General features: G+C 47.9%; 10 protein-coding genes across 29 annotated transcripts; 7 read left to right on the top strand and 3 right to left on the bottom strand.

Annotated features, from left to right (window-relative positions):
• The first annotated feature begins 32,710 nt into the window (after positions 1 to 32,710).
• On the top strand, positions 32,711 to 70,065 carry PYGL (glycogen phosphorylase L). Of its 2 annotated transcripts, none has more exons than XM_059723391.1 (21): positions 32,711 to 32,752; positions 34,251 to 34,509; positions 37,627 to 37,728; positions 41,208 to 41,286; positions 42,082 to 42,185; positions 46,975 to 47,106; positions 49,766 to 49,877; positions 50,394 to 50,476; positions 54,012 to 54,155; positions 54,424 to 54,516; positions 55,801 to 55,947; positions 58,456 to 58,619; positions 60,217 to 60,331; positions 61,460 to 61,561; positions 62,737 to 62,884; positions 63,848 to 63,906; positions 64,251 to 64,392; positions 65,254 to 65,461; positions 65,773 to 65,907; positions 67,938 to 68,004; positions 69,161 to 70,065. In XM_059723391.1, the coding sequence occupies exons 2-21, from the start codon at positions 34,267 to 34,269 to the stop codon at positions 69,374 to 69,376; spliced, it is 2,595 nt and encodes an 864-aa protein (XP_059579374.1). In that variant the 5' UTR covers positions 32,711 to 32,752; positions 34,251 to 34,266; the 3' UTR covers positions 69,377 to 70,065. The 2 variants fall into 2 exon arrangements, with proteins under 2 accessions (XP_059579374.1, XP_059579373.1); XM_059723390.1 differs by lacking the exon at positions 32,711 to 32,752 and adding an exon at positions 32,768 to 32,787.
• A 93-nt stretch (positions 70,066 to 70,158) lies between these two features.
• ABHD12B (abhydrolase domain containing 12B) lies at positions 70,159 to 101,529 on the bottom strand. Of its 3 annotated transcripts, none has more exons than XM_019494090.2 (13): positions 101,512 to 101,529; positions 82,950 to 83,077; positions 80,425 to 80,527; positions 79,399 to 79,518; positions 77,575 to 77,605; positions 77,252 to 77,297; positions 77,016 to 77,145; positions 76,411 to 76,451; positions 75,661 to 75,740; positions 74,470 to 74,552; positions 73,124 to 73,202; positions 71,471 to 71,595; positions 70,159 to 70,281 (listed from the first exon to the last, which is right to left on the bottom strand). In XM_019494090.2, the coding sequence occupies exons 2-13, from the start codon at positions 82,951 to 82,953 to the stop codon at positions 70,257 to 70,259; spliced, it is 867 nt and encodes a 288-aa protein (XP_019349635.1). In that variant the 5' UTR covers positions 82,954 to 83,077; positions 101,512 to 101,529; the 3' UTR covers positions 70,159 to 70,256. The 3 variants fall into 3 exon arrangements, with proteins under 3 accessions (XP_019349635.1, XP_006276079.2, XP_019349634.2); XM_006276017.3 differs by lacking the exon at positions 101,512 to 101,529 and adding an exon at positions 101,042 to 101,181; XM_019494089.2 differs by lacking the exon at positions 101,512 to 101,529 and adding an exon at positions 87,059 to 87,180.
• A 9,332-nt stretch (positions 101,530 to 110,861) lies between these two features.
• NIN (ninein) lies at positions 110,862 to 204,422 on the top strand. 7 transcript variants are annotated; one of them, XM_019494080.2, is made up of 30 exons: positions 110,862 to 110,934; positions 118,191 to 118,394; positions 128,286 to 128,367; positions 139,464 to 139,633; positions 148,200 to 148,239; positions 151,437 to 151,627; positions 153,079 to 153,225; positions 154,495 to 154,662; positions 155,827 to 155,963; positions 157,204 to 157,344; positions 158,091 to 158,265; positions 158,579 to 158,689; positions 159,571 to 159,660; positions 162,013 to 162,148; positions 162,942 to 163,063; positions 164,043 to 164,566; positions 165,579 to 167,639; positions 168,979 to 169,104; positions 170,425 to 170,494; positions 171,560 to 171,775; positions 172,180 to 172,293; positions 175,731 to 175,853; positions 176,783 to 176,896; positions 178,530 to 178,676; positions 181,168 to 181,347; positions 181,937 to 182,086; positions 183,843 to 183,944; positions 189,492 to 189,692; positions 196,354 to 196,467; positions 200,581 to 204,422. In XM_019494080.2, the coding sequence occupies exons 2-30, from the start codon at positions 118,212 to 118,214 to the stop codon at positions 200,791 to 200,793; spliced, it is 6,348 nt and encodes a 2,115-aa protein (XP_019349625.2). In that variant the 5' UTR covers positions 110,862 to 110,934; positions 118,191 to 118,211; the 3' UTR covers positions 200,794 to 204,422. The 7 variants fall into 7 exon arrangements, with proteins under 7 accessions (XP_019349625.2, XP_059579371.1, XP_014450628.1 ...); XM_059723388.1 differs by lacking the exons at positions 196,354 to 196,467; positions 200,581 to 204,422 and adding exons at positions 192,487 to 192,530; positions 194,287 to 194,785; XM_014595141.3 differs by lacking the exon at positions 110,862 to 110,934 and adding an exon at positions 110,946 to 111,492.
• A 7,100-nt stretch (positions 204,423 to 211,522) lies between these two features.
• Positions 211,523 to 242,187, top strand: SAV1 (salvador family WW domain containing protein 1). 2 transcript variants are annotated; one of them, XM_059723387.1, is made up of 6 exons: positions 211,559 to 211,647; positions 211,926 to 212,026; positions 214,101 to 214,544; positions 225,954 to 226,224; positions 227,464 to 227,607; positions 240,944 to 242,187. In XM_059723387.1, exons 3-6 carry the CDS (start codon positions 214,106 to 214,108, stop codon positions 241,143 to 241,145), a joined length of 1,056 nt encoding a protein of 351 aa, XP_059579370.1. In that variant the 5' UTR covers positions 211,559 to 211,647; positions 211,926 to 212,026; positions 214,101 to 214,105; the 3' UTR covers positions 241,146 to 242,187. The 2 variants fall into 2 exon arrangements, with proteins under 2 accessions (XP_006276078.1, XP_059579370.1); XM_006276016.4 differs by lacking the exon at positions 211,926 to 212,026 and having other exon boundaries at positions 211,523 to 211,647.
• A 2,118-nt stretch (positions 242,188 to 244,305) lies between these two features.
• On the bottom strand, positions 244,306 to 288,926 carry ATL1 (atlastin GTPase 1). Of its 3 annotated transcripts, XM_019494091.2 has the most exons (14): positions 288,812 to 288,926; positions 271,776 to 272,023; positions 270,369 to 270,503; positions 269,528 to 269,632; positions 268,581 to 268,631; positions 265,541 to 265,597; positions 262,248 to 262,340; positions 258,966 to 259,104; positions 255,653 to 255,780; positions 254,634 to 254,690; positions 253,525 to 253,596; positions 252,345 to 252,776; positions 250,253 to 250,267; positions 244,306 to 245,206 (listed from the first exon to the last, which is right to left on the bottom strand). In XM_019494091.2, exons 1-14 carry the CDS (start codon positions 288,843 to 288,845, stop codon positions 245,096 to 245,098), a joined length of 1,677 nt encoding a protein of 558 aa, XP_019349636.1. In that variant the 5' UTR covers positions 288,846 to 288,926; the 3' UTR covers positions 244,306 to 245,095. The 3 variants fall into 3 exon arrangements, with proteins under 3 accessions (XP_019349636.1, XP_019349637.1, XP_014450644.1); XM_019494092.2 differs by lacking the exon at positions 250,253 to 250,267 and having other exon boundaries at positions 288,812 to 288,924; XM_014595158.3 differs by lacking the exons at positions 244,306 to 245,206; positions 250,253 to 250,267 and adding an exon at positions 250,275 to 250,532 and having other exon boundaries at positions 288,812 to 288,925.
• Positions 288,927 to 312,729: 23,803 nt separating this feature from the next.
• MAP4K5 (mitogen-activated protein kinase kinase kinase kinase 5) lies at positions 312,730 to 422,867 on the top strand. 3 transcript variants are annotated; one of them, XM_059723385.1, is made up of 32 exons: positions 312,730 to 312,823; positions 312,987 to 313,165; positions 368,256 to 368,346; positions 369,577 to 369,641; positions 372,277 to 372,332; positions 374,621 to 374,668; positions 374,745 to 374,787; positions 376,776 to 376,848; positions 378,300 to 378,431; positions 379,582 to 379,644; positions 381,750 to 381,831; positions 382,494 to 382,610; positions 382,990 to 383,068; positions 384,197 to 384,255; positions 386,197 to 386,264; positions 389,930 to 389,974; positions 390,927 to 390,969; positions 391,479 to 391,689; positions 392,215 to 392,312; positions 392,440 to 392,481; positions 393,804 to 393,888; positions 393,982 to 394,061; positions 403,213 to 403,273; positions 404,804 to 404,918; positions 405,065 to 405,123; positions 407,581 to 407,684; positions 408,664 to 408,841; positions 411,493 to 411,561; positions 412,264 to 412,356; positions 414,448 to 414,518; positions 415,298 to 415,353; positions 419,178 to 422,867. In XM_059723385.1, exons 3-32 carry the CDS (start codon positions 368,291 to 368,293, stop codon positions 419,263 to 419,265), a joined length of 2,439 nt encoding a protein of 812 aa, XP_059579368.1. In that variant the 5' UTR covers positions 312,730 to 312,823; positions 312,987 to 313,165; positions 368,256 to 368,290; the 3' UTR covers positions 419,266 to 422,867. The 3 variants fall into 3 exon arrangements, with proteins under 3 accessions (XP_059579368.1, XP_059579366.1, XP_059579367.1); XM_059723383.1 differs by lacking the exon at positions 312,730 to 312,823 and adding an exon at positions 349,127 to 349,184 and having other exon boundaries at positions 312,992 to 313,165; XM_059723384.1 differs by lacking the exons at positions 312,730 to 312,823; positions 389,930 to 389,974 and adding an exon at positions 349,127 to 349,184 and having other exon boundaries at positions 312,992 to 313,165.
• A 641-nt stretch (positions 422,868 to 423,508) lies between these two features.
• On the top strand, positions 423,509 to 453,179 carry CDKL1 (cyclin dependent kinase like 1). Its single transcript, XM_014595144.3, has 9 exons — positions 423,509 to 423,732; positions 437,995 to 438,116; positions 441,182 to 441,254; positions 443,083 to 443,173; positions 443,842 to 444,042; positions 448,978 to 449,060; positions 449,839 to 449,895; positions 451,012 to 451,167; positions 451,663 to 453,179. The coding sequence occupies exons 1-9, from the start codon at positions 423,565 to 423,567 to the stop codon at positions 451,768 to 451,770; spliced, it is 1,059 nt and encodes a 352-aa protein (XP_014450630.1). The 5' UTR covers positions 423,509 to 423,564; the 3' UTR covers positions 451,771 to 453,179.
• Positions 453,180 to 457,197: 4,018 nt separating this feature from the next.
• DMAC2L (distal membrane arm assembly component 2 like) lies at positions 457,198 to 462,783 on the bottom strand. Of its 5 annotated transcripts, none has more exons than XM_059723386.1 (6): positions 462,432 to 462,513; positions 460,984 to 461,469; positions 460,522 to 460,635; positions 459,130 to 459,338; positions 458,119 to 458,290; positions 457,198 to 457,484 (listed from the first exon to the last, which is right to left on the bottom strand). In XM_059723386.1, the coding sequence occupies exons 3-6, from the start codon at positions 460,623 to 460,625 to the stop codon at positions 457,370 to 457,372; spliced, it is 600 nt and encodes a 199-aa protein (XP_059579369.1). In that variant the 5' UTR covers positions 460,626 to 460,635; positions 460,984 to 461,469; positions 462,432 to 462,513; the 3' UTR covers positions 457,198 to 457,369. The 5 variants fall into 5 exon arrangements, with proteins under 5 accessions (XP_059579369.1, XP_014450646.1, XP_019349632.1 ...); XM_014595160.3 differs by lacking the exon at positions 462,432 to 462,513 and having other exon boundaries at positions 460,984 to 461,195; positions 461,386 to 461,938; XM_019494087.2 differs by lacking the exons at positions 460,984 to 461,469; positions 462,432 to 462,513 and adding an exon at positions 462,735 to 462,783.
• Positions 461,938 to 485,900, top strand: L2HGDH (L-2-hydroxyglutarate dehydrogenase). The gene is made up of 10 exons (XM_019494086.2): positions 461,938 to 462,599; positions 463,511 to 463,626; positions 464,681 to 464,832; positions 465,455 to 465,586; positions 467,856 to 468,018; positions 468,606 to 468,640; positions 473,729 to 473,896; positions 474,670 to 474,827; positions 477,281 to 477,412; positions 483,449 to 485,900. Exons 1-10 carry the CDS (start codon positions 462,394 to 462,396, stop codon positions 483,642 to 483,644), a joined length of 1,458 nt encoding a protein of 485 aa, XP_019349631.2. The 5' UTR covers positions 461,938 to 462,393; the 3' UTR covers positions 483,645 to 485,900.
• A 1,737-nt stretch (positions 485,901 to 487,637) lies between these two features.
• On the top strand, positions 487,638 to 562,652 carry SOS2 (SOS Ras/Rho guanine nucleotide exchange factor 2). Of its 2 annotated transcripts, none has more exons than XM_059723382.1 (23): positions 487,638 to 487,810; positions 507,379 to 507,504; positions 510,609 to 510,740; positions 512,905 to 513,069; positions 514,474 to 514,677; positions 517,622 to 517,765; positions 522,077 to 522,187; positions 524,141 to 524,239; positions 530,662 to 530,789; positions 531,008 to 531,663; positions 537,144 to 537,225; positions 540,166 to 540,288; positions 542,656 to 542,759; positions 544,456 to 544,678; positions 546,094 to 546,213; positions 547,632 to 547,794; positions 549,113 to 549,230; positions 550,312 to 550,484; positions 552,483 to 552,599; positions 557,393 to 557,654; positions 558,886 to 558,927; positions 560,157 to 560,266; positions 561,799 to 562,652. In XM_059723382.1, the coding sequence occupies exons 1-23, from the start codon at positions 487,730 to 487,732 to the stop codon at positions 561,847 to 561,849; spliced, it is 3,534 nt and encodes a 1,177-aa protein (XP_059579365.1). In that variant the 5' UTR covers positions 487,638 to 487,729; the 3' UTR covers positions 561,850 to 562,652. The 2 variants fall into 2 exon arrangements, with proteins under 2 accessions (XP_059579365.1, XP_059579364.1); XM_059723381.1 differs by having other exon boundaries at positions 487,640 to 487,810; positions 560,849 to 562,652.
• The last annotated feature ends 3,697 nt before the right edge of the window (positions 562,653 to 566,349 follow it).

Below are 566,349 nucleotides of genomic sequence, written 5' to 3'. Positions count from 1 at the left end.
TAACCTGGAGTAGCCCTTGCACCCTCTACCCACTGCCGCAGTCTGGCAGAAGGGGCTTCTGCCTGGCTGTGACCTGCTGCCACCTGCAACAGCATCCACCCCCTTGAACTTGCAGCCCCATGCATGCCTGCCAGACCCAAAAAGGAACAGCATGGCCACCTAGGCTGTGATATGGGCACTGCAGCACAGCCACCTGCACCTCCGGCCAGCTGCCAGTGGACTGTGGCTGCACAGATGGACTTCGTGTGGCACTGCTGTCATGTCTTATGGTGGCCCTGCTCTGCCATCTGGGCAGCTATCATCTTCTGGGTGGTGGCCCACTTTGAACAGTGGAAGTGTGTTCTCCTGGTCCCAAATGGCCAGAAGGTCAACCACCTCATCTGCCCTCCAACTGGCTCCCTGGTGCTGGCCATGGGCAGGCTCCTCTGCCCAAGTCCCACCCCTTGCCTCACCAGCAGGGATCCTGGTATTCCCTGTTAAAAAACTGAAAATCCTCTGATAAAAAACCCAAATTCTCTCATTAAAATACCCAAAATCTGCGGTCATCCATGATTAAAATGAAATGCCATTGTATATAGAGAGATCAGTTGGGCAATGTTGCATGGATAGAAAATTTACAATTTTACAATTTTAAAGCAATTTGGAAGCCTACCAGTGCCTCTATCATCATAATAAAATGAACTTTATACACACACACACACACACACACAATTTGGCATTTGCTTTTGTTTTTTTTATCAAAGAAAAATCAGAGCTGCCCCTGCCCCTTCACTCACCAGGATGTGGGATGCTGAGCAGCATTGATATGCCCATGACCTTGCCCCTCACTCCCAACCCACAGCCCTGCCAGTGCCCCTCATTCCTGACCCGCAGCCCCTGCCTACCCCCACTAGCTCCATCCTGACAGCAACTCCATCCCAGCACCAAGCTATGAGTGTCACAGCCACCAACGGAGGGTTCAGGATTGATGTGTGGTCGGGGAGTAGAAAGGTAAGAAAGGTTTGTTGACTTAACAAAAACACAACTACACATAAATAATACGACAGACAATAATAATTCGCATCGGCAACCTATCGGCAGTCCCCTCTGATGCCTGATGTACAACAAGTCTCTCTTTTGCAAAGCTCAGTGAAGTCAGGCGTCCCTGATCAGCACTGTCCAAGGGGTACCAGGAAGGACTCTGGTATTCGGTCCTTGGGCTCCTCAAGATCAACAAGCCCACTGATCCAGGTCAGCAGCTAACTCGTAGTTCCTTTTACAGAGCTGTATCTTCCTTCTAAATGATTTCTGGATGTGCCAGCCAATTTATAACTTTGAGTTATGCTGATAACTTACAACCATTCAGATTCTCCCATTATCATTATTCTTAGGACTGACCAATAGCAATACAAGCCTTGCATTCTTCTGATAAGGTTAATTTTAACTACACCACAAAGCTTACCACTACTACTACAAGGTCTTGCTAAATTTATTAGGCCTCATTACTACATACAAGGCCTCACTACATCTTTGACTTTAATTAGGCTCTTAACAACAACATATAGCTTAATATCTGAACAAATGACAGAAAAACACTTGCTCTAATCTTCACATCATTCGGCAAGCCCCTTAGACACAATTTTCAGCTGTCACAATGAGTCCAGCTGCAGCTGTCCTACCCGCTGCTTTGTGACTCTGAGCAGTGCCAGCCCTTGCTCGTCCACTCCCTGCACATGTGCCAAAGGCCCCAGTAATCCCCATGCTGTTCCTGGGAAGCCCTCGACTGGGGGTCTGGGACTGGGCTGGGGAAGCCCCTTCTCTTCCAGGCTGGCCTCCCCCTGCATAGGGGGGGCAGGGAGGCTCTCCTACCCTGAGCACTCCCCCACCTCCATTCCCTCTCTCTCTCTCACACACACACCTGCTGCCACCTCCATCCCTCCCCCCAGCCCATCACACCCCCCAAGTGTGGGACCAGGAGCCCCCCAGAATGGGGCCACATGTCCCAGCACTAGTGTGGACACGGGGCAGGACTTCAGTGCAGCAGTTGCCCCTGCAGCCATGGCTCCCACCAGCAGGTCCTGTCCCATCTGGTGGCCGGGCATGCAAGGTGTGAGATTTGTTGGGGGGGAGATGTGGAGTTTGGGGGCCAAGGGTATGGGGGATAGATGGTTTTGTGGGTGGGTATAGAGTTTGTGGGGTGAGGTTTATGGGGAGGCATGGGGCTTGTGTGGAAGTTAGGGGGGCTGTGGGGTTTGTGGGTGGATTGTGGGGCCATTTGTGGGTGTGGGGTGTGTGGGTGGATTGTGGGGGGGGTTGTAGGTAAGGGGGACTGTGGGAGGGGGGCTGTGTGGGAGAAGTGGGTCCCCCACCCGCCTCCCCATGCATCACCCCCACACACAGCCTCCTCCCACCCCCCAGCAGCAGTCAGCAGCATCCCATCAGGGCACTCATGGCCCGCTGCTGGCAGAGACTTCCAGCGGCATGCAGCACTGCCAGAGACCCAGGGGCCCATATGGTGCAAGGCACCGGCCCGGCCCGGCCCGGCCCGGCCCGGCCTGCTGGTGCACGCCTTTAGGCAGGACCAGGCTAGCTCTTGCTGCCACCCGAGTCTCCCAGTGCTGAAGGCAGGAGATGTCTGCCTTGGGGCCAGGCTGACTCCTGCCTCCATGTGCCCCGCAAGCTCACTGCTTTGAGACACTGCAACACGCACATGCTCGCTCATCTGGACGTGGCCCCTGTGGGGAAGTGAAGAAGAGAGGAAGAGCTGGTTTCAGACTCCTCCTCCTCCAACAGCTTCTCCAGGATAGCCCTTAATGACAGCAGGAGTGGCCTTCCCCAGTGAGGATACTCAGATCCCTAGCAAGCTGTCTGCTGGTCCACAGCAACCCCTGTCAGCTTACAAAGCCACCAGCATGTTTGCTTCCACAAAAACCAGACCTTGAGGCTTCCCAGCTTGCCCTGGTTCTCCTTCTGCCCCCCTGCAACCTTTCCTACCCCTCTTCAGACTGTGCTTCCTCCACTAAAGTCCTTCTGCCAAGGCCTGTGATGGGGGCACAATTGTACCAAGCATAGGTGACTGGTAGGGGGTGCAAGGAGGTGCATGTGTCCCCCTGATGGGGTTGGTGCCCCCCCTGACAGCCAACACTGATGCTGTTGGTAGGGCTGGTGCCCACCCTGACAGAGTCGCCACATCAACAGCTTCAGCGGGTGTCCCCCAGATTCAGAAGGCATCAGTCATTCATGGTACCAGGCCCCCAAGCTCAGGGGTAGGGAGGGCCCTCACATAATGAAAATGTATTTTCCTAATAGACATTGCCCAGGTTTCCATTCATATTTGTTATGCCAAGGGCAGTGGGCCTAAGCCCACCAACAAAACTATAAATCTCCATTAGGAGCATAGGAAAGAAGGGCTGGAAGAGACCTCACAAGGTCACGTCTAGTCCAGCCCCTCACTCAAGGCAAGATCATCCCTGATTACACCATCTCAGCAACGTGTCTGTCCAACTTGCTCTTGAAAACTCCCAAGAAGGGAGATCCCACAACCTCTCTAGTTAGACAGCTTGTCCCAATGCTTGATCATCTTCATAGTGAGAAAGTTCCTCCTCATCTCCAGTCTCAGTTTCCTCTGCTGCAGCTTGAAGCCATTGCTCCTAGTCTGGTCCTCTACAGAGAAAAGCCCATCTCCATCCTCTCTGTAATCACCGATCAGGTATTTGAAGACTGTTGTCAAATCCCCCCTCAGTCTTGTCCAAGCCAAACAGTCGTAGTTCTTTCAGCCTTTCTTCATAGAGTCATGCCTCCCAGGCCCCTAGGGAGATCACTAAAAGCCTAACAACATATTAGGGGGGACAACTAGTGAAAATACAGAGACAGGAGTGAGGGTCAAAGGCTGATAACAAGGGTTTTGAGGGGGGACCCTGAGCAGAGCACGTCAGCCAAAGAGGTATTGGCAATGTGTAGGAGGTGCACATGGGTGCACCCCCTGAGATTGGCCATGCACCCCTCAAAATTGGCCGCTGGAAGTGGGGGACCAGGAGAAGTATCAGCGTGCCCGCCCCCCGCGGCAAGAGAAGCACCGGCATGTCCCCCCTGCCGCAAGAAAAGCCCCAGCGGGGAAACCTCTGGTACTCCCAGTTTTGCTGCTGGCTTGGCAACTGGGCACTGGGGGACTCCCCTCCCAAAGTTGGCAATCGGCTGCTGGGGACCCCTCCCCAGTCGGTGACCTGGTGCCCCCCCCAGACTCGGGAGGCACCAGTCGCCCATGCAAAGAGGGGTACAAAGGGCCTGTGGACGCTGCCCAGAGACATGCAGAGGAGAGACAGGAAAATGGCATCAGAGTTGTCTGGGTTCCTCCTAACCAGGGCCTCCTTCCCAGGCAGGTAGATGACAAGCTTACCAGAGCCAGAAAGAGGTTGACCAGGAGATCCCAGGACATGGTGGGGCTATGGATGGGGAGTGCATAAAAGGAAAGTTGTGGGGAGAAGTGCTCCTGAGGAGATGGTGGAGGGGCTGCAGCCTGGCACGCTCAAGGTGGACATGTGCCAGCATCTCCTTCTGTCCACAGAAAGGGCAGGTTTGGGGGGAATCTGTGAAGCGTGCCAGGTACATGCCCATCAGCAGCCATGGGCCCATTTAAGAAGCTGACATTTGCCTCTTGCTGGAGGACAACCCCGCTCCCCATGGGGGTCTGCTCTCTGGCTTACAAGGAGGAACATGACCCAGAGGAGCTGAACCTGTAGGATGCCTATGGCACAGAAGAAAAGGGGATATTTCCCCCTCTGAGAGAGAGATTTTTTTTAAGGAAAATTTTTTATGTTGCAAGTTAAATCAGCCAAATCAATTCCAAATCCATGAATCATTCAAGAACCATATGTGGCCCTGCTACCAGCAAGCATCCTCCACCCCCTCCTGGGGCTTCAGATCCTTCCAAATCCTTTGGTGAGTATCCTATGTGCAAGCCCAAGACCGGAGGCTTGGGGTTCAGATGTCCCCCAATTTCTCTTGCCCTCAGCCATATGGGTGCAGGAGCAAGCTAGGGAGGAGTCTCCCATTTCCAAAAAGTCGGCGTGTAGCTGAGATCCTCGCACTGGAAGCTGGCCAGTGGGAAGCTAACTGTGAGGCTCTCGTAGGGAGTCCTGTCCGTGAGCAGACAAGGGTGCAACCCTCCACTACACAATGCCATTTTAATTGTATTACCGCGGTCAGGGTATTTCCATCATGGTCACCAGGGGATCACATCTGGATCAGCTCCAAGACAGATCTCTGGCTGTCTCCCATCTCTAGGGTGCTGCCCACGTCCCAGAGATGTAGGGAGGGAGCCTGCATTTCCGAGAGAGCGCCTGCACTGGTCTCTGTCTAGTCCGCCCTGCTTGCCCAGCTCTGTGTTCCCCGAGCATCTCCACTTCTTTTCCATGTTCAGCCCAGAGCGCAGGCCAGCTGCCTGCTGTCGTGTGTGGCAAGCCCTCCTTTGCTGGGCCAGTGGCAAAGTAAATTTACTGCCAGGGGTGACACATAGCGGATGCATGCGGGTGCACGTGCATCCCCTGCACGTGGCGGTGCACTCCCTGTAAAAAAGTGACGTCAACAGTGTCACCGGCACTTGCAGGTGGTCCATGATCGGCCCCGGCCACCACCAATATTGCCGGCAGTGCCTGTGGGTGTTCGACGACCCTTGGTCAGTGCTCGCCACCCCCTCACTGCCAACAGTGCTGACGGCATCTGCAGGAGCTCCTCTGCTGACCGCCGCCATGCTCCCACTGCCGCCAGTGCAGCCGTGCCCCCCCAGCCACCGGGGGCACGTGCCTTTCATGTTTACTGCCCCCAGGGAACAGAGCTAAGGCAGGAGGGACAGCGTTTGCATCTTTGCACGCTCCCTGGGCTAGCTAGCTGAGACACTGCCCCTTCCTTTGGGCTAATCATAATCTAGCTGTCATCCATTAGAAAGCTGCAGGGTAGACTAGAGGTCAGAAGAGAAAGGAGAATCCATGGGAATTTTGCATGACTAAAACTAGGTTTAAGCCTAAATCAGTGGGATCTTTGCCCAAGCAAGAACTACAAGATTTGCTCATTGTTGTGACAAGCAGAGTCTTTAACCTCACAGTGGCCTCCCCTGTTATTTATGGTCCCTTTGGCCTACCAGTTAATGGGAAAGGTTTCCGTACAAAATCCCAATAGAGCCTTTCACTATCCAGCGTCCTTTTCCTGTGGTCTGGCTGGACTGTCTTGAGATATTGCCAGCAGTATTTCCATATCGACAGCCTCATGGCTTCATTAATAAAACATTGTGGGATATTACATTTGAATTTCAAATGACCTCCTCGGGAAGAGGCATTCTTCAAGCCACAGGTTTGAAACAGAATTTTCTTTTTTATTAAGAAACAGATGCCTGGTGCGTGCTGTCAACGAGAGCGTCCACGATTGGGACACGAAGCAAACGTTCTGGGTGGAAAGGGGCCGGAGATATTTCTGCTGCAAAATGAGGCAGAGCGGTGGGGCGGCGTGGACGATGTCTGGAGCTATTTAATTTCAGGAGGTGGAATACAGATGTTCCTGTCACCTCTGTTACCTCTCCCGCACCGCACGGGGAGACCAGAAAGCAAGCGCTGCTGAACAGAAAACAAAACACCCAATGCAGATGTGACGGGCTAGCTGGCAGGGACCTAGCCCAGGGGTTTTGAAGGGGTAAAAGATACCCCCTGGTTATGCTTGTTATGTTCCCAGCATTGTTCCCTCATTAAAAGGTATATGGTCAAGTCCCCAGTGGTGGTCTGGCTCTGCTCTATAGGGGGAGGAGAGTCCCTACCCCTCCCACAGCGCTTGTGCACCTGTTTTGATCCCTTCAATTGGAGAGGGGTACCTTTTGGAGTACCACCCGGGTTACATAGATGTCTGCCACCAGTGCAAGACGGGTTGCATCTTGCAATTTATGGGCATGGCTGCCTTGTCCAAATAGCTGTTCCTTAGCCTAGTAAGAGATAACTGCTAAATGATAATAATACTTTCCACATGCCAGCGCCGCAAGTCAGCGAGCCAGATTCAGCAAGCGTCCATTCAGATGAGGTGGCCAGCTTTCATATTATATGACAAATTCCACAGTAATGGTTATTTCCATTTGCACAAATCACAGGCTACATTACATCGTAATTGCTTTTTGGACCCCGCCAGCCTCATTAATTACCAAGCCAAGTGCAGAAATATGTTGTTATGAGGCCGTATCATGCTGCTGATGATTTTTTTTTTTTAAAGCAAAGCACCTCAATAGATTTAACAGGGAGTTCAGCTGAACCACTGCTGGCCTTCTGTGACCTGGTGCATCTGCTGAGGAATCCTTGTGTTTTTAACAGCATTGTCTGGACCAGTGAGGCTGGTATCAACCTGGGACACTGGCCTCGGGGGGTCCTAGATGTGTATAAGATGAGCAGGGAGACTCCTCAAGTGTGTCTAAGGCCTGGCCCCCTCCAAACAGTGGCAGATTAATCAGATCCTATGAGTTTTTGTGGATCAGCTCATAGGGAGCAGCTCCATAGATCCAGCAGTAGGGCCATCCCGCAGGGCAGAATGGGCCCAGGGAAGTATAGGAAATTGGGATCTGACTGAGGATGGAGGCTGGCTCTGTCTGTCCTCGATTGCCTGTTGCATTTGAATTTCCTGCAGTGCGCTACCAGGTTATAGATCACCAGAAACGCGCGTGCACGCCATGCAAAATTCAAATGCCAGAGGCCGGGACAGGCAGGAGGCTTGTGTCCTTAGCAAACCATGTGCTCAGGCAAGCAGGCCAGCCAGAGAAACTCAACAGGAAATTCATTCCACCGCCCTTCTCTCCGAGATAAATGAAGATACATTCCTGCCATTGGTGAGCTATTATTGCTGAAATACCATGAGACAACCATTTCCTCTCCTCTCCTACTAGCCCCTGCCTGCAAGGATCTTCTTACGCCATTTGGTTTGCTAGGGTTCACCTGACGGATGAATGGACCCAGAACACGCAGGGGTATCGACAGCATCTCAAGTGCTGCAGCCTCCCAGCAACCAGCCACTTAATTTTGTGTCATTTTTTTCATTTTGTCTTCTGCTATCGAGGCAAGAGAGAATACATTCCAGCATTGCAGGTTACTGGTGATAAGAAGCTACTCTACAACTGCAAACGGATGCTGGAGGGCTTCTGGGCATAACAAGGCCTGCTATAACATTAGCAAGGGATGCGTTCTTTGCATGAAGCAACATCCTTTGCATTCATTACTCAGCCCATTAAGAGTAATTTTCAAAGAGAACAAAAGAAAATGATCAAATGGGTGAGTTTGCTTTAGAAAGGAGCTTGGTGGCAAAACCAGACCGCTGTTTGCTTCGGCTAAGCTGCCCTCTCAAAATGACTCCTTGCAATTAGAGGCAGCACATTTTTTAAAAATGGATATGGCGATGCAGACAGAAAACATCCAAGCGGTGTCCATCCCAGCAGCGTTAAAAGGAACCTGCTCCAGCAGCTCATCGGTAATGGGACAGAGTAGCTCAGTCTCTTGTACGGTTAGCAATGATCATGAATGGGCACAGCCGTGGTGTTTGCTGTGGGCTCTGCAAGAGCCCCAAAGACCTCGGGGCCAGTTTCTCGTCTAGTCTAAACCTGTGTAATCCCACTGCAGTCTGTGCATCTCCACCCAGCTGCCCCAGTGGAAGAGCTGGGCCTTACAATTAGGACTGGGCTCTGTTGAAATTATATCAGGAAGGAATTAAAGAATGCCTTGGACTCTGTCGTTATTGAAAAGGAGCTTTTTGAACGGGGGGACCCTGCTGCAAGGGTCTGATCTGTGCTCCATTCAGTGTTTGTAGCAGGCTGCCAAAGCTGCAGTTAATGAGACCATAATGAATGAGTCCTCATTTGTAAATGAGATCCCTCGGTTTTTTTGCAGGATGCTAATTACCATGTGTGATGTTTACAGTTTATCGAAACCAAACAATATAGTCTCTTCATTGTCTAGTGGCTCGCGCAGTACCAAAATGCAAGGGGACAAATAGTCGCCATGAAATGCCAGGCAGGCTGGGAACAGGGGGTGCTGATAAGAGGCAAGCATTCATTTAACTGGTCAGAAATGTGTTTGCTCTTAGTCCATTTGCCAGTGATTTTTGGCTGAAACATTTTGCTTCTTATATTGAATGATCCCTGTGCGCACAGGACAATTGCTAGATACTGCCCAGGATGCTGAAGGAGAGAGTAAGCTGAGAGCATGAGCTGTCCTAATTCAATTGATGGCATTTTTGTACACCAGGGAAGGTTTTCTTACAGAACACGCTATGCAGACTGCAAAGCGTGCAAGGCTGAGACGTGGGCGGCTGTCACAAGCTTCGGTGTGTTGTCTATTAATTGCTTTTTGGTCTAAAATGAATATGTTCTATTGCCAAATAGAAGTATCATCTTATTTGGGAGAGACAAATGGGAATGATTTGAAGACCTGGGGTGAAATCCCAGCCCTGAAGCCAGAAGCAAAACTCCCCTGTGCTTGGATGGGGACAAGGATTTCACTCCCTGGGATGGTTATCCCTTCCATCCTCCTCCTACTCTCACCCTATACAAGACAGCTTCCCTCTCGACTAACCACCTATGGCTTGAACTGGAGACCTCCCAGCCAAAAGTCCCAGCTGCTTTAGTTTGAACTAATGACCAAGGAGGATGCCATGATTTTCAGTTAGCAAAAATCAACAAAGTGGTTTTCCCAAGGTGAGGCCTTCCCCTTGCACTTCATAGATTCATAGATGGTAGGGTCGGAAGGGACCTCAATAGATCATTGAGTCTGACCCCCTGCATAGGCAGGAAAGAGCGCTGGGTCTAGATGACCCCAGCTAGATGCCTATCTAACTTCCTCTTGAAGACCCCCAGGGTAGGGGAGAGCACCACCTCCCTTGGGAGCCCGTTCCACACCTTGGCCACTCGAACTGTGAAGAAGTTCTTCCTAATGTTTAGTCTAAATCTGCTCCCTGCTAGCTTGTGGCCATTATTTCTTGTAACCCCCGGGGGTGCCTTGGTGAATAAATACTCACCAATTCCCTTCTGTGCCCCCGTGATGAACTTATAGGCAGCCACAAGGTCGCCTCTTAGCCTTCTCTTGCGGAGGCTGAAGAGGTCCAGGTGCCCCAGTCTCTCCTCATAGGGCTTGGTCTGCAAGCCCTTAACCATACGAGTGGCCCTTCTCTGGACCCTCTCCAGGTTATCCACATCTCTCTTCAAGTGTGGTGCCCAAAACTGCACACAGTACTCCAACTGCGGTCTGACCAGTGCCCAATAGAGGGGAAGTATCACCTCCCTGGACCTATTCGTCATGCATCTGCTGATGCACGATAAAGTGCCACTGGCTTTTCTGATGGCTTCGTCACACTGCCGGCTCATGTTCATCTTGGAGTCCACTAGGACTCCAAGATCCCTTTCTGCTTCCGTGCCACCCAGCAGGTCATTCCCTAGGCTGTAGGTGTGCTGGACATTTTTCCTCCCTAGGTGCAGCACTTTGCATTTCTCCTTGTTGAACTGCATCCTGTTGTTTTCTGCCCACTTGTGCAACCTGTCCAGGTCTGCCTGCAGCTGTTCCCTGCCCTCCAGCATGTCCACTTCTCCCCATAGCTTTGTGTCATCTGCAAACTTGGACAGAGTACACTTCACTCCCTCGTCCAAGTCACTGATGAAGACATTGAAGAGTATCGGTCCAAGGACCGAGCCCTGCAGGACCCCACTGCCCACACCCTTCCAGGTCGAGACCGACCCATCCACCACAACTCTCTGGGTGCGACCCTCTAGCCAATTTGCCACCCACCGGACTGTGCAGTCATCCAAGTCACAGCCTCTTAACTTGTTCACCAGTATGGGGTGGGATACCGGATCGAAGGCCTTCCTGAAGTCTAAGTAAATGACGTCAACCCCTACTCCTGCGTCCAGGCGTTTTGTAACCTGGTCATAAACTTGAAGCAGGCTGACCCCCGTGAGCTTCCCCAATACACAATCTTTGAGTAATAGGGCACTGGTTCATGCTTTCCCCCTGGCCTTTTGGCTAGGAGCAAGTGAGACTAGGGGGCATCTGAGCCCCAGAGCCCCCAGGCAGAGGGCTTGCACATAGGATGCCTGCCACGGATTTGGGGAGTCTCTTAAGCCCCAAGCTGATGAGTCTGGGAGGGAGGATACTCGCTTGGTGTAGAGCCATGCAGACTCGAACAGCTGAGCTCTGCTCAGTTGAATTTGTATCTTGAATACTGGGTTTTGCCCAATTGAATCTGGTACTGATTTGGCTCTTGGAATGCAATATATATTAAAAAGATTAATGAACCACGACTAACTCGGATCCTTTGGGCAGCAACTCAATATAGGCCATTTAACTAACACACACACACACACACACCAGTGCATTGCATAAGTGCTCACTTATATGCTTAAATGTTAAGTAGGGGAGAACTCCCATTGACATATGAAAGCTATGCCCATGAATAAGCATTTGCAGGGCTGAAATCAAATTCCTTTAGCACACTGCTGCTACTCTGTGGCGTTTCCAGCAAAGTGGGAATCTGTAATAATGCAGATCCGGGTAGGCCACTTAATGTTTCTTACAAACGTGTATTACCTGCATCAGCTGGGTTCTGCATACAATAACCTTTGCACATTGGTTATTATTCACACGGTTGCTCTGTGATGTACATTGTATTTTAACTGCACTGAAATGCAAGTTTCTGATCTTAGCCTAAGGAAAAGAGTGCAGGGAAGCCTGTAACCGCTGCTGATAATGCTCTGTGCATTAATTCCACTCCAGTAATGATATACAGCTGTGAGAAGGATTCACTATAAATAACTTTAATTAGCTAATTATCTCCACTCTGCTTCTCGCTGTTTTTTGGGTCTCTGTCATTTAGCTAAAGTACAGACTGGAGAATTATTGCAACTGTTTAAGTTGTATTCGCCAAAAGAGCTTTTCAAGTAAATAAGAAATTAGAGTTTAAAATGCTGTTAGGATTTGCAACATTTAAAACAGATCATTCAAGAAGGGAAATCACAAAACAGCCAGTAAGAAAGGGATGAGCGGGTTCACCCATAATTCCTGACCATCCCACGGTTTTGTTGCAAAGGTAAACTTCTCTCCTAATTTTCACCAGCCTGCATGGATTATTTTCATACCAACAGAGGCCTGTTGCAATCTTAACATGGATCCTAATTTACTTTCCATGAAAGATAGCTGCTAACGAAACGGTCAGACTCCTCATTCTAGTTCAAACAAAAAACACTAAAGCCAGAATTTGGAAACTTAGACAATTTAGTTAATTATTAAAAAACAAGTCATGTAAATGTGCTTTGCCCACTGGATTTTCCAGCCAAGCCCAGGTCAACCTGGTGCACATTAAGCCTCATCTGTCATGTGGAAGTAATAATTTTGGAATGATTCTGTTTCCTGGAAGGGGTCACCGAGACTGTAATCTTTGATATCCATTGTCTTTGATGTCGATTCAGCCACACGTTCAAGGACAAGTAAAATCTTCAGCTGACAAATTAAGTCAAAGCAGCTCCCCTGTTTTGTCTAAACAGCTGTCAGGTCTCTCGCCCGGCAAATTTGTTGAATTTTAGACTGAACTGCTGGAAACACGGAGGGTTCTTGCAACTAACCTATGTTGTAGTCTGATACTAGTGATGATACCAGGCTTCACTTAATATAATGAGTTTTCCAGCCTCGGTACTCTCAACAACTTAATGAGTTAGCACAATTCCTAGAGGACTGGTGCTGTGATTGTGGTCCTTTTTTTTAATATAGCACTTGGGAGCACCTGTCCCAGACCAGGACCCCGTGTAGCAGGTGCCGTGCCAACACTGAACAAGATGGTCCCTGTGCCAAGCAGCTCACAGTCTAAGAAGGGTTCTTTATGCCCAAAAGATCATCTCACATCTCTCCCCGCTATACAGCCGGTCCAGTAAAATATTACCAAAAAAAATCCCCTTACTTCTTACAAGGTAAGCATCAGATAGGAGGCCATAGATGGATAAAGACAGCCGGAGGAGCACAAGGAAACAAGGAAGCAAGAGCAGTCAAGATGATAGAGAGTGAGTCTAAGCATTATCCTGCTTTATGTGGTCTCACAGCAGGGCAGAGACTGAAGCGGGGGGTTGAATGAGGATAATGAAGTGGCCCAGTGATCGCTGGGGATGCCAACAGTTTCCTTGGCTGCAGGAGCTACCTTGCTGAGCCTGCTTGCTGGATGTATCCTGAGACCTACAGGAGCCCAAGTTTTGCTGCATTACAACAGCCAGAATTACGCACATGTTATAACGTGAAATATTTCCCTTTGGCTCCCTGTATTTCGATGGTCCTCGTGGAACACAAAGCAATGCATGGGTGGTGCATCTAGGATTTTGAAAGGGGAGGTGCCGATGGCATGGTGCATCCTTGTATACAACACAAGGCACTTTCTCTCCTGGTAAAAAGAAACCAGAAGCTTTGCAATATTCTAGGGGCTTAGTGTATTATTCAGCTTAAGGTAAAAGCAAAAAACAAATATAGCAAATTCATATACAGTCCAATCAAGTGATATCTCATGTTCCATATTTAAAAAAAAAACCACAACACAAGCTAGGCAAAAAATAATCACAAAATGTTGCCTCTTGCATCCTGCTGCCACTAGAATCGAATTTAAATCTCATTCAGATACTTAAAATAAAATCTCGCTTCCTTGGGCGTCTTGACAGCTCATCCAATGCTTCACTGGAAATTATTTCCACACTCACCCGAGTGCAATCTTTCCACACCAGAGTTCGTGCTTTTAGCTCAAGTTAAAACCAGTCTGCAGGGCTGTGAAAGGAGCTACGTTACCAGGAGCGGTTCACCCACAGCAGAACTGCAGAACAAAGACCAGCTGGATTAGCAGAATGTCAAAACCATTCAAAAAGTAGAGCGGATCGTTAATGCGTGTGCAGGGAAGGGCGTAGAAGGGATCAGGTCGACAGTAACGAGCCTTGACGTTAAGTGATGCTCATTCACTCCTGATTGACTAGAAATGCTGCTGCTGCCAGGCAGGTGGTTTTAAAGTACAACTGCACCACTGCGCCCCCCTCCACCCAAATCTGCCCCTGAAGCCACTTGTAATAGCTCTTCGTTGTCCTAAAAATCCCAGAAACGTGGTGTCACGTTCTGACATTTGGCAAGACAGTCCAGTTAGTTTGTTATATAATGGGGAAGCAGTAGACAAGAGACAGAATGGCTTTAGAAACAGTCAGCCCCAAAACGTCTCTGGCACGCTGAGCAGGGCATGGATGACTACAGAGGATGACGGTGAAATCCAATTTCAAGTGAAGTAGAGAGTGGGTGATTGAAGTCATCCCTACTTTTATTATCCATCCTCCAGCTAAGGAGGCTCTGAATCATGTGTGAAGAAAAGGGAACTGTTCCAGCCAGATGATACCCAGGCTCAGGGAGCGCTCAAGTCCCTCACATGCCAGCCAGTGCCAGTGCCGGTGCCAGTGCCAGCGCCTCCTGGGACTGACAGCACTGACTGCTACCATCCCCAGCGGGGAGGAAAACACCTGCTCACTGGGAATCAGCCTGAGCAGGAGCCTTCGAAGGGTAGAAACGGCAGGCAGAAGAGCAGGCGATACCAGTGTGGACCTGCCAGCAGGTTGCCAGGTAAAGGCACCTTGCCAGCATGCCCACGGGGGAGTGGGGGAAGCACTCCCACTCCGGACTGGGCACCTGTTCTCAAACCAACTCCCTTTGGGAAACCGGTTTGAACTGTTTGTATCTGAAGCCCCAGGCTGAAAAGTCTGGGGTGGAGGATACTTGCTGGTAGTAGGGCCGCATAAGGCTTTTGAATGCTTCAAAGGCTTTGGAATTGCTCTGGCTCATTTGACCTGTCGCGTGAAGAAATTTCCACACAAAAAAAAATAAACCTGTTTGAACAGTTTGCCCCTGCTTCCTCTGCGGGGTCTGAATAGGGAGCTGGGCAAAGAAGGTGCCAGTAGTCAAAATGGTCCCTACACAGGGCAGGGGCAATCATCCCATCATTCCCCCAGTTCACTTGCTAAAGCAGGAGACTTGCTTCATCCTCATACAACATCAGTGTCAGGTATTTGTGCCATTTGCTGGTGCAATGTTTATCGAAAGGGAATGATTCAATTTTTGGCAGCGCTGTGCCTAGCTACGCCACCTGACATGGGGGAGGCAGTCTGCCACGTGCGACTGCCGGGGAAGCAACCGTGCTCTGTGCCAGCGGGTCAAAGGACCTCCGAAGCGGGCTAACACAATCAGCCCGGTGCATCCGTATATACAAACCAGCTCCCTGACGGGCTATGCCAGGGCTGCCCAGGTGCTAAAAGTGTAGCAAACCCCCCCGTTTTTGTTTTTTTATTTTTAAAATGCGTTCCCTCCCCTTCCCCACCCATTTCTGACTTTCTCTCCAACCCTTCCACGGAGTCTCTTTCTCCTGCTACCATCGTGTGAGTGTGTGTGGAAGTGCTGGTGTGAGCGTGTGTGGGAGCCAAGCTGTACAGTACGGTGTTCATTTAATAAAACTGTTGTTTGGACCCGAGTTGGGTTTTGCTTTACTACGGCTCAGCCCTGCTCCAATCTCTGCTCCTCGCCCCTCTAACTTCTGTCTCAGTTCTCCCTCTCCTGCTTCTGGCTCACCGCCACCTCCAACACCTGTCCCATGCTCCTGTGCCTCCAGCCGTCCTGAGCGCCTCTCTGCCTGCAAACCCCTGGTTCTTTGCTATTGTCTCATCCCCACTGCCTCTTCCCCTGATCTCTGCCACTTGCTATTGCCTTGTCCCCACTGCCTTTTCCCTTGATCTCCGCCACTGCTATTGTCTCGTCCCCACTGCCTTTCCCCTGATCTCTGCCACTGCTAATGTCTCATCCCCACTGCCTTTTCCCTTGATCTCCGCCACGGCTATTGTCTCGTCCCCACTGCCTCTTCCCCTGATCTCTGCCACTGCTATTGTCTCGTCCCCACTGCCTCTTCCCCTGATCTCCACCACTGCTATTGTCTCGTCCCCACTGCCTTTCCCCCTGATCTCCGCCACTGCTATTGTCTCGTCCCCACTGCCTTTTCCCCTGATCTCTGCCACTGCTATTGTCTCGTCCCCACTGCCTTTTCCCTTGATCTCCGCCACTGCTATTGTCTCGTCCCCACTGCCTTTTCCCCTGATCTCTGCCACTGCTATTGTCTCGTCCCCACTGCCTCTTCCCCTGATCTCTGCCACTGCTATTGTCTTATCTCCACTGCCTTTTCCCCTGATCTCCGCCACTGCTATTGTCTTATCTCCACTGCCTTTTCCCTTGATCTCCGCCACTGCTATTGTCTCGTCCCCACTGCCTTTTCCCCTGATCTCTGCCACTGCTATTGTCTCGTCCCCACTGCCTTTCCCCTGATCTCTGCCACTGCTATTGTCTTATCTCCACTGCCTTTTTCCCTGATCTCTGCCACTGCTATTGTCTTATCTCCACTGCCTTTTTCCCTGATCTCTGCCACTGCTATTGTCTCGTCCCCACTGCCTCTTCCCCTGATCTCTGCCACTGCTATTGTCTTATCTCCACTGCCTTTTCCCCTGATCTCTGCCACTGCTATTGTCTCGTCCCCACTGCCTTTTCCCCGATCTCTGCCACTGCTATTGTCTCGTCCCCACTGCCTCTTCCCCTGATCTCCGCCATTGCTATTGTCTTATCTCCACTGCCTTTTTCCCTGATCTCTGCCACTTGCACTTTAGTTACCAAGCACCCCAAGCATAGGTACCCCAAACACACACACATACATACCATACCATCCAGGTTAGGAACTCACCTGTGTGTAAGTAGGTGGTATGTGTGTGAACTGGTGAATATACATATATGTTTATATGTCATCATGTGTATGAGATACGAATTAGTGATTCGTGTATGTGTATTGGGTGTGCAGGTATCGGCAATTGATTTTTGCCTAACTTTTGGTGTGTATAGTGTGTCAGTACTTGAATTGGTGATAAGTGTGCATATGCCTAGGCTAGTAATTTTGGATGTGTATGTGCCTGAGTTGGTAATGTGTGTGTGCACGCCTGGTGGGGGTGTATATACACCTAGAGTGTGTGTGCATGCCTAATTGATTATGTGTGTATGTGCAATTGTACACCATGCCCTCCTGTCTAACAGTGCAATATTGAGATCCTGAGCATTGGCCTGACCCCACAGGGCAACAAGAGCATCCGTGTGTTTGTTTGTTCCTCTGTTGAAAGAAAAATGTGTGTCCTGCCTTCATTCTTAGCCCCAGGCCTGTCCTACCTGCATTGATTGTGCCTGGCTGGCTCGCTGTGCGCCGTGGGAGACATTTGAACCGGCGTGGGGGTTGCAAATGCGCTGACTCTGCCTTCTGCATCAGAGATTTGCCGATTCCTATTGAGTGGAAGGAAAAAACAACTGGACTCCAGAAGGACATGCCCTTACCTGACTCCACTCCTCTTCAGGCCATGCCCCAGCTGGAAAGCATTGCATTTGACTCGCAGAGGACAGGCCCTGCGAAGGCTGAGCTGGGCTGGAGAAGCAGTCCGATAGCATTTCAAGGGACAGTCGGAAGCAGCAGCTCTTGGGGAAGTGGAGCCATCTTCAGTAGGAGCGATTCGTCAGGAAACAGCAAGATCCAGCTTGGGATCTGGATTCCCCACGGTGATAAACCATGCGGGCTAAGAGGCTTTTACCGCCCCGCTGCAGCAAAAGCAGTGGTGCTCTTAGCAGCACAGGACGTCTTTTTTTCCTAGTTTGAACTGAACTCCCCACAGAGAAAAAGGATAGTCGGGACAATGCCTTCCCCACTGCCAGCTCCCTGCTCGGTGCCCAGCTTTCTAGTGCCAGTTGCAGCCCTTTGTCCCCCACTGGCAGCGGACAGTAGAAACACCTGCATTTCATGACATGAGCCTGGCTAGATGTCCTGGTGGCTTGCTCTCTGCCAGGCTCTCTGCATGCCTGCTGGGGAATACAAGTGGATTCATTTCTCTCACAGTGGGTTTTATTGGAGCACAAAAGGGCTATCCCTGGGGTGCCAGCGGTCAGCATGCGGCTACAGGACAAGCCCTGGGAGGTATTTCTGCCTGGGCACTATGAAATCCTGGCTTTGCCCACCCTGGGGTTAACTGGCAGCTCCAGGATCAGGTTACTTCTTGAGGCCCCTGTCGCACATTATGCATATTATGCAATTAAGTGGTTCATCGCACAATAAATTTAAGCCAGCCAGATGTGCAAAGTAATTATCACACTATAAAAATGTCTGCCCAGTTATGAAAAGAGCCAACCAGTGACAAAGTTAGTGCTTGAAAAATGTTTAACATTTCAAGATGGTTTCTGTTGAGCTTTCATTTGAATGTGCGGGAGGACCCTCCTGGCCATGTGCATTGAGCAGCAAGGGTTTTGTCTGGAAGTGAAGGGAGCGATGCCCTGTGTGGTAGGAAAGGGCTGGGATGGACCGAGGTGAGTAGTGACATCCTGTGAACAGACACATGGGGAAGCTCGCCATGACCCCAGTGCTCTGCCAGGCTGAGGTTTTGTGGATCTAATGGGAAATTGGATTAGGAAGCAGCCACAGAGCATGGAGCTGGGATTTGCTTGATAGAAAATGAGGGTTGAAGGGACCTCAGGAGGTCACATCTAGTCCAACCCTCTGCTCAAAGCAGGACCAGCCCCAACAGGATCATCCCAGCCAAAGCTTTGTCTAGCCGGGTTTTGAAAACCCTCAAGGATGCAGCTTCCACCACCTCTCTGAGTAACCTGGTCCAGTGCTTCACCACCCTCCCGGTGACAAAATTCTTCCTAATATCTAAGTTCAGCTCCCCTTGCTGCAACGTGAGACCATTGCTCCTTGTTCTGCTGTTTTCTGTAAGCGATGGAGCTGCCCTTGCGGGCAGGGGAGTGTCCCTGCCACTCGGACACCAGCCCACTTTGTACCACTGCTTTGTGTTCATGGGGACGTGGCCGGCCGGCGGTGACTCTGGATGTGCGCAGAGGAAACCCTTATCCCAGTCTAACAGGAGCCAGAGAGACGCGGCATGGTGCCGTGGACTCTGCTGGACCTGTTTCATCCATCTGCTCTACCTCGTGGTAACCGGAGGCCAACCTGCAATGCTTTACCTCCTGTTTCATGCAGGGGTAAATGCAGTATAGTTTAGGTTGACTTACTACGGGGTGGGAGTAGATGGTTGCAGAGTGCTGGATCAGCTGGAGCGCCCCGGAGCAGGAGGTCTCGCACACCACTCTCACTCGCTCACTACAGTAGTGCGATTGTTTTGTCCGTCCACAGCCTTTCTCTGCTGCTCCCAGATTGGGGGAGAGGATGGGGGGAAGGGGAAGGGTTTATATTATGGTCTGCGCTCATTGCTTAATGAGGACTGCACAAGGTGTGGATCTAGCCTCATCCAGTGTCAGACCCTGCTGATGCCTCAGTTTCCCCACCACCCAGGTTAGCACTGGTGGCTTCAGATACACTCTCCCCTTCTGACGTCTGGGTTAGTAACATTAACTCAGAGCCAGAATCCCAGCTGCCTTCTGCACACTCTCCAGTCCATTAATGTCCCTCCCAGCTTCTCATTCCCTCTCCTGCTGCCCTGCTCAGGACCCACCAGTTGCCCTTCCCAAGGGCAGGGCAGGAAAGTGCAGTGTCTGCATACCCGGGCAGAGGAGAAGCCCCAGGGCAGTGCGAGACCAGGGGAGAGCTTAGGGGAGAGCAAGGGTCCGGGCTCTGGGGCAGAGGATGACTTGGAAACACGTGGCTGCTGCTCTCAGGGGTGAGCAGTGCCTCCTGTCTGCCTGCTTAGTGAGCAACAGACTGTGCCTGTGTGTGCAAAGGCACATGGCTTTCAACCTGGGATTAGTGTTGACTGTGGAGGGGAGTTAGGGTCTCAAGAGACCAAGAGTGTCTCCGAGTTTGCTGAGCTGAACCCTGGCTGCTGGGCATGGTCTCTCGGATGGGTAGAGGTGAGCATCCCTACCACACCACAGCCCTGGGGGTCCTGCCCCACACAACCACAGTGGCAATGGGAGAAAGTCCAGGCAGCTCCAGCAAAACTCCTTCCCCTGCTGCACCTGTGTGCACCTTGAGGCAGGCCTAAACCCAACCCTGCAAGCTGCCTTGGCTCTTGCCTTTACACATCCAGCTGTAGGTGCAAGGGTCTCAACTACAGCCTTGACTTGCAGCTTGGACTGTGCTCCCAGAGCCAGCCGCATGAGTCTCTGCTCCTTGAGCTTTGGCACCAGGGTCACTAGAAGAAGTCCGGGGGAGGCTCACATCCTCTGTGCATCAGGGTGACATGAAACTTGCTGATGAGCAGGCTACGTGGGCATCTCCAGTGTGGCTTTTAGTTTCCCATCCCAAACTCCCCTGTGTGTGCCCAGTATCCGGGGACTCTTCTCTCATAAGAAGGGCTGGAGGTGGCTTAGGTAACCTTGCTTATTGTGCCATTGCCCACCTCTACTTTGCAGACTGACTCTAGGAGCATTCCTCAGCATCGGGTTCAATCTGGACCAGAACAACACAGAGTTACGTAGTGTATTCAGTGCTTCTACTGCCTCCGGGGCCTCTAGATGCACACAGTTGCCATTTGATGCATTTTTGGAAAGGGTGCTTTCCAGATCATAGTGGTCAGCCCATGAAAGGCAGGCAAAAACAGACAGTCCCAGCCCTGCTGATCACCAAACCTTTTTCAGCCTGACCCTCTGGACCATCCAGCGGCATCAGTGACCTCTAACAGGGGGAAAGCAGAAGCCTTTGGTACCAGAACCACTCCTTTCACCTTCCTCAAAGTAAAAACCGGATCATCCCCTTCCATTTCATGTCTGTTTAGATGCCAGGAAAGCCAGCTCCGTGGCCAGTGCCTGTCACAGCCACTAATATTCAGCAGTGATTTATGGCAAAAGCCATCATTTAGCAACCAAACTGTCTGATTCAAGGAGGGCTTGCCAGAAAGACTCATCTCTGATCCATTTACTTCCAACCTCAGTCAGCAGCAAGTGACAGGAGAAGTCCCAGAGGGCAGCAATGGACAGCATGACCGGTGGGAGGCTCGGCCCAAGCCATGTTGTTTCAAGGTCCCGGGGTGATGAGAGATGCATCAGGACTCAGGGCAGCAGCTGGGGGACTACAGGACATGGCAGCCATCGCCCAGGTGAGATTTTTGGAGAGCAGCTAGCATGAGCTGTTGATACACAGGAATGAACGTGTGTCCCTGGAACTGGGAAACCGGTGGGGAACCCAGCTTTGTGCCCTCCATCTCAGACAGTGCCCAGCACTGTAGTTATGTTGGACTCAATACAAACTGGAGACCACAAGTGTTTTGTGTATCCCTAAAAATCACCTTGTGTGCAGGGTGGCCCATCTGCTGTTCCCCTGGGCATTGCCATCCCTGCCTGGCATGCTAGACAGTAAATGCCTCCCCATCTCTAGTTAGGGAGCAAGGTACCCACCCCCTTTGGCAGCTCAGAGCTTGCACTGTTAGTTAGGATCTCTTCCTGGAGATAACTCAAAGGCTTTTCTAAGTGTGTGTCTCAGACTACCCCGATGGGTTTGAGTTTGAGGATCAGGTTCCCTGTTTTCCTCTTACATTCCTACCTCACTCTGATGCCAACCCTGCTCAAGGTGCGGCAGGTGAGGTTTACACCGCTTTGACATTGCCTTTAACCCTTCAAGGGATCGATACAGCCCATCACAAGGAATCACTGTTGTACACAAAATGGTTAAGGGGACCCTTTAGACACACACATGCACACGCACACTCCCACACCTGCGCCCAGGAATGGATGCTAGTACCACCATTGCAGATTAGTATCACAGAGAGATCATGCTACTATAGGAGAAGGAGCACCAGATGTACCTCATATCATCTCTGTGAGGTTTTTGAGGGGGAAAAACATGATTTAGTAAATGCATGGGAAACAATAATTGCATTTCCTAAATAATTCATTTTCCTCCGATGAAGCCGTTTTTTCTTTTTTTCCAGCAGGAGTTTACTGCTTGATTATGTGCGAAACAAATCCAGAGGGGGAAAGAAGGGAATTAAATCTGTGCTTCTAAATTAACTTAAATCGCAGTCACAACATGGGTTCTTCCATGTTTCTTCTTCATTAAGAAAAATAGGCCCTTCTTATGGTGGCATCCTCAAAGCTGAAATGGCAGGATAACCCCACCTGCTGGTCTCAGCGGGGTTTTTACACTTCTTGGATTGTTGATTTTTCACTGTGGCCTTCCAAAAAGGTAAAGTTTCATGCTAACTGAGATGAATTAAGATCGAGTTAATTCATTTATGATATACTACACTTTGGATATGTACAGCACTCTGCAGGTGCTAAGTAAAATGTCACACAGGATAATACTAAAGTATACAATTTCTCCGCTGGTTCCCATCTCTACCTTGCTCTCTGACTGACTTCAGGCTAACACAGCTGGTAGCTACCTTTCTCTTCTTATACTGCATGGTATTTGCATGACATCTGGGCTTGAAAACAGGAAAAAGACAGCACCGTGACATCTTCAATGCAGACAACTCAGATTATATGCAAAGCAATGCAATATGTTCTGGTGCGGCCAGAAAGATCAGTAAAGTACCAAATGCTGTAGAGGACACCACATTATCTAGATCAGAGTTTCCCAAACTGTGGTACACATACCCCTGGGGGTGTGCAAGACATCTCTGGGGAGAAACTGTGTAATGGTGGATTTAATTTTCATTATAATAATAATTGGTGTTTAAGGGGGAAAAATATAAAATATATGCTGGTAGGGGTACACGGGCAACTGGTACCTTTGGAAGAGGATACCCAATAAGAAAAAGTTTGGGACTCTCTGGTCTCGATTAAACAAGAAAAGAAGACTGAAGAAGGTAATGCAGAATGACCTCCCAAAGGGGAGTGGGCATCGCGAAGGGAGGCAAAATTCAGCATAGACAGTATGAAGTGTAATGCATTTGTTTTAGAAGGATGTGAACTAGTCACACACATGGCCTGATACTAAATTAATTGTAGCCACCTGGGAGGAGGGACAGACCTATAATGCTGAAAGGCAAGACACTTAAATAAAATGGAAGGTTTTTCTGTACAATGTTTAAATGATCTGTGGGACTCACTGCCACCAGGGATGTTTTAAGTGCAAGGCCCAGGTTTGCCAAGGCACTTTGGTAACTAACTCCCATAGCTTTTAATGTAAATTAGTCACCAGAGTACCTTTTATGTGGGTGTAACACGGGGGTGGACAAAATGCAGCCCGTGGGCCAGATGCAGCCCACCAGGCCATTCTATCCAGCCCATGGGGCCCCTAAAAATGTAGAAAATTAATATTTATCTGCACTTGGCTGCCTGTCATGCAGCCCTCAATGGCTTGCCAAAACTCAGTAAGCAGCCCTCTGCCCAAAATAATTGCCCGCCCCTGGTGTAACAGCTTAATGGAGTTAAAAAAAAAAGAATTATGCATGGACATGAACATTTCCTACAGTATTAATAAAGTAAAATATAAGGGATGTAAACCTTCCTACTTCCAGGTGTAAACTGATCCCCACCTGGCAGGGGCTAGGATAAAACTCCTCTGTGCACAGAATAGTCCATAATTCTCTAATTTGTGCCATTTCACACCTTTTTCTAAAGAATGTGATGCCTGTCGTCAGACAGAAACCAGGCCTCAATGGACCATGTGTCTGATCCAGACATGGGTGTGCTTGTGTCCTTCATTCCTGATTAACACAGGGACCGGGCAGGCAAAGGGGTAGTGAACCCCAAAGAGAAAAGAATAGGAGAAGGGGCTCCCCAAAATATCCAGCAATAACCTTGCTGAACCCCAGGGGACTTGCAGCATCTGCTAAGAGCAGATGGCAAGATAGCCTGCAAGGAAGAAGCCAAGTCTGTCCCTGTGCCTGACTGCTCTTGTTGTCCATGAAGGCAATGCAAGGAAAGGGTGTGCATAGAAAGCAGACTTCTTTAGTGCTGCCATCCTGGTTGTCCAATGCAAGGCACAAATCAATAAATGCTATTCTGAGGCCTCAAACAATTAAAAAACAGAGAGCACTTAAGAGCTGTAGCTGATTTGACATTGGAAATGGAGAAGGCCATCCACAATTCTCGCTTGTTTTCAGGGACGTACCCAGGGGGAGGAAGCAGAAGCCACAGTCGGGGACCAGAACGGCCTCGGGCGCTTGAGAGGTGGGAGGCGAGATCCCGGCAGCTGGGCAGGGCAGGTAGGGGAAGGGGAAGGGCTGACTGGAGGGCCAGCTGTTTCCACCAAGGGCTCTTCTGGGTTAGCACCAGGAGTGGGGCTCCAGCGCCTGATCTAGGAGAGGGCAGAACAAGCTTGGCTTAGTGTGCCACGGTCCTGAAATAGGACAGGATGGGACAGCATCCTGTTATGAAGGGGAGCCATCCAGTCCCAGGCAGAGCTCAGCCAGCCAGCAAGAGGAGACCGCTTACCTGGAAGCACAGCCCAGCACAGCCTGCAGCAAACCTGGGGCTGGAGCAGACACTGGAGACCTGCTCTCTGAAATAGGTGCAGCTTCCTTAGGCTTCAGGGCTGCAAGCAGGACTCACTCAGGGAGAAGGCAAAGGTGAGGGCTTGGGCTTTGGGATGCTCAGTAGCAAAGTACTTGGATTAGGGGCCTAAAGGAGCTGCTGCTGGGAGGCAAAGGCAGTGGGCAAAGCAGTTGGCTGCTTGTGTATCAGTTAAGTGCCTTGGGGCAGCAGCTTGCAGCAGGCTGTGTTGCAGCATCAAACCATTACGTGGTCGGAGCAGGTACAACACATATTGAGTTATCCACAAGGTAGCTTGGCGGTTACAGAAACAGCTCAAAAGGCAAGGGCCTAGTACAAAAGGAGGAGAGCTGAGCCCGCGAGCAGCACAGACAAGGAGAGACTCTGTCAACTAACTGGAGTGGACCAAAGAAGGATAAGGTCAAAAGACTTTGACTTACACCATCAATCACCCTCCAAATCAGGCTTTCCATTAGGCTATGATGATGCTAGTCAGCAAGCCATCTATTTAATGGAAGGGATGCACTTATGCATCACTATGTAAAGAGAGATGCTAAAGAAAGAAAAAGGGGAAAAATCGATTGGACAACACTTAGCATGATCCTGGGCACAACGTGGCTTGTTTAGCGTGCAGGCAGAGCCAAGGGGAAGGAGGGGGCATTTCCCACTTCCAGGCCTCACGCCAGCAACACAGACAGTGGGCTAGTTTTCCCAAGCTGTCCTGATCGTGTATTTAGGGCCAGCCCCTATTGTTTCCCCCTGGAGTTGGGGCACTCAGCACCTCTGAGAATCTGGCCTCTGCTCCCAGTTTGGCACCAGGATCACTAGAAAAAAATGTGGCATAAATCAGCCCTGGCATCCCATGGCTGTGCAGAGCGTGAGGCTGTGTGCTGCACTCGGGCAGAAAGCGGCTCGGGGAAGTTTTGCCCCTGTAGAGACGGCGAGGACAGGGTACAGTCCTGCACCCAGGGTGCTTTCCTGCCTGGGGATAACTGCTGGTGCGAGGGGGGCTTCTGCCTTCCCCCGGCCTGTGCAGGGGCATTGCAAGGCAGACTGGGGGGTGTTGGAGGTAGGTTGGAAAGGAACAGGGGAGTCCTGATGCCCTGGTGATTCTGTACTATTGCAGGGACAAAACTTCAGACAGCTCTCAGGGGCGCCTGAACATAGATCAGGGTCTGGCCCAAGCCTTCAAAGTCCTCCCAGTCTAGGAAGAGCAAGAGATGAAGTTGGGACCTGAGGACACGGGAGGCTATGTCCTCTGTTGAGTAGCTGCTTTGTCTTTTTTGCCCAGAAGCTGCTCTCCTCATTGGTGCCGTTAAAGCTCCTGCGGTTTCTCCGTGCATGCTGTCACGGGCTTTCTGAAAGTCTGTGAACCACGCGGACACTTCGATATTCCCCTTTTTTTCTCAACTATTTGTCTTAGCGAGAAGATTTGGGCTGCCGTCAGTCTACTCTCGAAGAATCCCCACTGATCTCCCCCCAGGATTTCTTCTACGGAGGGCAGCAAGCGCGGGAGCAAGATGTTAAAGAAGACTTTATAGGGAGCTGCCAGTGGGGCGATACCGCTGTCATTCTGATTCGCGGTCACTGCCTTTTTTGAAGCGGTGCTTTCTAAATGACAGCAGGGGAGTCTGTGGGAATGCTCCACGTCCACCAGTTAATAACCCGAGGCGCCGTATGGCAGCTAATGAGTGGCAAATTATATCAGAGCAATTGCTAGATACTGCTATCAAGCGGCACCACCCTGTGGGAGTGACCAAGTGATTATGATTTGTTGTAGCACGGGCTAGGTCCCATAATCAGGGCCCGTTGGTGCAGGGCGCCGTACGGGTGAAGCATGACAATCCCTGCCCCAGAGAGCTAAGACGGTGTCAGACGGGACCTGATCGGAGGGGTGAGGAGGAGTGTGAGCCAATGATGTGTGTCACCAAAGGAGAAAAATGACCATTCTTATTCCAATAGTAGCAAAGCACAAAGCTTCAGGTTCAACAGGAAATAGTCCTGCTTGTGTCAATGCAAAGAAGGGCACGTGCTGGGAGCACACAGCTGGCCATAGGGCTGTTATTAAACCCCTGGTGAGCAGACATCTCTCAGTAGTGCAAGAAGGGTTTGCTATACACAAAATGATGCTAATATTTATAGTGTCTGCTTTAGAGTTTATAAAAATGTCCAGATCATAAAAAAGAGGTTTCAAATGTAAGGCCTTTGAGCTGATTACAAGACTTACCCGGTTCCAGAGAACAAGCGATTGAAGAATGAGGTCATATAAATGATATTCATATCTTAGGACGATGTTCATCTTTTTGAAAGAGCATCTCGCCAGGATTTCTGAGTTTTGGCAAACAGCATCCCCTTTTTTTGCTGGCAGTCAAACAACAGTTAGAAATCAGTCCATGCCATCGAATTCATTGTACTGCCAAACTAAACACTATCATTCACAGATTTTTTACCCCGCAGGCACCAATATTAATTATTTTGCAGTATAGCCATCCATAAATGCACTGTGCCAGCATCAGAGTAACAACCCCATGCAAGGAAATGTAAGCAGCCACAAGTTAAACAGCTACAGTGTGATTATTGGTTTAAGTTATCTGTTAACGTGCAGGCGATTGTGCAGAGGGGGACATCAGGTGTCACCATCTCTGTACTGGAAACTCTCCTTTCTTAACAGAGATTAGTAGTAGCTCACTTAATTGACTTACCTGGCCAAGGATATTAGTTATATGTGTGTTCTGGGCATGGCTGCAAATGCTTGGGAAAAACCATACCACACAATTGAGCTAGGGAAACACTGCTGCATAGCTCCCTCAGCACCCGGGGCAATTCTCCAGCCTCCAAGTCATGGCCCCACCCTAGCACCCATGAAGCCCCTCTCAAATCCAGCACATGGGATGAATAGGATTGGAAACGGACCATCCCTGTGTCTATCCAATTCCAACTGGGAAAAGGTCCGATTTTATGCCATTCGTGTTAATTCTGGTCCTTGATTCTGGTCATGCATACGTGCAAACTTTAATGACTTCAATTAGTTTATTGGGAATTCCTAACTTAGGTAATGTGGCCTGTGATTCGGGCTCTCTCTTTGCTCCCCACTGTGTTCCCAGCCTCCCTCACCACCTCCTTAGCAAACATCATTACCGTTCAAACAGCCCGGCAGAGATCCAGGGGATGGATATTGAGCAGGAACCCGCTCCAAGAGGCACTGGCCATCCATGCTGAAGGTTTGGGGTCAGGATTTCAGCACCCCTGCAAGGTGCAGAGACCTTTATTGCTGCTTCTGCAGTAGTTGTAGCCCACTAACCCACGGAGGGAGCGCTGGAGGGCATCGAAGATCACTGAACTGTGCGCTACCAAAACAAGGCAGCTGTAAGATAAAGATACCAGTGAAAGCAATGCAAAGGCTGGTCTTTCTGGTTTTGTTAAAATGCTCGTATAAAGAGGCATGTTGGCATTAGCTGCTATCCAGGCGTAGTCCAGGCATAGAAATTGGAGGAGAGTGTATACATATTTCAAATGTAGTTACGCCCTGAATGGTCAGATCAGCAAAGAATAGCAGGCTTGTCCTCTCCTATTTAGACATGGTCACAACACTTTGGATGAAAGTCTTTTATTAGTAAGTAGTAGGGTTGGAGTGCTTTTGTAACTGGGATGGTCCAGCAAATGTATGAGAAGCCAGGGCTCTTTTGTGATCTCTTGTATTTGGACCACCTGCATTGTTGGAAGAATTGTTGGACAAGCAGCCAGGCACAAAATACCAGTCCTCATCCATGTGAAAAGCAAGGATTTCTTAGGGTGATTTTTTTATTTATGTAGCCTACATAGTTGGTCCAATAAAAGATATCACCCTAAGAAATCCTTTTCTCTCACATAATTTCTGGACCATCATGGCTACGTCATTGTTATACTACCTTCTTCAGTAAGACCTTCAATATTTCAGCTTTCCATTCTGATCTGGAACAAAGCCCAAAACAATCCACACTTGGCCTTGAAATAGGAATTCCCATTTCCAGCCTTCCCTGTCCTGTATTTTATGTTTTCCAAGATTACCTTTGCAACATTTGCAGTACAATAAGGGTTTCTTGCCTGCAGAACCACCCCTGAGTTCCTTCTTTTGTGACTCCCTCCTTGTGTGGTGGGAGTGGGGTTGCCCTCTTAAAGCAATTGTTTTACCTACAAGGGCTTTCTACTCCCTTCAATTTGCTGCCAACCTAAAGGGCCTATGTTGAATCTAGCCATGGCTTCTCCCTCTCCCTACCTTGCAGTTGGTGAGTTCTTCTCCTTATTGCTGAGAGCAATAAAGTGTCCTTAAAAACTGACTGAGGTTTTTATATGATTTTTGCTTGAAAATGTGAATAGACCAGAGGCTTGATCATAGCGGCTGTGTGCTTTACCAATACACCAGGGTACTGCGGAAGTTGTGAAAAGGATACCATGTTCAAGGAGTAAGTATAAAGGATCCAAGAGCTCGTGGCTGCTTGCAACACATAAGCCCTCAGGCTTTCTGCTTTGTCAAACGAATTTCAAGCGAGCCATGCAAATTCAGGATGTCCCTCCAGGGACCGGCTCCAAGTTCTCCCCAAGTCCCTTGTGCTTGTATCATTCCCGTTCCGCTGCCTCTAATCATGACTCTTATCACAAATGCACCAGCTATGGCGAAGGACTTGAGAGTACTCAGTACTCAGCCCTGGACTGGTATCAGTACCCCTTGTTTTTAACTTTTCCTCCCTTGATGTAATGGGAGTCTTCATCAGCGATCTGAGCATGCAAGTCTTGGGTTGATGGTCTCTCTGCAGAGGCAGACTGCTTGATTTTTTTTCTTCCCCTAAAGCAGTACCCTGGGAGAGTGAATGCACAGAGCAACTAAGGTCAATGTGTCCCTTCTTGCTGGAACAGCATCACTGCCTTAAGGGGCTGGAGAAAAACTACATATAGACTCACTAATGGAATAAAGGGGCAGCTTTGGAGGAGCTCAAACAAGAAGAGTCCAAGCCTGACCAAGAAACCTTGTTAAGGTAGATGCAGGGACATGCCAGCGTGATAGGACCCAGCTCAGCCAACTTCTCTCTTAAAATCATTTGTTGTTTTAAACCAGTTCAGGCACGCATATCATTCATTTCAACACCCCTATTCATCAACTGTAAAAGCCAGCCACACTCGCATCCTTTCTCACCGAAGTCAGCATTGCCACTGATTGGACTTTAATCCAGAGTTAATTTCTATGGGTTTAAACTGTTTGTGCCAAACTCCAGGATGCACTGCCCTTGACACCTAAATGCCATTTATAACCAGTGAGCCTTTCTTCTGCCTGGAGTTAGCAACTCCTAATGAACAAATGGCACCTAAGCTTCCATTCAGACCATAATCCTTTAACTTATCTGCTGTTAAATTAGAAAGGTTCATCACATTTGTTCCTTTCCAAATCAGGCCTGGTCAGCTTTTGCATCGCTCCTTAAATGGCCCCTGCTGGCTGGTCTGGCTAGCTACGGTGCTGAGATACCATGCAAGAGGGCATCGCAGCTGCACCTTGTGGGATTACCCCCCCTCCCCCAAGATAAATGTCAGATCATTAACAAAAATGCACGCTGTGCATTGTAGGAATGAATGCCCAAATCAAACTGCCCAAGACTTGCCCTAGCAATGTGGTATCATGCTTGTGGCATGTGCTCCTGATTCAGGGGAGAATCTTGTCCTGCAATCCCTGCACATTTTAGGCTCGGCTTTTCATTGCAGGGGGCACTCCCACCTGCAGGTAGACAGCTCACTGCCTGGGATCTGACTACCCATGCTATTTGCCCTCAGATTGAGACATGGGAGAATCTAGGACTTTGAAAACGAGGGGGTGCAGATACTGTGGTGCATCATCACATATAACACAACACCATTTTTTTTCCAGGTGAAAAGAAACTAGAAGCTTTACTAATATGCTAGGGGCCTATGGCTGTATTATTCAAGTTAAGATCAAAGCAAAGCCAAATATCACTTTACTGGAATATGCAGTGATTCGCAATATTATAGATTACGTATTAGAAAACACAGACAAGGCAAAAATAACCAAAAGATGTTGCTGCATTAGACTTGTAGTCATTAGCATTCAAGGCACATCTCTTTCAGATTCATAAAACAAAATCCAGCTTTTCTGAGCATCTTGCCAATGCATCCAATGCTTCACTGAAAGTGATTTCCACACCTGATTTAATGTTTTCAGCTAGAGTTAAAAAAAAAACATGCTTCAGGGCTGTGAAATAGGAGCTACATTACCAGGAGCAGCTAGCAGGCAGCTGAACTGCAAATGAAAGCATAAATTGAGTAGTGAAACATTAAGGCCATTTAAAAAAGAGAGAGAGGGTGGTTAACGCCTGTGGAGTGAAGAGTTTAGAAGGAATTAGGTAGATTATAATGGGCCATGAAGACAGGTGACATCCTCAGCACTGCCTGGCGAAATACTGCTGCCCCTTCCAGGCAGTTGGCTTTCAATTTTGGATGGACCAAGAATTACACCCCCTGGACACTCAAATGTCCTTTAAACCAGTGTTTCTCAACCCGTGAGTCGCCACCCCAAAGTGGGTTGCGAGAATGTAGGAAAGGGTCATGAACAAACTTGACAAATGGATCGACAAACTTCAAAAATGGATTTTTTTTCAAAACGTCTTTAAAAAGAAGAAAAACAAGGAAAATGGCGGCTTTTCCCTTGCAGGCTGGCAGAGCTCCAGCCCGCAAACTGCTGTTTGGGCCTGCCCTGCCCCCACACCCACTCCTGCCCCACGTACTGGGAGGCACTGGGTCGGGACTGGCCATCGATGTTTACAAATGGGCCCTGGTACAAAAAAAGTTGAGAACCGCTGCTTTAAACCAATTTCAGGGCCGTTGTTGGTCTGTCTCAGGGGGCATTTATACACCTACTTTTCTGTCCCACAGTGCACTGCCAATTAATCAAGTCTGCTCCGCGTGCGAGCAGATGTGAACTGCGCCACACCATGCGCAGTTGTAGAAGTGGCAAAACGCACATCAGTGCAAGGAAAATGGAGGCGTGCGCTCGAACTAAAGCCCCTCCGATGTTTTGGTTCACAAGCGCGCCGCCCCCATTTTCTCAGCACTGATGTGCATCTCGTCATTTATACAGCTGTGATCACTGCAGCACCGGGCACTTGCATGTGTAAACATGCCTGGAGAGAGCGCCGGGGTGAAGCCTGGGCTCATGATGCACTGCTCGAAAGCAGTCGCCTGCTCCCCACTCTGCCAGAGCTGGGTATTCGTTTCCTCACTCGTATGATTTGGGTTGACCTCACAAAACTGGGCTTTGCTACCTGAGCAGCAGGGCTGAAAGGGCCATCAGGGTAGAGACACACAAGATGGGACAAGTTTCCATTATTAATTCACAAACCAACCCAGTGCATTAACCAGCCAGGAGTTAGTCCCCTTGTTCAGTCTCACCCAGAGGGTTTTGATCAGCCTGTAGGGTCCGCGGGACAGCACATCACCCCAGGACTTTGCAAACATGACTGCCCCTTACCCATCAATAGCTCCCCCGCTCTCACGCATCCGCGTGCTTCACAATCGTTTCCCAATACCCATTGGCTTAAAACACCATCTTAACGCTCCCAATGCTGCTTCTCTCAGGCCCAGACAAGGCGGTGTTTGCTAGGGCTTTCTCCCCAGAAATACAGGATTACAATTTTAGGGCAACCCTAGCCGTCAGAAAGTTTTGGCCAGGCCTGATGAGCTGGAGCAAATCCTCCATCAACTCCACTTTTCTAATCCAGCAGGACCTGGAGAAGTTTGTGTCACAATGCTGAGCTCCGGGTGGAGAGGCAGAAAACACCATCGGAGCCCCACCGTGACTTTCTGGCCTAGGGGCTGGGGTGCTACGGGACTCGGAAGGGACCGACCGGGGAAGGGGCGTCGGGAGGACACGACTCTGCCAAGGTGAACACACCAGAAACCAAGCCAGACAGAGCGCTGCCAGGGCAGCACGTCCACGTCCACCGCCAGCTGTGCCAGGCTTCATGCGGGAAGGAGAGGGGGTAGACACGGCACTCCTCCCTAGCGAGCACGGGCCAACGCTTCCTTCTGCAAGCTGCAGCCCTGGGCCAGCTCCTCGCTCGGGGCGCCTCGGTTGCTGCCTCGCACTTCAACCCCCAGACACACAAACGCCCTTTACAAGGAGCCCCGGCCAGGCGCGGGGCAGCCAGCAGCCAGCTCCTGCCCCGCGCCGCGCCGCGCCGCGCCGCCCAGGGCTGCAGCGCAGGGAGGGCGGCAGCGGGTCCCCGCCCCGGGGCGGGTCCGGCAGAGCCGAGCCGAGCCGAGCCAGCGAGGTAGGGCGGCTGCGCTGCGCTGCGCTCCCGCCGAGGTGCCGGGAACGGGGGTAGGGGGCGGTGGGGAAGGGGTGTAGGGGGAGGGAGGAGTGTGGGGTGGAAAGGGGTGTAGGGGGGAGGGAGGAGTGTGGGGTGGAAAGGGGTGTAGGGGGGAGGGAGGAGTGTGGGGTGGAAAGGGGTGTAGGGGGGAGGGAGGAGTGTGGGGTGGAAAGGGGTGTAGGGGGAGGGAGGAGTGTGGGGTGGAAAGGGGTGTAGGGGGAGGGAGGAGTGTGGGGTGGAAAGGGGTGTAGGGGGGAGGGAGGAGTGTGGGGTGGAAAGGGGTGTAGGGGGGAGGGAGGAGTGTGGGGTGGAAAGGGGTGTAGGGGGGAGGGAGGAGTGTGGGGTGGAAAGGGGTGTAGGGGGGAGGGAGGAGTGTGGGGTGGAAAGGGGTGTAGGAGTAGTGTGGGGTGGAAAAGGGTGTAGGGGGAGGGAGGAGTGTGGGGTGGAAAGGGGTGTAGGGGGAGGGAGGAGTGTGGGGTGGAAAGGGGTGTAGGGGGGAGGGAGGAGTGTGGGGTGGAAAGGGGTGTAGGGGGGAGGGAGGAGTGTGGGGTGGAAAGGGGTGTAGGAGTAGTGTGGGGTGGAAAAGGGTGTAGGGGGAGGGAGGAGTGTGGGGTGGAAAGGGGGGTAGGGGGGAGGGAGGAGTGTGGGGTGGAAAGGGGTGTAGGGGGAGGGAGGAGTGTGGGGTGGAAAGGGGTGTAGGGGGGAGGGAGGAGTGTGGGGTGGAAAGGGGTGTAGGGGGGAGGGAGGAGTGTGGGGTGGAAAGGGGTGTAGGGGGGAGGGAGGAGTGTGGGGTGGAAAGGGGTGTAGGGGGGAGGGAGGAGTGTGGGGTGGAAAGGGGTGTAGGAGTAGTGTGGGGTGGAAAAGGGTGTAGGGGGAGGGAGGAGTGTGGGGTGGAAAGGGGGGTAGGGGGGAGGGAGGAGTGTGGGGTGGAAAGGGGTGTAGGGGGGAGGGAGGAGTGTGGGGTGGAAAGGGGTGTAGGAGTAGTGTGGGGTGGAAAGGGGTGTAGGGGGAGGGAGGAGTGTGGGGTGGAAAGGGGGGTAGGGGGGAGGGAGGAGTGTGGGGTGGAAAGGGGTGTAGGGGGAGGGAGGAGTGTGGGGTGGAAAGGGGTGTAGGGGGAGGGAGGAGTGTGGGGTGGAAAGGGGTGTAGGGGGGAGGGAGGAGTGTGGGGTGGAAAGGGGTGTAGGGGGAGGAGTGTGGGGTGGAAGGGGGTGGAGTGTGGGGTGGAAAAGGGTGTAGGGGGAGGAGTGTGGGGTGGAAAAGGGTGTAGGGGGAGTGGGAAAGGGTGTAGGAAGGGGTGTAGGGGGAGTGGGGAAGGGGTGTGGGGGGAGGGAGAGTGGGGAAGGAGGGGTGGGGGTGGAAAGGGGGAGTGGGGATTGGGGATTAGTGAGGAGTGGAGTGGGGGGCTTGCAGATTAGCAGGGAGCATTGCTGCGCCCCGCTGACCCGGCTCCGCTCCCCAGCCACGTCCCCGCAGCCATGGCGCGGCCCCTGAGCGACCAGGAGAAGCGCAAGCAGATCAGCATCCGTGGCATCGTGGGTGTGGAGAACGTGGCAGAGCTGAAGAAGGGCTTCAACCGGCACCTGCACTTCACGCTGGTCAAGGACCGCAATGTGGCCACGCCGCGCGACTACTACTTCGCCCTGGCGCACACGGTGCGCGACCACCTGGTGGGGCGCTGGATCCGCACGCAGCAGTACTACTACGAGAAGGACCCCAAGGTGGGCTGGGCTGGGCTGGGCTGGGCTGGGCGGGGGGCAGTGCGGGATAGGGGGCATGCAAGGTGTGAGCGGAGCCTGGCACCTCTCCTTGGTGAGAGCAGGATGCGCTGATCCATCCCTGGGGTCCCCACAAGCGTGGTGCGCTGAGCAGGAAGCCCCCAAGCTGCAGAAAAGGGGTCCCACAACTAAAGTAGGACCCTCCTGGGGGACCCCAGCCCGGATGACTCCCGAGAGACCTGGGAAAGGCTGAGAGAGCTCGCGTCACTGACTGGAGAAAAGGCGACGGGAGGCTTTGGCTGCATCTTTAAGTACCTGAAGGCCGTTTCCAAAGGGTGTAGCAACCGTCTTCCTTCATGGCTGCAGGGGATGGGACTTAGAGCAACTGTCTTGCATTGCAACACCGGGACAGTTAGGTTGGAGATTACAGCGTGCTCTCACAACACGCTAGCGGGCGGCCCAGAGAGGTGGTGCATGCCCGTCCTAGGATGTTTGCAAAAGCAGCTCACACCTGGCAGGGAGGGTTGGGTCACAGATGATCCTGTCTTGAGCAAGAGGCTGGACTAGGATGACTTCCTGAGGCCTTGCCTACCCTACTATTCTTAAATACTGTCCATGCCTTGAATAAAGCAGCCAGCTCTGGTCCCCACTCCTCAAAAAGGAGCTAGAAGAAGTAGAGGGGGCTTCCCTGCAAGGATAGACTGAAGAGGCCAGGCCTGCTCGGTTGAGAAAAGAGACGCTTGAGGGGGAGCACGAGAAGGGTAACTGGCAAAGAGAAAGCGAATTAGGGATTTATTACTTACTGTCTCAATACAAGAACAAGGGGTCACAAAATGAAACCAGCAGGTAATCGGTTTAAAACCAACACAAAGACGTTCTTTTTCACACCACGTGGTAAAGGGTGAAGCTCGTTGCCACCAGACGTGGTGGAAGCCGACCGCTTAGCCAGACTGACCGAGGGGTTGGGCACGTTCTTGGAGGAAAGGGGCATTGGTCGCTATTGAGCACGGGAGTGAGGGGCATGGCCTCTGCATCGGAGCTTCCTAGACCTGCAATGCTGGAAGCTGCAAGGGAGAGAGAACGGTGGAAAAAATCCTGGTCAGGCCCTGTTCATTCTCCCTTTCAGCATCCGCTCGCTGCCTCTGTGACCCAGGATCCTGGGCAAGATGGACCTAGGGTGTGACTCAGTTAATGGCGCTTACTTTGTTCTTATGATCTGCCCAAATTCCCCCCAGATCAAGCTTTCCTACCTGTCTCCTTCCCCTCCCTTTGGATCTGTGTGGAGATGGGGGTCCCTTTTGGGAAGGGGGGATCTGCTTTCCTGTTTGTGTCTGAGTTCAGGTGCTCTGCTTCAACAAGCCAGGCTGCTTTAATTTGCTTAGGAGCGAACAGGACTTGGTTGGGGCCTCCGTGCAGGGCTGGGCAGTGCTGTTTACTCCCTCGCCCTGCAGCCTTCCTTGGGCAGTGCCGGCGGGGTGCGGCCTGTCAGATGTTCCTGGAAGAGCCTCCCAGCGTCTGGAGGAATGCAGTTGGCCACACTGCCTGGTTCCTGATCCTGCTGGAAAGAAAAGTGAAACGGCTTTGCAGCCTGAAGTGCAGCTGCCTTCTTCTTCAGGCTTGGGGCTGGCTTGGAGCAAGCCATAAATGCTTGGCAGACAGTACATAGGTGTGCAGCCCCTCCCCACGGCAGGGGGTGAGGCTGCTTGAGCCCCGTCCTCCAGTTGTCCGTAGGTGCTGCCTGCTAGTTTTGTTGCTGAACTTTGCAACACAACGTTCATCTCTCTGTGCGCTCGGGTCACCTTTCCTAACTCTGGCCCCTATTGCTGTGCTGTAACTAGGAAACCAAAGAGCACAGGGGGGTTGTGCATTTTGGGTTTGCATGGATAAAGTTTTGCAGGAGACTTGCATAGTGCCTCATGCAGCCTGCGGCACTACCTGCCCAGGCCTGAGAGCAGGAAGGGGGAAGGCAGAGAAGAAAAGGTTGGTCCTGAATGAGGGAAGAGATGGAGCAGTCTCTTGTGTTTTGTGGCTGTGTTCCTCTGAGGTCCTTGCTAGCCCACTCTGAATTAATCTGGGCACAGGATTGCTGTTGTCAGTAGATTAACCAGTAATCCTGTTTGCTGCATTTGAAAACCCATCCCGATCTATTGATCTTAGTTACCTGTTGTGAGGTTTGCCCTGCCAGCTGCGATGGCTTGCAACACCTGTAGGCGCCTTTGATCCTTTTGTGCCATGCACAGTGTGGTAGAGCCCTGGTCCCTCTCTGGGAGCTCTTAGCTTGGCTGTAGCATCAGAAGTAGCCAGCATAGGAAGAAACCAGGGTCTGCAGATCCAAGATCCTGTTGGTGGTTTAGAGGATTTGCCTGTTGGGTTTGAACAGCTCTGAGGCCCAGTGTGTGCACTGCAGTCTGTTTGGTCCAGGAGGTGAAGTCTGCTCCATCTCCTTTCACCAGTGCACGCAGGGCCAGGGGCTGCGCTCCATCCAGCTGTGTGCCCTTCCCAGGGACAGCCGTGGGACTTTGTTGCAGGTTACGGCTCTCAAACCTCTCTGATATCTTGTTCAAACAAAGCTCAGCCTCTTCCTCCCTTGCTGCTGCCAGGGCCCTTCCATTCCCTCATGCAAAGATTAATTGGTTTAAAATAGCAGCAAGGCTAGAGGGCAAAGTGTTGGAGGGAGAAACCAGGCCCCACCATACCTCCAGGGCTTCCAGCAGCTGTCCAAAACCCTTGCTCTGCCTTTTAAATAGGAACAGGCAAAATTGCAGCAGACTAGAGAGTGTTTCTCTGGGGTACAGCCATAAGGGCTCACCACTCCTTTTAAAGTGAAGCAGAAACCTGTGGTTTAGATCCCAACACTGGCATGTAGGGTCTCTTAAGCTGTGTTTATTTCAAACCAAAGTACTTCTTAGTAATAGAGATTATTTTTTTAATTTCCTCCAGGCTAACACCTTGTATACAAAGCCCTAAAAACATTCCTGATCCTATAAACAGGTCCTATTACTCACTGCTTTAAAAGATGCTAAATTTGGCCAGGAGTGGGAGAAATACTCCCATAAAAAAACTGTTTGCTGCCAATTAAGTCCCTGACTGTTCGGTTGTTCTTCTCTTTCTGTGCTTCAGAGAGTCTACTACCTCTCGCTAGAATTTTACATGGGCCGGACCCTGCAAAACACCATGATCAATCTCGGATTGCAGAATGCCTGCGACGAGGCCATTTATCAGGTAAGCCTGTTTAGATGAATGGTAGTTAATCACTAGCTTAGAGAGTCACAAGAGAGAGAGGAGTACTGTGAATGGAAGTAATCTAGTCTATTTAAACATTAAACCCAAGTCCAAGGTTGCTAGGGATATCAGCTGGTCGAGTATTCAAAAACTTCTGGTTATGGAAGGAAGTGACTTTGCCTTTGCCATCAGCAGCTTGCACGTATTGCTGCACTTATAGCACTTCAGTATGTGGATAGGCCTCTGGAGAGTGACACCCAACTTCCTCTTCAAACAGGAGCGTAAGCATGGCGAGTCCCAACTGCCCAAGGCTTGTGTCTGATCTCTGACTACAGAATTTGCATGTCGTGTTTTCTCCTTGGCTAATGAGTACCTATGGACTGCTCTGTAAATCCAGAGTGACTCAACACTGCTGTGTGGCAGAACCAGGGTGTGTTGTACACTGACTTCTCACAAACTGAGCTGTAACCTGGTCTGGGGTTTGAGTATAATCATTCAAAGCCTTTTGGACCCAGTTTGATACTCCCTGATACCAGGAGTTTTATAACTCCATCAGGTCCAGCAGATCAGGGTTGTCTTTGGCCCTCTGTTAGCAGACTAAGCTGCTAATTGTACTTGTGGTTGTGTCACGTGGGACCAGCCAAAATGGTTGTGGTCCCGTGTGATGCAGAAAATGCTTATTAATAGCAGTCAAGAAACGGGCCAATAAGCAGTCGGATAGTATAGTACAGTGGTGGATGCAAAGTGTGTGCTGTGGTCGCATGCTGACTTGGCCCGTGATCTTGGAATCAGCTCAGTGTCTCTGTGGCCTTTGTTTTTCAAGGTGCTGCAGCAAATAGCATCGACAGTTGAAAAGCAGGGCCTCGCAGCTATTAAACACAGTGGAAAAAGAAAATTCCATCCACTCGGTGGTGATAAATATATAAAGAAGAGTGGAAAGTTTACCACAGGCTTGAGATGACTAATGCACGCCTGCTTGGCTTTGCTCCCCCATTCATCATTGTATAACAGTTGCGCTCAGACCAAAGTTTTGCAAACAGTAGTCTATCCTTTCAGTACTCCTGTACTAATGTCTGAGAGCACTTCAATGCATGGCATTTTTAAACAGTTTTTTGAACACATGGCTCATCTTTTGCAGAGTAGTTTTGTTTAATTTGTGTCTTCACCTACCAATAACATGGATGGTGTAGCAGCGAGGCTCAAGATGACTTTAAGAGGAAGGAGGTGCAACAAAGAGAATGTCATACGTGTGGAAATAACTGGGATACGCTCTTCTGGTTGTTTGGAGAAGACCTTTTAATTGAATTATCTTTACCTGCTTAACACATAGTGCTTTCATTTAAAAAAACCCTCTCTACATTTGATAAATTAAGCCAGTATGAACTTACTGGAGAAATATAGGCCAGGAAGGGACCTCACGAGATCATCTAGACCAGCTCCGTGGTCAAGGCAGGATCATCCCTGACTACACTAGTCCAGCCAAGTATTTGGCAACCTGTATTTAAAAACACCCAAGGGTGGAGATGGAGTGGGAACTGGTGGCTTTACACTTCTGGTGTCCACTGTGTCTGGCAAAGATTCAAGAGGGAATTTGGCCCTCAGCATCTATCTGCTTGTCACAGCTGCAGTGATGAGGTTTGTGAATCTAAATTCAGGTTAGTCCAGCCTTGAGTACCGTGTACTCCATTTAAGTGCATACCCTCAGGATCGGAGAAGCAGCGGTGCTCTTACCCAGACCTAACAAGTGCTGTTTGCTGAGTGCACAGTGCCGTGGTATTAGTGCTACTCCTGGAACAGCCCTGAGGCTGAGTAGTTCCCATTGCTTTCAAGGCATCTAATTCCAGCCCTTTGATAGCTTACTGCTCCCACTGTAACAAAGAGATTGTCAGTCTCACCTCCATCCTTGGTAAAGTATTTGAAAAAATTATCAAGGCTCACATTTGGGAGAACCCGGCAGGGCAAATTATGCTGAGGGGAAACCAGCATGGGTTTGTGGCGGGCAGATCGTGCCTGACCAATCTAGTCTCTTTTTATGACCAGGTTACGAAACGCCTGGACACAGGAGGAGGGGTGGATGTCGTATACTTAGACTTCAGGAAGGCCTTCGATACGGTATCCCACCCCATACTGGTGAACAAGTTAAGAGGCTGTGATGTGGATGACTGCACGGTCCGGTGGGTGGCGAATTGGCTAGAGGGTCGCACCCAAAGAGTCGTGGTAGATGGGTCCATCTCGACCTGGAAGGGTGTGGGCAGTGGAGTCCCGCAGGGTTCGGTCCTTGGACTGATACTCTTTAATGTCTTCATCAGCGACTTGGACGTGGGAGTGAAGTGTACTCTGTCCAAGTTTGCAGATGACACAAAGCTATGGGGAGAAGTGGACACGCCGGAGGGCAGGGAACAGCTGCAGGCAGACCTGGATAGGTTGCACAAGTGGGCAGAAAACAACAGGATGCAGTTCAACAAGGAGAAATGCAAAGTGCTGCACCTGGGGAGGAAAAATGTCCAGCACACCTACAGCCTAGGGAATGACCTGCTGGGTGGCACAGAGGTGGAAAGGGATCTTGGAGTCCTAGTGGACTCCAAGATGAACATGAGCCGGCAGTGTGACGAAGCCATCAGAAAAGCCAATGGCACTTTATCGTGCATCAGCAGATGCATGACAAATAGGTCCAAGGAGGTGATACTTCCCCTCTATCGGGCGCTGGTCAGACCGCAGTTGGAGTACTGCGTGCAATTCTGGGCGCCACACTTCAAGAAGGATGCGGATAACCTGGAGAGGGTACAGCGAAGGGCAACTCGTATGGTTAAGGGCCTGCAGACCAAGCCCTACGAGGAGAGACTAGAGAAACTGGACCTTTTCAGCCTCCACAAGAGAAGGTTGAGAGGCAACCTTGTAGCTGCCTATAAGTTCATCACGGGGGCACAGAAGGGAATAGGTGAGGATTTATTCACCAAGGCGCCCCCGGGGGTTACAAGAAACAATGGCCACAAGCTAGCAGAGAGCAGATTTAGACTGGACATTAGGAGGAACTTCTTCACAGTTCGAGTGGCCAAGGTCTGGAACGGGCTCCCAAGGGAGGTGGTGCTCTCCCCTACCCTGGGGGTCTTCAAGAGGAGGTTAGACGAGTATCTAGCTGGGGTCATCTAGACCCAGCACTCTTTCCTGCTTATGCAGGGGGTCGGACTCGATGATCTATTGAGGTCCCTTCCGACCCTAACATCTATGAATCTATGAATCTATGAAAGAGATGAAAACTGTTATGTGGTTACACAAATTGTGCATGTGTGTGTGTGCATGAGTGTGTTCACTGACCCTGCCTGTCAGCTGGTGAGGAAAGGATCCTGTTGCTGCAGTTAGCAAGGTTTACAGGTGCTTTGTGAGGTCCCATGCTGCTCTTGCTGCCTCGTGGCAAAGTGCTGCTGTGAACGTTTGTTCTGCCCGGCGTTCCTGGAGCTTGCATGTGTTTGTGTTCGTAGCTGGGGCTGGACATAGAGGAGCTGGAGGAAATCGAAGAGGACGCTGGCCTGGGCAATGGAGGTCTCGGAAGACTGGCTGGTAAGTGAGTTGCTGGGAAGATTTGCCCAGCCATACCGCAAGTGTTGGGCATCCTTACACTTAATGCAAGGAATGTGATCTGGTGCATCTGCTTCGTGGCAGTATCAACGCACCCCAATATGGGCCCCGTTGTGTGAGGTGCCAGGTTGCATGCGGTCCAAGGGCTGTCACCCCCACCCCGAGGGGTCACTGTCTTTCCCACCTGACGGTACTACAAGCAGGTAAAGCACCTTGAGGTGAAGCGACCCTGACTAGCATCATTTTACTGGCTGCCTGCTCATACGTGTCGCGTGAACAGCGCTGCCTTTCTGCATTGCAGATGTTGCACACAATGCTGGTGACAGGGGAACTTTGCATTTGGGTGTAAGCCATTGGGCTATTAGTTTGTCCCTTAGTGTGTGCCCTTTTGGCCTTTCCTAACTGCCGGAGAGCTTCCCATTTCCTTTCATGCGACTGGAGGGGACTGTCAATCCAGGTTCCTATGCTGGCTTTGAGCTGCTCCTGTCCCCTCTCCCCCCAATAGTTCAGATACTCGGAGGCTTTTATCTGGGCCTCCGTCTTTCTGGTTTTACCCCTTCTTAAGTAGGACCCACGGTGGTTTTGGAGTGGAACCATGATGAACCGAGGCCGTTAGGCAGCATCCGCGTCCAGGCACTGCCTTGTTAGAATTAGTTGCTGCACAGAAGGCAGAGCCAGCACTCTTAAAACGGGGACTTTGGAAACATCAAGCTTACCACCCATCAAACCCCGTGCTGGGAGGCTTGGCTCACCCCTACTTACACTTGTTTCCAACAGCCTGCTTCCTGGACTCCATGGCGACACTGGGGCTGGCAGCGTATGGGTATGGCATACGCTACGAATACGGGATCTTCAACCAGAAGATCCGGGATGGATGGCAGGTATGGACAGGCAGAGCCTCTTTGTTTCCCCCTCCCTTGGGACTGAAAGGATGTTTCCTCCGAGCAACCAGAGACAGTTGCAGAAGGCATGTTCTCCAGCTGGAGGGCTTCTAGTTTTACTTAGGCAGCAAAGCTGGATTTGCAGGTGCCAATGCCAGAAGCAGTTTGCTACTCACTGCTGAAGCATGCCTTGAAAGCCTGAAGAGTGTGCATGCGTGTGTAACAGAAAGGATTTGCCTTCCTTGCCCTTAAAGGAAAATTAATCTCTAATTCCCTGCCCTGCAGCTGGCACACTTACAAGTGTATCTTAGACCCTCAACACCAAGTTGCACTGTTGCTTGATCTAGAGTGTGTGCATGTGCACGTGCAAGAGGGACTGTAGGCCGTTCTTCCAGAAAGGGAAGTTGTTTTTGACTTGGGGATGGGGCTGTGACTTCTGCTGCCCATTTCTCTGTCAATACAGGAAGAAAATCCTTTCTTTCTACATGTTTCTCATTGCCCCTCCACCTGCCCCTGCCCCAATAAGCTCTCCAGTTGGACCAGCCCTCATGATTGTAGCTGTCTGATCTGATGGGTGATCAGACCATATTGCACTGGAGAATCCCAGGCTCTCTGCTCAGAGGTTTGATCCTGCATGCTGGGAAATGTGCTCTGTGTATTGCAGGAGGGTGCGTAGCCCCCGTGTAGGCTGCAGTCCCATTGTGGCTCCATACAGACGGAGACCAGATGTGCACGGTCCCTTCCCTGCAGTCTAAACAGATTGAGCAGAGGGAGAAAGGAAAGGTTGCTGCTGTCCTATCAATGGGGAGTCCTAGAAGCATAGGAAAGTAGGGTGGAAGGGACCTCGGCTCCCCAGAGATCAAAGGGGGAGTTTTAGAGTCAGAAAATGGAGCCAGATGTTTTGAAGGTCCCAACTCAGTGCCTTAAATGAAGCTGTTCTTCCTCTTGGCTTCATGGGGCCTGGCCTAAGAGCAGGAAGCAGGGAAACTGCGACCCACAATAGAGCCTTTGCTTGTTGACTCTTGCAGAAATCTGTGTATAGCTGAGTCACACAGAAAATCATGCCTGTGAGAGGCCTGTGAGCTTTCCCTGGCAATTGTCTTCTGCCACATCCGCCTGGGCCGGAGCAGTTCTTCCTCACTGCTCTGAAACCGTACTCAGGACTCACAGCAGCTGCTTCCTTGTTGAACAGAGGAGGAGCACTGGGCTGCAGGAGAAAGCTCCTTGATTTTTTGCATATCTTTGAAACCGGTGCAGAAATCCATGTTAAGACAGAGCTCGAAACCAGTGGGTCGTTGAACTGGGGCAAACCCATCACGAAGGCGAGCGATTATAAAGAAGTCGTGGAGTGGCACAGAGCCCTGCCTGATGCTTAGGACACAGCCCTTCCTGTCCACCCACAGAGCTGCAGCTCCTCTCCAAAGTCTCATCTCAAGTCCTGCAAAATCCTTTCCTCCGGCCTGAGCAAATGCAGCTCTTTCTGCTTTGCTCGTGTCTGTGCAGAGTGGTACCCGTCACACCTGGACAGAGCTCCCTGCTTACATCCGCAGAGCTACCTCCCCATCCTCCTGCAGAGCCCTGCTGACCTCTCTCCCTTGCTGGGAGCCCCGCAGAAACTTAACAGCAGTCAAGCTGCCATAGCTGTATGGCTGTTGCCTGCCATTCCCCTCGTATTTCCCAGCTCTTTTTGTCTCGTACTTAGACTCCTAGTACTTTGGGACAGGAGCCAGCTCTTATTTGTGTTTGTGCAGGGCCGGGCAAAGAGGGGTGCCTGGCCTCTGACTGAGGCTCGTTGACCCTAGGGCAGTGCAAACAGTACATGGGAGCTCTCTGCTAGCTAGAGCCCCTGCCGTCCTGCTCGGATGGCCCTGGGGTGCCCTTGTTGAAGTACATGGCATGTTTGTTTAAGTCTCTTTAGCTCCACACATTTGGCTTTGGAGCTTATGAAACCTGGAGGTGATTATACTGAGTCCTCTGATTCGTAGGGAGAGGGGTGACGAGCTGTATAAACAGTGGAGAAGCCAGCGCGCGCAGCTGGGAGCCTTGTTCTTATTGCAGAGCCGCAGGTTACACAGCGGGCCAGGGGACTGAATTGTTGCCTTGTCCTGACATGGCCCATCCTCTGCTCTCCTAACCTTTCCAGGACTGCTATCTCCCCTGGAGCTCTGGTTTGGCAGCATGAAGGCGCTGTCTGATCTTGGAGCTTTCTCCTAGCTGCCTTTCTGCATTGAGCCACCATCCAGCTTCATTAACAGGTGCCAGGATGAGATTCTGATTAAATAACCTGTCCTCTCCTGTCCCTCTAGAGAGATCCAGTTGAGTTAGCACTCCTGCAGTTCACTATTTGTTCTGGAAAAAGACCTGGCATTAGGCTATTGTAATCACCTTTGTCCAGAAGGGACGTTCTCTGTGAGTATTCACGAGTCCGGAGAATATGCAGCAGCCTACACAGACTGGTATTTCCGGAGAGGGAAGGTCTTGCATGGTTGTGGAGGTCTGATTTACAATATTCTTTAAGCTGCAGCGTGTGGTTTTTTGGGACATGGGGGAATTATTAACCGAGACTCCTGCAAATTGATAACCAGGGTTCAGTTCAGAGGTTACAAAACAACAGTGCAGCTAATCCAGGATTGTCAGTGAGAGCGGTGACAAGGGGTGTCAAGAACCTGAAACGGAGCCCTCCATGGGGCTGTCCCATAAAACCCAGCCTGTAGCCCCATAAAGGGACTGGCTCGATCTTCCAGTGGGCTTAGTTTTACCTCCCCGGAGCCGGAAGAATGGAGTCGATCTGCCCGGTCGTGTCTGCCCATGTGGTTACCGTGGTGTGCATATAATTTGTGCTTTGCCTGGGGCCAGAATTTAAGACGCTGGGTTTTCTCCATCGAGTCAGCAGCCTGTACCTTCCTTCAAGTCCCTGCTCAACCAGTCTAGCCCTGAATCTGAGGAATGGGCCTGTTTATCTGCCTACTCACTGTTTCTGCAGCTAATGAACTTGCCAGTTCTTCAAGCATCCAGAGGAGAGGCCCCCAAAACATTGCCTTTATTTAGGAGTCATGAAAACGATGCTATTCTCACCCTTGTCTCCACGGTTGAAACCTCCATGGGACTGTATCTGGCTTTGGGCTTTACAAAACGGAGACCTCTTTAGGAGGGTTTCCTTGAAGTCTGGCGTGGGACGGCTCGGAAGTGAGGTATGGGCTTGGTGCTTGCAGTTTTAATATTTGAGAGAGCAATGAGGGTCCAGTTCCCCCGGCTGTCTGTGGGCACCCAGCAGCCCCTGGAAGTCTTCCCCCGTGCATATGACATTTACTCCCTGTATACCTGCAGGTCTTCTGGCTCTTAACATATGCAGTTGCTTGACAAACCCTGTTTTTCTAGGCACCGCTGTGGAATAGAGAAGTAGACTAGAGAGAGAGAAAATGGTTGTTGCAGAGGAAGTGACACAACCTGCATTTTCTCTCCAAAAATGACACGGCCAGAGTCTCTCTTCCACCCGCTCACCTGCCGACCTCAGTCTATAGGTATAGCAAGCTCTCTTTGCCCCCTGATTATCCTAGGTTATTCTTCCAGTTGAAGTTGTAGGACCGCCGTTCACTTCTTTTCTGCTCCCTGAGCTGCTCTGACCTCGAGCGGTCTGCTTGCTGGTGAAGTAATGCAGTGAGTGAAGGGTGGCAGAGTCACGGCAAGGTATTGCAAGAGTCACCAGTAATCACATAATTAGACCGGCATGCTCTTAGCTCCATGACCAAAACACACTTAATCAGCTTCAGGCTCGGATGAAGCAGAAGGCTGCTTTTCCCTTCTCATCTGGATGATTCAACAGAGCGATCAGCCAGAACTTTTGACCCTAGCACCGGGTGAGATGTCCTCTGCTCTTCCGCGCCTTGGGCACTAAAGCAGGGCAGAGCCTGGTGTGAAATCTCTGGTTGATGCAACCGCCTGATCCGGCAGTGGAACGGACCGCATAGTATTTCAAGGTGTTGCCTGCAGCTACTGCCCTTGGCTGCTTTAGGGCCCTATTTTGAACTCGTCAGGCTTTCCTTTTCTTTCTCTACATTCACCTTAAAAACAAACTCACTACCCAATTAAAAATAGCCACTTTTCCCCTTCCTCTTTTCCCCCATGGAGAGAATAAGCTAAGCCAGCTTGCTCCTTCAGTTGTGTGGCCAAGGTGCCATCTTCCTTGACCCAGAGCAGAACAACCCACGTGTTCTTGCTGTGCCCATGAAGGGAATCTGCTCGTCTTGGTATTAGGCTTTGAACCCTAATCCAGCACTGTGCCGTGTCTCCTTCCCCACTTCATACTTGGAAATGACCCAGTTCTTGTTCTGTTCAGAGCTGAAGGCAATGCTGAGAGGTGCCCAACTCAGAGTGTGACTTTTGAGACCTGATCTTCAGAGTTTACTAGTCTTGAGCAAAACGCCGGTATTCTCCTTGTCCGGTAACTTTGCACATCTCTGGTATTCAGAACCATCTGAGAGGTTACATCAGCAGTAGGCCTCTTTTTGTTCTACAAAGCCCATTTTCTAATGTATTTGTGTGCTTCCCATTCATAACGTGCTCTGTGCTCATAATGCATGCATGCATCCTCAAGATCGCTGGCTTTTTAAGGTCCGTAGACTGCAACAAAACTGTACTATCTCTTTCTCTGTACTATCCCAGTCCTGTATGCTTCTTCAAAGGCTTTCAGTAAATGCTTGATCGCAAGTAATGAGGCAGCAGCGACGTTCAGTTTGCTTGGGCTTCACAGTGCAGCCAGCAGAGACCTGTCTAACCATCTCTCTTCCAGGTGGAAGAAGCAGACGACTGGCTCCGGCATGGCAACCCCTGGGAGAAAGCCCGTCCCGAGTACATGCTGCCCGTCCACTTCTATGGGAAAGTGGAGCACACGAAGAGTGGAGCGAAGTGGGTCGATACACAGGTACTGAGCTACACTGGTGCGGGCTGGATTGTGCACAGCCGTTTTCTGGCTGTCAGAGGGTGGGACTCATGGTTTCTTACAAGCTACAACTTTGGATGTGGGGGTCTACATGAACAAAATGTGGGGTAACACGGCTGTAGAGAAACTAATGCATCTTGGAGCCACTTAGCAAAGTAACTTGGTGAAGGATCTGAATTGGGAATCGGCTGAAGTGGTGTCCACAGTCTGTGGCTTATTCTTTCCATAAACGGCAAGAAGGTTCAACACAACCGCTTATCGATTCTTCCTAATTCTGTTGAGCCCCCATGTAAAGCGTCCTGACAACCCAGAGTCATCTTTTTAGATGACTACAGAGCTTCTGACGGGGAGGGGGAAAGGTTAGACGTGCCACTTGCCTTTGGCCAGCCGAAGGGGAGTAACCTAGTGGCAGTCAGCTCTCAGCTGCAGAGGGGCTAAATAAATGTGTGGTGGAGGGAAGAAGGTTCTTTCCGTAGAAATTGCACTACTCATTTCTTTTGCAAACTCCTTGCTTTCCCATCAGCATACTCAATAGGAATAGAAGACGTCAGTGAGGTTCTCCCAGCTGTCGAATAGTGCCCTGTTCATTTCTTAGCTTATCTGCAGCATCTACATGCTTGCTTCTTATAAAAGGAAGCTGCGGGTTGCAAATTAATGATCTGCAAACTTTTTTCTTTTTTTTTAAATAATATTCAGTGGGGGAAAAAACTATGTATTTGATATACTGCCACCCCCGCTGCCCCTTCAGAAAGGCTCAGGGCAAATTCTAGTGAAAGACAAAATGGCTTTTATTAAAGCAGATTAAAATATCACAAAGCACCCCCCAGCTATACCCCAAAACTTGAAAATCCCACCCCACCCTCTGCTCCCTTGCCTCTCCCTAGAAGAGCGTTTCCTGTGCCTCCCCTCCAACCCCTTCCCAGCTCAGCCTCACTTCCTCCATAAAAGATGCATTTTTTCCTATATTCCCTCCATCCCCACCCACTCCTCGTCCCCTAATGTCCCTCCTAAGCCTATGCCTCCCTCCGTCATGGGGGGCAGGGGAATGGCTGTCCCCAAAACCCACTCATCCTCTTCTTCCCCAACAAGCACTTTATTCAATTTTAAAGTATTACAGCAAGGAACTCCAGAAACTCCTCTGACCACATGTCTGTCACTGCCCCAGGGCACCATTTAGCATTGTTCCTTTAGCATTGCCCCAAGGCAGCGTTGGCCCAAAAGAGCCCCTCCGGGGAGGCCTGCTGGTTTTGCAGGGGCTGCAGTCTGGCTGGGCCCTTTCCCCGCTCCAGCTCAGCTGGCAGGAGTGCTGGGTCTGCCCTTGCCTCTCGCTGGGCTCCCATCCATTTAACCAATTTGCACATGACACTGATGATCCCGTGAGCACCAGCATCAAAACACCACTGCATTGGGAAATGTTAAGAGTTAGAAGGGCTAAGGGATTGTGTGCACACATGGCTGGTATTGAAGCTGGTGGCTGTGGGACCTGGGATTATGCCTCTCCAGAGCCATTCTCTGTAGGGTGCGAACTCCAAGCTACTGATGTACAGTCCAGATGTGCCCCCCCAGCCAGGTGGAGTGAAGCCAGGTTGGTCCAGCAGAGCCCCTCCATGCTAGCTGTGGATTCACGCCTGTTCGGCTGTTCACGATGTCTTCAGAAGAAGGCACAATTAGCAGACGCTTCCTGCTGTGGTCAGAGAAAGGGAAGTTTGCAAGGTACTGCACAATCATGCTGTTGACAGGAAATGAGCTCTTATCACCCCAGAGGCTGGGTCTGGAAAGCCTGGCCCTTAATGCAAGCCCTGTTTTTAACCAAACATTTTTAAGCTCCTTCGACAGCAGCTCCTTTGTTGGGCACTGTTGGCCGATGCCAGTCCGGAAGCTCAGAATTTAAAAGGTCGCTCTTCCACTTCCCTACCAGCACCCCAAAATGCAGGAGCCGCTGCCAATGGGCAATCTCTGAACAAGACCCTTAGTGCTGATGCTGTGGGGTAGCCAGGACTTGGGATGGCTGGGGGTCTCTGGAGCTGGTTGCAGACAGTACCTGGCTGGTCTGGGTGACTCCTGGTTGCAGACTGGAGAGGACAAGGGGTGACAGCCTTTATCTACCGCTGACTTTTCTCCTCGCTCCCCAGATTCTTTGCAAACCCATGAAATCTCCCCTTAACTCTGAAACCCAGGGCTTTCCAAAGTAAGGGTGCTCCAGTGGGTGTAACGGGGGATGACATCCTCACATGCGTCTAGGTACCTTAGATGCTTTCTAAGGCACAAGTGAATGATACCCCAGTAGCTAGCAACCCAATTACAATGCTCACACTGGGGGGCTATCGGTATTTTTCTTGACTGGCTTTAACTTGCTTTTCTAACTCAGTTTTATGCACTGGTTTCATGGCAGCCTTTTTTTTTTTAAGCTAGACAGAGGATTATGAACTTGGGAGTCTTTCTATTGACTGCTGTGGGGGTCGGCTAGTCTTCATCTGTTGCACCTTCACTGATGTCTTGAAGGCTGTCATTTTGCACAGGGCATATGTGCACCGTGTGTTGTATGGACAGAGGCAGAATATCACGTGATAACCCTATCTTAATTGCCACCTCCCCTCTCATAAACAGCATCAGTATGAGTCCTGTGACTCTTGTGTTCCAGGTGGTCCTCGCCTTGCCCTATGACACCCCAGTGCCTGGATACATGAACAACACAGTCAACACCATGCGGCTGTGGTCTGCTCGGGCCCCCAATGACTTCAACCTCCGGGACTGTGGGTACTTCTTTGTTTGAGCATTAGCTTGCTGGTTTTCTTAGGCTAGTTGGGTTTTTTGGGGCAAGGGAGATAGCAGGGAGGGGCTGTAGTGAAATAATGGATAAAATGCACCTAAGGCCAAGACCAGAACGTGCTATTTATGCAACTCGAAACTCATGCAGAAGGGGGAAGTATGAGAAGCAAATGTGTTGAATGTGCACATTATTTTCTGTTGCATCTGCTAATGGCAATGAATGCATAGTTTTACTTGGTTGATGAGATATTCCATGCTTGCCAATCTGGCAGCACTTTCTTGGCTGAAGCTGTGTTTGTCTGAATGCCTTTGGACAAACGTAGCAGGAAGGAGAAGGCTCTGGGTTGTTTCCTGACCGTCCCACCGGCTGGTCAGCAAACCCGTATCGCTATTTTTTTTCCCTATGTCCATCTAGCAGCCACCTCCCAAATGCCCTGCGCAAAGCCTGTCAAACTGCTTGTGTGACGTGCAGTTGCACTGACTTTGTCGTTCCCTCCTAGTTAATGTTGGAGACTACATTCAGGCCGTCTTGGACAGAAACGTGGCTGAGAACATCTCGCGTGTCCTGTACCCGAATGACAACGTAAGTCGCCCACCTCCTTGGAGGCAAAGCTGGCTCTTCTTGAAACCTGCCAAAGATTTGACTCCCGGGGCCTGTTAGCTGGTGCTGTTCGAAACAAGGGTCCTTCCAACTAGGAAAAAGATTTATCCGGCTGTCAGCACAGTTAGCAACCAGCGCTTTGTTTGCAGTGGGAGCATAAGAAACGGTAACAAAAGAACCAGGACTCCTAATAACTCCTTGATGCATTGTTCAAGTCTTGGCAGCGCACCAAAGAGAGGCTGAGATCCTGCTTCAAATGAAGCCAGATCTTCAAAGCCAAAAACTGGAGGGGCTGCTACTGCTGAAATTGCCACTTGAGGCTTTTTTAATACTTTCCAGAGCCCACAAAAGCAGTTGGCTCGTGGGAGTCGCCTTTGGCTGGTATTACTCTGTGCCTGTAGTGGAAGGCATAAACCATTTCCAGCCTAAATCTGCATTGCAAGTGTCTTAGAAGTATCGGCAAAGTTCCTCTTTCTGCTGAATTTTGACACATCGTCTGCAAAAATGCCCCCAAAAAACAAAACCAAAAACATTGGGGGGCTTTGGTGTTTTGTTTTCCTTCAAGAAACGTAGCTGGCTGTGAATGAGCATGGGTTAGTTTAAGATGCTTGGGATTTTTAAAAACTAAACTAGAACTTTATTTTCTTTTACCCAACAAAATCGGACTGTTTGCGCCACTCGGCGTTTCGAAAACCAGTTCGTACTAGAAGTGTCCAGTGAAAGTGTGGGTTGCATTCAAACCTCACTTGAGCCTGTCAGACTTTCCTCCCTTCCTGCACCAAACTGCGGTGGTGTTTCTAGCAATCTTGCTGCCTTACATTGTTCTTGCAATAAGGCTAATGATGCTCGCCATCCCTCAACCCTTGCTACCAGGACTGCAGCAGTCAGGAAGGTTCATGTCTGCCAAGGCCTGTTTTAGATGTAAATTCCTCCGGCCGTGAAGTATATTCAGTGTCCTTGATGACACATGAATCACTTTCATTGGACTTTAGCTATAAACCACCGGCTCAATCTGTTGCTCCTTATTTTAAGAGAAATGGTACTGTCTAAAAGAAATCAGATGACTTCAGTATCTTTAAGCACGTGTATCCATATAGGCTTCAAATAGCTTGGTTTCACTTGCCCAGAATCTCTCATCTAGCATTATTTTCTGGTTGTCTTATGTTAGTTCATTATAAGTTCGGGAACATTTTATGAAAATCCACCTTCAATTGCATTAAAAAAAAGAAGCAAAATAACTTAAGAAATCGGTTCCCTTGACAGTTGCAACTTGTGCTTCCAAATCATTTGTGCACTGGAAAATCCCACCCTGAAACCTCATTTTAAACTCAAAAAAACCAAAAAGTTGTTTATTGTAAAATATTTGTCTCCAAGCCCTGACTTCTGTCCTTTGGCCAGGCAGGGCCTGTTAGGGGAAAACAAGTCCTATTTAAGGAATGATTCTTAAATCCAAAATGAGTCGGACTGAATTCCACAAGGTCAAAACATTGCAGGAGTTTGTGTTTCCCTGCTGTCGGCTTCAGCCCAGAATTGGAGAACGGCACTCGGAGATCACGGTCTGTCACATCCATATTACTGCAATGTTTGCTTTGTAGCTGTGCTGTCAGATTAGCACGTATCCAAAACCAGGGGCAGTCTCCGGGCTCTGGGGCACCCATACACAGCACTGAGTCCGCTGGAGCGGGGCAATTGCTGCTCCTGTATCAGCATCCTTGTGCTTCAAACGAGCTTTCGGTCAAGCACCCCCACCTCCATTTTTAGGCGTGGGGACACTGATACAGGAGATACGGCGGTGATTTAAAGTGGCTCTCAGAGCCACTAATTCAAGTGCACACCCCCGGAGCACATGTAAAAGTGCCCCTAAAGACTTGCTTATGGAAATGTTTTCTTTCTAGCTGTGGACAGAGGTTATTTCCAACCCACTTAAATGGTGAGGGCAAGTTACCTCTTGGGAGCACTTGTTGATTGGTAGGACGCAACTGCTAAGTCCGCATGCTCCTAGAAGCCTTGGAAGTGAGCTAAATCACTGACTTCTAACCCTGTTTCTTTTGGGGTTTTGCTACACACGTGCCCGTCTAGGAGCACACGGATATCCTAGCTACAGCATACACCAGCATCATTGGATATTGGTAAAACTGTGACAGCTGTCTATACCCTAAAACAGGATTTGCACAGGAATAAAAATAGATTCTTCCTGCACACTGGAGCCAGTCCTTTGGTTTGGGAAAAAATCATGAAGTGGGAGCTGGAAATGTGAAAGAAGCCGGCTAATAACGAAGTTAGTTTTCCAGCCTGTTGTGCTCTGGCTTTGACCATTATTTCTGTTTAATCCCACCACAGCCTGGCCGAAGGGTGAGGAGAGCTTTGTGTCCGGTCTGTAGTTGTGAGCTTAGATGAGTGTGCGTGAATGTTTTGAGCTATAGGAAGAATGGGTGGTGGTTGTTGTAGAGGCAATTATAGGCTTTATAATTTAGTCATCTTTGTTACAGCCATCCGGCCACCACTTTCAAACCAGAGTACCTGAAGTTGGGGGTCAATTGAATTGATTAGGAGGTTGAGCTGGGGAATTTTTTTAATGGGGGAGGGTGAGGACTAAATATTTGTTTGCATTGGCCCTTCTTAAATTGCCACCTTGAAAAATGTAAAAAACAAGAAAACCATGGAGCTTAGTGAACCTCTTGCACTGCCAAGGTGATGTGGCATCCATTTTATTTCCTTGAGGATTTTTGGAGGCTAGAACAAGTACTCTCTCTCTATATATAGTGTAATGCAAATAGATTTGAATAAGCCTGTATCTAGGAATGACCTGAACCTCAAAGCACATACAGTCCCCCCATCTGCCCTGGGAGATGTGGGTCTGTTGCCCCTGGAACCATTAGGTCGGCTCTAGTTAAGAGTCTGACATGAGGCACCTGATGTTGGAAACAGTTGGGTGAAAAGATTCCTTGTTTCATGTGTGTCTGATCCGAGCACTCAAAACTGCCTCCCAAAAAGCAGAGAACTTCCTCCCATTGGGACCAACTTTGACACAACCTAGCCAGATGTGTTAGCTGCCTGACTCCTGTCGCCAGATGTGCAGAGTTTCTTAGTGCCTCTATTCTTGGCTGAATTCAGTCGTTCAACAATTCCCTGTGATATAAAAAAAAATGGTGGGAGGGAAGGGAATAATTTAAGCAAACTTTCTTCTTTTCCCCTCTGTCTTCCCCCCCTCCTTTGCCCACACTGGCATTTCTCCTGCTTCAGGCAATGACATACACCTGGGCAGCTCCCTTTGAATCTTGCCACATTCACTGGGATTCATGCGCATTAATGCAGTGCTCAGTGTTGAAGCTGCCAAGACGGTAGCAGAAAGAAAGCAATTGGCTCTCAAATCATTTTGCACCGAGCCAGAAAGAAGCCTTTCTAAAGCCAGCCCCTTTGGCTGCAGCACATAGCATGGATGGTATTGAAAATGCTGTTAGGCTAAAACCAGGTCAGCTCAAGCTATCTGCCAATCTCATTTCTGTCTCTTTGGCAGTTTTTCGAAGGCAAAGAGCTGCGGCTCAAGCAGGAGTACTTTGTTGTGGCTGCAACCCTCCAGGATATCATCCGACGCTTCAAAGCATCCAAATTCGGAAGCACCGAAAGCGTCCGGACTGTGTTCGATTCTTTCCCGGATCAGGTAACAATCGTGGGTGAATGAAGCCTGTTAGCATCCCAGATGCAAAGCTGTCTTTGTTACAGCTTCAGAAGTGTTCGGTTGTAAAAACCAAACAGCCCCATTGGGAAATGATCTGTTTTTCCTAACAGAAATGCTTTCCAAACTCTCCAGCCTCCATGGAGAGAACATCCTTGGGAAGCTGCTGGGATGAGCACTGCCCAGAATCAGCTAGCTTTACAGGGGAGAAGACCTAGGCGTAATATTTAAACCATGTGTGTCATTTGTATAGGTAGCAATACAGCTGAATGACACTCATCCTGCCATGGCTATTCCTGAGCTGATGAGGATTTTTGTGGACATCGAAAAGCTGCCATGGAGCAAGGTTTGGAAAACAGCCTGTGCATTTTCATTGTGATGGAGACTAGAAAGCGTTGCAGAACTAGTCTTGCTAAACAGCATGCGTCTGTCTCGGCATATTTTTCTAATGGCATATGAGAGACTATTGCTAAAATGCTTAGTGCGGCCCTGTAATTTTGTTGAGTTATTACTGAAAAGGTCAATTGGCTTCACAAGGCTGCAGAGGGCTTGCTGTGTCAACACCAAACGTGCTGGGTCGCAGCTGTAGGCACTGCGCAAATCCTTGCATTGGTTTGCGTGCCACAAGTGCACATTTAACACACTGGCGCAACACGTTGTGCGTGCAATTTGCATGTGAGCTCCTGAAAAGTTAATCCATATCTCTTGTTGCACTTCCAAGCTACCTGCCAGCCTGTCAACGTTTCTGAACAAAGCTAAGTGTGCAGCCTTAAAAGCTAGGAATATTGGGCTGGAAAGGGTCTCCCTGGCCATCAAGTCTATGCCCCTGTGTTGCCAGGCCATTCTTTGTCCAAAAAGCCAGCACAAAAGCAACTAGGCTACACCAGGCTTCTCCGGGGATAAGAAACAGCAGCTGTGTATCACCTACTTCATGAATAATTTGTATCGTCAGCATGCAAACCACACTAGGATTTGTGGAAACAATCACTAACAGCCGCAGGACTGTCGTGATCTTTTGGACAAGATCAGTTTTGAACCCTGGTGGGTTGGAGTCCCATGAAGCTTTCACTGGCGGCCTAAATTTCACCATTCTGTATTGGGCCATGTGGGAGCCCGTTTATTTAAATAGAAACTGTTTTACATCTTCTGCCCCAAAGAAACGAGAGTTGTCTTTAAGGATATGCAAAACCCTTGTCTCTCTGCTGCAAAATGAGTCTTGCAGAAAACTAACTGTCCCGTGCTTTTTTTTTTTTAATTTTGCCTGAAATGCTTATTTCGGTATAGGCTGTGGAAGGGAAAGGATTGGCATAAGCACAGATTGAATGTTTGTAAGACAGTGGTGTCAGGGCCTCTGCTATGCTAGGTGCTGCATGTTCGCATAGCGAGAGGTAGTCTCTGCCCCAGAGAGCTCCCAGTTCATGTAGCCCAAGCCAACACGGGAGACGGGGTCCCTCCTTCCTGTGGGTGAACTCGGGCACAGACTCAGTGACTGGTACCCCTATATGACAGGGCTGCCCTTGCCATGTGCACCTGCAGTAGGGACAAGGCCCTTTCTGCCTTGAGCGTCGCATGTGTTCTCCTGGGGTCGTGCCATCCCCTGCCCATTAACCGCCTGCCCTTTGCCCACCAGGCCTGGGAGATCACGAAGCAGACATTTGCCTACACCAACCACACGGTGCTGCCCGAGGCGCTGGAGCGCTGGCCGGTCGACCTGATGGAGAAGCTCCTGCCAAGGCACCTCCAGATCATTTACGAAATCAACCAGCGACACTTGGACGTAAGTGGTGTGTGGTGCCAACGGTGAGCCTGCCCCGTGCAGGGGAGAGGGGGTGTCGGCATCCTTCTGTGCCCAGCCTGGTCCTGGGTGCTGTGATGTGCTGGCTTCTCCCTAGGGTGGAAATGGTTTTGGGGGTGAGGGGCTGGTAACATTTTGACTAAAGGGGCTGGGGAGAAGGAAGAGACCTTGTAGCGTAAGTACAGAAGCTGCAGATTGGCAGCGAGTCCCTCTTGCTCGTATTTGGAATGGCTGCAGCTTAAAATGAAGCTGATTTTCCCAGTTCTTAACTCGACCTCCTGAGATGTGCACAGCTCCTCTCCTCTTGGAGTGGGAGGCTCCTAGCTGGGGACACAGGGATGCAAACCTTGTGGACCCAAGGGACCCTTGTGCTGCCGAGTGTGCATTACTGATCTGCCCTTGCATTCGGGCTGGAGCCATCAGCCTCCCTCAGAGCCAAAGTGGAGAGAGAACATGTCGTGGCTAGGTCCTGTCCGAGCCCCTGATGAACCACTAATGCATCTATTTTTGTAGCCCGCTGTCATCTTAGCCCTAGGACTTGGCCACAAAAAGCAGCAAGGGGAGGAGGACCCCTCCCCTCTCCTTGCACTAATGGCTTTTCAGGGTGGGATGGGATTGCACTTAGACGCTGTGGCGCATTTGTACACATGCTTGCGCCTCAGCGCCAGGTGCTTTGCAGCACACGCGGTTGTATAAGCAGTGAAATGCATGTCAGCACAGAAAATGGCAGCGGCACACTTTTTTGAACTAAAACACCTCAAAGGTGTTATAGTTCAAAAGTGCACCACCGCCATTTTTTGTGCGCCAAGGCGCATTTCACTGCTTATACAACTGCACATGACACAGCACAGTGTGCATCAGCTCGCACACGGAGCAGACTGAGACTGACCTGATTTCCGGCATGTCACGGGACAAAACAGTATGTGTATAAATGCCCCACGGTGCCACTTAGAGGCCAAACACTGTTTTGCCTAGTTCGTGAACTAGGCAGTGAAGCCCTGGTGGCAGGGATAGAGGAGATGTGGGAGGAAAGGTGCCAGGCAGTTTGTGCTCGTCTTTGGGGAACCTTAGTCCTGCAAAGCACTTGACGTGGCTTTTCAAAGGCAGCGCCTGGGCAGCGATGCCCCCCGAGTGGCTTGGAGTAGGGTGGGGGCAATGGGTGAAGGAAGTGAAGGAACAGCAGCTACGATGCGGCCCGGCTCCCCAAGCCCTGCAGTGTCCTTTCAGCCTAGGTGCTGCCACGTGGCCAAGGGCTGGTGTTCCCAAGATAGTCCCATTAAAGCCTCTTCTGGGACGTGCTGGGTATGGATCATGGTCCTGCCGTTCAGGGGTTGCTGCTCCTTGTGGGTCTCACTGCCTGTCTCTCTCAAGCTGGGTATCCAGGATAGGCGGTTTGTCTTGCACCAGTTGTCTATGGTGAGCGTAGCCCCTTGGCGGTAGAGCTAGGCTGTTCATTCTGCTCTAACTTGTTCTGGAGCCCATGGGGTGAGAGGCTACGTTCACAGCTGTGTGCACAGATCTGTGATGAATTACTTGTCAGCGTTTTCTTTGCACATAGGCCACACGCTCTGCAAACTAGAGCTGGATCTAGTTACGGGAGGACCCGAGTCCCTCCCATGCTCTGAGATGTGGTCCTCAAGCCATCTCTGTACTGCTGTCCCTGCTTCACAGGTGTGGCAGGGACTAAGGCCTCTGGTGCATGTTGATTTAATGGTGCAATGGGATTTGATTCCCCAATCCAAATCATCCAGTCACTTTTGAGATCAGAGAATTGGGAGGAAGGCAGGGGCAGTGCAGGACTCTCCTGTGCAGGGCAGCTGAAAGCCAAGCGCCTGCATGTGGGCCTGACAACCAGCTGCGTGTCAGCCCAGACAGATAGTCTCAGGTCCCATTCAAGACCCAAGGCTGTCTGTAGACTGAAGCTGACAATTAGTTCAATCAGCTGACTTTTCCACCCCCAGACAGCCCCAGGTTCAAGACCTGAGGCTATCCAGGCTAAGGCCAATAATCAGCTGACTGTCAAAACCCTGCACTGGACAGCTTAGAGCAGAAGCGTCCTCTGTCAGGGGTTTTCCTGGCATCTCTGGAGACTACGAGGGAGGTGGGGAGGAGAGCAGGGGGAAGAGATGTCCTTGCCCTGCTGGGGACTTTCAACTTGAGGCCAGGCAGTTCTAGTGTTTCTGGTGCCCCAGGGGGTATCAATGACTTGCCCTCAGGGATTTAGGCACCCAACTTTTGTAAAACCTGCCTTAAGCAACATGTCCAAGGCTTGACAGGAAGCCTGTGGCAATGCGGAGTATTGAACCCTGGGCTCACCCGTCCTGGACCCCTGTGATCTGAACGGCGCTGCCACACCTGGATGCTGACTGGAGCCAGGCGCTTTCCCGGCAGAGGCACGTCCCCTGGCATGGTGATACTGGCTGGCCGCTGGATTGTGACACCCAGCCTGCTGCTCCCACCTAACGCCTGTCTTGTCTCCCTGCCTCGCAGAGGGTCTCGGCGCTGTTCCCCAAGGACGTCGACCGCCTGAGGAGAATGTCCCTGATCGAGGAAGGGGGGGTCAAGAGGATCAACATGGCACACCTCTGCATTGTGGGCTCCCACGCTGTCAACGGCGTCGCCAAGATCCACTCGGACATCGTGAGGACACAAGTGTAAGCGTGAGACCAAAAGGCAGGGGCTGAGTCCCAAACTGGAGCAGGCTCCTCTGACTTGGTTCAAAACTTGTGATGCCAAAGCCGTGTCTGGAGTGCGAGCTCGCCGTGCCGGGTAGCGGTGCTTTTGGAGCTTGCAAAGCTTTGCATGCACCGCTGCTCCTCCCTGGAAGCCATGTTGTCCCATCTGCATGGGGATAGGATAATTGATGTTGCTGAGTGATGGCTAATTAGCTTATCCCAGCACTGTAGGGTGGTGCGTGAGAAGCTGCTGCTGCCAGCTACAAGGAGTGTTGCAGTTTGGACGTGGCTTAAATCCCCTAAACTAATCTACATCTGCAGTGCAGGGTGGAGCTGGGCTGCCCAGGGATCAGTTAGATCTGGCTCGGGCACAGGCCGTCTTGCTGTGACAGCATGGCGCTCTGCACGGGCTGATTTTACCCTGGCGTGTGGAAGCAACAGAGCTAAGGCTGGCAGGGCTGGGCTGTCCCCAGCACCCTTCTGTTTGAGGTCACTTAGGAGTCCTTATGGTGTGCTGCAGAGCACCCATCTACAGTGCAGACAGGGCCTACCAGAAGCCTCCTAACATAGAATTGCAGAGACAAGGGGCTGGAAGGGACCTCCAGAGGTCATGTAGTCCAACCCCCTGCCTGGGACAGGGTGCAAAATCATTGGTGGGCCTGAGTCAGGAACAATTATTTGGGAGCAGTGCAGGAAGGGAGGCAGGCTCTGCCAACATCTGGACAGTGCCTAAAGGGTTAATGCCCAAATGGAGCAATGGGCTGTAAAATAAGGGAGAAGGGTCAGCTCCAAAGCTGGATCCCCTTGCTTTTCATGGCCCAGAAACTGGGAGTTGGATGGGGGAAAGGTGGGAGCAACTTCCCAGGCATGTGCTGTGAGCTGGGGTAGGGAGTCCATATACCTGCCCTCTAATGGTTAGGTCCTGCTGTCTCTCTGCTTATCCCTGCTCTAATCAATGGGTTGTAGGGATGCAGGGAGGCCCAAGAGACAGGCAAGAGCCGCGTTATCATTACCTGGGATCTCTTGAGCATCTATTAACAACCTCTTATAGAAGTAGGGCATTGGCTGCTGTGGTCCCCCTGCTTTACCTGCAGCAGGTTCAGGTGTTGTGTCTTGTGTTGTGTTAGGGTAGATGGTCATTTTACAAAGAACTTAGATTGTGGATTTGTCTGGGATGGTTTGGATAGGGATGGTCCTGCCTTAGGCAGCGGGTTGGACTAGATGACCTCAGCAGGTCCCTTCTAGATCCACTTTTCTAGGATTTCTGTGATTTTTCCACTGGGCTTTCTCCAGCTGGAACAACACAGTAGCTGTTGCAATGAAGCTGCGGCCATGAGTGGGTGTCTGAAATTCTGCTTGTTAGCTCCCACGTAGGGGAGTTTTGTGCTGAGCTGCGGGACAGACCTGAACTGCCCTTATGCAAACCCTGGGCTCTTGATGACATTCCTGTCGGAGCCAAGGTGACCTGCATGCTGCGGGACTGGGGGTCTCGGAGGGGACTAAGTGCTGGTTCAGGAAAGCAGCCTCTGGCTGGCAGGCTTCCCGGAGTCGGGTGCTGACCTTGTCCTTGTTGCAGGTTCAAGGACTTTGCGGAGCTGGAACCCGGGAAGTTTCAGAACAAGACCAACGGAATCACCCCCCGGCGCTGGCTCTTGCTGTGCAACCCCGGGCTAGCGGAGCTGATAGCCGAGGTAACAGCGGCCTCTCTGGGAGCATGTGTCCTGGGAGTGGGGATGAAATGCCTCGAGGACCAAGAGTCTCAAGTGCTTAGCATGGGGTTGATCAGTGGGCTCCTTGCTGAATGCTGTGGAGCCTCTCCCATCAGAGCTGGTTGCTCAGATGCTCGGGGCTTTGCAGTTTCCATGTAGCTCTGAGAACTGCCCTGAGATGGAGGGTACCACAAACTGAACCCCCAGGGGCTGCCCCAACCCTGGCAGGGCTAGGAAGAGTCATTGGGAGTGATCCTAGCTCTGTGTGCCTTGGCTCAAGGCCAGCATCATAGCAAGAACTTATCAAGGAAGTCACTTCCCATGTGCAATGCTCCTGAAAAGGGGCTGCCCAGCCTGCCTCCAGCCCCAAGGGCAATGCCAAACCCCTGGCTCGTGATCTTGGAGAGAGCTCATGGCCCCTTATACAGCAGAGGCTGCGTGAGCCGGACAGTTTGGTGCATGCTTCACTTAGCAATTGCTCCTGGAACTGCAGGAGAGAGCCTGGAGAGTGAGCTTGAAAACTCTTTCAGCTCTTAGCTGCCAGGGCTTTGTCAGGGAATGGGAAACCCCGTGAGTTTTCCTTGCTGTTGTCATGTGGGTAATGCACGTGCATGCATGCATCCACACAAGCAGCAGACAAGGAGGCCCAAGGCACAAGCGCTGTGTATCGGCAGGCTTTCTTCAACAGGAATAATGCCAGAGCTGTTCCAAAACAGCTGCTGACGTGAGCGGGACTCGGCTTGTTCTCTCCCACACGAAGGAGCTTTGTGCCAGGCTGCTCTTTTTGTAAATCCCAGGCTCTTGGCTATATTCGTGTTGGAGCCAAGGGGACCTGCAGAACCTGGTCTCAGGAAGGAAACCTATTAAGTCCTTGATCTTCAACCTTTAACTCTTTAAACTGAGAAGTCGCTGCCCCTTTGCCAGCCTGGGGGTTGGTCTGTGCTGGGCCCAGCCACAGGCACTCTGTAGAGAAAATGGCAAGTCCCCACTATGCTAGAAGACCAGGAGTCACGTAGGCTACTTCAGACTGTCCGCAGCAGGCATGAAGGGCCCTTTTGCTAAGTGCAGGGATGAATGTGATATATTTTTATCTTTTTTTTCCCATAACAGAAAATAGGGGAGGACTATGTGAAGGACCTGAGCCAGCTGACCAAGCTGCACAAGTTCGTGAATGACGACATCTTCATTCGGGAGGTGTCCAAAGTGAAACAGGTGAGGCGGCCCCATCTCTCAGGGATGCTGTGGGCTCAGCCGGCTGCAGGCATAAGAGCATAAGAACTGCCATTTGACCATAGGCTATAGACCACGGGTCCACCTTGCCCAGTCTCCTGTGTTGCACAGGGGCAGAGCGGATGCTGACAGGGAGAGCAAACTGGGTCTGGCCAGGGTTTTTCCCCCTGTTCCTCTCCCTTGCAGCCTCCAGTATTGCAGATCTAGGAAGCTCTGATTCAGAGGCTGTTTCCCTCACTCCTGTGCTCAATAGCTACTGATGCCCTTTTCCTTCAAGAATGGGTCCAATCCCTTTTTAAATCTAACTAAGAAGTTGGCTTTCACACCTGGTGGTAGCGACTTCTGCATTTTAATGACATCATATGAAAGCGAACGTCCTTTTGTTCGTTTTGGACTGACTACCTGCTCATTTCATTTTGTGACCCCTAGTTCTTGTATTGAGAGAGTACGTAATAATTTCCTACTGACTATCTTCACCATTTAGTATTTTGCAAACTCTTATCACGTACCCCTCCTCCAGCATCTCTTTTTCTAAACCAAACAGGCCTGGCCTCTTTAGTCCCTTCTCACATGGAAGCCCCTCCATACCACTGATCATCCTTGTTGCCCATCCTTGGACCTTTTCTAGCTCTTCTATATCCTTTTTCAGGAGTGGGGACCAGAACCAGGGGCCATATTCAAGGTGTGGATGCACCATGGATTTATAAAGGGGCATCATTTGCTAGGAGGGTGGTGAAGCACTGAAAGAGGCTACCCAGAGAGGTGGTACAATCTCCATCCTTGGAGGTTTTTAAGATCTGACTAGACAAAGCCTTGGCTGGGATGATCTAGGTGGGGCTGGTCCTGCTTTGAGCAGGGGGTTGGACTAGATGCGACGTCCTGAGATCCCTTCCCACCCTCATTGTCTATGATCCATTTTCCAAAAAAAATTGTGTGTGTGTGTGTCTCCACCTCCAACACTGCAGGGTGGCCCTTGCAGTTCACATGGCAGCTCAATGCACTCTAGAAAGCCCATTACATGGTTCATGAATGATACTTGAGGCTTCAGGGACAGGCAGGGAGCTGTGCTGCTGCTGCTGGGGCCTAGCGCCCACCCGCTCCTGCCTTAGGTGAGTCCTCCTGGTCCGCAGCGCTAATGCCTCTCACTCCTCCTCCAGGAGAACAAAGTGAAGTTCGCCCAGTTCCTGGAGCAGGAGTACAAGGTCAAGATCAACCCGTCCTCCATGTTCGACGTGCATGTGAAGAGGATCCACGAGTACAAGCGGCAGCTGATGAACTGCTTGCACATCATCACCATGTACAACCGTGAGTCATGCGCCACGTGGCTTTGGCAAGCACCGGGCTGGCCAGAGGACGTGCTAACAACCCTGGCACTAGCAAGCTGGGTAGCTTGGAGCAGAGGTCGGCAACCTACGGCCAGGGTAGATCACCTGCACCCCCTGCCTCCGGCCAGGCTGCCATAGCAGCAGCCAGGGATTTAAGTCTCCGAGAAATTAGTGTTTCCCCACCTCCCTACCCCTCCATGCTCAAAGGCACGTCTCCTCCCTGGCCTGCCACTTGGGGGGTGATGCCAAGGGGGCTCTTGCTCACTTCTGCTGGGCTGCATTGGGGTGTGGCAGCTGCATTGCCCTGGATTGTGGCAGCAGGCAGGCATGCTTCCCCCCAACCTCCTGTTCCCCCTGGGTGTTTCTTGCCAGCCCAGGAGCCATCACAGGGAGCGGGAATGTGCCCCTGGCCACTGCTACCACAGTGCCTGGTGAGCACAGTCCAGCTGGAGTGGGCAGGAGCCTGTTTCACTCCCAGGTCAGCACCTGGCAGCAGCAAGCAGGAGAAGGGAGAGAAGGGATGGGGAGGGGACATGGCTCTGAGCGCAGGTGGGGGGTGCTTGTCTTTTTTGGGATGTAGATGGGGTGGCAGGAGCAGCAGCCAAGGGCTTGCCTGCCCCAGTGGGGGGGGAAGCAGAGGGAGAAGGCTGGGAGTAAGGAGTGCAGTCACCCCTGCAACTGCACCCACCTTTGCCAAATCCTGGATCTGCCCTCCCTACGGCCCAGGGGACGGATCCAGCCTGCAGAACCTTTGGATCTGGCCTGCAGACGGGGGCTTCAGAGGCAGGGGGCCCCTTCTGCAGGCACTTATCCCCAGGTACAGTGCATGGGTTAAGTGCCAGTGGTGGGGATCCTAGTGCCCACCCACCCACCTGTGACCCAACAAGGGACAAAGCCGGGGAAAAGGTTGCCTATCCCTGACTTAGTCTTCCTTCTCTTTCAGGCATAAGGAGGGACCCAGCGAAGCTGTTTATGCCCAGAACAGTCATCATCGGAGGCAAAGTGAGTTCACAGCAGTTCAGTCATGATTAGATATCCATGGGGCATGGGGGACCGAAGTTTCTCATGTTAGCTGCTCTTAAAGAGCTGCTGCAGGGATATCTGAAGGCCTTGGCAGAGCTTGCCTTGCCCTGTGCCAGGCTGCTGTAAATGACAGTCCCTGCCTTGGATCTTGCCGTTTAAAAGGCTGGGCATAATGGGCAGATGAAACCAATGTGGACCGGGCTGTCGCAGCAGTAACTGGCTGTTCTCAGCTTTGTGCGAGCAAGGTGGCCGTCCTTGGCAGAGGACGTGGCCCCCCGCTCTGGCCCTTCTCAGTAGATTTTGGTCTGTGCCTTGCATTCTAGGCGGCTCCAGGGTATCACATGGCTAAAACAATCATCAAGCTCATCACGTCTGTGGCCCATGTGGTGAACAATGACCCCGTGGTGGGCAGCAAGCTGAAGGTCATCTACCTGGAGAACTACCGGGTGTCGCTGGCAGAGAAAGGTACTGGGCAGGAGCAAGAGAGAGGGTTCATCCCTGTGCTGCTTCCCTGGGCTGCCTGTGCCTTGTGGCTTGTAGGATGGTGGCATTGTGGCTAAGGTAAAGCTGATAAACAAGAGGCCAGAATTTCCTAATTGTGTGCAGAGGCCAGAGCCTGCATGCTCTCTGCATTGACAGCCTACGAGGAGCCAGCGAGATCCCTGTGGGATTTGCATCCATTTCCCTTTTAGCCTGAGAGCTGGCCTGGGTCTGTCTGTTCCTCTTTCTGGAGCACGCTGCTTTTAACTGGGGTTCCTAGCTGTGCCAACAGCCTGGGAAATCCAGAGAGAAAACTGGATCTCCCTTTTTTTTTTCCCCATTATTTCTAAGAATTGCATCTCTGCAGAGCCAGCCAGAGTGGTGGGGGGAACCAGCCAAGCCGGCTGCAGAAACTGCTTTGTCTGAAGTCAGGCACACCTGGGAATTGTAGGGAAGTGGACCATTATCTTAGATCTTCCCAACAGTGCAATCTTGGAAGAGGGACTTGGCTTGAGCCAGAAGCCCAAAGCCCTAGTCCTGCCTTGTGCCTGGCCTGCCCCCAGTGCCCTGAATTGGCAGGGTTACAAGTTTCCCCTATGCAAGATCATTGCATCAACTCTCCTGCATCCTACAAGGGACATAAGCGGGGTTGGTTTGGGGAATCTGCAAATCCCTGTGAATGGAAACCACCCCAGGCAGGGCTGGGCAGCTTGCAGTTTGGGTGCTACAAAATGATGTTCTCCGGCTCAGCCAGGTAGGATGGGTCCCCCGCCGGGCTCCAGCTTGCGGTGGAGTTCAGAACCGAGCTGGCAACCCCGTAACCTTTTCGGTTCGTTTCTTCGGCAGTGATTCCAGCCACCGACTTGTCCGAGCAGATTTCCACCGCCGGGACGGAAGCGTCGGGCACAGGGAACATGAAGTTCATGCTCAACGGCGCGCTCACCATTGGCACCATGGATGGGGCGAATGTGGAGATGGCAGAGGAGGCCGGGGAAGAAAACCTGTTCATCTTCGGCATGAGGGTGGAGGACGTGGCAGAGCTGGACAAGAAGGGGTGAGGCAACCAGCCAGCACTGCACGAGAGGGAGAAAGAGGGAGCCAGAGCCCCCTGGGCTGGCCCTAGATGAGAATTGCTCTCTACACAGCCTTGGCATGGCTCCCTCCGATAGTGGTGCTGTACTGCAGCCAGGGCCTGAGCTAACCCTGGCTCCGAGCACAGCCTTTGGGAAGGGGATGACTTCCAGGTGTGCTGTGGGTGGAAAGAGCTCACATCCGTGTTCACCCCAGCAATGGGGTGCCCTTAGCTTTAGGTTTCATCAGCGTGTGTTAGGCTTCTCTCAATGACCGGGCTCCTCTGCATTGCAGGTACAATGCTCAGGATTATTACGACAAGCTTCCCGAATTGAAGCAGGTCATCGACCAGATCAAGGGGGGCTTCTTCTCCCCGAAGCAGCCAGACCTGTTCAAGGATGTTGTCAACATGCTGTTCCACCATGACCGGTGAGGAGACATGTGCGCGGACTCCATCCTCTCTGGGCTCCCTTCCACCATGGCCCCTTTACACTGTCACCTGACTGGAGTGGAGGTGTTTAACTGATAAGCCCAGTGATAACTGGTTATAGCTTACCAGTTATCGTTTAGCGTGGGGTCGGGGGTGGCCTGGCAGGGAAGGTGGGGAAGGGAAGCTGTGCGGTGCCCCAGCAGGAACCGGGAGGCAGCAGGGCAGGGAGGAGGAGGAGGAGAGGGAACTAGTACCTATAGCTAGGCTCTGCAGACCATGGTGCAACTGCTTGCAGCCTCTCCACCACCTGCCATGAGCCCGACCCGCAGCAGCTGCAGAGCCTGGCAGGGGCAAGGTGGAGGTAAAGCAGGGATGGGGCAGCTCCCCCAGGCCTGCAGCTTAGCCCCAACAAGGGCACCCCACCCAGGCCCAGAGAGGGTCCACCCAGCTGTGAGATCCAGCCCGCTGCGGTGCAGGGCTGCAAGTGCCCCATTGCTGCCGGGTCAGGGAGGGGCACCCCGCCAGGCAGACCAGAGCAGCCTCGTGGGCCAGATCAGGGGTTGCCATACTGATTAATCATTTAACCATTGTAATTGCAATGAGTTAAATTGATATTTTTTTAATTGGTATTTGCATACCTTGGATTGAAGCAGCTTGGATTGATGTTTGTGCTGGGAGTGCCCAACTTTAGATGCACATGGGTGCTTGCCTTTGTCAGGGGGTAGCTGTAAATGTGTAAGGGCCACTGGGAAGTCTCCAGGCAGCTCGGAGCAGAGCCTGCCCTGCCTCTGAGTGAAAAGGAGCCAGGATGTCACTTGCCTGCTCGCTTCCCTGCTTCTAGAAATGAGACGGGGCTGCTATCTTCTGAAACATTTGGACTTGTAGGATGGTGGCCTTGTGGCTACGGTGAAGCTGATAAACAAGAGGCCAGAATTTCCTAATTATGTGCAGAGGTAAAAATGCCTGCATACCCCCTGCATTGGCAGCCTGCTACAGGAGCCATCGGGATCCGCATCCATTTCCCTTTCAGCATGAGAGTTGGCCTGGGTCTGTCTGTTCCCTCCGTGTAATGTTTACACACAAGCTAGCACTAAATGCTCTGCTTTTTTTTTGTTTTTAGTTATTTTGGATCTAGCCAAGACCTCTTCCTGGAGTGTGCTGCTTCTAGCTGGGGTTCCTAGTTGTCAACAGCCTGGGAAATCCAGAGAGAAAACTAGATCTCCCTTTTTTTCCCCATTATTTCTAAGAATTGCATCTCTGCAGAGCCAGCCACAGCGGTGGGGTGAGCCAGCCAGGTTGGCTGCAGAAACTGCTTTGTGTAAAGGCAGGCACACCTGGGAATTAATTGTAGGGGAGAGGACTATTATCTTAGATCTTCCCAACAGTGCAATCTTGGAAGAGGGACTTGGCTTGAACCAGAAGCCCAAGGCCCCAGTCCTGCCTTGTGCCTGGCCTGCCCCAGTGCCCTGAACTGGCAGGGTTACAAATTCCCCCTATGTAACATCATTGCAAAACTCTTCTGCAACCTACATGGGATGTAAGTGGGGTTGGTCTGGGGAGTCTGCAAATTCCTGTGAACGGAAACCACCAGGTAGGGCTGGGCAGTTTGCAGTTCCGGTGCTATAAAATGATGCTGTGAAGCCTCTGAGGCACAGGCTGGCTTTCTCTGAGTGGTGGGTTGAGGTTGTGGTGTCTACAGGAGTACATGGATACTAAATGCTGTTCCCAGGACACTGCAGTCACCTTCGGTGTATGTTTTGGAGGGGCCATCTGCTTCCCCTGACCAGCAGCAATGGGATAGGATGGTTCTGCTCATTCTTCACGAAGGGAAGTTGAAGGTCTCTAACAGGTGTTTGGGGAAAACCTGTGTGTCAGAGACTGCATGGTGGAAATCCTTCTGACAGCTGTGAAGGGGTTAGTACAAGCCAGCCTTGCACAGCTGTTCTCTGCACCTGTTGCTGCAGGATTTAAATTGCCTGGAAGAGCAACAGGACTTACTCACTCTCTTTTTTTACCTTCCCTGGAACAGGTTTAAAGTCTTTGCAGACTACGAGGCATATGTCAAATGCCAGGACAAAGTCAGCGAGTTGTATATGGTAAGGGATGAAAAAGAGAGCGACCTGGGGGCGGCTGGGGCAGAGCTGCAGCGGATGTGATTAGAAACTGCTGGGCACCTTTAAATCAACATGACAAATGCTCTGGAGGGTATGATGGGGGAGGGGATGGCTCTAGGTACTCCCTGTTCAGGGCGCTTACCCTACAGCAGCCACCCCTGCTGCTGCTGGACTCGAGATACTGGGTTAGATGGACCACTGGTCTGACTCTGCTTGGCACTCCCCTGAACTACCAGTCGTGCAAGGTGTGGGGAGAGGCTGGTGTCTGCGTGGCTTCTAGTGAGGCTCAAGGCAAAAATGCATATGTACTAAGGTGTTTTCAGGGGCTGGCACAGGACTGCAGATTGCACTGGACATTTAAATAATAGAAAATGAGGGCTGGAAGGGACCTTAGGAGGCCATTTAGTCCAACTCCAACTCTAACCCTGCTCCAACTAGATAATCCCAGCCCAGGCTGTATCTAGCTGGGTCTTAAAAACCTCCAAGGATGGAGACTCCACAACCTCTGGGTAGCCTTTTCCAGTGCTTTACTACCCTCCTGCTGAGAGAGTTTTTCCTTGTATCTAATCTCAACTTCCCTTGCTGCAACTTGAGCCCATTGCTCCTTGTCCTGTCATCTGCCACCACTAATGACAGTCCAGCTCCATCCTCTGGTACCTCTCTTCAGGGAGCTGAAGGCTGTTAAATGTGTGTGAGCAACCTCTCCTAGCCGTGGTTGGAAGAGAGGTTGTTCACTGCATGGATTTGTGTTGGCTGCAGCTGGATTAGAGGATTCGGTGTCTCGGTTGCACAACTCTTCTCAGAGAGAGAGCACCAGCTGGAGGGGGGAAAACGGGGTCTAAGAGCTGGGGCTGTTGCCATTGACACGTCTGCTTTGCAAACTGCTCGCAGGAGCAGTCCTTCCCTGCCTGTTGACCAGAGGGGGTCCCAACTCGTGACCCCTCTGCAAAACAATCTCAAATATGAAAATGAACTTTCAGGCTGCACAAGAACCTGCTGCCTTAAATTCACAGCAGGGCCTCGCTCACAGCTCTTAGCCTCCCTGTTTTTTCCCCCCCAAAGGGGTTCATTAGTGTGGGATGTAGCCCTCAGTGGGACTTTGCCAGCCTTAACCTCTGCACGTGTGTTCCCCCTCCAGAACTCCAAGGAGTGGACCAAAATGGTCATCAGGAACATCGCATCCTCAGGGAAGTTCTCCAGTGACAGGACCATCAAGGAATACGCCAGGGACATCTGGAACGTGGAGCCTTCTGATCTGAAGATCCCTCCACCCAATGTACCGAGGGATGTGGGTGAAGACAAGACCTCCAATGACACGACAGCCAGCTCCAAGGCTGAAAAGCAGAAGCTGTAGGCAAGAGCTGTGCTGCCGGCTGCCTCTAGCAGGAATGCATTGTAAACACTGTAAGAAGTTCCTGTAGCTATTTAGCAAATGGCTTACTGTTGGCTTTTCCCAGGAGGAGAATTTGTGTAGAGTGTTATGCAGAGACCCGAAAGCTGCCGCTTGCAGTAGGTGCTGGAATAAAAGTGCCAATCAAAGTATCCAAGGAACTCGGGGTAGCTCTGCTGTTTAACCAGGCTGTAGCCAAAACGTGGTGTTAACAACCAAGGGCACTTCATGCTGTAGCATGTGGTCCTGCACCTCTCCTTCAGCTGGCTGGGAAACAGCACTTCCTTGTCAGAGCCAGGGAGCAGCTTAGGGCCGCTGCTGGAGTAGTGTGTCCCATTCACCATCACTCCTTACTTAGTCTCCTGGCCAGCCCCAAGGCTGGAAGCAAATAAGCAGGCAGCTGTAACATTTGGCATGGTAAAGAACTCTAGCTTCTATCCGAGCACGACAAGGTGCTACATGAAGCCTAACATGACAATAGATAGGAGGCTCTAAAAAAGTCTGCTTGGGTGGCCTGTCCTGCAAAAACCATGTAACTGTCCCTGTAAGACCTTTCTTCTTCCCTGCCCTTCACTAATTGCCTCTGTCTTGGAAGCAATAAAACAAGCTTGAGATGCATCGCTATAAAGCAATAAAGTGTAGAACGTGCAAAATGTCAAAAGAGCACTTCTTTAGGGGCTCAGCTTTGCTGCTGCAATTGCACTGCAGGGACCCAGGGGTGGGTGTGGGAAGGCGAACTACCCAAATTCGGCTTAAACACTTCAGTGGTTTATTAAATATAAATCCTCAGTGTAAACTTGCTTGAACACGCTCCTGCTGCACATGTAAGTAATGCCAGCTGCTGCTATGTAATGTTCTTCAGGAAGTCTCTGCAACAGAACAATGACAGAACAAACCAGGCAGAGTTACTGGACTAGGCAGTGGATTTGTGCTGTACCTGGCTTGTGCTCTGGGAAGGTAAAGTTACCTGACCGAGGTTGTCTTCTCTATTTCTAACGAGCTGCAGACTACACCGGCTCGGTATAAGCTGCAGTCGCTCCATACATATTGGTTTCCACAAGTGAGAGAGGCAGCCTGGACTCAGATTAGTGACTTAGGACATACAGGAGCTGTGGCTGGTGTCACACAGGACTGTGTTCAGAGAAGTCAGGCTGGAAGGGACCTTCGGAGGTCCTCCAGTCCAACCCCCTGCCTGAGGCAGGATCATCCTTATCCATCCATACCATCCGTTATCTAAACTCTACATAAGACAACCCTTAACCCCGACACAATACAGACCTAACAGCCAAATCTGTCACACTTAAAACAGGGAATCACAGCAGCCAATCTGCTTCTATAAAAGGTGGTTAAGAGATCTCACGTAGAGGCTTAGCCCCCCCCATACTAATCTGACCATGATGGAAAATTCCTTCCTGACCCCAAATTCAGCACTGGTCTGACCTTGAGTGGAGGGCAAGACCCTCCAGCCAGGAATCTCTGGCTTTAAGTCCCAGCAGGAGCATTGGCACAGCCTAGTCATAATCCCCAGCCTTGGCTCCAGCCAGCACCCAATGCCTCCGAGGGAGGCTTAAACCCCCTTTCCCACTTCCCCCTCAACACATGTAGCTAAAAGGCAGGGTGGGGCAACTCAAGACCAGGAGCCCCCCATTAGTAGAATAAAGCATCACTATGCCTAGACCATCCCTAACCCGTGCCTGTGCACCCCCACTGCCCACTGTTGTAGCAGTGAAGAAGTTTTCCCTGGTATCCAACTTAAACCTACTTTGCTGCAATTTCAAGCCATTGGTCTACTTCAAGGGCGGGCAAAATCCAGCCCAGGGGCTGGATGCGGCCCGCCAGGCCATTCTGTCCGGCCTGCAAGGGCCCTAAAAAAAGTTTAGAAAAATTAATATTTATCTGCCCCTGGCTGCCTGTCATGCAGTCCTCGCTGGCTTGCCAAAGCTCAGCAAGCGGCTCTCCTCCCAGAATAATTGCCCGCCCTGGTCTACTTCCTACTCTCAGCAGCCAAACGAGGGAAGACAGAAGATACCCGGAGCATCGGCACCTGGCCTTACTTACTTCACAACAGCGGGAAGGTCTGGATGGAAAGAAATGTAGTCATGCGCCAAGCCCAGCTTGTCAGGAAAGGCCACAAACCTGACCTTGTTCTTGTCCTGGTAGGCGCTGATGGCAGTCTCAAAGAGCTGTGAAGAGAGAGGGGCCTCTAGCAGTTCACTGAGTGCTACATTAAATGAGGAGGCTTTTGCATTTGAAGTGCTTCATTCATCCTCAGGCCCTTGCACTGATGGCCAAAGGTGGCTACAGATTCCCCCTGGGACCTCAGGACAAGCTAGGATGCCCGTTTTACAGGCGGGGAACTGAAGTAGGGAGCCCATGTCACCTGCGCAGTGTCTTCCAGCAACAGTGCTGCATGTCAAACACAGGAGACCCAGCACAGCCAGCTTCTTCCAGCAAGAGGAAAGGGTCTTGCCAGCTGGAATCGCTCCCTGCCTGCTAAAACGGTGAGAGTGAAGCCTGAATAAAGGCTTACCCGAGAGCTGCTACTGCTGGGCCTGCCTGTATTCGGTCTCCAGTTGGGCGACTGCAACACCCAGAGGAACAATTATCACAGGAAATCCTGTGAGTGAGCTGCTGCTGACAGCCAAGGACAGTGGAAACTCAGCACCCGGGCTCTTTGAAAGCAGTCGTTATGTTAGGCTCAGCAGTCCCTACATTTGATTTTCGGTGAGTTTCCGAAGAGCTGTGCCCAGCCATGCGCCACGGTCCGTTAAGAACAGGAGCCATGTTCTGCGGCACAGATATCACAAGTCGCATCGGCAATGCAATGGGGCTTAGGAGCTTTCACGAGCATTTTCCTTAGGGCCCCGCCACTGAAAGACGGTTTCTCAGCATTGAGTGGGGGCAAGCCAGGCACCCAGATAGACACCAACCTCCGGGCCAGTTTGGACTCAAACTTGCATAACCAAGTTCTTGGTGTCCAGGTTGTAGCCATGTTGGTCGAGAGGAAAAAGCATTTGGGACTTGTGCTAGAGGTGATCTCTTTTATTAGACCAACTAGGCTTGCAAAAATCTAGTTGGTCTAATACAAGATATCACCTCTACCACGAGTCCCAAATGCTTTAACCAAGTTCTTAACACTCGGCCTGTCCAGCCCAGCCAGAGATACCGCTGGTGCCAGCCAGAACTTGTGTGCCAAGTACTGCATTGAGCGTGTCTGCCCGTCTAAGGAACACGGCCGGCTCGCCGGTATGGGCACAGGTCCTTTAAATCAACATGACAAATGCTATGGAGGGTATGATGGGGTAGGGAATCGCTCTAGGTACACCCTGTTCAGGGCTCTTGCTCCAGAGCAGCCACTGCTGGACTCGGGATACTCCCATGTACTAGGAAAGGGTGCAGGGACATTGCTAGCAGACTGTGTTATAGCACAGCAGCTGGGGAGCCAGTTCCCAGGGTTTTACGGGTAGACAACACATTCAGGCTCTGAAGGGCGGCACTAATCTGTAGCATTAGGAAGGTTCAAATGCAGCCTTTCTAATTAGCCGTTATGGGGAATTTCGATATGCATATTCAGTACAGCAGCGAGCTGGCCACAGGACCCACTCCACCCTGCAGTTTTAGTCTACAACCGATAACGCCCGAGTGCACTTTTCACTTTTTCCCCTGCAAAGCACCAGTGTAGAGGGACTCAAGGGGCAAAAAGAGAGTTACCTTTCGACCCAGGTGGGAGGGAATGACTGGATCATCCTCTGCATGCAAGATCAAGATGGGACTGGTCAGCACTTTCACACTGAGGGGACAAAAACAGTCCAGTGACCCACAGAGAGCATCGGTTCCAGCTTTTCTCACTCCACCTCAACATCAGCATTTGATCTGGAAGAGGCAGGAGGCTTCCTTCCCACCTGCAATTGCTGTGCCGTGCCCCCGCCAGAGCACAGCTGACCAGGCAGGTGAGTCCAGGACCATGCTGCATTAAGACTCGGAGCAGCCTGGACCCAGATCAGGGTCTCCCAAGCAGAGGCGGCCAAGAGCTAGCTACGAGGCAGCAAGGGACAGCGCCAGCCAGCTGTCCAGTAAACCCAGTTCAGGTACTGTGCACCTGGCATTCAGGGCAGCGAGTTAAGCCAGGGCATTTCATCTCTGGAGGGAAGAGCTCAGCTGCTCCAAGTCAGTTTTCCATTTCCCGTGCGGGTGATCGCAGGCGCACGAGCCATCACTACAGGCCAGCTGCTCTGCAGCAAGCCCCTGCTCATTTAGCACCATTTGCCCCTTTATTTGTGCTCACAGACTGGGGCATGTTCAGGGATTGTTTCTGTGAATCTGCCTTCCAAGGAGGACTGGCCATCAGCTAGAGCTCAGCAGTGCCCAGCAGTGGCTGACAAGGCAGCAGGTGTCAGACGAGTGGCATGACACCCAAGGAAACATAAGAAGTGACACATGGGTTTAGTTCATCTAACCTAATATCCTCTCTCCAATGGTGGCAGCAGTGGATGCTCTACAAAGACAGCATCAAACTGGAGCTATCCCCTATTCAAATTCCCTCCCTGCCATCCACAATTATCAGACAAGAGGAAACATCTCCAACCATTTTAAGTTGCACCGGAGATATTTCCATTCAAGTGATCACTGTTTGCATGCGCCTTTACATTTCAGAGCTGAAGTGCCAAAAAGCAGCTTCCCGAAGCTACAGCTTTGGGCCGCACGCTCCAAGCTCCCAGATCTGAGCGGTAATGACCTAGGAGCTCACCGCTTTCCAACCACCACAATGCAACCGGTGTCCTTGGAGGATGGCCGGACCATGAACCTGCATGAACCTCCAAATCTGCATCGGGGCTTTTGTTGTGTGCAAAAGGGCCCGAGTCTCTCAGTCATTAGCAGTTAGCTGGTATTTATAGCACATGGAAAAGCCTGCATCTGATGGCACCGAAATCCCCGCTCCACAAATACCCGTCCCCTTGTAATGCAGGGCAGGGAACAGGACTCGGATGCCAGCAAGAAGCAGCCCCAGCAAGGGAAAGCCTTTGCATTTCAAACCATCGGCCCAGAGCGTTACTCACTTCTCATCACTCTGGAAAAACAGGTCAGCCAGCGCCAGGGTGTCCAAGATGAGGTAATCAAAGCCGGGAAACTGGCGGTAGATCTGTTAAAAGACCAAGGAACAAGCTGCAGGCTCTTTGCTGTGCCCCCGGCCAGCCGGTACCCGCTGCCAGTGCCCTCTGGGAGCAGAGTCACATCAGTCAAGCAAAGCTGGAAGGGGCCAGTAGCCACCCGGCCAGCTGGAGAGAACCGACTGTCTCCCACCTCGTGCCTGCATCTCCCACTTCCCCGGCTGGGATTTCAGGCACTCTTCAGAGCTGCCTGGCAGCTTCCTACCCCCATGTCTGGGGGGCAAGGCTGCCCAAGACCCCAGGCCCTTCTAGCCTTGGAGAGGAGCCTATATTTGCCTTGCTGAACACCTTTTGTAGCATTAGAGCATTGTGTGTGTGCATGCAATAAGGCAGCCAGGGGAGTATTATTAAATAGCCATTTAATAAGAGGCTTATTAAATAGCTAGAGGTTTTAGGAGGCACAAGGAAGAGCTGGATCTTTATGCAAGGCTCCTCTCCCCAGCAGGAAGCAATGAAAGCAGTTCTCTTGCATCCTTAGCTCAGGTCAGGACGTCAAGCGTAGGAGCCAGCCCGGGTGCAGCAAATCCTGGGGCGAGTGCTGCTGAGCTCCAGCCTACCGCAGTCTCGCCACGAGAGGCCAGTCATGGGCACCCACGCTTAAAAAGCGGGGTGGGAGAAAAACTTTTCTTGCCATTTTCCAGTTGGTCTAGTAAAAGGTATCATTTTGGAACCACGAGTTCTAGTTTTTTTGTACGTCTCCTAGAGCTGCAAGCAGTAGGACCGTGGCGCGAGCTGCCCGGGGAAGCCAAGGGATCTCCTTCCCTGTGGTTTGCAAGCAGAGGCTGGATGGGCACCTGCCTGAGATAGCCTGGAAACAGCACAGCCTGCGTGCAGGAATAAGAGGACCCTTGACTCCAAGAAGGGACAACCGTCACAGCAAGATGTAGTGCCTTCCTTATATGTTTTACTGAGTGCCGATCCTACCTCTGATAAGGCCAGGGCCTAATGCCGCTTCCTTTCCAACACACCCAAGTGGGCAAGGGCAGGTTAGCCAAGGGACGAGAGAGCCTTGCTAGCACATACACCAACACACACTCAAGCACAACTGCAAGCAGAGCACGAGCCTGGCTGGCGTCTTACTTTTGTAACAGGGATATTAGCAGCCGCATCCCGGATGTTGGTGTAGGGAGATTCCAGAATAAGTCCGTCCACCTGGGTTCCTTGGAGACAAATGAATCAAAGAAGACACCACAGCAAAACGTGTTATGGAGTGGTCCCGACCTTTTCTTAGCAGGTTTGCTGGCTCCCTTGTCATCCCCCCACCCAAAATCTCCCTCCAGTCCTCCCTCCTCATTCCCCACAAATATCACTGTGTAGCAAGTCACGCTCACAAGGAGTGAGTTACACACTCCTGTGCACTGCCTTCACCTTCACCGGATGAGGAAGATCAGAAGCCTCATCTGGTCAGTATTTGGAGCCTATGGTTCATGGTTAACCCCAGAAGACCAGATCCAAAGACAATGAAGTGGACAATGAAATATCCACTGATTTTGGTTGACCCCAAGCAAGCCAGACGTGCCAGGTGGCTGAATGCTTGGGTGTACAAGGCACTCATGTCTTGGTCTGCCCCCGTAGCGAAGGAAGAGAGGCCCCACCGCTCTAAGCCACCCATGCCAACACAGCACTTCCCACCCATCCCCGTTGGATGAACAGCCCTTCAGAGCCCACCCCAGCCAGCATAACTTTATTTAAAGCAGTCCTCAGACCCAACTAGCTTCAGCCAAGGCCAAACCACCAACAACCCAGTCTCAAGGAGGGGCTGTAATGAGCTCTTCCCCGAGGGCCGGAAGCATCAAGCATCCCGCCCACGCCGACACTCGTGAAAGTTACCTCGGTCTTCAAGCAGCTTCCTCGCCACGTTGGTTGCTATTCTGCAGGAATGGAAATACCCTTGACACCGTTGGTAACAGCAAGGCATGGGGAGGAGAGAAGAAACCAAACACTCAATGTGCCAATTAGCTGACCATGTGGAGCAGACCCCCAGGCTTCTCCAAGCCCCCAGGGCAAAGCCTCCGTGGGGCGCTCTTGTTCCAAGACCAGCGCCCTCACGTGTGGTCAGTCGGAAGTAGCAAGCCCCTGACCTTGCCCAGCTATGCAAGCTTGCCAAGCTGCCATCGTGATGACCAGTCCCCTTCACTATCTAGAACCAGGTGGTCAGCTTTGAGGAGGGAGGGATTGTCAAAGGAAGTGTCTGAAGTACTCTGCTTCCAACACTGTCCTGGTACCCAGTTCCCCTTGGTTTACCCTATTTCCTTTCCTGACAAAGAGGGGTTTCAGCAGAGGCCTATCAGGTCATACCTCACCTACGTGGATTTGTTATGGGAGACAAAGCTACACACAAGAAGGGCACTAAAGCACAACCCAACGAGCTCTTTGGTAACGAAGCCCTCCATATCCTTGGATGCATTTCTGACATAGCTGAACAGCACACTCACCCGGTCCCCAAGGAGTGTCCCCAGAGAAAGACTCTGCTCTTCCCGCTCCGGGCCTTTACCCAGTCGTAGAGGTACAGGATGTCCTTGGTGAAGCCCCCCTCGCTTGGGGAGCCGCTCGAGTCTCCATACCCTGCAGTGCAGCAGACAGGAGGGTGACTAGGACATATCAATACTCCTCCTCCCAGCCCCCTGAACACACGTGCCCAGGATAGAAATGGGCATAGGTTCAAGTTTACCTCTGTAGTCAACGGCCAAGACGTGGAAGCCAATGGCACTCATGACCTGTCAGGGAAGATAATGTTACTAGTGACACCACAGAGGCCAGTGCATTCAGTACACCGGTTTCGAACCCCACGCCAGAGTCCGACAGACAGATCCTTTCTCCCCCATCATCCAGCCTGGCGGATGGGCCCACTTGAAGATAGATTTGGCCCTACCCATCTCCTGGCCACACCGTACAGAGGAGCTGTGCTCAGGAGTCTCCAGGGCAGATCCCAGCTGAGCAAGCCCACCCCACGACAGCCCCTACGGGCCATCCACTCGAAGCAGCACGACCTACCTTTATCAGGTTAACTCTGTGATTTGCAGCCCTGTGGGGGTGGAGAAGAGACATATTTTAGGAAGGGTTCCTGTTTTACAGATTCCACCCATGTTGCTGCCAGAGACAGGACACAGCTACATGGACCATTGGTCTGACCCCATATGGCACATATGTTCTCATGACCATTGGTCCGACCCCGTATGTTCTCATGACCAAGCACACGCAGATCATAGGTGGGGAGCAGGGCCAAGACATGAAGACCCCTCAAAGGAAAGCAAGAAGCTGGAAGTGTACTACAACAAAACAGGCGGGGTGGCTCAGATTAGTCTGTGCAGCGTGGAGCCTTTGCTAGGGAATCCTTTTATATCACGGCAGCTTGCAGCTAGCCATTTTCATAGGGAAGTCTGCCTGGTGTAGGCCAGTTGCTTGCAACAACATGTCCTACTGCATCAGCACAAGGGTAGTTCAGGGGCTTGTACCTCTAAAAAGGGATGCATTCACCCCTGGGCCCCAAGTGCTGCTTAGGAGCAGCTCTGGTAAAGACCCCCTGCTGCTCCAAGCACTTGTTTCCATGCTTGGAGGTGAATGAGAAACCTCCGGTCTAAGTACTTAGCAGCCCGGTTAACAGAGGAATAGCCTGGTCCACACAGCCTGAAGGGAGGGCTAGAGTTGTGCCCAGGGGCAGGCTAAGCCTTTGCATCTACAGGGATCATTAATACCAAGCTGGAGGGGAGGCATCCAGGAGCTTCAGGGAACATGCTTGGCAGCCCGGTCTCTGCCAGGCACATCGATCATCACGACCTTGCAAGCCAGCGACAGCACCCAGCGTTTCACACAACACAGCGCTCACAGGCCCGCGGGCAGAGCCTGCATGGCCAAAACGCCAAGAAAAGGACAACCCCAGCTGTTCAGTGGGCCTTGAACACGTCTCCCTTGTAGCAGGGAGGGGGATCTGATAAGCACAGGGTCACCTAGCAAGACAGCCAAGCAGGGACAAAGCTTAAAAGAAATGTGGCTCAGAGATTTCAGCCCCTCTCCCGAAAGGCCAGAAGAATGCAAGGCAGATCCCACGGGGTGCATCAGTGCACAGGCAGGCAGGCTTCGGCCCCGGACTCATGCATCCACGGGAAAAGGTGCACACGCCTCCCCCAGTACCAGGATGCTATCAGGGCACAGGTTAGAAAAGGAAGGAGGCTCCAAGCAGATGGGTACCAGGCTTTGTCTGGGTACCCGGCAAGGCCTAGATGGCCCCAGCAGTGTTCCCAAGACTGAGCTCCTGGGGAGACAGCGGGGAGGGCGCAGAGCGCAGTGAAGGCACGGCAGGGAGCGTGCAGGGAAAGCAGGGCGGGGAGGGGCCGTGCAGCCGAGCAAGCCGGGCTGCGTGCCTGCGGGGGAGTGGGAGGACCCCAGGGACGGAGCCTCAGCATCACGGGGGATGGAGCGGTTGCCATGGAAACCAAGCAGCTCGGTTCAAGGCTACATTCGTGCTCTTCAGCAGCGAAGGCGAACGGCTCCTTCTCAGACCTACACGGGGCAGCACCTGGGACATCCATCACTGCATGCGTGGGGGTGGGGAAATGCATAAGCGGGGCCAGAAAGGAGCCGGCGCGGTGAGCCAGGTTTCCAGAAGCTTTGCGACGAGCCCGCAGCGCTGGCATGAGATAAGGGCTCCAAGATTTAAAGAGAGAAATCAAGCAGCACCTCAGCCAAGGAGCATCGAACCAGAGCCCCCGGCCTCCAGCCAGCTCTGCCAAAGGCCACAGTCCCGGGCAACATGCCCAGCTCAAAGAAGAGGACAGCCAGGCTCTCTCAGCACGATAAGCAATACAGAATTGCAGTCACCTGGTGGCCCCATTGCCATGGAGATAGAGTATCACCGGATTATCATCTCCGAGAGCTTCTTCATACCAGCTGTGGTCTTTCCCTTGGGCTTCGATCCCCCGGCTGGCTGGGACGCTGTGCCTAAAAGACCAGACCAGGAACGTGTCATTAGCAGCCAGCTCGCACACATCTGGATTTCCCAATCCAAGGGGACGTGCGACGGCTTCCCACCTCACTGGGAAGATGAACAACCGCTAGCGATCTCCAAAGCCAGGCCAAAATAGCAGCCTCTAGTCATGCAAGACCCCTGCCATCCCTCCATCCACAGAGTGCTCATCTCACCCTAAACCTCTCCCTATCCGACTGCTGTATTTGCACTGGACTCGGATGCAACAGCTGTTTCTCTCTTTTAAACCACAGGCACAAATTATTCTCAGAAAAACAACCAGGGAGGCAGCTTCAGCTGCACCATGAACAGCGACAGGAGCCAACGAAGGCTTTCACTGCATCCGGCGCTGCTAGGCAGGATATACAAGTTAACAGGGCACTTCCAGCCCAGCAGGGCAACACCCGAGCAGTCTGCAACCCTCCATTACTAGCTGACCTATGCACAGGTATTCAGGGCAAATTCTCACTATTGTTCACGTATGGGTTGGTCTCCCCGACGTGCCCAAGCAGTGAGCCAGCCTGCCATTAATCACCGCAGGTGGAGATGTGTGTACAGGCTGATCTGGTGATAGCTCGCCCAAGCCCCACACCTCCGAGCACAGCTGGCAATAGGGGTGAGTGTCTATTGTTCACTGCCACAAAGCACAGTCTGTACACAAATGCGTAGGACCTGTCACATTAGCCAAAAGCTTGCTTTGCTCAGCACAACGCAACACGCCGAGATGGATTTTCCCCAGCGCACAGCTTGAAAGGGCCCGTTACAGGTTTAGCTTGAGATTGAAAGTGTAGGAGCCAGGGTTTATCCCGGGATGTCGCACTCTATTCCTCGCCGTCTGTGAACGTCCGAGTGAATCTTGTCGTTAAAGCTGCTGTACTCACCAGACGCCGATTGTGACCTCGGGTTCAGTTGTGAGGTAGAAGTTTACTGTGTGGTTCAGCAATAATTCAGGCCTCGAGAGGTCCACAAAGAAGGGGAATTTAACTGAGCAAGACAAAAAGGATGAAGTGTTAGGGCACAACTTTCTACCTGGCGATCTGCACAGCCCCTGGCCCCGATCATACTCCAGCTTCTGGGAGAGCTCTGCTGATTTTGTATATCCCCCGCACTCACAAAACAGGTCACACTGAAAATCAAGTAACGGGGAGACTGGTGGAAGAGAGCACTTCAGAAGCCCCCCGAGGGTGATTTCTCTAGTTATTTCTGCTCATACTGAAGTCAACGGGAAGTTTTAACATGGTTGGGGAATGTCCAGCATATATTCATTCCATACAGGACTCTGACGCATGCATATTTGTACCACCACACTCTTGCCAGCTGCCCTTCCTCTTCAAGAGGAAGGGATAATAAAGGGCAGTAAGTAGGGGCAGAATTCAGTTTCCCTTTGCAAGGGAAGGCTGGAAATAAAACACAGCTAACTGGAAGTACGAGATGCCCAACGGGAAAGGTGCTCCTCTCCAGCCAGCAGCAAGCTGCACACTGACGTCTAGATGGCACCAGGCCACCCCATCCTCCAGCAGGAGAAAGTGAAGGAGATTTGATCCGCAGGTATCCAGAGGTCCCCAGCTCAGCATGGAGCCCTACATCACTTTCTAGACCATAGTTTCTCAACCTGTGGTACACATACCCCTGGGGGTACGCGAGACACAGGCAGGGGGTATGCGGGTACCCCAACACTCACTCTCTCTCTCGCCCTCTTTTCCTTTCAAAACTATGGCAAAAAATTTGGTGCGTTGTGCATTGCACCACACTTTAAATTCCCCAGTAATAATCAGTCCAGCCCTCCCAGCTTTGGCCAACATCACCTCTACCCCAGGTACACACTTGAGTTGTGCACCCCTGGTGTAAAAGGTGGCAACCCTACCCACACCAGATCAGACATCTGTCATATCACAGCCTTATATACACAGCCCTTCTTCCGACATATGGCACATTAGTCTGTAAATATAAAATCCCCTGGAAAATTGAGTGTTGGGGTACTTATTAAAACGCTCAGAAATTAGGGAGTACTTGCTACTTCAAAGGTTGAGAAACACTGTTCTCGACCAGGTCTTTCCACCTATTTTAACCAGACCTGAATCCACTCCATCTTGCTGGGGTCATCAGTCTTGCCTGCCCAAGTGCAGCGGGGCTGGACCCGATGATCTGTAAGGTCTCTTCCAGCCCCTAACAACTATGAAACTGTGAAGCCACAGCAGGCTCATCTGGGTTTCAGGAAGATCCCTTCCTTCACAAGGGACTGGGATCAGGCATTATTCATGCAGTGCTCAGAGTGGGGAGGACCAAGAGCAGATCTGGTGCGAAGTGGCAACCCTTACACTAGTGGGATGGCATCTCCCTACAGACCTAACTTAGGCCCCTGAAGCAATGGGGGAACAGCATCAAGGGGGCAGGTTGTCCATTTTCTTCAGGCTCTGGGCAATCACAGGTCTCGGTTCAGTGCAGCCAGGGCTCTGCACCCTGCTCCCCGCTATCTGAAGGCACATTAGATCCAACAGAGTGAAGGCAGCGGACACAGGAGCTGGCAGCCTTGTGCCATGACAAGGCAAATGTCCTGCCTTCCCTTTGCCCTGCCCTGCCAATGTCCTGCCCTGCCAATGCCCCACCCCTGCAGCAGGGAGGCCTTGCTTGGAAAGCTTGCCATGGCTTGCTCCAAAATGCCTGAAGAGACCCAGACAGAGGATGGTGGAGTCCAGCACAAGTTTTAATGCTAGGAGCAGCACTGGAAGGTCAGCCTCTACATCCTCCGGCCATTCCAGCAAGCACGTGCCAAGAGCCTCCAGCCATCCACCCTGCCCTGCAGCCAGCAGGATGCCAGCAGCTAGCCCAGGCAGCGCTAGGCTGGGGCCACCTCCCAGTTACCTGGGGTATCCCTGCATGACCCTGTGCAGTGGAGACATACGCGAGCTAATGGCCTGGGCAGCATCTGCCCTCCACAAAGCCTCAAGGCATTGCGCACCCCTCCAAGCCAGCAGCTCTGCAGAACCACCATGACTCTACACCCTCCCTTCCCCACCCCCAGGCTACAGGCCTGTGCATATAGGAGATTTGATTCCTGGGCAGACAGATAACAACCCATTTCTCCCACGGTGGCCATTTTTACTCTGGGAGAAAGAGCCTGAATATCTGGATGCTCATGGTTTTTCCTGGGAGAACAGCGATTCTCCCAGGAGAAACTGGATGCCTGTATGAGGCCCGAGAGGATGCCTCTTGGAGTTGCCGAGAACATCTCCTGGAGTTTCTTAGAACGCGCCAGGGTCATTTGCAACCTTGGTTCTTTCATTTGCAGCTTCAATACAAGTCAGAGGCTGCTCAAGCTGCCCCCTTGTCAAGTCCTTGCTCTTTGACAGGACACACGCGGAGATGCAGAGTCTTGCCTGCAGAAGGGGCTGGGGGGAATACTTACACATGTTGAGAAAGACACACTTGGTCAGCAGCACAGGGAAGAGGCGGATCAGGAAGGGCACAGAAGCATAAATAACGAAGAGATGCAGGAAGGTGGTCTTGAGGCGAGGTAGCCAGGCTGACCAGTCCCTGCAAAACAGAAAACCCACCAGGGGCCGTTACTCCCATAGCTACACACTTAGGAGGGAGCTTGTCCGGTATAACAGCGAACACCGGTGGGGTAAGCCTAGAAGGAAAGAGATTTTGCCTAGCTGGAGGTGCTGGGCTGCTGACGGGTAATGCCTACTCAGCTGTTGGGAGAACAGGCACGGAGAAGGGACAGCTTGCTCACAGGTGCCAGCCTGCTGCAGTTCTTGGCTATGCCACAGAGTAGCCATGGGGCTGGGCACGTCATTCAGTGCCCGAGGTATTGCGCAGCAGGAGGACCCAGGACCTCTGCACTCAGTGGGGTCAGTGATGCTTCTCCCCTTCAGAAGGGGTCAGAAGATGCCTCCTTATTTCACTAAAAAACACACAAGATGCTCCTAGAGGGAGCAGAAGGGCCGAGCAGACCTAGCGATTGAACGAGCAAAGCTGAGGAGCCTTGCAGGGTAGATAAAGCCAAGCCCCGCTATGCTACAGGGGTGGAAGCAATCAGCACCTCTCAGGAGCAGCAGTTGTTCCATTGCTGCAGATGAGACGAGTCTTGCAAGATCCATTTCAAAAAGCCACTCTGCCCCATCGGGTCCTAGAAGCCTCCAATATCATGACGTGTTATTCTGCACATCCTATGGCTGCAGACACGTAGACCAAGCCCACACCACATCACGCCAGGCCTGACAAGTGACCATAAGGTCCTCTCTGTACCGCGGCTCCATTGCAGGGGTTTGCCACAACCGTGTGCTGCCTTCTGTAGATCATAGAGGTCCCCAGCCTTCACCGGCCCCTGGGCAATGCTGAGCTTGTTACAGACACTGGGCAACACTCCCCAGCAACCTCCAGTTTAGATCCTCCGTGGCCACAAGCAATGCTGCTGGCAAGCTATGGGCTAAAGACCACTGCCTTGATGAACTGGTTTGGGGGCTGGGGCACATGACTTGTGAAGAGAGGCTGAGGGAAGGGGCTTATTTAATACGGAGAAGAGAAGATGGAGGTGGGATTTAATAGCAGCCTTCAACTCCCTGAAAGGCGGTTACAAAGAGGATGGAGCTGGACTGTTCTCAGTGGTGACAAATGACAGAAGGAGCAATGGGCTCAAGTTGCAGTGAGGGAAGTTGAGGTTGAATAAAGAAAAACCTCACTACAAGGGTAGTAAAACACTGGACCACGTTACCCAAAGAGGCTGTGCAATCTCCATCCTTGGAGGTTTACAAGACCCGGCTAAACGAAGCCTTGTCAGAGCACACCGCCCAAGAGCTTCGGACACCCTCCACAGCGCCAGCCAGCTGCGGGTGCCGCTGAAGAGCAGGACTCTTCCTCAGGGACTTTGCGAGCTTTGCTGCATGCACCGGGCAGGTCTCAGGCCATTTTCTGAAGAGGCAGATTTTCTGTGCCTAGCTCCTGGGATTTTAACAGACACCTGCAGGCTCCAATTGTTTGGTCTCGGTCAATTCAGCAAGCACAGCTCAAAAGCTACCTGGGAAGCATCCCAACGCCCAAATGCAGGTGAATCAACCTAGAGCCACAGAAGCCACTTGCCATGGTTATAATCCCAGGTTGCTAAAGAAAGTTTCCACCATCGCTGGGGAAATGAGGCTGCTCTCATATTAATCAAGCAGATGATGCAAGTGTTGGCTCAGGCTGGAGGATTTCCCAGGCAGACTTAGTCACGCTGGGAGGCCAGGAGGTGGGTGAACAGGCTGCTCCATCCTATGAGCATGCCCTGACAGTGCCTTCAGACTGCAGAACTAGGACAGAGGCATGACAGTCAGGTGCCAAGCTAGCTCTGCGCCAGCACGAGCACTGTTACAGCCACTCTCCCTCCCAGTCGGTAGAGGCAGTCAGTACCACAGAAGCAAGTGAAGGCTTTTAGCTTGAAACCAAAGCTGGTTTCTAAAATTCCTGGTGCTAGATAGAAAAGGAATAGAGGGTTAGGGACAGCGATGGAAAGGAAGAGAAGTTAGGGTCCAACAGGGGCCAGATCCCCAGCCGTTACAAGCTAGGGCAGCTGGACTAGAATTGGTTACAGCAGTTGGGATCTGCAGGCTCTTTGGCCCCGGGGAGGGCCAAAAAAACCCAAACAAACCAACAAAAAACCCCAAAAACAAAGATCCACTGTGATCTAGAAATACAGCACATTCCTCAGCAGCTGGGGACTAAGAAGAAAGAGGGAGGAAGGCAGCCCAAAAGGGACAGAGGCAGAAGACGTAGCCAGGAAAATACTACAAGCAGGGGAGAGTGGGCAAGGGAAGCCAGAAGAGACATTTTAGGGAAGTACTGGAGACAGAGGGAGTCATCCAGGAAGTCACCGCTTCTGATTGAGTTGGACTTGTCACACCGGCACCTTCCAGCCACCACCCTGTGAGCAGTAGTGCCAAGTAACCAGCAACCCTTCCTTGGCACAAAAGTACCAGGGCCTAGGTCTATCCGCCCCTTCACCTTGCGCAGCCCACTGGATTCTGTCCAAGGGCAACAGGTTGAACTCCAAGGGCTGGCACAGAGGAGCTTATGGTTTAACAAGGGCCTGGCACCCACAGACAGGGCTGACATGGGGAAGAAAGCAAATCAAAGGGGCTTGGAGGGAACTGTGCACCAGCCTGCGGTGGTTTGGGGGAAGCTGGCAGTGCTACCGGTTCTTTGCACCGGCAGGCACCAACTGAGTGGCCATTTTTTGCAAGCAATAGATCACGCAGAGCTGGGAACTTGCAAGGCAAAATGCCAGCGCTTTAAAATCCCAAATTAGGAGGTGCAATCCCAGAGATGCAGGGGAGCAGGCTGTATAGATAAGCGACTCAGGGGGCTCATCTGAACACCAGACTGGAGCCGCTTGGTACGTCATATGGTTTCCAACACCTATTGCTCCGAGCATCTTGTAAACACAATTCCTGCCCTAGAGACTTTCCAGCCCCTGCGACTAACCGGGGTGGCAACGGCAGCCCAGACTAACAAGCTAGAAGACAGCCCCGCATCTGGTTAGACAACACCCCAGTGAGAAAGTGAGACTGCTGGTTTTAAGGAGAGGGGAGAGCAGGAGGATGGCAAGAGCAAAGCTAAAGTCCCCCTGGCCCTCTCGGCCTCTCCTCGAGCTGAAAGTCCCTCGAAGCAAGAGCCAGGCTTAGGAAGGCGTCAAATCCAGAGCTAATGATGCCAGCACAGTATATGCAGAGAGCCAGGAGGGCTGCGAAAGGGGAAGCTGGTGGGTCTTCCAGAGGAGGTTAGAGCCATCATTAAGCAGATGAGCCAAGGGAAGTAATCGTTTCCAGTGCTCATGTAGAAGCCCGAGCATCAACTCCCAGCTTGGGCCACGCTTCCTGCTTCAGGAAACAGCACTAATTGCAATCAAGCGTAAGGCTGGGGTTCAGCACCAGCCTGACCCTCCCTTCAGAGCTGAGAGGACCCTCTGACCGACCCGTACAGACCGCCAAGCCCTTCAAGAGCAGGGCCCTGACCAGCAGAGCCAGCCCCTCTGCAGCCAGGGTCTGAGCGCCTCGCCGGGGCAGGCAGAACTTGGCTCCCAAATTCTCCTCCAGGCAAGTGCCCGGCCTCACGACGTGGGCCACGAGACCTACATGTCAGCACGTGCCGGGTGTTACACAAGGGTCCCCTTGCAGAGGCGAAGCGAGCCAAGATCCAGCATCCTCTTCACTGGGGAGGCGCCTGAACGTGCCAGACGATCCCCTGGGGAAGAGCAGCCCAGGCCGGGCGCAGGCGCAGGAAGCAGGCAAGGCACCCCGGGTGACCCCAAGGGCTCTGGGGGGAGCTGCCGTCTCGGTGCCAGGCTGGGAACATCCGAACCGAAGCAGCACCTGGATCAACCCGGGGCGACCGTGGGCGCCGGGGCTGGACAGCTCCCGGGCTCAGGCTGCCCGGAACCATGGAGGATGCTCCTAAAGCCCTGCGGGGGATGCACGGGCACGGGCCAGGGTGCAAGCAGCCACGCACGGAGGATCGCTCCTCCCAGCCGGGACTTACCGCCGGGGCTGGGGCTGGGGCTTGGGCTGGGCCCGGGGCTGCGGCGCGGCCGCGCTCCCATCGCCCCGCGGCTCCCGCTCCCGCTCCCGCTCGCCGCGCCGCTTCATGCCGCCGCTGCCCGGCCCGCGCGCCCGCCCTCTTATCCCCGCTGGGGGCGGGGCCACGCCCACAGAGCCACGCCCACGGCGGTGGCCACGCCTCCTCCTGCTCTGCCAGCCGGGCTGGGGACGGGGCAGCTGGGGCAGGGCGGGCTGGGGCAGCGCAGGGCTCTGCCAGCGGAGAGGATGGAGATCGGGGCTGGACCTGATGATCCCTGAGGTCCCTTCCAGCCCCTAAAAACTGTGAAACTGTGAAATATAAGGATTGCAATTGGGGGGGGGGGCAAAGTGCCTGTCTGCGAGGGGTCAGTTGTGGCCATGTGGGGCTAAGGACACGGGCAGGGCAGGCTCTCTGGGGAGATGTGATTTTTTTCTAACTACTCCTTCTAATAAAAAATAAGTTATTTCGGGCAGATGTGCCGGGGAGCCCCGTGACCGTCGTGTGCCGGCCTGTCCATCGTAAGCAGGAGGTCCTGCGTGTGCTGGAGCTGGGGAGAAGGTGGGAATGGGGGAGGATGGCTTGTCTCCTGAAAGCCCGGCAGCGCCTATCGGTGATCCAGCCCCCTCTGCCCTGCGGAAAGATGGGGGACTTCTGTGGACAGGGCTGCGGCTCAACGATCAAACTCTTCAGTCCTCAAGACCCACCCCTGAGCCGGGTTAGAGACCATCCTCCAGCCGTGGGCTTGCCGCTGCCAGTCACCAGTGCTTCTCACCCGGGGTGCCTTGAGATCCGTGCGAGGGTGCCACAGGGTGCCAGGTAATGTTAGCACTGCTGAGCATGCAAACGGGACTCCCAAAATAACCCCAGATTTTTCAAGTAGGGATGCAGAGCACTCAAAGGTCCTGTCCCACTGTGGGCTGAGCTCTCCACAACAGCAGAATCGCTTTATTCAGTTTCTGTAGTCAAAAAATGAGTGACAGGGAAGAGCTGACATTTCCAGAGGGGGGCTGGAGCCTAACAAGGGGGACTTTGGGCCTTAAAAAGTTGAGAACCACTGGTTTACACAGTGATAAAGTGTTCAGTAAACTGGGCCGCCCTAAAGAAATGATAGAAATAAAAACCCTGCCCTCAGTAAAGGACCTTTGGCCCTCAACCGTAAAGTGAAAGTTGAAGTGGAATCGCTGGTCAGAGGAGAGGTGGCATTCAGCCATCAACTGCCTGAGCGAGGAGTGGAGTCGCTGCATGAAACCAGACAATGAAGAAACACAAGCAGTTGAGTAAGACATGCAAATCTGGGTGCTGGAGACTGTGTTGGGACTTTGAATTGCAGGAACAAGGATTGAAAATCAAAGGTGTGGGATGGTCTGGCTTGATACTACAGGAAATGCAGGGACAGAGTATTATGCTTTCCGCATCCATTCCAACCTCACTACCTGAGGAACTGAGACAACTGCGCCAGTGAATTAAAGCAAGAAAAAATGGGCTCTTCCAGAGGTCTGCAGGTCTGAAAATAATGATGCCTAGTGGGCACGTCTACACGAGACCCTATGGCACAGTAGCAATGACCTACTGCACTATAGCTCGTTGCTACCATGCAGTACCATTGCTAGGCACTAACCGTGCAGCAATGCTACTGTGCAGTAGTAACGAGCTCCTTGCTATTGTGCAGTAGCGTCAGGAAAAGCCACGCAGCAATGGTACTGCATAGGAATGCCGGTTACTGTGCAGTCATTTAGTACTTATGCAAGTACTACGTCTACGCTGGCAGTACTACATCCACACTGGCCATGTGTAGACACAGCCAGCGTGTTCAAAGGAACGTTCTTTGAAAGCAGGACAGAATGGCACCCCCATGACTACAGGGGGAAAAATACCTTGTGGTAATTTAAAGAGCACAGGCCCTGGACTGAAATACTGAAAGAGCCTACTGGAACAGCTTGAAGGTTCCTGTTCTGACCGGGCATAAATCCTGCCACTGGAGACGAGGTGTCAGTGAATACAGAATACCGTGAATACAGAATACTGTAAATACAGGAAGCCGAATAGGAAAGAGCCACTGAGATCACCAGAGCTTGTATCAAGGTCAGATGGATTTTATAAGCCACATTTCAAGGTGCCTAAGTTTCCCTTTCAGGAGGTAGCCCTGAGTACCTCGCAACCCAGCAGGGTGTCCAGACGCCAGGCAGGCATCCTGCTCTGTCTTTTCAGCAGTCCCATGGGGATCTGCTTGGTCCTGATCCAGGACCAATTTCTCAAATTCAGGACAAAAGTCCCGTTCCAGGGAGTCCTCAGGACCTCCAAGGCACAGCTCTGAAATCTCAGACTCCTCTGTAACACAAGGTAGTTGGTCACTGTGCACACGTGGTTGCCACCTTTGGAACTGGAATATAATCAGTACTAGGAAAATGCTAAAAAACCACGGATTGAACACAAAGGGGTGTTTGAAAGATAAGAGTGGTAGGTCATGAACAGGCTTTGTTAATATTGGCAAAAGTTCATTGATGCTAATCGTGCTGTTTTGAAAACAGAGGAGTCCCCTGGTGAATGCAGATCACCCCTCATTGTGGTGAATAAAAGTGATTTAAAAGAAATTTTGGCAGAAGGCAGAGCAGGGCAGCACCTTAGAGACTACCTGGTTCAGAAAGGCTTGAGCTTCTGTAGGCAAGTCATGCTTCTTAGGCCTCTAATCATTTTTGTCCCTCTCCATTGGACTTTTTCTAACTGATCCACATTTTTCTTGAAGTGAGGGGTCCAGCACTGGACACAGGAGTCCAGGTGAGGCCTCAGAGTTGGAGAAACACTTCTCTTGAAGTGACGTGCCTGCTAATCCAGGCCAGCAGGTAATTGTCTCTTTTCTAGTAAGAGCACACTGTAGGCTCATCTTCAGCTTCTGGTTCACTGCAACACCCAGCTCCTTCTCTGCACTATTGCAGCCTAGCCAGTCATTCCCCGCTCTGCATTTGTGCATGCGATCGCACTTGTCCTTGTTGAATTCCACCTGACCATGTCTCCAGGTTTTCAAGGGCATTCAGGATCCTCGGCCTGCCCTCCAGAGTCTGTAGCTCCACTCCATTTGGCGCTACCTGCAAATTTGCCAAGCGTGCACTCAGTCCTACTGTCTAAATCATTCCTGAGGTTGTTAATACAGGACCCAGAACAGACCCACGGGGAACCCCACTTGATACCTCCTCCCAACTGGACATTGAGCTATTGATGCCTACTCATTGAACATAAGGATCCAACCAGATACGTATCCGCCTTGCAGTGCTTTCCTCTTTTCTGCACTTCCTTAGCTCACCAATGAGCAGGTCGTGGGAGACGGCTCCTCCCAGAGTTATATAACCAGTTTGAAACTCCAGGCTGCACATATGGCTCAGGGTGGTTGTTTGTTGGGGTTTTTTGAGGATATCACTTGAGCTTTCTTTTGTCATTGTAGGATTTTTTCTGAAGCACCCTGGGTTCATATCTGTCTCCGGTTGAGGTGTAGGGTCTGGGACACATAGAAGATACGTTCTTTTAGTAAAAAGTCATTTAGAAGCTGCCCCGAGTAGGTGACAAAGCAGGCACTTTTATCTCCAAATATCCACATTTGGAAATTATTCCACAGAGCAAAGAAAGAAATTCCTGTCTCTGAAAGAAGAAAAGAAAGAAGACAGGAAGATGACGCACCCCTCTCTTGCTCTTTCTTTGCCTGAAGGCATTTTGCCTGTTGTTTCTATATCGGCGGCGGCTGCAGGATTGGCACATAGCTACAATTATTGCCTGGCCTGTCTCTTCCTTTTGTCCCAGTTTCAGATTCAGTGCAGAAAGAACACAGCCTTTCAGTTATGGGCACGCAACATGCAGCTCTTTCCCTAATTGGCTTCTTTTTTCTTTTTCTTTTTTTGCATGTGATTATTGAGAAGGTGCTGGAGATTCACCAAGACTTTCAGAAGTGGCCGGTGGTTTTGGTTGCTGCAGTGTCCTGGGCGGTCAGCCTAAGATGCTGAAACTTGACCCCTTTCAAGAAACAGCGTAACTAGCACTATTGGAAAATCAGACCCTGCTAATGGGTGCTCAGGTGAGCACCCCAAAACTGAGCACCCCAAATCATAAGACACACCTTTGGGGATCCTGGCTGCAGTGAGCGGGTCACTCCTGCTCAAGGCTCCAAGGCAGCTTTCCAGTGTCACCCTGCTTACAGTGAGATATTGTTATTAGAGAGGATCCCACAGTCCAGGTGTCTGGTGTGGAGGTGTCTGTGTTAGCCCCTGCAGACAGCATCTCCAGGGTTGTGGGCTAGCAGCCAGACCCAGCACCTGGTAGTGTCACCAGAACCATTTCCTTTCGCTTCTGTGTGAGCTGGATCAGTAGCTAGGTCATTATGCTCATACTTCAAAAATATCCAAATTGGGGAACAGGCTGAACAGATGTTATTACAGCTTCCAGGGTGTGCATATAGGATCACACCCAGTGAGTTGTCTGAAGTGCATGGGGTAATTGTGCCTTGCATTTCTGGACGCATTCTTTACCTTCTTATGGGATGAGAGGGAAGTTGAGGATATTATCCAGCAGTATATTTGGTATTTGGTGTTGGTCTGAGACAGAAAGCAATGCAAAACTCCAGAACTCTTGGTTCAGAGATGATACCTTTTATTAGACCAACTAAGACATTTCAGAAAAAGTTATCTTTTTTCTGCAAGCTTTCTCAGGCTCGGGGAAAATGAAAGATGGTAAAAAAGTCCCCATAGGTAGAAAATAAACCTCATTTTTGCCCAGAGGAAGCTGAAGGTGGAAGTGAGACTATTCAGCAGCACTTACTAGCAGACTTAAGACAGTGGTTCTCAACCTTTCTAGACTCAGAGAACCTCTCATTAGACCAGTCACCCCTCAGAAAATGCCAGCGCTTATTTTTCATTTGTTTTCCTGACTACAGGAAAAATACTTGGGCAATTCTGCTGTTGCAAAGAGCTCAGAAAGACCCTAACAAGGCAGAATGATTTCAATCCTATGAAATCCTATTTGAAATCCCTAGCTTTGTCTTGCATACCTACCAGTGCTGACAGTGTGTCACACCTTGCCACACCCTTGAGAGGATCTCACGGCACCGCAGCACCTGAGTTGAGAATCACTGAATTAAGGATTTTTAAGGCTGCCAGCCTTCCACAGAGGTCCCAGATCACATTTCTTTATGCAACATCTGTCCAGATGTTACCATTCTGAAACACTAGGCCAGTAGTTCTCAACCTCATTAGACTTAAGGCACCCCTTGGAAAATGCCAGCTCTTAGGTTTCCTCACTTTTGACTACAGAAAAATACTGGGGCAATTCTTCTCTTGCAAAGAGCACTGGAAGGCCACAGCAGGGCACAATGGTTTTGACATTGGATTCCTATTCCCAGCATCCCGGCTGAGAATCACTGCACTAGACACTGCTTTCCTTTCTGCTCCAATACTTCCATCAGCGTGGGAAAAGTGTCTGCTGAAGTATGAGGCTGAGCTCATTGTAGTATTTAAGTTGTCCAGTGATGCTTTGTGCCTACACAGTTACCCAAATACCACATTTTCTCGCATTCAGCACATATTTTTTTTTCCAAAACTCAGCCTCTAGAAATTGGGGTGCGTATTATAAGTGAGGAAATACAGCGATAGCAGTTTCTGCCTCTGCCTCTGCTCCCCCACAGGGACTTCTGCTTCAGAAGCTGCTGCTCAGTTACTTACTGCTACTTGATGGTATTTTCAAGGAAAGACCTTTTTTTCTTCATTCTGCCTTTCAAAAATAAGGTGTGCACTTATTCAAGGGGTGGCCGGGCGATGGGGGCATGTTGCGTGCTAGAAAATACAGCAGTCACAGCTCTTGGCTGTTTTGCCTGGCTACGGTGTCACCCCGATCATTCATATCCAGGTAGTTCACAACCTGCATGGTTCACAGCTGATCTACACCATTGTTTGGTCTGACTTTTGCTGCAAACAGTTTCACAGTGTTAACCTAGCATAGCACCCCGCAACACCCTTAAAAGGATCTCAAGGTACCCCAGTTGAGAACCACTTGTCTGAGCCAAGCCTACTGCAAGCTGAGGTCTTACCCTCTTGCCCCTACACACGAAGTGAAGCCCACCAGGGACTCTGTGAGTGCTGCCAATTTAATGCGGGAGGCAACCCCCGCATTACAGCAATGAGCTGCAATGTAAAAGCCACAGACCGATGAACACACTGACCCAGAGGGAGCAAATGGGGAACCCCTTCTGCGGCCAAAAGCTGGTGGGGTCCTAGCATTCCTCCCCCCAGAGTCATCCCCCTGGCCTGCCTTGACCAGCTTCAGGTTGGTGCTGTGCAGATTGGGATGCTGTGGGGAACGGAGATATGGGCGGGGGGTCGGACAGCAGCAAAGAACAACTCCAAGGCCGACAATTGTTCCTAGGGAGCAGGGAGAGCCCCACTCTGTGTAAAAGCAGTTGAATATTTTCATAGCCAGAAGCCTCCAGCTCAACTCTTCCACTCAAAGACCTGGGTGATGTACTCATTGTACATCCTGCAGTTATTCTTCGGGGCAGGGGCACCAGATCTGCAACCAGTGAGACACATCCAGTGGACCCATCGCCCCTCCTCTTTAGCTAAATGGTGAGGGACTGTGAGGCACAAAGCACTCTGATCTTGAAAACTTGGCCTCCCCATATAGCATCAGTGTCATCAGCCAACAGGAAACCCACAATCATTCCCTCAAGGACATCAGGGTCATCATTTTGGGCTCTGACCTTATAAACTCAGCAGCCCAAGGGTAACTATCGTGACCAGGCAGCCTCTGTAGTCAACACTGTGTGCATTTGAACTGTAGGAACAACGCCTGGAAGAAGAGGAGGAGGTCAAAGCACAATCTGCACCAGTCTCTCTTCTGTAAAGCCCAGCATCTCTTGATGGCCAATGAAGCCGGCCTCATTCCTTCAGGCATCTCTTGGGTTTTCCAGAAACATCAAGCATCTTCCACAATCACCTGGCCTCCTGGAGAGAAACGGTGACTTTTTCTGGTGTCTGCAGTCACTTAGATCCACCCAGGTCTTGGCTCAACTGGGAGTGTAAGAGCCAGAAGATACAATCTCCCAAGGTAACCATTAGTATTTCTTCACCCTGCTGAAGTGTTTACTAAGAGGCTGCTTACCTAAGTCACCCCTTCCCTTCCTGTTTGCTTCTTCATATCCTACTATTAACCTAGTAAACATCCCCATAACTACATCAGCCCACACAACCCATCAATTAGGAAGCCGTCCCCAATCTGCCACTCCATGTACACGTTCGAGTGGGCACTAGGGTGATCCATGACAAGGTCATACTAGCTCCAGGTAGTTTCAGGCTCTTCCAGGGCTAACCCTGAGCTGGTGTGGTTCAGCAATCACTCCCAGCCAAGGTGTCTGATGAAGGTCTACCTCTCTCAGTGCACGAGCCCTAATGGACCAGCATCAATTAACAAAAGCCTTCGAGTAACACCAGCTGGCTCTTGCCAGAGCCCCAGAAAGGTACAGTTCCCCACATCTTCCTTCCCTAGCCAGGCAAAACCACAGTTAACCAGCAAATGACTATGTGCCAAAATGTCCAATACACCTAGAGCTCTCTAGGGATGTTCCCTCAGTCCCCGACCTGACCAGTCTCGAGGACTGGTGGAGACACCAGCATGTGTCAGGCCATAGTAAGTGGGCTGCATCCAGGGTCTGAGACTTCAACAGGAACCATGCAATCTATACAGCACCCCTAGGCTGTTTTGTCTGATTTTAAAAACCCATTACAGAGCAGCTCCCAACCTGGTACACCAGATACATTTTGGAGCAGGCCCACTAATATGTGGCTCTGATCTATGCCAAGGTCAAAGCAGCTCAGGTAGCCCCAGACACCTCCTTAGCTCCCCCTGCCCAGGTGGTGCTCAGCAGGTATGGTTCAGTAATTGCTCTGAGCTGGGGATAATTAAATGATATTAAAAAGTAGGACACAACACAGGCAGAGCACATTTTCTTAACAAGATCCAGAACATCAGCCACCTCCCTGAAAAGGTCATTCTGGAAATGATGGGCATCATACCATGAAAGCACAGCCACCTGCCTTGAAATACCTACAAAAGCATGGCGCACACTCAGATTTACAGCCACAACACATCACACAAGGCATCCACTCCATCCTGACCCACAACAACTTTGCTTTCAACAAACATCGCTTCCTCCAAACCATGGGCATAAACAGGGGCAGATCCAGGGGGCTGTCCTGGTGCACTTGCACCCTCCTTTCATTTCTGGTCCTCCCAAACTTTAAAACTAACTGCCTGGCCATGGCAGCAGCATTTCTAGTCAGGAAACAGCGAGGGAGCCACTTGACTGCACAGGTCATTATAATCTACCTGATTCCTACTAAACTCTTCGTTCCATAGGTGTTAATGACCCTCTTTTCTTTTTAATGGTCTTGATTTCAAGCTATCCATCGTTCTGCAATTCTGCTGGCTGCTCCTGGGAACAACGCTCCTATTTCATGGCGCTGCAGATTGTTTTCAGCTCATTCCAATGAAGTTATATTCATTTTTGCTTCTATCTTAAACTGACTAATACACCCCCAGGCTGCTGGCCTATTAATAAAGCTTCTAGTTTATCTTTAACTGGAGCAGACTATGTGCTTTGTTATATGGGATCATGCACCTCACCATCCACACACACACACACACACACCCCCCCCTCCGTTTCAAAATTCGAGATCCACCCAAGGGCACAAAGATGGCCTCCTGATATACCAACCTCATCATGAGCTGCTTGGAAGAGCCTGTAGGGTGGCAGGCTAGGCTAGGTCACTATGCTAGGTGGGCTGAAGCCCCAGGTTCAAAGCTATTAGTTACTACAAGCCATGTTAGGAATAGTACCCTATAAATAGGTGATCATACATCTCAGTTTAGCTGGGACAGCCCTAGTTTTCCAAGGCTGGTCCCAGCCAGCTGGTATGAATTAAATTGAGCACCCTGGAAACACAGGGGCAGTGTCGGGCAGAATGGCACGATGCACCAGGTGGGTGGGTGGCAGTGTCCCAGATGTCCAGGATTTCCTTATGGTCAGCCTACCTATAAACCACCATGGACCACCACACTTACATCCATAAACCCAGCAACCACCTGAGACATGCCAAGAAAGGCCCTCAGATACTACTGCATTGGCTCTAAGTAGGTCATTCGTGACACCCATCACACCAACCTCCAGCAAGCCCTTACCCAGCCAATGTACTCTAGCAGAGACGGAGATCACGTCATTGAATGAGCTGCATACGTACCCTGCAATACAAAAAGAAACCCCCCACTCCCCTGGTTGTTACACACTGGACCCTATAAGAAGGATCATCAGAGAGAACTAAAAGGGAGGGAAATATTCCCAGTTCCCTCACTCCCGTCCTTCAAGCAACCCCCAAATGTGGCCCAACTCTTCATCAGGCATAAGCTGCCCTCTGATCAACAGACTCCAAATGGGACACAACCGTGCCTTAATAGCAACAGCAAAACCTGTCAACACCTCTCCTGTGCCACCACCGGACAGATGCATCACAGCAGTGCACCAGCAAGCCTCACGCTAACTAGGTGGGTGAAACCAGGTGGGAACTATGCACCAGGTTAAACTTTCACAGGAAAATACAAAAGACAGAGACGGGGACACCAGTAAGAGCCCACTTTTCACAGAGCGACCCCTCTGTTGGACCTCACGGTGCTCAAAGGGAATTGGAAAAACACCTCCAGAAGACGGGCCTGAGAAGAAATTCAGAGCCCCGCCGGGTGGTAAAAAATCTGGACTCAATGACAGTGGCTTGACGGCTCATTACAACCTAACAAGTACTGCTACTAATTTCCCTGCACTTCATAGGTAATTAATGCCTGCTCTGAATGGTCTCACTCCTCCGCTAACGAAATAACCTGTTCTGCCGCGCTTCTGGTAACTGCTCCTGACAACACCTCTTCTCTCCGGGTTCACAGCCATCCCTCCCATCAGGCTGGATTGACATGCAGTCTGTCTCTGCTGCTCAGCTCTGGCTGTCTGCCTTTTCATTAGACCTGTGGAAGGCCCCTGGATACCCAAAAACTCCCAACAGCTCTCCTAACTATACAGCTGTCCACTCTCACCTCCCATTTAAAGGTAATACATTTATGCTGCTGCTATTTGCATGACAGGACCACCTAGAGACCCCCACCCATGAACCAGGCCCTGGGGTGCCAGGAGCTGTACAGGACAGACACAGCCTTGATGAGCCTGCATAGAGCAGGGTGTGGGAGAGCAGTGGGAGCTCGGTGAGCCGGGCCGTGTGATGCTCAGACCTCCGGCAGCTGTATCTATTAACATGCAGGCTTGGACAGGTCTGCTCAGGCTCTAGAGACACCTGCTTCTGGCACCAGCAGGCTCCAGTTAACCCCTGGGCCTGGTCTGGATGGGCAGTGCCCCGCTCAGAGCACACCTGCACAGCACAGAGTGTCTCTCCTGAGGATGTACCTGCACCACCCTTCAACTAGCTGGCACGGGTGCTGCTCCTCGCACAGAGCCTGCAACTTTCCTCCACCCTGGAGTTGGTATGCACTTGCAGCCCTACCTGAGCAGGGGGTAACATAGGGACGGGCAATTATCTTGGGCAGAGGGCCACTTACTGAGCTTTGGCAAGCTATTGAAGGCCACATGACAGGTAGCCCAGGGCAGATAAATATTAATTTTCTAAATTTTTAGGGGCCCCACAGGCCAGATATAATGGCCTGGCGGGCCGCATGCAGTCCCTGGGCCACATTTTGCGCACCCCTGGGGTAACAGCATCCGTGCTGCCAGCAAAACTCACGCCAGCTCAGGTGTGTGAATACAAGGGCAAAGCCTTTGCTTCCCATCACAACTGTAGTCAGAGGCAGCACTGCCATTTCAGAGCCCCAAGTGCCACCAAGCATGGACAGCAGCCTCATCTCTCCTGGAGAGGCCTGTGAAGGCTTCCCAGGCTGGGCTGGAACTGGAGACATCTCCAGTAACCCTGGCAGGCCCCAAGCCGTCTCAGACAGACCCAGCACCAGAAAGCAGATCACCTTAGCATCACACAAGCAGAGAGAAAACTCCTCCCGCAGCCCTGCCCCCAATACCCACACTCGGATGGAGAACCTGGACCTGGCATTGACTCTCAGTCTGCCATGGGGCAGTGAGAGCAAACGCCTGCATGCCAGGGATCTGAGCGGAGACTGCCCCTCTGTTTTGCAAATCTTAGCAAGGGCAGTTCAGGCCCTGCTGCTGCAAGCAGCCAGCCTTGATGGGCATGTTTTGTCTGCCAGTCAACTAGCCCCACCTTAGCACAGAGGTGTGGGTATTTGCATAAGGGTGGGGACACTGGGCTTTGCATATCACTGCAGTGAGCACCAGCTCTACCGCCTGTATATAAGCAAGGTGGTGTTCCTCCAATGCATTCACGGCAGGGTGGGACTGGGCAGGTGGGCTCAGCTACTCCAGCCCAATGCCTAGCAGTGAATGTTAAATGGGGTAATTGAATCTACCACCCCCAGCCTTTCAATCCCAAGCTCTCTCGATTTCAACCCTCAGGTGTTTGCTCCGCAAGACCCTTCTTCTTTATAAGCAGTCAACTCCTAGTTCATCTCTGAGATACAGCATTGCCAACACAGCGGGTCAGAAATCAGGTACCCAAAACTATGAGATCTGACTTCAAACAGGATGCTCATAATACATGCAGGTACCTCTTGACCTGCCTCCTGCCTCCAAGTCACAGGGTCCAGGTTTTCAAGCATCTCATGAAGACTGGAAACTTGCTTTCTTTCTAAATGAAATCTGAGTATCTCAAGGAGTCACTAGACTCCAGGACCTGGGGCTTTCAGAACATGCCAGCAAGCGTAAGGCCTAGTGATCATGTTCCCCCCACCCCGATAGTCCCAGCCATGATCTCACCCAGACAGCCTTACATTCAGCCCAGTCACTTGGTGCTGAGTTAGAGCAAATCAAAGGATTAATCCTGTATTTCTCATAGGTAAACAGCAATGCCTTGCAGCAGGGCTGTCCAACTGGCAGCTCACAAGGGCTTATACTGCCTCCCCCAGGCAGTCACCTGGCTCCAGCTGCAGCAACAGCTGGATGGAGGCTCCAGGCCCACTCTCCCTCCAGCCTCCCCTTCTCCAGCCCAGGGCGTGGGATGAGGCAGCATAGCACAGTACTGGGGAAGCCCACAGCCTGGGGCAGCTGCCCAAGAGGCACGATACAGCTGGGGAGATGAAGCAAGGTGGGCTGCCTGGCCACGAGGTACAAATAGGGGTGGGATATGCATTCCTGGGGGCCCATGTCCCCCACCGGTGCAGCCCCCGGAAGTGTGTGGCTCCCAGCTACTTAGAAGTGGGACAGCCCTGCCCTGCAGCAAGCTGCTGCCAAATGGGCATTGGGATCAATAGAGATTCAGATCCTCCCCGATTCAGCAACAGACAACAGATCAGCAGCTGATTGACCAAATCCAGGCATAGGAAAAGCAAGCCCCAAGTCATGGAAGCCACTGCTTCACACCTGACTATGCTGTGGCCCATTTGCAATAACATCTGAGCCCTGCTTTTCTGTATCCTCCCTCTCTGCGCACCCCTCAGCGCTGCAGCCGGGGGAGCCACGTGGACATAGTGATGAAACAGCCAAGAACCAGAACCAAACCATACGGCTGAGTGCCCGCGGTGCTGTGGAAGCCGGCGTGGGTTGCCCCTCTGCCCACCAGCACCCTTTAGTTTAATTAGGTGTGGCACTCGCCAGGCAGGGGCTGGGGATGCAGCAGATCAGGCTTGCTGAATGGCAAATCAAAGCTGTTTTTCCTGTTGTTCCTCCTTCTGCCCCCAAGCAAACATTACACCACTTCATTCCTGCCGAGGCTCTAACTCACCCCTCCCATTGACACCACTTCTGAATTTGGCCCCTGGAAGCAGATCGCTTAGCCTGCTGGCCTTATTACCCGGTAGGTTTAAGCAGCTTCTGGAACTCTTTAACCCCTGCATTGGCTGCAAAGCAACACCTTTAAGTGGCTTAAAGTGCTTGTTATTCGACTTAAAGTTACACCACTGCAGGGCAGGATTATCACTAGTCCACTTTATTTTGCTCCTATTCCATTAAAGTGTGGCCACTCCCAACAGTTATTCCACCCAAGGTGAAGTCCTCCTGCATCCCAGGATGCAATGTCCCCTCTGGAGTCAGGGAGAGCATGGTCACCGGGACACAGCGAGGCTGGGCATGGTGCCCCGGGGATGTCAGGCAGAGGGAGCGCCACAGCCCTGGAGAGCCCGGCGGCTACCATGCCTCCTGTTGCCACCCGGACCAGGCTGCTGCCCCCACGAGCGGCAGCAGGAGATGGGTAATCACCAGGGAAAAAAAGGATTGGGCCTCTCTGAGCTCAGGTGGGGCTTCTGTTAAAATGCTTAGAGAATTTGTAAAAGCAAAACAGACTTATCAGAGAAGACCATAACCTAAGGTAAAGAAGAAACAGGCCAGTGCTGAGCAGTAGTCCACAGTGGGGAAGGAAAAGAGATAAGAAACCCTCTCTTTTACTTTCCCAAGGATAGAAATCCCAACTAGTTGACAACTTCCAAGCTCGCAAGAGATCTGGTTCTGTCCCGTTCCAAAAGTTTCAGTGAAACAAAGACATTTAAATAAAACCAGTCAGGGTCCATGCATTAAAATTATTAGCACCAGGCATCTATAAATAAGGGGTATCATACAGCTGGAGGGAAATTTGGAGAACTCAGTAACTTCAAGAAGACCTGCTGCCAATCTGCGTGCCACCCTCCTGCCGCCTCTCGAGTCTCCCCAGCTAGTACGGGTGAGACTACGTTGTGCTGTCATGGGTGGCCGGATAGACTTTGCCATCAATGTTTGTCTTTGTGGTTTTGAAGAGCAAGCACATAAAAGGTCAGGCTGTAGGCCTGTTTCTGCCTCTTTTATCAGTAGCCAATGCACAAGGTTACCTGTTATCTAGCAAGCTTGTTCCTAACATCCTGGGTCCTGCTTGTCTGTTCCTGGTTTTGTGGTCCCCAGGGCTGCCTGGTGGCTTGCTGGCTCCATCTTTGCTCCTAGTTGGTTGGTCCAGCCTGGACTCCTGGTGCTCTCGGTCTGCCTTACCAGCTCCTCGACTACCCCCTGCTCCCCTCCCCACAGTGTGCATCAGCCCAGACCCCTGCTCCCTAACAGCTGCCTCCTGGCTTGTAGATCAGCTTGGCAATCACCCACGTCCTAGTCCCATACATCTATAGCTGCCTGCTCCGGACCTTGAGGTGGGTGACTCTGGTGTGGATCTCAGCGTCCTATTCTTGAACCCCCTCCTGGCTTATGGCTCTGCCCAGGGTGACCTCGGACGTCCCAGGCACACTGTGACACATCATCAGCGGGTGTCAAGTGGCAATATCTCTGCATTGTGGTTGGGGAGGTGCTGACTCACCCGGCTGAGGATCCAGCTCAGAGAATTTCCTGCCTCTCACGTGGGAGTAATTGGACTCTGATACGTGCATAAAACTGGTAGGCTTGTTCGCTTCACATTGCATTCTCCACGTGGGACACAGGATGGCAGCAGCCAGCCAAGGAGCTGACAGCCTGGAAGGCCTAACAATAGTTCATTTGCGCCGTGCATTGTTTTCCTCGGGAACCAGCGCTAGTCTGGCTCTCCGTTCTGGTTTTAACCAAGCGTGAGATGCCTCGCAGGCATCACTTTCCACGACCTTGGTGGTTCCCAGGATCGACACATTTATTTTGCTTTTCATACATTGCTTCCTGTTGATCACGTCATTCCTTTTATTTTAGTCCTTCTCTCTCTTATTTCCGGGCCTTCCCTGCCCTCCAAGCACGCTTGGGAGCTGGGGGCTTTCAGCTCTTGGCTGCAGAAGACTGAGGAAATGCTTCCCCAGCTCACAAGGAAGGGAAGGAGCAGAGGGCTATACCCTCCCACGAGGCCCAGGCTTCTTGCAGAGGCACGGGACAAAGGCAGCTATTGTCTGGTCTCTTTGGAACAAAGCGTCACATAACGGCCAAGTCCTTTCTGAAGGTTTCCGGGTACAGGGATTGCATGCAAGCTTCCTCTTGCAGAGAGAGCTGGGTTTCGGGGCTGCCTGCATTCGGGAGAGTTTGCTGTCTGTTTTGCCCAGGTCATGGGATGGGCTGGCCGAGTTTTCTGCAGCCGCTGGGTGACTCCAAGCCCAGCTGCTCCAATTCAAAGCCTTAGTAAGCTGTCTCGCCTCTATAAGGCGAAGTCACGTGGGGCTGGCAGGGGTTGTGCCTAGCATTGCACACGGGGGGAGTTGTTCAAGCTATTCTCAGAAACTGGAAGCAAGAAAAATGACGTGCCGGCCATGCCCTGCCTTGCAAAGCTGCCATCTCCGCCTGCCACGGCTCCCTTTGGGCCTGTGACAACGCAGGTCTCTTCCAGCAAGCGACTCCAAAAATAGCATTGCGAGGTTGAGTGTTCAGTGTCTCTTAATGATCTCTAAAACAAATGCTTTTAGCTGCTGGGCACAGAGCGGCTTTCTGCCTGCCAGCTCAGACACTGATCCCCGCACTGAGCAGCCAGGCCCATCACCTTCCTGGCGGCACGCCATCCCCTGATGCAAGGTCTGTCACTGCTGCCGAGTTAAGGGTCCTCTTGCTGATGCCCAGCCAGCTCGGTCTTCCCACAGGAGCACAAAGCAGGAAGAGCTTCCTTTTGTTCCCCGCCAGTCCCTCACAAACACAGCTGGGATTGTGGGCACGCATGGGGAGCATCTCTGCTGATGGAGAGGTCTCCTCATCCTTTGCCGACCATATAACCTCACTTTAAAGCTGCTCTGTATCTCCTCCAGTGGGGACCGAGGGGATGGCCCAGGCAGCTCCTCCGCTTGCTGCAGAGAGCAGGAGTGGGCGCAGGGCTGGAGCTAACAGAGCCGGTCTGCAGTCTCCGGTCCTGACCGCAGGCACAGGCAGCCCCCACGGCGTCCCCGTTGTCACCTGCAGTGGCCTGGAAATGGCAATGTCACTGCTTCCTACCCCTGTGCTGGAAGTATGAGTGGGACAAAGGATTCCCAAAGCCCCAGGTCCCGGGTGCTGGCGTCTCTGGGCAGTGGAAGCTGCTATACCAAGAGTCCCGGCTTGGAAATGGGATGTCTTGTGGGGCAGCAGACATCACCTGCCCTACAGCATTGTGCTCAGCTGTTCCGCACATCCCAGAGAGGGTCAGTGCCTCCCACTGATGCCTGAGCCGGACGGCAAATGGCAGAGCCCCATGGAGGTCCAGGCTCCTGCCTCAGCTTGGCAAACCCCTCCAGGTGCCCCGCCATGGGGGGAAGGCGCTGGGCTACTGACCCCGCTGTGACTGGAGCAGCAGAGGGGGTCACTAGCATGGTTTAAAATCCTAGTGTGGCCTGGGCTGCTGCTCTGCTTCCTCCCAATGCCCCTGCCCTGGTTAGACCTGCTGCCAGCCCTGCAGCCTCAGACTAATGCCTCGTACACAGCCTGGGAGGAGGTGCTTCGGTTCCCCCCAGCCCCGGGACAGCATGAGCCATGCTGGATTGAGCTCTGAGCCGCTCGGCCTCAGCACCTCCCTCTTCAGCGCCCAGCCAGGGAGGGCTGGAAAAACCCTTCTTTCTCCAGCCTCGAGGCTGCAGGTGCTGGGGCCCATTACAAGCTGAGCTACCCACCGGGGCCCGTTGGGAGGCTGTGGATGCTGCCCCCAGGCCTGGGGCTGCTTGTGTCTGGGTCTCCAGTGGGGTGAGCAGGCACTTCAGCAGGGCGAGCATGCCTGCTGTGCCTCCCTAGGGCCAGCACTGAAAGGCAGCACCTCAGTCCTTGAGTTTGTGTAGGACCTACACTATCTTAGAAGGGCAGGTGTGTCCCCAGGAGCCCCAGGGCCTTAGAGGTTCTGAGTACGGGAGCCAGGTACGTGAAACAGGTGGGAAACATCTGGCCACACCACTGGCAAGCAGCAAGACAGCCCTGCTTCCACGAGCTGGGGAGTTAGAGGAAGGATGAACTGGTTCCCAGTCATGGTAGCAGGCAAGACCCTGTCGTGGGGACCCAGGCAGCCCTAGGAACATGGGGCAGTGGAAGCTGAACGGGCCCCAGCAACCCCAGGCGGTGGGGTTTGCAAAGCACTTGGAATCAGTCCCCTCTGCATGTCTTGGCTGGCAGCCTCTCAGGCCTGAGACCTGTGTTTTCATATGTCCCCTGGGCATTGCTCCTTGAAGGCCATCTAGTCTCTTTGATCCTCAGGTTGCAAATCCAAGGGCTTGGCTTGTCCCAGGGCATGGCACGCAGAACCCCTCCCTTCCAAGAGCCCTGGCCCCAGGGCGAAGGCAGTGCCGTGGATCTGAATCCAGCCAGCTGATGGCAGCAGCACCCCTGGGCTGGCTCATTGCAACCCCAGCGTTGCTTTGTTTGGTGAGGCCGGGGGTTTTCTGGGATGCTGCTTGGATTAGTGAAGCATCAGCATCTTGGCAAGGGGGGGAGCATGGATTGGATGGGGAAGGGGGAAGGGGGGGGGGGGGAAAGGTCTTGGCACTAAGAGAGCTGGGGACAAAGCAGAGTGCCAGATGGTTCCAACTTGGACATAATACCGGGTGGAAAGTGTTTGAACCAGGGATGAAAGAGCCAACGTGGAAAAGACACCAAGTGTCAGAGCAGGGGGAGAAAAGCATCGGGGGGGAAACAGCTGAGGGCTGAAACCCCCAAACAAAGCGGTGCCTACTCACATCTGCCCAGCGCCCCTCCGGCCCATGCACCGCGCCCTTCAGGTCCATGATTCTCAACCAAGGTGCTGTGAGGTCTGCAAACTCCTAATCATGTCACAAGAGAAACCCTGAGATTTCAGATAGGAATCCAGGGTGTCACAGCCATGCTGCCCGGCCGCGGGCTGGCTGAGCTCTCTGCAACAGAAGCCTTGTTCTAGTATTTTTCAGTAGTCAAGACACAAGGGGAAGCCCAGAGCCGGTCATTTCTACGGGGGTGGCCTTGGGCCTAATGAGGTTGGGCAGCACTGCCACCCTCCCCCATCAGAAAAGCAGCCGGCGCACCTTGTCAGCTAAAGACTCAGCTCAAAGTCCACAGGTAGGCACCCTGAGGTCCCTGCTGTGGCTAGAGAGGCAAGGAAGGGGAAAGCCTGCAGGGATCCCGAGGGGCAAGGAGGGGCTCCAGATGCCACAGGATCACCCGCGCAGTGCCAGCACACAGCACGTAGGGACTGGCCCTGCCATCTGCATGACAAGCTTTCTCCAGGTGTTGCCTGCTTGCGATTGCACAAGCATAAGCTCAGGTGAGTTGTTAGGGCCAGATCCTGCCCTGAGCACTCTGTGCACAGGCTCCTCTGCCCACCAGGCACTCCCTGCAGGCCTGGGCCTCCACAGAGGCTTGGGCTGTGCTCCATGCCCATTTAACCCCAGGTGTGAATTTAAGGTTTCACCTGCAATCAATCTAGGAGCTGCTAGGAGGCCCCCACCTCTCCCCCTCCGGTCCTGTGAGTGACCTCCTACAGGTCACTGCATCTCAGCTGCAGCATTTTGCGCACACAGACTCTGCCCATGCTCCCGCTGCTGTGGAGTAGTTGACTCCTGAGAGGCACCACGCTCCGAGAGAATCAGAGAGTCACCCAAGGTCACACGGGGAGCCGGTGGCAGAGCCAGAAGCATGGACATCAAACGTCCAGGGCTTGATGCCTTCTAAGTGATCGCTGGTCCCTCCTCACGATGCGCAGGAAGAGGTTCCAGAAGGGACTGGGCATTTGTCTGGGGATCAGGCAACCTGGTGCTGTTCTTGTGAACGGCAAGCTGGGCAAAAGCCTGTTATACTCAGTGCTCCCTCCACTCGTACCTCAGTCAGCGCGGGAAGGCATGAGGCTGACACGAGACACGGGTGCTTTGTCAAGAACCCCAGCTCCTGGAGGCCCACGATTGCATCGGTGTCTTGGCCTGGATTCAGAAGGCAAGCTAATAGTCCGGATGGCTGATGAGGAGACAGGTGACCCAGTGCGGGGCTGCATGCCTGAGTCTGCAAAGAGCCTGAAACAAGGTGGCAGAGAGGGGCGAGCTGTTCTGTGCGGAGGCAGGAACACCGAAGCCCACTGCTCTAGGGACCACCCGCAGCGGGGCCTGGGTGTGGGAGGACGGGGGGAGATGGTAGGACCCAGCCCACTAGACAGACTGTGGCTGCTGAGATAAATGCAGAGCCCCACTCCCTGCCCTGCAGAGGGGAGAGGAAAGAAAGCCCCCCCACACATACTGCTGCCCCTGTTAGGGGTTACAGGCTCCCTGCCACCCTGGGGTGTCATTATGGCTCTGGGAAGCCTTAAAGGTCATTATGATCACAGGCCTGGGTCTCTTCTCTAGCTGAGTGCTCCATTCAGGGATGAAGACGCTACAGGGCAAGGGCTATGGGACTTGACGATAGCAAAATACAAGCACTGAGCAGAGGACCTGCCCCACCTTTGCCCTGCCCTCCAGCCAGCTCCTGCAGCCAGGTAACAGGCAACTGCTGCAGGTGGGATCCTAAGGGTCTGATGATCTGGGAGTCCCAGCAGTTCTCCTGGGCAGCTTCATCACTAGTTGCTGCTGGGCTCGGAGATCTAGTGCAAAGCCAGCATGGATGGGAGCACTTTGCACAGGACACGGAGCATCCATGGAGTGTGGGTCCGTGGCAAGCTACCCCAGCCCAAGTACCAGCCCAGGAGCTGGCATCCAGTGGATGACAGGAGAGGATGGAACTGGCTAACAGGGGTCCCAGGCAGGGGTCCAAGCTCTGGGGCAATGCTAGGAGAGCATTACCAGCTCAGGGACCTGCATATACCGGGCAGCCAAGTATTCCTAAGGAACAAGGGTGTACCCAGGGAGGCGAACCCTTTGATCCCTGCTTCACCCAAAGTTTAAAACCAACTGGCTGGCAGCAGCGGCAGCAGCATTGCTATTGAGGCAGCAGCGAGGGACTCAACTGACTTTGTAGCTCATTGTAAGCTACCGATTCTTTCTAAACACTTCATCCCATAGGTACTAACGGCCCCCTCCCCTTTTTAGTGATTGTGATATTCCTCTACTCAAGCTAGCCTGTGTTCAACCATTCTGCTGCCTGTTAGCTGCTCCTGGTAAGGAAGCTCCTATTTAACAGCCTTGCAAACTGTTTTTAATTCTAGCTGAAAATAATAACTCAGGTATGTACATAACTATCAATGAAGCATTGGATGCACTACCAAGGTGCTCAGGAAGGCTGGATTTTATTTTCTGAACGTGAAAAAGAGCTGTACATTTCATTCTAATGACAATAGTGCTAATGAAGCGTCTTTTGATTTTATTTTTTATTTTTTTGGCCTGGTTTGTTGTGGTTTTTTTATCCATAACAGCAAATTCAAGCACATTCTAATTACATTATCTTTTTCTTTTTTTTTTTGCTTGAGTTTTAAATGAAACAATGTAGCCTGCAGCCCCCAGCACATTAGGAAAGCATCTCCTTTCTTTTTAACTGGGGAATAGATACGTTGTGTTATATGGGGTGATGCACCACACCACCAGCACCCCACCCCCCTTTTCAAAAGCCTACATCCGCCCATGGGAAGGAGGATACAGCTGTTGGACTCAATGTATGGCGGTCCCTTCCAGCCATACTTCTCTATGAAAAGGGACTGGACAAATTCTTGGAGGAAAGGGGCATCCGTAGCTATTCAGCATGGGAGTAAGGGACACAGCCTCTGAACCAGAACTTCCTTGACCCCAAGTGGGAATGAGAAATGGCTAGATCTGCTGAAGAGGCCCGGTCCTGTATTCCTGGCTCACTGCAAAGGGCAGAGAGGGATAAGCTAGAAACTGCATCCGTCCCCCATTAGCTGGGGTGGAATTGCTCACCCCTATGGGATTAGGTGCTGATTTAGTATTATTTGATGTAGCACAGGGCACGGGGAGCAGCTGAGACCAGCTAGGTGGGCATTAATCCCAGGCAAGATGACAGCAAAAGTGCTAGAGGATTCAGCAGTATAAGAGTGTGGTCGACACAGAGAACTGGCCTTACCAGACAAACCCAGTTTCTTTTTGCAGAGAGATTGGCTGGACGGTAGCCACAGAGGCCCAGGGCACTTGGACCTTTGTGAGATGTTTGCCCCTGCAGGACACAACACAGACTCCTGATTAAAACAGCGGTGCTGTCCTGCATCCCCAAAATGCACGGTCAAGGCATGAAGGACTGGCTGTCGACCGGGCTTGAGAAGATGTCAACAGGGAATCATTGAGTGGAGATCGTTACTCAACCGGAGGCAGTCCGGCCTGCCTGTGGGCAATCTGGAAGCAAAGGCGCAAGCACTGCGGATGGACTTTAGCCAGATTCAGTAAGGATCAGACATATTCTTGGAGGAAAGGGGCATCAGTCACTATTGAGCACAGGGGCAAGGAGCACAGCCTCTGAATCAGAGCTTCCTCGGCCTTCAGTGCTGGAGGCTGCAAAGGAGGGAGGAAAAGAGGGAAAAACTTCTGCTCATACCCAGTTCACTCTCCCTTTCAGCCTCTGCTCTCTGCCCTGGTGTGACACAGGAGCCTGGGCACGGTGGGCCTAGGTCTGACCCAATTAAAGGCAACTCTAGGCTCTTGATTTCTATGATTTGTATCAGCCTTGCTGGGCTCTACAAAGTGAATCAAGCTATCACTAGCAAAGCAGGGCACTGGTTTCCAAAGCATGATCCTTCAGAGGAGCCAGGGACCATCTGGGTGCCGGGGACCCCAGCGCAGGGCTAATCCCAACACCCCGGCCCCAACTACTTGGGGTCTCTAAGTACTGGGAAGAAGTTTCTCAGCAGCTAAAAGGGCCTTCCAGGGCCTGCAGCATGAAAGCAGCCAGGAGGCTGAGAGAAAATCCCAGAGCATTTGGTTGTAGCCAGAAAGCAGAAGGGCAGAGCACACCCCGGCCCCCAGCACTGCTCAAAGGAGCCCAGTCCCAACTCGGACTTGGATGCATTTTTTTTTTAAGAAAATTTTTCATGACCTGAGTCAAATCAATTCCAAATCCATGAGTGATTGAAGAACCATATGTGGCCTGCTGCCAGCAAACATCCTCCACTCCACCTGGGGCTTCAGATATTTCCAAATCCTTTGGCGAGTATCCTATGTGCAGGCCCAAGCCCAGAGGTTGGGGTTCGGATGCCCCTGAGTTTCGCTTGCCCTCAGCTGTATGGCCGCAGGAGCAAGCTAGGGAGGAGTCTCCCATTTCCAACAAGTCAGTGTATAAAGGACTGGCGCCTCCCAACTCTGGGGAGGGGGGCACAATTTGTCAGTGGTGGCAGTGGGGTGGCGATCCACGACTGCCCGCAGATGCCAGTGTTGGGGGAAGCGAGGTGTGGTGGCGAGCACCGAGCAGCAATCGGTGACCACCCACAGACGCCGCCGGGGGCAGCCTCGGCATCAGCCGACCTCAGGGGGTGCACATGCACCTGCATGCACCCTCTACACGGTGCCAAGGAGTTAGCATATTGCTGCTGAGTGCTTCCCACTGGAAGTGACAGTTTGTTTGGGGTTTTTTTTTAAAGAAATGTTTTGTGTGCCAAGCCAAATCCGTGAGTCAGTCCAGAACCATAAGTGGCCCTACAACCGGCAAACATCCTCCACCCCCACCAGGGCCTTCAGATATTTCCAACGTCTTTTGGTGGGCACCCTGCATGCAGCCCCAAGCCCAGAGAAGCAAGCTCAGGAGGAGCCTCCCATTTCCATAAAGCGGGCTTTAAGCCCCAACACCTCGGCGGGTACAAAACCACGCCAAAAGAGCAGTTATCCCCAGGAACGCTTAAGCAAAACGGCTTCCTCGGACCCAGATTCATGGTGTTTCCCCCGCGGGAGGCTACTTATGCATTCCCTGGGGCAAGGTACTACCCCTGCCAAGAAAGGGCCAGTCTGAAAACCCCCTTCCCGGTCGTGGGGTTGCCCCGGCCGGGTGGGTGCGTGGCGGGGTCTCCACTTGCTCGGGCTGGGTGGGATTTTCAGCCCGGTGTCCAGGGTCCGCAAGCCGGGGAGACCTGGCTGCGGGGGAGCGGGACGGGGTCGCTCGGAGCGGGGCGGTGCACGATGCACGGTGCACGGCGCTGCGGGCGGGGAGGGGGCGCTCGGAGCGGGGCGGTGCACGATGCACGGTGCACGGCGCTGCGGGCGGGGAGGGGCGCTCGGAGCGGGGCGGTGCACGATGCACGGTGCACGGCGCTGCGGGCGGGGAGGGGGCGCTCGGAGCGGGGCGGTGCACGATGCACGGTGCACGGCGCTGCGGGCGGGGAGGGGGCGCTCGGAGCGGGGCGGTGCACGATGCACGGTGCACGGCGCTGCGGGCGGGGAGGGGGCGCTCGGAGCGGGGCGGTGCACGGTGCACGGCGCTGCCGGCGGGGAGGGGTCGCTCGGAGCGGGGCGGTGCACGATGCACGGTGCACGGCGCTGCGGGCGGGGAGGGGGCGCTCGGAGCGGGGCGGTGCACGGTGCACGGCGTTGCGGGCGGGGAGGGGTCGCTCGGAGCGGGGCGGTGCACGATGCACGGTGCACGGCGCTGCCGGCGGGGAGGGGGCGCTCGGAGCGGGGCGGTGCACGATGCACGGTGCACGGCGCTGCCGGCGGGGAGGGGGCGCTCGGAGCGGGGCGGTGCTCGGCGCTGCGGGCAGGGAGGGGAGGGGGATCGCTCGGAGCAGGGCGGTGCGAGGTGCTCGGCGCTGCGGACGGGCGGGCTGGGAAGCCGGGGGCGGAGCGGCTGAGCCGGCGGAGCCAATGCCCGGGCCCCGCTGAGGTTTTAAAAGGCGGCGCCCGGCGCGTAGCGGCTCGGGCGGGCGGGGAGTGCGTGCAGGGCGGGCCCGGCTGCGCTCCTCCTTCGCGGGCTGCGGGCTGGAGCTGCCGTCGGGGCGGAGGTGAGTGCTGCGCCCCCGCTCCCAGCGCGCCCCACGCCGGGTCCGCGGAGGCTGTTGCCGGCCCGCCCGGGCGCTCCCGCAGCCGCTCAGCCCTGCCCCTGCCCCTGCCCCGGAGGCTCCGGGAGCTGCACAAAAGCGCCGCCCGGCCGCCGGCTCGCCCGCCCCGGGCGCTGCAAGGCTGGGACCCGGCCCCGCCGCCCCTGGCTTTGTGGCCCGGGCCCTCCGCGGCTCGCTGGCGGTGGCTTCCCCCAAACCCAAGCAGATGGGCCCATTGTTTCGCTCGGCCCCCCTTCCCGGAGGCTGCTGATGGCAAGAGCCTATTAGGATGCAAATGCCGGGCTGCCGGGAGTAGCCCTCCCGCAAGCCGCCCGCGCGTGTCCAGTCCAGTCCAGTCCAGCGCTCTGCGCGCGCCTTGGCCCCGAGCCCCGAGGAGGGACAGACCCGAGGCCTGTCTTGCCCAGTCTCCAGTGTGGCACCGGGGCAGGGAGCGTGCGCCGGGTCGTGGAGTTGCCTTTCGAGGACACCTTTTGTGATCGCGTTGGGAGGTGTCCAGTTCAGGTGAGGGCTTGGGTTGGGATGGGATGGGATGGTGTGGACGGGGGGGGGGATGCTGCTTCAGGCAGGGTGTTGCACTAGGTGGTCTCTGGAGGTCCCTTCCCACCTGACTTCTCTGTGAACCACAGGCCAGGTTGAATCCTCCGATGGAGGGCCACAAGGAGAGGTACAGCACTGGACTGCACTAATGATTGGGGCACTTCATGGGGGGGTGGAAACGCTGGTTTTGGTGGTGTGGGGTGGGGTACGTTGGAAGGCGATTTCCTGACTCCTGGGTGCTGCTTGCTTCGTTGTCTTGCTCTTTTTTTTTTTTTTGGCTGCTCTGCCCGCTGCTGCTTTTTTGTATTGTCTGATGCTTTGGAGGGGACCCGCTGCTGAAGCTGGCGTGATGTCATTCTGTGTATTGCTCCGAAATGAAAAGCTGGGTTGGTAGCACATAGGCTGGGAGTAAGCAGTGAATTATGCTGATGGGGTGATGCAGAGATAGGCGAGAAGAGTTCATTAATGGAAGGAGATAATGACTTGAGGTAAGACAACCCGGGCACAGCGCTTTCGGCAAGAGCTCAAATACCCGCCGCTTCAGCGGATGATTTGTGTATCTTGTCAAGTCAGCCTAAAACTAGAAAATAAAAGCGCGCGGGGTTGGTCGGCCAGGTGATGCACACATTATTCCTGTAGCGAAATCCGTGCGCGGAGATAAGGTTTCATGTGTCACACTGGCTCTTTGCTCTTCACAGAGGGAAGACCCTTACCAAAATGACCACTTGTCCTCTGACAATAATGCGCTTGTTTTGATGGTGGTTTATGAGTCAACTTTCTAACGGGAACCTGTGATTGTCTAATTGCCGATCATTCGGCTTGAGAAAGCATTGAAGAACAATGGCAAATGCGTACATTCGCCTTCATTGGTGGCTTTTTGAAAGAGGGTCGACTCCTTGAGGACAGGTGTTTTGCTTTTTTTAATTAAATGTATACAAAATATTAAGGTGCGTAGTGGCACCTGAGAGAGAGGGTCTCAGACCTCAGCTGGATGTGATTTAAATATGGCCCAGCAAAGGGAAAATTCAAGTGAGCGGTGTTTCTTTGGAAAGAGTGCCAAGCGCACTGCTTGGTTTTCCTCTTCTAGTAACATTGCTCCAGTAATTACAGGCTTGCCAGGGCAGCGTTCATTTGTGCTGTGCTAATTGTAGTATTCGGACTTGATGGTGCTGGCCAGGTCGTCTACCCCTCCATTAGTTGTACGCTCAGGCTTGAAGTTTAATCTAGATTCAAAATGTTTAAAGCTGAAGCTGGATCCCAAGTCCTCTCTTTTGAACCTATATCATTAGGGTTAAATTTAGCTGGGAAGCGCTATCAAGTCTCTGCAACATCCGTTATGGAGGTTACCTGAGGCTCTCGAGAGCGTAGCTTTAACCTGGGGGGTCTGGACTTTGGAAACGAGGCTGAATTACTTGCCTCAGTTGAGATCCCTTTTGTTCTCCATGCAGCTGATGCGTCTCCTAACCACAGCCTTTACTGTAAGGAAAAGCTACAAGCCTCCGAGCCCACGTTGGGCATCATTTCAAGCATCTTCCTCGACTTGTCTTCTAAGAAGCTCCCCCGAAACTTCCTTGATGCTTCCTGAAATGTGTTACAATATGTGCTTGTTGGGACTTCTGCTTTTCTTAGTCCTTGGTGACTCCATCGGAGTTTTTAGCCCTGAAAAGCAACTGCCCTCCTTGTCTTAAAGCAGAATATTTGCCTCCTTTTCCTGCCTGTTCAGGCAGGGGTGCGAGGATTTGCATTATGTTACTACAGGTGATGGGCTGAGGAGCAAAGAGACTTGCCATCCAACTGCCCCCTCCTGCTTTTGGTGCTCAGCTGGGAGATTGCCTCTCCCAGCTCGAGACTGGTCCCTGGCCTTGCTGACTCTTTATCAGTTGTGTCTGAGCACGGCTCATGCGGCCGCTATTATTATGCACGAGGACGGGAAGCAATGAAACAATCCAGACATTCCATCTTGTAGCTCAGCTGCTGGACCATCTGGAGGGGAGATGAAAGGCCTGGGTTTCACTCTGGCTTTGTATTTTTGTTTTGTTCCCCCCTGCAAGGCCCTCTCCGCCCTGCCAATCTTCCCTCCCTCCCGTTGCCCCCCCATCCCCACCCCGGGCGAGCACCACTCTCGGCTCTGACCCGAAGAGTCAGCTTCCGCCCTTGAAATTGCTGGCGTTCGGTGTCGTGCTAGCGCAGCGCTCCGATGTGCGTGACCTCATTATTGTGACTGCTCGGTGATGACTTGCACGCTCCTTTTCGGCCTCGCTGCCGCGGGGTGGCTGTGAGCTCATCAGGTAGGAGCCTTTTAAGCCCTGCTGAATAATTCAGAGGGGCCAGGAGGCAGCTGTGCATTGCGTGCAGGAGACGGGATTATGGCATCTGGGTTGAGGGGGGCGGGGGCTGCAAGGTGCCCCAGCCTCGCTGCCGATGGTGGTGGGTCTGATGACTGCAGGCGGATGAGCTCAGTTTGTCTATTTGTTGTTTGGCCGTTGAGATCTTCCAAAAGCATGAAGTGTGTGTGTGTATGTGGAAGTAAAAGTCGCATGCAAGCATCCCCTGGAGCTGGAGAAATGCAGAGACCCTGCTCTTTCCTTGCAATGAGCTCTCTGCAGGCCTTGCATGGGGTATCTGAAAGGTCACTGGGTCTGATCACCAAGAGGAGGGGTTTTGGGGTCTGCTCTTCCAGGACAGCCAGCCTTGTTGCCTGTCAGCCTGACAACCTCCCCAGCACCTGCGCACCATCTCCCATGCCCGGTCGCAGCAGCTCATTGTCAGCGCCTCCCTTAACCCCCCTCCACACCTCGTGGCTGTAATGCTGGACAGCTGGCATGCTGTGACTGCTGTTAACTGCGCTAATCACGTTTGTCTCGCTGTTTCCTCGGCTCCGTGCTCTGCACCCACCTGTTGTCTCGTTCTTCTGAGCGGGGGCGGTCTCTGCAGCATGGGTCTGTGTGTAGCACCCAGGCAAAAGGCCCTCGATCCCTCATTTGGGGTCCTGCTGTGATGCAAATAATGGGGGCATGTCTTGGAACCTGATGCTTGGAAGCTTTTGGAAACCACCCCCTCTTTAAACGGGGGCTTTCCAGTGCCTTGTCTGCTTGCAGCTGCCCCAGCTGACGGAGGCAAAGCTGCCTGGGGGGGTGTAGGCAGAGGAGAGGGCTGAGGACTTCTGCTGCCGTCATGCTCGGGTGGGAAGGAAGCATTTGTGACTGTCCTTGGTGCGTTAAAGAGATCCGTTGCTGCCCATGCCAGTGTCTCTGAAGGAAGCCGTGCGTAGCCACCCATGGTGCCTCCCAGGCCAGGTCTGCTGAGTGGGACTTGTGCACCTGCACGGTGGCCTGCAGCAGTGTCACAGCCAGTGCCTTGGGAATGCTGCTGGCCGTGACTGCCGGGCCATGGATTGCAATCCTGGCTGCCAGCACTGGCCTCTCCTCCCTGGTTTGCAACGACCCGTGAGGGTGATGCCAAGGGCAGGGCATGGAGGGGCCCCTGCGTCTGCTCCATAGGGAGCTGACCCCCCCCCGCCGCGTGCTCATCTCCCAGCATGCAGGGGTGTAGGCGGCTGCACTAGGGCAGTGAGGAGTAAGACTGAGGTGCCCAGGACACGGCCCTCCCCCTCCAATTTCTGAAGGTCAAAGGGACTTGGTTCTTTGTTGCGGCTGAAACACTCACTGGGTCTAATGGCATCGCTGGCCGGGCTCCCAGCTCCCTGTGCTCGCTCGAGGATGCCTTTTGAGGGGTGATGTCAGTAGTGCTCGGGCATTTGATAATGACAAACAAAACTGTCCTCCGATGTGACAGTTTTGTGGCTGGGGTGGCAGGGAGCCTGTAGTGGCGGAGTGGGGAGAAGATGGGTGTTCCCCAGGCTTGGCCCTTGGACTGGGGGGGTCTTCATGGGGCTGGAGGGAGAAGGTTTTAGAGGCCTAGCTCAGCGCCCTGGCTTTATCGTGCCCCACAAAGCCTCTTGCCATGTCGGTGACTTTGAGCTGGGTGCAGGCAAAGTGTCTGCAACCAGCCTGGAGCATCTGATGGTGCCTCCTGGAGCCAGTGGCAGTGTGAAGTAGTTCTGCTCGAGCTCAGCGGGGCAGGACCCAAGCTGAAGGCCCTGCCTTTGACTCGAGAAGCAGCGGTGTGACCGAGCTTCATTAAACGTGCAAGAGAACACAAGTAGCCATGCCACGCCATCTAGCCAGGCCAAGGACAGCTCCTGGACTCCGTCTGTCCTTGTTACCAGACGCCCCCCTCCTGCAAGGCAGACCCCAACACACAGCTATGTCACAGCTCCTGGTCATTGCGGGTCAACTTTGCATTGATGCCTCAAGCCACCAAAAAAAGCATGGTCTTTTTTTTTAAGAAGAGGCCTGCCACAGCTCTTGTTCTACCCCGAGAGATTGGCTGGGCACACGCTGGTGCTGCCAAGTTCAGGAAGCTCTTGCAGCGGCGAGGAGCCATCACTGGTCCCACACCGTGAGGAGGGGAAGAAACCTAGTGAGGCCCCATATAACAGAGGCTGCATCAAAGCAGGATCTTGCTGGCATCATTTTAATGCTGCCAGCGGGGATGAAAACACTGGCACCAGGTTGAATGGAGCACAAATCCATGGCAGTGGGTTGTTTTTTATTTTCATTCCCTCTGCAGGAAATTTGCTTTCTGTCCCAATTAGATGGGAAAGGGGGTTATTTGGGTTATTAAAGAATACAGTTGGATAACTGCTGTCTGAGTTGAGGTTAGAAAAAACCTCCCCCCTGACTACAGGGAAGGGAAAACCCCCTGGGGAGTTGTACTGAGGCCACTAAAACTCCTGGGCTTTGCTTTTCTAAAGGACACCAGCACATGCTGCGCTGCCAAGGTGTTACGAGGCCAGGTTGGTTTTCAGAGCTGGGAGCTTTGTTTAGCTCCGCGGCCCTTTCGTGAAGGGCTCATCTTGTGCAAGCCTTGGCTTGCCGCTTCGCAGCCCTTGGCTTTAATGATCCGCAGCCGTGGCAGGGCTCTTGTTGAAAAGACAGTGCTCCTTTTAGTGGCTTGAGGCAGCGATGCAAAGTTGACCCACGGTGACCAGGTGCTGCGTGTCGGGGTCTGCCATCGGAGGGGTGGTCTCTGGTGTTGAGGGCAAACTCAGTCCAGGAGCTGTTCTTGGCCTGGCTAGATTGTCTGTCTTCTTCAGACAAGAGACAGACCTGGAAGTGCTGGCTCCCTAGAGAAGTGTTTGTACAGGAGAGGTTTTAATGAGGTACTAGGCTCTAGCTGCCTGTTTTCTTCCTCTTAGTTGTGGACTTCAGCTTTCCAGCTGCTTGCAAAGCAAAAGGAGGCAAGTCACCTTCTCTCGGGTGCGGAGAGCTGGGGTGGGGGATAGGGTGGTGGCAGGACGTGCTTTCCTTCCCTTGCAAAGACATCCCTGTTTCTGCTGGCACAAGTGCTTCCTAGTGCTGTTTGTTCCCACCCGTGTGTAGATGAGCAGAGAGAGGGGATTAGAAACAAGGGAGCCTGGGCAGAGCACTGATGCGGTGCTTTGGATAAAAGGCTGCTTGGTGCCCTGCTACCAGAGATGCTCACAGCGCATCTGCACATGCAGCCTAAATAATGCAAAGGCCGGGGCAAAGGGCACGGGAGGCAAAGGGCAGCCCTGCAATAGGAGCTGACGGGCTCCAGAAATGTATGCAAGAGCCTTGCTGTCCTTTGTGGATTGACAGTCGGCGCCGGTTCTGCCTGGAACATTGTTTTTCTTCTCGCTAATGCAGACAAGGCATTACCTAAAGTGCCCAGGGAGCAAATGCAGCCCTGGGGAGCAATCTTCCCTGCCTCGTCTCCTCTGCTTTTCCCCAGCCAAGCAAAATGAGCTGCCTCGCGAGGAGCCGGTGCGAAGCAGCGAGTGCTATCATGTAAACAGGGAGGCTCCTTGCATCAACCTGACTCATTCGGGGCCTTGCACGGCTGTCTCCCCTGCGCAGCCTGCAGTAACGATCTGCCAGGTCTCTGCTGAATCAGGCGCTTTGTTTGGCAGAGCAGGGCCGGGATGCGACACCTGGGCCCGCAGCTGAATGACGCCCTCCTTGCGGCGCACCTGAGTGGCGGTGGGCTGCTGGGATCCAGTCCTCCAGGCTGCATATGGGGTGCACCTGAGAGGTGGGCTCCTCCCGGGCAGCTTGGGGAAGGGAGGGCAGCATAAGACTGATGCCAGATGCTTCGTCAGCTGTTGGAGGTTAATGAGGCTCTAGCAGGGGCTGAGTTGGGCTTTTTTTAATTGAACTGGGGGTGATCCCAGAGCTTTAAGTCTCTCTAAGAGTTGTGAGTGCATCCCAAGGAGATGGATCTTGGGGTCCTGACTTGGTCTCTTTATGTCTCTGTCTCCAGCCAGCTCCTGGCTAACCAGGCTGGCTTTGGAGTATCTGAGGGTCTCTGAGATCCTTTCAGCCCCTTCTCTCAGTGCAGATACCCATGCTTGCAGCAGCAGGCTATGCGGAGAAGAGGCTTTGCTGATGGCCTTTTCTGGAATCCATTGAATTGATGATGACTTGGGTTTCCCCCGAGAGGAAGCAGAAGCAGTCAGGGCACTGCAGAACTGTTCCTCTCACCCAGTGATGGCACCTGACATCTGCTGCTTGGCATGCTGATGTGTGCACCCTCCCCCAGCGCCCCTGCTCACCTCCTCTCTTTCTCTTCCCCCACAGGTGAGCGTGGGAGGCTATGGGATGGATGAAGCCGAGCAAGACCAGTATGAAGCCCGCCTCAAGGAGCTCTTCGACAGCTTCGACAGCACCGGCACGGGGTCCCTGGGGCAGGAGGAGCTCACCGACCTGTGCCACATGCTGCACCTCGAAGAGGTGGCTCCCGCACTGCAGCAGACCCTCCTTCAAGGCAACCTTCTCGGCAGGGTAAGGCCAGGCCCCTGGGGAGGGCGAGCAGGGCTGTGTGAGCACAGCTGGGCCAGGCAGCTCTGGGGAGGAGGGGACAGGGCAGCAGTGTGGCATGCCCAGGGGGCTGTGAGCCTGCAGTATCACTGACGGGGCTCCCTGTACCTCTCTGCTGCCTGGAGTGGGACCCACCCCCCTGCCAGCTCCTGCCCATGGTCCACACACCAGCCCAGGGCCTTCACGGGGTGTGTGAGCTGGACCTAGCGCTGCAGGCAGTGCACTGCATGCAACCTAGGCCCAGCTCTCATGCCACAGGCAGCATGTACCCCACATGAGTCCCAGGGCTGTGTGGACAGTGGTGCATGGGACTGGACCATCTGCAAATGTTGTGCACAGCACAGGACATGGGTGTGGGGTGTGTGCTCCATGCAGTGCCCTGTGTACTGGCTCTGGGTCCAGCGCAGTGCCACCTGGGGTATGCACTCCATGCCGGCTCCCTGTGCCAGGTACAGCGCATGCAGCATGTGTCGGCCCCAGGGCTGACTGTGCCCAGGGCCCCTGGCCCAGTGCAGGGCGTCCACTGGCTACGGCACACAGGCTGCATCAGTGAAACACGTGCCTAAACTGATCCCCTGTGCAGTTTGCAGCATGTGAGGTGCCAGGGTCAGTATGCAAAGCCCAGGCCAGTCCAGTAGCCCCAGGAGCAGATTGCATGGCTCTGTGGGTTGGATCCAGCCTGTGGGCCCTATGTTTGACACCCCTGCTTTACAAAATCCCAGCCATGCCATACATTAGTGTCCTCTTGCAGGCAAAGAAGCAAAGAAAAGAATGAGCTGAACTCCCTGTTCTGCACAGCAGGGCTTCTCTTCTTGCCTTCTGCTTCTGCTAGTGTTGCACTAAAGTAAACTGAGGCTTGCACTAGCCTATGTCCTAGTGCATTGCATCTGCCTTGGGGGCTTAAGTGCCCTGCTGCTCTTGGATGGCAGAAGGAGGGTGCTCTTCTCTGCTGTGACCCATGAGTGCAATGACTCCAACCTACCCTTGGCCTGAGCCAAAAGCGACTCCATTCTGGGATCATCTTTGTTGTAAGGAACTGGCCTGCTCTCTCTGGTGGCTTTCACTTGAACCAGAGTGAGCTTGCTAGTCAGTCCCTGGAAGGGGAATTGGTGACAGGGAGGAAAGTGTGTTGCTGCTTGATGCATTTCTCAAATCTTCAGAAGTTTTCTCACTGGGTGAGAATGGCTCAAGAACCACTTCCTTCCTGCTGTGCTGTGGGAACAGCTTTCTGCTTTAACCCTTGCATGAAAACGTGGGTCTTGTTGGCAAGCAAACCCCGCTGAGTGGCTTTGAACTGGTGCCATGCTATGTGTGGATACTCTTCCAGCTGCTTGCAACCTGGGTTCCCTCTGATCTTTAAGAGGCACAGGCTAAAAAGCTTCATCTTGTATGTCAGGTAATAGCACTTTTAACAAGCACCCACGGACACAGGCTGAAAAGCTTCATCTTGTTGAAAGTGCTGTTATCTCGGGTACAGCTGCTTACATCTGCTTCAGAGATCAGTGGTGCAAAGCTTTGTGCAGACAGGCCCTTATAGGACATTCAAGAAGCAAGGCTGGAAGTGTCCAAAAGGCTGCAATTCTTTGTTCATTCCCCAGGCAAGTGCCTGTGCTTTGTTTTACTGTGGATGTGGTTAGAGTTAAATGTAGGTGTATATATACTAGTTTCCCCCTTACTGCTTTCCTGAGACAGCAAAATCCCTGTGCAAGAAGAAATCCTATAACTTGCAGCTGTGGCGACCTTCCAGCTGATGGGAGCTCCCTGCTTTTATGATGGCTTTAAAGACCCTTACAAATGACCAAAGCCAAGCTACCTTCAGCCACGGCTTTAATCTTTTCTTTTTGCAGTCTATTGTATTCCCCGTTGCTGTATGACGAGCAGCGGGAGCTTTTGGAGCTGCACCACAGTCGTGAGTGTAAATCATGTAGGGGAGGAGCTGCAGGATGTGAATTGTTCCTTGTGGGCTCTGCCCATAACAGTGTTTCCCTTTTGCCAGCAACTGCAGGTGCACCCGCAGCTCCCAGCTTGCTTGCAATGCCTGTCATACAAGTGACTGCTCCTTGCGTTTTAGAGCGGTATTATGATGGGGCAGTTCCCTTATAGACTTAAATGTCAGTGTGGTAAACATTGAACCACTTGCAGCGTGGCACCTCTTCAAGCATCCCCTTGCCATGGGGCTGCCCAACCCCTGTTCCCCTGAAAACGGGGCTCCTCTGCATGAGGCTCCTTTGCTTTGCAAACTCCTGGAAAATGCAATTGCTGATAAGTAAAAGCAACCAAAGAGAGCAAGGAAGTCAGGCTTCCTCTGCTCCAGGAGAGGACCGAGCTATCACTGGACTCGACCGTTTTTCCCCAAGCCCATTTTGACTTTTTTTAAAAACACACCACTTCCTTTTCCCGCATTCCTCATTGAGTTGCAATTCTCTTACTGACAATGCATTAGCAGATGCGAGAGGAAATTGCTGACCTTTCCAATTGCAGCCTGGCGCTTGTGCAAGTCCCAGTTCCTTTCCACACCACAGTCGGGCCGGAGCTTGTCCCGTTCAGGCGCTGTCACCTGGCTTGGTCTTTGCCAGGCTATCCAGGCAGACAGGAAAAAGGAAGGGATGCCTCGGGGTAACCCTAGTGCCTCGAACAGCCTGGGCGGTGAGAGCAGAGCTGAAACCAGAAGGGAGATGCCCTGTTTGATGACAACACGGTTGCAGGCAGGGTAGTCCGAGATCGAAACGGCATGTGGTAAACACTTGGTCCAGACAAATGGTGGGGCTCTTATTAAAGGCTATCATGAGGATTGAGTCACTCTTGCAGGGTTGTAACAACATGCTTAATCTTCTGAAGCTTTCCTGAGGGTATGGAAAAGCTCAGGAACTGTTTCCCTTCTCTTTGGGGACCGTTCGCAATTACAGTCTTACGACTTGCAGAGCGTTCCCGTAATCTTTGTCTCCAGCCTTTCCTCACGCGCCCCGGCTTACACCCGAGCTGGTAGCATCAATGGTCCATGTCTAAGTAGGAGACTGATTTAATGGTTCTGAATCCTCAGGGGTTTCCTAGGAAGGTTGTCAAGAGGACAGCCGTCAGCATGCTGCTTTCCGAGCTCGGAGATGGGTGCTCATCGTGGCATGAGCTGTTGCATTCGTGTGCCTGTCTGGGGCAAGGGGGAGACAGGTTGGCCGGTCAGTGGATCAGCGGCTTGGCATGCTTTTGCCTCGATAGGGACTGCACAGAGTCATGGCAAGCAGCAGGGTGTTTGCTCAGCCCTCCGGTGATGAAAGTTAAACAGCAATGCCCATAACAAATACAGCTCTCGCTGTAGTCGGTGGTTACCTGGAATTCTGTCAGTTTAATTGAATGCGCTTGAGCAAACACCGCTTTCTCTGCCGCTGCCTGAGACTCCAAGGATTAACCGATGCCCTGTCTTTGTGGCATGGCTCGGTTTACATGCGAATCCTGCCGCTTGTCTTGCAGTAAAGCAAACGCAACAGTTCTTCGTGCCATGGTGCCCAAAGGCAGTGCTTGAAGTCACTCCTGCAATTCCTCTGTGGGGTGCAGGTCCTTGCGCCTGTTGGAAATTTAGCTGCTGGCATTAGAAGATCGTTGCTGATGGTCCTGCATTCACAACCAATTACGACTGGTGCATCAGAAACGGGTAGCGCTACCCGGCAGGCGATGCCAGCCATAAGCATTGGGACTCGAGCAGGGGTTTGCATTTGGGTTGACTTCAGGGTGGGGTTGAGAATCTGGCAGGCCGTGCATCTAATGCATGGTATAGTTGGGTGAGGCTCAACCAGTGCTAACCAGGGATGCCTTACCCTGGCATGGGCAGCCTAGCGTGTGATGTGGTCTGGTCTGGGGGCTTTCCTTGCAGGTGTCACTCGCCAGCGTGCCCTATAGTGTAAACCGTGGCTGGAGTCCATCTGCATTGCCACCACCCTCAGCTATATCTGTGCAAAAGTGTTGTGCCGGCACGGCTGAAAAATTGCAGTGTGTGGTGGATGACTGTCCCCTGTGACCTGGCTGGCTGGAGACTGGATATCGGATCTGAGGCCTGCAGGAGAGCTCCCTTTGCAACTCACCTTTCGAGGATGGACATGGGGGGCCACCCCTCTTTAGCCCAGAGGACTGCAACAACCTCCTGCACTCCTCTTCAATGCTTTTTTGCATAACAAATAGGGGCTTTGTTTTAAGAGAGCCTCCCGTCCCATTTCCTGTGCGCTGGAAGCCCTCCCTGTGCCGTTCCAATTGGTTGCCGCGAGTTCACAGACAGAGGATTATGCCTTCAAGTCGGGGATCTTCTGTGAAGAATAAGGAACAAGAGAGAAGAAGCCGGTCCTCTTCCCCCATGGGGGACTCTGGTGATAATTTGTATTATGCAGGCGAAGAGTGGAAAACAGCAAGTGGCTTGACACAGGCATGTTTCCCTTTTAGTGCTAATCAGGGCACTAGTTCATAGGAAACTTCCTCTCTAAAATTGGTCTTGGGAACGCTCGGCAGCCTACCGTTCAATTAGCTTCTGATTACTGTAGGGAAATGGGTTGTCCTAGCTATGTACATATTGGCATGTGACTGCTGTTTCCGTTGGATGTACTTGAAAAATTCTTCTCACCTGGGACCAAGATGATGCTATTGATGGGCAAATAAAATATCGTCTAGTCTCCCCTCCCTTCCCTGGGCCTTGCAGTCGAATGTTTGCATGGGATAGTGAAACATGCAGATGGATTTGCAAGGCTGCTTTCAAGAGGCACAAGCCCAGCTAGTTTCCATTATGGTTTTCCCATGCAGTCGCTTCAGTCTGCCCTGCCCGGAAGACAGGGCTGGTTGTTTTCCTGGGCATTTGGCGCTGCATAGGTCAGTAGATCCCTGGGGCTGGTTTGGATCTCTGGCTTGTACGCAGTGCGTTGTTACTACCTGTCACATTTCTCGAGCTGCATCACTCCTTAATAAATACTACGATGGCTGTTCATGACAGCCTGGCGGCTGCACGACATGGTGGACTGCTTAGAGTCCTGGAAAGTAGGGCTGGAAGGGAGCGGAGGAGGTCACATCTAGGCCCACTCTGCTCATGGCAGGGTCATCCCTGCCCAAATCATCCCATATGAGCCCTTGTCTAGCCAAGCCCTGAAACGACACAATCTACTGTGCTGCACAACTACGACACCGGAAGCCCCCTAACCTGCTGCCAGTAAAACCTCAAAGAGCTGCAGAAGGGGTGCTGTCCCCTTAAAATTGAGTCGTCCTTGAAGAGCTTGCACAGGCTTAGGAGCTCTCCAGCCCAACCTCTTGTGTGCATTTGGTTTGGGGGGTCATTTTTAACCATTGCAATGGCCTGAACCTTTTGGCAGGGTGGCCTCCGAGGAATGCATGGTCAGGGAGGGTTTTCATCCAAACAGTCGGCCGCACAAGCAACATGAACAGGAAGAGGGTAATTTTTTTCTCCTGTGTGGTTTTCCTGACACTATTCTTCTTCAGACAAAAGCCAGTTGAAAGAATGAAAGGAAACCCCTCTTTGTGCACGCAGGGTTTCCACTGCCCGTGCGCCTCTAAGAGTTCGAAGTTGTCACTTGAAAGACCCAGGCCAGGGTGCATGTCCTGCGATGCATCAAAGTGCTTTTGCTGTGCGACATCTGTGCTTTGGGACGTACAATCGCTGCCCTGGTCTTTGACGGTGCCCTCTTCCCCCTGCTGTGCCTGTATCCGGTTAGGGTTAGGGTGCTCCCAGTTTTGGGGACAAGGTGCCTGGTAGCTGTGCAGTAGGGTAGCTAGTGTAGCTTTGAGCAGCGGTTAGATGAACGCCTGTCTAAGATGCTTTAGACTGGGCTGGTCCTAACACGAGCAGGGCACCGGGCTAGATGTGACCGCCTGAGGGCCCCGCCAGCCCGACTCTTCTATAATTTTGTGCCATTCAGCGGAGTCCCTGTACATCTTATCGAACACCCGCGGCTCTCATTTCACTCCCAAATGCACCAGGCTTGCGACTCGCGGTGTCGGATCCCAGGACCAGCGGTCTGCATTTTAAATGCCACTGCGGCGTTGATTTGCAGCGTTCGCTTTTTCAGGCTGCATTTACCCCACCGGCTCCTTCCCTGAAGCCGGGTATCTGGGTCCTGTTTGATGCGGTCATGGTAAATTCGCTGCGTGGGGCAGGAACGAGAGCCATCTGTCCCGTGCGCAGCTGCTGGGCTGGAGAGGAGCAGCGCGGGGAGCACTGGTCTCTTTCTCCCCCTCCTTCCCCTTCATTAACACGTCTCATAAAATGCGTCCTGTTGCATAACACGGACTTGGCAGGACCGTCTCCCAGCCCGTAGCAGTGGCGTGTTGTGTAGCGCTTCCCTCCAGACAATGAGCGCTCTGTTGGGTACGAACAATACGCTCATTTGCTCATGTTCCCTGTTCCTTGGCTATCCTCACCTACCCTCGGCACAAAAGGGGCTGTTCTGCCCCTTGCTGCCAGGAGAGGTACCTGTCCAATTCCTGCTCGTCACTGAGTGCATTTCTTGCTCCTTTTGTCTTTTGTTCCCTTGCCCCAGCCGTTCGGCCCGACGTAGCCAGAGTTTGTTCCTTAGCCCGAGCAGGCCCTTAACTAAGTTAAGCTGCAGCAAGCGATGCTCGGAGAACGGGTCTAATGGGATCTTTGTATCTTTTTCAAATCCTTATTAGCCAAAGTGGATTATGTGCCATTTACACCTGCTGAATTGGCACCCGGGGCTCTGCTCAGCCCGCCAGGAATTTGGTGCAGAGTTTGATGGATCACCTCCTGGTAATTGCCCGGCTGTGAATTTTTATGGGCTCGGAGGCTCTCTGGTACACCAGGGCAAAGCAGCAGGGTGTCCCGGAGGGCTTGGGCTTCTGCTTTCATTGTTTGGGACTTTCCAGCATGTCCCCCACCCCCAGCCTCGGCCAAGGCACTGCAGCCAGCAGAGCGGCAGGGGTAACAAAGAGCCCTGTCCAGGACCCCAGCTCCCAAGCTACCCTGCCCGACTCCTGCTCGCAGGCGACGTGCCCCGAGAGGCTGCACTGCTGGCTTGGCGGGGCTCGTGGCTGGAAGCAGCGGGTCAGCTTCCTCGCGCAACCTGGGTTTAAGCCCCCCTCCCCTCCTCGCAAGGATGATGCATGGGGGAGCTGTTAATCTAACTCCCTCATCTTTTATTCATGCTCATTTAGTTTAAATGTCAAGTTTTTTGTTGTTTTTTTTTTTAATCAGGCAAATTCTCCCGTCACTATAAACTGCCCTTTGAAGTGCACCAGCGTCTGGAAATGAATGGCAGCAATTAAGATTCAGATGAAGGCGTCTCTAACAAGTTTCTTTGCTGAGCGTATTCCGAACTGTTTAATTACTCCTTGTGCATGTGCTTAAAAGAGAAATCTAGCAGCCATTTGCATAACGTGAATGGCTCAGTCCGGAGTTTCTTTGTGCTAAAGATGAGTGGCAGAACGCCTGGGTTGTTCGTCGTGACGGCCGTGTGTACGGTACGGCGGCCCTTATGGTCTTACTTCTGCCCTCTGGACCGGCCGTGATGAGGATAAATCTCTTACTGGCCAGGAGGGCATGTTGAGCGTGATTACGCTGTGTATCTGCTAGCGAGCTTCCTAGCTGTCACTCGGTACCTGCAGTACTTCCCCGTTTTAGCAACAGTTCGGTCCTCGGATGTTATATAAAACGGCACCTGCGGTGAATTCCTATCTGCTGACTCGGCTGGTGTAGACCAGACCCGAGCCGCGCGGCTCGTTAGCGTAGGATGATTTTTTCAGAGAGGGCAGACGAGCCTTGATGCCACGCTACGACGTCTGTCCAAATTCCTTTGGGCTGAATGAGCGCTCGCAGAAGGTAGCTATGGATTGCAAGTGACCCGTGTCAAATAACCTCGCCAGCTGTCCCGGGATTTTCTTTTCTGTCTTGCCGTGTAAACTGGCTGCAGATATGCAGCCTGGCTACCTGGAATTAGTGGCATGCTGAAATACGCCTGCGGATAACGTTACGCCCCCTGCACAACTGTTAAGGGCAGCGCCGCTTAAGGGGCACAGATAAGAAAGGACAGTGGGACGGCACGAATTCGGGCCAGCTGTGCAACCATCCTTCCTTGCTTTTTAGCTTGACTGTGTTTAAAACTAGTGCCTCCTGGTCCTGTCGGTGACCCCGCAAAGATGGACTGGCTGCCAGCGATCAGGGATGAACGCAGGCATGGGCGAACTGGGCGGCCACCTGGGGCCCAGACAGAAAGAGGGTCCAAAAATGGCCATTTCACCCGGGGCCCAGATAGAAAAAGGACCCGAAAAAAGTAATTTTTAAAATTACTATTATCATTCTCTGGTGAAGGAGGGCCCAATGCTAAAAGTTCACCCAGGTCCAGCAGGAGGCTAAGTACGGTGCTGCTGGTGGTCTCAAGTCTGACGGCTCGCGGCCTAGAAACAGCAATGCCAAGAGCTGAGCCTTTCTTCCATCCATCCTGGGGGTTGTTGTCTGAAGCTGTAATTAAGACTGTCAAGCATTTCTTTGGCACCCCTTGTGTGCGACTACTAGAAGACCCATATTTCATTCAAAGCAGAAACCTCGTGCTCATGAAAATGTCAGTTGTTTCATGAAACAGATTAGCGCGGACCATAAAACTAGTCTCAGATGGGCTTGAGAGAGGAGTCTGTTCTGCCTGGGAGGCTGGATGGGTCTCCCTCAGCTCTGGTTATTCAGTTCATGGATATGCATGCACACGGTCGAGCGCACTCCTCCTCTGCTTCCTTTGGGAAGGTGTGTGCGCCCAAGAAGGGATGTAAAGTAGGGGTCGTGTTTGCCGCTAACTAGCCCCTGCAGTGAGAGCGGCACGGTCCCCTGTGCAGCGGGGGTGAGTGCCAGCTGCTCTCCTGGGGAGGAGGTAGAAGTAGCAGCGTGCCCGGCTTGCTCCAGAAAAGCGCTGGTGCTTGCCAAGTGCAGCATCCGGCTTGCTCGGACCGCAGATCACGGCTCTTCGTCTGCATGGCTCGTCACTCTTCATCCGCAGTGGACTGCAGGTCTCTCCCTGGGGTAGCGGCAGGACACCACCCCGCTTATTCTCTGACGGCCACGCTGCTGTGGAGCGGTGGCAATCGACCCGCAAGGGAGGTGCACTGAGAGAAGCGGGCCGAACTGAGAGTGGGTCTCAGCAAATGAATATCCTTCCCCGGAGGGGAGAGAGGACTGTAAGTTTTTGCTGCAAAACTTTGGCAGCCTTCCCCCAAAGCACATCCCGTGGGGACGTGCTTGTCTGCTCCACAGCCGTAAAGGTAAACCGTGAGGTCCCTTCTTGGATGGAGAGAAGGAGACCTTGGGGTCTTTTTAAGTAACAGGCTTTTAAATACCAAGAACAATGAGACCACCATCCCGGGTGCTGAGACGGGACACGGCTGAACGAGGCTGGAACTGAGGTTGTCTAGACATCTCCTGACAGTCCAAATTTAAGCTCACTTTGTAGACGGTGTTCGGGGTGCATCCTTTGCCGTCGTGAAGGATGCTCTGAGAACCGTCCACTGGGAAGCACCAGTGCTGCTCAGGAGAAGAGTCCAGCTGACTCGGACCCGGCAGCAGTGGGACCTCGTGTAACACGCCTGTATGTTTAGGTACCTTTGGCTCTTTGCAGGCACAGGACGTAGCTTTGGGTTCCCTGTTGTTTTCTCCTCTGCCCCCAAAGCTTGGTGGAGAAGATTTGGGCTCACTCATGACTCTTGCAGCAATGCTTTTGCTTAAGTTAAAGTGCTGGGGCTCTTGGAGGAGCTGGGTTTGGTATGGAGAGCTGTTTGCTTGAAATGAGTGGCTCATCATTGCTGCCTTTATGCAGGAGCTGCACTCGAGCGGATTGATTCACTTCCACGTTGTCCTTCCTTTTTCTGCAGGTTCACTTTGACCAGTTTAAAGAAGCACTGATCCTCATCTTATCCAGAACCTTATCAAGTGAGGAGCACTTCCAAGAGCCAGGTAAAACATCTTTTGATGCACTTGAGGAAAGGGGCCATAGACCGAGTTGACACTGGGTTCTCATTGGTATGGCAAGAGGCTTCAGTGCATGGGAGGAGGTTGGTTGGCTTTACAAATGCTTTGTTAGGCATTTATATCCCGCTTCTCGTGTGACTGAGACGCCTCGGCAGGCATGTGGAATTCGAGCAAGTGTTCAGGTCGCCGAGTTTTGCTTCTGCTTTTATGTAGACCAGGCCCCAGAGCAGTAAGTCCCCTGCAGAAACAAGTACAGACGCCAACTCTCTGCTGTCCGTGCTGGCAAATCGACAGCTGCGGCACTAAAATGGACTGCCCGAATTCCAGTCTCCCCGAGGAAGCGACTGCAGTGCTTTTGAGGGAGGGTGGGTGGGTGGGTGGGTGGTAACACCCAGTCGAGGAAAGAAGATTGCATGCTGTACGCATCTGTGTCCTCCCTGCGGTGGGACAGATGGAAGTGGAGTCAATCCGTTTGATGGGCTCGGGAGAGAGGGTGTTCAGGTGTGGCCAGGGTACAGGATTGGGCCTTGCGACATGGGTGTTGAAGCCATTTAATGGCTCTGGTCGACTTCCCACTTGCAGAATGGGAGTAACATCTCCTCCTCCTTCCTGCTTGCATTCTTGCACTTAGATGGATGCAGGGGTGCTGGTCACAACCCAGCAGAGCGGGGCCCTCATCCTAGTTTTGGCCACGAGCAGTCACTGGAAGAGTGACAGGCTGGTCTGTTGTGTCCCGAAAACTTCAGCAAGTCTCACCCAACAAAGCTTCTCCCTTCCCAAAACACAAGCCGCTTTCTTGTGCTATTTGGCCTTGAACATGGGCAGAAGTGGGAGGGATAAGCCAGCACTAGTGCATCCTTTCACAAAGAGCAAAGGCCTGGTGACATGGGCTGCTGCCTTTCCAGTCTCTGGTGACTATAGATCCTGACTTCTTTACCCTAACCTTCAGTCTGGCAACAAGAGCCCCATACCTTTGTTTGGACAAATGATGGCATCGGTGTCTAGGTCTGTGATTCTCAGCTGGGGCATTGCAGCACCCTGGGGTGTTGCAAGATGCTTTTAAGGGTGCCATGGGATGCCGTCCAATATTAGCACTGTCGGGTGTGCCAACACCTATGCATGATTCATAGGATAAACCCAGAGATTTCAGACAGGACATGCTGTCCTGTTGTGGCTGTGTTTTTACATGGCTCCATTGCTTTCACTTGTTTCTTGACTAAGTAAAAATAGAGCGCTGATGTTTTCTGAGGGGGGCCTCGAGTCTAACAACGTTGGCAAGCACTGCTGTGGGCCTTCAGAGCACCCCTCTATTCAGACTCATGAGAAGAGCTGAGCTTTCAACAAGCAAGAAACCATTGGCGCAGACATCTGTAGCCGGCACTGGCTGTGCTCCTGCCTTGTACTACCTTGCAGGAGAAATCCCATCATGCAGATGAGGCCCGGGCCCTGGGCTGGCCTGATTGCTGCTCTGTCTTGCCTGATTGCAGTGGAAAAGGTCAAGTACGCGCACCCAGATTGCAGCTCCATATGGCGGCTTCCGTGTTGCAGAGAAGCCAATGTCTTTCCTGCACAGGCATGCTGCTAGCCGCTGGAGCGATTCTTGCTGGAGAAACACCAGGCAGGAAGGATCCTCGCCCTGCGGGTGAGATGAAGGCTGTCCAGCAAAAAGGGGTCCTGCGGAGCTGCTTGTGATAGACCCTCAAGGTCTCTGCCCTGAGCCGAGCCTGTGGAGGGGTGGCTTCTGCGTCCTTAGCTGCCTCGTAGCCCTAATTTACACACGGCTCCAAGCAAGCTTGCACGCAAAGTCCCTCTGCAGGGGCAGAGCCCTCTTTATTAACGGCAAGGTTTCTGATGCTGCCGGCAGCTGGCCAAAGGGGTGTGCGGGCACCCCCACGCCTTCAGCCACCCGCTTCCTTTGTGCGGAGGTGCCCAAACCACCAAGGCGAGCTTTGGTAGTTGGGTGGTGGCAGCTGCTGCCAGCTCCAACAGGTCTTAGCAGCAGCAAAGTGTGGACCTAACCCAGGCATGAAGGTCTTCTATGAATGACTGTGGAGATGCACAAGATGGCCCACAGCGGACAGGCTTGATGTGATGTGATGTGGTGTGGAGGTGAGTTTTGCTCAGAGCCGGGTGTTCCCTGCAAGGGAAGCAAGTATCTGGAGTCCCCTGCGCTGTGCAGGGACTTGTGACATACTGTGAGAGTCTGCAGGGAACTTGTCCATTTTCGAGCACTGCAGTGACCGTGTGTCTTGTTCCACTGTCCTTGCAAAGCCGTAGCCATTAAGGACGTGGACGGCGTTATGCATTCGCTGTGGCACTGATATGGGTCTGCAAACGGCCCTGGGGTATCTCGCTTCGTGGTTTGGGGAGGAGGTGACTTGGAGTCTGAAGTGAAATAGGCACCTTTCCTTTTCCCTTCACCCTGATTGATTGGCTAACGAGTAGCACTACAGGCCTGGTGGCAATGGGTCATCTTCCTGCCTCAAAGCCAGTGCTGCAGCATGCAGCCGAGGAGGGGACATGTAGCTGGTGGGGAAATGGGTAACAGGGCAGGAGCTAAAATCCCAGGAACAGGGCACTGATCAGGTGAGGCACCTTTGGGTGCAGCGCCGAGCCCTGGTGTGGGGGTGACCAGCCCAGTTCTCCTTTCAAGGAGACAGTCTGAGACTAAAGCAGACTTGAAGGGTCTATGCGACCGTCACTATTGGGGTGCTCAACTGGACAGCTCAGCCCAGGGGTGACCTATAGAGCAACACAGACCCAAGGAGGGGGAAGAGAGCTGGCCGAGCAACTGAGATGGAACCGGAGTGGTCTCCATTGAGACTTCATTAAAGGAAATGTTTAATGCTTGACATACTAGAGAAACAAGTAGGGCCTAAAAGCTGCGGGAACAACGCGTCTTGCTAAGGGGAAGCAGCGGGACGGCGTTGTAAGGCACAGCGGGTTCCCAGCATGTTGCATCTGGGGAGAGCTGAGGGTGCAGGCTGCAGACAGACTGCACAACAGAGCAAAAGAAAGGTAGCAGCCAGGTGGAAGAATAATCCCGTGTGCTACGGCAGCAGCCCGGGGTACAGCCACGACAGCAGCGAGGAATGGGAATCTGTTCTGTTCTACGTTCCTACCTTTTTAAGAAGCATCACTGTTCCCGTTGTAAGGACAAACAGGAGAGCCTCAAGTGCTCAAAGCATCTTGTTGTTCCCAAGCCAAACTCCAAATTAGTCTTTTGAGACTCTTTTTTGGGTGAACAGACTAAGATAGTCCTCTTCAGTGAAGCCGATAAGGACCAACAGTCCAGAGAGCTAGGACCTGGCACCCCTCTGCTGTCTGCCGTTCACCAGCCCAGGCCCCTCTCCTTTTGTTTCAACTGGACGTGAAATAAAATTAGTCTCGGACTTAATAGAAAGAAGCTAGGGAATCAAAGGTAGTTTCTGTGCTCTTCGGCTCCTCCAGAAAACTGCCAGTTTCAGCAGGATATGGCCATCTTCCAGGCTTTCCTGGGGTTTAGACATGGCATCTGGTAACTCCCCTACCTGTCCTGGTGGAATAAAATGAAGCGCGAGTTTTCAGGGCACCTGCAGCTCCTGCTGACAGCAGCTGGAGTTCGTGGGGAGCACTTGAAAAGTGTTTAGCATCTTTAGCATCTGCACTTCACAGCTCCTATTGATGTAGCTCACCTGTATGTAAATCATGTAATCCCTCCCTTCCAGGCTTTCAAGGGGTGGGCAATGTGCTGGCCAAGAAAGGAGCAGTAGCTTAATGAGGGGGTTGCTGGATTTCAGTAGAAGTGCTGGATCTGTCTCCCTCTCAAAGGGGCTGTAGTGAAGTGTCATTTATTCTCTGTATACTGTTAGGCTTAAAGGAGGGAGGTGGAAAAAAACCCTGCCAAAAGCAGGGAGGAGAATACAGTCTTCAGCAGATGCCTGGCTTTGTTCGGGGAGTGCAGACAACCCTTTGCTCCACGGCAAGGTTGCATGCAGCCAACAGTGCAACTTTTCCCTTTGAACGTTGGCCCCAGCATCCCTTTGCTGAACAGGACGCAGCAGAGGGTTTTCATCTCCTTCCAGCCCTAGAAATGGCTTAAGGGACACTGCCAGAGGTGGCACATCTGGCCACAACAAGCTTTCTGTTTAGCATAATTGCTCGGTGCTTGTCAACCGGTCCCCTCCGTGCGCCAACAGGGGACGAAGGCTGATGCCTTGGTCGGCTCTGAATTTGGTTGTTGAATTCCCTTCCAGCTTGTCAGCGGGGAGCTGGCACGCGGAGGGAGGCAGCCATGTGGGTGCTGAATTCATCTGCTCTGCATTTATTGGGCAACCCTCTGGCTGCAAAGCTCTGGCTCTTTAAACAGTTCCTAAAGAGTTATCCTGCTAGCCATTGCTACCCAACCGAAGCATGGGAATGCCAACAGGCTGCCGTCCTACCTCGAGAGGAGGCCTCCTTGGAGCCACATTTGTCACTTAACAGGTAATCAAAAGGCACGCGCTTCGCTAGGAAGCGTTGTCGTACGGGCCTGGAAGGCATTTCTCCTTAACGTGCTTTGACAAGCCGGTTAATTTGGAAGCGTTTGCTGCTTTTAATTCTGGAGCAACCTATGTTTGGAGAGCAAGCTGCTCTCCGCCTTGGGTTTTCGGTGAGCGTTGGAATATCGTCTTTGATGTTTGTGCCAAGAGCGGTCTCAGAAATCATGGGTTGAGGGCCTGAAGTTAAGAAACTGAGGGGAGAGGGAGAAATTGCATGCATGTAGGTTTTAAAGCCCCGAATCTTCCCCGTGTGCACTCTGCGCTGTCTTGGTTACAAGGGGCTCTGTCTGCATGCCGTTTAGTGTGAATGCAAGGTATGTGCCGGGTATCTCAAAAGAGGAAGACTGATTCTGGGCTAAAGCCCTCAAGTTCTCCTCCAAATCCATGCTCTGGAAAGGACATTTTGCTTCTGCAAACAGACCAAGCATTGCATGTTGGCAACATCTCTGGGAGGCTGGGATCGTGCTTGGGGCACGAGACCACTTCTGTGTTCCTGCTGAGACCCGAGAGGTTTCCGGCTATAGGAGCCGGTCAGCACATCCGGGCACTTCTGAGCCAAGCTGCTGGACTCTGGAGCAGCGTCACCACTTGGCCAGATCCTTATGGCCTTCCCATCACTGTGACCCACGCTGGCTTTCAAACAGATGCAGAAATGTGTTTGCAAGGGAGGAGGGGGTGCTGGGTTTCCCAGAGATATTCTGGGAGGGTGTAAAGCCCCAGCACTTAGGACAGGGATTTTTTTTGTGGGGGGAGCTTTTTATTTTTGGATAAGCAGTTGGTGTTCAACCAGCCTGGCTGCAGCGGAGGGTCTAGTGGGAGAGGAGCCGTCCCAGGAATGGCGGGTATTAAAATGGCCTGCACGGTGGCTGGGATAAGTGTCATGGGAGACATGCCAGGGCTAGTGCCAGGAGCCAGACAGATGTCGGGACAAGGAGGCAGCAGTGGTGGCAGGAGGAGGCTTCATCAGTCATAGCGCTGTTGTCCCCAGCACCTGCAGGGTGGGAGCTCCCTTCGTGGCAAGCATCTCCTGGAGACCCACGCCTGCATTGCCTTGCAGTGGGCTTTGCTGCCCTGCCTGTGTTCAGCTCTTCTTCCTTAATAAACGTAACATCTGCCAGGGCCTTTATTGCCCCTGAACAGCATACCAGGATTGATATACCACTACTTGAATGCTCACGGAGCCATCCATAAGACCCATAAGCTTCCTCCTGTTCCCCGGCTCCCCTAACGACGCTAAATTCTGCAAGTTGATGCAAGTTGGCAAACCTTTTACAGTGGTGTCCTACACGGACGTGGCGGCCTCCCCATGAAGATAAACTTACAAGATTAGAGCTGTGAAGCTAGAGGCCGCTGATGCAAAGGAGCCGTCTTGCACCTGCTCGCAAGAAGTTCTCGTGCTTCCTTCACAATGTCGGCACCTCTTCTCTGCAGGGTGACGGTCCCTGCCAGGCCCTTGCCATTGCCTTGCAGTCTCTTGCTGTCTCGTTCCTAGGCTGCTGGGAGCAGTGTGTGAAATACAGACCGAGCAGAGATACCTGATCTGTGACCTGGTCCTACCCGTCTCACACGATGCGTGCAGCGACAGACTTTGTTAGTTGGCAGTCACAGCAGGTTTTTAGCGCCTTTGATAATATTGCAGGGGAAGGAAATTAATTTCTTTAAATGTCTGGCTCTTGGGGCAATGACATCCATCCCCCACCCTTAAAAACGCTTTTCTGTGTTTGGATGTTTTTTGATGCTTGAGTGAGTAAAACGGAGGCTGTTTCGTTGACACAGCTAATGAGAAAGGGATCCGACTCGTGCTTCCCTCTTCTCCTCACCCCATGAGACGGGCTGGGGGAGAATGGTCAAGTGCTTTTCTCTGGTTCAGGGAGTTGGAAAGTAAAGTGCAACCACCATTTAACCAGCAAAATGGAGAGAACCAGGAACTTGGGGTCTTTACATCCACAGTGGAGGTCTCCATCCAAAGTGTAGGCTCCATCAGCCACTGGACTAACCCGTAGACTAGAGGACTTGGGACCTGCAAAAGGTCAGACTGTAGATGATCCCTTCTGGGCCTCAGCTCTGACGGTGCGGCCAGTAGGTGCAAGACAAGCTTAGGGGTCTGCATCAAGAAGCAGAAAGCACAAGACGAATATTGTAGGTGCATCGGGCACCGAACTGGCATAGCAAGCCGACGTACTTCCTTCCCAGCCTGTCACACAGGTGGGACTGAAAGGTCAGGGAACTCGTCCCGTCTCGAAGCTTTCTGTTGGTGAGATGTTTCCCAGCAACTCCTTGGCTACTATCTGCTTGAGTCATGCTGTGTTTATTATGTACCGTGCACAGTACAATGTCCAGCGCCTGCAGCGTGGGTCTGCAGAGCATGGCGACTGCCCAAAGGGGCAGGGGAAGGAGCAGCGGTCTTAAACGGTAGCAAGGGAAATTTAGGTTGGAGATAAGCAAGGACTTCCTCACTAGGAGGGGGGCTCAGCCTTGGAACAGGCTGCCCAGAGAGGTGGTGGACTCTCCATCCTCGAGAGTTTTAAAGAGTGGGTTAGACGCTTGGCTGAGATGGCTTAGACAGGAGTGATGCTGCCCTGAGTAGGGGTTGGGCTAGATAATCTCACGAGGTCCCTTCCAGCCCTGCTCTCCTACAGTCTCAAGAAACTTGTCCTGTGTTCTGGATGGGACTGTTGCTTTCATCAGCATTTTGCCAGCAAACATAGAAAGTGAGGGCTGGATGGGACCTCAGGAGGTCACATCTAGTGCAACCCCCTGCTCCAAGCAGGACCAGCCCCAGCTACATCATCCCAGCCAAAGCTTTGGTTAGCCAGGTTTTGAAAACCTCCAAGGATGGAGCTTCCAACCACCTGGGTAACATCGGTGCAAGTCCTTTTTCTCGTGCTCGGTTTGAACAATGTGAATATTGGGGTGCTGCGAACAGCTTCTGCTTCTCTCCCGGTTCCTGTGCCACAGCTTTTGGAACGGGAAGTCTCGGGGTTTAACATGCAGGTTCTCCCACCGGGCAGGCGGTGGTATCGTGGGAGTCTTGCCCATGATACCCGCCCTGAGACCGCTGCCCTATACCTCCCAGGGAACATAGCTTCCCCCTGCTTTCAAGCTAGCTAGATTTTTTTTTTAACTAGGAAAGTTGGGGCAGCTGCCTAGGTGGTTGTACTGCTTTTTATGCCCTCATCTGAGAAACAGATGCATGCAGCTGGCATCCCAGGTATTAGTGGCAGGGTATTTAAATGGCAGGATAGCAAGGTAACCACATTGTGGGCTAAATAACTACTATTTGGGGACTTCATGGTTGATTACTTCATTATGAAGCACCCTGTGATGTCGGGTGTCCGGTAGAACTATTTCTCCGCTCGCAGGCTGTTGTGGGGCAAACGTTGCCACAACAGCCTGCGCCTCCCATGCAGCAAAACCTTGCTCTTTGGTAGCCCCTCTTTCCCTTCCCGATGCTGCTTCTCCTCCCTGCTTGGGGTAGATCTCATGGGCACTCTGCCACCGAGGGTAGCTCCGATTTGCGTGATGTATAGGATGAGAAGGAGATGAAGCTGAGGGGCTTTGGATGTCGGTGGGACTGTGGATGTCGCAAGCGGTACCTGGTCCGAGTTCAGGGCTTCGAACATGGTCCGGTTTAGCTACCAGGGAGCCGCGACTATGCAGGTCTGCGCCCTAAGACAATGGGAGCGCGGGGGATTCTGTAAGTGCACCGTTACGGGTCAGCGCCGCTTCATTGTTCCCGGGGCCGCGATTGGCTGAGACACAATACGACGCCGGGATAATGAAGTGTGCCATCGGCAGGGGGGCGGGGGTTATGAAACGCATCATCTCCCAACAATGAGGCTTTGTTCGAAGCCGCGCGTTGCCCCAGCCAGTGCTGCGAAGGTGCCCGGGTACCTGTAATGGCAACCTGCCCGCCACTTGTTCCTTCCCGCTGCACAGTGCATCTGGATGGAAAGAAGCCCTGCTCTTGAAGCATCAAAAAAAAAAATCCATTTTGCATCTGCGTGGCTTGCAGACGGAAATAGAAATCCTGCTTTGCTCAGATGTGTGTGCTAGGAAGTCTGGCCCTGCCATGCCAAGAATAAGCTTGCTGGGTTTCCCATCCCCCACAAACTGCATAAGGATCTTGTTGCATTTTCAGGGATGCTTCCCTGCGCTTTCAGAAGCCCTTTATTGGCTAACATGCATTATGGAAGAGCACTACACACACTTTGTCAGCCTCTGAATGCAAAAGCAAGCTCCAGTTCCTGGTTCGCCCATCAAGCACGTTGGCAAAATAGCAGGCTTAAAGGCTCCAGCAGCTCCGTGTAAAAGTTATCTTTATTATCTTACTTGCTATAGCGACTGTTAAAAAAACAAACTAAGTGGATTCTAGTCTTGCAAAGCACCCTTGCACCGGGCGAGGGGGTCTGGGAGCAGATGGAGAATAAGTTCATTGTTGCCAAGCAAATTCTCGCCTCCCCTGAATCCTTTCTGAATATTGCCCACCACGGAGGATTGTCCCTCCTTTGAGAGAGAGACCACATGGGGGGAGGCCACGGGGGGGAGTGGGCACGAACCAGAGGAGAAAAATGTGCGGGTGAATAGCCACAAATGCTCAGGGTTGAGAGCCAGCAGCAGGGCCAGGACGGCTCGCCGCTACCCCAGCTTAGCGGGAGCAACAAGGTTTGCTTTTGTTCTCGGGGTGCTTGCTTAATCAGGCGGTCTCGTTCTGATTTTCTCTCTGCACACTTCATCACACAACTTTCATGTGCGGGCTCCAGCTGCAGCGCATCTTGTTAAAATGGCCTTGTTCAAACACAGGCGTCGATATATTTTTTTTTTTTTTTTTGTTCCCCAGAGCTGCAATATCAGTATGGATGGAGTGTAAGCCTGGAAAAAAATCAAAGGCACCCCAGTCCTGTGTATTTTATAATTCATTGCATAGCTAAGTTACAGAATATTTTCCCTCTAACAAGCTTGAAGACTGCCGCCGTATCCAAAGGCATGATACCCGAGCTGACACTTGTAAGGGCTCGAAACCCCCCACTCCTTTCCTGGCACCCTCTGTTCTCCGCTTGATGATTGAAGGGCTTTCCTGGTCCTTATTATTATTGCAGTCGTGCATTTATTTTGTACCAGAGCGCTCTTCAAATAAAAATTTTAAAAGCCGCTGCTTTCGCTGCTGCCTCAGTGCGTTACAAATGGCAAAAAAAAATTAAAAAAAAAGTCTCGTGGGATTTTTAAACAGTGAGGTTAACAAACAGAGCAAAACAAAGCGTGGTATCAGAGCCTTTCTCTTAATTGAATCCCTGGTTAATTTGCTCATCCGTTTAATTTGCCCAAACTCCAGATACCTAATGATTTGCACTAAAAATAGCATTGTTTCCATGTTTTGTTCTGGGTTTTTGGTTTTTTTTTTCATTCCGATCACTCGGAGTCGCGGTGGGTAATTTGGTCACTGAAAGTACAAGCTTGGCAATTTGAGTGGGGGACGAACCCCAAAGCCCCCTTTCATTTGGTAACCAAGGGGGGCGATTGAAGATGTTACAGCTGTGGTGTGCATCCCCTATACGGATGCTATAGCGGGGGTATAGGCATGCATCCGTATAGGTTAGATCAGCTGCTTACCTCGACCGCAGCATCCGTGCCTCTGAGCTGGGCCAGGCCTAATGTGCTCGATCTCTTCCACATGGTGGTTTTCAGATGTTTAAGCTAAAAGTGATTTTAAGCCATGCAAGGTTCTGGGGTTGCCCAGGTGTCTGGGAGGTATAAATTTGGAGACCGTGGAGTTCTCCAATTATAATAGGCATGTGTAATTAAGCTTGTGCTAGTCTTCAGTACTGCTTTTGAGCAAGAAGGGAAGGGACTAATTGACTTTAAAGGTCCCAGTCTGAGTTGGCACGGCAGAGCAGGGGGGGAAACGACCTTGGAAATGGAGCAACCTTGATCTGGGAGTTGGTGAAGGACAATAAATGCAGAGTCCAGTTTGCATAATGCCTGTTTTAAGAGCCTCATGCCTAGTTCTGGTATTAAGGGTAATACTGGGGAGTAGGTGTGGGTACCTCTGTCTCCCCAAAAGCCGCTGGTGTCTCCTGCGGGAGTATTTGAGGTGGAAGAATGGAAACGGTGGTGGTAGCCGGGCTGTCCCGAACAACTGACACAAACACCTTCACTTAGTGGAACGCGTGTTACCCAAGTCCACGGCCCCTTTAGGTCTCTTGGCTGCCGTGTTCAGGAGGAGGTGTTTGCAGCCTCGCAACGTGGGGTTTGGACGGGGAGCTGCAACCTATGAATGACTTGCAACAAACCTCCATCTTCAGTGCCCACGCTGCATCAGGCATGGTCTGATGGTGGGGCTGCTCAGCCCACTTGGGACATGGGCACGTATTTGTGTGAATGGGCACACTTACCAGTGTGCGAGTCAGTGCAGCACTGGGGCAGGGGAGTCGTCAGGTGAGCTACGCTTTAAAAACATGTGGTGTCTTGATCCACGTGTCTGGATGGCGATGCACCGGAGCTAGGGTGGAGAGAGGCTCTTCAGCACTGCTGCTGCCAACGTGCGCTGTTTTAATTCCCCAGGTTCCCCCCCGGAAGCACAGCCCAAATACATTAAAGGCGGGAAGCGCTATGGCAGGCGGTCCTTGCCCGAGTTCCAGGAATCGGTGGAAGAGTTTGCCGAGGTGACTGTGATCGAGCCGCTGAACGAAGAAGCACAGCCCGCGCACATCGCTTCCAGTGACTGCCACGAGGTAAAGACGGGGGAGAGCTGCGCTGCCGTCGGAAAAGGGGCTCTGCTGGGGACCAGAGAGTGGCATTGATGGGGTACGGGAGGGAGGAGAGCAGAGAGTAGCCAAAGTGTCTCCCTTTCTTTCCCCCCAGTTGCTTAACACGGTACAGGCTCACCCGCTCATCCTAGATGTAAAGGATCCGGCTCCGTTCAGTGCTGAGCTCTGTATCGGAGTCGGCCCGTGGGAACACGCTGCAGAGACAGCAGATTGGAGTGCGCTCCCTTCCTTTGTAGTGCCATGGGGTTTCGGCGCTGTTCCTCCCACGTGGGTCCGCGTTTGGGGCTGTACAAAACGGGGTGACTGCTGAGCCTCTACGAGCAGTGCGTGGTGCTGGAGAAGAGAGCAGCACACCAAAAACTCTGCCTGTAGCGCTCTTGTTAACTCCTGCTTTTTGGAAAAGGCCCTTCTCAGTGCCCGTTTCATAGTTATTGGGGTCGGAAGGGACCTATTAGATCGAGTCCGACCCCCTGCCCTGGGCAGGAAGGAGCGCTGGGGTCAGATGACCCCAGCCAGGTGTCTGTTGAAGCCCTGTTGGACTCTTCCTCCTGCGGAGTGAAATGTTGGCTTGGGGATGAGCAGGTGAGACAGCCACACGTGCACAACAAATCCGGCGAGATGGGTGGCAGTGCCAGCTACATCCTCCCATAGCAATCTGAGCACGCTGCATCCCGAGAGGTCTGGCGGTGCCTGTTCACCGAGCAAATTATACGGCTCTGCTTCTAGCTGTTGCAACCAGACTTCTCCACAAGCGTTACTTTTCCCACAGTGCTGTAATGGTCTTATCACATTCCCACAGCGGTGCTGTGACCGCTCCTTACCCTTTCTTATTATCCATCATCCTTCTTCCAGAGGGACTTTTGCTAAGGATTTCTTGCTCACAAGCTGTACGGCAGGCTGCAGCAGTGACTTCAGCTTGCTCAGGGCAGTGGGAAGGGTGGCCTGGCTTCGAGTTGTACAAGTTAAAGATCCGGGAGCTGGAGGAATGCAGGGTAAGAGGAGGAACAGGCTTGACCCCCCTCTGCAACTGCTCCTTTCAACCCACCCCCACAGTATAGGGTTGCAAACTCCAGACTGCCAGCAGCTGAAATGCAAGGTCCCTGCATCTTGGAAAATGAAGTGGCTTCTCCCATCTTCCATTAATAAGGTCTGTTGGGCACCAAGGCTTTGTTGGTATCTGTAACTCCCCGCAGTGCGGTGTCCTCCCAGCTCCCCTTCCCGCTGCGGGCAGGGAAGACCGAGGCTCAAGTCCACATGGTGCCTAGTGGTGGGTCAAAGTGGGCAGTGGGACAGCGCTGGCTGGAGGGGAACAGCAGCCTCCCCAGGGCCCTGGCTCATAGCAGTGCCTTGTTCACAAGCAAGGTCTCATGCATGTAATGTGACACGGTGCCCAGAGCTGGTACAAAAAGGGCAGATGTGTCCAGAGCTGTGGCCTGCTGGAGGGCACCTTCTCAATGTAGAGTGACGGCTTCTCCCAGAGGGAGCCTTCCTTGTACCTAGGGAAGCCCCGGCATGCCCCGGGAGCAGAGTGCATGCCCGATGTGCCCGACACACCCTGGAATTCACTTGGGGAAGGGTGCTGCTGCTGGGCAGCTGTGCTGGTGCCCACAGGAAGGCCCAGGGAACGTGCTGTTCTGTCTGGTGCATGTGGCACATCAATACCTGCACGTATGTACATGGGCATCTCTGGAAATAATTAACACTCTCCACTCTCGATTAATCCAGTCTGCTCTGACATGTGCTAATTGGCATGTGTTGGAGCAGTTTGGCATGTGTATAGGTACCCTCCATTGAGGTACTAGGAAAATGCACATTAGCCTGTTTTAATGTGCATTAACTAAAGAGCATGGGGCTCCTATAGACATGCAGCGGGGTTGCTCCGATGTGCTGTAAATCCAGCATGTCAGAACAGACTCGGTTAATGCACGCCAGTGTCACGTGTATCAATGTCTCCATGAGGTGGGGCGCTTGAAACTAAAGCTCGTTCGGTGAGCTTTAGCTCAAAGTACCCTGCCACCGTTTTTCAGTGTGGGGACGCTGATACACATGATGCATGGGTACTTTTAATTAGTGCAGCTCGTTTATTAAAGCTTCCCCCTGCCCCCCAACCTCCTGGAGCATGTCTATAAACACCCAGGGTTTTTAAGTGATGCTTAATGCACATTACCCTATTTTAATGCACATTAACTAAAGAGTACTTTTTTTTAATCATGCATTAAAATAGGCTAATGCATATTAAATCGCATATGTAGACGCTCCCTTTAAGACTGGCTGCTCACACAGCGGAAAAGTGTGTTACCTTTTCAAGTCACGTAAGACTGGTGTAGCTGTGGTGTTCCAGAAATGATGTGAAAGGTGAAATTATGCCAAAAAGGGTTTCTTTGGGCGATATCCTGCATTGAACCAGCTGCATAGTTGGGATAAAGTTTAGGCAAGCTTTCTAGTGTAAGACATTCTTCATCAGGTGATTGGAGACCCAAGGAAGAATGCCTTGCATTGGAAAGATCGTCTAACCTTCTCCCAACTACATAGTTGGTCCAATACAAGATATTGCCCTAAGAAATGCTGACCTTTTAAATATACTTTCAATAGAAAAACCGGGACCCCAGCTCAAGGTGCTTGCCTGTGATGACGTGCTTCTCTGAATCCCCCTGTTCTCCAGTCCCACTTTGCCCTACAGCTTTGCAGATCAGGAGGCGCATGGCGAGTCTGGGTCCCTGGGGAAGGAGCTGGCTTCTCTGATCGCGTCCTTGGTGGTGCTTGCACTTACCAGCACGGGCAGACTTGTCCTTCTCTGCCACACGTGCCGCCCTGACCTTACAGTCAATGGCAATGCACCTCCCCGGGGAGTGCCGATTCATTGGATCCCTTTCCATTAGTTGTGAAACAGGTGCTAAAGGTTAGTCAACTAACGAGGATAGCCGATTACATGAATTGGTCTGCAGCACCCCCCCCCCCTCGCCTTCCTGACCTGTGCTGTTGCAAGCACTTCATGAGCGAGAACCAGTCCCCAACAAAACTATTGCCGCTGGGATGAGTTTCTCCAATGTTGCCTCTCGCCCTTCTTCCAGGCGCTGAGCTGGTGTCTTAGACCCGGAACGGAGTTGGCTGGTGTGAGCTCACAGGCTTGCACGCAGCTCTGGGTTTTGAATTACGGCCAGGCGCCTGGGGCTCTGTGGTAGATCTGAACAGGCTACAGCGCTGTTGAAAAGCCGTGCCCCTGCTGAGCTGGTGCAAGCTCTGCCCAGCTTTAGGGTATAATGCTCCTCGTCCGCCATTCCTCTTGGGCACGGAAACGTGTAGCAGACTTCACGGCACAGGGCTCTCGCTGAGTGCGCCGCGTTGTGCAGACCTCTCTGGACAAGGGGCAGGAGCCCGCCTGGTATGTGTTTTTTCAGTCCGTGCCATTAGAAGACTTCCTCTTCCACGCTGGAGGAAAGTCGCTTGCCTCTTTCATCTCCTCTTTCCCTGCTTGGTGGCGTGGAGAGGGTTAATCCTTCTATGAGACGCCGCCGTCCTCCCTCTACTTAGCGTGCAAGTTCACGGGGACACGAGAAGCACGAGTGGTTTTCGCTGCTCTGGGGAAGGTAAGTGCTAATCAAAACTGCAGGTACGTAGACGAAGGCTTTAAAAACCAATTGCCATCTCGGCTTTTAACCTGCTGCCCCACGAGCGCCTTGCTGCTCTGAAGGCGCGTGGCAGGCGGTAACATCTAGCACAGCTCTTGCAGCCGGGGGCTGTTAGACTGGCCGGTCGTGCCGAAGTCTTCTGACCCAACTTATTTCTGTGCCTGGGATTGATCGGCTGCTGGCCGGACCCTGCGCTTAGGGGCGCTCCGACTGTGTCCCACGGTTGGGCTGGCAGACTAAGCTGGTGATAAAACCGACTTTTCTCTCTGTAGCTGCCAGGGTCTGTGCCCAGCGCGGGGTAACACTCACCTGCCCACGGGTGGTTCCTCCTTTGCAACTTCTGGGCTTGGCTGCTGCAATAGCCAGGACTTAACTCAATGCCCGGGTTTCCAATACCCTGCTTCTCCCCTGCACCGAAGCTGCTCCAGCGCCCCTGCGCTGCCCTCCAAAGCCCGGCTCCGATGGCAGGTTGCCTCACCCTCTCCGATGGCAGCATCCATGGCCCTTTGGCTCCACTGTTTTAAAGCAAAGCTCTCAATGACGGGGGGGGGGGCATGCACCAGCCCCACAAGCTGCTAGATAGAGACATCCCCACAGCCCTGAGAGGCAGGAGGGGAGACGCCTTTTCTTTGCCAGAAGCTGGAAGCTTGTCCCTGCCGCCAGGGAAGACAGGGTGGTTTGAAGCCGCCTTTCTCCCAGAGGGCATTCAGATACTGTAGTGAGCGGGCAGCATGGGCACGACCCAGGGTCGGGGTCTTGTTGACGCATCGCCAATACAGAGGCGGCTAAAATCGGGACTTTTTGCCTTGTTTCTTGCAGCAGGCTGAGGTGTGGGGTTGCAGAAGGTGGGTGCTTTCTGGAGAAAGAAGTGCAGAACTGGGATGCAGCTTCAATGCATCCTTTCGTTTGGGATGTCTTTCTCTCCCTCGTATCAAGAGACTGGTTGAGCCGGAAAATCTTCCATTCCTGAGCCACTCTGCTCCCGGTCAAGGGGGGCCAGTTGCACATTTTGAGTCCTCAAAGGCCATGAGGGAGGGGATAAAACTTTTCAGAGAGTGAGGAGCCGTGTTTCCTCTGGCACCTCTAACCCGATACATGGTGGGCGCCAGCAAAGTACCGAAGAAGGGATAGATCACTAGAGAGATTCGGTCGGGTGCTCTCCCTCTCTAGCATCCATTTCTGCCCCCGCCGGAGACAGGATACCGAGCTAGACGGGCCCGTTATGTTCTTACTTCAAGTCTTCAGCGTTCCCAGGCACCAGTCGGAAGCAGGTTTAACGAACTAAAGCGCGGGCTGCTAATCGTTGCGTTAGTGTTTGTTTCTAAACGGTGTTTGCATTGCGATGCCCTGCAGGGCCGTGGCTGTGGCTTTCCGTGGTGGAAAGCGAACGTACGTTGTGTTGCAAGTAGAGGAGCGCTCCAGTTCGGGGCATCTTTGTTCCGGCTGCTTTCCTCCGAGAGCTGATCCTTCAGCAAAGACGGAGAAGTTTGGTTGTAAACAGTGGCGCTAGGGCTCACCTCGGCATGTGCAAGCTTGAATAGGCCCAGCGTGCGCCCCTGATCATCGTTTTAATTAGCAGTATATTCTGCCGGAGAACAAAGGTCCGTCTCGCTGAAGCAGATGGCAGGGTGGGAGAGGGGTTGCTAAGTTATTATGGAGAGAGGCCACGGCGAGCCAGCGGCACGGGCTGCAGATGCTCGCGCGGGTTCGGAGCTGGAAGGCAGCGATCATTGAAAACCCGGGCCATCTGCTCTTCAGCCCGGCAAAGCATGTGTCGATCAAAATAATGCATTCCTAAAATCTCTGCCTTCTGCGCACGGGCTCGGTAATGTGTGTGACCCACATCCAGCTGTAGGACAATCCCGAGCCTCCAAACAATGCCGTGCGTGACATTGAGATGCACGGTCCACAGCACCGATGGACGTCTCCCTTTGTCTCCTTGAAATACGCTGGCTGCCTTCTGGGGCAGCCATTTTGGCGTTGCTTGACCTCTGACCCCTCGCGCCCCTTGCTCACAAAGCGGCTCTTGTCGAGCATTCAGCATGGTAATCAAGAAGCGTGCGGAAAGGGTCCCGCCAGCTGATGCAGCCGCCGCAGCAGCCCGACACAATAGGGCCCGGGAGGCAGCGGAGAGCGCCCGCAGATGAAGCGAATTATCGTAGGAGTCGGGCTCGCGGTGCCTGTAACAATTGATTATCAGCACACAACAGGGGTGACAGGTGTTCAGATCTCTATTCAGCTCTCTGGATTTACGAAATTACCTTGTGCTCTTTGAATGAGGTCTTGCAACACTTTCTGAAGCTAACCGGCTTAGTTTCAACTCTTTCAAAGGGCAGCGGGAGGCGGGGGGAAGATACACCGCTTGTATGGAAACATTTTGGAACTGGACGTGCAAGAGATTCCTCGTGGCCAGACCTCCAAATCTAGTTATCTGCTAACCAGTTGCCTTTGCCGTCCAAGAAAAGTTAGGGGAGGATGCCAGGGGAGAGGCATGAAGCCCGGAGCTGGCTCAGGCTTGGCCCCTGGAGGCAGAGGTGACTGCTGGGCATATATAGGAGCTTCAAATGGTATATTTGCTGCAAGCCGCCGATTGAGTAGCCGATGGACTTTTCAGCTTGTATGAAAATTAAAATGAATAGAAGTTGAAGGTGAAGTTACTAACCGAGGGCCAGTAACACACTTCTGTGGGGAGCTCGGGATAAGTTGGGTTTAGGCAAAGTGGAACCACCGATGTTCACCAAGGGGGAGAGCGTGTGCATGACCATCAGCGGAGAGATCGGCCAAGGACTTTTCTCATTCTCTTTAACGCACGCACGCATGCACACCTGGTCTAGTGTGCTTGAGACTGGAAGCTGAATGTGCACGCACCCAGTCTGGTGTGCTTGACTGGAAGCTACGCATGCACACACATGTATATGCACATGTGTGCTCAGTCAAGTGTGCTGGAGACTGGAAGCTCTACACATATACATACAGATACATGCATACACACACATGTGCACCCAGTCTAGTGTGCTTGAGACTTTGGAAGTTCTACACACATGCACACACATATGCACACACTCAATCTAGTGTGCTGGAGACTGGAAGCTACACACACATGCACACACGCACCCAGTCTAATGTGCTTGAGACTATGAAAGCAGTATACATGTGCGCGTACACACACACATGCACCCAGTCTAGTGTGCTTGAGACTGTGGAAGCTTTCCTTCATATGTTTTAAGGATATTTTTGAATTTTATTCCATGTATTTGTTCTTTATTGGGAGTCCTTGCTAAAACCCTTGATTCTTGTTCCCCTTCTCTTCCCCGCCCCCCCGCCCCAAAACATGCACACCCACAGCACATTGCCACCACTGCCTCCCCTCCGTAGCACACCCCCATACACCCCTCAGCCCTGAACGAGTGGTAGGAGCTGCAGTTTTTGTGATCCCCAGAGGATGAAACGGAGGCAGGAGCCGGTGCTAAAAAAAGGACAGTGACCTCATCCAGTGTCCATGGTAACCTTGTAGATTAACAGCTTTTCGCTGTAATCTGAACGAGATGTATTAAACTTTTTTTTATATAATGATTTAGAGCTTCCTTGTGTCCTTGAATCTAAATGCATTTGGTCACATGGGTGTACTCCTCTGTGCGCATCACTTTGACTGTGGGAAAAGTAACCCTTGCTAATGTTGCCATTGGATATTGCAGCTGATGGTCCTGGGCTTTGTGTATGGTGCCTGGATGAGCAAGGGAAAGCCCCTTTGGTTGACTGGGGGTGCCAGTGTTGAGACACCCCTGCGTAGCACTTGTTAAATAGTTTAAATAAAACATGGTGCATTGACTGTCACGGGGCATGGGGAGCTCTGCTGCTGCCTGCGACACGCTAGGGTGGCTGACCGGTGGCATGGATAGCCTGTGTGTGGCATGTGGCAGATCAGGGACAGCTGGGAGCAGAAAGCAGAGCAGCGGATCGACCGGGGAGCACAGGGCAGGGGGCAGAAAGCGGAGCAGATCAGGCAGGGGGTAGGAAGCAGAACAAATGGGGCATATGGAGCACAAGGCAGGGGCAGAAAGCAGAGCAGCAGACTGGGAATGGGGTGGAAGTGGCACTCGGGTGGGTGCAGTGCTAATTTGTGGCCCACGTTTCCCAGTGCACCGGGCTGGTAGAGATAAGGCTTACATATGAGTGCATAGCTGCTTGCTCCACCGCCTCTGAGGCCGACGCCAAAGATGCGCTGCTGATGCTGCGTGCAGATGTGGTGCAGGAGGGTTTTGCACTTGAGACCCGAGTCCTGGTTAAAATGATGACAGTCCCCACTGCTGCTGAGATGAGGGGGTGTTTCATGGGTTGGGGGGTGTTTGCTAGGGCTAGTCATACTGGATTGCCCTAGACTGTGAAGGCAAAAGAGAGAGGGTTTTCAAATAATCCAGTCCCTTGTTTCTAGAAGTCCAGGACTGTGCACAGCATTTGTGCCCTTTTTGGTATATAGTCTCCCCTTAACATCCCTGTGTACCCTTCAAACATAAATGGGTTTCTTTGCTTAAAATTGCTCCTTAAAAACAAAGTCCCCCTTGCTGTGGACTGACTTAACTGAACCCTGTCCAGCTCATCTTCAAACCTCTTTTATTTTCCCAGATACCTTGGTTGCTGCTTTTTTTTTGTAAGGGATTTTTATTTTGAAATGTCCATAGCAAAAGCCCTCTTTGAAATACCTTGGAAGAGGCACTATAAATGGACCTCTGCAAGCAGGCTTGGATTGACAGCTCGGCCCAGGAGACTGCCGAGATGAAAGCACGGCAGCATTGTTGGAATCCTGTAGCTCGTTTGATGTTGCTGGTGAATTCCCTTTTACACATGTGCTGTCTTGGAATAATAATGACTGAGGGAATCTTCTTTCTTTTCTTCCCCCTTAGCACTGGAAGACTCAGGACAGCGAGGAGTACGAAGCAGAAGGTGAGCACGAACAAAAGCTGCCACTTGATCCCTTCATAGTGGAAGGGCGATGCATGGGGACATGACAACAGAGAGCTCTCGGGGTGATTTTGGCTTCAGGCCCTCCTAGCTTTCAGGAGAGCTCTTTGGTGTCTCGAGAGCTGGGATGTTGTGGGGCAGAGCCTAGGAGCTGATCCTGCAGCGTCTCGGGGCCCAGAAGCCCATGCCCTTCCTGACTTGTGGGGCTGGAGCCTGCGTATTGGAAACTCGCTCTCTGAAAAGGGGGAAAATGCCTTTTGGGGCAGGCTGTTTGCCTGCCCTGGCTTAATGCCTGGCTTCACATGTAGAAGGGCGAAGTTCAGGCTAATGCCGAACTCCTCTATGAAGCTGTGGGAGTGCATCGGTGCCCGCTGTGATCAGCTAGGCAGGAACACCTCGGAGTTGTCTGAGCCAGGCCGAACGGGGGTTTCTTGGCTTGGGGGGGGGAAGGTGGCAGCCTTCCCAGGGCAGCCCTGGCCTGACTTTGCAGCAGGGTGCATCCTGGTCAAGTTGTGGGCACTGGCAGCCTTGGCTCTACAGACTGCTGGTGCCCTCGGCACTGGGATAGACCCGTTTCATACAGTGCTGCATCCCCATGCACTGAACTGGGCCCAGTGATTCCCAGCTCTTGCTTCTACCCCCATATAAATGCCTCCCCTGCTCCCCAGAGTGGCAGTAGCTGCTGTTTGGGTCTGTACAGCCTGGGATTTGGGGCTGGCATAGGACAGAGGGGTCAGGAATACTGTATTCGCTTGCAGTGGGATTCATAGAAGTTTAGGGCTGGAAAGGGACCTCGGGAGAGCTTCAGGTCCAGCCGCCCTGCACTTGGGCTGACCCCAGCATGTTGTGCATCCTGTCATTTTTTTGAAGAGCTCCGGGGTAGGTGATTGTACCACCTCTGCAGGGAGTCTGTTCCAGACCCTGGACACTTGAACCATCAAGAAATTTTTCCTTATGTCCAATCTGAAGCAATCTTCTAGCAGTTTGTGTCCATTGTTGGACCCTGGGCCTAGGAAGACGGGACTGCTGTGCTTTCCTACCAAGCCAACTGCCCTGCATCACCTGGCCCCTGCAGTACTGGTCCTTGTCCAGCCCTCTCCATGGCATGGTTCCCTCGCAGGCTGCCTCATCTGTTCTCATTCTTGCATACCCAACTGTCTGGGGGTTTTTCCACCCTTCCCTTTCCCCCTGCTTTTTGTTCCCATTTCCTTGGCGTCTTCTCCTGCCTCTTGACCGGCTCCTTGCGTCCCGGGATGCCCTGCTGCTCGGGGTTTCCGTGCTGGGAGTCCTGGGGGTGCCGCATGCTGACTGCTCAGAGGGGTCACAGCCCTAAATACCCTCTGGCATGCACTGCAGTGGAGTCCAAAGGCCACCAGGTGTCAGTGCGAGCCAAAGCATCAGCCCCCTTGCCTCTACTGTAGAGTTTATAATTATATGCAGTTCAATTAACCAGGGAGCGTGCAAGAGAGGAAAAATATGGCACTGCAGTGGTTATGCTACCACCCAGATCAGTGCCTCTTATGCCAAGCACTGTGCAAGCACTGCGGGGCATGATTGCCCTGATCCCAAAGGCTCTCAGTTGAGATGAACAAGGTGATGAATAAAAAAGGTGGGAGGAGAAATGTAGGTGTGGAGGAAAATGGAGGGAGCTCCTCTCCTGCCTGCATTGAGTGCCGGGACATCAGAGTGGGCTGCCAGTGTGTACTGGTGGGGACAGGGGGGAACCAGCCAGGAGAAGTCCTAGTAACTGCTCCAAGTTGAGCGATGGCCAATAGAAATTGGAAGCAGATCATCTTGAATGGCATTAAAGCCCCATGTAGATGCTTGTATTCAGAGTGAAAGTGGCCCTGATTTTGACTTTTAGCTCAGCTCCTTTTGGAAGCTTGGAAGGGAATTGAGCTGAATCGAGTCTACTTTCATTCTGAATACAAGCATCTACATGGGGCTTTAATGCCATGCAAAATTATCTGCTTCAGATTCCCCCTGGGGGAGGCAGGTACCGAGGGGAGAATTTAAGCTATTATGGGAGCTTGACAGGTGAGAGGTTTACCCCTGTCGGTGACCTCCTTTTAATGTTTGAGCACCTTCATTTGTATAACTCTGCACTGAATTTATTTGCTTGGAGTGGAGGAAGGGCAGTCGGCTGGAGGCTTAAAATTGAGAAGTATTTAGATGAGGGCTTGCTTCCAGTGTGAATACAAGGTGCATCGTTAAGCTTCCCAGTTTGATTTGGGGGCTGGGGCATGCTCTGAAGCAGTTTTCATGAGTGGCAGCTGTTACAGCAACAATGAGCTCTAGCACAAGGGGTGACAATTGGGGACTGTTTTGTTGCTCTAATCCAGCCAGGGCTTCCCCCAGATTCCCCTGCCATTTTCCTCTTTGGCCTGGACAAATTGAGAATAAAGCTAAGAAGAGGCTTCATCCGTTCTCCCAGAAGAAACTCTCCTGAGAGTAATTTAAACCAGGTTGTTCCCAGGTAACTTCTCCTGGAATAGCCATTTTTATTCTGGGAGACGAAGTTTGAACATGTGGACATCTGTGGCTTCTCCTGGGAGAGCAGCAACTCTCCCAGGAGAAACTAAATGTCTGGATGAGGCCTCGGCTTGCAGAGAAACAAAGCTGCCCACTCCCTCGCCCCCACTTTGTTTAGGCTGCAGTTAGCACAGCGAGCTTGTGCTCTGCCCTATCTCCCAGGTTGTATTTGCTGTCAGTTGAAGGCATCAGTCCTACCCCCAAAGCCCTGATGTAATTCAGGCCCCTGCTGTGTGGAAGTGATAGCTCTTTCCTTGATCTTCAAGGCAGCTCGTGCTCCTCTGGAGCAGGGCGGATTGAAAAGTCCAGAATGTCACATATAATTGAAATGCTTTGCAAGATCTTCCCTTGTTGATAAAGCCCTGTCAGGGTGATGGCACTGGAATACACAGCAACCCCCTGGGCTTGCCCCGAGTAGGATGGAGCATAGCAATCATGTAGCTTTTCCTGTGAATACTACTAGAGACCTGGTCTGGAAAATAAGTGCTCAGATACTGTGTCTATGGGCATGACTCCAAAGCCCTCAGGAAGGTAGATTTGAGCAAATCTATTAGCTAGTTGGGTTAAGGTGCCCCAGAGTAATTTGAAATGTATATTCCTGTCTTTTGATCCCCTTATTCATTAAAGTCTGACTGTGCTTATTTCAGGCCAGTTAAGGTTTTGGAATCCAGACGACTTGAACGCTTCACAAAACGTGTCTTCGCCCACCCAAGACTGGATAGAAGAAAAGCTGCAAGAGGTTTGTGAGCACCTCGGCATCACCAGGGATGGTCACCTGAACAGGAAGAAGCTGGTCTCTATTTGTGAGCAATATCTGCTGCAGAACGTGGATACCGAGGTGGGTGTTTGCTTTCCGAGGGAGGCAGGCATGAGGTGGGAGGCTTCTTGCATCCTTACTGTCACTAGGAAAATGTCTAATGCTTCTCTGAGCATATGGTTTACCATAATGCTTATAGCAAATGTAATGATAAATTCTAAGGCTATGTCCATCTGGCACAGAACAGTCTACCTATGATACCCAAGTATGGCTGCTTAGTCCAGGCTCAGCCCTGGCCAGATATGGCTATCCTGGTGCTGGTTCTGGAGCTAGCCACGCAGGGCTGTCTCGGGATATCTCCGCTAATCGGCGCGTCTGTACTGACGCACCCTAAAAAGGGAGCGTTGATTGACAGCTGGCCATTGAGACCCAGCTGATGGCTTCCTAATGAGCTTGACATGGGTGAACTACCCACTGTTGGCTTTATAAAAAGGTAGTGAGAGTCCTAAATAAAGCTATAGTGATGGTTTCTCCATTAAAATGAGTCCAAAGCTGTGATTTTTTTTTTTAGATAGGAAGCAAACGGTAAAGGTGAGACTGACTGCTGCAGTCGTAACCCTCCTTTTTAGGAAGCAAAGCATTTACCAAGGCATCAGTAGACATTTGCTTTGGACTCTACTGGCAAATGCCCCGGGGCAGCATTTGTGGCCCACCAAGATACCAAAAGTCCTTCCAACCTGAGTGTTTTAAAGGAACGTTCATGTTGGTTTCAGTTGGTCTCGCAAGAACTGGGTTTTGTAAATCCTGAAACAAATCATTTTGTTTCACGTAGCCTGGTTTTTGAAGGAATGAGATGATTTGGCAGCATCCCATTAATGTGGAAAAGCCAGAAAAGAGGCTGCTTGAGACTCTTCCGCGGTCAAGCTGAAGCATCATGCAAACAACCTGATGAAAATGAAATTAGAATCCAAACACCTTCAGATGCAATAACTACAATGCTTTACTACCTCAGGGCAATCTGTTTGCTAAATGGGGTTTAATTTTAATTTGGCACCATCTTTCAATTTGTTCAGTCCTGCTGCTGGCTGATGAGGTTTCGGCACTTTTATTGCAACATCAGTTGTTCTGAGAGCCTCGTAACAACGAGGCCTTGGGAGCAATAATGGAAGAAATGTCTTTCAATAGGTATTTCTTTTATTATGCTCCCTTCAAGACGGCGGCGTTCTTAAATGATGCTAAGAGCGGGGCGAAGGCATGTGAGAGTTACAGGGGAGAAGTGATCGAGTAGACGGATTTCAGTCGAGCATGCTTGGCATATTTGGGATTTGCTTTCTCAGCAATAATTGTCATCCTGGCATTTGTGGCTCGATACAGACTCTTGGGTGATATTGTGTTTGATCGTTTAAGTGAAGACTAGCCTTTACCTGGCAGAACCATGTTTCTGTTACGCTAAAAGTGTTACAACTATATACCACTATTGTTGTGGCTCTGAGATGGATGTAAAAGGTATGACTGGATACCATGGCTTTCAGGTGCTCGAAGAAGTATTCCATAATCTTGAGCAAGATGGCACAATGAGCGTGGAAGACTTCTTCTATGGCTTATTTAAAAATGGAAAATCACTCACACCATCAGCATCTACCCCCTATAGACAACTGAAGAGGCACCTGTCCATGCAGGTGAGAAACACGGAATAGTACATCTCTGGGAAATGGGTTCGTGAGATTGAACTGCAGAACTTAACGGTATTAATTTTCCAAGGTTGAGGAAATAGATGATTGTTAGATTGGTTTTTTAATTGGGGTTTGTCATTTTAACACTGCATTGGTCAGGCACGCTGTCTGCCTGACTGCTGATAGCATTTCACTGTCTCTCCCTGGATTCTGTGACAGCACATTAAACAAGGAGCATTACTCAAAGCTCCTTAAATAATAGGTGCCTTCCCAAGAAGTTTGGTGGGTGCTGAATGTGGGGCTCTGGGTGGCTTTTTTCCCACTGCAGACAGGCTGCCTCTCATCTGAATGCTTCTGCCTGAGCGTTCCCAGAATAGATGTCCCACTTGTTTTAGGTTTAGGGACAAGAGCTGCAACTTAGAGCTAAAGGGCTCATGTACACACTGCAAATGCATGTCTGTTTGCATGAGCGGGATTTTACGATGCTTTAAAAGTCTTTCTTGTGCATTAAACTAAAACTCTTGAGACTTAGTTGAGTTTGCCTCGCTGAGAATTAAAGCTTCGCGTCCATGGATTTGATGTGTGCAAACACACAAAGGCACTCGAAGGCGTGTAATTAGCCTCTTTGTCCACCAGATGGCACCGCAAGTTTTTTGTAGTCCACCCCTTTGAATTGGTTTTGCTTTTGAATTGCTTCCTCTTTTTTTTTTTCTTGTGTGGGGTGCCAGCTCCCTGTTTTCACAGCTGCATGGCAAGGCATGGGCACAGGGTGAATGAGGGCCCTGGGCCAGAGTGGGCAGCACTAGACCACCCTGCTTTCCTGTGGTGCCAGCCAGGGACCCAGCTTAATTTGTTTGAAAACCTTGTGTGTGTAAACACAGACGCGATGCTCCAAGGCTTAATTTGTTTGAAAACCTAGTGCGTGTAAACACAGATGCAGCGCTCCAAAACAAACACGTTTAAATTTTATAAACCTATTTAATTTAATGAGGATTTAAACACATGGTGTGTACAGGTATCCAAAGACATTCTCTTGCTGCAAAACAAAGTGTGTTCTCTGGAGGAAAGGCAATGCAACACCCTAGCAGGAAGTAAGAAAGTCACAGGTCAGAAGGGAGTAGGCTATAATGAGTACTGCTTCTGGTTTGATTTAGAGCCCGGTCAGTAGGAAAACTCTGTGCTCAATGTGAATAGGAGTTAGTGGCGGCTGCGGGAAGAGGAAGGGAGATCTGTCCAATCTTTTGCAGAATCTCATCTCTTCCTCTCTCCTCCCAGTCCTTTGATGAGAGTGGGAGACGCACCACGACCCCCTCAGCCATGACCAGCACAATTGGGTTTCGAGTTTTCTCCAGCCTGGACGATGGCATGGGCTATGCATGTGTTGAGCGGATACTTGACACGTGGCATGAAGAGGGGATTGAAAACAGCCACGAAATCCTGAAGGTAACTTGATAGGTCCCTGGCCACCTGCGTGGCATTTTTTTTTTTTTAATTCTGCGTGTTTTTCCTGCCTCTCTATTTTTAACTTAAAACTACTCGATGTGAGCAACAGCAGGGATGCTGGATCTCCATGGTAACTTCCTGAGACTTTAGAGAAATGCAACTCTCGTACACTGAGCAGTGGAAGGAAGGAAAAAGCAGAGGTTTCTGCCATGCCTGAAGTTGGGTGGTCCAGGTTCTTGAGGTGTCCAAATACTTGAATTTGCAAAAGCAAATATTTAAAAGCAGGCCAATAGCCTAAATGGTTGCAAATCCCAAAACAGAAGGTAGGATTGGAAAACCTGGCACCTCCATTCAGGTTTCATAGTCTGAGGGCAACACTGGTCACATACATTGCAAAGCAGATGTCTGGACTCTTGCTTTCCAGACTCCCTGTCTAGGGAGTGGACAAGCTTAAAGGAAGACTTCCTGCATTTTTATTCTTGGCACTTCTCATGGACGCTGGAGATAGCTGCCAATAGACGGCTTTTAGTTCATATAATCAATGCTGTAGTTACAGCACTCAAAGGCTAAAGTAATGTCTGAAGATTTTTGCAGACTGGAATTTGCTTGAGCCTAAATTGCAAGTGTAATACTTGCAGAGGCAGATAGCATGGTTGTAATCAAGGAGTTGCAGATGGTGGTTTGTGCCCTAAAAGAAGGTGACACCTTTGCTGTAAAAGAGAAACAATTTTTTTTTAAATTAATAGCTCACACTCAAGTTAACCTAACTCTAATGGTTTTATTGAAACACTTATTCTTGCATTTGGGAAGATCACTTCTAGGCATACACCTTGCGGCCTTTAAATGTTAAAACTGTTGCAACACAGTGTAGATCCACAGCGAACAACCCCCCTGTTCACCTGCCATGTTGGTTAGTAACATGCACCCCACTCCCTGTGGGTCTCATGAGACATCTCACCCTTGTCCCCTTCTTCCCGCTGCAGCAACGATTCAGTTGTGTGAGGGATTTTAAGGAAGGTATTGGTGCCATTGTAGAGAAGCCATTTGGAATAGGTTCACTAGCGAGGGGAGGATGCTTCTGGGTTCTCCTAGCATCCTTTCTTTCTTGTTCTTTTGCTGCCGAAGTGATGTCTGTCCTGTTCTCATGTGTTGTTGTCTTTACAGGCCTTGGATTTCAGCTTGGATGGAAAGGTTAACCTGACAGAGCTCACTTTGGCTCTGGAAAACGAGCTTTTGATTACTAAGAATGGGATCTACCAGGCAGCGCTGGCCAGCTTCAAAACAGAGATCAGGCATTTACTGTAAGTTGGAAAGACCATTCGTCTTCCTTCCCCGCCCCCAGATATTTGGTCGAGTAGGTGTGTAGCTAATTTTGCTGAATCAAATTCAGAGTACATCTCTCCAGCAAGGGTTGGAAATCTCATATGGATGCATAGTGCTCGTGTGAAGGGATAGCGCTCTAGGATTCTTTGTCAGCGCAGACTTAAATTCCTCATTAGTTTGGGTGTTGCAAGAGCTGACATACGAAGATGGAAACCAAGACTTTCCATGAAGGTGTGCTTATACTTGAGTTCTTTGGGTAGATGTGATCTCTCTTATTAGACCAACTCAAATAGTTGGAACAAATTCTTCTTTGCAAGCTTGCAGGCACAAACACCCTTCGTCAGGCTGAGGAAGCATTTGCAGTTGACCGTGGATGGGTGCTCTTCATGGATGAATGATCAGCTGCAGATGCTCACATCCTCAGCCTAATGAAGGGTGTTTGTGCCCAAAAGCTTGCAAAGCAGAATTTCTTTCAACTATTTGAGTGGGACTAATAAATGATATCACATCTACCCAAATAACCTTGTCTGCCTATGCCAACACAGCTACAACCTACACCCCTGCTCATATTTAACACACAAGACTTCCCTGCTCCAGGGAGGCAGCAGTTTAATGCCCACAGAGCACGCCAGTGTGACCGCTCCAGCTCTGAGGGTGGTGAGTTTTGACACGTTTCCGCCTGTGTTTTGTGTTCAACATCCATAACTTCTCTCATGCTAGTGTCTTGTAGCTATCCTCCCATTCTGTCATGCAGGGTTTTTCATGCCAGGAAAATATAGTGATATAAATCTGCCACTTGACTCGGTTTTCACTGTGTTGCCTTTGTGGGTGGTGAGATGTGCTGGAAGAGATTTTTAATCTAGTGCCCTCCAGGAAGAAAAGCTCCCTCGCCAAGCGTTTAGGGTGTGGGTACGACAAAATGGCAAGGAAATGGGGCAGAAGGTGAGTTGGCCATGTGGATGACCGAATGCTTCCTAAGCTGATCGGTCCTAGTCGGCGAGGTTTGAGCAGGCTGCGGCAGAAAAGCACTTGAGCACGCTCGCTGCCCCACCTGCCACGTGGAGGGGAGGAGTGGCTCACTGGGGAATTAAGGAAGGAGATGGATGGTGCAAGATGGTTGGATCCACCACCAAGGTGAAGGCAGGAGGGATGTCCCCCATGGGAGGGCTGGGAGCCAGGAACAGTCGTATCATCCAAAGCAATCACCCTGTCTTGCAGGGAGCGAGTTGACCAGGTGGTCAGAGAGAAGGAGAAGCTGCGGTCAGACTTGGAGAAAGCAGAGAGGCTGAAATCTCTAATGGCCTCAGAAGTGGATGACCACCATGCCGCGATTGAACGGAGGAATGAATACAACCTCAGGTACGGGCTCCAGCCGGCCTGGGGCACCAGTCACGGGGAGGGCTTGCAGGGCACGGTTAACTACAGCGCGTCCGACTTGCTCTTTACAGGTGTACAATAGCGGTTGTAACCAGTAACAATGAGGTCATTACTTTGCAAAGGAAGGGTGTGTGGGGGGGAGCGTGTGTGTGTGGCTGGACCAATTAAAAAAATTGCTTAAACCCATCTTCAGGCTGAATTGTGCATGATGCTAGGCTAAAGATTGTCCCTTATTCCCCCTTACAAAGCATCACCTTCCGCTGGTCCTGGACACTTCCTGAGCTCTCTGCAAACTGGTTTCAACTGGATGCTTCCCTCCTCGGTTCTGGTGTCTCATCCTTGCATTGGCATGGCTCCGGTGCTTGTTCTCCTGTTTTATCTCCCTGGCTAATTGGCACCTGGCAGGATGGGGGATTGTAAAATTAACTTTAATTTTGAGTTGAATTCTCAAATGGAGATGTGTGAGGAGAGAATCAGATTCCCCCTATAAATGGTGTCTCTGCAAAGCAAAGACTGCGCGATTGCTCAGTACAGTCATTCAGGATGCACAACACACGCGGCTGCTTTGCAATGAACTGCATTAATCCCCCTGCTCCCCACTCGCCCCACCACGGAGCAGGGAAAGCGTGTTGCTCTAAGAGCCGGCTGCTCCCAACCTGTCGCTACTAAGCTTCCTCCTTAATTATTGGCTCCTTTTAAAAGCTTTTCTCCTCTGCGTGCTTGCGCAGGAAGCTGGATGAGGAGTACAAAGAGCGCGTTGCAGCTTTAAAGAACGAACTCCGGAGAGAGCGGGAGCAGATTTTGCAGCAGGCTGGTAAGCAGCGTGTGGAGTTGGAGCAGGAAATGGAGAAGCTGAAAACAGAAGAGAACTACCTCCGGGACCGGCTCACCCTGGCCCTGAAGGTAACAAAGCGCTGGCCACAGTTGGTCGCAGTTTCAGGCACACGTAAGTTCAAGGGGGACAGGCATGCGAGGCTGCCTGGTGAGAGAATAACTTCTGGTGTGCATTGGGCTGGATGAAACGAATTAGAGCTCCCCGTTGGGCTGGATAAAACGAATTATAGCTACCTATGTATATTAATGAGGGTCGCCATCCACTTGGGCTTCCAGGCAGAATATACCGCTTCCTTGCCTATCACCAGGGGTGACTTCTGGAGGAATTGCTCTTTGGAAAGTGAAAACACGGAGCCGTCAAGTTTTTTTTTTTCTCTTTCAGGAAAATGGACGGTTGGAGAGCGAGCTGTTGGAAACTGGGGAGAAGCTGGCCGAGTGCGAGAGCCTGACGAGCAAGCTGCAGAGGAACTTGGAGAACGTCCTTGCAGAGAAGGTGAATCCTGGTCCTTCCCCGATGTATCTGAACTGACTTCGCGATGCCAGAGAAACCGTTCCTGTCGAGACGGCGGTTCAACTAGTAGCACGCGCCCCTCGCGGCAACCAACCAACGAAACTTGATTAAACGAGGTTGCTGAATCATGCAGCTTCCTTAGATTGCATTAACAGCTGCGGCTGAGCTCTAATTTATGAAAATTACTGATGATTCAGATTCTGATTTAATATTTAGCACAGCGTCTGAAAGTGGGCCAGCCGTTTTTTCGAGTCACAGGGGAGCCAGGTGTGCGCTTTGCAGGGCTGATTTTTCTACGGTTCTTTATCGCAGGAGAAGATTCACAGAGATGTACCTGTCTGGATCCTGCCTTAAATTAATGATGTGACACGAAATCTTAGCTGAAATTTGGGACGAAGGGTTTGGCACGGGGTTGCTGTAGCTGACTGCAGTCATTTGAGAATTGTCATTCCCTCAGCTGTCACTTGACAAGTTTGTGCCAATATCCTGAAAGGGTATAACAGGGGGAATCTGCCTTTAGTCCAATAAATGCTTCCTAGTTCAAGGAAAAGTTGCCTCATTATGCTGCTTTTTATAGTTACATTAGGTATTTACCAAAAATAAAAAGCAACTCACAGGGAGCTAAGCCAGGAAATTAGGTGTGAAATAACCCCGTGACTCTGTGAAATAGCAATTCTCCCATTGCCAAGGAAATGGTTCTGGTCTTTTTTCAACGCAAAATTGTTCTGCGCCCTCTGACAAAAAGGCAAATAAGCCACCCCATAGCCTGACAGTCAGACTTGGGGGTCGAAGCCGGGCTGTGATATTGGAGGTAAGGTTATTCATAGAAGACTTACCTGGATTGTTGTCCTGCTCTGTTGCAGTTTGGCGATCTTGATCCCAGCACCGCGGAGTTCTTCCTTCAGGAGGAGAGACTGGTTCAAATGAAAATGGAGTATGAGCAACAGTGCAGAGTAAGTACAAGTTGGAAGGGAAGGCTGCCCCCAATTTCACCATCCTTACCCATCTATTCAACTAAGAGCTTCTGGTCCTCCTGGCAAACTAGCTTGGTTCTCCGTTTCATACCCCGTTCTTATAGGATTCTTTAGCAGGGATTAACACGATGGCTGTTTTATAACATAAGCAATAATGATCTGGGACTAAGCCAAGCCTTGTGACCCAAAATGCTTCTCTGAGGTGTCGGCAGGTGGTTACTCAGGGACATAACCGTGCCCAAGAGGATGACGTATCCTGAGAGGTGATTAGGGATGGGTGCAGGGCTGTCTGCATTTGCCAGCCCTTCATCCTCCCCCAGTCTGTCACAGAGGAATCTGCTAGCTGTTGGGTGCCCTTTTGAAATGAGTTGGATTGCAGTTCAATGTTATGCTGCATCACCACCACCATCGGTAATAGATTTCATAGACATTAGGGCTGGAAGGGACCTCGGAAGATCATCGAGTCCAGCCCCCCGCCCAAAGGGCAGGAAGTCAGCTGGGGTCATAGGATCCCAGCAAGATAAGCATCCAGTTTGCTCTTGAAGGTGTTCAATGAAGGCGCTTGAACCACCTCTGGTGGCAGGCTGTTCCAGACCTTGGGGGCTCAGACAGTAAAGAAATTCTTCCTTATGTCCAGCCTGAAACGATCTTGTAGTAGTTTGTGACCATTCGACCTCGTCATCCCTTGGGGCGCTCTGGTGAACAAACGTTCCCCCAGATACTGGTGGTCACCCCTGATAAACTTGTAGGTGGCCACCAGATCACCCCTGAGCCTGCGCTTTTCCAGGCTAAAGAGCCCCAGGGCTCTCAGCCTGTCATCGTAGGGTCTGCTTCCCTGACCTCTGATCATGCGCGTGGCTCTTCTCTGGACTCTCTCAAGCTTCTCCACATCCTTTTTGAATTGTGGAGCCCCAAACTGGACGCAGTACTCCAGCTGCGGCCTCACCAAGGCCGAGTACAGGGGGAGAATGACGTCCCGGGATTTGCTTGAGAAGCATCTATGGATGCAAGCCAGTGTTCTGGTCACTTTACTAGCCGCAGCATCGCATTGCAGGCTCATGTTCATCTTGTGGTCAATGATGACCCCCAAGTCTCTTTCTTCCATAGTGCTAGCCAACATAGCACTGCCGAGCCTATAAGGATGCTGCGGGTTTTTCTTCCCAAGGTGGAGAACCTTGCATTTATCGGCGTTGAACACCATCAGATTCTCGTCCGCCCACTTGCTGAGCCTGTCCAGGTCAGCCTGGATCATCCGCCTGTCTTCTGGTGTGGATGCTTTGCCCCAAAGTTTGGTGTCATCGGCGAACTTGGCCAGTCCGCTTCTGACTCCAGTGTCCACATCATTAATGAAGATGTTGAACAGTATGGGTCCAAGGACAGAGCCTTGGGGGACCCCACTGGTCACAGGACACCACGATGAGTGACTTCCATCAATTACTACCCTCTGGGTCCGACCCCGGAGCCAATTTTCCAGCCAGTGTAATATTGATGAGCATCTTTTTGACAGTTTCTAGAGAGAACCAAAAGCCTGGTCATACTTACAGGAGCTTAGGATCAGAGAGAAGTGGGGCTGGAAGAAACCTCCCTGGGTCATCTAGTCCAACCCCCTGCCTGAGGCAAGATTATCCCTATCCAGACCATCCTATACAATCCATAAACATCATTCTTCATAAAATGGCCATCAGCCCTGATGCAACCCAAGACATCGCACCTGAACCTGCCACAGATAAAGCAGGGGAACCACAGCAGCCAAAGTCCTGCTTCTGTAACAGGCTGTTAATATACGCTCAAGAGATGCTAGACAGAGGCTGCACCCTCCCCTGCCCTGCTATGGAGGAAGGCAAAACCCATCCCAGTCCATGCTAATTTGACCATGGGGTAAAATTCCTTCCTGACCCCAAATGTGGCATCAGTCTGACCCTGAGCAGAGGAGCAAGACCCTCTTGGGCAGGAAGGTCCTGCTTTAAGTCCCAGCAGGAGCATCAGTACAGCTCAGTTGAAATCCCCAACCTTGGTTGTAGCCAACACCCAATGTCTCTGAGGAAACCACATAATATTGTCTTGCAATGTGGCACGTTTCATGATCAAAGTGTAGGTGACCAGTATCAAGAAGGTTTTGTTTCAACACCCATCCAAGCGGCAGCATCACAAGCAACTCTGAGCAATGTCTATAAGTTTGCAGATGGGTGAATGACTACCACTTCTCTAAGACATGGTCGGTCTTGATGTCAGAACAATCTGCTCCAGAGTGTCCTGTCATTTGTGCGTGTATGTATGGCTTATTTCTGTCCTGGTGAAGTGGTCATCTTCACCGTGGTATGTTTTTACCAGGAATTGCAAGACCGGATTGACGAGCTCCAGTCTGAGTTAGAAGAGTACCGCACTCAAGAGAAAGTCTTCAGGCCTTCTCTGAAAAGCTCGCTCTCTGAGGAGTTGGATGCTAAAAGCAGTGTTGAACCAGACCAAGGTAAAGGATATTTCATGTGTGTTTGTCTTGGAACAGCTTATTTTGCCATGTCTAAAGTCACAGCCAGAAGGACCTGAAAACCTTCCCATCCAGTAGTATCTGTATGTTTTAGTGATGGGACAGACTGAAAGGGAGTTGTGTGAAGTCACTAGGTTTCAGGCATGCAAAGTCTGGAGTAAGTCATCCTTCCAGGCATATATCGTGAGACCAGGCAGATGATGGGCCAGTTTTCTGGCTCAGTGCAGCTGCACTGCACCATGGCTGAATCCACCCATACATCTTGGACAAAATGCTCCAGTGGCAAAGTAAACTCTGGAGACAAGAAGTTGTCGCGGAGGCATCCGCTTTACCTTTGGAGAGCTCATAGCTGCACTGCCTTCAGGCAGCACACTACAGTTTCAGTGGATGCAAGGCTATGAAGCCAGAGGACTTATTCTGTAGACTGAAGCCCATGTCAGTTGACTGCAGGAGAGGTAGACTGTAGAGGTGACCTTCGTGGTACCTTTCCACTACGTCTGCCTTCTCCTTCCAAACCTGCTCTCTTGGGAGCTGAGACTCCAGGAAGTGGTCCTCTGTTCCATACTTAGTACCAAGGAAGTATTGTGCAGTCCTGTTAGTGACTGCTTTTATAAGTATTAAAGCTATAATTAACATTTGAAAGTGCTAATCGCCGTGAGTAGCTGGGATCACTGGAGCCGGGGCAGAAATCTGATCTCCTAGGGAAGTAGATGAGGTGGGGTGTTTCAAAAATCCAGAAATGCAGGGTCTCAAGAATACACCCTTTCTTTTACAGGACTGGGCTCAGAGGATTGTAATCCATTAAACATGAGCATAGAAGCAGAACTGGTCATTGAACAAATGAAGGAGCAGCACCACAGGGATCTACATCACTTGAAGCAAGAGCTTGAAGATGCAGTAAGCTATTTTCATTTAAAAATAAAGCTTGAGGATGCTGTACCCCCTTCCTGGCGCTGCTGGGAGCAAGGTAGCCTTTACCAGGGCTCAGTTGCTCTTTTTTCTTCCTCCCATTTAATCTGCAACCCCCAGGTCAGAGTTGAGGCTGCTTCTACCTGCTCTGCTCCCTCCAGACTTGTATCGCACGTGCCGTACTCATCATTGCAGGAGGCTGTAGCATCACGGTCTGGTAGCATCACCAACCAGTGATGTAGCCTCACAGTCTGTAACATTACCCACTAGTGAAAAATAGTAATGTGTCTGCTGAAGGATGGAGTTACCCGTGTTAGAACTGCCAAGTGGTTGTCCCAAATCAGTCAGTTCCCTCTTGCTGCTTAGAGCAGTGGTTAGCTTGAAAAACTGGTGGAAGGCTGTATCGGTAACTTAAGCAGCCTGACCCTAATCCAGTGTGGCCTGTCCCACGGCAGTCTAAAACCCAGCACTATCCTCCCTCCTGCCCCTATTGTTGGATATGGCAATGGAGGAATGCAAGTCTCAGGCCTCACCAGTTTATAATCTGTCAAAACTGACAACCTCCAGTTTGTGATACAGGTTTGGTGGGAGGGAAGTCATAGCAGTAAGCTCCAGGGTTCAGGGATTTTTCCTAGGAGAGATGATCTCATTTGTTTCGAATTTCTTGGAGGATCCGTGATAAAAAGCTTGACTGAAAGACAACTGGGGAAAAAATGACCAATCTGAGTAAAAGTTAGCCCTCAAACTTTGGTGTAGACCCATCCTTCCTGGCTTGCAAGAGCAAATTAAGCTCCTACACAATGCCTCCACTTTCACAAATGTGTGCAACAAAGAAACAGGGATTTTATTGGTGTGTAAATAAAAAAAGTCACAGTGACTACTTTGCATTGAAGGCATTAATGTGTAAGTGAGGGTGTCACTCTTGCTAAAGAGAAAACAGATCCTTGCAACTTTCTTTTTAACACAGATGAGCCATTATGAAAGGCAGCTAGATGAGACCAAGACTCATTGTGAAAAAGAGCAAGAAGACATGAGGAGGAAATACAAGGAAGAGATTCAAATGCTGGAAAACCAAGTAAGTGGCCTTAAAAACCAAATCGTAGAACTCAAGGGAGAGGCAGCGACGCTCAAGGAGGAACAGGAAAGGACTGTCCGTCAACACCATGAAGAGAGAAACCAATTGCAGATGACCTTTGAGGAGGAAAAGGCTAATCTCCAAAAACTGGCGCTGGACCATGAAGAAGACCTGCGAGTTAAAATGGAGCAGGTGAAAGAGAGCTTCAGCCAGGAGCGGGAGGAGCTGATTCAGAACGGTGCTTGGCTAGAGGAGAAGATGCAAGTTCTGGTGCAGACGCTGCAAGAAGAGAAAGGGGAGCTGGAGCAAAACTTCCACGAGCAGCTGAAAGGGCTGATGGAGCAGCACGTGATGGACAAGGAGGAGCTGCGGCAAGAGCTTCTGGAAAGGCACAGGCAGGAGCTCCAAGAGGAAAGGTGAGAATAGAATAAAGAAGCTCATGCTGTTACTCGTGGCTATGTGGGATGAGTGCCTAGTGGGTCACAGAGGCAAGGCTAGTGCAGAAAATATTCCTGCTCTTTAATCTCCTTTGACTTTAATACTCCCAATTTCTAGAACGTGCAAGAAGTCAGGCTGGGAGGGATCTCTAGAGGTCACATCTAGTCCAACCTCTGCCTGAATCAGGATCCTTCCTATGCAAACCAGGCCATACAGATCTATAATCTAACCTCTTAATAAAACTACCAACACAAGACATAACACCCGAACCTGCCACAGGTAGAGCAGGGGCACCACGGCAGCCAACGCCCTGCTCCTGTAAAAGATTGTGCATGTACACCCAAGAGATCCCAGGTAGAGGGCCTGTCAAGCTGTGACTTTTTTGTAGTATGGTAGCTCTTGGATTTTGCTTCTAGTTTTATTTTGGACGGGGTATTCAGTTGTATTGATTTTAATTCTCTATGAGTAACGCTGTAGATTTTAAAAAAATAAATAAAAAAAATCACACTTGTTAGTAGGACTTATAGGGGCACAGTTAAGTGGTGGAGTGTATTCGGTGCCCCTTGCTGCACAGCCTTTGTGCATTTAGAGCATTACAAAGAAATGTGTTCAGCTCTCCAGCTCGAGACCCAAGGCTGTCATTCTGCAATCTGCTCCATGACGATAGACGCCTGTCGTCATGCGAAATGCCACCGTGGGGTCCACTCCCATGAATCCATGTGCAGGATTGGGGCTTAATTTTTATTTGTATAAAAGGCCCCCTCGAAGGATGCTCCGTGAATTATTGCTTTTAAAGCAATTAGATGTACGAGTCCCAGTAGACTGTATCTTGAATTTAACTCTGGCTGACAGAAGCAAGAACAGTGGTTGAATGGGTCAGGCTAAAAGTTGGTTAAATATATCAATTCCAATGGTTTTATTGAATAGTTTGAAAACGGACATTTTAATCTTTCTCAGTTGGGAGTAATGTGTTATGTTGACCGTGTTTAGGGAAAAAACAGAGACCGAGTATAATAGAAGAATGTCTCGTACAGAAACCCAGTTTTCTGTCGACCGACAAATGCTTGCGAACAAGTATGAAGAAACAATGCAAAAGCTCGACGAGCGCTACCAGCAAGAGTTGCGTGAACTCAGGGAACAGCACTGTGAAGAGAAATCCCAGTGGGAATTTGAAAAGGATGAGATAGTCCAGGAATCTGCTGAAGCCCAAGAACAACTGAAGGCAGCCCTGGAGAAAGAAAAGGCTGCCTCTTCTGCGCTAACCCAGGAGAGAGAGCTCCTGGAGAAGCAACTCAAGGACCAGGTGAACAAGTTGGTGTGCGAGAAGCAGCAGCTTGAAAAGGAGCTGGAAGATCTGAGAAATGCTTCGAAAGAACAAGAGAGCAAGTGGAATAATAAGATACGGCAGCTTCAAAGCGACTATGAAAGAGAGCTACGAGACAAAGAAGAGCATGCATTTATGATGGAGGAAAATAGAAAGCTCAAACAACTTGAGACTGAATATGAGCAAGAGCGACGAGAACTGAATTCCAAACTTCAGGCTTTCGAGGGCGTGAACAAAGAGATGCACGATCGGGCTGAAAGAGAGAGGGCAGAGCTGAGTTTGGAGATCTCGGGTCTTCAAGAAAAAGTAAAGGGATTGAAGCAGGAAGCACTTAACTTCTCCAGGCTGCAAAATGACTACAGCACCTTGGCAAACAAATATGCAGCAATAAAGGACAAAGTTTCTGCACTCTCTGACATGCAGCTGCTGGAGGAAGACGCAAATGTTCTTATAACCCTTCAAAAAGTGCATGAGCAGGCAGTGAAAGAGAACGTGAAAATGGCCTCTGACCTTGCCAAGCTGCGGCAGAGGTTACAAACGCTGGAGCAAGAGCGGGTGCAGCCGCCGCGTCGTGACCAAGTAGATGCTGAGATTGAAGAACCCAAGCTGCAAGATGAGATGGGTCCAGAGGGGAGCAATGCCAGCAGTCTGGACGACCTGCGAGATGGCTGGAACAAGATGGACAAGGGATCAGACTGGAACCCGCTTCTGTTGTTGGAGGTGAAAACAAAGCAACTGGAAGAAATGATTGAGGTTCACTCCGGCCTCGAGCAGACGTATGAAGAAACCAGAGGGGAAAACCACGCTCTTAAAAGGAAGATTTGTCAGCTGCAGGAGCGCGTGGTGGGCTTGGAAGCAGAATGTAGTCAAGCTGCCAACAAGAAGCAAGATCTGGCTTCCAAAATCGCCGTGCTGCAAAGGAAGCAGACACAGCTTGAGAAGGTCCTGGAGACCGTTCCCAAGTTGAAGATGTATGAAGATGATCAAGGAGAGAGCGACTGTCTTCAGGAAAATACCGACCTGGCCGCAAGAAGTGCAGGGCTTTGTTCTGACGTGTCAAGGCGGCAGGCTGAGGAAGGAACCGAAGCTCCTCTCCAGCATGAGAAGGTATATGGAGCCGCGAAAAGAGAGCATGGAGAACTGAAACATCTAGTACCTTGGCCTAGGGACAAGACGGAAGAGCTAGAAGAAAGATCAGTGGCGCAGCTGAAACTCCTGGCATCGCAAGAAGAAATCCAGCTGGAAAACCAGGCCCTGAAATCCGAGATGAGACAGTTAATTGAAAAAAATAGTCAACTGGAAGGGTACGTACCTAGGCTCACGAGCCTGCAGCACAGGCTGGAAGAAAGTAGCCAAGAAATTGTGAAACTCCGGCAGGAAAAAACACAGCTCCTAGAAAAGCTCAAAGAAATGGCAGATGCGCAGGAAAAAATGGACGTGTGCAGCGAGAACCTCGGACTGCAGTGCACGCTCGGAAAACTGGACGCCCTGACTGCAAGGCTTCACGTGCTGCAAGACCAGCACGGGCAGTGCGAAAGCGCCTCGAAGGAGATGGCGGCGGAGAAGAGGGAACTGCAAGAGCTGAATAAAAAACTGAGAGAGAGAGTGGCCGCCTTGGTGCAGGAAAAAGACACGCGGGCTCAAGGCGGCAAAGAGGAGTTGAATTCAGCCATCCACGACTTGCAAAGCACGTGCAGCAACATGCAGCAAAAAGTGGAGCTCCTGAGGTAACGTACACTTCCAAGCCGTCTCGTAGGACGTCTTTGTGGAGCCTCGGAGATCTAACCCGCCTGCTCGCCGCGCTTAGAAAACTAACCCGCTCGCCTTTCACTGACCCGTACGTAACCGCTACTGACTCCCGTGTGCTTCTGTCACATTAACAAGTAGATTAACCTTGACTAGACGACAGCTCCTTGGATGCTAATTAGTAGCAAGCAAACAACTTCATGCTAATTAGTGATGATGCTAGTTAGCAGTGAGCAAACGACTTTAACCTGGACTAGGAAAGTTGGGAAATTTGAATGCTGGGCGAATGCGGTAGGTTGCAACTGTTCTGCAATGGGTAGTGGGAAAGCAAGGTGATTGCTCAACTACTTGCTCACTTTTCAATGCGTTTCTTCCTGCAGAATAGCTTCCACGTTGAACCTAACCAACTTTTTTTGATGTGAAAGTACGGGAACTTTTCCAGAGAGCTCTTTAATTTGCATACTAATGTCTCTTCAGCCCTCCGCCTCTTGTGTCTTAGTTCTGCGTCGGTATTGAACGTGATCCGAGATGCTAACGGAGCCGCAGTTTTCTTAAACGTCAGTTAGCGCAGGAAAATCATAATAATTTTTCTCGGAATAAGGCCACTTAAATCATTTGGCATCCATTAAGTGTATGATATGGTGAATAGCACAAGTCAGACACAACATGCCATAAATTATATGCATTTTTGTTTCAGTAAGTGCTGCTTTTTACCTAATCTCAAACTATACAAATTGATCCTAACTCTGACATTTCTTATGGGAAGCCAGTAGTGGTCCTTTCCAGTATTACACCTCTAGGTATTTATCGTATTTTATTTTTTTTAAAGAGTACTTATCTAAAACTGCAAAGGCACGTCTAATTTTGCTGCTTCCTTTGCTGGTATTCCTCTTACTGAATTGCTATTCCTAAAAGAGCTGTTCTACTATATTACACTGCAAAATGCTACATAACAATAGTTTTCAAGCTGTTTAAACTTGTTATTTGTAAAGTAATTTGAAAACAAAATGCTCTATATAACCCACAGTTATGCACTGAGCTTTTTACTGAATTGGAGTAATTTGCACTGAAATATGATTTCAAGTTCAAGTTTGTATTTTACTCCATTTATACGTACAACTCAAAAAGCACCTATGTGCTGCTCTGAAATGTGATGCTTGAGGAGTATTTATATAAAAGAGAACGAAATCCCATCCCTGTAATAGTTATCACAGGTCACTCTGTGGTTTTTATGGTCACGAGTGATTTGAGACTGTAATGAGGGAAGGAGCGGGTACAAGAGCATGGTTTTCTGATGCCTGTCTTGTCTCTACACGGTAGATGTGACGCTGAGAAGCTCAGAGAAGAAAACGCTCTTCTGAAGAATGAAATAGCACTATTGAACGAAGAAGGTAGTGTTTCTCACCTCAAATTAAGAGAACTGAGTGGATCTCGAGAAGAAATGTGGTAAGGATTCAGAGTGGTGAATACTGCATGTGTTTCCTGGTTTGATGTGCGTTGTAAGGCAGACAGAAAATTTGCCCCCTTTTGTGGCCAAGGGATGTAAAAAGACTGTCCCCGAAATCTTTTGCTTGTTGGAATTTAAATGCGACTTTTATCCACCTGCATTTACAATCCAGTCTGGACAGCGGAGGTTTCCTAAGCTGCTGCGTGTACTCGGACCTGCCTTTGCTGCTTCTGCTCATCCCTACCTAGGAAAATCTCTCTCGTTAGACAAGGTTTGCCTAAAAGTCTGAGTAGCAGAGTCTATCGTCTGTTTTGCAGTAGTACATGCTTTAGAAAGGAGAGTTTATGATAGGGCGTATCTAGAGTCCTCCTCCCTAGCACTGTCCGTCATTGTTTTAGGGATGTCGGAGGAGACCTCTCCAATGGTTTACCAGTTTCCAGCAGACCTGTCTGCCATGTGTTTGTCCAATCTTTTTTTGAACCTTTACAACCTTCTGCAGCAGCCAGTTCTACAAGTAACTACACGCTGTATTTTAAAAAAAGGACTACTTGCTTATTATAAACCTTGCACTCTGATTATTTCAGTGGGTGCCCCCTAGTTCATGTATTCTGGGACTTGGGGAATAACACTTTATCCACACCCTCTTTGCCTTCCCATGTACTACACGGATTTAGTGCTTTGCCTCCAACCATCTGCTCACATTAGTTGGCAACTATATCTACCTGCTTTCTGCTGGCTTTGGGCATGTCTACACATTCAATTAATTTGCTTTAGGCAATGCACATTAAATCTAGTACCTCCATTGTGAGGTACTAGAAAAATGCACATTAGCCCATCTTAATGCACATTAGCTAAAGAACATAGGTTTTCGTGATGCTTCAATGCACATTAAAATAGGCTAATGCGCATTAAAGCACATGTGTAACTGCACCCTTTTGATGTGCTAAAATCTTTGTGCCTGAAAGCATTTTAAATGAGGAAGCATGTAGGGGGTTGGAGGAAGAATAGCATTTTCATGTGGCTACACTGCAAGCTCTTTTCCCCCATCAGACTTGTAATAGTCTGTGTAGACTGTCATAGTCTTTTTGGAAAGTGGCACGTGGGGTTAGGAACTGATCCCTAAGTCCCTTAGGAAAGAGAGAAGGAGAGCTACTAACCATGCAGCTGCCCTCTGCCTTTATGCCTCTTGAGAGTAATTTTTTTTTTCAGCAAAGGCCATTTTTAATGGTTAGATGGTATAAACCAAAGCAGTCTTACGGAAACGCATTAACCAGCAACTTGGTGCTAACTGCGCTTTTGTTCAATGTCCGTGTTTTCAGGCAAAAAATAGAAGCCGAGAGAAAAGAGAAAGTGGCTGTGCAGAAGATGGCGGATAACCTGAAGAAACAGGTATGAAAGCTGAGGTTTCTTTTCTGGAAAGACCTTCATTGCATAAGGGAGTTTCTCTCCTTTTGTCACACACATGCAGGCGAATCATCCTGATGCATCTAAAAGTTCAAAGACTGATCTAAAATGGCCATAGGTTCTTGTTTGCTGTTTGGTGTTGGTGTGAGGTTTCTCTCCAGTTTCCCCCTTGGGCATAACAACCTCGTATTAGCTCTCAGACCTTTAAAGGCCTTGACTATGTTGAGCCAGAAGAGGTTTCCAAATGGGAAGCACTTAATTCTTTTCTTTGTCTCCCTTGTGGGCAGCTCTCCACCACCCAGTGGTGTATCTTGTCCGTGTGCCTAAGACTGGCCACTTACTAGTTCATCTTGGTCTAGGAGCAGTGCTGAAGCACCTGTAACCATATTGCTATACATCAAGCTGCATATGAGAAATGTTCTGAATAGTTTTGCAAAGCTGACATACGACCATAAGATCAAAAGAAAGGGCTGGAAGGGACCACATGAGGTCATCTAGTCCAGCCCTTTGCTCAAGGCGAGATCATCCCAATTAAACCATCCCAGCCAAGTGTCTGTCCAACCAGCTCTTGAAAATTTTCAGGGATAGCTAGTTTACAACTTCTCTAGGCAGCCCGTTCTAGTGCCTGACCGCCCTCATAGTCAGAAAGTACCTCCTGATCTCCCACCTACATTTCCTCTGCTGCAGCTTGAGGCCATTGCTCCTAGTTCTGTCTTCTGTGGCCATGGAGAAAAGACCTTCTTCATCCTCTCTGCTATTGCCCTTTGGATATTTGAAGACATAATGCATGCACTGCCAGTGGAAACACTGCTTTGTAGCCTGGTACTGCTTGATCTAAAATGAATGCACCAAAGGAATAAAGAAGTGAAATAGTCTATAGCGAGCAAGTACATGTGTATATTACTGAGATGAGTTGGATAACAGTCATGCCATCAAATTACAAATGAAAACCTTGACGGGAGCCATTTGATTAGCATGGAAGAAAGTGGTCCTAAACCAGTTTGGTATAAAACTATTTAGTTATTTCTGATACTTCCTGGTTTTCCTCAGGTGTTGGATATGAAAGCCAGGAACCAGCAGCTGGAGTTTGAAAGTGCAGAATTAAGGCAAAAAAATTCCAAAAACCAAGTGGATGTGCAGGATCTGAATCAGCGGCTGGCAAGGATGCTCAAGCAGAAGGAGAAGGAAGCGGGGAAATGTACTTTGGAGGAATGGGAAAGGGAGAGATCTAAGCTGAAAGAGGAACTGGAAAACTGTAAAGTTAAGGTATGATTAAGCTATTGAATTTCTACAGTGGACTTTTGTGTGCTTTTGCCGATCAAGTCTACAACTACTCGATCTGCGTATGGTCTTTCTAAACTGATCCTTTCGAGTCCCATTTGCAGATGGGTTTGTACATGAAAGTGGAGATGGAGGGAAAATGAGCCAAAGAAATTCTTGTCTGGCATTTTTTTTAAAAGGAGGATTAAAATAGATGGAAGAACATGCTTCACCTTAAATTCATGCTTCACCTAGGAGTGTCGAGTGCCTGGTTTCCTTGCTTGGCAATCTGAATGTTTCTGTTGCTAGATCCAACAGTTTTAGTATGAACCCAGCACAGCTTGACAAACTCTCTCTGGGTTGCTCCCATGTAATCCTGTATCTCTTCCTTTTATGTTGCCTGTCTTCAGTCATCAGCTTTGGTATCTTCCTTGGAGGCAGAGCTGTCTAAAGTCAAAGTTCAAACCCATACGCTAGAACAGGAAAATCACCTCCTTAAACAGGAACTGGAGAAGACCAAACAGGTAAGGCAGCCCTGGCTTTATTCTGTTTTCAAACAGACTCTACAGCTGGCAGATTTATCCCGGTGGCAGGATGATTGACCTTAGCTGCTCTTACCCAAGCTTGAGTTAGTACTTTGTGTAGGAAGACCACGAGAAAAGGGACTGTAAATGCTTTTGGAACGATTCCTCCATGTGCAGGAGTTTGAGTTTGCTCTCATGGTGAGAAATGCTGCTCTTCCATTTAACTACAGCTGATCTTCCAAAGCGACAGACTTTGAGAGACCAGTATTGACAGTGAAAGGGCAGAAAATAGAGAAATAGGGATGGATAGTTGTCCAACAAAGTGATGTTTAAATAACTTGACTCTGCTGTGATTCCCAGATCTCTGGAGCAGCTGTGCTCATGTGTCTGGCTCCCATTTGAGTCCATTTCAGGATGTTCTCTAGAGGAGACATCTCTCTGCTACACTAAATCTGATGTCTCATCCAAAAACGCTTCAGCAGATGCTAGTTGTACTGGGTGATTTTGGTAGACGTAATTCAAGCAATCGGAGAAACGCTGTGCGATCCACTGTAAACATACTGCAGTCGCAGATCATTAGAACTAGTTACAATTAGGGGAGGATTATTCACAATTCTAATCAGGGCTCCGTGAAGTCAAGTGAAGATCGCAAAAAAACCCTGCCATTAATGTACATGGTTGCATAAGATGGAAACTGGCCCTCAAAGGCCCATGTTTCATCTACATCTGTTTCTCCAACTGCAGAGTAGGTTGCAACGCAAGTTAAGATAATTAAGTAGAGATTGAATGACCTGGGGAAAGGTGCGGTTGTGCTAAAGCAACTGATAGGAAATTAGGGAAGAGATCAAAAGCCTGTAATGGAAAGAAAAAAACGTGAATTAAAGGGCTTTTTCCTTACTGCTCCCTCCCTTTCTCCGACTCCTAGTACTTCAAGGGTTAGAGGTGATCTCCAATGGCAGTCGATAGGTATTTGAGTGGAACTTGTCCAGCAATAATATCCTGGCTTTTAACCCTGGCTGCTGGGGTTGAACCTTGCATGTGGGTCCGGCACCACTTTTATTCTTACTGACGGGTACAGCATATATCCCATTTAGTGCATGGCCAAGGAAACAAAGTTTTATGATAGACTTAATAGCTATTTAACACTAAAATAGCTCATATAAAATGCATTGCGTCTGTCCACTGGCTCCTGGTGCCTGGGAGGGGAAATGGGAAGCAGCAGACCAAAAGCAAATGGAGGGAGGGATCCGAAGGACTGTGGGAGGGCTGGCAAGCGTACTGGCTCTAAAACAGGGCAAGAAAGCAATTGCCAAGGGCTGAAGGCAGTGGTAATGTGCCAGGCGGCCAGGCTGCAGGCTTGTCTCCCTCATAAATGAAGTTTCCATGCAGGCTTTGGACAGCAAGATTTGGGGGATCCAGAGGACAAAGTTGCATAGTTGACAAAGCTGGGACCCTTGACAAGCTGGTTTGCTGTAGCAAGTACCACTGCCTAGTAAAGGGTATTAATGAATCACAGAGAAGTCAGGCTGGAAGAGACCTCTGGAGATCACATCGAGTCCAAGCCCCTACCTGAGGCAGGATCAGCCCTGTCCAAACCATCCCATACAGTCCATAATCTAAGCTCTGCATAAGCTAGTCAACCCTGACATAGCATAAGACATCACACCCAAACCTGCCACAGGTAAAGCAGGGGAACCACAGCACCCAACGTCCTACTTCTATAAAAGGTTGTTAATGTGCACCCAGGAGACCCAGGCAGAGGCTGCGTCCCCTGCTACATAATATGGCACCCCCACCCCCTCCCCGACCAGAGCAATCTGACCATGGGGTGAAACGCCATCCTGATTCCCAAATAGGACAACGCCTCGATGAAGAGGGTTACCAGAAACACTCAAGTCATGTTCCTTAGAGACCTCAACCAGTATCGCCTCTTAGTGGTGGTTATAAAATCAGAAGAAAAATCACAATTTCCAAGACTCTTGTTCAGCAGATTTCAATAAGGAGCCGTTTTCCATTTGTGAAAACACCATTAGTACTTCTGATCATTTTTTTCACCCGATTTCCAACTTTTCCTACGTTGGCAATATTGCAAAACCATTCATATTTTATAACCACGTGGCTCTACAGTAATGCTGCTGAGTCTGTTGGCCTTGGAGCCAGATAGGGTGGTATTGGGCCAGTCTGTAGACCAGATCTTGTGTGCAGGATCCACCCACAGGATTGGTCCATGGGTGCAATCCGGCACACCAGCCGTGCCCACACACTGGATCCAGGACCTCCACAAGGGCCCATTCAGCCCTGTTTTCCTATGATCCAATGACCCTCTAAAGAGGGCCCAAGTCATTTATTTGGCTTTGGTGTCAGGTGTTTTACAGCTTATAAATGCTGTATTTGCTCAGTCCCAAGATGAGAGGTTTTGTTTTTTCTTCCCACTCATCAGGAGGCAAATGAAGCCTTGTCTTAAAATGGAGTACGGGCAGGCAGCCCTGGGTCCTGTTTTGCTCTCTGGCTCTGGGCTGTTTCCCTCGCTGCTCTCAGCTGATCCAGGGCGCCATGGAGGGAATAGGCCTGGAGCCAGGGAGCAGAAGAGGACCCAGCACGCGTCCTGAGGGTGGCGGGGGAATCGGCACCAGGTGTCACTGCTCACCTTCTCCGGCAGGGGACAAAAGGCTGGCATGGGGCAGGGGATCAAGATGCAGGAAGGCAAAAATCTGGGGTCAGGCTGCCTCCCACCCCACACCCCCCCAACCTCCATCACTTGCCTCTACATGATTCCCCCTGCTCCTGCTCTCCCTGTCCCAGCAGTGGGGGTGGGAGGGATGAATTTAAAGACAACTCCAAAAACAAGATTCTTTACATGGAAACTTATGAGAAATGTATAATTTTCCATGTATAGAATCTAATTTGGGGAAAGGGGGGTGTTTTTAAAGTCATCTTGGATTTGAGTAAATGCAGTATGAGGAGTGTATGTCCCTCTTGTACCATGATTTTGCTGCAGAGCTGCTGGCAGGTGTCCTTCGAAACCTTAATTAAGGGGCAAAGCATGGTGCACGTTTCAATAAAGGCATTCTGTATCCAAAGTAATTTGAAATTCAATGGCTGTCTACAGTAGCCAAAGAAAAGTATAAATAGCTACTTACCTTGCTCTCGGGCTCTTCTGATGTTTTGTTTTCTGGCATATGGGAAGCATTTTAGGAGGACCATGGAAAAACCATCTGATTTTTAACAGTAGTTCTCACCTCAGTTGACTTCTTACTAAATGGTATTTAGTAGGTCCCCTTCTGCCTGCCGTGAAGGGGGCTGCTTCCTTGTCAGGGATCGCAGGATGCTGCTGTAATAGGGGAAAAGATTCCTAGCACATTTGGGTCTAAACTTTCAAGCATAATCAGAAATGCAGCTTGTTAAGAGAAGATCTGACAGCCTTCTGTCTCCCACAGCCGCCCAGGTGTCCTGATCTCTCCGATTGCCAGAATGAAATTTCTAGTTTAATCACTAAAACTGAAAAGCTGTTGAAAGAGAAAGAAGCCCTGAGTGAAGAACTCAATAGATGCGTTGATAAGGTAATGGAGATTGGCAGGTTCTTACCTCTGCCCCCAGTTTTGTGCCGTACCCAACATGCTGTGCAAGTAGCAATAGTATACTATTCTATGAACAAATATTCTATGTTCAGTCTCAATGCTATGCCAGATAAATGTTGAATTTATACCTTGGCGGTCTTATACCTCGGGCTCTGTACTCTGCCATGTTTGGAATTTGCTGCAGAATCAAATCATAGAAAATATGTGCTCCAGAAATTTGTCTTAAAGGTTCGGGTGTGGTGGGGGGGTTTCTAGACCAAGGGTGGACAATTATTTTGGGCAGAGGGCCACTTACTGAGTTTTGGCAAGCCATCGAGGGCCGTACGACAGCCAGGGGCAGATAAATATTCATTTTCTAAATGGTTTTAAGGGCCCCACGGGCTGCCTTTTGCCTGCCCCTGTTCTAGACATTAAAGCTTACCTTCTATTCTCCAACTATTTGGGTTGGTCTAATAAAAGATATCAAATTCATACAAGGAACCTTGTCTGCCTATGTCCTTAGACCAACACGGATACAACCTACACCCCTGCAAGCTTACCTTCATACCTTTGCTTTGGTTTCCTTTTGCATGTGTCAAACTTTCCCATGGGGTGTACACAACCTTGATTGTACCATGCCTCATAGCACATGTAATCAAATGCCAGGAAGGAAGGCATTTGGGAACAAGATCGTATTTTTCCTTTATCGCTGTAATTTGTATCGTTCTTTTCTACGGTTGTGGTTGTGAACTCAAGCAATGTAACCAGCATGCATGTTATACAGACTATTAGTTCCTCACTGTGCTACAGTGTAATCTATCTCACACAGCTAAAAACATCATATCAACTTCCATCCCCATTTATATCAATAAATGCCCCACAACAGTACTTGATCTAAGGATTAGTGGCATATTATCTGCTTTTGTTTTCAGGTGGCTAAAGTGAACTACTTGGAGAATGTAATTGCGGGCTTGAAGCAGGAGCAGAAGTCCTGGGAGCAACAAAATCAGATGCTGAAAACACAACTCATGGTTTCACAGGAAAAGGTATAGCAGTACATTTGGTATTAATCCACCTGCACCGCTGACATGTCATCAGCTTCGTGGTGCAGGCTGGCATTCTCGTACAGTATTTGCTCTGAGAAATTGCCATCAACTACTAGGATACTTTGAAGAACTTGGAGGCTTCTGTATAGAAACGTGTGTAGGCTCATTAGGCACTGTCGGTGTGGGGATCACTCTGGTTTTGCTTCTCCGGTTCAGTTCCTTTCTGCCCACTCCTGCTTCCCAGTTCTCCCAGTACATTGGGAAGAGATTCTGCATCGGCTAGTACTACATGACACGGGAGGGAGGAAGAGCAGCTAGCTTGGCTAACTACAGCTGTGGTTATGTAGCAGCTCAAGCATGGCAGGAGGAACAATTTCAGAAGAGATCATTCTCCTGTCCTGCATCAGCAGGAAAATATTGCAATAGGGAGGAACAAATGCTTGGATGGTGCATCTATTGTCTGAACTGTATGACGACTCTTGTGTCTTAACTTCGAAAGGCAACTTGAAGGGATCCTTCCAAAATAGTTGACTGCATTATGCCTTTGTTACACCTTCATCAGAGACAAATTCACCTCTTTGAAGGCTTCTCAGATCCTACTTAATGTCCAGCTATTGGCACCTCAACAGATCATTCACTTTTATCCTCCTTATGGGCTGATTTATGCAGTCGGAGTACTAGAACTGGATTGTAATTCCGTTCACCCCATCAGTAATTCAGCTAAAACTTTACCAACTTCAAAGGCCGGTAACAGCTACAGTTACTTAAACAAACAGTGTAGGACACTGTAACACATGTCATCTATTAAATGTCAATGTTACAGTGTTTCTTAAAGACTACACCAACACAGTCCCTAATTACAAGCATTTGATTCGAGCACTTACAACTGGACCAGCAAGGGAGAGTCTAGCCATCCGGTACTGGTTATCTCCAATAGATCCTAGTCTCATTAACAAAGAACCCCTCTCCCTTGCTCTGATTTATTGCCCTCCTCTCCCCAAGTTTCTCATTGCATTGTCATCTTTTCAGTTCCAAAAACTGAGCAAATCTAACATGCAATTCCCTGACATTGCCTAGTTTATTGTTCCCAAAACACGAAACCTCCTTATTTGTTTATCCCTGGGCTACCCTCGGTGGGTATTTCTAGACATGCTGGAGCCAAGCGATTGGCTTACCGATCTTTTTGTTATCTACCACCTTTCCTCCTAAGTTAACGTATCTGGAGTAGCTCTTTTCCTTTGTCTGACGCAAGAGTGATCAACCTGGCAGCCTCTATGTGCGGCCCATGGCAGAGCAGGGAGGGGACGGGCAGCACAGTGGCAGATAAGGCAGGAAGCAGAGCAGCAGATCAGGCAGTGAAAGGGGATCAGAGTGGCACATGGGGAGGTATGGGGCTAATTTTGTGGCATTCCTGCCAAAAAGGTTCGCCCCTTTTGGTCTAAGGCTTAACCTTCTTCCCTAACAACATTAGCACTTTGACCTCCTCCCTCTCTCATTACTCAGATCTTGAAGTCCTAGACATTTGATCCATGCTTAGTAGATAAGATGCACAACATCGATTACAGCGGTTAGTTACTAAAATCTCTAGTTCTTCGTCACAGCCAGATTAAAGTTGTACCCTTCGGCATTTCAGGTCCAGAGTCTGGATGAAGCACTACAAAATATCAACCTTCAAATGTCACGACTCAAATCAGACCTCCGGGTGACCCAGCAGGAGAAGGAAGCTCTTAAGCAGGAAGTGATGTCACTGCACAAGCAACTCCAAAATGCCAATGATAAGGTAACTTTTGAATAACTTAAGGAGTAGTTAACATGCATGAATGGTGATGGCCTGCAGTTAAACTGGCACAGAACAGGCCCAAAGTAACTGCTTTGCATGCTATGGTGTATTGATTATCCACAATTTTCAGTTACTGGTATTGCTATCTTTAGTAGCTTATTGTAGTATTTGACTAATATCTAAGCACTTAAGCATCATTGGTAAAAGACGCATGCTGTAATAAAAACTTAAGCAAGTTGACATTAAATGTGGAAACTGTGACCATGTTGTGTAAACAAGCGATGCAGCCTAATGAGCCTGTAAAACTGAGTGCAAAGAAAACCTGTTTGAATCCAGACACCTTCTTTTCCATTATGATGTCTCATAAAGGATAGCATTCCCTGTTATGTTTCTCTTAGGAAAATGGAAAGACGGTTTAGCCAACACATCCTTTTATTTCATCAGTCAGGTATTTGTATTCAAACGCAAAAGGACAAAAAAAAACCCCCAAAGTCCTCTTTTAACGTACTTGTTCATCATCGTTTATAACCAGTCCTCTAAAACTACTACTGCACTGAGATCTGTGATAGATTAGTTAATCAGGCATGTCAATGTTGGAGGTTCACTTAGCTTGACCACTCTAAACATTTTAAATATCTTTTTTTCAAGGAGTTATTTTCATATTGGCACTAAGATAAGCTTCCAAAAAAATCTCCGTACAATTATTCTCACCAATGGTTAGGGATAACTAACTTCTGAAATGGGGCTTCGGAGTACAGGTAGGCTAGGGACAGACATTCAAAAAGCCTGAGCCTGAATTAATTCAATCTTTGCAGGTTAGTCTAATCTGGCTAGGCTGAATCAGTTGGTAACTGTACAGACATCCCTGCACATGCCTGCAGTGGCTCAGGCTAGAAGTCAGGGGGACACAGAGCAGCCCTCCCTTCCCTTCGACAGTGCTGAGCTGAGGGAGGCATGGCCAGGCCCCTGCAGGATGCTCTGATTAGGGAGGGGTCCCCCCCTCTCGTCTGACCAGCACAGCAGGGAATTGATAACACAGTGGTTATCACTCCATTAAGAAAACAACAGAGGGACGTTACCAGCTACCTGTTGGTTCTTCCTTTGTCCCATCTCCCACAGCAGGGACTGTAGCCAGCATGTGGTTTGCTAGCTAATGCTGAGAGGCGTCTGTGCAAGGCAGAGGGGATGGGGGAATCCCTGCTTAGCAGGGAGGGGAGGGGGGGAGCAGGGGGAAGCCGGGCAGATGCCTGCAGTCTCTGCTGAGCTCCAGCCAGGGAGCAGAGGAGAGGGGCCAGCCCTGCTGTGGAGCAGAGAGCCCTGCCCAGCCCAGCCCAGAGAGCATGCCAGGATGCTGGGGGAGTCTGGTTTAACTTAAACCAGCAAAGGGTCTGGGACAGACATTGCATAAACTGGTTTGACCCAAATCAGTTAAGTCTGATACTGCATTCAACCAGGTTTATCTCAAACCAGTTTCAGTCATTTCAAACTGGTTTATTTGTACTGAACATCTGTTCTGTTGCAGGTTTAAACCAGTTTCTGATCACTTAAACCAGTGTATGTATATAGTGTCTGTCCCTAGCCATAAAGCCTGATGTACAGCTTGACTAACACTCAGTTTTCAGTTAAATGCGTCTTTGACAAGACAAGGTTCCTTGGGTGAATTTGATATCTTTTATTAGACCAACCCAAATGGTTGGAGAATAGTTATTAAGCAAGCTTTCGGGTTCAAAAACCCTTCGTCAGGCTAAGGAAGCTGCAGCAGTTGCTGTGTGCTCTTCCCTGGCTTGTTTACTTTTCATTCCATCCAGGAAGAGCACACAGCAACTGCTGCAGCTTCCTTAGCCTGATGAAGGGTTTTTGAACCCGAAAGCTTGCTTAATAACTATTCTCCAGCCATTTGGGTTGGTCTAATAAAAGATATCAAATTCACCCAAGGAACCTTGTCTGCCTATGTTCTTAGACCAACATGGCTACAACCTAAACTCTTTGACAAGACAGTATTATAGCCCCCTCTCGAGTATAATAGATAAGCAATGCCAGTTTGTAATCTTGTGTTCAGTATCATGAATTCAGACACTAATTCTGCTTGCATGTATACGGCAGAAATGCTTCATGCTCACACACACACAAGAGGCCGTTTGAGGACTCTGTAATAATCTCTAAAGTTGCTGTTTTGCTTGATTAGACTTTGAAATGGAACAACGTGTTTGTTTTTTGGGGGGGTTTTTCTCCTTAAACTAAGTGCAATCATGAACCAGGCTGATGTTTCGCTACTGATTTGCCACCTGATTTCAGCTAGGAAGAAGATCCTGCTCGCCCTGTAATTTAGCATGTTGTGTTTTTATTAAAACAATAGACTGTTGGGAAGGCGGAAGATGGACAGCCATTTGTCACCCTCTCCTAGTCTTCTGGTAAATGTGAAGTCTTTCTGAATGCAGAAAATGCCTGCTTCTGTTTCAAGGCCTAACCCTGCAATTCTGTCTGTCTTAAGAATCGGGTTCTAGAACTGGCCGTGACTTCTTCAGGGCTGCAAAGCCAGCAGAAGAAGCTCTGCTGGGATGAACTGGATCAGCTAATGAAACAGGAACAGCAGCTACTGAGGCAAGAGAATGAGCGGCTCCAGAGAGAAATCCAGACCACTAAAACAGATCTCAGTCATTCCAGGGAGAAGGTAAGTTGAGCAAGTTGAGACTGGAACTGATGCGGATTGTGTGTTAAGCAAAGCCCCCTCTCTCCCGCTTTGCAATGCATATTCCACAGAAAATTATTTCTGTTAGCTTTGAATAGAAATATTGCAGAAAAATTGGTTAATGAGGTCTTCAATGGGTGCTTTCCAGGAAATATCTTGGGGTGCCAGACACTTTTTGTAAAGTAAAGTAATGCTTCCTTTTAGGGAAACTTGATGTTTGAGAACTTCTCATGATAAATCTATCCTTAATATGAAGCTGCCATATTTTGGCTTCTAGACCATTTTAAAAGACAACTAACTTTATTCCTACAGTTTTCAAATCGCACTCACAAATCCCTTATTTTCTACTATTAAAAGGAACTTAATAGTTCTCATTGCTAATAATTTATTACTAAAATTGTAATAAAGAACAGTTAGGAAATAAGGTAGTAGTTTACACTGTAAGTAAATTGAATGCAGTTTGATTTGTGATAGGTAACATCCATTTATACATAACGGACGGTGCAAACATGACTAGAGAACATATGAATGACTTTTCGTGTTCTTTATTCAACCTCTCTGTCCACTTCAGATTCGGCAGCTGGAATCTAACATCCTTTCCCTGAAACACCAAAAACAACAAAGCCAGTCGGGTATTATGAAAGCCATAGAGCAGGAGAAATTAAGCTTGAAGAGAGAGTGTGAACAGCTTCAGAAGGAACTGTCCTCTGCAAACAGGAAGGTTTGTTTCAAACGGAAGGAGTGACTGCTTTTTCAGGCTGAAGTGCCTCACATGTTGCTGTTGCCTGTGATCAGATGAAAGGCTACAATTGTTTTATTTTATTTGTTTTGTTATATCCAAATGCTTTGGGTTTTGTAGTGTTGCTATGAAATCCTATTCCACTTGGAAGTGGGGGAGGCCTTTTGTGTTTCGTGTTTTTTAGGTAACTACTCTTTTCAAGTAGCATTAAAGTGTAACCACTTACATTTCTATGTCCATCATGAACATGTTCTTCAGCCTGGCCAACAATAATCAGGTTGGATCTTCCTCCCGTTGCTCATGTACCTATATGCATAAGGCAGTTGAGTACAGGCCCTTTCGCTTTGACATGATGCATGCCCTTTTGGAAGCGAACATTTCCATTCCCGTAGCAAAGGCTCAGGCTACCAAAGCACACTTCAGCTTTGAGGCTGGAATTCAGTGTTTCATTTTATACAGACACCCTGGACATCCCAGAAAAACTCATCCTCAAAGTTCATAATCCATTATTTGCCCTTCCTTGCTCCTTCTCTCTCCAGAGCAAAGCTAGACTGAGCATGGCAGTTTTGCTACAGGATAAGTATTCTATTTTGGGTTTGGATATATCCCGAGCACCTGCGTAGCCAAATCTCCCAACCCATTTCTAAGAAAGGTGCACGTGTGGTGGCAGACACATTTTCCAAAGTAAAAACACAAACTTTGGTATGCAGAACAGTAGATGTTAGGTGTGGCTCTTATTGCTCTGGGTGGCTTGTCATTTTACCAAACCAAAACTGCAAGACTGAAGTTTTCAGTCTGCCAAATCAAAGATGGGGTTACCTTGCTTCCTGGCCATGAAATCTAAACTTCTCCTGTGAGCAAAACTTGTACTGTTCAAGGGCTTTTACAGTTAGTCTCCTCCCTCGCTATTCTCTCTCTGAGAGCGAGTACCAGAAGGTTGCTGGTATTATGAGCTGAACTCTATTGCCCATTCGTTGAATTTTCTAGGCACTATCTCACTATTGCACTGCCCTCGTGTTTGGGAAGAGTTCCCTGTAAACAGTCCCAAAAGTGTTTCCTTGTACTCTTTTGTAGGCTTCCCTAAACCTCCCCTTTCTAGGATGCCTGCCAAAAATTAAACTGTTAAGCAGACCTCTGTCTGTACCAAATGATTGTCTGATTGCTTTCCCAGCAGTCAGTATCAATTTGCTGTCTCTTGTCTCGTTAGAGGGTAAGGTTTTTGTGACAGACACTAGCTAGATGTTAGAATTCTAATGGATGAGAGAGAGAGAGATTATACACATGCACACACTAGAATTCGAATATAGATATTAATATACTACAATTGTAATATAGATATTAGAATTCTTAAGCACTACAGTTGAAAAACACACACGTGCACACACCCACCCACTAGTGAAACAAGACAAACAAAACCCATCTTTGATTCTCTTTTTTGGGATCCATCTGGTGACATGCAGATGTTTATATATCAGCTTTAATTTACCATTACATTATACTTCTCTCACCTTGTATTCTTCAGCCTGTGGCACTAGGCTTCTGTCTCTGTACCTCAGTTTTTCATTTGAGATTAATACTGAACTGATTACATGTGATGTTGAATCCCTTTTTTTATTCAACCAGTAATTATCTTTGGGAACAAAAATCCATGGTCAGCAAAGTAGTAAGTTAATAAGCAAAGTAGATAAAAACAGTTTCCCAGACTGCATTCCTTAAATTAAGTCTTGTCTTTTAACAGATCAGTCAAATGAATTCGCTTGAACGCAAATTGGAGACCATCAACTTGGAAAATGAAGGGCTAAGAAAAAAGCAAGTCAAATTGGATGAACAACTTATGGAGGTACATTTCAATAAATATTAACTGTGTTAAATGGAGGAAAATATGACTCCGTCGCATTATGGATTATGTATTTAAAGATATTTCCTGGTATCGGTAGGACAGGAACATGGGACACTAATGTGCTAACTCAGTGAACAAGGCCAGTCAAGATAATCTCTCAGTGCCCCATCACATCCTCATTAACCATGAAATCCTGCAGCGTTACATGTACACACCTGTAAAGTGCCCTGATGTTTGTCATTCATTTGTGTGTGATGAAACTATTGTTCCTGCAGACTTATGATTAAAAGCAAATGGCAACGAAGGCATAGACTTTTGTATCCCAAGAAAAGGTTGAAACTTCTACTGAACATAACTCATTGAACAACGTTAGTGTGAATTGCAACAGCTTTTGGTCATTAACGTACAAAGCTGCTTTCCTGTAACCACCTACACCTTAAGCACCAGACATTTTAACCCTAGAGACATTTCTAAGCTGATTTCTTTCTCTGAGAAACTTTTTTTCTATATTTAACTTGCTTTAATTCCTGCTTATAGCCAACGTTCCCTCTAAGCTGCATGGCGCGTGCGGCTGCAGAGGCGTGCTCATGCCATGCACACCACGCAGCTTAGAGGGAACGCTGCTTATAGCCATAGCAGAGCAACTCAGGGGCCAGTAGCTTAAGATGGCAAGGGTGGGGGGAATGTCCTTCTTTTTATGTCTGATGGATTAATTTCTATGTGCTTGAAACAAGTTTGTCGAGCAGTTAGAATGAAAGTACATTTCATAAAGCTGTTTTCTATTTATGATGGGGATATTTGCCGTTGACTCGCCTCTCCTGGTTTTTGTCTGCGGTGCCACACTGGAACAGTTAGTCTGTTACTGCAGATCCAGAAGTGTGCGTTTGAGTTTCATGCCAGACTCGAGCTGAAGGCTGCCTCCAGCTAACCAGCTGCAGACGAGTACCTGGTTATTCAGGTGGCCTGATACAAAGCTAGCCACATCATTGCCTTAGTTGCCAGCTGCAGAAATGGGCTTGCCTTAACTACTTAACCTTAACCACTGAGGCTCAGGACACATCTTTGATCCTTGACTTTTAATATAAGCCTGTGTCCTGAATTTGCATGAAAGACCAGTAAAGCAAAGTCTTGTGCCAAAAATGACTGAGACTGTTTTCCAGAGGAAACTTGCATAGAAAATATCATGGAAGAGTTCAAGACTTTATCATTAACTATATATATAGAGAGAGGTTTGTTTTTTTTAATTTAATGATAAAGTCTTGAACTCTTCCATGATAGCTTATGTGCAAGTTTCTTATATATCTAGGAAATGGGCATGCTGTCTGAAAACACTGAGATTCAGTTGTACTACAGCTGATAAGTGATCCAAAATGCTTTCTTATGTCTTGTGAGGGTGAAGGACATCAGGGGGAATTGCTTATATAAAAGTTGAGTGCATGGGAGAAATGTCGATGTACTATTTGTATATTGAGGTGCCTGACTGTGTTTCTGTCGCCTATAAAAACCATACTTGGAAATAAACGCTCTCAAACTTTATATCTAATATTCAAGATTTTTTTTCTGTCATATTTGACACACTTTTCCCAACAGGTGTATATGAAACTCACTTAACTCTTTCTGCCCTCTAATGCCTGTGACTTTCTCTTTTTCTCTATGCCTGTTCTCCTTTTGTTTGTGGCTAACCTGTGTCTAGAGCTCAGTGGTTGGAACTAGCAGAGAAGGGGGCAGTTCTCTGTCTGACATAGTGTGCGAAGGTAGAGCAATCGTTTTCAATGTACTACCATAGCATGGAGAAATTGAATGTGTTTCTTTATTATGCTGTGTTATGTGGATTGTTACAAACCTAATAGCTCTTAAATAAAGGGCCGCTGTTCATTTTAATGCAGCTATTCATGTTTAGTTCAAATGCTGTACTGATGATATGAACAGATGTGGAATAAATTGTGAACATCCTCTTCCTGGCATCGAAAAGGGCATACTCTAAAGCAGTGGTTCTCAACTTTTTTAGGGCTCCTATACACACGAGGACAGAGGCTGCTCCACCATGCTGGAAGTCCAGTGCATTGGAGCAGACTCGATTCATCAGATCGGCTGGAGCATGGCAATTCCTGTGCTCCAGCAGCCTCCTGCATCTTGTGCATCAGTGTCCCTATGCTTAAAAATGGCAGTAGGGGCATTTGAACTAAAGCTCATTGAATGAGTTTTAGTTCAAGCACCCCTACTGCCATTTTTAAGTGTGGGGATGCTGATGCACAAGATGCGGCAGCGCTTTGATTAGAGCGGCTCTCAGAGCTGCTGTAATGAAAGCACTGCCCCCCCACACCACCGCCCTTGGAGCTTGTGTAAAAGTGCCCTAAGATTCCAGACATCCCGAAAAAAATGCCAACTCTTAATCTTCATGCTCTTTGCCTACAGAAAAATATTAGAGCAATTCTTCTGCTGTAAATAGCTCAGCCTACAGCAGGGCAGAATGGTTTTGACCATGAACACTGCGTGCCCCCGGAGGCTGGGGGGGCATATTGAGTTCCCGCAGGTGCTGGCGGCACTGTTGCTGGTGGCGAGCGGAAATCACGGACCACCCGCAGATGGTATCGGTGGCAAGGCGGGGGTGTACCACCACATTCAGGGGGTGCATGTACACCCACGTGCACCCCCTACACATCGCCAATGGTTTGACACTGGATTCCTATTTGAAAACTCTGGATTTATTTTGTGAACTGTGTTTGCACACCTAACAGGACTAACATTGTGTGGGATCCCACAGTGCCCTTGAAAGTATCTCAAGGTACCCCAGAGTACCCTGGCACCCTGCTTGAGAATCACTGCTCTAAAGTATAGCTTTAACGTAACAGCAAGAACAACAATACAGCTGGTAGCCTAAGAGAATAAACCGGATTTCAGAAAATGAAAAGTGGCTCTGAAATTTTAATTTTTCTTTTTAACTTAAATAGCCTTTTACTTGTTTGTAAGCTTGGAGATGTCTCTTCATATTAACATCTGATACGTTGCATGTCTTTCATTGTTGGACTCTTTGAAAAATTAGCCGATATATACGGTCAGATTCAGTAAGAGGCTTAACCTCATAAGAAGTTATGAGGTATTGCTCCTCTTTGCTCAGCAGATTAGCATGGTAAAGAGCGCACTTAATTTTCTAGAGAATAAAGGTTTTTACTATTATTTCTTTTAGATTTTTTTAGCCTAACTTTTAGATTTTTCCTAACTGATCTTTCTGTTTCATGTCATAAAAAATATTCTGAAATATTTTTCAGAAAATCCACCAAACCCATCGAACCTGGACTGAGTTTTTTTTCTTAGCCTTTTCTAGGAGAGCATTACAGTAGTCATTTAAACACTGGTTCAGAAGTATGTTCTGATGCTTGTACAGAAATGAAACGGGCCTTGTCTCTTCTGAGAATATTAATAACCTCCATATAGCCTGCACCAGGGTACAAAGGTAGAAGCTATAGCATAGACAGGGCACAGGAGATTTTACGTGCAGCCTAAACAAACCAGGGTTGGATTTAAGTGATAAAGGATTTTATGCCGTCTCTACTACAGCATCCACACTGAAGCTGCCCCAGTGCAAAAAAAAAATGGTTACAAATGTTCCCAAAATAAATGTACCCAAAGAATAAAGCATGATTGCTATCTGATATTTCTTAATCATGCCATTTGGGAAAGAAGCAGTAAAACCATGCATGGGACTGCAACAACAAACACCCCTACCCAGGAAACCAGGGTAGTTGTTATGAGGGGTAAAGTTAATCAAACCCTCTGGAGAAATTGCATGATGTAGCTAATAGGTTAACAAGAAGAGCCATCCAATTGCATCATGCTGCATGTTGGTCTCGTTAAACCCTCAGTATCTGGACTCTATGATTTGTTTCAGATTTTGAAATATCACAGTGTTCTAGATGGAAACGTATCTGTTTTGGGGGGTTTTTTATTCCATTTTTATTGTCTGGAAAAAGAGAAATATAGGGTTTAACCAGACCTCTAGTACATAAACTTGACTGACAAATTCCCTACTGTTACAGTGAGTCTTCTGGGTTCACAGTGGCATTACTGGAATGCTGTGATACCAGAAATGACATTGCACCCCCACCCAGGTGGCAAAAGCAGCACTTCTTCAGAAGGAGAGAGAAGCAAGAACCTCTCAAGACTGGCCTAAATGTAAAAGTTTTTGCCAGTATGGTGATATCAATTAGGAATGTAATTTTTTTTTTCTTTATCACTTTATACTGGTAAAAAGCCTTGGTGTAGATGCAATTATACCACCGTGAGCTGGTTTCCACCTGTATAAGTACCTTCTGCCCAGATAAACAGGACTATAGGAAAATTTGCTCATATACCTATACCAGCAAACTTTTTTTTTTATTTTTTAGTGAAGACAAAGCTTCAGGTTTTGGCAGAAATGAAATCTGTGTGTTTGATTGCTAACCTCCCTCTTGCAGGGGCTTTGTCAGATATGGGAACATACACAACCCTGTTGGTCAGTTATCTGCCCACAATTGAAGAAATTTAATTGAGGATTAATTTTATTCAGCGTACCACAGTAAATATAAAGAACGAGGAACAGGGTTCTAGTCGCATAATTCAGAATAGGCTGTAATAAGTAGAATTTAATTTCTTAAATCTCCACGCACGAATCTGAAAAGTCCTTACCTGTAGCTTAACCTTAAAAACCAGAGATTGAGGCCCCAAGCCATAACTGCACATATGAGCATCTCTGAACTTGAGTTTACATTTTGAATCTGGATGAGAACTGATACCTGTGGGCCCATTTTGCCAAGCCACTTCCTTTCACCCCACCCTTCGCTGATGGCTTTCATTGGGTCTTGATACCAAACATGTAACTGGAGCTGTTAACATAAAGGTATAAAATAATACTTAAGTTAAATATCATTGATTAGTTTGAGCTTGGGCTTTTTCCAGTGACCTAAATCAGTGGTACTCAACCTCTCTAGCCCTGTGAGCCAGATGAGCAGCCCAGGGCCAGTCCATGGGCTGGATTCTGCACGCTGGGTTAGTCTGTAGGTGTGATCTGGGACCATGCTGCATGCCGGACCCAGCCGTAGGGCACGTAGACCCACATCACCCAGCTGTGGGGCTCCCCATGAGTCCAGAAATTTGGCAGCAGGGGTGTGGTGTTACCACTAATTGCCCCAACTCTAGGGGCAATTAATGCTGCTACTGCTCCCCCATTGCCAAATTTCCAGGCCCTTGGGGACTGGAGGTTGATCACCACTGACCTAAATCAAAGCTCAGACCCCATCCGAGTAGAACACAAGTGCCTATATGTTTTCCCTGTTGGAAACCGAGCAACATTTTTCACTGCCGTATTTTTTTCTCCGAGTTAAAGAATCACTAGTGCTGCTACAGAATGACTAATGCAGCTCACGTTTTAATCAGTCGTTGAGTTTTGAAGCGGGAGCTGGTTTCCAGCGAGGCTGTAGTGCACGTGCTTCCTGAAATGCCCCTTCTCAAAGCTGCGCTGGGAGCGAGCGTAAACTGTTGCGCCTGACGGCTGGTTTGTTTCATCATCAGATGCTACACTCGAGCTCCAATGCGATGCTTAGCCAGTCGCAGCACACTCGGGAGCTGCCGCAGCTCCAGCAGCAAGGCTGTACCATGGTGCCCAAGGAGCAGTTCCAGCAGCTCCAACATCAGCTGCTTCTGGCAGAAAGGAGGAATCGGCGCCTGCAGGAGGAACTTGAAAACCAGCCCTCAGAAACAAACATGCCACAGGTACGATCCTTTTTACTATACGGCTTCCAATGTAGAGCGCACATCTGAGTAGATGCCTTTAGTTTTTTTCCTGATCTGTGATCCTTTCTCTGTTTATGCCAGTTCAAAAACTAAAGAGCTCCTCCTAATGAGCATGTACATTGTTTAACTTGAGACTGTAGCTTAAACTGTGCAGTCCTCTGGATTTATTTTTTTCCAACCCCTTCAAGCAATAAACAGTCCTATCTAGGCATTAGCAGCTTTTCTCCTTTTGGTTTACATCGGGGTGTCAAACATATATGGTCCATGGGCCAGATCCAGTCCACAGAGCCCCAGAATCCAGTCCCTGCTGTCTTCCTATTGACCCCCACACTGCCCTAGACTGGCCCTGCAGTGCTTACTGAAGGAGACGCGCGAGTGGAGGGATCTGTGGACCTGATCCGGCCCGTGGACCAGCCCTGCACTACTCATCCAGTCCACAGGCCCTGAGGAGTTTGACACTCCTCGTTGATACTTTTATATGACAGTTCACTATTTCTGCATGCAATGTCCAGGTAGGAAATTCCCTAGTTTCAAAGGCGCGGCATACTGTAACTTGCAGAAACGCATGTCTACAACATACCGTACCGGTGTATTATATTGCTGTCACAAATGGTGGAGTTCAGCTGAGTCAGGTATTACATGATACAGCACAAACATCTTCAATGCTCCTGAAAGTTTTTGGGTTGTTTTTCTTTTTACTGAAAACTGGGCATAGCAGAAAGGCATTTTAGAGGTTTGGGTGTGACATTTTGAAAACGCTGACACTATTGAAAGAAAACCCATAGGTTATTTTTCAAGAACACATTGCAGCCACTGCTCATAAAAGGCTTAATATATGCACTGCTTTTAATACAGTTTCTAGTTGTGTGTTCCAACAAAGCCCCAAACTGAAATGCATAAGAGGTGCGTTACAAGAGCTAAGGAGCTGAGCTGGTAGGAACGCTAGCATTTCCAGTGTAAACTACAGTTGCTCTAAGCTGCTTTGCTTTTTTTTTTTTCCCCAAAAAGGAAACAAGTTCTCCGGTGCCGTATTTCTAAAAACTGACATGTTAACCTGAGCTTTGTGTGGGGAAGCAGAACTTCAAATAACTTGACTAAAATGCTAAATACTTTCTCCTGTCTCCTTAACAAATAAGCTTGTATTTTGAACAGCGCCATGCTCAGAAGACATTGCAGCATTAAACAACATTGTGAAACCCAAAAGACTGTAGAGTTGGCAAGAGCCTTTGAAACTTGCCCAACAGTTTGGTTCTTTTTGTTCCTAAAATTTGTTTTTGGGGGGTTTTTTAAATGTCACTGATCTATCTTTCCTCTAAGAAACTTACTCCTTCTTTCCTCAACATTACCTATACCCAAATAGGAAGAATTAAAGCACAATATACTCCTTCAGCATAGAAACAGTGAACAGTTATTCATAATGTAGCATCTTTTAAGGGACTCGCTAATATTTGAGCTTTTTGGAGATCAGGTGGGGATGGAGGGGAATAGGTGTATGAAAAAAATAATATTCCTATCCATATGTGCTTTAATGGACTTTAAGGCTGTAAAAGAGCTCTTCTATGATAGGTAAAAATATTTTATAGGTTTTTTGGTTTGCTTGTTTTTTAATATAAGAGACAGAACCCAAAACAGCAAACTAAAGGTGAGCATAACAATGAATTAAAAGCAAGCTGCCTTGCATTATAAGATCTTCTGTTTGGGCCTCTAGTGAAAAGAAGCAATATTACCATAAACTGAGCTTCTTTGCTCACACAGAAAGGGCTGACGAGTAGAATGTAATGCTTGATTTCAAATTTTATTTGTAACAAAACGAATAAATTAAAACTGAAAATGCACGCACAAAATCTGCATTACAGCAGTGTTTTCAAATGTGCTCTGGATTGTGTTAAGAGGAATCAATCGTATGATCTTTTAGGGCAGGGGTGGCCCAATGCAGCACAAGTAGCACAGGCAGCCTGTGTGTGGGGCAGGTGGCAGATCAGAGAGGGGACAGGCAGCACAGCAGCAGAAAGCAGAGCAGGGAGGTAAGGCAGGGAACACAGAGCTGGAAGGAGGAAGCAGAGGAGGAGACTTGGCAGGGAGCACAGGGCAGAAAGCAGAGCAATAGACTGGGCAGGGGAAGGGGATTGGAGTGACACTCATAAAAGGGGGGCGTAATTTGTGTCACCCCTGTTTAAAAAAAAAAAAAAAAAAAAAAGAAAGAAAAAAAAAAAAAAAAGGATGGCCCCTACTGTTTTAGGGAACGGAAAACTTTTTACATAGTTTGAAAGCTCACCCAGGTTGAGCTATGCACCTTCTGTAACTAGCAGCTCTGCAGATGAGTATCAGGTAAATCTTTCCGGTTGGGTATTCTGTAAGACTTATCTGTGGAAAAGGACACTGGATTCACCACAAAAAAAAAAAAAAAAAAAATGTGCCTAGTTGAACGTGTGCACAACTTTACTGTGGATGCCTTTAAAACCCATATAAGCCTTTAGTGGAGATTAATGTAGTTAGCTGAAGGTAAAACAAGATATACAAGTTCTAGGGTGCTTACAGTGGAGATTGGCATGGGTTGATCAAATACATTTTTTAATCTGTTAAACATGTATGCTGTCCCAATACAGGCAAAGGCCTAAATATGTGAATGCCTTTCAGTTCAGCAAAAGGAAGAACATTTTTATACAAATGTTGCCTAAATTCTCATTTCTCACTGAGTTTTTTAGTTTTAATATCTCCCTGATTTTGAGGAATAAGTTTCCTGAGTTTACGTACATTTTAATGTCCCCTTTAGCTTCTTGAAAACTTGCATCATATCCCTACTCCATCTTGTCACCAGTGAGTACAATCCCAGAAGATCCATGCTTTCTATGTAAACTTAACCTAGCCCTGATTCAGTTGTTGAAGTCTGACTTCCTTCTATACTATGGTTCTCAAAATCACTTGCAGCAAACTTACTGACAAGTATAGAGGGCAATATTTGACAGTCTGTTTGAATTATTCTGTGGTCTTTCTGTATCCCCATCTTGCTTTCTGATCACAGCCATGTTTGTTCATGTCTCAATTCAGTTTGCATCATTGTCTAGCAACTGCCCTGCAAAGATTGCTGCTTTGTCTCCATGGCTAGGGACAGAAGCTGCACATAAACTGGTATAAGCGATCGGAAACTGGTTCAATTCTGTGATGCAACAAGTTCAGTGCACGTAAACCACTTTCAAAAGAGCCAAAACTGGTTTAAGATGAACCTAAAATGGATGTAGTTATCAGACTTAACTGATTTGGGTTAAATCGGTTTATTGAACTTCTGTCCCAGATCCCCTCCAGATTCAAGTTAATTCAGTCCCCCAGCATCCCAGGATGATTTGCACCTCCCCTGCAAACCCTCCACCGCAGGGTTAACGGGATAACCTTGGCCCAAGCTGTCTGCTCCAGCTGAGCAGGGAGGCATGCTCTAGCATCCCCCTGGCTTCTGGCCTGGGCAGGTGCAGGCACATGGCTGTATTTCTGGATTCGAAAGTGAATGTCTGCTCACTTGCTTATCAGTTCAATCTATGCAGCTTAGACGAACCTGCAAAGATTGAATTGATTCAGTCTTGGGCTTTCGGCTGTCTGTACTTAGCCCATGGTTTCAAGTTTCCCCCAAACTGAAGCACTTGAGCCATTTGTCTTACTCATACTAACCTGTTTGGACCATTTTGAATCCTAGTTTTTCTATTTTTATTTTAATCCATCTGGGGCTGAGTGCCAACTGGATACTTGTTTCTATGCTATTTATGCAGAATGGAAAGTCATTATTATATTCCTTTTTCACTTTCCTCCCTCCCTCAGTAACTTTACTATTACCTCACCGGTGTTTTCCATATGTGGAAAGTTTTTGAACCTGCACTTTCTAATGCCATAATTTCTAACAATAACTCTTCTGTCCAAAATACTCTTGAAGGCTGTTTTTCCTCTCATCCCATACGAGTGATTGGAGCAAAAACTTCAAAAAGCTTCCCCCACAACTTTCTTTTTGCTTGAAAGTTTTAAAATATAACTTTCTACTGAAACTTTTAAATTGTTAGCCTACAGCCAAGTTGTGTGTCCCAGGTGCATTTTATTTACAAACTAGCTTGAATGTGGAAATGTTAAGACCTCTTTCTGTAGGTCCATGAGAGAACAATACCTCTAATGTGCAGGTGTCCTTAATCTCTTAAGATTATAAGAATAGATACTGCCACAGTTGTGTTACTTTAGCCAGAAGATTAACTGCTTTGTTTCTTTTCAGTTAGGAACTGCATACAATTAGCTGACTGCTCCCATTCCCTTCCCTCGCTCCAAAAAAAACACAAAAAAACCCCAAACTATCTGAAGTGTCCTTACCCCTACAGAATCTGTTCTGAATGTCTTCACAGTTGCATTTATGTTGTGCTAGTACTAATTTCTACAAGCATAATTTGTAATTCCTTGCATGCTTTTGGTGCTTGTTCCTTTTGTTTCTGTCTTGCTTTGCTTGCTTAGCTGGTGTTGGTGACTTGCCTTAATCATGTATGTATTTAAAACAAAAAAAATCTTGATATCAGGGTGAAGTGTCCCACTTGCCTTCTTTCTCTAGGCCTTGCTACCGGAGCAGCGAGCAGTGCATGCAGATTCCTACAGGAGGATTGGGCACCTCTGAAAGCTTGGCTGCTAATGATCTCATTCCTTACCATGATAACCTTACATACACACGAACTGGCATAAGCTGAGAAATTTGAGGGTCAAATTATACTGTGGTGTTTTTTTTTTAAAAATCCTCTACAGTATTATGTGGGGTTTTTTTCCTATTTATTTGTGTAGAAGCTATTCTGTGAAATTTCACAAGCTGTCCTTTTCAATTTGTTACAAATCATTTTATTTATGTTATTTAAATTGTCAATGTGTTCAATGTGGAAAGAAATACACTATTTTTCTCAAAGTGCTGTAACTATTTTTAACAAAAGGTACTAATTTTTATATGAGATTTGAAGAAAATCTGGACTATTTATACTTTTTGTATAAGTTGTATAAACTTTTTAACAGGGAAAGGTGATACTTTTTGATGTAAATGAGAAATAAAAAAATCATTTTAAATATAGTAGTGTGTCTTGTCTTACTAATATCATAGTGATCATATTCATAGTAGTTTATCTGCTTTTGTAGACAAGGATTTTTTTGCTAGGTAAAATCTGTTTCTACTGTCTTTGAATACTGGAAATGTTGAACATCAGTATATATTCTAATACCACGGTTACAAAATGTGTCCATATTATGTCTATATTTGAGGACAGAATTTGTCACCCTCAAGTATCAACATCATATGCAGTGTTGGGATTTAAAAACTAGGGCATGATTTCATAGCTCTTAATGATGGAAGTCCATTTTCAAGTCAAATTCTTAGTATTCCCATGTTTCTCAGAAATTACTGCAGTTTAACCTAGATTTTAACATTTTTTTTTAACAGGTTTATGTAAACTGAAATATTTCTCAAAACAGTTTTGATTCAATTAAGTTAGGTTCATGCAAAAGATCTCATGCTGAGTCTTGAGTTGGTTTCTTCTTTTCCTGTAGATTCAAGGGGATACTTTAGGAATTCATATAAAATTCAGATAAAACAGTGTCATTTGTTTCAAGTTCATTTCAACCCAAAAATTACACATTACAAATCGGAGCCAATTAAAACAAATCCTTTGAGACCAGCAAAGTTAACACTATTCTGCTTGTCCAGTCATTCCTTTCATACTTAAAGCCAAATAAAAGGTAGCATTTGACCCATGTCTCGGAGAATCCCACTAAATTTACAAAAGATCATTTCTAGCCAAAGTTTGTTCAACTGTGGTAAGTCTACATAGTGGGGAGGGGTTGCTTTTTACATTATTTTCTTTTAGAAAAGTATCCAGAACAATCACATTATGCTGCTTCCTACATGACTCCTGTATATTCAAAACACTTAAACTATTTGCAGGCTACATATATAAACAAAACCTTCTACTGTGAGATTTTTGGTGCCTCTCCAGGAAAATATAACATTAACTGCAATTAGCTTCATAACAGAATCTGTTCTATTACAAGCAACAATTAGTCTTCCATTTGGAAAAACTGTCTTCCTCCAACAGCCCATCCAAGGCCAAGGGAAGTTGCTTTTCTATGGACCTCTCTAGGGCCTCGTATCTTAAAGTGACTCTTGGCTAACGCACACTCAAATGTCTTCAAAAATGGGCAACCAGCTGGCTTTTGTTGGTATTTCCTTTCCTCTGATTGCCACCAATCAGCGTATCACAAAATACTGTTCTTAATAATCTTGTATTATAATACATATAATAATCCTCTTCCCAAACGATTCAAAGAAATCTCAGCGCACAGTTTGATGTTGCAAGCATTCATATGGCAGTGAGTTACTGTTTTCTGTTGGGTTGTGAGTTGCATCCATGAAGGAACTGGACAGAAGGAAGCTGATTTAGTAATATTACTGAATAGCCAGAAGTCTATAATCTGCTAATAAGGACACTTAAAGCTACTGCATGAGCCATTTAATAGACATAAGCCTTAAAGAAGACTCAGACATTGTATACGAACTCAGGAATAACCTGCAGTGAAATAAGACCAATGGGGGGGGTGTTGTTTGTTTGCATATGGCTTGACTCACATAACTGTTGCTTTTCAGGGAGGTAATGACCAGCTTCTAAAAGTGATGGAAGAACGTATGATGGATGTTGAACAGAAACTGAGGCTTGTGAAGAGGCTTCTCCAAGATAAAGTAAATCAACTGAAAGAGCAAGTAAGCTTTATCATTCTCTTTCTGGGAGCCCTGACATAACTTGTGTTCATAACTCAGCGAGCAAAGCTTACCAGATTGGTACTTGGTCAAAGTAGCTAGTTAAAGACACTTTAACTAGGGACAGAGAACGTATGCACACATGCATGTGATGCAGCGCCCGACACTTTGAAAAGCGCCTGGTGCTGCATCACATGCTTTCGTATCAATGGCGAAATGCGCGTCAGCACTGAGAAAATGGCAGCGGCGCACTTTTGAACTAAAACGCATCAAAGGTGTTTTTGCTATAGGCACACCAGTGCCATTTTATTAGCACTGATGCGCATTTCACCATTTATACAAATGCATGTGATGCAGTGCCAGGTACATCAGTTCGCATGCTCCAGAGAATCAAGTCTGCTCTGATGTGCTGGATTTCCAGTGCGCCAGAGCAGACAAACATATGTGTATAAATGCCCAGAAGTTGCAAGTAAACCTGTATAAATGATCAGAAACCAGTTCAAATCTGTAACACAATAGAAGTTCAGTGCCTGTAAATCAATTTCAAAATGGCCAAAACCAGTTTAAGATAACCTGGTTGGATGTAGTATCAGACTGAACTGATCTAGTTTAAATTAGTTTACTGAACTTGTGTGCCAGATCCCCTCCAGATTCAAGTTGACTCACAATCCCCCAGCATATCAGAATGTCTTACACCTCCCCTGCAACACCCCCCTCCCCTCTCTCTCACAGAGTGAGCAGACTAGCCCTGGCCCAAGCTGTCGCCTCCAGCCAAGGAGGGAGGTATGCTTAAGCCCCACCAGCTTCAGGCGTGGAAAGTTGCAAGCATGTGGCTGCATTTCCAGAATCAAAAGTGAATGTCTGTTCACTTGCTTATTGGTTCAATCTACGCAGTTTAAGACTAACCTGTGAAGATGAATGGAATCATCTTCGGGATTTTTGACTGTCTGGACTTAGCCTTCATGCTTCTAGCTCAATATATAGCATGCCTGCACAAATGTCCTTAAGACCCAGATTCTAGGTTGAGCTTCACCTCCTGCCTTTACATATTACATATTAATAATTCACTAATAATAATTAATAATTCACAAAGAATTATGAGCATTCAGTACAGTAGGGCTTAAAAATGGGAAACAAGGCCATTCAAACTAGAAGAGGAATATTAATTGAAAAAGTTGTATTTTCAGCTTAGAGGGGAAAAGATGCTTTTACTGAAATTACATTTCTCACAGGTTTCCTCTAAGGAGTCATTCATATAGCACGTGGAACAGGAAAACTTTACCCAAACATGAAACATGTTTTGCTCCTGTTTCTTTTCATAAAAGATGCAAATAATTTCTGAGTTATACAAATGTTTTTCTGTTGTCCCCTGGCAAAAATTAAATTCCCATGAGTTTTTAGCAGTTCTACAACATAAATTACACTAACCTATTCCAGATTTTTCAAGCCTGAGCAGTGTAATAGCATGCAAATAACCATCTCTTATACTGGAAGAACTGGTACACATGTCACTTGGTATACCAAGCGCAGAGCTTGCTTAACTTTCCTCTGGCATATCCCACGTACTTTAGAATCTGTCAGCTGAAGTAATGGTTCTGTGTGAACAAAATCAATTACAGAAATCAGATGAGTCATACAACACGATACAGTATTAAGTCAGGCAGTTTGCACTTTTTGGCTGATTTATTTGAGGGGAAATTAAAAATACCTAAGAGAATAGTCAACGAACTTGTTTAAAAATTAAATTTTGTTGGTGTACTAGATTGAAGTAGGCAAGATAATTTTGTTTCTCACAGGGGTGGCTTTGTTGGAAAGCCCCAGAATGCTGCCCATCCCCCTACCACCCCACTACCACCACCACCTTGCAGGTGATTGAATTGACCATAAGGCCAAGGAAGCTTCCAAAGATTGGTTTTAGTATAGTACAGTTCCCACTGGATACTGAGGAACTGTTGAGTAGTGACTTTGAATAGAAAGAAGAAACAAAGATGATGGAGAAAAATTAGGAAACTCTTACTGAATTTGTCAGGCTGAGTGACAAGGCACCAGCATTAAACTTCTAAGTACAATCTCCAAGTGAAAAATACTATTGATTTATCAGGAACAAGGTTTCAGGGGTTACATGCTACAAAACGGTGATTTTTCAACCTTTTTAGACTTAAGGCACCCCTTGGAAAATGCCAGTTTTTAGCTTCCACTCATTTCTTGACTCTGGAAAAATCCTAAAGCAATTCTTCTGTGACAAAAAAACTCAGAAAGATCACAGAAATACAGAATGGTTTTGGCACTGTAGATTTCTATTTGAAATCTCTGGGTTTATTTTGTGAATCATGCATGGATGCTTGCATACCTGATAATGCTAATACTATGGGGTACTCTGCAGTATCCTTAAAAGGATCTCACAGAATCTCAGGGTGCTGCAGCCCCGTGGCTGAGAATCACTGCTGCAGAAGGTCTAGGCAGGAAGAAATAAGTCCTTGGTGGCCCAGCCCTGGGACTCTGAAGTAGTCACTGTAGTTGGATTTATCCATAAACTGGCTTACTCTCATAGGGCACATCCCTACGAGCATGCACATGTGGTTTGCAGCGCTGCAAACCAGCCTGCGGCACCACAAACTGCACGTGCTGCATGTGCATACGTTCACCATGCTCCTAATTTGGAGTGCAGCAGGTTTTTTTGATGCTGGGAGATCCCAGTGTCAAAAAAAAAAAAAAAGGCAATAAAAAAAAAAAGCAGTGTGGCACATGTGGCAGCAGTGTGTGCTGCCAGAAACCACAGCCTGGCCAGCCTGGCCACCACTGCAATTCCAGGAGGCTCCCAGCTAAGGCTGCTGGGGCCAGCCCACGTGCTGGTCCCAGCCTCCGGTACCCCACCCTGGGGCAATTTGCCACATGACAGAGCATGCATGCAGACACGTGCCCAGGAACAACTAGCAGCAGCATAGATGCATGCTGTTGCTAGTTGTTCCCAGGGAAATGCATGTTCCCACTCCCAGGGACATGCCTAAAGGGTCTATCTTTTGCCCTTTCTGGTGTCTAGAAGTGCTAGAAGCCCTGACCTAGTTCCTTCACAAGTACTAGATGAAGTGTTGAAAAGGTGTTCCTCTTTTACAAATAAAAATGTAAGATGGGAAGCAATAGAAGTATAAAGCAGAGGGGAAGAGCTCTGCAACTGTAGAGTTTTTGTGGGTTTTTAGGACTATTCCCCCCCCCCTTGCAAAAATCCATGAAATGCAATACTGAAAGCTGCCCTTGTATAATAGCTTAAGTCCCCCTCATGGCTGTTCTCAAAGGATCACTGTGCTTGGCTGTATACTCCATTATATGCCCGCCAGATAAGTGCATAATTTGTTCAAGTATATAATGCCTGTTCTAACCTGTTGCTTATTACGTTCATTATAACATGAGCTAGTGAACTGTGCATTGGTTAAACACACAGCATTTATTAGTTCTATTATCTCCTTCTTAATGTAATTGTACTTTGGTTAACTACATAGAAATGATGAAGGGGAATCCCTTTTCAAAGGGCAGCTGTTAGAAGTTTTGACCAAGACGGGGAGCTGATCAGGTTGGGGGCTATAAGTACTGCAGCTGTATGAACTGAATGCACATTATTTGCATTGTCGTGTTTGGAGAAGTGCATTCTCTACACAACCTTTTTTTCAACTATGCCCTTAAGCCTTGTACAGAGTAACACGTTGATGGGACACTTCACCCAGTTATTCCAACTAGAGGGAAGGCCGTGCTGCTTTCCAGTAGCCAGTAGTACATCTAATGATGAGCTCTGGCATGTGAGAGCTGAGGCCTGATTTTGCAAGCTTTAAGTGCCAATCACATGAGGAAGGTTTTAAAGATTCGATTTCTTTCCCTTGCAGACCTATAACAACTCTCTTAGTTAACTTTGCTCCTAGGCTTTTTTCAGTAGGGAGTGTCTGTACAGGAAAGGACTGAACTGGGTTTGTCTATACCGTGGGTGATCTCCTCTGATGGTCATGTTTTAAGATGAGCGCTCAGTCAAAAATTGAAACGGCTTCCTTACTTTGCCAGTAGTGCTCTCACTTCCATTCGTTTCATAGCAATATAGCTGGGAGTAATTATTTCTCATTCACTATTTAGCTTTCCAAGAATACTAAAGCAGATGCGATGGTTAAGGATCTCTATGTTGAGAATGCGCAATTGCTGAAAGCTCTGGAGATGACAGAACAGCGGCAGAAAACAGCTGAGAAGAAAAACTACTTACTAGAAGAAAAAATTGCCAATCTCAATAAAATAGTAAAGAACTTGGTATCACCATCACTGAATCCCACACCTCCGTTAAGGTCAAAATAAAGCCATATGTATGTTGACAAGTTCATGCACTTTACTGAAATGTCAAGATTTCAGCTTTTCACTATGCTGCCTTTTTGTACTATTAATGTTAGTCAATAGAGGTCTCAAAGTCAGTGGTATAAAGTTAATGCCTAAATCAGAAGCTGCCAACAAATTTCTGGTTTGCATTCCCAAACTATCTTCCTGCCCATTTTTGTCTAAAACTAGGCATTTCAGGATTGCAAAGAGATTCAGATGTGTTATTCCAGGTAACTTATTCTAGTCTTTTAATTGCCTTCAATTTTTAAATATGATCTCTGGATTTATTATAGTGAATCCACTTGGTAATTCTCATCTGCATTGAAACCTAGATCTCAAGCTTTTAAGTTGTGTATAATACTTTAATATTTAAACTCAGCATATCACTGGGTCCCTTCAGAGTAACAAGGTCCTTACTGGGAAACAAGGACCTTACTGGAATGGACCTTACTGGAAGTAATGGTCCTTACTGGGAAGTGTACATCATCAGTGTTTCCTGTATGCTGCAGTTTGATTCTACAAGATCCCTAAATCAATACGCTCTGCCTTATTTAGTACTTGCAGCCAGTTGATCAGTGGTGTTTTTTCCCCAGAGTTCAAGCTTTGACTGTAACTGTATAAATAGACTGTTATCTTCAAACAAGCATAACTGTATTTTCTCTTGAACATCTCAGTTGATAAATGGGAACATGAGTTCTGTATAGTTGCACTGCCAACCAATGAAAACCTCCTACAATTTTAGGCCTTAAAGTGTCTCCCTGTGTAAGTACGTTTTCATTTTCTTTAGCCTGTGATAATGTATATCAAGATCCTCTAACAGACCTCCTAGGCCCATTCAGAGTTTTTTTTTATTCGACTACAATGGGACTCAGCATAGACTTTGCTAGTACGCTGGTACAGGTTAGGTTTGTGATGGGTAAGGATGCATCTTCAAGGCACCTCAGCAACTCAGGGAATGTTAGAATGAATTGGCTTCCTGTACTAATAGAGATCTTCATATTTGCATATGAAAACAACATTCAAGCTTTAGGAAAAACAGGATAAACCAAATGTTTAGGTCTAATAGGACCAGGTTAAAAAAAAAAAGGCCAGCAAATTTTTAAGTTAAATGTTCATGTGAAAGGTATTGATGACAGGGACCAGATTGAGATCTTCACTTTCTGAAACTTTCGAAGTACAGTGTAAGCAGTGGGTTATGGAGGAAGGGGTAAAAAATGACTGTCCTGTCTTTGAGACTACCAAAAGGTGCTAATTATGACAGTGTATGTAAAATAGCAGCAATCCACTAAAAGCCAGTATGAGACTGCCCACAAGATACCAGCTAGCCTACAGAGAATGACTTCACTGATTCTTATTTTGCCAGGTGCCACAGTTTGCTAAGGAAGCACTGTAAAGGATGTTAGGTCTAAAATTTGACTAACCGGAGGGTAGGAGGTTTGGACTGGGTAGATACAGGGTGTAACTGTTTTTTGTAAGGTTAATCTGCTCAGTTTCTTTATGCAGCTAATGAAAGGAATATTATTATACTCTGGATAGAGATGTTTATCATTTTTGTTGCATATAGAAATGAGGAAGCTTAACACAACATGGATTCTGCACTAGTTTCTTGATGAAAAGGTTGTAATGAATAATACAGGGTTGCATTTACAATAAAATCCAGTTTGCATGCAGTGCTAATTTTTTAAACCCCTAAAACTTTTAAGATCCGTTAAACAAATCTTTTAACAGGTTTATGACAACGATAGTTAAAAGTAGTTAGGACCTATGCAAAGCATGACATTCTTAGTTAGAAATTAGTTCCCAACTGTGCTAGCTTTCTGTCTGTTTACTTTCAGTCTTCTATCTTTATAAATAATCTCTCAACATCTCATCTCTGTGCCCTTTTTTCATTACCTGCAGAAGCAGTCTATCGCATACTGCATTACAATACATGGGAGTTCCCTCTAAATTCCAGAGTACATATATTTTGCTTCTGCTAATACTTAAGCTGTAAAAATAACATTCATAAAACTCAGATGCATGGGTAGTGTTACTAACTTCTATTAGCAATAAAAAAAATTGAGAACACCTTACTCTAAAGAAACATCTAAATTAGGAAAAATGTATTTGAAACGGTACTGTCAACAGGGTTTAACTGGCTGTGGTTGTTCTATGAACAGCTGTTCAATAACCCTTTCAACAATTTTCTTAGACCAAACCTGACCGGAGTTAAATCCCATGTTTTGTCATGTATTTTAGTCTGCCCTTAATTTTAAACCATGGTGTAATTTCATAATCTCACATGACAAATCTTTTTAAAAGATAGGCTGCTCACTCAAATATTTCCTTCCTGGCATTAATTTTTTCTTTAAAAAAAATATATATTAATCAGAAATGTCTAGAACATCGGCACTGCCAAAAACAATCGAGCTTTGGCTAGGTGCCCTTTGCAAAGTAGCTGTCCAGATTAAAAGGCAGGCAGGCAGTTCTAGTTCTCCCCTGCTATTCCAGTGTCTCCATTCTTCCTGGCGGCTACAAATGCTAAGAAGGAGCAAGAAGGAAGTTTAGCCTCTTAGTTCTAGCAAAACTTAACTGACTTTATCAGGATATCAGGTCTAAGCACCAAATTCTCAAAGGGCCTGTCTGCATGTTTTGGAAAATGCAATGTTACACTGGTCAGAGCATAGAGCAAGAAGAAAGAGAATAGTTGTGAATCTTAGGACCCAAAGACTGATGCCCCGCATCAGTGAAATGTTTGCTTGACCACTGAGCTGGCATGATTGCTTACATATTTTTTACAGTGTTTGGACTGGTGGAAATAAACCTGCAATGGGCTAAGTATTTATGGGGTGTGTGTGTGTGTGTGTGTGTGTGAATATAAACCTAGCTACACAGTACAGGCATTTTAAAGATGCCAAAGTATTTAATAGTAAGTTAAAGTGCACTCAAAACTTGAACTGCGAGGCCTCATTCAAAATGATGGATCTTGCCAATTCAGACATTATGATGTTACTAGTGCTTTAAAGACCAATGTGTCCTACACTATGCCATGTGAATCACTGTGAAGATGTGTGGTTTTTGACAGAGGATAGATGTATGAGTTCACTCGACCACTTGTGTGAAAGTATTATATCTGCACAGGTAAGAAGCTGTTTGCCGATTTGCTTTGGTAAAAACATATATTAGCCCATTTTCTCTTGCAATTGAAGCTCACTTTAAATGCAAAGAGGAAATTCTTTGAATTCGTCAGAGCAAAAAGATTCTAACCCAACTGGCATTAGTTATTTATAGATACTGCATAAAATGTGAAGCAAGGGAACTGGGTGTTTCAGTAAAGAACAAAAAAATCTATCGGTATGTTTAAAGGAATTGTATCACTAGGATAACTGCATTTCAACCCTCTTCCCAATGAATTGCTTCTGTTTCCACTATATGTCAAATACTGTAATTACTGACAACTTATGTATTGATGAATATCAGTATGGGTATTTTTCTATCGAGGTTGCATTTTCTTTGTAATATAACACCTTTATATAATCATGTAAAAATGAAAGATGAGCCATCCTATACAGTATGTATAACTAATGTAAAAATGTGTATAATTAATGTAAAAATAAATTGGTCTATGTTCATTCACTGTTTGGTTTGGTTTCTTTGTCTTATGTAAAAATATTTGGGTATCTTGTGGAGATTATACATCTATTCAGTTGCAGTGCAAGTGCCTATGTTAAAGTTAATTTTAAATGAATAAGGTGGCAATACAAATAGTATGGGAGTTTAAAATAAATAAATAAAAAATCTGTCCAGGGAAGTAACAAGCCTGCTTGAAGGATCAGATACTGAATTCATATCTTTTTAATTGTTTTACTATAGCCTGTTCTCAGCCTCCAGCTACTTTCTTCTTAGTCATTTCTACTTATGTAAATATTCTACTTTATTTTTTAGTAAAAGCTACTCTTTAATACACTAGTTGATTTTATCATTCTCATTAAAAAGGTAAATATTCAGAATTTAAGATTTAAAATTTCCCTTTTCATTTGTATACGACTTGAAATGGAGTTTTTATTCCCAAGAGATGCAGGAGTCTTGTCTGTTCTAAATCCTCTAAGATGATGTGTTACTGTACTTCTTGGATGCATGCGAGGTGGTAGTTTTTCATATTTGTTAAATGCATAATCAAAAACCAGATGAAATATTCAGTACAAATCTGGCCTGCAGCCCCTTATAGTAGACTTTTAAGTATGTTCTGCTTCTATACCCATGAATGTTACTGTGATACATCTGAACATTTCTGGGCTCCCGCATTTTTCAATGACATTTTTACGGCTTGTTGCCAAACTGGTTTTGTATTAATCCATAGCATTGAATGCTGCAGGGCTTGTAGTACTGGATCATAATGAAATCCTGCAAGTCAAAAAACCACTAAAATTCCAAGCTTTCTGTTTCCTCTTTTTTGATGAGCTAGACAGACACCCATCATTTACTATCATGTGTCTGTAGATGGCTCATAACCATCGGCTAATACTTTGCAGTTATGCAGCCCTCAAGGATCTTAAAGTACATAATTAACGTTCATAAGACCCTGAAGTTTGCTATTATCTACATTTATAGAAGCAGGAGAACAGAGGCAAAAAAGCAAGTGCTGTTTTACTTGCAGCTCACAGGAAATTGGTGGCCCAGCTGGAAATAATAAGAGCCGGGTTGCCTTGTCCATTCTTCCATGGAGAATATTTGAGTGGTTCTTGTCTTTTCCCCTCCCTCACTATAATCATCTTCATAAAAATATATACTGATATATTAAAATCAGCATGAAAAGGGAAGGGGGGAGGTAGCAAATTTCACAAACACTTGAGACTGGATTGTAATTCTGCCACCCTGGAACTGCTTATCCCAGCTGGAGGCAGTGGTAAGTGTTGACACTGCTTTTTGGATTGGAGCTGCATTCACTGTGCCAAAGAGGGAACCCCTAGTGCAGGGGTGGGCAAAACATGGCCCGTGGGCCGGATGTGGTCTGCCAGGCCACTCTGTCTGGCCTGCAGGGCCCCTAAAAATTTAGAAAATTAATATATATCTGCCCCTGGCTTCCCATAATGTGGCCCTTGATCGCTCGCCAAAACTCAGTAAGCAGCCCTCTGCCCAAAATAATTGCCCGCCCTTGCCCTGGTAACAGAATGATGAGTGCTAGGGCATTTTTGCTACTGTCTGCTAAATCCTCTCCTGAGTCTGGTGAGATGACACTGGTGGTAAAAATGAATAATCCCTGTCATCTTGTAGCTTTTACTACTGCAACTGCCAGTCTGAATCCAGGAGGACAGGATTTAATTTTTCCAATGCAGATGAGCAGCACTTCTGTAATGCTACTCCACGTAGACTTTGCTGGTGCTACTCCAAGTCTCGTGAGCTAAGCTAGGATTGTGATGGCCCAAATTCTTGTTCAGGTGTTGAAATGCCACGTGTGCAGAACTTAGATCCTTGCTTCTAACTGTTTTATCCTTGTCTTTCTGGGCATGCTCAGAAGATACCCACTATGGTCAATTTTCCTGTCACTACAGAGCATAGGAGAACTCAATGTCATGCAAGTCCCCAAAGCTTTAATCAGAAGAAAGCCAGGTGGAGAAATTATTAGGAGGAGGATGTGTGGAGGAAGAGGAGGAAACCCTCCTTTCTTTTAGCCCAATAGCCTGGTGGTAGGGCACTTGCCCAGGACAAGGTTCTAAGAGTTTGAATTCACATCTACTCAGCAAAGTGGAGGTGGAGTCAGAAGAAGTCATCAGGACTAGGGACAGAAGTTGCACATAGTGGTTTAAGTGATCAGAAACTGTTCTAAGCCTTTAACAGAACAGAAGTGCACATAAACCACTTTCAAAATGGCTAAAACTGGGTTAAGATAAACCTGGTTGAACGTAATAAATATCGGACTTAACTAATTTAGGTCAAGCTGGTTTATGAAACTTCTGTCCCAGACCCCTTCCTGGTTCAAGTTAAATCACAGTCCCCTGACATCCCAACATGCTTTGCAGCCCTGAGCTGGGCTGTGCTGTGCTGTCAGTTGCTGTTGGCCCTGCCCCTCTGCTCCCCAGCCAGAGCAGTGAGGGCTGGCCAACAAGGGGGTGAGGGTGGGAAGCCCAGCTGGCGACTGCAGCTGGGTCTGCCTGGGGAAGGGGGCAGCCCCATCAGACTTTTTCCTGCTGGAGTAGGGGGGGTGGGGGCATGGGGAGGCAACAGCCTGAGAGGGACTGCCCCAGCTGGGGTCTCAGAGGGGCTTTAATCCCCACTTCCTCAGCTCAGTATGCTCCCCGTGCCCCCTGATCTCTGCTGGTGCAGGTGGGCAACAGCCTGAGAGGGACTGCCCCCCAGGCAAACCCATATGAGGTCTAGGGGGGCTGGAGGGACTAGTCCCCTGCCACCTGTGAACATAAGGCCAAGCCCCGCCAACCAGACTGAGAGGTGGGAAGTGTTGGCAAAGTAAAACAATAGTCACATGTGTGCTGGAGATGGAGCTAAGGGAACAGGAGAGGGACTGCTTGGGCTGGTGTGACCAAAAAAAGCAGAGAGCTACATTTACATTATAAAACAGAACCAGTAAAAGGTGGGAGACAGGAATACCTAAGCAGAGACAAAAGACACTGAATGCGTGAGAGTCCTGACCTGCCAAAGGTGCTATAGGTGACAACAAGCACACTAGTGTCAAGGCACCCAAAGGGGTGAAAGTGTGCCTGTAGAAACCCAAGTAGAGATGAGGCCTGTGAGATCTCTGCTCCGACACCTAAGACCACCTGCCGATTCCCCAAGAAGGACTTTTTGAATACCTGGCTGTAAGGAGACACTTGGGATTACGTAAGATTTATGCAAGGCTTTCTCTTGCCTTCTTGGTTTACATTATAAGGTAGACTAAGTTGTGTGTGCTCACCCTGTGTTTTCCTGGGCTGCATTTTAGCATAGGCAAAGATTTTGGGTGGTTGCTTCTTGTGTGCTTGAAGTTGCAAATTGCTGCGTTCAATACGTGCTCAGTTCAGAGAGAAAACTATTCTTGTTCAAACTTTTATGAATTTAGTGCCACTACCTTTTCCCCCATCCACCTTCTCCTCAGCCTGGCAGCCTCGAGAGGGGGGCGGGAGAGGGCAGAAGCCTGGCAGGCGCTGCCTGCCCCCTTCCCAGGCAGACCAGGGTTGGGGTCTGATGTGGTCTAGGGAGAGTATTTAAACCCCCACCCTCCAGCATGCTAGCCCAGGGCTGGGACCTGGCCACGTCCCCTCCACTGGAGCAGGGAGGGGAGGAAACCTTGGCGCTTCAGTCCCTCCCCTTTGGCAGTGGCTGGCAGGCTGGGAGGCATGCTCTAGTGCCCCCGGCTTCTGGCCTGAGTCGCTGCAGGCATACGGCAGCATTTCCTGAATCAAAAGTGAATGTCTGTTCACTTGCTTCTTGGTTTAATCGACGCAGCTTAGACTCACCTGCAAAGACTGAATTGATTCAGCCTCCGGCTTTTTGACTGTCTGTACTTAGTCCAGAAGCAGCCTCAGTCTGGCACCCCTAGGAAGGAACATGTCCTGGGTTCTGGCCCCTGTTCTTGTCCACATTGCTGCTGGTGCATTTTGTGAAACCATATTTTGATTAAATGGGTAGATAGGATCAGAGGCAGAAAAGGATTTGGCTGCTTGGCATGACACAGGAGGTGAGGAGGGCACACTTGGCCTTGCTTTGCTGGGAGCCTGGTGGTTAGGGACCTACAAGAAAGCAGGAGATGTAGACTTCAGATTCCTTCAGATTGGGAAAGGGGTGGCTGGAGCATGGGTCTTTCATTCCCTGGAGAAAGTGCCCAATCAGCCTATGGTGCAAAAGTGGGGAGCAACATCACCACCACCACGTAGCCTCAGATCCCATTTCAACTTTAGGCATTTATCTGTGGAAGAACAGTGAACTTGCTGGATGCAGGAGAAAGGCTCCTGGATCTCAAAGAAGAGCTGTTATTTTCTTCTCATGGTGTCAGTTCATGTGACAGCCAGAGGTGACTTTCTTCCTACGGCCCTGCCAGGGGAACAAAGATACAACGTCCCTGGCTGGCTGTTCGTGCCACCCATCGTTATGGGAAAATCTCCTGTGTTGCTTTGCTTCTGCCTATAGGATGAGTGACACAATATCATCGGTGCTGTTGGAACCCAACCAAGCCCCCCGCTCCATTCGCTGCAGGCACTAGAAATGAAGTGTTGCAATTGTGGACATGGCTTCATTGGAAAATGTTTAGTAACACATCGTATCAATCATGAGTCTGATGGCAGTTTGTTTTGGCTGATAAGTTGTCCATTGGGAAGGATACTTTTTTGTGCCAGGTGGCATTTGTCCAGGCTGTCCAACTGCCAGCTGCTGCTTAGTATTTGAGGTGCACATCTGGAGAGCTGATTTCAATTCAGCTTGCAGATGTAACCTAAGCCTGCAGTGTCCAGGATTGATGCTAGTGTCTCCTGCTTGTGTTTGCTGTTGACTAGTATTTACATCCAGTATTTACCTACTAGGGGACTGATCTATAAAAAATGTGCAGCTGCGGAAGGACAGCAGGGTCACTGGAGAGAGAATTCGGTGAAGGAGTTTATTGTAAATCAGACCGTTTCAGTCTAGCTATATTTTCTGGAGAACATGGCCAGCAGCATGACAGAGACAACTGATTCAAGCTGAATATGAGTCAACAAGTGGGATATGAGCCAGTGGTGAGCCCTTGTTGCCAAGAAAGCTAGCGGCATCCTGGGCTGCGTTGGGAGGAGCATTGCCAGCAGATCAAGGGCGGTGATTCTTTCCCTCTATTCAGCACTGGGGAGGCCACATCTGGAGTCCTGGGTCCAGCTGTGGGCCCCCACTACAGAAAGGATATGGACAAATCGGGGAGAGGCAATGGAAATGGTTCAGGGGCTGGGGGACATGACTTGCGAGGAAAGACTGAGGGAACTGGTCTGATTTAGTCTAGAGAAGAGGAGACTTGGAGGGGATTTAACAGCAGCCTTCAAATCCCTGAAGGGTGGTTCAAGAGGATGGAGCTGGGCTGTTCCCAGTGGGAGCAGATACAGAACAAGGAGGAATGGGCTCAAGTTGCAGCAAGGGACATTGAGGTCAGATATTAGGAAGATTTTCCCACCAGGAGGGTAGTAAAACACCAGAACAGGTTACCCAGAGGGGTGGTGGGAGCTCTCTTCTTGGAGGTTTTCAAAACCCAGCTGGACAAAGCCCTGGCTGGGATGATCTAGTTGGGGCTGGTCCTGCTTGGAGCAGGGGTTGGATTAGACGTGCGGACCTCCTGAGGTCCCTTCAACCCTTGTTTTCTGTGATTCTGTTAGTCTATAAGAGGCATCTCTGTCCTGCCTTCTACCTGCAACAGACTGTGGTGGCACCACTGAACAGGGATCTTCAAATAAATAATCATAATCATAATAATAGTGTTCTTCATTGCAGAAGCATCAGTTAGTCAAAGTAAGCATTTTTGTTGGGGTGCACATACAGGGATTGGACACAAATGCAATTTCTGCTCAAAATGAGTGAGAGTGCTCAGTCATTTCTGCACAATTGCTGGCAGTCGGGCCTGGCAGCTGATGGAGACTTGGGCACAGCAGGGCCTGAACCTTTGCCCTGCTGGGTATTTTGGAGGGGAGAGCAGGGTCTCTTTGCTTTCTCCGCACTAAAAGGTCTCAGGGGGGAGTCCAGGATGAAATGGCACGTGTTGGTTTAAATGCTGGCCCACTGCAAGCCTGGGGAACCACTGCCTGCCTGGCTCCGTGGGCCGAGCCTCCCCTCTCTCCTGCCAGCCTGGAGATATTCCAGGGGTGGAACAATAGCCCTCAGGGGAAGGATGTGTGTCCGGTGATGGAGCAACAGCCCCCTGTGCATGTGTGTGTGTGTCTACGGGTGCAACAACAGCCCTCGTAGATGTGTGTGTCTGTGGGGGGGGTGTCTAGGGGTGCAACCACAGTCCTCATGGGTGTGTGGGGGGGTGTCTAGGGGTGCAACCACAGCCTTCATGGGGGTGGGGGGTGTCTAGGGGTGCAACCACAGCCTTCATGGGTGTGTGTGGGGGTGTCTAGGGGTGCAACCACAGCCCTCATGGGGGTGGGGGGGTGGGGGGGAGTGTCTAGGGGTGCAACCACAGCCCGCCTGGGGGGGGTGGATGTGTGTGTGGGGGAAGGGGCTGTCTAGGGGTGCAACCACAGCCCTCATGGGTGTGTGTAGATGTGTGTGTGTGTATGGGAGTGTCTAGGGGTGCAACCACTGCCCTCATGGGTGTGTGGATGTGTATGGGAGTGTCTAGGGGTGCAACCACAGCACTCATGGGTGGGTGGGTGTGTATGGGAGTGTCTAGGGGTGCAACCACAGCCCTCGTGGGTGGGGGGGGCGGCGCTGGGCTCCCTCAGCAAGTGCCCCTCCCCCACTCTCCTCCAACCGCCACCGAACCCACCACCCGCAACGTTCTACCCCGACCGTTAGCTGGGAGCGAAGGGGAGGGGAGCGGCGGGGAGCAGGGGAAAGACGGGCTCCCATTGGCTGCGGGGGGACGGGAGACCCTCCGTGCCGCAGGGCGGCGCTGTGGCGCAGGGCGGCGGCCGGCCCGGCTTCCTGTATCCCATCAGCCCCTGCGCGGCGGCGGCGCCCCTGAGGGGCGAGTGCGGGGGGCGGCGACGGCGGCTCCGCACATGGCGCAGCGGCGGGGCCGGGAGCGGGGGTGCCCCGGGGCGGGTGCGGGTGCGGGTGCGGGTGCGGGCGCGGCGCGCTGAGGGGGAGGGGGGATGCTGTCGCGGAAGAAGACGCGCGCGGAGCTGTCGAAGCCGGGCGAGGTGCAGGGCAAGTACGTGAAGAAGGAGACCAGCCCGCTGCTCCGCAGTGAGTGTCGCCGTCCCGCCCGCCCGCCCGCGGGGCTCCCCGGTGCCCCGAGACCCTCTCAAGGGCTGCCCCGAAATGCCCCCCCCCCCGGGCTCCACCCCGGGCAGGATAAAAGGTCTCGGCAGAGAAGTAGAGAAACACGTGTTTAAATGGACCGTGTTCCCTTAATAGTTTTCTCTGATGCTGGGAATCGTTCATCTATCTCTGTCCTGGGGTCGGCACTTGTTTTTCAGACTTAGACTGTCTTCACTGCCCAAAAAGAGCATTTTTCACCCTAGGGTAACTATCACTTGAGCCTGATCTCCCGGTGCAATCCAGCAGAAGCAAAGTCCCTGTCACTCTTACGGGAGACGGGTAATATTCGCTGCCCCTGCGCCAGGTGCGTCGCTATTTACCTCACAGTAAACGGTCGACCGCGTCTTATTGTCCCAAGGATCATCTCGAGGGATGAGCGTGTCCATCCATAGCTTTCGTCATTGAACGTCCTGGCGAGAAAGGAAAATGCGTTGTAAACCTGTCAGCCCTTAGGCTGTTTTGTTGAGAAGTAACGATAGCTGATTGTACGCTCTCACGTGTAATAACTTTTGCGTAGGTTTATGCGTGTTGTCTACTAACGCGCCATTCAAAACAAATGTAAAAGTTGCAGAACAAATTGGCCTCATTACCACGTGGGGTGGGTGGTTTCCAGAAGGCATAGTAACTTTTTTTTTGTTTAATTTGTGTCTGGTTGTAGTATCAGGTGGATGGTGTGATATAATACCAAGATAATATATCACTTGATGGAGACAACATTATATAGATAACACTAGCAGAGTAGCAGTTATTGTTCACATCCTATATTTGCTTCCTTAAGGCAGAAAAGTCAAGTGCAGAGGCAGTCAGGTCATATTAAAGTTGAGATTTTACACGCGCACAATGACAGCGTTTGGATGGGCTGTATCGTGGTGATAGTGCAGGTTCCAGTCCTGACTTTACCACAGATTTCTGTGAGACTGTGGGCAAATCACTTACATCGCTAGTGAGAATACGTGAACGCACATATCCTGGTACGGCACTGAACAGGGAGTGGGAAAGTTGGGTTATGTTCCTAGTTCTGCCGTTGAGGCGAAGTGGAAAAAGTTGATTCCTACCCAACATAGCTGTGCCATCAAAAGACCTTTCTAAAGATGCATTTAAATAGGCCAAAAAGGTGCATTTATCCTTTTGTTTTGAGGGTTTTATTGTATTGGAACACGCCAGTATAGCTACATATACAAACATGAACTAGGAGTGCTTTGCCAGTGTACTGTAATGCAAAGGGCAAGGTTTTTTTGGGGTGATCTCTCTTCTTGGATCGACTGCAGGGTTGGGATGAAGTTAGAGAGGCTTGGGAATGCAAGACATCCTTCATCAGGTCACTTCATCAGCATGCAGTAATGGCATTCTGGATTGAGGTTCACGAGGCCCTGGTAGTGAAGAGATGACCTGACTTGCTAAATGACTTTGTGGTGTTGGTTTCTTAAACTTTCCATGCCTCTTTGGTCTGTCTCAGGTATTTAGAGTCTAAGCTTTTTGGGGCAGGTGCTTTTTCCTAACAAATGTATAAATGCGCACAGTACCAAGCACAGTAGAACTGTGGTCTTGGTTAAGTACACCTAATTTCTGAAATTTGAATTTGCTATGCACAGAACAAAAACAGAGTAAAAACCTCTTGTCTAAAGAGTTCACAAACTGATCTTTCTTCAACTTGATAACTTATCCCCATAGTACGCATGAATTTTCTATGGTGGTCATGTCCAGATGAGCACGGATGTTTGGTTCCCCAGCAACATGAAGCAGCGGGCACACCTTGTGCCATTGCTGCTTGTCCCCAGGGACCACTCATGTCATGCGCCCTCTAGGCATGCCAGCTGTGCAGCCGCCATGATCCTGGAGCTGGAGCATGGCTCTAATGGGCCAGGCTCTAGTTTTGAGTGGCACATGCTGCAGCCATGTTCACTGCTTTGGTTTTTTTCCTGTGCAGGTTTTTTTGACCCCAGGATCTCCCTCACGCTGCAAGGTAGCAGCACAGGAAATACCCGAACGTGCGGTGTGTGGCACTGCAGATGGGTCTGCAGTGTCATATACCACACGGCTTCTCTTGTCTGGGTGTGGCATATGTGGCTTAATACCATTTACTTTGAGTTTCTTTCATGGAATAGATGTTCCTAGTTTTTTGAGAGAGAAATATGGGGTAATATTAATTTCTTTGATATGTGCTTTAAGAATAATTATTTAATATGGTATCCATTTGCACAATACAAGCAAGCTTATCTTCCTCTCCAAACTGTAGCTTTTGAATTTCCTGATTTTTAGAATAAAGTTTTTAGCTTTAAGTTCAACCCAGTTAAGTGTTTATATTCCATGTAATTAGGTTGTATTTTATAGCTAGAATCAAGTTTTTTGCTTACAATGTATTGTTGGTTCTGTTACAGATCTGATGCCTTCATTTATTCGTCATGGTCCAACTATTCCAAGACGAACAGATATCTGCCTTCCTGACTCAAGTTCTTCTGCCTACTCTGCTGGTGGGGATGGAATACTTTCCAGAAACCAGAGTTTCCTTAGAACTCCAGTTCAGAGGCCACCTCATGAAATAATGAGACGAGAAAGCAACCGCCTATCTGCACCTTCCTATCTTGCAAGAAGTTTGGCTGACGTTCCTCGGGAATACGGTTCTTCCTCCCAGTCATTTCTAACAGAAGCTAACTCCGTTTCAGAAAATGGAGATACAGGGGCCCGCTACTACTATGATCATTTTTTTGATGGACAAAGGAGGCGTCAACTAAATGATCGTGTACATGAGGACTATAGATATTATGAACACAACAATGATCTTTTCCAAAGGATGTCACAAAACCATGGGAGACACACTTCAGGCAAGTGGTTTTCTTTAAATAATGCATGAAAAGTAATTTTGCTCTGGAAATGTTTCTTTAAGCTGCTGCGCATGTGTTTCAATGAAAGTTGCACTCTACAAATCCTCTTTTAATGGCAGTGCTTCAGCAGGATTTGTTGTTTGTTTAAATTTATGGCAGCCAGATAATAACACTGCATATATTCTATTGAAGAGAAGGAAATGGAGGGAAATGTGTGTGTAATAAAAAAAAAAGGCTAAAATGTATTTGAAAGACCTATTGTCCTTCGTGCTGTGAACATACCTCCTATTTGTCTAGAATTAACCTTAGTACTATGTTTTATTTTTAAAAAATCTTAACCATTTCATAGCACTTTTCAGAAGCCAAGTAGCCTTTGTTTGTCTGCCAAGCAGAGCATGAATAAAGCATTACAGGCAGACAGACTTAGGCTTTTATAATATTAGAAAACTCCATCGGTGAAAAATCTTTCAGGGTTTGCTGCATTTCTGGAGCCCCTCTGCCATAGGGAAATTGACCTTTAAAAGGGAAAAAAAGTTACACTTAGTTTTATATCATGAATCATCAGAACACATCTTGGAACAGAGGATGTTTAAGGAACCATTTTAAACTTGTGTATCATGTATTTTCAGAATGAAATGCATTGTCAGTTGTTTTTTGCATGCAAGCTGTGAGCAAAAATGCAAATCTGCCATCTCTAAGAAAACAGCTAGCAAGAATGTCAAGATTTTAAGGTCACTGACCTCGTGTATGGAATTCGTAACTTAAGAAAGCTATGCTTTTGTTACAGAAGACTTTTTTATTTGGTCAGGAGTCAGGAGGACAGCTAAATGCCAAAGAGTAATGCTAGCGTTACTGTTTAAGTCTGTAAATGATGCAACTTTAATGTGAAAACATTTGAACAACTTTATTTGCCTTTGCTAAATATTATGTAATATAGTACATCTGATCTTTCTAGACTTGGATTGGTAGTCATCTATGTAAGTCACGTGTTCCTGTTCACTTGTAGCAACTGGTCATTACAAACTGTTGATTCTAGGAAAGGAGGATATTGATGGAAAAACATATTTCATAGAGGTGCACCGATACATCAGTCCATATCGTATCGGCACTGATAAAAGGAAAATTGACATTATCAGCAATCAGCTTTTTTTTGGCCAATGTGGCCAATAATGTCACTGATAAATGCCACGTGCATGCGTGCAGCCTCAGCATGCATGCAGCCAAGATTGCAGCCCAGCAGCATGGAGAGCAGTGTCTGGCTGGTAAATCTGTTGGGGGGAAGAGGTATGTGGGGGAGCAGATTGAGTCCCCCACAGTGAGGGAGGTGCTGGGGCTGGGGCAGGGCAGGCGCTATTCAGCCGGGGATGCACAGGGCATGAGACAGAGCTATGGGCGGCTTGTCTGGAGAGGCGCAATGGCTCCTGCTGCTGTGCACACCCCTGGGGGAGGCATGGGGGTCATGTGCCCCCCTGGTTTTGTGTGCAGTGTGGGCTGTGCACTCAATGCTCCCCAGATGAGCTGCCCTCTGCTCTGTCCTTTTGCCCTGCCCTGCCCCACCCTAGCTGGGCAGCACCTGCCCCTACCCCACTCACTCCCTCATCGTGGTGGCCTCAATCTCCCCTCCCTCCCTTCCCTCCCTCTCCCCACCCTTTCCCCCAACAGACTTAACAGCTGGACACTGCTCTCCAAGCTGCCAGGCTGCATATCAGTAATCAGATTGGTATCGGCCAATATGGCTGGTTAATAATCGGCTATCGGTATCGTTAAAAAAATCTTTATTGGTGCATCCCTAATATTTCACCAATAGGTGCTTCAAAACAATGTTGAAAGTGACTTAAATGCTAATATAAAGTGGACAAAAAATTCAGGAAACATTGATACTTGAGGACTAGGAGACTTATTTCTTATATTAGAAATGCAAACCTTGAGATGAACATAGTCATGTGGATTGGAGAAATGCCTCTCAGTTTCGATCTACTACAAACTAAAAGCAGTTATAGGTGTTGTGCCTATGTTGTCTGGCCAAACGTAGTTTCAGAGTCTCAGTTTCCCATTTGTTTCTGCTCTTTTCTGTTTGTAAGAGCTGCATAGAAAGCTCTTAGAAGAGAACTTTATTTCACCCCTACTGTGCCTCACTCAATGCTAGAATTCATAGGGGAGCTTCTGCCATTTACCATATTTACTCAAATCCAAGAAGACACAAAACTGAAGACAAGTCCCCCAATAATTAGATTCTGTAAATGGAACAGTTTATAAATTAGTTATAGTTTTCCACGTGTAGAATTTAATTATTGGTGGGTCATCTTAAATTTGTGTGCGTGTCATGTCTCTCATCCTTCCCCTCCCCTCCCCCAAGCTGCAGTGCAAAAAGCAGGGGCAGGGGGGCAGCTGGGGAGGGGGAGCCAGTAGGGAGGCAGGTTGGGGGGAGAGGGGGTCAAACAGCTTGCCCTTTGCTCCACCCCTACCATTTGCTCCCATGCTGTCTCCCTTGTGCCTGCCTCCCCACACTTCCCGTCCAGTTTGCCTGGGGCTGGAGCTAGTTGCTGCTACTGGGCTGGGCTAGGGCTGCAGTAAACATGTGCTTTGCTTCATGGCCCAGGCTGGGGCAGGGATGGAGCCTGTAAGCTGTGTGGGAGTGGGGAGGCCATGGGAGGGGGCGGGAAGGGGCAGGGACCTGAGGTTGCAGGGGTGGTAAGAGGTATTGGGGACAGGGTGGGAGGGGGAAGCAGGCAGCAAAACTTTGTCTTGAAATCCAGTAAATGTGGTGGTTCTTTCTTGCCAAGTGCTCCCCTATTTTATTGTTTATTGAGCAGTATTTAAAACTGACAAATGTTTAATAACTTTACAGCTGCTTTGTGCCAGAAGCAGACAGGAATATAGTTTTCTTCTGCTTGGCTAGTGAGAGAAACAAAAATGGACAATCTTTTCCTTTACAGAAAGCAGTCACTTTCTTACCTGCAGAATATGCCACTTTAAATTTCACTGCAATAGACAAAATGTCCCCAGCTCCATCTTTCACTTTCTTTGGCTTTATATCTTTCTCAGCCCAGGACCTTACTGTTTTTAAAACAGGGTCTTCCCTAAACCTTCCTCTGCTCTCTTTCACTCTTGTTTGATTTTGAATTACTCCCTGTATTTTAACCCTTTAATTTATTCCCTTGGCCCAGTTCAGCTTTCTTGTATGCTGATTTGTTCCTTCTGTTTTCTACCTTCCCTTCTTCATTTTCTTCAGTTGCTTTCTTTCCTCTGGTTCCCATCAGCCTTATCTTAAAAACTTTCTCTTGATCCAGTACATCTCATTGCCTAAGCTCTTTTCTTTTTTCTCCAGAAGCCTAGATTGTGCCTTTTAACTATCACTGTCATCATCAAAGAGAAGGCATGGCAGAATTGCTCCTTATAGCTTAATTCAGACACATGTAAGCTTTCATAAGTAGCAGTTTATTTCATCAGATGCTAATAAAAAAAAATAAAGTGAATTTTTGGAAGCTTATCTTTTTTCAACAATAATTCAGTGCCAGAGAATTACAGTTCTTTAAATATAAAGGTTAGATTTTGCAGAAGTCCATGGCACTATGTCAGAAATAATTTTCTTTTGGATTGGACAGATGGCCTTTTTCAAGCCCTGCTAAAATTACCATTTTTAACTTGATTTAAAAGGAGTTTTTCTGTCCTTTTTCTTGTTATTTGTCTTAGGTCCTCAGTAGTGATCATTTCCTGTTCCTGTTTGCTTTTCACTTTTGGAACTTTGTTTTTCCTGATTCTTCTTCCAGTAAATGTGTTGTCAACTCATGCTTTTTAAATATTTTTATATACTTTTTTTTTTTGTTTAATGCCTCAAGTGGTTATGTCAGAATCTGAGCTTTCATTTAAAGGAGTTTCTAGTCCTTGTGATTACAGAGAAAATAAACCCTGAATGAACTCTTAATTGCTCAACCAAGTAGACAAATAAAAAGAACCCTAGAATAATTGTGTAAAAAACAAAAAAACAAAAACCCCAACCCTTTTTAAAGCCATTCTCATGATTTTTTAACAGTTTGGGTACCCATACTGGTGTCTCCTTTGTTATTTTTCCTTAACTTGAAATCACCAGCAATTGTGTTTCTCCCACCTATGTAGGTTTTGTTCAGCATCTTCCATTCCTAGCTTTTATAATGTTCTTAATTTTAACACTTTATTCTGGTGTTTCTGGAATGTCTCCCTTCTGATTTTTCTTCTCTTCCCAACTTCAGCCATCTGTCTGACATTTCTTGGTGTCAGGTGCATTAGCCACCTGATACTTAACATCTCAATAAGTGTAACTACCTTTCCCCCAATTTTCTTCCCTAAATTTACTGTCTATATAGTGGCTTGAAACTAGATTGTGACCAGGTCATCTGAATGGTCTGCTCTTTTATACATAAGACTCAAACCTGTGCATAAAAAGCTACTGAGCTTTCAGGTGGGACTTTTCAGAAATGTATTTTAGGCATTCAGGTATATTGTGTTGGAGGAGAAAAATGACTATCCAAACAGTGGACATGCTGAGCAATAATGAGAGTGAATTCTCCTGTCAAATTGTGTCCTTTCATAACTGTAAGATGAGTCATGTAACTGAGGAGCAAAGAAAAGTGTTAAGCAATGAGGTTAAAAGGCAAATAGGATCTTTTTGTACTGTCTCAGTAAGCTTGTTTTTTGTAAATGTTATTGAAAAAATATGACTTCTGCTTAATGCTTGTCTTTGCTGTTTTTTCCATTTCTTTTAATGCTCTTTCTTATGTGATGTTTTTGGAATCATCCTACTCACTAGCAAAAAAGCTTCCCTTCTGGAAGTATGTTCAGTGATTGTTTTAATTTGGGGGTGGGGGGTGATGGGTAGAATGACCTAGTAACAGTAATAGTTGACTTCATAGCTAAAATAAATTCTAAATAGGGTATGGATGCTCAGGATATGTGAACTAAACAAAAGTAGAGCTCAAGGGCTTTTTACTAGGCTGCACTTGTCCTCCCACACCCTTCATGTTTGGTGGAACAATTGTGGGTGTAAAATTTGTGCCTGTGTAATTTCAGCACAATACAAACCTCGATGGCTGACATTCTCTCTGCATTTTTCCCCTTCTTGTTTAGCCTCTATGTTCTCCTCTTCTCACCTTCTGCTCTGACCATTCGAATGGCCTGGTGGAAGATGATCCAGAGCAGAACTGAGACACACATGCAGTTTAGATTTCTCTTTCCCACTTTTTCCAAGCAGGCTACTTTTATAACAAAACCCCTTTGATTTGTGCAAGCCCCCATTTTACTGTTTCTATTATGTTTGTATATCTGGGGGCCTGATTTTGAGTTGAAAGGCATCTTGGACCGAAGGGTGTTCAACCCCCAGGTTGCAGGCCAGATCCAGCCCCGGCACCATGAAATCTGGTCTGTGAGGAGCCCCATGTGCCATGGCACTGCACAGTAGATGGAGCACACAAGTTGCGGGGTTGCACAGTGGCCCAATGCTGGCATGTGGGGCTGGGCAGAGGCGGTGCAAAGCTAAAAGGTTGAGCACTGTCATGAACTGTTGCTATCACTTTGCTGCAGTATTGCATTGCAGATCTATTCAGTGGGAATTAGTACTGTGCTGTAAAGGAGTTCTTTTCTTTTGTCTGTCTTTCAGTAAAGCACTGCCGAAGGTATTGAGAATATGATTTGCTATAGGCCTGGCCCAAAACTTGGCAGTATCTTCCATTTTAAGATATGGGTAATAAAAATAATCTTTGTTCCTATGCATATATAGTCACATCCTTAAAACGGCAGACAGGATTCAGCAGGAATTTTCTTCATTGCAGCAGCATGTAAACATTTTGAAATTAGTTGCCATTTAATTCAGACAGTTAAGCTAAGGACAGTGTGGTTAAAAAAAAAAAAAAGGAAGAGAAAGTCAGGCTCTGTATAATAAAGCAGTACTGAGCTTTCTGAACACAAGAGAAAAACCAAAATATGTCGAAATGAGAGAATTCGAAATGGCAAATGAGAATAGATGGTTTCCAGTGATGTAGGCTAAAATGGGATTGCAGTCCTATAAACGAGGTTATGGCTTTGGTGAATGGGAGGGATTCTTATACTTAGTCATCTGTGTTTGCTGGTCATTGCTTCAGTGGCTCTGGAGGCCCCTTTTTGTCTATTGCTCCTGAGCCTTGGTAGTGTTGTCACAAGGTCCTTGTGAGAGAACCCAACTTTTAAACAGAGTAAACAGTGCTTAGCCTTTGAACAGGACTAAAACAATGTTAACCATTTGGGCAAAGCAATTCTGGGTCGGAATGAGAAACAATAAGGCATGTTGTGCAAGTAATAGAGTGGTCAGGCTCTAACCTAGGAAAGTACCATGAGAAATGAGAAGTTGAAGGCAGGGCATGTTTAAAAGCATACAAACAAAAGAAACCATGGCATGTGGAGGAGTTCTGTTGCTCTATTTCAGCAATTGTGAGGGTCAGGAATGTGCCACCCTTTGACAAGAGCACCAGATTCCATGTTGTATGAGATCTTTGCAGCTGCACTTCTGTAGGAACTTAAACTTTTAACTTGTTCCTCACCTTATCTGTCTGAATCAAACTGAAGCATGGATTTTCTTTATGGTGTGTGTGATGCCTATGTCAGTGGGGCAGTAATCCCCATTTGCAGGCCTTCGGTACAACAGTTTTAGAAATAGTACCTATTAAGATGGAAAGTGTCTCTAGGCGTGGAACCCTTTCATGTTTGTAAACTGTCAGGCATGCTCCTGTCCGGTGGTATTACACAGCACTGCTTGCTGTTCCCAGTATATATTTCAAGTGGTCTAGTAATTTAGTGAAACATCATCCATTTTAATTCACTCTTTTCCTTTGTTGTGCCTCTTTCTTATTATGCCTTCTCCTTTGTTATACCTCTTCCACCAACAGTTTGAAAAAGATTAGATAAATTTAATGCCAGCTTTTGCAGCTGATACTTCTATGTTTCTAGCCTTTTTTTAAAATCTCAAAGTATATTGTTCTAAATTAGAGCAGGGAAGAGTCTTGATATATATTTATATAGTCTCACTTCAAGGAAGCACCTGCTGATTGTTTCTTCTGCTAGGCTGTTATAAGCAAAAAACAGTGCATATAATCTATTTTTGATTTTTCTACAGCTGCAATTATAGAAGCTATAGTAAGTTGATTAGCAAGTTAAATGCCAAAACAACTTAAAGGTCATCAGTAGCTATACTCTATGAAAATCACCTGAATTCTTATAATTTCTATTATTCCCCTGCCAAGAAAATACATGTGTTTTATGCTTTCAGGAAAAATAAAAAGTATAGCCTTTTACTTCATAGCAAGAATAGGTTTCTGTACAGATTTGGACACAGGGTAGAAACAGACATCACCTGATGTCTCATTTGTGCTACCGTAACAAATTGTTAGCAGCTAGACGCTGCTACCCTTTGTCACACCACATCAAAGGAAAATCAGTGGCATGCACGCCAACGGGTAGTAATAGACAGCCGCTTTATTGTGGTGGTCGTCTATTGGCTATGTGGTAGGAGAGTTTAGGCAGCCTGAGCTGCTTGTACTTTCTAGCCAGCCCAAGCAGGGGCTTTGATGGCTTGAGGGTCCCTGGAACACCTGCCCACTTTCCCCCTTACAGAGAGGCACCATGAGAGATCTCAGGGTGTCTCTCCATAAACAGGAAAGCCCTGCTTTCCCTACTCAGCCAGACTGTTCCCTGAAATCACAGGAGCAAGTGTGGCTGAGCAGGCAGAAGCCCCATTTGCCCCACTCATCCAGAGCCCTCCCTGTGACCACGGGGCTGGACTGGAGTGTCTGATCTGGGAAAGCAGGGAAATCGCATTGCCCCTTGTCCTGCACCATCGAGGACAGGACAAGGCGCAACGTGTTTCACCCAGTGAAGTAGATCACCCATGACGCATTGTGGCACACCTGATCCCCTTCATTCAGCAACATCAATTTCTAGCCTGTGTTCAAAAAAAACATTGATTGCTTCATCTGTGTCACTTTTTTTACCCAGGTATTAACTATTACATTGATCTGTTGCTTGCTATATTAAGTTGAAGAATGGTTGCAAAACAGTTTTGAAGAATCAAGGGGGCTAGGGATAGTTTAAGGTCTGATATGAAAATACAGTAGCTAGAATTTATTTTTATAAAACAAAGGTCTTGCTTTTCTGATGGGGCATGCTTTCAAGCCTACAGACTTCATATTTGGCAAAAAAATATTTTTTCTTCTTTTGATTCTTGCCTGCCTACTGTGGACCCCTGCTGTACCTAAGCAACTTCTACAATCACCTTTACTGTTTTCAAAAACTGGATTTACAATGTTTTAGATAGAATTAATCTCTATTTTATGGAGTGTGTGTGTGTATACACATACATATACACACATACTGGTTGCTTAAATTACCCAGGAGTTGAAGTGGGGGGGAATAAAATAAGATTTGGACATGTGTTCATTTTAGATGTAAACTGAAAGGGAGGCCAATGTTTATACTTGGCCTAAGGTTCTTTCTCAGAGCAAAATGTGCACGTATTTAAATCCCCTGCTGATGCTGATATTATAAGCAATTTTTGTTTACACATCCCAGTAATCTCAAACATAATAGTCCCATTAGCTGGAGAAAATACTGGCTTTATTTATCTGAAGTCCCAGTATCTTTTCAAGTGGTTTGGCCTTTTGTATTTCCTCTTGAAAATGAAAACAGGAACTGTTTGACATAATGGCATGTAGGGTCTCTAACCTTGATAATGGAAAGGGATCAGGAAGTCTCTTTGCTGTTGCTCCTTCTCCATGCCTAGATAAGAAATCAGATTCCAGGCTGCCAGGTCTCTCCTTGGGATCAGTACTTGAGATATAACTTTTCACTTCCCTTTTGTAAAGGTAGTGGACAGTAAAAATAGTGTAATTCAGGGTAATAGACCAAGGTGTAATATATCTAGAAATATCTTATTGGAGAGTGGAAATATTTCCAAGGTCAGTGCTCAAAGAAAAGTGTTGAGGCCTTTTGTCCAAGTACCTAGCAGTTAGTTCAATAAAAGATATCACAAAAAAACCTTGCCTCATATGTTCCCTAGATCATCAAGGCTACAACAACACTACGACCTTCTCCCAGTACCTTATTGCTCATAGCTAATATTTTAGACTGAAAATCAGTTGAGTTACTCTAGGACCTGTACTCTAGGACCTGTGTTGCTCTATGTGTAAGTGGCTCAGGTAATAGAAAAGAGTATCTTTCCAGTTCCATGCAGTTCTCTGAACAAATTGTCATAAGGTCTGTGTAGTCCAAGCAGAATCATTCTTGAGTGCAACCTAACTGTGTTTGCTATAATTAATGGAGAAGCAGAAGAGCAATGTTGACATTCTTCTGGCTTCAGCATTTTCTTTTGTGTTAGCTGGCATACAAGAAAGTTCCTTTTAGTGCTATTCTTTGGAAGAAGAGGACTGTACCTTTTCCCTAGCTGCCTGCCCACCCCTTCCTCCCAAGTGCATTTGTATGTATATGGTACATAGTATGGACACATAATTAGATATGTAATTTCTGAAGATCCAAAGCTGCAGCAATATTCACTCTAATCTGTGGAAACACTGGTGCTGTGTTGGAATTGGCTGTTTAACTTCTGAGAGAGGGGAAAAAGCTAACTTCTTCAATGCAGTTCACTGGAAAATCTAATATTGGTGCTGTTGCTGTAGCTGTGATGGTCAGGAAATATGCAAGAAGTGAGGTTTTTTATGATATCTTTTATTGGACCAACTGTATAGTTAGGAGAGATGTTAGACAAGCTTTTGGGTAAAAAGTGTCACTTTTGTGCCCAGAAGCTTGTCTAACATTTCTCCCAACTATACAGTTGGTCCAGTAAAAAATACCATCAAAAAAACCCCTTGCTTCTCTACTATAAGTATGACAGTTACCAGCTGGTTGGGAAATGCTGGAATCCAGTGGCATGTATTTATTATGTAGATTTTAAAAGTAACAAATCTGGATTTCCTAACATCCAGAGAAATATCATATTCTCTTGCAAACAGCATGCACCTTCCTCCCCCCCCCCCCCCCCCCCCCCCCCCCAAAAAAAAAAAAAATATTGGGGTCAAGTCTTAACAGGGAGGTTGGTTTCTTCACTGGAAAAGATGCAAACCCAGAGCTGTTGTGCATGTGCAGCTGCAAAGGTGGCTGCCTTTTATGTCTGGCTCAATAAGCTGGAGGGGTGGAGTCCTGTGTTAACCCTGTCACAGCCTAATTTTTGTAGCTCGTGCCCAAAACAGCAGGCTGCAGGTAGTATGCTGATGAAGCTCATTATGGTGTACCATCACTTTATTTAAAAGGAACTCACATAAATAACGATAGTAAAGAACTGCGTCATGCTGCCACTCTTGCCGTGACTGGAAAAACCATTTCCTACAATTTGCCTTTCCTCCCCCAAAATTGTCTGTTTTATTTGTGTTGTATGCCCAGAAGAACCCCCCAAAATGGTATCCAACTAAAACTACAAAAATAACACTAACAGAAAAAAAACCCTGTATTTTAAAGGTATATGTAAGAGTTGAAATTGAGCATATGCTTTTTCAGCGTTGCAAGCCACTAGGGCAGAGCTCTCCAAACTGCGTGCCGCGACACATTAGTATGTCAGTGACAGTGTGTAGGTGTGTCGCGCGAAATGCAGAAAATTTTGCAGAAGGGCACCACGGAGCTCCCTTACTCACGTCTGCTTCCCTTGGCCCCTCCCCCGGAACTGAATTACTGTGTCGCGAAACGATGCATGTCTAAAAAGTGTGTCACCAACATGAAAAGTTTGGAAAGCTCTGCACTAGGGAATGAAAGGTGGTGACTTGTAAAACACACAGTGACCCAACCAAAAATGTCACATTTTCAGCTATGTTCTTTTTATCTGCTGGAGGTAGCTTCATTGTTTATTGCTACATGGATTTCTGATGGAAAAAGTGAATTCCAAGTCTAGTGAAAGCCGGTCACCCAGGCACCAGCATCCAAACATGGTTTTTGTTTCCAATAGATGCAAAATGCAGAGCTAGGAAGCTTTGATAAACTGCTCCAACATTCAGTCATCCATTATGAGTAAAATGGAGAGCTCCTAGTGGCAGACATTCATAAATGCAAAAACCCAATGTTTTTGGCAGGGGATGAAGATGTAAGACCTAATTTACAGAGAGGTTACAGCTCCATTTGTCACTGACCAGTTAGGGCAGGCAGTTTAATTACTCAGTAATTAGCATTTCACTGGAATTCTTCCACTTTCTAATCTATTAGTGAAAAACAGTCTGTAAACATGTAGGTTATAAATCTACTGCAGCGATTTTTGAGTCATGATTCATCCAGAAAGTTATCTTGTATTGCTTTCCCTGGGAAAGTATTTTTACATTATTTTGAAAGCATGTTAATTGCTGGCATTTGAACTTCTTCATCTTCTTTCAGGTATTGGGAGGGTTCCTGCTACATCTTTAGGAAATTTAACAAATCACAGTTCTGAAGATTTACCTCTTCCCCCTGGCTGGTCAGTGGACTGGACTATTAGAGGAAGGAAATACTACATAGATCATAACACTAATACAACGCATTGGAGTCATCCACTTGAGCGTGAGGGACTGCCTCCAGGATGGGAGAGAGTTGAGTCAGCAGAATTTGGAGTCTATTATGTGGATCACATCAATAAACGAGCTCAGTACAAACATCCATGTGCTCCCAGGTATGATACCAACATTAGATTTTGTTGGTGGCTTTTTAATGTTAGCAAGTCCTAATCAGCTTGATTTCTTTTTAGATAAATCTGGCATTTGTCTCCGTAGTAATGTATCAGAGATGTTTTATTGTCACGGTGGAAGTCTTACTCATTTACTGGTTCCTGACTTTCAGCTATAAAGGGAGATAACCTTGAGGCTTTGTTTCCCGAGTTGGGTTTATTTTAGTATAAATTCGGAGCACAGAATATTGTTGCCAGCAAACCAAGCATCCTCCTTTTCTATCAGTGTTCAGTAACAAGAAACTTTAGAGACAGAAGGCGATTTACAGGAAGAGACCACTGTTAAGTATTACCTTCCAAGTGACTTTCCACATCAATAACATGTTGTTTCTGAAGGGGCCCTTTTGTTGCCATACGCACAGGTTAGTTCTTCTCCAAGATCATAGTCCACATTTTATATTTTGTGATCTTTTTGTTAGTATTCTCCAATATGCCCATTAGTGGGTGTGCACTGTCTTTCCTGCTGTTTCTTTATCTGAGAAGGAAAGTTGCAATGTGGAACAGCTTTTTAAAAAAAAAAAGACATTTTTGTTGGAAGAGCTTATACCAAATGTTAAAAGAGTGTATTTGTTCTAAAAAAAAAATAAAAAATGAGCATGAAGCAGTGAGGAGGAGGGTGGGGTAAGGCCGGCGTGGCAGTGGTGGCTTCACTTCCCCCTACAACAGAGGCAAAGTGAGAAAAGACAGAACAGCAAGAGCGTGGAGCATTGCATGGTAGCACTCCATGCCAGCCCCCTTCCCCCATCATTCTTGAGAGGCAGTTGGTTAGTATGGTATATTTTTACTTCTTAAAATCATTTTTGTTTTTATTTAGACTGTGAGATCTCATTTCAGTAACAACTGCAGTAGGTGAAGTATTGCAAGATGAATTTTTACAATATGATGATAGATTTGTAGCAATAGTTACATTTGTGAGTAGTAATGCAGTTATTAAAAACTACTATAGAAGGGTCTCTCTCCTCCCAGCTAAAGAAGGCTGGAATTAACCCCACTATGCAACAGTACCATCAGTCTGTATGTACGACTCCCATTGATTAGTCCAGTCCATAAATGACTGGATTAATCAACATTTTTGATTGACACTTTGTTCAGAATTCATGCTTCTAATATGCTTAAATTACTGCTTTTTGAGGTTCCTAGTTTAACAGAAATCTGTTGTTTATATCTATATTATTCTTCATGTAGTGTTCCCCGATATGATCAACCTCCTCCAGTGACCTATCAGCCACAGCAAGCTGAAAAAACCCAGCCCCTCCTAGTGCCTGCAAATCCATACCACACTGCAGAGATTCCAGACTGGCTACAGGTCTATGCCAGGGCTCCTGTAAAGTAAGCATTTTTTTCATTTCTCAGAAAATGCCTGTATCTTGAAAACCAAAAATTTAGAAAGCAAAGCAGCTTTTTTGCATATTGTAAAATGGTTTGGCTCATTTCTTAGGCGTGCTTTCAGCAGCAAAATGAAATATAGGAAATTACAGTAAGTCCTTTTAATTGGGCAGCTCATAAGTTACCACAGACAAAAGTTATGGAGACCAGTTTATTAGCATGGTGTCTTAGTTCAGCAAGCTCTAATGAGCCTGCCCTCAATGCTGTGCAGATGCAGCTGTGTTGCTTCTGACCCAGGAGCCAGTTTGCTGAGAGCCACACAATGGGTTTTCTTGGCGGCACTGCTAGGCCTGGTAAGTGTGCATCCTAGATCTGACCTCTGCTCATCTTTGGCTGTCATGCTACACTGGTAGTTAACCTCATCTCAAGATATTTTCTTTCTTAGGTAGAGGAAAAAGACTCAGGCATGAAAGGGAGATCTAGTTGGACAAACAAGCATGGATCCAAGCATCAGGCCCAATTTAGTTTTCTGGAGTCATGTGTATTAAGTACAATCATGAAGCATCAAGGTAGTAATACAGCTACCCTTTGTGGATCACAAATATTTGAGGCTCTTGGGTCCTCTGGATCCTGAGGTGAGGATTCTTTCTTCCATCTCCAGCCTCTGACTTGCAACCCAAAGGGAAGCCACACAGCTATATTCTCAAGGTCATGCTGAGTGTTTGACTCACAAATCAAGTCAGAATCCATGAACTATAGAGCGCCTACCTTTGGGAGAGGGCCAGTTGCTGTGGTAGAGAATCCAGTTCATTTCTGTTTCCACCAAATAGAACAGCACTCTGTTTTGAATTTGGGTTTTTATCTGTTTGAAAAGTCATAGGAATTTGTGCATATTTTCTTCTTTAGGGGAGGAGTCTGACAGTTTTTCTCCATTCTCCATAAGGAGCTGTCAAATGGCATTAAAACCCTAAGACTAAGTACAACGGGGTGTTCAAAACCATCACCCCCCACACACAAGTGTGTGACTTTTCACTTTCCATAGTCTACAGAAAGTTGGGGAGTCTTAATCCTTTAATCATAATAATGTGTAAAATAAATAAACAGCATATAAAAACACTGGTTTGACCTGTATCTTGGAGTTTTTAAGTGAAAATCTTTCTTTGGAGAAAAGTGTTGGCAAACAGTGCATTTCAGGAAGGCTATATAATCACTGCAGTGATCCCTTACTGTTCACACAAACTTGTCAGGAAAAAAAGCTGAAGAATGAGTAGTATCAGGTTTAGTTTTAATATGTCTTGATCCAAGACATAATCACATAACATTTTTCTAGAATGTTGATTTTTAAAAGTTAATAATTAAAACTTGTTCTTTTTGGAATCAATCTATACAAATTTCAGAATAAAATTAAGAATTTTGGACTTACAGTTAAAACCTTCACTCTTGTCCAAAAAGTTTAATTACTGCTAACTAAACAAAATTTAAAAATGTGTATAATTATACCCCTAAAAGGAATAATTCTCTGGTAGGAATTAGGAGTAAGAACGTGTTTCTGAGAACACATTTTGTGACATTAGCAAAACAAAGTATATGTTTCAGGCCCCAGTCACAAGTGAGCAATAAAAAGAAAAACAGTTTGTGAATGTGCATGTTGCCATTTTAATGACATTTTTCCGTATAAAATAAACTTATAAGAGTGAAAAATTGAATTGTAGCAACAAACAGGTCTGTGAAAATCTACAGGTTTGGTAGGATTTTCGGTGGCATCCAGCTTTAAGGTATTTTTAAAGGCTCTAGTGATCATAATTTGAATGGATTTTATTGCTGCTTGTGGCTACTGAGCCTACCAGCAACTCATGAAGATTTAAATTGGCCTAAATTCCAACAATATTCTTATGCACCAGGGACAAGTTCCTGTAACCTATGAGAGGGCTCATTTCCTATAAACAGCTGCTGGCCATAACTGCATTTCTTTATTTAGATTTTGAGTATCCAAACAGTGCATTTTTGAACTGTTTCATTGTGTGGCAGATGGATTCTTTTCCTTGCATTTCTGGAACAAGCAGTTTCAGTAAGTCCTGCAGGCTAAGATAAAATTAGCACAAAATGAGCTAGTCCACAGAATTAAAATGCTTTGCATATTTCAAAAGGAATAAAGAGTTCCTATGTAAACACAGCCGTCTCTCACCGATTGAGTTTGTGTGAGGTGAGTTCCGGTAGTAATTTTATTAATAGGCCTTTGCACATGAAACAGCACACCATAATCACTTGTAATCCTCATAACGCCCACTGGAAGAAGGTAACTGCCTATTCCCCCCCAGGCCTTAGACCAGAAGAACTCAGGATGAAAGGCAGCAGTTTGCTCATGGTCTTGGATGGTTGGTCTTGGTAAATTGTCAAGATCTTTGTTGCCTCCCATTCTGGAGATTAAGGGCAAATTTAAACAATGTTCATCTGTTGTAGAGCTTTGCAGCAGTAAATGACCAACAGGCTCAAGTTCAATCTCTGCCTTGTGTGGAGCAAGGATGCAAACCTAGGTTTCCATCCCATGACGGCAAGTGTCCAGACTAGGCTTTGGGTTTTGGATAGGTGTACCTCACCCTCTGCAACTGAAGCTTGTCCTACTTTGCTTATGGTACTTGAATATTATTAACATATTATTAATTGGGGGCCTGGATTGGAAGCTGAGTAGGGTGGATTTGATTTAAATCAAACTGATTTGAATTGTGATGGGAGATTGGCATTAACACTTTCCTTGTACAACCCAGAGTATTGCTTGTCTAAATTGATAGTGTGTGATGTTTAACAGTCAAAGTTAGATATCCCTTTTTTTGTCCTGTTCCCCCCCCCCCTCCACCCCTCTCATTAAAAGGCAGGGTACCCTTTGAAAGGGAAGGTTCGCTGCTTTCATGTAAATGAAGTATTGCCAGAAGATGAAGAATAATGGTAATTTTAGTACTCCAGTGCCCTCATCTGGAATTTCCTCCTGTCGCATGCTAACAGCCAGAAATCTGTTACTGTGTTTGATATATCTGGTAGGTACTACTTGAGGGACACTTTTCAGGGTATGAAATAATCGGAGGTCGGACAGAGTATACCACCTTTGAGATCGGACAGAATAGACCAAACAGACAGGAAGTGTGTTTTGAAGCAGCTGATCCAAATGACCATTAGAATAACTTTTTTTTTTTTTTTTTTTTTTTTAACCATCTTTCCCTATATTTGTAGCCTGTTTATTAATATCATTAAAATATGCCAGGGTATTAAATTGCACCATGACAGGTGGTTACAGGAATGAAAAAGCCTGAAATTGGTGAGCAAAATACCTTGTGCCACTTTTGGATTGGCCATCCACTGAGATCAGTTCAGTAGTTACACTACATCAGAAAGTGTATGTGCTGTGGAACTGGCAGTGATAAATAATTATTGTTCGGACTGCTGCTGGAAGTGTTTGAAGGGTTGCCAGATGCTGACAAGCACTTTTTATCCAGAACTTAAGAAGTCGACATAAAAAGCATTGTTTGGTTGGTTGCTTCATGCAGTCGGTTGATAAGGCAAGCTGAGTGTATGTGGAGTAAACTGGGGTAAACCAACTCCTGTTGGTGGCTTTATCTCTGCTTAACAGCCCTCTTCCTATATCCCACTCATGTTGGCAGCAGCTGAAGTCAGGTCCTGTTACCAAAATACAAAACGCTGTCCTGATTTTGCTGGTTTCTTTTGCTGGTAATGGCAGCCACAGGTAGGAAGATGCACAGTCGAAGCTGTCTATGATCCTGCTTTATCAATCATTTAACAAAAAGAAAGAAAAGAAAAGCTGCAAGTTACTGGAAACCAGATAAAGCAGGAATCGGGTGCCTATACATGTACATTGAGGCTGCTCCAGCATTGATTACAACTGAATGATCCCCCTGCCTCTTCGGTGCAATTATGGTGCATCGGATTAGACTCAGTTGAGTCTGCTGGAGCGTGGTAATTACCGCACTCCAGTATCACGTGCATCAGTGCTCCCGCACTGAAAAATGGCAGCAGGGGCGCTTTAAGTAAAGCTCATTGAACAAGCTTTAGTTAAAGCATCCCCATCACCACTTTTCAGCATGGAGACGCTGATGCACGTGATGCTCCGGACACTCCCCCGCCGCCTTCCCGAGCATATGTATAAACACCCCAGGTGCCTGTTATAAAATAGCTGTGTTCAGTTCAAAGAACTCTTGACAGGACACAGCTTTCTGATAACCGATGCCTTCCATCATCAGTTGTCACTGAGAAGAATGGTAATAATGAATTCTTGGGAAGATCATTGATTTGGCAGTGCAGTATTACTAGCATAGAATAAAATTAAAAGAAGTTTCTGAGCTGGAATGTTTGGGAGCTGTCTGTACTCTCATGTCCACTTTCTGATGTTAATGGAGCCTTTCCAGATGTGTGCCTTTTTAATGATGAAAATATTAATGTTTTTATTTATAATAGCGCAGATCAGTTTACAGTTATTATCCTTTCTTTGTCCTGGCTTGTGCATTGTTTTACTTATGAATGAATTTTTCATGTAGTTTAGTCAGATCAAGCTGATTATCAGGTGTTTTCTTTGCACCAGTGGCACCTATAGCAAGCAGGAACACATTAACATTTGAGAGAGAATAAAAAATGAGAAGGATAATTTAGATGGCTGTTGCACCAAGGTTAATCCAGTAACAGAATATAAATGCATAAAGATGTTTACCAAAACAGTTCAGCCCTGAGCTGCTACAGGAAAATGAGGCAGATCAAACAAAATTCTGGGAATGAGACCATAGGAAAAACAATACCCTTTTCCCACAAAGTTTGGAAGAAGACAAAAAGCTTTACAATTTTATCATGTTGGCGATATCCTTGACCGCAGTCTCTTGAGTGCACCCTTTAAGGGCAGACCCAAATGCTTTTATTCCTCGCAAGGTAAAACCTTGCCATTTTCCCAAATCCAGAGTAGGAGAAAAAGCCTGAACATACGTATGCTTGTGGTTTCTTCTGGGAAAGCAGCGGCTCTCCCAAGATAAACTAAATGTCTCTACAGGATCTACCTGTCCAGCCTGCAGCCTCCCTATTTGACAGCTGTTCCTCTGGCGTTTGTCCAGCTCAGTTTAGAACCTGCAGGACGTGTCCCTTCGGAGTTTGTGATCAGTACAGAAATACAGTAACTCAAAACAAATTATCTCTGGGAATAAAACACAGAGAGAGAAAAGGGGTTAAGAGACTCACACATGTAGATCTTACCTGAAGCTTTGTATTTTCTCCTAAGCTTTGGAAGGCTTCATTGTATTCAGAAATTCCCTTTACTAGGTAGGGTTCAGGTTTCTCTCTCTCATTTCCTGTACTTCTGTGTACCCTGTACCAAAACTGGTGTTGTAAAGTGGAAACAGGGTGTCAATTTATAAATGTCGTGGTGTGAAACGTTGTAACTCAGAACGTTGTAAGTTGAGGACTGCCTGTGCTACTTTTTGGGGCATGTAAAAACCCCTGCTGGAATGGCCAGTTAACAGATCAACACCACAGCAGGCAGGCATGTACAATATTTTTTAATGAGATGGATATCTCCCATGTTCTTCAAAAAGCCTTTTTGTTGAGAAGCTGGGATGCTTCCTCACTTTGAAACAGGGGGTTGAATTCAGTTGTGCAGAGACTGCTGATGTGTCATGGAAACAGGTAGAGTCTCATCCCTGAAAAAAGCACCCAAATTTGAATCAGTCAACCCCTCTGGAAAGATTGCAGCATGCTCAGTGGAGATGTGCTATAGATTGGCAGCTGAACAGCCCAAATGTGCCTGCTGAGCATGCTGCAGATCAGGGCTGAGCAGGATGCTCCCTGCCATTGCAAGGTAAGTAAGTGGGGGAGAGAGGGAAAGTGAAAGCCTGGAAAGCAGCGGGGAAGGAGAACTAGATTAGGCCACACTGGAAGGATTTAGCAGAGGAGAGGTTATGTGGCACAAGCAGTCTGGCACTGTGGCTGGATGGGCATGCTATATCTGGCTATGGAAGATGGAGACGGAACAAGCATGGGAAAAATAGTGGACTAGGACCTGCTGTAGGCCCTACTGCCCAAGGGAGTACTGCCCACAGGACACAGACCCCACAGCTGACATGAGAATAAGCTGCAGCCAAATATGAACCAGCTGAACCATCTCAATGGGGAAAGTGGTGAGTTTTCTTAAAATTGCAGTTTTGGTTTCAGATCCATGGAAATTGGAACGGCTGGGTGGGGATCAAGGGGTCTCGGCACCAGTCAGGTCAGAGTGCTGAGCACCAGGACCGAGAAGGTTCTTCTGGGAACAGCTGGGGTAAGAAAACCTGGTTGTCATGGCAAATTGAAAGGGCTGCTTGTGAGGGTCGGTCCTGCACCCTGCCCTTTTCCTGCTGCCTCCTGGACTACCTGTTTCGCCTGTAGTAGAACTGGAAAATCTGTCACGGGTCTTTGTGTTGGTTCCAAAAAGTCAGCTTCTGATGACTCCCTTCCACAGATGGCTTATGGCTTTCTGCCACGTACATGGCTGCAGAAACCAGCAGTGCATTATGGTACAGGCATCTGTGAGCAGCACCCTCTTTAGTCTGAGCTAGGCCTGCCATGTTTTTCCTCAAGTCGACTGCTGGCTCCTAGTCTCCAAAAATCATCCCACTTCCAGGGGCACCAACCAGAAAGAAATCAGTACATTTGGAAAACATGCCTGCCTAGTGGTGGTTCCTGATCATTTGACAGGAGCTGAAACACTGTAGAGAGGACTGCCCACCTCTCTCCCAGCTTATCCAGTGGCTTTCAATGTCGTTTAGTCCTAAGGCACCTTTTGTTAAATTCAGGCCCTCCCCCCCCCCCCCCCAAACCCCCCCAGAAAATGCCAGTTCAGTTTTCACTTGTTTTTTGACTGCAGAAAAACAATAGAGCAACTCTGTGGCAAAGAACTGAGAAAGACCACAAGAGATCTGAAAGCTATTTGAAATATATGGGTTTACCTTGTGAATCATGTTTGCAGTGCTGACATGGTATAGCACCCTTGCACAGATCTCAAGGCACCCCAGGGTGCTTCAGCACCCTGGTTGAGAATCACTGGCTTAACCTGTTTCTGAAGTTAGGGAGAGCTGAAGGGGAGGTTATGGCATATGACTGTACTTGAAGGCTACTCTGAATATGCATAAAGGGAATGAATTAGTTTCGCAACCTTAGCTGTGGCTTTTCCAAACTTCTGAACACTTGAATCACAGCCTCATTGTTCTTCCAGAGAGTCGTGTGTGTATAACAAGAAACTAAAAAATGAAGAAGTAAACATGAAAAATGTCATGGTGGCCATGCCATGGTGTGATATAATCAGCAAGGGTATGAAATACCAGGTGACCTAATTCAGCATGCATGGAGTTTATTTTAGATAAGTGTGAGTTACTAACTAATATATAAATGAACCATTTCTTTTTTTTTTTTTTTTTTGCATGTAAAACAATAGAAATAAAATTGGACTCTGTTTGATCAGCTATCTGGTTCCCTTTAAAGTCTAAACTGTGCCAGTTCTCATCATGGAAAATTACTTGGAAAAGAAATGGCACTGTCTTGATCAGTCATAAGACTTGTTTGGCAGTATGTACATGAAATGCAACAATTCACAAGATTTCCAGTGCACTCAGATCTGTTAGTGAAATACCTGAGGCTTTGATAGGTTTGCTTGTATTGTTCTGTAGGTTGCTAATTTTGGCAGTTTGGAATACATTAGAAGTCTGAAATCAAGGAAAGTTAGGTATTTACATATTCTAAAACAGAAGAAAAAATAAGTCATTGAGTTTAAACAAGAAATTAGAATTCTTACTGGCAGAGGAAAAAGTTATGGCTGACTTGCTGCATCTGTATGTATTTAGCAACATAATGCTTTATACGAAAAGAAAGCTGGGGTATCTGTAGTTTAGAAAAATGTAAATGATAGAGAAATGATATAAAAATATGCCAAGCAGCTAACTTTGGGTGTTTATTCATAGCTTCATTGAAAATGACTCCCCATATGTTTTTTCTAGTACCTTGATAGATATTGCCTTTCTACCTTGCCTCAGGGTTTTCATCTTACTGTGCTTTGCCCTTCGTTTTGCTAGGTAACTAATCTGTCGTTTAATGAAGGCTGTCTAATTGCAGGCCTCTGGGGGTTTTTTATTGCACCTGGCTGTAGTTGCTGTGTATACGTTCCCACAGTGCAACTTGTTTTTGATTAACGTCTGGTTCCTACGTCAAGGACCTCATGGTGACATCATCTCTTCTTTGCTTTCACATATGAAACTTCCCTATTTGGAGTCCCCTACATCATCTGAGATCAATAATTTTTTCCCTTTCCTTTCTCTAGTTTTGCATGCTTCTTTATTCACAGGGGCAGCATTTCGGCTTCCCAGTACCTTGTCACTGATCGGTTATGGTTTTTTGCCATCTCAGGGTAATGATGGAAACAAAAGAAAGAAGTTGCTTTAAGTCAGAAGATGCTAGAATATGGAGTATTGCTGTGGAGGAAGAGACATGAGGACTGACCATTCAGGGAAAGATTTCACAGCAAGAGCCGCTAAGCAGGGAACTGTGGCGGTTGATGCAACAGGTTTTAACTATGGAGAACAGGTTAGGTTAGGCAGTGAAGTGAGGTCATTCTGCAAAATCCAGAAGGTCTCACTGGGTAATTCAAGCTACCACGTTTCCTTGTTCATTTGCTCCATTCTGTGACCATTATAGCCATTATAACAAGCAGACAGTAATACATGGATGGGCAAAATACAGCCCAGGGCCTGGATCTGGCCTGCCAAGGGATTTTGTCCAGCCCACAGAAGGTCCCTCGGTCCTGCCTAGCCCAGGTGTAGGGGGCAGCCCAAGCCATGGTGCTTTTAGCCGGTCCCACCACCCCCAGGCGCACAGCAGGACTGAGGCAGTGCAGCAGCCAGACTTGCTTCCCAGCAGCCCTGGCAGCGGTGGTTCTTTCTAGCTGCCGCCACCACCAGACCCAGCTGCACTGCCTGGGCACCCTGGCCCGTCCACCGCACAGGCACTGATGGAGGCTGGAGCTCCATGGGTAGGGCACACAGACAGGTGGTTAGGGTGCGGGTGTGGGCAGGCGGGAAGCAGTGTTAGCAGCAGGACAGGTAGGTGGGGCCAGGATCACTGCTCCCTGGATTCTGCAGGCCGGGATGTGCGAGGAGTAGATCATGGCTGTGGGCCAGGCCCCAGGCCCGTGCTGTCACCTCAAGATCCTGGCCCTGCCCTCCCGTCCCACTCCCAGGTGCAGCTCCCTGCCCGCCTGCAGCCCCATCTGGTCTGCCTGCCCACACGCCCTGCTTGCATGGTTCCCAGTTGGTCCCCATGGAGACCCCAGGATTTCAAGGCAGTGACAGCACAAGGCTGGGGCCCAGGGCAGAGCCATGATCCACTTCCTGCACACCACCGCCTGCAGAACCAGCGCCCATTGCAGAGAGCAGATCTCGGCTGGGCCCTGGCCCCACACTGTCACTGCCTTGGATCCTGATCCCAGAGCTAGCCCCACCTGCCTGCCCACTCCTGGATGGGCACACCTGCCTCCCCCCCCCCCCCACTTGTGGCCCCATCCCAGCTACCCAGCTGACTGCAGAGCCATTTAGGGAGTTTTGGGGAGCTGTTTGGGGGGGGGAGGGGGGGGGAGAGTTGCTGACCCAGCCCACAACAGCTCACAGAACTCACTATGTGACCCTCAGGCCCAAATAATTGCCCACCCCTGCAGTAATAGGGGCTGGTTTTGAAGGGTAGTTTTGGGAAGCCTTCCTTTTGCATCATGTGCTTCATTATGTGGGAATGTGAGTCAGCAGGAATATGGATCAAATGATGTGGTGGAAGAGCACTTCAAAAATCATGTAGTGCATATGCTGTTGTTCCTAATAAACTGAGAACAAAGCAGTGTCTATTAGCAGTGCTTTTGAAGGCTCAGGAAACTCTTCAGAAACAGATGTTAGAGCTGAAAGAACCCAGGAAGGGTGGCTGTGCCTTAAAGAAGTGATCCTTTGGGCACAGAGGGGGGAAATTGGCACATCCCAATGTGGGGGGAAAGGGGCCAAGAGGTTTCTTTGGCTAACCAGAGAAATTCAGAGCAGCCTAAGGGCAAAAAGGGGGGCATATAAGCATTGGAAACAGGGAGAAATTACTAAAGAAGAGTATGCCTCCTCAGCTCGCAGTTGTAGGGAGGCAGCTAGAAAGGCCAAAGCTACCATGGAGCTGAGGATGGCATCCCAAGTTAAGGGTAACAAAAAATTGTTTTTCAGGTTTATAGGGAGTAAAAGGAAGGCCTAGTGCAGTATAAGACCACTAGTGAATGGGCAAAAGCAATTGGTGACAGACAGAGGGGACAAGGCTGAACTCCTCAATGAGTTCTTTGCCTCGGTGTTCCTAAGTGAGGGGCAAGACAAGTCTTACAATGGGATCGTAGAGAGACAACAGCAGGGTGCCAGACCACCAAGCGTTGACCCTGAGATGGTGCAGAGTCACTTGGAAGGACTGGATGCGTTTAAGTCAGCAGGCCCGGATGAGCTCCATCCGAGGGTGCTGAAGGCACTGGCTGATGTCATTGCACAGCCACTGGCAAGAATATTTGAGCACTCGTGGTGCACAGGCCAGGTCCCAGAGGACTGGAAAAGGGCCAATGTGGTCCCCATTTTCAAGAAGGGGAGGGAGGAGGATCCAGGCAACTACAGGCCAGTCAGTCTCACCTCCATCCTTGGCAAAGTCTTTGAAAAGATTATTAAGGCTCATATACATGGGAGCCCAGCAGGAAAAATTATGCTGAGGGGAAACCAGCACGGGTTTGTAGCAGGTAGATCATACCTGACTAATCTCTAGTCTCTTTTTATGACCAGGTTACAAAACACCTGGACGCAGAAGTAGGGGTAGATATCGTTTATTTAGACTTCAGGAAGGCCTTCGATACGGTATCCCACCCTATACTGGTGAACAAGTTAAGAGGCTGTGACTTGGATGATTACGCAGTCTGGTGGGTGGCAAATTGGCTGGAGGGTCGCACCCGGAGAGTGGTGATGGATGGGTCGGTATTGACCTGGAAGGGTGTGGGCAGTGGGGTCCTGCAGGGCTCGGTCCTTGGACCAATACTCTTCAATGTCTTCAGTGACTTGGACAAGGGAGTGAAGTGTACTCTGTCCAAGTTTGCAGATGACACAAAACTGTGGGGAGAAGTGGACACGCCGGAGGGCAGGGAACAGCTGCAGGCAGACCTGGACAGGTTGAACAAATGGACAGAAAACAACAGAATGCAGTTCAACAAGGAGAAATGCAAAGTACTGCATCTGGGGAGGAAAAATGTCCAGCACACCTACTGCCTAGGGAATGACCTGCTGGGTGGCACGGAAGTGGAAAGGGATCTCGGAGTCCTAGTGGACTCCAAGATGAACATGAGTCGGCAGTGTGACGAAGCCATCAGAAAAGCCAATGGCACGTTATCGTGCATCAGCAGATGCATGACGAATAGGTCCAAGGAGGTGATACTTCCCCTCTATCAGGCGCTGGTCAGACCGCAGTTGGAGTACTGCGTGCAATTCTGGGCGCCACACTTCAAGAAGGATGCGGATAACCTGGAGAGGGTCCAGAGAAGGGCCACTTGTATGGTTAAGGGCCTGCAGACCAAGCCCTACGAGGAGAGACTGGGGGACCTGGACCTCTTCAGCCTCCGTGAGAGAAGTTTGAGAGGCGACCTTGTGGCTGCCTATAAGTTCATCACAGGGGCACAGAAGGGAATAGGTGAGGATTTATTCACCAAGGCGCCCCCGGGGGTTACAAGAAACAATGGCCACAAGCTAGCAGAGAGCAGATTTAGATTGGACATTAGGAAGAACTTCTTCACAGTTCGAGTGGCCAAGGTCTGGAACGGGCTCCCAAGGGAGGTGGTGCTCTCCCCTACCCTGGGGGTCTTCAAGAGGAGGTTAGATGAGTATCTAGCTGGGGTCATCTAGACCCAGCACTCTTTCCTGCTTATGCAGGGGGTCAGACTCGATGATCTGTTGAGGTCCCTTCCGACCCTAACATCTGTGAATCTATGAACCCAGGAAAATCCTGTGAGATCTGGAAATCTTGGGTCTAACCGGTCTGTTGCTCCATTTTCTTGCCTACATCAGGCACCGTTTCCCCCCAAATCACCCTCCCCCCCGCAAAAATAAAGGAAATGGGGGCATATGTATTAAGCCAGCGTTTCCCAACCAGTGTGCTGTCTGATGTGCCGGGGAACTTGGACTGGAGACACACCCCCTATCGGGCTGGAGCCACACCCCCTGCCTGCTGCTGCTGGGGGCACAGACAGACGAGGAGCGTGGCTCCAGTTCAAAATGCCATCCGGCTGGCCGCACACCACCCCTCCCCATCAGCGTCCAGCTGGTCATGAACCACCCCTGCCCCTTCCCCCACCCCTGCTCTGCGTCCCGTGTGCCACAGTGCTTTTTTATTTAGGTAGGTATGCCGTGGGGCGGAAAAGGTTAGGAAACACTGTAGTGAGCATTAGCTGTGGCATTGCTGTTCAGGCAGCTGAGGGTTATGGCTCAGTTCTTCACTGCACAGTCATTAAGGATTGTCGTTCCTTCTTTGTAATGGTCTTGATGTTTCACTGATCAAGCCCACCTTTCTTAGGACAGCTTTATCTGCTGGCTGTCCTAGTCTCCCCTGTTTCACAGCCCTGGAGCCTCTAGCTCTTTCAAAATCATAGACCCCCTGTGGAGACCACTCTTCAGCTGCATCTAGGGTTTTAGTTAAGCAGGAAAGTGAGGGTGGGTCAGCTGAAGATTTGGCCCTGCCCCTGCTCTGTGCAGCCATAACTCTGGAAACTTTTTATTCTTCCATCCTATCTTGAAAAACAAACGTGTTGTATTCCAAAGCGTGCTATATGCAAGAATATATGACATTTTCCATGCTCTTCTGACCAATATTTCTTGATCATAGCATGCAGACAAAATTCAAAACCCTCACTCCTATTTGAAGTGTTTTAGTGCACCCAGAATGTATTTTATAGTTGTTTTATAGCAGCCACTTGCTGGTACCATCAGTCATTTTAGTTTTTTTCCCATTAAACAATTTGGTATGTTTAATTCATAAATAAAGTGTGATTGAATGACCCCCCTCAAGTGATGGTTTCTCCTTCCTTCAGGAAGCAAATGACTTTCTCATATAGGCATTCTCATGTATGCCTTTCAACTGCAGAAGTGTTCTCCATCTGAAACAGGTTTATCACTGCAAACTCCCGATGAAATAGGCTCTCAGTGACCTCCGGGTTATATATTTTTGTATAATGTTTTGTGGCTAATTGCTTATGACCGCATGTAAATGAGCTGCTCATGTATCCAAACAGATACGATCATATTCTGAAGTGGGAACTCTTCCAGCTGGCGGACCTGGACACGTACCAGGGAATGCTGAAGCTGCTCTTCATGAAAGAACTGGAACGAATTGTTAAACTGTACGAAGCGTACAGACAAGCCCTTCACAGCGAGCTGGAGAACCGCAAGCAGAGGCAGCAGTGGTATGCACAGCAACACGGCAAGAATTTTTAAACTAACAGGTTTTTTTGGGGGGGTTTTAAACTGGACTTTTATGAGGACACTAAAAGCTTTAAAAGATTTTTTTTCACTTTTTTTTTTTTTAAACCATGAACAAGTGCTTTGGTTAAAAAGGCAGCTTATTTTTGTTGATGTTGCACCTTTGTAACTATCTTCTTGAATTGTTTTCTACGTATATTATGTACTGTTCATAGAATGAAAAACGTTTGTTAATCTTTTTCTGTGCAAAAAAAAAAAAAGTTTAGTTTATTATTTCGAGAGCCAGCGTGGAGTTTGAAATGGACTTCATCCTGGTATCTCCTGCTAGCAGCCAGCTGTAGTATTAAGAAGCTGACTTATATATTTCTAAACAGCAGCAGATGCAATTAGAAAGAACGTCGTGGATGCAAAACATTAAAATCGAAATTCCATCATTTTATTCCCCTTCACATGTCCTACATTAATCTCTGGAGAGAGACTGCTCTCGTTTACAACTTCAATGTACAGAACACCGACGTTGTTACTTTCCAGCGGCGCCTACCAGTAGTGCAGAAATGGATCCTTTTTAAGCAGAATAAAACGCTTCATCGACAAAATGAAGCATGAGGTTGCCTTATCTTTTTACTCTGTTTTTATGCAGCGGATCACTTTAGATCTGCCACTAGTCTGCACAGAATTTTGTCAGAGGGAAAACTACCTGCAAGCCCCTCGAAGACAAAGACCAGCACCCACACATGCTGAGCTGACTGTAGTTTATAATGAGGCATGTTGGGCGATGTCAGAATTATCCAGCTGACTTTATCAACCTTAACTCTCCATGATAAAATCAGGGAATTTAAAGAATCAAAATTTTTTTGCAAAAACATTGTCCTGTAGCGAAGTTCTCCTTATACGTGATTTTTTTAAAATTGTACAGGTACCCCTTCCAATATTTTTTTGGGTTCCTTAGCTGTCTGAAATGTTATTTATGGATCCTTTTTAGTGCAATAATTATTGTTGCAGACAAGAACTACATTTCCTGTAAATCACTTCAATAAATTTGTTTTTTGATTAATAAGTGTGGATGTGATTGATTTGCCTATCCAGAATTTCAAGTGGACATAGCACAGATACATTTTAAAAGGTAGTAAGATCCAATCCACACAGCTAGGAAAGTGCTCTGATAAGGGTGACTTAGAGTCACTTAGACAAATTGGAGGAGTGGGCCAAAAGTAACCTCGTGAGGTTCAGCAAGGACAAGTGCAAAATTCTGCACTTAGGACAGAACAACCCCATGCACTGACAGGCTGGGGGTGGCTGGCTGGGCAGCAGCTCTGCAGACAAGGACCGGGGGGGCGGGGGTTACAGTGGACAAAAAGCTGAATAGGAGCCAGCAGCGTGCCTTGGTGCCAAGAAGGCAAATGGCATCCTGGGCTGCATGGGTAGGAGCATTGCTAGTAGGTCAAGCAAAGTGATTCTTCCCCTCTGTTCAGCACTGGTGAGGCCACATCTTGGAGTACTGTGTTTAGTTTTGGGCCACCCACTATAGAAACGATGTGGACACATTGGAGAGTCCAGCAGAGGGCAGTTAAATTGGTTTGGGGGCTGGGGCACATGACTTACAAACGGGGCTAAGGCAACTGGGCAGATTAAGTCTGCAAAAGAGAAGACTGAGGGGGATTTAATTGCAACCTTCAACTCCCTGCAGGGGGTTGCACAGAGGATGGAGCTGGACTGTTCCCAGAGTCCCAGAGGATGGAGCTGGACGGAACAAGGAGCAATGGGCGCAAGTTGCAGCCGGGGTGGTTTAGGTTGGATATTAGGAAGAGTTTTCTCACTAGGAGAGTGGTGAAGCACTGGAGCAGGTTACCCAGAGAGGTGGGAAGCTCCATCCTTGGAGGTTGTCAAAACCCAGTTGGACAAAGCTTTGGCTGGGATGATCTAGTTGGGGATGGTCCTGCTTTGAGCAGGGGGTTGGACTAAATCGGCATTTCTCAACCCGTGGGTTGCAACCCAAAAGTGGATTGCAAAAATATATGAAAGGGTTGCGAACAAACTTCAAAAATGGATTTTCCTTTAAAAGAGAGAAACGTGGGAACCTGTGGCTTTTCCCTTGCAGGCTGGCAGCGTTCCAGCCTGCGAGGGGCTTCTTGGGAGCCCCCTGCTCCACGGTGGGGGACTCTGGGCAGGGGGCAGGGGGTCAGACTGGCCACTGGTGTTTATGAATGGGTCCGGTACAAAAAAGTTTTGAGAACCACTAGACTAGGTGTGACCCGAGGTGCCTTCCAACCTTAACTTTCTATGATTCTGTGAAAAGATATAAACAATAACTAGATTCTGGGAAGATTTGGTCTGCATAACAGACGTTGAACTCAATCCATGGGCAGGGCCACAGTATATTTTAATTCTGCTGCCATGCATATAAAATGGGTGGCCCTCCAATGTTCCTAATCCACAGAAGATTGCCAGCTGATAGCAACAGGAGGCTGACACACAAGCTGAACGCAGAATAAAATTTCTGGGCCTTTCGGCATTATTCAGTGGGAAATAGTGCTGTCTTTCTGTGTGTGCACGCAAGTAGTGTACAGTCCTTGTGCTCTTCGGCTGCCCACGCATCCATAAAGTTTAAAATCTGCCTTTAAAGCATGCCATTTCCTGAGCCAAACACCTCCACGAGTCTTGCTAGATGGATGTGTGTTGTGTCCCATAGGGCGTTTCAGGCTGTCTGCAGACCCTGGCAAAGATCTCGCTGGCTTTGCATCATTTTGTATATGGAAACTTTTCTTCAACCGTAAGATCCAGAAGCTACTTTTTAAACTGAAGTTTCCATAATGCAGAATCTGAATCTGGCCTGTGAAACAGAATCAGATAAAATAAAATCTTGGCTGGACTGCATCTGGCCAACAGGCCAGATGTTTGATGCTGTTGGTGCAGCTGAATGATCAACAGAAGCAAATTCCACTACACGTGTTTCTCAATGGTAGCCTGCAGTTGATTTTAAAGGAAATGGTGGTGGTAAGTAAGGGGCCCTTTTAAGACTGATGAAATGAACCTGCTGCTTACAACTATACATCTCTTAGTTAGTTATCCTATAAAGTACAAGCTTACCTTGCTTTCTGCCATTGGAGCCTGACATTAAAATCTACGAGGGCACCTGTCAATGAATACGTAAATGTTTACAATAGGATCCGCTTCGTAGGAACCAAAAGCAAACTTTAATCGTTTGACAATAAAAGAATAGATAGAACTGTCGGACACATTCTATGCTGTATGTGTGTATATATACAGAAATACAGTGAAACTTTCTCAAGTACATGTACAAAGTGATCTTTTTGTGCATGAAAGTTAGGAACAGAAAAAGTTTGCTTTCCTTACGATATCATTAAACATACCATACAAGAAGAACTGTCCTTACAATTTCTGACAAAGCAAGTTAACACATTTTTTTTTCCACTGGTACTGATGCAATCATGTAGTCATGGCAGATATGAGGAAAAAGTTAATTGATCGAAAACCTTTGGTTACGTGATATGCTCGCTCAAATTCAGGGAGTAACACAAGAAGAGGTCGTCCTTCCGAAGACCGCCAAGATGTTTTCTGGAAAACTTGGGGTCCTATTACCACATCATTTTATTAATGCCTGTAGAATAACGTGTACTGATTTAAAGCGGAAAACAAGATTTCCTAAGTCAGCTGGAAATGATGTTTGATATTAAAAATTATAAGAGCATTGTATATATTTGCAGCAAAATAAATATGTACATATTAACAAAATGAAAAACATGCCTATATCTTCCCATCAAACAGTGTTGCCAAACTTAAAAAGCAAACACATCAAACCAGCTTACAAGCACATTTTGTTTTTTCATTCTCCCTTTTCCATTTCAGGAGCTTCAGACACTTGAGCATGGGTACAACAGTGAGAGTATTTAACCGATGAGAAGGTGGAGGTGTTCCTGTCATGCAACTGCCTGAGAGCCTCCGGTTTACATCTTCTTCTTTTCTGAACCTTCAGCAGATTCTGCTTTCTGTGCAGGGAATGCATGGTGGTACAAATGTCTGTGCGTTGCTGCTGCACTATAAAGTTTGTACAGAGCCTAAAAAAAAGACAAGGTATTTAATTCTTAGCTCAGTAGTTTATGAAACATGACAGTAGCAGGCTCAACAGTCACGATGGGCACCTGGGATGCAGGGAAAGACTTGCATCTCCATTTCCTTGACATAAAAGACATCTAGATTGAACCCACTATCTTTACACGGTCTGCTGTTTAGAGGGAGAAAGGCAATACTTAACCCAACCATTAAGAGACTTGATTTTTCTTCCATTGAGGAATGCCAATGTCATGCCTTTAAATACGAATTAGTTACAGAAGCATTCCTTATACGCCAGCTTTAAGGACTGCTAAAACACTGCTCATGCCATGAAAGACTTTTTACAAATCCTATCAAACTTGGGGACCCTGATTTCAAGCCCCACGCTTGTCTAGTAAGGGTGGTGTCCTGCACACGTTGTACTTTGTGGTTTTAAGCTGGCGGTACATACAATATACCCATTCATTTTGCTGTTAGAGTCTTTGCTGTTGAACATGCCATGCAGCAGATTTCAGGCATCCAACGTGCACGCGTTCTGTAGAGAAATGCATATCGTTTCATTTTCAAGTGTCTTGCTAGTGGCATGCGTGCTCCTATCTTCTAGATGAGACCACACAAGCCACTACAAAGACACCGATTTGCTAGACGATAAGTACTTTTATCCCCATTGTTTGTGCAGAATTCATTATGAATAAGACGATGTCTTTAAAAAATAGTTTTGACCAAGCATTAAATGGACAAGCCGAAGACTCTAGGTTAAAGGAGCGTTTGCTGTTCATCGTGGCCATGCAAGCTCAGAGTTGACATGAATCTGTTGGTTTTCTTTCATCAGCATGAACGTTGCCCTGTTCCCAGGACGAGAGCAAGGCCTGTGCCACTGGGACTGTTGAGTGGAGGAAGGAAAAAGAGAGAAATCCTGGCCTATGGCCTACCCTGCAGGAAGCCCTGCAACTTCTGCAGACAGGTCTGTGGCTCAAGGATGGGACTCAAGTTGCCTCAAGACCCATCAGCGAGCCATGGTAGAGACCATCCTCCAATTGAGGGATGGCCGATGACAATGACGGGCACCTGTGAATCGGCACCTTCCACTTCCTTCACTGGAGACCATTGCTGCGGGAGTGCAGAGCAGTTTGCCAGTGCCTCAGTAAGTCTCCATGTTGAGCTGAAAAGTGCAGGAGGTGTCGAGAGACACCCTTGCAGCTAGTAGAAGACTAACAGGGGGCAGTCAGTAAATCTTCATGAACCTCCATCCCCTTAATGACCAGCAGAAGCGTCCTGGGAAGTAAAGCTGGTTGCTATCCAGTGAAAATGTTGCTCCTAAGTGGACTGCAAACAAACTTGGCATCGGCCTCCCGGTCAGGCAAATAGGTCGGTTATGAAAGGACAAGGCCTGCTTTAGGAGGGGTCTCTCTCAAACCAGGGGCAGGGCAGGGTGGTACCATGGAGTCCAACTCAAAACTGAGCTCTATGAGGGATGTGCTTAAGCCAGAGGGGAGATTTAAGGGTAAGTGTTAGTGCCAGGGCCTCAGGCAGTTGGACTTGTGGGTCCTGATCCATGGCAGTGGCACGAGGTAACACCTGCACCTAAAAGCCACAGTCTGAGCTGAAGCCTGTCAAGCTCGAGCTACAGTTTGGATCTAAACCCAGCAGCCTGGTGAGTGCCCATGAAGGGGCGCTTAACCAGCTCTGGCAGGTGGGATCAGCATAACAGAGGCCTTTGCAAGGACCTAAAGGCTCTCTGAAAGCAAAGAGCGGGGCTGCTGGGCTGCTCCAGAAGGGGCATGTGGCAAGCGTGAGGTCTGGACAGCTTAACTGCTTTTGAGCTTGCTCGCATAGCCGACTGCCTGCTGCTGATGTAGCTGGTGTCCGTGACACAGGGAGAGCACCGGTCCCAAAGCGGACCCAGAAGAGAGCCTCTGTCCTGGTGATCGCAGTCCCGCAAGCTAACTCTGGAGGAGGAGGCTCAAACAAGACCTGGGGGCAGGCTGACCAGGTGAGAGCAGTCGCAGGTAACACAACTGAATCGCACCTCAACCTTCCTGGTACAGGTTATGTGCTGCAAGACCGCAGGCGGCTGTGCGGGCAGGGGGCAGTCTGGGCATGGAGGGCTGCTGGGACACATGCCCATTAAGCGAGGCATGATGCACCTCTAGTGGACAAAAGGATGAAGCCCTGTCACCCTCCAGTGACCTGCCTTGTCGTGGGCAACAGAGAAGGGCCTAGCATTCCCCTGGGAGGCTGAGGGACGGTCCCTGTGGGGAACAACATGGCTGCTTTGAGCCCAATGATCTCCAGTGCAAACGCTCTCCAGCCCAGATGCGCTGACCAAGAAGCCAAGCTCACGGCCGCTCTTATCAGAGAAAAGTCGGTGCTGACTGCTCAAAAGTTCTGCTAAGCACAGCTGCACCGCCTGCTCTGCCTGAGCAAAAAGAAACAGGCTGGCAAAGAATAGGCCCAATTTTCAACAACCAGAAGGTCCAAAGGACCCCAGGTAAATGCAATACAACTTCTGGAGGGAGGTCAGCATTGATGCCTGGGGTATTGGGCCCGGAGGTTGGTCCCGTTGCCTGGCATGGAGAGAGACAGTGCCCGGGAGGCCAGAGCCAGGGCTTGTGGCTGAAGTCCGCTAAAAATTCGATGACATTCCCAACACTAAGAGCCTGCCTTAATCTTACATTGACAACTCTGGGATTGCTTAGAATTAGTTTCCCCCTCCTTGTTTAACGCAAGTCAGAGGCTTTCATAACACTTTTAATGGTGTTTTTCCAGTTGTCCTTCCACATGACACCATGTCAGTCTACAGAGAAGAGCCGCTGAGCGTGCCGTGGAGGGAAGGGGGTCTCTTGTCTTCTGCTATTTGTGCACGACCAGGAAAGGCCCAGGGCCCAGATTTCCATGTGGAAGTCCACAGGCAAGAAAATCATTTTTCATTGAGATGCTCCAAATTCAGATGCTTCTGGGTACCAAGGTAGGCGGTTTTTGACAGCCAGCCAGGAAGAGCAGGAGCGCTAGGACATTGCTCACACTGACGGGGATGATATATATCAGTGGTTCCCAACCTTTTTAGACCGCAGCCTGGAAGTGACCACGGACCAGCAGACTGCAGTCAGGAAGTGACTGGCATACCGCAGACCGGCAGCCAACCCTTTTTTATACTCTGTATGAAATGTCTGTGCATATACGAAGTATAAAAAAGGGTTGGCTGCCGGTCCACAGTATACCGGCCACTTCTGGACTTCCAGTCCAGCAGCCAACCCTTCATAGCCCGGTCCCGGGGGTTGGGAACCTCTGATATACATGACAACTGGGAAACACTTATGCCACCCTTTTCCATCTGCAGGTCCCAGTGCTTTGGTTCAGGGCTGTCCAACTTTCAAGCTGCTGTGATGAGCCTCAGTCTCCCCCAGGCTATGCGTCCCACGGATGCCCCCTGCCACTGCACTATTTGCCCACAACTCCCCTACGTTGAACGTGTGCCTGTGACCTTCCTCTTTCCCACTCCTCATCCTGCTGCATCATACCCCAGACTCACCCACAGGTTCCTGCACTGTCCCACCCCCTGGGACAAGGGCAGGAATCAGCAGAGGGAGGGAAGCCCTGCAATAGCAGCCACAGATGTGGGAGAGCAGTGGCCAGTTGGGAGCCTGGAAGCTGCACATCAATCCCTCCTCGGCCACATGTGGCCTGCAAGCCACCAGGTAGGCAGCCCTGCTATAGCTAAATCTAATTCCAGTTCCATCCAGAACAGCCCTGCAAACCAGCCTGAGTCTCATGCTGTCCAGAGAAACCAGTCTGCATCGCGGAAGTGATGACAGAACGGGGCATGGATATGGATTATGGATTTGTACAGGATGGTTTGGGTAGGATGATCCAGCTGAGGATTGGACTAGATGGCCTCTGGAGGTCCCTTCCAGCCCAACTTCTCTGTGACTTTATGGGAGTCTGAGTGCCACTCCTTTACTCTAAGCACCAGATAGCGTTGCCCTTAAAGCATGATTAATAGCGGGGCAGGGGAATCTGCTTCACGCTGATGTGACAAAGGCAGCGTTTATCCTACAGGGCACAAAGCAAAACACCTGCCCCGGTGGTTTGCCTGCAGAAGGTGGTCTGTGGGGAGGTAAACGAGATTTGCCAGGTCTCCGATTTTCACTTATTCTGACGTACGTTCACATCCTGGGAGCGGTGAACGGTGCTTTCGGGAAATGCAAGAGGAGAGCCTCGGCTCCTCACCGAGGGGAAATTGCCATTAGTTTCAGCAGGAGTCGTGCCTGAGCGGCAATGCAAAACTTGGCTGTTAGAAAAGAAAAGAGTTTTCAGGCCTCCTCGTCTGAGCCAGCGCAAAAAATATTGCCCGTATTAACCGGGAATGTTAAAAGCAACAGAGCTGAACTTCTGCCTGGCAGAAGCAAGCGATTCAGATCAAATGTTTGGTAATCAAATGCCTCCCTATATTCTTTGGATTTCTTTTCCCTACAGGCTTCAACTTCTTCCTCAGCTTTTGGCTGTGAGCTTGTGATTGGATCCACATGTGCTGACTCGTGCATCTGCTGAAGAGCACCGCTGGTCCGTCTGTGTGCATCATGGCCGGATACAGGGCTTTTCAATGTATGTTTGGAGAGATCCTGGTAAGTCAGAAGGACTTTCTTGCTGGCTAATGGCATGGGGCTGCTGCGTTCCCAGGCAGCGTAGCCTATTAACTCTCTTGTTGCTCCATGAGGAACAGAGAGATGGCATTGTCAAAGGAGCCTAATGTGCTCAGGTGCCTAATTCCCCTTGGGAAATTCACAGGGAGTTAGGCACTGAGCTCCATCCACCCCTTTGGGAATCCCAGCCACTCCAGGAGTCTTTCACATTTCTACAAGCTACATGAACCAAAGTCGAGCCAAGTAACTTAAACATGCATTCAGCACGGGGACTTTCTCAGTGAAGGCGGGCGAGCTGGCCTCTCCGTGCCAGTCAGCCGCGTGCCCTCAGGATGGTAGCTGTGCAGAAAGGACAGACGATGAGGCATGCAACCAGGGGAGACGTGTGACAACCGTAAAGCCACTTACCTCATTTGTGCTTCCCTGTGGCAAAGGCAGTGGGAAAAGGGGAAAAAATAGCATCCATGTGTATCATGCGCTTTCTCGGTAACGTTACAGCATGCAACTTCATGTACACCGCCTTTTTCTGAAGGGTAACACTCCCCAGCTCCCTCTATCCATTAAGCCTTTCCCTTCCAGAGAGTCCTCAAATCATGCTCCCTGGGGTATCAGTGCTTCCCGAAGGGCTTTGGGTCCCGTGCCCTCCTTAAGGCGGTTGTACTGCTCTGTGTCCCTATCATTCCACGTTCTGGATAATAAAGAAAGCATCACTTTACAACCATGTTGGAACCTCACCAGCAGCCCCACAGGGATTGTAGTGTTCCCTTTCCCACACAGATCTCTCTTTTCCCTCTTCCTGCATTCCCATTCCCTCCTCGCATGTGCCCTCTAGTTCGCCGCATCCCTGCAAGGGTGCTCATAGCCCAGTTGGAGAGACCGCCCTAGAAACACGGCTCCAAGACCTCACATCATACTCCACGGTCTGAGACCTGGTCCACACTACAGACGCAAGTCTGCTACAACTTGGTTTTCCCCCATCACGGAGGTTTCTGATTTGGACCTTACTGAGATTTCACATCTGCCCTGAGCTTTGACTCCAAATAGAGGCAGGCAGTGGTTGAGCCGTGCTTTGTTTCCCAAACCAACCGACCTTTCCTATCCAAGGTCTGTGACCTCGGTGCGGAAGCTCTTTGGGGCAGGGACTGTGGGGTCGCCCCACCGAGAGCAAAGCCTCTGAGATCCAGCAGGCTGGGATGGGAACGGCAGAATCCCATGCCCACCCGACAGCAAAGGAAACGGCTTGTTGCTGAAGGGTTTAGATGGAGGAAGAGTTGCAATACAGATTTTTCTTTTTTTACACCTGCAAATGCTTTCTGCTTCCAACATAGCTGGAGAGGAGATGCAGCGACTTCCAGCTTTAGCAGCCAGAGGCAGTGGCTACATTAACGCTCTCGCCTTGCAGAAAGGAGCCCGTCTCAGCCCTGAATCCGGCAGAGCAGGGAGGTGAACCTAGATCTGCCACATCCCAGCAGTGTCTCAGTCCGTATCTGCTGTGGCTTGTTTCCCTCCCTCCCTCTCTCCACTCTGACCAGAAATGCCAGGGTGGCCTGAGAAATCTTTCCAACGAAGGATGACTCAAAACATCCCCCAGAGAGGTTTGGGTTTCAGCTAACTCTTCCCCCTGCCATTCGTTTTGTTAGGAATTGTCCACTCAGCCAGCTGCGTCATCAGCCTTGCCTTAGGACTCAGGGTTGCACAACCCAGAGAGTCTGAACAGGGCATGTTTTTGCCCATCCAGCTCAGGGAAGAGGTATGTGAAACCTTGTCATTCTCGTATCCATTTTGCTTTGCTAAGTGAGCGAAGGGAGAGGGGAGTTCTGCTCGGGGCCCCCGTTCTGGTCACCAGCATCCTTCCCCGACACCCCACTCAGTCGTGTTGGCTGCACGGTTTTGTCCCTCCCCACACAGGCAGATCCTGCGGGTGCCAGGACTACAGGCACGGCTTGGAAGGGGCTGAAATTCTGGTGTCCCCGTGCTCTGGAGACACAGGCAGAGGTCCCTGTCTGGATCAGAGGTGGCCAAACTTCCATCATGCTGCTAGCCACAATCCCGGACCTTGAAACCACCAAGAGCAGCAGGATGCGCAAGGCTGCAGGCCCGCAGGCCCCAGAGCCGGTGCTCCGCACCCAGGGCCCAGTCCATGAAACGGTTTTATCATTAAATGATTTCCTAGAAGAACTAACGTGAGAGAACAGAAGAAACTCAAGAGTAGCAAGTAAATGAACGGAGAGCAAGGAAAAAACTTTGCCTTTATTGAACTATTTCCTTTGCTTCAGGAGCTACGTCTGCACTGCCCGGGAGCTGCATGCGGCTCGGTTTGGCCACCTCTGCTCTAGATGTTTTGGGTCTGGTTAAGCTAAGCCCCAGTCTTGCAGCTGACTTTGGCGGGGACAACTCAGCAACCTCAGATGTTGCATCTAAAGGCTGTTTCCAAGGAGAGAAGCCCCAAGATAATCAAGGTGAGAGAACGTATATCGGTATCAGAAGTGATTTCTCCTACCTGGTCCCACAAGGCTGCAGCCACTTGGTCTATTACTGCTCCCAGCTCTCTGTACTCCCCAGAGTATCTGATATATGCCCAGGTACACAGTGTGATAAGGGTCAGCCCCATTATCATGTTGCATAGACTAGCTATGATGTCCAACCCAATGAATCCGGTCACACCGGCGATCACATAGGTGATGAAAATGACCACAAACAATGTTGCAGGGGTACGTGCAGCGTGGAAGATGTTCTTGCTGTCGTTGTGCTTGATGTACTGTATGTAGAGCTCATCTATCTCGTTCTCCAGCTGCTGGAGGTAACGGCGACTGAATTCCTCCCCACCCATCTTCTTCACTCCGCGGAACAGCTTCACTGCTTCCTCTTTGAGCTCCAGGTGTTTGCTCTGGAGGTCGCTGGGTGCAAGAAAAGGCCGGTCACCCCCACAGACCTGGAGGGAGAAAAGACCTGCTTACTCAAAACACGTGTCGGACCGATCACGGTGGGTCCTGGGTCTGGGACTGTGGCCCTCCCACAGGCACTTGCCACTGTGCTGATGATAGCTCACTAGATTTAGGGCTTTTGTGGGACTGTGACCGTTCCCTCCCACCAAAACCCCTGAAAATGAGCTTCCCTTCCATGTACCTGGCAAGCCCTGAGCTCTGCGTTCTGCTTCCACGGTGAGAAAGAGCTGTGGGTGGTATCAGTAATATCTACAGCCGGGCAAGGGCTGTGGTTTCTCACACTCAGAGAATAGGAGGGTTGGAAGGGACCTGGGGTGGTTCTTGTGCTCTTTCAGTCCTCACCTGCTGTGCAAGACTCTGAACCCAGCCAGACCGTCTTGGTACATACAAGCCTTCAATTAGCCTCTTATGAAGGCTTTAGAAAATGAAAATGGAACTGGCTGGTGATTTTTACTACCTGACAGCTGGAGACCACAGAAGAAGTAATTTGTGCAAGCCCCCAGGTTGTTTGGAGGAGGCCTTGAAAGCATGTTTGGGATTTTTGACATTTAGCATTTTAGTCACCTGAGAAACCTGCATCTAAATTCCTCCCAAGTGTCACTGAGAAATTTGGATCAGTAAATCATTCCCAGGTAGAGGAGCCACCGTCAGCTGCCTCATAAAGGCAGATCCTCTGCCATCTAGTCACTTGGGAAATATGTTTGATCTCAGCAGAAATACCAGCGTTGGCCTTACCTCTTCCATCCTCTTGTTGTAGGTGTCCTTGGCAGTGGCAACTGCTGCTAAGTTGTTAGCTTCCGCTGTGGCCTGCGAGGGAGGCAGAAAGCAAGATTTAGATCAGGTCTCGTCAAGAGTTGCCTGCCTGTGTGCAAGGGTACACACCATGCATATCCTTGCTCTCTGAAGTGTGCATACGTGCAAAAATTAAGCAAGTCAGCAGCGCTCTAGTTTTCACAAAATGCTCTCCCCTCTGCAGCCTCATGACAGCTTTCTACCAGCCCCTTTGCCTTTTCTCTCCTACCGATAAGAGGAGCCCTACCCCATCGCTGTTCTCAGTGGGGGCAGATGACAGAACAAGCAGCAATAGTCTTAAGTTGCAGCAGGGGAGGTGTAGGTTGGATATCAGGAAAACTTTCTCACTAGCAGGGTGGTGAAGCACTTGAGCAGGTTACCTAGAGAGGTGGTGGCATCTCCCTCCTTGGATGTTTTTAAGGCCCGGCTATACAAAGCCTTGGCTGGGATGATGTAGTTGGGGCTGGTCCTGCTTGGAGCAGGGGGTTGGACTTGATGTGACCTCCTGAGCTCCCTTCCAGCCCTCATTTACTATGATTCTGTGATCTCCCTTTGGGGTGTAGATGCAAGCAGTGGCAAACTCCAGAGTCCAAGCGGATCCTACATCTAATCGCCACACGTTGACAATCTGTTAGCAAAAGCTGCTCAGCTGACACCAACAGCCACTGCTGCACAGGGAAAGAGGAGTGACATCTCAAGAAGCCAGGACCCAAACCTGGGGATTGATAGGTGCACCTGGAAGCCATTCCTGTGCGAACCCATGTGTGGAGAGCGTGATGTCACAGGCCCTTCTGCAAGCAGCTTCCACTGCTGTCTCATGAAGAACAGTCCTGGATGACTACGTCACTTTTTTAAATGGGAATTGGGCTCCCAGGCTACATGAGTGCTTTTGAAAATGCTCCCGGACGCAACTGTAAAAGATTTGTATATGGTTGTTCCTTGGATTGTCATGTGAGGACGTCTAGAGCAACCTGAAGCCTTCCATTAGCCTAAATGAAAAGCAATGCCAAGCACTCTACATCACGCCAGCCAACAGCACGCAGCATAAATACCTGCAACATCGACTTTGGATGTGGCAATTCTTCTCCTTGATAAATCTTTATATACGCCTAGGAAAGAGCAAAGAAAAGCATCTGTTTGCACATAACACTGTCTTTACTCAAGGCACTTGCACACATGCCCCTGTATCACATACTCACCCATGGCGGGGTTTTAAAAGGCACAAATGGGATACAGGAATCCAGCTCAACTTGGCTCCATCCTGAGCTGAGCAGGAGCAACTTGGATTTGATTTCATGTGTGACGTTGGGCAAGTCTGTCCGTCTCTCTGGGTAGGTCTACTCTGATATTTACGGTCACCCCTGAGGGTAGTTCTTAACCAACCCAAGCCGTGTGGGCTACCCTTCCCTAATTATACCTTGCTTTGTGGCCCAAACCACTGTACCTCAAGCAGAGCCTTTCTGGGAATTGTCCTGCCTATCACTTGTCTCTTTTTCTGTGCATAGCTGTAATTATGGGCAGTAGAGACAGCAGATGGAGTGCAGAAGGGCCGTAAATCAGCAACATGGAAATATGGGATTGTTGCTGGCTGACTTCTTGTGCTCAAGACCTACACACCCAAACGCACCATAAGGAGGGGTAGGAGAGGTGGGGAATGAGGGCAGGGTTGACCGTTGGGTCGATCCTGAAGCTCCACAGCTTCCAGGTCCAGCCGGACCGAGAGCAGAGGGTCAAGTTTAAGGGGTTGCAATCTAAGTCAGTCAGCGGACATGGGCTTGAGGATGACCTTAAGGCTGACCCCAAGCACCAATGTAGACACCCCCTCTTTGCCTCAGTTCCCCCTCTGCCCAGTGAGGTTAGCTGGGAGGTGCGTGCATGAATATATCCCAGAACTGAGGCACATGGAGCCCGTGATAATGAAGCCTCGTAAGGACCTGAAATGAGGGCACGTACCCTCTCCAGACAGCGTATCCTGGTCCACCCTAAGTCATGTCTCATTTTGAAGAGGGGGAGAAAGTGCACGCTGCTCCATCTGAGTCCCTGAAACGTTGCATAGCTCAGGAGACCGTACCTTAAAATACTCCACGAGGCCCCGGCAGGTAATGTGGTTTCCATTGATCTCCTTAACGTCCAGGCTCTCGGAGCCAAGCAGCCAAGGGATCAACACCTTCAAGTTCTTGATGAACTCTTCATCTATTTCTGTAAGCAAACCCAAGGTCAGACCCACAGTCAGACTCATGCTTCACGATACAACCCTGTGCAAGGCAGGTGGGTGACCCCAGCCAGGATGGAAATGGAAATGCTTTATGTCCCTATGAGGTCTGCCCTCAGCAGCAATGATCTTTCTGTGCTGCTACCACGCACATGCCTACAGCCACATTTCCAAACCAGCCTCTACACCCGCAACAAGTTGCACACACATCCATCCCTCTGTAGCTTAAAAAGGGATTATCCGTGCTTTAATATGATGAATTAGCTATTTTGTGCCTCTCCGAAGACAGAGTGTTGTGGCCGATTTGTAATCCCTGGCAGTGAGCAAGCTGCACGAGGATGTGGTTTCACAACTCAGACTTTGACTGACAATAAAGGAAACGGTCTATGACTGCGTGGTGCAGGTGGCACAGAAACAGGCAAAATGATTGGATGCTGGTCGGTTCAGCGAGTGACCCCAAAGGTTGCCAGGCAACCGTACATAAATTCGTAGAACTTAGACTGAATTGTGAAATGCGATTGGCTCATCCAGCACTCAAAACCACAGCAGCCCACCCGTAATAGAATATGAAAAGCCTAAGCAAGTTGGTATTAGACATTCGCATCATAGCACCCATGTAACATCCTGCGGAAGTATTCCCCGGGACGTCCTACACGCCTGGCCAGTGGACACTGGGAATCCTAGTGCTCGGGTCCTCCCATCCCACTTGCACTGCGCTTGCATGCTGTGTGGCATGGTTTACTGGGCCAGTTTGTAGTTTGTTAATAAAATCAAGCCAACTACTGGAATGGTTCCTTGGTCTTCAGCACCACTCCACCCCCAATCCCAAAGGTATTCCTGCTATCCCTAACACCTCTGCTGGTGGAAAGCTGCTCAGGGTTGAAAGAGCAGAGGGATTCACATTGAATAACTCGGCAGGAGACCCTCGGTGCATGGGCAGTTGCGTGCTGTGCTCGTCAGGATATGTGCAGAGGCAGCTTGTGCTCTTGCCAGCAGGTGTGGAAATGCTGTGCCCATCTTCCTTTCCTTGGGCTCTTTGATTAAAAGCAATTGCGTTTCAAGCCTTCAACCTTATTGCCCACAATTTTATGAGAAGGAGAACTCTCCATCCTGGCTCCCGAATGCACTAACTGAGGAGCTGTCTCAGCCATGGGCTTCTTGTTTCGGATGCGCACTGCATATTGAAATATTCATATGCAGTGTTTGAAAAGTAGTGGCACCCTCAGGCGACCTGCAGTCTGGGAGCTCTTGTACATGGATTAATGCATTTGTTTTATCCTGTTACATTAGACAACGCAGGCTTCTCTCATAGTCCCTACCACTGGCAGATGGGTCCAATTTGTTCTTTGGGGCTCCTTACTAAGTGCCTTGGCTACATTGTGAAGGAGCAAGGTTCTCATACACCGCTACCTAACAAGGCTTTTGCTCAAACAGGGCATGGGCTCGTCTTCTCCGTGCTGATTTTTGATCCGCAGCCTCCTAAAGTCGTTTTTAGGAATACAGCCACCCAATCAATATATGAGAACATAGGGACCCCTCAGCTGCAGGCCTACATGCTAACGTCTATTAAACAGAGATGCTTCTGTATCTCCAAACCATTGCTCCAGAAGTGTTGTGCTAATACAACAAATCAGACGGAGCCAGTGGCATCACTGTGATCCTCAAGGTACCTGTCGGGGCTGGAACATGATATAGCTCCTTGGTTTCTTACCTAGTCTTGCTTGGTGGTGGTATTTTTTCTGCAAAATTCAGCACCTGATAGCTATGTTGCTACATGTCTGTCATATTTTGAATAAAGCTTCACTCTCATCTGCAGCAGGCTCCAGTAGGGCAAAGCATTAGCAATAAAACTGGGCAAATGTTAGTCTCATCACCATCTCCACCAGCCCTGATGGAGCTGCTGGAAGCCAATGGGCCGCTTTTACTACCTTGACTGATGCAGATGGAGTTGCTGCAGGGCCAAGACACTTCAATGTAGAAAAATGTCCGTGGTATATTTACTACCATTCATATTAAATGGCCTGAAACCAGAAGGCGGAAGCTAATGCACTGTCTGGGCATGGAGAGGGTAACAAAAGGGAAAGGTTATGATTAATTCTAATAGAGCTGGGAGAGCACTTGAAGGCAAAGAGCACTGGTATTAAGAGGCTATGACATGCTCCATATGCTGAGTCTTTCCATAGCCAGCATTACGGTCTAGTAGGCTCCTGATGTTAAACCTGGAGGGAAATCTGGGAAGGATCATTGTCCCCAACCTTCACTGGCCCATTGGCCAACCATCCTGAGGAAGAAGCACTGCAAGCAGCGTGCTGCTTTGCTTTCCCATGGCAGCCTGAGGAAGTGCATCCATGAAAAGCAAAATTCCCTGCAGGTAGGAGCAAAGTTAGTGGGTCTTGCAGGTAACGTACTGGCCGCAAGCTGTAGGTTGGAGACCACTGTATTGGAGAATAATGGCCTTACTAGATAACTGTTTTCTTTGTCGTGGACCCCAGACTTTGCCAGAAGCAAGAGCTGAACAACTCTCTGGCGGTGGAGACATTCAGTGCTCATTCTGCTTGTTTCGTTTGAGGCGAAAGGCGTGTTTCCCTCCTTGCCAAGAGAGCTCAGCGATGGGTACGTGACTGACTAGCAGATTCACAGCAAAGGCAACGCAGCCCCAAAGAACAATTCACCTAAAATTTGCTTTGCAAAGCTTTTCAGCGTGAAACCTCTCTGTGTCAAATGGGCTTCCTTTTTTTTTAGTGAGCACAGTCTTGCCCCCCACAGTGAACTGTACCTGCAAATCTGTGTCTGCATTGAATTACCAATACAAAGTGTGAATTAATTGCAGACACAACCACGTGGCCATAAAAATTCAACTCTCAGCCTCACCTTCCCTGGTACCATCTCATTCTCAGTCATCGAGCTAGGGCACGATCATATCATCCCTGGCAATGCCTAACACATCCCCTTTATAAGACTAAAACCAACAATTTCTCTGGCCATGAGCAGCTTGTTGGCTGGAGTCTGACAATGGCTTTCCATTTGCTTTCAATAGTGCTTTCCTGAAAATATCTCAGGACTTCAGGAGATAATGGGATCCTCTGCCACTGCGTATAAAGCAGACATTCAAATGCAAATGCAAGCCATCAGGCTAAGTGTCCAAAAGGAAAGAGATCGTTTTCCTTCAAACCTTTCAGTTTTCCATCGAAATTTGGGTTGGTGGCTACTTTCAAGCCAGGGTGAGGCAACAGGAAGCAGGAGATTTTTGTGAAGCAGGAATGGATGTGTTTTCGGACGTTCTGCAGTTCTTCGTGTTGATTTCCCGAGACCTGCGAGAGAGCAGCTTGAGGTCAGCAGGGTTGCATGTCAGGCGGAGGGAACGCGAGTACTGCGACAGCAACAGCACGGGTTGAAACGCGGGGTGCGCGCTACGGGGACTGCGCAGAGGAGGAAGGAGCCGGATGGGAAGGACCGTGCTCAGAGGGAGACTTCTGCAAGGTTCACGCGGCCACAGGCAGAGCTCTCCTGCTCTGACCACGTGCCCTGGACCGCATCATTGCCCTCTGACGACGAGCATGCATGAGTATGCCTGGAATACACAAGCATTCGGGATGTCACATCAGGGGCTTCCTGCCATCTCCTTGAATTAGGCCTGCTCCATTATTTCCACTATCAAACCCTCCACGCGTTTCCTGAGTGCTCCTCATAGCGCCTGCTCCCAGGGGAGGCACACCCAGGCCTAGGGTCAGAGAGGACCTCGTCAGGGCACTTCTGGAGGGACTGGATGCATTTAAATCAGCTGGTCCTGACTATCTCCACCCCAGAGTGCTGAGGGAATTAGCAGAGGTCATTGGGGGACCCCTGGCACGGCTTTACGAGCACCCGTGGTGCTCTGGTGTGGTGCCAGAGGGCTGGAAAAGGGCCACCGTGGTTCCCATTTTCAAAAAAGGGAGGAAGGAGGACCCAGGAACTATAGGCCAGTTAGTCTTACCTCGATCCTGGGTAAGCTTTTTGAGAGAGTTATCCTGGTGCGTGTCTGCGAGGGGCCGGCAAGGGAGGTGATGCTTAGGGGCAACCAACACGGGTTCATTCGAGGCAGGTCCTGTCAGACCAGCCTGGTGGCCTTCTACGACCAGGTCACCAAATCCTTGGACACAGGGGTAGCAGTGGATGTATTTCTGGACTTCAGGAAGGCCTTCGACACTGTCTCTCATCTCATTAAAAAACTAGGGGACTGTGGCGTTGACACCTACACAGTCAGATGGGTCACTAGTTGGCTGGAGGGCCGTACCCAGAGAGAGTGGTGGTGGACAGGTCTTATTCAACCTGGAGGGATGTGGGCAGCGGGGTCCCCCAGGACTCGGTCCTCGGACCTGCACTGTTCAACATCTTCATCAGTGACTTAGACGAGGGGGTAAAAAACACCCTGTTCAAATTTGCTGACGACACTAAGATGTGGGGGGATGTGGGCACACTGGAAGGGAGGAACAGGCTGCAGTCAGACCTAGACAGGTTACAGGGGTGGGAGGATGAGAACAGGATGGGTTTCAACACTGACAAGTGCAAGGTGCTGCACCTGGGGGGAAGAACCAGCAGCAGACCTACAGGCTGGGGAACTCCCTTCTCGTCAGTGCAGAGGCAGAAAAGGATCTTGGAGTCATTATTGATGTCAAATGAACGTGGGCCGACAGTGTGGGGACACGGTCAGGAAGGCCAACCGCACCTTGCCTGCATCCACAGATGCAACTCGAGCAGGTCCAAGGAGGTGATCCTCCCCCTCTATACAGCACTGGTCAGGCCACAGCTGGAGTACCACGTCCAGTTCTGGGCCCTGCACTTCAGGAGGGATGTGGCCAATATGGAGAGGGACCAGAGGAGGGCCACCCACATGATCAGGGGGCAGCAGGGCAGACCCTACAAGGAGAGGAGACGGGACCTGAACCTGTTCAGCCTTACAAGAGAAGGCTGAGGGGGATCTGGTGGCCTGTTACAAACTAGTCTGAGGGGACTAGCAGGCATTGGGGGAGTCCCTGTTCCCCCGAGCACTGCCAGGAGTGACTAGAAATAGCGGTCACAAGCTGGCAGAGGGCAGATTCAGACTAGACATCAGGAGGCGTTACTTCACAGTCAGGGCGGCTAGGATCAGGAACCAGCTTCCAAGCGAAGTGGTGCTGGCTCCTGCCCTGGGGTCTTTAGGAAGAGGCTGGATGAACACCTTGCCGGGGTCATTTGACCCCAGTACTCTTTCCTGCCATGGCAGGGGGTCGGACTTGATCTGCTCAGGTCCCTTCTGACCCGACCTACTACGAAACTATCATTTTCATCATGCAAGCAGCTATTCATGAAAAATGATTCTGGTCATGAGATCATCTGTACCTCCCCGCCCAGAAGTATGCAGCAATCTCGATGCAGGAAGAGGATAGCTCTGAGTGGTTCCACGTGGGTTTTAATTAATGCTTCTCAGACTATAGAGGAATCTCGTTGGTGCTCTGTACCAGCCGGGACATCCCCGCGCTGGAGGATCTAAGTAGGCCAGGCAGTTATTTTCAGGATGCCCCTCTCTGCTCCCTGCCAGGCTCTGCTGTCACACCACTTGCCTTTCAGCTTCAGCTCTACAAGATCCAGCCTCTACCAAGGCACCTGGAGTTGCAGCAAGGGAGGTTTAAGTTGGGTATTAGGAAAAACTTTCTCACTAGGAGGGTGGTGAAGCCCTGGAACAGGTTACCCAGAGAGGTGGTGCAGTCTCCATCTTTGGAGGTCTTTAAGGCCTGGCTCGACAAAGCCCTGGCTGGGATGATCTAATTGGGGTGGTCCTGCTTGGAGCAGGGGGTTGGACTAGATGTGACCTCCTGAGGTCCCTGCCAACCCTCCTTTTCTACGATTTTATGTTTTTCTGTGATTCTATCTCCACCAAGGCGTTCATCCCTCGGTGGGTGTGTTAGGGAGTGCAGGTGGTTACATCTCAAGGCAGATGCGTGCCAATGTTTAGATCAGGGGAAGCTATTCTTGATGCTCCTGGAGATGTCAGAGGAAGATGCAAGGCCCTTGCTCACGGCAGCACTGGATAACAGGTCTGGGTGGGGATCGGATGCATTTGCAGTGACACAGAGTGGCATCCTGAGCATGTGCACTGTCTCTAGTCAGCACCTCTCAGTGAGAGAGACCAGGGCATCACTCAGCCAAGTGCTCTGCACTCACTTCTCCATTCCTCCATGGGATCTTATGCCTCTCTCTCCCACTCATTGCAGTACCAAGAGCTAAGACTACAGTCTGCAGATGGTGCCTACAGTGGTGTACGGAAAGCGGCAGCAGCCTCTGCATGGAGAGGGAGCAGGGTCTTCGCGCTCGTTCTTGAACCCATCTCCGCGACCAGCCCGGTGCCCTGCCTCTGCAGCACTGGCCGGGCCCAGCTATACCATTATACAATTTGGGCAAGTTCATGTCAAGAACCACAGGGAAATGCTGAACCAACCTTAAGACGTTTCTCCAAAAATTCTGCGCCGCCATCAGATCCGTAGGAAAACTCGTAAGGGAAACTCCAGTCACGGACCAGGAATATGAGGGACTAAAAAGCAGAGAGCAGAAATCAGAGGGCGCATCAGTGCCGCGCAGAATGGGCTTGATCCAAAGGCCATGGACATCCACTGACTCTGCTAGACTTTGGATCAGGCCTGGATTGCACAGTCCTCCCCGCGAAAAAAGCTTTTGGAGCCGGGTGATTATTATTGTGGTTGTTGCTAATAATGATAAAGGTGTTTTACTAATATCTGTTCAACTATTTTGTTAATGCATTTCAGCCATGTTCACAGCCACTTCGTATTCACTTGCCACGAGTATTTGGGTATTCTAGCCTTGCTGCAAAAAAAAAAAAATTGGGAAAAATCCATTTCCAAACTATGCGGAAATATTCCTGGCTGAAGCGTTTGCATGTTCATCCAATCAAAAGACAGAGGAGGGGGGGAAAAAAAAAACATGATGGCCAACCAATCGCAGTTGAACATCCCTGCCTGGAGTTTATCAAGCCACAGATTTAGCAAAAGCAATATATATGATGCAGGCACACACAATTCTTAAAGATACTGGCTGATCACCTCTGAATAGACAGACTTTGGGACACAGATTTGCTGCTTTGCAGTGAATTTAAAAGCAGCTGTATTTGGATTACAAATATTTGTTTTAAATGCTTCATGCATCTTCAGGAGCAGCTTTTACAGTTGCTGATGAAGTGAGCTTCCACTCATGAAAGCTTGTGCTATATATATATATATATATATATATATATATATATATATATATATATATATATCTATCTCCTATATATGTACTATATATACCAACATAGTATATACATATATATCTACTCTGGTTATTCTATAAGATGCAAATCTACCCTGCTTTCTACAAAAGTGTCATCCAGACCACGGTGCAGTCTTCTACCCAGGAGGAGATTTGTTCCCTGTGACTCGTTCCAGAAGGTTAAAAAAAAATAATCCCATTTGCATACAATGCCACATACAGACTTGGCTGGAAATTGGATTCTTTGGCTAGGAGAACAGGGGCAATCATTCAAACTCTTCCTGTTTGAGATCCATAGCTGGGAAAGAACAATAGCTAGGAGCCCAGCTTGCAAGCTGAAAAGGAGGTCTGCTAACCAGGACAAAGGCAATGAGAGCCCTCGCTGCAGCCACATTTAGTTTTGTCCTATGGGAAAATCGACAGCCTCACTTTTCTTCAGCCTAGGCATCTGGCCAAGCTGACTTCTAATGGGAAACACATGCACAACGAGCGGACAAAGACGAAAGCGCTGGGTTTTTTTTCATTTCTTGGGGTGCCCACGTTTTCTGCTCAGCAAAGAAACACGTACCGGCACGGTCAAGGGATCCTGCTTGCTCAGAGAGATTTTTCAGTGCCAGTCGTGTCCTCCCAGTCTACTTCACCCCACATGTACCTTTGCCAGCGGGGCTGTGACCAGGACTTGGGCAGGCACGTCTTTGTCTATGCAGAAATGCCAGGTTTGCTCTTACGGCTGAAGGAGCGAGTGCCAACCTGGCATTCTGCAGGGGGGACATGGCTGTTGCCTAACGTACGGTTTTAATGGGAGGAGAGAGCGCTCCCTTTTTCTCTCTCCATAATACATTGCTTTTAGAGAGACGTGTCCAGGCGTTCGTGCGCATGCCTGTCCAGTCAGAGCCTTGCTTGCTGCTCCCTTCCCCTCCCTGTGCTTTCCAGTTCCTTGTGCTTGCAGCCAAGTGGCCCTGGCTCGTTGTAGCCCTGATCAGCCCTATTGCTCCTTCCCCCCCGCGCCCCACCATGCACCCGTCGGTCTTTCGGCTCCAGCAGCCTTTGCTAAGGCATCTCCCAGAGGCTTTCACACAGCGAGGCGGGGTGACTATGGTTCGGCACCGGTGTGATCGAGGGATAGAGGGGGCTTAACCTTTCCACTGCCAAGGATCACGCCCTCCCCAAAAGCAGTGATCCAGTGTAGGCAACTCACTACCACTCATCGCTTGGCAGTACTTTCCTACAGCAGCTGATTCATTCACAGATTCCTGAATGTTAAGGCCAGAAGTGATTGTTCAGATCATCTCGCTTGGCTTTCTGCTTCCTCTGCGAGGTTAAAAAAGCAGCCTGCCCTCACAAGCTCTTCCCCATGGCTGTCCTGGGAGATGGTGCAGGCCACCCCTTCGCCTTCTTGCTGATCAGTTTAAATCAGCTGTGCTTGTACAGGCTCTCGCTCTGGGGCCTGTATTCAGAAGAGCTAACGAGCTGCTTTGCAGCCCCCGTCATTATTAGCCTCTGCCGGAGGTGCCTGACGGCTCTTTCTTATTGCAGCCTCGTCTGTTCTTTGTGTTCGTTCCTCTTTGCGTCCTGGCTTGTACCGCTCCCGTGGACCCCTTGCTCCTCCAGCATCACCTGCTGGCTCATGCGGAGAGATGGGGCAGCCAATGGTCTCCATCTGAGCAGGGCAGTGGGAAACGGCAGGGAGAAGGGACTGCCCCTGCTCTGTAATGGCAGCCTCCCTCCCCGGGGTCTTTCCCATCTAGTTGTGCCCCTAGCCAGCATCCCTTGGGAGAAGGTTTCCCAGGCCAGGAACTCGGCCCTGCAGAGCAGCCAAACCTCCCCGGGCAGTCAGTGACTGTGGGGACATCAGCAGTGGTCAGTCCTACCCAGGGACGGTGTGGGGATGTCCACTCCATGCCACCTGGCTGTCCATCAAGCAGTCTAACCTCCCCCAGCACCTTGCATCACCCTGCCTGCCCTGCACCCTGGAAACCTCTGGCTGCATTTCTGTCCTTGCCTTCTTCCCCGGCCTGGCAGGGCTGCCAGAAATACAGCCCAGCCACTGCAGAAATATACCCCGAGGTCTGTACAATGCTTGCATCTTTAAAACAGGGCCTGGAGGGGCTCACCTGTCTTTCATCATTCAGAGCCGCGCCTCGAATGGGCCATGGGCTTTTCAATCAAGTCCCATCTTATCCAGAAAGATGGTGCAGCCCTTAGGGGTTGTCAGGCAAATTTAAATGGGGGAAGGAAGAGAGATCTTGGATGCTGTAATGGATTGCAGCAGTCCCCCAGCGGGTGAGGGAACAAGAAGCCTTTCTTTTATGCCACAGCTCAGCAAATTCTCCCCTGGTTTGATTTTCTCTGGCTGCTTTTCTTCCCATAATGCAAACGGCAGTGACACCTGGTGGTGATGCCAAGAGGCTCCCAGCAGAGCTGAGGGTGGGGAGGACAGCCCATCGTCGCAAGCTTCGTGCTACTCACCTGGAAGGGTTTCAGGAACGTCTCCTCCATGGCCAGCCTGCCGTATTCTGTAAAGAGCTGGAGCAAGAAGCAAAACATCAATCAGCCGTTCAGTTTCTAAACCTACAACGCGACACACGTGGTCCGTGGCAGTGCGGCCGATCCCGCGTGGTTCCGCTTCTGGGGCTAACGGTGTCATGGGCACCGCTGTAATTAAGGTCTGCTGAAGCATGCGTTTTATGCTTGCATTTTAGAGGCCTGTAAAGCAGCCATAAATACAACCTGACGTGCACGGTCTCAGCCTGGAATTTTTTGTTGCCAAACCGGTGTTAAAAGGAGTATATATAAAGGGATGAAGGCAGCTGCTTGATTGCGCTGCACTGCCCAGAGCTTCACGGGCGCTGGCGGAGAGCGGCAGGCGGGGCACCCTCGAGTGCTTCGAGCACAGATGGGACTGAGATTCAGCACGGGGCGCTGACCCCTCGAGAGCTGCGTCTTGCACACTTCCCCTGAACAGATGGTAGGAGGAGAGCTAACACGCAGTGAGAGAAAGGGTTGGGGGGGTTTGTTGGGGTTTTTTTTTAGCAGAGCAGCCAGATTTGGAAGTTCTCCAGCCTCTCAGGGCTGTTATTTCTGATCGGAGGACAATCTGCTATTTTGCAGGTTCCTAAAAATGGATCGACATGGTAGACTGTCGTGGCTAAAACCACCCCACCCACCCATGCCACATACGATAAACAGCACTGTTTTAAAACCCCCTTCGCAGGCATTTGCCTTGCAATGGGGACCAGCTGCGACAAGGCAGAAATCATCCAAATGCTCTTCGGATTTTTTTTTCTCAGAAAAATTTTTGCTTTCCTGTCTCTTTATTTTTTTAACTTATTTCAAAACAACTAAGACATTTCAAATGCACAAACATAGGCATCTGAGGATGGACGGGGCATCGTTAGCAAAATATTCCCATAATTAGTAGATAAGCAGGACCACGATTCCAGGATTTAGCCAAGCCAGGCTCGCTTGCGATGCAGCATATATGAGAGTCCCAATGTCTGCAGTCAGAAACCAGCAGCATCTGTCCCATTCTTTGGGGCTCTTTTCGAACACTGGGAGGAGAATTTGCTGTACAAAATTTGCTGCGTAAATGTGCTGTGCAATTTTAATCTTCAGCTTGCCAGTGATTGTTGGCAAGGCTGGGGAGCTGATGCTCAGACAGGTGAGCAACCACTCGTGGAAACAGCTCCTGCGTCTGTGTTAGGGTCACTCGCAGTTTCTACAATCTGACCACTCGGATCAGCAGAGCCAGGCTCGGCCCCCGCTCCCACCTGCACCGATACCAACCTCGAGACAAGGACAGGAGGAGACCTCTGCTTGCAAGCTACAGCCTCCACCTTGACCTCTCTGGTGCATCATAAATGACTTCCAACTCCTGGAAAATGGCAGGCATCTCAAGGTAGCCACAGGGGACCTTTCCTGGCCGACAGGCAGCTCCCTCAACCTCAAATGGCCTCTCTCAAGCAAAAGGCTACCTAACTCCGGTTCTCACTCCAGATCCAGACGCCAGCCGTGCCCTCTCATCTACACGGACCACATCCTCGCTGACCTAAACCACACGGATTATAACATCTCAGGTTCATTCACCTGCTCCTCTACCAGCACCTGCTTGTGCCCCTCTGCTGTCTGCAGTGGACGCGCAGGGTAATCCCTATGGGAAAGAGTGAATAAATACCCATCTGAGGTCGATTCCAGGAAGACACACAAGCCGAACATTTTATAACCTCCCTAGACACCCCACTGATGACCTCCAGGCACCAAACTTTAAAAACCAGCTTCAGTGGGAAACTGCAGAACAAGAAATCATCCCCAGTCTGGATTGTGTTGCGTGTGGTCTAAACAGGGACTATCGATTCTTATCCCGTCCCCTGAACTAAGCTGTTATAACCCTCCAGTCCCTCACCGGGTTAACTGCTTTGTTTTACTCTCCTACCCACCTTGCCTCTCCCAGCGCTGCCGCCTCCTTCTTCCTCCCCCTAGTACTTTAATCATTGCTGTCTACTTACCAGCTCTGCCTCCTGCCATCCCTTGTAGCAGTGCTTCTCAACCAAAAGTGGGTTACAAGAATATACGGAAGGATTAAGGACAAACTTTAAAAATGGATCAACAAGGCTTAAAAATGGATTCTCCTTTAAAGGAGAAAAACGAGGGAAAGCACGGCTTTTCCCTTGCAGGCTGGTAGAGCTCCAGCCTGTGAGGGGCTGTTTGGGGGATTGGGGTCTGGGGGCGGGGGGCACTGGGCTGGGGCTGGCCACTGGTGTTTCCAAATGGGTCCTGGCACAAAAAAATTCGAGAACCGCTGCCTTATAGCATAAGTAAGCTACTGCTTATGAAAACTGCTGCTGCATCTCTGATTTAGTTAGTCTACAAGTGCAAATCCCCACGCGGCTTTGTGTCCGGTTGGCTGAGAGGGAGCTGCAAACATCTCAAGGACAATCCCGCAGGCCTCTGCCTTCCCGAATATGGATTCCAGCCACAAATCCCCAGCATGCCAGGCCCCTTCCCAGATCAGCAACAGGACACCCAGCGAGAGACTGGCACCCGGGCGTCAAGGGTGCAGAAAGCCACCCAGCTTGCCAAGGCAGATGCACAGCACGCACTCCCCCACCTCCCACGCCGAGGCTTTTCACTCCGAGCCAGCCTTGCTCTCCACACACATCCTCAAACAAGACGGCCATAAATCTCAGCCTCCCTGCTGGCCCTGCCATCCGCCAGGACAATGGAGACCCGATCCTGCTCCCGGGCTGGGAAGCCCTGACGCCACTGACACCTCGGCCGGGTGAATCAGGTGCCAAGCAGCCGTGCTTACAGAAAGCGGGGCCTGCTCCTGGGAGACTGCTCCCCTGCATCCATGAATTCAAGACCAATCGCCCCGAGACTGGCACAAGGGCCTCCATGAGCTCCTTTTGCTGCTCTACAGCTGACCCCCCTTCCAGGAGCAGCAGCGAGAAGCACTAACCAGCTCTCCCTCCCCAGCAGATGCGGCCGCGGGGCGGTGGCAGGGGGTTACCTGCAGGTGCTGAAGGTCGTCTTCTTGGACGTTCTGCGATAGGTTGTAGACCTGGGTTGTAAAACAGAGGCATCAGATGGCTGAAAGCGGCCCGTTCCCCTCAGGCAGCAGGTCTGGCGGCCTGGCTATAGGCTGCTTTGTAATGATGATTAAATGACTGGCATTGCCACGGTGTCTGCCACGCCAGGCTGGGGAGCCGTGGCGCGCGGCGCTGTACAAGATTGCCCTACAACCTCCCACAGCCATGGAGCCAGTGCCGCGGGAGAGCAGCTGCTGTCCCACGATGTGACAGAGCGATGTGAGGACCCCTCCTCATCCCACCCCCATGCACAGGGCCAGGTCTCCTGGGGACGGCGGGGAGCCCTGGTCTGAGGTCCTTAGAGGGAGGTGGCAGGTCCTTTCTCCTGTTCAAGCAGTGTCCTGACCTTGGTACCAGAGCACACCCACTTAGCCTGGCTCCCTCACCCCCTCTCATCTCCCACGGGTCTCCAGGGATAGTGCTGTTTTCTCTACAGGCCAGCAGGCCACCCGGGCCGTGATATAGATATCCCGTCGGAGGGTTTCTCTTGTCAGAGGAGCCCGAAGTCAGCAGAGCTGGCATACAGCTACTTCCTCCAGCTCTCCTCTTTAATGCCAGGGATGAATGCATCCCTCTGCTGCCAATCCCGTGCAGGGCAAAGCGTCTTCAACCCCTGCTGGGAGACGAGGGCACCAAACGCTTGGCAGACTTGTCAAGTCCAGCGGGTCCTGGGGCACATCTCAGCCTCCCTCCCTCTGCTTCCCTTTCCTTCATCTGTCCTCTGAATGCCGAGCAGGAAAAAATCCCCCAAATGGGATTTTCAGCCCTGGCCTGTTCCAGGCAGCTGGAAGTGGAGCTCAGCCCATGCCAAGTGTTTTGTGCAGGCCCCACCCCACCAAAGCGATGCTGTGGGTCAGCTCCGCGTTACCTGTATGGAGCTAATCATCGTGCTAAGGGCGAAGACCGTGGCAGAGTCCCTCAGCGTGGACTGGCTGTCAAACGTGCCCTGCGTATCCATCAGCAGCACTGCGACCTGCGGGGCAGAGAATCCCACATCAGCTGGCAGCAGAAATCTCCAGGACCAGGTATCCGCAGGGGGAAAAACAACGCGTTAATCATGGTAGGCGGCTTGATCTCTTGCCCCTTGCAATAAATGAAGCACAAGGGGCCAGAGAAAGAAGCGCCTGCCCATTCATTTCTGCTAGCGCACCGGCTCCTACAGGCCGGGGGGAAAACTGATGAAAGCAGGAGAGGAACGTTTTCAAAACCATCTCCTTTAGCTCTGGGTGGATTTTCCCATGAACCCCATTGGTTTTAAAGCCAAATACAACCGCATCTCTCCTGATCCTAAAAACATTTGGCTAGCATTAGAAATTGTGGGATCAATAATTTAGTGGTGCAGCTGTGTTGGGCTCTTCACTGAGGATCAGGCAAAAATGAATGGCCTTGCTGCTGTCTGGGATGGGTTTTGCAGGGAAGGAAGAGGCTCCGCTCCACGGCCAGTCCTGTCTCAGGGCAGCAACGCCCTGGTATTCCCGAGGGCAGCAGGGGGTGGTGCCTCCAGGAGGATACGTGCTGGCTCCTAGACCCCATTGTCACGGGGGCATCAGAAAGATCGGAGCTGCAGCAGGCATGTGGCACTCCAGCCTCTCCAGAGGATGTGCAGCCTCTTCACCCACCCAGGACAAAGCCAGGCACCCACGTAGAAGCTTAGGTCATCAAAGGGACCTGCAACCAACAGCAGGCACGAGGTAGGGCAAGCTGCTTACCTTTTTCCCATCCGGTTTGTCCACAAGGAAGAGCTCGCTCCAGATCTGAATGCCAGTCGTCTCGCGCTCAGAGCCCCCGCGCCAGGAGAAACCCGTCAGCGGCTCGTTGTAATCCCCCAGCCAGTCCACGGACTCCTACGTATGGGGACAGAAGGGAGTAGCTTGAGCTCTGCCCGACTCATCCAGCCCCTAGCATGGCTGTATGGCAGGCCCGACGGGCTGGCCCCTGGCTCCAGGCACACGCTGGAGATGGAGCTGGAGCTGGAGCTAGGCCTGGCTGCCGCAGGCATGGAGAAGGCAACTGGGCGCAGCATACGGGTCACTCGCCCCTCTGCGGGCCAACTTCAGTGCGACTGGGTCCTGCGGAGGGGCTGGTATTGCTGGCTAGGAGGATGAAGACTTCACACCCACTCCCTCCCCCCACAGACCCACCCTCCCAACCCCACTTCCAGAAGGGCACAACCCCCCGCTTCAGAAATGGGAACCTGGCTGCGGTCTCTGGGCTGCACGGGTGAGCAGCGGGAAGCAAAGCACAGCAGGGCCCCCCCAGGCTACTGCGCTGCAGTCCCCAAGTGCACTGGGGAGCACTGGGCCTCCAGGCTGGGGAGGGGGCATCCCAGCAGACAGTCATAGAGGAGTAGACCCAGATGGGACCTCCAGTCCAATCCCCTGCCCTATCGAAACCATCCCATACAGGATCAGCCCTATCGAAACCATCCCATACAAACCATCATCCAAACCTTTTGTAAAACTACCCCCAACCCTGGCATAACACAAGACATCACAGCCAAACCTGGCACTGGGAAAGCAGAGGGGACCACAGTGGCCAACATCCTGCTCCTGTGAAAGGTTGTCAAGAGATCCCAGAGGGAGCACCACGCACCTGCTACAGAGGAAGGCCACCCTCTTACGCCACCCCCCAGCCCATGCCAATCTGACCAGGGGGTAAAAGTCCTTCTTGACCCTGAATATGGCATATCTGACCCTGAGTGGAGGGGCAAGACCCTCTAGCCAGGAGCCTCCTACTTTAGTCCCAGCAGAAGCACTGGCACAGCCCAGTCCTCATCCCCAGCCTGGCCTGCAGCCAACACCCAATGCATCCGATGAAGGCTTAAAAACCCCCTGACACATGTAACAGAAAGGTGGAGAGGGGGCAACCAGCAAAGCCCAGAAGCATGGGAAATCCCTGTAGTCGAGCATAGGCATTGCTCCAACTAGATCATCCCCAACTGGTGCCCGATGGACCGCTCAGACCTCCACGAGGAGCAGCTCTGGATTCAGAACTGGACCCAGACTTCCCCCACGCCGGAGGAGGGGACCCCGACAGCGCAGGGCTCATCTCCAGTGTGAGCCCTCACCATCGTGCACAGGACGTGCCACGCTCGGGGCCAAGACCCACCGCCCTACCTTGTTGTACATGTATCTCAGCATGAAGTCCATCAGGAACGACTTGCCCTTGCGGAAAGCCCCAGCGACGGACACGGCCACCACCTCCTTGTCTCTGACGGCCTCCGAGAGCAGGATGCGGTTCAGGGCGCCCTCGTCCAGCTCAAAGGAGTGATCGTCCTTCACAATGAGGACCTGGACTGGCCCGGCTTTTCTCACGGGCTCCTCCTCCTCGGAGCTCCACTCGTACTGCTTCTCGGAAAAGCCGCCTGTTGGAAGACGGGAACCGAGAGTGGGACCGGTGCACGCGGGGGGGGGTCTTTTCCTATAGGACATACTCGTTCTTCCACCGTGCGGTTTACCCCTGTGTATAATCCCTGGCTGATACTTACCTCCCGCATCAGGCCATAACACCTTCCCTGGGGCACTGCTCTCGGGGAGAGAAGCAAATTGCATCTTCCCGGCAGAGGTAGGAGCAGTGCTCAGCCTTGCAGGGTCTCAGCCGTCCCCCCCAGACCCGGAGGGAGGGAGCGCTGGCCAGGACAGCTGTGCTGCAGGAGGCTGTCCACCGCGAGCACAAGGACCCGGCGCTTCAGAGGCTGTTCCGGGTACGCTGAATCCGTGGCAGCGTGCCAGACGTGGATAACCCGCATGATTCTCCAGGACAATGGAGCTAAGACGATAAAAGCTTTTAATGACCTAATGTTCAGCTCGGGAGGCCTAGCACACCCCCAGCTGCTCCGAGGAAGGATGCATTAGAAGAGCCATCCACAAAGGACATCTCCGTGGGGAGCTGGAAGCCGTGTGGTGGTGGCAGGCACTCTTCTTTCCCTGTCTGCAAGCTGCTCAGCACAGAAAGACATTTGGGAGGGTGGTTGCCAGCCCTCAGCTCCCCTCTAGTAATGCCAATTGTCTTAGCCAGGATGGGAGCCCCTGCAGGCAGGGAGCTCCTCCACCCTTCTCGGAGAGCTTGGTAGAGATCACACAGGCCCTGCCCTGACCAGGATCTTCCAAACGCCATTGCCAAAAGGCCGGCTCCCACATCCCCACTTGAGCACGGGTCTAAGCAGCCCAGCTCCCAGAAGAGCTCAATACCCCTTCTCTCTTTCACAAGCAAGGGCCCGTCTTCTGCACAGGCTTGGGGCTGATCTGCAGTGGGCCATGCCCTTTTCTGCCTCTCTGGACATGGATGCACCTAACAGAACGGTTTCAACGCAGTTTAGACCTGAAGCAGACAGACGTATGAATCTGTTCAGCTGCTTCAAAGCTGCTTGAAATGGTTCAGAAGGGCGCCTGGCAGTGCTGTTTCAAAGCGGGGCACTGTGAACCAGTTCAGTGTCACGTGTGGACACCACGCGTTCTGTGACCCGGGTCTGGTTGGTCCTCCAGACATCCCACGCTGCATCGCTCCTCACCACCACCACCTCCGCCTGCTGCCACTGGCCACTCTGGTACACAGCCAGAGCTCTACTGCCCACTTTTCCTCTCTGCTTTTGTTGGCACGTTTTATCCATGAGCCCCTTTGCACGGCTGGGTCACAAGCTATCACTGCAACAGCCAGCTCTGGCCTCATACCCTACTCAATGGCAGCCCCTTGTCATGCCCCCCCCCCCCCCCCCCACCAGCTGCTGCAACCAAAAAGAGTGGGTCCAAGCACTACCCCTCCCCTGTAGTGAGGCAAGCACATGGCAAACTTTGGTCATCAAACTCCTGTTTAGGAAAGAAGAGGAAGAAGAAAAGTGACAATGTCCCCAGCTGCAGGTCACCCTCCTCCTGGGACACCCACAGTATGGGTGCAAGCACTCCCCCCGTACCTACTCACCCTCTGGGAGTCATACTAGGCTGGGTGCTCACTCTCACCACTTGGTGTTAAAGCCCCAGCGCTGTACACACTATTATGAACCGGTTCCCAATCAGTGACATTTGGGAAGGTTTCAGTCGTGACATGCATGCACCCTCTAAAGAAGGCTTGAAAGGTGCTTTCTTGGGTTTTTATTGTCTTTTATTGCTTGTGGTCATATTTTCTGGAAACAGGTGCCCCTCCCCATGCCTCTGGACCTCAGTCTAGCATCAGCTGGATGCAGGAGGCGACTGCAGCAGGCTCAGCTGTGCATGTTGCACTCTCTTCATCCCAGATGGAAAGGCAGAGATGGCTTTTTCTGGCTGCTTGGCGTGTGCTAACACCCACAACAAAGCCAAAGACTCAGAGTCTCCAGCCCAAGGTGCAAAGTGGCTGTGGTGGTAGGTGGCAGAGCAAAGAGCAATGGTCTCAAGTTGCAGCAAAGGAAGTTTAGATATCGGGAAAAACTTTCTCACAAGGAGGATAGTCAAGCACTGGAACGGGTTACCCAGAGAGGTGGTGGAGTCTCCATCCCTGGAGGATTTTAAGACCCGGCTAGACAAAACCATGGCTGGGATGAGTTAGTTGAGCACAGGCACCGAGTACATGGTGACCACCCATCCCTACTTAGGTGGGACAGTCCCAAAATGGGAACATCAAGTCCCAGTCTGGGCTGTGTGACTCCAGGGCAGCATTTGTCCTGGATTCCCAGTATTGTGCAGGGATCCAGGTTTTCCATTCACCCTGGAAAAATAAGGAAAACACGGGTTTCCACTTGCAGGCTGGCAGTGTTTCAGCCTGTAAGGGGCTGCAGGGAGCGGGATGCAGGGGGTGCACAATAGCCAGGAACACAGCCCCAGGCAGCAGCGGAGAGCAGCTCCCCCAGCGGCCTGCAGCAGATCGAGGCCCCCATGGTGAGGGAAGAAGTGGGGTAGGCCAGCGGTTCCCAAACTGTGGGTCGCCATCCCAAATGGGGTCACAACATCAGCGGATGGGATCACAGGAGTTGGGGGGCTGTGGGTTGGGAGTGAGGGGCCAGGCTGAGGAAATGGAGCTATAAATGGGGTCATGCTGAGGAGACGTTTGGGAAGCACTGGCCTAGGCATCGACTCATCCTTCTGAGCTGGTCTCCTGGGCCTTGACCTACTCTACGGGTGTGGGAGACCCAGGGAGGGACCCGCGGCTGAAGCCAACAAATGTCCTAAAGTCCTTGCAAGTAGCAGGCCTGGCCTGATGCGCTGTGGCACCCACAGCCACTGGAGGGGAAGGGCATTAGGGTCAGCTGGCTTTTCTCTCCACCGGGCTGCCAGGGGAGGGAGGGGTGTAGGCAGACGGGTCAGTTCTGCTGCTGGAGCCTGCACGGCTGAGGTCCATCCTCCCTCCAGCCCAGCGGCTGGAGATGCGGGTGGCAATAGAAAACCCAACTGAGCTTTCTTTTCTCCCTAATGGAAAACCCCGCTAAGCAATCTCAGCGTATTCCCCCTGGTTTCACAGCACCAAAGGGCAACCTGTCTTTTTGTTCCTGCTCTCCAGGAGATCCCGGCAGAGGCTGGAGGAAGGACTCTCACAGTGTCTACGGGCAAGTCCAGCAGCAGCTCCGATCTTGCTGTAGGTCCAGAAAAAACCCACCAGGTAGGTTACTGCCTCTTCCCATACTGGTCTCGCCAAGGCTCAGGGTGAAACCCAGAGTGTCTGAGTCCAAGGGGGCTCTCGAAGCCCCCAAGCGGCAGGTTTTGCCTTTAAGGCAGTGCTCAGGCAGAGGTAAGGAGCTTTCCTCTGGGGACCCCCCCCGCACACCTGCATGAGAGGGACCTTCTAGCCTATGGCTGGAGCATCCTGATCCCTGTCGACAAAGATGAAAACTAAACATCCAGAAGTGCAAGCCCACGGGCAAGTCTCTTTGGACTTTGCAGGGCCAAGGGCAGAGCTTTGCCCATAGCAGGGGGCTGTGGAGCCTTGTGACAGGCAAGGTAGACACGGCTGAGCTGGCACGGCTTTCCCTGCTGCAGTGACACCATCTCCTTTGAGCAGCAGAGCTATGTCCATGCTAGGCCGTTTTCCCCCCCAGCATAACGACCTTTTCCCATCCCTTGCTAACCTGTACCTGCCAGCAGCCAGGCCCGACTATGAACCTGGCAACCAAAGGGCTGGACAAGCAGTCGCCCTGCACCGAGCTAGAAGGGACAGAGACTTCTTGCGGAGCGCCTGTCCCCCTGTCTGCCCTTACCCCGCAGCAAGTGAAAGCCACTGGGTGCTGCTGCCCCCTGAATGAAGCAGGGCTAAGGTGGCCCGGCTCAGTGCTCACCCACTGCAGGATGAGAGCATGGAGATGGGACCACCACCGTGCAGTAAGTCCATGCCCTGCTTCACCTCGCTGCAGCACGACTGCTCCTCCAAACCCAGGGGCTCAGAGCTGCCCCTTCACATTTGCAGCTATCAAACCACACAGGGCATTAACCCAAACGTGCCTCTGAGCAGATCTCAGCCACACATCTCTGCTCCTATCCCAGGACACGCAAACCTCCCTATGTAAATGGCCCGCGGACTTCCTTATTTGCTGCCCGTGCACGTGTTCACTAGACGATGCTTATTTGCAGTGAGTCAGACATTCTTCTGTAAGCTGGAAATGAGATGATCCTAACCGGTCTCTTTGCCACAGCTCACATCTCCCCTTTCAAGGAGCTCCTTGCTGGCAGGCGCACACGACTGGCTTTCCAAGATAAAAAGGAAGGAAACTCGGAGCTTCCCCAAGCATACTTTTGTTTTGACTCGCATTCAGGCTAAACCCGCGCTTTCAGCGCCACGTCAGCTCCCCTCCGCAGTGATGTCAATTGTCAAGCTGTTCATTCATCGATCGCCAGGATTTTATTTCCCTTTTTCTTTTTTTTTTTTTATAAGAGCTGAATCCTTCTCACTTATCTGAAAGCTTTCGAGGAAGGGTAGGTCTCCTTCCTCCACATGTTGATATAAAAGGGGAACATGGCAGAGAGCAACATCTGCACAGTCCTATTTATTATGTCCTTGAGAGCCAAGCGGCAGAAAGGGTTCACCTAATCAGCCCCTTGAAAATGGTTGGGACTGGCTGCTGCATGTACTGTCCATCCAAGGAGGGACTAAGACGAATGATCAATTGTTTTTAGGAATTTTGTGCTAGATAATAGAAGATAAAATAAGCTAAAAATGAAGCATGTTCCACGTTGCTCCTAAGTGCTGGTGTCCAGCGGGACGGGGCTTCTGCAGAAGAGTAAAGAGGGCAAGCCGCCTGCCAGCAGCCAAGCTGACGTGCCTTTGGCACGTGCTTGCAGCTCCGAGGGATCAAATCACACCACGAGGGTCTTAGCAGCGCTTTAACGCACAGAAAAAAGTCAGCTTCGGTTTCTGAAGCAAGGTGATATGCAAGCATAAAGGAGAAAGGTTATAGCCATCAGAGCAGGAGGGTCTGGAAGAGCAGGGGGAGCAATAACCTAACTCGCTTTTAGGTGGAGCTGGGTCTATTCACAAAAGGGGCTGTCTGTTGTGCTCAGGGCAGCGGGGCTGGCCTCGATGCTGCAGGAGGTCCCACGCGCCCGTGCTCCTAGCTCAACCACCCTCCTTTCAGTGTCAAGGTTGAACCTGCAGCTCTTGTTTCCAGGTGTAACCTTGATAGTTGATCTCACCCATGAAAAAAAGCCCCTCCACATTCAGGCCCTGAGAAAGCCAGTTTGCTCATTTATGCCAAACTTTAATGAGCCCTTGGAAACAACAGGATTACCTCGGCGGGTCCTGGAAGTGCCAGTTTGCAGGATAGCGCTGTTGATCCCTAATTAACTAAACCAATTAATAAAACCCAGCTGATGCCTAGGGTCTATCCGCTGAATTATGGCACTTTGCTGCAATGACAGCCAGGAGCTAGCAAAAAAACCCCAAAACAAAACCCACAAATAGAGCTGTACAGTGAACACTTTGCTAGTCTGTCTTTATCCCTCTGAAATGACCCCCCACCACCGCACCCCAGCAGCTACTGCATTGAGTAGGGTCCCCCCCTGCCAGTGCCTCGGTGAAACCCAGCCAAGAGCAGTGCCGATGGCTGTCTGGCATCCTCTCTGAAAAGTTTTAGGCTGCGTCCAGTGCACATCTGCCCCCCACAACGATCATCCGGGGGACCAAGCACTGAGTGGGGCTTAGGGGGAAAATTCAGCTCTCGCCCCAAGAGGTCCCGTGAAGGTCCCTGGGGTGTGCATCGCGTGCTAGGGCAGTTCAAGCTTTTACACATGTCCAAGAGGAAGAAAGGCACCTCCCTGGAAGCGGGTCCTCTGCTCACTGCAGCAGCACATGGCAGCTGCTGCCACCAGTGTCCTATTCACTCTGCTCTCACTGCACTCGCTCAGAGCAAGCCAGCCCTTGGCTGTCATCTTCCAAGTCCTTGGCGGGGGGGAATAGCAGCATCCTTCTGCGCGCGCAGGTGCTTTGAATACTAGTGGGACTTCTGCGCCCAGGAACCTGCCTTGGAGCCCTCAGCCGGGAGGATGGGCAGCAATTTGTGGCAGACAAAGCAATAGATTGGGACAGGATGGGATGGGATGGGGGGCAGGGAGAATCTGTTGTAAGGAGCATATTGAGTTGCTCACATGTCAGCAGGGTGAGGGTTAAGGCTGTCTCCCCCAGCAGAGGAAAGGCCACAGCTGCATCCCTGATGTGCGGGGAGCCTGGCCGCAGGTCCTGGGGCGCAGGGTCATGTGGGACCCTTGGAGGTGCACAGCTAGAGGGAGAGGAGCAGCCCTCCACCGTCCAACTGAGCACGTTCCTGCTGGAGTCGGGAAGGAGGGGAACAAACCCGGTATAGAGAGCAGGCGGAGCCCATCCAACCTGCACGGGACCTGCGATGAGGTGTGCAGGCCCCGTCCTGGGAATATTTTTGACTTCATAGAAACCTCCTCACACTTCAGATGCCAGCTCTGGCCTCCTAGCTGCAGGGAAGCATGACAGTAGTGCCTAACTACTGCCCCTTTCAGATACATGTGTCAGGGGGTTTTAAGCCTTCATCGGAGGCATTGGGTGCTGGCTGCAACCCAGGCTGGGGATGGCGACTGGGCTGTGCCAATGCTCCCGCTGGGACTTAAAGCTGGGGGGTCCTGTAGAGGGTCTTGCCCCTCCGCTCAGGGTCGGAAAGGAATTTTGCCCCCTTGTCACATTGGTACGGGGTCTTGTCTTTCTCGGGGTGCCCAGCCTCTACGTAGGATCTCTTGAGCTCCTTTTATAGAAGCAGGATGTTGGCGGCCATGGGTCACTGCTTTCCCTATGGCAGGTGATGTCTTGTGCTGTGTCAGGATTGACAGTAGTTTTGCAAGGAGTTTAGATGATGGTTTGTCTGGGATGGTTTGGGTAGGGATGGCCCTGCCTCAGGCAGGGGTTTGGATTAGATGACCTCTGGAGGTCCCTTGCACCCCACTGCTCTAGGACCCTATGGTTGTAACTCAAGCCTACCCCTCCTACATCTCTCTCCACCCCAGGAGTTTCAAGCAGTTTGGGAGGGGGGTTGTTAAAGGGATTTATACAGTATGGGTAAGCATCTTGCAGCTGATAAACCCTTCTCTTGCGTGGTATTATTTTTCTTCCTCCCCTGAGCAGCCAGGACTGCTGCAATGTGCCCTGATGCACCCTGCGCTGTACAGCGGTGCTGCAATGGCAATGGCACCGTGCTTTTGCTTGAAGGCAGGCCCGGCCCCTGTTGTTTTGGCGTCTCCTGCAGCTGGTAGCAGATGCTGGATGCACTTCACGCATCAGCAATCAGACACAGCCCTGCGCTATCCTGGCAGCACAATGACCCAGATGAGCTTATAGCCAAATCAGCAGATTTTCCTTCTCCAGCCTTGGCAGATGTAATGCCTGTGTGTGGTGACAGTCCAAGGGGTTTGGGATCTTCCTGAAAGAAAGGATCTTCTCTTTCCTGCCACGGCAGGGGATCGGACTAGATGATCTCCTCAGGTCCCTTCCAACCCTATGAAACTATGAAAGGCAGCTGATATCACTGGGATGTCAACCAGTGCTGGCCATTGTATGCATCTGCTTTGCTGTACCTTGCTTGGATGCCAGAACCCGACATGCTATCTAGGAACCTGTTCAGTCTCATCAGCAACTAACTGGCATTACAGTCCTAGGGAAGTGGGGCTGGAAGGGACCTCCCGAGGTCACGCCTAGTCCAACCCCTGCCTGAAGCAGCAGCATCCCCATCCACACCTTCCTGTAGTGTGACTTGGATGCTATGGGACTGGGCACATGGCTTATTCAAAGCAAACAGAAACCCAAGAAGACCCGAAACAGCAGCTTTGGCAAATAGTCTGAAGAAATTTTCACAGCCATCAGCTCAGCTCACAACGGGGTGGAAGAGGTATGCTGTCGTGATGCTTGTAAAGGGTTAAGTGCGGGAGCCGGTGGGGAGGAAAGCTCAAAGCTATGCACTATGAAGACCTGCTAAGGGAGTTTTATCCAAGTTAACAGGCACCTGCCAGGTTACTTCTCAGCTATTAAGCCCAATTTATGACTTGGGATTGTCAGTGGTTATGAGAGGTTGTGTCCGCTCACTGATCCACTTTCAGAAAAAGGTTCAGTGATGATGATTACAAGGCAAGGGAAGTGGGGATAATTTTATTCTCACCCATTGCCATGAAAGGCCCTGCACAGCCCCACAGAACGGCAGCGGATGCAGGAGAGGCCGTGAGATGTATGCATGGCAGCGAGGGACCTACAGCTCAGGAGTGAAAGCCAGCAGGATGTACAACCACATCTCCGCTTAAAGCAAACTCCTCGCAGCCCCGTCTCCAGGAAAGCCTGCCTCCTTCAGACCGCGTCTCCCAGGCTCGCCACCATGCTCTGTGAACCACCGTGGGCTTTCATTTCTTTCGTTTTGTCATTTCTGGGATTCGTTGTTTTGAGATTTTTCTGTTTTCACCTCCCTGGTTGTTCCAGCAGTCGCCAGAGCAGTGACTCTCGACCAGCGTGCCGTGGTACCCTGGCATGCCCCAAGATCCTTTCAAGTGTGGTGTGGGATGCCATGCAACGTTAGCACTGTTAGGGATGAAGTCGCGCTTCACAAGATCAACCAACCCAGAGATTTCAAATAGGGATCCATAGTGCCGGGGTTTTGGGAGTTCTTTGTAACAGCAGAATCGGGATAGTCTTTTTCTGGAGTCAAGAAAGCAAATGGAAGTTAGCACCTGGCATTTTCCAAGTTTACCGAGGGGGACCTTGAGCCTAGGAAGATTAAGAACCACTGCTAAGGAGTGCAGAAAGCAATTAAATAATTGAATACTAGAAGGGTGATGGCACCTGAAAGCTTGCAAAGAACTTTTTTCCAACCACTCAGCCGGTCTAATAAAAGAGATCACATCTACCCAAAGAACCTGGCCTGCCAAATCTAGAAGAAGGCATGGAAAGCCATTTTGGTCATTTTGAGGCAATAAAACTTTGTATTGGGAAGAGGCCTGACTGATCGATGGCTCCGTGCCTCTTCTGGAATCGTTTCTCTCTGAGGAAACTTGTGTTTAGCTGCTTGATAGACGTTAAGATCTCAACTACCAGGAACTGCAAATGAGCGCGTGTACAATGTGGTCATAGACCTGTGTGTCCCTGTCTTGTCTTTTCTCCTTTTCTTTTCCCTTTTGCTTACTGAATTGAGAAAGAATAGGCAGAGGGAGGATTTCTAGAAAAAACCACTGGGGGATAGAGATCATTGGGAAGTGGGGCTGGAAGGACCCTCCAGAGGTCACATCTAGTCCAGCCCCTGCCTGAGGCAGGATCGGCCCTATCCCATCCATCCCATCCCATCCTAACCTCTTCGTAAAACTACTGTCAACCCTGACACAACACAAGACGCAACTCCTTAACCTGCAACGGGTAACGCAAGGGGAACCACAGCAGCCAGCATCCTGCTTCTATCAAAAATTGTTAACAGACACTCAAGAGGTCCCGGGTAGAGGCCATGTCCACTGCTACAGAAGAAGCCCCCACAGCCCTCTGCCTAGTCGGTACCAATCTGACCATGGAGGGGAAAAGTCCTTCCTGACCTCAACTACGGCATCGGTTGGACCCTGAGTAGAACGGCAAGACCCTCTAGTCAGGAACCTCCGGCTTTACTCCCCACAGCAGCATTGGCACAGCCCAGGCAAAATCCCCAGCCTGTGCTGCAGCCAATACCCAATGCATCGGAGGGAGGCTTAAACACGGCCTGATGCATGGAGCAGAAAGGCAGGTGGGATGCAACCAGCAAAGCCCAGAAGCCTGCAGAATACCCATAGCAGAGCATGGGCATAGTTAGGCCTAGATCATCCAACCTCTTCTTGAACACCTCCAGGGATGGAGAGTCCACAGCTCCCCTAGGCATCTATTCCACTGCCTCGCTGTTCTCACAGTGAAGGGTTTTTCCTGATACCCAACTTAAACTGAGTTTGCTGCAACTTCAAGTCATTTTGTCATTGAGCGTCCTCCACTAGGAATAAGCCCAGGAGTGGAGTGAAAAGCTCCCCTGGCATTTCCACGGGAGCAAGGCTCAGCCATGCCCCTAGCTGCCAGCGTCACGCTAATAGCTCCATTAACTTCACCACTTTCACCCACTGAGGCTCGGGGTCAGCATTTCTTGAAGGTGAGAGGACAGATCTGAGCGGACCTGAGCAAGTTTACTGCTGCTTAAGCAGCTTTGATTTCACTAGTCTATAAGGTGCAAATCTACCCTGCTGCCTTTTTGAAAGTGAGCCAATGAACAGCCAGTTTGTTTTTTAGTCTTGCTTCCTCCCAGGGATATGCCTGGTTGCCTCGCAGCTGTGGAAGGGCTCTATCTTGCTGGTGATGCTCCTGACACCAGTGGGCTTAGCCAGGGCTGGTGTAACAGGATGTAATTTATTCCATGCTCTGCTCTCCCTCGTCCAGGTCATACGGACCGAGCAGCTAGTGGAGCGCTGCTATGAGGCAGGGCATGATGCTGATGAAACAACCGTTCCAGCTCCCACTATCCACAGAGCAGGTCCAGCAGATCTTCCCTTCTTCCCCTTCAAATGCAGCAGGGCATAGATTTAATAGATTTCACAGATGTTTGGGTTGGAAGGGACCTCAGCAGATCATCGAGTCCGACCCCCTGCCATGGGCAGGAAAGAGCTCTGGGGTCAGATGATCCCAGCCAGGTGTATGTCCAGTCTCCTCTCGCAGACCCCCATGGTAGGGGAGAGCACCACCTCCCTTGGGAGCCCGTGCCAGATTCGGGTAACCCTTACCGTAAGGAAGTTCTTCCTGATGTCCAACCTAAATCTGCTCTCTGTCAGTTTGTGGCCATTGTTTCTAGTAAGCCCGAGGTAAACAGAGCATCTCCTATACCCTGCTGTGTCCCCCCTTCTCCCTCCCCCTGCAACGAATTTGTAGACAGCCACTAGATCTGCCTTCTGCAGAGGCTGAAGAGATCCAGGTCCCTCAATCTCTCCTCATAGGACCTTTCCTGCAGGCCCCTAACCATCCGAGTAGCCCTCCTCCAGATCCTCTCAATGTTATCCATATCCCCCTTGAAGTACGGCGTCCAAAACTGGACATAGTACTCCAGCTGCGGCCTCACCAATAGAGGGGAAGCATCGCCTCCCTAGACCTGTTTGTGATGCACCTGCTAATGCACGATGGAGTGCGGTTGGCTTTAATGATCACTTTGTCACGTTGACAACTCGTGTTCATCTTGGAGTCGACTAGGACTCTGAGATCCCTTTCTGCTGCCGTGCTGCTTAGGAAGTCATCTCCCTGTCTGCAAGCGTGCTGGTGATTCCCTCTCCCTAGGTGCAGCACCTTGCACTTATCTTTGCTGACCTGCATCCTATTCTGCTCTGCCCACTTCTTCAACCTGTCCAAATCCACCTGAATCCATTCCTTGCCCAACTAGTGTGATATTAGGGCATTAATTAGCCCTTATGTCATCAAACTGCCCAAATTGCTAGGACTGCCTGGTGAAACCCTTAGCCAAGCGTTACCATCTCAAGACTATCGGGCTGAGTTGCACAGTATTAACAGCGACACAATTTAAGGACCGGGATTGTCTGATGATTTATTTTCTGAGAGTCCAGCTGGCAGCACTGAAAACTCTTGCAATTTTATTGAGAGTCTTGCAATAGTTGATGTTTTTGCTTAAAGTCCCAGCTGCCTGAAACAAAGCGGGGTTATGACACTTTCAGCTTTCCCTGTACAAGTAGGATTTTTGACCTTTAGCATTGCAAGGAAATGCCTGTAAACTTGCCCTGACGTCCCTATCGGGTTGGAAAGCAGAAGGCAAAAAGAGAGGACTCGACATACACTGTTGGTGAACGCAGGATTATAGGTCTGGGCCACAGAGCTCGTTCCCCTGCATTCTCAGGCTGCTGACAACCCCTGCTCTGAACCGTCATCTGCAACTACAAGGAACAAAAACCGAAATGCCAAAACACCCCATAGATAGAAGGCAGCATAGGAGTGCACCTTAGACTAAACTGAATCAGAGATGCATACGCTCTTCTGAACAATCATTTACTTCATCACCCCATGAACAGGTAAAAGAAGGGGTGATGAGGGCACTGCCACTGCAGGAACAGGGAAGTAGTTAATATATCTGTGACTCTCAACCAGGGTGCTGGGAAACCCTGGGGTGCCTCCAGCCCCTTTGAAGCACGCGAGGAGATAAGCAGATAAGTGCAGGTTCAGGCTTGTCCCTGCCTGGACCCCCACCTCCAATGCCAGCCCCTCTGCAAAGGAAGTGAGCACTGTTATGTAGAAAATTAGTTGTGAAATTGGGTGCCACTCAATTCGTAAGAGTTACGGAGGGATGTTTTGAGTTCAAAAAAGGTTGACCGCTCTAGTAGATGCTCGCAGGATCCTAGACAAAAGACCATGCCCCAGAGGAAGGCAAACCCCTAAAAAGCCTTGCCAGTTTGACCTAGGGGAAGAACTTCTTCCTGACGGATGTGACCCTGAGCAGAAGAGCAAGATCCTCTTGCCAGAAATCCTTAAAGAGTCGAAAGCCAGAAAGCGGGGACAGAGGACTCAACACGAACTATGCGAGAAAAGAAAACAACCCAACTCATGGCTCTTAAGCCAACGCTGTAAGGTGGGCTTCCAAACCTCCTAATACTGCCCCCGAGGCACTTGGGCTAGGCCCTTCTGTTCCCCAGGTGGGGACTCTGCCTTTTCCGAAAGCCAGGCTCAATCATGACTCGTCCCTTTTCTGGTTCGGAAAACCGAATGGTTCTGCTCTGGGCCGCCCCAATTACAACTTGTCCCACATTGACGGGCACAGAGACGGAGACCCCTATGTGCCCTGCTCCAGTCTGTGCTTTTTTTAGCGAGTGCATTATGAACTGGGAGGAGCAGAGCGCTCGAGCATGGCCCTAATGGGAGGCAGGCGGCTGAAACAGGCAAGTTAAAAATTAAAAAGGATTTCAGAGGGAGGATGGCTGACCTCCTGTCGGCCGCACTCCAGCTTGCCGAGTCTTACAGGACCAATTAGGGCTCCATCTAGCAGTCCTCGTTTAGACAAAACCTTGCTGTTGCCAACTGAAGAAAAAAAAATGTATGCTCTTAACAGCACCTTCTGAAGGGGGGCATTTGCTCCACAACAGATGGCAACCCGTGGCCTAGCCACCACGTCTCACGATGAGCTGCGTGAGGTTTAAATGACGCGCCCCACCCAGCGATCCTCTGCCCCGGGCCAATTTCAGCCTTAATGAACACCCCCCACAGTAGAGTGCTTGCTGGGATAGATGTAGGTGGATGGGAAACGCAGGCAATCGTTTGGGGATCCGCACAATTGTTTCTTTCCTCTAATTTGATCTCTGATCTTCAAAACAGATTTTTTTTCCCTTTAAACAAAGGAACAAAAGGAGTGGAAGGGTCATATCCAGCAGCAAGCTGTTGAATTGTCAGCCCTGATGAATGGGAGGTAACTAGAACAAAGTCCGTGCTATTTCCAAACCATGTAATGTTCTTTATGACCCATGCACACATTTTTAAACACTGCGAGGAGTTTTCTGCCTCCGCTTACAGACAGGCCTGCACGTAAAGAGCTCTAGTCCGCTGCGCTGCCAGCTGGGTTAAAGAAACGAGCCCTGGAAGAGTCATTACAAAGACTGATGTCACTACACAGTATTTGCAGCCTCTTTTCGAGCAAAAGCACATCATGGAGGGAGGTCACAGTTCCTGTTGTATAAATGTGCATTTATATTCTAGGGGGCCTCTGGCTAATAAACAGCACCAGCAATTAATTCCCTGATTTATGCCTGCAATATCAGCAAGCATGACTAAGCGTATGGGAAATCATAGGATAAGGATATAGCAGCCACAGAGGCTTTGGTTTTGATCGGTTGTTGGAATGCAGCAAAAGGCGGCTGATCCTGTTTCTAGAAGAAAGGTCCCTTTTGATCAGGGGTTCTCAACCTTTTTAGGCTCAAGACGCCCCTTTGGAAAATGCCAGCTTTTCATTTTCACTCTGGTTTTTTTTGCTATGGGAAATTACTAGAGCAATTCTTCTGTTGCAAAGAGCTCAGAGAGCCCGCCGGAGAACAGAATGGTTTTAACACTGTGGTTTCCTGCTTGAACTCGCCGGCTTGATCTCGTGAAACGTGTTTGCACACCTGACAGTGCTAACCCTGGTGCTCTGCGGCACCCTTGAAAGGATCTCAGGGCCCGCTGGTTGAGTCATTGCTTTAGATTCGCACCGGGCCTGGGTACTTGCAAACTTAGCAGACCCCAGCTCAGCTGTCATTCAGCAAAGCACATGAGCACGTGCCAAGTCACATTTCCCTGAAAAGGATTTTAGAAGGGGTTTACGGTTAAGCTGTATTGCACTGAATAGCTGAATTGAGGCCTTACTTATTCAATTATATTCTGTCATTTTCTTTTTTTCCCCATTTGTACAGCCATTTAAACGTTCCTTTTCCTCCTTGCCTGCCATGTGTCGTGCCGTGTGTCCCCCCACCGTGGGGGGAACAAAACACAGCTCTTTGTGCAGCACTCCTCTCCTTGCGAGGAGGAGCGATTGTGTTTTACTAACTCGATCTCTGTCAGAAAAGCCATCGGGAGCCCTTCCTGAGGACAGACCGAGCAAGCGTCTCATACGCTCCCGTGAAAATTTAACACGTAACTAATGCAACAAATGTTGCCTGCCAACCAAATCCTCCATTTGCATCCGTTACACCAGTTCCAGTTTCTTCAGCAAATCCTGAGCTGATTCATTGGAGTCAGAAACACAACGCTCACGTCTACTCATTAAGGTGTCATTTGGGTGCTCCGGCCGGCACAGCCTTGCTCGCCACCCGAGCCTGGGAGGACCGTTCCCTAAAACAGCGCTCCATTAGCACTGAGGAGCGTACAGGCACTACCTCTGTACCCATTCTCTCTTTCAGGAGCATTAAACAATGGGCAATCACTCTGAAAAACAAAAGCTCCGCTAAGACGGGAATGCTTCGGTAAGAGCCCCGAAGAAACACATCACGCCAAAAGCAAATAACTGGGGGATCAACCGTGAACCCAGCTGCCCATGGAAGTCCAAAAGCAGTCTCCTAAATGAAAGCATATGCAGGTTACCTGTATCCCTGACACCTGCTTAAGGATGACGGTGGCTGCTGCTGTTGCTGCCGTTCCTCCTCCGCCCCGGATGCGCCAGCCGCTGCAGCTGAGGCACCCCAGAGGAGAAATGCTAGCTCCCCCAGGGAAAGGGCTGCCACAGCTTCCTGGTGCCCTGGAGCCGGCAGGGAACAGCAGCAGAATGATTGTTCTGCTCTCAATTTTGTCCTCATCCCTGCTCCTGAGGCCAGGCAGCCACCATGCCCCCAGGCTGGGCCAGAAAGGCCCAGCCCAGCCCTAGCGGATCGCTCCCCAGCTTCCTTGATGTTGCAGGGCAGGTTGCATTCCCCGGCACGGTGCAACACCTCCCGTGCCAACCCCCACACACAGAGGGGAGCGCGCCGCCGGGGAGCATCTCTCCAGAGTCTGTCATTCCCCCAGACAGGGCAGGGCTGCCTCAGTTTACAACACAGGAGAGGCTGGCCTGGGACTTGCACCTGCAGCAAAGGCTGGGGAGGCTGGTCCCAGGTGAGAGAGGGGCTGTAGGAAAGTGTGGGATGGAAAGCATCCCCGAAGCAGCTGCAAAAGAGGCCTGGACTCTACCGGATAACACAAGCACAGGAGATGGGTGTGGAAAAGGCCAGGCAAGATGACCCCCAGAGCCCCTGCATCCACGACAGGCGGGGGGGGATCTCCCAGGCTCTCTCTCAACCAGTCCTGGGGGTTAAGGGAGCAGGGAGAGCCTGAGGAACCAGCCTATCTGGCACAGAAAGCATAAGGACTGCCATTGCCTGGGTCAGACCTAGGTCCATCCTGCCCAGTCTCCTGTGTCACGCAGGGGCTGAGAGGGAGAGTGAGCAGGGGTTTTTCCACTGTTCCTCTCCCCTTTGCAGCCTCCAGCATCGCAGGTTGAGGAAGTCCAGATTCAGAGACTTCACCCCTCACTCCCTGAGCAGAGGAGAAGTGGTTTCTCTGGGGTGCTGGGGAGCAACGAGGGGGCCGCGAATGCCACGGGGGGACAAGTGCAACCCTGGCTGTCTGGAAAGGATGCTCTACAGGAGCAGTGAGGGGGCCAGGGATGCCACGGCGGGGATGGATGCAGGCCTGGCGGTCTGGAAAGGGTGCTGCACAGAGCAGCCAGACACAACCCGACCCCCTGAGCCGCAGGGAGCTGCCTCCCGGTGCCCACAGCAGCTGGCAGGCAGGCACAGCTCCCTGGTACTGCCCCCTGAAGCTAGACCTAAATGGCATCCACTGAGACCCGTACCTGGAGACCCCCTTGCAGGCACCGTGGCATCCCCTCCTAGGCACCGCCAGCCCCTCCACAGCCCCCCACTTCCCCCGGCACCCGCTGAGTACAGAGCAAGTGCTGGGGGGGGTCTCTGGTCTCCCCACCTTGCAGGCGGGGGGTTTCCCAAGATCCCCGCCATCCCTGCCAGCTCCGGCAAGCTGTGACCTCTGGGGCAGCCTCCCTGCTGCAGAGGGGGGCAGCAGGGGGGATGGAGGGAGCTGCTGGCTTTGCTCCCCCCTCCCTGCCCTCCCCAAGCCGGCCCAGGCTGGCCTTCCACCCAGGCCCAAGCAACTGATGCTCCCCGCCCAGCCTGCAGCAGAACAAAGCCGGGCACCCCCAGCCCAGCCCAGCCCCACGGTGCACAGAGCAGGGGGTGATGCTGCCTCCTACCCCAGCTGTTCCTCTCCTTGCGGTTCCTGGCCATGGCGGCGGGCGGGCGGCGGTGGCTGCACTGCCTGGCTGCAGCTCTGCGTCTGAGCAGTGGCAGCAGGAGGAGGAGGAGGAGGAGGAGGAGGGAGGATGCGGCTGGCGGAGGGCAGACAGCCCTGGAGACAGGCACGCCAAGCGCAGAGCTGCCCCTGCCCCTGCCCCGCCTCTCTGCCAGCCCCCAGCAGGCACTGGCATCACCCCTGGGTGGCCTGGCCCCCTCCAGCTGCCCCAGCCAGGAGGCACCCTGGAAGCAGGCAGGGAGGTGCCCACAGAGGCTCTTGCAAGCCCAGGAAATGGCCAGGGCTTGGATCTCCTGGAAGCCAGAGCCTGCTGGGGCTGGGGCTGGGGCTGGGGCAGGGAGGGCAGTGGTTTCCCAGGCACAGGAGAGTCTGGGGCTGAGGGCAGAGGAGGCAGAAGGTGCCACCCCGCACCGCTCCGGGGGGCTCGGCCCCAGGTGTGAGAGGCAGCTCCAGACAGGTTTTCTATACCCCTGACAGCTCCAGCCTGGGCCCCTGCTGAGATGACTCTGATAAACCCCAGAAGGAAGCTGGTGTGAATGCAGCGCTAACCTGGACCCCGGTCTTTTGGGCACTTGCCTGCCCCTGGGCACTGAAAACTACCCCCCACTCCCAGCAGCCTGGCCCCTCCAGCTGCCCCAGCCAGGAGGCACCCTGGAGAAGGTAGGGAGGTACCCACGGAGGCACAAGCAGGCTCAGAAATAGGCAACCTTTCAGCAGCCCTGAAATGGCCAGGGCATGCCCAAAGGGCAGTGTTTTGCCAGGCACAAGAAAGTCTGGGGCAAAGGAGGCAGAAGCTGATGCCCTCTTACGGAGCCACGGGCTAAAGCGTGAGGGGCAGCTCCATGCAGGCTTCCTATAGCAAGGGCTCATGGGCAGATCTGGGATTTTTGAAAAGGGAGGTGAAACATCATCATGTATAACCATAACACCTATTTTTCTCAGAAAAGAGACACTAGAAGCTTTACTAATATGCTAGGGCCCCAGGGCTGCGTTATTCAGCTTGAAATCAAAGCAGAAGCAAATATAACTTCATTGGAATGTGCCTTAGTTTTCTAGATTATAAGTTAAGTTTTAAAAAAACACAACCTAGGCAACAAAAAAAATAGTGAAAGATACTGTTTCATGGGTCCTGTGGTCATTCTGGTTAAATGTACGTGTCTTCCGATTCATAAAGCAAAACCTAGTCTTCCCGAGTGTTTTTGGGATTGGCTCCAACACTTCAGTGTCAATCATTTCTGCACCTGAGTTAACAGTAGCGCACCTGTGTTCAGGATTTTAGCTATAGGTACAAACCGTCTGCAGGGCTGAGAAATAGAAGAGACATTTCCAGGAATAGCTGACAGACAACAAGGGGGCAGAAGAAAGGGTGGTTTGAATAGTGGAACACAAAGATCATTAAAAAGGAGGGAGGGTCATTATTTTGTGAAGTGAAGAGAGATTAGCAGGGATCAGGTAGATGATGATGAGCCATGAAGTTAATTGACTCAGCTCTGCCTGAATAGAAATGCCACTGCCTCTCCCAGGCAGTTGGTTGTGAAGTTTGCATGGAGCAGGAATCAAAGGGGGGCTGAAACTGCACCACTTTAACCCCCGATCCACCCCTGCAGGGCCTGGTCCCCTGATGCCTCTGACAAACTCCAGAAGGAAGCATGTGTAAATGCAGAGCTGAGCTGGGCCCCAGCTCTCCCCGCATCATGAACGGGGCCTGAGCAGCTGTCAGCAGCTGAAGGGACTTGACTCACGCTGGTTAAATACTTTATGCTTGTCAGTGCCTCTGTGCAGATGTGTTCTTTCTCCTGCATGCATGTGCAGAGGATTAACATTTGGCACGCGCAGAGCACACCTGAGGAAACATCCACTAAACCACAGTGTGGTTGTATTTGGTATGGAGTGGTACAGAGGGGCTTTGGTATGAGGAAAGACTAAAAAGGCCAGGTCTATACAGTTTAAATAACCAGATGCTAGCGTGGGGACTAGATAAGAGTTTACAAAATACTAAATGGAGAAGAGAAAGGGAATAGGGATTTATTATTGACTGTCTCTCACAAGACAAGAATCAGGGGTCACAAAATGAAACTAGAGGGTAGGAAGTTGAAAACCAAAAGGAAGTTCATTTCCCCAGCGTGTCATCGAAGGGTGGAAATCAGAGGCTGTGGAAGCCGACAGCTCGGCCAGGTTCGAAAAGGGGTAGGACAAATTCTTGGAGGAAAGGGGCATTGATAGCTATTGAGCCTGGGAGTTAGGGGTACAGCTTCTGAATCCGAACGTCCTAGACCTGCAATGCTGGAGGCTGCAAGTGAGAGAGACAGTGGGGGAAAAGCCCTGTCAGATCGTGTTCATGTTCCCTTTTGGTATCCACTCCCTGCCCCTGTGTGACACAGGAAACTGGGCAAGATGGACTTATGGTCTGACCCAGTAAATGGCACTTCTTACTTTCGTATGTACTCACGTCACGTTCTATAAGCCAGCGGGCAGGCGAAAGACACCACCATCATGTCAGATGGCAAAGGTCTTGCGCAGCCTGGATGTTGGGAACCCCAAGGGGCTGCAGCCTCTTTTACAGGGTATGGATGGAGCCTGCTGGCTACGAATCTGCTTGACGCCCATTCAGACTCTCCCCTTAGATTTTCACTCCATTCATTGTACACACTCACGAGTTCATTGGCAGGGCAGGGGTGGCACATGCACTGGGCACTGAGGACAGCAAGCATTGATGACATGGTTCAGCCATTGCTCCAAAAGAAGGGATAATAAGATCCTGCTTTTCTTGACTTTCTTTGTTCTGCAGTGCCACCGTCCACGAAATAACCTCCTTGTGCCCTGCTGCTTTTTTAAAAAGAGGGAGATTTTACTGAAGGTACAGACCCTTTTGCTCCTCGGAAACAACAGTACGTTAGGACCAGAAATGATACACTGGAAATGCAGCTCGGTGCCAAAGAAACAAGAAGATCAGAACAGGAGAAATCTAGATGCTGGCATCATGCAAAATGGTTTGGGTGGCGCGGGTGGTCACTGAGTTATTGTGGTCTGGCCTCTGACTTTCAAGGGAAGCCTGCGACTGATTTGCTGTCCGCTGTGTTGGACGTGTGGTGAGCCAGGAGGTCCACATTTCATTCTGAGCAAGAGAAAAAATCAAAAGCCAATTGATTTCCTGTTCCAGGCAGCCCACGTACACCAAGCCATGTTGTGTTATGCCCCAAGTGACATTCAGATGATCAGCACCTTATCCAGTATTCTTGCCTTGCTTTCCAAAGGCTCCCTTTCCATGTTTATGGCATTCAGATGTAACGTACTTTAGTTCAGCCCTCCGAAGCCTTTGCTTAGACATCAGAGAGCTAAACCCTTCTGCACCACGAATGCTGTGCGCTGTAACTTAGGCAGAGCAGCATGGGGCTGCAGCTTGTCCTGCAAGGGAAATGGTGCAACATGGAAAGTAGTAATCTGCTCGGGGCCTTTTCAGTCTCCGTTTATCTTTCACAAATGCTCCTTGAAAATTGCAGCTGCCTATTGCTCCTTTGAAATGACAGAGAGGCAAACAGTCATCTGGGCCTGCTTCTCAGGCTGGAAACTCATGCTTGAAGCAGGCAATGAAAGGAAATGCAGTTTGAAAAACTGGAGCGAAAGGAGGAGGAAGGAAAATGAGAATCGCTCATTTGAAGGCTTGATCACATTGGATTTAGTCCAGGCTCTGATCCCCCTCATTCCTCTCGTGGCCTGTTCACCTATTGCAGTATCCCATATTCCAGAGGCATCACTGTTTGGTTTTCTGGGCAGTCTGAGCACTGGACACCGGGATGGAGGGACAGCAGGTTGAACTCGGAGGACTTACCAACCAACTGCTGCACGTCCAGATGGAGACGCAGCATTTGCACTTCACCTGCTGCTGCTCTCCCTTCATTTGGCCTAAGGCAGCGTCTTTCTTCACGTGATTTTAAGTACCAGGCCTTATGAGTTGCCATGTTATGGGGCTAGCAGGATTGCCGAGAACTAATCAGCAGGGGGAGAAGTGAACACTTGCACGGTGAAGGGTCTTTGAGAAACAGCAACTCTGCTTTTTTGTGGTTGCTGCTATATTGGCAAGGACCAAAAATAAAGTGCTGGTAAATAATATCAAACGTGGGAGCCAAGAGACATACTGGGTAGGGAGGGGTGGTTATGGATAGGGTGTAATCCAGTGTAATCCATGAAAAACACAGCTTTAAATCAAATAGTATCTTGTTCTTTGAGCTTGCTGGGGCAGCTCAATAACTTGCCTTGAGCTGACTGACCCACTTGTCAACCAGTGATGGACCGAAGCAGCACTTACAGGGCGGTTTTCACCTTCCCTGCTCGTTATGAAGATGAACCAAATCACGGGCATCTTGTTACGCCAGATGATTGAAAGAGACTTCAGATTGCTGAAAAGATTCTCCTTCAGCCGACCTTAAAATCCACTAATTTCCAGCCACCCAACAGCACTGTGTGTGTTCTGGACGTACCGAAATGGTCACTATTGTTAAAGACGTCTTAGCATCCGCATTGCCTGGCAACTGGGCCAGCCCCGGTTCTTCCAGAGAGGACACGTGGCATGGCTGCATTTATCGGTGTCGTCTTCTCGGTAATAATGGCCACTGCTGCTTTGTCGAGCTGTACTCTTTCCCCACTTCTACTTTGTCACGTAAGGATGTTCAAGTGAGACAGACCTTAAGGACGCTTGTTTGAAGAGCATGGGATGAAGCCTTTCCTGAAACGGTTCTGCTCTTAGTAGTTTCGCGCTGTGTTGGTGAGGGATGCCGTGTCAGCAGTACTCGAACTTCTGCATTTTTATTTCCAAACATTGAAGTGTTAGGCTTCATGGGGAAATGGGGAAGAGCACCCTGTTTGGAGACGGCTTGTGCTCCTTCCTTGCACTCCAGGACTCTGAGGCCTTGATAAGATGCCTTGTTTGCTCGTTCTTTCTATTTTGCACAAAAACAGGTCTTTGCTGCTCAGGAACGCTTCTGTTCCTGACGATTCCCTTTGGCCGAGAGTTGCCTTGCTCCTACTTACGTTTCCAAAGGAGTGTCAACTGGATTCGTTATCTATGCTTTCTCTGTACATGGGCTTGGCAGAATTCAGTTTATTTGTTAATCATTTTGACGGATAATATTGATGTTTATTTTTAAGTATTTATTTGTTTACCAATTTAAAATTTTCAGGGATGTGCAAAATTAAGGGTGTGGGGGCAGACATTACTAATGGAAAACTGTAGGACTGCTGCCAGCTGAGAGGCAGAGCTGCTTTCAGTCCGGGCTCCACTTGCCTGTAGGTCCCTCATGTGCGTTGTCACTTCCTCTTCCTTTGATCCCAGTCCTCTGAGGTTTCTGGGAGTTGCAGTCCAAACTACAGTCAGCACGGTTCTCCACCAGCTACCACCTTTCTTATGTCCCCTTTTGATAAATTTTGATTATTAATGAGGGAAATGTATTTTCGTAGGTCTGCGAGCGTGAGGTCAAATCAATGGCTATCAACATATACCAATAAAAATCAAATCCTGCCAAGTCTATCTATAAACATTGTTACCTACTACAGGCAGTCCTTGGACTTATGACATAATTGGTTCGTCTTTAGTTGAAACATTGTAACTTGGAACCAATTTTCCCATAAGAAACAATGTTACAAATGGGGGATTGGTTCCTGAATCAAAGCCCAATAACCTATTTTCACCAAAAGTACCCCAGAATTTTGTACTGGATCAATTATAGATGAGTAATATAGCTACATTAATGTATTTATATTGTAAATAGCAATCATATTGATTTGGAAGGACTTCTTTGAGGTGACTTTGCTGGACTTTTTGAAAGGCTCTTGGATGGACTTTTTGAAGGGCTCGTGGCTGGAGTCGTCTCAGGAGTCCCGGCTGCAGGTTTTTCTGGAGTCTGGTCTGCTTTCTTAAAGAAAGTGTCCAAGGAAGTTTGGAGAGACGTTCCCCGGGGACATGGATGACGCAGTGAACTTGTTTGCTGGCGTGGCGTTGCATCGGATCAAGCCTCGTAAAGTTAAACCTGACATCAGAAAGTTGAAACAGGGTGTCAATTTATAAACGTTGTAAGTGCAAAATGTTGTAACTCGAAACATTGTAAGTCAAGAACTGCCTGTATTGATATAACAGAAGGGCTACCATGTTTCCACCCCAGAGGAGATAACGTTTCAGTGGATTAGACAATCCAGCTAAAGCGCTGATAGGGCATTTTCAAGTCCTTCATTCTGAGATTTTGTCTCTAGATGGAAGGTAATATTTAGGGATGGGCAAAAGTAACTGGAAAGGAAACCACCAAACCTAAAAATTAACTGAACTCCAATCTGCATTTTTTTCCAAAAGATATACTTAATTTTTATACCAAGCATCTATATTGTACTTTCCAACTTCAGAATGCTTTAAGGGTGTTACTGCTTTAAGATAAGTGCTTAATTTCTGAATGGCTTTACACTGCCTGGATCTGGTGAATACTGAACACAGAAGAGGTAAAATACTGCAAAATATATAGAGGTTTTTGGTGACATTTTCATTCCAGCTGAGAGCCTCAGGCCTGCTTCTATGAGAGTCCCTACCTGTTGTTGTGCTGAAGGTCAGGGAAGAATCCGAGCTTTGGGGTGCTTGACCCTATATAAGCTATCAAAACCTTTGTGTGCAAAGGTCAGCCTCGTCTCTAAAGCCTCATTGCTTCCTGCCCTACAGCTAGCCCCGTTCTTTCACATGCATGATAATCACCAGATTTCTAAGGGTATAAGCCCATCAGACTTCTCTTTCCCAGCTCTTCTCTTTAGCAGTTGCAGATAGTAAGACCCACGCTGTGCATATCTCCTTGAATCTTTCCAAATTCATCTCCAATATCTGGTCTCTGCCAGACTGCCACACATACAACATGCAAAAAAGTGCTAACTGCTTATAATTTGGTTTTATTATAGCTCTGTAACAACTGGCAAACCTGAGACAAAGCTTTCTGTTTGCCAGGTTTGTTCATTTCTAGGATTTTTTCCTGCAGATCCATCTTTGCCCAAAGGAACGTATTCACCCCCTTTGAAATCCTGGCAGAAGCTAACTGGATCCACCTACTGGTATGACTGCAATAATCCCACTGCATGTTTAGTCAGGGTTTGAGTTCTTGATCATAAGATGCACTGACAGATCCCTCACACTGGCTTTCAATGACCAGTCAAATATCCCTGCAGGGTTTTCCTAGGCTCAGTTACTGTCTGTGACTGCTTGCCCTCCATTTGAATGCAAAGGCTGCAACGATCTGCCAAATATCTTGTGATACTTTTGCATAAATGGCGTGACGCAAAAATCATTGAGACTCATTAGAGTCTTGATCTTCTTTCAGAAAAAGACAACGCTTTGCAGAAGCACCGCTGCATCTGCCACGCACCCATTGATGAAGGATTTCCCAGCAACACTGGCAGTTGCAATATGCAGTGTATGGGAAAGGATTAAATTGTAGAAACTCCCCCCTTCCCTCCTTCTCTCCCCGCAGTTTTTCTGCTAGAACCAACAGAATTGGTGCTGCAGTCCAAGAAATAGCTCTGAGCACCTTATGGCACCAGACACTGCTGTTTTGTGCTGTTTCACTGATGCCAACTAATGGCCTGCGCCATCACTCTTAACAGTGCATGGGCACTGTACTGCATTAAATCCACAATTATTGCTTGCCCATCAAGGTCTCTGTGCTAGGTTTTTAGTAGCAACCGATGTACAAGAGTCAAGCGTGCTCAAGGAGCATGGCTGGACATGCATTTCAACAGTGCCGTGTGTACGGGCTAGCCACTCATTTGAGACTGTTGTCCAGGGTATGGCTGCCAAGGAAAATGATAACTCCCAGATGTCATATGCAGGAATTAGATTAGGATTTTAAGCCAGCTTTTCATCAGACCCTTAATTAAACTGTTAATTTAACAAAGAATAGGACACAGGGGGCCTCATTCTGGTCTCGCTCCCATTTTTTTCTGAAGATGTCATCCCTCAGACCTCACCGTTATGAGATGCCTCTATGCTGCTTTAGCGACCCTTCTGCCTGGCAGTCGGCTGTTAAGTCTAGAAAGTCGTAGGACAGCTAGTGTCAGTATGTGCTACCTCAAATATGCACAGCAAGATGATCTGTATGTCTCAATATCCCTGTGAGGGGACTTCATACCCTCCCCCTTCTGCAAGCTCCATCCTTGGGGTTGCAGACCATGCGGCAGGTACAGGCCTGGTCACTGGTTCTCCTGCTTCTCTCCCCCCAAGGCTGCCTCCTCTGTTCTGCTATGATTTCTACTCTCCCTCTCTCTCTGGCTCACTAGACAAAGCAACTCCGTCTCTTTAGGGCCCATACTCAGGCCTTTAGACCTCTTTCTGGCACTTTTGGGGATTGTCATCTCAACCATCACGACTGCTCTGCATTTCAGCAGCAGCCTACAGCCCCAAGGGACCCTCCCAGCAGCCAAAGATCATCAAAACATAGGGGTCATCAAGACATAAAAACGAGATCTGGGCATCACTCTCTTTTCTCAAGGCATGCCCTTAGAGTACTCTAGGCACTCAAGGGTTCCCCTACACAGAGGGCATCCTCATCCAGCTAGTTAAACCAGCCTGAAAGCTGCTTTGAATTGCTGGAGTGACTTTAAGAAGGCTTAGCGACTAGGAATCTGCCCCTGGCTCGGTGCGTGCAGAATTGGATTTGTAGGCTGGGTGCTCAGAGCAGACAGCCAGGAGCTATCCATTCTGCTGTTTTCATACTGCCCTTTGGCATACCCATCGCCAGCTTGTGCCACAGCAAGGCGTCCTCTGGTGACCACCATGAAAACGTCAGGGAAAAGAAGTCCAAGCCCATCTAAAAAACAAACCAACCTAAACCGCATTTTTTAAAGCCACCTTCTGGAGCACTGAAGAGAGGCAGTTGCATTTCTCAAGAGTGAACAGTCTCATCGCACAACACTGTACACAACACTGCACATTTTGTAAGAACTGGCAAGCAGGAAAGCTGCAGGCCTTTTTGTTGATTCATGAATTTTTAATCTCTGCCTTCACTGTGGCTCCAATGCATCTTATGACTCAAATATGCTGCCGGAGTAATGCTTGGACCATGTTCACGGGGAGCTGGTTAGAGCACATGAAAGCAGAGCTCCTTCTGCCTTGAAGAAGGCAGAAGGCAAGGTATGGTGGCACCTTAGAGACTAACTGGTTCAGACAGGCATGAGATTTCTTAGGCAACAGCCTACTCCGTAAAGTTTGTGACTCAGCTAACAGCATCTGACAAAGTAGGCTGTCTGCTAAGAAAACTCATGCCTCTCTAAACCAGTTAGTCTTCAAGGTGCCACCCTGCCCTACCTTCTCCCTGACTTGAGACGAACACAGTTGACTACTTCTCTCTTCTGAAGGCTAGTCTTAGTATATTTTTTCCTTTACCATTATCTTTCATTACTCAGAGATGACTTATTAAAAACCAAAACTGTGATCAGACCCTGCATTCCCTTTTTTGTACTTCAGACTAACATGGCTACCAACCAAACAACCTTCCTTCCTTCCTTCCTTCCTTTGTGTTGCTCCATGAGAAATCTGCATGGATGCTTATTTCTACAGTTTCTGCATAAACCCACGTGTCTTATAAAAATGACTTTTGGCGTACTTTCTCTGAAGGCTATGATGCAAACAGATCGCATTGCCTCATGCTAGTAATACCCTGCATAAAACCACTTTGGTTCCATTTAATATTGGGAGCTATCCAGATGCGAGATGCAACATCAAATGTGCATTCTTAATTCGTGCTTGTTCAGAGGAGCAGCCCGTTCAGTGTGTGGAGCACAGGGATCCCCAAGACCTAATATTTCAGCATTGTAAACTGCATGCTATGAACAGTCACTTAACCATTTTACCTCCGTTTCCCTACCTGCACAGTAACAACCACCTGCCTGCCTCTCTCAGATGGAGATGTCATTTATCGATGGTATTGCAATAGTGCCCACAGACTGCAGTTAAGACCGGTGGGGCTAAGCATTATACAGATCAGTACTGCAAAGCCAGTCCTTGCGCAAGATGGCTCGCAAGCAGGCAGGGGAAGCTAGTAGCTAGTTGCATGGCAATTGGCCAACAGGGCAGAGCTGTGAGCAGATAGGAAGGCAACGGCTGCCACTCAGCTGGCAAGATGCAGCAAGGGAGAGCAGGCTGCTTTCAGAGGAGCTGTCAGAGGAGCGCATGACTGGAAGGGGGTTGATACCTTGGTCCCTGAACCAGAGCAGTTAGTCTGACCATGACCCCTCTGAAAGAGGGGAAGCTTTTGTTAACCTAGGTCCCTATAGAGGGGAAGGAAGACCCAGAAAGGTATCCTGAAGGCTGGGAGCGAGCCAGCAGGTTTGGGTGGGGTTTTATGGCGTGTAGAGACCCAAGGCGGGGCGTTTGCTCTAAGTTTAGAGACATGTTGCTTTATATTTAATTTTGGCTTACCTGGTGGTTTGGGAGTGGCTATAAGGAGTGGACTGGAGGCCACACAATAGCGTGCCTGAGGCACCCTGTGCCTTGAGCCCTGCACTGAGCAGGAGTGCGAGGCAAGTTAAAACCGAGGGAGCTAAAGCCTGGGCAGATGAGCTGAAGACAAGATTGGGCTAGAGGCCCAGGGAGGGACAGCAGCCCTGCCAGGGTCAGGGACCTGCTGAATGGGGAAAACCTGTGAACCACGAGTGTGGCTATGAGAGAGGCTGGAGGCAATGAGTAGTGCCTGCAAGGCATGACTGGGGTCAGTAGGGCCACAATCAGTGCCAGTAAGGCACAGAATTTGGGCTAGCGAATGTTAGGCTCGCTCAAGGACTCGGGGCACAGCCTTTGAAAACAACGCACGATTACATCCAGGTGTGACAGGTGAAACAGGGAGGGGGGTAGCCGGAGGGGCTGCAGTGGAGCAAGATTAGTTTGGCTCCCAGGGAGGGCTGCCTTCAGAGCTGGCCATGCTACGCATGAGCACTAAAGAAGAGAGTGACTTGGTAAGGCAAGAAAAAAGCCCAGATGGGTTTGTTTGCACAAGGTGAGAGTCACAGGCGTTTTGGTGTTGATGGGTAGCTTCCAGCCTGAATAAGGTGCTAGTCCAAAGCCTGCTTATGTCAGAGTGGTTCTAAGCCTCTCAAAGTAGGTGGAAAGAAACAGATGCCAGTATCAGAAAGCAGTATTTTAAAGCCTCACAGCAAAGGCAGGTTAAAAAAAAAAAAGGAAAAAGTGGATGTGTCTACACAAGATGTTTATTGCACAGCTGACTACCTGGATGTGCAGTAAACGGTGCGTGTCTACACGTGCATCCCTATTAGGCTGAAATAAATTAATTTTTTCTGCAGCAGGATTATGATTATTACATGGCTTGGTGCAGATGGAAGACGGTACAGGACCACACGCATTGTTACATAGGTACATGGATTGCATCAATATGCGTCAAGGAAGGCATGCAGTTAATCATGCACCTTATGTTAACCTGGGGTAACGATATACAACAACTAAATTCATAATGCTTTACATATCAAAAAGGCCTTATAAACATCTTTAAAGTCATTCGGACCAGATCTCCCAATCAGAGTTCACTAAGCCATACCGGGTGCGTCTGCACGTGCCATTGGTGCACATGAATAAACTGTGGAGCTTATTGCCCCTGGTCGCTGCGTCTGCACGTGTGCTTGGGGGCACAGCACATTGAGCTGGGCTGGAGCAGTCCTGACTGGCCCGGGGCACAGGGGGTCTGCCTGGGGCTGCTCCACCCTGGCTCGGCATGCTGCGGAGGGACTGACTGGGGCACGAGGGTGCTTCGGTGCCGGGCTAAGTGGCAGGCAGCCCCTGCACTGAAGCACCCTCATGCCCCAGCCAACCCTGTCATCATCTACATATGCGTTGATGTGGCGTTTTTTACTCTGCAGCAGGATAGTACTTGTAAATACAAATACAACTGTAATATGTTTTATTAATAAAAAGTTTTAAATTCCTTACTGGAAAATAAAAGGGTCTACTTCTGGTGCTGTCATTTGATCATTTTTTCCAATAATAGAGCCATGTTTGTGACTAACCAACAAAGAGTAAACAGAAAGGGCAAAAAGAGTTCACTTTACTGGGAGATACTTAATTGTTAAAAACTGTTTCAGGAAATGTAGCTCCTGAAGGGTAAATAGTTTGTCTTTCTCTTACTCGGTGGATGCTCAGGAAGAGGTATATATTTATGTTGGAGAGAATACACAGGATGCAGAGGGGGTTGTAGAGCACAAGAGGAAATTAAAAGTGAATCTCTTCTGGTTAGTACATGTACTGTGTTTCATTGCAAGTAAAACGCTGCTAATTTGGGGGTCTGCTCCTGAAGTGAGCCATTTAAACTTAACATCTAAGGAAAAATCCAAGGGGGCAAGATGAGATTATTAACCCCTTAAATCACAATGGCCATTGATTATCCCAAGAAGCAATGCTACAGAATAAAGTCCACATGCCTTGCGAAGGCTGGTGCAAGCAGTAATGCCATTTCAGGTGCTTAGGTGTGAGATTTTCAACAAAGCTTAAGGGAATTAAGAGCAGAGCTTTCTTTTGTTAAGTTGGAAATCAGACACTTCTGTTTAGTCAATATAATAGGAAAGAGCTATATGAGTTGTCTAACTCAACATAAAGCACAAGGCATTCTTAAATAATCCTTGCAATATATTGAATACATACAAGCTTGGTACATCAGGCGCCCTGTGTAGCTTATTTTACCCAATTTTTTGTAAGCGTAATTCTGGCATCAAGTAGGAGGAAAATTGCACGCCATTTTATGTCTGTACAATTTGACTGTGTGGTGCGTATCATTGCCAATTCTAATACCTCACCCCCACATCCCTGCTTTGTGTTTTGTTGGTTCTCTTGAAAGATTTCTAATACCATAAAACCATAGGTAGTTTTTGATGTGAAGTTCAATTGCTGCATTGAAAATGTCTTGTCTCCAACCAGTGGTCTAGCAGGTACAACCTTAACTGAATTTCCCTGAAAAGCAGCTCAGCAGCTAGCTTTTTCAAGATGAGGAGCTCAAAAGGGTTAACAAATCATGATAAACTTGACCACTTTCTAGTGTGACTACCATTGTGTCTAAATGCCCCATAACTCTAAGAGACAGCTTTGTGCTTGACCACTTTTTAAAAAGGGATATATGATATGGTTGCCTGCAGTAGCAGGGGACTGAACTTCATGTCTCAGGGAGTTATTTCTGGCCTGGTGATCTTCATCATCCATCTAACTAGGAGAGCGCTCAAAATCATAGAAAACCAGGATTGGCAGGGACCTCAGGGGGTCACATCTCATCCAATGCCCACTCAAAGAAGGACCATCCTCAACTAGATCATCCCAGGCAGGGCTTTGTCTAGCCAGGCCTTAAAAACCTCCAAGGATGGAGATACCACCATGTCTCTAGGTAACCCGTTCCAGTGCTTCACCACCCTCCTAGTGAGAGAGGTTTTCCTAACATCCAACCTAAACTTTCCTTTGCTGCAACGTGAGCCCATTGCTCCTTAGTCTGTCATCTGCCACCACTGGGAACACTCGCTCCTCTGTCCCAGTGTTTTCAGCTGCTCTTTTAAGATGGAAGAAGAGCATTTGGGTCTAACCAAGAGAGCTTGGTCAGGTTCAACCTGATCTCTGGTACAGCAAGCTCCACAGCTGCAGCACTCCCACAAAAAATGCCTTGGCCTGAAGGATCTGGAGTCCCAGGAGCACAGATTGAGAGAGAAGTTACTTTGGAGGCAGCTGGGCAATTGCTTATGTAGGGCATTCAAGATCAACTTTGAAGTGGATGCTGAAGCAAATCGGAAGATAATGTCAAGTGTAAAGTGCTGGAGTGATGTGGTCTTGTTGGGCTAAAGTAGCTTAGCTTGGATGGAAGAATCCAGGCAACGCAGTGGCTAGTCCTGTTTCTAGACATGGATGACCCTGTGAAAAGAGAGGCCAGAACACCTATCGGAACAACCAAAATGACTCCACGAGTGTTTGGAGACTGCATCTCTGATTCACTAGCGGCAGAAGCTTTCACAGTAGTTGAGATGACATCTCTAGTGACTTCCATCCGCGGAACAAATCCACCTCCACCTTTTCTACACTAGAGCCTGGCCAGCTACTTTTTAACAAGTGTGAACTACCATGCCTTAAAATCCTTATGTAGACAAATGCTCATGCTGATATGTGCTAGCTAATAGAGGTGCAACTTAATCTCCTCCCTATACCTTGGGCAGTCAGTTTACAGCTCAGGCAATAGTGATTTTTATACCATATTGGCAATAAGTCAGAATCCAAAAGATGCAATGGATGCACACGTGAGAGTTGAACAGAAGAATTAGTTTTTTGGGTTTTTTATTAAATTCAACAGCAAACTGAGAAATCATATGCAAACAAGCTACCTAAAAATTATTGAGGTTGCAAAGTCAATGACTCTGAAATTTAAGAAATGCCAGATTTACAATTGTTCCTGCAGACTTAATCTGGTCCCTTATGTGTATGCAGTTTTAATTCAGTCTTTAATTACATAATTCCACACTAATTTTTTTTTCCTTCCGCAGGATGGGTGTACAAGGAGGCATTAGCAAAGTTGCATGTGTGTTTTCTTAACATAACATTGTATTAATTTGACAGGCACTGGGGTTGTGGCAGTGACTTTGTGTCACCAGAAAGTTTCTTGCACATAAAAGACATACAAAAAAATAGAACTCTTGGTCCCAAAATGACACCTTTTATTAGATCAACTGGGAAATAGCAAGAAAATTATCCTGTACACACTTGCACATAAAAGGGATGCACAGGTCGCCATTTCTGACAGTGTTTTTGGCTGCTTTACACTGAAGAGGGTGGGAAGCATTCAGGGGAGCACATGAATTTTAACTTCAATTTCTAAAAACATGCTTTGAAACCAATTGTGATGAATGTTATTAACAGGCAGCGGTAGGCCTGAACAGGAATGCTAGATTTGAACTTTCAGGAGTTTGAATAGATCTCAACCTTGCAGCTCGGGTCCACCTCTAGCAGAGCTAAACGCACAGGCCCATGAATTGCAGTCACTATCTGTATTGGGGCTCTTGGTTATATCCAGGACAAGGAGCTCCGTTTGGCTGCTGGTACAGAAGAGACAACCAGGCAGTCCGTGCATCTGGAGAATTGCTAGGTAGGGTATGACTGGCTCTGGCAGCAAGACCTTCTCCCCTTTCCAGTTGTGGTTGTGTGAAGGCATGTCAGGGGCAGGGTTCAGTGCGGTGCACCTGGGTGTTCACCATGTGGCAGATGACCGCTAGGAGCTTGAGATGCAAATGGGGCAGGGGTTGCTTTCCTCTGTCGTGGGGGACGTGACCCTCTACCTGGGATCTCTCAAGCGTATGTTAACCACCTTTCACAGCAGCAGAGCATTGGCTTTTCAGCTTAGTAATGGTTTAAAATCTCACGGCAGCTAAAGGACACACTGAAGGCAGACCTCAAGTAAACAGACGCTGACACGAAGGGCAGGGAGGAGCTGGTTGCTGACGGACTCCAATGGCATGTAACTTCAACCAAACAGCAGCCCGCTTTGAGGTAAAGTCTCTTGCCCTCAAAGCAAAGAGAAAACAGGAAGAAAGAGGAGAGATATCCCAGCCTACGGCCTGCAAGACCTGTGACTTCTGCAGATGGGTCTGTGGCTCAAGGACTCTTCACTCAACTCAAGACCCATCCATGATCCATGGTAGAGACCATCCTCAAATCGAGGGACTGTCGACAACAGCAGCAGCACGTTGACTGCTTTGGTCCCCAAGCTTTCCCAGCTTAGTAATGGCCTGAGATCTCACCGTGGCCTGAGGAAACGTGACAAGGACACACTGACAGCAGACCTCAAGTCAGCGGACGCCAACGTCGAGAGCTGGGAGGAGCTGCTGCCGACTGACTCCAGTGGTGGCACCAGCGCACCCAAACAGCAGCCGGCTTTGGGGTAAAGCTTCTTGACCTTGAAGCAGAGAAGAGAGACCGGAGGAAGGAAAAAGAGAAATCCCAGCCTGCTCTCCCCAGCAGAAAGGCCCGTGACTTCTGAGGATGGGTCTAGTGGATCAAGAACTGATCCCCAAAGTTGGGTCATGGATGAGATTCCCAAGTTGGCTCATGGATGCGACCCCTAAGTTGGCTCATGCATGGGACCAAGTTGATTCAAGGATGGGACCCCCAAGTTGGTTCAAGGATGGCATCAAGTTGGTTCAAGGATGGGGACCACCCAAGTTGGCTTATAGATGCAACCCCCAAGTTGGCTCATGCCTGGGACCAAGTTGGTTCAAGGATGGGGACCACCCAAGTTGGCTCATGGATGGGACCCCCAAGTTGGTTCAAGCATGGGGACCACCCAAGTTGGTTCAAGGATGGGGACCCCCAAGTTGGTTCAAGCATGGGGACCACCCAAGTTGGTTCAAGGATGGGGACCCCCAAGTTGGTTCAAGCATGGGGACCACCCAAATTGGTTCAAGGATGGGGACCGTGGCGGGCCAGTAGGGGGCGCTCCTGCGTTGAGCCGCCCACCTCCCCGCGCCCGACCACCTTCCAGGCTCCGAGTGCCTCCCTGGGGTGCCTCCCGTCCGGCCGACCCCTTCCCTGGAGCACACCCGCTAGCCTGGGGTCCCGCTGCCACCATCCAAGGCTCTGGACTCACTTCTGGCTCTGCGCACCTTGGAAAACGCAGGCCTGATCGTCCAATGGGTCCTAGACCCAATACCAGCACTTGGGGCACTTCCCCAAGTCAGGGGCTTATTAGGAAAGTCTCCCTTAGTCCACAGACCTAAGGGGCCTCCTTGGCATAATTTAGTCCCACCCCTGAATAAGTCTCCCACACCGGTCACAAGGAGAACTTTATTGATTACAGGGGGTAGGGCAGAAACAGGGTAAAAGGTAGAGCAGTATCATAGAAATCTTACAGGAATATCAGAGGAATCCCATAGAGCAAACTAGGGTGGCTGAGGTAGCCATTTAAACGCATCTGAGTTACTGAAACTAAATATCTAATCGGATGTTTAGTAGCTTACTCACTCTCATCGTCCAGAGGTAGTTGTTGTATCCTCTGAAGGCAGGGCACTCTTGGAGCATGCGGTGATGAGGAGAGAGCCAGGCTCAGATTCACCTGGATGACCGCATGGCTAATGGCTGACTGCCCCTTCTTCCTGGCCCGGGCCCTTAAATAACCTCTCTCTGACCTCAGCAGCCCGGTCCAATCGAAGCTGCCAATACTGGCCACAAGCCGACCAATCTCCCCAGCATCCCTGGCTACCTGGGCCCGCGCAGGGCCGGGTCTTTCCCCCCTGCCCAGGTGACTAGAGCATCGCCTCCCAGGCGCCAGGCTTTTGTCATGTAGACCAGGTGGGAGATCCCCACCCTGAGGAATGAAACACCAGCCTCCCAGGCTGGCGGAGACAGGTCTCTGGAGAGGGGCACCCACGGTGGCATTTCTGCCACACTTCCCCCCCCTCCTTTACAAGCTCGGACACGGGGCCTCTCAGGGCCGTGGGTCCGGGCGTGTCGGGTCAGGGAGTTCCCACGGGATGCCAGAAGAAGGAAAAGGGAAAAACCTGGAACATGGAACAAGTTAAGACAATAACATACAGAAACCATAAAACCTGATGGCAGTCTTACACTAGCGATCTCCTCACTAGTCCTGAGTCCCAAGGACCCGCTACCCAGAGTCCTTTCGTGACAAGGCATCCGCTATCACGTTCTGGCTTCCTTTTATGTGTTGGACAGTAAAATTAAATTCCTGCAGCTGCCAAGACCAACGTTGCAGCTTGGCATTGGTGTTGTGCATGGTCTGCAGCCACTGCAGTGGGGCATGGTCCGACAGGACGGTGAACTGTTGTCCCCACAAGTAGGGCTTCAGCTTGTTCAGGGCCCAGACGATGGCCAAGCACTCCTTCTCGATGGAGGACAGGTTCCGCTCCCGAGGGATTAGCTTCCGGCTGAGGTACGCCACGGGGTGCCGTGTCCCCTGGTGCTCCTGTAAGAGCACAGCTCCCAGTCCTACGTCGGAGGCATCCGTTGCCACGTAGAAGGGTTTATCCTGGAGCGGTGCTTTCAGGATCGGTTGTTTGACCAGGGCTGCCTTGAGGGCGTCGAATGCTTCCTGGCACCCCTGCTTCCAGACCACAGGGTCCGGGCTGCCCTTCTTGGTCAGCTCGTGCAGCGGGGCTGCGGTTGCTCCAAACCCCGGGACAAATCTTCGGTAGTAACCCGCCAGGCCGAGGAAGGCTCTGACTTGCTTCTTGGTCTGTGGAGGCGGCCAGTCTTTGATGGCCTCGATCTTGTCCCACAAGGGAGCAATCTGACCTCCACCCACACGATGACCCAAGTACACTACCTCCGATAGTGCCCACTGGCACTTCTTGGCTTTCACCGTAAGACCAGCTTCCTTGATCTTACCTAGCACGGTGGTCAGGTGAGTCAGGTGCGACTCGAAATCTGGACTGAAGATGGCGATGTCATCGATGTAAGCCATGGCAAACTGCTCACATCCTTGCAGCAGATTATTGATCAGTCTCTGGAAAGAGGCGGGCAAGTTGCGCAAACCGAAAGGTAAAACTGTGAACTCGTATAGCCCCGTAGGTGTGGTAAAGGCAGAGTTGGCTATGGCATCCGGGTCCAGGGCCATCTGCCAAAATCCTTCGGACAGATCGAGAGTTGAGATCACCTTGGCTGGGCCCAGGCGATCCAGCAACGTGTCCATCCTGGGCATAGGGTACGCATCAGGGGTGGTGATGGCATTCAGCTTCCGGTAGTCCACACAGAACCGGATGGTCCCGTCCTGCTTCCGGACGAGCACCACTGGACTGGCCCAGGGACTCGTCGAAGGCCGGATTACCCCCAACTCCTCCATCTCTGCGATCTCCCGTTCTATTTCTTGCCTCACCTTCTCATTGACTGGGTAATGTCGGGAGTATATAGGGCGATGGCTGCCCGTCTCTATCGAGTGTACCGCCAGGTCCGTTCTACCTGGTTTGTTAGAGAACACAGTCTCAAAGTCCTTGAGCGCTGCGAGCAGCTGGTCCTTGTCCTGGGAGGGCAGATGGTCCGGCAGGCGGAGTTCCTCAATCCCTGCCTCGCCATCCCAGTCTCCATACATGACCGGCTCCTCGGGGTCCTCCGGAGTTCCCTCAACGGAGGGGACCCAGAATACCATCTCCTTTCTGTCGTAGTAGGGTTTAAGCATGTTCACGTGAATTGTCTTAGGTTTCCTACCCTTAATACCCACTACATAGGTCACATCATCCAGTCTGTCCAGGACAGCATGAGGACCTTCCCAAGCAGCTTGCAGCTTGTCTGTTTTTAGTGGCAGGAAAACCATCACATTCTCACCCCGCTCAAAGGTACGTAAGCGGGCCTTCTCATCATACCAGGACCTTTGCTTCTCCTGGGCCTGTCCCAGGGAGTCCCGTGCCACCTTCATCATGTCAGTCAGTTTTTGACGAAAGTCAAGCACATACTCCACCACGGAGGTCTTTGTGGAAGCGATCTTCCCTTCCCACTCCTCTCTCACCAAATCGAGAGGACCTCGCACTCGCCTCCCGAACATCAGCTCGAAGGGCGAGAACCCAGTGGACTCCTGGGGCACCTCCTGGTAGGCAAAGAGCAGATGCGGCAGTTTCTCATCCCAGTCATTGGGGTTGGAGTCCACATAGGCCTTGAGCATCCCTTTCAATGTCCCGTTGAACCTTTCCACCAGCCCATTTGTCTGAGGGTGGTAGGCTGTGGTCTTAAGGTGTTGCACCCCACAGCAGTCCCACAGGCACTCCATTACCTCCGCCATGAAGTTCCCACCCCGGTCCGTCAGGATCTCGGAGGGAAAACCCAGCTGGCAGAAGACCTTGATGAGGGCATCAGCAACCACGGGTGCCTCGATGGAGGTCAAGGCAACTGCCTCCGGGTACCGCGTTGCGTAATCCACCAGAGTCAGTATGTATTTCTTTCCCCTACGAGTCCTATGCTTCAGCGGTCCCACAATGTCCACGGCCACCCTGTGGAAGGGTTGGTCTATGATCGGGAGGGGCTGCAGGGGAGCCCTTCTCTTGTCCCCGCTTTTGCCTGTCCGCTGGCATGTCTCGCAAGATTTGCAATAGTCCGTCACATTCTGGGCAATTCTGGGCCAAAAAAAGTTCACCTGCAACCGCTGGCGTGTCCGTTCCCTGCCCATGTGACCAGCACACGGTAGATCATGAGCCAGGGCAAGCAATTGCTGTCTGTATTTCCGGGGTACTATGAGCTGACGCTGGGGCTCCCTGGTCTCGGCATGGTTCTTCGGCACCCACAACCGATAGAGAAGCCCCTTATCCCAGACCACCTGTTCCCTCTTGTCCGGAGTGAACTCAGTCTCTTGCTCCTGAGCCATCTGCCGGAGTCCCTCCAAGCTGGGGTCCTCCCGAACCTCCTGCTTGAACTCCTCTTTCCCAACTAGGCAATCAGCAGGGAGTGCACACTCACCCACAGGGACTTCCTGGGTCTCCTCCCTGCTAGTGTCACCTCCCTCTGCCACTGACGGAATGCACGCCTCCCCGGGACTGTCACTTAACCCACCCTCGGGGTTACCGGTTCCCTCTGGGACCAGGGTGCAATCGCCGTCTGCAGGTGTCCCTTCCCCTGCGGCCAATGGTGTGACTTTCTCCCGGGGATTTCCTAACCCCCCTTCTTTAGCCTTCCTGCTCTGCAGGCGAGTCACTGCATGAACGGTGTGGGGCTTTGGCTCTTGGATCTGTTCCCACCTCCGGAGCTGGGCTTCCTGCTCTGTAAGATCCCATCCCACCAGGATGGGGGCCGGAGCCCCTTCCAGTACCCCCATTTCCAGGTACGTTGCACAGTCGTTCCACATGACGGGGGTACAGAATACTGGTACCTTCTGGGGTGCGGACCCCACTCCGTGAATAGTGAGGGTCTTCCCCAGGATTATGTCTGCAGGTGAGACCAGGTTGGAACTAATCAGTGTCACACTGGCCCCCGTGTCCAGTTCCCCCACAAGGGTCCTCTCCTTCACCGTGATCATGGTCCGGTGGGGGGCCATCACCTCCTCCAAGTTTGTGATCCTGTAGCAACAGACACTCTCCTCAGAGGGGCTCTGGCCCTCCCCCTCGCTGCTCACGGCTGTTGCACGCCTGACAGGCCTGGGTCTAGTGCTTAGCTTTGGGCAGTTGGGCTTGATGTGGCCCTGCTCCCCGCAGTTATAGCACCCCCTCTTTCCCGAATTGGGTGGTCTGTCCGAATCTGGGGCCGCCTTGCGCTCGGCACGAGGTGGCCCTCTTTCCCCTTTTTGACCTGGCCCTCCCTTCCCCCCTCTTTGGACCCTTTTTGCTCCTTCCCAAAGTAGGGAGGCTTCTCACGGTTTAGCAACAGTCGGTCTGCAATTTCTGCGGCCTCGTGAACATTTTTGGGGTCCCTGTCCCTGACCAGGGTCTTAACCTCCCTTGGACAACAATAATAGAATTGTTCCAGCACCAGGAGCTGGCGTGACTTTTCTTCGGCTAACCATTTAATGTATGTGTCCTCCAACAGGACCCCAAAATCAGTCAATGACTTTCCGGGTTGTGGGCGCGCATTCCGGAATTTTTTCCGAAAATACTCTGGTCCTAACTGGAACCTTTTAGACACTGAAGCTTTAAAGGCATTATAGTCATCAGCTGCGTCTGAGGGCAGGCTGTTAAGGACCACCGCCATGTCACCCTCTACCAGCGCAGACAAGTACATCATGATCTTTTCCTCCGGCACCTTGCACCGCTGGGCTTGTCTTTCGAAGTTGCTTAGGAACACCGCAGGATCGTCTCCTTCCCGGTAGCGAGCGAAGGCGGAGACGTCCAGTTTGGGGTGTTCCCCGGACGCTTGCGGAGGGTTCACGTTTCCCCCGATGGTCTGCAAATGGAGCTGAGCGTCGAGCTTTTTCTGCTCGAACTCCATCTGCATCCTCTTTTCCTGGGCTTCCAGCTCCAGCCTTTTCTCTTCCAGCCGTCGTTGTTCCTTCTTTTCTTCCCGCTGTTCCCGTTCCTTCTCGCGCTGGGCCTCGAGCTCCAGCCTTTTCACTTCCAGCTGTTTCTCCTCCAGCCGTCGTTGTTCCTTCTTGTCTTCCCACTCCATCCTTTTCAGCTCTATCTCATGGAGTCTCTGCCGCTCCCTCTCGGAGGGTGATCTCCTGGCGGCCTCCGGCCTTGAAGAGCGGGAAGGTGTTCCTGGGTCAGGCTCAGGACTTGCTGAGCATGAACCTGACACTTGTTCTGACTCGCTGGTGCACAAGAGTTTAACCAGCTCATCCTTCTTTAGCCTTCCCGTCGCGTGAAGGCCTCTCTCTTTTGCCAGTTCTTTCAGTTCGGGCACAGTCATCCAGACATACTCGTCCGCCATCCTGACTCTCTACCCTATGCAGTCGACCCGACGTCAAATTAGAAATTGTTTGCTCAAGGGATTTCAGTGACTCTATTCCTTTCCCCAAATTATGCCTCCAATACAGCAGGGTATTCGGATCCCACCTCGACCACGTGTGGCGGGCCAGTAGGGGGCGCTCCTGCATTAAGCCGCCCACCTCCCCGCGCCCGACCACCTTCCAGGCTCCGAGTGCCTCCCTGGGGTGCCTCCCGTCCGGCCGACCCCTTCCCTGGAGCACACCCGCTAGCCTGGGGTCCCGCTGCCACCATCCAAGGCTCTGGACTCACTTCTGGCTCTGCGCACCTTGGAAAACGCAGGCCTGATCGTCCAATGGGTCCTAGACCCAATACCAGCACTTGGGGCACTTCCCCAAGTCAGGGGCTTATTAGGTAGCCTCCCTTAGTCCACCGACCTAAGGGGCCTCCTCGGCATAATTTAGACCCACCCCGCAATAAGTCTCCCACACCGGTCACAAAGGAGAACTTTATTGATGACAGGGGTAGGGCGGAAACAGGGTAAAAGGTAGAGCAATATCATAGAAATCTTACAGGAATATCAGAGGAATCCCATTGAGCAAGCCAGGGTGGCTGAGGTAGCCGTTTAAACGCATCTGAGTTACTGAAACTAAATATCTAATCGGATGTTTAGTAGCTTACTCACTCTCATCGTCCAGAGGTAGTTGTTGTATCCTCTGAAGGCAGTGCACTCTTGGAGCATGCGGTGATGAGGAGAGAGCCAGGCTCAGATTCACCTGGATGACCGCATGGCTAATGGCTGACGCCCTTCTTCTTGGACCGAGCCCTTAAATAACCTCTCTGACCTCAGCAGCCCGGTCCAATCGAAGCTGCCAATACTGGCCACAAGCCGACCAATCTCCCCCGCATCCCTGGCTACCTGGGCCCCCGGGCCGGGTCTTTCCCCCCTGCCCAGGTGACTAGAGCATCGCCTCCCAGGCGCCAGGCTTTTGTTATGTAGACCAGGTGGGAGATCCCCACCCTGAGGAATGAAACATCAGCCTCCCAGGCTGGCTGAGACAGGTCTCTGGAGAGGGGCACCCACGGTGGCATTTCTGCCACAGGGACCACCCAAGTTGGTTCAAGCATGGGGACCACCCAAGTTGGTTCAAGGATAGCATCAAGTTGGCTCAAGGATGGAGACACCCCAAGTTGGCTCAAGAATGACTCCCAAGTTGGCTCATGGATGCAGCCCCCAAGTTGGCTCAAGGACAGGACCCTGAAGTGGGCTCCAGGATGGGGACCCCCCCAAGTTGGTTCAAGGACGGGACCGCCCAAATGTCTCATAGATGGGACTCCCAAGTTGGCTCGAGGATGCGACCCCCAGGCCGGGTCAAGGACGGGACCCCTCGGGCGGGTCACGCACGCGCCCCCGAGTGGGGGAGGGGGAGGCCCGCTGTGTGCAGGCTGTCCCGCGCGGGCGGGGCGGGGCGGGGCGGGCGCACGTCACGGGGGGGCGGGGCGCTGCGAGGCTGCGGCGCGGCGCGGCGGTCCCGGCCCGTCCCGACCCGAGGCGGCGGCGGCGGCGGCCTGAGGCGGGCGGTGTTGTGGGCCGCGCTCGGCCGGGCCTGGGGCCTGGGTAAGGGCCTGCCTTGGAGCCGGGGCCCGGCGCTGCCAGGGCCTCTCCCCGCGCCCCTTTGTCCCGCGGTGCGGCGGGGCCCGCGCGGGCGCGGCCGGGGCCGGGAGGAGGCGGGTGCGGGCAGGACTAACGTGCGCCCCCCCCGCCCCCGTTTGCGTTGCAGGCCAGGGGATGGGCGCCGGCGGCGGCGGCGGCGGGTCGTGGCGGTAGAGAGGGAGCGGCGCGGCGCGGCGCGGCCCCGGCATGGAGCGGCCGAGCGGGGACATCATGCGGCGCAGCCCGCAGCAGGACTACGAGGTGATCCAGCGGGTGGGCAGCGGCACCTACGGCGACGTCTACAAGGTGAGCGGCTGCCCCTGCCCGGCCTGGGTTGCGAGGTCTCTCTCTGTGGTGCTGAGCCGATGTTCACCTTCCCCGAAGAGAGTTTGGGGCATTGCGGGGGGGGGGGGCTGTACCTGACTTTCGACACCGAGCCGATCGTCGTCCCCAATTTCAGAGCGTGCGAGTTGACCCCAGGGTTTAATAACAGCGGGCGCGAGGCAGGGGCGGATGAGCCCCCCGCGCCCCGCGCTGGCGTGGAGTTTCAGATGGGGACGCAGTCGGCGCCGCGAGTCCTCCGCACGGACCCGGAGCCCGGTTCGTTTGCCGGCTTTACCGAAACCACTGCAACCGCAGCGATTTGAAATAGGTGTGCTTAGCGGATTTGGCACGGCACCGATTGGGACCTTCACGCCTAAGGGGCGAGCCCTTATTCCTTGCGTGTGGAGGAGGCCCGGCGACTTGCAGAACGGGTCTGAAGGACTTAAGATAGGACTTAAGTTTTTTTTAGCTTTGCCTGGCAAACTTGCGCCGTGTGGGGAAAGGAGGCTGGAGTGTTTTCCCGTGGTCTGTTGTGGAAAGTAGTTAAGCCAGAGATGGAGCACGTCATCGTACGTTCATTCATAGCCTGTGCAACGAAACCTCCTTTTGCTCCTGCGTCGCATGGCGATAGCTGGGCCTCTCTCTGCTGGAGACTGGATTTCTGACCAAAGCTTAAATAAAATCTTGTGGGTTAATTTTAAGGACACTTTGGAAGTGGTTACTTAACATAGGATGTTGCTTTTTTTTTTTTTTTTAGTGCAGTCTTCCTATCACTTGATCTCTCAGGGATATTAAGCAGTCGTCATGAATACAAGCAGCATCCTATGTATTTTCTAGAAAGCTTTGCTGAAGACTGCCAAACGTTTTTTCTAGGCGTTCTCACCGTGGGCATATAACGAGGATAGTTTCAGAGTTATTAGGGGCTGGAAGGCACCTTACAGATCATCAGGTCCAGCCCCCCCGCCGCACATGGGCAGGGATAAAATGCAGCCTGTTTGAATGAGCATTAGGTTTTTTGGATGCTCATTCAAACAGCCGTTTCTCCCTGAGAAGGTCTCACGCAGGGATAAAACCAAAAGATCTCTGCCATATAACTTAACAAAGTTAAACCCTGGGCGCCTGTTTTATGTTCATGGTGCCGCTTGCAACTGATAGAAACTCAGCGAGTTTCAAGTCCTTGGGTCTTTGGTTTTTCTATGTGTTCCTTTATAGACTGGTGCAAGCAGGGAGAAATGGACTGTCTGTAGGGATCGGGGGATTAACCGCACCCCAAAGTGCTATCGAATGCCCACAGCAAACTTATTAAAAAAAAAAAAAAAAAAAAAAATATTTTCCTTTTATCTTTCTTTTGCAGTCATTTTAGATCTTACCTAATTATAGTTACAAACTGTGCAGATAAAAGTATTATTATTGTATAAACTGTCAGTGTCCATCAGAGCTGTTTCTTTCTCCATTCATGGTACGGCTCTGATCTGAGAGCCTGTTGTACTCAGATGCTTCATCATGTGCTCTCCAAGGGATGTTGGCAGTCTGTGAGCAGTGTCTCTTATTAAACAGTCAGTTGGTTTTGTGTGCTGGAGGGTAGACAGGAATATCTAGAGCCCTCAAAATATTGAATTAAATTAGAATTACTGTATTGTAATGATTAGAAACCTTTTTTTCTCCCCTCCAAAATAACCAGAGATCTTGCACTTGAGTTGTATATGAAGTCTATTTATTTTTAGGCCCCCAACAGTCTTGACTTAGGTACTTTCAATATTTTTTATGGATGCAATAAAAATACTGACCTAGATTTTTTTTTTTTCAGTATTTTTTGTACATTTAACCCTTCGGGTCTTTTTCTTGGTTATTTGATTCTCCTGTCAGGTTTTGTAAAGGCAAGAGCCTGTTCAAGGTCTTTATCTGTAGCTGTGTGTAGTTTTTCAGGAAAAAACTCTGCTTATCCTAAAATGAAACCTCAAAATATGGAGTTGACTTGTATGTAGCATCAGTTTTATAATCGGGACAATGCAGGTATTTTTTCCTCACTTTTCCGAACAATCTCTGCTCTGTCTCCTGTCATACGAGTCACCAGTGTCTTTAGCACATTGGTGCTAAAGGATGCCTAAGGCTAGCAGCTGTTTTTCTTTGTTGGTTGGAGATCTGCGTTAGGGATTTTTTCTCAAAGGCTTCTTGGTGATGGTGGGTTCATGCTTAGAAATCCTTTTTAGGAATTTGGCAGATTTTTTTAGCCTGATTTTAGCATGTGGAAGAGGGGTTTAAGCCAGTCTGTGTACACTCTTAAATTGTAGCAGACTATTGAAGACATATTTAAAATTTTTCTTTTGCTGTTCATAACTAATATTTGGAAGCTTAACATTGAGATCTATTTCAGTGATTGGTTTTCTTTTCTCCCTTCATTGCATGGTGTACAATGGTTTATTGTAGCATTGCTCTTGAGCACTGAGTTGTTGGCACGGATTTAATATTTTTCTCTTTCAAAATACATTTCAGGGTGGGGGAGAGATGGCTATAAATAACTTATTTTCTTGTTGGCTTACAATGTATGTTAAAAAAAAATCTATGTTTGGATCTGCTTGCCTTAAAAATATCCCTTTCATAAAAAATATCAATACGTTAATTGCCTTATCTCTATTAGGGCTGTATTTGGTAGCCGTGTTGGTCTAAGACAAACAGAAATGCAAACATGTTGAACTCTTGGTTCAGAGATGATACCTTTTTATTAGACCAACTGAGAATCCTTATCTCTATTTGGAATGTACCTGCTTACAAAGGATAGCACTGTTAGCTAGATCAGAAGTTCAGTGCCGATGAAAAATGTTGTGATGGCATCATTTTGCCCCAGCTCAGCAAATCCTTAATGTGCTGTTGTTCATCTAAATATCCCATAACACTCTTCAAACAGTTGGGATAGATGTTGGTTCTGGTTTCCTGGCAAAATTCCTGCTTGCCCATCTTGCAGTACTAGTGCCTTTCACATAAGGTTCTCAAAGCGCTGTATAAACAGGAAGCGGGTCTCTTGAAACAGCTATGGAGAAGATAAGGTATAAAAAGGCGGGGGTTTTATCTGTGAATTCAGAATCTATCCTGTGTTTTAGGATGAGACTGAAAAAAATCCAGTAAAAACTATGGATAGATTTAAGGTACAGTGAGCAGAATCTAATAACCTCTGTGCCCTGGCCAAGTTCCAGCCCAGGTAACCACTTTCCTCATTACTAAATGTCTTTGGGATCTTTAACAACCACATGTGGCTTTGGTTTCACATTTCACTTAAAATATACTTCCAGCACCACATCTCTCTATGCCATCCTGTGGCATTGTTTCAGTACTGAGTGCCACTTGGTGAATCTTTAAACAATTTTTTGTGCATCGTAGATGTTTCCTGGGACTGTCTTGTACTAGTGCTGACCCATTCTGTGCAGTTTGTGTATCTTATTGGGTTCATAGCTCAAAGACACCAAGGCAGTGAAATAGAGATTATTATACGCATCGTAGATACAGTATGCCAGAAGGGCTAGAAAACAAATGTTATGGTAAATAATATGAGCAAACAAATTATATTTTATTGGGAAGTCCTGCTAGGGCTTTTTTTTTTTTTTTTAGTGATTCTGAATTTTTCCAAAAACACAGATTGAGGGAGACCTGCATCCTGTCCCCTGCGGGCTAGAGTATTCACTTAGGTAGTGCATAATGGCAGGTTATTGAACCTGGCTCTTCTGCTTCATGGTTGAGTGCCTGATCCACTGGGTTTTTGGACAGAAGAAGGCCAGGACAGACCACCACTTCCTTTTTCTCTTGCCCAGCCCCAGCCCTTTGTTCTTTTAAGTCCAAGTGCCTACAATGAAGTGCCTTAGTTTTTAGTCTTGGCAGGGAAAAACAAGCAGACAAGCAGGAGATCCAAACCAAGCATTTCTGATTTTGGTTTGTTGTCCGAACTGAAAAATTGGTTATTCAGAGTTTGACTCCTGCATGCTGCTTCTGAATGATGGATGCCTAAAGTCAGTTTCTGCAGAGGTCATAATACAGCAAAAATATACAGCAGTTCTGAAGCTGACTTTGTTTTCTCGAGGAAGATGGCTAAAATGTCATAGTTTGTTTTTTTAAAAAATTAAAGACAGATTTCATCTCCATTGATAATAGAAACCCTTGGTGGGCTGAATTTATAAATTCTGATTAAAGTTATTGGGGGCAGGGAAACTCAGCTCCTCCTCCATTTTACCTTCTCAAACTTGTTGGGGGTTTTTTTGTTTTTGTTTTTTTTTCACTCCTGCATCAGTTAATCATGCCAACACAGGAGCAAGCCATGCTGTTGTGTCACTGATCTCTGCTGGTGCAGGGAACATGCAAAACGTTGAAGGTGGCTCTGTGGGCACGTCCAGACAAGTGGGAACATGCGTTTCCCTGGGGACAAGTGGCAATGGCACACCTTGTGTCGCTTCTGCTTGTCCCCAGGGAACGCCTGTGCTGCAAATGTATGGCAGGCTACCTTGGACGGGGTAGGGGAGGCTGGGGCCAGCAACTGTGCTGGCCCCAGGAGCCTTACCTGGGGGCCTCTGGGAGCTGTAGCTGCGTGCTCCTGCAGCAGGAAGCCTGGCTGGCAGCTGGAGTGCGGCTCTGGCCAGTCAGGCTCCTGTTTTGGACAGCACACGCTGCTACCACGTGCACTGCCCCACTTTTTTTTGGAGTAGGTTTTTGTTTTTTTGACCCTGGGATCTCCCAGGGTCAAAGAAACCCCTGTGTTGTGAAGTAGCAGCATGAGGAACTCCTGCATGTGCCGTGTGTGGCACCATAGACGGGTGTGCAGCACCATGTACCACACGCCCACACTCATCTGGATGTGGGTAGTAGAAGCTCCTCTGTTTTAAAGACCAGGCTTTAAGTTGTATGCCATTCTTTTTTGAAGTTTCCATAAAAAATGGAATCCTGTGCCAGTCAAGTCAGTTCTGCTTAATGAGTATCATTCTCAGAGCAGCTGAGCACTTACTCCCTGCTTAAGTCAAAGTGTGCTTGAGTATCTGCAACTCATTTTGTGTTTAGGCCCTTATTGTAAAAGCACGCTGGCACCATAGGTTGTGATGCTCTGCATACGTAGTTTTCAAAATACTCCATTTTGTACAGTCAGAAGGTCAAAAATGGTGCAATTCTAATATTATGAAAGCCTAAGTCTGCCTGTCTGTCCATAACACTTTATTTGTGCTCTGATTGGCTGACAAAGAGCCAATCAGACCATGAAGAAGCGTTCCAGCAGGGGGCAGCGCACTGCCATGATGGTGGGGACATGGGATGGAGCAAGGGGGGTGAGACCAGCACAGCTGGCCTTGGCCCCCCGCCCTGCTACCTGGAGGCAGTGGCTACGGAGCAGATGTAATGGGGGGGCTGCTCCCTGCAGATGGCGATGATGGGGGGGGAAGAGGCCACCAGAGCTGGCCTTGCTCCTCCCCACTTTTGCGTCTTGGAGGTAATAGCGGCACGCAGGGGGAGTGGGGTCGGGATACCATGTGGGGGGTGAGGCCACCAGCCTTGGCCCACCCCTCCCCCTTCTGTCATCACCGCCTGCAGGCCTGATGTGGTGGCGGTGGGGGGAGGAGCGGGCCTGACTCTAGGGTGGGGGGGGGGAAAGAACTGTTTTTTGCCCCTAACCCTGCTCCTTGGACCCAGTGGCAGTGCCTGGTGGAGTGGGCCCAGACCCCAAGTGGCAGCAGGGGGGGAGCAGCTCCAGCTCTGGTGTGGGTGGGTAGCAGGCCCGGGCTGGCTGTGGTCGCGGGGAAGGGAGGAACAGGCCCGTACACACACCTGCCCTCCCCCTGCTGCTGCTGTGGGGACCGGGGCAGTGGTCCCAGACCCTAAGGGGAAGGGGGGAGTGGGCCCAGGCCTGGCACTGGGGGTGGGGGGAGTGGGCCCACTGTGGCAGCAGGGAGGGCAGAAGCAGGCTGGGGCTGGTGTGGCTGCTGGAGGGGGGGGAACAGGCCCGGGCTGGGTCTGATGTGGGTTGGGTGTGGAGGAGAATCGGCCTTGAGGCGGGGTGGAGGAGCAGTGGGCCCAGCCCCACGTGGCAGCAGCAGGTGGAGGGGAGGAATGGACCTCCGCCCCCACTCAGGCCCAGATCCACTCCTCCCCCAGCCTTCTCCCCTGCGTCGGCCGGAGGCCTCTCCTCCTGTCTCCCCGCCGCCCTCTGTTTCCCCCACCCTCAGGCCCAGTCCTGCCACTGCAGCGGGGAGGGCAGGAGTGGGCCTGGACCCCAAACAGCAGGAGGGAAGTGGGAAGCAGGCCTGGATGGGGTGGGAGTCATGGGGCTCCATCCCTGCCCCCCTCCCCCCCTTTCATTCTTGATGGGCAGTTGGCTAGTAAAGTTCGTATCGACGTAGAATTTGGGCTATGCTGTTCTTCCTCAGACACTCCCTTCTTTCCACTAATGCATTCAGGCAGATATCAGGTAATCTGATTGTCATACATGTACATTCCTACCCCTGCACATCAATGAAAATCAAAGTGTGTTGTTCAGCAGCATCCGTTGCCGTCATGCGTGAACCCTTGTGCCCTTGTGCTCCAAGGCTGAGACTGTACAGGATGGTGTGGGATCTGCCGCTCAGTTCCTTCCTGATGACCATGGCTTAGAGATTCAGCTCTTGGTTCCCTGAAGCTATTCCACCTCATTTCTGATCGTCAGGAGATGTACATGTTAGCAGCAGTCAGATTGGTTAGGTGCCTGTTCATAACCGCTTTCTGAGAGACTTCAGAGTTATTTGGGACATTTTTAGTATATTTTTTTCTTCCCTAGTAAATGTTTTTCCTGTTAGCATCTTCCTGTCATCAGGACTTTAGGATGTTGGCTAAAATTCAGAATGGTCATGTTAGCATCCTAAATCTCTCTAGACCAGGAAGATTGCTTTGTGGCTCTTGACCTGTGGTATACCAACTTTTTCTTCTCAAACTTCTGGCTCACAAGAAATATTTAAGCTTCCTACTAAGTTAAAACACTACCACAATGAAGTGCAGCAGCCCTCTACAGCACAGAGGGTTTCACCAGTCTCAGCTGTAGTAGCTGCTCATTTAAGAAGACTGGATAAATTGTTGTTCCTTCTGATTGTCTTGTCAGAGAAAACTCTTTGCTTATTGTACAGAAATCTATCACAGTCTTCATCTGTTTGCTTCTTGGACTGTGGGATTTAAAGAAGAGTGTATTTTAGCACCAGCACAATGGATGGAGTTCACAAGAGCCGTCTGAGGCTCCCAGATAGCCAAAACATCTATCCCAGGACAGATTGAGAACTTCTCTGCTGGATTTGTGTGCTGCTTGCACTACTTCAAAGGGTACTCAGAAAGATCAGGCAGTTCTGGCAGGTATCCAGTGTTGATGCAGTTATTGAGCTGTTTCCGAAACCAGTGCCCCCAATTTCAGAGCGATTGTTATACAACAAGAGAACTGTCCTTCATTCAAAGCCACTTTGTTGCACCTGAGAGCATCTCATCTGGGTGGATGTTTAGAAATAAAGAGGTCATGTTCCACAGACATACAGAAGGTTATAACGAATAGCAGGAAAGAGGCCTCTGGACAAATTTATGTGGCAAAACGGAAAAGATCTCTGGTTGGGTGTGGACAACATTACTTGTGGCTTGTTAAAATATAAGGTCCGCTATTTCAGATTATCTAGCATCTTTCTAAAGCAGCGGTTCTCAAACTCTTTAGACTCATCGCCCCTCCATAACTTCTGTGAATGGCACCCCGTTTAAAAACTAACTTATTTATTACAATGCATTCCTCCTTGCAGAGGGACTGGACAGTGGGGATAGAAGGGCAGATAACCCTAGCCCACAGCATCCTGGTTGATAATCACTGCTCTAAAGACTTCTGGATTTTTGCTCAGTTCTGTGAGGATACCCTTTACAGTTATTAATGTAAATCTATAAGGCTGTGAAGGTTTTTCTATTCTGCCATATCCCAGATTCCTTGTGATTTTTTCTGAGTGTTTCCACCAATAGTGGAGCCAGCTCCCTAATGGGACCTGTTGTGAGCCTCGTTGATTGCCATTTGGACTTTCTGCATCATACTGAGTCCTACACTCATCCTGGAAAGCCTTCTATCTAGTAGTGGTTACTTCTGCTGGGGAGTTACAGACCCCCAAAGCAGCTTCTGCTGCATCTCTTGGACCACACTTGAAGTTCTTGCCAAATATAGTAACAGATTTCATTTTAAACAAAGTAGTTAGCCATATTTTTCTCCAAGCCCTGTTCTAATTGTGAAGGCTCTAAACTACATACCCTTTGTTTCTAGGGTCCTAGCCTTTTATTTATAAGAAATGAAACCTTTAATTTTCTCAAGATTGTCCAAAGGAGGAAAGGTCACTCCGTTTCTGCACAAAGGTTATCTAGATAGTTCCTCCTATGGGCTGCTTTAGAGCCTCCAGATGGTATTAAAACCTGTCCCCCTGGGGCACAGATAGTCTTTGTTGCTCCCTTGGGAAGCACCCCATTATTACCATCTGCAAAACAGTTATTTGGGTTTCTACTCAGACCATTGCCGTTTGGTGTTCATCAGTGGGAACCTGCAAAGAGGTGCTACTTTGACATTATTTTACAAGGACTTTTTAAGGTCGAATCCAAGCACCCACCACTTTTATATTGGGCAACTTGTGAGTCACTAAAAAGGGTTATATAAAATGAGCAAGCTCTGGAAGAACAAAGATGAGTTCTGGTAAGGGTTTGGGAAGGGTGACACATCTAATAAACCAGAGTTCTTGGAGATGAGTTGTCCATTAGAAGAGAAACTGAGGTTCTGCATTTCTGTTTGCGTCCTTGGTACAAGAGCACAAGAGTATTTTGGGCACGCATGTGACCCCAGTAGATTCTGCTGACCAAGAGACTAGTGTTCATGAAAGCACTGCATAGTATTAGTATAACATAAATAAGGGCAACATGTTTTAACTATCTCTAGTTACTCCATTCCTTTTTTTTATTTGATATTATGTTGCCATCTTTTCTGTGCAACATTTGGTATCACCACTTCTGCAGCAATAGAAAACATGAAAACCTGACTTCAAGCAGCAAGCATTTTTTTTAACCTTTAATTGAATAGCGGGTTCAAGATGTAACCTGGATATATTGGTGGTGAGCAGCCAGCTTTTTTGAGAGAAGTCACTGTTCCCCACTCAGAAAATCTGCAGCATTAAAAGAAGAAGGAGACTTGATATACCATTTTGAGCTATAAATGCAGTATCCCAATTACACAGCTAGGGAAGATGCAGTAATGATTTTTATGTTCTTTGGTAACCATGGTTGCCAGAAACCTCTTCAAAAAAGACTAGAATGCAGTGAGCTACAGTGTATGGTTTAACTTCAGAATTCAGATGCAAGGAAGATGGAGAATCAGGTTTAGAGAACAGACCTTTTTTTAGCATGATGGAGCAGGCCCTGAAGCTTTACTTTTTGTTCTGTTCTCAGCCATCTGTGAGCCCACTTTGCTTCCTGATCACTATTATTACATTAAAGCAGAGGTGTGCTACACCAACCATCCAGCTGGCTGTTTAACAGGCAGACTTGTATGATTGTATCCCAATTATAATGGTGGAGATTTGCAAAGCAGCGCAGGGATTTTAACCATTAATCTTAATGGAAGATGTGTGGCAAAAGCACTGCTGCGTTGCTTTGCAAATTCCTCCTAATTCAGGGAGTGCTTGGTGGGGGAAGCAATCAAGGCAGTTAAACTTAATTAGATTAGCATACTTTATTTTTTCATATCAGTTGAATAGAACATCAGTCCTGGGAACGGGAAATGATGGCCTCTGGTGCACAGTATGCCACTCAAAACGTCTGTTACATTTGAGGAGGGTTTTGAGTCGGCTATAGTTGAAATGTTCTGCAGATGTTTGAGGTCCGCTGCGGACTAAGGGAAAGACTCTGATGTATCAAATGTATATGCTGGATGCGTGGTGTTCTGCATTCTCAGTTTTTTTATTTAAAAAATAATAATTGGGAATTTTTCAGGGTTTATCTTTGAAATGTAGAAACTGAGATGAAATCAGGATAAAAGGAAGAAATGGAAAAAAATCGGTTTAAATCAGGAAAAAAATGGATGGTGAGGGAGGGAGGGAGGGAGCGAGGCTGGGACTAGGGAAGGGGTGGGGGGAGGGGTATGGCGCAGCCCATCGGCCGCTCCCAGTGCTGCAGCAGGGAGGAAAGTGGGGAGAGCTGTCAGTGGGTGCAGGGCAGGGGAGTGCAGCTCTTGCTGCTCTGTGCCCCCAGGGATGGCTGTGTGCTGGGGGGCTGCGCCAGGCTCTTCCCAGGGGGACACGTGCCCCCGGATCTGCACACGGGATGAGAGCAGGCTGCTGTTGCAGGCTGGCGCCGGCAGCGGCACCGGGCTCTTCACAGTGCTCAGCAGCCTGCTCTCGCTGTAGCCTGCTGCTGCTGGGGCTGGTGGCAGCACCGGGCTTGCAGATCCCAGTGCCCGGGGCAGGGCCAAATATGAAGCCTCCAGGTGCAGCTTGGACCCGCCTGCCTCAGCACCGATTTCTGTGGCCCATCCCGTCCCGCCTGGGGTCAGAGCCAAGAGACCTGTGTCCCCAGGCAGCATCTCTCACCACCCTCTCCTGGCCCCCGCATGGCCACTGCCACCCCTGCCCCCTGTTCCTCATGTGGCTGTCGCTATCTCCTCCCCACCACGTCTGGCCGGAAACCTGTGCCTCAGGTAACCGGCACAGGTGCACTTTTAACTGTGCCATTCCCCACTTGTGCCGGTTAACAGGGATTTGAACTGAAAAATGGGTGTAAATCAGTAAAAACTGAATGACTTAAAAAAATATCAGGGAATTTATCAGTGAAAATCAGTAAAAACTGAGAATGCGGAACACTATGAATGCAGTTTTTTAGGGAGTGAAGAAGTAATTTAAGTCTAAACTCTCATTTTATTAAACAGTTGAGAAGCTTAGAGAAACACAGTAGAAAGCAGGAGTTCCCAAAGTTTTGTTTGTGAAGGGCCATTAAGTGGGTAGGATAACACACTGGAGCCACATAAGATGATCCTTCAAATAGGATGCCATACCTTCAGTAGATGTAGCATTATACACCTTATGCAGAGCTGCAATAAGGAGAATCTAGCATTGTTTCTTAATTAAGCTTGAATGAGAATTATGCAGCTGATTTTTTTTTTTCTCTTAATAATCTGGCCTCAGCCCTTTGCAGGACACATACCAATGCTTTCTGGGTTGCAAGTGCCCATGGGCCATGCTTTGTGGACCCTGGTATAAAGGATCTAAATTCAATGGACTTCTTATGTTAACAGAGCATCCATGATCCTTTTCACTTTGGGGAGCAGGGAGGGGGAGAGTTTCTTAGGCTGCGTTAAGTGTGTAGACACAGGCCAAATGCCTGCTCCAGCAGATAACTTAGAAGAGATCTGGGTCTGTAACTGGGCAGGACATGACGATTCTGCTGGAAGGTGAAACCTCTCTCAGGCAGGTCACTGTGCAAATGTCAACAGCTCCACTCTGAGCTCTGACACTTCTGCTTCTCAGTTGGCTGTTTATGAAAGGACCTTAATAGTTGCAAAAAAATAGATAGCTCTGTAAGTTAATAGAGCACTTTAAAAACCACACCGAGGCACCTTCTGTGCCACCGAGAACTTGCATTTAAACAAGGCCCAAAACACTGGATTGGGGCAGGGGGTGACTGAGAGTGAGATGGGATTGTTTGAAGAGGGGAGCTTCTGGGGCTTTGGATAAGCTGGCAAGTACTTTGTGACTGCAGAAGCATTGTGCATATGCAGAAATTACTCCTTATTCTGTCACTTTGCCATCTCAATGGCCTCTTTCCCCACCCCTCCCAATTTGTGTGTGCCCATGCTTTGAGCTTTGTCCGGTTCCTAGACTGTGGGCTTTCAGGGGCAGGGACTGACTGATGTGGCTGTGATCCATGATGGGTGTGTTGTTTGTGAGAGGAAAGGGGATGCTTGGAGCAGCTGCTCCAGTTGCTCTTCGGGCATCAGTTAGCCTGCTACAAGGCACAAAAGTCCTGAGCGAACAAGTGAGGAAACAGTACACTGCATCATCCTGATGCATGTATGAGAGGGGGGCTTTGGTTGCAAAGCCCTGCAGCAAGCTTATATTCCACTAGCTCCAAAAGGTGGCCGAGTGAGGACAAATGGCATCTGTAGTGCAGGACGCTCCCTTTTTCTTTTGTTCCTTGGCTCAGGTTTATTGGGTAATATTGACTTTAAAATGCCTTCCTTTATTCCCTGCTAGTCTCTCATGCAGGCCTTCATTCATTGCATCTCACGCACTTGCATTTTCATTTGAAAATGGGGCACTGAGGTTGAAATGGAGTGTTGATGAAAGCCCTGTGCTCTGGTGGTTGGTGTCTGGGCAGCATTGATTTCTAAAGTACCCTTCTTCATCTTGAACAAACTTGGAACATGTATTTTTCGGGGATACTTTGTGAAACAGTCTATTTTGTGTCACCAATTGTGATGATGAGTTGTGTTTTTGAGTGTGTGGCTGTAATCTGTTCTCAGCTTGTGGAACCGCTTTTTTATTTTGGCTGTTGGCGAGGATAAAAGGGCTGGTTCTCATATCTTTGTGTGAAATAGTTTTATGGTCTGCTGCTTTCCCCCCTAGGCAGGTGTACACATCACAGAGCCTCCATTGCAATGGTACTCTTTGCAGGAAGGAAACCAAGGACTGAGGGAAGAAAGCAACTGAGTGTATAGATCACGGGCGGGCAATTATTTTGGGCAGAGGGCTGCTTACTGAGTTCTGGCAAGTCATCAGGGGCCACATGACAGGCAGCTCAGGGCAGATAAATATTAATTTTCTAAATTTTTTTAGGGGCCCTGCGGGACAGATAGCATGGCCTGGCAGGCTGCATCCAGCCCCCAGGCCGCATTTTGCCCACCCCTGGTATAGATAGACATAACTATTGTATCCTTATTAAAGAATGCCAGTATAAATTGTTGACAAAAGTGTAGCAGAACCATTCTGACTTCAGCGCTGCCTTATTCAGGGTCAAAGTTAGGGTGATTTAGCTAACTTGTATTCCTACAAGCTCACATGAGCGCAACACTTAAATCATATCTGATGCATGCTTCCAAGTAGCTGCTACTCATCCCCTTTTAAACTGGTTAAAAAGTACTTCTGTCCATACCCTGAAACAGTTCCTTACACGGAACTGCGGTAGCTCTGGGTTGGGGTGAAGTGTACAGGTGTGGTAGTTCATTGCTTCTTAGATTGAGAGCTTCCATACATAGTCAGCTCAGTGGGATTTTCCACAGTGAAGGAAATAGCGATGGGTAATCCTCAGGCTAAGTCCTGATCAATCTTTTAGAACAGCGGAGGGAAAGACAGGGGAAAGAAAAGCAATCAAAACAGAAAAGCAGGCAAACTCAGCCAAGTGCTTCGGATGAGTTTTAATTATTTCTTCCAACATTCTTAACCACATTCCTCCATGGTATCTGGCTCAAGAAGTCTGGTCTATGGAAAATCTACACAGCTGCTCAAGAAAAAGCAGAAGTTTAGATGTCTTGAGAAATCAGTCGTTGTCCTCTGTGGATGAGGATGGCAGATCATGCAGTTATGTTAGTTTGGGGTGATTTCTTCAGGGGCAAAGGTCCTTCATTTCCTGCAGCAGCTTCTAGGGTCTGCCAAGCACAAAGCAAGGGGAGTGATCAAACGAAGTGGAATAAACCATGGTAGATAAAAACAAAACAAAACAACCTCCCCCCCCCCCCAAAAAAACCCGTATATTAAAAGGTAAAAAAATAAAAGCAATCAATTTAAAATATATCTTTCGTTTTAAAAGTAAAGCTATTTAAATGCTATTGCCTAAATTCCCATAATGTCATAGAGTCATAAAGAAGAGAGGCTGGAAGGGACCTCCAGAGAGTATTTAGTCCAGCCCACTGCCTAAGGCAGGATCATCCCTATCCAAACCATCCCACACAACCAATAATCTAAACTCTACATAAGACAACAGTCAACCCTGACACAACGCAGACCTGGCATCCGAACCTGCCACAGGTCGAACAGGGGAAGCACAGTAGCCAATGTCCTGCTTCTATAAGATGTTGTAGTAACTTTTAAATTTTTTCTAAATTATTAACCTGGAAACAATAATTATATAATGATACATTATAATTAAATCATATAAGTTATATAATTACCTTTACTTAATTATAACGAATTAAATCATTAAATGATGGCTCCATTTCAAACACTGAAATTAAATAACTATTACACTTAAAGAGGAGTAATACAGATTTGATGCTCATGTTTTAAAGACAGCTATGCCCCTGACCTGGGTGGGAAGTCACTCATCTGGCGAAGCACCTAGACACAGATGAAACCAGTGCTGCATCTCTCGGTTGCAGCTGTATCCATAGGTGCAGGGCGAGTATATTCTTTGTTTCAGTTTAGTTAAACAACTCATTCATTCAAAGAAGGAAAACTTGTTTTTCCTCTTCTAATCTGGGTAAAAAAAAAAAAAAAGTGTGAGAAATTGAGATCTACCAACTGAATAATCTTGAAGGATGTGATGTTCGGAGACAGTTCAACATATTTAGCTGTAGATAATACTTCTTTTGTTCAATAAATTGGCTATTTTTAATTGCAAAATACTTGGATCCCTTGTCTTGTATATCCTGCACCTGTACCATAGTTGTTATTTACATAATTGAAGCAATTTAAAAATGTTTTGTTTGTGCATTTTAATTGAATTCAAATTACCATCCAAAAGCCGTTTGGCATAAATCAGAAAATTAATCTAATAAATTAGAACTGTCATTCACCATATTCAAACCTGGTAACATATAATTAAGGTTCTAAATAAATGCATTTTAAATTACAGAATTACTGAAATGCATGTTTATACTGTGTCTTTCTGGTCAGCAAAAAGAAGTATTGTACTATATAATGCATTTTATAGGCTGTGTTTTACTTTGCAAGTTTACATGTCTTAATATACCCACCAATTAGAATCAGCTTTTCTTCAGGAAAATAACTGTAAAATAAAAATGCAAAATAGGGTTGAAATGGGATGATTTAAATCAGTATTTCTTTTGCTTGCTGCCTGAAATCCCAATTCAAGTTGGTGATTGGAATCGCTCTACCCTGGATTAGAGTTTAAATTTCAACTCAGTGTGACCTTGCAGGAAGATCAGTACCCCTGTAGGTAGGATTGCCATATCTCCAGTTTCAAAAAGGAGGACCCATGGGGGGTTAGTAATATGATTGTGGAAGGGCAGTGATATACCCATGCTCTGCCCCTGCCCCTTGCTTCCAAGCCACAGCCACCCCCCACCCAGCCCTGTTGCTGTCCCTCACTCTCCTGACTAGCAGTACCCCCCAACCATGCTGGTACCCTTCACTCACAGCCTGCAGCCTCCCTGTCCCTGCTGATGCCCCTCACTCCTGACTCGTAGCCCCCTGGTGCTGTTTGTGCCCCTCACTCCCGACCCGCAGCCCTCTGCTCCCCACAGCTCTGCCAGTGCCTCATTCCCAGCCTGCTGCCCCACCCCTGCGCGCACAGGCATTGTCCCTGGTGCTGCAGGGCAGCTCTCTACCACCCCCAGAAGGTCCCCCTACCCCCTTCCCCTGCTGGAGGGGCAGGTGCCTCTCCTACCCTGCTGCAGCCCAAGCATCTGGACAGCTTCCCCTATTACCAACAGGCACCTGTCTCCCCCTCACATGTCCATCCCTGCCACACACATATACAGCCCTCCCGGACAGTCCCCAAGCCCTGGCCCTCCAGCCCCTGCCCCCTACAGACTTACCTGCCTGCAGCTGCCAGGGTTGCTCCCACCGCCCTGCCTGGCTACATGCCTGCCATGTGTGTGTGCGCCCTGCCTCCAAACACCCTTCCCCTGCTTCCCCCCCCCAGCAGCTCCTTGCTAGGGCAAGCCGGGAAGTGCCAGGAAAAACTTCAGTGCTGAGTAGAGCAAAATCCTGGACATTTGTTGATATTTAAAAAAAACCACCTGGACAGAGATGAAAGGGCCCAAAAAGAGGACTTGTCCAGGAAAACCCGGACGTATGGTAACCCTGCCTGCAGGTGTTGAAACACATGATCCAAAAGCCTGCTTAGCCTGTTCCAAACACTGAGCTGTAAAGCTGCCACGTGGAGCCCAGTTGCTTCGTTTGTGGCATGACTCTCCCACCTTACCCTCTGCAGCTGATCCCCATTCAGAAGAATAGCTCTGCCTTCTTCGTTTTAACATGGTTTTGTCAAGCTCCCTTTATTGAGTTTGCTACTGATAGTTTGTTTTTCAAGAGAGGTGGGTGTATGCTGGTACTGAAGAAAAGATGTTTCTTACCAATGAAGTTACATTGAATCTGTACTGGCACAGCACAAAACACTGCAATTCTACGTTTAAATGACTTTTTTTATTAGAGGAAAATACTTAGGTTTATGAGTTAGAGCTAAACATCTGTAAGAATGTGCTAGAATATCTTGTGAGTATTAGGAAATGGCACACAAGTGACACCGGGGTGAAAGCTGGAATCTGCAGAATCTGGCTGGCTGTCTTACACAAGACAGAACCAGCTCCTTGGTTCTGATTTTTAAAAGAGCCCTTAGGTCAAGTAAGTCCCAACTTGAAGCTGGGAAAAAACAAGCTCTCACCAAACAGACGACTAATAAAAATATTTTCATACTTGATTTAGTGTGTGTGTGATAGAAAGGGACAGAGAGACAGCGAGGGGATTGGGAGAGCGGGGTGAGGTTTTCTCATGTGTTTGCAATGCAGGCCTTGAAGACTTGGGCAGCTTAGTCAACTAAGCTGTTTTCATCATCCAGATCTTGGTAAACACAAAAAAGTGTTCAACTTCAGCTGAGCCACAGTGACTTACAAAAGTTTGTATTTTATCTTAGTTTACCATCTATAGAATAGGGATGATAATACTTCTGTGACTTGCAGGGTTGTTAAGACTATCGATACTTTTTTAATGATCTATTTAGAGGAGGAGATGAACATCTTAGAGCAGTGGAAGAACAGGTTAGGGATTACTTAGAGGATCTGGGTGCTTCCAAGTCAGCAGGGCTGGACAGGATGCATCCTAAAGTACTAAAACCATTGGCTATGAGAGGAACTGATCCTAGAGTACTGAAGCAATTAGGTAAGGTAAAATCAGAGGCATTGGTGACTGTCTTTGAGAAATGTTGGAGGTTGATTGTGGTCCTAGATGACTGAAAAAGGACAAATCTCTGAGAAAGGAAATAGGAAGAATCTGAGGAATTACAGACTGCTTGGTTTGACAGAAGTCAAAGAGCCCTCAAAAGATTTTGGAGCAGGTCATTGAGGAATCTGTTTCCAAGCACCTGGAGGAGGACAAGGTGATCAGGAGTGGCCAGCATGAATTAATCAAGAGCAAATTGTGCCTGACCAACCTGATCTCTTATGATAGGTTGGGTTAGTGGACAGAGGAAGAGCAGTGAATATAATATACCTTGATTTTTTAGCAAGGCTTTGGACACTTTCTTATGCCATTCTCCAGGGTGGATTTGATTTAAACCAAATTGATTTAAATTATGGTTTAAATCATGATTTAAATCACTGGTCAGGAAGCCTCAATTTAATCATTTTTCTACAAAAAAGTGCATTATTGTTGTTTGATATTTATTCATTTAACTTCTTGAAACTTCATACTTTTAGAGAAAAGTAAGGGCTTGCCTGTGTGTACACAAACTTGCAGAGAGACAAGAGGACTGATGGGTGGGTAATTAGGTCTGTTATCTCTCATTTCCATACACTGCTGTTAACAAGGATGTTAGTTCTGGAGACACACATCCACTGTTTGAGAACTGAAACCAAGTGTTTCAGAGATGCTTAATGGGATCTTCTGAACTGAGCACTGAGTTCCATTGAGTAGAGCAGTTTTCTTTAATCTTCACTAATCTATAGAGGAGCCTGTGGGTACCCCGTAAAATTGGTCCCCTAATATAGTCCATGGCCTGTTGTGACCTATTTATAAAACTTTTCTAAAAAGGTTACATGAAAATATTGTCTCAAATAGTATATAATTAGAAGTTAATCCCTATTCCATGATGACATATTTGAGGTTTAACATATTTTAAATTAAAACTATTTTATATGGGGGGGGGGGTTTAAAAAGCATCTTAACAAAAAAAATATTAAAAATACAATTAAATAAAAAAAATCTGTTGGTTTTTTTTTTTAATTGTTGGTTTTTATCCACCCTGACATTCTCACTAGTAAATTAAGGAACTATAGTCTAAAGGAAAGTACTGTAAAGACTATATTTAATTGGTTGGATTGTAGTGCCTGTGGCAGGGCAGCTGCAGTGCCTGCCACTTTAAGGTTTCTAGTTGGCAGTAGAGCAGCCAGCAGGTGGGTGCTAGCCTCATCAAGGCTAACACATGACCCTAGGAGGACCCTGGGATTGGCTGAGGAGGCAGAACAGCCTTCATTTTAACCCAGGCCCTCAGAGAGAGAAGGAGCAGTCTGTGCTGAGCAGGCCAGGAGGCAACATTGGACTAAGCTGCTCCTGGAACATCTTGGAGGTAAGGGCAGGTGCTTTGGGGATGGTTTGGAGGCTCCTGGGCATAACCTAAAACTGCACCCTGTCAGGGATGCGTGGTCTGGTGGGGCTGTTTGTGGTAGAACAGTCCCCTAGAAATACCAGGCCAGTTACCACCCTGGTGAAAGGCGAGGAGGGGCACCTGAAAACCCCAGCCCCTGCCTATGTGTGGGTTACCGACAAGGGAAGAGACCTGGGCCAGGCAAGCCCAGAGGGGGACACCTGAGCCCAGTGTAGTGGGGCCAGGCACGGTAGCAGTCACCTGCGCCTACAGGGTGAGAGACCCTAGTGCAGGGGGCCAGGCATGGCGGCAGCCACTTCAGCCCCACAGGGTGAAAGACCGCAATGGCCCCGGGAAGGGCCAGGAGAGTGAAGCAACCCAGTGAGGGGCAGAAGGCCCAGCAAGGGGCTGAGTGTGTAGAATGGCCCAGTTGAGAGTGGTAAAGATGAGTGGCCCTAGTGAGAGGCAGAACCACTGACTTAGGGAAACAGATCTGTCGGAGGGGATAATATGGAAATACCGGATGTGGCTGAAATACTGGAACGGACAATATGGAAATACTGGATGTGACATAGAAATAGCTGCGAGGGATGGAATACGTGTAAGGGGAGGTTGGAGCATATACTTAGGCGCTTGTTATCAAGAGGTCAAACAATGGGAAGCCTCCCACTTTAGAAATAACCTTCATGTTATTTTCATCAAGGCGTGGCAGGCGGGTTTAGTCCAGAACAGGCAGGTGGCTGGCGCTGAGACCTGGCCCTGCAAGGCCAGCCTGTTACAGTGCCCAAAGAGTAGTCATCAACTGTTTGATGTCTACTTGGGAAACAGTATTGAGTGGAGTTCCCTAAAGATCTGTCCTGTTTAATATCTTCATTAATTGATTTGGAGACTGGGAGTGAATGCACAGTTAGCAGATTTGCAGCTGACACCAAGTTGGGTGGAGTTACAGACACTTTGGAGGATAGAATTAAGATTCAGAATGACCTGGATAAATTGGAAACATGGTCCAAGCTTAATTAAATGAAAGTCATTTTCATGTCTATGAAATGAAAGTCAATAAGGACAAGTGCAAAAGTCTTGTGCTTAGGGAAGGAAAATGATTGGCTGGGCCGCAGCATTGCCATAAAGGACTTGGAAGTTATAGCAGACAGTGCGATGAATATGCGCCAATAGTGTGCTTTTATTGTGCAAAAAAAAAAAAAGTGTACAGTTTACTGATTAACATGAACATCTTTTACATGTTAAGAGAAATGATTGCCTCTATTTAGCACTGGTGATAGTTCACCTGATGTACTGTGCACCACACTTCAAGAAAGATGTGAACAAATTAGAACTAGAAAGAGCCCAGCAGAAAGCAACAAAAATGAGTGGTCCTGAGAATGTGAAGAAAGGCAGAAAGAACTAGGATTACTTAATCTGGAGAAAAGACCACGGTGCAGGGTTTGATAAGAGTCTTCAAATAAGTAAATGGTGGTTTAAAGAGAGTGGTGAGACTATTCTCTGTGGCTGCAAGAGACTGGGCAAGGAGCAAAGGTCTTAAATTGCAGGAATCTGGGAGCTCATGGGGGTTGCATTGCAGCAGCTCTGGTCCCCTTGGTAGCCTCATGTCCCCTCCTCTGGGAGGTACTACCGCTGTGGGTGGAGGTGGTCAGCAGCCAGGGGGTTAATGCAGCAATTTACTGTGGTCCAGTGCAGCTGGTGACAGGATTCAGCGAGATGAGTGGTGGTGGCTGCGGTAGGAGGGCACCAGATGTTCTTACACCCAGTGGCTGCTGTCTTGACCCCCCGGGCTACTGGCCATCCTGACAGGTCATCACAAACTGTACTAGTGGCGGCTATGGTGGTTTGTCCAAGTTTTGACTGATGCATGTATTAATTATTTTCTGTTTGCATTGGTTCAAGCAGAAAAAATGTCTTTGGGGAATAAAGAAATTCTGTGCAGCTGAGAAACAGTGCGTTCTTGTCATATCACTAGAAAAATGTACAGGACTCAATCACCATTTCTTGTTACGTCTTGATCTGCACACCTAATTAAAAAAAAATGCATCTCACAAGTTTTCTTGCCTTCACATTTAGTGTTAAAGGGTTAAACTCAGATGAGATGAGAGAGTGGGCCTATAGTGTGTTTGAAATGACCCATTTCCTCCATCTGCCTTTTTCCTTTATAAACTACACCAATATAGCATTTAATGTCAAGGATACTAGCAGTCCCTTTGATGTTACCGGGATTTTTCATGGGTATAAAACCTTTTGGTGGATTAGGCCTTGGTGTATCAGGGCCTATTTCATCCTTTGGGAAGTAAGTCCGATTTCTGGGGCAGCTCTTATTACTAGGTATTTTTATCTATTATGAGTTTGAAAATTCTTTCTGCCATTTTCCATAGCAATGAAGTCAAGATCACACCTTTTCTTCTCCTGCAGTATTTGTTTCTTTAGCACTGGATTGGTCGTTATGTAGTATTTCCATGGCTAGAGTTTATTTTTGGTCCTTGCTTTTTCCAGTTTTGTAAAGGGTTCATGCTTATATCTTTGTAAAGAATGATTTGCCAAGATACTGCATCATGAGCGTACCAAATACCTACGTTGGTGATATTTTTGGGTTAAATGAATTTTTGTTTTCCCTTTACTAATAAATATAAATGCATATGTATTTGTTGAGTCACCCTGTTCTTCTTGTTGCTTCTGGCCCTTGTCCCCCTGTAATGGTTGGTACTAATAGAAAATACGTGTCTCATCGGCCCTGAAATTTTGCTGCAGTGTTTTAAATGCGCTATCCCTGACTGGGTAGAAGAGCAGAATTCATACATGGATGGACAACAGCAGGGGTGGTTAAACCATGGTATGGGCAGCCTCTGTATGTGACAGGCAGCAGTTTGGGGAGGGGACAGGCAACACAGTGACAGATAGGGAAGGGAGCACGGGGCAGGGAGCAGAAAGCATAGCAGACTGGTTTGAGTAGCATTTGGGGAAGCTGTGGCACTCCTGCCAAAAGGATTGGCTTCCACTGGACAAAAAGAAGACTTTGCCCATCAGCTCTCAGCCTCAGGAGGACAGGAGCAAGACAGTTGCCCTAGAGCAGTGTTCTCAACCTTTTTTGTACAAGGACCTGCTTGTAAACGTTGATGGCCAGTCTCAACCCAGTAAATAGTTTAAGTAGCTAGCCTCCTGCCAGCCTGCAAGGGGAAACCTGTGGTTTCCCACATTTTTTTCTTTTTACAGGAGAAAATCTGTCACTTTCCCCATTTTTTCATATGAAAGGGTCACCAACAATTATATCCTTGCCACCCACTTTTGGGTTGCGGTCCACGGGTTGAGAAACACTGCCCTAAAGGAAAAATGTGTTTGCAGTCTGTAAGAGGAAGATCTCCCCACTAGTTTTCCTTGCTACTGGATGTGCTTTCTCCACTTCACTGGCTGCCAGCATCTTTCAGTTTTATTTGCATTCAAGTTGCGCCTAAAGGTGCCAGGTTTCCTCTTCCAATCTCTGGCAAATAACAAAGTTTGAGAGGTTTCATTCTAATGCCATTGTGCTAGGTGCTGTACAGACATGGTCTAACACAGGGGTTTCAAATCTGTTAGGCCCTTGGGCTGGATCCAGAGTGTGGGTCCTGTCGCAGGCCAGATCTGGACCGACCTCCAGCAGGCAGAGATGTTTGCTGTGGGAGCCTGAGATGCTGTGTTGGCTCAGAAAGCTGTGTAGACTAACACAGCCACTACTGAAATGAGTCCCAGCAGGGCTCTGTACCCTGGAATTTAACAGTAGGCCCTACCTCCACTAGCACCTTGCCCCCAAATTCCTGTGTTTTGTTTGATACTCCTCTTTTAAAGGGACAGGTCGTCAAGCCTAAAGGGACTTGAACCAGGGCTGTAATACTGACAGCCATTTACACCTCACTGTGGGTGATATCCGTTAGGGTCCTCACTAGCTTGCCATTATCTGGGCCTTATCTCCTCAGCAGGAAAACGCAGGTGGAGTGAGCATAGAAACAGGACATGTCCTTTATTTTGTGCTTGGAGATCATAATTTGAAGAAGGAGCAAATAGTGGTTATCATCTATACCTGCAGAGCCCCGAGCTCTGATGTGCTCACACCCGATTGCTCTTTAGACACTACCATAGTATCAATTTCTGGGAAAGAGAAATGCAGAAGTATAGATTGTAATTTCAGTTTTCCCATGTGATTCTTCTTTCTATATGAGGCTTATTTTAAGATGAAATAGTGGCTTACAGATGTGAGAGACAGATCTTTGTAGTGGGTTGAATCTGTAAAGTCTCTGTTTAGGAAACAATTTCTGAAAGCCTCTGTGCCTTTCACTATAAAAGAGCCTGGTACTGCTTTCTAGCTTAGAAATCCAGCTGGAAAATTACAGAGCGAACAATTACTCTGGGTGTTTTGGTCCCCTAGAAATGAAAGACTTCAGAAAACTAGAAATTGTGGGTAGGTATTTTTCAGGCAGCTTGGGGTGAGTTTCACACCTGTTTTATGTGTTACCTGCCTCAATTGGCAAATGAAGGGAGCGTTGCTGAGAGTCAGAATGGGACATGCAGTTGTCTCTGTCTTGCCCAAATCATGTACCACCGAGTAAGACTTGCTTTAATTTTGGGGGGAATCGCAGTGCCATTTTTTTAGCCCTTTGCATCTCACTGTTTGTCCATTCACAAACAGGTTTTCATCACAGCAGAGAAATGTCTGTTCAGCGTGTCTATATTTTAATAGAGACGTTCTGTATGCACAGGGGCCTACCTCCAGCCCTCTCTCCTGCTAATAAGGAGGCTTTTCAGGTATAAGGACTCTTATGGTTTTGTTGTGTGGAGGAAGCACACAGGAGAACCCAGATACAAATCTGCTGGGCTTGCAGGGCAGTGCTTCGGAGGGCTCCCAGTTGGGACTGGGCCAGGGTCAGAGCACCCTTCCATCCTCTCCACAGTTGGAGGGCAGCCGGCAAAGGCTACTTGGTCTTGAGCTGTGGACTGCAGAGAAGATCCTTTCCATATGTGGTTGGCCTGATTTGTCCTGAGATTAGAGAAGATTTTTGGTCTTCTTTGAAGAATGCTGCTTAGGTGGACATCTGAGGACCTCTAGTCCTACACTCAGGCATGGAGCTGCTTAAAGTTTCATTTTAACCTCTGATTGTAAAGCTTTTTACCAGAATAGCCAGATAAAAAGAATCCAGTTTCTTCCATGAAGGTGCTTTCCTGATGCTGTTCAAGCACGGACCCCTGTCAGCTCACTTAGGATGCATGTACTTCTGGATGGGGTGAGAGAGAAGGTTTTGGTTACAAGCTGCATGCTTAAAAATGTCAGCCACTGATCTGGGCTGGGCTGTAGGGTCAGGATTGTACGCAGGGGGCAGGAGGTATCACTGCAGGTTTGGCACCTGTGTGGGCTTTATTAATAGTGTGTCCTGTGTGACTGCTCCAGAATTTAACTGTTAGTTGTCCAGTGTCCTACCTACCCTTTCTATCAGAATATAGTTCTCCAAGGTTGAAGCAATGATTCTGTAGAGATCAAGGTAGTGCCGAGTTGTGCTAACAAAGGTCGGGCGAGCTAGGAGAGCATGAGTCTGTAGTTGTCAGAGACCGGGGGGAGGTGGGGGTCACAAATTCTCCCATGACTGCCTCCTGTGCAATTCTGGGTACTTCCTCTGGTCCTCATCCGGTCCTGGTCCATGTTGGAGACAGCACGGAGGATCAGGTAGACCTTGAGTTTGATGCCATTTGCCAGTGTTGAAGTTCCTGTGACTCCTTTTTCTCTTGACTTAGAGGTTTCTGATTTTTGTGGAAACTCTCTGCCCCTCTCTGGCCTTCATGGCACTCTCTCCTTTACCAAGGCTGTAGGGTACAGCAGGGGTCAGCAACCTTAGATCCAGCCTGCAGACGTAGGACTTGGGCAGTGCTCGGCAGTGGGGGGCTCTGGCTGCAGCCACTTGTCCCCTTGCTGGGAGAAGTGGTGGCCAGGTCCTGGTGCTCACCTATCCACCCACCTCTAAGTCATGGTGGGTCATTGTGGCTCACAGCTGGGAAAGTTTACCTATCCCCAGGCTAGAGGAAGGGAGTGCATCTCTCCCTTAAATTCCTCCTGAGCATTTTTTGGTCAGTGATTCAGTAAGGAATTAAGGACCTTTCCAGAATAGTGTGTTAGTATGCACAGGTAGCTAGAACAACTGTGCCATACAAATGGCCAGCGCGTTGTTTAACCAGACAGTTGGGCAAGGTATATTGAAACATGAATCAGGCCTTGCAGTTGCATGCATTTCTAAAAATGAAGAGGTGAGCAAGTCAGAGTAAGTGTCCTGCTGGAAAAAGTCTCCAAGTCTAATGGGTGTCGGGATGCTGCAGGAGGGTAGTACAACTCAAGCTCACTGCTAATGACTAAGGGGACCCTATACGTGGTCCCATAGAGCGTCCTGGTGGTGGTGCCGATACCTGACACTTACTACGACTTTCCAGGAGGCTTGACTGTAAAGATGAGCTCTGAATTTTCTAGTTCTCAACCCTTATTCTGGGCTTCTGTGCCTGGTCCAAACAAGTCTCGCATGGTACATGTCTGTCATGATCATAAGAAAATGTCAGCGTCTGCTCTTTATCCTGTGTTATGTGGTGTGGTTTTTTGTTGTTGTTCATTTGCTTAATGCTTGCAATGCTTTTCATACTTTCATGTTTTAACCTTATCACAGCTCGAGTACTGACTGTACCCTGGTTTGGCACTAGCACAGTGGACTTCCGCATGTGAGAAAGGAAGCTGCTTTCCTGCATGTAGTGTGACCCAAATGTCATTTCGTCATGTTAAATTGACATGGAGGAGGTGTGGAAATGTGTAATGAGGGAATAAACAGGAGATGGGTCAGGGGTAGAATTGTGTCATGCACATGGGCTGGTAGCTGTGACTGGAAGGACTGAGGGTCCTCAATGAAGAATAGCAAGCCCCAGCACAGAACCCAGAAGGACCCCTATGGAAGGGACACGGGGACAGCTGCCTTTAAAAAGATACAGGAAGAATGAGGAGGAGAAGTCAGAGGAGAACCAGGAGATGGCAGAGATGTGAAAATGGAGAATGCTGGCAAAAAAAGGTACCATCTGAAGTGCCAAGGAGGATGCCGTTTAAATCAAAAACTTGGAGATCAGCGTCATTGGACTGTCGTGCGTCTTGGCTGGAGGTGGAAGAGGAGAGCTGAAGTCAGCGGATGGCGGTAGTGTGCTCAGAGTGTTTAGAGGTGCAGAGGCATAATTTCAAAGGCCTGCTTTTTGAGGCTAGGAAAGATAAGGACAGTGCTCCAGAAACGTGAGGTGCTTGGAGTTGCTGCTTGGGGCAAGGGGACTCATGAAAAGGGAGAGGATAGAGGCAGAGAGCAGATGAGGACCCTCCCTACCAGTGACAGGAAAAGGAGGAGGCCAAGATGCTTCTTGTAGAGAGTTGAGGAATAGTCAAGAATATAAAACAGGACAGGGAGGGACCTGATGTTGCAAACAAGTCCATTGGCTTGAATTCAAGGCTGGCAAATGAGGGTCAGTTACTAGAGGTCCAAGAGGGACGATGGAGGAATTGATATAATTGAAGGAACAATATTTAGTGAAGACCAGGTCAAGCAATGGACAGCCTGGTGAGTGGGGACAGCTGATCCAAGGTTGGTGGTCAGATGATGAAGAGGTGGGAGGCCAGGGGTTTTTAGATGTGCTGTCAAGGTAGAAGTTGAAGCTGAGGCTGGGAGATGGATGCCTGAGTCTCCCTCTTGCCAGGTTAGAAAAACCTAGGTACATAAGCTGCTTGTAACTGTAATGTTCAGTAAATGAATCGACTTCCCTATTCATTCGCTCCTGCCTCTGTCCTCACTGCTTAGTAACATAGACCAGAAGTTCCCGAGTTGGAGTCCTTTTTTTAAATGCCTCATCTTGTCGTATGCACAACTGGTTTAGAAACCAGTTTTTTTCATTTATTTCTTGTGGTTGGATAGCCAAAATGGATTCCCTTTTGTGTGTGTTAGGGGTGTGGCAGGGAACGTCATAGGCAGAATGGTCACGTCTGTGATTTCCAGTATCCTCTGACAGCTTTTTAGTGCAAGGCTGAGGAAAGCTTTAAGACGCAGTAAAAATCTTGTAATTATGGTCAGCAATATGATATTCCACCAAAAAACATTTCCAAACTTGTGACTACTTTTGACTTTGAGCATGGAATTAAGACACTGAAATTGTAGTAAGTGGGAGCTTGTATCTGCTTCCCCTGGACTTATAGCATCACCCTCTGATAGCCATACATGGTATCTTGCTGGCCCATTTCTAGGTCATCAACTCAGCCCTGATATCATCTGAACTAAAAAAGAAAGCTGGTGTCTCTCTGGTGTACCCTGTACATGCCAGAGGGCAGTTCTGATTGGAAATGTGTGTGAGCCCCCTGCCATGGGAAATGAAGGCTGGAACAGAGGTTACAAAAACCCTACAGAGCCCCAGGTCCTTCCTTTCCTGGGCTAGCTCCATGTCCAGAATGACTTTTTTTTTTTTTGGTGACGTTTATAACCAAAAATTTCCCTTGCTCTGTTGGTCTGTGTCGTACAGCTAATTTATTCTATAGCGCAGCGTTCCTGTGTGTCTGTATTTCTGCACTAGCTCTGGCTGATGCAGTTTTTGAGAGTTTGACTAAGGACAGATTTTAAGTGGATCACATTATGCCCATTCACGTTCCCTTAGATTGAACTGTCCAGTCACTGCTTGGCTTGGGGAAAGCCATTCCCTGGGTTGCTGCTTGGCATATAATTACATTTTGGGCCTAGAACAACAGAAAAGAGTCTTTGCCTTCCTCACAGAGGACCTACTGTGAGGCAAGTCCCTGGGTTTTGGACCAGATCAGCATCTTGTGTGTAAAGCAACTGGGTTAGGTTGCCTTGATATCATCTGAACCTCATCTGATCTTCCCTGACCTCAGTGCTGGGCAAGTTGAGAACAACACCAGCATTAAAAACACGGTGTTGAAGAAACCAGAATCCGCACCTGTAGTGCTGAGGTCTGTGATTCACCACCGAGGCCTCTGTGATGCTGAAGACGTAGGCTCCGAAACATGAGTGAAGTGCTCTAAGGGTGACTTCAAAGGGTTTTTACAAGACTTTTCATCGGGAATTGTAGATAATGGGTAAGGATACAATGAAAAATAAGTGGCCACTCAAATTAAGGACAATAAGAAAGTGGGGTTTTTTTTAAGTATCAGGAACAAAAAGAAGCCTAACTGGTAACTGTCCATTACTAGATAGGAATAGTAGAATTGTTTGAAAAATTGCAGAAAAGACAAATTCTGTAATATTTATGTCTACTCTGTATTTGGGAAAAGCCATCTGATGTAATTATAATCACATGATGATGATGAAATGCTTTCCATTCCAGGAATAACTCAGGGGGGATGTTAAACGCACAATACTGAAGTTGGATATTTTTAACTTGGAAGGTCCAATTTTTCATCCAAAAAAATTAAAAAGCATTGTCTGAGAAGCTCTCTGGCTAATGCTGATTTTCAATTAAGTTGTGCAATACTGAAGAAGTTCCAGAGGACTAGAAGAATATTGTGCAAACCTTATAAATGGGTAAATTGGATAACACAGAAAATGTACATGCCTTGCAGCCTAACTTTGGTCCATGGCAAATTAATGGAACAGAACGTTTCGTACAGGACGTGGTACAGCACTCGAGTAGTTTCGGGTGGGGCATATTGATGCCACTCAGTACGGATTTATGGAAACAGACTTTTCGAAATATAACATTTAAAAATATAAAATATTTTAGTTTAAAAAGATAGCAATGTTTATAGAAGGTACCTAGGCATTCGACTTGACACGGCACACTGTTTCAATTAAGATACTAGAATGACACGTTAATGCGGCACAAATAAATGGATTGAAAGCATGGCTAGCTGATGCATCTCATAACTTAATTGTGAATGGGGAATCTTAGTTAAGCAGCTCATGTTTCCTATGAGGTCCCACATGGATCAGATCTTGCCTCTATGCTCTTTAATGTTTTTAGCAAAGAACAGGAAGCCACAGTATCATTACTGATAAAGTTGAGGCAAGGGGTTTTGTGAGTGATATATTTTATTAGATCAAACTGACTAAGTCGGCTGTTGGGAAAAAAAAGATGGTCAGTTAAGAAGAAGAGAGGTTACTGATACCAGAGAACTAGGTTTTTCAGTCAGTTGGCCGCAGTCTTGCGTCTGGGAACAAAAACTGTAGGCCATACATACAGAATGGAGGACTACTGTAGGAAGCAGTGACTGACAAAGATTTGGGGGTCACGGTGTATGAACTTGAGCTTCCCAGTGTGACACTGGCCAAAAGATTCATAGATTCATAGATGTTAGGGTCAGAAGGGACCTCAATAGATCATCAAGTCCGACCCCCTGCATAAGCAGGAAAGAGTGCTGGGTCTAGATGACCCCAGCTAGATACTCGTCTAACCTCCTCTTGAAGACCCCCAGGGTAGGGGAGAGCACCACCTCTCTTGGGAGCCCGTTCCAGACCTTGGCCACTCGAACTGTGAAGAAGTTCTTCCTAATGTCCAATCTGAATCTGCTCTCTGCTAGCTTGTGGCCATTGTTTCTTGTAACCCCCGGGGGCGCCTTGGTGAATAAATACTCACCAATTCCCTTCTGTGCCCCCGTGATGAACTTCTAGGCAGCCACAAGGTCGCCTCTCAACCTTCTCTTGCGGAGGCTGAAAAGGTCCAGTTTCTCTAGTCTCTCCTCGTAGGGCTTGGTCTGCAGGCCCTTGACCATACGAGTGGCCCTTCTCTGGACCCTCTCCAGGTTATCCGCATCCTTCTTGAAGTGCGGCACCCAGAATTGCACACAGTACTCCAACTGCGGTCTGACCAGCGCCCGATAGAGGGGAAGTATCACCTCCCTGGACCTATTTGTCATGCATCTGCTGATGCACGATAAAGTGCCATTGGCTTTTCTGATGGCTTCGTCACACTGCCGGCTCATGTTCATCTTGGAGTCCGCTAGGACTCCAAGATCCCTTTCCACCTCTGTGCCATCCAGCAGGTCATTCCCTAGGCTGTAGGTGTGCTGGACATTTTTCCTCCCTAGGTGCAGCACTTTGCATTTCTCCTTGTTGAACTGCATCCTGTTGTTTTCTGCCCACTTGTGCAACCTATCCAGGTCTGCCTGCAGCTGTTCCCTGCCTCCCGGCATGTCCACTTCTCCCCATAGCTTTGTGTCGTCTGCAAACTTGGACAGAGTACATTTGACTCCCTCGTCCAAGTCGCTGATGAAGACATTAAAGAGTATCGGTCCAAGGACCGAGCCCTGCGGGACCCCACTGCCCACACCCTTCCAGGTTGAGACCGACCCATCTACCACGACTCTTTGGGTGCGACCCTCTAGCCAATTTGCCACCCACCGGACTGTGCAGTCATCCACATCACAGCCTCTTAACTTGTTCACCAGTATGGGGTGGGATACCGTATCAAAGGCCTTCCTGAAGTCTAAGTATACGACATCCACCCCTCCTCCTGTGTCCAGGCGTTTCGTAACCTGGTCATAGAAAGAGACTAGGTTGGTCAGGCACGATCTGCCCGCCACAAACCCATGCTGGTTTCCCCTCAGCATAATTTGTCCTGCCGGGCTCTCACAAATGTGAGCCTTGATAATTTTTTCAAAGACTTTACCAAGGATGGAGGTGAGACTGACCGGCCTATAATTGCCCGGGTCCTCCTTCCTCCCCTTTTTGAAAATGGGGACCACGTTAGCCCTTTTCCAGTCTTCTGGGATTTGGCCCGTGCGCCACGAGCGTTTGAATATTCCCGCCAGTGGCTCTGCAATGACGTTGGCCAGTGCCTTCAGCACCCTCGGATGGAGCCCATCCGGGCCTGCCGGCTTAAAGGCATCCAGTTCTTCCTAGTGACTCTGCACCATCTCAGGGTCTACGCATGGTAGTCTGGTGCCTTGCTGCTGCCTCTCTACAACCCCAGTGAGAGACTTGTCGTGCCCCTCACTTAGGAACACTGAGGCAAAGAACTCGTTGAGGAGTTCATCCTTGTCCCCCCTATCTGTCACCAATTGTTTCTGCCCATTTAGCAGCAGTCCTATTCCTCCCTGGGCCTTCCTTTTACTCCCAATATATCTAAAAAACAATTTCTTGTTGTCTTTTACGTGGGTTGCCATCCTCAGCTCCATGGTAGCTTTGGCCCGCCTAACTGCCTCCCTACAAGCACGAGCAGAGGAGGTATATTCATCTTTAGTGATCTCACCCTGTTTCCACTTTTTATGTGCTCCCCTTTTGGCCCTTAGGCTGCCCTGGATTTCTCTGGTCAGCCATGGAAGCCTCCTGGCCCCTTTCCCTCTTTTGCCTCGCTCGGGGATCGTCATGCTTTGTGCCCGAAGGATCGTTTCCTTTAGGCACAGCCACCCTTCTTGGGCTCCCATCCCATCAAAACTCCTACTCTGCAGTGCTTCCTTGACTAATCGCCTGAGTGCATCGAGATCAGCTTTCCTAAAGTCTAGCACTTGCACCCTACTAGTTACCTTACCCACTCGCCGTCTTATGTTGAATTCTAATATAAGGTGATCACTGTCTCCCAAATGGCTACCGATCTGTAGGTCCCCTATCATGTCATCTACCGTTGCCAATACCAGATCCAGTATGGCATTCCCCCTAGTGGGACCATGCACCTCCTGTGTCAGGTGGAGGTCCTGTACACAGGTTAGAAACCTGCGTGAGCGATGGGACCGTGCTGTCTGCGTCTCCCAGCAGATGTCCGGGTAGTTTAGGTCCCCCATGACTACCGCCTCTTTAGCTTTTATGGTCTCCGAGAGTTGCCTCAGGAGCCCCGCATCTATTTCTTCTAAAAGGGGCCATTGCCTCTCATCGGGTGTAACGTGAGCTGAGGAATATGTTGGAGGAGAAAAGAAGTTTAAACTTTGTCTGTGTTGGGCACCAGTGAAATTGCTGCTGTTGTACTTGGTTCAGCCTGAAGTCTGCAATTCAGGAGGGTTGTTACTGAATTAGAAATGTTGTAAAGGTACACAGGGAGGACGGATAAACATGCCTTATAGGGAGAGATTCAAGGAGCTCAAGGCACTTAGTGCATCAAAGAGAAGGCTAAGGGAGGAGTGGATTAGCCTATATGAGTATCGACCTGGGGAACAAAACCAATAATAGAGGGTCTTCATTTTTGCAGACAAGGATTCAATGGCTGGAGGCTGAAGCTAGACTAACAGAAGTACACATGTTCAGCAAGCGTGCAACAAATTAGCCCCTTGCCATCCCCGAGTGCTATTCTGATCCCGTTTCTCTGCCCAATTTACTGCTCTGCTTTCTGCTCCTTGCCCTGTGCTCTCTCCCCAATATCCTCCCCTGCTTCCTGTCTTATCAACTGCTGTGCTACCTGTCCCCTTCCTGATCTGCTGTGCACTGCACGCAGAGGCTGCCTATGCCACTTGTGGCACTTTTGCCACGGGTTGGACACCTCTGAGCTAGCCAATTCACACTATAAATTAAGTATGAACTTAACGGTGTGGATAGTTAATCATTAGCATAATTGATCAAGCTGTCCAATAACTGTGGTGCATACTGTCAGTTTTTCAATCAAGACTAAATGTTTTTCTAAAATGTATGCTCTGGTCCAGGGGCGTCAGACTGGGGCTTCTTGGGGGTCAGATCTTTCCCTGCCTCTGGCAGCAGGGCAAGCAGCATCATGAAAGCACCAGGGTTAAATGGCCATTGCTTATTGTTCTCCCCCTCCCCCAGTGGTGCTCCATACCTCTGATTTTGGCAGAAGGCCTCATCCCTGAATTCCTGGCACCTCTAGGAACCCTGTGGGCCAGATTACGTGGCTCCGTGGGCCATAAGTTTGACACCCCTGCTGTAGTCCAACAACAGCAATTAGCCTGGAAGCAGGGTTTAGACTCCCCTGAATTAAGGCCTCTTATGCAAGAGGTCAGATTAAGATGGTCAGAATGATCTTTATTGGCTGCAACCCATGAATCGGTGCCAGATAACTTGAGTAGCAAAGAAAGCTGGCAGATCACACCGTGTTTTACTGACAATTGTATAGCATCTGTACAGCAATTACAACTACAGTATTGCTACCATGGATAAGGTAGTATAAGAGTGATGTTGAATCTGTGATGGTCCAGAAGTTGTGAGAAGCAAGGATTTCTTAAGGCGATAGCTTTTATTGGACCAGCTATGTGGTTGGGATAAAGTCAGGCAAGCTTTTGAATGCAAAGCATTCTTCATCAGGTTTACATTGTTGGCATCTTCATGTTACGGTAGGAATCCTTGCCTCCCACATCATTTCTGGACCATCATGGTTACAACCACACTCTTACACTACTGTAATATGGAAGATACCGAAATCTGCTGCTTACCAGGGAGCATGACAATGAATGTCTTGCATTTGAAAGCTTGTCAAACTTTATCTTAGCTACGTAGTTGGTGAAATAAAAACTTACCACCCTAAGAAATCCTTCCCTCTACCATGGAAGAATAATATTAGGAAAGGGCATGGCATACCTTCAATTTAAACAAAAAAAATAGAGATCAGTGGCTGAAAACAGGAAAAGCCAGACCTCTGTATGACCAGTTCTTTCTCTGTGGGTCACTAGCAAATGCTCCAGACTGTTAATACTCTACAGGCCAGAGGTGGAGAACACATAACCTTTGACTTAGCCTGGAGCCTTCAGATTTTCTAAAGCTATTGTCAAGTTTGCTATCCCAGGAAGGCTCTTATCCTGCTTTCTCTCTGCCTCCTTTTGGGAATGCCAAACGCAGGCTATTTGTGCTATGACATGCTCTGGAAAAGTGAAGAGTTTGCTGCCATTGAGAAACCACTCCCCAGCCCAGCCCCTGGCTTCTTTACTTTTCATTCCATCCAGGAAGAGCACACACCGACTACTGAAACCTCCTTAGCCTGGCGAAGGGTTTTTGAACTCAAAAGCTTGCTTAATAACTATTCTCCAACTATTTGGGTTGGTCTAATAAAAGATATCAAATTCACCCAAGGAACCTTGTCTGCCTATGTCTGATGAAATGGCACTTTCAGGAAAAGAAATGTTTCCTCTGTAGGGCAGCAAGTAACAATGTATATTATGCTTCTGAATCATCTTGTTTGGACTATTGTAGCAGTTAGGGGTGCACTGATAGAGATTTTTTGGGAAGATACCGGTGGCCAATTTTTAACGAGCCATATCGACCAATACCGATCCGATTTCCGATATACTTGTATTGCGAGGGAAGAGGCGAGGGGGAGCAGACGGAGGCCCTGTGGTGAGTGTGGGAGTGGGGCTGGGACAGGGCCAGGTGCTGCACAGCTGGGGCAGGCCACAGGATGGAGTCATGGCTTGTCCGAGGGATGCAGGGGGAGGCAGCTCCTGCTGCTGCATGCATCCCAAGAGGGCATGGGGGTGTGTGCCCCCGAATCTGTGTGGAGAGAAGGTAGGCTGTTACTGCAGGCTGGGGCTGGGGTTGGGCTCTTCCTGGCATGGGGGTTGGGCCAGGCTGCATTCGGGGTAGGCAGCAGATTAGGAGGGGGCTATGGCGAATTTTGAGGTGGCTGCAGCCCCCCCCGTAGCCCTCTTCCCAGTGCCGCCACCACCACCTGCCCCAAGTGCAGTCCAGCCCAGCCCCCTGCCAGGAAGAGCCCGGCACCACCCTGGTCCCAGCCTGCAGCAGCAGCCCACCCTCACCCCACACAGATCTGGGGGCACATGCCCCCCATGCCCTCCTGGGGTATGTGCAGTGGCTGGAGCCACCCCCCAGATGAGCTGCTCGTGGCTCTGTCCCGTGCCCTGTCCAACCTGGGCAGCACCTGCCCCAGCCCCACTCCCTCCCTCACTGCAGGGGCCTCAATCTGCACCCCCCCCCCCCCCAACAGACTTACCAACTGGATCTGGCTACTCTCCACGCTGTTGGGCTGTGCTCCTGCCCCTGCCCCCTGCATGCTGCGCTGTGGCTGCATGCATGCACAAGGCATTCATTGGCCCTACCAGCCAAAAATGCCGATTGATGATGCTGTCAATTTTCCTTATATCAGTGCTGATCCGATATGGGACCAATGTATCGATGCACCTCTAGTTGGCTTAACTGGTGGTTGTCTTTAGCTGAACAGCGCTGGTCTGGTATCTTGGCCTGGCATTTGACAGTCTTCAAAAGCCCACCTGCTCTAGGGTTTTTTTAAAGGACTGATGGTCTTCCATGGATTGGAGGCATCTAGAATCTTACCTGGGTGTTGACAAAGTAGGAATCACCTATTTGAGTCCATGGCCTAATAGCTCCTTATTCCACCCATTGCTAAAGCTGGATTTCTAATTGCTCATTTGAGAGAGGAGCATGTTCTGTGCCTTAATGGCCAATACTCCCTTCACCTCTCTCCACAGGGACAAATTTGCTCTGCAGTCCCATCCACATAATTGCCTAAAGTGAAAGTCAGAGTTTTACCTAGCACAGATGGTTATCTCCCAGTTTCCTCCAGTCACCTGACTCCCACTGGGAGAAACCTAGACTGCATGTCTTGGATACTCTGAGGACTTTGTTTTTATTGAAGTAAGTAGTAGTGAGTCGGTTGGGAACAGACCTCTTATAACTCTTGAGTGATTAGTGGAGGGGGAGTGCTACAGCACCTAAGCAGATTAGGTTGTATGTTAAAAATAATGTACTTTAGCAATAGTGGCTGTACCCGAGTGACTTAGATTTGCTAATGCAGATCACAAGACAGGACCTGTCTTATTGCAGTCCCTGTTTAATAACCATAATCTGCATAATACCTGGAGCTCCTGTTGCTCCTCCTGGCAGTGCTGCTCTGTTGACTTGCCATCCAGAACTTCTCTTTTTGAGACGGCCGGTCTGCAGCTGATGCTTAATGAGTGCCCCTCAGCCCCCTTCTGAAGGCTGCATTGCTTGCTGGACTCCCACAAGCAGGCGAATGCAGAGGTTGCTGCAAAAGTGATGAAAATTGTTTACAAGAACCTGTGGGTCTTTAGGAGCGTTGCCTCTGCATGCTGACACTGCCCACTGATCTTCCTGTCTTTCTGAGCAGTCAGAAGTTTGGTGGAAGGACCTGGGAGGTGTGTGGGCACTGCATGGCCTGACTCTGCTAGAGTAAGAGAGAACTTGCGGAGTTTCAACAGGCAACTATTGCTAGAAAGCTCCCAAGCTCAGCAGCCCTGCCGAATGCATCTCCCAGGCAAGAGCACAGAACAGGATCTGGGCCTGACGGGGAAACATGTTGAGAGCCCCAAAAACTCCACCACGGTTAGGGCTGTATTTTGCTAGATTCTCTACAGATTTAGAAAACAGACAATCCCTGCCCTGACTGCTTACTGGCAAGAACATGGCGCCATGTATAATACATGACATTAACATTTAAAAATCCATGGTTTATAAGGTTGTATCGGATGCTCTTGCGTTATGATTAAATTTCTTAACTTTCTTATTTTAGGCTAGAAATCTGCATACAGGAGAGTTGGCTGCTGTAAAAATGATCAAGTTAGAGCCAGGTAAGTTTTGCGTTCTTTCCAAGTTCTGTTGCTGTGTCTGTCTGCTGTTGGACACTCTGCATGTGTGCATTTTCACAGCAGGGAGGTACTATTTGCATGTTACACTTAGCCAAAAAAAAAATGTAATTTGCTTTAGTTTTAGTGGTTGTCACAGGAAACACTCGGGGATTATCTAAAGCACAATGCACAGTTGCTCTCATTTTTTTTCTGCTCAGTATTTTCTTGTTCATTCCTGTGTATTCTCTCTACTACCTCTTCAGATCTTGCCGTTACGGTGGATGCGGATCGAGGACATGCTCTTTTCTCTTTTCTTGTACAGGAAAAGCTGTAGATTTAATGTTGGAGCCTCCCTTGTGTGCCCACCCCACCCAGCAAATGTTCTGGGAGAGGAGTGGGCAGGAGGGGGTGGCACTGCTGCTCTCCCTTCTGCCACTGCTCTTCACTGAGCTTCTTCCTAGGGGTGCAGCCCTGGGCAGGTCTGATATTCTGTCACAGTTCACACTGATTACAGCCTCCTCAGTCCCTGTGTTTTGTGTGAACATTGTGCAGTGCAGCATGAAAGCAGTGTGGTGGGAGGTGGTGAGCCAAAGTGCCAACCCACCTTGACTTCAGACCGACATGCCTAACTACTTCTCTGATAGAAGAACCAGTGTCTCCTGACTGCCATTTCTGCCTGTTGGCTGATGAGGAAGGAGGGTATCCAGTGGTTCTTTAATCCCACCTCCCTAAACCAGCAAAAGAGACAAGACGCCAGCTGTAACGTTTAGTCCTGCATGGGGATCCGAAATCAGAAAGAGCGTCTGGAATGGAAATTGGGACAGCAATAATTGAGAGAGAATTCCAGCTCCTCCTGGCCAGTGGCACCCTGCGTGTGTTTAAATTTTTATGTAAAGGAATGCTCCCCTGCTGCGGGTTCATCAAAAAGCCTTCTCTTTACTTTCCAATCCCTCCTTCAGTAATCGGCTTTCACGTCTTTCTGCTGTGCTGGTCTCACCGCAGCCCCCTTAGCCTGAACTCTTGACTCACATTGTGCGTGGGAAGCAGGACCTTTGTTATTGAAGGCCTGATTGGAATGCATCCTCTCCCCCCTAAGCCCCAGCATGTCTCTATGGCACAGGGAGATTAAACACCTCTGCTTGTGTGCGGTGGGGTTGTCTGTACTTAGTGACCGAGATGTGAGTATTCATATTCTGTCTCGTGGATGCGTTATAAAATAGCCTGTTGCCTCATTACTTTTCTTGCTTCCATCCTGTTGTGCCCCCAGGAGTTGGAAACTGCTGATGCCTAGAAATTAAAATGTTTATTAACTTCTGTGGGCCCTATCATGGTTGCAGGGCTGGCTGTACCTCCGTTTCCCCTCTGATCTCTCTCTGCACGCTTTCACATGTCAAACCTCGTGGCTGTACCTCTGGGGCAGAATCCTCCAATTCTCCTGCTAACCTGGGAGTCCACATACCTGATCCAGACGTCTGGCTGGGTTTAAGCCCCTGAGATCCTTGCCTTCGGGAGCCTGTGACTGGTGCTACACTGTGATCACACAGGCCGCTGCAAAGCGGAGCTTGTAACAGTAGGAACCATGTTTTAGAGAGAGAATTTTTACATAAGCCAACACAAACGTATCTCTTATACATAAAGCCTTGTAACCTAGGCAGACGTACCCTCTCCAGCCATCCCAGTGGGTACTTGTGTCACAATGTGCTTCCCTCGAACAACTACACCTCTTTTTAGAGAGGATCCCTTTTAAACCCTTCTATAATTCTTGAACCCTGTGGTCAAAACCAGACGGTTTTGTAGGTTTAGCACAGGATCAAGTCAGGGAGGGGTCTTGGAATCTTCTTAAATGTCACTGGTTCATGTCAGTGTTTGCTCCGTAGAATAGTTTAATTTTTTTCAACCCAGACCTACAAGGAATTTAGATATCTTTCACAAAGCAGAGAAAAAGGGAGTCCGTATTAGTGTGTCATGTTGATCCTTGTATAGGCCAAAGACCAGTGTCTTTCCCTGACATACGGGAGACCAAAGGCTGAAGGAGAAGGAATAAAATGAAGAGGAAGCGGCAGATAACTGAACGTGCTGGAGAGAGATCTGCACAAGGGCTGGTCTCTTTTCATAGGAACGTAAATGCCATGAATAAGCCTTGTTGTGTTCCCTCTTGTTTCCAGTAAAGTGCCATGTTCTCCCTCTGGGGCCTGTTCTTTCTTTTCCTTTAACTTTCATATGTAGCAGTGAATCCTGACGAGGCTTCTCCAGCTTTTGTAGTAGAAAGAGAATATCAACCTGGTTGCATAGGGATCTTTGAATTAGCTCTCCAGTTTCTGAACAGTGCCTAGGATAAACCTCTTCTCTGCCTGATCTGGAGCACGGATTTGAACCCAGGTCTCCTTTCTCATAATAAGGCAGTGTCTTAACCACTGGACTATAGGGTATTCCTGGGTATGTCTCAGTTGCTCCTGTATAAACCATTCCACTGTGTATAGATTACATTATAGGGTAGAGAGAGACTGTGACCCTACAGGGATTTTAACATGGATCACCTTCATCTCAGGCAAGCTCTCCAATGCCTGGGCTGTCGGAAGTGAGGGAACCACAGGTGTCCAAGTGCCTTTGTGAAGCCCCATCCTTCTTTTCTAAGTTCTTCCATTGCTTTTTATTTAAAAAGCAGCTAAAATGTTTGAAATTGATTCTTTTTCAGCAAATAGAAAAAAAAAAATTCCAAAAAAAATTGGGTTTGGGTTGGCTAGAAATAAGTTTGCTGTAACTAGTGATAATGACCACATCCCCATTAACTTCACCGTATTGCCAGCTTGAATTGCCACAGGCAAGGGATTTCTTTTCAGGCCTTTTTCATCATCTGCAAAGTGTTGCCAGCCTGAGCTCAGTCCTCGGCACGTGCCTGTACAAACTGCTGGCAAAGGCTGCGCAGGGTATTTTCTTAAGGCAAGATTACAGCATTTTTTTATTCTCTGGAGTGTCTGCTCGTCTTGTCTCCATGATGCAGTCCGCTCAGAATGCATCAGCTCACTTCCTTGCAGGCCGACATGGCTGATTTAAGCATATTGCTACCATCTTTTTAAAAACCTATGAACTGGTTGCTAGGGAGGCATTGTATTTATTTAAAGGTTTTACTTAAGTTTTCAGTTGCAGGGGATGCAACCCTTTCTAACCCAAAATGGCCATCAGCAAGTAGACTATATTTTGTTCAGTATTGCAGACCCTTAAGTAGCTAAACAGACAATTTATGGGATGAAGATTTTCAAACCATGAGTGAGGGGGCAGTGTAATGCACTTTATCAAAGGTGAAAAGATGCTGCCCCAAATTAGATTGCAGCTGAGAAGTTCCCAATGTCTGAGGAGCTCTGGAGAAAGCATCTGTTTAATTTTAGGGTAGGGATGGCCTAGTTTGCTTTTTCTTCATTACTGACTAAGTGATGATAACTGATTTGGTAGGCAAAAGGAAGTAAATAAAACCAACCCCCAAAATCACTGTATCTGGCTTTCTGTCTAGTCCTTCTCTTGTTTGTCTCCTTCCCCTAAAATGAAACAAAGCCTCTTTTTAAAAAGTGGTCATCATTAGTGTGTTCAAACGTGTCTGCAATGTGCTAACTCTGCTGCCACTGTTACTTACACAGCACTAATAAAATCAAAGTAGACGGTGTTTTTCACTTTTTTTGGCATAGACTTTGAAGAGCCTTTAGCCAAAAATATTATGGCACGCTAATGACATTTCCCAACATTCACTGAGTTTGAATGCTTCAAATAATTTGAGAGCCAGCTCTGTTTCAGAAACTAATTCTATCTGCGCTCAGCAGCTTTGAGAGACTGGTATAGAAGCCAAAACTATCGAAAACACAAAAGCCACTTCCTTGTATGGATTTAGCAGATGAACTGGTGGAGAAGTAAATGCAGAAAGATAGCAGCTAGCTGCCAGTGTGATTCTACTCTCTACAACTTTTTCTCTGGGAAAAGAGAATAAAAAGAGCTGTCAAATACGGGGAACCTGTGTTGCAAGTATTCTTGTGAGGATAAATAACAGCACTGGTAACATTTGGCTTTTTATGAGGCTGTCAGAAATTTGTAATGCTCCAAATCCCCTTATACGTTTACTGGAGTATCTAGTTACTCTTTTTTCAATTGGCTTAGGAAGAGTTGGTTTCATGTTTTGTACTTTTCCTGTGGAAATAATCTGTTTAGGCCAAAAGAAACCAGTTTATTGTTGTATCTTGTACTAGATGGATGTTAGTTCAGAGATTTAAGTGCAACGCAGAATAATTACTCAAATGTGTATAATGTGGCTTTTAGTTGATCCTGCCTGTAGCAGGGGTTTGGACAACTGGATGACCTCCTGAGGTCCTTCTAGCACTAGTTTTCTGTGATTCTGATTCAGATCCAAGTGCTTTGTTGTGTGTGTTTAGTTTCTGTACTTCATGAAGCTGATCCTGAAGTCCCTTGCCTTTTTAGATTGAGATTTGATTACATCCTTTGATCATTTTTGCAATACACAGGAGTTGGGATGCTGAGTTAAGTTAATATGAAACACAGAAGGACTGAAAGGGGACATTGCTGCAATGAATGCCCTGTGGTCTGGCAGTCCACAGGTGCTCTAATGTGGTGCCAGGTGCTCTAGTGTGGATTTGGGGTTACTTTTTTTAATCCAAAAATTGGGGATATTTTTTTTTATCAGAGAAAACCAGCATCCTTGTGCATTACACAGGAACTCTGCTCCAAAAACTTTTTAGGTGAGATGGAAAAGGCAAAAGCACTAAACTCTATTTAATGCAAAAAGCTGAGTATGTAATATCCTCTATACAGTGGCTATTAGTGTTCTTAAGAGAAACCTTGAGGTTGCTCTGACTGAACCTGTGCCTGAACCGTACCCAACAGCCTACAGGATTGGAGGAGTACGAAAACGGCTTTGTTTCATTGCGACTCTTCACCCACACGTGATGCCGAGTGCAGTTTAGGCAGGCTCGAGAATAAGTTGCTTGGTAATGTGGTTTCATATGCACAAGGTTCAAAAGGCTTGGACCTCTGATACGTGGATTCAGATGCTGGCTCTGAGATTCACTGAAATCATTTGATCTTATTCAAAACCCCAGCAGATTCAAAACCCAGGGCAGGGGGTCAGACTTGATAATCTATTCAGGTCCCTTCCGACCCTAGAAACTGTGAAACAGATGTATTTTTACTAAGCAAAATAGCTGTGTAATTTTGCAGGGCAGTCTCTTCTTAAGAGACACTTGGGACTTGAATGTGAGAACTGCTTTGCGCGGCATGCTGGAGCTGCTTGAGCCTGCACATTACTTGCTTATGCTAAGTGTATTGTGATTAGCAGCAACCTTCATTCTCACAAATGCCAGGTTCATAGAGCTATTGAATAAACCAAGCTGTCTCAGAATATACTCAAGCAGAACAGTGGCAGCATAGTATTTTAGTAGTAGTGTAGGGTGCAGAAATGGATATTTAGGATGCACTGTTTAATATATACCAACATAATTAAATACCAGGTGCTCTAAACCATTTTGTGAAATCTGGGGTCATTTAATTTTGCAGTTTTACACGATGTATTCACACTCAGCTGCTCTTGCTTCAGCTAGTCTTCTTTCTTGGTTGTATGTGATTGCATTTTCAGTACAACATAACCTCTTAATGGCAGGAAGAGCATTAATGAGATCAGGAAAGTAGTCAGCATGGGAAGTAGTCAATGAACCAGGAAGTTCAGCATCCTCTGAATAGGAACAAAGCTAGAGATGGAAGAGAAGGTAACGGGGAGCTGAGAAAAGCCTGATGCTTGTCAAGAGGGCAGTTTGGAGAGAGTGTGTACAATGGGGTCCCCAGGAGAGTCGGTGGCTGTGTTGCACTTGCATTATGCCTACACTACAGTGTCACAATACTCAGTCTTAACCCCAAGGAAACGCGCCTGGGTCATTATTTCCTGCTCTGTGCACCTCGGCCCTGGAAATGAGATGGGGATAGTGTAGGGGTGCCTCAAGCTGTCACTGTTGAACATGCTGGAAATCCAAGTCTTGAGCATGACCCACATCTTCCCCCTGGGACTGTCTGGGGCGCAGTGTATTGTCATGCATTCCAGGGATCCTGGCTTCCTCTGATTAAAAAAAAACAAACAACCCCCCCCAATTTTTGGGTTAAAAAAAGTAACCCCAAATCCACATTTTTCTATGATCAAAATGAAACACTAGTAATATTTTGATCACAGGAAAATGTGGATTTTTGGGTTACTTTTTTAACCTGAAAATTGGGGATTTATTTTTAATCGGAGAAAACCAGGATCCCTGTGCATTACACAGAAACTGTGCTCCTAAAACCTTTGAGGTGGGATGGAAAAGGCAAAAGCACTAAACTCTGTTTAATGCAAAAACCTGAATACCGAGAAATCTATGTCAGTCATCACCAACGTGGGTGAGACCCCAGGATGGATTCACCGATGTGTTTTGGAACGATCGCTGTTCGAATCATAGAAAAGCAGAGAAGGCTCTCAGAAGGCTGTTTAGTCCATCCCCCTACTCAGGGCAGAGACATCCCTGTCTAAACCATCCCAGCCAAGTGCTGGTTTAATCTGCACTTAAAAACTTCCAAGGATGGAGATCCCACACCCTCTCTAGGGAGGCTGTTCTAGTGCTAAGCCACCCCCACAGCTTGAAAGTGAAATTTCCCAGTATCCAACCAAAATTCCACTGATGGACATTAAAGACTTGTTGAATTAAATAACTTTAATTAAAACCTGTCCCTGGCTGAGACAGAGAACAATTGATTACCATCCTCTTTTTAACAGTCTCTTTGTATTTGAGGACTCTTATCAGATCACCTGTCAGCCTTCTCTTCTTCCAACCCTTCCTCCATAAGTCTTTTTTTTTTCCTAGGTCTTGAATCATTTTTGCTGCTCTCTGCTGGACTTTCTTTAATTTGTCCACATCTTTCTTGAAGTGCAGTGTACTGCCTCCAGTTTTGGACACCATATGAGGACTTACTGGGATTGAGGAGAATGGGGGAATCATATCCGGTGCCTGTTATATGCAGTACACATGTCAATGTTGTCCCAGAAGCTCTGCTGCCTGCCTGGAACCTGGATCCAAGATATCATAAATGATTGCCGAGACTTGTCCGAGGGATCTGGAGGAAGCCGAAGCAGGAGGGGGCTACAGAGGAGGCCTCATTCTTCCTGAGAAAGTAGGGCAATTGGCTACCCACCTCAGGTGTCTGCACACGAATGCACAGAGCCTGGGAAACCAGCAGGAAGAACTGGAAGTCCTGGCACAGTCATGGCACTATGACGTGATTGGAATAATAGAGACCTGGTGGGGGCTCGCATGACTAGAGCGCTGTCGTGGATGGGTACAAACTGTTCAGGAAGGACAGGCGGGGGAGAAGAGAAGGAGGAATTGCACTTGATGTAAAAGAGCCATATGATTGCTCAGAGCAACGGTATGATACTGGAGATGGACCTGTTGAGAGTCTCTTAGAGGGGAGAGCAACAAGGGCGATGCTGTGGTGGGGGTCTGCTATAGACCACCAACCAGGAGGAAGTGGTGGAGGAGGCTTTCTTCAGACAATTAGTGGAAGTTTCCAGATCACAGGCCCTGGTTCTCATGGGGGACTTCAGTCCCCCTGACATCTGCCAGGAAGGCAACACAGCAGTGAACAGGCAATCCGGGAAGTGTTGGAGACAATGTCCTGGTGCAAGTGTTGCACCGACCAAGTAGGGGCCATGCTCTTCTTGCCCTGCTGCTCGCAAACAGGGATGAACCGGTGAGGGATGTAGAAGTGGATGGCAAGTTGGGCAGCAGTGACCATAAGATCGAGTTCAGGAAAAGGAGAAGGAAAGCAGGAGAGTATTGACCCTGGACTTCAGAACAGCAGACTGAGTCCCTCGGGGAACTGATGGGTAGGATCCCCTGGGACACCAGTCTGAGGGGGAGAGGAGTCCAGGAGATGTGGTTGTATTTTAAAGAAACCTTACTGAGGGCACAGGAACAAGCTATCCCAATGTGCAGGAAGAATGGCAGAAGTGGCAAGCGACCAGCTTGGCTTAGCAGAGAACTCCTCGGTGAGCTTAAACACACAAAGGAAGCTCACAAGAAGTGGAAACTTGGACAAACAGCTTGGGAGGGGTACAGGAATATCGCCCGGGCATGTGGGGATGAAGTCAGGAAGGCCAAAGCACAGTTGGAGTTGCAGCTAGCAAGGGATGTGAAGAGCAACAAGAAGGGTTTCTACAAATATGTCAGCAACAGGGGGAAGCGTGGGTCCCTTACTGAATGGGGGAGACAGCCTAGTGACAGATTAGGAGGAAAAGGCTGAAGTGCTCGATGCCCTTTTTACCTCTGTCTTCACAAGCAAGGTCAGCTCCCAGACTACTGCATTGGGCAGCACAGTTTGGGGAGGAGGTCACCAGCCCCCGATGATGAAAGAATAGGTTAGGGACTGTTTAGAAAAGCTGAAAGTGTGCAGATCCTTGGGGCCAGAGGTAATACACCCGAGGGTGTTGAGGGAGTTGGCTGATGTGACTACAGAGCCGCTGGCCATTATTTTTGAAAGCTTGTGGTGATTGGGGGAGGTCCCGAACTATTGGAAAAGGAGCAAATATAGTGCACTTCTTTAAGAAAGGGAAGAAGGAGGATCCAAGGAACTACAGACTAGTCAGCCTCACCTCAGTTGTCATAAAAATCAAGGAGCAGGTCCTCAAAGAATCCATTTCTAGACACTTGGAGAAGAAGGTGATCAGGCACAGTCAGCATGGATTCACCAAGGGCAAGTCATGCCTGACCAACCCAACTGTCTTCTACAATGAGATGACTAGGTCTGTGAATGCAGGGAAAGCAGTGACTTTAGCAAGGCTTTGGATATGATCTTCCCACAGCACTCACAAGCAAGCTGAGGAAGTATGGGTTAGATGAATGGACTGTAAGGTGGATAGAAAGCTGGCTGGACTGTTGAGCTCAACAAGTAGTAATCATAGATTTCATAGATTTCATAGACATTAGGGCTGGAAGGGACCTCGGAAGATCATCGAGTCCAGCCCCCCGCCCAAAGGGCAGGACGTCAGCTGGGGTCATAGGATCCCAGCAAGATAAGCATCCAGTTTCATCTTGAAGGTGTTCAATGAAGGCGCTTGAACAACCTCCGGCGGCAAGCTGTTCCAGACCTTGGGGGCTCGATCAATCAATGGCTCAATGTCTAGTCAAGTGGAGTGCCCCAGGAGTCGGTCCTGGGGCCGGTCTTGTTCAATAACTTCTGGAAAATATGATGGAGTGCACCCTTGTTAAGTTTGCGGATGACGCTAAGCTGGGGGGAGTAGTAGATACGCTGCGGGGTAGGGTTAGGATTCAGAGTGACCTAGACGGATTGGAGGATTGAGCCAAAAGAAATCTCAGGAGGACAAGTGTAAAGTCCTGCACTTAGGACGGAAGAATCCCATGCACCACTACACCCTGGGGGTGACTGGCTGGGCAGCAGCTCTGCAGAAAAGGTCCTGGGGATGACAGTGGACAGTAAGCTGGATATGAGTCACCAGTGTGCCCTTGGTGCCAAGAAGGCTAACGGCATCCTGGACTGCACTGGTAGGAGTGTTGCCAGCAGATTGAAGGAAGTGATTGTTCTGCTCTATTTGGCACTGGTGAGGCCACATCTGGAGTCCTGTGTCCAGTTTTGGGCCCCCACTACAGAAAGGATGTGGACAAGTCAGAGAATCCAGAGGAAGGCAGTGAAAATGGTTGGGGGCTGGGGCACATGACTTGTGAGGAGAGGCTGAGCGCACTGGGTTTATTTAGTTTGCAGAAGAGAAGAATAAGGTAGGATTTAATAGCAGCCTTCAACTCCTTAAAGAGTGGTTCAAAAGAGGATGGAGCTGGACTGTTCTCAGTGGGGGCAGATGACAGAGCAAGGAGCAATGGGCTCAAGTTGCAGCAAGGGAGGTTGAGGTTGGATATTAGGAAAAACTTGCTCACTGGGAGGGTGGTGAAACACTGGAACAAGTTATCTAGAAAGATTGTGGGCTCTCCATCCTTGGAGGTTTTTAAGATCCATCTAGACAAAGCCTGGGCTGAGATGATCTAGATGGGGGTGGTCCCGCTTTGAGCAGAGGGTTGGACTAGATGTGACCTCCTGAGATCCTTTCCAGCACTCACTTTCCATGATTCTGTGATAATGTATCCCAATATGCTGTTGGCTTTTTTGCAGCAAGACCACACTGTTAGCTCATATTCGGTTTATGGTGCACAATAATCCAGGGTGCTTTTCTGCAGAACTGCATCCTAGTCGGTTGTTCCCCAATTTGTATTTTTTTTTAACATAGGCTTGAAGAGGGAAGATCAGGGGATTTCTGTAGGGGCTTGGTGAGGTGTGGATGTTGTGCTTGGGCAGCTTTGCTGGTGTGGATTTTATATGTACAGAGGAGAGGTTGTGATCCCCTCAATCATGCCCTCTCACTTTTCCTGCTGGTTCTGGGAAAAGTAGTTATTCAAACACAAATACTGGAGAAATGCTGCAATTCAGGGCTCTGGTTCTTTCCTGAATTGGAACTTGGCCAGGAGCCCCCTACCCTCGATAGGATGCTTGTGGTCTTTTTAATGGCAAGAACTGATGAAAAACCCTAATTTGCATTTCATTTTCTCTTAGCGAAGGGGTAAGCAGCCTGGGGTGGTTTGGAGCTGTATTGGTGGCAGGGGGCTTCACCTGTGTGGCAGCAATGGCACTGGTTGGGGGAGCAGTGACTGTGGCCAGGTTAGAAGGAGCTTGTGCTCCAAAACATTGCCAACCCCTGCATCTAGCATACTGCTGGCCCAGTAGTGTCTAAGGGAGGAGTCCTGCCTCCAAAGTGGCAAACCCCATCTTTCTAGGCCCTGTCTGCATAGGGGAATTTGGGAAGGATACAATTGCTAACCTCTGGAGTGGGGAGCATTCACACATGCTCCTGCTACATGTGTTTTGAAGGCAGTTTTTGTACTGTTACTGCATCCAGCAGCAGGTCAAATGTGTTTCAGTTTGTAGTCATTTAGAGCATACAGTGCTAGTGGAGACCAGAAATGCTGGCTCACACGATGGAGTTGAGCCTCCCAATGCTCCACGCCCGTCAGTGATGTCTCCAGCATCTCAGAGCATTGTCAAGCCTCTCTCCACCCAGCTAGGTGCAGGCCCAAAAGCAGCTGAGGCTGTTCTCAGCTGCATCCACATGATCATAGGAATGACCCATTCATCCTTCCCTTGTTTCCACACCCCCACCCTGTGATGCCGCACTCAGATAATGCAGAGCAAGCAAAATGGTGACTGGGAATGTGGTCCATGGGGAGTCTTTTGGAAAATCAAGTGTTTTCCAGGCAACTAAACACGGCTGCAAGAGAAGAGCGGTGGGAGCCTTGGCTTCTCTCAGCCCATGTGTCATTCCTCGTGCTGGATGGAAGCAGTGGAACAAACGGAATATGACTCCAAGCAAATATACCCTACAAACCATAGATTTGTGCCTGCACCAGAGATGTGCCGAGTCAGCAGGCAGTAATAGGTGCTGCCCTCCTCTAGTTGCTAAAATGCTGTGTGTGTGAATGCAGAGTGGCCACACACCCAGTCCGGGATGGCTTGCATGAGTCTGCTGCACTGTGCCAGCTGTACGCAGGGCAATACTAACCCTTCGATTTTACTTCTCTGGGGTAGATGGGTCCCAAGGTGTGGGGAGGGTCTCTCATCCTCAGAATACCATCTAAGCATAAAACTTACTGGGTCCTGACCTGCTAAGACCTCTAAGTTGTGGTCACAGCCCAAAGTGGTGTGAAGACGGGCTTAAATGTCTATACTCTAGTACAGCTGGCAGAGAGAAAAGCGGGTGATTGAGTAAATGGAGCAGGTTGAACCACATGTTTTGATCGAGCCACAGTACTTCATTGCAACTGCCTCTCTGCTGCACGGCTGGCTGTACAGATAGGGTTACATAATCACAGCAAGCTTTGAGTCACCCAGCTGCTTGTGTGATTTACAGCAAGTCTCGCAACCAGCTTTTGCTCAGCATGCTGCATAACCCATAATTGCAAACTTGTGACTAGACAAAAGTACATTTTTTCCAGTTGCTGTCTCCAACGTTGTTTAGCACGGAGTGGTCACTGATGACTAAAACAGAAGTAAATTGCTTTGCGAGCCTGTCACTTGACTGTCTTAAAGTCTGATTCTTTTATCTTGCTGTCTTCCTCCTAATGGAAAGGCCGAGTACAAATAGGACGTTTTTCTGCCAGTTTACTGCAGTTTTGCCTCCTTATTTCTTTCCCTTTATCCTGTCCAACATCCTGGCACCTAGATCCTCTTGCTGTCCCATTACACAAACAACATGTGTTTGCTGCAGATGTACAGAGCCAGGCAGCAGTTCCCTTAGACACATAGGGCAGGCTGTTTCCTGAACCTGCAGCAGTGTTGATGTATTTGCACGGTGCTGCAGATGGCTAACCACCATTGACTCAGCAGTGCTCTTTAACACCCTTCCAGTGCTGCGTGCACATGACTACACTGCTGCCGGTTGAGGAGGAAGCTGTATAGGGCTTCACAGTGGGGTAAGTCTTGCACTGAATCCGTACCCAAGTGCTTTTTTCCATTTAAAACTCTATGCAGGTCTTCCTCTTTCCCATGTAGGTATCTGACCTTAAGGTGTCCTGCTCCATGTGCCTAAGCTACTTCCTAAGGATAACAGACATCAACAAATGAAGCTGCTCAGCTGTGGCGGACTGCGTCCTGTCACAGCAGATCCACTTCGTTGGGTGAAACAGACCTTTCCCATTATCCCACTGTGGGCCCCAGCCTGATGTGGGACCAGAGGTGACATGTTTCCCTTGCCTGGGAATCCCTCGTATACCTTGCTGTCTTGGACCTCCTTGCCAGGACCTATGCAGAGGCACAGGTGGGCATGTTTCCCAGCATGGAGGAACAAGGCAGTGTAGGACTTGGGCCAATCCTGTGGTGCCCCTGCCTCCATGGAGAGACCCCTACCTCTGCATGAAGCGCAGGTTAGTGTGGGTCCCAGCAAGGAGGTGCTGAGCAACATGGGACCTAGGGAATTCCCAGTGCCCTTTGCCTCCATGCTGGGACCTGTGCTGACCTGGTAGGAGACCTTGGTGGAGCCACAGGGCACTGGCGATTCCCTGGGACCTCACTGCCTTGTGCCTCCTTGTTGGCACCTGCACCAGCTCCACAGGAAGCATAAATCAGCATAGAATCTGGTGCAGGTCTCAGCGTGGAGGCACGACATGCCGGAGATTCCCCATGCTGCCATGCCGGGACCCATGCAGGCTTTCCCCATTCGTGGAGATGGGCCCCTGGAGATCCCGGGTTAGGGCTCCATGAGCAGGGAACTTCAACTTTCCCTGCTTACAGAGAGGTGCCCTGAGATTCCCTGGGGCAGGTCTCCATAAGTGGGGAAAGTGCAGGGCTTGTGAGCCCAATCCTGCACAGGAGTTGTTGGGGTGTAGAGGATTAGGCCTCTCAAGCTCTCGGAGCACCTGCCCAGGGAGTCTGGAGAGTGCGGGCATTTCTGGAATGCCTGTGCTCTCCCATCACAGAGCAAATAGACATCTACTGCGATAGAGTGGCACTGTTTTATGCTTCCTCGTGTCACAGCCACTGATGTGGCACAGCAAAGGGTAGGGACATCTCTTTGCTCCCATCCTGTGCTGCCATCAAAATTGTTCTGGCAACACAAATGCTATATCAGGCAATGTCTGTTTTTACCCATAGTTACTCCATTCTTTGCTTCTGATTCTGGGCCTCCTTGCTCTGTCCACTACACGGGGAGCAGCTTCCCCATCAACATCAATGTAACTTCTCACCTCTTCTCTCAAGGTCTTCCTGAAACTTTCAGTTCTGTAGCTCTTTTTGATATACTTGCTAATATTTGAGGCAACTCAGGCTGCTGCACGCACTATGAAGTTGTTTAGTGCAGGGCCTGCACGTGGATCATGCTCTGTGAAATAAAGCAGAAGTTCCACGTGCATCGATGTCTCTCCGTGACGGGACAGCGTGTGGTGGCTCTTAATGATAAAACGTCCCCTTCAGATCAGAGGCTGTCTGTTGAGAGGAATCTCTCCTCTCGGGAAGACTGTAATATTGCGCAGCGTATGATCCGACATGAACACGCAGAGAGCTAAAGTTGGAGAAAGTGAATACTTTCTTCCGCTTTGACTTCTTCTGTTGCACTTCCTCATTTGGATGTGGTTTAAAAACTACTTTATTTTGAAAATTTTCCAATGGGGTGCCTGTAAGCATAAAACTTTTCCTGAAGAAAACTTGTCATCAGTGGTGAAATGAATCAAACCATCTGACTAAAACCCCAAATTTCCCAAATCGTGTATAAGGGCACAAATTCACTCTGAAATTCAGTGTGGTCTTAACGTATCTGTGCAGAACTTGATTATCTGATTTATAGAAACTGTGCTTTCTTTTTCTTATTTAGCTTGCAATACATAACAAGATTGCATATCACGATGGCAGGTTTCAGAATCCTCCAAGAATTTTCTTTAACGTGGTAGTTCATTCGAAGCATCTGATGAAGCAGGCTGTCACCTATGAAAGCTCATGCCTCCCTATACCAGTTAGTCTCTAAGAGTGTCTGTTCTGGGGTGGAGAGGGGAGCGCTTTAATTAGAGTAGCTCTCAGAGCCGCTCTGATTAACGTGCCCGCAGCGTCGCATGTATTCAGCATCCCGTGTTTCAAAATGACAGCAAGGGTGTTTTAATTAAAGCTTGCTCGAGGGTGTGTGTGTGTGTGTATGTGTGTAAATATGTATATGTATAATATTCAGATTCCTATTATTTTCATTTTAATTGTTATATATCCAAATGGTTAAACAAATGTAAATATATATATTTGTTTGTTGCAGTTGTTTGTTCACACACACACACACACACACACACACACACACACACACGTCTTTATGTATCTGTATATAGATTATTTATATATAGGCGTGTGTGTGTGTGTGTTGGTATTCTAATTTTTTTAATTAATAAAATAAAATAACCTGAAATGTGCCTAATCCATAAGAAGAAACAAACTTTAAAACTGTTTTGTATTTAAAGCCATTTTTATTTAATAGAAGGAAGCATTCTGCTATCTGTACTCTGGTGAACCGAACTGCTTTTCATCACCAAGGCCTTTAAGATTTTTAAAAGAACAAACATAATTTCTTTGTTACATCTTAGTAGCTGCTTATAGGTTGGAAAAGGAAACTAGCTTTCCTGCTTTCAGTATATTTTAAGTGTTACCTTAACATTTCATTTCCAGAGCTTGTTACGCTCGAGGGTATAACTACAGCGTCCCAGAATTTTTTTTCCAAACCTTAGCTTAAGATGTTATGTAAAAGTTATGTACCCCAAACTTTGTCTCTACTACAGTTTTTGTTTTGGAGTGTAAATATGAGCACCTTTGTCAAAGACGCATCTGGCTGTAGAGCAGGTATTTAAAGTACATTAGCACTGAACTGAGAGATCTACCCTTCTCTAATTGTCAGCTCAGTTCTTTTGTGTCAACTTTTCCCTTGTTTTATGTTGCAAAGAAAGTGATCAAAATACTGTGGTTTCTCTGTCATTTAGGGTCTAAGCCAGTGGTTCTCACCCCTCATTAAACTCAAGGCACCTCTTGGAAAAGCTAGCTCTTAGCTTCCCCTTGTTTCTTGACAACGGAAAAAATAATAGAGCAATGTTTCTGTTACAGAGAATTCAGAAAGCCCATGACGGGTCAGAATTTTTTGATGCTATGGATTACTATTTGTAATCTCTGAGTTTATTGAAGTCATATGTAGGTGTTTGCACACCTGCCAGTGGTAATCATGTGGCATCCTTAAAAGGATCTTGTAGCACCTGTGGATGCCATGGCACCCTGGTTGAGACTCCAGCCTTCACCGAAGTTGATAAAAAGACACCTGCTGATTTCATTGGATCTGGATCAGGCTGGTCTGGGGAACGTACAGCATTGATGTTGCAGCTCTATTTTTGACTAAAACCTTTGAACAGAGATACCAAGGGGGCTCTCTGTTTTGAAGAGGGGATAGATTAGCACTCTTAATTTCTAGCACACACAGCAGCGCAAATACACTGCTGCAGTGACTTGTGTATAAAGAGCACCGGGAATGCTACCAGTCTACAGTCTAAAAATAATTTTTGTTAAATGTAAGTGCGTGTTTATAAACTGCCGGCTGATTCACTCAGCTTTTCCGTTTTGAACCCATTTTTCAGAGGTTTATTACTTCTCTAGATCAAAAGTTGGCATGAATAATATAAACCCGGGAAGACTTATTACTGTAAATTCACACAACGCGGAAAAATGGACATTCTGAATGTCTTGGCCTAGGCCCTCTTGTCCAAAAAGGATGTTGAAAGGAGTCTGTGAAGTAGGTTTATGTTTCTGGCTTTTTGTAAAGGGATGTTGTCAACTTTAATCAGGGGCTCAAAAATAGCTTCTTTCCTCTGTCCTCCGTAGCGGCGCTGCGGGTCATTGGAAGTGAAAGAATTTTAAAAATCCAGTTTCGTTTTTTAATTTCTCTGAGTTTGGTTGCAGAAACTCAAGGGGCTCCATCTACTTACTTATCTGCCAGGGTATGAGACCACTGTAATCCACAAATGAAATTACAGTTTGGGAGGCCATTCCTAAACTAGATTTAGGACAGCGTCTTGGACACTGTTAATAGAACCGACTCAGCCGAGGTTACTCACCAAGGATCTCTTTTCTCAGGGCCCTAGTCAGGCTTTGCAACCTGTGCTTCTCTTACTGGAACCCAAAGCATAGAAAAAGTAGGGATGAAAGGAAATTTAGGATGTCGCATCTAATCCAACCCCCTGCTCAAAGCAGGATCAACCCTGTCTGAATCATCCTAGATACGAGCTGTAGTCACATCTCAATTTCAGGTGATCGGTGCTGCAATGTTCGACTCCAAGTTCTGCAGAAGAACGGTTTTGTTTGAAAATAAGAGTTTATTGGAGCAGTTTGAAAAACATGCAAATGTTTCTGTGGGTCTCAGGCGTTTTTTAAACCCTGTTTCTGCAAAATTAAGATTTGGGCCAAATGTATGTGTCCCCTTAAATTAAGAGGGCAGAGGAGTAGTTTTTACTGAGAAGAGAGGAGCAGTGGCATTGTTTTTATTGGTGTATTTTTTCCAGACTGATGTTTATGAGGCATAATATTTCCTTATTTAACCGCTGTAGTCTAAAAATAAGTTTATAGCAAGAAAATCAGAGGTTGCTCCCTTCCTAGTCAGCAGTGGCTGAATCCTGTACAGGTTATAGACTATGTAACAAAATAATTTTGAGATTAAACATTTTAAATAGCCTTTATGGTGGGGGTGGGCAAAATACAGCCTGCGGGGCCCCTAAAAAAGTTAAAAAAATTAATATTTCTCTGCCCCTGGTTCCTGTCATTTTGGGGCTGGGAGCTTCTGGGTTGGGAGCATGTGGCTCCCCTGGTGCGGGAAGTTCAGGTAAGTGGGGGGGTGGGGGGACCCCGGGCAGGGAAGGAGCGTGGGGGAGGGGAACCAGCCCCTCCCCACCCATGCCCAGTGCCCCACGCTGCAGCTGCTCACAGCCCACGTGGGGCTGCCTGTGCCTGCTCCAGACAGCCCCGTGTGGGCTGTGAGTGCCTGCAGCATGGGGCACTGGGTGTGGGCGGGGGGGGGCTGGTTTTCCTTCTCCTCCTCCTCCTCCCCCCCCCCCCCGGCTCTCAGCTTTTCCCTGGACTCCTTCCCTGTGTAGAGAAAAGCGGCCCCTCTCCCGCCCCTTGCCTGGCGCCCCATGCTGCAGGTGCTTGCAGCCCACGCAGGGGGCTGTCCGGAGCAGGCACAGGCAGTCCCAGGCAGGCTGCGAGTGGCTGCAGCGTGGGGTGCCAGGCATGGGGTGGGGAGGGGCTGCTTCCCCATCCCCCAGGCTGGCAGTGGGGCGGGTTACAAGCTGGTGCTGAGTGCGGGGAAAAGTGGCCCCTCGCCTGCCCCATGGCCAGCGCCCTGCACTGCAGCTGCTTGCAGCCCGCCTGGGACTGCCTGTGCCTGCTTTGGACAGCCTTGCGTGGGCTGCAGTGCAGGGCACCGGCCATGGGGCAGGCGAGGGGCCGCTTTTCCCCATGCTTAGCACCAGCTTCTTCCCTGCTGGCGAGCAGGGGTCAGGGCTGAGCGCTGTACCCTGCAAGTACTGCGGGGCTGGGGGGCACTGGGTGTGAGTGGGCAGGGAGCCAGCTGGAGCACAGGGCCTGCACCAGTGTCCTGGGGCCAGTGTTGGTGGGACCCAGAGCAGGGTGGCAGGAGCGCAGGGCCCCAGCTGGCAGGGGTTCTATGGAGCCAGGCCAGCTCCCCCTCCCTGCTGGTGCAGCCCAGCCTGGCTCCACAGACTCTTGCCAGCCTGTGCCCCACTTTAGGCCCCACCTGTGCTGGCCCTGGGACATTGGTCCCAAGACACTGGGACGTTGGGCCCAAGATGGTGACCAGGGGTCTGGGCACCTGTCAAGGGGCAGAGCTACCCATGTGGCCCTCAACAGCCTGCCAAAACTGGGTAAGCAGCCCTCCGCCCAAAATAATTGCCCGCCCCTGTGTTATAGCGTCTGCTTTCTCTCACTGGTCCAAAGCAGGGTCCTCCAGACCCTCTGGGGAAGTAGGAAAGGAGGGGAAAGAGCCCTCTCCCGACCCTGTCAGGACTCGAGGGCCACTAGGGCTGTTTGCACGAAGCCAGGGCAGCTTGCGACCAAACAGGGCTGCCACCCTAAAGCACCCCATGTGCTTGCAGACATGTGAGCAAATGGAGCACATGCCTTCTTGGTCACAAGCGTGCTGCCACTAGGCTTGTAGACCAGGTCTTCTCCCCAGCCCTCCAAGAAACGGTTCTGTTCCTGTGCAAAGAGGAGAAAAGGTAGAGAATGCTATGTGGATAGCAGACACCGAGTGGCACGCGGGGGGGTGACCTAGGGAAGGGTCAGGCGCAAGGGCGTCTCTTAATGATGCGCACATTCTCTGACTGGTCCCACTGAGGACCCTTTCCTTCCCTTCCTCATTTGCCTGTCCATTCTGTATTTGTGTGATGTTAACATACTCATGCCATCTCTGTTTTTCAGGTGATGACTTTTCCTTGATCCAGCAAGAAATATATATGGTTAAAGAATGCAAGCACTGCAATATTGTAGCCTACTTTGGGAGCTATCTCAGGTAAACCTCTTTTGGTGCATGTATTTCTATGGGTTCTTCTCCAGGACAGCATGCTCCCCAGTGCTTTTGTCCCCTCTCCCCAGTCCTCTTTAGAGTCAGTCCCTAGATTCCCAGTTGCCTTTTAAAACAGTGACTAATTCTGCGTGATCTCCGCTGGCTAGAAGAATGGAATACTTCGGTGCCAAGAGCCTGTTCCTCTAGAGACTGTTGCAATATAGCCAGCCTCAAACATTGATGTCTCGGGAATAGTCTAGTCCTTCCCTTCAGCTAGCTTCCTGAAGAGGTTTGAAAGGCTAATAACATAAAATAAAAAAGGCTCGTGACTTATCCAACTAGTTACGCGTGCAGGTATCTATCGTATTTAAAGGTATTGCTGTCGCTTCAAAAAGTCGATGTAGTAAGCTGTTTTTGGTAAATGCTGTAAATCTGAATTGTGGCAGTAGTTGTATTTCATGGCTGTGGTATGACAGCTGTGAAATACCCAGGCAATAAACCAGATGATGCCAGCTGTCTGCCTTTTTGAGTATTCATATTTAATATAAGAATATGGAGAATATTTTCCATTCCTCTGGAATTCTGTAGTTTATCAGTGGGCTCTGTGAAAATACAGATTATTTTTCAGCTTTTTCCCTCTCATCTCAACTCTACAGTTCTAGGAAACTTGATCTCAACATTACTTGGAGAGTTCCACTTTTAGAGTAAGCGTTGCAAGCCAAAATTATTTGAATTGGACTTATACAGTTCAACCTGTCAGCCAAGCACCCTTTTGAAAACTTCCACTGGAGAAGTGGGGGCTTTGAAAAAATACATTTTTGAGAGCGGGAACTACAAAGTGAACATGTTTATATAATTTAACTTGGTTAATAGCATGTACATCTTGGTTGTATTTTTACATGACCTTTATGTCAGCTAAAAGGTCAAGGTTATGGCAACTACCCTGCAGCTCTGATCAGCAGTTAGTTATTTTTTAGTGAATGTGGCATGTAAGGATTTTCACGCTTCTGAGTGAGAACTGTTAGTCTACCATATTGGTCCAAATGTATTAAATATGTGCAAAGCGTTACTAGTTTTTGTAACATATCCTAACTCTAGAATTCTTCATTTTACAAGAAAATAGAAAACAACCTAACAAATAATAAAAGCAGAAAATCATGACTGTTATTAACTGTATCTTGTGGGACATAAATGAGTCAGCTTCTGATATTTTTGTTCAACTGCTTTTTTCAATAGCCGTGAAAAGCTGTGGATATGTATGGAATATTGTGGAGGTGGATCACTTCAAGACATATATCACGGTAATTTGAAACTTCTATATTTGCACCTTTTTGAAGTCACAAGCAAAGAAAATGTGAGAGCAGATCAGTAAAGAGTTGTTTCAACGGTAATTTGTTGGCACAAGCTACTAGAATGAACAGGTATTTTATTAAAACTGAAGTCTCTACAACATTTGGTAATGATTCTTCACAAAAAGAGACTCTTTTGGCATTCATATGCTGTCATTTTATACTTTCCAGTTAAAAAAAAAATGTAAAACTAATTTAGATTAAAGTGGGGAGCCCCAGAACTGAAAGCGAAGGTTGTGCACTTGCCAGAGAGCACACTTGCCCAACCTAATGTTGTGCAATTAAATAGAAGGTAGTTACAAACTAGATGGTGAGACAGAAAAATGCACTTCGTGGTTTATGCACTTAAGTGATAGGCAGATAACCTGTGTTTGTTAAGGTACAAGCAGCAGGCTGAAAATTGTGACTCATGTTCAGCTCCTATAAAAAATAGAAATGTGTACTTAATTCCCTATATTAGCAGCTAAATCCTTAAAATGATTGCTAGTGAAAATCTTAGTATAACATTTTCCCCCGATCTTAACATGAGAATTTTCTGAGAAATTGCCTTATTAGAACTTCTCATGCTTGGTTTGACTCCACAGGACAGTCATTTTAGGTGGGCCTTTATGAAAGCTTAGGAAAAACCTCTCTGGCCATTTTAAATGGAGAACATACAAAATTGAGTATTCAGTATTGAGTTTTGGGGGGCTTTTGCTTTTTAAATTTGAAATCGCTTGTTGGCTTTACAGGTTAATAGTTCTTATTTGAGGAGTTAGTTCTGAGAGAGAGAAATGTGGGTATGTCTATAAGTCGCAACGCAACTTCTTGTAGAAATATATGCATGCTAACTAACTGGCAGTTTGGGTTTGTCAGTCCAGGTGAAGCACTGTACTGGTACCGCCACAGTAGTTTTGGGACCCAGCCTGCTGTCTCTGCATGGCATGCATTGTATTATATTGAAACCTCACTCCTCCTTTGACAGCACAGTGCCCACTGACTTCTGATGGTCTTGGGGACTGTTGCTGGGACACAACAGTAGAAGTCTCATCTCAATGAAGAGCTAACTTCAAAGCCTTTGAGACCCTTAAATGCTACTGTATGTGCATGGTTATTTTGTTGGGTTTTTTTTAAGTAAAAGAAATAAGGAAGATGGCCGTACATCCCATTTTTGTTGGGCCAGTCCTATTTTAAACCCCACTAAAAACAGGACAAAGCAGCACTCTCCAGCCAGGGGAAGTGGGAGGGGGTTGCTTGCCTCCTGCAGCACCGTGCATCTGCACTCAGCTGAGACTGAAGCTTGGAGACAGCTGAACATGCCAGAGTAGTAGGGGGTGTGAACAGTGTCATATTTTGAGACTCGGAAATAGTGTCACCTTGGAATAAGTAAGCCCCCATGTCCAAGCCACTCTAGCAGTCTTTCCTACCCAAGCGCAGGAGAGCTGGACCTGATGATCCGTAAGGTCCCTTCCAGCCTCTAAAAACTATTTCTATGCAGAAAAGTCCTTTTTTGCGTCAATTAAGTGACTTTTTTTTAAAAAAAGTGGAACTTGTGGCATGCAAGCATCATAGTTCTCATACTTGCAGTCACCCAGCTTGTAAATGTGCTGTTCGATTGCTGGTAGATCAGTAATTGTTGACTTGGTGAGGCTGCATACTGTGGTTAAGCTAATTTCCTAGGAAAACCTAAACTCAGATTTTCAAAGGACAAAAGATCTGTCTTTTGTTTCCTTTCTTTATGCTTGGTAAAGAATCTGAGAAGTGGTATGCGTGTTCTCCGTCTCAGAAATGTCAGCTGTGATCTTCATTGATTTTGCTGACAGTATTGTGGGAGGACTGTGCGGACTGTGCAGTTTTTCAGACCCTAACTGAAGGGGAGGAGATTTTGAATCTAAGGCAAAGATGTATTCTCTCATGCATTTCTCAGTTGGTTGGTATAGGATAAATAGCTGTTAAAGCAAACAGACTTTTAAACAGTCTTCCGTTCCATAGTCTTCCAGGGTGAAAACCATCTGAATGTGTAATATTAAAAACAAAAAACAACTGGCAGAATATTTCTTTGTTGCTTTTTGTCTCTATGGGGCACAAACACTGAATTATGAACATGTCTCTTGTAAAATGACACCAACTTAAAAAAAGACTTCTGTCTGCAAATGTTTTACTTCTGTGTTCTTTGGCAAATGTTTTCCTCTTGTTGCAAGTAAATGCCTTGTATTACTGTGCCTGACAGAGAGCAGAGACTTTTCTTTCCAGCTTTATTTACTTTGTGCATTTAAGGGCATTTTAAGCATAGCCAGTTTTACAGCTTTGCCTGTATTGTCAGTTATCTTGAGTGGTTTGTGCTGGAAAAAGTGTGTGTGTTGGGGAGTGAGGTTTCTTTTAAAATAATAAGAACTCTTTAAAAATGTGGCTATCAAACCACTCACAGCATTTCATAAGAATAGCTCCTGAAACTGTTTGCAGTTTATTTCTTGAAATAAACCATATTTTAAGTAGCGGCTCTAGTTTTTTTTAAGTGGCATATTGCTGTCTTCTGTTGACTACTTTACAGTAGCGTATCTGCACTGGACGTTACAACTCATAGACTTGATGTTATCTCTGTTTTCAGTAACAGGACCGCTGGCAGAGTTACAAATTGCATATGTCTGCAGAGAAACTTTGCAGGTACAGTACGTCCGCAAATGCACCATGATGTCCCTGTTCTGTGTGGGAGATGACTTTGAAGGGGGTGCTGTCTCATTACCTAAATGTGTAAACCCTTGGAATACAGCAAGAATGAAACCAGTTAATTAGGGCTAGCAAATTAGTTCTCCTTTTTGAAGTATTAGCTGCCTTAGCAGGACACTACTGTCAGGTAGTGCAATAAATAAGTCAATAATTTTCAATGCATTGTTTCACCTGTCCGCTCCTAATGTGCCCTAATCTGCAAAGGGATTTACACATGTTAAGTCTGTCTGTATGGATCACATTTCAGGATCAAAACCTTAAGCCTCAGTCCTGCTCCTGTTTAATTTGAATAGTCCCATTGGCTGCACTGAAGTAACTGTATTTACTTGAATCCAAAATGACTTCGAATTTAAGATGCTCCCCTTTCTAAATTAGATTCTAGACGTGGATCCTTTGCGATATATAGAATGAAGGGTACTTTTAAATTCATCCTCCCACTGCTGCTGTGGGAAAAGCAGTGGCAGGAGGGCAAACTTAAGGGAAAGCAGCAGCATGGGGACAGGCAGACTGACCCTCACACCTTGTCCCCCTCCATCCGCTTTCCACCTGTCTTCTACCACTTGCCCCCACTCCCGTAGTGCTTGCACCCCCTGTATGCTTGCCCCCCCATCTGCCCACCCATTGCTTGCCTCCCCTGGACCCCGTTCCCTTCCTTCCCTCACTCCTAGTTACCCTAGACAGTGGCTCTGGCCTGGGGTACGCAGTGTTGGTGGCTTCAGCCCTGGCCTTAGGGTTAGGGTCCGAGCTAGAACCAGAGCTGTAGCAGCTCCCTACCTTGGACTGGCACTTGAATCCAAGACTAGCTCCACCCCCCCATGTTGAATGAGGGGATAAAACGTCATCTTGGATTTGAGTAAACATGGTACTTAAAGCAGGGCTGTCTCACTGGCAGCCCATGGGTAGCATACAGCCCATGTGGAGTTAAATTGCAGTCTCCAGGCTCCTTCCTGATCATAGCTGTCCCCTTTTCTCTGGCTGCAACAGCAGCCAGAGTTTCCAGATCTCCTTCCCTCCTCCAGCTCCTGCTGCCTGCCCCAGCCCCAGGGGATAGAGTGGGGTGGTGCAAGGAGCTCAGGGGGAGGCTGGGGGTGTGTGGTGCAGTGATAAGGGGGGCACCTGTGCATGGTGCAGGGCTGTGGGGGAGAATCGACATGGGTGCATGGTTTGTGGCATGCAGCCTCGGGGGCTTGTGACTCTCCCTGGTATGGCCCCTGCTTGTGAGGCCTGTGGATCATGCAGCCCCAGCTAATTAGAGGATGGACAGCCCTGAACTAAGGCACATGTGCAAGTCTGTAGGTCTGGGCCCTTATTATTGATCTGTTTGTATACATTAGTAAAGTGGCACGGTCAAACAATGAAGCTGGTGTTTAGGACCAATTTCTGATTCTCCTTGGAGACATTGCTCACTCCGAGAAGGTGAGAGCAGGGAGCTGAACAGTAAAAGGAAATATTTTGCCCTCTATGCTTGATCTGTGGGATTGAATTCTAAAATTTAGAGAGGAAAAATGGTATGGCTGGGCTGCCAATGTTCTTGTTTGCTTTCTGATTACTAATCATTATAAACATACAAGTTAGGGTAATACAGTGTAACCTTGTATTTCAGGGTCTAAGCTGATGGTGTTTTTGTGTCAGGTAGAAATGCTACCATCCCTGCACTTTTCATAAAGACCCTCACTTGTTCCTGAAGCATTGGGCGAATTGGTCGCTGCCAGAGGCAGGGATGTGGAATGGGGAGCTAATCTGATCTGGCAGTTCAGTTCTATTGGTGCTACAGGACTAATGTTGCAGGATTTGTTCTGACTTTCAATGAGTTTCAAATGCTGAACACTGCTGACAACACTGTGAATGCACTTTTATTTATGAGCTGAAAAAAGGTTTAGGTTTCCAAGGTTAGAAACTTTGGCTGAAAGCTTTCTAGATTTCTGAAATAAATTTGCTTTGTTGAAATTGACTGTTAATACAGAGACGCATTCTGAAGCTAAAATTATGTTTGAAGGAAAGATTTGGTTCATAAACTTGTTTAAACAAGTCTGTGTGTGTGTGGGTGCTGGAACTGGAAGAGATGAGGAACAGAAGCCAGGCCCTCAGGTTCTTGAAAAACTAATCTTCTCAATAATGAATGTAAACACATTGAGGTTAAAGTATTAAAAATTGTTTCTGAAGTGCTGCATTTTATAGCATTTTCATATGGCAAACCTGACGCATGCTTTTTTTTCTTCTTTTAGGGTCTTTCTTATTTGCACGTAAAAGGCAAAATGCATAGAGATATAAAGGTAACTTAATACTTGTAATCTGGACACTCATTTGATGTTATTTTAGCATATCAACTCTTTGCATGTTTTGTTTCAGGGTGCCAATATTCTGCTAACAGACCATGGTGATGTGAAGTTAGGTAAGTTATGGGATTTACCTGTTTTATTATTAAAACAGTGAAGGAGGCCTTTTTTTAATTGAACCATTCGAAGGACAGGAAGTAATGGCACCCAATCTAACACTTTGTTTTAGTGAAACTCCTTTTATACTGACATTGGAGTTACCCAAGACCTCATTTTGATCACTTTTTTATAGAAAGCCTCTGGAAACTATACTGCTCTAGGTGAAGGAGGTTGGTTCCCCCAGCAGAGTATTTAGCATGAATACTCTATCTTGTGTATCACTGAATAGAATAGGTATAGCAAATACATACTGCACTGTCTGAGGCAATGAAACACAGTTCAACAGCTTTTGTATACCAGTATGGATACAGGCAATAGGATTTGTGTGCTTTGTCATGTAGCTACATAACCTTTGGGCAGTAAGTGGCACCTGGAGCGTGTGTGTGTGTGTGTATATATATATATATATGCATGTGTACAGACACTTGAAGTTCACTAAGCTGCCCCCTGGGTTTATTTCTGTACTCCGTGCTGGGGCAAACCGTTGATGGGTTTGTGTGACGTTTCCAATGGGAAGTTAGCTGGGTATGGAGCTGTTTGCTGCTAATCTTAATGCTGATGTCTGAAGTTGCTTGGGAGCCTGCAGGGATCCCCCATGCGCATCTGATGCTTTCTGTTTTACCGGGGGAGGAAGGTACTTGCTCTTCAGGAGACCTGGGGCTCCTCCTTGCACTGCCACTGGCCTGCTTGGTAACCACGGGCAAGTAATTTCCCTTCTCTGTGCTGGGCGCCCCCCTCTGTAAAATGGGCATAACTTTGCTACTCTGTTTGGGAAAGCGTGTTGAGATCTACTGATGAACAGCCTGGTATCAGAATTGTGTATTATTAATTTCCTCCAAGAGGCTCTGTAGAGGCAATGTCACAAGGGAGGAAAAATGGGCTACTTACCAACAGGAACTCTTGTTCTCTGAAAGTATTGTCTTCACAGAGCCACACTGACTGACCTTTCTCTGGCTCTCCCCATGAAACCCTAGCTGTCAATAGGGCTTTTGAGATGGAGAGGAAATGAGGGGCTGTTAGAAGAGCCGAAAGATTTATCTTCTTCGTTTATGAAATGTTGGAGTTGGGAGAATTGTGTACGTGTCCTGTTTTAGCTGCCACTCCGTAAAGCGCTGGGGCTAAATGTACTTCTCCATTATGGCTGTGAGGAGATAACGTATTACGATAACAGGACTTTAATAGTTGGGAAGAACTGAAAGCCTAGAAAAAATATTCTTGCATTCCCATTACCTACTTAAACTCTGATTACACTGATATTCATTTTCTACTTACAAGCCAACCATATATTGCCTGCAATGTGCCCCTCCCAATCCTTGAATTACCTTAATGTTCATACAGCTGAAACAGAGTTGGAATTGCATTCATTTTGGATCTGCACATAGGGGGAAATTATCTACAGGGCCGTATATTTGATGCAGATTACCTGTACCTTCAGACTAAGGCAACGCTGTTTAGCCATGTCAACAGCAAGAACCAAGCAGCCTCCTCATTATTCCCTCATATTTAATCCAGAAACAGCGCAGTCTCTGAACCATGATTCCAGTCCTCTCTCTCTCTCCTCCAAAATATATTGCTTAAAATAGTGGCTTACTGCATCATTGAGTTACTGTGCTATAAAGTGGATGAGGGATGGTGAGGCTGTCTGCAACAACCAAGCTTTTAATTGTCAGGCCTGTCAAAAAAAAGTTAAACAAAAAAAAAAAAAAGCAGGAAGAAGCAAACCCAGACCAACCAAAAACTCCCACAAAAAAACAAAAAAACCCAAACCCCAAAAATCCCCATAAATTTTATGTTGTTAACTGGTGGAGGTGGTTATTTTAATTTTTTTCCCTAGACATGTATATGTTTCATGAAACAATGTTTCTTTCTGTGACCTTGAATGTGAAATGAAAAAGCAAAATGTTAAAATGTTTTTGTGTCTTTTTTCATGAATTGTATTTTGCAGCTGACTTTGGTGTAGCAGCAAAAATAACAGCCACCATTGCGAAGAGAAAATCTTTTATTGGTACCCCTTATTGGTAATACATTACTTTGATTAATAGAATTATGACATGCAAAGTTGTGGTTGTATTTACAAATTATGCCAAAGAGTCTAAAATAGTTAGCTTAAAGAAAATTATTACAAGATTTTTTTTTTTAATTTTAGATCAAATGGATTAGTCATAAATTTGGGAAATACAGGACTATAATTTAGTTGCTTGGTAATATTGTAAGGCTACGAACAGATGCTGCATTTGTCCTGGGAGAAACCATTTTATCCCAGGACAAAGAGCTATCATGCAGATGGCCATGGTAGTTGTCCCAGAACAAATGCTGAGAAAAGGGTTCATGGGATAACAAATGCGAACCGTTTTTCCTGGGCTATCATAAAGCGCATCTGAACAGTTTTCCCAGGATTGCATTGCTGAACTGATGCTAGAAAAGTGGCAGGGCCCATTAAACCCTGATTAGAAGGGCAATGTGTATACACACCAATCCTGGGATATTTCTCTTCCGGGACAAACTCAGCTACAGCTTGTCCAGGGACTGATGCAGTGGGCAATCTCCTGACACAGGGACAGCTGACACCTTTGCCAGTCTAAATCAATGCTGTATGTCTTTGCTCTTGCTCCAGGCACTGTTGGGGTTGGGAAGAGGGGAAGGGCTCGGTGTTCTGCTACATCTCTCCTTTTGCCACTACTAATGCTGTTTATATTAAAGGGGAATAACAGGGAGTTTTGCTTTATTGGGGGGGGGGGGGGGTTGGTTTCTATTTTTTTAAAGAAGAATCACAACACCTGTTAGAGTGTGGCCTAAGATTGTTTATAGGGATGCATGTACATATAGTCATGCATCTACCCAAATCCTTAAATCTTTTTTTCTTTTCAGTCTGTCAAAACAAATGTAGGTTTCTGGGTTTCCACCAACCAGGAAGTGCCCTACAGCAGAGGCACATTTCAACTATTTTTGTTTAAAAACGATCTTGCTGCTAGTGTTTCTATGTCTTCAAAACAGAGCATGCTAAACTTCATAAATTGCAGGTTGAATTAAAAATGCTAATATAACTATACTGAATGGAGGCACTGCTACACCTCATTAGTCTATTAGTCATAACATAGACTTGAATACAGATTTAAATCTTAATTCAAACAATCACTTTTTTTCTTAATTTTATGCTACATTTTACTTTGCGGAGGAGAAAAAAGACTAAAGGATGAAAGATTGTCTTGTGGTGAGAGCTTGGAGGAAATACAGGACTCGGATTTTATTTCTGATGCTGCTATGCAGCAGACACTTAACCTCTGTGTGCCTTTATCCCAGGGCTGGGTGGTTGCATCAGGCTTTTGCCTTCCTTCTATTCTTTGTGTGGGTCTATTGCACTGGAATAAATCCCTTCATAATGCTGTAAAGTGCTGTGAGATCCTGGGATAGAGACATGGTAGTATTCTGTCTCCATGCTGGATGACTGATGCTGGTTTTGCATTTAAAGGATGGCTCCAGAAGTTGCAGCAGTGGAAAAGAATGGTGGTTACAACCAGCTCTGTGATATCTGGGCAGTTGGCATAACAGCAATTGAACTGGCAGAGCTTCAGCCACCCATGTTTGATCTTCATCCAATGAGGTCTGCTGATCACTAAGAGTACTTGTTTTAAATATTTTTAATTTGGTTTTTTTAGGCCAAAAAGAGTCATTTTATTATAGCCTGACTTTCTGCATAACTCGGGCCTTAAAAGCTCCTACATGGACCCCTGTACCAAGGCCCTATTTTGTCGTTGAGCTATAATTCATTTAAAAAAAAATACCTAGTGTTAATTTTGAAGACTTGGATAGAGATTCAAAAATCAGAACCTTAAAGATTTAATGTTATATAAGCATTTTAGTGTCCACGTTGATGTGAGTAGAAAATGTGCAATAGCATCACTGTACACTGACTTGTAGCTCATGGTTCAACATGAAAATTAAATATATTTTCATTGAAAAAAACATTGTCCACAAATAAGAATATGACTGGCTTTATTTTGTTTCTTACAAAACCTGTTATTCAGTGCAACTGGTCTTCAGTCCTCATCAGCTCAAACTCATGGTAGAATAAAACTAGCGTACAGGCAGTCCTCGACTTACAACACTTTGAGTTACAACCAATAGCACTTGCAGCGTTTCTAAATTGACACCCTGTTTCAACTGTCTGACGTTAGTTTTGACTTTACAACGCTTGATCCGACGCAGCGCTATGCCAGCGAACAAGTTTGCTGCGTTGCCCATCCCCCTGGAGAACATCTGTCCAGACTTCCTTGGACACTTTTTCTTTAAGAAAGCAGACCAGACTCCAGAAAAACTTGCAGCCAGGACTCCTGAGAAGACTCCAGCCAAGAGTCCTTCAAAAAGTCCAACCAAGAGCCTATCAAACAGTCCAGCAAAGTCACCTCAAAGAAGTCCTTCCAAATCAATATGATTGCTTTTTACAATATAAATAGGTTATGTAGCTATATTACTCATCTATAATTGATTGAGTACAAAATTCTGGGTTATTTTTGGTGAAAATAGGGTATCGGGCCTTGGTTCAGGAACCAATCCCTCATTTGTAACATAGTTTCCTATGGGAAACTCGGTTCCGAGTTGCAACGTTTCAACTTAAGACACGGTTTTCAGGAACCAATTGTGTCGTAAGTCCGAGGACTGCCTGTACAGTATCTGTACATAGCATTTTAGCTATTAAAGCAAAATATGCCAATAATTTTTTGTATAATTTTATTATGTTTCTTTTCCCTCAGGGCCTTATTTTTAATGTCAAAAAGCAATTTTCAACCTCCAAAGCTAAAGGAGAAAGCAAAATGGTAAGTTTTGAAATAAAAAAAAAATTTCCTTTCTTCAATACAATCTGTAAAGATCATATGAATCCATATTTATGTCAACCATTTATGAGCATGTGCTGTGATCCTTCAAATGTTTAGCCTGCATTGTCATTTCATATGCATCTGTACTCTGTTTGAGTTCAGGGAAGTTGCACATTTGCCAAAATTCTTGATAGGATTGCAGCCAGGTTGTTTTCTGTTGTCAAATGAAATATTATTCTAGCAAGAGGTCTAGGTCCTGCACTGTGAACTGTGGGAGTGGACTCCCCAGGGCATTCAGAGGCCCAGAATGAAAGCAGAGGTTGCCTGCGACACATTTTTTCTCAGAATGAGGCTCTGACTTCTGCAGTGACCAAAAGCTCCTCATTACTTTTCAATCCCCAAAGGTTTTATTACATGTAATTCACTGCTGATTGTTTTAAAGAATGATTTCTCTCTAAAAATGGGACTTAACTGCATCTTAATTTATAGAAGGAGAAATCCAGTGATAATTGTATGCACTAGCTTTCATCCCATTCATCTGAAAGCTGGTTCTCTTGCAAATGAGGCATTTGTATTGAGACACCTGTTGCATGCATCAGGAAGCAATTTTTTTTCTTAATTACCTTGTTATAGTACGCTGGACATGGCATTCTCTCAAGAAACACACCTCTCTGAACTTGCACTTTCCTCTGAATTTTTTAGCTGTAGATTCATTGTTTCTATTATTTGTTCAATATTCATTATTTCTATTCGCTGTTACTATGTTCAGTAGCATCTTTTAGAAACACAGAAGACTACTGGTATGAAGGACCTTTTCTTCGGGAATTAGCCTTGCAACCTTGTTTTTTAGAAAGGCAAGCTATTTTAGACCTGTTTGTACCCAGAACAGAGATGCAGATACTCTGGGCCTATTTATGCCCTTCTTTATAAAATAATGGGATGCCATTTATTTGATTTTGTTACATTTAAATGAGTTTAAACTGTATTTAACTGCTCAAATCCTTGGAAATAAGCACTGTAATAATGTAGGCAGAAAAAAATGTATTTGTAACTACAGAGCTCAAGTGCCGAACAGTTTGTTTCTGTCTAAAGATGGAAGTATTAGCAACAAAATTAGGTAAAGATCCTATTACAGCAAAGTTATTAAAGGGGATAAATGTCATTTTCTGAAGTTTTGCTGCTGGGGTTTTGTTTGCTAGGGTGCGCAGGTTTTAAATTTGCTCCCCCACCCCAACCATTTTTGGTTCAAAGTAACTTTTAGTTTTGTGCATATGCTTAGTGGACCTGTCCATAAACCTGCGCACCTTTACCATAACTTAAAAGCACATTACAGTAGTACAGTTCAGTCCAACCCACTGCCATGGCTATCGCTCCTGCAACAAAACTTCACCCCCACAATTCTCTCTCGCTTTCAAGCACCTGGGAGAAAAGTTGGATACGTATTGCAGTATGTCCTGAGAATGACCAGAATTGATTTAAATACATCCTCTGAAAGATATACTGAACAGAACAAAAACAGCAAAACTTTTATGTCCAGGGATCACAGCCTTCAGTCTTGCATTATTTTAAAAGGAAATGGTGTCGTGTTCAGTCATCTGAACTGCTTTCAATATTTCAACCTTAGGTTTTAAAAGAAGGGGCTGATTCTCCTGATCTTTCGCTATTGTGCATTGTATTTTCTTCCTGGTGACCTGGGAGAATGGGAGTGCTAGACTTCCCTAGATTTGTGGGTTATCGGTGTATGTAATTCACTGCATTATTGTTACTTCAGCTGTGTAATTCCAGAAGAATTCAGTTGCAGTCTGGCATTTGACCACTTTTCCAGAGTGACAATATCTGTTTTGAGCTTAGTAAATATGCTATTTCAAAATGTTTTTATTGTAACTCAAGTGAATGTAGCACAAATCTCTTGCTAGTTAACTGAGCAGCAGGATGGTACAAATCTGAAATGCCTTGGGATATTTGAGCAAGAATCTGCTTCAGCAGATGGCAGTTTATAGCTTGTGTAGCAACTATATTGAAAATAAACTATTTGTTTCCTTTCCAGAAACCTTAAAATTAAATACTTTTTAATAAAAATCAAGCTTTGCCTTATTTGTTTAAAGGTCATCCACATTCCATAATTTTGTGAAAATAGCACTTACAAAAAATCCAAAGAAGAGACCAACAGCAGACAGGCTCCTTACTGTAAGTATCTTTATATAAAAAAAGTTAGATCTTGTAGCAGCACCAAGAAATTAATTATTTCTTCAAAGAGTGTACAGGTCATTAGTGTGCCAGAGGAGGACTGTTTAATTAGCTCATCATCCCATGCGTGTGCTTAATGGTGAAAACTCGGCAAACATGAAAATCAGCTGGCATGAAAAGCGAAGGATTGTATTTGGTGTTGAGATCTTTGCCCGCACACCAAGGGGAATCTTGTCCTAACTAGACAAACCTTTTAGAAAATGGTGCCCAGATTTGGTGGAAATCACTACACAGATGGGATTTTTATCCACCCTAACGCAAATTTAGAACAGATTTACTCAGAAACTGAGTTTTCTTTACATAAGTCTCATTAAACTCACTGGAACAGCTCATGTGTGACGTTAAGCAAGCGAGTGTTTGTGTGTTGGGGCTTAATGTCTGATTACAGCTGACCCATCGTGCGCAACCTAAATTGACACAGTGTGCTGGAAGTGTATTGGCCTCAGAGACATTAAACAAATAGTCGCTTTTGCTGAAAGCTGTCGGTGCTATGAAGTTTCATTAAAAAATATTGATTTGGGGTACTTTCACTGGGGGCTCAGGGAAGGGACATTTCTAAAGGCTGAACATGGTAATGTGTGGTGTTTTGTTTGTGATTGTAGCATAGTTTTGTAGGCCAGCCTGGTCTTTCAAGATCTCTAGCAGTCGAGCTGTTGGACAAAGTGAATAATCCTGACAACCACGCACACTACAGTGAAGCTGATGATGATGATTTTGAGGTGAGGGCTTACTTGTATTTTTTTTCTAGTTTGGAGCGCCTGATGTTGAAAACTTACTCCGTTTTCACTGTGTAAACTAAGACACTGGTTTGGTGGGAGCCCTTCTCCATAGTTTCAAGAACAATTACAGTTTAGTCAGCAGCACAGTAATGCTGTAGAAGCTGGGAGGCCTTGCTACGTAAGTTGTGTCAAGCTTGCTACAGAGAACATGGGGCCTTATGCATGTGCAGAAGAAGTGTTCTGGCTAGGAAATGGAAATCTGCTTGAGAGCTTGGTATTTTAATAGTTTTTCTTTTTCTTTATTGATTGATTATTGTCTCAGAATTATGTTCGGAGCCATCTAACTTAATTGTAATGGATCTGCTTCTAACTCTTGCAGCCCCACTCTGTTATTCGCCATACGATTCGCTCTACAAACAGGAATGTTAGAGCAGAAAGAACAGCGTCGGAGATAAATTGTAAGTTTCTAATGCACTTTTCCCATCATACTGTGCTGGTGGTTTATTTTGACTGGTGGAGAATGCCCGGATCATTCCTTTATTATAGACCTTAGAAAGCCACTCTTGCCATTGGCAATCTTAAGACAAAACAGAAGTAAGAAACCTCCATAATACTTTTCTAAAACCAAAATTAAAACTTGCATATTTTTCTGCTATTTCATGTCATGCTGATAGAGCCTTTTATCATCAGCCTTGTCTCTGTCCAACTCGGTGTTGTGTCAAACTCTAAATGTTTACTTGCATTACCAAAAATAATCATTTAATAGAAGCATTAAACTGAAAGAGCAAGTAGATTGTACTGGTAGAGTATCTTTGTACACAGATGCCTTAGCTGTCCCCTAAACTGGGAAAGTGTAGAAAAATTATGCAACTTTCAGTCGCATTTTGTCTCATTCTAATTTCTTGCTGGTTTTCACGCTGGATACCTAGCCTTTTTCTTGACCACAGTAGGATGCCTCAGCTATTGTGCTCATATCTGTACTGATGACTTGGATAGTGTTATCCTCAGAGTGAGCAGGTTTTCTTGAAACCAAATCAGACCCTCACAGCCCTTTGTACTGTAGGCTGTGTTGAAACTCAGATGCTTACAAATGCAAATGAAACCTGGTTGAAATTTTGGAGGAGTGGGCTGTGGTTGGCAATCTTAATAATACCTTCCATTTTAAGTAATTATGGTAAAGTATGTTGTTTTACTTTTAGAGAACAGATTGTTCAAACCCCTCTTCTTCCCCTTCATGTACATTTGAAGTGACCTGCATTTTAGATTTGGTTAGATTAGATTAGATTTGAAGTGGTTGCATTTTAGATTAGGTTAAACAGAAACTCTTAATGGTACTTTTACTTTCCTTTTCATGGGTGGTTACATTGCAAGTCTAAGCATTTAGAAATTGAAGATCGCATTAAAAAAAAAATTGGCATTTCAGACAACAGTCTAATTTCATAGCCAAATTAAAATGAAGCTCTGTGTACCTTTGTGACATAGGGGGGATTTTTTGCCTGCTACAATATGGTTCTTGCTTTAATAGGCTTAGGAGCGTGTCATTGGCATGTTACATGTCTTAATGTAGAAAATGTAATATTTTTCAGTTGACAAGCTGCAGTTTGAGCCTCCCTTACGGAAAGAAACAGAAGCTCGGGATGAAATGGTAAGATATGTGCTTGGTTTTCCATCTTTCATTATAATCACAGTGTCTCCATTGTTTGATGCCTCAACTCTGCTAAGTAACATGTATTGGAAGCGTAAGGAGTCATGAGAAGGCAAGTCTTGGTTTTTAGACAATCGGGACTTTTTGGAGGGAATGAATTGCCCTCTATGCTTCATGCAGAAGAGGGTCTTACTCATGATAAATGAAATGCACCAGTTAATTTGGGAATGTGAAGAGAGCATTCTGAGTTTGCATCCTTAGCTCATCCCACCTCCCAATGCTATTGGTTCAGAGCACAGCCATCTCACATCCAGACCCTTTTGCCTCATTGTGTGCCCCTTGCTATTTGTTCTGATTCGCAGCAGTTATCAGTTTACTTCATTTCAATGGAATCTGTTTACTTGAGGTCAGATAACTCGCATTCTTCTGGAGGAAAGTGTCTGTGGACTTGGACTCAGTTTTTATAAATGCCGAGTGCCAGCAGCTCCCACTGATTTCATTTGGAGATGTAGTAATTCAGCTCTTAATGAAAATTAGGATCCAGCTGTTTGAAGCTACATTCCAGTTGGCCAGTTCGGCCCTTCTCAGATCACTCAATTGTTCCAATTCCTAGGTGAGCACCCTGGGGGCTTAATCATTGAGCACCACCAGTAATAATCCCTGTACTTGTCATGTTAAATGAGTCCATGTCTGGGAGGGGCACAAGTGATAAGGAGACAAATGCCCTAAGCAGCCTATATAAAATAGCAACAGCACAAACACCTTTTTTGTGGGGAAAGTAACTGCATTTGAATCCAATTGATCTGATTCCTGATGAAAATCTTAATTTTATTGGCTCCACAATAATTTTTACAACTGCTGCATCAACAATATCCCTTGGGAGCTCCTCTACCCATCACTGGTGAAAATGGTCCAGGGGACTGGGAGCTGCCGCCCTCCAGTAAAAGGGCAACATGACACCTGCTCGCGATGGCCAGAGTATGAAGCAGACAAGCCCTCAGAGAGCTGGAGTTTTAGGAATATGAGAATGCAGGACCAGATGACTGAGTTCAGTCCCCAGCTGTTGCAGGCAACCATGTCATACAGCCCCTCTCATCAGCTGATCAAGCTCCAGCTTAGTACTAGCTAGTTCTGTGTTCAGTTCTCCAGTTAGAAAGCTGCTCCCAAACTGCCTTTCTCTGAACACCCTTATCATTCCCAGCCTAAACGTATTCATGGCTGGTTTATACACATTTGGTCTAATGCCAGCATTGTCCTTTAGTTTGAATAAGTCTTCTCTGGCCTTTGTGTTTCCAACTCGGATGTATCAAAGCCCTCAGTCTTAATTTTGCTAGGCTAAACCAAAAAAAAAGGTGATTTAGTCTCATCTCCCCAGATAGGGTAATTCCCCTATCATTCTAGTAGCCCTTTTCTGAACTGGTTTCAGTTTGAGTTTCTGTTTGTTTTTTGAACATAAAAAACCAGAACTGTACGTGTCGTTTCAGAAGAGGTGTCACCAGTGGCATTCGTACTTTCCCAGTCTCTACTGGAAGTACTTCCCCTAAGTTTTGGAAGCTACAGTGTGATCTCTTGGGATGCTTGGGCTCTGAGAGTAGTTGCCTTCTATCAGTTTCCTAGATGAAAAAAATTCTCCTTTTCGAGTTTATCCCAGAGAGCTTTGCTTTGGTACCGTATGTCACCCATTTGGTACTGGACACTTTTTCCAGCTGCAGTTTTCAAGCCCAACTCTAAAATACGTTCGGTATTTTTACTGAGTAAGTACTTCATAATCGGAATATAAAACACAAGTTGAATATGAATGGTCTTTCGCTGCTTTTGAGTCATTCTGTAGTTCTTGGGCACCTCCCTGGCTCCAGAACTGTTATGGAAGTGTTAGGGAACATTTTCTTTCAAGTAAGTTTAAAACAAAAAAAAGTTGAACTGAAATTTCTGCATCTTCAGATTGTGGCAGGAGGTGCAGACTTTGCTTCACATTGGAGTCCTTTTGTTGATGGTGGAAGCAGCAGCAAGTAAGTATATAATTCAGTGGTATTGCCATGTCTTTATGCTGCATTTGAAAGTATTCTTTCAAATCATGGTGGGCGGCCAGGGGTGGAAGGGTGTTTGAATGGTTATGTCCCTTGACAGGGTAAAACCAAAATGTAGGTAGAGCTCATATTAAGTATAATATTAAAGATAACGTCCTTGTTATCCAGTTGGTTAGCTCATAAGCAAGAACTACTGTGTTTGTGCATCCTGATCCCTTTCAAAGATGAACAGCATCTATGAACAATTTCTTTTGGTCTGCAAAAGCTCCTGAGTCCGTGGTGGACTATATAGAAAATGTAGACACATATTCACTGAAATAACTGAAAGCAGTTTTTCTTTTAGTTGCCTTCAAAGAGCTCAGTTCAGGGCTCTGCATTGGCCTTGCAGTACTGCACTGCTTTGGTGGTTGGGATGTGGCGTTCTGTTGCAAGACTCATGCAGAATGCTAAAGTCAGGTCTTTGCAAGTAAGTAAAGGAAGAACTGGCTTTCAGAGACTTTGATTTAATACTTTCAGATGTGTTTATGTGAGTGCTTCTGTGCTGTGTCCGTTATCAGTGCAGTATGTTCTGTAATATAGTCAGCTAATGACTGGGGATTTAAAACGTCAGGGAAAGAAAAGGTCAAGTTAGTGTGCTGCGTGCCAAAGGCAATCCTGAAGCGAGGCAGCACAGCCCTTCTGAAGACGGGGCCTGACTTAAACCAGGTAGTTGTAAGGAGCTGCCTCTTGCTGCAGACTAGCTAGATCCTGCCTTTTTAAGGTGATTTCTTGAACTTACAACCCAAAAGAGGCAAGTTTAGTGAAGTTCCAAATGAACAGGAAAGCCTGTCGTTTTCTGGGGCTCTCAGTCCCTGTCTGGCTGGAAGGGCCTCTTTTCTCTTCTTCATGTGGAGGCAGTCGGAGCACAATAAACTTTGGTGTTTACTTTTTTTGCAGATGACCTCTGTGTATAGCTCAGCACTGACATTACAGCTCCCCCGGCAGCTCAGCCTGTCACGTACACTTATGAGTCCATTGTTTTGAAGTGTAGGACATTGTTTTTTCTTCTTTTCTCCCCACTATTGCTCCTGTGACAGTGAACGGGTCACGGAAGTGCTCTAGGCCCTGCCTGCCCTTCTCTCCCTGGTAACAGGAGCCCTTTTCTTCCCCCTTTCCTTGTTTTGTTTGCATCACCCTGCCTGGCTAACGCTGGAGAACCTTGCGTGTCTGCCTGGGGTGTTGTGCAGGCAGCTGGAGTCTCCGGGGTCAAGCAGTGGGGAAGCCAAGCACTCTGGGAGCTCCGCTTTCCCAGTAGTGAACTCCCAGCCCTTCAGAAGTACCTTGTGGATTTTAATTTGATTTCCTAGCGCTGGCTCTGTTGCCTAATGCAACGTAATAAAACGGCATCAAATGCTGCCACGAGCAGCTGCAGCAAAGGCCATAAATCAGGAAGTAGCTGCGTTCTTTATTAAGCAGTATTTCTGACTGAAAGGGGGAGCGGTTGCAAAGTCACAGGACCATGAGTTCGTCTGCCGCTAATTTGGAGTTCAGTTTCTGTTTAGGAGGATAAACAGGAAATGCTTATCCCTTCTGAGCCAGGGAATTCTGGTAATACCATAAACGTAAAGAAAGGGCTGGTTTGAGAAATGGGGTCGGCTGTTTTTTCTGTGGTTTAGCTTATGCCAGAGATAACACTGACTTACAGCATGAGTCAGGGCTTGGCTTTATAGGCATGGGACAAAGCACCATTTGTACTTATGCGAGATCAAATCGGTTTGTCACTTTGGGCCCCTCTACACAGGCAGGTAAAGGCACAGTGGGATCTAATGCACGATCTACACAATCGCATCTCCTGCCATGCCACACCTGCATGGCAGAAGGCGTGATTGTGGGATCGCAGATGGGATTACCAGTGCAAGGGGAGCATGATCCTGGGCTCCCTGTGCATTGGAAAGAAGCAAGTCCCCATAGCCAGGAGCCCCTTCAGCTGACAGGGCTCTCAGCTGCAGGGGCACCCCACACACTCCCATGGCTGGCAGATCAGCTCCTGAGATCTCCCAGCCACGGGGGCACATCATGCACCCTGTGGCAGGGAGATCAGTGGGTACACACCCACAGCTGGAGGCCCTGTCAGCTGATGGGGCTCCCAGCTGTGGGGGCATGTGCTCCCATGGGTGGGAGCTAGCATCAGCTGGGAGCTCACACGTGCACGTGGACCCCGCTGTCAGCTCCAGTCAGCTGACAGGGCTGCAGAGGCACAGGCTACGTGTGCAAATTAAAGCTGGATAGAAACCAGCTATAAAGTTACTGTACACATTTTCCAGCAAGAACCTTATAGCTGGCTGGACCTTTTCAAGGCACCATAGTTAACTTACATGTGTACCAGTCTACATTAATTGCTCAATTAACTGCGTAATTGTATCATATGTGTGTAATGAGTAGAGGGGATCTTTGTTTCTTCTCTTCAGCTTAAGTTTTTTTAAATATTTTGTGCATTTTCTTTAATGTTAATGAGTGAATTGTTATCAGTAGTTCCTATCTGGCAGTGACAGACAACTCTTAGCCTCTAGCAGGTGTTTTGGTCCCTATCAGAAGTAGCTTGCAGGGCAGATGATTAACATGCAAAGTTTCAGGGTTTTTAAATCTGTTTTTCCCAGTAGTTATAAAATGGATCCACATTTCATGGAACCCCATTAAACATGCTTGTCACAGGGGGTTGGATAACTAGGCACTCATAAATGATGGAGCCTGTGATACTGGTGTGTGTCTGCTGCTTTTGGTGTTCTACCCTATTTTATCCAAAAAAAATAAAAGCAAATTCCTGTACCACTCCTCTGTTGTAATTGTACTCCTCCAAAGCCAGTTGGGGTTACTGGGCTGTGGATATCTTGAGTCCCAGGGGAAAGCTGTAAATCATACATGCACACACGCCTCCAGAATTGTTCGCAGGAGAGGCCGGGTCTTCCCTAAACTCACTGGCATAATAGGGGCTTGTTAGACATATGGGGAGCAGTTATTTTCTCCATAGACACAGGAGCATCGGTATTGTTGTTGGATTGTGAGAAACTGGATGTTTACGACTTGGCTTTCTTCAAAGCCGCAAACGTGAGACAAATTGAAATTCATTGCATCGTTTTTCAAAATTGAAATATTCAATTAAAGTTCATGGAATTTTATGTGCTCTGCTTTTTGACTCTACATCAGGTTGGAAACAAAAAGGTCTTTAACATTGTAGAAATGCTCTGTGAGAGACTTTGCCATGTTCCATGAAAATGGGGAAACTCCCTGCAGTTTTCTGCAGAAAAACTTTTCTACATTTTTTTTTTCCCTACTAACTTTCTCCATCTTCCATTGTTTGTCTGTACATGTCATTAAGCACTGCAACATGATCTAAATATATCTGGTAGAGAGAGGTCTGAGATTAGCTTGTGGTATTTGCACAGCAGTGTCTAAATGTAAGAGCTTAAATCACTATTCCTTTAGGGGAAAAAATGTGCAAACTTAAAAAACCAAGGCAGAATGCAATGGGGAAGAAAAAAAAGTATGTTGTGTTTGGAATGGGATGGAGGGAGTTATAGTGTGAAACAACTGCAGCAATGATGAAATTTGATTGAACAGATCTTTACAACTTAAAGTGGGCCTCTTATTTTTATAAACATTTTGCCTAGGGGACCGCTTACAAAATTTGGCGATGGCAGTGAAGATGTTGAAGAGTGAGTGGACCTCCTTCATTTTTGGGTTTTTTTTATTCTTTATGGCTTTCTTTAAGCAATTAGTGTGCTGGCAAAATCTCTTTCCTTAAAATGTTGCAAGTGATTTTATTACTCATGAAAGCAAAAGGCTAGTTGCTCTCATAACTAATGCACGCCTGTCTCTATTTGAGCATCAAGATGATGGGAGTAGAGCAACATAAGAGCAGAACTCTCCTCCCTTCTCCCTCGTGGTACTTTATTAGAGTGAGCAATGAATCTGCTGTTATTTTAAAGAGGCTTGAGATGAGAATGAGAGGATACTTTAACTAATAAGGTCAGGCCAAGTACAGTCCACTATGGTGCAAGTGTTCCTGCAGAGCTCTGCCAGCATATATGTAGTGCCCCTATTCTTCCAACCGTTAATTGTTCTGGAAAAAAACGACAAGCCATGCCAAATAGCTGTGGTTCTTTAGTTGCTCAAATCAAACATTCGGTAGAAGCGAGGCTAATTTTTACAAGACAAATTCCTTGTGACCTTAAGGAATTTGAGAAGCCATTGCTTTGTGACATGACTCACTGGCTGAGCCAGAAATGCAGCATTTTCATTGTTGGGAGGGATTTTTGTAGAGATAAAAATAAAGTCGTGCGAGAGGACCACAGTGTCAAGAGTAGCTGTCTTCACGTTCATTTTAATTTTGCTAATTTCAACTAGACTTCATTTCAAAGATGTTTTTTAACCTTATCTTTGTGAAAAAAGCTGTGTTTCATTAAAAGAAAATCACTACTAATCAATATTAACTGGCTTTCCTGACCCTCCTATTGTATGTCTACTTTAACCCATGTCTGCCAGAGGTCACTCTGTTCTGTGCACATATCTCATCTTCCTCGTCCCAGGCTTTGCTGTTTCAAGCAATCCTAGTTGTGCTTGTGCTTATATAAATATCTGAGAAGCTACCGCACCTTTTTGTTTTAGATCAACCCTAAAGCGAGCGGGGCCACCTCCACTACCTCCAAAGGTAAGTCGCTGCCACGTTTTAAAAAAGAGTTTGTAGATTGAAAAAGCTTATGTGATGCAATATTTCCATCTGGTGTTCTCCGTCTGTGTGTAAACTTATTGGCTTGATCACTACAAATGGGAGGGAATCTTCACCCAGGAGCCTTGTTTTACAATGACTTGAACCCTCTGCCATCCTGTTGATCTCTTTAGGATTATAGTGGATGTCATCAAGCTTTGTAGATTGTGTAATCATGTGGCTTTTAGAGGTTTTTCTCTTTGAAAGGACAAGCTGTGTGGGTGGAGAATCCTGAAAGTCATTTTCTTTCTGGCAGTACCCCGATATTTTTCACAATCAATTAGAAAAGGAATAGCTTTTTATACTAGATTACTCTGCTGTCAGTTCTTAAAATGATGATAAATCTTCTGCATAAAAGCTGTTTGCCTTTTAATTAATATGTGGTGTTTTCATGCTTCCAAATACCATTATTTGCTTTCTATTAAAAGCCTCCCATATCCCATCTGTTGCAGCCAAGGATAAACAGTTACCCCGAAGAAAACCTTCCGGACGATGAGAGATGTCAGACAATAAAGCATTTTCCTGACTCCCAAAACAGAGCCCCCTCAGCTCACAGGAGACAGAGTATTCCAGTGTGTGGGCCGCAAACTGAGCCTTCCCCCATCGGTATCAGCAGCAGCATCAGCAGCCCGGGATTACTTACGACTAGATACAGTGACCTGGGTAAATAAAAGAAATTACAGGTTCAAAAAGGGACTTGTTTCCTGTAAAAAGAAATCTGAAACGGAGAGTTGTTTTAATAGGTGTTCCTTAACTATAGCTTCTTTTCCCATGTGTGCTGCGCTCTGGTGAGTCCTGGCATCAGGGCTTGTGTTCAAGACCTTTCTTCTAGTGCAGGGGTGCTGAATGGACTCTCTTTTAGACCCACTTGGTACTATCCTTTGTGACCCCAGAAGTCCAGTGGAGCAGTGAGAGGTAGTCCTGCCTTGTGCCCTGAGCGTGTTGCTGTGGCTCTGGCTCCATCCTCCTTTGGCTCAAGAACTGGCAGCAAATATGGGTTTCTTTCCATGTAGCATGCTTCTTGCAAAAGCTCAGCTGGCTGAGATGCACATACGGTACCTTTCCAAACTCTGTTATCCTCTGTAGCATAAAACAGAGAAGAGAGAAAGGCATTTAGGTAGCAGTGTTATATGCATTTAATTGTGTTGTCATCTACTCATTAAAAACTGCATGAGGGGTTCGTTTCAGGAAATGGAGGTAGCATGATGAAACTCATAGAAGAAAATACAGAAGGTTCTGCACAAATCCCCCAGCTGCCACGGAAAAAAGATAAGCGAGACTTTCCGGCAAGTATTGAGTACTGTAACACTTGAGTCCTACCTTATTTCACTGACAAGTGTACTTCTGAAAACCTAATGTGCTGTTTTTAAATTAACAAGTGGGAAGCATTTCACAATTTCTCTTTTTCCACAGAGGCCAGCGATCAATGGCCTGCCGCCAACACCAGAGGTGCTGGTAAGAAATCTTACTTGACCTGAAATGAGATTTTTAATCATCTGTTTCAATTCAGAAAATCTAAGGTCAAAAGAGACTATTAGATCACTCATCTGTAATCGGAGGCCATTACATTTCATCAGGATATTCCCGTTCCGAGTCTAAAGACTTGTAGAGAATATCTTTCAAAAAGTCTGCAGATATCTATCACTTATTTGTTGGTTTGTTCCAGTGACTAATCTTTTACTGTTCATAAAAAGTACTTTTTTTCAGATTCTGGTTTATTTTGCTTTTACTATACTAATATACTATTTATCACCAAAAGACTTCAATGTTTGTCTTGCAACTTCTCCACTTAAAGTTGTACATGTAATTTTGGATCACTGTTGGTGGACCTCTGGGGAAGCACAGTAAAAACAGGAAGGTTGGGAGGCTGTATTGTAGTGCGCTTGGAGAAGAATTTTGCATCAGGTCATGCTAAAATAAATTTGTGTCTTTGAAGAAAGACAGACTGTAATGTGTGCAATAGGGCTGTGCGAAGCTTCAGTTCCTGATTCAGTTCGGCGGAGATTCGGCCCAATTCAGTAGCCAGATCCTGTGAATCAAATCGGAGAACCCTTTAATCTCTCCGAATCGAATTGGAACCCTCTGAATCGATTTGGAGATTCAGACATGGAGACAATTTTACATGGTTTTTTTTTACATGCCTTTAGGTAGCAGGGGCTTGTGAATGCTGCGATGCTGGGGCACATGGAGCATCCCACAGGAGTGCGGGGGGGCTCCCTGGCGTACTTGACAGCAGACCCGGAAGTGGACCAGAAGCACTTCTGGGTTCTCCGGGGAGCCCTGCACGCCCTCACAGCTCGGCAACTGGTGCCTCCTGGGTATGGGGAGGTACCCAGGGTTCCACTCCCAGCAGACCCAGAAGTGGACTGGATATACTTCCAGTCTGCTTCTGGGTTTGTCGCTGAGCACATGGAGGCCGCCCCCCCCCAGCACTTCTGTAGGGTGCTCCATGCGCCCCAGCATCACGGCATTCACAAGCTGCACCTGCTACCTCAAGATATGCAGAAAAATATTTAAAGCTGCATCTATGTCCGAATCTCTGATTCTCCGAATCGGTATCAAATTTTCAGATTCGGATTCGGCCAAATCAAATCGGGGACAGTGATCCAAATCAACGAATCAAATCACTGTCCCTGATTTGGGCCAGATCCAAATCAAATAGGGACCGCTTCACACACCCCTACTGTGAAACTGTCTTAACTGACTGCTCAATTCTGATAAAGACAGATGTTGTATGTTGCAAACTTGTTTCAGCCTCAAGTTTTGGTGTCTTTTAGATGGGAGCATGTTTTTCAAAAGTATTTGATGGCTGCCCTCTGAAGATTAACTGTGCAACATCATGGATACATCCAGATACAAAAGGTAGGGATGCTTTCCCCTTTGTATTTTAAATCTGTCTGCTATAAAACCAGTGTTCCGCTTTTGGATTAAACCATTTGTCTTCAATTTTTATAGATCAATACATTATTTTTGGAACCGAGGAAGGTATTTATACATTGAATCTGAACGAACTTCATGAAGCAACAATGGAGCAGGTAAGCATCCATTTATTGTGCAGGCAAAGTGACATGATGGCAAATCCTTGTATTTGAGCATGTTGGTAGGGGTGCCGTGCTTTGTAGTGCAAGCTGTGATGCCTCAGACTGAGCACTCTGGGTCTTAAAATTAGACCCCCCCCCGCGGCGGACAAATTTGACACTTTGCCACAAGGCACAAGTAACACTGAGGACGTTGCACTCAGCTCAAAGTGTTGCCTGGTGCTCTCCATCCTTCCTAAGCCCTTTTTCTAGAGAAGGTTCTACTTCTCCAGCCTGCCTCTTCTTTCTCCATCTTCCCTCCACTAGATGGTGCCACTAGCCCTCCACTGTGCATGACCTACATGCAATTGCAGCTCAGTTAGCTAGCAGAACTGCAGCAAGTAAATATTTATTAGCTGGCTACAACCCATGATCCCTTGTTTTCTCCCCCTCTCCTTGTTTCTTCTGCTTTCCTTGGGCATCTGCTTACTTTTAGATCCACACCTCCTTTTGAGGCCCTGCTTTGTCTCAGACCTTGGTACCACTAAGTACCCACTGGTCACCACTGCTTAATTCACTCTAGGAATGAAGATGGTTAATCTTCCATTCTGCTTTTCTGCGTTGCTTCATCCTATCTCTGGGCCTGATGGATGAACTTAAAAGTTTGGGCCACAAATTAAACCGATCTGAAGTTATCTAGTGAAATTATCTGAAAGAAACAGTTTTTGTTAGTCTTAGTGTAAGGAATTTATATGCTTTGCTGCTTTTGCTTCAGCAGAGCAGGCAGAGTATAACAAAGTAGTGTTGGTCTAGATGAGTGGTTTTCAGCCTGTGCTCCACAGTCTCTATCTAAGGGGTCTGCAAAAGATGACTGTGATCAATCAAAAGTACCACTGGACACAGGACTAGTCACAGCTGGACACAGGACTCCAGATGTGGTCTCACCAGAGCTGAATAAAGGGGAAGAATCACCACCCTCGATCTGCTGGCAGCACTCCTACGAATGCAGCCCAGGATGTTGTTAGCCTTCTTGGCACCAAGGGCACACTGTTGGCTTATACTCAGCGTATTGTCCACTGTCACCCCCAGGTCCTTGTCTGCAGAGCTGCTGCCCAGCCACTCGCGCCCAGCCTGCACCGGTGCATGGGGTTGGTTGTTCTGTCCTAAGTGCAGGACTTTGCACTTGTCTGTGTTGAACTTCATGAGTTAACCCCTTAGTGTGTGTGTGGGAGGCGGTGGCTGAGTGGAGCCGGGCCAGGTCAAGCCCTGCCCAGGCCCCTACTTGGCCCAGCCCCCCAGGGAGAGAGAGAGAGAGAGAGAGGAGGGGGGGTTCTCACCAGCCCCCCTCCAGTAAGGCAGGGTCCCCCTAATCCCAGGCAGGGCCCCCTTATTGCCTTAAGAGCAGTTTCCTTGACGGCAGGTCCACTGCGCATGCGCGCAGTTTAAAAGGGCCCGCTGACCGGGAAAAAGCCCAGTTAGATGCGGGAGCGGCGAGAGGCACGCGGGTGAAAGCTTGCTGCGCCCCCGCTCCCCCGAAGCCCCCCAGAAACCCTCCAGCAGCCGCGGAGCCCCCCCGCTGACCCCCAGCGCAGCCGGGGTAAGCGGGGCCCGTGGAGAGAAGGGGCTAACCCCTTAGTGTGTGTGTGGGAGGCGGCTGAGTGGAGCCGGGCCGGGTCAAGCCCCGCCCAGGCCCCTACTTCGCCCAGCCCCCCAGGGAGCCATGCGACCAGGCTGCGCAAACAGGCGCGCTTCTCTGCCGGCGCGTGAGTTAGCGCGGAGTTCGCGCGGGAGGGCGCCGGACCCTGCCTGCGCACCCCCCAGGGTAGACAGCCCCAGCCGTAGCCAGCCTACCAGAGGCATGACACGGATGGGCACGCGCCGCACCCCAAGGGTCCCCTGGGGCTCCGCGGCCCCCCCCTCTGGCACCTCAGAGACGGCCACCCAGACGGAGCCCCTGGTTCCGGGCTCCACGCAGACGGAGCCCCTGGCTCTCGGCTGCGGGGGCTGCCTGTCCCTTTTTCAGGCTCTGGGGCCTGGGAGCATGGCGACCACCCCTTGCGGGGTCTGCTCCCTTTTGGGGTCTCTGGCGCGCCAGCTGGAGGAGCCCCAGGCCACAGTCCAGGGACTGCGTGCCATCAGGGACTGCGAGCAGGAGATAGACTCCTACTGCCAGGCCCTTCTCCCCCGGGAGGCAGAGGGTAGATCACAGTCTCCCTCCAGGCCAGAAGAGGACTCTGGGACCTCCTGCTGTGTCCAGCCAGGGGCATGGACCACGGTGGTCAAGGGCCCTAAGGCCTGCTGCACCGAGGCCCCTCCCCCACCAGAGCTGAGCAACAGGGACGCACCTCTTGCTGCCCCAGCAGAGCCTGCTGAGTTGCCGGCCCCCACAGGCAACATGGGCCCAACTGCAGCTCCCGCCCCTGCTCTCCCCAAGACAAAACGTAAGGTGTTTGTTGTGGGAGACTCCCTCCTGAGGGGGATGGAGGGGCCAATCTGCCACCCCGACCCCTTAGCCCGGCAAGTCTGCTGCTTCCCAGGGGCCCGCATCCGGGACATTGCGGAGAGGATCCCCAAGCTCCTCAAACCCACAGACCACTATCCCATGCTCCTTATTCACGTGGGCACCAATGACATGGCTCGGAGCACTCCCAGCCAGGTCATGAGGCGCTACAGGGATTTGGGAGCGGGGCTAAAGGGTCTGAGGGCACAGGTGGTGTTCTCGTCGATCCTCCCAGTCTCAGGCTATGGGCTGAGAAGGGACAGGAGGATCTATGTGGTCAACCAAAGACTGCGGCGCTGGTGTCGTCAGGAAGGCTTTGGCTTTCATGACCACAGCCCGCTCTTTGGCGAGAGAGGCAGCGAGCTGCTGGGAAGAGATGGTCTCCACCTCTCTCCCCTAGGGAGGAGGCTCTTCTCAGCCAGACTGGCTGACCTGCTCCACCGGGCTTTAAACTAAGCCTGTTGGGGGACGGGGGGACGACCGCCACTGCTGGCCCGCTGAGCAACCCTCGCAAAGCCAGCGGATCACGGCACTCAAGGGAGCCCACCCCGGCCCCAGCCCTGGTAAAATCTGTGGGCAAGGAAGGAGCCCCCCAGGGGGCACTTGCCTGCTTGTACACAAATGCCAGGAGCTTGGGGAATAAGCAGGAGGAACTCATCCTCCTGCTCAGTGCAAACGATTACGATGTCATAGGGATAACGGAGACCTGGTGGGACTCCACCCATGACTGGACCACGGGGATAGATGGCTATACCCTGTATAGGAGGGATCGTGTAGAGAAAAGGGGCAGGGGTGTAGCTCTCTATGTTAAGGAAAGCTACACGTCCCTGCAGGCCGATATTGGTGACCAGGGTGGACGACTGGAGACCCTCTGGGTTAAAATCCGTGGGGAACACGGCACAGGGGACACAATGGTGGGAGTCTATTACAGACCTCCCACCCAAAGTCCTGAGCTAGACCAGGAGTTTGCCCAGGAACTGGCTGAGGCAGCTTGCTCCAGGACCATGGTTGTCATGGGTGACTTCAATTACCCGGACATCTCGTGGGAGGATCGCTCAGCTAAATCTGAGCGGTCGCAGAGCTTCCTCTCATGCGTGGATGACCTCTACCTGACTCAAGAAGTCTATGGGCCAACGAGAGGCAAAGCGCTGCTCGACCTGGTGCTGGCTACTGGGGATGACCTAGTCGGCGACCTAGTGATCGATGGGAAGCTGGGTGACAGCGACCACGAGCTGATCACCTTCACCATCCGCCGAAAAGCTGGCAAGTCAGTCAGCAACACGCAAGTCCTTGACTTCAGGAAAGCCGACTTTGACAAGCTCAGGAGGCTTGTCAGTGAGGCCCTAAGGGACTGTGACCACAGGGAGAGGGGAGTTCAAGAAGAGTGGTTGCTCCTCAAGGGAGCGATCCTCAATGCACAAACGAAGTCTATTCCATCTCGGAGGAAAGGCAGCAAGAGGGCACAGCTAGGGACCTAGCAGACCTCCTGAGGCTAAAAAGAAAGGCCTACAAAGGATGGAGGATGGGAGTCACCTCCATGGAGGATTATTCTGCACTGGTCCAGTCCTGTAGGGAGCAGACCAGGAAAGCCAAGGCTGCAACTGAACTCCAGCTAGCTTTGAGCATCAAGGACAATAAAAAGTCCTTTTTCAGATATGTGGGGAGCTGGAGGAAAAGCAGGGGCAACGTTGGACCCCTGCTGAACCAGATGGGGCAACTGACAACTGACGCCCAGGAAAAAGCCAACCTATTAAATAGGTACTTTGCGTCGGTCTTTCATCAGCCCCATGGGACGCCCGTGCCCGCTACAGGGCCGGGAAGTCCGGGAGAGGATGATCCCCTGCCCTCCATTAATGCTGACTTCGTGAAGGAACATCTTGAGAAGCTGGATACCTTCAAGTCAGCCGGCCCTGACAATCTTCACCCCAGGGTACTCAAGGAGCTGGCGAGCATCATAGCCCAGCCTCTGGCGCGGATCTTTGAAAACTCTTGGCGCTCTGGTGTAGTGCCCGAAGACTGGAAGAAGGCCAATGTGGTGCCTATCTTCAAGAAAGGGAGGAAAGTGGATCCAGCTAACTATAGGCCCATCAGCCTGACTTCTATCCCGGGGAAGATCTTAAAAAAGTTTATTAAGGAGGCCATCCTTAATGGACTGGCCGACGCCAACATCTTAAGGGATAGCCAGCACGGGTTTGTTGCGGGTAGGTCTTGCTTGACCAATCTCATTTCCTTCTACGACCAGGTGACCTATCACCTGGACAAGGGAGATGAGATTGATGTCGTATATCTTGACTTCAAAAAAGCCTTCGATCTGGTGTCCCATGATCGTCTCTTGGAGAAACTGGCCAATTGTCACCTTGGGTCCCCCACGATCCACTGGCTGGAAAATTGGCTCCGGGGTCGGACCCAGAGGGTAGTAATTGATGGAAGTCACTCATCGTGGTGTCCTGTGACCAGTGGGGTCCCCCAGGGCTCTGTCCTTGGACCCACACTGTTCAACATCTTCATTAATGATGTGGACACTGGAGTCAGAAGCGGACTGGCCAAGTTCGCCGATGACACCAAACTTTGGGGCAAAGCATCCACACCAGAAGACAGGCGGATGATCCAGGCTGACCTGGACAGGCTCAGCAAGTGGGCGGACGAGAATCTGATGGTGTTCAACGCCGATAAATGCAAGGTTCTCCACCTTGGGGGAAAAAAAACCCGCAGCATCCTTATAGGCTCGGCAGTGCTCTGTTGGTTAGCACTATGGAAGAAAGAGACTTGGGGGTCATCATTGACCACAAGATGAACATGAGCCTGCAATGCGATGCTGCGGCTAGTAAAGCGACCAGAACACTGGCTTGCATCCATAGATGCTTCTCAAGCAAATCCCGGGACGTCATTCTCCCCCTGTACTCGGCCTTGGTGAGGCCGCAGCTGGAGTACTGTGTCCAGTTTTGGGCTCCACAATTCAAAAAGGATGTGGAGAAGCTTGAGAGAGTCCAGAGAAGAGCCACGCGCATGATCAGAGGTCAGGGAAGCAGACCCTACGATGACAGGCTGTGAGAGCCCTGGGGCTCTTTAGCCTGGAAAAGCGCAGGCTCAGGGGTGATCTGATGGCCACCTACAAGTTTATCAGGGGTGACCACCAGTATCTGGGGGAACGTTTGTTCACCAGAGCGCCCCAAGGGATGACGAGGACGAATGGTCACAGACTACTACAAGACCGTTTCAGGCTGGACATAAGGAAGAAATTCTTTACTGTCCGAGCCCCCAAGGTCTGGAACAGCCTGCCACCGGAGGTGGTTCAAGCGCCTTCATTGAACACCTTCAAGAGCAAACTGGATGCTCATCTTGCTGGGATCCTATGACCCCAGCTGACTTCCTGCCCTTTGGGCGGGGGGCTGGACTCGATGATCTTCCGAGGTCCCTTCCAGCCCTAATGTCTATGAAATCTATGAGATTCCTTTTGGTCCAGTCCTCCAATTTGTCTAAGTCTCTCTGAATCCTAGCCCCACCCTCCAGCATTCTATTAACTCATTTGAAAAATTGCTGAGGGTTCACTCCATCCCATCTTCCAGGTCACTGATGAAACTTTTGAACATAATAGTAGATATGTCGGAGGGTAGGGTTAGGTTTCAGAGACCAAAATAAATTGGAGGATTGGACAAAAAGAAATCTCATGAAGTTCAGTAAGGACAAATGCAAAGTCCTGTGCTTAGGACAGAAGAATCCCATGCACTGGTACAGGCTGGGGACCAACTGGTTAAGCAGCAGTTTTGCAGAAAAGGACCTTGGCGTTACAGTGGACAATAAGTTGAATGTGAGCCAACAGGATGCCCATGTTGCCAAGAAGGCTAACGGCATCCTGGGCTGCTTTGGTAGGAGCGTTGCCAGCAGATCGAGGGAAGTGATTATTCCACTCTATTTGGCACTGGCGAGGCCACATCTGGAGTCCTGGGTCCAGTTCTGTTTATTTTTTGCCAGGGATGATCTAGTTGGGGCTGGGGCTGGTCCTGCTTTGAGTGGGGGGTTGGACCTGGTGACCTCCTGAGGTCCCTTCCAAGTTGGATGGGCACCTGGCTGGGGTCGTCTGAACCCAGCACTCTTTTCTGCCTATGCAGGGGGTTGGACTTGATGATCTATTGAGGTCCCTTCCGACCCTAACATCTATGAATCTATGAATAAACCATCATTTTCTATGATTATTATCCTCTAGGTGCTTACACGTAGGGACCTACTGAAATTGTGATTTTGTGGATTTTGCAGAAATTATTAAATCCAGCATCGCCTGCAAAAGCAGTCAATTTCTGCAAAATCTCCCCGCCCCTCCCCTCCCCTCCCAACCCCAACGTACTGAAAATAAAATACTCCCCTTTGGGTAGCCAGCAGTCCTCGCAGTGCTATGGCCTGGCTGCACAACTGGCCTGGGGGAAGCAGGAGCTGCGCTCACCCAGGGTAGCCCAAGATAGCTGCTGCTACCCCCCCACCTCCACCTCTCACCATTGATTGGCTGAGAGGGCTATCTGTTATGTTGCCCCACCCCTTCCCACACACCACAGTGAGGGGCAAGACTGCATGATGGACAGCCCTCACAGCCAATCAGCAGCAAGGGGTGGGTCCACCGGGGCCCCTCGGCCAGAGGCATGCGGGGGTCCGCCAGGATCAGCCAGTGAAATCGGCCGGCCACCTCCTCGAGTTAGGCAGACCCCTACTTATGCATTATTATTAGCAATTTGTCCCAGTAATCTTATGAGTATCAACAGCTGTGACTGATGTCATCTTCTAGCTCCTCCTTTTTCTGTTTTAAAGGCAGGTACCGCGTTTGCCTTCTCCAGTCCAGGACTTTCACCTCCTCCGCGAATTCTTGGAGATAATCTCCAGTGGTTCAAAGATTACTTGCCCTTTAAGTACTCTCGAGTAATTTTTTTTTGATCAGGGCCCGCTGGCTTGACTACATCTGATGTGTCTAAGTATTCTTTAGCCCATTCTTTCTCTAGTCCGGCCTGGTCTAACCCCTCCTTTCAATTAATTTGTTCAAGCATCTGGTCACAAGTAACTTTTTAATGAAGATAAGCAAAAGAAAAAAAATGGCACTGTACACTTCAGCCTTTTTATCCCTTGTTAAGTAAGGGATCTATACTTTCCTTCATCTTATTTATGCAATGTTTCATTTCCTTTAATGTCCCTTAGTCATTTTAACTTGTATTTTATCTGAGCTTTTCTCATTTGTCCCTAGCTGCTTATGTTGTTCTGTTATACTCATCATTAGCAATATGTCTTTGTTTCCATTTTTTGTAAAATTCCTCCATAGCGTTTAGGTCCTGACAGAGCTGCTGATTTCAGTTTTATTGATCTTTTGCTATCGTTGCTATCTGTCCACCGCTCTGGGACAGCTTACTGTCACACCTTTAATATTGCCTCTTAGAAAAACTGCCCACACTCCTGAACTCTCCCCCCTTCTCCTGCCCTGAATTCCCTCTCCTGGGACTTCACCTGCCTGTAAACCCGAGTTTTGCTAGTCTGCTTTTTTTTTTTTTTACTCCACTGTCTTTATCTTGCTGCTTTTGCTCTTTCCTTCCCTTAGAATCATGAGCTGTATTATTTTTGTGATCATTTTCACCCAACTTGTTCTCCATATTCGGCTCCTCAGCCTGTTCCTCCTGTTACCAGAGTCGAGTCTAAGCAGTGCATTCCAGCTAGTTTCTTTCTGCCGCTGAAAAAAAATTACCCTTGACGCATGCCAACAACTTTATGGACTGTATCCTGCCTTATTGCTTTTCCAACAGTTAGCTAGGAACTTAAAGTTCAGCATTACCACCAGGTCTTGACCTTCAAATGCTTCTGGTAATTGCTTGAGAAAATAACTACTACTTACTTTTCTGGATCAGGAATCTATAGTAGACCTTTACAGTAGCATCACCCTGGTTCTTTTACTCTTTTGGTTTACCTGGTAGCAGTATTGCCAACCCCACCATGTCAAAAAGCATGCAACAAACTAAAAAATCAAGAGATTTGGAATGTAAATCGGGAGATGCTATTTTTGAAGTGTGTGTGTGTGCCATTCCCAGGCCAAAGGCAGCAGGGTGCAGAGCCCACAGTGGGCAGCCCACCTCTGCCCCATGCACAGATCTGGGGGGCATGTGCCCCCCATGCCTTCCCTGGCCCCAGGGCTCCATTTACCCCAGCCCGTGCCCCACTCCCTCTCACTGTGGGGGTCCTGTTCTACACCCCCCGGCCCTTCCCCTCCACAGACTTTCCAGCTTGGTACTCTCTACATGCACCAGAAGAAAAAATCCCAAGATTTGATCTCTCTATCAGGAGATCATGCATCGGAGTAAATTTGACTTGGAAATCAGGAGTCTCGTGATTTTTTCATGAGAGTTGGCATTACTGTGGTAGCATTCAACAGGTCTGCTTCTTGCTGTCTTCTGAACTTTACTACAAGCATATACATTTTTTAATATGTATTATATCACCTCCCTTTTTTCTTTTCTTGTCCTTCTGGAGCAAGCTATGCCCTGAAACACCTATATTCAAGTCCTGGGATTAGTCTCTCTGATGCTGAGTAAGCTGGGAAGTGGAATCTCTGCCTAAGCCTGGGTAACGCATGCAGGGGAGGACCTGCATAATTAACTCATGTCTATTTCTGTTCACTTCATGGAAATATCATCTTTCTTTTAGTTATTCCCCCGGAAGTGTACCTGGCTGTATGTTATCAATAATACCTTAATGTCATTATCAGGTATGTATAGTTAATAGAAAAGCAGTAAAACTTGCTAAATAATACGAGAATATACAAAGCAGTCATTCGTGACAATGTGTTTTTTCCGAATGCACAATTTAGATGATCAACATTAGAACAAAATAATTCTGCCCTCCGTTTCCTTTTTTGTTTTCTCTTTTCATATAAAGTTGTATTTGACTCTGCCTTTTGGAAGTGCTCTGAATAGAATAACAAACCAAAAGTGTAGCACTTAATTAAATATGGCTATAGTCTCCTACCATTTTTTGCTTGAAAAGCTTAGAAGCCTGATCATTTAACCACAGAATGCAAACTCTATTCTGAGCGGTGTCAGGGGCCCATTTTCAGTGGCAAAATATCTTGAACATCTGTTCTAGGTCTCCAAGATACCAAGGCCAAGTTAGTGTACTTCTCCGAACAAAATTAAGCAAACACTGAACTCAATGGAGGAAGGAATGGTGTCTTAGAACTTGGGTGTGGTGTCAAATGACTCCCATAGTGCACTACAGTTTGGTATCGTGTTCACTGGTTGTGGACCTTCTTGTGATTCTGAGTATACATCTGGATGAGTCCAGAGAGTTTCATTTAAGACAGAAAAGAGTGATAAAGGTGAATTCTATGCGTGGGTGTAATATTAATAACCCATCAGATGCATCCTTTTTAAATGTGGGGTTTTCTCTGCGATCCTATTTAAGTGGACTTCTATATGCAAATGGTCAGTCTTAATTGTGAGTGCAGACTCGCTGCCACACCAGGCCTATAAACATACAGTTTCTTGTATAATCCAAGTCACGTTGGTATTATGGATCTGGACATCATCCATTATGAGCTTCCAGAAGGCTGGTGGCATATCAATTAATGCTAATGCTACCAGGCACCAGTGAAGATTTATGTAGGGCATAAACACTGTCTCAGTTTTTGCATTATGTATGGGTGATTAGTTACCTGCTCATACATCAATAGACAGCATTTTAATTGTACTTAATATTTATAATATTAAAGCCTGGTGACCTGTTATGATTAAATTGGTGCTTGGTCATACTGTTGGAGAGCCATCTAAATTAAATGGGTGAAACTAATTTTCATATTGTCTTAAATGTTCTTATCAAATATGATATTGTTGGAGTGATGTTGTAGCCACGTTGGTCTAGGAATTGTGCAAGAGGCAGGGATTGTGGTGGTTGATATGTTTTATTGGATTGACTGCCAGGATGCGAAAGACTTGACAAGCTTTTGAATGCAGCACCACACACAGTCTATTCCAACCATGCAGTTGTTCTAATAAAAGATATCACTCGCAACAATCCTTGTCTCTCTTATTAAATATGAACATTAAAAGTTGAATGTCATATTACCACCATAGGCATTATCATTTAAATCATGTTTTACTTCTCTTTACATTTTGGATTGGCTTCTTCAACGTTATTGTGGACCCCATTTTAGAAGGTAATTATCATTGCATGTTTTTGCTAGAAATTACCTTTATCTAGCATATGGGAATGATACCAATCACGCTTCTTTGTTTTACAGGAAAAACGTTTCAGCTTTACTCCCATAACTTAATAGCTTTGTTCGAACAAGCCAAAAAAACAGGATTAGCTGCTCATATTCAAACACATAGGTTTCCAGACAAAATATTACCAAGGTACGATTCTTCATCTTCTAGAGAAGTTAAATAAAGAACATAATTTCTAAAAGACTATGTCATTTATGTTGTTACCATATAGCAATATGAATCGGTCATAAATAGGACTTTCTGAATCTCATGTACGTTTATAAATGTTATTTCAGGAAGTTTGCCTTAACAACAAAGATTCCCGATACAAAAGGATGCCACAAATGTTGTATAGGTGAGTGAACCTGTTTCTGTAGAGCTTTTATTACTAGAAGAAAAGTATTTTGTACTCAGATTTATTTTTGCTGAGTAGTTCAGGAGCCTGATAATGAATTTTAGAGTCTTTTTTTTTTTCCCCCATGGGGGGAATCCCAATCCCAGTGAAGTCAATGGGAGCTTTACCATTGTTTTTGCTCTCTTCACCAGTTTAATTTTGTCTGGAGTCACTGGTGCCCAGTCAATACCCGTTGTAGGATGTTCTGAGGTCTAGATTTAAAATATTCGGTTTCTTCCAATCACGTTCTAAGTGAAAATTGTGTTCATTAATAATCACCGCCACTGAGTGAAAGTTTTCATTAATCCTCAGTAAGGAGGCAAAAGGATGAATGAGCCATGAAAGAACATATGGGATATTGTTATGGCCTATTGCATCTGGATTCCTACTCGGTGATTAATCTCACTTTGAGCTTCTGTAACCTTGTGATAAAATGATGAAGAACTCTTTGCACAGGATGTTACAAGGCCAACCAGACTTGAGTTATATAAAAAGTAATATGTATTGCAAGTTTAGAAATAAGATAGCAAATTAATATACAGCATGGTGGTTCTTAAGCACCAGTTATTAACTGTAAATGTATGCAGCAGTGTATTCAAATGATTAAAAATCAAAAGGGATTTGGGCTACAAAATCTCACTGAAAGTCAGTGGAGCCCAAGATCGTTCTATAGTTTTACAATTCTGAACATTTATTGCCTGCTTGAGAAATTCAAGCAATGGTTCTGTTCCTCCTCAAACAGACATCACCGATGCTGGCTTGATCTCGGCTCATGTGCAGCATCCACTGTCCCCTTAAGGAACTAACATGTTAAAAATCGCTGACGTTCAGTTTAGGGGGTAGCTTTTGAGCCAAATGGACAAGCTAGGGAAGACATTTGTATGTTGGGAGTGGGACTACAATGCTGTTACAAACCAGTGTTTGCAGGTAGCCTGGTGGCAGGGTAAGACAGCTAGTTATTGAAAGTTTGAATCCTGTCCCTGGCAGTTTCAGAGTTGCTCTTGCCTGTACCCTTCAGTGCCTCTTTCTGGAAATTTTACCTTTAAGAGCAAAGTTTGCAGGTTAAGAGCCATAATTGGGAGTGCTCTAAAATTTACACTTAGACTCAGGCTTTATTAGCATTGTCAAGGAAAATTAACATCAGCTGGAGAGAAGATGAGACTCTAATCAGCAGCAGTATTAAGGTACTGCAACTATGCCACTTGCTCTTTGTCCTGTCCTGAAAAATGGAACTAAGTGTGATCAAAGAAAAGCCTGAAGCTGGTTCTTATGTCAGCATGGTAACAGGGTTTGCTGAACGTCCGAAAATGCACTCCGATTAGGGAGCCCTAATCTAAAGGTTGGCTGAAGATCATGTTGACTTAAATAGTGGCAGGATTGTTCATTGACCAGCTCTTATTGTGTATGCTGCCTAATACAAAGGCCTATAGGGGCTATTGTTACAAAAAAAACAATACTAATAATGTTGGAAGCATAAAGAAATTTTGGAAGGGATGGAAATTATCTGGTTTAGATGCTGGCTTATATTGTTGCCTTCTTTCTGTTTCAGGCCCCTCATTCTCTTCCATCTCTTGAAATAATATTTTTTATTATTCATATGCAGTTAACTTTTGTTCATATTCTGTGAGTTAGTCTACAGATTAGGTTGTGTTAATATGTAAGAAAATACAGAGAATTCAGTGAGAATTTGTCCCCAGTTCATTTGGAAATTAGCATAGTACTAATCAGAACAAATACTTTAATATATCACCAAAGTAATAAACCCAAGGTCGAAATGGTTAATATTTTAAAAGTTCCCTTATTTATAAAAAAAAAAACCCAAACCAAACAAACCCCCAAAACCAAAAACTACAGTCTTCAGTTTTACTTGAAATATAATAGATTTCATAGACATTAGGGCTGGAAGGGACCTCGAAAGATCGAGTCCAGCCCTCCTGCCCCAGGGCAGGAAGTCGGCTGGGGTCACAGGATCCCAGCAAGATAAGCATTCAAACATTTCTTAAAAGAGTCCAGAGTAGGTGCTTGCATCACCTCTGGGGGAGTCTGTTCCAGGCCTTGGCGGCACAGACAGTAAAGAAGTTTTTCCTTACGTCCAGCCTAAAACCGTCTTGGAGGAGTTTGTGACCATTGGACCTGGGGTGCCCTGGCGAACAGGCGTTCCCCCAGATCCTGATGCACACCCCCTTATATACTTATAGGCAGCCACCAGGTTATCCCTGAGCCTGTGCTTCTCCAGGCTGAAGAGTCCTATGGCTCGCAGCCTTTCTTCATTAGGCCTCTTCTCTTGCCCTCTGATCATGCACATGGCTCTGCTCTGGACTCGCTCAAGCTTCTCCACATCCTTTTGAATTAATGAATTAAATAGTTCCAGATGCAGCAGGTCAAATGTATGCATGTAATCTTTTTTTTCTTAAATAGTAAGAAATCCATATACAGGACACAAGTACCTGTGTGGGGCATTGCAGTCTGGAATTGTTTTACTTCAGTGGTATGAGCCAATGCAGAAGTTCATGTTAATAAAGGTGAGTTTTATTTATTTAGGCCTTTCAGTTTTGGCTGTCTGTTCTTACCGCACAGTGTTACTCGTTGCATTATTTTTGTAAATACAAGGAATGTTCTGGTAGCTATTTTAGATGTGATGATGGAAGAGTGGGTCCCTTTGGGTGCTGGCAGACATTCATTTAATGGTGCAGTGGGATCTGATCCCCAATCCCAACATTTGCTCCTCCTGCCATACCACAGGTGCATGGCAGGAGGCACGATTGTTTGGGTCAGGGATCAGATCCCAATTGCACAGCTGCCAGAGCAGAGATCCTGGGGCATGGGTTGGCAAATGGCAACCGGGGAAGTCAGTCAGCTCTCCTCGCCTGGCAGCTGCAAACCCATGGGCTTTCATGCTGGGGACCCCAGGATTGGGGAATCTCTCCCTGATCTTGGGGGTCCCAGGGTGTGCAGTTTTAAAAGATCCCTATGCACTGGAAGGTCTAAAACCTTCATGCTGGCACCTTGGCGGCCTAGCTGCACATGCAGGTTTGAGGCCTCCTGATGTGCGGGTTTGCCACTTCCTGGCACCTAAATTAGCTTAGCATGTGGCGCTGTTACTATTTATGGTGTGATTAGCATGTCAATTATGCCATAGATGTAATGTGTTCCAGGGGGCTTTTAGTCCTGTTTGTGAGTGCTGAGTACTTGAAAATCTGGCTTGGCAAGTTTATATTAGCCAAAATGTATAAAGTAACCAGTGAAGTGTTGGATCAAGCTCAGTACAGGCAGTAGCAGATTCTGAGGAGGAAGAGTACGAACCCTGAGTAATATTACATTCTCTGGGGCATGTGTTATCACTTGTGTATTATAAATAACTCTTAGGAGTGGTCTGAATTGTAGAGGAGCTTGAAAGGAGAATAGCTCTTTGGTACCTTTTGTACTCTGTGCTTGTGAGGTTTTGGGGTCCCTACATGCCTAGATAGAAGGAATGTCTAAACTTGTTGTAATTTTTTTCAGCACTTTGATTTTCCTTTGCCAAGCCCTTTGAATGTGTTTGAAATGCTAGTGATACCAGAGCAGGAATACCCTATGGTCTGTGTAGCTATCAGCAAGGGTACAGAGCCAAATCAAGTAGTTCAATTTGAGACAATCAACTTGAACTCTGCTTCTTCGTGGTTTACAGAAATCGGTGCAGGTAAGGTTTTTCTGTCTAACACACAAATATTTTGCCTTCATCAAGCCAGCATTTTTTTCCAGCAGCTGTATTCTTTTATCTAACACTCAGGACCATACATGTATATATTGCAACAGGCCTCATGAGAGCATGTGAACCTGCATCTTTTTCACTCTGCCCTGGTCATCTGAGCAGTACTGGGTGCATCTACACGTTCATTAATGTGCCTTTGCTCCTAAGCATTAAATTTAGTACATTTTAATATGAGGTACTAGATAAAGGCACAGTAGCTGTACTCATGTGCAGTAGCAAAGGCAGACTAATTCTACTGCGCATCAGTACAGGTTTGCTATGACGCGCTAATGCGCAGTAGAACTGTCCACTGCGCGTTAAGACGTCTCACGTAGACACCCCCACTGTCATGTAGCTGGTTATCAGCTGACTGTCCCAGAAACCTGCCTCTGTTTCCACTGACTTCATTTCCTCTCCTTAACCAGCTGTCCTTCAAACCATTTAAGGTGGTTTTCCCAGCTCTGATTTAATTTTCCTCTTCTAAGAAATTTCATTTTATAAATGCCATGTATTAAATGGTAGATTTTAAAGACGGGTCATGAGCTACTCGTCTAGATCCTTCTGCGTGTGGCTACAGAGAGCGTTCTCCTTATCAGGGTTATGTCAGTGCGCTGCTTCCCCTCTGGACAACTTCAGTTAAGTGCATGCTTCTTGTCTCTTCTCACACCTCCAATGTACAGTTATCACCTTGCAGGGATATTAACACACAAGAAAACTCTCCCCTCTCTTCAAAGCTATTAGATCACTTGCAGACATTTTTCACCACTAGTCTTATTCTTTCCACAAAGATTTCTTCTTTGCTAGCTGTTCTCTTACGCAAGCTTGCATATTAATTATTTAAACCTTTTAGTTTTGCTTTGGACACCCTACACCCTCTTGAGCAGTGATTATCAACCAGGGTGCCGGACCACCCCGAGGTACCTTGAGATTGTATGTATGCCACATGGTGTCAGCACTGTTAGGATTCACAAAATAAACTCAGAGGCTTCAAATAGGGATCCAGAGTGTCAAAACCATTCTGCCATGCTGTGATCTTCCTGAGTTCTCTGCAACAGATTTGCTCTGTATTTCTGTTGTCAAAAATGAATGGAAGCTAAGAGCTGGCATTTTGCAGTGGGCCCCTTGAGTTGAATGTGATTGAGAACTGCTGCTCTGGAGCATCATCGCTAGACAGGGATTCTAGCAAAGGAAAGAGTTGTGTTAAGAGGGGAGTATTACATGTTGATTCTCTCTGTTCTTTGTTGTTCTTCCTTGTGAATGAAGCTGTTGGATGAGCTCTTACTTGGCTGTTGCAACAATATATATAGTAGGGCTGTGCGAAGCTCACCAGCTGCTTCGTTTGAAGCAATCGAAATGAAGCAAAGCGCTTCGAAACACCCTTAAAACGAAACAAGGCCAGTCAAAACATTTTGACTTTTGAAGCAGCAGCCAGGTGGTGGGAGGCGGGGGAGAGCCAGGGCTGCACTCCAAGTGGCTCCGCAGCACCATGTGGCTCAGCCCGGCAGGGAGCGCAGCCCTGGCTCTCCCCGCCTCCCACCGCCGGGCTGTGCTCCATGGGGCTGGCAGAGCTGATCAGAGCATAGCCAGCTCTGCCTGCTTCCCGCTGCTGGGCTGTGCTCCGATCGGCTCCGCCAGCCTCATGGAGCTCAACCTGGTGGCAGAAGGCGGGCAGAGCCAGCGCTGCGCTCCACCTCCCGCCACCGGGCTGGGAGCTGCTGGGAGCTGAGCCTGGGGTGGGAGAGGTGCTTCCCTCCGCTGGGAACTGAGGCTGGTGGGGAGAAGGCATCTTCACCAGCCAGGCTGAGTTTCCTAGCGATGGGAACAGAGCCCGGCTGGGGGAAGCACCTCTCCCAGCTGGGCTGTTTCCTCTGGGACCTGAGCCCGGTGGCAGGAGGCGCTTCCCCCCAGCCAGGCTCTGTCCCTCAGTGCTGAGTCCCAGGTGGCAGGAGCAGTCTCCTGTCATCCGGCAGGCAGATTGGGGGCCTGCCCGCACCCCCAGGAGGGCTGCAGGGGCTCTGCTGGACTCCTCCCGGGGGTGCGGGTCCTCAATCTGCCTGCTGGATCATAGGACGCTGCTCTAGGTCCCTGGCTCCTGCTTGTCAGTAGCTTGAGGTGCAGCTTCCTAGAAAACCCTGCACCCATCTCCTTGAAACTTGGCAGGCTTCATGCCCTCAGAAGGGGCTACCATCCCTGCAAGTTTCATGGAATCGGGCAAGAAATGACAAAGTTAGGCTGTTTCGTGCTTCCCTGTTGTAGCCTATGGGCGAAGCATCGAAATAACAAAACCGTTCTGATGGAACGAAATGGAACAGTGCTTTCGAACCTAAACGAAACTCGAAACGAAACACTGTTCTGTTGAAATGGAACCCTGCTGTTTCGCGCAGCCCTAATACATAGTGCTGTAATAAAGCTATTGTTACAATATCTGGGATCACATAGCAATTAGAAAATGTAAAATGCAATATAGTAGAGAACAGAAATCCTTTACATTTAAAGGGTGACTGGAAGGTTACAAAGGTAAAGAGCAAGTGCTAGGGCTCAGGGAGCTGAATTCAGTTTTTTTTAAAAGGATATAAACTGTTTTGTTTCCCTTTAACCAGGCAATCAACAGTTGGATGCCATTCATGTCACACAGCTGGAAAGAGACACAGTTCTAGTCTGCTTGGACAGTAAGTAATCTATACCCAGTGGACAGCTTAGTGAGCTGTGTGAGAAGCCTGCTTAGGTAGAAAGTATAGTTACTTGCCTGTCTACCATAAGCTTATTTTAACTTTTCAGTACTGTTTTATACAACACCATTGCAATACCTGTGCTTTTAGATAAAGTTGAGACAGTGGCCGTTCCATCCCAGCCCCCAGTCTTTTCAGTTACTGCCTTAGAAAAAACATGCTTTCCTTTTTTCCCTTTCTCTTTGTAGTACTTTAAAAATTTTAATTAATGTAGAATTACAGATGAGAATTGAGATACATGCACACATTTCACATATATACAGTAAGAAATAAAATCAGCAGTGCAACACACGGTAATACAAAAGCTCATATGTACTGGATGGTACATGAAAAGTTAATATTGCAGTAGGAAGCTAGTGACAACTTTTGTATATTTAAATTCTCAACATGCACATTGCGTTGGATTAGGGTTTCTTGCCTTGAGCAACCCTGTTGTGTGCAGTTATCTAAGATAATTATTAACAAAGCTTCAGGCATAGGGCTGTACCTAATATTTAATAGAAAAATGTTTTTGGCTTGTTTTGTACAAACTACAAAAGGCCAGACAAGGATATTATAATATAATGTCATATTATATTTAAAGGTGTCTATGATCTGTTGCAGCAATGGGTTTTGACATTTGATTTTGTACTTTTTTTTGAGAATTCGTGAAAATTGTGAATTTACAAGGGAAGCTGAAGTCAAGCAAGAAGCTGGCCTCTGAGCTAAGTTTTGATTTCTGCATTGAATCTGTGGGTAAGTGAACACTGCAGTTGTTCAAGAACTTAGACTTGACTGGAGAGGATTTTATCAAACAGCGTGGGTCTGTGGGCCGGACATTGCAAATTCATCCTACTAGGTATAGCAATTATTGTTATAGTAAATTAGCTCCTTGACTGCACTGACATCCATAGGACAAAGAGCTAGATGCCGACAGGTCACGTACATGTTTTCAAGGCTGCACCTAAGTGTTGGATGTTCATTTGCAGCGTAATTTTAATGTTTGATGAGATGCATCATCATTTTATTGAAAACCTTTATGGTGCTCTCAGGCATTCCTGTTCATTTCCAGAGCAGTAAGAGGCTTCTTTATGCAAGGAATTTTATTTTGCTAGCAATTATGTTGGGTCAGTGTTAATAAACTGAAATTTTACTTTAAGGAAGCCCTGCAGATAGCAATTTAGATCACCTGCACTTTTTGTACTGAGGATAATGGTATTCATCATTAGCTCTTATATAAAGTGTAGTAGTTTTGTTGTTGAAATTTATTTTGTAATTTCTGTAGCTTTATAGAGCAGTGTGCAGCAGAGTATTCCTGCTAAGCTAAATTGTCTCAAGAAGTGGCTGCTTCATATACATTAAAGAATTTCAATTCTCCAGCAATTAAATTCCTTTCTGAAACTAGAGTCAGCAGTGATGCAGCTTTTATTATAAATTCCAGATTCAAGACTCAGTGATTTTTAGACAGCAGTTCCTTGCAGCCTGGACTGCTGGGTTCCTCAGGCATCTTTCCTTGAGCAGCAGGTTTTTGGAGTAGATCTAAAAAGAAAAATGCCATCTGTTCATCTCTCCAAATAATGCAAGATCTCGTATGATAGAATCCTTGTTTAATGAAGTGCAGAGCCACTCGGGGTGAAGAAACATTGGAGTCATCCTGCAGTGTTGTTACTGTCCCATTGAATAACTTATTGGAACTTGCACTAACTGTCTAGTTCATTTTGAAGATAGCTCTTCAGAAAATGACTTTACAGTTTATTACACTCTGAATGGCTCTGGGAAGCCCAGGGTTTATAACTTAGGGATGAACTTTTCCTGGCCTTATTATAAGCAGAAATTGGAGAGTAACAAGCATAGATGAGTTTAAGTGTAGCGGGAAATGGAATTTGTTAATAATGTACTTGGAAGGCCAAACCGTTCTTCATAAGTTACAAACAAAATTGTCAGCACTTAATTGAGTACCATAGGCTTGAACTCTCAGGATGCGTTAGATACTGAGCCACAAGCACCATCTAGCACTGGGAAATGGTTTGGGGAGAGCACAGAGCCAAGGAAAAAGGAAGGGTGTAAAATATGTACTATCCTCCAGTGGCAGCCTTAAATGCAGCATGCCTTTTCCTTTGTATGGAAGAGGCTGGTAACTAAATCATTTCAGTTCAGTTGCTTCATGTCTTCGCTGTCTAACTTTGAGTAGCTCAAGTCCTCCTGTTGCATAGTTTCATAGTAGGTAGGGTCGGAAGGGACCTGAGCAGATCATTAAGTCCGACCCCCTGCCCTGGCAGGAAAAAGTACTGGGGTCAAACAACCCCTGTTTTGAAGTAAATGTGACAAAACCCATGTCCATTCCACCCAGCCAGCCATAATGTTGTGTTTGGTGGCTTTTTAGCCGCCATTTCTCCCTCCCAAAAACCAAAACCTCAAACAAACCTAGGAACTGGAGAGGTGAAATGGAGAAGGTTTTTCTTAAAGCCTCATCCTATCTTTTCAAACAAGAAAAATGTCTGTCTGAGCAACACAGTTGCTTTCTGGAAAATGTTGTGTGTTAACTAAGTTCGGTAGCTCCAGGCCAGTTCTCTTCTCTGCAGGGGGGACTTTGGAACTTGCCTGCTCCAACCAAGTTCTCTCTCTCTCAGGAATTTAACCTTCCTATTTGTAGAACAAAATGCATGCCATCCTCTGGTCAATCTCCTCAATTAACCCTCGTGTTAATAGCCCACTCTGAAGAGATGCAAACCTCTAGAGCCTGAAATTCGTTCCTTTGCACAGTAGCATACCCATGGGACCCACCACTACTATTTGATTAGGCTCTCCTTTAACCTTTTGGTCTAATTTTGTGCATCCCCTCCATAGTGTGCCTCCAGGACAGCGTGTTGGCCTTTTGGAAGCATGGCATGCAAGGCAAAAGTTTTAAATCAGATGAGGTAAGTATGTACTGGCTCCTGCCATGGTGAGTTTAATTGTACTTTTGCTCATTTTCATCCTGCTCACCTACTGATCATCATGAAGGGGCCTTTGGTTGCTTCTCCCATAAAGTTTGTTCTTAGACATTTTTGCTGTGAGCTCAAATGCAGACTTTTCTCAGGCTCTGCTAGAAGCTGTTCTTCTTTTTTTTCCCCCTGGCCATGCTGCTGCAGGAGCAGCGAGCTGGCACAAGTAAGGCAACTGGGCAGATGTTATCAGAGACTGAAAGGGCTGGGCCTCTATACATCCTGCTGGGTTCTTGGTAAAACCTACCCAGAAGATGCTTCTAAATGTCATCAAGTGTTCAAGAAAGCCTGTACTCTTGCCTGAGACATACTGAGAATGTGCCATATCAGGAAATATAATTCTAATGAAAACGAATCAGACTAAAAAAATACTAAGTTGACAGAGTCCCTTTAACATGATGCAGCTCCAGCTGAAAGTCGGTTTGTCTTCTGAGAGCTGAGTAAAGCGCTTTAAAGTTCCATCAACTAATCCTCTGGTCTCTTAATTATGAATATCGGAAGTAATTTAACTTAATCCTGTTTTGTGAGGTGTCACCACCAACGTTTGCTTAGTGTCTGTATATCTGTACAGATCTAAATTTTGCACTAAATTGTATTTGCAAGAGTGACTTAAAGATGCTGCCTAGTGATTTTTTTTTTCTCTTCTAAATAAGATTAATGAATTTTATTTTATCACTTAAAGAGATTTTGTCACTAATCCTTTTCTCTTGCAGGTTACCCAAGAGATATCAGATGAAACCCGAGTTTTCCGCTTGCTGGGATCAGACAGGTAGTTTATTTTAAATGGATAGCTTGCATTCATTTTAAATGTGCGTACTGAAAATTAATTGAAATTCAGCGCCAATCCGAGGCAATTCTCTCAGCCTCTTCACTTGTTCAGAGGAGACAACAAGACTGTGTATTGCTGCATGCAGCCACTATGTGCTGAATTGTGACGCGATTGATACCAAAATGAGACCTTTTGCTTCAAATAGACGATGGACTTTCTTGATGCAGCTTTTGTTAATACAAACACAGTTTGTGTAGACTAGATCAACTCTGTGTGCTGTACCTCTGCAGAGGAAGAATGAACCGCAGGTGACAGGCTAACCAGGTTGTATACTGTAGTCCTGGAGGGTCCTGGACCTGACAGCTGTGGATGGGGTTGTCAGGGGAGAGTTAGTCATGAACGGTCCAACCTAGATAACTGGCTTGTAGATGCTCTCTGCGGTTCTGCAACTTGAGGTCTGAACTAAGACAGCAACAAGCCTAAGCAACTTAGGTATTCATACCCAACAGGCATGCTCAGTCCCGGAGCCATCTGGTCTTAAGCAGAAACACCTACTGGAAACTGGTACCATCTAGTTAATCCACACACTCCAAGCAGATGTCTGTATGCAGGTTTCACGCATCAGCAGAGGCTGCTCCAACCTCTGTCTCAGCATGCAGTGTGTACACCTGAGGCTCTTGGCTTCTCAGAGAAGTGGTGCAGCTAGTGGATTTAAGCATGGGGGCCAGGAGATCAGTGTTCTGGCCCCAGCTCCTCTTCTAGCTCATTTGGTTCTGGCTAATGTGTCATGCCCAAATGCTCCAAAGGGACCTTCTAATTTGGAGTTTTCCTTTTAGACCCAGAGGCTTTGTGTTTTTGGCAGAGGGTGCAGGGTCAGAACCCATTCCAGGTGGATTTAAGGCCAGTCCCCTGTGAAGGTCAGACTTCACATCAACATCAAGGACACTTGAAAATTTAGGCTTTAGCTTTTCTGTCATTCCTCTTATATAGATGAGGAAATGGTTCTCTCCTCCCTTCCTTGCTCCTAGGGCATTAGTGAATTAGCTGGGTGTGCAAAAATCTTTTGCTTATGTTGAGTCCCAGTGCTAAGCACTGTTTAACTCAAATGCAAGGCAGCAAGTAAGCCTCCAGATACTTTGGAATCGATACCTTCATCGTGCTGTGCTCTGGAGTTGACGTGGAAAACTGGGAGGGTCCCAAGCACACACAGAAATGGAGGGCATGCTGCTCAGCACTGCTGTGAGTTCCCACTCTCTCACCGTGGAAGGATACTTCTGAATAATCAGCCAGAACAAATCATGCAGGAAAGCAAATTGCCCTCCTACCAGATCTTGGCTTCCCACACAACTGAGCCAATTCCATGGCTCCACGCAGGGTATCCAGCCCTGGGCTGGTGGGGGAGGGCAGTTCATAAACTGCCACTATCATCTATTCCAGGGCCAGTGTAATGCGGTCCCTTCACTCCTCATTATGGGGATTCTTTAAGGAGAAACCGTACAGGCTGGAGGCCGCACCTTTGAGAGCGGTATAAAGGAAAGGCCCCAGCAGCAAGGGAAGCAGAAAGGCTCTGGCTGGGGAGAGGTCAGGGCCTCTGGCTGGAGGAAGAAGAGAAAAGACGCAGGAGTACTGATGGGGGTAAGTCTGGGGAAAATAGAGGGAGGCCTGACTGGCCACAACATGGGGCAATTTGGTGCTGAGTCTGTTCAGAAAGAGAAGCTTCAAAAGGAGGGGAGACTAGGGAAGATGAACCCAGAGGATGTACCAAGGGGAAGAGACTACAGGAGAAAATGTGACACATTAGCAGGACCAGCAAAGCCACAGATCCTGCCAACTAAACGCTCCTTCCCCCCAGCTGCCTGTGAACAGAGTAAATTCAAGATGTGGCAGTGAGGGACAGCTGAGGACAAAGGCCAGCTAGGGCAGAGCGAGCAGGGAATGCAGGCAGCAGTGCACCGGGAGCAGGGGGGAAAGTGCAGGCTGTATGACAAGGGCACTTTGCTCTCAACTTTTTCTCTGGAAAACATTATGGAGTGAGCTAGTCCGCCCCTGCGGGATCCACCCCAGGTACAACCTAGGTGGAATTCAGCGTGCGTGTGATTGCCAGAAACCCCATCTAGCCATTTAAGCACCAGAGAGTCCCTTTTCACTATGTAATACTCTACTACAGCACATATCTAGATCTGCCACTGTCTTAACAGGGTTAAGTGCTCGGTGCCTGAGAATAACTGCGATGCAGTCGTGGGCAGCTTGACTTGACATAGTCCCAACGAAACCACTTTGGAATAGTTTAGACGGGGAGGATCCTGCTTTGAGCAGGGTCAGGACTAGACAACCATTAGAGGGCTTTCCAGCTCCATATTTCTATGACGCTAAATGCCCGAGGGGGGCCGATTGGGTAGGCATGCCCAAAGCACTTCTAGCACATACTGACAGCGCTGAGCTCAAGCACCCATGACCATTTCCATAAGATACATCCCAGGAGCTGGTGGTGGTGCCCACCTTTTATATGATTGTTTAGTGGTTACTGTACTCGGAGAGAGAGATACCTGGGTTCACTGCCCTCCCCACCTGGAGGGGATTTACACCCCCTTCACCCAATCTCAGGAGAGTACCAGAGCCACCAGGCTGGGAGGAGGAGTCAGTCCTTCCCCATCCTGTTACGGTAGAAGGCAATGATCTGTGAGTAGGTCTTGACTTCTCAAGCCAAATAGCATCTCTGGGTGCTTTTCTTGCCTCCTGATCTCCATAACACTGTGGTGGTAAAATCTCTCATCCTGGATTCTTGGGCTAGAGTAGCCAGGGATGCTAGTTCTCGACCACATGATGGAGCTGCATTAATTTGGTGGCTTCCTGTTAGGTTTGCTTCATTGAAGTCAGCTTGTCACAGGGCACGTCTACACAAGATGCTTACTGCGCGGTAGCCTAATAACACTGCGCAGTAGTGTGCCAGTCAAAAACCATACTAGTAAGCTACTGCGCAGTGTTATTAGGCCACTGTGCAGTAACCGTCACAAAAAAAATCATGCGCCAGCAGTACTGCACAGTAAATGTAGTTACTGCCATTCAATTAGTACTTCGTTAAGGAAGTACTAAACTAAATGCGCAGTAACTATGGTGCATTAATGACCATGTAGTTGCAACCACAGAGTCAAAACTGCAGGATTGGCATCTGGTTGCAGTGGGTCTGACCTTTGACTCCAAAACTTGCCTGAGAAAGAAAGGTGGAAAATATTTGAGGAACTCCTCAGCTCTAATACAACCTTCTAGTGAGGTCCTGGGAGAGCTTTCCCCAGGAGTAGTGAGGGCAAGAACCCCAACCTCTCCCCAACCCCCCCCCCCTCAGACCCCAACTATTTCAGAACAAGGTTGATCACTTTATGAAAGAGAATGTAGACTGCGCCTGGGACCACAGGGGACTGAACTTGGTTACCCTGTATGTCCTGCCCAGTCCTATATTCTTAGTGAATGCTGCATTGAAACTTTTAGCTCGAATGATCCAAAGTGTATTAATAATAAGGTGTAGGTTGTAGCCGTGTCGGTCTAAGGACACAGGCAGACAAGGCTCTTTGGGTAAATATGATATCTTTTATTACACCAACTCAGATAGTTGGAAAAATTCTTCTTTGCAAGCTTTTGGGTACAAATACCCTTCATCGGGCTATTTTTTAAAAACAAAATCCTAGCATTTAAGGTATCGTTGCATATCTTTGCTCCTGTGATGAGTTGGTGAGCAGTGGGGCGATTCTTCTCTGATCTTGCTAATGACATGATGAGATTTCTGTGTTGCCACTGACCAGTCTGTTGTGTTTGTGCTTTAATTGCAGGGTTGTGGTGTTAGAAAGCAGGCCAACAGAAAATCCTACCGCACACAGCAATCTCTACATCTTGGCTGGACATGAAAATAGTTACTAAGCAACAGTAACCCAACGCAAAAAACAAGCGAATGAATACAACACATAAGGAAAAGTGGAACCATTAAGGAAACTCGATACAAGCTGGACTAGGACTTGCTATTCCTTTTTTTTCTCGATACCTTAACGATCTGGTGTGTAGGGTAGAAGTCGATATGTTTTTGCAGCTGGAAACGGCTGGTTCCGTCTCTTGCCACTGTGTGGTTGGTTATATCAAGTTTGCTTAATAAAAGCTCTGAGTTAAATAGTCTTTCACTCCTTAGACATAAAGAAACACAGCCATTAAGAAATAATGTATGCGATATAGGTGCCATAAAATGTTAAATATTTTACTTCCTTTGGATTGTCTTTTTTCCTGTAGATACATAGCGCTGGCTGTTTCCCCTTTTATACCAAGTCTTATTCTTAATAAAGAGGATTCATGTAGGAAGTGAGGGTATCAACAAAGCTTTTAGTTTTTAAACCTGCCATTCTGTATGGCTTTGTAAAATAGACTATTTAATCCTTATTTATTAATCTGCTGCTAGGATGGTGTAATGTATCTAACTTTTAGCGAAGAAAGGTTGCAGAGCAGCTTACAAGTTTGTTTGTTTTTTACAATTGTATAAAGATTTGATTATTCTTTCTCCTTGTAGAGATGTAGTGCGTTGTGAAGGGGGTTATATTCCACTGTTGGTTGTTCATGTATAAATGCAGTTTTGTACAACAAAGTATTTTGTATTGATTTTCCTTGCAGCATTGCCATAAAAGGGAGTTTCTCATTTACTGAAATAATTACATGTAGGTTGTATACAAAATGTAATATTGATGATCTCTGATATTTTGCTAGTGGGTGGGTGTGCACTGTGTGTGTGTGTGCGTGTGTAGTCGACAGGCAGCCGTGTATTTTATAGCAGTAAAATGCATACATTTTATTTTCATACATTAGAGCGAACTCTGGGGAAATTTATATGAAAGCCTTAAGTGGATTGTACCTAGTCATCCTTAATGAATGAAAATGAAATGCATCAAGCTGCCCATGACACATTGTATTTATACTATTCCAGAGGGGAGCTGGTAGGACAGCTATGCTGACAAGGTTCTTGTTTGTATGGTTGTTTAGGTCACTACTTGCCAAGCTGTTGTTCACTGATGACTATTTCCCAACTGCATGGTGTGTGTGTGTATGTGTAATAATAATACTACTTCATTTTATATATATATAAAATGAATTGGTATTCTATAATAAAGCTTGAGGTCACTTCAGTTTCTCCCCCTTCCCATTTTTAGTTCGTCATCCACATTTTTCCTTTACCCCACCGTATTCCTCCATTAAAGAATCACATTGCTTCCTGTTGTCTGCATTCATTAATTAACGTTCTTATGGTACCAGTCAGCTCCATCATAGACTGCTGATCAAACACAGGATAGGGATTTACTACCTCACACTAACCAGCCAGCTGTGATGATTTATTTGAAAAATCTGTTCTAGCATCCTGGTGCATTGCATCCAGTGACCTGCCAAAACGGTAGGGAAAACAGGTTAGACCCCTTCACACTCCCCTTTCAAAACTGGAATGAAGTAAGTGTGAAACTATCTGGCATGAGGTTTTGGTGGCAAATTATGCGTGAAATTGTGAGTGGTGTGATGTTACATGATTCCTGTCAAAATAGAGAGTCAAGTTGTCTGTTTGGAAATCAAGCGGCCTTATTCAGTACAGATGAATTAACTCGGCGTACTTGATACACGTGGTGAATCAGTATTATCTTTTTGTTACCCGGTACCTCTGGAGTTGTTTTTTTTTTGTTTTTATATTGTTCTGACAGCTTGAAAGAGAGATGCTGCCTGTGTACATTGAGACATTTTCTCCACCTGAATTGCCATTTAAACCTAATATTTTGCTGTGATTTAACATTTAAATCAAGTCACACTTTTAGTTCATATTGATGTTGAATAAATATTAAACATAAAGGCAGAGCTTAATGGGTAACAAATTAGCATACCAAAAGTGGACTGATGCTAAAGTAATGTGGCGAGTTACTCAAAAGTACTTGAGAAACGCAGTCTAATGGTCTGTGGCTGATGACCTTTTTTTTTTTTAACAGGATCCCATATGGCAAAGCAACCTATCTAAAATACTTTGTTCCTGCTAATGTGTTTAAGCTGTGTGTACATTTGACCGAAAAGAGATTCACTGGTTAAAAGTCTTCTGAGCTGAATTTCTGTGTTGTTTGAAGCATTTTAACAGTATTATCAGAATATTCTTCTTGTATTATCGCTTGGATGGTTGAAAATAAGTGACTTCACAATTACGTAACAATGTTTGGGTAGCATGTACTGATATTTGTTAGTATATCAAATGCATTTGCCAATAGGTAAAGGTTATTTGTGACTAATTCTAACTATTAGAAGTAATACAAGAAGGACGCATGTGTTAGTAGGTCATGAAAAAAGGCTAAAACAGAGAAACAAATTAAGCAAACTGAAGAAGCTTAAGCATAGCTGTATAAATGCCATACAGCAAATGTCTTTGTGACCTAAATTGTCACCGCACAAACCCGCTGCAGAGGGCATCCTTTTGCTTGTTCTTAAAAAGCACTAAACAAATTGTGCAAGCACATGGCTAAGAGTATCTGTGTTCGAGCGACGGAGGGTGCGTCCCAGGTGGAGTAAATACCCGTTCAGACATTGCTTAGCAAACGGTGACATTTCAGTATTGATCCCTGGCCACGACAGAGGTCTGGGGGCAAGTTGCAGGATTATTCAACCTAGATCTGTAAAAGACACGATTGAATTGGGGTTTTTAAGCAGAATTTCTTAATCTACCATATATTCTCAAGGGCTTTGTCCAGTCAGGTCAAGATGAAGTGGAGTTAATGGGAATACCTTGTGGATTCCCCTCCTTAATCTAAGGCTTCACAGATGGTTGTAGGAGTAGAATAAAAACTGTGATTTACACATTTCCAACCCATTTTTCATCATTAAATCAGGCAGTAGCAGTGGGTACTTCCAGTGGCCAATACAATGGGCAGCTGTAAAGACGTTGTATCCGGTCTGTGCTTTGTATGGTTTGTGACATTTATTCTGGGGTAGAGGTACCCCAGACAGCAATTACTTCCCCTTTAGAAGAGGTTTGCTTGCTCCCGTTACCTTTGAAACCAATCAAAGTATTCATTATTTGACGCGCCACCTTTACGTATTCAAGTTAAAAGCCTTAAATAGGCTCCTCGAGTTTTCTGAAATTCAAAGAGCAGTCGAAACGCAGGCAGTAGACGAGGAAATCAAAAGGGGTTAATTAATGTAATCAAATCCATTGTAACCGAGAAACACATCTGTAATTGTATTTGACATCTGAGTCAACAGATGAAAGGTACAGCACGTCAGCGAAGCACACAGCGCCGCGAAGCAGCAATTTCGGTGCCAGCATCCGGAAACAGGCAAAGACGGAGACGCTTTCGGAGATGTATTTCTTTTCTCTCGCTTTTATTATTAGGTTGTAACTGAGGCTGGATCCTAACTGTACTTGTTCTGGTTTGGCTTGATTCTGCTGTAGGTTTTCCCGTGGCGGTTCTCTTCGTTTTCAAACCTGCGCCAAATAAACTTTGCTTGATTTGATACCTGGAGTCGGCGTCCGAGCCTTGTTTGGGCGCAGCGTCCGGCTTTCGGAAAACCCTGGGTTTCGGGCCCGTCCTCTTGCTGGGACCGCGAGCGGCGCGCGCTGGGGCGGCGGTTCCCAAACCCCGACGCATTGCACACCTCCCACTTAAAACGACACAACCCTTCAGTCCCACCAGCCAATTTTCCAGTTCAACCTTCAGTCCCACCGGCAGATTTTTGTCGGGAAGTCGTTACAATCGGTCTGTTAACGCGTACCACCGGCACGGTGTCTGCATGCCACCGGTGGTACCCGTACCGCGGCTCGGGCACCTCCTCGCTCTGGGCAGCCGTTCTTCAACGCCGCGGCCTTTCGTTGGCAGCTGTCGCCCTCGAAGGGGAGTGGGAACGGTTTTGTCCCTAAGGGCCGGCCCGAGGGGATCTGCACCAAGCAAGTGCCCGGCCTGAGCAGGGCTGTTGAAGGCAAGGGAGTCATCCAGGATCCCTTTGAGGCTTAATTTTGGACATGGGTGGTGGACACCTGGCTCCAAGCATCCCTCTGCCTGGCGGGGGGGCTGGTGCGGAGCAGGAACGACGCTGCCGTCTCGTGTAGACGCCTAGTCCGGGGGGCGGGGCAGCCTAGGCCCCGCCCCCGGGCCCGCCCGCCCTGAGGCGGCGGCGGCTGCAGTAGCAGTGCGGGGCGGGTGGGCCGGGCCGGGCCGGGCCATGGACAAGTACGAGAAGCTGGGCCGCGTGGGCGAGGGCTCGTACGGCGTCGTGTTCAAGTGCCGCCACCGCGACACGGGCCAGGTCGTGGCCGTCAAGAAGTTCCTGGAGGCCGAGGACGACCCGCTCATCCGCAAGGTCGCGCTGCGCGAGGTCCGCCTGCTCAAGGTACCGCCGCCCCCCGGCCCGCCCCGCCCCGCCCCGCGGGCCCCGCCACCCCCCGCACCCCGGCCCGCCGCCCCCCCGGGTAGACTCGCAGCCCCGCTATACTTGCAGCCCCCCCCCGTGGCCTCTCACACCCCCTAGGTAGACTCACACCGCCCCCGGGTACCTGCGGGCCCCCTGGGTAGACCCGTGCCCCCGTTAATACTTGCCCCCCCCCAGATAAACTCGCAGCCCCCGGATACCTGCGGATCTGCCGGGTAGACTCGTGCCCCGGGCAGTACTTGCAGACCTCCTCGATAGGCTCACGGCACCCAGGTAGGCTCCTGGCCCCCCTAGATAGGCTCCTGCCCCCCCCCCCGTACTTGCAGCCCCCTACGTAGCCTCACAGCCCTTTTCTCCACCCCCCCCCCCCCAGACGTGCATGAGCCCTAGACGGACTCGTGGCACCCGAGAGTCGTCTCCCCCTGGACAGACTGGCAGCCCTCCCTAATTAGACTTGTCCCCCCGCTCTCCCGTGCCGCGCCTCAGAAACACCAGCTCTTTTTTTTTGTTGTTTTTGGTTGTTTTTTTGCCTACTGAAAAAGACTTCTGTTACGAGCCCCGCTGCGAATCCCTCCTTGAAACGTCCGGGTTTGTCTTGTGAAGGGTGTTTGCCGGCACCCTTGAAAGGATCTCCAAGCGCTTCTAGGATGTCAGGGGCCCTGGCTGAGAATCGCTGCCGTGGGGGTGTCGGTGATCCGGCCGGGGGAGGCAAGATCCAGCTCTTGGCTTCCCGACCCCTCTGCGTCCCACCAGCTGCGCCTGGTCGTCCCCATCCCCTGTCCCGGCTCTTGGGCGTCTGTGAGGAGCCAGGAGTCTCGGGAGCTGCTAATTGTCGTTCTGAAATCACAAGAGGGTTGAAGTGCGGCGTGCAGGGAGAAGAGCGCAGCTAAACTTTGGTTGAACAGGCGGGGGATCGAGGCAGAAAAAGGCAGGCAACCGCTGCAGTGTTTGCTGGCATCGGTCACGAGAGTAAATGGTTCAGGGCAGTGATTCTGAAACAGGGTGCCGTGAAAGCCTTTTCCAGGGGCCATCGGGAGCTGCTCAAGAGTAGTAGCGATGTTTGGTGTGCAAACGCCTACACGTGATTCACAAGATAAACCCAAGGATTATGCCCTAGGGCATAGGAGGCTGTAGTGTCAAAACCAGCCTGCCCTGCTGTGGCCTTTCAGAGCTTTTTGCTCCCGCAGAATTGCTCCAGTATTTTCCTGTAGTCAAACGCGTGAAAGCCAAGAGCTGGGGGCTGTTGGTTGTAGCCATGTTGGTCTAAGGACCCTGGCAGACAGGGTTATTTGGGTAAATGTAATATCTTTCATTAGACCAACTGGATAGTTGCAAAAATTGTTCTTTGCAAGCTTTTGGGGACTTGCACCTTTTCTCAGGCATAGGGGAGAGGTTACCAGCTATGTTTTATCACCTGTCGGCCTTCTCCTCTTTTGTCCCGTCCCCCCGACCTACCTGTTTCACACCCATTCACTCCTGTCCCCTCTGATCTTCCCTGCCACACTTTGTATTTTCACAGACCTGCATTTTGCACATTGGTGTCAGCTTCCGTTGGATCCTAGAGACACTTTCTGTGCCTGAAGAAGGGTGCCTGTGCCCAAAAGCTTGCAAAGAACATTTTTTCCAACTATTCAATTGGTCTAAAAAAAGATATTGCATAAAGCCAAGAGATGGTGTACTTCTGAGAGGAACCTTGAGTCTAACGAGGGGTGGTTTGAGTCTACAGAGGTTGAGAACCATCGGTTTAGGGTTTTATGTGTGTGTCTGTGAGTTTTTTCCTTCTGAGCTGTCTTGGGTACATCAGTTGAGGTATCCAACACTCCCCTTCCCTGTGAAAGAGCAGAGGAATTTAGGCTGAGGTTGAAGAGTAACCACAACACTAACGTTTCTGGCTTCAGTGAGTTCCTCCGAGAGCAGGATCCGTTCCACGGCCGAGCCGTTCGTTCCAAAGAAAGCAGCACAAAGAGAGCGGTATAGCTTGTTGATGTGAAATCCTTCCTACCTATTGTGCGCAGCGTGGAAACACGACCTTGGTGATGTCAGCGGAGGGCTGAGGAGCTAAGATTTGTAACCTAAGTCGCCTGAAATTTCCACAGGCCTGAAGAAGGGTTATGCTGGATCCGGTGTGAAGAAAAGCCCTCGCTTCTATTGTGAATTGAAATACCGTATTTATATGCATACCATCCGCCTCCAGAGAAGGCATGTATGTACCTTGTTTTGCGGGAGACCAAATGAATTAAAAAAAAAAAAAATCCTTTTAGCCAAACTTCAGAAGCACTTTCCTCTTTTAAGATGCACATCCTCATGTTTGGTTGCTAATTTTCAGAGTAAGAAGCAAGTGCGGTATGTGAAAAAATACAGTAGCTCAAATGATCACCGTTTTGCTTCCTTTGGACTAGATCTGTGAAGGTCATGCTTTTCTGCACTGACCTTCCAAGAGCATCAGGGAAATTGCAACTCAGTTTTCAAGCCTAGATATGATCCCATCGGGGTTCTGCCTTAGTCTCGTTCTGCCCACCAGTCCTCCGGCTAAGCTGGCTTTTTGGCTGCGAATGGCCCCACCGATAGAGCAAAGTGTACTTGGCCCTTGCTGTGTACGTGAGGTCTTGACAGAAGTACCAGAGCTTCATGGGCTGTCCTGCAGCACCACTGTCTCACCCCCACCTGTCGTTATCTAGGTCATTTCTTCCCAGAGCAGCAAAATGTCTATGCTGCATCAGGCATGAGCTCTCCCCTAGCAGTTAGGCGAGTATTGCTCTGCCAGACCATCACATTTGCACATGGGAGTGACACCCATGTTGGGGCATGGCTTGCATGTGAAAATGCTTGTGGATGGGGCACTAATGTTGGAGACACCTGAGTGCTCCAATTCAGGCATCTTGTCATGGACATTGGGGTCCTTCTCTCATTGAGGTGCACGTTTGCTGCTCCCTGGGTCTTGAGGGTGTGTGTGTGAGAGAGAGACAGAGAGAGATGAACATATAAAAATTAAGGAAGCTTATTTCCTCTGTTTATTTTCATGATAACTTCTAGGCCCTGTTTTTTATGTGTTTTTAATGGCAGTGCCTTATTATATAAGAAAATATAGTATTACATCAGTAAATGTCAATATAGTACTACATAGTACATTATTATATAAAAAATAACATCATAATGAAACTCCCAGGCAAAAACCTTTTTATTCAGACAGTTGTGGTTTGAAAATAGGCATTAAGGAATATTATCCTTCTTATACATTCTGAAAGCCCGGGTGATACAGCCACTTGAACCCTGATGGAAACATTCAGAGATGAGTCTTTTTTTTTTTAATATTAATTTTACTATATGATCAGGGTTTGGAGGTTTCTTTTCCAATATTAGCATTTGCTCTAGTCTCTGATTTCTACTTGGCGTTTTTCCCGGGCTTCACTTTCTACTTGGCATTTATGTAGCAGCTAGAGCCCATTATCTGCTATCAGTGTTCTTTCCATTGAGTTAGCTCAGCCGGCTGGTTGGGAACCAAGTAACATTCAGACTGATGCAAGCGTGCATGTGTTTTTAAAATGCCCCTAATGCTCTTTTTTTTGTTGTTATAAACCATGTTCTGTGCTTGAATTTCATGAAGCATTTGAAAGACTGATGTGGGAGAAGCCAAAATCAAAGCCCGGTTAAGGCCTCTTCCCACTTTTGTTGAAGTCAGAAGCAAAATATGCATTGTTTTTTGGGGTGTTTTTTTTTTTTTCAGTTGAAACCAGACCAAAAATCCCTATTCAGAGCTGGGAAGCAATTCCGCAGCCATCTTAGTGTTTAAAAAAGAAAAGGAACTGTTGATACAGGATCACTCCTAGGACAGAAGTAATGGGGGTTGCTGTCCAGCCCAGCCAAGAGCAAACCAGGGCTCCATAACTCTGCCTGTTTAGACACCTAATTCCCTATAACGAACTGAGGCTTAAGATGCATTAAGATTGATGCAAACATTCAAGGCTCGATAAGAAGTAGAATAATTGTCTGAAGCCTGGATTATTGATGGGCCTTTCCCTGCCCATAACGACAATGAATCCAGCATGTTGCAAATCCTCATCAGAAGCTCTGTTGTGAAGGGTGTTGATTTTAACAAGTGTAGACCTGTCCCACTCTCTTCCCAATTATTTCTCTGTAAATAGTAACTGCTTTTCTATTTGTTTCTTAAGATATTTCTTGGCGTCGGCCACAAGGTGTTTGTCCAAGATCCAGTGAGATTGTGTTTCATCAGTAAAAAAAGATGTAAGGCCTGATAAATAGCAGTTCTGCAGAGTAAATACTTTGGGGACAAAGGCAGGTGCAGCTAACAAGCTACTGGAGCCTGGATGAGAGAGATCGCCAGCATGGGCAGAGAGATTGGTGTGTGCCGTCATGTCTGAGAGGCACATTTTGTCTGGCTTTGACACAGGCAAAACTGGAGTAAGTCTTTGTGTAAAGTGTGTCAGGAGCAACGGGGACATGACACCTGCTGCTTGCAGAAGGATGCTCTTTTTAAAATCCATTCCGACGTAGCACAGTACTTGGACTTAGTCACTTAATGGCATAGGCCAGGGGTGGCCAACCTGCATGCCACAAGTGGCACAAGCAGCCTCTGCATGTGGCATGTGGCACATAGGGCAAGAAACAGAAGGCAGAGCAGCAGATCAGACAGGGAACACGGCAGGGTGCTGAGAGCACAGTGGCAGACTGGGCAGAAGAAGGGAGTAGAGAACTGGAGTAGCACTTGGGGAGGGCCCGGGGCTTAACTTGTGGCACACCTGCTATAAACATTGGCCCCACTGGTCAAGGCAGTATTTCAAATTGGGGTGCGTGTGTGTGTGTATGCGCACATGTGTGCGTAAGAGAGAGAAATAAGAACCCACCTCGGTAGGGTGTCTTTAGTCTGGAGACCTTACACAAAGGGACACCTTACACACACAGTCAACTTCTGGACAGAGAGCGCTGCCGTATGTAGCAGACTGGAAACAAGTACAAAGCAGAGATGTATTCCTAGGGTGACTACTTCCCAGGTCTTAAAACAGGACAACCTGAAAAGTTTTGTGAGGTTGGGAGATATCTAACTAGTTTCAAAAGATCCTCTAGCATCCGGGAGCACTTTGCTCTTCCCCTCCCTGCTCCCTGGTGCACTCGGCTATCCCCAAACTCCAGTGTCAGCTGAGCGTGCCCGAGAGCAGAGGGTAGTGGGTAGCAGAGCACTGTGAGATGCTGGAGGATTGGCACCCTCCCATTGCACCCCATGGCTGGAGGGCACTGCTATTGCATTCAGCCGTGGCATTTGTCCCTGGAAATAGGACAAAAGCATTCATTTAAACAAACTGACCAGGGGGCCAGAATACCTGTTTTAAACTGGGACTGTCCCAGCAAAAATGGGTGTGTGGTCACCCTTTGGCCTGAAGCCCCAGGAGAGACTGGTACCCCACAGTGCAAAGTCTTTTAAAAACAGTCAGAGACAGTCTGTGCCCCAAGGAGTTCACAGGCTAAATCTGTGATTCTTGACTGGGTGCTGCAGTACCCTGGGGTGCCGTGAGATCCTTCAAAGGGTGCTGTGAGCAGATAAGCAGGTGTGAGGAGGTAAGCACAGGCTCAGGCTCACCCCTTCCAGCATGGAAGCACTGTAATAAATAAATTGGCTTTCAAAAAGGAGTGCCCCTCAATTCACAAGAGCTAGGAGGAGGGCCTGGAGTCTAACAAGGAGGGGAAGCAATGCTGTAAAGGGGTGAGAAGCTGTGACTCCCCGGAGGTCACGCAGCGGGGGAGCTGTCACGTTCTGTAGGCCAGACTCGCCCAGCACCGCTGACATTGCAATCGTGTGTGCAGAGTTTGTGGGGGGGGAACAGTGGCCCTCACATTGTAGAGCAGGACTGTCCAACTTCCAAGTGACTGGGGATCACCCACACCCCCCAACTGCCTACTGCCACTGTGCCCCACATTGTGCTATGTGGGCCCCTTAAATCGTGTTACATCCCACCACCTTCTACTTCACGTGGGCAATTTTTGCTGTACTGCATCAGTGTCCTTGGCCCACCCTGCTCCCCTCCAGAGACAGGGACAGGTAGTGGAAGCAGGAGGAGGGATGGGGGAGCCAGGACACTCCAGGAGCAGGAGAGTGGTGGAGGTCCTGAGACCACGCATGGCCTGTGGGCTGCCAGTTAGCTAGCCCTGCTGTAGGGTGTTGAGAGCTTGGCTCTGAGAAGAGGGGAGGGTGCTAGGAGGGTGGAGGAGACAGCTTCCAGCTGACTCCACTTGTTGCCAGTGGAGCAGTGCAGCTTGCGGAGAGAAGCTGGTAGGGAGTGGCCTGATCCCGTGCCAAGGAACCTGCAAGAGGCAAGTCCTGAGGCAAGGGTAGTAGTTTGCTCCTTACTTATTCCCCTGCAACACACGACTGCAAGGGACACGAGCGCCAAGTCCTGGTGCCAGGCCGAGGCCAGTTGAAGGAAACCTCAGCAAAAGCAAATTGCAGGTTTTTTGCAAATTGCAGCTGAGCCTGGGGCCTGGAGGTGTAGAGCATGGCAGCACAGACCTGGGAGGTGGTACTAGCCAGGGCAGGGAGGCTTCCACACTAAGGGAGCAATGCAGGGCAAGTCCCAAATGCTTGGTTTGGCTAGTGACAGCCCTGCCGGCCACCAACTGGATCTGTGGAAATGCAGCCATCCTGCTGGCTGCTTCTTCAGATTTTCCTCTATCTGAATGAGCAATATATGAACCAGCGGCCCAGAAACATGGGGCTTGAAGAGACCTCACAACAGCCTCTGGACCCACAGTTCCCAAGTGAGGGGTCTGTCACTGAGTCATCTGAATGCAGGATTTTTTGGGGTTGGGGGGTCACTGTGTCATGCATAGATATCTTTGCAGATTGAATTTACTGCTGCAGTGTTTTGTCTCAGTGTGCAGCTAATGCTAAATTACACTCGGTTTTATCGTTTTTATCTTTGCATGCACTATGGTTTGGGTATGGACATGTTTTTGTGTGCTTATGCTACAATTTGAGATGGGTAGTGAGGCGCCTGCTAAATCCAGTGCGAGGAGCGTCCCAGCCCAGGTTCACACAGCAGAAAGAAACTCAAGTCTTCAGACCATGCCACTGGAGTTGGTGCATGCAGCATTCACTCCTTGAAGAGAGCACAAGCATACCTGAGAAGATGTGGTTAGCAGTTCATTCATCTGGAAGGAATTCCTCTGCAAAGATCCAAGCAAGTCTGCCTCCCCCCGAGAACCTCCAGCCTGACAGAGGGATGCATACCTGGGGGGAGGGAGCATAATAGATATGCTCCCTGAGGATTGAAGAGAAAAATAATGTCTGCAAATGATGCCTTTTGAGGAGGCTTCCTTGTCTAGAAATCCTGGGCCTTTGGGAGATCATTTAGTCCCTGGGCTTGGAGTAAGCTTGTTCAGCAGAGAAGCTGCTGACTGGAAACGCAGACCAGGGTGGCAGAGGGATCATTCAGTAGTCAGAGCGGAGGGGCTGCTTTCTAGGAAGGAAAGCAGGGCGAGATGATTTTCAGTCTCCCCTTGCTTAGGTCTTCACATCCTGTTTCCCAGCCTGCAGCAACATTTTTGTATGATCTGTCTTGTTTGCTTAAGAAATCTTTTTTTCGGTTCCATATGCCATGCTGATTGGTGGTGGTGATGGTGATTTTCAGAGTAATTGATAATTACAGGCATTTCTCTTCTGTGGAAGAGGGTGTTGGCTGCAGCCCAGGCTGGGATGTGCCGGTAGTCCTGCAGGGAAATGGAGCTGGAGGTTCTCGGCTAGAGGGTCTTGCCCCTCTGCTCAGGGTCAGAGCGATGCCACGTTTGTGGTCAGAAAGGACTTTTACCCCATAGTCAGATTGGTAGAAACTGGGGAGGTTTTTGTCTTCCTTGGTAGAGCGGGGCATAGTCCTCTACCTGGGATCTCTTGAGAGTGTATTAGGAATCTTTTACACAAGCAAGACGTCAGCTGCCGTGGTTCCCCTGCTTCACCTGCGGCAGGTTCGGGTGTTACGTCTTGTGCTGCATCGGGGTTGATTGGAGTTTTACTAAGAGGCTAGAAAATGGATTTGTATAAGGTTTAGAGAGGAGTGACTACCTCAGGCCAGGAGTAGACTAGATGACCTCTGGAGGTCCCTTCTAGACTGACTTCTCTGTAATTCTATCATCTATATAGTATTTTGTAAACTAAAGGGTCAACACCCCTTATGCTGGCAAACTTGCTCTGCTGGTTTGGGGTGAGGGGCAGGTGGGAGGGTGATGGAGGCTTGCTGGAAGAAGGAGTTACCAATCTGATCTGTTCCCTGCAGACACAGCAGGACAATGGAGAGCAGCTTGGAGCACTGTAGAGGGGCACCAGGATCTCACCAGCCTCGCACAGTTTGTCACGGGGTCAGAACCCCAAAGAGCTCTTAATAAGTGGGACCTGAGCCCCACAGAAATGCAGTTTTAGTGGTCAGACTCAGACCACATGGGATGGGGGGGGGTTGTGAGCCAACCAGACATGGAGCCACTGACCCTAGTCCAACCCCTGGGATGGAGGCAGGATTACGTCTACCAAGATCATCCCTGAGACTGGTGGGTCTAACCTGCATGCCCTTCTTCTCTTTTCTAAGCTACCCACCCTACACTGCCCTTAAGTACAGTGCCCCACACTGGACACAGTATTCCGGGGATGCCATGCCATCATCCTGGTCTTTAATGCAACCATTAAATAGATTTGGGTCCAGGCAGATCCTTATGGAAACCCACTAGAGATGTCCTCCCATTTAACAGGAGACCATTGATAACCTTGATGACACTGATTTCTATAGGATGGTTTGGGTAGGGATGATTCTGCCTTACAAGAAAGACATGTGCCTTGTCACATGAGTGAGGAGGATGTTATAGCTGTACCGTAAAGCCAATGCACATGCCATCAGCGTGCCGCAGAGTGTGCAGATGCAACACATGGCAGCTGCCGGCAGCTGGGAATTAAGAAGCGGGGAGACCTTTGCAGGGCTGTCTGACCCCTCTCCCTCCCACAGAGACAGCAGCAAACCCCTTGGAAACAGCCCTGTCTCCTTAAACCCCACTGCAGCAAACACGGGTATTGTTTGGGTGAATGGCAGATTTATGGGGACTTTGTGTGCACAGCATGGGCTCAGGCTAGACAGATCTGTTAGAGCCCGTGGTGCGCAGTGGCCTTGTCAGCAAGAAGCTGATGCTTCGATTAGCAGACGGCCCTGATGTGCCCCGTGCTGATGTCTCCCCTGTGCAGCTCTGGGAGCTTGTGAGCGGGATAAAATGGCTGTCATGCAGGTGTTGGGAGCTCAGCATGTGGTACATTTTGTGGCTGCTGGGGACAGTGAATTGCATCACATAGTGTTTCCTGCTTGTAGAAGGCAGGCTGGATTTAAGCTGCTGCTTACTGAAGCGTATACATCTCTGATTTCGTTTATAACGTGCTTCTCTACCCTGCCTTCTGCCTGACTTCAGACTAACATGACTAGCCACCTCTGCCTGTGACTCACTTTTTCCCCCCACACACAGACCACATGCATACATGCCAGCCCGCACTTTTGACATTGTGGGCGCATCTACACGTTCATCAATGCACTGTAGTTACTGCATATTAAGTTTAGTACTTGGATAACCAAGAACTAAATCAATGCGCAGTAATTTGAGTTACTGCCCAGTAGCACCGGTGCATGAGTTTTTAGTGATGCTTACTGTGCTGTAGCTTAATAAAACTGCACAGTAGCATATTAGCACAGGTTTTGCCTGGTATGCTGTTGCATAGTGTTATTAGGCTACTGCGCAGTAAGCGTCCTGTGTAGATGCACCCTGTATGTCTTAGTCAGCTAGACATGAAAAACAGCAGCAGCCACCAAAGTATCCAAAGAGGCTGTTCTTTCCTGCAAATAGTGCAGTGCTCTGACTTCCACCTCCAAAGCCTCCAAAAGCAGTCCCATCTCTGGCATGCTCTGTCTTGGGTGTCTGCCTTACTGCAGACTGAATTGGTGGGCATGAATAACCTCTGCTGTAGAGTTGCATTTCACTGTCTGAGCTACAACTGTGAGAAACAACTGGCCCTTTACTGCCATACTGGGATTGCAGTGAGTCCTAGATGAAAACTGGAATTGTCAGCAACCTCTCTGTCCCCAGGGTTAACAGAATAAGTGTGAGACTGGTACAGAACTGGCTCAAAGGGAAACAAGAAAGGGTAGAGGGGCAGTATTGCAGAGGCAAATGCTGGGGTGGATGGGGGTTACTAGCCAAGTTCCTCCAGGATCAGTCCGGGGACCAGTTTCATTTAAAAACTTCATTAATGACAGCGGTGTAGGTTGTAGCCGTGTTGGTCTAAGGACGTAGGAGCCAAGGTTCTTTGGGTAAAGATGTCAGATTTACCCAAAGAACCTTGTCATTAATGCTAGTAGCACAGAAAGCTACTGCTAAAATTTGCTGATAAGGTAAAGTTAGGAGAAAATTTAGTACAGAAGAGGACTTAGATACCACACCGAAAGACCCAGATGTCTTTGACAACTGGAATCATCAAAAAGGGGATTAGATTTGGTAATGTGAAATACAAGATTGTGTGCATAGGGATGAATAGCAAGAATTTTGGCTGTAAGCTGGGGCTTAACTCTTGGGAGTAATGGAGGAGTGGAGAAGCCTGGAGTGGCTTTGAGCCAGCAATGAGATGCATCTAGGATTGCATTTACCTTTTCCATGGCCGTATCAGGAGAGATATTTCCAATACAAATAGGAGAGATCAGTACTGCTGCGATAAGTGCCTGGTGAGCGGGTGGAACACGGTGTACATTTCTGGTCACTCATATTCAAGAAAGATGAACTCAAACTGGATCAGGTCCAGGGAAGAACTAGGACATCCAGCGGAGTGCAGAGCCACTTCACTGGGAGGATCTTGTTCACCCAACCACAACAAAGGCCATGGTGGCTGCCTGCATCTTCATCAGGGGCCTATTTCAGGGGGTGGACAGTGTTGGCACAAGGACACATGGATGTAACATGGCCAGGAATAATGGTGCACACTAGAAAGTGGTTTCTAAGCCTTGGAGGCTTTGGAATCTCCCTTCTCTGGGAGAAGTTAGGGACAAACATATAAGCTGGGTCTTAATTAACTGAAAGAAGGAGTTGTCTGACATGACTGCTGGCAGTAGCTGGGGACCTGGGCTCCAACCTCCACTCTTATCTCTGCCCCATTGCATCTGGAAGCAGAGGCAGAGTGACTGTTTGCACCTCCCAGGAGGTTTCAAGCCATTTCCTTCTGGAAGTAAGTGCTCCTCTGAAATGTGAGCCCAGACTGGGTTTCAGTTACAGGGGCAGGCCCTTAATCTGTCCTGGGAACAATCTTCATTGTTGCTTTCTGAATAGAGGAAAAGATGTAAGAACCTGGAGGTAAAATAACTGAAAAGTGCATGCTTATTTTTCAATTAAAGACATGAAAGATCATTTCTTGCTCCTCCAGTGACCCAGGGCTCCCTCTGCCCACTCCCATGCAGTCATTCGTGAGGAGCTGGCTGCTGAACGGGATGTGATGTGGTTTGGTTTGAATTGGAACTGCACAGGGCACCCATTTGCATGTCACCCATGTTCGGTGTGGCTTGCTGTCCCTCATGGTGGCTGGACCACATGGGCTGTAGCAGACTCAAGCCTCCTCGAGCTCTCAAAGCTGGGTCTTCCAGCTCCAGTGTTTTTGTTGACCCAGAAGCGATGCTTTTGATGCCCAGTGCTGACAGTCCACCCTTGGGCATTGTGCTATGTCGAAAAGTTATTTTAAAGACAAAGTGGGATGATGGAGGAACAGGGAAGTTTATGGAGGAGAAGGGGTAAAGGGCTTGCCTTGGGATATGCTTCTGTATTTTCCCTGTGGGTTGAGTTTCCCTTTCTCTTCTCTTCCAGGCTGCTTGTGCTTATTCTCCTTCATCTGCAGCAGAGTCTAAAGATGGTGTCTTTGATGCTAGCAAGTGGTATGAATTCTCAGTACAGGAGCCCCAGCTATCCAGAGGGCTGAGAGAGAGGCATGCACCGTGTAGGGTAGTGATGACTAGAAAACCAGCTCCATAGTCCATTGGAGCACATCACTTTGTATACCTGGACTCCAACCTGTCTGTCCATGGATAAGTACCTTGCAGCCCTGAGCCCTTTGGTGAGGAGCTGCTTCCATTGCTATAACCAGAGTGTCCTGTTGGGCCGTTCCCTGAAGGCAGCCACAGGTGAGCAAGGTCAGGCTGAGGCAGGAGAGCCCAACCTGTGGCCAGTGGGGTGCTGAAATGGCACCTGTGACTGCCCTCCAGGCTGTTGCATCTCATCTACAGACCAAGGTGGATCTCACGTCTGCTGGTCTCTGCATCCATTGTGTAGGGTAGGGGGCCCAAGCAGCCCCTTACATGCTGGATCTGCCAGCCCGGAAGGGAAAAGGCACAGGTTCCCATATTTTTCTCCTTTAAAGGAGAATTCATTATTAAAGTTTATTGATCCATTTTTAAAGTTTGTTCATGACCCTTTCATATATCCTGACAACCCATGGTTTGAAAAACACTTCTCTAAAGGTATGTTAGCCAACTACTTTCCTGTTGTTGCAGTGTCCATGATATGGTGTGCTCTTGCTGTTTTCTATGCAATCTAGTGCCTCTTCTGGTTGTTGCCTTGCATTGAGCTGATACTATTTTTTCACTGAGCTCTCTAGAGTGAAGCCCAGGTCCTCTCTCTCATTACACACAGTTGTATAGACTCCAAAACCAAGTGTGAATATTTTCCACTGTGCATTCACCCTGCACTTTATTTAATTCCATTTCCAGTTGCCAAGTCCTTAGAGACTCTTCTGAGATTGCTTGCAGTCTGGACTAACCTGAGCAATTATGGTCAGCAGTCACCCTGCTGCTCACACCTTCCCTAGACCATTCACCACTGCATTTAAAGCTGGGACTAACTCAGATCTTTGAGGAGGTCTCCTGGGGTGAAAGATCGCTTCTTCCATCAAGCAGCTCACACCAGGACGTGAGTCACTTTGGAGCACGTGAGCAGGTCCAGTGGAGCCAGGGTGGGATGGCTTATCTGATTTAAATGACACGTGTGTCTGTGGCTTTGCTGGGCTTGGGGGCTGGTTCTGTTTTCTGTCTAAGGTAAAAAAAAAAAAAAAAAAATCCAAACAACTTTGAAAACAACCTTAAATGTTCCCATTGAAAACCCAGTTTTGAGAGCTTGAGGAGGCTTATGAATCTGCTGCAGCCCACATGGTCCAGCCACCATGGGGGACAGCAAACTGGGAATTGGTACAGCAGTCTCCTATTGCAACATGCCACCTAAGAGATCCAGAAGTGTTGCAGCCAACCATGGGGTAAGCCTTAGCTTCCAGCTGTTTAGCGAAGGAAGCCGCTCGTGCCAAAGCCTGGCTACGCTGCATGAATTGGCTGAAGAAAATAAACCACAGAGCTCAGTAGTGTAAGAGCGATGCTGTAGCCATGATGGTCCAAACATTATGTGAAAGGCAAGGATTTAATCATTTAATAACACATCTCCTTGCTGACTTCTTCCAGGTGTGATCAGGGATCAAGCGAAGCCGGGATTGGGCATTTCAGCTCTGCTGTGGGGGGTGGGTCTTGGGGTCTTTGCTCCAAAGTATGTCCCTGCCTTTATATATAAATGTGATTTTCATGGCTGTAAGGTCTGGTTGCACAGGCCTTCCCCAGGCTTTGTCTGGTGCCCTGTTCTGCGGCAACCTGGGACTGGAAGGAACTGGATGTGATTATGACACATGACCGTGCCACAAACACTGCCCATGTTTGTCCCTCCACCCCAACGCGGACACGCTTACCCGCATCTCAGAACAGACTTGGGGTTGTTGGTACAAAACCTCTCCTGTAGGCTGCAGAAGGGAACGGAGCAGGCAAAGGGCTCATTAGGGAGCTCTGTCACCCCTCACCAGAGTGTCTGACCCCTGACACTGCCAGAGAGGACATTTTATCTTGGGGGGAGAGAAATTTACCCTTTGTCTCCCTGCACCTTTGCCTATAGGTATTTTTTGTTTTCAGGCCAACTTCTCAGAGGAATAACGAAGCTTGGGAGCAGGCTGTCATTGTGCAGGTCACCCTCATCTCCAGCTCCATAATTCACGGTGTCTGTATTTTTAAAACAGGGAGCTTTTACCAGGCAGAAGCTTTGGTGTCTCTTCCCCCCGCCTTCTCAGACCCAGCACCGGGGGTCTGTAGCTGGGTCAACCCCTTATGAGATCTCTGCTATGTTTTACAGCAACTGAAGCACCCCAACCTGGTCAACCTGCTGGAAGTCTTCAGGAGGAAGCGGAAACTCCACCTGGTCTTTGAGTACTGCGACCACACGGTGCTCCACGAGCTGGACAAGCACCCACGGGGGTGAGTAGTGGGTACTGGGCTTCGATTGGGGTCTGGCCCCCACGTCTGGCTGGAGCTAGGGAGAGTCTGTGGTGGTGGTTATTGTGGTGGAGCAGGTCTGCTGGCACAGTGTCCAGGCAGCACCGGGTTACCGTGGCTTAGCAGTGTTGTCCAGAAGCATCACTCGAGTGCCTGGGAGTGCTGTTGCTCGGCGTGCCTCACCAAGGAGACCACGTCGCCAGGCCAGAGCATGTGGAGTGATCTTTGGCTGGCTTGGGAGGGGAGCCAAGGGTTTGAGAGGACCTGAGAGGAGCACACAGCTCTCCCATTTACAGGAGAACATGCCACACTCGCTGGGGAGCTGCGCCTGCTTATACTTTCAGTGTGTTCCCTTCTTGGCAGTTGTTTGGTGCTGGCTCTGCCCAGCCTCTCTTCTCCCCCAGCTCCCCTGTGGGATCGTGGCTGATCTGTGGTAGGAACAGGGCCTTCATCTGCCTTTGATACATGAGAAGAATTCCCGGCAGCCCAGCCTGGACCGACGGGGAAGTAGCATGGGGCTGAGATCTCCTCGTCCTCAGGAATGGTGGCTCTAGCCTTCGGATTGAAGCCCAGTGCCAAGCTGGCCTGTGAGAAGCCTGCACAGGCTGCCTGGTAGCTGTCTAGCATTGCACCAGAGGTCCAGAGTCCCTGGATGATTTGGGTGGAATATGAGGACAAGCTGATCAATTCAGAGTGGGGAAATACTGCAATAGGCTGCCCAGGGCTGTTGGGAACCTGCGGAGGTGTTAAGAGCAGGTCAGACCAGTCTCTGCAAGGGTGATGTGATACTTGATAGATCAGTGGTTCTCAACCTTTTTTGTACCAGGACCTATTTGTAAACATCAATGCCCAGTCCCAACCCAGTAAAGAGTTTAAGTTGAAAGCTGCCCCCTGCCCCTGCCATCGCAGGGGGGAGGTGTTAGTCACTTCTGGGACACTCCTCCCCTCATTCCATGTCTATAGATATATTTTCCTGCCCAGTTTTATTCTTCTCCAGTCAACTTTATTTCCAGGTCTCCCAAAGCCTTGTGCCTTGTGTGTGCCTGCCCCCAAAAACCCCACAGGAAGTCAGAAGTGCTTCCCTCAAAACAACTGCTTGCTCAAAGCAAGCACCACGTGAGCAGGGGAAAGAAAACCTTGGTCCTGCCAGCCCCTTTGGTTGTTTGATGCGGTATAACATGTCTCGAGGGAAATGTATGGCCAGGAGTGATGCCTGGTGGTTCAGTGCTATGGAAATGCTAAGCCCAAATTGATAAATCATTCATGGGCCTTGCACCTAGAGGAGTGGCCAATAGGAGACACACTGAAGGGTTGAGCGGACAAGAGCTCCCTTCACTGGCACAGAGCCCCAGCAGAAGGATTGGACATGCCTGTGGGAGATTAGCCAGAGAGGAGCTTCTCTTCCAGACTCGCTAGAGACTCTTCATTGGGAACACACAACAGTCACAGGGAAGATGCATCCAGTGCACAGAAATTCAGTCCTGCAGTTTGAGCATGTAACAGTTTTTATGTAGGCTAGATAGGCCACACGCTCTGCTTTAGAAAGACCTCGGGGTTTGCTGCTCTGAATGGACAGGTCTTGAATCAGAGACTGGGTTTGTACTGGAGCCAGTGTGTATGGTTTGGGGTATACCAATGGAGCTACTGACAGGCCCCAGGGCTCAAGCAGTTGGAAGGACTGGTTAGAACAGGACTGTATGCTGGGAATCAAACCAGAACAAGCGAAAGTCTACGCAGCGCTGGGGAGCTGAGAGGAGGCAGGATGGGGAGGTTGAGCAGGAGTCTGGACAGAGAGGGCTGGGAGCATTGGTCTGACCAGTGTGACACTGCTTATTGCTAGGCTGAGAAATCAGGCTTGTTACTTTGCAGGAAGGGAGGATTCAGGGGAGGGTTTTTTATGAGACAACAGAGGTCTGCAAGGCCTGAAAAGAAAAGGCCTGAGATTGCCATAGTTGGCAATCTCAGCTCTGTCTTTCCTCGTTGTGCTGGAACCTTTGAATGTTTGAGGATGTGTGAACAAAATGTCGCACCCTAACTTTTAAAAAGACCTCCCTTCTCCAGAATGCGAGTTGGGCGTTGCAGATAAACGATGGCTGGGGAGAGACAAACAAAGCCCAAGTTTGACACAGCAGATAAAAATCACTTCCCTTCTCCTTTGCTCAATTATCTCTCTTGCCTCCAGTAACCTGATTACATCGTGAGGCTGCCTGGTGCCACGGTATCTCTGAAACCCTCCTGCAGCTGCAGACTGGCTGCTTGGCATTTCCAGCTCTATTTCAGCAGAGCTAATGATGCCAGGGCAGGTGAACAGGGAGCACAGCCACAGGACAGGAGTCACTGTTTGCTACTGGTTCATTATGTGGTTGCCAGTGGACAGGCATGAAGTTGGCCCCATCCAAGTGGCGCCAGAAAGCCTGGGAGTGCTCTCAGCTGCTGCAAATTTTTCTTATCTAGTCATCATAAATTAAAATGGCAAGCCCTTGTGGGGGCTGTCTGAGTCGGCTTGGTGCTTGGAAAGTAAATGGGGCTTTTTGGAGAGACCCGCAAGTTGCTGTAGACTCCACGGTTGGGTTGGAGTCTGAGCTCTAGAGAAGAGGCCTGCATGCTGGGAGGGTCTCTATAGAGCTGCCTACTGGGCTGCTGGCAGAAGAGGAGTCAAACCACTGCTAGACATCACCTCTGTTGTCAGCAGTGGAAGGTGACTTCTCTGTCTTCCTGTCCCCTGCGTTGCAGAGCAGCTCAGGGAGGGCTAAACTCTGGTCTTGTACGGTGTTTGGTCTTAGCAAAGTCTGCCTGTGTGTGTTCTGTGGCATTTGCATTTCTGGTTTGGTTTTGCCTGCAGACGCTGTTAAATGGTGCTGCATTTCAGGGCATCCCCCTCTCACCTGCAGCATGGCTTCAGATTTTCCCTAAGTAATAATAACAATGAGCAGAGAGAGGAAGCCAGGCAGGAGGCAGAGCAGAGATCTCTTATAGACTAGCCATGTCAGACCTGCATAAGCTTCCAGGAGCCTGAAAACACCCTCCTTGTGCTTCTTTTCCAACAGGGTGCCTGAGCACCTCATCAAGAGCATCACGTGGCAGACACTCCAGGCTGTGAACTTCTGCCACAAGCACAATGTAAGTCCCACAGACACTGGTGGTGATAGTCCTGGGGTGGCCTTGTGCGTGTCCTGCTACCAGCTCTCAGGGCCTTCATCTGTCAAAGCTGGCCAGACGATCTTCAGGTGTTGTAGGAAACGTGTTTCTGGAGCGTAGCCACGTGCTCTCGATGAGGTTTGTTTGTTTAGGGTTCCAGACCTCGGGTTCACTGCCCGACAGCGATCGGAGCAGTAACTTGAGCTTGCCCTCCAGTCCAAAAAGAGGCCTACGGCAAAATGCCCATGTCACCAAGGCTGGCCGGAGCTGCAGAACACAGGCCTGACATTAAGTAGCATAAAGCCTGATCCAGCTCCCACTGATTTTGGTGAAAGCCTTTCTCTTGACTTCAGCAGGCTTTGGCTCGGACACCAGGTGAAAGGATACATGATTAAATATGCCAAAACTGTGGAAGGATCTGCAGAAATCCTCTGACTTCTGACCAGTGCTGTTAGTGACAGGCTTGGTAAAGCATGTGGTGGAAGCCTTTGGGGGAGAGGGGGACTTGATTGTTGGGTGGACTCCTTCCTTGCAGTCATATTCCTTCTTTTGCTTTGCCTGTCAAGGCCTGAGAGTGCAATGCAGGGCCGGAGACCTCTGGAGAAAAGATTTTGTCTCCATGCTGAACCACAGGAGTGGCAGCTGACCGGTCTGACTCACAGGACTGTGCACTCGCTCACTCTCTCTCCCTTCTGCTCCCCTCTTAATGGATGGATTTTGGAGACATGTGGAGTGTACTTTGTGGAGTTTAAAGCCAGAAGGAATCACTAGGTCATTGGTTTTAGCCTGCTGTGCATCACAGTATATGCATGTCACCTAAATACCCTTAGAGGACTGAATTATAAGCTGCTGCCTCAGGACAGACGAGACCACAGTGCTCCCAGACTGACTCATGCTTTATAAAAAAAAAACAAAAAACCCACCTCAGGTCCTTGCCAATGCATCTGGGGGAAATCCAGATGTGAAGACCAGTTGGCCCTGGAGCACGTAGGCAAGGCGCACTCGCCAAGCATTGGAAAAAGGGGTTCTTGTGTCATTCAAGCCCTGCTGCAGAATATCCCTCCTGCAGGTGACTAGCTGGGCTCTGGCACACTCGGTGTGATCAGCCAGTATTGTGAGGCCAGGCTGTCAGTGCTGTGCATGTTGGGGCAGTGCAGGAAGCCCAGGGAGCAGCATGGCTATGAGGGAAGGGGGCAGGCTGGGGGTTCATAAAATGCACACAGCCAGGCCAGAAAGAACCACTACGACTTCCTCCTCTCAAGCCTTGGCCCTCTTCTCCCCACCCCTGTGCAGGCCACAGACTTTTCCTCAGAGCACAGATGCGTGTCACTCCTGGCTGATCTTTGTTCTCAAGAATCCAAGCGAGGGTGATCCTGCCTCTCCCTCCCGTTCTTAATTGGTCCCATACTCAATGCCCTCACTGCTAGGAAATTGCATCTTCTTTCAGGACTAACCTGGCATATATTCACTGTCTTCTAGTCTTCATCTTTTTCAGCAGGGTCAGAAGTCCCCCCCACTGCCAGATCTCTCCTTCCTGTACAAGCACCGGGTGATGAAGTCACCAGCTTGATAAGCTGAGCTCTGTAAGCCTTGCCTTGTCAGGCTCAGCTTCTGGTGCTCAGATCACTTTTCAGGCCCCCCCTTGGAGTCTCTCCAATGTTTCCATAACAAGCATGGGCCCCAGGGTGGGGTGCAGGAGCGGTCTCCTCAACGTGGTGTTCTCAGGGGCAAGCTCCCTGCCACCAGTCCTTTCTTCCTCCTAGTGGAGTAGTGGAGTGCTCACCCCTGACCCTGCTGTCTGTTCTTGCAGTGCATCCACCGCGACGTGAAGCCGGAGAACATCCTGATCACCAAGCAGTCGGTCATCAAGCTTTGCGACTTTGGATTTGCTCGCATCCTGAGTAAGTGCTGGTTTCTGTGGCCTGTGCTAGAGCCCAAAGGAAGCATTTGCCTGGGCACCTACATTGTGGTCCAGACTTGCTTTGTCCTCATGTGATGTTTGTGCATGGCAACTCTCTTGTGAGGCTGGCTGGTGTTTACAAGGAAACACAGGTTGTGGGTGTGTTTTCACAGAAGAGTCTCAAGTGGGACCTTGAGAACCCCAAGCTAGATGTAAATGAGCTGACTTGGATGCCTGGGGCAGGCCAGCCTTGCCTGCATGGAGTCTGGCCTGGACTGCACTGCGGTCTCATGACTGCAGTGTGGGTAGACTCAGAGTCTGTGCGCTAGACTGGCCTGTTCTGCAAAAGGTCCTATCCCTTTGGGAATAGTGGCTTCACTTTTCCTGTAACAATAACTCCCACTCCCAAGCCCTGTGTCCAGTCTTGGAACATCTGGTCCAGAAAAGCCCCACACAGGCTGAGGCCTGGCTTTTACTGGGCAGCACCACAGGGCTGGTGTTCAAGGGTTTCCTCAGAGCAGGAGTGGCCGTGAGCATGCACAGCAGCTCTACCTGATGGCTTTCAGGTCGGTTACAGTCATTCTGCTGGTACCTGGAACAATGAACAACGTACTTGCTGCACTTAAGAATCCTGACACCCCGGTTCTGTCTTTTCTTACCCCGCTCCAGCTGGACCCAGTGACTATTACACAGACTATGTGGCAACCCGGTGGTACCGTTCTCCCGAGCTGCTCGTGGGAGATACTCAGTATGGCCCTCCCGTGGATGTCTGGGCTATAGGCTGCGTTTTTGCAGAGTTGCTCTCTGGTGTCCCTCTGTGGCCTGGCAAATCAGATGTCGACCAGCTGTACCTAATCAGGAGGACACTGGGTAAGTGTCCCCTGGGTGATGCACTTGAGGTTGTGCTGATTTCTAACCCCTTGAATGGCATGATAGCAGAAATGGGGCATGCAGCTGCTACACAAGGCTATCATGATAAAGTCTGACTCCAACAGACCCAGAGAGGTAGGGGGGGGGGTGTGTATTGGGAAACCCTCAGGTTAGCCCCTCACAGCTGAAATCACCATTCCTTTGCTTTTGTTGCATTTTATTCCCTGTTAATGCAGTGGCCTGACCTTTGAGCCTCAGAAGGAAAGGCTGTGCCTGAGAGCAGCGCAATGATCACTGTGCAAATACACTTGAGCTTCCCGGTAACATGCCGGTGAGAGGTCCTGACTGAAGAGCAGCAATGACTATGCTAATAGAGACATTGCAGCTCCCTTTTCAATGAGCTCCAGCACCACATAGGTCATGGCAGACCCACTCCTGACAGCAACCCAGCACCAACAACTCCCACCAGCATGAATGGGCATAGAGGCAACCCTTGTGAGGACAGTATTTTAATGAGGGTCCCTTTATAAGCACATAGAGCTGGACAGGGACATCGAGTCAAGTCCCCTGTCACCAGTGTGACCTAGAGGAAGAATTCCTTCCTGAACCCACATTTAGTGAATGGTGTGACCTTGATTTCCAGCTTGACAGTCTATGATTGGAAGGACAAGATCCTTCAGCCAGGAATCTCTGGGTTTTCTAAGCAGTGGTAGGAGCACCAGTTAATCCCAGTAATCTTGGAAGTGGCCAACCTCTCAGTGCTTCAGAGGGAGGTGAAAAAAGATTCTGTATTTCCTGTTGCCTTCAGTGAGAGGGGATGGTTTTCCTGAGCACCTCTTGTTTAGGGGCTCTCTACACACGTGATTGCAGGTTCATATGTGCAGGGTGCCAGGTGCTACCCAGGCATTCTTGCAGCCATTTTTAAAGGGCTTACGTTAGTAATTCCATTGCCAAATCATTTTTCCAGTCTCTGGAAGTGATGTCAAAAGGTGGTTTGGGTTTTTTTTTAAGGGGCTGCATGAATCATGTGGAAACATGGAATTATGAAGGTTGCTTGCTCAAGTTAGAAAGCTGATTTTGGTTCCGTTGCCTTTGGAAACCCTTCATATTTGCCCATCAAGCATGTTCAAGAGATCAGCCTTTGCTGGAAGAAATACTTCCTCACCGGGAGTGACTCTGATGTTCAAAGAGGTGACAACAAATGTTGAGTATTGTGTTAAGCCCCAAACCTGCAACCGGTTCCACACTTTGACCAGGTTTCACCTGCATGGAGCTCACCAGGCCCTCCAGACCTTATAGCACAACATTCAGTGAGTTAAGGGTGCCCATGGAGGATGGAAATGAGGGCACATGATTTACATACATGGGCAGCTCTGCAGGCAGGGGACACTTGAGGTGAACACTGCCCAAGCCGGCAGCGCAGCACCCTCTGTCTCCTGCCAAATAAGGGATAGGGGCTGAATGTTGTGATCTGGTCATGAACAGGAGTAAGAAAAGGAGGCATTTAGGCAAGTTATTTGTCCTTGATGGGGGGCATATTCAAAGGGGGTGCAGTGGCATGATTGCATACCCCCTTTCCACAGTGTAGCTTGGTGGCTTTGGTTCCTCACAGCCCTGGAGTCCAGATCACACTGTGGGAGCAGCAGTTGGGAACTCCTCCTTTTTAGGTCCCTGAAGCAGGTAAGGATCCCCCAGCTCTTGGCACCCTCTCCCTTCCCCTCCATGGTCAGCAGCATCTCCCTCCCCTCCACAGCTACTTCTTGGGGTTCAGGTAGGGGAGACCCACCTGGTGCTGCTGCTGTCCCCAGCTGACACATGGGTGGGGGAGCCCTAGAGCTGCTCCTGCCCTGCTGTAACCAGGCTGCAGGGAGCAGCTGCATGGGGAGCTGAGCTCCACCAAGGACAGCAGTGGTGACAGGTGGGTCTCCGCTTCCTGTGACCCAACAGGCATAATTAGAGAGAGAGCGAGGGGAGTGAATGGGAGGGGAGGGAACGTAGTGCTGAGCAGGAAGAGGAGGGGAAAGGGTGCCAAGAGGGAGGGTTTTTACCTGCTTCAGGGACCTAAAAATAAAGTCCCTGGTTGCTATTCCTGTGGCAGGGTCTGCCTGCCTTTGGTTGAGGGGGAAGGCTGGGAGTGGGGGTGCAGCACCCTCTTTTATGAAATCCTGGATCTGCCTGTTCTGTGGATTATTCGCTCAAGGACTTCCCTTCCCCCTTAGATACCTCAGATTCCTTGAAGATTCTCCCCTTGGGATCCCCTTTCGACCTCAGAGTGACTTTCACATTTTGGTGTCTGTGCTTCCCAGGGGCTCTGGATGCAATTCTCACCCCTCTGGCCCATCTAGGCTTCTCAGTGTGCCCATCACAGTGGTACCTGAATGCCCTGGGCCTAATCCAATGTCCCTGTGAATTTCTAACCGAGTGCTGTGCTCTTGCTCGGGCCACTGCTAACTTGGCCAGAGGCTGGCAACGGTATGACAGGAGCTGTTCTCGTGGGTCTGGTCCCTGGATCCCCCTGCTCTCTTCACAAGCATTCGGGGTAGGCCTGACCGCTCATCAGCCTGGCCAGAGCTTTGTTTTCAAGGATGGAAAATTATATAGGAGCTTTTCATTAACATTGAGCAAGAGTTTTGTTCCCTTTACACCGCAAGTTCTCTGGCACAGATGAGATCCACCTCTGTTTTTACCATTAATCTGAACCAGGTCAAGGTTTGAGACAGCCCTGGTATTTTTCCAGGAAGAGCAGTAAGCTCCCTGCCTCTGTTTAAGGAATAATTGGATTTGACTTATCGCCCTGGGGGAAGAATTCTAGGCAAATCCTGCAGAAGATTAGGGATACTTTCATATTTTGTAAAAGCATCTTCAAATGCAAAGGGAGACACTTCGAACAGCTTAGGGTTGAGCTTCTCCCAGCTGTCAGCTGTTTTGCCACAAAGGAAATCGCAGGAGGTTTTGGATGTGGAATGGGGCTTTTTAAAAAAAGCTCGGCACTGATCTGTCTAGTTGGACTTCCCTTAAAACTCTGCAGCATGGACTAAATTTGCTCTTATTGCTTCTGTTTCACACTGGTACGTAGCAGGCAGGGAGCCAATTCTCAATTCTGGGTGGAGGGAACAAACCTGCTTTTTAATTGTAGTGATTCTTGAATAAATCAAGATTCATATTTTCTGTGGGACAATTTAGAAAACTGTTGGCCTATGAAAAAGATCAAGGAACTAACACACGTACTATAAAATACACACAGTTTGATTGCTGTGTCCTTGAGTCCTCTCATTGAAGCTTTAAGTCATTTACTCACTTTTAATAATGGGGTTTCAGCTGAGAAGAAGCTCTGGAAAGGACTCTGGCTGAGGCAGGAATTACAGAGTAGAGCTACTTCCCAGCTATGCGCTGATGTACTATGTGTAGTGTTACACTGGCTCTCCTTAGTGGCTTGACAGCTTGTTTGCTGCCTGCTGCTCTTTCCTGAATGGAAAGGCTTTGCAAGAAGTTTGCGAAGCCCCCTCGGGGAAGCCTCACATTAGTGTCTTCCTCTCTGTGCTGCCTTTCAGCCCATCCTGGCTCCGGAGAGCCCCAAAGGAAGTTTAAAAAAAGTCATCTGATTGGAAGGAGCCTGAGCCTGTGCCCCGCCAGGGGTCAGGAACGGGGAGGAGGGGAGGCCCGTTGTTAGGAGCAGAGCATTTCTCAGGAAAGCTTGGCTTTGAGAGTGCCAAAGCACAACATCAGTGCTGAGAATCAGTTTGGCACAACAGTCCCTGCCCTCCTGGTGAACAAAGCAGGCCCCGCGCTGCCAGCCCAAAACAAACAGCGGCTCTTGCCAGCTGTTCATCGGGATGGTGGACTGTGCCATCTGGTCCCAGTGCCTGTCGGTTCGTCTTGTCTGAAACGCTTTCAGGCATCCCCAGCAGTCCCACCCCTTGGAGAGCCCTGGACAGGCTGACAGCAGGCGGGAGGCTGAGCTTCCCAGCTCCGCTAGCCTGATCTCACAGCTGCTCGTGCAGCACCCTCTAGCTTCTGCACTGTCTGCACTCCTGCATTTCTGTCCAGCCAGTCAGTGCCAGAACTGTGTCTAAGAGCACAAGCGGGACGACAACAGCGGTATTGATGCCTGTCATATCTGTGTGTGTAATAAAGAGGGAAGTACCCCTGCTATTACAAAGTGCTCCACGTTACAGTAGCAAGGTGTCTTTTAGGCTGCAGGGGTCGGGCTTTGCCGACACGATGTAATTTCCGAAGAGGTGTTAATACCCAAACTGGTTGTGACTGGGTGGCAGAGTGTGGAAGGAGAAACATAGTTAGCCGTGTGGGAGCCCAGACAATACTGCATGGATAGGATCTGGTGCTCCTACTCTGAAGGTGTTATCACTTCAGTGTAAGGGGAGTTCCCATTAGCAGTATAGGGGCAAGGGCACACAGCCTGACTCCATCCAGCAGAGCTAGCCAGCTCAGTGCAGTAGTGAGGTTTAAACATGTCTGGTGATCGAGACTTTTAACAAGGGAAGTGCAGAGGGGAAGATTGGTGCTTGTCTCATTACTGATTCTCTCAATGCCGGCATGTCGGTGTCAGACAAGGTTCCTTGCGTGAATCTGATATCTTTTATTAGGCCAACCCAAATAGTTGGAAAATAATTATTAAGCAAGCTTTCGGGTTCAAAAACCCTTCGTCAGGCTAAGGAAGTTTCAGCAGACGGTGTGTGCTTAATTAAGCTTGCTTAATAATTATTTTCCAACTATTTGGGTTGGTCTAATAAAAGATATCAGATTTACCCAAGGAACCTTGTCTGCCTGTGTCCTTAGACCAACACGGCTACAACCTACACTCCTGTGGCATGTCGGTATTAAACTTTTCCCTGCGTTGCTGCAGACTAAGCTTGTAAAGTGTGGGCACTGCTAACCCAGGCATGCTAACCTGCTTGTTTGTATTCTTGATCAAAGGGGACCTCATTCCCAGACATCAGCAAGTATTCAGCACCAACCAGTTCTTCAGTGGGGTAAGGATTCCAGACCCGGACAATATGGTAAGGACATTCTGCAGACTCCCAGCAGTTGAGTCTAACGCTACCCAGCAAGTCACATGCTGTGCTGTAGAGATCACTGTATGTGGCTAGAGAAGGGTTTTCTGGGGTGGAGAGCTCAAGTGTGGTTCCCAGAGCTGTACACTGAGTTAAAGCTAAGCAATAATTGGAGATGTCGACCATATTCTAGGGGATTAATGACCTCCTAAAGCAATGGGTGGCCCAAGCTGCAGTTCAACCTGTTAGTGTGCCCTGTGCAAAGCCCCACACCAAGCGGGTTGTCGCTATTGTAGATAGCAATTAACAACCACAGGCACGTGTCCTGGAGAGGAGAACTTCTCCCACACTGTCATGTTCAGCGCAAAGATTGAGCTTGTTAAAATCTTTGTAGGCTTAGGGCTATAGACAGCCCCACCAGCTACGTTTGCTCTCCTGCTGTACAGGAGTATTATTCTCCACTCAGAGGCTTTGCCAAGCCCCGTTTTGAATGGATCCTGGGTGGAGAGCCTTGGCACATCTGCTTTGAACAATATTTTGCAGGACTAGCTCACTCCAGTTTGTTATTTTTAACCTGACATTCAGCATATTTCCCTCTGGTCATTGTCATTCCCTTGCTGTCCCAGCCCCTGCCCTTAATGACAGGCCAGTTCCAGAGCAGGTGTCTAAGCAAACAGCAGAAGATGCATCATGGTGTGGGAAGCGGGTCATGTAGGAAAGCCACTCAGTTTGGGCACCTGATCCCTGAAAAATGTATGAACAGAATGGCACTTTATTTTTGCAGGAGCCACTGGAGGCGAAATTCCCTAACATTTCATATCCTGCTCTAGCCCTGATGAAGGTAAGCAGACAACAGGCAGTGATGTTCTGAGCTCATCCATAATGAATGTAGAGAAGTTAAAGAGGTGGCTTAATCCTGGCCTGCAAACACCTGCTCTAGTATTTAATTAATTGATTTAGTATTTAAGTATAATATATATATTTAAGACTTTTGAGAGCGGAGGGCGTCAAGCAGAAAATGAAATAATGAGAACCGCCGATTGGAAACTGAAGGTGAACAAATTCAGACTGGAAATAAGGCATAGGATAACAGAAAAGTAGGGCCTTGTGAGGTCATCTAGTCCAGGCCCCTGCTCAAGGTAGGATCGTCCCCGACTAAACCGTCCAGCCAAGTGTCTGTCCAACCTGCTCTTGAAAACGTCCAAGGCCAGAGATTCCACTTCTCTAGGCAGTCTGTTCCAGTGCTTGGCCACCCGTGTAGTCAGAAAGTTCCTCTTCATCTCCAATCTGCAGTAGGGGAAATTGAGTTTGAGGCCATTACTCCTAGTCCTCAAAGCCCCCTATAACCATAGAGAATGGGCTGTCTCCATCCTCTCTGTATCACCCCTTGGAGATTTGAAGACTATTATCAAATTCCCTGTCTTCTCCAGATTAAATAACCCTGATTCTTTCAACCTTTCCTTGTAAATCATGCTTCCTAGGCCCCTAATCATTTTTGTTGGTATGCAGTGAGAACAGTTGGACAACCTGCGTAAGGACAGGGTATCCTCCCTCGCGTGGAGTCTTGATTTACATTAAGGTTGAATGTCTTCCTGAAGGATCTGCTCTAGCTCACGTGGAAGTTGTGGGCTGGATGTAGAAATTACACAGGATGTTTTGTGGTCTGTAATATATAGGAAGTCAAACAAGATGGTCTGTTCTGGTAGGAGATTCTGTTAATTTCTTTCCATGTTGCAGAAGTAGGAATTATTCAGTGTTAACCCTGTGTGTGTGTGTGCGCGCGCCATAGTTTAGGGAATTCTGTAGTGACTGTTAACACTGGCACCTCCAGAGGCCTGGAGCTTGTTCTTTTTAAATGGCATGTTCGTTAAAACCAGCTGCTTTTATCAGCCATCCTGCAATGAGTTGATAAGCATTGTACCGTTCATCCTTGTGTGGTTCTCTACTGTTTTCTAAGGGCTGCCTTCATATGGACCCTGCTGAGAGACAAACCTGTGAGCAGCTACTGCAACACCCGTACTTCGATGGCATTAGAGAATCAGGAGAATTGGGAAAGGAGCATGAAAAAGCTGCTCGGAAGCCAGCCAGGGCAACACGAAAGCATGTGCCAGGGGTAAGACTTGTCAGCAATAAATGTACCATGCTTAGGAAGGGAGCTGGTGTTCTTGTAGCTTCTAGCACGTGGAGTTTAGTTTCTCACACCTGCAGTGTCTCAAGATAAGGATCCCTAAATCAGACCCAGTCATCCAAGGGCTCCCCTTTGCTCCTATGGCCCTGGTTCCCACAACAGCTTTCTTCCCTGCTGAAACTTGATGGTAATCGGAGGGTTGTCAACTTGGGACATAGCACATTTCCTAGCTGCTGCCCATTCATATGTTCTAAGACTAAGCCAATTCCCCCAATCCTCTGCCACGTAATCGATGGATAAGACCCATGTTCTTCTTGCCCTAGGTAAGTGGAAGGAGCCGAGTTATAGAACAACAAATAGTACATACCTGAGCAACGTCTCCAGAAGTGTATAACTATTTTATGTGGGGCAGATGTATTTGATTGGATTAGCCTACTTCACATTCCTATGAAAGCACAAACTCTGTCCTTTCTTCTTTAGCTACAACACCTTCCTCAGTTAACCAGCAGTAACGTGTTACCAGCTTTGGATAACAAGAAGTATTTTTCCAACACAAGAAAACTGAACTACCATTTCCCCAACATCTGAGAAGATCCAGGCCACTACTGACAACTAAACTACAAGCCCTCCAGAATTAAAAAAAAAAAAAAATTGAGGTGAAAAACTAAACTGACATAAACGCTATGATATGGATGTGAGTGATCTGTAAAGCTACTTGTTAGGGGACATCAGAGGAAGGAAAATCCTGCATAGAGCGTGCCCAAAGCTGTTAATCAGTGTTCTGTGTACAAGGAAAACACTGTTATGTTGCTTTTATTTGTGATTGTATTGTAGTTTGGGATTCCTGGGAACCAGTGCTTACAGTGTGTGACACTAATAACGTGCATCTACTGCCTGTATTGAAGACTTTGCAGTCAAATCACATGCATGCCAAACAGGTTTGTTCCAGAAAGCCCTGTTCTGTCAGAGTGGTAAAATAAACCATTGTCTGTGACTGTATTACACAGCAGGAATAATAGATCCAGCAAGGACTCGTGCACAGGCTGCGCTGCGTTCCTGTGAGCAGGGAGTCCTACCTGAGGAACCTGCTACATTCTGCAGGACTGGGCCAGGAGACTGTCATGCTAACTGCATCAGTCACTCGTTTGGATGAACTTGCTGAAATCCAAGTATTTGTACTGTTGCCCCGAGTTGTGCACTTCAGATAGGAAAAAGAGCATTAGGAAGAGCCAGGATAAATAAATGTAGCAGAATGCCCCGCAGGCGATGTTATCACTTGTGGAGGGAATAAATGTAATTAATAATACCATAGTCTTGCTTTAGACTAGATTTTACAGGACTCCTGCCTCTGTCTTCCTAGCTTTATCCAAGAGGCAAAGATTTCTTAGGGCGATAGCTTTCTATTGGACCAGCTGCATAGTTGGGAGAGTTAGATAAGCTTTTGAATGCAAGATACTCTTCATCGGGTCTGAGCAGCTAAAGGCTGCAGAGTATAGTATTATCCAGTGGTTTCATTTGCTGTTTTGCTGTTGACCCAGTCGTTTCTCTAACTTTGCAGGTGTTGATATTGCCCAAACAATCCCCGAGACCTGTTTAGGAAGGCACAGGCAGGGAGTACTCCGCTCCTCAGTAGCTACCTTAGAATACATCTCATTTCTTTGGGTAATCTTGGGATGTAATATTTTGTTGGGTTTTAATAGAATACATGTAACTTGTCTTTCTGACATAACATGTGTCTTTATGTTTGGTAAGTGTACACAGTGATGTATGTACATAGAACCACTTCAGGAGTCTTTAACAGCTGTTTGAAGTACAGAGCGAGAGGCGCGTGTTCTTTTTAAAACTATAGGTATAATGCATTTGAAATATTTGAGACTCTTAGTGAGGCAGATCATGTATCCTCACATAATTAAATGTCTACTGAACTTTCTATTTGTATCCTCATATTGGAATGTTCAAATTCCTGGACTAATACAGCTAATGTATTTTAATCTTGAGCATTGTTCCACGTGTATTTTTGGTCATATCCTTTGGAAAAGAATATAAATATCTTTTTGTCCAGTCTTGCACTTCTGCAGTTTAACAGAGCAACCATGCTCTAAAAGTACATGCTGTTTGGGCCATGAGGCAAATCAAGGACCTGACCCTGCAAGATGCAGGCTGTACTGAAGTTCCAGATCTCAGACCCAGTCTTACTGCTATCATCTGCTGAGCAGCAGAAAGTGGCTAAGGCTCATCTCACTCAAAACGTGGTCTCTGGTGGTGGCTAGCCTCTGATGCTGTGGAGGAAAGCAAGGGTGGGATTGTTTCTGTCCTCACAGGGTCACATCTTGGTCTCTCAGTTAGGGTTGGACTTGCATCCAGAAGTAAAACTACACATACTTGGGGTATCTGGACCCCAGTGATCTCCCCTGTACTAATGGGGTGTGAGACGTTCTGTGAGAATCAAGATTATTTTATTTGGATTCTCCTAGTAGCCAGAGGCCCCAGGCAGCACGCCACTGTGTTAGGTGCTGTACAAACACAGTGAAAACACTGACTTCAAAGAGCTTATGATCCCAGTGGAGACAGATGGGGACAAGTACAAGGATGCAGCGAGGTGGCGTTCATCAGCAGGATCACCCTCAGTCTCAGTATGTCAGCAGCCTACAGGTACACTGTACAACCTACAGTGTAAATGCTGCTTAAATCGTTGGCCAGGTCCTGACGATCTCCACCCGAGAGTGCTGAGGGAATTAGCAGAGGTCAGAAACTTGTTCTGTTGAAACCAACTGGCTGATGCTAGGGTCCCTTAATGACCCACCGGCATCCTTCACTCAGTTCAGAGTACAGCCCTCCATCGTGTGTCGTGCAGAATCTGATGGATTTCCATTTACAAAGTTACTGCGCTCTATTTTAGTATGCTGCTCTTCATAATAAACAGCATCTTTAGTTTTCCCCAATCATTTTAAATGTATTAGTTAGTTAATGAAATCCCCCCCACCCCAGGTAAGGATGCATCTAAAGAGCAGAGCCATTCCCACCTGCCTCAAGCTTTTGGTGGTTTTGGTGTGGGCAGCAGCTGGAAGGGCCTATACTTATTAGCTGTTGCCTAATAAAATTACACTGGCTCTTCCTACCTGCCCCACAGGTCCTCAAAGACACCCCTTCCACCTTCTTTGCCCCACTAAGTGGTCTCCTGTGGCCCTAACATCTGTTTCTTTCAGCTGAATGGCAGGATTTTTAACCAGTGACACTGTCACTGGACTGAGGTGAAAGTCAGCTGTGAGCTGGAGCAGACAAACAGAACATCTATTGACTAAAACCAGGTCAGTGCCTGGGGCCAGGCACACTGCCTCCAAAATACTTATTAGCCAGCCTTTGTAGGGAAAGGCTTTCAGATGTTCAAATGGGAAAAACAGTTGTTCTTCATTCTGCTTTCATGTACAGTGGGACAGCCCTGGCACAACACACTGACTTAAAGGAGAGAAAGTCACTGTGGACTTTCACGTTAGGAAATCTGGTCGTCACGCCAGATAGCAAAGCTAACCTATTTAACAATTTCTTTGCCTCCATTTTCCTGAGCAGGGACTGGGTCACCCCCCCCCACCGGGACCCCCGTAGGCCCCAGGGGAGGCGCACCCAGGCCTAGGGTCAGCGAGGACCTAGTCAGGGAACTCCTGGAGGGACTGGACGTGTTCAAATCAGCTGGTCCTGACGATCTCCACCCCAGAGTGCTGAGGGAATTAGCAGAGGTCATTGGGGGACCCCTGGCACAGCTTTACAAGCACTCGTGGTGCTCTGGCATGGTGCCAGAGGACTGGAAGAGGGCCACCGTGGTTCCCATTTTCAAAAAAGGGAGGAAGGAGGACCCAGGAACTATAGGCCAGTCAGTCTTACCTCGATCCTGGGTAAGCTTTTTGAGAGAGTTATCCTGGCGCATGTCTGCGAGGGGCCAGCAGGGGAGGTGATGCTCAGGGGCAACCAGCATGGGTTCATTCGAGGCAGGTCCTGTCAGACCAGCCTGGTGAGCTTCTACGACCAGGTCACCAAATCCTTGGATGCAGGGGTAGCAGTGGACATATTTCTGGACTTCAGGAAGGCCTTCGACACGGTCTTACCCCATTCTCATTAAAAAACTAGGAGACTGTGGCATCGACACCTACAGAGTCAGGTAAGTCACTAGTTGGCTGGAGGGCCGCACCCAGAGAGTGGTGATGGACAGGTCTTATTCAACCTGGAGGGATGTGGGCAGCGGGGTCTCCCAGGACTCGGTCCTCGGACCTGCACTGTTCAACATCTTCATCAGTGACTTAGACGAGGGGGTACAAAGCACCCTGTTCAAATTTGCTGACCACGGTAAGATGCGGGGGGATGTGGGCACGCTGGAAGGGAGGAATAGGCTGCAGTCAGACCTAGACAGGTTACAGGGGTGGGCAGATGAGAAAAGGATGGGTTTCAACACTGACAAGTGCAAGGTGCTGCACCTGGGGAGGAAGAACCAGCAGCAGACCTACAGGCTGGGGAACTCCCTTCTCGTCAGTGCAGAGGCAGAAAAGGATCTTGGAGTCATTATTGATGTCAAATGAACAAGGGCCGACAGTGTGGGGACACGGTCAGGAAGGCCAACCGCACCTTGTCATGCATCCACAGATGCATCTCGAGCAGGTCCAAATGGGTGATCCTCCCCCTCTATACAGCACTGGTCAGGCCACAGCTGGAGAACTGTGTCCAGTTCTGGGTGCCACAGTTCAGGAGGGATGTGGACAGCATTGAGAGGGACCAGAGGAGGGCCACCTGCATGATCAGGTCAGCAGGGCAGACCCTATGAGGAGAGGCTACAGGACCTGAACCTGTTCAGCCTTACAAGAGAAGGCTGAGGGGGATCTAGTGGCCTGTTACAAACTAGTCAGGGGGGACCAGCAGGCATTGGGGGAGTCCCTGTTCCCCCGAGCACTACCAGGAGTGACTAGAAATAACGATCACAAGCTGGCAGAGGGTAGATTCAGATAGACATCAGGAGGCGTTACTTCACTGTCAGGGCGGCTAGGACCTGGAACCAACTTCCAAGGGAAGTGGTGTTAGCTCCTACCCTGGGGTCTTTAAGAGGAGGCTAAATGAACACCTTGCTGGGGTTGTTTGACCCCAGTACTCTTTCCTGCCGTGGCAGGGGGTCGGACTTGATGATCTGCTCAGGTCCCTTCCGACCCGACCAACTATGAAACTATGAAGATACAACCCAGGAAAGGTTTGGAGAGTACTAGTTTAAGAGAAGAATCAAAACCTGCGTGGAGTAAGGAGGAGCCGGGGGGAGGGGACACATGACACGACAGGTTTTTAGATTTACCCTTTTGGAATTTGGCTCCCAGGGGTCTTTACCAGCATGCAGCCAGGATACAAGCAAAAACCTTCCTTCCTTGTCCTGTTGATTCCTGGATAGCCCTTCTCTCCCCTAACACCGACGCCGAGAAAGGAACAGTAAAAACACAACAACCCTTCTAAAGATAGATCATCTTCTTAGTTAGCAGCAATACAAAGTATTTGATACTAATTAAGTCATTTGGTGTGCAGACAATTTGTTCTAGGGTAAGGAGAAGGCGTCATTCAACCCACAGTGATCTAAAGCAGCAGTCAGCATAAGAACACACTCCAGAAAATCAAGTTTTGCAGAGAAAAACCTACTGTGTTCAGCACACCCCCTGCAATCTATCCACATGTGAAGAAATAAACAGCAAGCTTTCTTCCCCACACCCACTAAGTAAGGCCCTCATTCGGGTAGTAAATAAGAGGTGACAAAAATCATTCTGGTACTGTCTAATTCTTTAGCAATGGCACAAATGTATTTTCCGTATTCAACTAGAAGCCTGTGGCACATTTAAAAATAACTAATTTGTTCATGAGAGCACAGATTTTAAATTTATATTCTCCTTAGGAGACAGGTATGTTTTCATTTTTCTTCAAGTTAGCTCATTCAGTGACTCCAGAACTTAAAATTCCACGTACGTCTTCTCGGTTGTATTTAACTGACAGAATAAATTAAATTTAATGAAATTTAATTATGCAGTTGGTCAGGTTTTTGAAATAGCTGCAGAGCCCAGAATGAGAAGGCTGGCTGTAGCAGGAAATGAAATACAGTGGCAACTGCAACATAATCAATACAATTCATGATAAATACAAAATAACATACTTCAGTTACACAAAGCTGATTTTATTCTAAATCGAGTTTCACCTCAAGTGACGGCAGTGATTTCTTAAGGATTTGAACTGTAGTTTCTCTCTGTCTTATTGCAGGAAGGTCACTCAAGAATAAATATTCTAGGTTCCTATGGGTGGATACAAAAAAAAAAAAAAAAAAAAAAAAAAAAATCAATAAAATCACTATGCAAGACAAAAGGTGATGGATTAAAAAAACCCCAAAATACTTAACTGTGCTCACAAATCAGACCCAGGGTTAGACTGCTTAGCAGTAAAAACAGTTAGTGGTTTCAAAGATAGCTTTGAATGGAACCGGTATTGGAAGAATAAGCGAACTATAGCTCTTACTTCCTTTAAGGCCTACATACTAAACTGAGCTAGGGTTGATGGGCTTCCTAGTATGTGTGTTAACTGAGACTATGAGAACTGTTTCCTTAAAGCAGTAGGTGTCAAACTCATCTGGCCCACAAGCTGCTGGGCCAGTGTCCGGGCTGCTCAGGCTGGTGCAGCACGGATGTTGTCTCAGCACGCACCCCAGACTGACCAGCATCACATGCTGAGCCACAGGCTGGATCATAAGACTATATTTGACACCACTGCTTTAAAAGCAACACAACATACTGTTTTTGTCTTGTGTCAAAGACTGATGAGTGAAAGCATGTCAGCATAGTACACTTCAGTTACCTAACACAACTTAAGTGTGCGTATATGGCAGCAGCTGAGAAAGCAGGCCTCTGAGACACTCGCTTGGCGCTTGCGTACCTTAGCTTCTGGAGGGCTATGATGCCTCTGTCTGTGACATTCCCACAGGAAATGATCTCCAGCCTCAGGAGACTTTTCTGTAAATTCACAGTCTGACTCAGTCTCTGCAGACACTCATCCTGGATATATATACATTTGCACAGCTTAATTTCTTCAACATGTTCAAGACCATCTGAAAGAGACAAAAAGGCAGCTTCTGTTTCACAATGCAAGGCCCAGAGTGTACAGTGCCAGTGAGCTTGCAATTGTCATTTGCAGGCTTGGTAACTGCAATGCTCCTGCAAACACGTGGCAATAAGTGTCTATAAGCGGAGGACCCACAAGGCACCGTGAATGAAACTACCACTGCCTGCAACCAACTGTTTGTTGGCTTCACAGATGCAAAAGCACTGCTAAGGTTCAAAGGGCTTGGCTATGCAAGCAGGCAAACAGCAGATAAATAGCATGCACGGCATGATGGAAAACCAAAGAAACAGAATTAGCCAGTGATGTCTGAAACAACTTGCAACGGGAAAACACTGAGCTTGTGCCCCATTTTGTTTTCAGTTGTGTAAAGGAAGGCTGGAAGGTTACTGCTTTTTAAAAAATTCTGCTTTTTTATATTAAAATCCAGTTTGTTTTCCCCTAGATTAGCCCAGGGCTGACTAGAGAACTGGCAGTATTCTGACTTCAGATATCAAACGTAAGAAGTTTGATTTAGTCATTCAAACCTCTGGTTTGTGTTAAGAGTTCATGGATAGACAGATGTTAACTGACAGATCTTTGGTCCCACTTTTTAGTGATCTTGCATCCAAGTAAAATCAGAGAAAGCTCGCAAGCCATTTGTGTTCTGGATAGAAACCCCAGCAAATTTAGAGGCACAAACAGAAATTTTTTACGTACAACATGGATAGATTAAAAAAATAAATAAATCAAGCCTTCCCTGCATCTTTGAAACAAAAAAAGCCACAAGTGGTTCATTTTTTGAGGTGACAACTCAATGCATAATTTGCCAAACCATGACTTGTTTACCCAAATAGTCAAATCCTCTGTACATGATGCAGGACTCGGTGGCGTCAATGGCTTGTATCTTGTATTTCCCTAATGGCCCTGTTGGGAGACCATTGTAGTCACGCTGCCATTTTTCATAGCCTTGGAAACGCACCAGCGCCCCACACCGCAGGAGCCATTCAGAAGCTGCTCTATCTGGGCCCACCGCCTGTATACGTTCATAGTCCACCCTGTCGATAAAGAAGAAACATCAAGGTCTTTTTATAGCAACATTTAACAACTTATCACCGTAACAATCCTAATACTGAATACCATTTTTTCTTTATGTACAAGGAACAGGAAAAAAAGTGGTTTGCATTATTTTTAACCTGGTGAGCTGAGCTACTTCATATTCGCTTCAAATCAAGATTAATTTTGGCAGTACTATGAAGAGAAATATAGCTGTGTGATTTGTCATTCACAGACCCCTTCTAACTAATCTTTCCATTCTGGCTCTGCTCTGAATTTTCTGTCGACCCAGCACATCCAATGAGCTCACACTGTCCAGCATCACTAACCCAAAACTACTTTAATAGAATAAAATGTATGTGTTGGAAAAGTATAAACAGGCAGAGAAGTCTGCCAGGAGGAGAGAAAACAGATCCAGATTTACAACAGCGGGAGATTCCCCCACTACTCCCAAGTCTTTTTTGATTCGATCATAAGTTGTAACAGATATTACACGCATTACACACGTGGGTTGAAATCGTTGGATCTGTTGTGTGAGGGTGCTTTGGAGGGGTTGGTAAATGCTGGACAAGAAACATCATGACAGACAGGGACCTCTTCCCTGGGCCATTAGGTCCTATCCTCTGCTCTCACAAGCAAACATGTCATATAATCCTTTTCCAGAAAAAAATAGCAGACACGGTGCAAACTATGAGGGGGCTGACACCGATTTTTTGTCGAGAAAGAGTTAAACAGATGAAGCACTAATCCTTATTAAAATCTCTAGTGTAACCAAATTACACTAGTAAAGACAGTACTTTAGAGCTACCAGATACACACCAGAAATGTAGGAGGCTAGAGTTAAAACCTTCAATGCTAGTGGAATCAAAGTCACAGGAAGAGGGATATTTTTGGAAGAAAGAATTTAAAATTGGCAGCTAGTCTCAACCAAGAGAAATAAAACGACCATGCAGCATACTGAATTAAGCACATACTTTTCTCTGTAAGCTAGTGATTTTGTTACTAGAAAACGAAAGAGGATCTGACAATGCAGAATTTGGAAGAAAAGCTCTCTCCTGTCTTCCTGGGATTCGTGACTGGCTACTGTGCTTACACAGTAAGTGCTTTCCAATGCAATGCACGGGGACATGCACCCGATCTGTTGACACGTGAACTATTAAATACGTCTGCCTCTTTTTTCCTTACTTGTTAAAGACTGCATTCAGCCATCCCCAGAAGTGTCTGCACGTGCCCGGGGATGACAGTTTCTTCAGGCTGCGAGCTGGCTGTACGAGCTTTCCCAGCAGCATCGTGGTGCTTCTGAAAGAGATTTACCGACATGTCAATTCAGCGCCTCGGTTTTCTTGCAACTGGCCACATACATACAAAGCATTACAGGTGCTTTGCTTTATTATTCCTCAACATGATACAGCGCTCTGCATCACTTAAACAGGAGGCATTGCTACCATTTTGGAGGTGACAGATGTCTGCCTGTCCTCAGACACGTCCAAATAGCAGCTGGACAGTGACAGCTGGACAATGCTCAAGTTCGAAGAACAAAATAGCAGGGGGAAATCTTCAGGTTGGAATGCAAAGTCATTTTTGTTTTTAAAACTCGTAGCATCCAAATGTAAGTAAATACTGAATAATTGATATTCGTAACCATACCAACAGCTCTCGTGATCCATTCAGGCTTCACAGCTAAAGAGGGCCGTGCTTGGATGAGAGGTCTGAGAAGTACAGGCCATCGAGAGATGTGACGGCATAGAGAATTCAGATGATGCTTTCCACTCAACTTGCATTAAGCCAAGGCCCTTAACGGGGCACTAGGCTTCCGGTTGTGCGACGTTTCAGATCAAATACCCGTGTACCAGGAGCGACTAACAGACAGCAAAAAGTAGAGCTAAATTAATATAACCATCCTTTCTTCTGGCGCTATCCTGAGCGTAACAGCAGCAGTTTTAAGCGATAAAAATCCTTAAAAAAATCAGATTTCTTTAACACAGGCGCGTGGGTAAGAAGCGGCTTAATGCCTGCTGAAAGGACAGCCCGAGAGGCGGAGAATCTAACCTTTTCTTAACCTGGTTACCGTGAACTTTTGTATTTCAAGAGCCAGATCAGGCAATGCGCTGCCGATATCCAAGAAAACAGCACCTTAGCGACAGAAAGCACAGGGTCAAAGGGCTGCTGTTTCTAAGAAGAAAAGGAAGAGCAACCGTCGAGGGGTCCACCGTGCTTTCCTGAGCGCGGTACCGCAGAGATCAGCGCGAACCACGGCTCTCACATACCACGCGCCGCGACACACAAGGAAGCGTTTCCCGGCATTTCTTTTGATCGGCCACGCGACGCCCTTGGGAGTTGACCGCCGAGCATGAAGAAGCACGAGCTTTCCTAGGCCGCAACCTGTCCATCGGATGCTGCATCCAAGTCGGCCTTGCCTCCGAGCCGGTTCTTCTCTACGGTGCCGCCCTGCCTCGCTTCAAACCAACCCTCACTGCGCAGCGTCCTGGCTTCAGACCGGCTCCGCCAACCCCCTCGCTCCGCACCCACGTGGCAGACCCCCCTTATACAAACAGACGTTTTGCCTGTTGCTTTTAATTCGACCAATTTTCTTGAGTTCTGCATTGCCCGAAGACGCTCCATTTGGTATTGCTGCCTGGCACGAGGAGCCTCGTACGGGCGAGAGCGCGCCCGCGGACGGCGACCGGCTCGAGAAGGCAGGCCGATAAAGGACCAAAACGAGGCGAATCCGCCCCGAAACAGGGGGAGAGCGACGGTGTGCGGCCGTCAAGGAAGAACACGGCCATCGCCCAGCAAACGCCCAGGGGACTGGCTGGAAAACACGTGCGACGAGCCCGGCTCCCACTCGCCATCCACTGGGCTGGCCACCGCCTCTGCCCGAGCACCGGCACCGGCACCGTCCTCTTCGCGCCCCCTCTGCCCCGCAAGCACTTAAACACCCTGAGTCCGGAGAAGGACGGGAGAGGAGACCCCGGCCCGCGCTCCCCTCACCAGCCTCGCCCCGCCATTTTGTCGGCGCGCCCCCCATCCCCACAGCCTCTCCCCCCCCGAGGGGGGATGGTCTCTCCCACTGCCCCAGCGCTGCAAGGCCGTACCAAGACGCGCCGGGCCTGTGGGGAGGCGGCGGCGGCGGCGCAGGCCCGGAGGCGGCGGCGGCGGGGGGCGGGTGAAGCGGGGCAGGCGGGGCCGGACATGGGGCCGCTGCTGCGGGCGGCCCGCGCCTGGCGCCCCCCGGGGCTGCCCCCGCCGCGCCGCCGCCGCAGGTGAGACCCGGCCCGGCCCGGGAGCGGCCTCCGGCCCCGTCCAGCCTGCGGGGGGGGGGGCTGGGCGCCACTGAGCGGCCATAGCCACCACCGAGGGGGTTGTAGAGACTATGGGGGGGTCTGGAGGCGGCATACCGGGTATCGAGAGACTGTCGCGTGGAGCCTGGTGGCTGCTGAGCCTGTGTAGAGACTATGAAGGGGGTCTGGACTCTACCGAGGGGTTATAGAGGCTGTGGAGGGGGTGTAACGACTGTCCACCGGGCCCCGGAGGCTGTTGAGGAGGTTACAGAGACTGTGGAGGGGGATGGAGGCTATCGAGGGGAATATTATAGAGTCTGTGGAGGGGGGTTATAGAGTGTCGAGGGGGTCTGGAGTCTATTGAGGGGCTATAGAGGCTATCAAGGGGTTTATCAGGGGGGTCTGGAGTCTAATGAGGGGGTTATTGAATCTATCGAGGGGGTCTGGAGGCTATCAAGGGGGTTATCAAGACTGTCGAGGGGGTCTGGAGGCTACTAAGGGGGTTATAGGGACTATCGAGGGGGTCTGAAGTCTACTACTGAGGGGGTTATCGAGTCTATCGGGTTTATAGAGCATCAAGGGGGTCTGGAGTCTATCGAGGGGGCTATAGAGATTATCGAGGGGGTCTGAAGGCTACTGAGGGGGGGATATAGAGACTATCAAGGGGTTTATAGAGACTATCAAGGGCGTCTGGAGGCTACTGAGGGGGACCTGGAGTCTAGCGTGGGGTGTAGAGACTATTGCAGGGGTGTAGATACTATCAAGGGGGGCTGAAGGCTATGGAGGGGGTATCGAGGGGGTCTGGAGACTCGCGTGGAGCCTGGTGCCATTGAACCTGTGTAGAGACGATTCGTAGTAACCTCTTCTGACACAATCTTTTTGCTTGTAACTAGCACGTTCAACGTGGCTGTTGTTGGTGGTGGACTTGTGGGGCTCGCATCTGCCAGAGAGCTTGTTCTGCGACATCCATCCCTCACTTTTGCTCTGCTGGAAAAGGAGAAGGAGCTAGGTATGGTGTATGTGGTACCATATCAGTGACTGCTAAGTAAGCTCCCCTTGTCTTCATTACACTGTTTCTAGTTCCCTAGGGTCCACCGGTAAGAGATTTTTTTTGCTAAAAAACTCAGATCCTTCAAAAACTTCTATATTTTACAGTTGATCATTATAAAGGTATTTTAATTTTAACATTACATTGTTGATTTTTAAGAAGTTAACAAAAAAGTGAGCGTTTCTTGGAGTGGCAGGGAAGGGAACAGCAACCATTTATCCTGGCTGCTGAAATGCATGGGTAGTTGCCCACTGGAAGAATCGATGCACGCCTATCCAGGGACTCTAGAAACACAGGGAAGAAGAGCAAAAAAGCTGTCTGTAGCTGTGGGGTTTGTCCTGTGTAGTTCTCAGTTTTTATGATTATAATAATCAAATGTATTATTATATATACTTGTTATTGTTTATGTATTTATTATTCACTGTTTTAGTGAAGGCTCTAAATAAACTACTATTACTACTAAATAAAGTTACATTTGATAAATACATTCACTCTTAACACCTGTCTGTCTTCCCTCCGTTTTACTTCCTAGTAAGAGGAAGTTAACAGTCAGGCTTGACTTACAAGTGTATGATTGTCCACTACAAGATAAGCAGGACTGCCAGCTTTGTGAAAGGCATTCAGGATCCCGCTGGTTTTGTGGTACAGGGAGGAGCTATAGGATGGATTTCATTTTAGAACCGCTGTTAATGTATATGCAGTAAATTGATTTGCATGTGATTTCTGCAAATCTCCTTGGAGAAAATATTTAATTGCTTTTCTGTCCATTCAGTGCATGATGCACTGTGATTATTGTGATGTAGACATGGTGTCAGTATTGTTGGAGCCCTCCTGAACTAAGGGAGAAATCTTGGGGAGTGTGTAGATCCTTTGTAAGATCTCTTACTGCTGGGGAATAGAAGAGGATAGAGCTTAAATGGATCAACTTCCTGACAGCTAGAAGTTTTAAGATACTGCAAGAATCTAATCTGCATAGAACATGTATTTTAATATCATAACTTCTGTCTTTGTGTAGCCTGCCACCAGAGTGGACATAACAGTGGAGTGATTCACAGTGGAATTTACTACACTCCTGGATCTCTGAAAGCTAAGTTATGTGTGCAGGGCGCTGCCCTCTGCTATGAGTACTGTGACCAAAAGGGAATTCCCTATAAGCAGTGTGGCAAGGTACAGTAGCTGCTTCATTTTTTATTTAAAAAAGCTTAGTCGTGTGATATGTCCATTTTTAACTGTACCAAGCACATTGTTATGGTCATTTCCCAAGGAGAAACTTTTGTGGAAGCCATGAGTTGACCCGAACATATCTGTGTGTGTGTGTTGTGGGGGTGGAGGGGGGTGTTTGTGCCCTGTTTTTTTTTTTTCTTTAAAGGAATTCAGATTGTCTGCCCACAGGCCTAAACAATAAGACATTGAAGTGAGATGGCAGCCCACTGCATATCTTTCTTTTCCCTTTCCCATTCTTTTACATCTCAAGCTACCTGGTTGCTGGAGTCAGACCAAGCATTATTTTTAAAAGTATCCTGATAGGATATAAACTATTCCCCTTCTTTCTCACTCTGATTTCTTGCACCACAGTCCTGGTTGCAAATATCTTCCACAGTGAAGCACTTATATTATTTTGTAGCACCTGTTGTTCACATATCCCTTAATTAGTTAGCATTGGCAAGGGTTTAATATAACTTTGCACTCACTAGTGCACCAAACAGTAGTTTTTCTATTGTATTTCCACGCTCAGTAAATTAGGTATTGCAGTAGGACTCACCTTTGCACTCTTACATTCTTTCTGAAGCTAATTGTAGCAGTGGAACAAGAAGAAATCCCAAGACTCAAGGCACTGTATGAAAGAGGGTTGCAGAATAATGTCAGAGATCTGAGACTGATAAGTGCCAAAGAGATCCAAGCAAAGGAGCCCTTTTGCAGAGTAAGTTGTTTTCCTTCCCTTTTAATGGAATGAAGACTGTTGGTTTCTGTTTTCCCTCGTATTCTTGGTGATATGAACTTCCTATGAGACAGACCACAAGGCAGGTTTTCTGGGTGACAGTTTCAGAAGATTTCTTGAAAGCTCCTGGTTTGAAAATTGGCAGTAGAATTGAATGAATGGTCAGAAGTGTTTACTGCACAGCCAGTCCCACATATGGGTGCCCCTTAAATAAAAATAGAGATGTGATATAAAGGTTAGCCACGTTTTTGGGAAACACTGCAGAGCCTTCCTCAGTTATGTTCACGTCTGCCTAGCATCAGCTTCAGCCCCAAGTAGCATCTTTATCTCAAAAAAGGAAAAGTGCCAGAGACTTCATGGAATCTGTGAGGGTACTAGATATTGGTTATCTGGGAGATGCTTAAATACTATTATGATGGGCAATAGGATAGATAGACTTGAGTGGAGTGGAAGAAGGGGCTTCTCTCTGAACTTCCTCTCCCATCCCTGAGTTCCATGTCTTTTCTTGCTAATACTAATGTTTCCATCCATTGTTTCATCTGAATGTTTGCGGCTATTGCAGTGGTGTGCAAGGGCAGTTGCTTAGACATTACTGTAGCCACAAAGAGACAGACCTTCACTGAAAGGGATTCTTTTTGACCTCTTTGACATTTGGGGCCTATTGCCAAATAAATAATCTTTACATATTTTAAAATCAAGTCACTCGTTATTTCTGGAAATGACCAAGTTCAAATGGGTCACAAGACCTATAAATGATTAACTCATCCTCATAGAGTTGAACCCCAGCGTCATAAGCAGAAGAGACCTTATATAGCAAGCTAGTTGTAAAGAGTGCAAAGCACCGTATTAAGCACGTACAAACATTGTACGGACTGAAAGGATAGGGCATCATGAAGTGCATTATGAGTACAGGGTTTAGATGTTTCTGACCATGTCTGAGATCCATATTACAAGAGAGCTGAAGTGCAGATGTGTTCCTTATTGATATGAATTGATACAAATTTGGTTCTACAAAAACCTGAGATTCTTAGATGCAAACAGTAACATGCTAGTGAGTGGCATGTGAATTCCAGCTAAAAATGGTAGATTTGGACCCCCTGGCGCATATCTTCATAGAAAAGTACAGCTAGAAGGGACCTCAGGCAGTCATTTGATATAACCCCCTGCTCCAGGCAGGATCATCCCTGTCCAAACTATCTTAGACAGTGGTGTGTCTAACCTGCTCTTAAAAACTTTGTGAATAACCCTCACATACAACTACCAGGTTTAATACCCAAAGCATCTAAAGTGGGTGACCAACGTGCAGCATGGGTGCCACAAGTGGCACAGGCAGCCTGTGTGTACGGCACACAGCAGGTTGAGGACAGGACAGGCACACAGCAGCAGATAGGGTAGGAAGCAGAAAGCAGAGCTGCAGATCAGGCAGGGGAATTGGAATGGCACTTGGGGAGGGTGCCAAACTAATTTGTGGCACACCTGCCAAAAAGATTGGTCCCCACTGGTCTAAAATACCCTTTAACTTGCTACAGGTAAAGCAGGAGAACAAGGGCCCTGTCAATGTTCTGCCACTCCATGGAGAGGAAATAGTTTGTTGAATGCACTCAAGCGATCCAAGGTGGAGGCCCATGCCCCTCACTACAGAAGAAAGTGAACCCCCATAGTTCATGTTTATCTGACCATGGGGTAGAATTCCTTCTTGATCCTAAACATGGTAATCAATCTAACCTTGAGTGGAGGAGTAAGACCCTCTAGCCTGGACCCTCAGGGTTTAAGTCCCAGCAGGAGTATCAGCACACCCCAGTGAAAGTCCCCAGCCTTGGCTGCAACCAACACCCAGTGCTTCTAGGGAAAGAAAAAACCCCAAGCAACAGTAGGAACAGGATGGGGAAAAATTCCTTCCGGGTCCTACATGGCAACCCGCATAGCAGGTGCAAGTTATTTTCTGTTTCAGAAAAGTCCAGGCTGCGATCTCGGATACGTAATTCAGGGAGTGGTGAGACATGGCAGAGGTGACATAGTTAACATTCAGTGACATGAAGCATTAGTAACTACAGTGCTTCATGCAAAGCACCCAGTGTGGCTGTATGTATGTATGTTGTACTGCACGGTGTGTGACGAGGCTTCTGTAGTTCAGTTTGAAGCCAGAATCATAAAGTCTACTTTATCATTGACAGCTATGTAGCGAAGCATATCCTAATTAGACACACAACTGTCACTTTGGTTTTCTGTAACTCATCCAATACCATTTCAGGGTCTGATGGCCCTTGATTCCCCATACACAGGCATTGTGAATTATAGACATGTGGCCCTGTCATATGCTGAAGATTTTCAGAAAGCAGGTGGGACAGTGTTGACTGATTTTGAAGTAACCAACATGGAAATGGCTAAAGAAAGTCCTCCAGAAAGTACAGAAGGTAAGACATTCCTCCCCTTGCTTCCTTGTCATCTTGCAATATTTTATGGGATACTTGGTCTTGAGGCAAACTGAAAGTCCCTAAAGAAAAAGGGCTGTAATTGCTTTTCTGTTGCACAGTTTTTTTAATTCTTTATTAGCGTCTATCCCAAAGCCAAAGTGATGACAGTTGAGATGCTTCATCAAATTGAGCAAGCCCAATTTTTTTTCCCACGCATGTCTAGTTTAAGCAGAAACATGGTGATTGTCAAGTCGACATAGAACAAAAATGTAGTGAAATAAGACTAGATTTTAGATAAAGCAGGTTGTTTTCTCAGGGTACTGGCCAGCTGAACATTAGTGCTCTTCACTTCTTCCAAGAGAGCAGATTTGGCCTACCATATGGACTACAAAATGTGGAAATTGGTAAAATAATATATGAAAGAAACAGCAAACTTTAGAATTCATAAATATAATCCCATCAGAATTATGCTTTTTCCACAGCTTCGTATTGTTCCAGTTGGCCTCCAGACCTGTTAAGATGCCTCTACTATCAGTTTTCTCTTTCTCTTTTTTGCTCTGATAACCCATTTTTTCTAACTATTGCAGGGTTGAAACATCCAGTTGTTGTTAGAAACTCAAAGGTAAGAACTAAGCCAATACTTAGTTGTTTCATGGAGCCATGGTTCTCCTTGTTTTCTCCTTGGGAGTTAGTGATATGATATGAGAAACTATCCAAATTATTAGAAACAATAAATATTGATGTTGGATAAGCTGTTGCATTATTACCTAGCCTTGCTGTATTTAAATGCAAATTGCAATCGCTACGTGACATGGCACACAAAGCAATATGACTGTGTTGCTTGGAAATGACCTTGAGTGAGTTTCATACTTCACTTTATTTTATTCAGTTGATTGCCCTATAATTGATTGTTTCAGTTCCTTGTCTTGTTTGTCTTGTCTCTTGTTAGGTCCTGTTTTCCCTGCCTCTGGGAACTGGCTCCCTTCCTTACTGAATAATTTTATCTGGAGGTTTTTCCTCTGTGTCCAGCTCTCTGGACATTTTGTCTAACTGGTTCTTTGAAATTTTTAAAGGAAGGTCTTGTGTTTTATTTTTTTTCTGGGGTGGAGCTTAAACCTGTCAATGTATTTCTTAGGCTGTGCAATTACAGTCATACAAAGTGCTAAACATATAATGTAACAAGTGCTAGTCCTAGGGGTGGTCACAATGCCCCCTGGTGACTTCTCAGCCTTTGCCAAATTTTGACTCCCCTCGCAGTCTCTCCTTCACTTGCCCACCAGGCCTTGATGTTGTTATCTTGGAGAAAAGGGAGGCTGCCCCAGGGTTTCCCAAGCCTGGTCTCACTCCTGTGACCACAGGTGTCCATGGTCATTGCCTTAAGGGCCAATTATGTGGGTTTCATCTTCTCCAGTACCCATTCCCATGCCTTGCAGCTGACATGCTAACATATGCCCTTCCTGGGCTACGGGCTTCCAGTTCCAGTCTTCGCCCCACCTGGGCTACACACTCCTTGGCCCGCTCAGTCACCAGCTGCATTCCCTTATCTTTGGTTTCCCCAGACCCTGGCCCTGCTTCTAGACTAGTTGAACCCTTTGGCTCCCTGGCCCTGCTGATGCTTCCCCCTCCTGGGCATCAGACCTCTGGGCTCTTTAACTGTGTTGACACCCTGCCCTCTCTCTGGACTTGAGTCCTCTGGACTAGAGGTGTACCAGTACATTGGTCCATATTGTATCAGCACTGATAAAAGGAAAATTGACATGGTCATCAATCAGGTTTTTTTGGCTGATGTGGCTGATAATGTTGCTGATGAATGCGAGCAGCCACAGCATGCACATGGCCAGGAGTGCAGCCCAGCAGCTTAGAGAGCAGCATCCAGCTGGTAAGTCTGGGGGGGAGGGAGTGGGGGGGCAGATTTCATAGACATTTGGGCTGGAAGGGACCCCAGAGGATCCAGCCCCCTGGGGCAGGAAGTCAGCAGGGATCATAGGATCCCAGCAAGATAAGCATCCAAATGTGTCTTGAAGACATTCAAAGTGGGTGCTTGAACTGCCTCTGGCAGCAGTCTATTCCAAACCTTGGGGCTCAGACAGTAAAGAAGTTCTTCCTTATGTCCAGCCTGAATCAGTTGCGGCGGAGTTTGTGACCGTTTGATCTTGTCATCCTTTGGGACGGTCTGGTGAACAGATGTTCCCCCAGATCCTGATGAGCACCCGATAAACTTACAGGCAGCCACCAGATCACCCCTGAGCCTGCGCTTTTCTAGGCTGAAGAGTCCCATGGCTCTCAGCTTCTCATCATAAGGTCTGTTTTCCTGACATCTGATCATGCGCATGGCTCTTCTCTGGACTCTCAAGCTTCTCCACATCCTTTTTGAATTGTGGAGCCCAAAACTGGACGCAGTACTCTAGCTGCAGCCTCAACAAGGCCGAGTACAACGGGAGAATGATGTCGCAGGATTTGCTTGAGAAGCATCTATGGATGCAAGCCAGCATTTTGCTCACTTTACTAGCCACAGCATCACATTGAAGGCTTATGTTCATCTTGTGGTCAATCGTGACCCCCAAGTCCCTTTCATCGGTAGTGCTAACCAGCATAGCACTGCCAAGCCTATAAGCATGCTGCAGGTTTCTCCTGCCAAGGTGGAGAACCTTGCATTTTTCGGCGTCGAACACCATCATGTTCTCATCTGCCCATTTCATGAGCCTGTCAAGATCTGCCTGGATCGCCCTCCTGTCCTCAGTTGTGGATGCTTTACTCCAGAGTTTGGTGTTGTCAGCAAACTTGGCCAGTCCGCTTCTGACACCAATGTCCACATCGCTGATAAAGATGTTAAACAGTATAGGCCCTAGGACAGAGCCTAGAGGGACCCCACTGGTGACCGCGCACCAAGACGATTGGCTTCCATCAATAGAGATAGAGAGAGAGGCCTCTGTGGTGACGGGGGGAGTAGGACTGGGGCAGGGGCAGGCTCTGCAGGGCCGGGGCACAGGATGGAGCCACAGCTCATCCTAGGGCCGTGGTGGGGTGGCTGCTGCTGCTGTGCACAACCCTGGGAAGGCATGGAGGACATGTGCCCCCCTGATCTGTGCTCAAGGTGAAGGCAGGCTGCTTGCTGTGGGTTCCGGGCCAAGAGCTGTACCGGCCTCTTCCCATCGGGGGGCTGGGCCCAGGCTGTGCTCAGGGCAGACAGTGGGAGTAGGGCTATCATGAATTTTGGGGTGGCTGCAGTCCCCCCTCCCAGCGCTGCTGCCACCCTCCCCACCCTCCCTGAGCATAGCCCCTGCCCAACCCACCCGCTGGGAAGAGGTGAGTGCAGCCCTTGGCCCTGAGTGCCCGTAGTGAGCAGCCTGCCCTTACCTTGCACACAGATCTAGGGGGCATGTGCACCCCATGCCTCCCTTGGGAGTGTGCGCAGCAGCAGGAGCCCCTCTTGTGTCCCCTGGACTAGCCGCGGCTCCATCCTGCACCTTGCCTCGCCCCGGCTGGGCAATGCCTGCCCCCGCCCCACTCCTTCCCTTACTGTGAGGGCATCGATCTGCCCCCACCACACCCCTTCCCCCCCAAGAGACTGACCAGCCAGACGCTGCTCTCCAAGCCTCTGGGCTGCATATCGGCAATCAGATCAGTATCGGCCAATATGGCTGGTTAATAATCGGCTATTGGTAGTGGCCAAAAAAATCTTTATTGGTGCGCCCCTACTCTGGTCCCACGTGCTGCCCTCTGGGCCCTCCAGCCTTAGGCTCTACGCCTCTATGGGCTTACTTGCCTCTGTTCTCAGGCCTGTCTCTTCTGAGGCCTGCCTCTCCATGCTGTGCCAAGCACCCTGTCACAGTGCCCTTGTCACGCTACAAGAAAATGGGTGACCAAGCGTGCACCTACCTGCGGGGTTACAAGAGCCAGGGCAAATACTACACAAATGAACCTTTTTGAAATGAGAACTTTTATGTAGCACTCTGCTTTGTAGCTCTACATGCAACATTTGTAGAGTTACATGCAGAGGATCTTTTACTCCCCAGCATCCCACAGTGCTCCGTTCGGGGAAAGGACCTGGAGGATCAACAGGACTGCTACTCCTAAATCATCTCCATGCAATGCTTATCCAGCTGCCTTTTGAAAGCCTCCAGTGAAGGAGATCCCATAACCTCCTTGGGCAGCTTATTCCGCTGCCTCACAGTTCTAGCAGTGAGGAACTTGAGATCTTCTCGCGATTTCATCTAAACCTACTTTGCTGCAATTTCCATTGTTGCTTTGCATCCTGCCTCTGAAGAACAGTTATTCTCCTTCTTTATGGCAGCCTTTCAGATCTTTGGAGACTGCTGTCATATTGTCCCCCCACCCTTAATCTCCTTTTCTCCATGCCTAGTTCTCTGAACCTTTCCTTGTGTGACTTGCCTTCCAACCCCTTTATCATTTTTATTGCCCACCTCTGGACTCTCTCCGACTTCTCTACATCCTTCTTAAAATGTGAACTTGTTACATGGAGGCTGCTCAGGTCTAAAGTTTGGAGTGCTAATCTTCAAGTATCCCATAACAGATTCTTGTTCTAAGTATGTATTTACATTATGTACGCATTTAATGTACTCGTGTTATGGGGTGTTGAGTTATTGAGAGATTTCCCTTTCAGGTCTGCTGTTCAGCTTCCCTGTTAAATTACAATTTACTTTTTATAGCTAGGAAGCTACAAGGTGCAATAAAAGAAAAGGGTACAGTGTTGTGGCTGTTGCAACTCCATTCATACTGCTGTTTTCATGAGTTAATAACTTGATTCTATAAAACCCCAAATTTTCATATTATGGGAGCCCTTCCCCCTCTTTGTGTTCCCCTAAAAGAAAGTTAAATCACTAGAATCTGATACTTTCTTCCTCCAATAACTTTAAATAAAAAAAGTGCAGATTTAGAAGCTGAATTTTTTTTGTGATTAAAAACAAGACAACCCAATCTTTGAAAGCAGAGTAATGCCAAATTATTTTTCTCTTGTGTTGAATCAGCAATTAAATAGAACTTTGAATATCCATGTTATCAATTTGCGCAGCTTTTTAATTTACTTTGTGGTCCATGGCATGAAATTCGTTCAAATGAATGTAGTTGAAATTTGTTTACTTGTTTTGGAGCAGAATGTAGGCCCTAAGTATAATAACATACGACTTATTTAATCAAAAGCCATAGTTATTCCTTTGATAACCTCCCCAGTTGCAGCTTCTGCCAACAAAAACTTTACAGGGAGTTAGAGGCTAGAATGGCAGCAGCATTTCTGACAGTTCATCCTGAGATGGGAAAGTGTCAAGGGAAAATATGCAATTTGCTAGAGTTATTTGCATGTCTGGCCAAAGTATGGTTGGTCTTTTCCCCTATTAAATAAATATGCTTGTGTGTAACACAGGGTGCTTGGAGAAGGTATCCCAATACATAGTCGAGGATATATTGATTGCTTTTTCTGTTCTTTAAAGTTGTTTCTAGGTTTTTATTTTGTTTGATATATTCTTTTGTTGTGGAAATCAGCTACAGTGGTACCATCCTTTCTTCCAGGAGTGGGGAACAAGGGAGAAAACTGCAAACACTGTTAACTGCTTCACGCATACACTGCACTTGATCTTTTAACGCATGATTGCTGATGGTGGCTTGGCTCTTATTTTACGGCTTACAGTTCATCTTTCTTTTCCATCTTCTTTGCATATTGAATCTGTAGTTGTGGGTTCTGTTTTTTTGGCAGGGAGAGGAAGTCTACTGTCAACACATAGTGACCTGCTCAGGACTCTACTCGGATCGCCTGTCTCAGATCAGTGGATGCAGCCCAGAACCTCGCATTGTGCCCTTCCGGGGAGACTACTTGGTGCTAAAGCCAGAAAAATGCTATATGGTGAAAGGAAACATTTATCCAGTACGCAGCTTATTGCACCTGTTTCACCATGTATTCTGAGGCTGATGAAGCTATGAGGCTTGGAGTAGTTTGGGTTTTTTTTTAAATGTTTAAGTATCATACTTTAAATTAGAATCATAGCAGTCAGCCTTTAATATTTATGTAAAGAGTGTGAATATAGATATTTAAATTGCCTTTCAGCCAGACAAGTATTGGCTTTGTGGATTCTTTGCATAAAACTACTACACTGAGTACTGATTCGCTGTCTGCGTTATAAAAGGCAAGTTAAATTCATTTGAGGATTTTTCTTTGAAGTGTCAAATATTTGACATAACAACCATGTGATCTGCAAAGAGTTTCTTTTCTCAGTTTACATAGTCAGTCTGAGAGGAGCATTTATCATTCAGCTATATTTGATGTGGCTTAAATAAAAGATTAGTTGGTTTGGGCTTTCTCCTTTTCTTTTTCCCAGGCACCCCAGCAGATTTGCTGGGTTGCTTGGAGAGAAGGCCTGGGTTTGGTGGCAGCAGCAGCCAGAAGGAGCCACCACTGTTGGGGCTGCCAGGAAGTAAGTCCAACCACCACGCTGTCCCAGCCCCACTGCACGCTTAGGGGCAGCGGGACTGGCCGCACACACAACAACCCGAGCTCCCCCTGCACCTGGGCTGTCCATTATCTCACAGAGAGTGAAGATGTCTTCCATCTCCCTGGCAATTTTTCTTGGGTTGCTCAGTCACATTGTTTCTCAGATTTGTTTTGGAGCGGATTGTTCTAATAATTGTTTCCTGCTGCAGGTTCCTGATCCTCGGTTTCCTTTTCTGGGTGTCCATTTTACACCAAGGATGGATGGCAGCGTTTGGCTTGGTCCTAATGCAGTGCTGGCCTTCAAGCGAGAAGGCTACAAACTGTTTGACTTCAGCCCAAAAGATTTTGGAGATGCAGTTCTTTACAGGTAATAACTTCACTTGAGATTTTATTTCTGCATGTAATTAATCATCAAGAACAATCATTGAATAATGGAATTGCAGTCAGCATGAAAGATAGGTAATCTAAAAATCCAACATTGTCGTTTATAGTAGTCTTTTACAGGTGGTGAGCCTGGTAAATGGGCCTGTGGTACTGTATACTTGGGATTTCTCCAAGGTATTTTTTTAGTGTCACCTGACATTTTGATTAAAAAGCTTTTATTATTGGGTATGGACCACCACATGTCCATTTGGAGCCATTTCAAAAGAACAGAAGCTGTTACATCCAGATTGTTACCTGTGGACAAACTGGGTACAATACAAATGTAGCAAAACCTCTTCAACTTTAATGCTGGATGAAGCACTTTGTATCATTCCCAGCTCATCCTAAGTCCCACAGTCCAGCTATGCAGTCAGGAGCCACGTGGTGCCGGAGCAGCCAACTGCTGGCAGAAAAGTGGGGAAATGGCAGCTGCAGGTGTGGGGGAGTGGGAGCTGGGTGAGAGTGTTGGGTCTGCTCTGGTGTCCCAGGAGCAGGACAGGCCCACGCAGGGCCCAGAGCAAGGCGGCAGGAGCACTAGCTCTGCCACCAGCTGTGCTGGAGGGGAGGGCAGGGGTTCCCCGCCACCAGTGCTGGCCCTGGGACACCGGCACAGGCCCTGAGCTCCTACCTGGCTGTCACTGCACTCTGCATGCCCACCTGCTGCCTCTTCCCCTGGCCCGTAGCTGCCATTTCCCCACTTTCCTGACTGCTATTCCAGGTACTGGGGCCAGGAATGGGAGGGTGTGTAGTGTGTGTGTGTGCATGCACGCTCATAGAGCAAGTCCCACATGCACACTCCACCATACACATGCACCCACATCTCCCTTGCACTGCCATGCACAGATGCACACACCCGCACTCTCCTCCATACCCTCACGCACCCACAGCCCCCCACAAACCTCTATCTACCCCCCACAATATACAAGAGTAAGACTTCATTTTAAGCTATTGTATACACTCACCTCTATGGGCACTACACATAAACCAGGACAAAAATATTTTTTGAAATCAAATTAATTAATGTTGTAGACATTTGCTTTTTAGAATATAATTTGATATTTTTCTGGTTCCAAGATGGCACAACCCTTTGCTGAAAGGAGTACTTGCTGGGGCAAGGGGAGGGACTTCTGGCGGCAAAGGTCAGAGGTTAGGGGGCAGGACTTCCGGTCACAAGATGGTGACCAGGGTCGGGGCATCTACCAAGGGGCAGGGCTACCCATACGTCCCTCGACAGCTTGCCAAAACTCGGTAAGTAGCCCTTCGCCCAAAATAATTGCCCACCCCTGGAGTAGGGGCAATTTCATCCCTGTTGCAAAAGGCACAGCAAGATTCAGTGGCTGGTAGTTGGAGTCAGTTTTGTAAGATACAATTTCCAAGCTGTATGAGCAAAGGGACAAACTAGGGGAGGCTTCCCATCACTCAGAGCCTCTAGGAAGAAATTGTTTATCTTTGGAAAAGATATATTTAAATATTTTTCATCATTCTTTCCCCTTGCATGTGTGTGGAGATGGGGAGGAGGACAGAGTCCCCCTTTTCCTAACAGTAGGATTAGCATATCTCACCTGATCCATTCCCTGAAATTTCATGGGGCTTGAGGATGGATGGCACTTTGGTCTCTCCTGTTTTCTGCCTCTTGCACACAATTTAGACAGGGCTGAAATACTTTGCCCTAACTCTGGGCTTTATTTAAGTTATTTGCATAACCCAGGCTATAAACCCTTGTGTAGAGAGCGAGACTAGATGACCTACTAGTTTCTCCTGGCCTTTAAATCTATGAAAGTATGAATAAAGGTGTTCAGTCATTCTCTGTTAAAAGCTCCCCATTTCTGTCCCTCCGTACCAGAGGACTGCCAGATGCGATCCTCTGATGGGGTGACACGGTAAGTGCTGAGGGATACAGCATCTCCATTCGGCCCATCCAAACTATGCTTCCATTGAAATAAATGGTAAGCAAAAGGGATTTATTACAGCTTTTGGTTCTCCTGTATATTTAGTGGAAGAAGCCTGTTGTGCCTGTGGGATGTCAGCAAAAGGGTCAAACATGCCTAATTTTCCTGCCTTTTTAAAGATCCAATGACAAAAGAGGTTTTGCTGTGGGACTTTCATTCTCTCATGAGCACTGCAGGCAGCAGGGAGGCACCTCCGCATCTCAGAAATGTAATGTTCTTTTCAGAGTGAAGGAGAAAGTCCTTAAGAATAGGTGGTGACTCCTCTGGCCAGAAGAAAGCTCTGTGTGGTCACTAGATGATGCGACGGGAGACTGCTTTGCGCCATCCACATTGTACACTACATGTAGAATGTAATAAGTGGGTCCTGCATGTTAATGGAGGTACCGTTCTATACATAGTACACACAGTGTTATTCGATTTACTACAAGTGTCCTGTCTCTCTTTACAGTGGTTTATGGAAACTGGTGAGCAGAAACCTCTCTTCTGGAATAAATGAAATGTATAGAGCATGTTTCCTTAGTGCACAGGTGAAGCAACTACAGAAGTTCATCCCTGAAGTTACCATCAATGATATACTCAGGTACAAACACTTATCAGTAATAACTAACTGTTTCTTAACCTTTATTGCGAAGGCCAATGTCCAACCTTAGTTTACTCCCTTCCCTCATTGAAATGAAACATTTCCAAAGAATAGACACACTTTAGTAGCCTTTCTTGAAGGAGGGGCTTGTGTACACTGGTGCACAGATAGATTTAATAAATACCTAAGCCCAGCAGCTTTCTCCTTACATACATTTAGGCACGGCTTACCCATCAGAAAGAATTGTTGAGTGCACTTTAACATTAGCATGGCCAAACTTGTGATCTGAAAGTCATCAGAGGGAGCTAAACTAAGAGTTGCTGTAATTATTAGTGAGGAGCAAATTGATGCAGAGGGCAGAAAACCATAAAATGGGAGTCAGCTTACAGAATGGCTAGTGTATCCTTCACAACCTGGCTAAGGACTAGGAGACAGGAACATAGGCTCCAAATATGAGTGAAGTGGAAAAGGAGTCTGGCATAATAACAAGTAATAAAGTATCAGTGTAAAGGAGTAGAGTAGGGAGCCACTACTCTGTCCAACAGGGTATTTGGGCCTGAGGTTTCTTTTTCAAGACTATTGCTTCTCTTGTACAAAGAGGAGAAACAAGCAGCATAGTGTAGCATAACACGAAACAGAACAGGGAGTCCTCTACCTGGTTACACAGGTCGGGGTGGAAGCATCCCTCCTCCTTTTCCTGGCAAGGAGGCACAGAGTTTTCTCCTGGCTTGGCCTCAGGTTCCTGGTTTTCCCACCATACTTTCTCCTCAGCATCCTAACAAGGTAAGTACAGAGCATTATGCCCTGATTCCCGGAAATGTGGTAGGACCTCTGCATCCTAGATGAGTAAGAGTAAAGAGATGCAGGTGAGAAGGGCAGATTTAAATGCAAATGGAGGGATAAGTTGCCTAACAGTGAGCTCTGTTGGGTTGTGAAATAAGAGAAGTACCTCTGCATCTTGGGAAATCTAAAACTAAACTGGGCAACACCCCAGGAAACATCTTACCCTCCCTACTGGGAAAGAATTAGCAATAGTATTGAGTTTGAAGGATAAACAAGATATGGGCTGGAAAATACATGGGCTTGGGACTCTAGCAAGAGCTGTCCAACTGGTGGTCTGTGGGCTGCATGTAGCCGCAGGGGGTTAATGTGTGGCCCCTAGGCTCCTGTCCAGCCACCACTCCCCCCTCTCCCCTGTAGCTCTGACTGCAACAGCAGCTGCAGTCTCTGGACTCCCCCTTCCTCCTCTGGCTGCTGCTTCCTGCCTCTGCCCCACAGGGTGGGGCAATGCCATGAGTGGCATGGGGAACTGAGGGTGAGTCTGGGGGCACATGCAGGGGGAGGGAGCGTGTGTGTGGGGTGGGGAAACGGGGCTCTGCTAGGGCGGGGGATTGTGCCTGCACAATGCAACAGTGGGGGAGTGCTCTGTGCAGTTGTGGGGGGAGTGTCTATGAGGGTGCATGTTGCATTGGGGGAATCACGCTTGCATGCCTGCACATTCTTGCGGGGCGGGGGGGGTGTGGATCATGCCCATGTTATGCAGCAGGGAGTGAGGTGCCTGGTACAGTCAGGGGTGGCGGTTTGTATGCATGGGCCAGTGGCTTATGGCCAAAAACAGCTCGTAAGTGTTAACGCTGTGGGGGGCCCACTTCCATACCGCTGCCTCCCCCAGTGCTGCTGGGTGCTGATGCCAGCCAGGCTGCTGCCATCAGTGCAGGAGTCTAGGTGGACAAATGCTCCCCCATGCCTCCCCAGCACGTTGCCAATGCCCATGGCTCTACTGCTTCAGCCCCTGTCGTGCATGTCCTCTGCTGGTGCATCCTCCCCAGGGTGTGTGGCCCCCTGGGGAATTACAGGTTGGAAAGTCCTGTTCTGTGGCATGAAAGATGGGAGGGAAGGAGGGAATCTCCTCTTTGGGGCTTCTGGCTACTTGTTTTTGGTAAAGCAGCATGATTGCTTCTTGCCTGACACAAAGAAAGCAGTGACATTCTGGTTTTCCAGTAACGAGGCCTAATGCTAGAGAGAACAAATGTATTAGTGCCTGTATGGGAAGGGTAGGCAAAAAGCAATTCTTAGACTCGTTTGCAGTCCATAAGCTGCTATAGCTACTTTTTGCCACAAGGGGGTTTTTGAGTTTATTCTGACCAGTCCAAAACCCCTGTTTTACTGGTCTAATGTATTTCAGCCATATAAAACCACATCTCTGTCTACATGTCCTCCATGTAATACGCTTGAGAAGTTTTCAGTTTTATTTACTGCACGAATGTCATCATTTCTGGGTGCGAGTTTTTTGAACCACAAATACTCATATGTCCCAATTATACTTTTTGGTATAAGGCCGGTCAGTCTCACCTCCAACTATAGGCCGGTCAGTCTTACCTCCATCCTTGGTAAAGTCTTTGAAAAAATTATCAAGGCTCACATTTGTGAGAGCCCGGCAGGGCAAATTATGCTGAGGGGAAACCAGCACGGGTTTGTGGCGGGCAGATCGTGCCTGACCAACCTAGTCTCTTTCTATGACCAGGTTACGAAACGCCTGGACACAGGAGGAGGGGTGGATGTCGTATACTTAGACTTCAGGAAGGCCTTCGATACGGTATCCCACCCCATACTGGTGAACAAGTTAAGAGGCTGTGATGTGGATGACTGCACAGTCCGGTGGGTGGCGAATTGGCTAGAGGGTCGCACCCAAAGAGTCGTGGTGGATGGGTCGGTCTCGACCTGGAAGGGTGTGGGCAGTGGGGTCCCGCAGGGTTCGGTCCTTGGACCGATACTCTTTAATGTCTTCATCAGAGACTTGGACGAGGGAGTGAAGTGTACTCTGTCCAAGTTTGCAGATGACAGAAAGCTATGGGGAGAAGTGGACACGCCGGAGGGCAGGGAACAGCTGCAAGCAGACCTGGATAGGTTGCACAAGTGGGCAGAAAACAACAGGATGCAATTCAACAAGGAGAAATGCAAAGTGCTGCACCTAGGGAGGAAAAATGTCCAGCACACCTACAGCCTAGGGAATGACCTGCTGGGTGGCACAGAGGTGGAAAGGGATCTTGGAGTCCTAGTAGACTCCAAGATGAACATGAGCCGGCAGTGTGACGAAGCCATCAGAAAAGCCAATGGCACTTTATCATGCATCAGCAGATGCATGACGAATAGGTCCAGGGAGGTGATACTTCCCCTCTATAGGGCGTTGGTCAGACCGCAGTTGGAGTACTGCGTGCAATTCTGGGCGCCACACTTCAAGAAGGATGCGGATAACCTGGAGAGGGTCCAGAGAAGGGCAACTCGTATGGTCAAGGGCCTGCAGACCAAGCCCTACGAGGAGAGACTAGAGAAACTGGATCTTTTCAGCCTCCGCAAGAGCAGGTTGAGAGGCGACCTTGTGGCTGCCTATAAGTTCATCACGGGGGCACAGAAGGGAATTGGTGAGGATTTATTCACCAAGGCGCCCCTGGGGGTTACAAGAAACAATGGCCACAAGCTAGCAGAGAGCAGATTTAGACTGGACATTAGGAAGAACTTCTTCACAGTTCAAGTGGCCAAGGTGTGGAACGGGCTCCCAAGGGAGGTGGTGCTCTCCCCTACCCTGGGGGTCTTCAAGAGGAGGTTAGACGAGTATCTAGCTGGGGTCATCTAGACCCAGCACTCTTTCCTGCTTATGCAGGGGGTCGGACTCGATGATCTATTGAGGTCCCTTCCGACCCTAACATCTATGAATCTATGAATCTATTTTTGTTTTTAAATTTCAATTTGCCATTCCTGCAGCTTTTGACCCTTTCCATCAGATCGTCATCAGAAAAATATGAATGCTTCTAGAAGCCCATGTGCAAACTAGCCTTATGCAAATTTACAGTTGACTTTCCATGTAGGCGTCTGCGCGGCGTACAGGGCATGGATGGCCCAGTAGTTAGGATGCCAGCCAGCGACTTGGGAGAACTGCTTCAGTTCCCAGCTCAGCCTGTGTGACCCTGCCCAAGCCCGCATGGGCAAACATACTAGCATACCTTTTTACTGTATAGTTTATCCTGCTTTAGTTGCACTGTCTAGCTGCCTCTGTGGATGCTCTTATCTAGAGTAAGTAGCCCCTCTCCTCCCCCTTCTCTCTCAGAGCTGTAGCGCTGTAATTATAACTAGTAATTATACCTGTGATAGAGCAATGTCATCATTAATGTCCAAGCCAGCAAGCAAGTATCCTGCTGGGTCTGTACTAAGTGCAAGCAGCATTACAGGAAGTGCGGCTGCAAGTAAATGCACTAATTGAGCATGGTGTTCCTGTGTCGCAGAGAATAAATCAAGCTTTGCCTCCATAAATGCAGAGCTGCAAAACATATTTTCTAATTACGTATCATGGCATTCCATGGGAAGACCATCATGTTACAAATCATGATTGTTACTAAAGATTACTTGCACTATGCCGCTGTATGTAGTGTAAACCCCGATGGTGGTTTGTGAGCTATATCCACCAGCCTCATTGGCAACTGCGAACACTGGAAACCAAGGTTCCCTCTAAGCTGCGCACGGGTGCGGCCACGCACAATAAAAAATCTTGCTGCACATTAACCTCTTAATGCCACTCACCTGCCCGGAGAGGAGCTGGGCTGCAGCTTCCTGGAAACCCGAAATATGGCAGAGGCACCTGGGCCAGCACAGGACACTTGCCAGCGGTAAGTTAGTGCCGGCTGCACTCCACTCCTCACCATGCCAGATCCCCACAGAGAGGGAGAGTGGTACGGGGCAGGCAGCAACTCGTCCCCGAGGTGGGATAGAATCTGGGGCAGAGCCAGGCACCGCATGGGCTCCACCGGCTCCAGGGAACTGCTCCGCTCCCCAGCCACTTCGGGGGCCACGTGCCAGCTGCTTGTGAGCTGCTCCACATTATATCCTTCTGCATACAGATGGGTTTGTGGCAACAGACTATCCTGTCAGTGCAGCTATTTGACAGCATCAGTCCCCATGGTGAAAATTCACTGTGTAGATGTAATTTAAAGTGGAAAAAGTCAGATTCTTTCTTTACAAGGATATATAATTGTATTCAGTGTTTGATGATTTTTTAATATTAGACTCTTATATGGATATTTGTAATCAAGACACCGAAGAATAAGAAAATGAAGCACATTTTTATACACACACAGACACACACACACGTACACGTTTGTATAAACCTTGAAATATAAAAATGTTAATTTGTATATATAGTTTAGTATACAATACACACGTGTGTGTGTGTGTGTATAGTTTAGTATTTCAAGATGCTTTTCTCCCAAATAATTCAGTTTTATAATATTTCCAAGAGTGCATATTTCAAGGTTTTTAAATAATTGGGTGAGCATAGTGGCAGCAGAATCAGTTGTGTAATTTCTGCAGGTTTAACACTAGGGTGTATGCAATTCAAGAACTGTGTGAAAAAAATGAGACCAAAATCCTGCTTATCTTACAGTTGATATGATAACTTATCAACTGTAGTTGATAAGTTGGTTCCCCCCCCCCGGCGCACTGAAATGGGGAGGCAGAACCGAAGCGGCATGCTTACGGACTGAAGCAGCGCACTCACGGATCACTATACCTTAAAGGGAGCATTGCTGGAAACCACGTGGCTGGTTATGGCATGAATGTTTTTTATTGTCCATGCTGAATGATTCATCCAGACTCCAGAGAGATAAACTATCAGTCTGGATTTGGATGTAGAAGACGGGGGTGTCTGGTTTCTAGCTGTAGTTTTAAAACCACACCTTTCCCTCAGTTTTAGAAAGAAGTAGACTGGTTCTGTTCCACTTCCTTGTTTCTGTGTGCTGCTGCAAGTACAAGCCTCTACGGTCCCCCTGTCTTACTTTAAAGGGAACGTGCAAGCTTGACATACAGAATGGACGTGCATGTTTTATAGTTGATTATGTTACTAGTTTCTCAGAGCTCATCCACTTTTAAGTGCCCTGAAAGGGGCTGCCAATAGTTAGCAGAGTCTCTATCATAGCTTGCAGTAGTTCATTAGATAGTACTGACGGTTCTTTTTTGTTGTCAATTTTAATTCTTCCAATTTTTCAGGGGTCCATCTGGAGTAAGAGCCCAGGCCTTGGACAATGAGGGAAATCTAGTAGATGACTTTGTCTTTGACGGAGGCACCGGAGATATCGGAAGCAGAATTCTTCATGTCAGGAATGCACCTTCCCCTGCTGCTACCTCTTCCCTTGCCATTGCAAAGATGATTGCAAAGGAAGTAGAGGAAAGGTTTGGACTGTGATACAGCTGACAAGCTCAGCATTCTGTGCATCCCTCTCTTGTGTTTAGCAGCATGGCAGCGCTGAACGAGTTCTGCAGTTTGTGATAACGGAGATAATTCGGAGCCCTCGTTGTTTGGTAGATAAACACTGGCGCATAGGTTGTACAATGCAAAAGCAGCATTCTGATTGTTTGCTTCCATAAGCCCGTGACTTCTCAACTCTCCTACTAGAGAGGTGATATCCAATAAGACCTTGGGGAACGGAAGCTTCCCCTGAAGGCCCCAAAACACTTGTTAGTATCTAGCTGGAAGGAAGGAGGCAACTGCTTTGAAGGGTAGATACAATGATGCCCCTACAAAGTCTGTGTCTCTGGGCAGGGTGCTAGGCAGTAACGCTATTCAGTTACAGGGAGGTAGCAGGAGTGAGCAGGGAGAGTGACTGCTGAATGCACTGCCCAGACTGATTCTTTTTCCATGCTCTCTGCCCTGAACAGAGCTTCTCCACTCTGCACCACTGCAGTAGGGTGGTTCTTTGAAGTACCACGGGTAGGGAGAAGCTCTATTGGTTTCTAAAGGGGTCTGTGGAACCAACTCATGTACAAAATGAGGGAACATCAGTTGAGCACCTGTTATGAAATGTAAAAGTGAAAGAAAGTAGCGTTTTGTCATAGCAACATCAGGAAAGATGCACAAGCCCTGACAAGAGTTTTATTTGATTTTCTTTACCGTTTCTACCCAGATGTACGTATTACACATAGCAATATTGCACGTCCACAGCTGATCTCGACAAGCTGTGGTTGTACGCGGAGATTAAGACAAAATAAATGCTTCGATATAAAAGCCATTTCCCATAAAGCTAGAATTTGGGGCTCATCACTGATCAGCAGCTACTTCATTTTTTGAAGACGAATCATGCAAAATGATTGTATTTATACTGGGCGTCAAGCACTACCGTGAACGTCTACTTGTAGAAACAAACATGGAAGTGGGGGAAGTTAGAAACCCTGCCTTTTGAATGGAGTCGTGCTGCACTCTGCCTTCACTTGGAGTCGGAATAGCAACGAATCATGGTCGCTTACCACTTCCCCTCCTGCCACATGACTGGGGTCTTTGCGAGGACTGTTAGGGGGTTTTGAGACTGTCACTTGGGAACTTTATGTTCCGTCTTATACTTGCTGCTTCAAACACTCCGAAGCGTTCTCAGAAGTGTGCCTGGAAGTGAAACTTCTGTGGAATCCAAAAATTGGTCTTTAAAATAGAGGGCTTTAAAACAAGCTCTGAAGTAACTCAGCCATGAGTGCCTTGGTATGTTCAGCATAATTACTACAAAACAGAATGTTGTGGAGCCCCAGGGGCATGGTGCTATAAGTGCGCTTTTAAAGCAGAGGTTTATGGGATGTTGGGAAATGTAGATAATTAAAGGGAGTTAGCTACTTGGCAATTTGGCACATTCGGGCTTCTTTAAAAGATTCTTCTTTGATACTATGCTTCTGTGATATAAGTGCATGTGCTTGCATTAGCACAGGAGTTCAGTTAAAAATAATAAACAGTGTCTACATCTGTTATATAAAATAACATGGCATTTGGCAGTCTAGTTTGCTTAAGAAATGTCTCTGTTTCTCTTTCCGGATGAAAAGTACTTTCCCAGGAGAATATTTGTGAACTCTCAGTGAGTGTAAAAGGGCAAGTCACAAACTCAAGTAAATAGCTTTTTGGAGAGAAATCCCTGTCCCTGCCATTTTTAAGCCAAATATGTTAGAATGGGATCACCTACTTAAATACTAAATGCAGTAGTATGGTGGTACAAAAGTGCCATACCAACATAATTAAAATAGTTCCTTCCCGCAACTGTAAATGCGACCAGAAGATTGCAAAAGCAGCTGACTCCCACATGAGGTGTGGCCCTAACATGTATTAACAGAATAAAGAACATTAAAAAGTAAACCAGTCATGCAGTATGGTGAATCTTAAACCAGTGAGTTTAACTGTACAGCTGCTGGATCTTGAAAGCATCTTGGTCTAATTAAATTTGGGGAGGTGTCTGTTTTCGACTACCATTCATTCGATGCTTTTTCGTTATGAATCTTTCATCAAATTCTGTAAAATCTTGTTTGTGTTTCTAAAGAGATGTAAACATTTTTTTTAAAAGGAAACCTAATTTGTAACTTACTTTGAGGGGGACGTTAATGCACAGACTAAGCTTTGTCTGAGATGTTTGAAAAATTATCAATATTTTTATTTTAAAAATAAAATGTTTAATCTAGGTGCATCACTTCAGATACCTTGGCCTTCTTGATTATGGTAACCACTGCTACATTTTTAGGACTTTTTTCCCATTGAATTTAAAATCCACATATTCCTCCTGCAATTCAAGAGGGTTTTCACTGATATAATTGATTTTTGGGCAGTTTATGATTCTGCAGACACTGTATGTGGTAATAGCACTATTTGCTTTAAAGGTAGAATTTTTTTCCTTCCCTGCCTTATCTTGTGCAGGAAAGAGGATTACCCAGCCCCAAGAGTGGTCTCTTTTAGGGTGCTGAGGATCAGATGCACTCCGTTTTCTCCCCAAAGTGGATGGATGAGAGGGGGTTATTTCAGAATGCTCCTTCTCCCCATGCAGAGAGAATCCGTTTGCAAATCTGGCAATAAAGCTTGTCCTTTAAATGTGATAGAAATAACTCTAGATGACAGAAGGGTGGATGGAGGTGAATAAAAAAAATGAATGGCTCTGAGGCTTCAACATCTAAAATACCGACAAAGGTTATATGAATAAAGGTTGCAAGCTTGAGATGCAGGACTTGGTGCGATCGCAGGAAATGTTCAGCTGCTGATTACTGATTTTCAGCATTGCGCTGCAGTGTTTGGCTTACACCAGCGATCCTCAGCCAGGCTGCCGAGGTGCCCTGATCTCCTTTCAAGGGTGTCAGGGCGTGCCACTCAATGTTAGCACTGGTACAGGGGCAAACGTGATTCACAAGGTAAGCCCAGAGATTTCAAATGGGAATCCCAGCGGGTTACGACCATCCTGCCCTGCTGCCAGCTTTCGGAGTTGTTTGCAGCAGAAGAATTACTCTAGTACTTTTTAGACGTCAAAAAAACCTCAGTGAAAGCCAAGAGCTGGCAGTGTTGGAGCGGGGAGGGGAGCTAGAGCCCTCGGGGGCTGCCCCCAGTCACTCTGTGAACCATGGGTTTACACTAGCGTTAGACCGGCTGTGGCAGCTAATTTGAGCTCGTCTGTGTTGCTTGAGAGTCAGGGGCATTTGCACCTCCCAAAGAGAGAGAGAGAGAGAGTGAGTGAGTGTGTGTGTGTGTGTGTGTGTGTGTGTGTGTGTGTGAGAGAGAGAGAGAGACGCGCACACACATCTCTCAGCTCAGGAAAGACTGTGCTATACATACACACGTGTACACATGCACATACATGTATACCCACACGTGCATTTACACACAGCTGCATACACACACAATTAGATATTTTTGCAGTTTCCTAGTTGGTCTAATAAAAGGTATCATTTTGGAACCACGAGTTCTAGCTTTCTGGATTACACACATACATACACACATGTGCATGCACAAGTATACCCACACACATACCCACGTACACATGGACACACATCTATACACACAGATACCCACATGCGTACACATACGTGTATATACACATGCACACACATCTATACACCTACACGTATACACATATATACGCACATGTATACAGATATAGACACCGACACCCACCCACACACATATATATATATACACATACGCACGTACATGCATACACGTTTACCCACACACATCTATACACCTTCACGTATACCCACAGCCCCCCCACACGTAAACACACACGCGAGTCCCGGCCGGGCGTGGGGCGAGAGAGCCCGGCGGCGCTAGGACCCGCAGGCGGAGCCGTGCGCGGCCGGGCGGCGCGCATGCGCGGGCGGGGCGGGGCGGGGCGGGGCGCTGAGGCGGCGGGAGGCGGGTCCGGAGGCGGCTGCTCCGCTCCGCTCCGCTGCGCTCCCCGCGCCGGATGCGAGCGCGGGCCGGGCCGGGCCGGCGGGGCCGCATGAGGAGCGGCGGGGCCGGGGCCGGGGCCGGGCCGGGCCATGCAGCCGCCGCCCTACGAGTTCCTGGGCGAGGACAACGGCGCCAAGTGGCGCGGGCTGCTCGTGCCCGCCCTGCGCAAGGTCGGTGCCGCCCCCCGCCCCCGGCCCCCCCACCCCGGGGGCGCCGCCACGCGCGGGGGGGCGGGACAGCCTGGGCACCGGGACACGCGCGGCGGGGTGTCCCGCGGGTCCTCAGTGTCCCCATCCCCCCACCCCTGGCGTCCCGAGTGTCGTCGTCCCCGTGGGGTCCAGCGTGTCCGTGTCCCCATCCCCCCCGTGGGGTCCTGTGTGTCGCCATCCTCCCCCTCCCGTGGGGTCCAGCCTGTTGTCCTCCCCCTGTGGGGTCCTGAGTGTCCCCATCCCCCCCCGTGGGGTGATGAGTGTCATTCCCCTGATGGGGTCCTGAGTGTCCCCCTCCCCCCCGCCCCCATGGGGTCCTTAGTGTCCCCCTCCCCCCCTGTGGTGTCCTGGGTGTCCCCCTCCCCCCCCCCATGGGGTCCTGAGTGTTGCCATCCACCTCCCCCCCTCCCCCCCCGTGGGGTCCTGAGTGCCCCATCCCCCTCCCCCCTTGGGGTCCTGAGTGTCCCCATCCCCCTCCCCCAGGGTCCTGAGTGTCCCCCTGCCCGTCCCCGTGGGGTCCTGAGTGTCCCCCTGCCCGTCCCCGTGGGGTCCTGAGTGTCCCCATCCCCCAGGGTCCTGAGGGTCCCCCCTGCCCCGTGGGGTCCTGAGTATCCTCCTTCTCCCCCCATGGGGTCCTGAGTGTCCCCATGTTGCCCCCCGGGTCTTGAGTGTCCCCATCCCCCCTCCCTTTGCCTCCAGGAAGGCGATGGGGCTGCTACATTGTCGGGGGGGGGGGGGGGGGGAGAGCCCTTGGCAGGGTGTTACACCATGGGCTCCTATGTGAAATGTGTGGGTTTCTGTTGCAAGCCCTCCTGGCCCACCTGTGCGAGAGGACCTGCTCCCCGAGGGCGGCCGCAGCCCCCGTCTGCAAGTCCCCCTTAGAGGCTGGATCTGTGCAGGGCAGTTGTGACGGGGACGAGCTGCCTCGGAGAGGGCTGGGCCGGCTGCAGCTCTGGACATCCCTTCCAGCCCCGTGTCTCTTCTGCAAAATGCTCCTTTGCCAACCAAAAATGAGTGCTCTTTTGTGGCCTTGAAGGGACCCCGAGAAGGGCCTGGCTCGTACCCCAAACACCTTCCCTAGGCCAGGCTGTTTTGCTGGCTGCCCTCCCAGGTTGCTGCTCACATATCTCGACCTCGACCTCGCTGGCCTACGAAATAAGGAGGCTGTGTTTATTTTGAGGGTGGAAACAGCAGGCGGTGTGTATTGCCTAGGCCGCTGGGGCCAGGTGTGATGGTTGCTCCTTGGCAGTGCTGTCACTTAGATAATAGTGATGCTTGTGTGTGTCTTTTTTTCCAAGACCAGTTTGGGGAGTGGCATCCGTGCTGTAGACGGCATGCATGTGGGAGGCGCCATCCTCAGCACATTTAAAAAGATTGACGTGTATGTGCTTGAGGTCCTTGTTTCTTTTGTATCAGAGGCTGCTGAACGTGCTCAATGTTCTTGTGCCGACCTAAAAAGTTGCTGGTTTCTGGCCGGAGTCCTGGACATTGTGCCTTTCCCCCCCTTCATTTCCCTTTTTTGGTTTCCAGGGCGTGCTTTGCAGCTCTTGCTCTCAGATAGCTTTTAGGGCTTAAACCACGTGACATCTCCCCTCTTCCTTTGCCCTCCGTAGCGTTGTCCCATTGCCAGGCCGTTTTCATCCCATCCCTTCCTCCCAGTAAAAAGACTTAGGCTGTAGCTTTACCATTTGGACGCAAAACGTGATTCATTCCAACTCCAATTTGTGTTAAGTAGGAGTTTTTCTACTTGTCATCTCGAAATAAAAGATAGTTGATGTCATCTCTGGATTAGCACCGTTCCCACTTTGCTTAGGGTAATTTGCTATAGTTTTGGCTTTAGTTTAAGGAATTGGAATTTAAACTGTAGCAGAGAAAATAAATGTTCAATCCCAGTGATTACTTATGAAAGATGCTCCTAGTGCTTGTGGAGAATTTTTTCCCCCCAGGGAAAGTTCCTTGTCTGCAGTACCCACCCTTTAGGATGAAGCAATCCTATTGTAATAATATCTGTTTCTTTCACAAGCATGAAGTGTCAGTGAGTCAAAGTAAAATTGTATGTGTTCCAATTATTGTCATCCCAGACAGGATAATAAAGGGTGTTATCAGATTTTAAATCTTTTTTTTTTTCCTTTTTAAATGCCTTTATCTTGTTTTTAACAAAAAAATTAAAAATAATAGCATGTGTAACTGTGCTGTTACATTTTGCATTTTTGCTTTGGGCAGTGAAAATAGGAGAGCCTGCAGGTCTGCTGTGTTTGGGTTGCAGATATTTATAGGGGAATTTTTTTTTAAAGTCTTTGTGGTCAGAATATGCTCAAAAACCTCTTGATCCCAAGATGCTTTCAAAATAGATGGAAAAAATTATTTTAAAAAATAAAAATTGCGTATTTTAAATGTAAGCATTTCTTTTTAAAAACATGTCTTTTTGAAAATTTTACATTTGACAATTTTAAATCTTTGTTGAAACCTAAACTTGTTTTGTTTAATTTAAAACTTTTCAAGCAATAAGCTTTGGATTTTTTGAAGAAACTAGAGATTAAACTGGAGGAAGGCACTGGCTGAGCAGCTGAAATCAGTTTATTGCCCTGCTGAGCCAGCTTTTGACATCAATAACCTATTCTCCTGGTGCAGAGAATATTTTCTTTTTGAAAACTGAGTGGTTTGTTTTAAGGCCTGATTCATTTGAAGCTGAAAAATGGATTTGAGAATTGAAAAGCAGGAAAACTTATTTTCCTCTGTTTGTCCAAGTAGAAAGCAAACATTAAACTTGAACTTAACAAACAAACATACAATAAAATACCACGCGACCCAGTGAACATCAACAAGGTGGGAGAGGGCGTCTTAATTTTAAAATTTTGGAGGAGCTTGGTGACCAGGAACAAATCTAGTTTAATCCACTATCTAGAGGGAATACTTCCCTTTTTGTTCCCTTTTTTCTTTTTTTTTTTTTAACAAATCAGATTTAAACACAAAGTATGTTTTTGACAATTTTTTCTTCTGTATCCAACATACTTAAAGTAGGTTTATTTAACTAATAAGCAGTTTTAATGTGCTGGTTTTATGCACTTTAAATGAATTCCCATTTCTGTCCAAATGTAGTTTGACACAATAATAAGTTAAAATAATTATCTAGCGTAAAAAAAAAAAAAAAAAACGAGAAATGTCTCCTTTGTCATTTATAGTATACGAAAGTAAAACTTGAGTCGCATAATTAAGAATTCACATATGAGTTTAGCTGTACAACTGCATATGTGTGTGTGTAGGTATAATAAATCTATCTATATCTATCAATCGATAGATGAATATGGCTATATAGATATTATAAATAGCATATATTCATGGCTAGAAAAAGTACTAAGCTATGCCAGTCAGTGAAAATCAGTTTTACTTGAGGACAAGAACTGAAAAATACAAGAGCAAAATCCGATCAAAATAGAGTATATAAGTCATGGTTAAAGTTACTGCTATTTAAATCGGTTCATGCCAAATGCACTCAATCTGGGAAAAAACAACCTCCGTCTGAGAGATCTTAATCAAAGCTCATGGGTTTTCAGCTACACTTCTACTCTTTTAAAAACCTCTTCCTCTCACCTGTTGTTGTTGAGAAAACCTCCAGAAATAGGTAATGTCTGTTGCATAATGGAACTGATTATGCAAACACAGGAGAAAAATAGAAACTATTTTTTTCAGTTATAAGTAACGCTTAAGATGATAAGTAAAGCACCTTGCAGTATGTTCTTTCTTCATTTGCCAGGGTCCCTTAACGTTTGGGTTGTTGTTGTTTTTTAAACATTTCCCCTTCAATCAAGAACTACATTTGACGACAAAAGAAAGATGGTGGCACTTTAAGCACACACACAAGTAGTCGTGTCAGTGATCTTGTGTGGTTCCAAGTCCGTTCCGTGGTCTTGGTGAGGGGCAGCTGTCAAATTAAGAAAGATCACTTCCAAAATGAACATCCCAGAACTATAACCAGATTGCTGCTTGCAGATTCCCGTGCAGGAACATCTTGTGCATCTTGTTCCTGATTATAATAAACCTGTTATTAGGATGAAAGTACTGAGGGGAGACTTTCCAATTGATATCAATGCTTTGGTGCAATACCTGTTACCCTTTTCAATTGGAGTTTGAAAAGGAGCCGATGTGAGCTAGCACTCGTATTTCCATTGTTGTTTGGAGTACCTGACTCAGAGGCCCTCTGAAAAATCACAGCTTTAACGCACGTTGGCTCAGGTCATGCATTCTGCAGAGCTGTAATTGAAACCCTGCATTGATACTAAAGCTCTTCAGTGTTATCAGGAATCTATTTCTAGTCTGATTACACACAGAGTTTCATAACTGGAGTATTTAGCTGTGAAGGAATAACAGGATTATTAGAGGAAATGATGTGCAGGTAGGCAAGCGTATTGAAATGTTTGATAAAAATGGTCTTTGTGCCATTTAAACTTCTGTGATCACCTGTGGAAATGGACTCGTTCATTGACTAGTTATGAAAATATAAACTGCAGTTAGATGCATAAAGGATTTATGCTCTTCTCTTTGCTAATCAGCTCTTTTTAGTCAAGCCTCAAGTTTTTTTCTAGGTACCATTGTTTTGGTCTTTTGCCTTTACCCTTAAGTGTCAACTATTCACTCCCCCATTTCAGCAAGCAGTAAACGTGTTGGCATACTTGCTGTGTAGTACAAATGTGCATTGCATTTTCTAAAACAACCCCCCTATCACTCTGGATTACTCATTAGGTTTCTAGGACATACTTAAATGCTATTCTTAGCAAATGTTGTTTGGTCCCTTTCAGCAGCATAAATGGTAGTTTCAAAGAAGTATTTGAAGATCACATTTGACTGTTACTTTGTGTTATAAAGCACATTGGGGACAGAGAAACAACATATTTTGGAAGCTGTCTGGTTTTAAGAACGCACTGCTAAGGGGCCTGATTGAAAAGGGGAAGCGGGGGGTGCAGATACCGCCTCGTTTGCATCGTTGGCAGCCCTATGCGGCTATCCTGCTCATTGCAGGATCAGGGGCTGTAATTTGACTTATTTTATGTATTTGACAGCAGTATAGTGAATGTTATCCCACTGGGAAGCTCTAAAATGAAAACTCTCTGCACCCTGTAGTTTTCAGTGTTGTGATGTTTTTGAAAAGGTCAAAGTTGACTTGTTTAAAGCTCTGAAACCTTTGACTCTTTGTGGTTTTGCCGCACATGGGTAAATTGGTGTTCTTGCTGTGAATAAACTCCTAGATTCAGTGGCCTCGTCCACACAAGTGTGGACATTTGTTTTCTGAGGGACAAGAAGCAGTGCTACACCTGTGCTGCTGTTACCTGTCCCTGGGGAACACCTGTGCCACGCACCCTCTGGCGTGTGGCAGGTTACCCCAGGTGGGTTGGGGGGTAGGGGAGGCTGACCCCAGCAGCCTTCTCTGGGTCCTGGAGGCCTCGGGGAGCTGCAGCTGCGGCAGTCCTGCCTCTCAGAGCCTGGCTGGCAGCTGGAGTCTGGCTCCAGCTGGGCTGGCTCCAGTTTTGGGTGGTGTGCACTGCCCGTGTGTGCGCCTCCCCCACCACACTTTTTTTTCATGTGGATTTTTTGACCTCAGGATCTACTGGGGTCAACTCCCCCCACTCTGCTACTTTGCAGTGAGGTATGTGCCTGCAGTGCCACATGCTGCAGGGCCGTGCTCATCTGGACACAGCCAGCGTGGTGATATTCAGAAGAAGGAAAGCAATGAGAGTACTTGAAATTGCTCACAAAATGAGCATGTTTAGAAGGAAGGTCTCGGGCTTCAGCTGCTCCATCGTGACATGTTGTGAACCCACAGTCAAAATGTGAAAACTGTGGTTGGAAGTGGAGAGAGGAACACCAAGTACTTGTGTACTTGGTTAGCATCAAAGTCCCCTTAAAATCATTATGTAACACTTCAGTATGTCATCTTCCCCTGGCTGTTGTTGTGCAGAGTTTTCGTCTTTGCTGTTTGAGACATAAACAGCCTTTTTGTATTAGAAAATATTTACTAGTGAAATCCAGTGGGTTGGTCTCTGTTAAGGTTGTTTCTTTTCTTCTCTTCATTGTGTTATTCATGGCTGTTGTGCTTTAAATTAATAATAGATTAATTTGAATGGTAGCTCACAATGGCAAATAACTTGATAATGAAAGCATTCTCTTTCGTGTGGTTACTTTCTCATGTCATCAGCCATTGGAACGCAACTCGGACTCTATTTGGATTTGAGGCATTTAAAAATGATAGGAAGAAATTAATTTGACTTGGCAGCGTGTGTATGAGAAACGCTTCCTATTTATGTTGCTGAATAAAATAAGCTGCGCCAGCCTGGTTTGGTTAAACATTTTCATCAGTGACCTGGAAATGGGAGTGCACACTGAAATCTTCAAGTTTACTCATTCCGGGTAGTGGACTTCCAAGCTGACAGAGAGGAGCTGCAGCAAGATCTCGCCAAATGAAGTGAGCAGGCAACAAATAGCAGATGAACATCAGTCTTGACAAGTGCTTGGTAATGCACAAGGGGAGGTGGGGAATAACCCTGATTACACGCATACAATGCTGGGAACTACTGTTACAACTCAGGAAAAGAGACCACAGAGTCATTGTAGACAGTTCTCTGAAGACATCAGCTCAGTATGCAGCAGCGACCAAAAAAAGTTAATAAAATGTTGGGCATCATTAAGAAGGGAATTGAAAACAAAATGGAAAACATCATTGTGCCACTAGACAAATCTGTGGTGTGCCCACATCTTGAATATTATGTGCAGTTCTGGTTTCCACATCATCACAGAAGATGTAGTAGAATTAGAAAAGGTACAGAGATGGGCAACCAAGATGAGCAGGGGTATAAAACAGCTGGCATTCCAGGAAAGTCTAAAAAGTCTAGGACTCTTCCATATGGAGGGGAGGAGGACGGATATGATAGAGGTTTCTCAAATCGTGAAGGATGCGGACCAAGTGAGTAGGGACCTGTTGTTCATCAAGTTCCAGAATACTAGAACTAGGGGCACCCACTGAAATTAGCAGGACACAGGTTTAAAATGAACGAGAGAGAATATTTTTTTTATGCAGTGTGTAGTTAACTAGTGGAACTCATTGCCACAGGAGGTGATGGAGGCAGATAGCTTAGCCAGGTTCAAAAAAGGAGCTAGATGGATTCATGGGTGATGGCTCCATTAATAGATGTTGGACAGGACGGTCGGGTGTATCCTCTGGCACCTCTAAACAGGTGCCAGGGAAGGTCTGACAGGGATTGATCGCTCTGTATGAACCCTGTTTATACATTTTCCTTCTAAAGCAGGGGTCAGCAATGTTTTTGGCTGAAGTGCCAAAAACATCCCAACTTCAATTTATAAGATGTTGGCATGCCAGGGGCAGACAGTGGGGGAACCATGAGGGGCACAGTCCTTGTTGTGGCAGTGCAGCTACGTCTCTTTCCCTGCCATCTATCTGGAGGCGCATGTGCACCCACTGCCAGCAACAAGTCAGGCCTGGGCTCTGCAGACCTTGGTGCAGCTGTTTGCAGCCTCCCCACTGCCTGCTGCGAGCAGCCCTGGCTCCATGATGGGTGGCTGGGGCTTGTCCAGAGCCCAGGCCAGCTGTGGCAGGTGTCTAGGAGGCTGCAAGCCACTGCACAAAGGTCTCTGGAGCCCCTGCCCGACTCAGTGGGTTGCTGACAGTGGGTACACGCGCACCTCCTGGTGGACAGTGGTGGAAGAGCTGAGATTATGCTGGGCTAGCCCCTTCTTCACCCTGTGCCCTGAGGTGTGCATGGAGCTGCCGCTGGCCCTGGAGCACTGGCTGCTTATAGCAGGTGGCAGGCAGGCTGCAAACAGCTGCATCAGGGTCCAGAGCCCCAACTGGGCTGTATGGCCAGCGGTGGGTGCACAGGTGCCTTGGGGGCGCATGGCGGGAAAGGGTCTGGAGCAGCGCAACTCGGGGCTCTGGAGCCCAGTGCACCGGTTGTAGTCTCCTGGTTGCCTGCTGCAGCTGGCCTGGGCTCTAGACGGGCCCCTGCTGCCTGCCATGGAGCCTGGGCTGCTCACAGCATGGCTTGCAGGCTCCTCGCCACCTGGGCTGAGCAGCTTGCGGTCCATGGCCAGCAGCAGCTGCTCAGAGCCAGGGCTGGCTGTGGCATGCTGAGCAAAATGGCTTCACATGCCATACTCTGGCATGTGTGCTGGGGGTTGCTGACCCCTGCTCTAAAGCATCTGTTCCTACCACTGTCAAAGATGGGTGCTTACTTCATGGGGTTGGTGAGCGTAGGTCCACCAGGAAACTATAAATCTCCCTTAATCTAAGCATGGAGTAACAGATTTCTTGCAACAACGAAAGAGAAAGTGGATGACAGAGAGGGTCAAAGGCCAATGATGAGGGTTGTGAGGCAGGACGCTGAGCTGAGAACACCAGCCAGCACCCACAGCCCCTCGAAGGTGTTCAAAGAGCCTGTGGACAGTGCCTGGGAAAACTGTCCAGAGACATACGGAGTGGCAGGAAAACAGCCCCGTAGTTGGCCAGGTTCCCCCTGGTCTAGTAGACGGCAAGTTTGACCAGAACCAGAAGAAGCTTGACCAGGAGGTCCTGGGAGTCGGGGCCATGGATGGGAGAGTGCATTAAGGAAAAGGTGCAGGGAGAAGTGCATGCAAACCCCACGAGGAGGGTCCTGAGGAGGTAGTAGAGGGGCTGCAGCCTGGCACGCTCAAGGTAGCCATCCGCCAAAATCTCCCACTGACCACAAAAAAGGCAGGTTTTGGGGGAATCGGTGAATTGCAGCAGATGTGTACCCTGCAGACAGCTCTGTGTAGGAACGACTGGTTTAGATGGGACATGGGATTAGGTTGGATTACAGGCTGCTCCGCAGGGGGCTCTCGTGAAGCTGTCCCACCACTTGGTGGTAGGTGAGAGGCAAGGGCAAGGTGGTAGATGGTGTGGAGCAGAAATACGTTGAGTTGGCTGCATGGAAGTAGACCAGTTGGATCTCCCCTGGCCTGCTGAGGTGGCGTGGCATGAACTGTTGTGAAGTCTCTCGAGGTTGGAGTCCCACTGTCAGAGACACGATACTGGGCTAGATGGATTATTGGTCTGACCCAGTATGGCACTTGTTCTTATGTAAACTAACGTGAATGCTAATTTCCGTAGAGACCTGTCCGGTTAAATTTGTAGGGCCATACTTATTGGCAGTAAAGTGAAAATGCTGCCACGCTTGACTTTCCTCTGACTTCTTTGCCACCTTAATTTCCTCCCCCTCAATATTTCCTTTGCTCTGGTCGTGGTCCTTTTGTCAGCCTTGCACACTGCGTGGTCCACCTCACTAAGCCCGACTGTTTTCACCCCGTATCTGGTTTTCTTGCTGCTGCAGCAGCAGCATGGAGTGGCTCTGGGAAAAGTCTCCTGTGATCACACCAGGTTCAGCCACGTTGGTTCCATTCTTTCCTCCCCGGTTCTGCCACTTTTCTTGCCAAAGCAGCCTTGCTTCTTCAGCCTCTTTGAACCCGTTTGACAGCCTCTTGCTTCCTGCAATACTGGATGTGTACAAAGCAGAACCCCTGGACCTGTCCTCCTCTCGGCATAGGATTTGGCTGACTTTATAGCAGAATTGGTCCATCTTCTACAATTTCACTTCTCCCTCTATTGAGATCTCTCTGGATCTCAGTTTCCGGTGTGCTCTCCTACACCTGCTTCTCTATTCCAGAGACTCCACTCCATACCTTTGCTGACTTTCGTTGTTCTTTTGAATCCCTCACATCCCTCTGTCTACTCATACTGTAAGGACCATCCTCCCCCACTTCCTTAAAACATGGTTCTTTTCTTTGTTCTACTATGTACCTACTAGCTACCAACATAATTCCCTTTATCTTCAGTTCAGGTGAGCAGTTTGCTGCCATTGCCTTCGGTTGCTTCCTCCTAACTGGCCTCCTCTACCTTCTCTACTCTTATGAAAACTGCTCTTGCCAGCATTGGGAATGACCGCCTCATTCTTGACGAACCTTATGACCTCTACTTCATCTCCCAAGAGCTGTTGACACTGTTAATCACCATCTTACTTTCCAAGCACATCACTTCCTCTCAGGGTGGATTTGATTTCAATCAAATCAACTTGAACCATGATTTAAATCACAGTGTAAATCTGCTCAGGAAGCCTCGATTTAATCATAGTTTGCTACAAAAACTGCATTCTTATTGTTTGAGGTGCTTTATTCATTTAACTTCTTGAAACTTTGCACTTTATAGATAGGTAAGGGCTTGACTGTGTACTCAAATTTGCGGAGGGACAAGAGGGCTGATGGGTGAGTAATGAGGTCTGTTATCTCCATATAACGCTAACAAGGATGTTATCTCTGGAGGCACAAATCCAGTTTGAGAACTGAAACCAAGATCACAAAGATGCTTAATGGGATCGTCTAGACAGAGCACCGAGTCCCATTGGGTAGAGCAGTTTTCTTTAATCTCTACTAATCTGTAGAGTAGCCTCTGGGAACCCTGTAAGATTGGGCCCCAAATATAGTCCACAGAATGTTATGACCTATTTATAAAACTTTTCTAATAAGATTATGTGGATATCATCTCAAATAGTATATAATTAGAAGTTATAATCCCTATTCCATGATTATATATTTGAGCTCTAACAGATCTTAAATTGAAACTATATATAAGGCTTTTTTTTTTTTTTAAAGCATCTTAACAAAAATATGATTAAATCAGAAAATCTGATCTAAATTTATAAAATCTTTTTTTTTTATTGTTGATTTTTATCCACCCAGCTTCTAAGACTCCTTTTAGTTGGCTATAAAAAGTGAGCAGTCTCCTTGTAAATTGGGCAGTGGGTATTTTTGCTTCTCACTGAACAAAAGCCTGTATGTAACCTGGTAGTGCCTGGCTTTCTGCCAAAGTATATAAATTTAGACTGCCGTGTGATCCATTTAAGATGGGTTAGGATCGAACATTTCCTAGGTTTAATTTTGTTCATTGATATTTTTTTCTTAGAAAGATATTGTATGAAAAATAAAACCCCACCTGAAAAGCCAGAAGGAATCTGTTTTAGAGCTGCTTCATCCTGTCTTTTTAACGTTTTGATCTTGGGGAAATTGAGAACCCCTTTCCCTGGCAGCGATATCTTTTTCTACTTAAACATGGTTGCATGGAAATATTGACAAGTGTTGGCAAGAGTGTAACCAACCAAAGCTATTAAATATTTAACTTTAACATTCTAATTACTTTGCTCCCAAATTTATAAGGAGTATCCCTTAAGTGTAGTACTTGGCATTTAAAGCAGCACTAAAAGATGCTACTTTTCTAGAGTGAATAATTCTTGTGATATGAGCGAAATTAGTTTGTAAATTATGATAAATCACTATGGCAAAAGCTGCACAAGTAGATTTTGTGTCTGGATTAGTACATTTTTATGACAGTCCTGAAAATGTAACAGGCATGTTATTAATGTGTGTGAATCTGGTAGGTTTGTGAGCTTTTTTATTTGCATTAAGAGGCTTTGTGGTATTTTTTTTTTCTTCTTATTTTCTCAGAGTACATCTTGTGACGTGAAAAATATTAGGGAACGTAAAATATTGACTTAGTTTATCAATCTAGGTTAAAAATAGAAGTTACTTTCAATTCTTTGTTATACTTGATAGGTTTTTTATTAGTTTTTTTTTTTTTTTTTTTTTTTTTTTTAAGAGGCAATACTTTTCTCTCCAAAATCGGAACTATAGAGTTTTCCTAAACTCAGACCCAAGTAGCTTGGGTTATGGACTTCCACTTACTTAGTTTGTCCCTAACCTTGATGCCATTGCTTTCCTCCGTGGCACAGGCACACCTGATCTTCGCAGAGATGGCTGCTCCAAGCATCCAGTGAAGTAATACCAGAATCTCACCGAAAAGGAATTTTGAAGCTTGGCTGCGCCTAGGCAGCTGCATATTTCCTTGTATACTTGTTGTCCTGGCATTTTGCTGTTTTGTACCTATGAGGCAGGATAGGGGAAGTTGTCTAACTCTGCCTTCGTTCTTTGGCAAGCTCCTCGTCCGAGGAATTCTTTGCCAGATCTCCTGGTTGTTTGTACAGCGGCCAGGGGTGTTACCTGCAGCCTACACCCATCAGGAGACATCCAAGTGAAACAGCCATGCAACTCGCTCAGACCTTCAAGTGATATGCTCTTGGCAAAGTGTTAGTGGGGGGGGGTTTCCTGGGTGGTTCTGGAAAAGAAAAGCTTGTCCTTTAGCCCCCAAAAATGACTTTATACTGAAGGCATACTTGTTCTGTACTTCCTTCTCCTGATACCAAAGCAGGAAGGAGTAGCCCTGTTCCAGGCAGTCGACCACCCAATGGTGCTGATCTTGGCCACCCCTCTGCGTGCCGCCCAGGGGCGTACTCAGACTTTTCCAGGCCAAGGGGAAAGGACGAGATCTTCCTATTTACTCGTACTATCTGCTGAGCATTTTGGTTCTGGTCCCAGCTCATTTATATCAGACTTTCAGCTCTCTCCTGTTCAAGTGCTTTGAACTCTTGAGGGCAGCAGGAGTGAGTTAAAGCAAATCTAGCCCCTTGCTGTCTATTGTGGGCCACCCCCTGCCAGTTATAAATGTCACCCTCCAGGCATTCTAGTACAGGGGTCGGCAACACTTTTGGCCAGAGTGCCAAAAACCCCCCAACCTTGACCTGTGCTTTGTCTTGGTGTGCCAGAGGCAGACGGCAGGGGTGCTGCAAGGGGCCCAATCCTGGTTGGTGGCAGCAGGAACACATGCTCCCCAAAGTGTGCGTGTAGCTGCCACTGCCACAGAGCCAGTGCTGGGGCTCTGGACCCCAGTGCAGCTGTTTGCAGACTGCCCGCCACCTGCTGCAGCTGCCCAGAACCCAGGCCGGCTGTGGCAGGCAGCCGCAAGGCTCCAGACAGCTGCCAGGCTCTGTGGCAGTGGCAGCAGGTGCACGTGTGCCTTGGGGCGCGTGGCCGGGAAGGGGTTTGGCATGGCACAACCCCCAGTCTCTCTCCCACCATCCTCCCTGAGGCACGTGTGCTGCCACCATCACCACCACCCAGCCCAGAGCAGCTGTCTGCAACCTCCTGGGTAGGTGCCACAGCTGGCCTGGGCTCTGGGCAGCTGATGCCTGTCGTGGAGCCTGGGCTGCTCACAGCAGGGCTTGCAGCCTCCCTGCTGCTTGCTGCAACCACCCTGGGCTCCATGGCCAGTGGCAGCTGCCCACAGCCCAGGCTGGCTGTGGCATGCTGAGCAAAATGGCCTCATTTGCCGTGCTCTAGTACACATGCTGGGGGTTGCTGACCCCTGCTCTAATCTTTCTTTTGGACTGAAGTCCCTGAAGGAAATGGTATCAATTCTTTCTCTAGTCTTTTCTGCTCCTTTTAGCAAGGACTACTCTTGTCTTGAACAGGAAGTTGGATTAGATGACCTTGACCTTAGCATATACTATACCTTTGACTTTAGCAAGGCTTTTGATGGTCTACCACAACATCCTTGCAAGCAAGATGAGGAAGTATGGGGTGGATGAATGGACTGTAAGGTGGATAGAAAGCTGGCTGGGTCATCCGGCTCAGTGGGTAACTATCAATGGCTTGATGTCTAGATGGCAGCCAGTACCAAGTGTTTGGTTTGGTCCCAGGGCCCGTTTTGTTCAATATCTTCATCAAACACCTGGAAGATGGGTTATAGTGCACCCTCAGCAAGTTCTCAAGGTCCAAGCTGGGGGGTTTCCAAAGAGGATAGAGCTGGACTGGTCTCTGGGGACAAATGAGAAAACAAGCAGCAATGGGCTCAAGCTGCAGCAAGGGAAGTTGAGGTTAGATGCTAAGAAAAGCTCTCTCACTAGGAGGGTGGTGAAACACTGGAACAGGTTACCCAGAGTGATAAAAAGCTCCAAAGATGGAGAGTCCATCTAGGCCTGACTTGACAAAGCCTTGGCTGGGATGATCTAATTGGGGCTGGTCCTGTTTTGAGCAGTGGTTGGACTAGATGTGATGTCCTGAGGTCCCTTCCAACCTTCGTTTTCTAGGATTTTGTGACCTCTTAAGGGCCCTTCCAACCCCACTTCTATCATTCTCTGATTAGTTATACCCTTCCTTTGAAATGTTGAGCTCTTTGCATCTTGTTCTCCAGCCTCTGGGTCTGTTCACTTCTCTGGTGCTTGGGCAGTGGCTTTTTTAGCAACTGGGGTTTTTTTTTTTGCCAGGGTCGTGGTGCCTGCTCACTGCTAACTGCACCAGAGTGTGTTTCAGTTTAGTTCCTTGCTTGGTGCTAGAGGGTTTGGTAAGTTTTTAAATACTGAAAGAGTGCATGGTTTAACTGAGGATGGTGATAGGCCAGCGGTGGGCAATTATTTTGGGCGGAGGGCCGCTTGATGTGTTTTGGTGAGCTGTCGAGGGCTGCACAGGTAGCCCACCCCTTGACCCCTGACCTTTGTCACCGAAAGTCCCTCCCCTTGCACAACTTACCAGGTAGCAAGGGGTTGTCACCCCTCCAATATCTTGCCCCAGCAGTGGGGTTTCAGGGGCATCAGACCTCCCCCAGAACTTTCCCCCTACCTGTGCCACCTGGTCCCAAAAGGAGGAGGCTCCGCCTCCATTTCTGCTGGCCAGTGCCAACCCAGTCGGGCTCACCCCGTCCCAGCAGCATGTGGGAAGCTGGCTTCAGCTGCATGCTGTTCTGGATGGGACAGACCCAGCCGGGTTTGCACCAGCCAGAAAAAGTGGCAATCAGCTGAAGTCAGCTTCCCATGTGCTGCTGGGGACAGGAGGAGCTCGGTCGGGTCTGCACCAGCCAGCAGAAGCGGCGGCGGAGCCGTGTGCTGCTCAGGATGGGATGAGCATGGCCAGAGCAGCAGGGGCTCAGCTGCACTTTCCCCCTGCCTGCATCGGTCAGTCCCTAGCAGCACACGGCTCCGCCGCCGCTTCTGCTGGCTGGTGCTGACCCAGCCGTGCTCGCCCTGTCCCCAGCAGCACGTGGGAAGCTGGTTTCAGCCACATGCTGCTCCAGATGGGACGGGCCCGGCCGGGTCCGCACCAGCCAGCGGAAGCAGCAGCGGAGCCGTGTGCGGGTCGGGACTGACCAGCGTGGGCAGGGGGAAAGTGCAGCTGAGCCCCTGCTGCTCCGGCATGCGGAGCCCTGTCCTGAGCGGCACATGGCTCCGCCGCCACCTCTCCTCCCTGGTGCTGACTGGGCCAGAGCTGCGGCCCAGCTGCTACTTCCCCTCCCCAGTGCCGGCACGGGTAAAGCCTGCCCAGCAGCTGCTTTCCTGGGCTTACCTGCAGGGAAGGGCCCTTTCCAGTCCCATGCAGCAAAGCAGAACCCAGCACAGACACTGTTTCCCCGCACCAATGCCACAGGTTCTGGCCCAGCCCCCCCGCCCCTCTCAAGCTGCAAACGTGGCCTGAGCCAGGGGCAGGGCGAGGCCAGCTGGGGCAGGCTGAGGGCAGGGTCGGTTGCCTTGCAACCAGAACCCAAGGAAACGGCCTGAGGTGCTGCAGCTGGCGGCTGGTGCTGCTGGAGGCCTTTATAACGGCAGCTGCCATTATGTGGGATTTGAAGGGGCTCCGCGGGCCGGAGGGAAGTGCTTGGAGAGCCAGATCCGGCCCGCAGGCCGTATTTTGCCCACCCCGTGATCAACTATGTCACTGGAGGCCAACTTTTTTTTGGCAGAGGTGCCACAAATTAGCCCGGCACCTTCCCTGAATGCCACTCTGATATGCTTTTCCTGCCCAATCTGCTGCTCTGCTTTCTGCTTCCTGCCCCGTCTGCCCTGTGCCACCTGCCCCTCTCCAGTCTGCCATGTGCTACACATGGAGGCTCCTTGTGCCACAGCTTGGACACCCCTACACTGCTCTGTGTAGCTGCCAGGAGACAGGGCAAGGAGCAACGGTCTTAAATGGCAGCAAGGGAAACTTAGTTTGGAAATTAGGAAGAACTTTCTCCCTATGAGGGCAGTTGAGCATTGAAACCAGTTACCCAGAGAGGTTGTGGGGTGTCCATCCTTGAAAGTTTTTAAGAGCAGGTAAGACGAACACTGGCCTAGGATGTTCCTGCCTTGAGGTTAGCCTGGAGCACTTCAGACTGAGGACAAATACAGAAAAGGACCTGGGGCTACAGTGGCCCATCAGCTGAGTGTAAGCTAACAATGCACACTTGCTTCAAAAAAAAAGAGCCAGCAGCATTCCAATTGGGTATTAACTGGAGCATCGCAGGCCAGTCGCGGGAAGTGATTTCCCCCCTCTATTCGGCATTGAGCGGCCACCCCTTGAGTCCTGTGGCCAGATTTGGGCGCCACACTTCAAGAAAGATATGAACAAAACAGAAGTCCAATGAGGAGGAAAAAAAGGACAAGAGGTCCTGGAAATGTGACTTTTTAGAGGAGCTGGGATTCTACAGTTCTGTAAAGCCTCAGAGTTCAAGGCTGAATTGTCAAAAGCCACTGAGTACCAAGATTCATTTGTAGCTTAGTCCCTGCCAGCGTAACCCCCACCCCAATACCAGCTACTCCATAGGCCAGGTCCGGCACCAAAACCTCTAACTCATCATCAGTAAAACGGGAGTGTAAGTGCATCGTCCCAGAGTGCATTAAAAGGCTGGGTCTTGGCCTCTGCCTTATTGGGGATGGCAGAGCTCCTGTCCAGACTGCTGAAGGAGGAGAGGCTGGGATAAGGCTGGTGACCTGGGTTTTCCCATCCTGCGTTCATGTGACAGTCCGGCTGGAACATTTCTAGTTTTCTGTCAACTTCGTGGCCCTGCCTTTGCTTCTTCCCTTACATCTTGTGTTGGTTGCAGTGCCAGATTATGACGTGCAGAGGCCCTAAACTATGTCCAGCTTAAGAGGCCCCATATGATAAAAATAATCCACAAAATCCACAAAAATTGATTTTCATGAAACTTTAAGGTGAATTATTGTTATTTCTGTACAAATTTATGCACTCGATGTGAATAATAACTGTGGAGCCATATATATGCATATTTTTGTCACATTCAAATGAAACTGTCCAGGTGTTTTTTCTTATTTAGAGGCCCCTCGTATTGTGAAGGCCGTAAGCTGTAGAGTAGTTGAAGCCTAAATCCAGGACTGATTGGTTGGGGAAGGATTTCTCGACTCCTTTGAAGTGTTGCCTGCAACCCAATTTAGGAGAGCGTTTCAGAGATGGGCTTGTAAGAATCTAGGAGGGTCAGGTTTGGTTGCCATCAGCAGTTTAATCAGGTGGATGGAGCTGATCCGGCAAACCTGGCCTTAGGTGTTCACTCATAACCAGGGTACCTTGATCCGTTCTTGCCCGGGGAGCCCCTCTGGTACAACCTGATTCCTGCGACAGGTGAAGACTGCATATGGTGTATTTGAACAGATGTCTTTTTGCCCTACCCTTTAAATAACTTGTGTGAATGGATTTAAGATTGCAAGTAAAAAAGCTGTTTTTACCAGGGTGGAAACTCATTCTGCTGGTATAGTATACTTGAACAGACGATGAATTGGGGGTGACAAAAGTAGAAAGGCCCCAGTGGTGTTATCTAGCATTTGTTTGACTTGTCAAGAATTGTAAGTGGCTGCAGCCTCTTGTGGTCAGGTTTACGTGGGGCCTGAAACTCAGTATTCCCCCATGGGAAGGTGGAGGAGCTATTGCCACCGAGGCAGGCGGTGGAGGGAGCTCTCTGTCTGCTCTTCAGGGAAGAAGGGGAGCTGCACTCTCGTTTTGTCTCCCGGTCACGGCATCTCTGGGGATGAGCACATAAGGAGGCATTGTGTGGGAAATGGTGTTTATTTCCCAGTTATACTGCTTTTGTGGTTTCTCTAATGCTCTTTTAATAGTTATACTGGAGGGACCTTATTTCTACATTTCCTTATTTTCTGTTATTTTGTGAATTAAATTCTTGCATTCAGGAAGATCATGAGAAGCTCCAGGCATCATTGAAAGCCTGCAACACTAAGTACACATTTGCAAAGCTTTTTCTATTGTTGTTTTGCTCGGACCCGATGTTGCAAATCCGTTCCATTATGCTCCCATGAAGTCAGGATGTATGGATTTGAGTATGCTGAGGTATAAGAAGGATAAGTTAATTGCACGAGGTGATCCCAGAAGTTTTTGGTAGAACTGAGCCTAGAATCCAGGCTTCTGTCATCCCAGGACCTTTTTCCTTAACTCTTTTGTTAGTAAGGACATATTCTTTTGTGGGGGATGGTAAAGTACCTGTGCGATGGAAGTAAGTATTAGTGATGTGACATTATGGGAATCGCAGTTTTCAGTTTCTTCACTATGGCAGGGACCTACCCAAATTGAGGTGGCAGGTAGGTGATTTCACAGGCTGATTGCGGTGCTGGCTGCCACATTGACAGTGAGCCTTGCCCCCTACCTCATCACACCTCCCTGCCCGCCGCTGATTGGCCAAGGGCCCCTAGTGGCCCTGCCCCTTGCTGCCAATTGGTGCAGAGGGCTTCACGCAGCCCCACCCCTCATGTGATTGGCAGAGGGTTGGCCTTCATGCAGCCCTGCCCCTCGTTGCTGATTGGAGGAGAGGGGCAGGGCCACACTACAACCAGCTCTCCACCAAATCGGCAATGGAGGGCAGAGGGGGTGGCTGCCATCTTGGCTGCTCCACTCCATGCCGGCGACTCCCACCCTCTTCCCTGGCAAGCTGCAAGGCCAGGCTGTAGTGGCCGCTGGGGAGCCAGGACTTTATTTTTAGTTGGGGGGGGGGGTTTCCCCGGCCATTCCATGCGAAATTGCAGAAATGGTGTTTTTCACCGTGTTCATGGAAACTGCCCGTTTTTTGCAATTTAAGTAGGTCCCTAACTACAGGGAGCTACATCGCAGCCCACCAAGTGTCATGTGGTCTGTGCTTTTCACCACCACTCCCTGACAACCTGCATTTCAAGCTGGATGCCATTAATGCCAGGCTCCCTAACACAGAGCTTTCCTCTTCCACTGTTTAAATACAGTCTTCCTGGCTCCCTCCCTGCCTCCCTCCTTCCCCCTGTGCACTTTTCTCTTTCTCTTCTGTTTTAGGTGTGGGTCATTAACTCTATTCCCCACCAAATCCATCATTTGCCTGCTGTCTATTCCCCACCAGATCCACACCCCAGCTCTGCCGGTCTCTTCCTCCAGTCTGTCAGTTGTTTTTATAGACCTGTCACATCAGTTAATCAGCACTTCTGGATGGAAGCAGTTAAAAGTATTCCCTCACTCATTCAGTTTTTGTGCCCAAAAGCTTGCTAAGAACAACTTTTCCAACTATTTGAGTTGGTCTAATAAAAGGTATCGGATTTACGCAAAGAATCTTGTCTGGTAGCACTGAGAGGAATTTGCTCCATAGGTATTCCCTTGCTGCAAGACATCTGTAGCAGCAGCATATTTGACTCGGCTTTCCAAAGTTTCTTTGCAGCCGTAAGGGCTGTAACCGCTCTGCATGTTCACTTAATGAACAAGTTGGCTCTTCAGGAGTTGATACCTTTGCTTGTATCATCTAGGAAAGCTTCCTGCTCTCCCTGGGGACAGGCATAATATATATTTTTGTTACAATTTTGATTGAGTAAAACAATATTCCTTTTGTGCAGGTTCAGCAGCAAGTCCATCCCAACCTTTCAGCAAAAGAAGATTCCCTTTCTTATATTGAAGAGCTGATACTTCAACTGCTAAACAAGCTATGCATTGCCCAGCCACGGACTGTCCAAGATGTAGAGGTAAGCGTGGCAAAGCTGTTTTAACCGTAATGCTTGGAGGATAGGCATTTGCTCGCAGAATGACTGTTCTGGGCAGGACAAACTCTAATATTTTTTTATAATGCCAGCTCAGCATACACCAAAATAAATGTAAATAGATGAGCCTACTAATTCCAATTTTCAAAGGCATTAGTCAGTGCTTTGTCTTCAGAAACAAAGTTTAATAGTGCTATAGTTTGTAATGTAAAAAAAACCTAGCGTGGCTTGCTTTGTAGAGCAGTAATTCAATACTGTGCACTTTCTGCCAGCCACAAGTGAAGGCCTCCTCTGACATTTTACAGATTTGTCATGAAAATGTCTTTGTGGATACTTAAAAAACATAAAGCATGCTTGCTTATACTAATGGAGGTCTGGTGGGGGATTCTTACTAGACGCTGTGATTTTAAGTCTGTTGTTTGATATTGAGTAAATGAGCTAGTAGTTAACTTTTGTTTTATAATGTGTTGCTATCTTGTTGGTGTATAAAGTTTATGATATAACTCGATCGAAGTAAATTTATTTTGTGGTCGCCTGTTAATAGCTTTCTAACTCTTGTTAGAATAGCCTCCTAATGCTTGTTAAAACCAACAGAGTTTGGATTGAACTCTATGTAGAGATGAACAGTTCCATATTCAGTCTTCAGACCCCAAGCTCTTAAGCCCTTCAGAATATAGAATAATACCTTGTCCTCACAGAAATCATCATCTACTTGCCAGGTCTGTAACTTCCAGCTTCTGAATCAAAAGAGATGATGAAATAAGCATTTGGGTGTGTATGTCTTAATCTTTCATTGGGTATATTTATGTGCCATGAAATGCTGTGTGAGCTAAAGCATTATATGCATGTCCCATCACTGGTATGAGGAAGAAACATCGTGTATTAACAGGTTTCCCAAATGACTGCACTTTCTCGGAGGCAGCAAACGCTAATCTTCTGTAAATACTGCGACTGTGTACACCAAGCTTAGATATGTCACAAAACGTAGGATTTAGTTTCTTATATTTTTAAATATAGTTTGTGTTCATAAAGTAGTGAAGCAATAATATTCTTAAAACATTAGCAATATGACCTAACTAGTGACTGTTTAATTAAAAATAGGGACGTATGCCTAAAGAGTAACTGTAGGTTTCTAAAAACTGATATACTTCATGAAGGTCCACCAAGACTCTGTGGGGACCTATACACATGCTGGCTTCTACACGTTCTAATTAGAATGTGTTGGAGCAGACTCAATTAGTTGAGTCTGCAGGAGTGTGCTAATTAGCACACTCCGGCATCCTCGGCATCACGTGTATTCAGTGTCCCTGTGCTTCAAAATGATGCTGGGGGCGCTTTAACTAAAGCTTGTTCAACAAGCTTTAGTTAAAGCACCCCCACCGCCATTTTGGAGCACAGGATACTGAATACACAAGACATTGTGGATGCTTTAATTAGAGTGGCTCCCAATTAAAGCACCCCCTCCTCCAGCCCGGAGCACATGTAAAGACGCCCTGCACAACTAGACCAGTAGGAGACATAGGTCTGAGTCAACATGGTATTCATGGAGATTCCTGTACTCCTGGACCTTGGAGGTTTAAGTATCTGAAAATTGTTGGCTCTGCTGTCTGGAGAAAGCATCACATCAGTGCTCTCTAAAGTCTTTCATGCAAGCATTTACATGCCAGAGTCACCCCATTTAAGTAAGTGAAACTGTTTTTATATGAACTCGGGCACTGCACAACAAGCATTTGCTGAGTTAGGGTCTAATGTACTACAAATCCAAAATATAAAAAGGGTAATAAATTAGATGCAAGACTTTCAGCTTGTTGTTAAGAACAGTTTAAAGCCAGGGCAGTCCAATCACAGATGCCTTTCTCCCTGTGAGATGAACTGACAAGGCAATGGATGGTTGCATTCCTTGTTGCCTGCATATCCCAAGTAGCTCTCAAGTCCCAAATGGAGTTCATTGCATACATTCAAATCTAAAGGCCACAAAGCTGAGGTTCACATCTAGAAGGAAAAGTCACAATCTGTTTGCCTGGTGTGGACTGTTAACTGTCATTGCTCCATGACCACTTAAAATAACTCTGGATCTAGCAGGAAAACATGGAAAACACTTGGAAATCATGGAAAACACGTGGAAAACATAGGCAAAAGTCCTTTATCAAGGGGACACAACTCATCCATCTTTGGAGAGTTCCTCTGGCTTGAATTTAAGCCATCTACCCCCTGTCTAGACTTCAGTTTGCTTGGAAGACCAGCAAAATATTCCATTCAGGTGAGATGACTGATGAAAAGTGGAGCTGGGTGCCACCCCTCATCCCAGGCCATCTTTTCCTCAGCAACCTCAGTATAACATAGTCGAACTTTGCAGCTTTGCACTTCAGCGTCTTTGGGAAAGAAGAGCAACTGCCCTCTGCTACTCGCGGGGCCTTCTGAGAAAGGAGCAGGGCCACTAGAATTGTGGTTCTACTTGGAAAAGTGGCTTGCTTGCATTTTCAGTTCTGCAGAACAGAAAATCTTAATTTTACTTGTACTGGAACTGGGAGGTAACGTAAAGAGTTTGTCCAATGCCATGTAAGAAGAAAGGGTACAACCAAAATTAGCATGTGAACTTTCCTCACCCTGAGTTTCATGCCTCAATAGAAAACTGTGAGGAAGGATTTATCCTTTGTTAAAGATCTGGAAGATCCTGGGCTCAGGTTTTCCAGTTCTCTCGGAGTCTCTGTATTAATTCTTGTGCTGTAGTTCACCGTCAGTAAAGTGGAAAAAATATCTCTTTGTCTTACTCATTTAGACCACAAGCTCCTTGATGTCTTCTCTTACAATGTTTGTTCAGTGCCTAATGCAGTAGGGCCTTGAGGTTCCAGTATTATACAAAGAGAGAGCAGGAACTATTTGGCTGGTTCATTGAAGAAGCAGGCTGCTCCAGTCTTCGGTGAGGATTTGCATAAGAGAAGTACATAAGAGAAGTAAAACTGAGCATTGAGTGAGCGGGAGTGAGGGGCAACAGCAGGATGAAGACAAAGAGGGAGAGCAGATTGCTTGTTTCACAGTCTTCCATGTCCTAACTGTTTAATCAACCTGCATTTCTTGTGTTTGGACAGGAGCGAGTTCAAAAGACATTTCCACACCCAATAGACAAGTGGGCTATTGCTGATGCACAGTCTGCTATAGAGAAACGAAAACGAAGAAACCCTCTCCTGCTGCCCGCGGACAAAATACATCCCTTATTAAAGGTAGTTTAAATAAGCACCTGAGGACTAGTTTTGTTGGGGAGGGGGTTACTGCAACAAGGTCTGGTATTTTCCATGTAGTATCTTTTTTCTGTGTGTAAGCCATTGTAGAAAAGAATAGACCAATCCAAATTGGTTTCTGATTATTGACTGGAAGAGTAAAGCAAGCCATCTTAGTATACCATTAATGTATCAGTAAAAAGCATGAAACCAAACTTCTAAACTTCTCTTGTTCTAGACCAGTGGTCACCGACCAGTGGATCTTGATCCACCGGTAGATCTCGGAGCCTTTTGCGGTAGTTCTCGGAGCCTCTTGGAGTTGACCCGAGGCTGGGATGGGGGGCTGAGTGCCTGCATACATGCATGCACATGTCCCAGCCCAGCAGGTCAGTCCGTGAAGGAGGGAAGAGGTGGGGGCTAGATCAAGGCCCCTGCGGTGAGGGACAGTATTGCTTGTACATAACCCATAGAAACGTTTACTGATTTCCAGTTAGTTCCACGTAGATTCACTGAGGCCATCATTTAAAACTTGTGCGTTTGTAGCGCGTAGTAGAAGACCCAGGCTGGACTGCAAAACATATATTTTTAGTGTGCAAGAGGGAATAGCAAACTAGATACTCAAATTCCAGGTTGACTATGCAAGGCTTGCAGGAAAGTTTAAAAAAAGAATCCTTTTACATTTAGCATGGAGGTAACGGCCTCTCAAAGATCTGATTGCACAATGCTATTTTAGTGCTGTTTTGATAGCAAAGCAGCACTGCTAGGTTTCATATCAGTGCAGCCATAGTCATAGCTGAATGTAGTCTACCAGCATTGCATATTCCAGTAGAAAAGAGGTTTAGGTCTTTAATTCAGTCCCCAAATGTCTAACTTTGAGAAAAGGAAAGCAATGTACCTTGACTCCGGCATCCTTATTTTATACTGTTAAGTGTTAGCAGACCTTTTGGAACTATCATTTCAATACTTGCATTGATTTCTAAGTCTACATTAGAATAAAGCTATTAAACAATAGCGGGGGTTGGGAAGCATTTCTGATGTAGGTGGACCAGAGTAAAATAAAACTGTGGTTAAGACTGAGGAATTAGCCTTGTGTATAAGGGCCACACGCTAACAAAATAGCTGGTACTGCTGGTGCTGATGCAGTTACCGCTTTAGTTTGGGGAAATGCTTATTTTCCTTGAGGAAGCTAGATGTGTTCTAGAGTTAGGGATAGATCCAAAAGGTGCTGCTCATTTTCCCCTCCCCCCCTACTTTTCCTAAAACTTTGCCCTTCTAGAAATTTGTTGGGAATCTCTGCTTGAATGTATTTTAAATACAAAAATGTGCTATGAACATGTTGTGTGTGTGTGCGTGCATGTATATGTGTGTGTATATGTATGTATATATGTATCAAAGTTACTGTACCGGTTGGATACAGGTGCATATCACTTTTAAGGAAATATTTAAGTCAAAGTTCCTATGATTGGTCTCCCATGTCCTGTACCTCAGCAAAGTCAAGTAGCAGAAATATTTGGGTTTTGCTTTTGCCTTCTAACTTGTGCTTAACTTTGAAATGACCATATACATCTGGATACTTAATTCTGTTAACTTTCTAAATGGGATTCTTCTGCTATGAAAGAAATGCATTTTGCATTAAAAATAATGTTAAGTATTATGACTATTATGAATCCTTTTTTTTGGTTTGTTCCCCTCCCTTCAGTGCCCATCTGTGGGCAGTGAATGTGCTGTAATCTTAGATTCATGCTAACATTTTAAACACACAGACAGTTCCAATGGACTCTTTCTTTCAGTAGAAATTGAGTGCCTAAGCTTTTTTTTAATAAGGTTGCCTTGAAAATTCCCAGCCTGCATGTGTACTTTTAAGGGGAAGGTGATTATTATTTTCAAAAGTTTTCATGCTTGTTGCGTGACAAGATGCGCTGAGGTTTCCAAAGCATCTCCTTTTTGAACGTTGTTGACTTGATTCCTGCTTTCTTCTGTGTCCTGCTTATTGTTCTTGATACCTGCTTTCTTCTGTGTCCTACCTCTTGCATCTACAAGTTAGTTGGTCATTCACAGCAAAGATACATTTTGGTGAAATGTTTAAAGGTATGGCTCTTCAATTATGACACTTAAACAGTGGATAACACTCAGGAATAAATACGGCTTTACTGTTCTTACTTTGCAGGAAGTTCTAGGCTATAAAGTAGATTATCATGTCTCTCTCTATATTGTGGCTGTATTGGAATATATCTCGGCTGACATTTTGAAACTGGCTGGCAACTATGTTTTCAATATACGGCACTTTGAAATCTCCCAGCAAGACATTAAAGTATCTATGTGTGCTGATAAGGTAAGAAATAATGGATGTGGTTAAACCATTTAAATATTGCATAACATGCTTTTAGAGATATAGGGTTCTTGTATAACGTTTTTCTCTAGTTCTTGACCACCTGTTACCATTATGCCTACCTTGCTCATGTCACCACCTTGTAATGGAAGATAATCCCCTGAGAAAAAGTTGTTTTCGTTTCATCCTCATAGAATTGAGAAACCTTTTTAGGAGGGTCCCAGCCAAAGCTTTTACAAGATGATTTACAATCTGAATCCCATGTTCTTAAATGTTAACTTGCTTCCGTGATTGCATTAAGATATGAAAGGGAAAACACTTTTGCAGTCGATCTAGACCATGGGCAGACAGTTATTTCAGATGGAGGGCCACTTACCCAGTTTTGGCAAGCTGTTGAGAACTGTATGGGTAACCCTGCCCCCTGATTGTCAACTTCTGACTGGAAGTCCTGCTCCCTAACCCCTGACCTTTGCCACCAGAAGTTCCTCCCGTTGCCCCCAAAAGTACTCCTTTCAGCAAGGGGTTTTGCCATCTTGGAACCATAAAAATACCATAGGATATTCTAGAAAGCAAACATCTAAAACATTCATTAATTTGATTTCAAAAAATATTTTTGTCCTGGTTTGCATGTGTTTGTGTAATGCACATAGTGCACATAAAGGGGATTGCACAATAGTTTAAAATGAAGTCTTATATATTGTGGGGGGGAGCGGATACAGGTTTGTGGGGGAGGGTGTGGGTGTGTGTGGCAGGTGGATAGGTGTGGGTGTGGGGTGAGAGAGCATGTGGGTGTGTGTGCGTCTGGATGTGTGGGTGGGTGTGGAGTTTGCGGTGGGGGAGGGTGGCTGGGATGTGTAAGGGGGTGTGGGTATGGGGGTCTGCATGTACAGCAGTGCGAGGGGGATGTGGGTGCATGTGTATGTGCGAGGGGTGTATGTGGGTCTCGCCCTACGAACACACACACCTCCCTGGGGTACTGGTACGGCCCATGCTCCCTGGTCTGGCTATGCAGCCAGAAGCCATGTGGTACTGGAGCAATGCAGGGGACAGGAAGGCAGGGAAGTGGCTGGGGGTGGGGCGGAGCTGGGCAGCTGCATTCTTGCTGAGGCTTACTCTGGATCCTACTGCCCCAGCTCCTGTCATTTTTGACAGCAGCCAGGAGCAGTTAAATATTTTCTAAATTTTTAGGGGCCCTGCGGGCCAGGTGGAATAGCCTAGCAGGCCATATTTTGCCCATCCCAATCTAGACTGATCCTGCCAGAGATATAGTATTGCTTGTTTGTGCTTTTTATCCCTGAGAGTGTTGTGAAATAATTTACTATATGCTGAACAAATTAATACAATTCAGTTTGTGTCAAATACCAAGATCAAATATGAAATGAAGATTTGACTTTCATTCTTTGCTAGGTTTTGATGGATATGTTTGATCAGGATGACATTGGTTTGGTTTCTCTCTGTGAAGATGAGCCCTCTACTTCTGGTGAACTCAATTACTATGACCTAGTGAGAAATGAAATTGCAGAAGAAAGACAGTATCTACGGGAGTTGAATCTGATAATTAAAGTATTTCGAGAAGCTTTCCTATCTAACAAAAAGTTGTTCACGTCTTACGTAAGTCCCTTCTGTAGCTTACTATGTTTTAAGTCTTGTGTCTGTTTTTAACCATAGCTTCTCAATTTTACGTAGTAGAGTAGGTGAAATTTGGTTTAATATACGCCAGTATGTAACTTTGTATAGTACCCAGTGACCCAAATCGAAGGGGACATACAGATAGCTGTCTTTGAGGAACATTCTCTTCAGAGGAAGGTTTAAAAGATGCCAAAAATTGTTGGTACCAGTTCCAGCTTCTGTGCACGGTACCTTAAGGATAGAAGCTCTTGTCTTTGTACAGTTAGACGCTTGCTTTTGCAAGTTCATTTAACACAGATTAAGGATCAAATAGGTCTTTTTTCAGCGTGACCTAGACAAATTGAAGGAGTGGGCCAAAAGAAATCCCATGAGGTTCAAGAAGGACAAGTGCAAAGTCCTGCACTTACGACAGAACAACCCCATGCACTGGTGCAGGCTAGGGGTGACTGACTGGGCAGCAGCTCTGCAGACAAGGACCTGGGGGTAACAGTAGACACTAAGATGTATATGAGCCAGCAGTGTGCCCTTGGTGCCAAGAAGGGAAACAGCATCCTGGGCTGCATTGGTAGGAGCATTGCCATTAGATCTAGGAAAATGATTATTCACCTCTATTCAACACTGGTAAGGCCATATCTTGGAGTCGTGTGTCCAGTTTTGGGCCCCCCACTACAGAAAGGACATGGACAAAGTGGAGAGAGTCCAGCAGAGGGCAACAAAAATGGTTTGGGGGCTGGGGCATGTGACTTATGAGGAGAGGCTGAGGGAACTGGGCTTATTTAGTTTAGAGGAGAGAAGATTGAGGTGGGATTTAATAGCAGCCTTCGACTCCCTGCAGGGGGGTTGCAAAGATGATAGAGCTGGACTGTTCTCCGTGGGGGTAGATGACAGGACAAGGAGCAAATGGCTGAAGTTGCAGCAAGGGGAGTTTAGGTTAGATATTAGAAAAAACTTTCTCACTGGGAGGGTGGTGAAGTGCTGAAACGAGTTACCTAGAGATGTGGTGGACTCTCCATCCTTGGAGGTTTTTAAGGCCCAGCTTGTGAGAGCCTTGGCTGGGATGATCTAGTTGGGGCTGGTCCTGCTTTGAGCAGGGGCTTGTTCTAGATGACCTCTTGAGGTCCCTTCCAACCCTAACTTTCTATGATTTGCTGTCCACAGAAACTGCAACAGAACACAGCCTTTAGGCTAGGGTTGTCTAATATAGACTGTTAAACCTTTTAAATGGACAGGTGGCAAATTGAATAATCTCCTTTAAGCTGCTACTTAAAGGGAGGGGAGCAAGTGGTAGAATGGGAGCGGTTCCTGAGAAGAAGATGGAGGAGAAAGGAAACCAATCTGGTTGCACTCATCAGGTGCAGGAGCTGTCCCTAGGGAATGTGAGAGTAGGGTTGCTAGATATCTGAAAATGTATGGACAGGTTCTTTAAAAAAAAAAAAAAAAGGCAGCTAAAACTGCCTGTCTGTAAAGTCCATAAAATGGAGCTGTCCATAAGTGGGGGGGAGGGGTGCTAAATAAAGGGGAACTTGATTTTCTGTCCTTCAACAGAGCTTCAGAGCAGAGTAGCACCACCTGGTGTCTGAGGAGCTCAGCACCCTGCAGGGAGCATCCAGTACTTTACAGCCCCCAGGAGCCTCCATGGCCTACGTCCCCCTACTCCTAGCCATATGTTGCTGCTGTCACCTGCCTGTAACATTACTGGGCTGCAGGTTGATGGAGAGTAGCCATGCTTTCGGGGCTGGGGTGGGGCTGGCAGGGGTAAATCTAGGGGGGGGGGTGGGCAGCATGGCGCAGAGTGTAATTGGGGTCATTGGGTTGTGGGACTCCTGCGATGGATTTAGCTTGGTGTAAAACCATTGATGCAGTCAAGCAGGATTGCCAGCCCGAGAGTTTTTTACTGATGATCTACAATTTTTTTATTATGGTTGATGTTAAATCCCTAAATTTGAACGTGGCCCTTGTCCAGGGGCTGGTAAAACAGTTACATTTACGCTGTATAAAACACGTCAGTAAAAAGTTTGCAGATTGCCACTCCAAGACTTTATTGACAGCCCTGCCTTGAGAGCAGTAGGAAAAGGGGAAATATAGGTCTTACAAATAGTCACCACAGCTGATTATGGAGTACCTTGGTATTGATAGGGGAGGACGGAATAGTTTTGGGGAAGAGGCCAAGCTAAGGGGATAGGATTGGTGTGTGTGCCAGGAGAAGATGGCCTCAGTTTGCAGCCCCTGGGAGGAGAGAAGCAGGATACGGGGATTCCTAGAGAAGGAAAAGGGCTGTTTGGGGGTTGGAGTCAAAGGGAAGGTACCTTGTGGAAGATTGCATATGAGTGGAGGTGCTTCTGGGGTGTTGAAGCACTAGCTTTTAAACTGCCACTTCCCTCTCAAAGCCAGTTAGGCACACTAAGAAAGAACAAGTGAAGAGCTTGCATTCAGAGCTGCTTTTAAATTGCCACTCCTGTTTAAATTCAGGAACAGGGAGAGTAGGTAAAAGGGGTGGAGAGGGTTTCTTTCTTTTTTTTTTTAAGGCATCTTTAATCTGCCACTTCCCATCCTGATTTGTGATCCTTTGTACAGGCTGGAAAGGTTACACACAAGTGTCCTGGGCAGAAGCTAAATAATATGAACTGCTAATGGCTATCCACTAAGTAGCCCCTAGCATCCCTTACTAGAAGCATTACTCATGGCTCCTGGAAAAGGATGTGTGTCATGATGTTGTGGGCTTTAGAAGTAAAAATGCTGCAGTGTTAGTTCAAATTAAATCTGCCCAAGAACAAATAGTTGGCCTGAAGTGATACCCTGGAGCGTGGCTGCCTTCTCTGTTGGCTCTTCCCCATGTAGAGGATAGCTCATGTTTCCTTTGAATCTCTTGAATGTGTAGAAGATGACTTGGCCCCAAATGTATCTCTCACTCATGTCTTATTTGCAGGACATTGACATGATCTTCAGCAACATTTCAGATATTCATGAACTGACTGTGAAGCTCTTGGGATTGATTGAGGATACTGTTGAAATGACAGATGAAAGTAGTCCTCATCCTTTGGCTGGCAGCTGCTTTGAAGATCTGGCAGAGGTGAGTTTAAATCACTTCATTAGGAATATTTAAGATTTTCTTATGAAAGGACTGGGTTAATATGTCTAGGTGATCTAAAGGTTTCTTGTAGCCTTAAAATCTGCGAATGATCACATCTTGAACTCATCAAATTATATTCCTAATGCTGGAAGACCTTCCTAATTGGGCAGTGTCACAAACAAAGATCACACTGCCCTTTCAGAAGGGAAAGGGAAGCCCTTCCTTGGGACTCCCCCAAGAAGCAGCCTTACTCATTCTTCCTCTCCTGAGGGGACCCCCTGCAGTCAGCCCTGGCATGGCTTCACAAGGGGCAAGCCTCTGGCTTTGAGACCCTGGCTCTTCTCAGGCCCTGGCTTCCCCAGTGGTCTATAGCACCCCCACCTCTAACAGATCCTTTTTGGTCAGCTTTCGGGAAGGACGGCAACGTCTTCTTCTTTTCAAGAGGAGTCAGAGTGCCGACATCCCAAACAGCACAACAGACTCTGCTCCACAATGGCTAGTCTTTATGGTCCGTTCCAGTAACGCCTCTCCTCGCTCAGACTTTACTCTGTCCACCCTGGGACCATTTCTTCTCTCCCTGTTCAACCTGGGCCCTTATCTCCCTGTATGCCCTGGGACTTTCTCCCCTTAGCTCCCTCAGAGCCTCACTCTTTCCTCCAGCTCAGCCAACCACACTTGCAAGAAAACAGGAACAACAGTCATCTAATACAATGAAACATTAAGTCACGGGGGACCAGTCAGGTGGTAGTCTGCATGGCGTGCTGTCAGACCTAGACTGCCATCTACCCCTGGAGTGAGAAAGGCATACAGATGTCCTACTTAAGGAAATATGTGCAAGAACTACCTACCATACAGTCTGCCCAAAAGTGCTCCCCACCAGAACTGCAGGCTAGATTACAGCTCGCTTAGCTTCCTCTGTCACAGGTGAGCACCTAGCAAGTCAGGCTAGGCTGGGATATTATTCAAGGGGCCTTTATTCATATTCTGTTCCTTCTGCTTTTATGTTTTTTCTGTTTTTTTTATGTTTTTTTATGATTACTGCAAGCCTTTGTTGGGAAGAACATCTTGTCTAATAAATAAAGCATGCCACATTAGCCTAAAGTTACCTTGTTTAGAAACATAGTGGCAGACTAACTTCTCCATTTCACTTTTAAGTGCACACTTTCTTGAAGACCATTGGAGTGCAAGAGCCCGTGCTGTTCTTACACAAGTAATCAGCCCAAATAAAGATTGTATTAGTTTTGATAGGGAACAGATACCGTGATCTCTGCTCAGTGTTGCATAAAGACTTTACTTTGATTGCATAACATGAATAGTCCCACCGATCATGTGGCACCTCATTTGAATAAGATTTCACCCTAAAGTTGTTCCAGATAGGGACACTTACAAAATTCTAATCAGAAGCAGTTGAATGCTGCTCAAAAACAAATAGCTGTTTTAAAATAACTGAGCCTTTAACAGTTTCCATTTGACATGGTTTAGTCAGGGATGATCCTGCCTCGAGTGGAGGTTGGACTAGCTGGCCTTTTTGAAGTCCTTTCCGGCCCTGTTTTTTTGTGATTCTGTGAAACTGCAGTATAAGATCCTGGAAAATGCTTGCATTTCAGGTGATTGCTGAACTCCTTTGTAGACTTGTACATACAAGTGGCCATAATGGAGCCCATTCAGTGGATCAGATTGTGGGGTTTTGGGGGTTTTTAACATCTCATTCACTGAAAGATCTTAATAGACAGTGGCAAGATTGTGAGCCACCTTTTTGCTGAGGTGCTGTGTCAGTACTGATTGTAGTGTTTGGTGTGTCTTTGCATAGGCAGTACTGAGCAACGGCTGCTAGCCCTGTGTTTGGAACATTTTGCATTTTACCATTGTTCCATTCTTATATGTTTGGAAAATAGTTGTTTAGAGAGTGCTTTAAAAATGACCTGTTGCTGCGCACTCCATTTTGCTTTAGAGTTAAGGTTGTCTGTAGTAATAGTATTGACCGTTTTAATGGCAAATTCAGCTTTCAGATTTCAATATGACTTGCTTCAAAAATGTCTTCGGTATTTGCAAATTATTTGGTTGCTTTCTCTGGGGGAAAACAGTTGATAAGATTTTGCCATAAAAAGTTAGAGAAGCAATAACTTTGATCACGGGCTGGGAATGGAAAATGCCTAGCACAGTTTTAACTAACAGTCATAACCGTCTGTGACGATATAGAAACAAAGCATGTGATGTGCATCCCACTGCAGGCGCACGTTTTTCATGTATGCACGATCAGATCTTTTGGATACCAATGTTCAGGGCTGCATGTGCCATCTGTTGTGCATAAGGACATGAAGGGAAGGGCAGGATGGCCACAGTCATCCCTCAGCTCCTTCTTACCACCTCCAGTAACAAGCCAGAAACAAGTGAGTGTCTGGCTTGCTAGTTCTGCAGTACGTCAGACTATCCTTGGTGGCTGGTTTTGGTGGAGATCTGTCGCATCTTGTAACTCAGGGGTCAGAAAAGTTTTTGGCCAGAGTGCCAAAATCACCCCAACCTCTGCCCACACCTTGACTTGGCATGCCAGAGACAGGGGAGCTCTAAAGGGCCCAATCCTCATTGCTGGCAGTGGCTGCACACATGTTTCTGGGTGGACAACAGGGGAGGTGCTGGGGTTGCGCTGCTCTAGCCCCTTCCCTGCCACACACTGCGAGCCACATGTGCACCTGCCATGGAGCCGGTGCTAGGGCTCTGGAGCCCAGCACAGCTATTTGCAGCCTCCCAGCTGTCTGCCACAGCTGGCCCAGGCTCTGGGCAGCTGTAGTGGGCAGCTGGGAGGCTGCAAACAGCTGTGCCAGCCTCCACAGCACTGGTTTGGTGGCAGCTGCGCATGTGCCTCTGGGTGGGCAGCATGGAACGAGCCAGGATTGCACTGCTGCAGGCCCTTTCTGGCCATGCGCCCAGAGGTGCACGCATAGCTGCCACAGCCACGGGCACGTGCCACGTCAGGCTGAAATAAGGCAGCAGCAGACTCTCCGACGGTGCACAGAGTTGATGTGCTGTGCAACCTGGCAGTGAGGAGCGGGGGTTGTACACAAACTGCACTGCCCTGGGAAGCCATGGGGCACAGGCATGATGGGGACCAGGAGGGACTGCAGGAACCTTTGCTGGTGAGGGCTGCCCAGAGCTCATTGCAGTGGGCATGGGAGCCAGATGAGAGGGCTCTTGGCTGCACGGGACTGGCTGGACTCAGGAAGGGACAGGTGGGGGGGGGGGGGGGGGGGGGTCTCGCCCCTTCCTGCCCAGTGGGAAAGCATCCCCCAGTACCTCCATCTTATACAGCCATTGCTGCTTCTGCGTGGAGGACAACTAGATCCCCAGCTGCTCAGTAGGCCAGCCTTTCCTCCAGGACTTGTAAGGCCAGGGAAGCAAGGCTTGAATGATCTGCTTCAGCAATCCATCAGGGTTCCTTCAGCCCCAGAGGAGCCCACCTCTGAAAGTGGGACTGAGGCAGCCTGGAACTAGCATTGCAATGCCCCATCAGGCAGTGAAAGAGGCAGTGAAGAAGGCAATGATGTTGTTAGCATGGTCACCCTCAACACTGGAGCCAGTTCCTCTTGCAGGTCACAGAAAAGAGTGCAGGGAGAAATTCCTCAGTAGAGAGAAAATGCAGCTCCAAGGAGAGAGCCTCCAACTGTGCCATGGTGGGACTAGCTATGCTAGAGGAGACCTGCCACTGACCTGGTTCAAAAATCAGGATTTCACAATTTAGATATGAGACTCCTCCAGCTCTTGATCAGATTTATCCACTTCCCAGTGACAAACTGAAGGGTCACCTTGTGTTCTGGCAGAGTTTGTACAGTGATTAGAATTCAAAAATAGGAAGAAGAGATGGGATGCCCTTTTCCAGCCAGATCTTTACAGCTGTATCTGGGGAAAGCTTGAACACTCCTGTGGACTACCTGCAAATAAAAGGAACTGATCCTCAGTCAACATGAGACTTTATAATGTCCTGTTGAATGGTAAAGAAGACTTGTGTAGCATGACTGTCTGATGATGAGATTACTAGACAACTGTAAGAAATTGCTTCTTGGTTCCCAGCACTCCATTTCAATTAAATCTGTTAGTGATAAATATGAGACTGAAAAGTGGTAAGAAAATGTGTATTCATATTAAAATGCAAAACTTTATCAATTGCTTAGTATTGTATAAATTGCTTTATAAGGTGAATCTTTTTTAAAATTCATGCTCAGATTTCAGTTCTCAATAAATGAATTACAGGAGCTGAGCGTACACCATCTCTTGCCTATTTTCTCATATGTACATACCTTTTTGCCCTTTCTTTAGGAGCAAGCTTTTGATCCGTATGAAACTTTGTCCCAGGATATTCTTTCCCCACGGTTTCTTGAGCATTTTAATAACTTAATGGCTAAACCTGCTGTGGCCCTACACTTTCAGGTAAGTGCATGTCTAAAATCTAGAAGTATCACATTTGTTTGGTGCTCATATTTTGGAGATCTCTGTGTTCCTTCCTGTAGTGTCTATTCCCCATCCTTCTTTTAGGGAGAAGGGGAACATTTTGTTGGCGGTCTGAATAATGGCCTCTTCAGTCCAATATATTTGGACTGTGCTTCTCTTCCTGCAATTACTGGAGCAGCTCAGACTCAAGGCTAGGTCTTGCTCACTTCCTTTCTGTCCTCACGCCAGATACTTTGCCTCCAGCCATGCAAATACAGTGCTGATGCAGCATTCCTCCCTCTTCATTGCATCCTGGCTTCAGTGCCAAATTATAGGTGGTTATCAATGATAATGATTGTCTCGGTTCCTGTGCATCCCCAGTTGGTGATCTAAGCATGGACAGTTCTTCAGAAATCATTCCTTTAACAACCTCCCACTGAGCTCCTCCCGTCATTTATTTCCCCCTGCCCCAGCCTGGCTGATCTGCCAAACAGTGCCTGCCAAAGCCTGAAGCCTTCATCTGCAAGGAGACTCAGAGAAGCCAAAGAAGAACTTTGCCACAAGATGCTCCAAGCCACACATCTGTTTAGGCAAGGGCCCAGTTTGGATCACTTGATGGGCCTTTTATCCCAGCATGCCTGCTTAGGCATCTGGTCAGGGGTGGGTCAGTCCTGTTCAGCTCTTGGATTGGTAAGCCAGACTATTTTACACCTGAAGGCTTCTTGGCTGATGAAATAAAACACTTTTCCACTCTGAACTAATCGCCCAGTCCTCCTTTAAAGGGAAATGAAAATTTAGGGTCCTGTCCCAGTATAAATGGCTAATTTAGTCATGTGACAAGGATTCTGGCATCCTTTCTGACTCTCCTTTCCTGGTCAGAGGATTTGGGCTCTGCTATGGGTGATCCTTTGTATTTCTCCAAGCACTGGAGTGAAGGCAAAAAGGCCTGGCTACCCCCAGAGTCCCATGGACAAGTCTGAACTGCCTCTAGAAATTGCAGAAAGAACGATGCATCCAGACGTCTTAAACTGATGGAAGAGGTCATTGCCAGAAAGGGGATTTTCAGGTACCTTTCCATTCAGTGGTTACCACATTCTATAAGGTGCTAGTGATTTCTCCCTGTTCTTTCTTCCAGAAAGCCCTATTCCTTCACAACAGGGGTTGGCAGTCTTTTTCTAGCAGGGGCCCCTTTAATAGAGGGTACCTTCAAGCACAAGCCATTTCCAATTCTGCACATGCTGCTTCACCTGAAGCCGCCACTCTCCACCTCTCCCAGCACTGCTACTGCTGCTGCTTCTACCCACTGCCTGGCTGTTGTGTAGGTGAAGCCTCCTGCAGTAGAAATGCCGCCAAAGCCCCCAGTACTGCAGGCCGGATATGGCCTATGGGCCAAAGCTTGCTGACCCCTGCTTGTATAAGACCTTCTGGAAATTTTGCTCTTTTTGCCTTCCAAGTTATTGCATTCTGTTAACTCATGGAAAAATGAAGGGGTTTCTAAATCAAAGACATTTTTAAACAAGTTAATGAATCCAGAAGTTACTACTAATAGTTAATTGTGTATCAGGCAAGATCTCCTGATTTCTGGAGCATGTCAGAGGGGTAAATTAAGGCAGAACATGCATATCTGGGACCCTGGGCCCAGCAAGCTTGAAGCTGCCAAGAATCTGAAGAGGAGAGCATATCGCCAGGCCATGAGATATGGAGGCAGGTGATAGTACTGGCAGAACAGACATGGGATTGCTCCAAGCTTTCTTTGAAGGTTGTAGGAAGCAGGGGGTTTCTGAGTGCACTGTGCAACAAAGTCATTGGATTTGGGTCCGAGTCCTACTTAATCTTCTGATTGTTCGCTGTATTCCCCACTGCTCTACATCAAGTGCTTTAACCCCTTCCCTGTTTTCTCTGGTTGCTAGGTAGCAGCCAAAAAAGCAATACTACTTTCTTTTTCCTTTTCAGTCTATTGCTGATGGTTTTAAAGAAGCTGTACGATATGTCCTTCCACGACTTATGTTGATTCCAGTCTATCATTGTTTGCACTATTTTGAATTATTACAGGTAAGAAAAATATTTCAGTCAGAAAGCAGCAGTACAGAAGTGCCATTTCATTTAAAGCATGTGTAATACTGACCCAGCACATTTGTTTACCAGTTGAGGACAGAGGGGAATGTGACTGTAGCTAATAAAAAAAAAAAAATTATAATAAGGATTTCATTGCTTGAAAATAAATTGTTTTAAATATATATATGGCATAAAATAATAGGAATTCCAAGTTATTTTAGTCTTTCATACATTTCTTTCAATCTTGAATTATTGCTAATGTGTTCCTATATGCTAAACATTTAAACTAGCCAAGTGTTTTTTTTTCAATTGAATTGACATTTCATGAAAACTAGCATTCTCTGATTATTTACACTCTGCCTTCCTAGTAAAACCTAGTTCAGTCTAGTATGTCAAGCTGAAGTTGCATTCCAGCCTCAAGGCAAGAAAATCTAGCCAGTGTCCCTTCAGTTCTTAATTGTTGTTAAGTAAGTTTTTAACTTGCCTAGAAGTTTTACATGCAATTTGCTACCATTTCTTGCTGCTCATAATTTAAGTCCACACACACAAATGTACAGAAAGTCCATATAAACATATAGAACTGAAAAATCACTGTATCTACATGCATACTACACGTGCCATTTCTCCAAAAATCCAAAATTCTCCAAAATTGAGGTGCGTGTCTTAAGCAGAGAAGCTCATTTTCTTTACTGGAATAAAAGCATGGAAATGGGTGCTGCTTCTCTCTTGGTCAACAAGAAGGCACGGTCCAGTTTTAATCCTTTCACAGCTGCTACGCAATTGGGAGTAGCACTTAGCTGAACGGCCAAAAGCTGCTGTCAATTTGGCAGCAGTTGTAAAAAGGGATAACATTTTAACTTTGGTCTGAAACAGCCAGTGAGCTGCTGCACATGGTTAGCTGTGATTCTGGGAATTTTTTTTTTTCTTGCATACTGCCTTCCAAAAACAAGGTATGCGTCATATTTGGGAGGGCGTGATGTGCAAGAACATACAGTACATTGGCATAACAAAATTACTCCGTCGTAGTGTTTTTTTAAGACCTCAACTAAAATTGGAATAATTCCTTTTGCCTGTTCACTGGTTGGACTTGGGTCCTAAATGGATAAGATTTGTGAAGACGATAGCCTTCCTAATCATGCTGCACTGTACACCCACAACTGTCTTCCTAAAAAACTGAAGGGGCTTTAATAATTTGTAGCTTAAAGATGATGGCAACAGCGATAATGGTATTTACAAGGACTATGAGATTTTGGTTAAGGTGGGAGTTAAAATGAATTCCATGGGAATACAGTCTCAAGAGCTTCTCCCTGCTGACTGCTTGGACTGGAAGCTGCTTTGGATTTACCGTATAAATAATTCTGTGTGTCAGGAGAATTGTGTGTGCCAAAAAGAACAATTGAAGAGAAACTCAAGTACATAGGATATCTTTTTTTTTTTTTTCTTCTTGCTATTAATTCCTTTTAAAATCTAGTTTAAATTTTACTCTTGATGCTGTAGCTGCTTTTAGTCCTCTCAGGTAATGAAAATATAGTTTTACTATGGGTCTTGCACATTACTGTAATGCTGTAATGTTTGGATTGCCAGCAGGATGAAGGGACATGCCATACAAGTAGTTCTCTTGTATTTTAGATCGATTAAAAAAAAATCTACTAAGACAGGGTTGTCCAGCTGGTGCCACGGTGTAGTGTGTGGGGGAGGAGTACATAGCACAGTCCAGTAAAGGCGCGTCTGCTTTAGGTTGGGGAAAAGCACTTTTAACCTCAAATCTTGATATAAAAACTACTAGATGGTGTTTGTTGAGGTCGGAAGATATGAATTGCCTTAATACGTTTTGAGTGCCTGCACAAGACTTAATTTTGTTGGGAGATTTTTTTCATGAAGGAAAACAAAACAGATTGTTCTTGATTATTGGATTATTTTGACTTGTTGTCAGTTGACCTAAATCATCATAAAAGGGTCATGTATTGGGTAGACTTCTAGTTCTTTTGCCAGCCCTTGTTGTAAAGTGAACACTATGAACTATATGAATATATCTGCCTCAAAAAAGAATAACCATAGGGAGAAATTACTACTCACTTTTCAATGCCCCCTTCCCTGAACTAAAACATGAATTTTTACATATGACAATTTTCTGAAACTTGTTAAAGAGCTTAACTAAGTGTGGCTGTTGGCCAAAAGGCCCAAATTAATGACCAGTTTAATGGTGCTGTATGACCTTAAAAATCTATGACTTGAAAGGAATCTAAGGGCAATATAGAGGCCCTAACCTGGAGTCTCTTCCCACCCCCCCAGTACTGTTTGTAAAAGGTGCTTGAGTTGAGAGGTGCCTCTGTTACACTCAGCTGGCACAGTCTATTCTGTGGTTGTTGGACAGAAAATCAGTAGCAACGTTTTGGCCACCATTTTAGCTGGCAGCTGTTGAGAGTGGTAAGGTGTGTATTCATTATTTACTTATTAGGTTTATATGCCTTCCCCGGAATAGACTCAGGGTAAATGTTTTATGCAGCCAAGCACATGGGGGGGGGGGGTATAAATGAGGGGCAGGAGCTAGCTTGTCTGTTGGCAGCTGGGGCCATGGAGCTGGATGATGTAATGGATTCATCCTTTGACTCTGCTGTAGGCATAGTGATAATCAGGGTGTAGAAAGATGTAATAATGATGGGCATGATAATTCTGGAACTGTTGTTAGCAATGGGACTGTTATTTCTACATGCCTGGGTAGGTATGCAAGTGTTGATTGAACCCCCTGCAGCCACACAGCAGCTTGGGCCCCTGCGGGGATTAAACCCCAAGCTGCTGTGTCAGCACTGGTGGGTTAATGGCACTACTGCCACCTGTTCCACTGCCATAAATGGGTCACCTGGCCCAGGAGAAGCCCTGATTTGGCTCAGATGACCAAATGAGTTTGACACCCCTGGTCTAGAGAAGGTCGGTGAGGCCCTCCTGTTTATTCTTTTGCATAATACAAAATCTAAGAGATAGCAGTGAAATAACAAAAAAAAAAGCATTTAAAATGTTAAAAGGAAATGGCTTCTTACATACTATTTAATTCAGTGAAACTTAATGTTGTAAGGTACTGAGACACAGAGCTTTCTAGGTTCATAAAAGGAACAGATGACTGATATGAACAATAAATACATTGTTCCATTAAATTGAAATAAAGTGGAAATCAACTCTCATGCTTCAGGATGTGCCCACTATGAACCGTCTTTGGTAAAAAGATAACTTCTCCTATGTCTTGTTAATAGATTATAAAGGGGTTTTTACACCATCTTTAAAGCATTTGGTACTGCCCTTGGGTACGAAAGGCCATCAGTCTGATTCTTCATGGTAGTGCTGCTATGTGCCGGCGGTTCTGGGGTAGGGATATCAGTCTATCCTGGGAGATCATACCGGGCAGCCAGCCTATGTCAGCTGTTTCTGCCTGGAGATTGGAGTCGTGTCTTCGTACCTCTGTGTGTTCGTTTCCAGATGGATGTTTTGGGCTACTGACTTCTTTAAGCCACAGAGCCTTCGGCTGCGGTGACTGAGCCTCCAGTGTTTAAGTAGTACAGAGGTTTCTTGTGCTGCTTGCCAGACTGGGGTGGCTTTCTCCCCTGGTGATTTCTGTATCATGTGCTTGGTTTACAAGTTGACTAACCTGCATTAGCAACACAAAGTTGCTGAGAACAGCATTCAAGAAAGCATCCCTGAACCAGTGTGAAAAGACTGTGGTGTAACTATATCAATGCTCCTGATTGCTAACTTTTTAGGTATTGGCAGGCAAGTGACCCTCAGTACCACAGGCGAGAGCAGAGGTTGACGCAGGGTATGTGAAAACCCATGAAGAAAGGGCTGCAGTCAGACATAATTGTTTTAATAAAGGGTACCAGCAGTAATAAAAGTGTTTGATCTTGAGATAAAGGAGGGAAGCACAGATGACTTGTTACTGAATACACCTGGTTAGCAGTCTGTGGATAGCGTGCGTTTCAAAAGATGCTTAATGTCTCTGACTAGAGACAAGCTCCAGTTTCAGTCACGTAGTAGATTTGGCTCCTTAAAGATAGCAATTTTAAAAGAGAACTGAGTGTTGTATCACAGTCCCTCTTGCTTCAAGTGTGTCTGTTATAAATGCACCTTTTGATTTCAGAGTACATGAGCGAGCAGCATTATAAATCTAGTCCGTGTAACTCACGAGTCAAAAAATGGTGCAAAGTCTTAGACAGGCTGCCAACCAGCTCCAGGCTCTTGAGAGCCATTCAAGTACCCACTCAAGACTTTACTGATGCACTAGTACATTCTCCACCCTTTGTATTCTTGGAGTACCTCAGATTACCAAGGTTGATGCATCTCTTTCCAAATTCTCACTTCAGATCTCGCACGTTATATTGTTATCAAATAGAGACTGCATTCCCTCTTTGATGCTTTTGACAACTTTTAAATCACTATCCCATAATAAAGAGTGCCAGCATCAGCCTCTTTTACACTTTGGGCACTAAATAATACACTTTGGGCACTAAATTATTTCTTCTCATGAAACTTCCGGTAATTGTGGTATGTTTTGGTGCTCCAGATTTTGAGGGATTAATCACAAGAGATCATGGTTTTTTCCAGTCTTGGGGTTGTAGCACAATATTTTACAGACTACATAATCAAGAGGTTAGGTGCATGCAAGATCATCCCTTTTTCTAGAATATTAGAGAGCAAGAAGATACTAAATATATTACAGTCATTCTTTACAAGCAGTAAGCGGTGCTGTCAGAACTAATGCACTTTGTCTTCCATCCCATCGTCAGTCATTTCCTTACATAAAAGGATTTTGACAACTCATGATGGTTGTTTAAGTGCGTCACTGGCAAAACGGGTCCCTCTTTCCTTTCATCCATGGAGTTGCAAGCATCTTTGTAGCAAACACTGGACTTTTACATCTGTTCAGAAAGTTGAGCTGTAAAAGAGAAGGAACTTCAGAGGGTAAACCTTGGCAGAATCCATTAAAAGTATACTTCAAATCATCTGAATGGCCTCCAGAAAGTCAATATATTAGAAGGCAGAAATGGGAGCAATTCAGTGCATCATGAAAAAGGAGAATCGGATGCCTTGTTATGTCCATTAGCCTCAGGTTTTGACCATTTACTTTAGAGCTCTTTCACTTACCTAAATAATAAATATATCTGTTTCCTCTGCACGTGCCAAAGACACACTTACATTTTGGAGAGTTTGGAAGAAATGCTGCACAGGAGATTTGAGGATCTGAATCGGTGTACTATAATCTTTAGTTATTTTCATCTTTAGGATTGTGCACATCATTTTGACTTCAGATCCAATCTTATGCGCTCCCTTATTTTCCCTTTGATATTTTTAGGCTCTTTTGGAAAGGTGTTACTCAGCACAACATGTACCTTTATGTTCTCTTCCCAACATCCTTATTGTGGTCATAAAACTTTCACAGCTTCTTAGCCATAAGGATTTAATTTTTTACATCAAATGGAAACTTTGGCTGTCTGGAAGTGTGGGTGATGGGCCCATTCCCTTTATGGGGTTGCAAGCACAATATGGTCAAGTCCTGTTCTTTGAGTTGTTTTTTAGAGGAAGTTGCATACCCTTGGTGAGGGAACATGTTGGGGTAAGGAAAAGAAGGCTACTGCCAAACAGAGCGATTGTAAGTAAGATTCTTTGTATAGGACAAACATGAATTATCCTACAGTGTGTGGCAACCTGGCTTGATTTTTTTTTTTTTCTAGTACATCAATTTGGGTGAACTGTTTTCATGCAATTTTGAATGTCTTAGAGGAATTAACAACTTACTCATCATCCCTAAGTTTTCCATCTTGTGAGCTTTATCTTAAAGAATGTGGAGTTTTTTCTTTTAAGTCTTTCTTCATACAACCTGTTGTAAAATGAAAATTGATTTTTATGGCCTCTGTAATTTTTGTAAGCCAATGCACTTGTTGCTGATTTGTTTTGACTGGAGCTACGTGAAGTTGACTTTCATTCGAAAGGCTCACCCATCTCTGGAGCTGGTTGAAGTTAGAGGCAAGGGGGGAAATTCTTCATTGCTACCTTTATGTTTCACACTTCATATTAATATTACATCCCTCAGTGTAGTAGAAAGAATACCAAACTTAATCAAAATGGGTGCGAGTGATAAGTCATGGTAAGACTGTTTAGAAATCTCTTTCAAACTCGTGTGTTCTTTCTCAGTAGACCTCCTCAGGCACATCTAACAAATCTACGTTCGGTTCAGTAGCCACTTGATGGTCGTGGGTGAGGTTGAGTAGGATTTTCAAAACTACTCACCATTGGTCATTGACTGCAGTGAGATCAAAGCTGGGCGAAAATGGAGCGCTTCTGAAAATAAATGCGTCTAAGACAATTTATTGTCTACATTTCACACTTCTGAAATCAATTGGGTTTGACGGAAATGCGTTTTTGTATTTTAGCAATTGCAAGAATGTAGTGAAGAGGAAGAGGACAGGGAATGCTTAAAACAAGCCATTACAGCTCTCCTGAATCTCCAGTGCAGCATGGAGCGGATTTACAACAAACATTCACCTCGGCGTCGGCCTGGGTAAGCATACCTTTAAATAAGAAGCTTTCTGAATCTCAGCGCAGGGTATAAGACTTTACTTTGAAGTCACTTCTTGCTAAGCATTTGGTGCTTAATCTTGTTGAGGACCTAGGTTGAGAAATAATGCTGTAAGATTTTAACTTTAGTTGCAGGGGGTGTTTTCTAGTCTCCGATAACAAAAGTGAAAGCAGCTAACCCAATCATTCTTGTTTTTAAAGAGAGACAATGTGTCGTTTCTACAACCGCCAAGTAAGAAGCAAGCACCTTGCCATCAAAAAAATGAATGAGATTCAGAAAAATATTGATGGTTGGGAAGGCAAAGATATTGGCCAATGTTGCAATGAATTCATCATGGAAGGTGCGCTGACAAGAATAGGAGCCAAACACGAACGCCACATATTTCTCTTTGATGGCTTAATGATCAGCTGCAAAACTAATCACGGGCAATCCCGGCTTCCGGGTTACAGCAATGCAGAGTACAGACTTAAGGAGAAAATTATCATGAGGAAAATACAGATCGTGGATAAAGATGACACTTCTGAATATAAGCATGCGTTTGAGCTAGTGTCTAAAGATGAAAACAGCATTATATTTACTGCCAAATCTGCCGAGGAGAAAAATAATTGGATGGCAGCTCTGATTTCCCTTCAGTATCGCAGCACCCTTGATCGAATGCTTGACTCTGTGTTAGTGAAAGAAGAAAACGAGCAGCCACTCCGGCTGCCCAGCCTAAGTGTGTATCGTTTCGTAGTGGCAGACTCTGAAGACAACATTGTTTTTGAGGACAACCTGCAAAGCAGAAATGGAATCCCCATCATCAAAGGAGGAACGGTAGTGAAACTCATTGAAAGGCTCACCTACCACATGTATGCAGGTATTGCAGTATTACCTTTGTTATGTCCTATTGCTTTAAGTACTCTTTATAATGGACAAGTTCAGTCCTTTCCTCTTCTGCTCGTTTTTCTGCTAGTCAAGACCTCTGAATGGATTCAGACGAAAAAGCACCGGTTAAAGTGCTTAGGTAATTTTAGTAAAGCTGTCTGTCATGTGAACTGCTGAGTGTCCTTCAGTTCAGAGGGCTACAAATAAGACGGGTGTCCTCATGTTTTGGAACAGGGACTTGACATTTCAGCAGCGAAACCCTCTTGGCTTCAAGGGTGTGCCGTCTGCCACCTCATTCAAAAGCGCCCTAACTTCTCAAATTATGAGCCTCAGGAAAAACCACCATTTGCACTTCCTCTGTAGAGTCATAGCTGAATTGAGCAGGTTCTGCCAAGGTTGCTGCGTCAGTGGGGAAACGGGAACTGAGAACAAGAAGACTGCTATACCTTGATGCCCTATCTACTGCGTCCAGGAAGCAAGGAGGAAGAAGTTGCTGGACTGAAATGCACAAGGGTTGGGGGACGGGAACACAAGTGGGATTGGGGTGGGGGTACGGAACGGGACATCAGTGTGAGGGGATTGGAAGAGGAGCATAGGACATGGCCAGGTGGAGGGATAGGGGCAGGAGAGATCTGGCTTGGGCAGGACGCAGAGGCAAAAGTACTTGTAACAAATCAACAGTAGTCCCTCCAAATTGGATTAGGCCCAGGATTCCTGGGTCTCAGTGCCCCTTGGTGTCAGCAAACAGCTCAGAAACCCAGTGGCAGAATGTGGGCCTCATCTTCCTCTAGCGATGCTCACAGAAGGGAATCGTCTCCGACAACTGCCAGTTACTGTTAGATGACCTGGCAGTAGCCCGGAGGCCCCTGGTTTGCATAGAAAGGCTCTAACCAGATAAAATCATGTGGGGCATCAATAAGATGGGAGCAGGTCTTTTCACTTTGCTTTTTTAAAAGCTAGGAAATTACACCTGTAAATTGCATTAACAGAACATGGAGCTGACAAGTCAAGTAGCTACATTCACTCACAGTGTCAGGATTAAGACTGGCTTTAGGTGAAACCTTAATTAGAACCCGTGTGCTTATTTCAGTGGTCCTCAACCCTTTCAAAGTCAGGACACTCCCCAAAACACTTAAAAATGTGGCAGCATCTCCGGTTGAGAACCACAGTTGTGCTCTCAGTTTCTCTCCGTGGTTCTCAGCCAGGGTGATTCATGCTTTTCCCTGTATTAGGATTATCTGATGAACCTAAAACAGATGGGAGCAGAGGCACAAATAACGAGTTTTGTGCTCTGGGCAAAACTTCCCCGTGCCCCTGGGGGGGGGGAAGAAAGGTGCTTGTACCTGTGCAGAGTGCCCTGCACTTGGCTTCTCTGGCCAGGCGAGTTACTCTAACCCAGCTTGGATCCTCCAGCCAGGAATTGCAAAGGGCTGCAGTTGAAGTGCATGCTTTTGCCATAGCGCTTCCTGATCTGACTCCACATGCTTGTCCCAAGAATAGAGGGTGCAGAACAGTCCCACCTGCTTGGCACGCCTCTGTTTCTGTCTAGAGCATGTGGGGTCAGACCAAGAAGGTGTCTGGGAAGAGCACAGGCTCCAGACACAGCTGCAGGGCAGATCCACCTAGCTGTGGCGGCACCTGCACTCAGCATGCCTGAAAGGGGCTTATGGCACCCTGGTTGAGAATCAGGACCATATGTGTTGATCCTGTGATTAATCCAGAGGCCGTTGTCTTTCTAGTGTGACTGGCCTAGTTGCAGCCAGGAAAGTTTAGGTTGGATATTAGGGAAAACTTTGTCACTAGGAGGGTGGTGAAGCACTGGAATGGGTTACCTAGAGAGGTGGTGGTATCTCCATCCTTGGGGGGGTTTATTGCCCCACTCAACAAAGCCCTGGATGGGATGATCTCGTTGGGGCTGGTCCTGCTTGGAGCAGGGGGTTGGGCTAAATGTGACCTCCTGAGGTCCCTTCCAACCCTTTTTTCTGTGATTCTGTGACTCTGCTTTGGCAGTGAATCCAGGTGGTTTATCATCTTTAGGATGCCTTCAGTTGGAGGGAATTTCAGAAACAGAAATGAAGTCATTGGTTAATACTGTACAGGAGAATTTCAAAAGCTAAGGAAAACTATCATTTCCAGTGCTACAGAGGAAGGAAAATGCCATTATCCATTCCCCTGCCTTAAGGAGAAAATATTCCTTCCTGTCTCTAGATTTGGAGATTTGTGTGAGCCTGAGCAGAAGAGTAAGCCCCTCTAGCAGGGAACTTTTGGGTCTTCCAGGTACCAGCAGGACCATGTCAATTGAATGCTGCCCTGGAGAACTGGATTCTCTCTTTATTCCTCCGACTTCCTATGTAACATTGAGAAAATCACTTAAATCAGACATTCACAGATGTCTGCTAGCTGTTTGTTCCTCATTTTCTGCAGAGTCCATTTATCACACTTATGTTTTGAGTTGCATATATGCTGTGAATATAACACCTACAAATGAAGTCTATGAAAATCATGCCTTGAACACAGTGCTATGAAAATCTACTCGTATTTTAAAAAGTCAGATCATGGGCAGCACAAATTAGGTATCCCATATTAGCTTCTGCTTTTGACATTAATGCATCTCCATTCACCATCTTTAAAATGCTACCTCATCTCGCTGAGCTATTAGGAAGAAAGTCCATTACAGTAAACTGTTCAAGTGCTGCAGTGATAATTTCCTCATGGGCTTTTTCCGTGTGCTTCATTTTTCTTCAGAGCAGGTTCAAATGGTGTGTAGCAAACAGCACATTAATTGGATGAGGAAAAACAGAATATTAAATAGTTGCATATTCAGTGAGCGCCATCCAGCATTGGCAAGGAGGCATGGGGTCCTGTGCAAAATTAGTACATGACCTTGGCTGCGTCATAAACAGGGATCTGGGTATTCCATTTCCCACTGAGAAAAACACAGATTTCCCCTTTTACCCCCCCAAAAACTGCAGATTTTTCATTTTAATGGAGAAACATGTGGATTTTTCAGTTTTGCAAACAGCTGTCTGCAGGCTGGCAGAGCTCCAGCCTGCGAGGGGTGGAGGAAGTGGAAGGAGGGCGATCTAGCAGGGGTGCCATGTGCATGTGCACGTTCACACATACACATGGCTGCCAGGCAGCCTGGAGAGGAGCTCCTGCAGATAAGTCTGTGGCGGTTGCAGATTGAGGACCCCGAAGGGAGGGAGGGAGTTGGGCTGGGGCTGCTGTCCAGCCAAGCGGTGTGTGGGGCTTAGGGCCTGGGGCTTGAATGTGCAGCCACCAGGCCCCAGGGGGGAGAAGGACGGGGCCACAGGCAGCTCATCCGGAGGGCAGGGAGGGTGGGCCAGCTCCCCGCTGCTGCATGTGCTCCCAGGGATGGCAGGGGGGACCCATGCCCCCCCAGATCTGTGCACAGGTCAGGGGCAGGTGTGGGCTGCCTGCAGTGGGCTCATACTTCCCACCCTGCTGCCCTCCCCCAGGGCCTCCGTGGCCCAGTGGGTGAGACCCAGCACGGCAGACCGGATCGGGTCCACGTGGGAAAGCTCCTTACCACTGTGAGCTCCACGCTGCCCTAGCAAGGCATCTCCTGCCCACCTGGCAGCAGTGGGGGTGGCAGCATGGGGTTGTGCCCCCTTGCTGCTGCAGGGCAGGCACGGAGCGCGTCACCAGGGCAGCACGGAGCTCACAGTTGCAAGGAGCTTCCCTGCCCAGCTCTGCTCTGCCCTGCCCTGCCGCCCTGGGTCACATCCACTGGGCTGTGGAGGCCCTGATGGAGGGCAGGGAGCCTGAGCCCGCATCCACCCCCACCCTGCTAACGGATCTGGGGGGCATGGGTCCACCTTGCCCCCCTGCCCCGGGAATGCGTGCAGCATTGGGGAGCTGGCCCCACCCCCTGCCTGATCCCGCAGCAGGCAGCCTGCACCTGCTCCCACCCCACATGCTCCGCTCCAGCCGTGCCGCTCATAGGGGAGGGGAAGCCAGGCTCCGTGCTCCACTACACCACAGCAGCCAGGGTTCAGTTGCTGTGAGGGGCAGGGGGATGCGAACCCAGGTCCCTGGCCCCGTAGCCCTGGCAGCTAGAAGTCCCCTCTGGCAGACCTGTGGGTGGGGGCAAGGTGCACCAGCAGAGGTGGTAAGTGAGGGGCACCAGAAGGGCTTGGGGGAAGCTGTTGGAGGGGGGGAGTGAGGGACATGGATCTGCGTTCTGAGAGACAAGGAGGCAGGGAGAGCTCTGATTTTCCATGATAAACCCAAAATCAAATACCTAAATTTATACAGTTTTTAGAATTTACTTTATTATATTGATTGAGGCACTGGTAGCCTTCCAAATTGCTTTAAAAAGGTAAATATATCAATAAAACATGTTCAATTGATACCTATATACAGTATATAGTGGTGTGTCATTTTAATCACAGATTTTGGGGGTTTTATCAGAGAATTTGCTATTTTTTTTTATTATTATTATTTATTTTTTTACCAGGGAAAACTAGGGTCCCTGGTGATAAACAGTAGAACAGATTCCACAACTTTTCAGGGCAATCTCCATCATTAGAAGACTTGAAGTGTAGGTTGGACAAACACTTGGTTGGGATGGTTTAGATGAGGATGGTTGATCCTGCTGTGAACAGGGGGCATTGGACTAGAACAGAGGTGCTCAGATCCTGCCCTACAGAACAATGTCATCATGTCCACAGGGCTCACCACAAATTTGGTGGCAGGGGAGCGACAGCAGCATTTAATTGCTGCTTTCCTGCTGCCAATTTTTCGTTCCCTGTGGGCAGTCCTGTGGGTCGAGTAACGTGGCCCTGGACACAGTCAGATTGTGTGTGCGGGTTCAGGCTGGCGTATGGCCATATCCAGTCACAGGATGACTTTCTGAGTTCCCTTCCAAGCTCTATTCTTCTATGCTTCTATAAAGAAATTGCACAAAAGGGCTGAATTCAGATATCATAAGTCAGGGGTGACCAACCTATGGCACAAATGGGACAGGCAGCCTTTTATGTGCAGTACCCAACAGATCAGAGAGGGAACGGGCAGCACAGCAGCTGGTAAGGAAGGAAGGAGAAAGCAGAGCAGGAGACTGGGCAGAGGAAGGGGATTAGAGTGGACCTTGGGGAGGACATGGGCACTTGCGGCACACCTGTCAAACAGGTTGGCCCTCACTGGTGACCTTAATTTTGGAACTTCCTAAATTTGAATGCTTGACTTCACAACCTCTTGCCACTAGCATGCCATTTCTTTTAATACAGATAAAAAAGGCATTTGATGCAACTGCATCTGAATCATGCTATACAATTGTTAAAGTATAAAGTAATTCTGATTTATTGCCATTAAACACTCCTACTTGTTTTTAAATGTCTTATTCCAGCATAATTTTACAGAGTCGAGATTTGTGTGCATTACAGTTTGATTTTTAATAAGAGTCAAAATCATTCAATAGCATTCTTTTGTTTTCTTGCTTTGCTTTTACAGATCCAAATTTTGTACGCACTTTCCTGACCACATACCGCTCCTTTTGTAAGCCCCAAGAACTGTTAAGTTTGTTGATTGAAAGGTAAGCAGAAAACTTTTTGTTCTGGGGTGTTGCATTTTAGTCTACCTGCTGTTTTTCACCTGATGTTTTGAAAACAATGTGATGGCGCGTTTTGGTCTGGCTAGTGTACCAGATATTCATGGTTTTTCAAGTTTCCCTATATTTGTAAAACACAGCTGTTTTTGTTTTGTTTTGTTTTGTTTTTCTTTTCTTTTTTGTGTTTTTCTTAAACAGTGAAAGTTTAACACTGGCTCCTTCTCTCCAAATTATTATATTAAGTATAAGTTAACCAATTCCAAATTTTAGGCTATAGCTGTACTAATAAAGTACACTGAGTTAATGAAGGCTGGTATTTTTCTTTCATATGACAAAAATGGGGTGCATAACTTGTTCTTTGCGCATTTTGGTGTTTTTGTCAATTTGGGAGCTCTTGGCCATCAGCAGCATTACCAGGGATCACTACATGGAAGCAGCTGTCGTCGATCCCCAAGGCTGGTGTAATAGCAGGGCATACTCCAGAACATAGCCCAGCCCATTGCCCCATGAGTATACCCGTTTGGGTACACTTGCACTCTTTCATCCACTACCAAAGGATGTCTTGGGCATGTGTGTTGGGTGCATGCTAGGCATGAGTCCTTAATTTGAAAGACTTTAGTCTGACCATAGTTTCAGATCCTGGCAGAGCTGGCTGAGCTTTAGCTTCACAAAAAGTAACATGAGGATCATACAGTGTGTATGTGTTTTGGAGAACTTGAAGGGGGTGGATATATTTTCTTCATAAATATTAAAGGACTCTGGTATTTTCATAAGAAGGAGCTGACAACGTGGATAAAGAGAGGTGGTGGAATCTCCATCCTTTAAGGTTTTTAATGCCCTGCTCAACAAAGCCCTGCTCAACAATGTCCTACTTGAGGCTGGTCCTGCTTTGAGCAGGAGGTTGGACTAGATGTGACCTCCTGAGGTCCCTTCCAGCCCTCATTTTCTATGATTCTATAAAACAATTCTTCCATTTTCACGTTAAGCCACTTGTCATGCAGCTGCTGCCTACCTCTATTCCAGTGTTGCAAAGTAGTCTGATGTGTAACTTTGTGAATCCCACTGGTGCCCTTGAACTGGAAGTCACTATATTCATGACAGTGACTGTATCACATGTTAATAGCTTTACTAGTGATAACAAGCACAGGGCTATAGCACTCCCATTATGGGCCACTTGTTATAGCTACAGTTCAAAGAAGGAGCTTTTGGTCTGAAACATCATGTTTTTTATAAGCTTGAAAATGTTGGGGGTAGAGTTTTAATTTGATTTGATTGGCTTTTTTTAAATGTATTTGACTGGTGGGGAGGGAGAAGAAAACAAATATGACAGAACAAGAGGTGTGCATATCACTCCCTGACCATTGTGCCTATGTCTTATCCCACTCTCTCCTTACCTTTATAGTTGCATAGTTGGTAGGGTCGGAAGGGACCTGAGCAGATCATCAAGTCCGGCCCCCTGCCATGGGCAGGAAAGAATACTGGGGTCAAACGACCCCGGCAAGGTGTGTGTCTAGCCTCCTTTTAAAGACCCCCAGGGTAGGAGTGAGCACCACTTCCCTTGGAAGTTGGTTTCAGATCCTAGATGCCCTGACTGTGAAGTAGTGCCTCCTGTTAGCTAGCCTGATATCTTGCTGTCCTAGTGGTAAGCGTTGGGGTCATGGATCATGTCACCCAATGCACATGTAGATCACTGAACCCAGTGGTGCTCCAGTCTGAAGTCCCTTGTACTCTACTAAACAGTAATAGCAAAACTGACTGGTTTTTAATTATGTAGCTCTGTACACAAACACAAGGATTTTCTAGCTGTAAAAGATATGGTCCTTGTCACCAGCAGCTTGCAATCTAACAGTGCTAGACTCAAAACTTCTTGAGTAATAAACATTTGTAGTGAAATCAGTAGTGTAATTACTCATGGATTTAAGGAAGACCTTGGAGGGATGCTGGTGAAAAAGAGATGCTTATTTAAAGTGAAGGGGGTCAGGAGTAATCCATGAAGAAAGTGGGGGGAAGAGAATAAGAAAAAAATGAGGTTTAGATGTGGGTAGGGTTTTATAGGACTCTGAAGATAATCGAGGAGATGGATCATAGTTAGGAATCGGAGGAGGGGGGAAAAATAAAGTTGAAAAAGAGCAGTAATGCAGTCCTTAACTTTGTATTACATAACCAAAGGTGTGGACTTCCAGATAGCCGGGTAGTGAATCAGATGGGATTAAGGCTGTATGTACTTGCCTCTGATCTGTACTGGCTAAATCAGCTACCGCTACACTGTGTGCGCTGCCTGCTGCTGCCATGCTGTTTGTCTTCCCCTATTGTCACAGTCCAACTACAGCCAGTGACAGCAGATTCAAAGCTGTAAGGTGCTGAGTTAGAGTGTAAAAGCTGCTGTTATAGGCAGCTGCTGCAGGACATGGCTTTTTCTGTTCTGATTCGATCACAGCATGAGTGCTGCGTTTCCCAATAACGTACAGCAGTTCTCTCTATTGGACCAGTGCATGCCACAGTTCCCGTGTTGTCATGACTCGTTTGTGAGCAGCACCTCTCCTGAACCAGACGAAGCCAAATGTCACTGAGGTAGATGCACTAAACGATGAGGCTGGAATTAAGTTAATACAGATGGTTTCTTCATTTATTCAGGATCTTTCAATATTAACTGTTTATACTTGATTTTCATTTTAAATGGCTTGTGGTAGCAAGGTGGTGTTGGGTTATTTGACCCCAGCAGTCTGCCCTGCCCAGAGCAGGGGGCTGGACCCAAGGATCTCATGAGGTCCCTTCCAGCTCTAAATTTCTGTGAATCTGAATATTTCAGCTACGGCTGTGTACAAACATTTCTAAGAATAGGTCCTCTTGCCTTAATTCATGAATCATTCCATGTGTTAATTCATTAATCATTGCCATTGGTTTTTATGTTGAATGTATTTGCAGGTTTGAAATCCCAGAGCCTGAGCCTACTGAAGCAGACAAACTGGCTATCGAGAAAGGAGAGCAGCCCATCAGTGCAGATCTGAAAAGATTTCGAAAGGAATATGTCCAGCCAGTACAACTCAGGTTTGGATGTTTTCGTATTTTCTTTGGACAGACTTTAACTTAAGTGTTATTCTGAGGTTGAGGAAATCAGATTCCCTTGAGACTGGTGTCAAATGAATGGTCCCAAATTATGTTCTCATTAGTCATTTGCGATTTTGTGAACAAGGCATGGCAGGCGAGTAATCAAGGGAGGGCTGCCTTAGAGATTTTGCTGGGCAGGAGCCATATGGCTGCCCAGGGGGATGTGACAGCTGCCCCTGGGGGCTCCATCCTGTTACACCAGTAACCCTATTTCCTCACACTGTTCCCTTCTCTTGTTCTCGCTGTTCAGCAGTCTGTAGAGAAGGTGAATGTGAGACCTATTGGAACAGGGAAACTAATAGAGAACTAATAGGGGTTGTGATTGAACCCAGATCGTGATGTCCAGACCACTTCTGTTGCAGGCATCTCAGCGTATCAACCCTTCGTAAACTGATCAAGCTGTGTCTTTAAAACTAGTTAGTTTCTTCCCCCCTTTACTCCCTGACTTGGAGGCTGTCTCAGAACCTCGATGCTCTTGACCGTCTTCTGATTTCCAATATAAATGTAATCATGGGCAATTGATATCAGTTTGATCTTGTGCCAGCCTTGTTCTTTTGCTTGCATAGCTCATTTCCCTCCCTGGTGTTTGCACCCGATTGAGAGAATAATCATATTCTTGCTTGGTGTTCATTTGGCCAAGCTGAGGAAGCCGAGTTCTCTTAGCCACCTCTTGTAAAATAGGCTTTCCATTTCTCTGGAGCTCTCTGATCATCCTCAGAGCTTTTTGCTGCCTGGAATGTGCGTGGTGTTCTTGAAGAAGCCTTACTAAGACCTTATACAACGCTATTAGCCCTATTTGCCTCTTGCCACAGTACCTTGCCTTGGATCACATTCCCCTTTTTTCACAGCATACGTAGCATGACCAAGTTATACTGTGTCTGTCCTGTATCCTAGAGCAGTGGTTTTCAACCTGTGGTCTGTGGACCCCTAGGGGTCCACAGACTGTGTTAAGGTGTCCATGAAAGATGACTACAATCAATCAAAAGTATGTGAACACTCTCACTTGCCATTCAAAGGGGTCTGTGCCTCCATTTGAAATTTTTTAGGGGGCTGCAAATGAAAAAGTTGAAAGTCATTGACCTAGATGTTCATTCTCACACTCTCACTCCCCCCCCCCAATCTATGTATGTATATATCTGGGTTTTTTTAGACCTCTTGTCAGCCCTCCATGCATCTCACCCCCAGGTTGCACTACTAATGCCATCACTCCAGGCTCCTGCTATCGTGTAGGGAGCCTGTTTTGACACGCTGGAATAAATTGAGTTGGCTGGAGCACAGAAATTGCTGCACTCCGGCAGCCTTCCGCGTCACGTGCATCGGTGCCTCCATGCTGAAAAAATGGCGGCAGGGCACTTTGAACTAAAACATGTTCAGTGAGCTTTGGTTCAAAGCACCCCGTGCCATCTTTCAGTGTGGGGATGCTGATGCACAACTTGGGGGCGCTTTTAATTAGCACAGCTCGCTAATTAAAGCACCCGGTGCTGCATCCCAGAGCACATGTAAAAATGCCCTTAAAGAATGTTTAGTAGTCTCAGCTAATGCAGAATGTTCAGTTTTCTTTTCTGGACTGACTTGGAACAGATTATATCTGTGTCACGTGAAGTGCTGCCTGCTTTGGATTCGATTCAAGGTATTCTAATGCATCTAAATGCAGTGAGAGAGAGTAGCTCAGATTATATTGCTTGAAGGAGAGAAATAAATTGCATTATTCTTTTCCATCTCAAAAGTCACTGTCATGTGATCAACTATTCAATCAATTATTTTAATACTTACTATTTAAGAAAATATAGAGAAAAGGCAAGTGAAAATTGTGGGCTTTTTCGGGGTGGCAGGGGAGAATTGGATCTTGTCCCGCTTTTCTTACCTTTTTTGTAAATAAAAGGATGCAGTGACAATATGGTTAGAAAATTTTATAACAGCATAACTTGATAACCAGCTTTTGAAAGAAAAGTCCAAATAAAAATAACAATTCTTTTACTTAAACTGCTTATAAGAACATTGTTTTGATTTTTTTTCCCCCCTTTATAGTTTTCTTTTTTCATTTCTCTGTAGCACTCTAGCATTCATGGTTTTGGGGTTTTAAATCCTGAAAATTACAGTCTTAACATTGAGACCAGTCAAAGACAAGGCTTCCTCCAAAGTTGTAGCCACCCCATTGTGCATATGCATTATGATTAGTCTTTTATTACATAATTGCATGCAGCTTTTGCAGGACCCAGGGTTCATTCAGCTTGCAGGTGAGATGTAGTTGGGGGTTCAAAAACACTAAAGGTGATTTCCTCCCTCTCCCCCCACCCTGTTTTTCAGGATATTAAATGTTTTTCGACACTGGGTAGAACATCATTTTTATGACTTTGAACGAGATCTGGAGTTGCTTGACAGACTGGAGACATTTATTTCAAGTGTAAGAGGTATAGTATCATTATAATTTGCTTGCTTGCATGTTTGCTTGTTTTACTTTCTTTTATATTCTGGGTGCTTAATCCTGCCAGTTTTTTTTTTATTTGTAACAGCTCACATGAGCACATCAATCTCGCAGCATAAATGTTAGCACAGTTGAGCCCGAGGCTTGACTTGTTATCAGCAAATAACTTCTAACTGTATTGCATTATTTTATCAAAGCTTATCTAGCTTCTATAAATATTTGATGTCAACATTTGCTGGAGCCCATATGGCTCTTCTAGAATTCAGAACCACTTCCTCTTTCACACTGAGTTCCTGGAGAATTAGCTTCATCAAAATTGTATATTGATATTAACTTCTCCTTGTTGCAGTCCTTTCCAATTTTACTACCTCAGTTTTGAAGATCACGCCTTCCAGGAGAGGAGGTCTGAATAACATCCACTGGACTCAGTGTTATTTCCTATGGAGCTGTTTACAGAGCACTTAAATAACCTTCCCTAAAGACTAGCAGACTTCCTTTGTAGTCTGGTTGGAGAATAACAAAAATGGCAGTTGAAGCTACACTGCTGATGCTAGAGACCGTATTTAGATTACCAAAGTAGGCATCCAGCAGTACATTTCTGAGTCACTAATTTATAAATGAGCAATTCATCCCCAGCTGGTTGACACAGTCACAACATGAGATGTTGCTGATAAAGACTTGGTTTTATCCAGCCCCTTGCAAGAGGTTTGACTTGGACTCCCTAGAATACCCAGTCACTTCATGTACTGTAACTTTATCAAGCAAGGGGAGATCATTCAAAGATAAATGTTATGGATTTCTGTTCCTCAGGTCTTTTCAAACAAATATGAACTTTCACAATCCAGTGTAAAGTTGTTACTTGAACTGCAAACAGTAAACTCTAATAAGGTGCGACTTAGTGAAGAACCCAGCAAAAGCCAATGCTGGACTTTGGGTAGAAGAGAATGCATCTAAAAAAATGAGGAACCAAGAGATCTAGGTGATTCAACTATGTAAAAAGTCAACCAGACTCCAAATAGCTGCATAACAGTTAGACCTTTAGAGGATTTCCAACAGTTTTTTGATTGGACTCTGCCCATCTGCCTCCTGTCTCTGTCCAACCACTTTCCTTCCACTTTGCTCAGCCTCTTTACTTCAGCTTCATTCCACGCCTGGCCCTTGACTCCCTTCTCCTCACCCCTCTTCCCTTCACTTCCCCCCACCTCCCCCCATTTAGCTGATCTTCTCCAGGTTAGCCTGAAGCCTGGCAGAAGTTAGGGCAGGGAGCTGTTTAGTCTCTAAGGTGCCATCCTGCCCTATTTTCTGCCTGTGTAGGTTGTAAATTCTTCAGGGCAGGGGTGGACTATTATTCTTGGAGGCATTTGGAGAGCACAAAGATGTCACACTCTTGGTTGCCCCTAAGGCCCTGCTAGAATAAGCATGAAAAATTCACCCCCAGAATGAGCACCATGCCTGTGTTTGCAGGCACAAATGCAGATAATTGTAGGAGCTATGGGGCATGTTTTCAAACAAGCCTAAAACGTGATTTATAACAGGTTTAGGTACATTTTAGTCCTATCCAAAAGTAGTGATTGCCGACCTCATTTCATAGCAGTAGCAGAAGGATACATCAGCCTGAAACCCCTTTTGAGAATCTGTCACGGCATAAATATGAATCTTGTTTGATGGTTGGTATTTTGCAGGCAAATCCATGAAGAAGTGGGTGGAATCCATTGCTAAAATTATAAAGAGAAAAAAAATTGCTCAAGCAGATGGAATTAGTCATAATATTACCTTTGAGAGCCCACTGCCACCAATTGAATGGCATATTTGCCACGTTGGACAGCCTGAGATGTTTGACCTCATGACACTTCACCCCATAGAAATAGCTCGGCAGCTGACACTTCTAGAATTTGATCTCTACAGGTGAGTGTTCAAATAATGCATGTTCCATAACTAACTTTGTGTTGGTCCCATATAGCTCACTATTTGAAGGGCTTGAAGATGCAAATTTCCTTTTCTTTACTAGAGAGAGCTACCAGAATATGGTGATCTAAAGTACTTTACTTGTATATAGGTGGAGGGGTGGGGAGTAGATAATTTGTTTAGTCACACTCCAAAGGTTTAACTGGCTATGATAATTCAATCTGGAAATTGTATTTACTAAACGGCAGTCATTTTATCATAGCTACCCCACAGCTTTCCCTTCCTTTGGAAGGGAAACATTTAAACAAAGGTGTCAGAATTGCTTGGGCCCCTGGACTGGTTCCAGGCTGCAGGGCTCCTCACAGGCCAGATTTGAACTCATCTCCGGTGGTGGGGTGAGTAATGATGATGTTAACCCCTATGTGGGCCTGAGCTGCTGGGTCAGCTCAGGCACCTTCAGAGGTTAACAACACTATCGTCTGCCCTTCCACTGCTGAAACGTGTCCCCATGGGGCTCTGTACTCAGGATTTCAGCGGTGTTAACCCCCATGGCACCCTGAACTACCATGTCATCTCAGAGCCATGCGAGCTAATGCTGCTGCTGCTTCCCCACCACTGAATCCCTGGCCCTTCCAGGAGCTCCACGAGTCAGATGACATAGCTCTGGGAGCCCAGTCCAGCCTGTGGGCCACGTTTGACACGTGCATTAAGGTAATCACCTTGCTGTTCAGTTCAAAGAATCTGCTGCGAACTGAGTCTGCTCTCCTTTGCTTTTCTGATTTGCAGTGTCACATTTGGCTTGCTCTGCACGCTGGAATAGAGTATGTAGGGCGAAAAACAAAATCAGATTTACTCAGATGCATATTAAATTGCTGCCAGGACAAAATATGGATAATAAATTAAGACACTAAAATTTGTGTGTAGTCAATATTAGCCCCTGGATGGGCCAACCTTGTAGCATTTAAAGCTTAAACCAGTGTGGGAGGGGTGTTTTATAAGGCATGCTGGTTGCGTCCAAGAGGATTTTACTCCCCAAGGACCATCATAAAAGCTAAGGGTATGCGTACACAGCAAAATGAAAGCATGGTTGCAGCCTGCACTGACATCTGTACTGGCTGAATTGAGTCAGCATGGATCACAGCAGCAGTGAAGATGAAGCTTTAGCATGCGCTAGCAGACAGAGCACAGCACTTGGGATATGGTCATGGTTGCTAGCTCATGCTGCTGCCTCCATTAGTATCTGTACTGATCTGTCAGTCTCAAGGCTGCCTCGAATAACTCTCTCATGGAGGATTCTGTTGGCTTCTATTTATCAAATGTCAAGTCACATTAGGGCCAGAAATAATCTCCCCACCCAAACCTGGAACACGTGAATTAAGCTATTAAACATCCCTATGCTGCTTTTTCTTTAACAGAGCAGTGCAGCCTTCTGAACTTGTAGGGAGTGTGTGGACTAAAGAAGACAAAGAAATCAACTCTCCAAATTTGTTGAAAATGATTCGTCACACTACAAATCTTACGCTGTGGTTTGAAAAGTAAGTGCAAGGGGTGTTAGCGTAGCAGTCTTGAATCGAACTGAAGATTGGGTTTTCTGCTGTTGCCTTAAAGTTTGAATCAGCTGTCTTTCAGTAACGATGCAGGCCACGTGCTGCTGTAGGTTGCATGCGTGCTCCTTGTACCCGATGCCAGACTTTTGCCAGCAGTTTTCACCTGATCCCTGCACACACTTTAGCTATGCTTGTGAACCACATAGAGGGTTAATAAATGGCAATACAGGATGGACCACTCCAGCAGTCCCTTCCCCCCTGCCCTTAGATGCCACTGTAGCCTGTAACTTTTGCTTTAGCATCTTCCCTTCCTAGTGGTATATAGTTAACTTCTTAGGATATGTCTGCATTGCAGTCAAAGTTGTGACCTACCCCAGTAATCTCCTAACAGAGTGGAACCTGGGTTTTAGTGCAAGCCAGCACCCGAGCATTTACTCAGGATCCCAGGCAGGCTTGGAAAGCCGTGCTGGGCCCCACTGTTGTTGGTACCTGATTGGGCTGACTTAAAGCTAGCTTGGCTGTGTCTCCACAGGCTGCAGTCGCTCCTAAACATACCCTTGGAATTGACTGTATTGTATGAGCTTATATAAAATCGGGGTGATTTTTAAGGGGCATAAGGAGTTTCTTTTCTCTGTCTCTCACTCTTCATTTCCCACAGTTCCATTCTACCTACTCTCATGTACTGTTGAATGTGTGCAGGGACAAGTACTTGAAGAAAGAAGGTCCTTATCTATACAGTTGCTGGAGTTTTGAGGTGTCGCTCTGTTTGTTCCACTACCCCCACTTCCCTTCTGCTTCGGTTTCCTCTACGTTCTGCGGAGTCCCCAGCAGAGAAGGAACCGGTCCCACTTCCCCCTTTATTATCCTCAGTATGGTTCGCATGCAGATCAGATAAATGCTGCTAGCAAAGATCTCTAGTTTTAGGCAGCTGGTGTACATATACAACATAGAGGGACAACACATCTCAAAAAACTCCAGGTACTGTACAAGTAACTTGTGTATTTCTGCACAGAGGGTCTGATTGGCCTTCCATGAGACATAACCAAAACCCTTGAGTAGGCTGCTTTCCTCTTTTCAGTTGTAAATGACATATTTCAAGAAAAGCATCAAGAGTCTTTCTGTGCATATCCACCAATATTTTTTTTCTTTTCACTTCTCCATTTGAAAGTTTTTCACACTTTTCCTTTCTTAATCCAACGTGTGCAATTACACCGTCCATGCAGTTTGTCCTTGTGACTCTTGAGACAAAACCAAGGCTGTGCAAATAGAGTGCAATATCTAGAGTAATGGTATTCATTTTGACCTCTCCATTTGTTGAGACTAAAACTTAATCTCAATGCCTTTGTAAACTGTGAACCTTCTGTACCAGCATTTCCAAAATTGCTGCTTCTTTTTTTTTTAATTAGGTGCATAGTGGAAACAGAGAATTTTGAGGAGCGAGTGGCTGTGTTAAGTAGGATTATAGAGATCTTGCAAGTTTTTCAAGATTTAAATAATTTCAATGGTGTGCTGGAGATAGTCAGTGCGATGAATTCTGTGTCAGTGTACAGACTAGATCACACATTTGAGGTAAGTCTCATGCATCATACTTAAACTGACCTGCATCAAGAAGCACATACTCATTATTTAAAAGCCTAATGTGAAATGCTCACGGATAACGTTGTCATAAAAGTTCAGGTTTTTAATGGGCTGTCGAGGCATTCGCCTGTTTGCTAGCTCTGTTCCAGCCCGGTTAGTTGAATGTCACAGTCATTTTCTGGCTGCCTAGTGACTTGTGTGAAATGAGTTTGTAGCCTTAGTTCAGTTCCCTAGTGGATAGGAGGGAAGAGAACCCCGGAGCTGTGAACTTGCCACTGCAAATGCTCTGACAGCAGCTTTTCTATTGAAATGGCAGGGGTGGAGGGAGCAGTGGTACTGCAGATCTCCACAGATTGCAGCTCTTGGGTAAGCAAGTTTCAAACAGTCCAGCTCTTCATAGGTGAAAACAAATACCTTGAACTCCCTTTGGGAGGAGAAGGGTTACAGCTAGGGCACGGGGAAGACACGCTGCCACAAAGGCAGGTGATCCCTTCTTCCTTTAGTTGCTGGGACTGGAAGCTACAACCTCATTGCCACTGCTTGTCCCCTGTCCTGTACCCTCCCCTCCCCCTGCTCCCTAGCTACAGGTGATCCCAAGTGATCCCTTCTTCCTTAGTTGCTCATCTGAAGGGTTCACATACAGAATTGGACATTTACAGGCTGTGTTCCAGGCCCTTATTCAGGAAGGTGCAAGCTCGCTTTAAGGACCCTGTTTCTCAATTGGGGTGCTGTTAAGCTTATTTTTAAGCTCTCCTGTTCTGAATGTATGGCAGCATAAGCAGACTGGCAGAAGCCAGCTTTAGCAATTTTCAAGTAAAACATTTGGACTATTGGAAATTAAGCAGCACTGACTTCAAAAGGAAAAAAGTACAAGAGCTCATAGTTGCTTGGTGATATCTTTTATTGGACCAGCTCTGTAGTTGGGAGGGATTCTGGACAAGCGTTCAGGCACAAAGTGCAACGTTTTAACTAAAATTAGTCTGTAGTAAGCTGCGAGGAGATACCAATGAAACAGGACTCTTGAAATTCAGACGACAATGTGTAAAGAGATATTTTTACACGTATTGCTTCTAGATAAATAATGAGTGTGTTTAGTTTTGAAATGTGTACGAGACAAATCGGGATTATGTTTTTAACTGATGGAATAAAGCATGTGATGTAGTAGTGCAGAGGAGCCTGTAAAACATAAGCTCATATCGTGAAACCAAGTTTTTATTCGACTCTGGACGCAAGGGGTACGAGGATAACTTGTTTTTCTTAGCCGTCCCGCACAAAAGATGCACATTGTTTTTTCTGTTTTATAAATTAGGCATTACAGGAGAGAAAAAAGAAAATGTTGGATGAAGCAGTAGAACTCAGCCAAGATCACTTTAAAAAATACCTAGCTAAACTCAAGTCAATCAATCCACCCTGTGTGCCTTTCTTTGGTAAGTAGTACCACAGGGCCCGAGTTAAGGTCCTGCATACTGAATTTCTTTTCTGATTACATCTGTTGAACTTGTCTGAGGTTTTATGTGAGGGGTATCAGACTTACTTTGTGCCCTGACCCGGGTCCAGACCACAGGGCATGAGGAAGCTGCCACCACTGTCTGCCCCCTGATGCAGCTGGAGCTACTACCACCGTGCACCTTCTGCCGCAGTGGCACTTCCAGCACAGGGCATGTAGTGGGGGTCAGTGCCCGGGGAGTTAGTTGCAGTAGTGGTAGCTGGTGAAATGACCAGAGGGCAATGGGCTGTGTCAGTCTTTGCTTGTCCTTCTGCCTCCAGTTATTATTCTGCAGCAGGCCACTGCGCCCAGCCACACTGCATCGAGCAGCAGCGTGGGCTGGATCCGGCCTGTGGACTGTGTTTGACACCCCTCTTCTATGTTGTCCTCTGCCAAGGGATTGTTCTCAGCCTGCACCTCCCTCTTGGGTTCATGGGCTTGTAATGTTTGTGGGTACTTAACTCCAGCAGTATTTCCAGTTACAGGTTAGGGGTGAAAATGTTTCTGCCTTCTTTTGGCACATCTTAGGAATTTTGCATTTTCAAGAATAGTTTTGAAAAAACTACAGTAACAACTGCTACTTTTACTGAATGTTTTTACCTATTAAATATGCTAATATTCCTTGGCAATATTTTATTTAAATGTTTCATCTTTGCTTTACAAAGAAGTTATTGAGTATTACCCTACGTGTGCAAACTTCAGTTAAAGAAAATAGGATTTCTCTTAAAGTTTGAATTTCATCTCCCTTTTTGTTTTCCTTGACATCATCCCTTTACTGCATGCTGGAGATGTGATCTCTGAACTCCTGACCTCACTATAATAATATATTATTGAGGTGACATCGTACTTCTGGGCAGAAGGTACAGCCCCGTTGCTGTTGCTGGTGAATTCAGCACTGGTGCATTAAAGGAAAAAACTTCCTTGACTTCTATGCATAGAGCTCTTTTGTTGTCATTTGTCAGCAAGAATGAAAATGGGTGTTGGGCTGAAATGTGAAAATTGTCTTTTTTTTTTTTAATTAGGAATATATCTTACAAATATTTTGAAGACAGAAGAAGGGAATCCTGACTTCCTTAAAAGACAAGGGAAAGAGCTAATCAATTTTAGTAAGAGAAGAAAAGTAGCTGAAATTACAGGAGAAATTCAGCAGTATCAAAACCAGCCTTACTGTTTACGGATAGAGCCAGAAATACGGGTAATCAAAGAAGAATTGCAATATGCTTATGTTTATGAATGTGTGCTTATGTGTTACTAGGCATATAATGCAAACATGTCGTATAATCTATACTCACTGTAATTATTCTGGCTGTGGTAAGAGCAGGTGTGAGGGAGGAACCGCCTTCATAGCAGAATAACTGCAAATGATAATCAGACCTCTTCAAACATGCACAAATTCCAAATCCCTCCGTAGTTCATTGTGTTAGATTTATGACTGATTCAGTCACTACTCCGCAGCAGATACTGCTTGCTTTCGCTGTTACATTTCACAAGCACTCTGGGAATGAGTGGATGTGTTTAGTGTGGGAGGAATTAAGAATAGCTGTCAATTATAAAACACCAGAATGATATGATGACAAACCAACAGTTTGTATCGAGGAAAAACATGCCTCTGATCTAGCATCAATCCTTTGTTTTTATCCAGTGTATTTGAACCATTAAAGTGCATGCTGACAAAAACCTACTGAACAGGCTGAACACCCATAGGATGAGTTGGTTATGGATTGAAGCTAGTTAAGAATAGAAAAAATATGAGTAGGAATAAATGGTCATCTTTCAGCTCCATAAAACCTTAAAAAATAGGGCTTTTTTTAACCTGGGTTCTGCCCAAGACTATCATTTATTATATTCCCAAATTGCAAAGGGTACTGATAGTTACCTAGTAGGATTTGTAGCTGACAGTTGTTTAGGTTAGCCAAAGATTAGAGAATCCTGAAGAATTTAAAGCAAGGTAGGTATATTGTCAACATGATGCCAAATGAAATCCCTTTGCAAACGTAAGATAATGCTCGTGGAGAGTAAGAACTTCAGATACCCATATGTGCCTTCTGGGGTTTTACATTAGTGAACAGCTCCGGGAGAAAAAAGACCTAAGCCAGCTTAGTAAGCACTTCTGCTCAGTTTACAGCAGCAGTCAAGAAGCAATAAAACACTAGGCTGCAAAAAGAATGAGATGGAGAAGAGATCTGAAAATGTATTAATGCATTAAAAATCTGTTTAATAATGGATCATGCACCCTCCCATGGAATACAGAGCCCAGTTTGAGCTGCCTCTAAAATGTACTGTATTGAAAACCAGTATTTGTAGCATGCTCTTGAATTCTCGAGGACAAGTCTAAGGAAAAAAAAATTCCAATTTAAAGTTACAGCGAGGAGAATGGCAATATTTTGAAACTAAGCCAAGAAAAGACAGAGGCATAGTTATTCTGTGCCCTTTGCACAAGTCAGATTTGTAAAAAAAAAAAAAAAAAAAAATGTGGGTTGAGAACTGGGGAACTGGGAGATCTAGGCGACAACGTTAAGTTTTGGTGTGAACTTAGCCACGACTCTATCCATTTTCCTTTTCTCTCATTCTCTTCACTGTGACTCCATTCTGTACCTGTCCCTCACACCCCCATGTTTGCAGTCCTGCCCTTCTCACCCCTCCTTCCCTTTCCTTTTCCCCCATTTAACTGATCCCCTTCTAAGTTAATTCTCTTACCAAAAGTCAGGGCACTAACAGGACATTTGCCACCATGTATTTCCTCTGCTGGGGTCTTCTGCCCCATCTGCCACAATGCACCTCTCTTTTCTGTTTGGTCTAGAAACTATTTGCGGCAAAGTTGTCTGATTGTGTGGTCACAGTGCCTAGCACAAAGGGGCCGCATTCTTGGCTGGCCCTTAGCTGCTATGGTTAAAAAAAATGATACTTAATAAGTACTCAGTAAAAGTGGTTTCAAGAATCTGGTTCCATTTTAAGCAACTCAGTTTGTTCAATTTAATTTTTTTTTCAGGCCCTTAATCTCTTGTTACCTTTAACATGCATGTTTCTTACATTGTTTCTATCGGGGCTTGTGTTGAATTTTTCCCGCTGTAAATTTGAGTGGCATAATAGTTAGATGGTAGCCAATGAAATATTGGGATTGCACTGAACAATTTTATACCTGCATGTCTGTGTGTATAGATTTGTTTACTGAAACTGGTTTACCTCATTTTAGAAGTTCTTTGAAAATCTCAACCCGATGGGCAATGCATCAGAAAAAGAATTTACAGATTACTTGTTCAACAAATCATTAGAAATTGAACCTCGGAACTGCAGACAGCCACCTAAATTTGTAAGTTCTAAGTTTGTTTTAAATCTGCTAATTACTTTAGTAACATCAGTAAATCCTGAAAACTTCCATTAGAATCACAGTTCTCCTTTTGCAGGTAGGTTTTCTTGGAAGACATCTGTTATTTAAAAACGGTTCTGTTGTTTTAGATGGTGTAATTTTAGGTACTAAAACCCTCTTGGCTTATTGATAGGCCAGTTGTATTTTGCAGTAAAAACTGGGAGTAGATAGTATTAAAACTGAAGTTGATATCATATCATTTTTCTCTTATCATATATTCTAAGAGGTAAGGATATTTTGGTGATGTCTTTTATTGGGCCAACTATATTATATAGTTGGGAGAGAGGTTTGACAAGCTTTCAGGCACAAAATACCCTTCTTCGGGTCTGGAACCTGAAAATGTATTAATGATGTGGACATTGGAGTCAGAAGCGAACCAGGCTGACCTGGACAGGCTCAGCAAGTGGGCAGACGAGAACCTGATGGTGTTTAACACTGAAAAATACAAAGTTCTCCACCTTGGGAGGAAAAACCTTCAGCATCCTTATAAGCTCGGCAATGCTACAGGCTGGCTAGCACTGTGGAAGAAAGAGACTTGGGGTCATCATTGACCACAAGATGAACATGAGACTGCAATGCGATGCTGCGGCTAGTAAAGTGACCAAAATGCTGGCTTGCATCCAGAGATGCTTCTCAAGCAAATCCTGGGACGTCATTCTCCCCTTATACGTGGCCTTGGTGAGGCCGCAGCTGGAGTACTGCGTCCAGTTTGGGGCTCCACAATTCAAAAAGGATGTGGAGAAGCTTGAGAGAGTCCAGAGAAGAGCCACGCGCGTGATCAGAGGTCAGGAAAACAGACCTTATGACGACAGGCTAAGAGCCATGGGGCTCTTTAGCCTGGAAAAGTGCAGGCTCAGGGGTGATCTGGTGGCCACCTATAAGTTTATCAGGGGTGACCACCAGTATCTGGGGGAACATTTGTTCACCAGAGCGCCCCAAGGGATGACGAGGTTGAATGGTTATAAACTCCTGCAAGACCGTTTCAGGCTGGACATAAGGAAGACTTTTTTTTACTGTCAGAGCCCCCAAGGTCTGGAACAGCCTGCCACCGGAGGTGGTTCAAGCGCCTACATTGAACACCTTCAAGAGTAAATTGGATGCTTATCTTGCTGGGACCCCAGCTGACTTCCTGCCCTTTGGGCGGGGGGCTGGACTCGATGATCTTCCGAGGTCCCTTCCAGCCCTAATGTCTATGAAATCTATGGGGGAGAAGCAGACAACTTGAGCTAAATAGTAGATGGAGCAACACACGTGCTTTTGTTTTATATGTAAATAGATCACTACCTACTGGTGTTCATGTGCATCTATCTTATTTTCTGTGGGAGTTTATTCCAGTGCATAGTGTTTATCTAGTTTTACTCAAATTGTTTCCATGATGGTGTTGGGTGCACTGGATGAGAGAGACTTTCTGTAACAGGCGTGTGTAGGGTCCACAGTTTGACCATTTCATTGTGGGGCAGCATGGATTGTGGTAATAGAGGAGATGCCTTTACAGGTTTTGCATCTGTTGTTAAGGCAGGCATGTGTCCCATTTTGATATTTGCTGATCAGAGGGGAGTGTGCTTCTGGTGAGTTGGGCCAGGTTTGGGGGTGGTTTGAAGGCTATATGGCTCATTACAGTCTAAATGCTACCTTGACCAATCTCCCTGTGCTCCGGAGGTAATAACCTCTTTCCTTCTCGGATGGTCTTGTTCTTCCACTGGTTACATTAGATGTTCTACTGCACTTCTTTTTTTCTTATAGGCACTCCGAATGAACATAAAAACTGCCATTTACTGGGTCAGACCATAGGTCCATCCTGCCTAGGCCCCTGTGTCACCCGGGCAGAGCGTGGATGCCGAAAGGGAGAGAGAACAGGGTGCAACCAGGGCTTTTTCCCCACTGTGCCTCCTACTCGCAGCCTCAAGCGTTTAAGGTCTAGGAAATTCTGATTTGGAGGCTGTATCCTTAACTCTCATGCTCAATAGCTGCTAATGCTCCTTTTCTCCGAGAATTTGACCAGCCCCTTTTTGAATCTGGGACTTCCACAATATCTGGTGGCCATGAGTTCCACCCTTCAGTGACACGCTGGGTGAAAATGAACTTTCCTTGGTTAGTTTTAAGCTTACTACCTACTCATTTCATTTTGTGACCCCTAGCTCCTCTATTGAGGGAGATAATAAATAAAAAATCCCTATCTACTTTCTCATCGCCATTTAGTATTTTGGTAAACCCTTATCATGTCCCCCCTCAAGTGTCTTTAAACTGAATAGGCTTGGCCTTATAAGAAAGCATACTACTGATCTTCCTTGTTGCCCTTCTCTGGACCTTTTCTAGCTATATTCTTTTTGGGGGGGAGGGGGTGGACAAGAACTAGGCAAAGTATTCAAGGTGTGGATGCACCATGGATTTAAAAAGGACATCACGGTACTTTGTTTTGTTTACAATTGCCATCATTTTATAGCTGTCCTCCATTCCTTGAAGCAGAATATTTTCATTTTTATGTGGAGTAATACACATGCGTTTGTGCTATCCACTTCTCCACATCTGAAGAAGAGTGCTTTGTGCCCGAAAGCTTGTCAAATGATTCGATGATTCTATCAATTTCTCAACCAACTATATAGTTTGTCCAATAAAAGATTTCACAAAAAACCCTTGCATCAAATCCTTTCCTGGACCATCATGGCTTCAATAACATTCCAGTCTTACTGCTATGTAATAACATGATTTAAATTGAAGGCACTGCAAAAAAATGGCATATGACTGAAGGGGGGAAAGCCCTTTGGAGCCAACGTTAGTTGCTGTATTTTACTTTGATCAAAGAAATATTTTCCTAAAACATAATTTCGCAGCTAAAGTTCTCTTTATTGTTTCAAGTATTTGCAAAAATCGAAATATACCATACAACCGAGTGAGGTACAGTCAGTCTTTTGTGAAACCAGATATTGTTACTATGTTAGTCGTTTAAAAGAAACAGCTGCCAGAGCGTGGAATGATTTTTATGCTGATATTTTGCCTGGTAGAGAACTTGCTGCTGTGTCATTGTTGCTTCTGTACCTCCTTGCAGTCGGAAATGTTTTTTGCACATCTTTGGAGTAAGAGGGCTGTAAAGCAGTTTAAATAATTTTTTTTCTCCTAGGAGTGAGTGTGCCGATGCTCCTGATCTAAAAGAGAATCAGAAAAGATCTTACAATCATTTTCTTCAGGAATCTGTCTGTTGTGTGAATGCTGATTATTCCGAATCAATGGGCACATTGACACAAGATGCTGAAGGTGCAGTAGCCTAATTCTACTGCGCATTAGCACGTCTGGCAAAAACCATGCTAATGCGCTAATCTGCAGTAGAATTGGTATACTGTCCGTTAGTGTCACGAAAAAGCGTGCGCCGGCACTACTGCACAGTAGTGCTGATTACGGCGCATTAAATTAGTACCTCTAATTATAGGTACTAAACTTAATGCGCTATAATTATGGCGTGTCAATAAACATGCAGATGTACCCAGTATGTTTTTCAAGTGAAAGATTCTTTCAGAACTAGCTGAGTGATCTGGGATGGCTGACACCAACGTAACGAGTAGTTTAAGAACACAGAGGATATCAATTAGTGATTGACACTCTTGGATCCATGCATGAAGAAGTTGCCACGATACATTTCTGTGGTACAAGCAATAGGAGCATATCATGCCATCTGTACCAGGAGATGTTTGTGACTGCCCCCAGTAGCCCAGACCTATCTTTTTCTAACTGATCTCTAAAACAGATGCCACGAGAATGCAGCTTTCAGTTCCGTAGCTTGTTCCGATCAATACTTGTGTCTGAAACTCCACTAATACATTTTCAGAATGATTGGAGAAGACTTCTTGAGCAGTGCAGAGTTTCATAATTCTGTTAAAAACAAAGCAAAGCAAAACCCCCTTAATTCTGTGCAACACTGCATCTGTCAAATCCTTCTTATTTTGTATAGCAATAGGTTATCCAGCAGTGGGGTGTTGAGGGCCAATGTGCCATGCATGGAAATGACCCACAATCCCTGGCACCTGCTTTGGGTTGGACATGGGTGGGTTTTTGGTTGGGTTTTTTTGCACATCAGACTCTCTAGGTGAGTTGCAGATAAAATAAAGCCCACATAGAAGACCCCCGTGGAGCTGTAGGGTTGTCACCAAGAGACATCTGGAGGAGAATGAACCAGGGATGATCCTAGCCTGAGCAGGGGGCTGGACTGCATGACCTCACATGGCCCCTTTCAGCCCTACTTTCCTGTGATCCTGTAACATCACGCACGAGGTCCAGGAGTCTAGCACTTGAGACAGACTCCAATGTAGAGCGTTGCTGTATAAGACTGAAAAATGTGGGTCAGAGAAGAGAGATGACACACACTGCAAAGTGTATGAAGTGTGCAAGCCTGAATCCTCTCACCTGTAGTGCCCCATTTGCAAAAGAAGTTTGTCTGTCTGAGCTGGACTATTCTGTCACTGAGTTCACTTTCCCTTACTCGCTTCTATTTGACCCTATTGTTAACATATTCCTCGATTACCACTCAAGGAGCTGCTAATATAATAAACCCTAAGGAGCAGGTGGTTATACATAGTGACAGATCATCTACATAGAGCCATTATAAAATCATCTAGATTAAATAAATACTGTTAGGATGCTGTATTTGGTTCCTTTTTGTAAATGTGGACTAGTGGCTTGGCATTTTTGCTGTTATTGTCAGTGTACAACTGTTTGCCCTGATTAATCACATTTCCTTTCTCTAGCCTAGAAAAACAACATACACTCTGAAGTCTCCTGGAATAAGGCCCAATACCGGCAGACATGGCTCCACCTCTGGCACCTTACGAGGCCATCCTACCCCACTTGAAAGGGAACCAAGTAAGATAAGTTTCAGTAGAATTACTGAAGCAGAGCATGAGTCAACAGTGTCTGCACCAACTTCTCCAAATACACCATCTACTCCACCGGTATCGGCTTCTTCAGAATTTAGTGTGTTTTTAGAACCTGATCTCAACAGCTCTTGTGGTATGTATGCAGTGCATTTTTATTGCTAATTCCACCCCGTTGTCTGCTGCTAAATTGTTTTTGTTTCTCACGCCACCTTTAAAAAAAAAATTGTGACATCAGTGGCTAGACTATCAAGCTCCTGTATCACCATTTGTACAGTTTGGGAACCCACAATCTGCTTAGAAAGGGAACAAAAGGATGTTACGACATGTGCCGTCATTTTTGCTGCTTAAACAGTCTTCCAAGTTCTTTTTCTAACGTGTGAGCAAGTCTCTCATCTTGGAAGAAAAGCTTGCGGTGCTGTTGGTTGGGGCAGTTGCAAGGTTCTGTGTCACGTTCGGGGGTGCAAGTGGCAGAAGAGTCTGCTGTGTCCCTTGGGTTCGGGTGAAAGGACAGCTAGGGTTTCATGTGGCTGCTGTGAAGGTCTCAAGCCTACAGGTGAGGAGTGACTTAAGGATATATCTGCACTGTAGGAGCAAAAAGCTCATTGTCACAGCTGGGGCAACAAACCCTGACCACCTGCTCTTGCTCTACATGCTTCAGCCCTGGAAGAGGAGACTGGGGGCACCTCTAGCACCATGCTCAAGTCTTGGCCTGCTGGTGTGCTCAAGAGCTGCATCTGGTGCGTCCCGAGGGTGTCCTCACCACCTCGCACCTGCTCAGTAGGAACAGGGCTCACTGCCCCAACAGCGAGACCCAACTCTGCTGCTGCAGCGTAGACATTCCCCAAAGATAAAGGAGTAGTTAATGTTCATGACCAAATGTCATTGGTAATGTCCTGAGTTTATGGCATTTAGTGTATCTTTGAGCTACAACCCCTTACTACTTTTTTAAAAACCAACACATTCTCAGCAATAAGTCAGATGTTCTAGCTTAAAAATACTTAGGTAATAGAAACCAAGGGCTTTTTTGTGGTATCTTTTGTTGGCCCAACTGTATAATTGAGAGAGATGTTGGACAAGCTTTTGGGCTTAAAGTGCCCTTTGGGGCTAAGAGAGAAACAGACACAGGCTAAGCCACGTAATGGAAAAAATGGGTAATGCTGAACTATATAAATGAAAGCAGTCGCATATGGAAAGGAGGGAGAAGGTGATAGAACTCAGCCGAGGTCAGCAATGAATTTCAGAAATAGCCAGATATATTTTAAAGATAAACTGGAGTCTGACACTGTTTTAGATCTTGTATAAACATATGAAGTGAGAGGTTTGAGTCCGAAAGTGCTCCTCTAACCCATTTTTCATTTTAATAGGTAGCAATAGCATCTTCGCACCTGTCTTTTTGCCGCAGTCAAGTGAGTATTCGAACTCCCAAGTATTTCATTATTGTTTTCTAAACCTGTCACAAGTGCCTGATAGTAATGACATTCTCTGTAAGAGAGGGATGAAAAATTAATAAGATACTGGTACATAGAAACTGTTTGCACATGTTGTAGGTAAACTATACAGTAGTATAATGCAGAAAAGTTAAAGGCTCCTCAGGTTAGTTCCCGACAGGTAATATGGATGCTTTCCTGTTTGGGATTTTCTGCAGCGCTAATCAGTAAGGCAAATTATACAGGTAAAGCAATTAGATAGGACAGTGACTAGTACTAAGATTTATTGCAAGTATTTGTTCTGCTATCAGGGAGGGAGAGGCACTGTCAATCCCACACGTAGCAATATGTTACTGTGCTGTTAATAATCAGAGTCTGAAATGCAGCTGGGAAAATGCTTCTAGCTACGGTCAACTTCCTTTCTACTTCCTCATTAATACTACCAGTTCCCTTTTTCCATTGCAATACAGAGTCCCAAATGGGGAACAGAGCATACATCAGATTTCTTTCCATTTATCTGCAACATGCAGATGGGTGAACAAACAAAAGTTACAGCAAGAGCTAACATTAGATTTAAATGCGAAACATTTCATCTTTTTCCTGAATCTTTTTAAATGACCCTTTCTCCTCAAACAGGAAAAGGCCTGGAAACGTTTAGAAAATGAAAGGTGGGGTGGTGGGAATCACATGTACCGTTTTGTCTATAGCGTTTTTGTGTTGAGAGAGCACAGCCCTACTACTGTTATATTCCATAAGCAACCCTGTAAATCCCAAATGTGAACCTGTAATTAGTTGTTGGCCGAAAAAGCATACGATTCAGATTGATATTCAGTTTAAACGTATCCAAAATATAGGCACCACCACCTATCTCCACTTGAACAGCAAATACTTCGTGATATATATATAGAAGCTTGCAAATGAAACGATGTTGGTGCGCTCGCTATATTCCTTCTTTTATCTAGGCTCCATCTTTCAACATTGCTGATTACCTGCTGATGACTATATTCTGTTCTTCAGATAAAGTCTCCTTTGTCAAATAGAACGTATGATTATAAAAAGTGGATGGTGAAATAATTTCCTTCAGCTGCAATGAACAGTTCGTGATGCCACTGAGCACAAAGATTGTTTGTTAGCTTGTGTCTAGCTTGCTTTGAGTGTGCTTTCTTCACCGCTTTGTGCCGTGCCTGAAACTGTCTTCATCCCTGCAGAATCTTTCTTCAGTTCGTGGAGTAGTTTACATAAGCTCAGTGATGAATTTCTGGTTCCTCCTCCACTTCCACCACGCAAAAAGTTTGATCAGGACACTTTGAACTCTAAGGTATTTTTTCCCTATTGAAATCATCTTGATAGCAAACCTACCGATAAAAATACTGGGTCGCAAAACAACTGTATTGATTAAGTTAACCCAGACACATTTTTTAGATGCAGTATAACAATCTTAATTATTCTGTTAATCTTCAGTCACTGCAGATGCTCACCCTTGTTAGTCCCACTTCTTAGCACAAAGTTGTAATAGATCTTGGGTCACTTCATTACAATTTTAAAATACTGCAGGACTACTCAGAATATGTAATATTTTGGACTGAGATAAAACAGCAAAATACCCTTTGATGTACTTAAAAGCAAAATACTGGTGAGCAAACTATGTTTGGACACACTTATGAGTTTTGTCTGTGTACACGTGGGAGACTTTTTAATCTAGAGAGAAACCTTTACCATTAAGCTAGTAATAATTAAATAATAAAATAATCTAGCAGTCAGTGCTGTCAGACTGTCACGGTTTTATCTTACAAACCAGTGACTTCACTCTAAACTGTCGCTTCGTTTGCATCTGTTAGAACTGGTTCTGGATAAGAAATCTGAAGGCTAGTTGTAATCTTTTTTGCTTTGTACATTTTAGGGAGGCTCAAAATCTGATGACGATCCTCCTGCCATTCCACCTAGGCAGCCTCCCCCTCCAAAGATACAGCCTCGAGTTCCCGCTTACAATAGTTCATTTGACCAACCGTTGCACAGCCCCCCGCCGCCACCTCCCCGGGACCCGCTTCCTGACACCCCTCCACCAGTGCCGCTTCGGCCTCCGGAGCACTTCATAAACTGTCCCTTCAATCTTCAGCCACCGCCAGGAGGACGCTTCCACAGAGACCCAGACTGGTTGAGGGAAGCCAGCACGTGCCCAAACTCTCCAAACACTCCTCCAAGCACACCCTCTCCCAGAATACTGCGCCGTTGCTATGTGCTCAGCTCAAGCCACAACAGCCTCAGCCATCCTCCTGCTCCCCCAGTCCCACCGCGGCAGAACTCAAGCCCTCAGTTACCAAAACTGCCACCAAAGACTTACAAAAGGGAGATTTCCCATCCTCCTTTGCACAGACTGTCTTTGCTAGAAAATGCAGAAACTCCTCAATGACCTTAGCCATATTAGTCATTGACACTGGAATAGTATTTGTAAAGTTCCTTTTTTTTTATTTATTCAGAAAGGCAGTGTATTTTAGTACTTTCAGAAATAATGCTCTTATAAAATTGCTACTGATCAAAATAAAGAAATAAATAAAACCAAAACCAAAAGAGGTTAAATTGGAAAAGTAAGAATACGCACTCTAGCCTGTGTCTGCTCCTCTACAGCCTTACCCTCAGGTGGTCAGTAGCATTGCCTTGCCTCAGATTCTCAGTGCCGACAGTTATGCCAGTATAAAGAGTATATATTTTGCACTGTAAACGACACTAAAAGAATTGAAAACTGACATCAGTTCATTGCACTGAGCCAAAAAGGTGCGTTTGTGAAATTTTTCAAATTTGAGCACTAGTGGCCTTTTTTTTATTTTTCCTTCTTTTTTTTTTCCTCAAAAGAACAGTGGACTTGCTGCCCAAGCAGAGGATGTACAGTGTTACTGGTTTTAAACCTCACCTTGTCACTTCGTGCGAGCATGGAGGTTTGTGAACGACAGCTACTGTTCTCAGATTTTTTGACGCGGTGTCTTAAGTTCCATTGATTTGCTGCTGAAGATGTAAAAAAAGAAAAAGAAAAAATGAATTGAGTATTGAAATGGAGATCTCAAAATGCACTATTACTTTGACAAAGTGTAAGCAAGGACTACCTAACTCAGTTAACTGAGAGAATCCCTAGTATTTAGCATGCATCTTGTTCAGATGTGCCTTTTTGTTTTGGCAGGCAAAGGTGTCTTAAGCTAAAAAATAAAGTTGCCTACTGTTTTGGAGAACAAAGCTATATGCCATGTATGTACAGTTGTTTATATTGTATATTTACAGATCATGCTAATCTGTATAAATTTAAGTAACTCAAGGCCTATAATACAGTCTGCTACTCTTGCATTCTTTTACATTCAGAAGCGTTTCCTACGGCCTAGGAACACAGTCTTGCCTTCCAAACCTAATAATGTTCTTTAGATCTCCCTTTACTTAATTATAAATACCCTTCTGGAAATTGGTAGCATTTAAACCAGCAAACACATAAAGCTTTATTAAACTTTTTAAACTGAGAAGTGATCGGAACTTTCCTTTGCCAGTTGAACTACTTGTTGTTTGAACTGGTGTGAGAGTGAATCTGTTTAACTGGTAGTACTGTAGCAGCATTTGTAAAGTGGCCAAAAGCCACATTTTATTTACTGGTCTGTGGCCTTTTACTGTGCTTTGTATCAGAGTTCTTAACAGGATTAATAAATCACCCCAGTCTTAATTTTTAAGAGATTGATCATGTGTGTTCCTTGCAAGGCTGGGGAGGAGGGAAAGCAACGGTGTCTGTGCACTCTGCAAAATTCCCGTATTCTTACATTCTTTCATGCCAGTTCTGCTAAGACGAACGAATGAGTTGCTGTCCTAGATGCAACTAATTGGTCCAGTGCTGTGGGAGAATTACAAGTGTTAAAGCCTACCCATCTGGCAACCCAGTAGAAGTTTTACTCTCTTCCACCAGAGATGTGATGACAGTTCACACGTGCTATTTCTGGCTCTTCCTTCAGATTTGGGAAAGGGCACTATGACAGGGGTTTTACAGCTCAGCTGTCCAGGTTAAAGTTTCTATCCACCTGTATTCATTAGATGAGGTAAGTGACTACCACCATCAAAGGTATTTACATGAGGACAGGAGGGATGCTACTGTTTCCCTTCCTGTCCTGGAAGGGGTCCTGACTTCTTTTTAGGTAGGAGGTGGGTATCTTACCAGTCTGTCCTGTGTAGTAAAGACTACAATTCTTTCTATCCTTTGCTGCTTCCTTCCGTGCTCCCCTCTCCGAGACGTAGAGAAATGTGATAGATTCTACCCGAGAAACATCAGCCGTGCAGCCTGCACTCAGGAGAGAAAAATAACATCTAGAAAACCAACTCCGCTGACAGCTTACCTGCAAAAAACGACTTAGACTATGAATCTGGCTTGGATCACCTTCCATTTCAAAGATTTTTGCCCCCACAATAGTAGTAGAAAACATAGTCCCCCTAGACAATGAAGAAGAGTAGCTCTTCCAGACTTTTACCATCAGGTTAAAGATGTCCAGGTAGTTTGTCAAGCACTACCACCACCACAGTGGCTTGTATGAAGGGAGGGGAGGTGGGAGGAAAAAGCCCCTAGGTACCCAGAAGGCTTCCAAGGAAACATAAGGGAAAGAGCTCAAAATAGGCCTGCCGAGCAAATTACTAAATCACGACAAATAGTTCTGTAGGTCAGCAAGACTCCAAAGGGCACCCACAAGTCTAAATTGAGCCATTTCTCCCTTACTTTGCAGCGTAACATGCTGTGTCTCTCTTTCTTTTGGGTCCTGGTGTCCTACTTCCCATCCAACAGAACTACCAAGGTGACATGACAGAAAGGAAAACTGCAGAATTTCTTTTTCAGGTTGTGCTCGCTGCTAATTCAGGCTATGCTTGGATTTTGTAATTTTTTTTTTTTGGTATCCTAGACTTGCATCTTCCTGGCCTTCTACTAATGATTCAGGCAGGTGAGAGAGATTCACAGGAAAATTAAAGAATAATTGATTGAAGTTAATATCTTCAGAGTTCATAATTTGATCATGGTAAGGTCAATAGGACCCATTGGCCACGTCCAGATGAGCGTGGACATGTGGTTCCCTGGGGACAAGTAGCAGCGGCACACCTTGCACTGCTGCTGCTTGTCCCCAGGGAATGACCCTGCCAGGCATGCAGCAAGTTACCGTGGGTGGGGTAGGAGAGGCTGAGGCCAGCGCTGGGTTGGCCCCAGCAGCCTTCCCTGGGGTCCAGGGGGCCCCCTGGGGCTGCAGCAGTGGCGATTCTGCCCCACAGAGCCTGACCAGCAGCCACGGTGTGGCTCCGGGCGGCCCGGCTCTGCTTTTGAGTGGCGCACGCTGCCTATGCATGCACTGCTCTGCTTTTTTTTCCCCCGGGGGAAAAAAACCATGGAGTACCACACACAGAGGCAGCGCTCCTTTGCAGCGTGGTGCACATCTAAATGTGGTGCCACGGATGTGTTTGCGTCACCCCATGCCGCGCAGCCGCGCTCGTCTGGACACAATCGTTATGTTCAAATAGCTTCACTTCCTATAGAGCACAGGCCACTTAAGCTGACCCAAAACCTCCTCTCTGAGCCATAGCAAACCTTTTACAAAGACATCCCTCCAGCCTTGCCTCATGGAGAATCCAGCACACATCTCTTTAAGTTGTTCCAATGATTAGTTGCTATTACACATTGCATTTTGCTTAGTGTTTAAACTTATCTAGCTTCAGCTTCCAGCCTTTTTTTTTCTTTTCCCTGCTAAATTAAAGACCGTCCTACTCTCAGAAATTAGATTTCTCACTAAGGTTAATTACAAGCTGATCAAGTCATGTCTTAACCTTCTTTAATTCAAGGGTTGTACCTCTTTATTATCTCAGTCTAAGAAATGTTTTCTTTATTTAGTTCTGTGTCTGCTGACCTTTCAGAGATTTGAAAGACGCTTTCTGGTTAATTAGGTGGGAGAGATTTAGCTCAGTGTGTTAAGCTCTTCAAGGTCTATGTGCTCAGCAGGCAGTCCTTTGATTGGGATTACCAGATTGAGCAGCCTGGGAAATGAAATTAGGAAATAATACAATTTTTCATTTTTAACAGGTTTCTATTAAGAAAATATCACCAAAAACCCATTAATTTTAATAGGGATTACTTCTAACTTGCTCTTCATTAAAGCAACAGTCAAGACATTTTAATCGACTCGTCCTTTTGTAGAGGGTCAGGAAAAGAAAGTAAGTAACACTGCAGGCAATTTATAGGTTTCTCAATGCGTCTTAATCCTACAGTCTTCTTGTATGAATGTTACCAAATAATGAAGGAAAAAGGATTACAAGACTTGTCTATTCCAGGCCTTGGGGGAAACTAGAGAGTTTCCCTCAGTGCTCTGGAGAAAATATCACAGAGCCAATGTGAAGTGGAGTACACTTCCCACTCAGTTTATTAATCCAGATTTAAGGAGTGGAACAGTTGACATACAGGACTATTTCACAGTTTATCCACAAACAGTTAGTAATATTTTCAGGACATTAATTCTGATTTGCCTATAGTGCTTGCTGTTAGGAAAAAATCTTTTTAAATTTTAGGAATACATACAGATGAGATATTCAGCAAATGTGGAGGTTTGAATTCCAGTATCAATATGTTTATAATATTCTAACCCGTTTATAAAATAATACTGATATTCTGCATAGTTTTATATCTTGATACAGCAATTGGTTTAAAGTTACGTTGGTTTATAGTTTAGCATGGGCACGATGGTTAGGAATGGGCTTAACTGCACTTCTAAGTGCTTTGCTCAATCACGGCCTTATAAAGCTTTCAGCTTGCATTAAGATTCAAAGAGGATGTACATCTGCAAGATAGCTAGTGTTATAAAACAGTGCATGTGTAGAAGCTAATTTTCAAATGATACATAATTTTGAGACTTATTAACTTGAAAACTTGACAAGTAGTTGGGCACAGAGTGTTTCATTTACTTTTAAACTTGGTGGGGGGGGGGAAAAAAAAGGGTGAGTGCTTCTGGACAGCTTGATAATGCTAGGCTTCGCTTGAAAGAGAATTAAATATGCAAACCTGGGCAGGGGGGGGAAATGTTTAATGGAAATGATGACACACAAGGAAACATCAAGCCTGCAGTGTTAAGTCATCATTAAAGTGGTTGAGTGTTTCCATAAAAGAATTTCATTGGCATAAGGGACAGGAAGAGGAGGACTCTTGCTAGCTAAGCAGCTGGTGGGAGTTGTCATGCTCTAAGGACCTAGTAAAGTACTCCCAAAATGACTCCTACTTGGGTTGAGAAGGCCAGTTAGGAAATCCAGCTGGGCCTGCGAGTCGTGTTCATCTTTGCAGAAATAGGCAGCTGTGAGTCTGCAAATATGCAAATCGCAGGAAGATTCAGAAGAGGAAAACTTTAACTTCTGGGGGCC

This window comes from Alligator mississippiensis, chromosome 2, assembly GCF_030867095.1.
Source record: "Alligator mississippiensis isolate rAllMis1 chromosome 2, rAllMis1, whole genome shotgun sequence".
Taxonomy (NCBI): Eukaryota; Metazoa; Chordata; order Crocodylia; family Alligatoridae; genus Alligator; species Alligator mississippiensis.
The sequence above is the reverse complement of the archived record's forward strand: the minus strand, read 5'-3'. Positions and strand labels throughout refer to the sequence as shown.

Excerpts from the sequence above, each read along its gene's own strand:
- CDKL1 (XM_014595144.3), top strand. The coding sequence starts at position 423,565 with ATGGACAAGTACGAGAAGCTGGGCCGCGTGGGCGAGGGCTCGTACGGC. Across the intron at positions 438,117-441,181 it reads CTGGACAAGCACCCACGGGG|GGTGCCTGAGCACCTCATCA; the intron begins GTGAGTAGTGGG and ends CTTTTCCAACAG. Across the intron at positions 443,174-443,841 it reads TGGATTTGCTCGCATCCTGA|CTGGACCCAGTGACTATTAC; the intron begins GTAAGTGCTGGT and ends ACCCCGCTCCAG.
- SAV1 (XM_006276016.4), top strand. The coding sequence starts at position 211,554 with ATGCTGTCGCGGAAGAAGACGCGCGCGGAGCTGTCGAAGCCGGGCGAG. Across the intron at positions 211,648-214,100 it reads GACCAGCCCGCTGCTCCGCA|ATCTGATGCCTTCATTTATT; the intron begins GTGAGTGTCGCC and ends GTTCTGTTACAG. Across the intron at positions 226,225-227,463 it reads AAACATCCATGTGCTCCCAG|TGTTCCCCGATATGATCAAC; the intron begins GTATGATACCAA and ends TTCTTCATGTAG.
- DMAC2L (XM_019494087.2), bottom strand. The coding sequence starts at position 460,625 with ATGCTGCTGGGAAAGCTCGTACAGCCAGCTCGCAGCCTGAAGAAACTG. Across the intron at positions 459,339-460,521 it reads CTGAATGCAGTCTTTAACAA|GGTGGACTATGAACGTATAC; the intron begins GTAAGGAAAAAA and ends CTTTATCGACAG. Across the intron at positions 457,485-458,118 it reads ATAGCCCTCCAGAAGCTAAG|GAACCTAGAATATTTATTCT; the intron begins GTACGCAAGCGC and ends ATCCACCCATAG.
- SOS2 (XM_059723381.1), top strand. The coding sequence starts at position 487,730 with ATGCAGCCGCCGCCCTACGAGTTCCTGGGCGAGGACAACGGCGCCAAG. Across the intron at positions 507,505-510,608 it reads GGACTGTCCAAGATGTAGAG|GAGCGAGTTCAAAAGACATT; the intron begins GTAAGCGTGGCA and ends GTGTTTGGACAG. Across the intron at positions 550,485-552,482 it reads GGATAGAGCCAGAAATACGG|AAGTTCTTTGAAAATCTCAA; the intron begins GTAATCAAAGAA and ends ACCTCATTTTAG.
- L2HGDH (XM_019494086.2), top strand. The coding sequence starts at position 462,394 with ATGGTCTCTCCCACTGCCCCAGCGCTGCAAGGCCGTACCAAGACGCGC. Across the intron at positions 468,019-468,605 it reads TCCTCCAGAAAGTACAGAAG|GGTTGAAACATCCAGTTGTT; the intron begins GTAAGACATTCC and ends TAACTATTGCAG. Across the intron at positions 477,413-483,448 it reads ACCATCAATGATATACTCAG|GGGTCCATCTGGAGTAAGAG; the intron begins GTACAAACACTT and ends CCAATTTTTCAG.
- MAP4K5 (XM_059723383.1), top strand. The coding sequence starts at position 313,067 with ATGGAGCGGCCGAGCGGGGACATCATGCGGCGCAGCCCGCAGCAGGAC. Across the intron at positions 386,265-389,929 it reads GATGGTGGAAGCAGCAGCAA|GGGACCGCTTACAAAATTTG; the intron begins GTAAGTATATAA and ends CATTTTGCCTAG. Across the intron at positions 403,274-404,803 it reads TACCTTAATGTCATTATCAG|GAAAAACGTTTCAGCTTTAC; the intron begins GTATGTATAGTT and ends TTTGTTTTACAG.
- ATL1 (XM_019494091.2), bottom strand. The coding sequence starts at position 288,845 with ATGGCCAGGAACCGCAAGGAGAGGAACAGCTGGG. Across the intron at positions 259,105-262,247 it reads TTTTGGAGAAACGTCTTAAG|GTCTCGGGAAATCAACACGA; the intron begins GTTGGTTCAGCA and ends GCTCTCTCGCAG. Across the intron at positions 255,781-258,965 it reads TTTCGATGGAAAACTGAAAG|AAATAGATGAAGAGTTCATC; the intron begins GTTTGAAGGAAA and ends GTTTGCTTACAG.
- NIN (XM_019494080.2), top strand. The coding sequence starts at position 118,212 with ATGGATGAAGCCGAGCAAGACCAGTATGAAGCCCGCCTCAAGGAGCTC. Across the intron at positions 128,368-139,463 it reads GGAGCACTTCCAAGAGCCAG|GTTCCCCCCCGGAAGCACAG; the intron begins GTAAAACATCTT and ends TTAATTCCCCAG. Across the intron at positions 164,567-165,578 it reads CAGGAGCTCCAAGAGGAAAG|GGAAAAAACAGAGACCGAGT; the intron begins GTGAGAATAGAA and ends GACCGTGTTTAG.
- PYGL (XM_059723391.1), top strand. The coding sequence starts at position 34,267 with ATGGCGCGGCCCCTGAGCGACCAGGAGAAGCGCAAGCAGATCAGCATC. Across the intron at positions 41,287-42,081 it reads AGGTCTCGGAAGACTGGCTG|CCTGCTTCCTGGACTCCATG; the intron begins GTAAGTGAGTTG and ends TGTTTCCAACAG. Across the intron at positions 62,885-63,847 it reads CATCATCACCATGTACAACC|GCATAAGGAGGGACCCAGCG; the intron begins GTGAGTCATGCG and ends CTTCTCTTTCAG.
- ABHD12B (XM_019494089.2), bottom strand. The coding sequence starts at position 87,165 with ATGAAGCGGCGCGGCGAGCGGGAGCGGGAGCGGGAGCCGCGGGGCGAT. Across the intron at positions 76,452-77,015 it reads GGACACTCCTTGGGGACCGG|AATAGCAACCAACGTGGCGA; the intron begins GTGAGTGTGCTG and ends CCATTCCTGCAG. Across the intron at positions 74,553-75,660 it reads CTAATATCCCTGTTACAAAA|ATCTACCGCCAGTTTCCCGG; the intron begins GTAAGACGCCAG and ends GTCTTTTAACAG.